At 43.1% G+C, this 576716-nt stretch overlaps 1 protein-coding gene and 1 long non-coding RNA gene across 3 annotated transcripts; one reads left to right on the forward strand and one right to left on the reverse strand.

The window, feature by feature from the left end:
* Nucleotides 1-166040: 166040 nt before the first annotated feature.
* Nucleotides 166041-457155, forward strand: TRABD2B (TraB domain containing 2B). 2 transcript variants are annotated; one of them, XM_061344875.1, is made up of 7 exons: nt 166041-166344; nt 166747-167307; nt 324057-324203; nt 339693-339867; nt 408985-409075; nt 435555-435824; nt 452762-452998. In XM_061344875.1, exons 1-7 carry the CDS (start codon nt 166237-166239, stop codon nt 452856-452858), a joined length of 1449 nt encoding a protein of 482 aa, XP_061200859.1. In that variant the 5' UTR covers nt 166041-166236; the 3' UTR covers nt 452859-452998. The 2 variants fall into 2 exon arrangements, with proteins under 2 accessions (XP_061200859.1, XP_061200858.1); XM_061344874.1 differs by lacking the exon at nt 452762-452998 and adding an exon at nt 456103-457155 and having other exon boundaries at nt 166044-166344.
* LOC133207750 (uncharacterized) lies at nt 449038-454168 on the reverse strand. The gene is made up of 3 exons (XR_009724152.1): nt 453961-454168; nt 450796-450888; nt 449038-450067 (listed from the first exon to the last, which is right to left on the reverse strand). It is a non-coding gene; the product is annotated as an uncharacterized LOC133207750 (long non-coding RNA).
* Nucleotides 457156-576716: the final 119561 nt, after the last annotated feature.

The following is a 576716-nucleotide window of genomic DNA, read 5'->3' on the forward strand; positions in this document are numbered from 1 at the left end:
AAGCTGAACAGTTCAGCTCTGTTTCAGGTCTCTGACAGACAGTGGCCCTCAATATATGACACTGGGAATGGCTCTGGAAACAGCAATTGCCCAATAGGGAGAGGAGTCTGTCTGGTGGCCTGTATGGCGTCATCACCCCAGCATCCTCTAACCTCTCTAACCCCTTGCTTTATATCAAAGAAGTCTACTTTACATTGTGGAAAGCAACCAGGGAGATACAGCCCTGCCTGATCCCTTTTCTCATCTGGAACAGCTGGAAAAAGACAGTAGCCTGAGAAGTTGGCTGACCTCCTTGATGCATTCATCTGTCTAGCCTTATATTTGTCCTTTAAATAACTTGCCAAAAAACAAACAAGCCCAAAACAACCAATCAGCAGGAAAAAAAAAGAGCCCAAACAAAACAAGAGGGACTTCCTTTTCCAGCCTTGCTCTTCTGCAGTTGCTGGTCTAAAGTAGTTTAATCTAAACCAGGCTCCGGCAATTGCTGGAGAAAGCAATGTCCGTGGTGGGTATTTAGAGACTGGGGCTCGCCTGCCGTACACTATCCAGGGGTTTATTACCTGCTGAAAAAGCTTAATGTGCTTCAGGTGCTATGTGATGGCCAGATGTCGTGGCAGAAGCAGCTTGGAGAGTGCTGCTGATACAATGCCATCAGTGCCGAATGTGATATTCAAGTCCCAGCTCATCTATTAATACCGAAAGCAGAGGAATGGCCAAACTGGTAAAGACCAAAGGTCCATCCAGCCCAATAGCCTGTCTATGGCAGTCAGCCGCAGTAGGTACTTGAGGAAGGATGTCAGAACAAGGCATGCAGATCGTGGCTCAGGGCCAGTGATTTGTGGTGCTGGGATTTCCGGAGCCAGACATAGTGTCTTTGTATTTAATAGCCCCTGGTGAATTTTGCTTCCAGGAATTTATCCAGCTAATTCTAAATCTCTTTGTATCCACAGTTTCCTGTGGCAAGCAGTTTCACAGCTTAAGAACACGCATTGTTTAGTGTTGCCCATTTTTTCATGCCCTGAAGCTGGGTGAGTTTTCTCTGTTGGATGCCATTCAAGATCAGCCCCGGATCCGGCTCACACCTAAGAAATGGATGGATGGGTGGATGGAGTCTGAAGTAATGTGGCTGTTGTGGTCAGATGTGCAATTATCAGTAGGCCACAAGCAGGGTGTGTTTTAGGAGCCAAGACACAGCTCCTCACCTGCCTGGTTGCTAACAGCTCACATATTATGTGTATCCATTATGGAAAAAGTGAGTTTTCAAGAGTGAACAGGAACAGGAGAAAATGGGCATAATATAGGTAGTGAACGAAGGACAGCACGGAACAAAATGTGTTTGTCAGATTGATAGAGAATGGTGTGACTGCAGGCAGCATCCCTGGTCAGTAAAGTGGAAGTAGTGTTCACAGAATCACAGAGTTTTTAGGGTTGGAAGGGACCTTTGGAGATCATCTAGTTAAACATCTAATTTAAACAGCTTTATGCCCAGTCTTAGTAAGTAAGAGGTGCAGGCACTGTGTAAGTGAAGATGTGGAAGCAAGACCTTAAAGTGGGAAATCCTACAGGGAAAAAGGATACAGCACACACCACTGCAGCATAAGAGAGGCTGATTTCTCCATGGAGGTCAGTGGTTGTCCCTTTCGTTTGAGAACTGTCAGTTTTCCAGCTAAAGCCCACCAAGCAGCCAGGCATTTGCAAGGTAGAATAACTGTGTTTAAAGCAGGTGACCCAAGATGCCCATGTTATCAAAGTCACCTGCATCATTTCCACCCTTATCAGGAATGTGGAATAATGGGAATTATTCCACAAGCAATGGCTCAGGTATGGGGGATTTAGAAATGATTCTGAAACCCACATGTGGTAAAAGCTTCACTGCGCTTTATTTCCCCACCAGCAGAACTGACAGAGCAGAAGTGGGAATGTTTTCTACTTAGAGTCCAATTTCCAGGATTGCTCAGCTCCCATTTAGGCAACAAAGTCATTGGCCAGATGTGGGAAAGAGCCAGTTGGTGCTGAGCAATTGTACGTCACCCCTTCCTTGACTGAGCAATTCAAAGCCTTGTCCAGGGGCTATTTATGGATCCAGAGCCAGTTTAAACACCGCACGGGTGACCTCAGGCATATGAGAGATGGTCAGCACATTTTTATGGGAAAGTGGAGTGCAATCCAAGATTCCTTGTAGCTTTTTTTTTGTGTTCACCTGACACATGTGCTCCAAAGACAGTGAAAGATGAGAAAATAATATGGCCTTGATAAATGACCAAAAGAAAGTTTCCGATCTGTAGCGGTTCCCATTATTCTTCTTATTCTTGGCATCATCAGAGTTACGGCAATCTCCCCCCTTGCCCTCCCCCTTAAGCTCTACTCCCCCTCATTTTTCTTTTCCCTGTCAAATTCACAAGAGTGGCACCTGGGAGCGTTTTGGCCAAAGGGAAATTGACTGAGCAAAGTTGCCTCTTTTCAAATACATTTTCGTAAGGGACTGGAATGAATGAGAATCATAGTCATAACACGGCTAAACAGTCTTTGTTTAACTTAATGCAATATAATAATCTAAGTGTTGCAACAGAGCTCCTTGCTGTGACATCCTTTTTCCATTTGCTTAATTTTCACCCCAAACACACGCTGTTAATAAGCTGCTGAGAAAATACAGCTCTTGTGACAAAATCCAGAAACGGAGCCCCTGTATGGTGTGTTAGATACACAACTCTTATTTGGACTGGCAAGTGGCACTGAAATTGGTATTGCAAAATAGATCCATTTTTCTTGCTGCCAAATGTGATGGACAGATGAAAAGGGAGAGTTGGAGAAGGGGATGGCAATAAGTAGAGAACAAATAAAACGAAACCCCTGACGGAAAGTAACATGTGAGTTAGAATAGACACGTGATTGCCAGCAGGGAAATGCAGGATGCGGGGTGCTTTGTCAACAGCCAAAGCTAAAATAAATGTCACACTGGCATTGAAAACTGCAAGATTAAACTCCTCCTGGTGATTTATAATTTAAAAGAGAAAAAGGCAGACAGACACCCAGTGACTGCGCTCAAAAGAAAAACCCCTATTGACTTTAGTGGGGTTTGGAGCAGGTCCAGCGCAGTAAAGGTTCAAATCAGATCTCTGGAGTCAGAGGGTGTTTGGCCACTGATTTTAATCAGCAGAATCAGGATCTTAATCAAAGTTTGGTTTATATTTCCTGCTTTTTCACTCGCTTTGTAGCAAATCTGGAAGTCATACTTGCTTTGTGGGGGCTAAGTGAAAGTAAATGAAGACTGCCATAAAACTTGTGACATCTTTAAATTAAAGCACAGTTTCGTGAAGGAGTATGACTAAACCTTTCCCTTTCATTTTCCCAAACCGGCCCAGTCCTTTAGAAAAGCCTGAAATAAACTCTTTCTGTACAAACAATGTTTTGAAAGGGTAAAAAATTGTCCTGAAGATTGATGGGGAAGGATATTTTCCCTAAAAAACAATATGCCATAGACTCTCTGACTAAGTGAGAGTGGCAAAATGCTTTATTTTATGTAATTTATATAAAACAATTCATAGAAAAATGACATAGGACCATGTGCAAAACAGTAAATAAGATGCAAAAGACATAGGTTCTGAGGTCTTTATCTTTCCAATACCTACAGCATTCTGTGACTTCTTCATCAGGCATTTCCATACCGTACTTGAAAAGTGGATTTGCTTGGCACTGGGTGCTGATGTCCAACCTGCAAAAGCAAGGACAGAATGGAAAACGATTAAAAATCTCAGCTTGGCCACTCAAACCCTTTCTAAGAGTCTCAAGAATGTTTTAAAGAACAAGATCAATGTTTGTGGATGAAGTGCTCAGCATGTTATTTCCTTTGGAGGAAAGGTGTCTACTTCTGTAAGAGTGGGTGGTTCATAAGCATATAGAAAACAGAAAAATACTGTTGAGGCTTCTACATTCTGGATGTGACTGTTGAGGGTGCTCCCTAGGTTGCTCTATTAGCTCTGCACAACTTGACATTGGCCTTGAAGCCAAAGCAAAGCTCTCTTGTTTGACATGCTTCCTTCAGGAATACTTCGCTAGTGAGAGAATGGGAGGGAGCCAAAGGTAGACTGCAACTTTACCCAAGTGATCTACCAGGAATGGTGAATCCAAGCATTTTATTTGGTGATTACTTTGATAGTTCATTTATTGGATGAGTCAGTTTTCCTTTTAGTGAGATACTCTGAAAGCTGTAGCTTCAGCAGGAGAAACCTAAGCTATTTTAAAAGCACACACTGGGGACTTCTGTCACCAAGTCATGGCAACACTGCACATAGAATCATAGAATAAAATCATAGAATCATAGAATAGTTAGGGTTGGAAAGGACCTTAAGATCATCAAGTTCCAACCCCCCTGCCATGGGCAGGGACACCTCGCTCTAAACCATATCACCCAAGGCCTCATCCAACCTGGCCTTGAACACTGCCAGGGATGGAGCATTCACAACCTCCCTGGGCAACCCATTCCAGTGCCTCACTACCCTAACAGGAAAAAATTTCCTCCTTATATCCAATCTAAACTTCCCCTGTTTAAGTTTTAACCCATTACCCCTTATCCTACCACCACAGTCCCTAATGAAGAGTTCATCCCCAGGACACATAAATGGGATCTTCCTTTCCCATGTCCATCCCTCTTCCAGCCAACTATGCACAAGCAACAATTTTATGACATCTGTGAAGGCTTTGGTATAAGCAGAAGGGGAAGTAGATCTGCTTCCATACTACAGATTTGAGTCCAGTGAACAAAATCACATTGCAGAGCTAAGGAGAAACTGCAATCCACAGAGAGAAACAGACTTCGTTGGATTTCTTTTAAAAGTCTCTCAAACAAGGCAGATTTCAAATCTCAAAACCTATGACTTCTCAAAAGAGGAAGCACACAAATTTGAATTTCATACAATAACTAACAAAATTCCTTGGTTTGTGCTTAGTTTTCTGTAGCCTGACTGTATATTTCTGTAGAATCTCCTATTTCTTGCCACTAAAATCAAATAGAATGGATGACTAAAAGTTTCCAGTGTTTCAGAAGTTACATCAAGCTTTGTCAAATAGCTCCTGGGCAGTTCAAAGGGCTGTCTGAAGGGATTAAAGCTTTTTCTTGTCAGTGGGATCCTCTGCAAAGAAGCCTACCTCGATAAAACTGAGTCAGAGTCAGTTTTGTGAGCAATCCTTTCTAAGAGTAGGAGAAAACCCTTCTCCGTGCCATGCTTCTTCACGGGTCTCACTGTTGCATAGAACTATAGAAAACTCCAGAGCAGAAATGTCTGGTGGACATGGCACAGGCATTGTTCTGGCCCAGAGACCATGGCTGTGATCATCAAAGATAAGAATGGCTAACTCAGTGGGACAGCTAAAAATCACTTAGCTGAGATGGAAAGATGCCTTAACACCAACACTAGGAAAAGAAAGAAAATCTAAAGACATAAAAGAAGGGGAAAAGTATTCCCTGCAGCTGAAAAAAGAATCCTTATAGCAGTTGTTTTAATGCATAAACATTAACAAAAACCTCTAGAAAAGATGTCTACTTTGAAGAAAGGAGACATCTTCATCATTTGAAGAAAGAGTTCCTTGCTGCTGGCGATGAGAAGTTGGCATAGCAGCAATGCCCTTTGGTTTGAAGGACAAAATTACTCAGGAGAGTGTGGGCACAATCGCCCACATAAGCTACAAGTGGAGACAAACACAAATCACACAGGCAAGTACCCAGAAATGCAGTGATGTCTGTCTCTGCGAGACTGGGATTAGATCACACATTAATAGTGATTTTTGTTTGACGTTAAGAATACCTTTGGAGCAGACTTTGTGTAACAGCAGCATTGCTGGAAAGAAAAGGCACTGAAAAATGTCTTCATACTTTTCTCTGTATGTGTATAAATATTAAGCTGCTTTCCTCTCAGACATGCCACTGAACTCTGTGCTTGTTTGGATGTTGAACCTGGAAACTTCTCAAGAGTTTTGCGTACGGATAATTCATGAGTTAAAGCCCAAATTGAAATGCCATGTTACAACTTGTAGAAATGTTAGACAAATATAATGACCATATTTTCCAGTTACCTAATACCCACTCAAAATATAAAACCCAAAAGAACAGAATTGTTTTCATTGCTGTTAACCAGACAATATCACTCCAACTAAATATAGTATGTGATGAAACCAATTTAAATATTGTCCAAGTATTTAACACTGTAAATATTAGACTTAACACTCCATAAAAACAGGCTTTGATGATGCAGGCTGACAAAAGGAGACTAGTTAATTGCAGATTACATCATGGCTAGGACAGCATCACTGCTAGGACAGCCACGATAAATGTGAGGTGCAAAGTAAATCTAATAAAATAAAATTAGTCTCTGTTCAGTGTTCACCTTCAACAGTTTTGCTAACCTTTCTTAGCAAAGATGGGGGGGAAATGTAGTCCTAGGGAAAGGAATATTTGGAGTTCAACGTATTCATGAAGCTTGCATTTAGAGCATGAGTCAGTAAAACACTCAAACCTGTGTTTGACTTTAGGATGTGTTTATGCCCCTTTCACTACAAAGGGACTGATACAAACTGACATTTTCTTGTGGTGGGAAGCTTTCCTGAGTCAGGGTCTGAAGTCTGTTAAATCTAATGTAGGTTTCACAAAGGATAACCTTATAGAGCATGGCATGGCTCCATCAGAGTTAAGGAAACAAAAATTTAAAGCTTATGGTTATTGATAATTTAAATGGGTTTCTTAAATTTCTGAGCTCGGATAACTGCCTTGAAAATGAGAACAATTTCCTATCATTCCAGGCCTGATTTTCTTCTCATAGCAGTGATGTATCCTTGTGTGTCTATCTGCTTGTGTTAACCTTCATTGTTATCTACCCAGATATGAATGGCAAGATGGATTCTGCCCTGTCTCATAAGAAGACGGGTTCTGTGGTACCAGGATGTCCCCAAAGCCATAGGGTTAGCTTTAGGTCCATAGCAGTAGGAGACAGAGCTTCCAGGTGAAGCCTGGCTCCTCACTTGCACTCCTGAATGAAATGGAGTCACCCTCTCAATCACCTTCTCCCCTCTACTGATGGCTCCCAAATGTGCCATATGGAGGCCTGAATTCTCAGTTGCCCAAGGTAACAGAAGTCTAATGGACTACAGAACTGTATTGGTTTCCCCTGGAAGGGTAGTGAACAACTTGTAAGGTCACAGCTGCTGTGGTGGTGAGCTGAAAAACTATCTCCAGGGGGAGTCATTTATGGCTGAAATCAATGAAGGAGTTTCTGGTGGCTAATGGGAACAAGTGGTTGCCACCATATTTTGGACATAAAATGCATGTACTTCCCAGAGTGCTGTTTCCCTCTCCTATTTCATGGGCATTTTTTTCTCTCTTTCTGCTCTACATAAGCCGAGTTCAAGTGCTTTCTACAACATCTCTCAGTGCCTAGAAAAACAACTAGATGCTGGAAAGAGCCTCATGCTAACAAAAGGTCTGGTCCCACAGTGGCTTGTGAGGCCTGTAAACATGTCAGAGTCATATCAAAATAATGACATTATATAGAATAAGTGAGTCCAGCTGTTGATGTTGACACTCTTGAGCCATGAAAAGTGATATAACTTAGGATAACTGTGGCTTGTGCAGGCCCAGTTTCGCTGCCTGACTTTGTATTTGCATGCACATGGGGGTGGTTACCTGCAGATAAGCAGTGATTTAGGTGAGTTCATCTTGAGCTGGTGGTCAGCATTACTTTGGCAGTGAAGTTAGTAAATAAAGTCTGAAACTAGATAAAAACTGTGTTTTGTGTGTTGTGTGTCTTTGGTTCTCTGTGTCGGGTGATTGCCTTCCGCTGCCTGGAGGGACACAGGGTCATCCACAGCCATGATCCACTTCTGTAACTGCTGCTGAAGAGGGGTATATAATGCAGATTGCAGCGACAAAGCACATCTTCCACATGCCAAGAGCACACTGGTCACAAGTAAAGGCAGGAATGGGATGCAGGCACCCCTCCAGCTTCCTTTGTTTCCACTGTATTTGTCTTTCTTAATTAACCCTGTACCATGTTACTGACCCAAAGACATGGCAACAGCACTGTTGAGAACTGCAGAGATTAAGACATTTGCATTATAATGCCTCAGCCATGAGATCATAAATGCCCTTATGCTCTATTTTGTTATGCTGGGTTGATAATGGAGGCTGATAAAACTCCCACTTTCTCTCTGTGTTCAAGTGAGCTAATGTGTCTGGGCTCGTGAGATCCTGGCAGACGGAGAAAGCAACAGCACAAAGTCCCCAATCTCGGATGTAATCAAATAATGAGGCTGTTTGAGGACATTACTTGTTAACATATTAGCAGGTACCAGGGGTAAGTGAGTGTTTATTTAGTCCTGGTGTAAAAGCATGTCTAAAATGATTTATGCTGGAAGCTGTTTCACAGCAAACAGGCTGCTTTCATGAAAGCGGGTCAATCACCATCTCCCGTCTGCCCTCATAAATCATATTCAGGTGCTAATGTAACCAAAAGGTTTATATAATCTGCACAATCAATGTGGAGGTCTGGGCGGGTACAGTAATAGCCTGCCTGCATAAATGCCTTCTGCGTCTAAAAGCTAATATTTGAGGGGAGTCAAATGATTGATTTAAAAAAGAAAGAAAAGAAATAAACTGCTATGACAAGTAACAAAGTGTACGTACAGTTTTCCAGCCGTATTTTATATACATGGGAGTAACTTGCCACTGTCCAGATCTGCTGCTGGGACTGTTTTCGCATCAAGATAGCTTATATACATACACTCTAACAGCAAGTAGAGGGTGATTTTAATGTAACAATGACAGATACCAGAAGCACAGCACTGTAAACTGGGAATGGCTTTCTATGTTCCCCAAATTTCTCTAGTTAAAGGTTAGTGTCACATTATTGACCTCTTTTTCATGCTGGTGGAGTACTCCTTTGAAAAATTACATAGATCTGGAATGACCTCTTGGACCTACGTCCAATTTCATCAAGTTCCTTCCTGAATCTCACCATAGATCTTTTCTTCTGATGTTTGCTTCTTTGTCTTCCCTCCTCTTGTAGAGTGTTACAAGACTGCATTTCTCTTCTTCCCAGTTTTCAGCCTGGACTTATTTGTGGCCAGTTTATACTGACAGTCAGGTTTTACCCTATTCTTCATAATTGCTTTCCTATTCCAAAAGTGTTCTTTGGTTTAATTAGCTTATCTCTCCCACATATCTTTACCAGTGGATATGTTTCTAGCTTGGATTTTCATCATGTCTTAACCCCTGTAACACAGCATGATGCAGAACTTGAACAATTTGATTTCACTTCTTTCAGACATAAGATTTATCGTTTTGGTTCACATCAGTCAATAGTATCTTCTCTCAAAAGAAACCATTTGTCACATAAAATAATTTGTATCGGTCTTATAATGGTATATATCCTAGAGCAGCATCAGTAGCACACACTTTCGACTTACAAAGCTGCAGCTACCTCTTTTGCTAACACATTCATCAGCCAGCAACATCACCAGCACTGTTAGTGCTGGAAAAAAAAGGGGTTACAAAATATTGTCCCATAATAGTTTGATTTGGAGACAGTATTTTGTGAATGCAAGTGGCAAATGTATTTGTTCTGAGGGGTGGCATCATATTACCAGTCTGCTGAAAGTGGCTGGAGACTTACTGATGGACCATGAAGCCCAGCCTGCAGGTAATGACTGTGTTGCTAGGACTTCAGTAGTTAATTGCCTTTCATTATTTTCTTCTTATGAGTCATATTATGCCATTATGAAGTCAGAAAGCATTAGGAATTGAACAAGAAAACAAAAAGGGATACTGTGAAAAATAAGTAACCAGTCATGTGCAAAGATCAGCAAATAGTTGGTATGAGCAGATTGAAGGCAACAAATATTGACAAAATTTAGTATCTGGTAACTAGATGCAAGTAAGAAATGAATTTGTGGGAGTATTCAATAAAATCCTGTATTTCTGCAGTGGCAAATCTAATGAAGATGCATTCCATGTCTTTGTGTCTTTTCTCAGTTTTCTTCCCATCACAATAACCCACTTCTTGTTCTTGGTAATAACCTGCTACTAGGCTATGGATAGCCAAGCTCTTCATATATGCTGAACTTCTTACAAAATCAAACTAAAAGGGATTAAGTAAATCCAGATTGTAAATCAGCTCCCTGGGACACAAGAAGGTTATGTTTGTTTGATGTGCGTACAGATAAATCTGCACCTGGAAGGCATGCAGTAGTTTGAGTTACAAACACTGCATGTTTGTAACAATCCCTGGTTTATGTCCTTTTAGGTTAATTTGCGGTACAGCGGTACACCAACAGTATCCTTTACAGTCAGAAGAGATGCTGGTCCGTTGCTAAGCAATCTGATTTGTGAAGAGCAGCAGAATGGTGAGTCTAGGAAAACCCAGGTCAGTGAGTCACAGGTATCAATGAGATGTCCTTCCTTCTTTATTGGGAAGAGTGATGTCAGGATGTTTCTAGGAAAAAAGGCTTCCAAATATTCCAGTCTTTGACTAGAAGGACTTTAGATAGTGACTTCTTAAAAAAGACAGTAGTGGCATCACTTCTTAGGTTTTGGGGGTTATTTTTCTTTTGGCACTCTAGAGAAGATGATGGGAATCGTGGTCAGAATTTCTATCACCTTGTATTTTTCATGTGTTTCTTTTGTTTTCTTTCCTATTAATGTGTTGAATTATTTGAGCTAAACTAAGAATAGGGTTGCCTAAATATTCTTCTCAAGTGTCTTTGAACTGGATGATGAGAGTGAACTTGGTTGCGTGTTGGTTTGACTAGTTGGCAATCATCATATGGGTACCCATTGTCGACTGCTCTATTCTCTGCTCCTCCAGAGACTTGCTGCGTGACATTGGGCAAGTCTTGCTCATCCAGCTTGCTCTGTTTAGCTTGAAGTTCTTTGGCACTGAGGTTTGAGTCTGGCTGTAGAAGAGTTAGCACTCAGCATGGGAATGGGGGACCTCAAAATACACAATTCTAGTACAAAAAAACAAATTTACAATAAGTCTGTTTATTGCACATAATGGACCATCTTAACTGTGTCAGTCTCATTCTGAGAATCTCATTTAGGCATCAAAGCCATCACCACAGGATGTAAATAGTCTTTCAAAATTAAGTAAAGATGACACGAGACAACTTTTAATTCTTTTATCCAAGTCATGAACATATTGAGGCATTTTTCTGTGTCAATTTGTTTCAATATTCTTCCTTTCTTCAAGAACCATTTATTGATTTGAGTCATCTGTCATTTAGACAGTCAATGTGGGCTTGAATTCTGACTTAGCAATCAATAAGATAGGAGACATAATTAATATACTTATTGCAAATGATTAGACTGGTTTAATCTGATTAGCCAGCCAGCAACACACAAAGAGGAATACTAAAATGTGTCTTTTGGTTTTACCATTAAAATGTGCAACTAATTATCAGCCCAACAGGAATCACTTGCTATTTATCAGTCCTAGAAAGGGAAATACATATTACAAAATGGCACAGAACTAATAGTCTTTTAAGTCCCTTAATAGTGTTTTAAATAGTCTTTTAAATGCTGCTTTTCCTAAATAAAATAATTCATATACTTGTTTTTCTCAATACACTGTTGTTGTTAGGTACTGTTTTACCTCTACAAAAGGAGAAGAGAGTAAAAGCAGGTAGTAGTTTCCCAAGACTTGTTTAGGTCAATCAGTAGTGAAACTGGCTTGATTACACATTATGTACCTATTGATGCATAATCAGACTAGAAAGCAAGTTGTTCTGTCTCCTGTGCCATTTGTGCCTGCTTGTGGATTAAGGAAGAGATGGAGTAACCATCCTTAATGAAGCCCACGTAAGTCTGTGGTCCAAGTAACCATGCAAGCGCCACGCTGAATCCTGCTGCCATGGAGAACTTCCAGACTGGATACATGAAAGAAGACAAGAACCAGGAATTTTCAAGCCAAAGTGGAGAAGGGACTAGAGTCATGCACTAACCTTACGCTGTGGGTTGTTACCTTTAGGATGATGGCTGCTGCTCTCCATTTCTTGCCCAAGCATCCTGGGTTGGGCTGTCTCCCACATCAGTCAGCCTGAATGCCTGTTGTTGGGCTGAATTTCACAGTCAGCTAGCCATGACGCCTAAGATGTGACTCTGTTTCATTATGGGACATTTCATGGTAGTATTCCTCTAACCTAATTGAAATAATTTAGAAGTTTGGCTTCTGAACCACACCATTTCTGGCTAATTCCATTGCAGCAACAGGAAGAGATTGGCATCTTCAGTTGTGATTCATCTATCAAGTCCAAGATGGATGAGATGGATTGAAGAGATAACGTGTGATGACCTTAAATGAGGTACCTATTGTTTAAAAGACTGGAGATTACAGGAAAAAAATTTCACCCTGACACTGCAGAATTAAAAGCAAAATGACCTGACTTCTAAAGCAGGCCCACTGAATAACCCAAAACCTAAGGGTTGCCTAAACCCCTGTGACAGTCTTTCCTCAAGGTCATAAGATGAATGTAAAGTAATGTTTAACATAGATGGGAAGCAGGATGTGGTGCTGGGAAAGCACAATCTCTCTCTGGTACCACTAAACAGGATTACAGGGACCATGGAAACACATCCTCCATGCCTTGGGAGAAGTCCTAGGTAAAGGTCAGGAATAATAGAAGCAAATGCTCATTCATTTCCTTAGTACAGTTTTGTTATTGCCCATGTGTGAAAAAAACATTGCTGAGTGGCTAGCCAGGCAGCAGTCAGAAGGTTTTTCAATCTATAATAGCACCCATCCATTAACCATAAATAACCTATATTTATTTGAGGTGTCCCTAACAAAGCCATGTGTACATTGCACAGAGCATTAGACTATCAAGGTATCAACTATTTAAAGCAGCCTGTGTTTGAATTGTCATTTTTTAAGTTTAACATTATATTGTTTCAATACCTAAAGCCTCCTTCCCAATGCGGCAAAAACGCAAAACACATTGAGAGAAAATGTAAAACATACTAACTTGATTATTATGAGTGCTCTGGATTGTGTCACAATTCGCTATTAATTTAGACCACATTCCAGTGGCTTCTCCCTTCCCTCTGCATTCTGGACCAATCTGTCAGAGAAATGCACCACCGATTAAATAAAAAATATAACTGTGCCTATATATATTTTAAAGCCTGCTGCATGGAGGAAATGTTTCAGATAGGCAGTTTAGGGAGAGTTGTTTTCCATTAGCAGCTTGAAATGATGGGCTGATTTTGAGGGTCATTTGCATAATGAATTTCTTCTGGGAATCAGGGACATCCACACAGTCAATTCTGTGAATACCATCATGGGCTTAATGGTGGCGTTTGTCTCAGCTCCGCCCACCCATGGTGGAGACCCAAATGATGGTTAAATCCCCTCATTGAGAAATGGTTGCAGCCAGAACCAATTTCTGCTTTGGGAGAGGAGGAATGGCCTTGTGGTTACAGATCCAGAATAAAGCTCAGCAAAACCGGGTTGTGTTTCTGCCTCCTTTATAGACTTCCTGTGTGACCTTGGGTGAATCACTTACTCTCTTCCACCTGTAAAGTGAAGAAAATGAGTTTTCCTCTTTTCTGAGCGTAAGAACATCAATTTGGGGGGGGTAAGGGTAACGTTAGCTTGTGTTGTGTTGTGACAGTACAAAATGGGGTCCTTGTCTTAACAGAACTATTGTGAATATAATATTTATTTAGAGCATTTTGACATCTCTTTGTCCGAATCAGCCTAAGGAAGGATTATTTGTGAGTTTTTTCCTTATGCATATAATCAGACTTTTCAGAGATTCTGTGGGTGTTTCAACACTTTTCTGGCCACATATTGTGCAATTAGTATGGCAGGCATGCATTAAATTGAGTTACAGTCATCTCTTACTCTTTAGCAAAGCTAAAAGCCAATTTTCAGATCTTTTAGATACCTCACAGAAAGATTTCATCTCCCATTAGAAAGTTGCTCAGAATTTACCCTCCATAACAACAAAAAGACCATATCCACCAGAACAGCGGACAGATAATTCTTGATTTGTGAGGTTTGGATGTACTTGTTTTTTGCACTTGGTGGTGATAGTAAATTTTGAGCAAGCAATTTGGGATCCAGACTCTTTGTAGCTGGACAGCGCAGCTGCAATATCTCTATACAGTTTTTACCCAGAGGGAACCATAAACATCCAGCTGAGCACTCCCATTTCTAGTTTCTTCCTTATGGGAGAACTTGTCTCTCAGCAGGACATCAGCTCTCCAAGCCGCTGTCTGTGTCCATGGGACAAAAGTTTGAGGGATTAAGAGAGAAAAACAAGACTTTGTGATCTGTGCTAGGCAAATTCCATATGTACATCTCCTGAATAGCAGACGTTTTCAATGGCCACCTAGGGTGATCTAACTGCTGAGTCCCGATCCCAGTAGGATCAAAACTGGGCAAATATGGGGCAGGGAGGGGGGAATTTTTCCCTTGCTGAGTGGCTCTGCTGTAAAAATGACCTCTTCATCTTCCAGAGACACATTCACAGTATGCAAATGATCAGCCACTCCTCTGAGGGATAAAACCAGACTATGAGGGGTTTGCTCCAGAAAGACTGGAGCAGGCTGGGTTCAGGCTGATAACTCCAAGGTATTATCTATGGCTCCAGTGTATCCTTGACATTTTGTGCCCTTTGTTGTGGTGTCCAGGCTAGGAGACTCATCACCCTGCCGTACCCTCCAGCAGAGCAGAGTACCTCCAGGAGGACTCCATCAATCCCGCTGATCTTTTCCGCTGGCTGAAGCAGGAGCCTAATGCAGGTGTTTCAGTGAAACTTATACAATCCAGATGTAAATCCAGTGGCAAGTCCCTTAGGATTAGACATGTCTGGAAATGAACATTATTGGGCTGATAAGATTTCTGAGCATTTTTTCCACAGGAAACCCACTGATTTTCATCTCCGGGTTTGGCATGCAAGCTCCCTAAGGCTCCTGGAGAGGCATACGTTGGATTGCCTGTGACAAGATATGAACAGGAAAGCTCAAGCTGACATGAAGAGCCAGGCTGTGATGGCAGTTAGGAAGGAAAAGCCATTCTATGTTCTACTGTCAACTTCAAAAATGTGTTCAGGAAAGGATTATAATGTCAAGATTGTAATACTGGTTGCGTAAGAAACACTGTTTGAGGCAATCATTATTTGAAGAAAAGCTGAGAGAAGAGGCCATTCACTTCATTCCTGCTGATACACCAAATAAAAAGGGATCAGCTAAACCACAGACAAGCCCCTTTTTGCTTTTGTAACTGTTCATTTTTTCCATCAGAGTTGAGACCATGGAGCTAAATTTCAGTAATGAAAACCTTCCTTGCAGCCCATGGCTTTGCAGTGCCCTAGAACAGAGTGAGATTGAGGTGAAATGGAGTCGATCCCCGGTTCTCCAAACCGCAGCGGGACACACAATGGTCTGAGCTTTAATCTTCACACAGATGAAACTGCTGCAGCGGGACTGGTTTCTGGGCTGATGTTTCTCATCTCTCAGTTATTGAGAGCCTGACAGGAAGCAGAGAAATGTTATCAATTCCCACTGCTCCAAACCATCACTCTTGCTGTGCTGGCACACTTGACAGCCTGAAAATGATCAGGTAGCAGCTGCTTTTTGATTTCCTCTATTATCTTTAATCCATTGTCTCATGAAACAGTTTGTTAATGCTTTAAGGACATCCTAGCGAGGGGAGTGTGGTTTCCCCTCTAGCCAGCAGGTAGAGCCAGCAAGCCTTGCATCGTGTCACAGGTTAATAGCAATTTCACCGAAACCTGGATAAACAGATAGCTTCCTCTCTCCCTTCCTCCCCCTGAGAAAGCACTGAGTCTAACAGTGATCCTAAAAGCCTGTGTAGGGAATGAAGCTTTTCACAGTTGCAAAACACTTGCACAGGTAACCTTCTGTAGTGAAGATGTCAGTGTTTGCTCAAGTGTCTGTGCAAGCAAGACCAGGAGATGGGAATCTCTGGATACAAACCAGCATCCAAACTGTGCTAGCTCTGTATTTGGCTTTTTTTTGTAGGAAAACATGAAACAAACACCACTTTGCTGCTTTCCACAGGGAAGGGGTGGTGGCTCCAGGCAAGGCTGCTCTGGACATGTTTGAAGCCGCAATGTGCTTCTTTCTTCTTCTCTACTGCAATCATGACTTTTGAGTCATCATCTCCTTTCTTTAGCATTATGCTGGTTATCACCTGTGTGCTTCAGTCCCTATTAGAACTCATCTGTTTTTCTCATGGGGCATGGCTTTAAACAATGTGTTTTATAAAAAAGCACACTTCAGCTTAGATTACATTAGATAACATTACGTTAGGTTTTGTCTTAGATACAGCATAATAACTAAGACAAAACCTAAATAATTCTACAGACAATAGTTATATATATATTTTGTTATTTCTCATGATAAACTATGTGCACAAACATCTTTGACTAATTTTGTGAATCCTTAGTCTGTTCTATTTCACTTTATACAATCTCATTTTAATATCACTAGTGACCATAGCTCTAATTTCTTGCTTCAAAAATATTACTGACATTATAACCTACCTACACTTTTCATATAAAACATATAGTTACACTTTTCCCCTGAGTGCTTTTAAAAAACCTTTTGAACTGCTCTCCAATCCAATTTCTAGGCTTTCTCAGCACAGTCATTTACCTCTGGTAGGCACAGAAAGAGGTCAAGGATGGTGAAAGTTGCTATCACATCACAAGGGCTGATAGCGCTACTTTCCCCTCAATACCTTCTTTTGCTTGCCTTGCAAGGCCTCTTTCAGTTCCCTTGACCCCACTGCCCTGCTCCTTTCTACTGATACAAGAGAATTAATAAAAAGCTCCGGTCTTTACCGGGGCTGCACAACCACTGGGATATGGCAGGAAAACACACAAGCATACACTCACAACAGCTAACCCCGCCACCTCCTGAAATACATTTTCCTTGAGGCCTTTGATATGGAGCAGGTGGGGAAGAAAGCAAAAAGCCTCTGGGAGAATTACGACTATGGTGCCTTCCTAGGTGGCATCGCGGCTTCCTTGAGGCTCCCCGTGCCATTAATGGCTCCTTTGTGCCAGTGTGTATCAGACCACCAAGGCATTTACCCAAAGGCTGTGTGTAGAAGAAAAAGTAATGTTTTTTTCTTCTTTCTTAAGGTCAGCTTCATTTCAGTCACACAGCAGTTCATGCACAGGGAGAGGGGTAATGGGACAGAAGGGTGGGGGAACAAGTGGTTTTCTCATCTCTGTTCCGTGGGAACCGCCATGGCTCCTCACATAAGCGTGATCTACCTCCTCATAATGAGGACTCCAAATCTCCTTAAATCACTTTTTATTTTATTATATTTTATTATGTTTTATAAATCCCATTTTTATTCAATTTACAAAATTCACTAGCAAAGAGAAATAGCTCATCTCTTAGCACGGAGTCATTGTGGCCTCAAAGTCCTGCACTGGATAAACACCCATCTCTGATCCTGGATGCTTCCTGTTTTTGGACTGCCAAAGTGCTGGCAAATTTTCCCATAATTTGCAGAGATTATATGCTGGACAGGTGATATGGCTGGTAATCAGCTACCTGGGACACCTGAAGGAGATCTCTACTGTACTTCTGCACCTAAGTGTCAAGGACTGGTGAAAAACTCACACCTAGCCCCCTGCTGATTGTGTGCAGGAGAGTTCAAAGAACCATGGAAGTTTCTCCCCAGCCTTGTGAAAAACCTTAACAAATACAGAAGTCCACAAAACTGATATTTGGCATCTAATGGACATAAGGGAAAATCAGTAGATTGTACAAACACCTTGTGCATGATCTACCCCATCAGTGGTGTTGGGTACAAGGGAACTCTAATTGCAGTTGAGCAGGGAATAACCAGATGCTTTAAGAAATGGCCTGCTGCCCTGGAGGGGAGGTTTATGGAGAAGACAAGCACATTGTTCATCCTTATTTCCCCTTTCCATCCTCTCCTCCCCTTTTGGCAGCAGGAGCAGCAACGCACAGCCCCAGGGACCTCCATCTGCTTCTCTGTCCTACTCACCCTCTCATCCTGCTCCTGCCACCTCCTCTCCTTCCCTTGGGCCTAGTTCTCATCCACAGACCACTGCAATGCAGCTCTGCCCATATAATGAAAAAGCCTGGAGCCAGTTGAGCAGGACACTCTCAAGCTAAGGAAACTGTTTTTCCCCACCAGTGAATGCTTTCAAACTGTCCCAGGCAGAAAGTCTGCTGTGTGTACCCCAAGCAATGCAAGAGCTGTTTCAAACCAGAGGCATAAATGTGATTGTCAGGTTAATCTGACCCCTATTCAGCTGCCTTGATTTGAGGAGAAACACAGCTTCATTATTTCACCGCTTTTCCTGAGTCTCCCAGAAACCCTTTACATTGAAGGCTGCAGGCACAAGTATTGAAGTGCTGGGTGTCCAAGGCACTGTCCAACTGGAATTCTGATTTACAGCCACAGTGGCTTTGGAAAAGTCATCGTATTTTTGAAACAAAAGGAGGAAACAGAAAAGAGAAATAACAAAGGCTGATGATGTATCTCCATATAATCTCTTGTGATATTCTCAGTAAGGTCAAAGAAGCCCATTCAGACTAAATAGATAAAAAATATGCTTGAACCCACAGTTGTTAGGCTGGCTTGGAGGAAACACTCATTGACTTCTCAAATCTCATGCATCTGTGAGTGAAGTACTGAAATCGGAAACTGAGAGGTGATTCCTTTCCCCAGCTACCACCCTTAGACAACACTGCTCTGTTGTGTGATCCTCTGAAGACATTAAAACGTCTTTCCCTTCCTGTAAGTAAAGATTTTCTTTTCCTTCTCTTAAGACATTAATTACAGGGTCACTGACTTTGGCAGATTACTTGCTAAATTGAGTTGCATCCTGATATCCTATATTTTATTGTGATGACCACCCATCTTGATAGCCACTTGGGCTTGACCTGACATTATCCAACACTGAATCCATGACTCTTTAAAGGGAGAGGATTAATGGCTGCTTTAAAGTGATCTAAGATCATTGAAGCAAGCCACAAGCACTCACTTTTCTACAGCTCCTGGGACCTGCTCCTCTTTTGTCTTGACACCAGCCATCACTGATCTCCAGTCAACGCAGCAATCACATAGCTGCACGGGGAGTTGAATCTGTTTGGTGATCTGCCTAAAAATAAATTAAAATAATTTTAAAATATGCATATTTCTTCTTGTTAGGGTAAGTGTAAGCTGGATCAAAGAGGTCAGGATCTGCCACAACCACAGATGTCACCACAAGAAGGAACACACTAGTAAATTCCTGCTCTGGCATTAGCAAAGTCCTGGTGAACTGTAAGAGAACCAGTGTCTTCTCATGGACCCCAGGGATGGACCACAGGGAAATACTGGAGAGATGTGAGTCTCAAATCAGGTCACTATCTACACTGTACAGAAACTACCAAGCTAAGGAATGGCACTCACACCACCTATCTGACCCAGGTGGGAGCTCGAAAGGAGCAAGAGTAGGAGCTCAGGTTTGTCTCCTCAGAACAACCTTTGGTTCACATGAAAGAAGGCACAGAAGCTGGTCGCTCTGTTCTTAAGTCACTTTCTCATCCCTTGCTTTTGCATCTTGGTCTCTGGTTGCATGTAACATGGATGCAGAGCCATTCACTGGATTTCCATAAATCCTCACTCTTCCACTGAATCTTTGAAGTACAGCCCATTCTCAGTCTGGAACAAGTTCCCTGGAATTTGAAAACTGAGAGATTTCTGTAGTAAAAAGTTGTTCAGCTTGTGTGCTGGAGTTGATGACAGACAACCTCATCATTTCACAGCTATCACAATAATGTGAGTTCATACAGAAATCCATCCTTCCCAATACCTGGTGGAAAAATGAGTGGCAGAGGGGGTTTTATTGCCCCACCTGCAGGGAGGGGCTGAAACCCCTATTGCACCCCAGGGCTGGTGGAGACAACCCCTGACTGCAGTTTCAGATAGGCACAGTGTCCTTGTAGACCTGTGGCTCTGGCTGAAGCATTCCTTCATCAATGGGCACCATTTATCACCAAGATGCAGCTGGGTTCCAGCAGCGACAGAAGGAAAACACTGGCAATGTTTTCATTAAAAGGTACAAAAGATTTGCAGTGTAGCTGACAGAGGCCATATGTGACCTGCTCAGTGTTCAGCAGGGCTGGTAAAGAGCAAAAGGAGTGTCCCGTGAAGGTAAAGCTATACCTCACCTTAATGAACAGCAACGCGGGTAGGAGGTGGGAGAGGATGATCAGATTTCCTCTGACCTGGAGTTCAACTTCTTTGGATGCAACAAGAGTGGCTGAGATAGCAAAGTAACTCATCATAAAGGGAATGAGAAAAGTGGGACCCTTTTTAATTCCTTTCTGGAAAAGCTTGGCCTGGGGCCATTCACAAACTCACAGCAGCAGCAATGATCTTCATGCAAAACACTGTGCTTTGTGTGTCACAGCAAAATAATACCAGCAAAAGCACTGGGATCTGTGCAAGAATGCCCCCTGCTTCCACACAAATGGACATGAGGAGAGAGATACAGGAGCACACATACAGCCAGCTCTGCTAGGGCCAACAAGACAAACTGTAGGTCCCCAAAGAGATGAAAACAGGGGCTGAAACACATTCTGTGTTCATGGAAGAAGTGGCTAACACTGTGCTTTGTCCAGTGTTTGTCCAGATTTCTTTTGGAATCAGCCCTTCGGTAAATCCCTGCTAGTGAAAGAGTCAGGTATGAGTCAATTCATATAAGACCATTTTGGAGGTGTGGAGGAGGAAGACCCACCACTCCCACCAGCCAGCCTTGCACATACATTTTATATGCATGTGATCAGCCACAGAAGTGGTCAAGAGCAGGAACACCAAGGTCTTGGCAGACAAAGCAAGTCCCCTATCATCTTGGGCTCCATCAGAGTCTGGAGAGCTGCATCTCATCTTCTCATTTTATATTCAGGACACATAGAAGTGCTAAAGGACTGTGCGCAGAAATTGAGGCTGTTTCTTACCGTAAGGAGTCTGGTCTTCTCTAACCTGAGTCAAGACAAGATGCCCATCAGTTCTGTTCATTTTATTGCTAATCTTCCCATCTGCCTGATGAATTCCACCTGATTTTGTTAAGTTACATAGAATCATAGAATGCTTTGGGTTGGAAGGGACCTTTGAGATCACCTGGGGACGCCTTCCACTAGATCAGGTTGCTCCAAGCCCCATCCAACCTGGTCTTGAACACTGCCAGGGATGGGACATCCACAGCTCCTCTGGGGAACCTGTGCCAGGGCCTCACCACCTTAGCAGTGAAGAAATTCTTCCTTACAACTAATCGGAACCTCCCCTCTTTCAGTTTAAAGCCATTCCTCCTTATCCTGTCAATATCTGCTCTTATAAAAAGTCCTCTCCATCTTTTCAATAGGCCCCTTTAGGTACTGGAAGGCTGCTAAACACAGTATGTTTTATATTTGTCACTTTTTATTTCATTCTAATGTTCTCAGCTACTACTGTGAAATCAGTAAGAAAGTCTTCCTGAAGCAGCATTGGAGAGGTGGCCTGTACAGTCATACCAGCTGTAAGAGAAGAAAGAAACAGACCTTGATCTTGTTTCATGCTGTCAAAAAACACCTGAATAAATCCAAACATTTCCTCAGTTAAACTGGAGGTCAGGGATAGAGGAAGAGACTCATGGTTACTTCATTCCCTGTTGACAGAGATCAGAGTAAACCACAGCTAGCTTATAACACTAGCCACTGACACACAGCCAGTTGTGGAGTGGCACTTGGCAATGCTCAAACCAGGCTGGGATTCCACTGGCTGGAGGCATTCAGTGCCAGTTCACCTGCCAGCTTCTGGAGCCCTGGTTCCAGCAGTGCTGCATGGAAAACACTGCAACTGCTTTATCAGCTGGGGAAATGAACCATGGTGAAGAGCTGAATGTCCACACAGCTAATAGGTTAATATAAATAATTGTATTAAACAGTGTTATTTATTGTTTCTTCAAGTAGCAGCCCTTCACATCCCCACATGGCTGGAATATGGTTTCACAGGATTTACATAGGCACTTATTGAGATGTTGGGGGGGGGATATGTATGCTATAGCATCCTGACTTGTTCTCCTTGTATGTCACGTTACTCACCTCTGCTCCTGCCCCCTGCTCGCCTCCTCCACTGCCCCATCTGTGCAAAGGAGGCTTTGTAGAGCTGGCAGGGTCAGTGATTAATTACACAAAGATAAACAGAGTTAATATTCTTCCTGGATAGAACTAATTACTCAAGTGTTTGCTTTTATAAACCCCAGATTGATTGTCTCAGGGACAAACCAGTCTAATTGAAAAGACCGTTTGTTTTCCAAAGAGGAAAAATAACATGTTTGTGCCTCCTGGGTTTTGGAGGGATTTTTTTTTCCCCTTCTCCTTTTCAAGGAAATGGAGGCAGTGAAAGAACTAGTACATATTGTTGCATCCCTCACCGGACATCACAGCTACCCCTGTGGCTGTGCCCCAGCCATTCCTCATTTTCACTTTAACACAGGCTGTTATTTCTCTCACCAGTGTGTTGTGGAGGATGCTGGTGTGTGAGATGGAGGGTATGCACATACTGAAAAGAAGTCCTAGCCCATCAAGTTCAGGATTTAGTTGAACAAAGGCAGGAAGAGAGAAGAGGCATGATGCGGTCAAGAACACGGAGTACACTCACATCTTTTGCTTGCATATTCTCTAAAGTAATTCATGAAGCCTCTCACATCTGGGAAACTGAAAACAACTGGCACATCATTTCTGCTCCAATGCACTCAAAACACTTTACAGCTTTTCTGTTGCCTGAGTCTGGTGTGTTGCCTCCTGTTCTCTCCTTTTCATGACACCTCAGCATCTCAAAGCACTTTGTCTTACTTTGCATCCCGCCCTCTCTGATGACTTCTATCACTGATGTCTCCTCTGTTCTTTTCCCTTTGTCTTTGTTTTTCTTGAGTAGACTTTAGCACACAAGATTGGGCTAGTGGAGCAGCTATGGGACAACAAAGCTGTCTCAGTGTCATAAAAGAATACACTGACACATAAGACAAGGTACAACAGGGACTTGGCACAAAATGCATGACCGGGCCCTTCACCCCTGAGAAACATGGTCTGATGGACTGAAGCAAGGAACTGGAAAAGGGGTTTCATCTCAGGAGGGGCCTTGATTATTGCTACACCAAGATGTCCAGCAGTGTAGACTGAGGCTGGGCAGCTGATTTCCAACTCCTGATCCCTGCCTACAGTACCAACCTGCCCAGCTTGTGTCTGCATCCATATGACTTCTTGAAAGTGGAAGGGAAAAAGTTCCTGCTGTGGAGTTGGGCTAGTGAGTGATCAGGACGCATGCATGCCATTAATTCAGGGTATCGTTAGCCAGGGAAATACACTGATCATGACAGTGCAGGAGGTGGGTGAAATTCTGTAAGCAGCAGACCACTTCCCATTTTTGGCTCCCAAAATCACTCGACAGAGATGAACCCCATCAGTCTGTTTCCTGCTACATATCGCCTGCGTGAGGCTGTGGAACATGAAAACCACCTTCTAGCCTGGCTAAAAGTAATCAATCTTAAATAATCTGTGCTTAGTGATAACTGAGACAAGGGCAAACCACCTCCCAAGCATGCAGCTGTGTATAGGCTGGGGCACAGAGAGACAGGAGGCATTTCAAAGGAAGGTGATGGTTCTGAGTGAAAAGTGGCAGAACAGACCCAGGCACTCTCAGAAGAGACATGAGAGGAGCACCCGATACTGTGAAGGGATAGTAGCATCATCCTGGGGAAGAAAAAGCAGAGGCTTTACAAGCCAAAAGACGCTCAGCACCAAGTGCAAAGAAACTGTCTCCTGCTGCTTGTTTTCATCTGCTTGTTTTCAGCCATGCTGAGGCAAACACAGCAATACAGTCATTCTTCATAAATAGACAAACATAGCACCCACTTCTGTGCCAGTGAAAATAGCACTGCAGGATTTTTGCTAACTAGTGAGCTTCAAGAGGAACAGAAATACCAGTGCTGAATGGAAACCCCAATAAGCCAAGTCTGGCCTGACTCTATCTAGCACTTTTTTTTTTGGTGAAGAAAAAAGATTTGATGCAAGTTTCTCCATTCTCCACCCCTAAGAAAGTCAGGTGAACCTTTTGCTTATTTAAATGCAAACCATAAAGCAGGCAAACACTTTTCCACACATACCTGCATCAGGCAATTAGCCTGCCTTTTCATTAAGCCATGACAAGGATGATGGCATGCTGTTGCCTCCCGCACTTTGACTTAGGATGAGAAAGCCCAGCAGCACCTTGTAAATCCCAGCGCTGCTGACAGCAAAAATCAGCAGCAGTTCATTCCCCTGGGGAAAAGATTTGTGAGAAAGGTGCTGAGCTCTCCTTACCCATATGCTTTCTGTTCTCACTACATCTATTCCTTCACCTGCTTTCTGTTTGTCTCTGTCACAAAATTCGTGTGTGAGAGCCCAGAACTGAGAAGTATTTTCCTTTTCTCTTTCCCACTTCCCCCTCCTCCAGGAGAAGACAATTCTAAGTGTTTGAGCATCTCCTTAAAAAGGGCTTTTCTCCAACTGTCCCTCCCTTTTGTTTTGGACAAATTATATGGTGTCAAGTGTCCTCGAAGCCATCCCTGCTCCTATCCAGCACTGCAGTGTGCAAAGAGATGCATGGTAGAGAGAGAAAAGTGCAGGAAGAGAGAGAAAAGGAATTACCGGATATTAAAAATTGCTGACCCTTTACAATTGTTAATGCTGAGAGAGGATTGGGTTTTTTTCATGTGGGAGGGCTGGGCAATTTTCACCAAATTGCTGGGCTGTTTGGTGATCAGGCAGAAATTCAACTGCAATAACAGGTTCTCCAGTTTCCTGCCCAATTGCCGAGAGGTTTGGAGGTGAAGCCGCAATGTTTGGCACCTTTAATCAAGCTTTTCCTGCTATTGGCAGGAGTTTTCACCCTGAGCGTGATACACCGTCTTATGAAGGTAACAGCAATAACTGTCCTCCTCCAGTTTCAGGGCTGCTGTCACAGAAAACACCTGCTTGTTGGCACTGGTGTTATGGGGAAACGCTGCAGAGCAACAGCTTCTCCCAGGCTTAGTGGGAGCAGCTGCCAGTGGAAATCATTTGGGACATTTACCCTTTCCCTGTTTCACTTGCTGTTATCATTTCTTATTTCTAATCTCTAATAATAACCATCAGACTGATAAGCAGTAATTCCTATCTGTACTTTGCAAATAAAATCAGTGTCCTTTTTTACAGAGGAAAAAGGACTGGGAAAAGCAGGGGCGTGCCCAGCATCACCCAGAATTCCAGTGACATACCGCCAGATCTCCTGTGGCCTGATTCAGTAGCACAGCTCAGAAGAAACGCTACCTGTCAATAAATGTTCCATCAGCACACATACATCTATAGAGGAATAACAGGGTCAATATTGTAGGTGACATTTCATAACAGTGCTGCAAATGGGTATTTGCCAAAATGTCTTCCAAAAGCAGCCCCAACTTTTGCTGTCCAATGGGCAACATGATGAAGCAACTCATATCCTTGTTCCACCTCCCTCTTGACCTCTTTCTTCCTGCGGCCTTTGTGATCTTACCTCATCATTGAATGCTAAAAGTCAAACCCCAAGTCCAAAGAGTTTCCAGTGTTTCCTGTTGGGAAGTTTGTGGAGATTAACATGCCTGAAACCAGCTTAACTGTACAAAAGTATGGCTGAAATGCTCTGGAATTTACTACACAAATACATCCTTTTTACAGGTACTTTCTTTGTTTATTTTAATCAATGTAGCCTGCTAAGAATTTCCTATTCTTAGGATAGGGGAAAGGACAGGGGAAAGGAAAGGAGAAAGGATAGGGGAAAGGAAAGGGGAAAGGAAAGGGGAAAGGAAAGGGAAAAGGCAAGGGGAAAGGAAAGGAGAAAGGAAAGGGGAAAGGAAAGGGAAAAGGCAAGGGGAAAGGAAAGGGGAAAGGAAAGTGGAGAGGAAAGAGGAGAGGAAAGAGGAAAGGAGGAGAAGGCTTGGCTTGTTGAAGTGGAGAAGTGCCCTGCTGCTGTTTAATCCATTGAACAGGCAGAAGCCTTGCAGGACTCGTGTTTCAGCATTTTAAGCCAAGTGTAGTGTTGCACCAAGTCAACCCCCTCCAGAATATCTAAAGAACTGCTATAATGGAGACCTTTTTGCAATGCTTCTCTCAGCAGCAGAGTGGAAAAAGCTGGTAACAGAAAAAGCATACCATGAGTTTTGTGTCTTTGTGTTGCATTTGTTTTCTGTCACCTTACAGTACTGTTCCATAGCCTCGTGTCATACACTGACTGCTTTTGTGTTAAAGTGAAAATATGGAAGTGTGGGTTTCTCTTCCGGACTGCACAGCAGTTGATAGGAGCACTTTGTGGTCAGATATGGCTACTGTAAATTTTATTGAATTTGAAACACACACTGAGAGGCAAATCACTTTGCAGATGTCAGGGCAATTCAATCCACAAGGAACCTGATCCTAAAAGCATCTGCGCTGCACTGGCTTTCGAAAATGAGGGAATTCTAAGCATCTAAAACAACCACTAGAAGTTAAGTGTTCTTGGTTACTTGCAATCACAAACTTGTGGCTCACAGAAAGCATTCAAGGATTTGAGACAAGGTATGCATGTCCTTGCTAAAGATACATGAACGCAATAGTGAGTAAAGCCAACAGTCTACATAGGCTGGCATTCCTTCCCCAGCAGACCTGACATTAGGTTTCTGGGAAAGGAAATAAATGCAGGGCAAGGGCTTAGTGAGGAAAGAAATTGGTGGAGTCTTAGAAAGAGTAAGCTATTGAGGGATTTCTTTCTGTCTTCAACTACCTGCTGGTTGATGTATAGGGAAGAAAGAGACTCCAGAGGTGCAAAACTGGGCAAGAGGCAATTGGTGCAAGCTGCAAGAAGGGAAATTCTGGTATGATAAGAATGAGAAAAAAGTAATGATGAGGGTAGGCAAAGAATTAAAAAGGGCTGAAGAGGCCTGGAAATCCCCATTCTTGGAGCTGATAGAAACCTTAAGCAACAGGACAGTGAGCAACCTTTGAAAGGGGCTTTGAACCAGAAGCTCCAGATTTCTCTTCCAAGCTAAATTGCACTATAGCAATCTAAGGAATATGCGCTTCTGTTCTCTCCTACTCGCTGTTCTAGCCACACTTGCAGAGACAAGTCACTGAAACCAAGTTTATTTGAACTGTCCCAATTTAAAGAGAGAAACAATGTTTAGATCAGTCAGGACAGATCCATAGTGTTCATGCTGTTCTCTGCCTTCATCCTCAATACATTGCGTGAGTGTGGGCATGTTTGGGAATGCTGCTAATATAACAGATTTCACCCAGCAACACATTTTCCATCTCCCTGGGATGTTGAGAGGTTTAGAAGACTGTTTTGAGAACTGTTTTGAGGTCCTTCTGAGCCAATGGGCAAAAGAACTTGGTGTGACCATATTTTCATAATAAAACCTTGGGGCATTTTTAATGTCAGTATTCCTGACAATTTGCAAAACAGTCCACATGCCCTTTTTATGGTGTTCTGAAAATGTCAGGTTTTGATTAAACCTCAGGATGTATACATTTCTCAGAGCAAGGACATGGGGTTTTAATTTGCCAAGTAACACCACACTCTGATGAGGTTCATTCGTTAATACAGCTGATTGGAAAAGCCCATCTTTGTCCCTGTGATAAATGCCATTATTTTGACATTTGGACTTCAGCCTCCATGAGGGTCAAAGAGGGGGGAGAAATACCTAAGCTATTATAGGATCTAAATATTAAAAAATAAGGGTGATTTTTTTTGTTCATGTATCAGAACAAATCCTACAGTGCACAACCAGATTTCCTAGAAAGTACCAAGGGAGCTCTTTACAAAGCAGCCGTTTATCTTCATCTGGAAAAACCCACAAAATTCAGAACAGCAAACTAAATTCTTGCTTTGAACATCCTCAGAATCTCCTTCACACAGAGAAGATATTGAAGAAGCTGCATCAAAAGAAGATGGTTGCGGGCAGTGAATGTCCTCTTTTGCTCCCCCACGTGAATGACTGTGTTCAGTTCTGTGGCCCCCAACATAAGAAGGACATGGACCTATTTGAGCAAGTCCAGAGAAGACCATGAGGATGATCAGAGGGCTGAAGCACCTCTGCCATGAAGAAAGGCTGAGAAAGCTGGGCTTGTTCAGCCTGGAGAAGAGAAGGCTTTGGGGAGACCTTATAACAGTCTTACAGCATCAAGAAATCTGGAGAGGGACTTTCTACAAGGGGATGTAGTGACAGGACAAGGGGAAATAGCCTTAAACTGAAAAATGGCAGAGTTAGATTAGATAAAAGGAAGAAGTTCTTTACTGTGAAGGTGGCGAGGCACTGGCACAGGTTTCCCAGCAAAGCTGTGGCTGCTCTATCCTGAGACCAGACTGGAACCTTAGTGAACCAGCTAGGTAAATGGTGGGCTTGGGTGTACTTTCACACAGCTGCCTTTGCCCTTCACTAATGAGAATGCTGGGTGCACCTTCCTTAAAGACCTAACGTTTTGCTAGGCTCAGAGTTGCATCTTGAACAAGCATTGTGTTGTTACAGAAATCAAACACTGATTATGTTGAAATCAATTAGTGGGAAAACACTGAATGAGCCAGATTTTCTAAAGGAAGCTGCTGCACAACAAGGAAAAGTGAGTTTTATCTCACAAGAACACAGCCAGAGTGAAAGGAGTGCAGCAGCATATCAAGTGCTGTTTGAAACACTTTGCTTTTCACATGTTCATTTCTGACGATTTTTTCACAGCTTAAAATTTCTTGTAAACTGCATCAGAATACTGACATGAGAAGCCTGGGAGTTTATTACCTCAATGTAGCGATAGCATTCCTGCACAGGAAGTCAAAATCAGGAGGTCTTAAGTTTTAAGCCAGAAAATCTCTTTGGAAGGTAAGATTGTAGTAATTCTAGAGGAGTTGTTCATAGCTTCATAGCATGAAAACATCCTGCCATTACGTAGAAAGCAAGGCTCTACATCAGCAGTTTATTCCAAGTTATTCTCTCTTGACCTGCCTCTGAGCCAAGCCCCAAACTTTGCATTCAAGGCTTGAATCATGCGTTACAAGATAAAACAAAGTCCCCAACATCCTCCTTCCCTCCTCCAGCTAAAGAAAAATGAAATTACTTCAGGCCAAGAAGTCATGAGCAAGCCAAACACAGCAGGGCCATAATGTACAGCCTGACACTGTTGGCTCTAAACAAACAAACAATTGCACACTCATCTTCAAAAACATCTGAAGAGCTGCACTGAACGGAAAGAAGAGTCCAAGGGCCAATATTCATTCCCAGGGCAACTACGTTGGCTTTGGTGGAGTTACTCAATAGGTTTACAAAGCCATTGTGCTTCTCTCACTTCCAGCAATATCCAAGCACATCTGAATCACATTCTTTTGCTAACCATTTCCTCTCCCCCTGTACAAAAGCTGCCTTAACGAAAGAGGCAACAAAAAGATCAGGCTGTGTTATCTTTTCTTCCTGCTCCAATATTTCAAGTACTTTGGGGCCTTGCTCCTTCCCTTGAACAGCAGCCATTTCTTGGTTTATTCGGCATAAATTATACAATTATGTTTCATATCATCACAAGGCATCTGCAAATGAATAGCAGACACCCCTTTGCACTCAGCCTGTTTAAACAGGATGCCGACAGAGGAAAGAATGTGTAATACAATGACTGCACACTATTTCCAATGGTAAGAGCCCTTTTACACCTGCATAAATAGAGCTGGGCCTGCCTGGTTGTAGAGGCATTGTCTCTTCCAGTTACATGCTGAGCTGTTCTACCAACCATTGTTTTCTTTATGGTTTGGTGTGCTGGCTTGCCTTCCTCATTGACTTAAACCTCTACCTGCATGATTATCTTTGTGAAAAGACAGACAACAATAGAAAGACCTTTTTGCTGCAAAGACCTTTTTGGAGTAATTTTGAACAGAAAAGAGAAGGTTCACTGAATAAATATGCTGCTGAACCTGACCCTTTGGTTGCCATGGATGTAACTTGTTTCAGTTCCTCCATTGGTTGTTTGAAATTTGCTATAAATTATAGTTCCAATAGACTGATTAAATTTTACTGATCCCTATGGATCTGAGCTCTGGCTGAACACCCCTATTCATAGTTCCAGTCCATAACCTTGAAGAACCTTAGTCTGTTTTGAGTATCAGAGGCGCTTCCCCAAATCTAGCCATGGTGATAAAAGGTTTTGCGCACAAATGTCATGAATTCACTGAGGGTGGGAAAATACAGAAGAAACATGAATTCTCCAGACACTGCAGTAAGGATGGGTGAAGGGTCCCATCTCAGCTTTCAGCTGCCATTGCATGATCAGAAGATTTTGATATTTAAACAGACCTTTGAACCAGATGCAGTGTTAGATTAAAAATTATAAACCTGACTGTTTGGTGTTATGCAAGGAACAGTTTAATTAGAAAGTATTTGGCAACCTGTTAGGTTGTAAAATGTTTGACAATATGCCAATCAAGACCCTTGAAGCAATAGCAGCAACTTAACAGTTGCGTTGTACATTCTGTGCTACATGTGAGGTACATCTTCAATGGAACCATTCTGAAGTGCATTTAATGGCTGTGGAAGGTGTGGTTGAGCAATGCAGTTATTTTGCAGAATAGCTACTGCATTAGCAAAGCCAGTTAGGGATTCCTGCAGGCACTATCCAGGCAGGACCTCTAGTTTTAGTCTTCAGGCTCCCCACTATTACTCTTTAAGCTGAGTGCTTGCCCATGTTCACTCTGGGGAGCTCTGGATCATTTTTGCTAACGCCAGCATTTATCAGTCCTTGGTACATGACTCAAAGCATCTCTCTTAAATCAGGCTTTTAATGGCCAACTGTCGCATCTAGTTGAAGAGGTGGTCAGATAAAAGACATTAAGATAAAATGCTGCTCCTGTAGTGCATTAGCTTTTCTGGGTTGTCTGTGAAGGACAAGATATCACAGACATAGACAGATAAATGTGAGTGAGCCTTCCACATGCAGACATTTCTGCTCATCATGTTTCCTGCATATGTTTTAAAAGAAGAATGTTTAATGGATATCACCACAGTTCTTTGCCTTTTCAGAGGGGTAAGCTGACTTCATTGTATTGAAGAGGTTGATACAAAAATAAACACATGACCACTCAGTAATTTCACTGATTAGAAATGTGAAAGGCGCAGGTCCTTTGGGGTTATATCAGGTAACCCAGCTTCCAGCTAGAGAAGCTTTTCCTTGGGGGATATCTTTTCTGGCCCTTCTGATTTTGTTCTAGAGAGGAAGAGAATGGAAAAAATGGAAAATATATGAAGAGAGCTGCTCAAAGAACATCAGTGCAAAGTTTCATGTTTGAAACAGCCAACTTTGAAGCCAGCTTGGCTTAGCAAAAGCATTCTGATTGTAACAACTACATTTTTGGCATGAGAGGAACAGCAACTAATCATTTTGATTTCTTTCCCTTTGTTCTTTAAGTGTTTAAATGTTATGTGTCAGTGATAATGTTCTGATTTGTTGTTTGAACATTGTCGTGGTTTAACCCCAGCTGGCAACCAAGTACCATGCAGCTGCAGTACTGAAATAAAGTAAAATATAATAATAATTATAGTAGTAGTAAGGATAATAATAATAACAATAATATTAATGATAAATATTATAATAATAAAAGAATAAACCCAAGAAAGACAAATTATTCACAGCACAATTGGTCACAGCCCAATGCCCAGCCTGTCCCTGAGAAGCGATCAGCCCCTTCTGGCCAGCTGCCTCCAGTTTCTACACTGAGCATAATGCTCTATGGCATGGAATACCCATTTGGCTAGTTTAGGTCAGGTGTCCTGTTGCTGTTCCCCCCCGGCTTTCTGTGCCCCTCCTCACTGGCAGAGCATGAGAGACTGAAAAGCCCTTGACTTGGGTAAGCACTACTTAGCAACAAATAAAACATCAGTGTGTTATCAGCATTACTCTCATACTAATCCAAAACACAGCACAGTACCAGCTAGTAGGAAGAAAATTAACTCTATCCCAGCTGAAGCCAGGGCAAACATATAGTTCACATCAGTTACTACAGTACATTAATATGTGCATCCATTCATACTTGACATTATGTTTCAGCATTGAATGGAATGCATTATCTTGATGCTGATTCTGAATAAAGACATTTTAAAATAATGGAATTCTTTGTGGTTGTAGATTTGGGGGTTTGGCCTGCTTTCATTAAGAGCACATATGAGCACACTTCCTAAATCTTAAAAATGTAAACACTTGGATCAATTTTGGTTTCTTTTCTATTTGATATCATGCATTGGGGTAATTATTTATTTTTAATATTATTCCCCGACACTTCTTTTTTCCCTCAGTAAGCTGATAAACTTGGGATACTGGATTTCTACTCCTGCTCTCGGTTACCCATTGTGCTGCCAGCTTGTGTTGTCTACCAGGAAAATCATAAAGCCTGCTATAGAGCTAAACACCTTGAAAGATGTCACCAGCTGTATCTTCCTCCACCCTGCTTTTAAAGACCTATAGTGGCAGAGAATTCAAATCCTTCCCAAGCAATCAATCCCTGTGGCTTTTTACTTCCTCTTGAGGTTTTCTTCCTGTCTAACCAAAACCACCACTACTGCAATTTAAGTGCATTACTTCTTGCCTTATCCCCAGTGGATATGGAGAAGAGTTCATTACCTCCCTCTTTGTGGCAGTCTTAGAAATATTTGAAGCCTGTTATCATGACTGTTTCACAGTTGTCTTTTTTCTAGACTAAACAACCCAAGTTCTGTCAATCTTTTTCGCACAAGTTCAATTTTCTGGCCTTCTCATCATCTTTGTCATCTCTTTTACGGAGCCACCATTATACTGTCTTCTTCCTGCCACTTACCTTTGTAGCTGGAAGGACTTTTTATCTCAAGGTGCACATGTACCACCAGGCACAATTCAAACTTCCAGCAGTGTGGCATTGCTGTTACACCACTAGTAAGTGACAACAGCATGTCATGGACCAGATCACCTGAGGTTTACTGATATAACAACAACTCAGCCACAGACATCAGGACTCAATGTTGAAATATGGAGAGATTAAGTAACAACAGTCAGCTCAAGCTGATCAATGGCATGAAAAGTTTTTATTTCCTTTTCTTTGCTCTGTTTGTGTTGCTTTTTTTTCTTTTATTCTTTAATTTTCAAAGTAGAATTTTAATAAAAAAACATATTAGAATGAGACCTATAAGCAAAATTCCTCAGGAACCTGGTTGCCTTTGAAAAATACGTGGTGGCATAGTTTTCCTGTCAGGTCAAAATAGGGATTTTTTATTTTATTAAAATCAACTGTTTGAAAATCTGAAATTGTTGGGAAAAAAAGGATGCTTGGCAAGTGTGCCTAACTATATGAAAACCACCAAGCAGGTCTTTAACTTGTGGTATGAATGCTATTTCCATCTGTGCATTAGCGAACTTTTCAGCAAAGTACTCTGATATAATAACATAAGCAACAAACTTTACCACATCTATTATATTCCTAAATATACTTCCCAGAATCACCATGAAGTGACAGATATAACACACTGGAGGTGGCTAACTTTATGGTGTTCCTCTCTATACAAGGTGTCTATTATATAAATCTGGGCTGCTTTTTCAGGACATGTACATCTCTGAGTAAATACAACTTTAAAGGGAAGATAATTATTTCAGCACAAGTCTTGGTACAGAGATTTGAAGAAAGGAGGCAAATTTTTGTTCCTCCATTTATTTCTTGGAAAACTGTTTTGTCTATAAACTGTTCCAGGCTTGTAAATTCCTCTCTGAAAGCTAGTCACAGGCATATCTCAGATAGGTTCAGAGTGCACTTTTGTTTCAGATAAGCTATATATGCTTCAGAGACTTATCTGGCTCTCCCTCAAAGGTCTTCAGTTTGCAAAGTTAAGCTAGTAGTATCTCGACTAAAAGCTTTTACACCACATTGGTTTTGACTCTTCCTTGCACTGAAATTAAAAGAACAGCATCCGAGATGATTCCTCCAGCACTCGCTTTGGCTGGCCCTGATTAGGTATAGGGAATGAAATAGAAAACAAAATTGAGCCACTGGGTATTAAAAGGCCACGCACAAAGTTATGGGCAAAATATTCCAGTGGAACTGATTTAGTCAAACCCAAATGACCAGGGTCTATCCAGGAGAAACTTAAGTCTTGCTCTTGTGCAGGAGATCATGCAGAGCAATCCCTGCATTTCCTTGCTCCTCTGCAGGGCATGATGACAGCAAAGTAGATTCTGCCTTTTGTTTATTTATTAATAAAGCTGAAACATTGACTAGCTCACCTATTCAAGTGATAACTGTAGCTCAAAAGAGGCCAGAGCACTGATGTGCCCAGGGCAGGCTACAGTGAGCTTATTGGCAGTTCCTACACTTGGTTGCTGTGTCCATCCAGGTGCTGGGCACTCAAGTGCAACTCAGGCAGTCACATGGGAAGCAGTCCTTTGGCCAAGGATTTTGATGTGCTAGATATGACTCTCTTAAACAGAAGTCTTCCATATTCATACTAAAGACAAATTCTGTGGAAAAAAAAATCATCTTGGGCCTTGGGAAAAGACCAAACACCCAACTCACCTCTTTCAATTTGTTTTCTGAAGAATCCTGCCCTGCCTCACGGATGTTGTGTTCCCTTTCATTGCATCGTTGCAATACTGCCCAGGAATATTCCTTTTCAGCTAGCAGCCTTGTGCACTTCACCTGCTGCATCAAAACCTCCTGTTCTGAGGTGATCTGAGCTGCAGGTTGACTGAAAAACCAGTTTCTCTCATCTCTGAATGTAACTGGAAACTGTAATGATAAAATATAAATGCAGCTTGGATCCTCAAGTTGGCATCTGAATTTTTTCTCCTTCCAGGGATCTACTCTCTAAGACCACCTCTGAGCCTTCCCGTTGCAGCCAGATGGTTAGAGAAAGAACTTTGGGAATGTCTCTGACATTCATATTATCATCATCACTGTTTAAAAGGCACAAGGGCTTGGGATCTTTTGCAGATCCCACCCTCCTTGTGAGCACAAAATGCACTAAAAAATCATGGTCCCAAAATGCTTTTTATCTAGTTGGCAAAAGAAAACCCATCCCCTAAACCAGAGAGGAGGAGGATTGTAATTGTAAGACAGAAATGGGGGAGGGTTGCAATAAAACTCTAGTGCTGGGAAATGCTGGACCTGTTAATATAGCACTGACTGGATTGCACACATGTTTTTAACCTTTAGTTTGGACACCTCCAGGTCCCACAAATGTGTATGTTTTACTGGTGGCCAGGACACAGACCTTTTTATTAAAGAGGATCAATTCATACCAATGCCAGGTAAAGAGAGAAATCTTTCCCTGGCATCTCCAATCAGTTCTGCCCTTCTCCTTTGGAACATACTTCCTCTCCAGCTAGTGGGACATCTTGCGTGTGTTGTGGCGCACTTCAACTTAAGTCAAGGGGAGGGGGTTAGTCATTTTCTGCCCATTCATCCCAGTGTCAGAGGAGACCTCCTCTTCTTCACAGTTCCTGAAGGGTTTCTGGGAATCAGCAGGACCCTGTGCTTTTCCTCCTGGCGTCAGCAACTTTCCCCTTTTATCACATTTGCTGCTGACTCCTTCCAGTCTGCTGCTCCTTGCAGCTGTCTGCCAAAACCAATATTCTCACAGCTGCCAGAGGCAGCTTAGACTGGCACATCATAAAAGGCAGCGAGGGCCACATTTCCAGATTAAAATAAACCCAGCCACTTCAGCGCCTTCTGACAATGTGTTTGACATGCCTGTGCTGTGGCCTCACTCCTTGGCTGTGACAAGACACAGACATGACCATGGTAGCTCACATAGGCATCTCTCTACTTCTCCATATGCTCACCAGGAGTTGCCTGTAGGGTTACACAAGTGCCACAGATCTAATCCTGCTCCTCCCTCATATTTACCTTCTTTCTCTGGGATTACAGAGGTCTGTGGTTGAATACCAGACTGACTGTTGCCTTTGGTAGGACTTACCTCCTAGCCTTGCCATGATTAGGTGCATCTACTGTTAGCTTATTTATTGACACCTCCTGATGCTGGTAGGAATAGGAAGAGGCCTTGGCCATTGCAGTACAATACATCTTGTTCTGGAAGGAGGTTACCTTCTGTGTCCATCTGCAAGTAGCAGCAAAAGGGAAGAGCATTTCTACACATTCCAGGCAGCACTACATTCTTCTTTTCCAAGAAAAAAATGATGAAACTGGCACAGCAAGCTGCAATTCCAGAAGACAGGAATTCCTAACCCAGGTGGTCCTTTCCCATTTGCCGTTCCAAAGAAAACTTCGGCTTTCTGAACAATGTCTAACAGGAAAGAAATTCAGTGCAAAACAAAAAGAGCAAGCCCTGGGCAGAGCAGGATAAACAGTGCCTGAACTTTCTGCTGTGGGTAGAAATTATATTCACAGGCTTTGAAGCCATAAGGCCTCTTTGCTTTTTCACTTCAGTCAGTCGGTAAAGTCATTTGGAATTCCCTTGGGAAGGGTCCCAGGGCATGTGTTTATGGGTCACTGAGGCTCAAAACTCTTAGTCTCAGTCAGAGGGCAGCAATCAGTGTTTACTGAAAACCCATCTTGCAAGGACACGTGCTCCCACATGTCCCTCCTTAGCGTGCTAATAAAATGGGAGCATGTGGCATGGCATACAAACCCTTTTAAAGAATCAACAGTGATCTACAGGTCTGTCTTTATCTCTTTCTACTTCTGACACCACGAAGTGTTTTGGGGCAAAACCCAGACAGACTGCCTTACTGCGTATTTTCCCAGATTCCTACCTTACTGCTGTTCTCCCCTTGGGCATACTACAGATGTGTAGACAAAATCTCCTCCTGCCATCTCCCTGCACCCCATGTTAGGATGCTTTAAATGCAGAGGTTGGTTTGTAGGCTCAGTAAAACTTTACAGCCACCAAGAAGCATTGCCCAACCTCTAAACTGCTACCACCAGGAGGCTGGCACCAGTGCTGCTATGGAAATCATTGTGTGCTTCCCATGACAGTGCTCACTAGCCAGACTTTCATTATTTGAACTGAAGCTGTTCTTTCTGCATACTCCTAGTGAATGTGTTTTTTTGAAACAAAGGCTGGAAAATTGGCTGGGAAATGTCTTCAGGTGTAGCCTTTAGCTGTCGTATGAAAATCCACCCAAATCTGATCCACTGAAATCAAAGACTACACCATGTCTGGAACTAGAAGGGATTTTTTTAACATAGTAATGTTGATGTATTATAATCAAGGACTTTTCTCAGCTGTAGTTAGTGGATCTTATCAAGAACATTTCTAGGTCCCTCTCATTCCATTTCTCCCTGACCCTCTTGATTTGTGGGAAAATCTTTGGGGATAAAGAGCTGTTCTCTGCCTCTTCTGGGGGTGGGAAACTCATCTTGTGCTGGGTAGCTTATCCATTCACACCATCTTTCTAAACTGATGGTGGGAATGACTCAAGTATTTGAGTGGAATTAAAATGGTGTAAATACATTAGCTGTATCTATCTCCCTTAGAGCCATCTAAATTCCTCAGTTTTAACAGTTATAAGAGCAATGAGATGAGTATCTCTGTAGTAGTGCCTGTGTCTCTACACTGAAGATGGAAGAAGCTCAAATACTGCTTAGATTGGTTGTCTAAATTTTGCATGGGTAAAGTCAGTGCCAGTGTGAAAGAAAAGGCCCTCAGAAATCTTGGCTATGGAAGCTGAGAATTACAGCTTTCAATCTATCAGCTTCCACTTGCATGCTTCATTAGCAAACAACTTGCTGCTATATTTTTTTTAACTTCTTGAAGCTGTTTCTTAATTTTTGAGTGAAAAATTTTCCCATGAGAAGGCAAGGAGTCATCTCTTTCAGAAGTCTTCCCTGGGAAATGGTTGGGTTTAGATGATCTTTTTGCCAGGAAAATGAGGATAAAATACTTCCCATCAGCTCTGCACTCTGGGCTGCCCAGGGTGTATCTCATGGAAGCTGCAGTTCTGAGTCTGTTGTGACCTTGCCTTCTCCTCAGCTGGACATTATCTCCAAGAAGAAATTTGGAGGGCAAGCAGATAGTCAAATGGCATGTCTGGGTTCCTTATCTACTCAGTCCAGAGAGCAAAGTATCTCCAAACATGCAGTGATCTGTTGTATCTGAGCTGTGGTGTTTAGAATGAAATGACTTGCACTTTAGACACGCTCATCCTTCTCTTTTCCTCATTTCAGAAGACAACCTTTAGACAACTATAGTTATAAGAAATTAATCTGAGCCTGTGACTGAAGTGTCCCAGTGCCTCAGGATACTCCTTACATTTGGATGAGAACTAATTGAAATCTGATAACACCTTTTTTTCCACTGAGGGAGAAATTGGTACTCTCCTCTTCTGCTCTGTCATGGGATAAAACAAGTATGTGAATTTCCCATGAGTCGGATTTTTTTTCCCATCCACTGCTATTTTTTATGCTGTGGTGCTCTATGTGGAGCTGTACGAGAAGGAAAGCTTGCCAAAAATATCAGCTTTTCCTAACCAGCATGACAGTTACAATATATGCAATACAGATGGAAGACGGCACAGCGCAGACACTTTTATAGCATGAAGATTCTCAGCACTGTCAAAAGCAGAGTGTAAAAACAATAGGCCTGACTTCGCTCCCATCTGTCCTGGTGTAAATCAGATATAAATCCAGGAGAGCTGCACCTCTATAAACTAAAGAAGTGAGATGAACTAAGAACCGGACCCATATTACCTTCTAATGCCTACAATAATTCAAGTTAACACCATGCAACAGATAAATTTTATGAAAGGCAATAGGAGAAATGGGGTTAAGTTTTATGTGGAAATTGAGAGTTTCTGTAAATTCCTGTCCTCCCCTTTTTATGTGCTTACAGCTTCTGAAACTTAGCAAATCTAAGTTACAAACCCAGGTATTCTTTCAGGAAGAAGCTGTATCGGCACACACCAAAACATGTAATCTAATCACTGCTGTCCATGTTCCTCCCCAGCTCCTGTTTCTCCTTCCCCTCTGAAACTGCAGAAGAATCTTCCTGATCTTCATCCAGCCTGTTACAGTTCTCAACCTACCAGAAGATGTCAAATTGATAGAGGAGCAACATGAAAAGAGATGACTGAGAAGGGGAATAGATGTCTGTAAAATCACGACCAGCCTGCGGAAGGTAAAACCAGAATGGTTATTCACTCTCTTCCAACATAAGAACAGAACAGAATGAACTGGAAAGATGAAGACAAAGTTTAAAAAAGTGAAAAAAGGTGGCTCTTGATAAAATCTCAGAATGGTTTGGGTTGGAAAGGACCTTAAGATCATCTACATAAAGCATGTAGTTAAGCTGTGGAAATGCTGCCACAGGAGCTTATGTAAGGTAAAGGTTTACAAGAGCTCAAGAAGTGGGATTTTGGGGGGAAAAAGCTCAAATCTATCAAGAAATGTTAAGTACCCCAGTATAGGAAGTCCCCTGAACTGTATCATGCCAAAACCTGAGGGGTACTCTGTGGGAATTTCCCTACATATGCTCCCTACACCATTCAGTGTAGGCTGACTTTGAAGAGAGGGATGAACCATTGGCCTGCCTGTACATAGCTGTTCTTACAGCAGTGTATGGGATGTAACTTGATGGGGCAATGTCTGCATCTCTTTATCTGGGAACGGGAATGGCTGCAGAATCCACATGCTCTTCCAAAACTGACTCTTTACTTCAGTTCATCCCCAGATGTCTGGCATTGGATGTTGCCTACCCAGCAACCCAGTTGTAGGAGACCTGGCTAAGTCTCAGGTTCACATCCTTCCTTCCTTGTTGATCCTGTCAGTCCCACATCCTGCTCTCAGCTGCAAAGTGACTCAAAATACCTCTGACAATCCTTCAAGGCTGTGGTCCAGAACCCCAGCATTTAATAGTCATGCTATCCAAGCCATTTAAATCATGGGTAAAGAAAGAACAAAGTGAAATCTCTCCGAGCCCAGCTGCACACATAATAGAGGGTTTTTTACAGCCTAACCCCAACAGGGCATTGGAAACCCTAGTTGACTTAAGAAGCCAGAAGATATTCTCCACAGGAGAGAGCGCAATTCTGTTATACAACCCATCTGGATTAATGCAGAAGGAAACGAGGCAGATGAGAAGAAATATGTGGGAAATAGCTAGAGGATGAAGGCATAAAAACTAGCCCAAACAGGACAGCAACAAATTTCCCAGTAATACAGCATCATCAAAATGAAATCCTTCTTGAAAGAAAGTAGAGCATAGGATCGGAGAATTAAGGGTCTATGCATGCTGGGGAAAGGGCCAGATGACTGACTTCTCAATGCCTGAAATCAGACATCTGTTAAGGATCGTACGTGACAAATGCTTTGCAGAGAGTTAGTGAGGTCACTAGAAATGGTTCAACATAATAAATTTAATGAGGCAATAAAAATAATTAGCAATGGCCTAGCTTCTAAGGGTTTGGATCTGAATTTCGTCACAGTTCAGGGCTGTTTGGATTGAAGGCTTTTGCTTGGCCCATTACAGAGGGAGAAGTGAAGAAGGAAACTGGAATTCATATCTATTCTCTGCCTTTTACATGATTGGATATGTTTTCAGGACAATGTTTAGCCTGGTCTCATTTCTCTATTCTTATGAAGCACTGAAGTCATATTGCACGTGAAACAGCTATGTTGATTGAATCTGTTTGAAGTAACAAGCATTTAGGATATGTGACACTGAAGACCACAAAATACTGAAGAGTTAGCTGAGAAGAAAGATGTGAAGCTAAGCATCATTCAGTCTCAAATCCTCTAAAACTGGGACTTGGCAATGTAAATTATATACAGTAAAATCCACTGTATAATTCACCTCCTCGCCAGAATTTACAAATCCAATAGTGTCTAATCCCTATCTACCATCTTCACTGCCTGAAAGTTTTTCAGATTCTGGAATTAGATCACAACAGAACTCAGAAGTATTTTGCCTATGGAGATATACTTACCTCCCATCTAGAACTCTGCTGTGATCTGGCAGCCACAGCTACCTGAAGCCTTCAAGACTCCTGGGCTGTTAATACTAGTCTTAAGCACAGCAAACTCATTTTAATATGATGATGTGTATTGGTTAAAGACCTTTCCTGCAGTGGTAGCTATTTCCTGGAGGTAACCCTAGACCTGTATTCATCCTCTGGGACAAATGTTCCAGCCACAAGACCATTACTACTGCTTTGTTTTTAAACAAGAACCATCCGTGTTTTGAAATCTTTATGGAAAAGAAGACTTAACAAACTCTATCCTGAATGGACATGTATCTTTATAGCATACTGGTCTTCTACTGTAAAAGAACATGCAAGGAAGGAGGTGGACACTTAGTACTGGGAGAAGGATCTCTGCAGGCACCCAGAGGGATCTGCCATCCTACACTGACCACGGATGCTTGAGTGTTTACTCTCAAGGCTTGAATTACACTATAGACAGAAGATGAAAGTTTCAATATAGCTGAAATGCTCAGTAGGTATAGAAATTAGGTACATTAGATACTGTCCCACATTAATATGTATATAATATTCTGTAGGCAATTACATATGCGATAAGCCAGTACAGGAGTTACTTCTTGGAAAACAAAGTGATCTCTTACACATGGTACAGCTCAAAGTGGAGTTAAAGGTATGAGACATGTGCTGTTCCCCCACCTGTACTCTGCCAAAAGTCTGTACAAGCATGCAGCCATTTCTGTTGTTACTGTCTAGGTATGGTTATCATACACAAGTAGACTGAGAAACAGATATGTTAGGAAAGAGCAAAAATAATCATGAGTATGATTACTCATGATGAGGATGTGCTGCCTGAATTATACACTCCACACTTCAGCGTGTTGAAAATACCCATGATATGCATGTAACCTTCACTTAATAGATGATTTCAAACCTACTATTGATCCATTCGGATCAAGGGCTTCTTATTTCAGTTATTAGCACAACCTGCTTCATACTGCATCTGAAAAGTGGGCTTCCTTACATGCCTGATCTAGGTTTGGAGGCCTGGGTTCCCAAGCTAAGAGAGCTGGTTCCAGGTTTTAGTGGGTTTGCTGAGCTAAGTGGATAACAAGAAATCATTAACACCTCAGCACAATGACTTTTGGACCCTGCTGTTGTTAACAAAAACCATTGCAAGTCCAAAATCAACTCACACCAATGCTGCAAGTCCAAAATCATCTGAAGCTGGTGGGAGCCCTTTCACATCACTGTCTTTAATGTGGCATGTTTCAAAATGTGAAATATGCAGTGGGGACATCTTCACACTTCTACACAAATGAGACTTGTCTCGGGCAGTAGCACACTCTTCACACAGCTGCCTTGCTCCCTTTTACGTACTTAACTCCTATTGCTGTCTCTTATAGGATGTTTAATCCCAGAGCACCAACCCTACCAATGCCTGCTCTCACAGTCAGAAATACCTACCCTGGCAGGGACAGTGGAAAGTGTGGGACAATGCCTTGCCTCTGACATGGTTTTCTAGATCCTTGTCTCTAAATTAGAGAGACATAAATTTGATGAATGGACCACTCGGTGGATAAAAAACTGGCTGGATGGCCGCACACAAAGAGCTGTGGTCAATGGCTCAATGTCCAGCTGAAAACCAGTAATGAGTGGTGTCCCTCAGGGATCAGTGTTGGGACCGGTCTTGTTCAACATCTTCGTCGCTGTCATGGACAGTGGGATTGAGTGTGCCCTCAGCAAGTTTGCCAATGACACCAAGCTGTGTGGCTCGGTTGATACACTGGAGGGAAGGAATGCCATCCAGAGGGGCCTTGACACGCTTGTGAGGTGGGCTGATGCCAACCTCATGAAGTTTAACCATGCCAAGTGCAAGGTCCTACACCTGGGTCGGAGCAATCCCAGACACAGCTACAGGGTGGGCAGAGACGAGATTCAGAGCAGCCCTGCGGAGAAGGACTTGGGGGTGCTGGTTGATGAGAAAATGAACATGAGCCGGCTTCAGTGTGCGCTTGCAGCTCAGAAAGCCAACCGTATCCTGGGCTGCATCAAAAGGAACATGGCCAGCAGGTCGAAGGAGGTGATCCTGCCCTTCTACTCTGCTCTCATGAGACCTCACTTGGAGTATTGTGTTGCAGTTCTGGTGTCCTCAACATAAAAAGGACATAGAACTGTTGGAACAAATCCAGAGGAGGGCCACGAGGATGATCATGGGACTGGAGCACCTCCCATATGAAGAGGGGCATATAGGGATGTTGGGGAGGGACTCTTCATTAGGGACTGCAGTGATAGGACAAGGGGTAATGGGTTCAAACTGAAATAGGGGAAGTTTAGATTGGATATAAGGAGGAAATTCTTTCCCGTTAGGGTGGTGAGGCACTGGAATAGGTTGCCCAGGGAGGTTGTGAATGCTCCATCCCTGGCGGTGTTCAAGGCCAGGTTGGACGAGGCCTTGGGTGATATGGTTTAGAGCGAGGTGATTCTATGATTCTATTATTCTAAGAACCACATTAAATTCAGACATGGGATTATGTGATTAGATCTGTGAGGACCAGCAGCAGCAAAGGAAGAGCTTCCTTGTGTCTGTAGGCTGACAGGAATGGACCAGTTCCCCAGCCTGATTGAGAGCCCATGTATGAGGATTGCGTCAGATCAAAAGGGTACAACTGGAGCTTTAAGCAACTTGGTCTAATGGAAGGTGTCCCTGCTCATGGCAGGGGAGTTGTAACTGGATAGTTTTAAGGTCCCTTCCAATCCAAACCATTCTATGCTGCTATGAACTTGAGCAACTCAAGCCAATGCTCTGCAGATGTAAAACTAAGTACCAACTATTTTGAGCAGGAGAGCTGTTATATCACTGAATAGAGCACTTTGCTCATGAGTGGAACACATGTTTATTTTGTCACATCATTTGTAAATCTCCAGTAATGGTGTAAGATTTTTATCTCCAACCTTTTTTTTTTTTAACGTTGGGGTTTCAACAAGGTAAATGCAAAAGCCATCTCGCTTGGCTGAGTTACAGAGCATAACTTCAAGGGCATTCTTTCATTTCCAACCTTCTGTTGCTTTTGACATAAATCTTGGGAGCTGGGCTACTTAGAAAGCAGCAGGACACCCCAGTCAACATTTCCTATTCTTTCTTCTCAAAATATTCTTGTTTTCATTATAAGGTACTCTCAGAAAGGGGAAAGTTTTATTAATTTTTTTTTCCCTGCAATGCTACAAATATGAAGAGATCAGAGCAAAACCCGTGGCAGACAAAATCCGTGGGCGCTCAAAGTGATCCATTGAGTTGCGCTACATTTTGCATACGTGTGTATTTAACCTCCTTGTTGCTACGGCATTTTTTGTTGCTCTTTCTTCCCCCCTCTTCCAAGTGCTGATGGAGTTTTAAGAATCCAAGGCTAAGATATTTTAAACTTCAGTATTAACTGTATGTTTCCTCTGGGATATCCTAGGTAAACTAAATGCTGATTTTTCTTGGCATGCTCTGCTAAGATTTTATTGGTATCAACATTTTCTGTGTCTCAGGTCACATGGCAGCAAAGTTCCTCCTGAAAGTTCAACAAAACCCATACTAAGAAAAAGACATTCTCCCCTGATTTTAAGCCGTTATAAATTAGGCTCTAAGCATGTGGGAAATTAGGGGAATTATTGCAATGTGTTTATCTGTATCTAAGAACCAAACATGGGAAGGTATGGCCCAGGGCTCTGGAGATCATCGTGTTAGACAGAAACAAAATACAGAAGAAATGTGTCCCTTTTAAAGAAATATTTGTATGCACACACAGATATGCCTGTGTGTGAATATATATATCAACCAAAACATGACTGAAAAGTATTAAAGTGAAAACCATACAGAAAGGGTATGACAGATCTGATGTGCCACTCTTTTATCATCTTCCCAGGCTGCTTTAAATGCAGTGTGAACGCCAGGCTACAAAAGGCAGTTTTGAACATAGTGCCTATTTTGAGTACATGCATGTAAACACAAACTTTAGGAAGTGTGTACGTTAGTTCTTGTTCTGAGAAGATCTACCCATCCTTCAGTAAGATGCCACATTCTCACCATTGTCCTCACTGAGCTTTCCAGGCCCTTTGTGATTTTTGCAGCCAACACTTGGGTTGCTGTGTTTGGTGGGTTTTATGGTACCATATGCTCTCATGCCATACATCAAATTAAAGGCATAACTAACAAGCACCCGTGTGCATGTGGCATCTAATGTTCAGAAAGAGAAAGAAGGAAACACAACCACTTCTTTTGCTGGGAACTGCCTGTGGGAGGCAAAACTGGAGGCTGAATTCAGACATAAATCTCTTCCCAGTTAGGTGGGAATTCTCATTCCTTTTAGACTGAATCTTTCAGTAAGAACGTTTCACAGGATGATATTGTTTAAGAGTAATTAGCAGGTTTAAAAAAACAAAACCAAACCCACCATCCCTGCCAACCTAATCAAAGCATCTTAGTATGAAAATACAGGTAATTAATGGGAATTTATTTGACTATGTAAACAATCCCACTTGGAATAGATTCTGAGTTTTGAGGCTGGACTGTAAATACTTTACACACAACTTTCTGTATAATCAATTTGCAGCTGGGGCCTGAGTGAATAACTGATCTGTTTCAGCTTACCTTTCCATCTGCTCCGCTCTGCCAGTGCTGTCTGCCCTGACATCCTGCTCTGCTGTTTCTCTGAAAACATGGCCATTCACTGTACCATGTTAGGTCCTTTCAGAAGGAGCAGTCTTTCAAGGATGCCTTCAGTTCACCTGGTAAAGACTCTGCTTAGAGATGATGTATTCTGTCATTGAAAAGAGGAACTTCTGGAGACCAGACAAGTCTGCCCATTGGAAATTAATTTATAGCTGCTGGTACAGGAGGCACAATGGTGGTAATTTTTTATGGGGGAAGGGAAACTTACTATATGTTAATGTGGTTTGTTTAAACAAGTTAGTAAGTCATACATGCTCCTTGCTCCTGTGGTCAATGTTTTCGATGGTCGAAGACTTCTTATTGATTGCTCGTTGGGAAAGGGACTTCTTGTCAGTTTTCTAATGTAGTGGAAAAATACCTAACAAGTTTTTGTTAGAACTGCAGGGACATTACAATAGAAAATAAGCTTCACATGGGAATTTTCTGTAAAGAGTTTTGAATAACTTCCTAGAAGGAGGTCATAAAGGAATATTCATAATCAGTGTTCACAATTTATCATGTTGAGAATGAAATCTCACATGCAAAACAGCCTCAGATGAGAAAAAGGAGCTAGTCATCAAGAACTCTCAATGCCCAGTACTATACTCTTCCACAATTCAGACTGTTCTAGGTTGATTTCCAAATGTCAGAGCACTGTACAGAATTAGATGCTTATGTCTAGATTTCGTTTTATGTGGGGACATCTCTCATCCATGCTCACAAGTACTCTAAATGTACTCTCCAATGTCCCCATAGGCTCATGAGTGCTCCCTAGTGCAGGAACCCTTTGGAAATTTCTGTTGGAACAGTAATTGAGGGAACCACAAGACTGCATTATTTATGGAGATCATCTGGTCTCACAGTTCACTATGCAATATGGAAACAACATGTAGCTGGATATCAAAGGCCATGACAGATGCAGAGGGCCACATCTTTTTCCAATATCACTGCTTTGAGGGGGGGGAAAAAGTCTCTTTTCTGAGCTCTTCTGGATCACTGATTTGACTCAGAGCCTGCAAGGAAGGTCTGCAAATGAAAAGGTATCAGTGAATGGTTTGTGAGTTATTTTGTGAACAAAGTACAGATCATTAAAGCCAAGCTCCCTTCTGTTTCTAATTACTTCTCCCTTAATTTAATCCCTTTATAGCAAGAGAAAATGCAGAATGAGTGAATGGCAGAGTCTACAGAGCGATGGTCATGAAGGTGAAACAAAGAGAACAGTTGATTCTGGTCAGGCCTGGACTAGACTCCAGGCTAACTGTGTAGTTGACAAAATACAGGTAAGTCTGAACCCAGTTAGCACATTCCTTAGTGTGTAGGGAACACAATTTAAAATGGTGGGAGCAACACAGATCTGAAGAAATCCAATGATCGGATTTGACTCACATCAGTCCCTAATTTGCTATTTCTTAATAATATCACTGGAAAAAGCAGTAAAGTTGGCAAAGTGCTTTTGTTGCCCATGGAAAAGAAGCTGCACCCTTGTGATGCATCATTTGGGGCCCTGCTGCCTTTATGGTTTGAGTCCATATGGTACAAAGGCAAGTTGAGGAGAAAATAAAGGAAGGCCTGTGGCATACCCAGAAGGACCACAACACTGCCTAAGGTTCATAGCTGTTTCACTGAAAGAACAGCAGAGAGTTACTCACAGGCAGTTCTGAGAGGACCATTGCAAAGAGATCCTATGTTCCGTGACACTGGTAAAGCAGGCCAAAATTTGTTTCATGTCTTATTTTTCTTCCACCTTGGCAGCTTTCTTTTCCTGAAAGAGACACTGAGGAAATCTGTGTATCTTGCTGCCGAGCAGACAGAAGACATGCTGCTCCTTTTGTTTGCTTATTCCTTCTGGATTATGCCAAAAAAAGACATGGAACTTGTTACTTTGCAAATTCTTTACTGAGAAAGCACTTGACTGATGCTGAAATATGACTACTTGGCTTCCTAGGCTGTCAATTCTGATTTACCAGTTCTATGCTCTCGGTTCATTTCTATAAGCAAAGGGAGCAGCAATAAATGTAGTAGCAAAAATACAGTGAAGCTGACGGTGGCTTTAGGATGGGATCATATTCCTACACATACTACATGCAGTAGTCAATCTGACTTCTTGGTAGAGGAATTCCTAGAAAAAGAAGGAATTTCTGTTTATGCACCTTTCTGTACAAAGACTGTTGGAGAAAAAGAGCTCTTTCTTCCCATGCACTTCTGTTCTCATCACAGATGCTTGTGCCTTGGTGAATATTCTTCAGTGCTTTGATGACCTCGATTTCAAAGGCTGCAGAGAGAAGTCCTCCACTTCTTTCAGACTTCCCCACTAAGAGATCTCTCTGTTAAGCTATTCCATGTCCCTATAATTTCCTTTCTTTATCTACACTGATCCTGCTCTCTCAGACTGTGTGAAATAATTCCTTTTATATAGGATTTTTATTTTACATCTCATATAAGGAGGAGAAGGAGTTGCATGTATGCACTGTCCTATCTTTGTTGTGTGGGGTTTTTCAGCCATACCCAGAAACCATTAATGCTGATACCATTGTATTTTTATGTGTCATTTCTTAGACACATTCATGTGCTCTTGGCCACACACCATGCAATTGTGCTGGTGAATGCATTGTAAGACATAGACAGAGATGGAAGCTGAAAGGTTAAAAAAATAAATGAGAAATGGAGCTGTAGATAGATTTGACATCCCAACATTTCCTTATCCCTCAGCAGATGCATTTATTATATGTACATTTCCAGCAACACAGAAAAAACGCCTTTTCCAAACTCACTGCATTAAAAAGGGGGTTAGTTTGACCAATGAGGGGGATCCCAACATAATCTGTGAAACTCGGACTTTCAGTTCTGAAAACTCTAAGCCTCAAATGTCGTATGTCTTCAGATCGGATATAAAGGCCATATTAGTGTCCTGCAATCATTGAAGGTCACAACGCTAACAGAAGGACCGCAACAGGATGGATAAGAAACACAGGTCTTTCTGTTTAGAAGGGCACTGTTTTGTGTTCAGACCTCTTCAGCTCCTCCAAGTTCTAGAGGTTTGCTGCAGTATGTCCCAGTGGGTCTTTCTGCTAACCCCAGAGAGCTTTTGATGGACAATGCTAGCTTTGAAGCTGGCAAAAGTCTGAAAACTTTGCATAAAACAAGGCAGCTTCAAGCAGAAGTTAAATACACTCAACTGTAGCCCTGACAGCAGGGCTAACCACCATTAGTCACAGTTATTTGTGCAGAACAATTAATACATTTTTCCTTTGCTAAACAAATGCAATTTGCAAGCTTAAACCATACAAAAGGGTGGAGGGCTTTTAACACATGCCAGTTGTATTTGATTTCTCTGTCTCCAGATGGAAGAGAGTACAGAAAGAGCCTACATTTCCCAGTGTGAACACGAATCTCCATCTGCAGCCTCTGTATGCCACAAAACCTGTGACTCATTGAGCTGCTTTGCACTGGCTGGGCTACTGCTAGGTTTGTGTAACCATCTTCTCTCAGGACTGGGTCCCCAGGTGCTCCAACAGATAGGCCCATATCTGCACATGGTTAAGTCAGAAGGTGGCAGATCTAAGCACATCAGGGATCTTTAGCCAAACCTGACCACAGCCACTGAATTCAAGATGAGAAACTTAACATGAGCGGTTTCTCTAACACGAAAGCCAACCGTATCCTGGGCTGCATCAAAAGGAGTGTGACCTCAAAGGAGGTGATTCTGCCCCTCTACTCGGCTCTCGTGAGACCTCACCTGGAGTATTGTGTGCAGTTCTGGTGTCCTCAACATAAAAAGGACATGGAACTGTTGGAACAAATCCAGAGGAGGGCCACGAGGATGATCAGGGGACTGGAGCACCTCCCATATGAAGATCAGCTGAGAAAGTTGGGGCTGTTCAGCCTGGAGAAGAGAAGGCTGCATAGAGACCTCATAGCAGCCTTCCAGTATCTGAAGGGGGCCTATAGGGATGCTGGGGAGGGACTCTTCATTAGGGACTGTAGTGATAGAACAAGGGGTAATGGGTTAAAACTTAAACAGGAGAAGTTTAGACTGGATATAAGGAAGAAATTCTTTACTGTGAGGGTGGTGAGGCACTGGAATGGGTTGCCCAGGGAGGTTGTGAATGTTCCATCCCTGGCAGTGTTCAAGGCCAGGTTGGACAAGGCCTTGGGTGATACAGTTTAGAGCGAGGTGTCCCTGCCCATGGCAGGGGAGTTGGAACTTGATGATCTTAAGGTCTTTTCCAACCCTAACTATTCTATGATTCTATGCCCATCTACAGAAAGGAGGTGTCCCCATCCTTTGATAATCTACCCCCTTTGAATGAGAGGCTTGACTGCTAAAGGGATGTATAGTTTTATAGCAGTAGAACCACCAGGTATAAGCAGTGATGTAACAGCTTTTCTAATGTATTTCCTATACTCCTTTAACAAAAGGTACTGAGGCAGTTAATAACTATAAACTTATGTGAGTGCAAGTCTCCATTCACAGAGGTATGGTAAACTTCCATAGCAATTTGGATGCCATTTGTACATTGGTGAACTCTGTTGAAGTCATAAATTGAAATGAATCAAACATAATCTGGTCTTCCAGCTCTACCCTGTCTAACTTTTTTTTTGTCTTGGGTCACCCATTCTCATAATAACCCTATTTTCATAATACTCCTAATACTCCTATTCTCATAATACTCCTATTTTCATTCCTTGGTGAGAAGTGATGTTTTTTTATTTATGTTACTGTAGCTTAAAGAAGCCTATCCATATGTCCATAATCCACTGAGGTAACTCAGACTGAAATAATATTTTTTATTATCTAACCGTATGCGATCGGCAAAGGTAGAATAAGGACATTAGGTAGAAGAAGAGTCTGAACATCTGTCTTTTACAGCTAACTTAGTCTTTAGAACTTGTTTTCTCCATGGCAAATGTCAGTCTCCCCATATTGGAGATAAATTAATGAAGACTTCTTCAGTTTCTCTATTCAAGTGGGAGAAACTTGATAAATATGCATTTAATCTATTTGTGATTTAGAAAGTCAACCAGCTACCATGGAGATAGCAAGGCCTAAAGACTGTGTGCCTGCTGCCTAACGCCTGGCCTTTGTAAGTGCCAACCACCTACCATCATGAAAGGGGTGGACAACTAGGTGTGTCTGTTGTCCCTCCTCTTTGCTCACTAGCTTGTGCAGAATGGAAATTCACATTCATTCCCAAGCCAAAAAAAGCCCAAAGCTTCTTCTGGGTGCTACTAGGAGCCTGCCAGCACACATCATGTGGCATGAGGGTTCAGATGGCAGGGGCTTTGTTCTTCACACTGCTGCAGAGGTACACAGTGCCTGTGGGAATTCACGCCTTGGTTGGTTTTATGGTGCTCTGAATGTATAAGACTGAATTTATAGACTTTTCTTATTGGTGTTTTCTCAGCATAGTGGCTCCCTCTGTGAGAAGGAAGGCAAGCAAGCAACTATAACTTTAGAAAGTATTTTATTCATTGGGTTCTGTAGTCATCAAGAAAGCAAGAGGCAGAAAAATAGCATCCTCTCAGGAGAGATACAGATTAGACTTCGAGTTAGTCCTAAAGCCAGCTTCTTTAAAAGCCTCAAAAGGGGCTTAACCATTAAACAAATGATTTAGCTGGTGAAACTCTGCTGTATGGATTACTGTGGAATTAAGGAGACGAGAATGATGAGGAAGGAGTGAGAGGCTTTATCAACTCAGCTGAAAAAGGGAGAGAAGGCAAGACAGCTCATAGATGCCTGTGATTTCCAAGCGATCCATGAATGTTTATTGGGATGTCATGTCTCTGACCCTGGAATGGGATGCAAGCCAATCTGTATAAAAAGATACTTTTATATTCCTGGCATAGTTTTGTGGTGAACAGAATCTGCTGTATGTATATTTTATGTTTCAGGTTGCAGGGCAGGGCCCTGTGTGGGAGTTTTATATAATGTCTTTCAATATTTATTTGATTAAAATTTACAATTATGATCCTTAGAGAAAATGATTCTCAGATGCTGGATTCTAACTCCATAATTTGAATGAGATTATGCACACACACAGAGACAGCATCTTACTCGTACACAGCAGCCACTCTATCATGTAGGCTTCTCCAGCCCTCCACTTCTAAATATCTCTGGTAACATGTTTATCCTCACAACCACCATATCGGTAAGCCCATGACATTCTCCACATGACAGATTGATACACAGATACATTGATCTAGAGGCAGACAGTGTCTACAGTTAAGTGTCTCCTGGGGACCTTGTGGTTAGTGAAGACAAACTGGTATGTCCACAAGGTATCTAAGCCTACCAAAGACTCAACTGCCTTTGGAAGGCAGAAACTTCCAATAATCTTTACTTGTTCCCTGCAGAAGCAGTAAAGCACAAAAGTTACAGCCGTTGATATCCACATAGCTACGTCCAGATAAAGTTAAAATCACCACTATAAGTGAACTGCATTTTCTAGACTTCCTTGCATCTTACTCTTATCTGCAAGGATCCCCATCTACAGGTCTTATTTGTACCAGGGAACACGGGCCTACACTGGCCTCATTTTATACAACTTTTCTAGTGTGTTTGGGAAGACAGCTTAAACAAAAATAAAATTAAAAAGAAAAGTTTTAAACTGGAAAGATTAATGTAGGAGAGGCACTGTGTTGGCTGACAGAATGGGGCTGCGGAAACACAGCCATTGGAGGAACAATAATTTAGCTAAATACTTACTGTACTGTATGCTGCTGTACGTTTCAGTGCAGTGGGAAGACTGATGCTCTCCAACACAAAGATCCTTTGCTTCTTAGCCATTCCAGACCACAGAAACTGGAACAATTTCCTGGTAGAATGACGGTCAAACAGATCCAAAAGTACTCTGTCAGTAATGTAGAGACACTAAACATATTCCAAACATTATCCCAGCATGTTAGTCTGCTTCCTGTTGCTTTCTACCGTTCTAAGATCGCATCATCACAATTGCACTCATAAGGAAAAGCCTCCAGTGATTCACCCCACTGTTTCTTCCATGTGGACCTCCCTGATTTCTGAGCTCTTCACAAATCATTTCAATGAGGTTAATAGGAGTCTACTCTTCTAGTTCTTTCTCCCATATATAAATATACACAGAAAATTAAAGGAGATTATTGTATCATTTTGGGTGCATTAACAGTAAAACTGGCCAGTGCTTGAAAGACTAAACTGGGTACGGGCTGGGTTTGCATGGTGGTAGTTGAATCAGCTCAGATGAATGATGAGACAAATGTGTGCCACACAGGCTACCAAAACTTGAGTGGCTTGGAACAATCCGGCAGGCAAGCATGTGTGTCTAGTCACACAAGTGAGAACAATAATGTCTTTACCATTCACGTGTAATTGAAGCAGCCAAAGACCTGTCAGCACAGTAGTTCTCATTAAACATGAGCATTTGCCAATGGTGAGTGGAACCTGGCATTTCCCAGACAGATGTGTGCAGACACACATACTCAGCCTGAGGTTTCTGGGAAGCTTTTAGCCATACAGCTACTCACTGTAGGCCCTAAGACCAACATCTTTGGTTTGCACAGGGCTTACTGCACACTGAAGAATCTTCTGTACAATGTGGGCATGGCTGGTTCAGAGTTTCCAGGAAGCACTGAGTTGTAGGCACCAGAAATGGTTGTGATTTTCAGGTATAACGATCAGTTTATTTCCCTTAAGCTCTGCACAGAAGTTCTCTGCTCTTCCTATTGAGTAAGGAAATCCTAAGCAAATATCAAAAATCCTCAGATTCCACCAAAAATAACTGCCAAGTAGAAAGCCTACAGAAAGGCAGATGTGAATTTACCTTGACCTGTTGCACAGATGCTAGGGACAGCAAAAAGTTAGGTTCTAATCACTACTATGCTGTGCTGTTTCCTCTCGCATTCCTGTGTGGGCAGGAGGGAGAAGGAGACATCAGATATCCTAAAGTTGAGTTTAGGTCATAAGGAGTCTTCAGGGTTAATGGGAACTGTTATTGCTGAGATGCCAGGGAAAACTATTTCAGACCGATCAGCTCTGCCAAAAAGAGAAAAATCAATCAAACATTTGAGTTCCTGTGTAGGAAGTAAAAATAATTATTCTGTTATTTATTACTGTAAAAAAGCTTCATTTCAGCCAAAATGTCTGCAAAAAAAGCATTCAAATTTTATGTGTTTGTGGCTGTAGGAGGATTTGAGTTGGATGGTTTAAATGAGTCCCTGTGTGTCTGTGTAAATGTCACAACATGCCAAATAAACAAGGGTCTGAGGAGGCTGAATACGGTTGCATTTGAACTTGGGGAAAATTCAGATTCATGGCCTGCTTGTATTTTGGCAAAACAAACTGAAGCGAAGCCTCTACCTAAACACACCCAGGACTGAAAAGTTCAACCCCACATCCTGTCTCAGCTTCCATGCCTGTTGCTGCCATAAACAAGCATGAAATGTGATGTTTAGGCTTTCCATGTGCCACAAATGGACTAATATTGTCAGCTTCAATTTGGAAATGCCTGTTGTTACAGCTTGACAATGAGATGTCTCTATAGCAGACAGCAAAAGCCAAATTCAATCACCTCAAAGGAGGTGATCCTGCCCCTCTACTCTGCTCTCACTTGGAGTATTGTGTGCAGTTCTGGTGTCCTCAACATAAAAAGGACATGGAACTGTTGGAACAAGTCCAGAGGAGGCCACGAGGATGATCAGGGGACTGGAGCACCTCCCATATGAAGATCGGCTGAGAAAGTTGGGGCTGTTCAGCCTGGAGAAGAGAAGGCTGCGTGGAGACCTCATAGCAGCCTTCCAGTATCTGAAGGGGGCCTATAGGGATGCTGGGGAGGGACTCTTCGTTAGGGACTGTAGTGACAGGACAAGGGGTAGCAGGTTAAAACTTACATAGGGGAAGTTTAGATTAGATGTAAATAGGAAGTTCTTTACTGTGAGGGTGGTGAGGCACTGGAATGGGTTGCCCCTGGTGGTGTTCAAGGCCAGGTTGGACAAAGCCATGGGTGACATGGTTTAGTGTGAGGTGCCCCTACCCATGGCAGGGGGGCTGGAACTGGACGATCTTAAGGTCCTTTTGAACCCTAACTGTTCTATGCTTCTATGATTTTCCCTCCTTGACTGAATACTTCTTGAGAAAAACTCTTTGTGAACGTCTAAAATCTGCATGGTGACCTATGCTGCTACAGTGGTAATACTTTGCACTACTAAGAGTAACCAGGAGCTGGTTCCCAATCTCATCTTTTCCTTCCCATGCCACTGGAAGCCAAGTGTTCTTCTAAGGTTCTAAATCATGCTTGGACCTCTGGGGCACTGAGGTGACCCTCCACTGGTGAAGATGATCTGAAAGCTTTAACTTCAATTGTCTGCTGAGCTAGTGTGCACATCCCAATGCTTAGCAGTGTGCCCTCTGCCTGATGACATGCCTTCTCAGTTTTTCTTGGAGGACTCTTCCTGTAGGAGCATTGTTTTTGCAGAAAGAACACCTCCAGCTGTTGCCAGTGGTGGGCTCCCACCTTCTACCAGAGTGGGCTAGAGAATAATGATTTTCCCACTAGTTTGCTGAGCAGTCATACAGTTTAATAGAAACATCTTAGTAGAGCTATCAAATTCTGCAACGTGGTTCAGTAAACATAGGTGACAACCCAATTCCCTGTAACTTCTATGGAGAGGCCTAAAATAACATATGTAGATCCTCTGCAAATCATCCTTATTCTTTTGGATGAGTCTTTGGCACAAAAGCATTCAAAATAATACACATGAAATGGGAGACAACAGAGAGAGACAGAAGAATAAAACCCAAGAAATACAAGTGATGCACGCTGTAACTGCTCATCAACCACTGGCCAATGCCCAGCCTGTCCCTCAGGAGAAATCATCTACCCCCCATTTCCAAACTGAGCGTGATGCTCTATGGCACGGAATACCCCTCTGGCTAGTTTAGGTCAGCTGTCCTGTCTCTGCTCCCTCCCAGCTTTCTGTGCCCCTCCTCACTGGCAGAGCATGAGAGACTGAAAAGCCCTTGACTTATGGTAAGCACTACTTAGCAACAAGTAAAACATCAGTGGGCTACCAGCATTATTCTCACACTAAATCCAGAAACCAGCATGGTGCCAACTACTAGGAAGAAAATTCTATCATCTATTCATGTCTATCCTAAATGACATGGTCTGAGACTGGATCTTACTTAAGGGAAGATTTCTCCAAAGGGAAATTCCACATGAGTTCTCTAGTGATGGAGGAGCTTTTGGCTCTCGGCTGCTGACTTTAGAAGACATATCTGTGGAGGTCACAGCAAATTTTAAGAGACCTTACCAGAGTATGCTTTACAAGGCCCATTTTCACAGAGAAGGCCACCTCCAAGGCTATGTAGTTGAAAGTGTGTATTCACCTCCTTGAAAATGAGGGCTCTCTTGACAATCTGCTCCAGTTCTGCAAGTACAGATCTTTTGCTTATGCTATGGGTGACCCTTTACACTGTGTTTAATGACTTTATGGGAATCTGGGAAAACATCCAATCATTCATAGTTGAAATATTGCACTTTGGACTTGGTACCAGTAGAAGCAATCATGTACTTTATTAAACTGACTGGGAGCTCGTTCCCCACCCCTTTTGCTTTTTCAAGAACTACAACCACCACAATAAAGTAGCAGTAGAATTTATGGTTTACAGCTAGTGGAAAGAAAGCGCCTCTGGTATCCCATCCCTGGTGCTAGCTATTTTGCTTAAAGCATTAAGGCTCCTATGAAATGCTTCATGCACAATCACATGCAAGTATCTACCAGGCTTTGACCTGACCAGAAAGTAACAAAAGTCTTTTTGCCATTGCAAAATAACACACATGTTAGCTCAGATCAAGTAACACAGAAAGACAGAATTGCTCACTCAAGGCCTGTAAAGATTCTCTCTTTGTGACATTTTTACTTCTTTGACATCAGTTTGTTACATAAAAGTCACTCTTTGTGGCAAGGCTTTCTTATACATCCAAATGAAGTCCTGACAAATGAAGAAGCAACTTTAATGTAACCTGGACAGAGATGAAGGCAGGCAGTCTTTAATTTCAGCGAGATGAGAGAAGGGGATCTTCCCAGCTTGAAGGATAGCTCTGCAATTTGAGTTAAGCCAAACACAGCTCCCAGACCATCGCTCCGGTATACAGACTGTTTTTAAAAGAAGGAGATGTTATGTCTGTCAACCTGCCCAGAAATCCTTTAGCCAGCAAAAGGAATTTGAAACCGAGATTGACAAAAGCCAAAAAGGAATATTTTGCAAAGGTTTCAGTTGTGTTAGGACTGGGGAGAGTGAGAAAATCCCTAGAAAACATAGCTGGAAAAACAGATCGGCCATTGATTTGTAACAAGAGCTTAATCTGCTGCAGTCAAGCACAAACGAGTAGGTTCCCAGGGCTGTGGCTTTCTGGAGAACAGACAGTGGCCAAGTGGAGGAAGAGTTGACCGTGGTCATATTGTGTGTAAAATGGGATTGAGCGTGTAATATGGATGAACCTGAATTACTTGGGGGAGGCAAACTCCCCTGATGTAGTTTCTGTATTTTCTGGTATTGCATTCAGGAGCTTCTATCACACAGAATCAACACTCCAGAAAAAAAACTTGGTTTGGTGCTTAAGTAAAAGAACTGGGAAAGGACCATCACCCTAGAGAGCACCCTTTGGAAAGCACATCAGTATGAACCCTCCAGGTCCCACAATGCCAGCAAGGACTTTTTATTCCTTCCCAGGCTCATAAGTCTTTCTCAGGCTGAGGGTGATATTAAAGTCTTGCCTTTGCCCTCTCAGAGGAGATGGGAGCGAGTACTGCTGCAACTGGTTCCTGTGAGATGTCCCCTCATCAGTGCAAATAGATTCATGCTGCTTGCAAAAGTACCACCAGCATTGCCTAGGAGCAAGCAGTGGAATTCAAACAAATTTGATGGCTGCCTCTAAGGCATGTCGCTCATTTTACGAGCAATTGTAAACCAGAAAATTCAAGGAACAGTCTGTGGAACTAGAAATACAAAATGCAGAGGCTCAGCAGATTATTTGGGAGTTTCTCTCCAAGAAAGATTTTCTTTAGATGTTTACAAATAATATGGCTTCTGTGCCACACACAGATCTCACAGCTCTACACTGGTCAAATAAGCCCTTTCTCTCAGCAGGAATGCCCATTGTCACAGGTCTAAGCACCTCACCAGCAGTCAGTTAGATGCTACAATGGCAAGTGGTGGGGGAGAGCTTCATTATTAGTTATCCAAAAACGGGGAAACTCAGGTGCTGAGCAGTGAAGCGCCCCAGGCCACAAGAGGATCAAAAGCAGTGCTGGGTCCGAAGCTCAAGCACCTGACATAAAAGATGTAATTTGGTGTTCCTCAAAATACTCCATGATTCTAGGTGTGGGGAAGTGAGAGGAATGGGTGAAAACAGAAAGGCCTTTTAAGAGCTACTTTACAGTCTCATATAGTCTCAGATGCTCAGAAATAAGTGACTGTCAAAACAGCATCCAAGGCTAATAACTTTATGAAGATATTCTTGATAAAGGAAGGCATAATCTATGATTGCATATTTGCTTACTCTATCCTATAGAGTTTAAACACTACTGAAGCACATAAAGTAGGAAAAACTTATAATAGATGTAGCAGTAACAAGGCATCAATGGCACTCTGAGTCTGCAGACAGCCTGAAATGGTAGTTCCAAACATGCCCTTAGGGCTTGCTTTTTATTGCTTTCACCTCTTACAACATAAAAAGAAGCTTATCATGAAGTGCTACAAAAGCAGCTGTCCAAGGCTTTGCTGAATTCCCATACTCAGGCGGAAGGCAGAGTGTTTCCACCTTATTTTGAATGAGGTTTGGCTTTCAAAACCTTGAGAAAACTTAGTCCTTAAATGCTGCTCTTTCCAACACCATGCAGGTTGGGGGTTTTTCCTCTCTATCTAAGCAGTTTTGAAGCTGCTGCACTAGTTCTGATATAGAATCACAGAATCATACAATGGTTAGGGTTGGAAAGGACCTTAAGGACATCAGGTTCCAATTCCCTGATATCATTCTTTGAACACTGTTGTCACTAGCTTCAGAGTTAAATAACCTGGAAGTGCATTGAAGTGGCCCAAATTGACTGATTTTATATTCCTTTCTCACCAAAAGCAAGGAAAATCCTAGAAACTTGCTCTGACTGCTGCATCGACAGACAGGAACATGCAGATTTTTCTTGGCAAAACTTACCCATGGCTCGACATAGTGAAAACAAAAGTTGTAACAACATGTAAGAGGGCATGAAAACTCAGGGGGGAAAAATCTTACACTTCTTCACATGATTTTTTTGCTTTTAAAAGCCTCCCTCAGAATGCATGCTAGCAATTATGCATTTGCATGCTATTCTTCATTTCATGATCTTAAAAAAACCCACCATCAACCCAAAGGAAAAAGCACATCCATTACCTAAAATTACCACCAATCTTTAGTGACTTTTGCAGTGGCTTTGTCTTAGAGAAAGCAAATGTTTGACGTTAGGGGCTATAGAACAAATGAAGGGTTGCTCCCCTTCCTATCCCAGGAATGGAACCCTCAGGTTGGTCAAGCTTTCATTTCAGAAACCAAGGGTCCTCATAAAATTTCTCTCTCTTCAAAAGCTGCCTCATCCTCCAGCAGTGCCCTTCTCAGTGGATCCTGCAGGAGGACACACTTGGCATCTTGCAGGATAATTTGTGTGTAAATACTAGGGCTCATTCCAAAGCTAAGGGACGCTTTGAAACAACGTTGTGATGGCAAGAAAAGGAACCAAACAAGTTTTGAATAATTCAGTTGAAAAGACATTTTAGAGTTCCCATAGCATCTAAAACACCTTTGTGGGGCAGGGAAACATCATGGAGGCCTTCATGGGACAAGATGTCCTGCACAGGGAAATGGGAAAGGAAGACAAGTTCTGGGAGCACTGTAAAGAAATGAGACTTTCTCAGAGACTATAGAGCTGTTACAAATCACGTAACATGGCAGCTGCTGTTCAGTTATGGTTTTGTTATTTAATGACACTGGCCTAGGCCATACTGTACAAACAGCTTTGTTCCCCCTGCTAGTGGCTTGTCCACATTGTAAATTGTAGCTTCATCCAGCTTCTAGCTGTAGGGCTCAGAACCAGTTACAATGGGACAAAAACAGAGCTGAAGCAGCTAAACAAGATTTAGGTGCCAAGACCAAAACTGCAGTCCAGAAACATCAGCAGGCACCTAAATATGCAGAACTTTCAGCAGAAGGGTGCCCACAGCCAGGCTGGAGGTGCCCTGCGGAGGTTACTTACTGTTCTGGTGTTTTCTGCTAAGGTAAAATACAGAGGGCCCAGATAAGATTTGTTGAAGAGCAGAAATTAATCTCTCTCCTTACAAGGAGATCCTGAGACCCACCTGTCCCACAGCCAGGTTTCAGAGTGGGGAGGAAAATCAAATACTCCTAACTACTAGCACCCTACTTAGAAAGTAGATCTGGGGGTAGATTAGAGGACTTTTTACCCCTGGAGGGTTGAACTCTGTGAAGGCATTAGAAAAGCAGGTGGGTCTACAAGGATGCCAGCACATCACAAGAAACAGAATCAGCCTTCAGATTTAGAAGGACTCCTCTCAGTTGCATGGCAGGAGTTGGTTTGTTACTGTCTCACTCAGTTTTTGGGCATGAACCTGTGTTCTTTGATGAGAGGAAAGACTGTCAGAGAGAAGGTAGTTTAGAAGACTGACCGAGTAAGAAGGTAGAGAAGAACAATGCAAATATTCATTCACATTAGCAACACAGTGAAGTTTTTGTTTTTCAAATACCTGAAGAAACAGATGCTACACTTGCTCTCCATGTCAGCATGTGACCTACATAAATAAGAGGAGGTTTGCATTGTGTTATTTCTGGTAGGTAAGACACTACAACACTTCCAGCTTATTCTGAACTTTATTCCTGAAGTAGGATCAGTTACTGTTTAAGATAAAGCAACAGAAGAAGCAGCTTCTCCCCAGAATGTATTTTCTTACTTCCCTTTTCCTTTCAGAACAAAAAAGAAGCTATTTACAGAAATATTAATAGCTGCTGCTCAAAAAAAACTATTTGAGCTGTTATATAAACCGCACAAGCCACTGCAGTATTTAAAAATCCTATTATTCACATTAGTTGAAGGCATAACACTCTTTCTCTGAAATGAAAATAGCAGGACACAGCAGAAGAGGCTCAGAAGAGCCTGAATGTAACATCAGCTTTGCCTTCTTCCTCTCAATTCTGAACAAATACAGCCAGTATTTCAACAGGGTTAAGTATGCAGAGGCTAGGCCAGGTTGCAAGCAGACCTAACTTCTTATTCATGCATCAAGGAGAAACAGAAAATGTTGTATCTTGAAGCCTTCCAAGTGAAAAAGCACTTCAGCTTGGACTTTGCATAGCCACCTGCTTCTATTAGTTGTAAGGTTAAAAGGCAGGTTGCCATAATATTTTTCACTATAAACACTATCCACTTAAATATGGCAAGTACTCAGTCTCTGTGCTCTCTGCACACACCTCAATGAGTACTGGAGCTGAAAAACTCTCATGGTTGCACTTAATGACTCCTCTCTCACCTAATTCATGTGTAAGGGTGTGAAACCATCTGCTTGCTTTCCTTGGAGAGCTATTGAATGCATTGTCATGACAAAGATTCCTTGCCTACATTGTTAACAAAAGAGGAAGAAAGGCAAAGAGGAGAGGCTACAATTAAAATGGATACACTACTGGATACACTACTATTACAACTTTCCATCTCTCCTGGTAACTCCTCACTCCTCAAACCCAAAGCAATCAGAGTGGAACTCCTCATGTTCCTCACTATTCATGACATGATCTTGTGACCTCTGGAACATACTTTTCCTGCATCAGTCTCAAGGAAGCACAAGCCCAGCAGTCCAAATGGAGCTCCTGGCTTCTTGGAAACTACTTGGATATTCAGTAGAGCACGGATAAGTGCTGGTTCTATACCTTGGATCACTACAGCTTCCCAAGAACTGGTTCTAAGGCACACTGTATGACTGTACGATTTTGGAATCTCCCAAAACATCATCCCATGTTTTTCACTAAAAGTATAAAGCCAGAAGGGTATTTCTGTGTCTTCTATCCTCATGTTTTCAGTTTCACTCTGACACCTCTAAATTATGTGAAGACTAAGATTAGCCCTAAGCACTCCTCTTCTGAGGAAACTAAACTCTGTCATAGATACCCAGGTGCCAAGAAACCAAAGCCCCTTCAAAGTCAAGATGTCCACATGATAAGGTGAACCACCCCGGGGTGTGGAATCTCCTCAGCTCCCTTCCACCTTTATCTCCACTGATCAAATGCAACTTTGAGCTATTAAGAGACACCAGGGAGGCATCCAAGCTAGACAGCAGTCTCCATACTGCTACGAGATGGTGCCAGAGACTCAGCAACAAGCCTTCAGGTTTAAGGGACCTCTCCTGTGTGAAGGGAAGGTGAGGTGATAGAACAAACCCCTGCGACATAAGGAGTTCATTAACTATCTGGGGAATGGCAGACAAACAAACACCCAGTATATGGAGCTAAGAGCATCTTGGTGGTACATCCGTCAGCTCAATCAACCTGGAGAAGGCTTTTGGACATCAACAGAAGTGTGTCTTCATGCCAAATCATGAGTGTAGTTCAAGCAGCACGCTGAAGCAGCTCTGGAGCACCCTGCTACTCCAGGGGAAGTCTTCCTCTCAGAGAGCTGTCAGACCATATGCCTATATATGTAACCTCTCACCTTCACCAACCTCTTTTACATACCAGAGCATAACTTTTGTGATCAAATCCCATTTGAGTGACTTATTGTGAAGCTTTCTGCACTCACCATGCTACAAAGCCCACAGTGATCCTAGAGGGTGTTAAGTGGATCCCTCCTTCTCTCTCACATACAGCCAACACCTCACAGTGCTGACAGGAGATTCCCTGGGGATTCCTCTCCATCGTGTCCCATGGTGTGACACCACTGTTCCTTCACCCTTTGGACTGGTTCCAGTGAGGGGTTTCGACAAGTAGCAAGGGGAAGTGTTTGCTCAGTTGCTGCCCACGTTCAAGATCTCAGCCAAAATCTCACATTCTGATTCCTAAATCCTCCAAAATGTCAGGGACTTATCCCAGTTTCAGGCTTCACCTGGGATGGAGAGCAGAGCATTGGCTCTGATAGAAAGTTCTGGGTTAAGACTGCCCTGAAATAACAGGCACCAAAACTATTCTAGCTTCCTCACCTTGCTGAAAGTCTCCCCAGAGAACTACTCTATTAAAATCCACTCCTATACTCAGTTTCTGCTGTGCATGTTACTGACAATCCAGGTTTCTTTCTGCTTTCCAGTCTGGTCTTTGTTGTTGTTATTGTTGTGTTTTAAAGCAGTCTGTTAGTAGGTCTCAGCACACAGCGCCTGGCTCTCAAGTGCATGGGGTGCCAGGCCCAGGAATGTCATTAGCAGACTTGTTTAGAGAAAAGGGTTAGTTAACCACAAAACCGCCCTGCTGATAATTTGTTTAACTGCTCCCGTGGTCAGGAGTGCGGTCAGGCTCCCAGCATCCAGGAGCTGTTAATCACCTGTCAGCGGGCTCTTGCAGCGTCTTCTGCAATTGCAGCCCTTGTCCTTTGAGGCCCTGTCAGCAAGGGAAATGAAAGAGCAATATTCCAAAAGCTTTCAAGAGAGCGAGCAGAACTGTGGCTGACTCTCATCTGTGGTGTGTCTCATCTGGAGTGGGCTTAATTTGCTAACGGAAACCCCAATTCGAGCAGTAAGGGACCATGCAATTAGCAGTATTTTGCATCTGGACTTCTGAGGAATCCATCTTTTTTCTGTTACCCCACCCTACCCCTTAACAGCTTCTGAACATATGGGACAATTTCAGCAGAACTAGACACATGAGGGAAGTCTTATGCATATTATGTTCCTATGTGTCACAAAACCAGGGCAGATGGCTAGAAGAGAGAGGGCTTAATGCCCCTCATGGGAGGATACTTTCAGTGCAGTCTCAGCTGCTATGTACCTGAGATAACATCTGTCTCCTGAGAGGAGACCAAGTGCCCCAACTGCAAAAAGAAAAGTCAAGTTTGCATCTTATTGAGACATCAGAAAACCCAGTGTCAGGACGCATTGTCCCAGGCCCCTGGTGTGCTAGGACAGCTATGGTTTTGCATTTGAGTATTGCTTGGGGCTGAAGCCAGATCAACAACATGAGTCTCTGCGCTGAAAAACAGTCTCTGCTGCACAGTTACTGTCTGAAAGGAGATGTGGGCCAGAGTAACTGAGGGGGAGTGAAAAAGGCTGAGGACATTGCTGAGACAATATGTGTGTTTCACTAATCAGCCCTAGTGATGAAAGGAAGATGTGACATTTGACAAGACTATCACCATGCAGGTTTGCTCTGGGACAATCCAGCATGGAAACACTTGAAAATACTGTGATCCAGGCATATGCTCGAATCATGTTCTCAGTAGTTCATGCCTGCTCCCACAGCTAGGCACAACTCCACTCCCAGACTCTCCCCAAATATTTGCCTTGCCAATTAAACCTGGGGTCATCTGGACCATACTGAGCACCATCCTCCTGCCCACCTCTTCTTGTGAAACCAATCCCAGCCTTCTCCAGCTAACTCTCTTCACCCCAAACTTGATACCTTACCTCCAGGTAAGGTCTGCTTGTCTGACCACAATGCCTGGTGGACCTCACTGCACTCCTTGCCTGAGTTCCTCTTCCAGAAGCTTCTCCATGCCAAATGCCACCAAGGCCTACTATCAAAACTCTAGGATGCCTCCTCTTCCCGCTCTGTCATTGACACCTGTGGCTACCATGCTTTAACCAGTGATTTTTTACTGTCCCACTGACACATTTTGTCCTTTCCCTTTTCTCCCATCTTAGCTTGTCATCCCACTTCACAGAACAGACAGAAAGGGAGAAACAGCCACGTTTTTGGTCCATCTCCACATACTCTGCAACACGGATCCTGGGCCTGTGGCTTATGAAGGTCAGTGGCTTATGAAGGTAGAAAGTGGAGAAGGAAAGGTATGCAGGCTGGAAGCAATTCCCCTGTGTTACTGTCATGCCTGATTTGTGATTACCACAGTGGGGTGCCCCTTTCTTTGGGAATCACCTACCCAGGGTTGCTAGATTCCTTTCCTTGGGGAGCTGTAGGAGTCCCACATGGTCCCTCAGATGGAGAAGCTGAAGAGCACAGCACATTCTCCTGATGCCCAAACAGTCCTTATCAATGGGTCACTTGAACCAGAGTTAGGTCCTGCTCTCTCCCTGCAGCACTGGAAAACTTGGCAAGCCTGCAAATCAGAGAGGGAAAAAAACAGGGGAATAACAGCTTCAAGTCTGTATTAGAGGCATGTTTTATCCTTTCCCTGAACTAAAAAGAGAAAAACATGAAAGCTTGAAGGAAATGCATATTTCCAAGAAAAAAGCTATGTGATTAAGTTATAAGTTTTGATCACTGGTGGTGGGTGTTTCATCACACTGGAAACTACTGTTAAAGGGTCACTGTGCACTAATTAAGCTTTATTTGCTCCAAATCACCTCATCACTCCCACAGCCTGTGTGCACTGTCTTAACTCCAGCTCCACGCAGCCAGTTCTGGGCACACACACAGACAACTGCTGTAATGATGCTCTGTCTGATCTGCAGAGGACTGCTCCCAGCCATGCTGCAGGCTCTGCTCCTCACCCCTCCGGCCACCACTTGTGCACATACGAGCACCACCTCGTGTCTCTCCTAGAAAGAAATGCCTGGCTTCAATGCCGTTGGGGGCTGTGATTTCCCAGATGATGTATGCACATTTTTGAGAGCAAGCATAACCTTGCAGGCAGCAAACCCATGGCTCTCCTCTCCTGATAAGCACTGCTCTTCCTTTACATTGTGCAGATGAGGACTGCTTATTTAACCACCCGTTTTCATATCACAATAAAACAGACTATATGAAGGCACGGGGGGGATGTTTTAGGTTAACAGCTCAGCTAGCCTTGGCAGGGATCAGTTGATGGAGTTTGCAGCAGTGATTCTGGCAATTACCTTGATCTGCGACCTAAGGTGAGCTAATATCAGTTATTGCAATAGCTGCAATTTCCAAACCAGCTCCCTCATCCCTCATGAACCTGGTGCAGAGGGAAAAGTGGGCCGTATGTTTAGAAGTCACTGCAAAGCCCCAGTAAGCCCATGGAAATGCTGCTTTTGATGGGTTTTAGACTGGACAGTTACGCTCCAGCAGCCTGCTAATGCAGAACAGTGACTTCAGCAGGCTGAGCTCAGGAACATGAGGCAGTATTAGTGAAGAAGTTGAATCAAAGCGACAAAGAATAGATAGGGAGTGACTTTGGGGGTAATTAGATGCATCAACGGTGTGGGATTCAGACCAATACTCAGTGTACACTGGAAACCCTCCCTGCTCCTCTGCATGGGGAAGCGCTGTTTAGCTTCCACCTGGATGCAGGTGTCTCCAGGTTCTGCTGGGGGATGGAAGGAATGCAAGCCTCAGGGTGAACTTTTATCCAGGCTAGACACAAGCTAAAAGACATCTATTGCTTACAGTGCTGTGGATACCTCTGGACTTAATTTTCAGAACAGCCAGTAAAGCAGAGCCATGGGAACAAAATCCAGTCCTGCTCAGCTGGATTTTGAGGCCACTGGGGACTTGAAAACCTCTCCGTTGACCTCCTGCAAAACTCAGTCCTTAAACCTCACCCAGACTTTCCTTCAAATGGGCCAAGAAGATGTGGGGAATGAGGCTGGGACTTCAGAGGAGAGCTGGCTAGTTTTCTGCTGGACTTCCTGCCAGTTACAACAATGAGATCCCATGGGCTTCAGATGTTTTACACCATGGTGTACATAGAATATCATTTGGCCATGCCTTTCCATCCTGTACCTTGGTTAAGCCCAGATATTTCTGCTTATTCAGTGCTTAGTTTATTCTACATAAAAAGGGGTGTTGACAGCGTGTGAAAGATATATGTAAAATCGATCTGTCAAACCTGGGCCTGGCAAAGCTTTCTGAGACCGTAGACCAGGGCATATGCCTACAGGCATGATTTCTGTTTCCTTGTTGCCAGGGAACTCATGTCTATTTTATTGAGTTTATTTGTGGGAAGCAAAAAAACCCACAAAAGGTCAATAAACACAAAATGCAACAAAAGAAAATGCCAAACTGACTGACAGGCTTTCTTCATACCACTTCCTCTTGTGGAGAAACAGCATCTGTCCACTTCAATTAGAGCAAAATATTGAGAAGATGTTTCCTAATGAGCTGGCAAATAAAGGTGCCAAAGGGGTGAGAGCTGAACTCTGGAGAGGATGTTGGCTTTTCCCCCCTGATTCAAATTCTATCTTTACTATTATTATTTTTGCTTCCTCTTTCCATTTAATTTGGCAATTGACTTTTACAAGAATAAAGCTTTTTAGCATTCCTCTTTCTGTGAACTGAGACTGAACACAGCCAAAATTAACTTCTCCCTGGGAGGTGAAGATAGAAGAAAAGGAAACTGATCTTCATTTCCTACCTCCGTCCCCCTGACATTATATCCTTTATTTTCAAGGCTCTCACATCATCTGCGTGGAAGAGAAAGAAAATAGTATACCAAATTGGAATCCTCTATCTGGAAATATTTATCCACTTAACAATGGCATTGCAATAAGTAGTTTGATTTCTCATCTACTCCAGATTGCACTGCTGTAGGAAAAGTAACCCCTTTAGCCCACCACTGTATGCTGTGATTCATCAGTGAAACAACAGGGTTTTGGAGGGTTCAAAGCATTTCCTTTCTAGTCTGACAACACAAAGCAAAAAAGGATTAGTTTCTGAGGAGGGACTAAAGGGGGGAGGGAGAGATTTGGTGTTCAAAGGAAAAGAATCTATTGAAAACAATGGAATAATTTGACTTGGATGATTTTTAGACATACAGAAGGAATGTGCATTTGGGAAAATACTTAACTACCAATTAGTTAAAATACTAGTAAGTAACTATCTATATCTTTTGCACTTAGGCACCTGGAAGGGAGAGGTAGGAAATGTTCTGACTTCTGAAGTGCAACACTTCTGATTTCATAATGCATCATTTCCTACAGGCTATCTTTCAAAAGCAGACAATACAAGTCTGTCATATTTTTGTTTATGCTGCAGTCAGATACCAAGGTTGTAAATCAGAGTTGATCACAAACCCTGTCTAAAGCACGTGTGCACTTCCATGACACTGTTTATCTTCAGTGTTTGGCCAGTTGAGATAACACAGTGGTGTGTCAAACGTGTGACGTGTTATCTAGATACCATGAACACTTTTGTTACAGGGACATGTTGACACAGCGCTTTGGAGTAGATGAAGACAACATGATGGCTCCACTTATGCTAAAGAACAAGATGAGTGTTCTTATGTTAATATCCCTCCCCCATGCCTAACACTATCAGCTTGAGCTTGCAGGGTGGAACTGCTCAGATGAATTCAGCAACAGAAATGTTAAAAACCAAACAAACCTTATTTTAGGTGTGAGAAGAACTTCATTTTGTTAATGTGGAATTGGAGAGAAAAGGGTAGCCAGTTCTTTAACACAGAAAACATGTACCTGCATGGGAACTTGCCTTCGGGTTGTTTTTTTTAAGTGTTCTTTTGCTTTGTTAAGAATAAAAGCACAGTATTTGAGGCTGACAGGCTTGAGGACATCTGAAGTGAGAAAAATAAAGAAATAACATTCTTAAGTTCCTTCTTGACCACTTGGACAAATCACAGCTGGGGCCTCACTAAACATCACATGCCAAGTTCTGTCATGCCTCTATACCTGAATAAACTACAGTATTCAGGTCTGCCTCTTGCTTGGGGAGCTCTGCAGTCCACTCTGTGCACCCTACTGACATCCCTCGATATACAAGGAAGTCATAAAGGACAGAATTTAGCTGGAAAGCTGCAATTTGGGGAGTGCAGGGAGAAATATAACCTCAAAATAAACAGCTCTTTAAGAGCATGTCTACCCTGTGACATAGATGACAGCAGAAAAGGGCACGAGTTGGTAGGGATCTGAACTGGAAGTCCACTGAGAGATGTGTGAAGGTATCAGGTTAGGCCTGGAAATACGACAGCCACATTTGTGGGATACCAGACAATGCAAAGCCTCCCAGCTCCCAAGGTAGGACAGGAATAGCCTGATTTCTGGAGGTAACACGAGAGAAACCAACCTGGGTCCAGCTGCCTCCCAGCCTCCCTCCTGCACAAACCATTTCAGGGAGGTGAGGATTGCATGACAAATTCAATTAGCGATGAGCCTGAGGGGGAAAGAGGTTGTCAAAACAGACGATGAAAACAAATGCTGTTTGAAGCCAAGGGAAGTAACCGGCATTAAGTCATGCCCACGAGCAAGGGAAAATAACATACTAGGAACTATGAGGTAAAGTGGACTCATTTGTGTTTTTTTTCATTGTGTTCCTTAAGTTTCTTGGTTTTCTCCCCTCCCATTCTCCCCAAAATGCTACTGCTTGGCTACACATGAAACACTTTGACAGCCACACAAAATCATCTAACATTTCCATGGCAGTGAAACACTAAAGCATAAACAGTTTATTTCTTGTTAAATTTGTAAGGAAAACAAACATTTTATAAGGCTCCAGTTCCCTCAGCCTTTTCCTCCCCTGTAGCCCCCAAAATTATTGCCAATGTAAAAGACAAGAAAGAAAATAGACCTTAAGTAAACAGAGTGGTGAGTGTTATTTACTATCCGCTGGTTATATGCCAAGAAGATATCAACCAAGCAGACATTAGGAAAATATTTATCCAAGCATTAATATATTCTTTACACATGACACATTGCACATCATTATTTAGCTGGGCTGATAACATGGAAGCTTTACTAACAGCATATTTCTTCCTGTGCTTAGAAGTCTTTAAAGCATTTTTAAGCCTAGCAGTAAATCACAGCCTGGTTTGCAGATGTATTCTGTATACACATGCATATTCTCCTTCAGCCCTCCTAATCAAACAGCTGTATGTCCATGACTTGTCTTGCTTGGTACTTGAATGTCATTTTTGTGATTGAAAATGGAAAAGCAAAACAATCAATGTCTGCCACATCCTAAATTCCCACTAAAATTCCCAGAATCTCTGTTGCTTAATGAGGGGATTGACGGGTGAAGCAGATCAGATAATACAAGAACAGACAAATCTGAAAAGACTCCTGAACAAATCAAGAAAGCCTTTAAAATGTCTGAAGTACTCCATTGCGACAGGGTTGGGAGGTGGTGGGCTTATCCTGGTGATCTGTCAATATGTCTTTCCCCAGAATAAATCCCAAGAATTCTTATTTTGGTCTTACAATTCTTTTACTAAGCTTGGCAGATGAAAATATTTGGATAGTTCCCATCTGTCCTAGACAAGGAGATGAATCTCTGCTTGTTCAGACTGTTCCTGTGCAATAAATACCAATTCCTAGATACTGGAGTTAAAGTGCACCTGATCATGTTGATCGACAATTAAATTAATGGGCACAGAATAGAGGCATGAATTTCTTAACATAATTAGTCAGCAGTAAAACATAAACAGCATAAAAGGTGTGGTACCCACTGAGCAGAGGACTGAGCTCTGAAGGGGAGGAAGAAGAGGAGCAGAGATGTGTAAGGATTAGTCAGTGGGCCCCTAAGTTTCCTCACATCAGGCCTCACACCAATCGCACCACAACCGTGAGCAGTCTTCTGTGTTGTCTTCAGCAACAAGCCTAGGGCTAGACAAAGGTGTGGACATCAGGCACCCCATAACTGAGCACTGACCTGAAACACTTCTTCGTACTTCTCAGTGGTACCATTTAGCCAACTCTAAGTATTAGCAAAACATTAAAATACTCCAGATCCTACTTAGACTGTCTTATACGGAAAGCTGGAGCCTGGAGAACTTTAGTGACACAGCTAGAGTTGGTGACACTCTCAGGAACAGCAACTGGGTCATGATTGCTTTTGTCCTGCCTGAACTCCCAGGCCCTCATCAAAAAGCCTGAACAGTCTTTGCAGATACAGATTTGTGCAGCAATCCACAGGGACTCGTAAAGGCTAAAGCTGCCTTTAAAAATGACTCCTTAGGCATGCAAAGGCATAAAGTTAAAACTTTCTGAGATAAGTTGTAACTTACAGCTCCAGCACATGCTTGCCTACTAATCCATCTTTCCAGTGAAAAACAGGCACAAGGAATTGCAGTCATTCTGTTTATAACAGCAAGATCCACAGGCCACTCAGTCCAATGGCATCTCGCTTTCACTTAGTTAGGGATTTGTCATGGTCTCTAACAAAGGGTTGACTTAATAATGTTCTAATAATTCATCATGCTAAGGACAGAAATGAAGAAGGAAATTGTTAACACAGTTAACACTTCAAAGTTAAGTGCTTAAAAACACTTTAAAAAGGGTGCTGCGACCTGTCAGTACCATTGGCTGATACCACATGTAATCGCTTGCATCTGGGACCTGGTTTTCCAGCTCTTGAATCAAAAGGGAAACTTCAACCCTTCCCAAATCTCTAAGACTACTGAAGTGAGTGAATTGTTCTAATTAGGTTATGACTGTTGGTTTGCTGCATACCAATTGTAGAGCACTCCAGCCATACAATCAAGAGAAAGGGAAGGGGAAAAACAAGTCTGCACATTATTTCCCAGTGAGAAACACTAAAAGAGATAAGAACATTTCAGAAATAACTGATAAGCTACATCCTGCTGATGTTTGGTTTTATTTATAGTAATGGATTAGCTGAGCTGAATCAAGGATTCTGGGTGAGGAATGTCTCCAAGATGAATGGGAAGAAAAGGCTCATGTGAGTGATGCTCCACTGACAGAATCATAGAACCAACTAGGTTGGAAATGACCTTTAAGATCATCAAGTCCAACCATGTAAGAACAGACTGAACATTGCCTATTGATTTAATGGCAAAAGTAAGGCTTGCTTCAGGAAGTTAGGCTTCATCTTGTAAATTTACAGATTTATTTTTAAGCCCAGATGGGATTATTAGCCTTGGACCGGTCTCCAGTATGGCAAAGGTTCAGCAGCACCTGCCTCAAGCCCATAACTTCTGTTTGAGTTTTAACACCTCTCAGCACTGTAAGGAGGCCAGCTAGAGATATTCCAAATGACAGAGACTGCAGTTTATTCCATTTCAATGCAACAATAATAGTTTAGCAAGATTCACAACTTGCACTTGAATTACAGGAGGCAATATTCCAGCATGGTTTATTTCATGTCTTTATAAAGTCTGCTGCCACGTGTTCTGCTACTATCTTTCCCATGCTTAAGCTAACACCAGTGAATTCTGTCTCCTACATACCTCTGGGATATACATCTCTAGCCTAACTGGTAGAAAATTAGTTGTTGATGCTCAGGAAATAACTGATTTTCCATCTATTATAATGTGTCCTTACTGAAAGCCTACGCTGCTGATACAGAAACCACTGATTGCAGTTCCTAGTTAACAAATGGGTTTTGTCAATTGCCCCAGGCACTGCCTAACAAAGTTGTGCTTAACGGCTAAGAAGACCAATTTCTTCGGGGATATTGCTTAAATGGAGCACAGATCCAGCATGCACAACAGTTGCTATTCATCAGGCACTGGGAGAAAAAAGCCTGGCAGCAAGCCACCAGTGTAAAGCAGCCCTATAAGCTGGCAGAGTAGTTTATAATTACTGCTATTAAAATATACACACACGCACATATATATATTCATACACACACAGGGGAGATTTGCTGAGATATAAAATGCTGATGCTAACTTCAGGGCAATATTTCTATGATGATTTCATTCCATGATTAAGTATTTCGGAAGGAAGATACAAGATATTAATTAAAGCAGAGGGTAAATACCTCTTTAATTAGCTGATGAAATACAATTTGCATGGAAGTGAATTCTTTTTAATAACAGCTGAATGTGCCTGGGGCAGTGTTTCAGCACATCCCCAGTTTTTCCCTTCTGTCATCCTCAGGGAATTATAAATAGATGTTTAGAGACTAATTCTGATCTAGCCCAGTGTTTTTATGAATTCATTTCACTTTAGTGGAATTACTCTGGTCTGAGGAATCAGAAAGAGAAATCAGAAAGGGAAATCAGGCCAGATGATTTTGCTGCTTTTGCCTCCTGCACAGCACAGTGGAAAGAACCGCTCTGATCAATGAAGGGATGAGATTGTCTAGATGTGAACACAGAAGGGGGCAAGACAGATGCGACTGAAAGGGCTGGCTTTACTGCTACAACATAGTTATCACATAAATCCCTGTTTGAGCCTGTTTCCTCAGCCACTTAATTTTCTGACTTCATTAGATATTCCCTGCTTAGACCTATGCCAATCCAGAATTGTTGAAGAAGGATACTCTTGTAGCTATGGAATTACCAGTGTATGTGAGATATCCTTTTCTCATTTGTTCTTGCTTTGTTTTGGTTTTGGTAGCATCATAGCCTCAGTTAACAGCCTCCAAGGAGTTCTAGACTAATACACAGATGCTGAATATTTTACTTTAACATCTAGGATCAACATGTGGTCCCAGGTCATCTCTTTTCAGCACACTACTCAAACTCTGCTCTGAAGTCAGGATTATTCATTTCCTTGTGGCCTCTTCTATGTCATTTATCACAAAGGAATCCAAGTGTTTCATAAATGATGATGATAATGGGTTTATTTTCACAGCTTACTGGTGAGGAGTTACTTTGGCTGCTTTATGGATGGGTAATGGATTCACAGATGTATTAAGATCCATGTTTCTTCCAAGACTGAAAAATGAAAACTGGCTGTGATTTGATTTTTCAGCTGATAGTGCATCATGGGTCACTGCATGCATTCTGACCACCTTTACCACAGACAAAACTATGAAAGCTCAGAACTTCCATAAACCCAAGCTTTGCAAAGCCAGAATTCATCTAAATAACTCCTTATGGGAAACTGGTATAAAGATTTGCTCAAACCCAGATCAAAACATGGTTGCATGTCCAGAGTCTCAGGCTGAGCTTCTGGCTGCACTTTCCTCAACCTCTTCTCACATTTGCACCTCCAGGCTTGCAAGACCTCTGTATAGACATGGCCAAAACCAGGCATTTCTAAGACTGTAGAGAAGACAGTTGATGCCTGATTTACAGGTGGCATCCATTGTGTCCCTGGAGCCTCCTGGGGCTGGATGTGGTCCAGGTTCCAAACTATGGAAATCCCACTCTAAATCTCTGACCTAATGAACATTCTGGAGTTGTCATTCTCTTTCACTACTGCTTCCTTCTAATGCAAGTGGTGACTGGCATCATGTAGGGAATGAAACTGTGGTTTTGGAGGGGGTTTTGTCCTTTCCAGTTCAAGCTTTGTTGGCAGCAGAGACAGATGTGTCCAGAAGGCGACTTATTTCAGTCTGCAGAGTGAGATATTCCTGTGCACTAAAAATATACTAGAGTTTGGTGTTTGGAGCATCATGCATATAATCATCTGTGGCAGTAAAGACTGTCATAAAAATAGATTGAATTAATGCTTTCAGGGGTGTTTGTCTTCATTATTAAACAGCTAACAAAAGAAATAGATAGATTGCATTATATGGATGGGATGGACTTCAGCCATCTAAACAAAGGCTAGATCAGTCAGCTCCACAGGTTGCCATTAATAAAGGACCTGAGGTCTCTGCTGACAACTGAGGAATGGGAAAAGCTAGGTCTAGAGGCCCTCTTCTAGGCTTGTATACAAATGAGCTGTTGTAAATGGTCTCCTCTTCCCATTCTTTCCAGAGATCTCCATTTTATTCATTCTGTTCCTGACAGATATTGAGAACAAGAGGAATTGGAAATGTCAAATTAGCTATTTCTTTCACCATGCTGTAACTAGAAGGGGGAAGCTTCAGAAGGAGGGAGGAGATGGCACAGGTATTCACATGCCATAATGTGCCACCACCAAACAACTGCCCCCAAGTTTATGCCTTGGAGATTTTTTTAGTTGAGTATTTGTGGGGTTTACACAAGCAAAATAATTTACTTTTCCCCTCTACAAACACATTCTGGGAATTTTTTCTTGTTTTCTTTTAGAGCAATAAGGTCAGTGTTGGCACCCAACTTGACAGATTTCAACCTGCAGAAAGCACAGTCTCCCTCCCCAATCAAACCTCTTCTACAGCCCAAGTTTCACAGATCAGCCTCTTTACCAGGTTACTAAACCTATTCTGGTTGTCTGTTCTGCTTTAGTTCATCAGCAATTTCCTTTTAAAAGTCCAGCCTTTTCCCCTGGCTTCCTATGTAATTTTCCAAAGCATTTTCACCATGCTACCAGGAAAACCTACCTTCATACTGAACCCACCCGTCTTCCCTCCCACTCCATCAGAGATGGACAGGTGCTTTTGGACATATTACAGCCCCACAAACAGCAGGAAATCTTCTATCAAGTCAAGGATGAAAATAGTTACCTGGCATTTGACCCCAGCTCCAGAGTTACACGTGGTTTTGGGAGGCGGACCCGCGTACTTGGTTTTAAAGAATGTCATCTAAGTCAGGACATCTTAGACTGATTTCACATGTGGATGACAACACAGTGCTTCTCAGGAAACATTTAATATAGCATATAGGGGGAGTGTGATTGGGTTTTGAAGTGTGGGGAAGTGAAGGGAGAGGAGACAAGGAGCCCTATGCAGAACTAGAGAGTTCAACAAATGATTTCTACAAAGAAAAATGCTATTCTTTTTATGCCAGCACCTTTTAGTTGCGGGACTTAAAAGAGTTTGGGGTTCTTTGTTAACCACTTGGACTGATGCCCAACAGTTGTTTTCATTTATCCTCGACATTTTCAACTGCTCCCATTGAAGTGAGATAAAGTAGCAGAAAGAAAAATAAACTGGCTTTCTTTCTCCCCTCTTCCCCCAGCCACTTGGGTCACTGTTCTGCCTTGTTTTATGGAGATGTGACCGGGTGCCGTATGAGCCGGCGCGGAGGGTGAGGCAGGAAGGACAGCCTGCAGTTGCGGTGAGGGGCTTACAGCACTCAGATGCACCTCCCACCTCTGCTACAGCCTTCCTGCACTGTCTTTGCCAAGTCACTTCACCTCTCCATGCCTCAGCTCCTTGTCTCAGAAAGAAGGTATCGCTGCTTCTTTCTCATCTTGTACCAGCTTTGTGTCTCTAGACCAAAAGATTTATTTAGGCCAGGGTAATTTTTTACTACTTGTTTCTTGCCCTGCCTAAAACAATGGGGCTTTGGTCTGTGTGAACATTTAGTTAACAGAAAAATTTAGCTAATAACAAGAGTACTTGTCCAGATCTGCATGTCCTCTGGGTTTGCCTTAGCTTCCTCATGGCCAGAGCTGTTAGAACAGTTTTAATCATTCTGTGACTATACTTGCAGTTTTGAATCAAACCCAAACCCAAATTGAAAGCTGATTTGAATTGTTATTTCTTTTCAAACCCAGAACTGAACCTACACTCTTACTTTGAAGACTATGTGGGACTTCAAAAAAACCCAGCCAACAGATCAAAACTTTCTCTGCAGCTGGACCAGAACTCAAATGAAAGAATGACTGCTTTGAGTCCATAGAAGATTTACTTCCTCGATGATTTCAGTTCCCTGTTATTCATCATGTCATGTTAGCTGAAGTTATTTGCGTAAAAATTAATAATTCCTGAAAGCTTTAAAGACTCTGGCATAAACTGTTACTTAGTAGAAATTCATGCATTAGTAGAAATGCTATGAAATGCTATGAAATTCATAGTCACTCATAGTCAGCCTTCCATTTAGAAACCTTTGGTCAACTCATGAGGGGGAAAACACAACTAACAAACAAACAGGAAACAACACATTAGTGGCAAGCACTTCCCTGAAACCACCAAAAGAGAAAAATAGCAAAGCCTGACAGAAATGGTGGTTGGATCTTATTTTCCAGCTCAGTTCTGGCTACCGATGTGCCTAAGTTGTGGTGCTTGGACTTGAGTTCCTCTCAGTTTTGGTGAAAAAAAAGGTAAAGAGGAGCTTGGGATGCTGTGCTCCAGACACTGAGGTGAGCAGCAACAATAAAACTCAGGCATGGAGCCAGAACACGCCTGAGAAAGAGTCATCCCAATATCTTTCCATATCTCAAGAGATAAGAGTTTGCTCCTTGCTCTGGACTGCTACAAAAAGCTTTCTCCTGCTAACAGAGGTGTGTGGGATATTGGGTCGTTGGTGTTGAGGCAGCCCACTACAAATGCTAGTTGTGCTTTGTTTATGGCTGGCCAGGGAGGCTGGTGCACCTTAATCGTGCTAGCTGGGACCAGTTGGAATTTCTTCCCTCAATTCAGCTGCATTTTTTGACCAAGTCTTATGATCCAGCACAAAGTATGCATGATGTTTTGTCTGCTGGCTTTCTTAAGTTTGACTTTGAAATGAAAAGTCCTGCAGAAAAATGAAGAATCCAAATATTTTACTTTGATTTTCATGAGGTGTCAGTGTTACTTCCCAGTCAGTCTTGTGCAGTTAGGTATAGTTTCTTTATGGACTTTGATCTCTGCAACTGCAGACAGCCACTGTCAGAAGCCAAAATCATTGCAGATGATCCCACATATCAGACAGGCGTACACATGACTGTGCTCTTCTTGGAAACCTTCTGCCTGCTGCTGTTTTCATAATCATAAAATCGAGTCCGTGTTGAGTGAACAGCACGGCCTTGGTTTTGACTGGACACAGAGAGAAAAGAAGAGAGAAGAAACAGGCCTGGGAAAAGCCCAGGTATGCCAAATGCCTGCAATTACCTGCCTCTGCCCTTCCTTTTGCCATCTGTGAACAAGTAGTGACGAGTGACTGCAATGACTGGAGTTATTAATCGACAGCTCAGATGAATTAATTCCATTTTAGGTGGAAAAAAATGCTCCCAAACATCCAGGGCTAAGCCAGCAAAATTAAGCAAAGGAGGAGAAGAGGGAAGAGGGGGAAACAGCCATTGCTCAGAAAATCCTCCTATCTTCTTCATTCTTACTCTCACCCTTCCAGGCAACAACTTCAGTCCCAGCCTCATCTGAGCCTTCTGTAGCCACCAGAACACCTGGATGATGTGACAAGGTTGGGAGGGGTGAAGCAGATGTGCTCCTCTACAGATTATCTCCCATGTAATATCTGAGATTTGTTCCCCTAGATGGGGCTGTAAAATACCTGCGCACCACATAGCAGGTGAAAAAGGAAGAGCTTCTTTTCTACAGGAGACACAGGAGTACTGTGAGCACTGAGATATGGTTAGCTTTGCCATGCCAGTACACAAATGCCTTCTGGCATTTGTGCATGGTATGACAACCCCAGTTCATGTTGCCTTTCCACCAGTGAAGACAGAGAAGATCGAAACCAAATGTGAGTCCCTGCTCAGGTTTTTTTCATAGCTCAGATGAAAAACAATCAGACAAGATGGTTCAAGACACTCTTTTAGGGAAAGAGCAAGGTTTCTAGAGGCAGTAACAGCTGTCTGCCTCCTAAGGAAGCCACAGCCATTCCTGAAAGCATAAAGCCCATCTTCTTTCCATATCCTTCCTTTCCAGACTCCCAGCTTCATGGCAATTCTGCCATACCTCTATTACCTACAGGGCTGACATGGACAGACCCAAGGTGTTCTGCACACCACCCAGTGACAGAGATAAGGCTGGTGGTGTTAGAGCAGATGTCTTCTGTCTCCATGGCTCCCTTCCTTGTTTGTTTGTTGCTGTGACCTGTAAGCTGTTTCCACTCCATTAAGTGACTGGCAAGTCACCACAACCCACTGCGTTGGGAAGATAAAGGCAGTATCTGGAGCACTGTGTGATCAAATGAACCCAGACACCTGATAAAATCATCTCTCCCTCGCTCCTTCTCTTGAAGGGTCTGTAGGCAGTTCCTCCTGCCGGCATCTGTGTACATGACCATGTGTGAAACTCTCTTTTGTGACACCTATGCAGGGACTGGCTGGCTTGGGCTAAGTCCTTTACAATAATTGTTTGGTCCTACCCCTACTCTGCTTTGAATGGTGAAGATGGGGTCAATGACTTGCAAAAATAAGGCAGATTGGATCAGATGATCATGCAGTTCCCCACTGGGTGTCAAATCCCAGCACACCCACTGCTAGCCCATTATATTTTAATAGGAGGAGGATGATAAGTCAACACTTCAAAGAGAGAAAGAAGGCTGTGGGGAGCTTCCTGGTTTCTTTTTCAAGGGGAAGAAAGAATCAGCCTTAATTGAAGTCACTTCTTATCTGTTTCCATCATTTTTGTTTCCTGAAAGAGGGAGGTTAAAATGGACAAAAATAGCACAGGAAGAGTCTGAAAGAGAAAACATTTTTTCCTTGTTGCTGCAAGTCCCCTTTGTGATTTTCTTCCTTTGTTTTGCATGGATAAAATGACACAAACCTGCCAAAATGTGCACAGAGTCAGATTCTTATCTCCACCCTCCATTACCAGAGCTTTGTCCTTCACAGTTTGCCAGACACCACACTCTTGACTTCCATGGAATCATACAATCATTTGAGTCAGAAAAGACCTTTAAGATCATCAAGTCCAACCATTCACAGAAGGGACTGGAGGATGCTCAATGAATGAGCTAGGTGCAAGGAATCTGTTCAACCATACAGTTAAAAATCATGACCTCTTTTGGATTTGCTGCTACCTACAGTGATGTAAGTAAGCATTTATGTCATTGTGCTGGAGAACAGTCACCGTTTTTGGCTCTTAGGTTGCACCTCAAGAAATTTTATGAGGCTGAGAAGGAAAAGCATTGGCTTTACCCATAACAAAAGTAATAGCAAAAGGCAGAATTTGAAGGATTTATGTTGCACAAGTGTTTTCTCAAAGCCATGGAGCTTTTTTTCACTGAGCAAAGAGGAATATGTCATTCTGAGTTTGCCAGTATGGGAAGTAAAATGACAGCGTGGTGAAGATGAAGCAGCAGTCATAAAGTGTGTGGTGAGAGGTAAATGTTGGCTTCTCCCCATAACCTTTATTGCAGCCTGCCCACACTTGCTCACACAACAAACTTGTCTCCACTAGGTTTTCACCTCAGGCCAGGTGCATCATGACAGTGAACCCCAAAGAAGAACACAATGTTTTCCTCTAGTAAAAGTACAGTCTGAACCTCTATGTTCCCTTCCTGACCTAGCACTGGATGCAACGGCCTGGGCAAGGAAAACAGGAGCAAAAAGCAAAGCAGACAAAGCCCTAAGGTCACTGCCACAGACCAGCTTCAAGCTCATCCCTTACTGTGCCAGTAAAGCACCATTTATTTGTCTTTCATCTTCTTCTTTTAAGAAAACCTCATATTTCCCATGCCTCTGGGGAAAATTTCTCCAAGGCTCATTGTTGGAGAAACCATAGCAAAAAGAACTATGTGGCATTGCAGCTGACCCCGATTTAACATCCTGAGCCAGATTCGTGAAGTACGGTCATACCCTAACGGTATGTTGCTGTCCTGTCATAGACATAGGTGGTGTCTATGCTTCTGTTTCTACTGCTCTGTGGTTGGCAGAGACATGGATTAATAAATATCTAAAAAGATATGTTTATATCTCTAATACCTTTTGCATTTCTCTCCTCTGTACAGAAACCATGTATGTTCTACCACTTGGAAGACATGTGAAAGTTAGGGCCTGTAGCTCCTGGGGAAAACAGGAATGAGAGCAACATTCGGGTGTGAAGAAAGGGAACAGCACAATAAAAGGGTCTGGATGAGGTGGGTCAAGTGTGCAGTCAACATACAGGTCCCACAGGACTAGGAGCTCACCTTGGTGGAAACTGAGGTCAGCAAATAAGAAGGGATAACTGACTGCAAATCCAAACTAGCATGGTGTTCTGGGTTCAGCAGTAGCAGTCATTTTTCTCCTTCTTAGTAGCTGGTGCAGTGCTGTGTTTTTGATTTTCTGCCTGGGAACAGCGCTGATAACACCAATGTTTTTAGTTGTTGCTCAGTAATGTTTAGTCTGACCAAGGACTTTCTGAGTCTCGTGCTCTGCCAGGGAGGAGAGGAAGCTGGGAGGAAGCAGCGACAGGACACCTGACCCAAACTAACCAAAGAGGTATTCCATACCACAGCACATCATGCCCACTATATAAACTGGGGGCCGTTACCCAGAAGGGCTAGATCACTGCTCAGTCGGGCTGGGTATCGGTCGGCGGGTGGTGAGCAGTTGTTTTCTCTTCCCTTGTTATTCCCCTTATCATTATTATTATTGGTGGCAGCAGCAGTGGTTTGTGTCATACCTTAGTTACTGGGCTGTTCTTATCTCAGCTCATGGGAGTTGCATTCTTTTGACTCTCCTCCCTGCCCCTCCGGAAGCTGAGGGGGAGGAAGCAGGCGAGTGAGCAAGTGGATTGCGTAGGCCTGAGTTACTGACTGCATGTAAAGCACGACACATGGAATAACTGAAGCACTACCTCCAAAAGGGGAGCTCTTGGGTAAAGGAAAACCCAACAAAAATGCCAGAAGTATTTACTTTTAAATTGGTTACACAAGGAAATGAAATGTGTGAGCTTGTCCTCTTTGTGTCTCCGTACATGACATGAAATACATGGTAGTATTTCCCAATGATTTTTATAGCTGTCTGTTTCTTGCAAAGACAGATGTGGAAGAATAAAACAAAATGTTCTTGCCTATTTCTTGAACAGAGGTCACAGCAGAGGCAAGTCACTCATTGAAGAACTGCATGGATTTTCCCACATTAACCACTGGAAAATCCACATTAGTGTGCCACCCTTGAAGCAGAAATTCATAATATGTCATTGGAAGTGATGCTCATGTCACAGTCTGCTTTAAACTAACACAGACTTAGGTCATGAAACAAGTTCGCCATAATGTCAGGGCTTTGCCCTTAGTGAAGAAACCAAAAGGTCAGACTAACCAAAGCCAGTTCCAGATAAATGTAAATGGCAAACATGGTGGAAGCAACACAAAGCGAGTCTTCCAGATCAGTGAAGACAAGAACAGAAATACCCCTGAACAGAGAAAAACATGCATAGTGTGAAAATATCTATAATTTCATTCCTACATACTTGGGTTACAAAACTGGTCCAGGTTTTGTAATATAAGAAGCCATATAAGATTGGATTGCAGGTACTCATACAACCAGGTTGCAGATACACTAACATACTGGTTAAAAACTCTACATGTCTTACCAACTCTTCCACTTCTAGAAATGAATTGGTAAGAATGAATCTACTTGTTATCAGCACAGACTAGACACTACACACCTCCTAACCCAAGCTTTGGTTTGTTCAAAGACCTCTCATAGAGCAGCTTGACTGGAAATGGAGCAGTTTCTTGTATCCTGGGGAGACCTGACACTACTTTTCCAGTAACTTGTTGGACTAAAATGGCAATTTGTGTGAAATCTAGGTGTTAGACTGGGGGAAAAAAAAAAGGTATACAACTGTAAAATCATGTCTCCCTTTCCCTAACAGGCATGTGCTGCTCAATGTATTGTAGCTGTTGGGTGGGCAGGATTCATAGTGGCATGGAAGGAACAAAGGAAAATGAAAATGAAAGGGTCAGAGTGTTCAGATATTAAATGATTCCATTTTATGCTGCTGATGCAAACTGAGCAAACCAGCAATTTCCTTTCGGCCTCTGTTTTATGAGCGATCCTATTCAAGCTTTGATAATAAAAGGAACACAGGTGGGTAATTAAGGAGGTGTGAAACACGAACGAATAGCCAGCTTTCTGCTAGTGCTTTTCGCAATGTGTTCTGGAAGGCTATCTGCATCGAAGTGCTGAGTGATTGAGTGACCTCACACACTGACCTGGGGACTCATTTTCTTCCAAAACAGAACAAAACTCAAAAGGTTTCTGTAAAAATTTTGCTCCAAAAATTGCTGACAGGTTTGCCATTCCAAGGACTGTTTAGTAACAGCACTACCTCACTTGGGATCATGCTTTTCAGAGATCGTAGCAGAACACAGAGACAACCATACTAGGTCAAACCAAAGGCTCATCAAGATGCATCTGGTAGTAGTCAGCAGTGCATGTTTAGCGAAGAGTGTGATAGGGCAAGTGTAGAGTAATCCTTCCCCTTTGCATTGCCTCTCAGTTCTTGGTTTACAGGTTTATAGGCTGCATTTTAACCTTCACATTTAATAGCCTTCTGTGGAGCTCTCCTCCTTAAGTGGATGGGAATACACCATCTACACACCAACTTGAGCACCACCCCTCTGAAAACTGAGAGTGAAGTTCTATCTAGTCTGAGGGCACTCTTTACACAGGACTAAACAGGCAGTTAACATTCTGATTTACCTAATCATGAAAATACATACATTTTTAACACGTGCAATATGGTTTTCTATTTATTATAATATAAACTTCAATGATTATGTTTAATTATATTGCATATGCTACCTAAATAATACATATGCACATAGGAGAGAGTGCTAGCTTTAATTTTGTTAAGGCTCACAATGAACAATGGATTTAATCCGTTTCAGATATCAATTCTCTTCCATATTAATTTTCCTAATATTCGACAAATTTAATTTGAAAGTCTTCAGAGCCAACAACAGAAAAGTTTCACTGAGAAAACACCACAATGAAATTGAGATTTCTTCTTCTTCCTGACACAAATGCCTTGTTAAACAAGCAGCAACATACCCATATATGCTATTTTCCTCTAAAGATGAAACTAAGTCTGCCAGAACACCTTACAAAGGCCAAATACAGAGGATATGAGCAGCTACAGTGAGTCACAAAGAGGTCCTTTGGTCCAGTACTCTGCCTTTTATAGCAGACAGTAGCCAGAGTGCAAAGAAGCAGAAAAGGGCAACTACTGTAAAGTTTCCCCTCTATACTTCAAGCTGTCACTGAGCTGCAGTTCACTATCATAAGCATAGAGTTGCCTTTGGATGAATCATGTTAAACCATCTGTGCTGACCTTCTGCTCTGTTAATGTGCCCAAACCCTTTTTAAGATGTTTATCCTTGAGAACTGTGCGCACATCCAGGTGAATGGTACGGGCAGGAGCAGGCCTCCTCTGCTTCGTTCCTCATTCAGTGAAACTCCCAGGCAATTCAGTTGTGTGATGCACATACACATGGCTAACAAAACTTCTGGAAAGGGTGAGTTTGTTTAGTCCTTTTCCTTGGTCTATGTTGGTGACAGCAAATCTGAGATCACTGATTCTGTGGCTTACAGCCTCCCTGACCATCTCTCACATCCATAGACATCATGGGACATAAGAAAAGGATAAGGAAAGAAAGCCTGAACATTTAGAGAGCTAGATCCTTAAAATTATTCCATATGCAGTTTCCATCTGACTTGTGGGAGTAAAAGGGTTTATAGCTTGTTAACTTCTGCCTATATCACTGAACTTCAGTGTCATTTCATAGAATCATAAAATGGTTTGGGGTGGAAAGGACCTTAAGACCATCCAGTTCCAACCCCTGCCACAGGGAGGGACACCTCACCCTAGACCATGTTTTACTAGGAACTACGATCCAACGTCTGCTTTGTTTCCCCACTGTTACTTCAGGTTTGTATTTTGCCTTTCTATTTTGTTGTTGTTGTTGTTTACTTTCCTAAAGACTACTTCATGATGCAGCAAAGCCACAGAAATAAAGCTAAATTGCAAAGCTGAGGTCTAGATGTTCCTCCTGGGTGCAGTGTAACTTGCTGGCATCCTTTCCCAGGGTTAAATCCTGAGGTTAGCTGATCACAGCCAGCTGAAAATTTGCTCTCTGTTCTAGCCCTACTGTCTGCGGCTTAGCAGTGATGGTTTGAAATGAGGAAGTTACAGTTGTAATTAATTCAACCAGATCACAGCCATATATCCACAAGGAACACAGCTTCAGAGAGCATATATATTATTCCCAGGGATAATTATGAGGACTTCTAAAAACACATGGATGTGTGTTTTGGTCTTTCTTCTTCACCCCAGTCCTTGCAGACTGGCACCTCCTCTGTTTCTGGGAAGGTCCCTCCTATAATGAAATAAGTATAAGAATGCTGCTCCCGTGCATGTCCTTCTCATCACCTGAAGTGTGGAAAGTTGGGTAATTACAAAGTGACCCCAATGGCTCCACAGAGAACTATAATCTTGAGATTAAGTCCATTTAAGAAGTCTGATCCCAAATATCCAACTGGAGCACAGTAAAAACAAAATTCCCTATCGACTATCCCTGCCCATAAAAGTGATTTAGATTGGTACTCCCCATACGTGAGTTCTCTCCTGGCCATCTGAATCAATTAATAAAACAAATAATAGATCGTGGTGTTTTTCTTTCCAGCCAGGTTTGTGTTTTATATGAGTGAGCAGTTAAAACATACATCTCACAATGTAAAATCCTGGAAGCTCAGAGGTCCCTTAGCTGCCGAGCGAAACGGAACCACCAAAGTTCATTTGCAGGGAACAGTAACAAAAGTCTTGTCATTCCTGCTGGAGATGTTCGCTTCAGGATAGGGCTGCAAACTGAACTGCTCGGATCTTCAGCTCCTGTGAGGCCATCTCAGTGCTGTCCTTATTAACTGAATGCCTTTAACTCTTCAAGAGAACAAAATGTAAAAGGACTGAGCCTTTAACCAGACCCAGTTTCTTAACTTCTCTGTGCCCCGGTCTGATTTTCATGCCATAAAATGGAAGCAATTTACCCAGTTCTGCTTAGCTGCAAGTTGATGCCTGGAACACAGCCTTGCTACCTGGAGAGGTCTGGACACTATTTATTACTGACCTCCAAGTCACCCGTTTCTCTCACAACTCAGCTGTGCTGCAGTGACTTTCTCAGCTCCTATTACGAGTTCTAGCTTTCTGCACTGGCCTTCCCAACACTTACCAGTATGCATTGCCTAGGGCTGCACTCCCAAGGACTCCACTAGCCTGTGAGGATCTCAGCTTTCTCTTAATATCCAAAATGCCCAGTGTAGCCTTGATGAACAGAGCAGGCTTATCTAGAAATATAAAAATCATAGAAATATTAAAACATTTTCACATCCTCCATGTGACACACATGGAGATGCACCCAGAATCTGCAAACACAGGCTCAGACCAGTTCTCACTAACCATAAACTCAGGGGACAGAGCTGAACACCTTTAAATGCCTTAAAGCAGTCTTGAAGGAAAGAGCCCAGACTCAGCAGCTTTCACGCAGCTGTGGCTGCTTTGAGCCCATGCTGCAGCCAGACCAGCGCTCAACAGCACAAGGGAGAGCACAGAGATCACACCTGAGCATCTTTATCCCCCCTCTTGAGCTCTCTTTGAGCCTTGCAGGGCAGGCATAGACAACCTACTTTCCTCATGTTTCAGCCTGTCATGTAGAAAGTCCTGCTAAAGACACAGGGTCTCCGAGTTCCTTACACATGTGGAATATCACCCTGATCCAGAGCAACATGCAGATTTCCCATGTGCTTGTTTGTGGCTTCTACAGCAATTCAGCAGCCAAACTCATGCTGGGCTGAACTCCTAAAACATAAATAGATTGGCTGATACATCTGTTAAATCTCAAAGGGTAAATAGCAGAGGCTGTTCTCCCCTCCAGCAACTGCTGCAAGAAGTGGTGCAGCTTCTTGTCCTGTGGGATGCAAAGATCTCCTCCCATCTGTCATGTAGATTTGCTGCAAGAAGGAGGTGATCCCAAAGCAAGTGACTGCTTTATTGGTGCTGGGCAGAGCACAGGAAGTGGATGGAGGAGTCTGAGGCTCAGCAGAGCCCCATGTGCACCAGTATGACTGTACAGACACACAAGCCAGGTCTGGCACAAACACAGCCAGCCAGCTGAGGCTTTGCTTGTGCTGTTGCTGGTTTACTGTTCAAAGTAGCTGCAAAGAACATTGTTGTCTATGGAAGAGCACAAGGGATTTACATCCTTCTGGTGTAAAGTGCATGCTGCCAAATGATGTAACTAACAAATAGCCCCAGAAAATCCCCAGAGCTTGTGCAGATGAAAGGGAAAGCATCAGGAGCTCTGGAGAGCTGGCAGGATACGCAGCAATAGGACTGAGGAGTGCAAAGACATTGACATAGTTGTGCTCTATTTATTTTCATTCTCTTTGAAAACTCAGAGGCTCCCATCACTTGGGGAAAAACGTGGAAAAGAGTAGGCAGACCTCTCATTATCACAGCAGGTTTCTACCAACATGAAATCTCCATGGTCTCTATTCCTTGGCAGTGGCACTGGTAAACATGTTTTATCAATTGGCCACTGTAAACAAAGCTGAGTCTTGCTTTGGAGCAAGATAAATATGAAATGCAAGTTAGGTGGATGGCTGCTAGTCAGACCTGATTCCTGAGAGAGATGGGGGAAATGCAGAAAGGAAGATCCTTGTCAGAGCAAAGATGAATAATATCTTGCACGTGAACATGTCAGATGCTTGAGAATCCAACCTAGGAACTATCGAGTTTCCAGTCACATCATCAGTGTTTACTCTGGAGTAAAAATTAGTGACTTTTTCCATTAAATCCTATTGATCTATTTCTCCACCAAGAAGCTTCTTCATCTAAATCACTGGTTTATTGTGCCTCTGATTGTTTAAGGGGATGTCATGGGAGCTATTGAAGAGTCACTTAAAATGCTATTTGTCCTACCACACATAGGCAAGCAGTGTTTCCATTCGAAACCTTGCTGCATGAATTAAATCTTTCAACACAAAGTGGGCTTTGTTTGCAAAACTGAAGTAATATGTACATGTATTCTGCATGTCCACAGACCCTTGCAGAAGGATGGCTAAATCACTCTGCTGTTCAGCTGCTCAGGCCTGAAACACAAAGGGAATATTGACTGAGGAAACCCACATACACAGGCTACAGCTTTCTGAATGGGATGCAGGTACATGATGCTTTTGCATCAGCAGGTGTAAACAGGGTTTAGCAGTTTACATGCATATTTGCAGAAGGCTCACTCAGAGCCTAAAGTAGAATAAGCTTTGTATTCCTGTCTCCTTCACAAGTTATCACTTTTGCCAGCTCAAGTAGCAGAGATGTTTGCTTTGACCTGGGAGGTCCTGATGTATTCTCTGACAGCCAGTGTTGCCCACAGTAGATTATCAATGTGAAAAACAAATGAAGAGCCAGACCTGGCAGCAAGAAGAAGTTCCCTGTTTGTGCACTGTACTTCATAGGAGGATATGAGAGGTGCTTCATTGTTTGGAAGTTTGCCTCCTTCCAGAAGATGCCCCTGAGCATTTGGGATAAGAAAGCGGTTCAACTGAAATACGGTCTGAGAGACAGTCCTCCAAAAAAGGGAATGCAGCTCCCTTATAACACCCTTCTTTCTGGCAGCATTACCATGAAAATTTGGAATAGAAGAATTTTTCTGGTTATCCTCAGCTTAACAAGCAACAGAACATAACCCTCTTACCTATTCACGTATATTTTATGCTTTGGGAGCGACACTGCTATCACAGCCTTGGAAAACTGACATTACACGAAACAAAAGTAATCCTCTCCACTTTAAACCTTATATCCCAAGATCTCTGAACTTCATTATATTATTTTACTGTCCAAAAATGTTTAAAAGTGTTTCAGGCATTCCACTGAGCAACTAGAAACAGACATTCCCTTCCCAAATCCTCTAACAGCTATGTCCCAAATATAGAAGAACAAGCAGTAAAGTGGTGGAAAAAAAATAAGGAAAAGCAGGAAAAAATGTCTTCAATTTTGCTGGCACTTCATTTCGGCAAGGGATATGTTCAGAAGGCTTCAAGTTTGAGAAAGACACATTTCATATCTTCCTTTCAAAGTACCATGTTGTTTTGGCACTTTAAAAACCCTTGCATCCCACAAGGTTTTAAGAGTCACCACTGTAATCAGATCTGTTCATTTCCTCCAAATGAAATACATCCATTTGTCCCCTAAAAACTTACTGCCCAAATTCTTTCATAAACGATTTGCTATTTCAAATCACAATTAACAAATCTCTGAAACTTCCACTTCTCTGCATGATTCTACAATGTAAAATCTGGTCTCTTGCAAGCAGATGAGGAGAACATTCCTCTGAGGTGAACTGCAGCACTTCAACACCTAGAAGTCCCACAAAGGCTACCAGAGCCCCACACAGAAAGAGGGAGACTATTCAAATGCCTCACTTTTTCCACTGCTCAGCTTTTCTTAGATTGTTAGGTGGATTTTCATTAGGCTCCCAAGTATGGAGAACTTTTATTATTGCTATAAACTCTGCTCATGAAGCGGATTTCTGACCCTTTCATACCAGACATTTGGCTAAGTGTAGTATCAGTTTCGTATCTGACACATGGCCTTGTGGGAACCATATCCTGCCACTGACACAGGAATAGATGTCATCAGACAGATCCATTCCTCTGCCACACTTCTAACTGAGCTACCTGGTTTTAATAATGGCAAGGAAAACATCTGTGTTGCCTCGCCATGTGACTGGAGTTCAAGAGAACGAGCCACACGCTGCAAGCATTTCTTGGAATTGTGAACTACTGTTCTATTCAACATCCAGCTGGAGGCCGATATCCACAAATACTCGTGAGTGTAGATCAGCAAATGCCTGTCTTTCATCTAGAAACTCTGATTCCTGTGTCAACAAGGCCAGGCAGGATTCTCTGCCATCTGCGGTTTCAGACTTCAGATGGCTCTGCCACAGTTCAAAGTGAATGAGGGGGCTAATTCATAAGTGACAAGTAGAGAACTATCTAAAGACTTCAGTCTAAATGAGTTGAATGCAAAATTTATTAATTACTGTGGTTTCAGTCTACTTAGTAATACGCCCAGAAAGCCATGTAGTGAAGCTGCTGCGTAACTGGGAACCCAGTGGGGTGTCAGCACATCCTTACACTGACCAAGGCTTAATACTAGGAGAACTGACCATCTCCAGAACGATGACAAGATTATTCATTTCTATTTTAATGGAAAGCAACAGCAATCATAACCGTTCTGGGAGAATTCAGGACTACTCAGGGCAGAACTATAGGGTAGCTTTCAAACTGCTAATACAAATGCTATTGAAATTCAGAAATGATCTGTTTCCTCAGTTATGACTCAGGAAAGATCATTGCTTTAGCATCTGTCCTAGTTCTGATCGTCTCCTGGCACTCACTAGACATATGTTCAGGCAGCATCTACATAGAGTTTGTTTTCCTTTCAGTCCTATGCAAAGGAACAAAAGGGGCTTGGGAGAGAATTACTGTTATTTTTGCATTCTTTTGCAACTCCATCTACTTCCCATCTCCAAAGCCCTTCGTAAAACAATGGATTTTCCAGTACATTAGGACTTGCCACTAGCCCAAGGATTTTCACTGCTCCTGGCAGCCCGCTGCATTGGCAGACTTCCCTTTGCATCCTCGACCTGTTGCTGATTGATCCCCGTAATCCAATCCATTTTCAACAAGCCACTTCAGCTCCAATAAAAACAAGGGGCTTTGCTGATTGCTGGTTTCAGCTGCAGCTGTTGGAGCCACAAATCTAGAGAGAAATGTTTTAGGTCTATTTGTAAAAAATTTACTTGTAAAAATAAAATTATTCACTGCTTTTATTTAATTAAACTCAAAGGGAAAATAATTACAGCTTCTTTTTATGCATTGTACCTTCTTTCAGATTTTATGCCTGTATATCTCTCTTGGTGTGATTAGGATGTTCCTCTAAGTAAATAAGAAATGTTAAGGCTGAGTTTCGCCAAGTACCTTGGTGTATGTAAGCATGAAATAGCTGGCTTAACATGGGTGCTGCAAACATTTCATAGACTTTAAATCTTTAACTTAGAAGAGACTGTTCTAATCTGCCTCTTCAGCAAAGCACCAGCCAAACAAAAGTCCCATGGCACTCAAGAGTTTTTGCACTACAGTTATGATTTCTATCTGTGCTGGAAAAAAAACCTTAAGACATTGCAAGATACAAATCCTGACACCCAGACAGCAAACTAGAGACAATTCCCAGTGCTTCCAGGTACATGATTATTCCAGTTCGGCAGTTACCTGCAAAACTGAAGTTCTGTATTTTATCTATAGGCTGAATTGGACAAGCTGCAACTTGCAATTGTGGGATCTAGCAAGGAGTTTTAGTGATGGTGGTGGTGTAGAATAAAGCAGTTATTCCATGTAGCTAACCAAAAGGAAAGTTTAGATACCTTATTTCAGAGAAGAGCCCACCCTTTCTCTCCCCTTTGTAAAGAATGTTCTCTCAATTCAAAACAACATTGCTCTTTCCTTTCCCACCCTTCCATAACTGTATTTCTGCTATTAATATTTGTGGCTTCATTGGCTTGACCAAGGTTGCTGAGAAAATAGGGATTGTGATGGGATCTCCTGAAGTAGGAACCATATTTTGAAGACAGCATATTCCACAACCCCTTCTAACACTAATAGTCACAAAAAGAAAACTGGTATAGGCTAATACACCCTATAACCAGTAGTACAGAGAAGTCCACACCAGATAACTGACGACTATGGTAAGATGTATATGAGCTATACATTTTTCAGAGTTATTTATGAATTACTTTGTTTCACTGCAGTAGTTAGTGGCCTTTAGCTGATAGTTTATCTCTCATTTTGTTTATGGCTGTTGCCTGCAATAGCTAGTCTTACTATGAAGGGCAAGGTGGCACTAGAAACATGAAGTATGGGCCAGAGAATTGTATTGGGAAAATAACGAGAGCCAGCAAAATTTTATTTCATTGAGCCTTATATGCTACATTTGGCCCAGCAGGGTTTTAATGAAATGTTATTGATTCCAAGGCAAGCTTCCAATGGAAATCTGCCTAGATTCCTGGGGGTCTCTGCTAAGGCTGAAGACCTTCGATGTGCTGATCCTTGGCTGCAGCACTTCTGTTAATGGGTCTGTCCTTCAGAAAACAGACCAGAAAAGTCCCAAAGAAGCTGCTCAGTAAAATGATACTCCTCTCAGCAATGCTGCTGCCATTTGCTCTGACCCTAAAAAGATGATAATTTCCCAGAGCACTTATAGGGCCTGGAGAACTTCTGATATATTAAGAATAAAAAGGAAAATAGTTTCTGGTCCAATTTAGCCAAATATTTGGTGGGGAGAAGGAAAAAGTTTGGAAATACAAGCTGAAAAGGTCTGTCCCTCAATATCCGTGTAGAGCAAAGAAACAGTAATTCAGGGTTTAAGTATGAGAAATACTTACCTGAAGAAAGGGAGAAGGATGGGAGCTGATCACCCAAAGACACCAAATGGACCATCTCAGATAGTTTCCTTGCAAAGGAGAGGATGCATATCAATTTGCAGTGAGCAGGAATTGAGCTGTCACTACCAGATAAACTACAGCAGTAAAGAAGAATATAAAAGTAATATTGCTTATGCAAGTCCACAGCCAAGAAAGTCTTTTAAACAACTGGTAAGCTTTGAAAAGGACACCTGTATCAGTAAAATAGTTAGTTTACATCTTGAAATACACTCAGTAGATGCCAGCTGTATCCATCCATGACATAAATTAAGTAGTAGAGATCTTGGGTTGCCCAGAGGAAACCATCACAAACAGATACCCTCTCTCAAAGCCTGCAGCTGGTAAGCAAGTTCTGTTGTTTTAAACCACAAAAGATACCCAAGGGCTCAGCCTGAGGAGCTGGGGGGTTCTTTGCCGTTTGCATGTTTGTGATCCACACAAGACTTATTCCCCTTGGACCATCAGAAGCAGGTTTATTGTGGGGGGGAAGGAACTCTGCAGGTCACCATGCCCTTAGCTACAGCACAAGATTTCCTCTCTTACAGTATATCAAGAATTAATTCCCTAACCCCCTTCTGAAGCAAGATTAATGTAATGAGTGGGAAGAGTAGTGCATAGCTGGAATAACAGCGGTAACCTTCATTTAACTGAGTATGTTCCCTTTTAAAGAGTCCTGTGATAGGGAACAAGTCTTTGAACAGACACGGCAGCATTGTAGTCTATCTATCTCCATGCAATGTAGTTTTATTGTGGCACTGCTACTAATTTTAATGTCTCTAATGGTATCTTCTCTATCACCTTCGCCAATATCTTCTTCCTTTCTCAGAGGGTCTTCTTTCTGCAGATCTCATGAAACTTCAAAGGAAAATGTAAGTTCAATTTCTTGGAGGACTTCAGTTCTCCTAAATTAACTTTGTCTCCCTGTGAAGAGTTTAATCCAGTGGGTAGTTAGGAGAGAATTTACTACTTTGGAGAAAGTCACCACAGCAACTCGTCATCACTCAGCATGTAATTCTCAGTTCAGATGAATTTCATCATTAGCTGAGATGAAAATGAAGGCTTACCCTTGCCCCCTGCTCTGAGTAAACAGAAATGTTTTCATGGGATTTTCACCCGAGCAGGTCAGGTTTTCCTGCTAAGGGTATTTAAATACTCCTTGCTCTGTTTCCAAGCCTCATAGGAAAAACAACACAACTAAACACAGCCATTGCCACACTTAACAATCCAGTTCTAAACAGAAAACACTTACTGCAATGAAGAGCCACAAACAAGCAGGTTTCACAAATATTTTGCTTCCTGCATTTACTACAGCTCATAGGAGCCCTCTATCAGAAAGCAGGGAACCTAGTGGTTGAGTAATGTGTGGTGAGAATCAGAGAATCACAAATGGTTTGGGTTGGGAGACCTTATACCTCATCCAGTTCCAATCCCCTGCCATGGGCAGGGACACCTTCCACTAGACCAGGTTGATCCAAGCCCCTGCGTCCAACCTGGCCTTGAGCACTGCCAGGGATGGGGCAGCCACAGCTTCTCTGGGCACCCTGTGCCAGCGCCTCAGCACCCTCACAGGGAATAACTTATTTCTAACATCTATCTCAGTCTCCCCTCCCTCACGTTAAAGCCATTCCCCCTTGTCCTGCCACTACAGGCCCCTGTAAAAAGCCCCTCTCCAGGCTCCTTGTGCAATTTCTATCTGATTTCTTTCCAGAGGAAGATCTGTACTTCTTCATAGCACTGGCACCCAAGGGCTGGGAAATGCAACCAGCTAAAACAGTGTGCTCTTGGGCAGCCTCTTGTCGGACTGCTCACAATGCAGGGTCATTGCTCCACAACACAGACAGCACCTTCTCTGCGCTCACATTTCCTTCATTCTCAGATGGGGTCAGTTCCTCTCACCTCTGTGACCTCGTAATCTTGTTTCTACCTTGTCTGTGTTTCTTTAAATGCTCTTTAGACAACTGGCCATTCAGCAGCACAAAGAATAAGGGTAAGCAAAACTGAGGCTGCAGCAGCAAAAGGGGTGTATGAGCATATCCACTTCATTCTGCCAGACTCTGAGAGGCAGCACTGGCTTGCAGAGCCCACAAGAAGGGGCAGCTTTCACAGGGTAGTAACAAAGCTTGGCTTAAAGCGGGGTTTATGCAGGAGTGGAAAAACAGATGAAATTAACTTGGGAGAGTTCCACCGCTTGAGTTGGAGATTCCCATTAATCATATCAGTCTGTACCCAACATAAAAAGTTTGCCTGTAGAGACTATCCTCATAGATGCAATACATGATAATAATTAATAAAGGCAGGTGGTTTAGGCATCGGCTCAAGGCCCCTACTGTTAGAGCAGCACTGACTTCAAGGGAATTACTTTAACCCTTGAGATGGAGAAAGATGGTTTCTATTTACTTTCCAATGAAAATTACTTTAGAAAGCAATTCCATCATTGTTCTCCTGCTGTAACAATTGAAAGTTTGTGCTCAATATTTGGGCAAGATATGCTCTAGGAAAAGCTCACAAACACCAGTGTATGAGTTGTTGCAATGCCACCAACATTACTACAGTTCTGGGCCCCTACATTAATACTGACAAGGAGGGAATTGACTGCACAGTGTGGTCCATCAGCACCACCTTCCACTAGAGCAGGTTGCTTCAAGCCCTGTCCAACCTGGCTTTGAACACTGCCAGGGATGGGGCAGCCACAGCTTCTTTGGGCAGCCTGTGCCAGTGCCTCACCAGCCTCACGGATTAATTAGCCTGATCCAGTTACACTGCTTATTAAAAAGCCAGTGCCATCTGACATGTAGAGTACATCTCTATAATGTTGCTTTGTAGGTGTGGCTATACTCTAAAGCCAAAGCATTTGGCCTCCTAAATCTGTGGTGGGAGTGGATTTCATTAATCTTCAGCCTCAGAGAACTTAATATCTTCCATAGCCTCAAATTTCATTTGAAAAGAGAGAAGGAAAGCTGCTTAGGAGAAATTGCTTGAAAAGCAGTAATCAGGGAGAAGGGATGGTGCACAAGAGAAGAGAACAGGGTTACAGGATGGAGGAGGTTTAGCTATTACTGTACATGTTGAAACTGACAACATAATGCATGTCACATAATTCAGCAATGGTGCCATTTCCTTGCAAATCAGAAGCTAATATATGCAGCCCTACACTGTGCAAAAATCAATCTTTCACCTTGCCTTGGAAAAAACCTCCATGCACTATGATTTATGGCAGAGGAAAAGAAGCTTAGATTTTCTTTGACTTTATGCAGTACTCCTTCCACATGTCTAATGTACTGCCTGCAGCTATGTTTCTTGTGGAAGGTGAATGTGTGTGTCAGCACTGCCCCTAACAGACTTATGATGAGTTTTTCTTATGTTCTCAGCTTTTTCTTTTTGTAATTGCTCTTTCTTGCTTTTCTCTTTTAATCCTTTTATTGCATTTGCTCTTTCGATCTGGGTGCAGTTTTATTTGCACTGGTTCAAGATTCTCGGACACTTCTAGATGATAAACATCTCGAATGAAATACCCATGAAGAATGACTTGGCTTTGTGGTTAGAGCTATTAGTGTTCTGAGTTTGACCCCAGAGGCCACATCTAGAGGTAAGAGAATAAAGTATGTAATTGCGGTCAATTGCATCTTTGATCTTTCTACTGTGCTGGCCCACAAAAGGGCAATTATGACAAATCTGATGATTTTTGTATTGTAAATAAACCCATATTTCTGGATATTTATAAAGTATTAATTCCCATGTCATCTAGCACATAGAATAGCAGGTTTTGTAATATAGGTGTGTGTGAACGGCCTTCCAGTAGCACTAATAAAAGCAACACTCTCTGAGAATCCAAAAGCAGACATGTAATAGCTGCTGGTCACTCCTGGTCTGCAATGGGTTTGACCTGCTGACCCCAGGGTGAAAGGCTCTGCACTGCATTACCACTCCCAGGAGCTCTTTGACTCTCTCTGAGGTTAGGTCTTTTATTATTTTGTAGTTAACCTCAAGACAGCATCACCTCCAATGGATAACATCTGCAGAACACTATCTAGCCATCTGAAGCTTTTTTGCTTTACATCTAATCATTGGCACTCCATGAATCTGAAGGTTAAAAAGAAATTGCATGGCCAAATACTCACGGCAGAAACACTGAAATTAGAAAGTGGCAGGGGAAAAAACCCGTAATAGATTCTTCCTGCCACTGGAGTATTTTTTCACTTATTCCTAGGGTTTTCACATTTCTTTCCAGGCAATGACAGATGTAATGATTTGGGGAGAATTCATCAGAATTTGTTCCTTTTAGCAAGAAAGAACCAATCAAAAAATTCCCAACAGATGTGAATATCAATAAAGTTTTCATTTGTGTGATGACTCTACTTCCAGGTTCTGTCTTTTACCACTCAGTCAGCTATTTAGACGCTTCACTCTCATTCATTCTCATGCCATCCCCTGTAGAAGATGCACACAGACAAGCATTCCAGTGGGACAGGCACCATGCGAGTACATGCTGAAAACACTTTTCCAAGTTAGAAACATCTGTGCTTAGCAATTTATTGCAAGCCTTTTTGGTCCTAAAATGTCCACTCCTACAATTCAGAATAGGTTTTCCCAAAACCCAATGTAGAAAATATTTTCCAGCATGAGCAAAGTCTTAACCACACACAAAAAACCATTCAAAATGCAACAAAATTATCCTATATTAGTGAATTTCTACCATTGGCAAAAGATTTTCTAATACCCCACCTGGCATTCTGCAAGGAGGATGTTAGTGACCTCATTGTGGAGCTAGCTACCACAGGAATGAAAGAAGACCCGTTTTCAGTGACATTAGGAGGACTGTATGGGACTTACTTCACCCACAGTAGAGCTGACCTCTGGAAGCCATGTTTTCCCCCATTAACAATGAGACTTTATTTATTCTTGGGGATTACTTGGGAAGCTGTGACTGTGTACATTTGTATAGAAATGACAAATCATCACTTAATGAGCATGAACTGATTTCACATTGAACTGTCCATCTCATAAGCGCCAAGATGTCCAAGAAAGGAAACTCATTTGTATATTCCCAGCAGTGCTTTGGGATACAGCCTGCAAAAGCAGTGGGAATTAGACATGAGGAAGCAGCAAGATATTTTCCCCATTACATACTCACCCATCAATCATAGTTCTCTTTGAAACCTGGCTATTGGCCACTGGTCCTTGCTGGGAAAATGCTAGAAGTGCAAGAAAAAGGGACATTTTTCCTCTTTGTGCCAACTTTCAGTGTAGAGTTAACTTGAAGCTGCAAGTAGCACAGCCCAGCTCCTCCCTAGCAGATCTCTGAGAGGAGATCCATTGTGGAATTTCACAGCTGGATCTCAGCATCTCATTCTGCTCCATGGCTTGACATTTTGGACACGTTTCACCATTGTTTCCCCAAATTTTCGCCCGCAACTTTATTAAAAGAATAAATTAAAGAGGAATTCAGTCCATCAGAGAGTGTGTTCTGCTCTAATTTCTGTTTCCCAGTATAGCAGCAGGCCAATGAATAGAGAACTGAGGGCAGACACACTACTGTAGATAATGGCATAGAAGAACAAATTAGATTTAGAGACAAACCACTAATACCAGCTGGTATTTTCTGGCTCAAATTTCTAGGACTTCATAAAGCAGTCTGGTTGGTTTGGAGAAGAAGCTGACTCTGGGGTGGCCATTTCTTTGTAGCAGGAAAGGCAAAAGCAAGTATCACTACCTCTTGGATGAATGAAACAGCTCCAAGGGACACAAAGCCAACAGTACTGTAGAAGACGCAGGGCATCTTCTTTTAAAAATCTCCTTTTTAACACTGGGGAACTAGGATGAGACCTTTTTAACCTTTTTAACATTGCGGAATGAGGAGAAGACCAGGCCACAAGTCATATGGGAAATATGATCCCAAGAAGTGGTAAAACCAAAATAGTCAAAGCAGAAGAATGTTCCTGGGGAGATTAGGAATACACAATGTGACAATGACAGCTTTTAAAGCAGCCCAAGCCCAACATTTTAGAGCTGCCAGATGTTGAGTCTGCAAGCAGAGAATCTCTCTAGGATAAGCCTAGATCATAGGCAGAGAATCTTTCCTCTGAACTTCTTGCTTTGCTTTTCCATTTTGAAGGTTTATTCTGTTTGACAACCTCTCTCTTTGCACTTACTCTGCACCTAGACACAGTGACTTTGGAACAGGTGACTTTCCATGTTCCGTATTTATCATTCAGACATCCAGTGATGAATCTGGCAAGGGCAAGCATTTTGAAGGAAGACTGAAAACTGGCCTTCTTACAAGACAGTTATTGATCATGCCTGATGCAAAGAATTTTTCAGTATTGGCTGAAAAAGGGGGTCCTCTGTCTTCCTTCTCATATCATCATCACTTAGACATAAGGAACTCAGCAAATCAGTTCCTAGGCTTTCTGGAAAAAAAAAAAAAGAGAAAGGAAAAAAGAAACAAAGAACTTGGCATTCAGATTCACTGTGCTCTCTTCAAAGTCCTGGACCAGCTCTGACCATCTCTCTCTCAGTGGAATGGCATTTCCCAATATACCATGGTCATTCTGGCTCTTGTTTCTCTGCAGCAGCTATAAACCTACTGCAAGTCACTGGACTCTGTAAAAGCAAAAAAGTTACCCAAGTGTTCTTGGCCTGGGCACAGAGGTCAAGAGAGGGACAGAAATGCATACCTCGTCCAAAGAAAACTCTGCCTGCCTTTACACTGCTAATAGTTCAGTGAGAAAATCTATTTAATTGTGCACATCTTGCAGAGGTTTCTGGGAAATAACCTGTTGGATGCTCACCTAGAACATATTTCTTTAGCTTTTGAAGGTTTACTTGTCTGCAGGGTGTCTGCCAAGCAAAAGAAATGAAGACTAGGGAGCAAAGAGACCCAGTGGCAGCTGTGCATCAGGTCCCAATTAAGACATCAAACTAAACCCTTCAGCCCTAGTTCTCAAACATCCTTGTGTATAATATTTCCCATGAGGCTGGAATTCTTCTGTGAGGTTTATGATAGCTTTAATGTTTAGCATCAGGGTTCAGTAAGCTTTCATGACATTCGTATTGCTGTTTGAGACAGCAGGGTATGTTTTTTCACCCCTGCCCCTCCAAATAAAAGATAAGGGCATTCCCTGTGTTACGACATGACTTGGACTGCAGGAGCCATGAAGCTGCATTTGAATCTGCCACTGAATCGTGCTGGTTCTGAGCATTCAAATGTCCTAAAACCTAATTCTAGCCCTAACTTCAGAACAGTCATTTGGTCCATTACACATCAATCAAATTCAACTGAATTCAACTGCCAATCAATCTCACATAAGATTAGGTAGAGAGGGCAAGCCCTTGTATGAGAGGCTAAGAAGTCTGGAGAGTATAAGTTCACTTATTGTGGCTTCAAGAGACAACCACCTGGTTGTGTTTAAGATACTCCCTGTACAAGTCCTTTGTGAAACAGCACACTTTGGACCACACAGCCACTTCAGCTCAAGGCTGAAGTTTAGAGGCATTTGATCAAGACCTCTCCATGGTGGCATCTGATTTGGGTTCAAGTCCCAAGGAATATTCTGCCCAGATCTCACCTAAAGTCCCTGCATTATTGCAGGAAATCTTGTCTTTCCTACCATTTTCCCCAGTCTCTAGGAAAATAGTGACAGTATCACGGCATACTCTCACAGTGAGGACTGCGCAAAGTGCTTGGCTTACTAGCACAGTAAAACCACCCATTGCTCCCTGCTAAGAGGACCTAAGTTGCCCAGCTGTCCTCACTAACCATTAACCGAGCATCCTGCAGGAGATCACTTAAAATTCCCCTCACTGTTCTTATGAGGCAGCCCTGCTGTGAACAGGAGCAGCATGCCCAGAGTCAGCTCCCACTGCTTCACAACAAAGAACAGAGATTCGATTTGAAAGTAACAGCAGCAAGAACATACACACTGCCAAATAGCTGAGCTCCCTTGTTTAATGTCACATCACAATTCCTCAGCTGTCTATGGTGCTTTCCCTTGGGAGTGGACTAGCTAATCCCTTCAGAGAAATCTCAGTGCATCCCTAGAAGCACCTTATTCCAGCAACCCCTGCTATTAAGAAGGTAGAAGCATGCTGACCAGCTCCCTGAAGGCTGTCACAGTGAAACATACCCCTCATTTCAAGCCCCATGATATGAAACACATCCTTAATGCAAAAACACAGCTAACGTTACAGGCTATGACACTGTCTGCAGCTTTTTCCATGCAAAACTACCTGAAATAAGCATAAAAATAAATTTTTAGGTCTCAAAGCCACAGAGATGTTACAAGTGGCTCAGAAGGGACCAAAAAATGTACTGTGAAGGACTGGACAAGGGCCACTCACTTCGAAGATTACCTTTGAACGTTGTGGATGCAAACCACTTAGGTCTCTGTAGAGCCAGGAGTCACTCTTTGGAGTAGAGGCCTTTAGAAGCAGAGATGTAGGTGACAAAAAGCCTAGTAGCATCATGATTCCACCAGTCTTGGTGCCTACTACTAGATTTTCCAGAAACAACATTTCTGACAGAGAACAGATACCAGCTCGCTGTTGCATGGGCATGCCAGATGATGTTTAACCTGGCAGTACACCAGCTTCAAGAAGACAGACAAAGCCTGAATCTGAATGCTGTTAGATAGTGTCTAACACGATTTCTCTGCTCCATTTCATCATATTATCTGCCTGGACAAAATCCCTTCTCTGAATTTCTCTGAATTAACAGGGAGAACCTGAACCATTTCCGTGTCTACACAACAGTAAGAGCCAATGATGTTTCTGATCTCGAATTTAGCATTCAAAAGCCCCTTCCAGTGTCTTAGAATCATAGAATCATAGAATAGTTAGGGTTGGAAAGGACCTTAAGATCAAGTTCCAACCCCCCTGCCATGGGCAGGGACACCTCACTCTAAACCATATCACCCAAGGCCTCATCCAACCTGGCCTTGAACACTGCCAGGGATGGAGCATTCACAACCTCCCTGGGCAACCCATTCCAGTGCCTCACCACCCTAACAGGAAAGAGTTTCCTCCTTATATCCGATCTAAACTTCCCCTGTTTAAGTTTTAACCCATTACCCCTTGTCCTACCACTACAGTCCCTAATGAAGAGTTCCCCAGCATCCCTATAGGCCCCCTGTCTTTCTGAGACACGGCTCAAAGAATTTACTTTTAAAACTCAGTATTCAGCTCAAGTGCTTGAGTAACATAAGTCTACATTTCTGCAGCTTTTCTAGGACCAATGAGCCAAATAACCCAATATAACGTGCATAATTCCTCTGCCCTTATTGGGAAGGCACTGAAAACCTTTCTTGAGGACAGTTAGTTATCCAAGGCAGGGGTTGACAAGGCAAAACGGCTCTTCAGAGCTAGTCTAGAGTTGTGAATGACAAAAGCTGTATGAAAACTTGTATAGTGATGTAGCCAAAAATGAAGAAGGAACACACACCAGGAATTTGGGTAGATTGCTGTTGAGAGGAGGTCTTAGCACCCTGGTCTCTGGCTGCAGATTGAAACATCAACAGTGTGAATTAACTTTTAAACACATGCGTGATATCAAAATGTGATCTTTGGGTAAAAACATTCTTCAGAATTAGGGAAATAAACATGTCTTTCTAGGAGTAGCAGGACTACTGAAGCTTTGTTTCCTACAGGCTAGATTTCGTTGCTGTCTAACAAGAGTAAGCTTATGCTGTAAATTGTCTCACGTTACCCAGCCTCTGATTTCCAAGACTTTTCTAACAGCTTGGTATTTTTGGAAACTGCACCCCTCTGTTATACTTGTGGTTAAAATAAATCAGCAGATTTTAACACTCTTGGGGCAGGTGGGGGGGGAGTGGGAGGGGATGACAGAGAGAAGCAGACATATGGAGCATGTAATAGCATGTTTCTCACTTCCTTAGGAAACCAGTCTTTAAAGATGGCAGAGCCCTACCACATTCTGCTGGAGCGGAGTTTTAATTGGTGAGCGGTGTGTCAAGAAAATCCCCTCACCAAAGAAAGAAGTTGTTGCTCTTTCATGAGTCATCTCTATCCAGCCCCTTAAACCACACAACAACTAACACCTTTGTTGGAGGTCGACTAAGAAAGAGATGAATTACTTCTTAAAATGCAAGTCAGATGATGAGGATAAAGTTTTAGAGTGGATAATTCCCCTTTTCAACACCGGATTCAGGCAAAATTAGTGTTTCTGAGTATGATCTAAGGTTTACCCACCAAGTTACTTCCTGGGGTTAAACGTATCAGAGAATTGGAACAGCTAACGAAAGGCCCCTGTGTGTACTTTTGGAATCTGATTTATGTTCTCTTTTATCTCAGGCTCCACCTCTTCAAGTCATCTTTCGAGTAACCTGCTGAAAATACAGCAAAGAAAGGCAGGAGCTGGAGCATTCCTGATATTTCACCACAACACATACATCAGTAATTTACTTGGCAACACTTTCCTACGGAGCACTTTGGTTTGAAGGTGAAAAAAAAAATCAAAACAAAACCACACACACCCTCAAACAGTAAGATTTTATCAATAAGGTAACAGTGAGTTATATGTCAGAGGTTTGCAAACTAGCTCAGGGAAATTAGGGGATGACTTACGGACCAGGCTGAATTTGCATACATTTCTCCAGGAGTGAATTCCCCCGACTAAAGCAAAAAAAGGCATCAGGAGCAAAAATGCTGACTTTGGAGAGACCTTACTGTTGCCTTTCAGTACTTAAAAGGAGCCTATAAGAAAGATGAGAGACTCTTTAGCTGCGCCTGTTGCTATAGGATGAAGGGCAATGGTTTTAAACTGAAAGAGGGAGATTCAGGCTGTGTGTGAGGAAGAAATTCTTTACGATGAGGGTGGTAAAATACTGGCCCAGGCTGCCCAGAGAGCTGGTGGGTGTGCCATCCCCGGAGACATTCAAGGCCAGGCTGGATGTGGTTGTGAGCAATCTGAGCTAGTTAAAGATGTTCCTGCTCATTGCAGGGGGTTGGACTACATGACCTTTGTAGGCCACTTCCAACCCAAACTATTCTATGATTCTATGATTTCAAAACACTTCTAAGTTTGATGTGAGCTGTGGATTGCCAAGTATTAATTGGTCAAGCACAAGGGCTCTGTAATTGTTGATAATATTTGATTCTTTAATATTTCATGGCATCTGCCTGTGAATGCTACACATTCACATGACATTTAGGAGACCTTGCTGTAGGGTTCTGACTGATTTTAAAGTATCTTTTCTTTTAAGACTTCAGTCTGTGTGAGCCATTGAATCTCAGGGCCTCTTTTGAGCACTCTTATGATGCAGATGTGCTTGTCTTGCACTACCTCCTCAAGGTTCAACTGCTTATCCTCAAGGTCAGTCCTGACCCTGAAACATCTTAAGCATTTTCCTCCCTCAATCAAGAGAGGAGGCTTGGCACTGAAAAGAGCAAACCAACGCAGAAAGGCTTCACATGGACTTTCTACACATTGGAATTTTAACCTCAAAACATAAATAAGATTACATATTATTAGAAAGGCATACCACCACACTGTTTCATCCTTTCTTTGGATGTCCTTGGAACAGTTAGCCAGTGTGCAAGGGGACAGGGCTGGCCACAGTACAGATGTGCTCCTGCCTTTTCTTATTTATCCCCCAAACGATGCTTTGATCAGCCTCTGCAGGAATCACAGACTCCTGCCAGGAGATTTCATTCCCACAGAAACCATCATTTCCAATTCCCATGTCAGCCAACTCTCCTTGGCAGTGCCAGTTCATCTCTGTGGTATCACTCCCACTATTTGGTGTCAGTAGTTATTGTGGTTTAACTCCAGCTGGGAGCTAAGTACCATGCAGCCACTAACTCACACAACCCCATATCCCCTAGTGGGATGAAAAGAATCAGAAAAAGCTAAAACCCATGAGGCCGAGATCAGAACAGTTTAATAATTTAAATAAAGTAAAATATAATAACACTATTATTAATAATAATAGGAAAAAGAGAGGGAGGATTAAAATTCAAGAAAGACAAGTGATGCACAATACAATTGCTCACCCGCTGACCAATGCCTATCCCATCCCTTAGCAGCAATTGTCATCCCCCCCAGACAGTTCCCCACAGTGAATCCTTAGGTCAGTACCAGTGTCCTGTCTCTGTTCCCTTCCAGCTTCTTATGCTCCCCCCTCACTGGCAGAGCATGGGAAACTGAGAAGTCTTGGATTAGGGTAAGCACTACTTAGCAACAACTAAAACATCAGTGTGCTACTAACATTACTCCCTTACTAGATCCAAAACACAGCACAGTACCAGCTACTAGGAAGAAAATCAACTCTATCCCAGCCAAAACCAGGACAGTACTGGATCACTTCTGCCAATGGCATCTTGGTGCCAGAACCTGGAGGGTCTATACAGCAAGAAGAGCAGAAGTAAAGCCGTTCAGTGTTGAAGTCAACAGACAACTGTGGACAGTATCCAGAATCTGTGTGTTGCACACTTTTCCCATTTAACAACATTACTCCTGAGCAGTATGCCCAATCCACTCCCAGATCATTAGGGAAAAAAGACATAAATGGTCAGAGCCCTGTTTTTGCAGGTGGGAGAGGAAAAAAGAACCGAGAGGAAAAACCAAAGGGAAAATGAGGCCATGGGAAGCTTCTGGAAACTTGTTGGTCAAATCAGAGATTTTCAGTCTGCCTGTGAGTGTTGCACCTGCTATTCTAATGACGTTAAGTGCCCTTTCAGCTATTATCTGAACTGGTCTGAGTGCAGTCTCAGAGTCAATTCACTTCCTAACAGAAAGAAAAGACAAAAACAGCCGTGGGGAGATGGAGGAGGAAATAAGAGTGAAAGAAATAAGGATAAGGAATTATTTCCTTATAATAAGGAATTATTTCCTTATCTTCACTGATAAGGAAAGACGTTCACTCTCTCTGACCTGGCCGTGGCTCAGAGGTAGGTGGGAATCTTCCAGGGGAATTCCTGGGAGCTGCCCAGCTCATTTCTTAGACCAAAGAGGTCCAATTTGGAATCACATTAAGTTAAATGTGTTTGGTGAAGGGACCTTATCTAATCTCTCACAGAGCATCCTGCCCATGGCTCCATGCCACACGCCAAATACGCATTCATAAATATTCACCTATCTCCTGTCCTCCTGGGAGAAGTTCCCAATTGTTCAGCTCGCCCTTGCTGTTTTCCTATTCCCCTGGAAAGAGCTCAGGAAAGCAAAAACCATGCACAGCCTTCTGATGAGGTGAGGTAACTTGGGTTCCAGGGAGATTTCAGCAAAATGCCGCAGCTGTGTTTGACATCGGTAAAGCCCATGCAGAAAGCATTCTGCACTGACTTCTAACACTTGTTTTGGCTGAGCCAGGGTTTATCCTAAAGCAGCTGTCCAGGAATTTGCTGGGAAGCACAAGCCTTCAGTTGCCTAAACACATATTTACACAATGCTCACAAATCTGTTATGCTGAAAAAATATCTATCCTTTAATTCTCCAACACAGTCAAACACCTTCGTTGGGATCCTGCCCAAGTTTCTTTAAGAGGAAGAAAAAGTGATTATAGAAATTACCACAGCTTGGTTTTTTGTTCTCCTTTTTGAAACGAAACATTTTTGTATCAGTGCATAAGCCACAAGAATGATCATCAGTTTAATAGCTTCCTGCGGGTGAACTCTTTCAAGTTGAGCTGTCAGTTAGGAGCACTGGTGGGGAGCCCATTTGGAGGCAAAGCAAGAATAATTCCCATTCTCAACACCCCCTGAAGGCAGCCAAAGAGCTGAATTACTCTGGGACACCTTACTCCACCCTCCACATATTGTGGGCAGGTCTCAGGCTCCACCATTCAGAACGTGATGAGGGAAAGCTGTTCATTAGCAGGTTGATACCTCTGAAAGTAAGTACAGGGTGTTCCCTGGTCTGCAGGTGAACACAGAACACCACAGGACTGGATCTGTGCTGCTGCCCCAAGTGCTGAAGCATTTGCACACTTCACAAAGAATGGTGTTATGTGGGCAATGAAGACCCAGGAGAGGGTTGTAAAGCAACTGTTTTGTACATATGTTAGTGTTTGGGAAGGGTTTAATGCAAGTTACATGCATAACCCAAAATATGAAACCCTTCTATAAACCAGATTTTTTTAATTATTATTATTTATTCCCAGAAAAGCTGCTTTTGCTAGATTGGATGCACATATAAGCACTTTCTCCATTGAAAATGTTAATTATTTCAGGTACGTCATTAGCAAAACAATACATACTTGGGGAGGGGAGGTAACATTATGCTAGTGCAATGGGATATTCACCCTACATCTTCCCGTGTGACAAATTACTCTCTTCTGATGAAGGCATTGTATGCCTGGGAACTAGGGTAGCCCAAATCTCTTCCAGCACTGGCCACATGATCTTCTGTTGACCTTGCAAAGACTCCCATCTCCCAGCTATCAGAAGTGGCTTCTAATTTTGCCTAGAACTTGCTGTGATTTTTCACTGCAAACCCACAGTTTTTCTTTGAATACTTGCAAAAAAAAAAAAGAAAAGAAAATGCTTTAGTAAGTGTTTTTATTGAAAACCAGTGTCTGAATTTAGGGCTTTGTGATTTTTTTAAAACTTCAAACATACACTTCAGCTTTGAAGATGTTTCAGCTCTGGCACCGCTTCCTTTACCTCTGAGATTTTTACAGGGGATCTGGACAGAAATGAACATTTTCTCATGCTTTCTCATAAAAAGTAAATGCCAAGTAAATTTCCCAGCCACTAGAAGCTGTGGTGCCTGATTTCCAGGCTGCCCAGTTCCATAGGAATCAGGGCAGCTGATGTTAATGACCTGAAATCAAAGCCATCAATGTCTATCTGAACTTGCTTGTGTTTCGTAGTACCACTGTGACCATAGAGGTTTCCCACTGTGACACCTATTACCATTGCACAAATATGCTCAATCACGTTTCAGAAATACAGGGGGGGGAAGTTGTTAAAAATCAAACCCAAATAATGATAAGCTCAGACAAATCAGAATGAATGACACAAGGAGTGAACACATGGGAGGCAACAATGTGATATTAATGCAAGACAACCTCATGATTCAGTATGTATTGCTTTTTATGTTGGACTGGGAATTTGTTTTGTGTTGCCTGTGGTCCCATGATGCTGGGATCCTTGTGATGAAGCTCACATTTATCCTGCCTCTCTCTCCTCCCAGATGCATTACCATGGCAGCCAAATGCTTCTCCAAAGCATGTAGCCTGTACAGAATAGTCTGCCTATCCCTGCTCCTGCCACGCAGAATAACCTTGAGTGAAAATTCACCCACTGCTTGCACCTTAGCTTTTCAAGGGCTTAATAATGCCTACAGCAAAGGTAAGTCACGGGGTAGTTGCCAGCAGTTAAAAGAAGTTCTGAGATCCTTTGATGGAGGGATGATAACTGAGCCTGCACTTGAAATAAACTTTCAAATGCCTTTTTGCTAACCCTTCTTTTTACATCTCTATTCTCTAAGCTAGAAACGGGGCTTTCCTTTTCCTCTGTGTAATAACAAGGGAAAATAAAAGGCCCTTTGGTAAAATGTCTCATTGGCACTATAACATCTTACTTTAATTAACAATGCAAATTTTACATAATCACAGATCTTCACCCATTAATTATATTAAAGCATTACCATGATCACATGTAATTGAAGTTATTATTGCTGTAGAACTAACAGTAGGAAATTACGGCCAAATTCCCTTCTTCCTTGCACCTTGTGCTGACAATCTGAGCCTGCGCAAGCCTGCATGGACAGTTCTTACTGCAGGGAGTTCCCATTAGTAACAGTGTCTCTAAGGGATTCCAGTGGGGTTTTAGCCTGAGACTGAGGTTGACCTCATACTTGCCTTTGATTTGGAGGGAATGACTTCGGCCCTGGCCAAAATCCTATGTAAAGCAGAAGAAGCCAATGCCCACTTAACCTAAGGCTGCTTTCTGTCCTTGTTGCAGCAACTATGTCTGCAAATGATACGTAGGTGGAAGATGGAGAAAGATTGTTCTTGCTCTTTCTTTGGTCTGAAAGATCCTGCTAGAAGTGGCATTTTCCCAGATTTCCTATTTTTCCACCCGCCTGGCAGAGATGCAGCACTCTTGTATTTCTTCATTTCCATATTTTGCCTCCTTTTCCCCCCAGCTATGCTCTTGCTTTATTCCCATCTCACCTTGTATTCATACCAACTGTGAATGAACAAGGACATCTTGAGCACCCCAGTGCGTAAGGCAGGCTGAAGGCTTGAACATATGTTCTTACTAAAAATGATTAATTAAATAGAGGATATTACTCCTCTGAAAGTGTAGCCTGTCCCTTTTTACTTCCTGACTGTGCCTGGGGAAGGTTGTGCTAAATTACAGGTCCAGTCTTATTTGTCTTTGTTTGGAGAGGTATCTTCAACTGGAACAGCCTTTGGGTACGTTTCTTCCCACATCATTTTGTTTTGTTGATTGTCTAAATTGCCTAACATATTGATATTTAAAGTTTCTAAAATCATAAATATCATATTCTGTACTCCTCTTTCACTTGTCTTCTTTCACCATGGCAAGCCAGGCCACTAAGGAATGGAAGGAAAGCCATCTAGATGAATTCAGGTGCTGAGGGTTACAGGTTCCTGATTTAATAACTCCTTTCTGGGTAGAGAAATTCAGATTTTATGTACGGTCACAGACATTTATTCCTGCTTCTGCCTCTCAGTACCCTTCACAGTGAGCCCCCAGCACATCTCAGACCTAAAGGGCATCCTCCAGAGGAGATATTTGGCTGCCTGCAGCAACACCACATTTCCCCTTGCCCCCTTGTATTTCTATTACTCTTCAAGAAACCCTGGGTCAGGATGTGAGGGAACGCAAGTGTTTCACTGTCAACCACGGTCCAGAAACTCACATTTTGATATTACGAGCCTGAGCTATTCCACAGAGCTGCCTAACTCTGCTGGCATGAAGTCAGTGATAGAACTATCATTGGCTTCCACAGAAGCGATGTCAGGCCAAAGCAGAGAGCAAGGCACACTTGAAAACTTCACCTGCAAGGTCTTCTGGCCATCAACAGTATATGGCAGCACTTCATCCCTGTCTGGTTGCCTTGTGTGAGGCTGGGGTTGGAAGTGATTTTACTCTGACTCACTTTTTCCATATAGCTTCCCTTAAAACAGAGCACTATCACAGAATTACCAGAAGTTTTGCAGATTAGAAAGAAACAAAACAACAAACAAACCCATAATGAGAAACAACATATTACACAGATTAATCAGGAGGTTGAAACAACATAAACTTCCATACCAGCCTAAATAATGGGAAGCATTCAGTCTAATTGAAGTCTCCTCTTTTAGATACTGCAGGCAAACAGAGGTATCTGGTTATTGTTAGTGATGAGAGGAAGGTGGGGGTCTCAAGGCAGCTACAGAAAGCATCCAGGAGACAGGATCTCTCCAGCAGCCAGTTGCTCCATGCGTGCTCTGCAGGCTGGACAGCACAGTATGCAGACAGCTTTCTCTGGCTTGGGTTCCTTCCAAGACCAAAAATTGAATCCACCTGAGGTAAATGGACTCACAAATCACCTTATCTTGCGTGACATGACAGACAGATGTTTTTCTCTTACACTGAACTGCACAAATGGGACATGTTTTCCTCAGGTCAGGTTCCCAGGTTAATGCCTGGCATATGGAGCTGCCTTCTTGCCTTTCTTGGGAAGGAGACCAAAGGTAAAGAGCAGATGCTGCGGGCTTGCCAACAAGTCAAGGGTGGCAGAAAGCAACCAGAAGGTCTCAAAGGTGCTCACAGCATCAAGCCACCCCTGGAAATATTCCTTGTCTTGTCTTATTTGGATTATAAGAGATGGAAGCAGGGACATGTCTGTTGCTAGATGTTTATACAACAAGGGCTGCAGTATGAAAACCAAAATCTGCCTTGTGACTGTACACAAACTACACAAATACAATATCCACTCCTTTCCCACCTCCTATGGTCTGAATTGCCACACGTAAAAGAGGACTTCTGAGGCCAGATGAGCACAGCTGTGTTCACAGGAGTTGACAAAGGAGTCAACACAGACAGTGATGCTTGGGGTTGCTTCTGTGCCCACCCACTGACTGCCAGCTGGAGACTGCTCCCCAGCCTGTGGAGCACAGGGGTTAGTATTGCATCAGGATGTCCTGCTTCAAGGACATGTCAGGCCTGGCTCCTACAGCATGCCAGTGACTGTCAGGCATCCATTCTCCATCTCCCAGTTAGCGAATTGTCTTCTAGAAGCATAAAAACACACCTGCCGCAGTAAAACAGAAAGGCTTCACATTAGTAATTTGGGGGAACCTTTTTAGCTGCAGGGGATATTCCCATCAGCAGAAGGTGATCCCTAATGCTCTAAGCTCTATTGTCTCCCTTCTTAGCCTCCTAGGAGAGAGCTCTGGTAAGTAGTGGTAAATATTTAAACTAAGTCTTCTGTCTTCAGTGGCTAAAGACAGCACCTCTGTAAACAGCTCTCTAAATGTGCTGACGTGTTTGAGACATGTGAATTGTCTTTCCTTCTATTTCATCTCACACCAAAATGCTATGGGACACTAGGAGCTTCCTCTCCCTGAGAGCTCAAGGTGAAACCTTAGTGATGGTCATGATTTGGGGTTGTTCAGCTTCTTCCAGAGCAGGGCTTTCCTTTTGCTTTCTCTATAGATTTATGGTCATGAGTACAAACCGGCAGACCAATGTTACGAAATTTCTGGTGATGAACTTGGGGACTGAACATGTTTCTAACACTTTTATCAAAACACTTTTATCAACACCTTTATCAAAAGGGCTCAGCCTAAGCTGTTTTGTTATACAGTCAGAATAGCATGAAGTATTGCTCAGTGCAGTACCATAGCTGGCAGCAGACCAGCTAAAACAAGGATTTGCAGAGACAATTCGATATTCCTGTACCTATATATCACATGTAGAAATCCTTGTGTTTCCACATGAACAGGATTTGCATATGCAAATGCCAGCGCCTGTCAACTACTAGTTTGAAAGAAGGATCCCTGAACATTGTGGTATACAGCCTATAGAAGTTTCTGAAATGAGCAATAAGCCAAGATAGATGAAGAATGTGGAGAATTTATCCTCCCTGTTGGTATAATCATAAAACTGCTGGTACAAATGTCTCCTACCAATACAATTGCAAGTACATGTCACTTGAGTGAATTAGCCTCTATTGCTTGTTTGGCTTTCTTCAACAAGGGTACCACTCACATCCTTCTGGGTGTGGGTCTGGGTGCAAGCTAATGTGTATGCAGTGTGACTGGGCAGGAAAGAGCCTGGAAAAGAGCAAGGAGCAAAACAGCTTGCCAGTGCAGAGACAACTGAGAAAGCTGACCTTCATGGAGAGCCTTGTAGAACATCAGGCTGCTGTCACTAGCTTGAACCCAACCCTCGCCACTCAAAAGAATGGCAAACTTAATGAAACCATCTCATCTTTCTCCACAGAGGAAGTCCACAAATAAGAGATTTAAAAAAGCCCACCTCATAAAACCATTTATGTTTAAATTTTAGATATATTGAAAGCATTTTTTAGGATTTTTTTTTTCTTAAGCATGTTTTCCAGGAAAAGAAGCTAAAAATTCTACAGAATTCTAACAGATCTTCTGTCCAATATGGCAAGAAGATCCACCTCAGTTCTGAATTTTACACTGGAATTCAACTATGTTTTATGGATTTATGTAATTACTTCATATTTATTCTGTACATTACATTCATATTGGCTCAAAGGTTTTGCTAATGGTATGTGGAGACCGAATCACCAAATACCTTTAGCTTTTACTCTGCCCATAGGAAGCTCTTGAATTAACTAAAAGGAAGACATAATTTGCATGGCTAATGTATAACAAACTGCAGGCTTTGGGTAGGTATTGGGTAGGTATTTCTGACCTTTCCAGAGGCAACCAGAAGAGAACCCATATTAGTAGTACTCTGTTCTAGCTGGGTCGTATCGCACTACCCGGCTACGTTTCAAATCTTACTATGACAATCAGTCATTTCTGGTAGCAAACAGCAAATTAATTTGCTAGAGAGGGAGAGAAACACAATTTTCAAAATTATGAGATTCATTAAAATTCAAACTGAAATGCCATTTCCAAAAGATCAGAAAAGTTAAAACATGTCGTTCAAATAATGGCCCAGATCGAGCCCTTTTCCTACTTCCTGAAGAGAATTAAAACACTAAACCAAACCAAACTAGACCAGTTTATATTAACCCCAAATATTACCCTTGTTTTGTGAAACAGTTGTTTTCCTTGTGGATTGATGGCAATGATTTTAGAGCAATTTCTTCAGTGGCTGAAACAAAGTGATTATTTTCCTGATTCTGATTTATGATAGCGAGCATTCAGGTAGATAGTGAATGTTTTCAAGGTCAGAATCAGTTGTACTAGCACATTCCTGCTTTCAACTTAAGCACATGCTTAAGTGTTTTGCTAGACTGAGATCTGACACCTGTTTAAATCAAAACATGACTCCACTTTACTCAGTGGTGCTGCATCTCTAGGTTAGCAGTATATGTGAGAAGAAAATGAGACCCATATGGGCTTGGAAAAAATCACAGCAAAATGTTGGACTGGTGTTGTGGATTAAAAGGAGGCCTAAAACTCATGGAACTATTGTTATTTTAGTTGACAGTGTTGTATTTATCCAGTATAACCTGTCTATTATATATTTAAGATAACATGGCCTCGTCAGTTTATACCAGCTCAGGCTTTGACCCTAAAAGTGAATTTTAAGAGTATTATGCACTCAGAAACCAGATCTTGAGAGTTACAGTCCTTTAATCAGGGAAGAGAAGTGACATCATGTGCTTATCACAGCACAGCTCACATTTCAAATACAGCACTGCTAGAGGCAATCCAGCTGAGTGAACAAATAAAATCTTCAGGACTGAAGATGACATCTGAGCAAACCCTGAGGATTCTGCCCATGAAGAAGATGATTCATTAAATGAACTATTTCTTTCTAGAAGAATCATAAAGAGCTGTTTCGGACACACGCATACCTACACTGTGATCATGAAGTCAATGAGGTAGTTAATGTACCATGGACTGAGCTTCATGGTCCACAACTTCAGTAGACATATTTAGCTAGACTAGAAGAAGCTATGGTTCCACGACCCCCACACAGGTTTATCTTCATTGTCATTTGATAGAATTTGGAGATATATGTCAGTCCTCCTGCTGCTGTACTGTACTTCTTCAAAGCATTTCTGAAGGCTCATTAAATGGGCCAATATATCATCTCTGTGGGCTATATAATAAATGTTCATGTTTTCTTCTTGCAAAAAGGCCTGTTTCTAGATTGGCCTATTTTTTCATTCAAGGACATAAGTAAGTAGTACCTAAAGGTAAGAAGAGTTAGCCTAGATTCCCAGTTGATGTAGTTTGGAAGAGATCCACTAGTGTACACACAGCTAAGGTAAAGATCTGCTACTTTCTTTAACAATAACTCAGGAAACTGATTCAGTGAACTGCTAGCGAAAACCTTCTGAAAACAGGATAGTACTTACAGCTCACACCTCCTGCCATGACCACTTCAACCAAGGAAGTATTTAACAGAATATGCACAATTCTCATTCGTTTCCCCTGGTTTGTTTGAAAGAGAATTAGTGTTCTCAAGATTACATACAACAAAGAAGGTGATGCCCTGTGCAGTTGTTTCAGCACAACCCTGAGGAACACTTCAGATCTATTCCCTTGCAGAATGATGGTATGTACATTGCAGAGAATCAGCCAAGAGGGCGGTGTGAATATCATCTGAGGAATACCTCAGACCTGAGAATTAGATAACTCCTACGTTATTACTGTGGTCACTAGAGCAGTGCTACCCAAGTTTGTTGCAGTACTTCTATCGATGGCAAATCTCAATTAGCAAATATGAAGCCAGTGTCTTTTATACTGTGTGAGTGAGCTGGAAGGTAAACACTGTCACTCCAGAGTAGATTTCTGCAGTTCCACATTACTGGTGTATCAATCTAACTTGTTACCTGGTGGAGTACAACACTACAAACACGAAAGGATAGTAAATGTCAGTAAAGACAAAAATGAATAATAAAAGTGTCTCTGCTGCTAAATCCATGGCTATGAGGCACTGTGAACACTATGAATTTACACAGATTTAAGGGGAGAGTGAACAAGTTCATGGAATAGAAATCCACTGAGGATGCCACAAGCCTGTGACTGCCTTAGCATGTTCAAGATTGTAACAGCTAGAGGTCAGGAATGCATGAGGGAGAGCTATAGTCTGCACTTTGCCTTTCTCATACCCTTTGCTAATTCCTTACTCTCAGCCATGACTGGAAATAGGATTCTGAGTTTGATGGAACTGTGATCTGGTCCATTATGGCCATCCTCATGAGGCTCTCATGGCAAAACCGCACAGAGCTGCTGGCCTGCAATCTGTCATTTTATAGCAATTATTTGTTGGTTATATAGATGCTCAGAAATATTCTGATCATTGCTAGCTGCTTAGGTAGGCCAGATGCCAGCATTAGGAAAGAAAAATGCCTTGCATATAAAGGCAGTTGACAATGCAGTAGTGACACTGGTAAAGAAACTTGGCTATCCTGGCAATGTGCAGTCTTGGAAAGGCATGACTGCTGAGCACAGGCCAGGGTAGCCCTGGGGAGATTAATGCAGTGTGTCTGAACGAAGGCAACACCAGACTTCACACAAAAGCAGATGTCTGCAACACAGTTGTCATTACTCCTTTGTATGCCTGAAAAGATGGGACAATTTATAGCTGTCATGGCAAGCGCTCTAGTCAGTTCTTCAAGCAATGCCTCTGAGTTTTGGCTGGTACAGAAGGGTATGAGGAGACTTCCACAACTGAGATCTCAGAGTATTGCCAAATCCTCCTCTGTTCTGCAAGTTCAAAGCCAGCTCTGACGGCCCCCTCTGACCAGGTAAAGAGTCGAAGGGCTCTGAGAAAACACTACCAACCCCTGCTTAGGGCAGACCATTAGCCATGGGTCACAACACTGACAACCTCAGCTAGGACAGAAGACAATCTTTAACTGGGAGATAGGATGATGGCTGATAAAGTTAGAAACAGGTTACTAAAACAGATAACACAAAAGGGAGAAAAGCAAGCATGCAAGAAGACTGTGGAGAAACTTAAATGTGAAACCAATCTATTTACGAGGAAAAGGAAGCTTATGCAGCAGCAAGGCTGGTGGAAATGGGTGTTTCTGGATACATCATTCTGGCACATAAAATGGGATGCAAAAAAAACCCTCCATGACTAAAGTTTTGAGGCTGCACATTCAAAAGGCATCATCTTACAGAGCAAAGAGGTAAAGCTCCTCTGTTGTGGCTGTACCTAACACATGGAACCAAACACTGAATATTGACAAATTGGAGGTAGCTCAGAGAAGAGCAAGAAATAAAGATTAATTGAGTTAATTAACTTTGTTGTTTGCATGACTAATAGCCCGTGATGAGTCCAGTGGAGTTACTGTGCATTCACATCAGAGTGAGTGAGACCAGAGCTTGGGGCTCTCCTCTTTACATGAACCTTCTATAGTTTCATGTGCAGAAGACATTGTAGGCCCATTTGGCTGTTTGTACCTGCCATGGGCCACTGCTATAGAAACTTTGCTTTGATTACCTAAGTAGGTTTCATTACAGGACACTGTGATTATATATTTCCCTAAAATAGAAGTAATGTGTTAAAAAAATACAGGTTTTCCTGGCAACATTAACTTTTTAAAACCCTACACTGCTGATTTTCATTATTAAAATGGAAGTAAAAATCCAGTCTGACAAGAAGATCCACTTCAGGTACAGCAGCCCCAAACTACATCACTAGAAAAGAAAAGCAATTGCAACATCAACAAATGTTTTTCTGAACTTGAACATGGTCTGTGCTGCTTTCCTCTGCTCTTTCATTACCTCCCATCAAAGACTGAAGTTTATTAAGCTATTCCCTAAACATCCCGGGATGCATAATAACTTCTTATCTCTGTATGTTCATGTTCCCCCACCACAGTTATTGAGGCTGGGTCTTTCTGACCTGACTTCACGTATTTTTCTTGGACCTGGATTTGTTTTCAAGGGGATCACAATTTCAGCCAACTTTTGCATCATTAATCACCTCCTCTTTATTTATTTCTATTTTAATAAGCCACTAATTTCCCAATCAAGGAACAAGGACAGCTTTGGCTACAAGCCGAACCCAGACACAAAGACAACAGCAGTAAGAAAAGCTACATGAAACCATTTTTGTAGATAGCATTACAGATTAGTTAGAAGCTATGAACTGCAGGTAACGGATAAAGGAGACAAAAGATATGAGGAAAATCACTGCTGGCAGAGTGAAAGCCAAAGACAAGTGGTCAAGCAAGAATGTAAGTAACAGAAATCCTAGCAACTACAGCTGTCTGTTACTAACTGGAGAGTGTAAAGTTGCTGAGAAGAGACAACTGAGAAAAGCAAAAACATTCAGGGGGTAATGGGTTAAAACTTCAATAGGGAAAGTTTAGATTGGATATAAGGAGAAAATTCTTTCCTGTTAGCGTGGTGAGGCACTGGAATGGGTTGCCCAGGGAGGTTGTGAATGCTCCATCCCTGGCAGTGTTCAAGGCCAGGTTGGATGAAGCCTTGGGTGATATGGTTTAGTGTGAGGTGTCCCTGCCCATGGCAGGGGGGTTGGAACTTGATGATCTTAAGGTCCTTTCCAACCCTAACTATTCTATGATTCTATGATTCAGCAAGTAGTTTAGCTCTGGGTTTGGAATACTTATAATGGAGGATAGCAATAGGATAGGATGTTCACCTTAGTCTGGTTTGTGTGCATATGCAAACCCCAAAGGCTTATGCAAATGTCAGTAGATGATTAGCATGTCTTAAAAACCTGGAAAATACTAGAGGACTGATACATGGGAAATACAAGGTGAGTTTCAAGAAGAAAGAGCATTTTTACCCTGCCAATTTGAATCCAGGGAGCCTGAAACCAGCAGAGGCAAAAAAAAAAAAAAAAAAGGAAAAGTTGATAGACAATTCAGCTGAAAGACAAAGAAAGAATGGAAAGCTGAAAATAAAACTAATGCCAGCAAGAAAGTGTTATGGAAAATAGAGTTTGATATGCAAACCTGATATCAGCTGGAGAGATGGTTGGAAAATGTAATGTGAAAAATCGGACTGTAAATGAAAATGTAATCTGAATCTGACTGTGTCTAACTGAATACTGAATACAACATTCTACACGCAAACTGACATAACATATCGATAAAGGAATGTTTTAGGCAAAGCTTAGTTATTTTAGACCTGCAGAAGATGGTAGAGAGGACACACATAGAATGGAAAGGAACTAAATATATGACCTTCACTCGACTAGATCAACAGAGGAACAGACAGCCGTATACGCAGGTGGTTTTCTTGGTACAACACCAAGACCAGTTCCTGTGTGAATAACTCAAATGCATACCAAGTTTCAAGAGGGATTTTTTTCTGGGGGGACAGACACAATACAAGAAGTAAGTGACATACAAAACACTTCTTAGCAATTGACTTTAAGCTTGCTTGGCTATCAAAATGGATAGAGACAACTTGATGAGAAGAAATAGAAATACTTTGCTCAGTGAAAACACCACAGGTGAATGGACTCTTTCAGCCAGCAGAGAAAGGCAGAGTTATATAGCCTGTGCCTGAAAGGCAGAGCCAGAAACTGAGAAATAAAGACACATTTTGAATGGACAGGATGATTAATTTTAGGACAAACTACCAGGGGAAGTGCCGAATTCTCATATGACTCCGGTCAGCACAGAGTGGGATCCATCAGTCAGTGACACACAAGGGATCTGATTAAATCATTTGCAAACCATTTCTGGCATTAAGGACTAAAGAAATGTAGCAATAAGCCACACCATCTGACCCAATAGCCTGCGGCAGGGAAATGTCTCTGGTCAGCTGCACGTTGCAACCTCACTCTTCCTTGCTCCCACTCGCAGAATAGATTGCTCCCTCATAAAGTGCCCATCCTGGCAACACAGGAGTTTAAGAGATGAACAGAGCTTGCTTTGAATTGGAGGGAAACTCATATACATACCTTACCAGCAGGGAAACACATACTTTACAAGGTAAACCGCACCTAAGACTTTTTTCCTTCCCTCTCTTTTCAAATCAATCAGGGCCTGTAAATTTGAGTCTGTATGCACCTCCCTTGCTTTCTGTCAAAGAAAAAAAATCAATTCTAGGTGAATATACAATCTCTTCCATTCAGGACTGGTACTGGGAAAGCACAGGATGATGGGAAGTTGATACTGGCAACATGGAGATGGGCTGCAGCCACTGAAATTCAGCACAATTACCACATGCTGACAGAGCTTAGATGTCATCAAGAGCTGGGGGATTTGGGTCAATCACTCTGCTCTGAGAGGCAGGGTGCAGCAGTCAGGTTATTACAACTCAGCAGCCATCATGGGAACCCTCTGCCTTTCAGGGATATTTGTTCCACCACCACTGCTGTTTTGTCCCTTCTCCTGCCAGAGTTCAAGTCCACGCTCAGCCCTTGGCCTCCTACTCATTATCTTTCCACAACCACACCTTGGAATAACCTGGTTGTCTGGGTACCACTGAGATGCACAGGTTTTAGATCCCCATTGAGAGACTTCTCTGAGCACAACTCAAAAGCTCAAGAGAGGTTTTAGACTTACTTGAAATTTGGGCTTTGCCAGGTCTGAGCACAGAGACTTTCAGTTTTCCAGTGTGTCAATGCAGTTTCCTGTGCCAGCTCCATATTCACTGGAGGAAATAAATGAGAAAGAAGGGGTGAGAGAGATGAACTTCACAACAAGCCACATAAGTGTGGAAAAGCAGAGAAAGGTAAGTAGAGTTTATTTTATCAGCACTGCCCAGGAAATCTCAGTACAAAAAACTGCTCTCATCCCAGCCAGCACTGCATGTTATTCCTGGCACCTTTGTAAATTGGCTTGCAAAAAGCCCCTAGGAGTCCCTTAGTACCTCTCCACCTCCAGCATTTCACTGAACATGAGGGCTGATTCCTGAACTGTCAGGTTGAAGCATCTCCTGGGGAGGTAGCAACACTGCAGCCAGATTAGACACATTGACTCCAGTTGCTAACCAAGAAAGGCTGGGAAGAGGCTGTGCAAACATGCAGCTTTGTCCCTAGTGCTGCCCCAACTGAGTACATCAAGCCAGCTTAGGTATGCAGATATAGAGACTTTGCACCTTCAAGTGCAATGCAGGTCTGGTTTAAGGGAAGTATCTTTTGTGCCTTGTTTCCCTGGGAGTGACCTATAGCATTCCTGTACTAGATGTGACAAAGAACCAGTAATCATTTCTCTTTCTTTTAGTTCCAGCTCTTGTCTTCCCAAAAAGCCCCAGCCCCATACTCCTGCTTTCTGGGCAAGAGACACATTGCATCTTTAAAGCTCAGATTTTGAATAACTTCCAAGTTATCCATTGCCGTTGTCTTGGCCAAAAGGGAAATCTGCTCATTTCAGAATGTCTGAATGGCTTTTAGGCATGAAAGATGAAATAGGGGGGTCAGACTCGGGCCCATCGTTTTGTGTGGACCCATAGAGGGCACCAGACACTCATTTTTCAGTGCACTGGCCAGGTGTTTATCCTGTCCTCCCCAAAAACTGCAGAGGGCTGGGGACTCTTGGGATGAGGAGTGGGAGCTCCATGGGAATATACAGTTTGAATTCTAATGTGAACTGTTGGAATGATATTTCAATTTCCTGCCAATTCCAACTTAAATGTTAAACTAAAATGCTGATTGGATCTGAAATTTCTTTCTCAAATATCGCATGAAATGGGGAAAAAAAATCAACTAAAATATTTTCTTTTCCATTTCAAGAGTTCAAACAAGAAACAAAACATAATCTGTGACACGAAAAGTCTCTTTGCATGGGAAAGTCCAATTTGGAAGCCATCAGCTGTTCTAACTTCTTTGTCTTCCCCATCTGCATCACGGAATTAAATTAATTTACAGTTTGGTTTCATTGAATCTGCAATTTTCACCAAAAGAAGTTCTAAAAGGATATTTTCTTCCCTTCTAGACTCAATTGTCTCAACTCAGTGCTCTCCAGGGGAAGTGTTACAGTTGCTTCTGTGAAGATCACACTCTGAGAAACCCATTTCACTATTTACCCACCACCAGTGATAAATGGGACGTAAATGAAGGGGAAGAAAACAAACCCACTGTGTGACTCACTGTCATGTGAGCAGTGTGCTGTCTGCCATAACCACGAGTCCTGGTATATTATCACAATGGTTTATGTAATCTGGGAGTGAACTCTAGATATCACCTAACACATCTGCTCCCAGCTTCCAGCCCATGTCCTTTTCAGAGCTCATTTCCACATCTGACAGGGTCAACAGGAGCTCAGGCAGTCGCACACCAGCACTGTTGCACCCCACGATGCAGGGCATCTAAGTACCTACTAAGACTGAAATATGACAGAGATTGCTGCATAGGGAATTACCATTGCACAAACATGGATGTAGCTAGTTAAACAGATAGGATCTAGGAAGTCATTCTCAGTAAACCTAAATAAATTTGGGAAAGGGAGGGCAGGAACACCACATTCGGAAGCAAGATTAGAATCAAAATATTGAGGCAGTTCCTCTCTCTTGGTAACTGTCCAAACTAGCATCCTCAATTCCAAACCCTCCAGGTCTCCCCGGGTTTCAAACTGCTTCCTCCTGTGAATCTCTCAGTTCAGGCTTGTCTTATTTCCAGCAACCTTTACTCCCCCTTGTCTCCCATCTTTCGAATGTCTCCTTGCTTCTTGCAGCATGGAGGATGCAACCTTCACAAGTCTGTCATCATCTTTAGCGGAGTTGGATTAAGCCCCAGATTCCTGCAGTAACTGGAATTTGGGTGTCTCTCTAGGACTGAATATTTCTGTACTACTCCCCCGTTTCTGTTCCTTAAGAGATTCGATTATTCCTTAAATAATATGTTTCCCAACTGTTTTGTGTGGCAAATCTTCTCTGCTTCCTGCTTTATACAATGGTTTGCATCCCGTGCACATGGCCTAAGGGATCAGTTGTTCAGCCTCAGGGGGCAGTTAATCCACAGCACTGTAATCTGCATAGAGGCATTTAATCTTTCAGGGAAGATGCACCTGAAAGGAACTTTCTGAGAAGCACAGTGGTTGATAGAAACCACTGAGTAAAGCCAACAGCTTAGCCAGAGGCTGGGAATCTTCTTTCTGCTCTGATCAAGTTTCCCCAGCAATTAAATGTGGAGCCTTCCAACAGAAGTATTTCTTCTAAGACTGATGAGCTAAGGTCCCTGGGATTCAAGATCCTCTCAGAGGTCCCTGTTGCATCATCTAGCTCATCCCAGGAGAGTGTTTGACTCTGCTCCTGCTTGTGGGTTGAGTCTTTCCTGGCACTGGGCTGACCTTTCCTCAGCCCTCATACCAAAGTTCAGTCTCCATATAATGGATTTGCAAGGCAGAGACTCTCCCTCTTGCACAAACTCCAAATACACAGAGGCCCCAATCTCTGTTTCGGGTTTGGAAGTGCAACTGAGGCTACAGGCCTTTGGAAGCTCTTTGATGAAGTGATCACAGAGTGATGCATCTTTCATTTTGCCACCTCGCTCTGTACCAAGATATTCTAGATGACTTTTTCAGACTCTTCAGGATGTTCAGGCTTTTCCAATAGAGTCAATATCAAAACTTCTGCCAGGGATTTCTCTGGAACTTGGCTGAATTTCCAGAGCTCTCTATTTCTCACTTGGCTTCTTCTACTCCTTTTCCATGTAGGCTGTCCCTACATGTCCCCTTCAATAGCTTAATCTCTTTTTGCTTAGAGGGTTGGCTGAGGACAATGGGAAACAGCACACGAATCCTACTTTTAAAGCAGTAGTGAACTGGCACTACATCTCCTCTTAGCACCACTTAGGTACCCAGAGAGGAAGTGAGTCCTAGGGTTTGGAAATCACCCTTTCCTGCAGCAGGTACATCCAGAGACAATTTATACCCATTCAAAACTCACATTTATGGCTCGGGAGCCTTATCCCAATTTAGCTTCCTGCAGGAACTCCATGTTGGGAACCACAGTGCTGTGACATCCCTCAAAAGAGATGCCTCTTCCTTCTTCCATCACCCTCCCTGATACCACTCTTTCTGTTTTGGTCTCAATCAAGAGTTTTCACACTTTACCTCAGCTGCAGATCCTTAAGCACGGAAAGGGAAAGCAGAAAGACTTGCTTTTCTGATTTACCCATCTTCAGCACACTCTTTTTAACCTTGCAGTCCATCACTGTCTTCAAACCAATGTAACCCAACTGCATCCCTTAGTGCTCTCACACATGCAGCTCCTCTCATGCACTCAATAGAATGCAACAACCAATGTTATGTCCTTCTCCCATCTTTGCAGCAGAACTGTAGGTCTCTTCACCTACATCATCTCCCTGCTGCCTGCAAAGCCACACCACTGAAACAGTGCCTGGATAAACCAGCTGCATTTACAATGTCTAATGCTTTCCTTTTGACTTGTCTCACCTACTGAGCAGGTCTGCTAGGTGTGCAGGCGCAGAGACCATTTGCAAGAGGTGAGGCTCACAGGGCACCAGCACACTTCAAAAGGTCCACATAAAGACACACATTCAGGGATATGTTTTCAAACCCAGGAGACAAACACATGGACAAAAAGACATTAAGCAGATAATGAGTTTTAGGTAAATATCTCTTGTGAAAATGGCTCCCTGGAAGCTTATACGCTTTTCCTGCCATTAATGAAGTTCCTGGTTTAGGCTGAGACATTTCTGTAGTGCAATCATATATGGACGTGTTCAGGATAACAGGGCTTGAAATCAAGAACTAGTGCTGGGCAAGTATGGGATGGGGTCAGTCTTAACAAAACTAAAATCAAATTGCATTTGAAAAGATGTTCAGATCAGATGAAAAGACGTTTTCCACAAAGCTGATCTTCTAGGAAAAGCAGAAAGGAAAGAAATAAAAAGGCAAAACCCAGCGTAGGAGTTATCAGGTTGAAGCAGGTTATTCAATCACAGTGTCCTACAAATGCATTTCCCTTCCACTCAAATGGGTTTGAAGTTTGGAGTCTCATTAAATACTCGAGAAGATAAGGTCAGCAAGATGGGTATGAGAAGAGCTGCCTTGTCAGACCAGTGTTTTGTGACAAGTCCCACCCGTCTCTAGTCCTAGATTGCTACCGTGGCTTCCTGAACTTCAGGGAGTGTCTGGTGCTGCATAAAGAGTCCCCTTCAGTGTTCCTCTCTGCAGCTCCATTCTTAGAGTTGGGGATTTTTTCTGTTACATTTTGCTCCATTCTCTCATTTATTATCTCCATAATTGTTTAGTTTCTCCTCAGTTTATTCTTCTTCAACCCCCCTTTGTAAAGTATTGCTCTTAGTTATTTTTAGGGATTGTCTGATGACATTTCTAAGGGGAAGAGAAATGGGAACAGTGAATGTCTTGTGAAAAGAATAAGAGTAGAGAAAATACACAGCAACAATTCGGAAACCCCACAGCCTCCAAGGGCTTCCTGAGCCAGACTTGGATGCTTTCTATTTAATAGCCCTTGATAGACTTTTTTCCCCATAGACTTCTCCAATCATCTTGGAACCCCTGTAGGTGTTTAGCAAGCATAACTTTCCCCAGCAATGTGTTCCAGACCTTCACTATGAACTGGCTACTGTCAAAATGATCACCTAATGCTCTATTGCACTTCTTAAATGTTTAGCATCACTATAGTAGGTGAATTCCTGGCAGACTTTCTGATAGATCTAACATGCACACAATCAGCAGCTACCTCTGGCTGCAAGATTTGTCAGGTGAAAGATGACCTAAATATACTTACTGAAATCAGTATTAGTATGATTTATTTTAGATTATATGAATGAAATGAACTGTATTTGTAAGAAGAAATATAACTGAATATCCACTAACAACTGGTGAGCTTTTGAAAGTTTGTACGGTTGACTATATATACCTCTTGATATATATATCAACAGGTATTAGCTGCACTGAGAAAACCTTAGAGGTCCAGTCTGTAGACTGGGAAAAGAGGAGAAACCAAGCTGCAGAAAGCTCCTGAACCAAGTTAGGCAAAAAAAAAAGGAAACCAAAAAGAAAAGGGAATAAAAAGGGTTCAAGTGTATATTTGACTGATGGACCCCCCTCTCCTCATACCCCCAGCATCATGAACAGCAAGAAATGTTTAATTGCCTCCAAACTAAAGTGTGTGGGAGAGCAAGCTTGAATTTGAGTTTTATGCTGAAGCTTCTATAGGTCTTTTATTTAGGTTGCTCTGCTTGCTAGTAAAAGACACCTTCAGGAGCTCGTCCCCAAAACACTGTCCTCAGGGATCCAAAGGACGAACAATGCAGTGATTTTATCAGCCCTCCGTCGGCGGCACTGCAACTGTAGGAAAGGAGAGGCTTCCCTGGCAAACAACGACGGGTGTCCTGCCCCTCGGCCCTGGATCCAGCCGCTGAGTGAGTCAGAGCAAGGAGACTGTCGATAACTGCAGCCGGGGTTGCACAACTGCCTGGTGGGGTGGGAGGAACACAACCAACGGGGAAAAGGAGCAGCCCCACAGACCGAAAAGTAAAAGTCACCTGCAGAGAGTACGATCCAGGAACCTTAAAGTGAACTCCACGAGATTTTCATCACCATTTCCAAAGGAGAGGTTAGCAAACTGTGGAATGAAACGTGAAATCATCGGGCAAACGGAGGGAACCACAAAATGAGTAACTTCCTCCCTGAGCTCCCCGGAGGGACTGGTATTGCTTTAAGGTGCACGGCCTCTGTTATGTAAATCGTCTTGAACCCTAAGAGGTTTTGCAGATTTACATGATAAGCAACTGTTTTGTCCCCAAGCTACTAGCGCGAAGTGGGGGGAGAGAGAAGGAAAGCAGAGAGCTGGAAGGAGGCTGTAGGGAAGAAGGTTCTTGCAACAGACTGGTAAAGGACAATGAAAGTCCGTGGAGTAAAAAGAGCGAAAGATGGATTCAGGCAGGATTATGGAAAGGAAACTCCAGGTGGATAGAACATCCAGAGCCAGGCAGGCCTAATGCCAATCTACCAGTGCAGGCTCCCTCCCAGGGCACTACAAAGGTGTATAGGAACAAAGCAAAGGTAGTCCTGCTTCTCTAAAACAGTTCTCCAAAGTTCAGAAATAATAAATTCAGGCAATTCTGGAGCAGTGATTTGGGTTTAAAGTGACCTGATGGATTTCTCTCCCACAAATTTGCCTCATTTTTGACACCCATATAAACTTTTCACATTTATGGCTTCGCATGGTGAGGAGTTCTTCATTTAATTCAACATGTAACACATCACCCTTCCAGAGAGGTATTGATTCTCACAGGAATGGTGTTTTGATCAGACAAAGGAAGAGTTGTGGAGTTTGTCTGAGAGCTCTGATCATGCAATGGTCCTTTGAGTCTGGATAACCAATAAAACAGGGTCACGGAGACTTCAGGTATTGGAAAGCTCAGGGAAGCAGAAGAACCTTTGTGGTGATAGGAACAAAAGCAGTCCAGGGAGCAGAGTGTACAAGCAAAGCTTTAGGAGTTGAAGGCCATTTTCAGGCACATCATATATAGAAGGAAACATGAATTGACACGATACCACATCTATAAATGCAGTAGTGATATGAGCTGAAGCTAGAGAAGAATCTATGTCTGAGGCATTCCTCCCATAGAGGAGCAACAAGTCAAACTTGGTAGCAGAATGACTAGAGGCTAAGATGAAGACATGAGATAAATGGATGTGGGGAACTAATATCATCCAGTGAGGGGAACAGGAGCAGAAGGCTGACATGGAAGCGATTTCTCTGTGTCTAAAGGAGATTTTCAGTTCTTTCAGGGAACATTTTTCATCTCCCATTCTTCAGGTCTTGTCATAACAGAAAGCTTCATTCTCTTCATGTCCTCAGTGGTGCATCTCTCTTCATATCAGTAAACTTACATTAATGGAAGGGAGCAGAATGAATCCCAGGGCTGGAAGAACAAAACTCCTTCACCGCAAGTCCCCTGGTACAGCATGTGAGAAGGCTCTTTCCTTTTAGCCTTTGAGAGGATATCAGATTCCTTTTAATGTTGCATCTATCAGTGCTGGGCCACAAGACATTTGTTTGCTTCAGGTGTCATGGGAGCTGAAAAATCTTTTTGTGGGGAACGATATTATCCCTCTAAAGTCTTATCTTAAGGAAAACATATGCGATCTTGCAGGGAAGCCTCTCCTGGTTGCATTTTAACTTAACAGGAGGTTCCTTTCTCAACGTATCTGTTAGCACAGGAATATCCGCACACATGCAGACCCACACCACTTTAGCAACCAAAGAATGCAGAACCCTCCTCTGATGGGCTGGGGGAGGGAGGCGGCTGGGGGAAGAAGGCTTCTCATGCCATTCCAGCTTGGAGATATCCCTGAAACGAAGGGGTAATTACACAAAGCCAACGATGTTGGTTCTGAATGGCTGTCAGCCAGGGGCCTCTGTGCCAGCAGGGACCAGCCCCACCATCCTCCAGCCACCACCCTGGCCTCTCCTGCTGCCCAGTGCTGTCAAAGGGATGAGACATCATCCGACCTGGGCTCAGAATCATAAAACTTGCTCTGAAAAAGCACTTTCTGGGCTTGTTAGAGTGCAGTAACTGCACACTGACCATAGTGCTGTGGGTCATGGCTGTGTGGATGGAACAAAGTAGCTTGTACATTGCTGACACTGCCCTAGAGGGAATGGGGGGGATTCTGTGGTCTGAGATAGGGCAGAAAAGATTCAAATTACTGACAGATTTTGGAAAGCTTTTTAAGTGGTATCTTCAAAGGGTATGTTACTTGTCCTAAGTCTGATAGTGTCAAAGCATCTTTCAAAGGGGGCATTGTTTGAGCACTTTCAGATGTCTCACCTTTAATGTCTCTGAGCTTCTGCTCCTCCTGTACCAGTGTAATTGCCTACCTTGTCTGTGATTTACTATATAATGAAAACTTTTACCCTCTGGAAGGCTCCCATAGTCCCTGGGATTGTAAGGAGCAGGATGAATAATCACATCAAAAGTTTTTCTTGTGGTCTAAACGCTGTGGTTGTTAGAAACTGAATTCTTACATTCTTAGCACAATTCACTTTTGCTGCTATTCTCTCCTTGCCTTGTGACTGTTCTGATTTTCCAATATTTGTTTGCTATGGCTGAATTATTTTTGTTAAAAACACCACATTTTCATTTTAAAATGTTAACAAGCTTTACCTATTTCTATCTTATTTTATTCTAATGAAAACTAAGATTCAAGTAGGAATATAACGGCTTGCAGGAAAATCTCTGAAGTCAAAATATTATGAACGAACCAAAAGGTAGATGTTGCTATTGTATTTTTCATAGAATCATAGAATCACAGAATAGTTAGGGTTGGAAAGGACCTTAAGATCATCAAGTTCCAACGCCACTGCCATGGGCTTGGACACCTCACACTAAACCATGTCACCCAAGGCTTCATCCAACCTGGCTTTTAACACTGCATTCACAACCTCCCTGGGCAGCCCATTCCAGTGCCTCACCATCCTAACAGGAAAGAATTTCCTCCTTATATCCAATCTAAACTTCCCCTGTTTAAGTTTTAACCCATTACCCCTTGTCCTGTCACTACAGTACCTGATAAACAGTCCCTCCGCAGCATCCCTATAGGGCCCCGTCAGATACTGGAAAGCTGCTATGAGGTCTCCACGCAGCCTTCTCTTCTCCAGAAGCTCATTTGGGCAGTTATTTCCAGTTAGGATGGATTTGTCTAACACCTTCCACACTACTAGAGCTTGCCTAAGTGCTACAGCTTGACTAAGGTTTGTCCGCTTTACTTTTAGGCCAACATCAGTAGTAATACAAAATAAAGCAGCATGAGTTCAGCCCTACTGCCAAGGAAAAGGCTTCATAGGGCCAGCTATTCCTCATCACTTCAGAACCCCAAGGAAACCCATCGATTACACACCATATCTTGGAGGTCAGCAGTTTCGGGTTGTTTTGAAGTGGGGGCCTCTTCTAAAACAAACTTAGATCAGCACATATATATACACCCTCTTGCACACACAAGCCACATACATCATTGTATAATAAATCCCTTTCAAAACAAGCAGCTCACTGCTCTCGGATGATTTACCCACATAAGAAGGTGAAGAGAACAAACAGTGTCATAGTCACAAGTCTTCTCTATTTTACCAGAAGCCTAAAATTTTATGGTGATAAGGGTGGCATGGAAACATGGCTATAAAGGTACAAGAAGCTTTTGGAAGCATAGGTGTTTTCATGGGGATTGTGGTTAAAGAAGGAACAGGCAATGTTAAATGGCAACAGAGATTAAAAAAACAAGTAAAATTATGGCCATTATTGGATCTGAAAGAGACTGTAGCATCTCAGGAAAAATGCTTCTGTCTTTCCTGCCTCCTTCCTAAATACCCTGCTGGAAAACAGGAGGTGGGGCTTCAGGCAAAGGGGAATGTGTCATTTACTGGTGCTGTTTAAATCTCCTTTCCCCCACTCCTATGACTGCTATGATTCTGCTCACAGGTCCACTGTCGGTAGGAAGAATCCAGTAACCAGTCTGGAAACACCAGTAAGGAGTGAAGAAAACCCCAAAGAAAATCTGCTCCTGAAATCAGCCAGTGCATTAAAACCAGAGGTGCTGTGGCCACCACACTGAAGGACAGACCACTTTTGTTTCTGCCCAGCAACATCTTACCTCATCCATCAGCCCAGCTTACTCATCTTGCTTTGACTGCAGCACCAAATCACAGAATTAATGGGGTTGGAAAAGATCATCAAGTCAACCTTTACCGCAGCACTGCCAAGTCCACCACTAAACCATGTCACTAAGGGCCTCATCTACATGACTGGAAACCTCCAATCAGCGTAGTTTTACTTTGTGGGTCAGGTTTCTTCTTGAGCTAGCTGGTTGTTGCCTCACAAGAAAAAAGGAGAGAAAGAAGAAGAAAAAAAGAAGAAAGAAAAAGAGTTTGTTGCATTTTACACCCCATAGTGGCCTGAATCAGAACAACATCTTCCAGCATCCCATCCCTTCTCTCAGTGCTGTACTGTGGCAGTCAGTGGTGGTTTTCTAGCGCTATTAGGACAGGACAGCAGTTTGCAACCAGCTTTGTCCTGAGGGATTAGAAAGATTTACATTATTTTCAAGCATTTTGCATTGTGACAGGACATTTTCCCTTGGGCTTTCCAGGTCTTTGGTGCAGTCCTGAGGCTAAGCACTACTTTTAAAACAGAAGATCTGGTTTTCTGGCATTCACTTCTAGAAGAACTGAGAAGAACCCAATTTAATATGCAAGACTTCCAGAGGTCAAGTAAAATCTATTCCTTGTATACAATCTAATGCTCTTGCCGTAAATTCAGATTTGTTCATGACCACAACAAAGCCCTTCCATGGTTGAGGAAGATCATTACAGGATTTTCCTTGTTATTACAGCCCAGCAGAGAAAGCGGTTTCAGCGCAGCTGACAGAAGTTTCCATCTAGCAAACTCTGCAGATGGGCCACAGGCTTCCAAAAGCCATATCAGTCAGAGATGAATTGGATTAAAGATAATCTGCGATGTGAAATCCTGTTAGGAAAGCCTTTGGGTCTCCGCTGCTTCCAGAGCCGAAACTCTCCTGGATTGAAGAAAGGCAGCTGATGTTTGTTTTGACAGCTGCGTGGAGTGAGAGGTGTGTGTGTGTGCGTGCCGGGGAACAACACATATGGTGGCCATGTGACACGACCCACAACCAGATGAAAGAAAATTGTCTAATATCTCCAGCAGCGTGGTTCAAATTCCACTGCAACCAAATTGGCGGGCGTGACAAATGCCAGCTAGTCCCTCTTGCCGGCACTGATTTAGGAGGCCGAGCACTCCATTTGATCACCTGCATGCTGTGGTTTTCATCTGCTTCTAAAAACGCTGGGACACCAAATAGGAAAAAGCTGCTGGTTGTTAAATCATCTTGTTGCTTCCCCAGCTCCAAGTTTCTTACTCTTCCTCCTCCTCCCTATTTAAAAATGGGGTGTTTTTTTTCCTTCCTTCCAGGTTAATGCTACTGTGGCAGCTCTGGGAAATGAAACTTTATGTCCCTGTAGAATAGCAGCATCAGAACATTCACCATCAGGGCGCAGGATGGAATGCTAGGCTTGAGCAGAAAGGATCTGACCGTAACACCGGCAGGCTCAGGAAGTGACTGGACAAATTCAGAGAAGAGGAATCCATCTGCATCTGTTAACCAAAAAATGACCTCTGCTCTCAGCCTCTGCTGGAAGAGTCTGCAAGGGAAAGAGTTGCTCAGCCCATGCTAACGATTCGCTGTCAGCATTGCCATTAACTCTGAATGATAGAGATGAACAGCCTTAGAGCTCTCCTGCCTTCACCACTGCTACTGGAGATGAGCTTCATAAGCATCTGCTAAAGAACATCCTCTAGCCAACCCAAATAATACCTACTGCAGTCTTCATTTACTTTTGACAGTAGCACTAATGACTGCTTCATTGCTCACACAGGACTCACAAATATTACTGTGTCCAAAGGAAAAAAGGATTCCTTCTGCCAACCATGGATGAACCAGTCCTGAAATATATCAACAAAAATAACACATGCCCTTTTAACATACTTTTACCTTAGGTCAGATATAATACAGACAAACCTTTGGTGTGTTTATTCCTTATCCCTATCTGCCTGTACCAGGTCACAGAAGACATACACCATTTCATGCTGGTTGGGAATGAAGGGGTCACTCCTAGGGACTCTACACTGAGGTGGGAATTTGGTGACAGGATTCTAACCCTATTTCTGTAACTGGCTTCCTCTGTGGCTTTGGACAGATGTATTTTCTTCTGGTATTTGTGTCTGTCTGGCTTACTCAGGCATGTCTTCCATGGTACCTACAAGGTACCTATCATGGTAGCTAAAAAGAAGTGGCTGGTTGAGGTCTGTGCTCAGTCACTGTACAGTACAATAAAGACTTGATGATGGGCAAATCCTCCTGGTCCTGCAGTATCATAGTTGGCATCAGTGGTTATTCTTCACCCCAAGGTTATAAAACTGGTAAGGTTCAACCTACAGCTTCACCTGCATTTCCAAAAGTGAGCTAGGAAACTCCTTCAAATACACTATCTTCCCACAAAATTCCAGCTGGGATTGCCAGTGGCATAGTGTGAGGACTGTTTAGGTTTCCAGTCTAGTAATATAAAATACTGAAATGCAACCATCTCAGCAAGGAAGGATCCTAAAGATCTAAAGATCTCTTCTAAAGATCTTTAAAGATGCTCACTATAGTCCAAGCGGAAGAGAGATCACCTCTCAATTTGACTATTAAACCTTTATATGGACAAACAATCCAGGAAAAGTCCTGACGGAGAAGCTGGAGCAGCTTGTTGAGTTACTGCAGTGACCTTCCCAGGAGCTGCTCTGGTTGCAAGTGTCCCAAAACATTCTGGGCAGAGATCTTAGTAGAAGGAGCAGTACATTTAAATGAGATAAATATTTTACACTAATGATGCTAGAAAGTATCTTGTCTTTTCCAAACCTTTCCTTTGTGGGGACATCAAAGGGAAGTGGTTTTGTAGATTACCCAGCAGCTAATGCTCCCTCCCTGCTTCAAATGGAACTTGTCCACACAGAAATCACTTGAGTTTCATTTGAGTTCTCAAGCTGCCTTATTAAGAGAGCAGAAAACCACACATAATGAGTACTTAGTTAAATTAAATTTAAAACTACTTCTGTTGATCTTAAACCTTTTCCTAACCATTTTAAATCGGTATTACCAGAAATATATTTAGGTAAGACTGTCCACACAAGCTTTACATTAAATCCATTAGGAGAATAATCATACCTTTAATTCAATCAGCTTGGTGTTGATTGCAGACCAAAGACCATTAAGTGGCTGCAAACAGCCTATAGTTTTGTCAAAAATACCTTGCCCAGTTCTCTAGTGAGGTTTGCTAGAAAACAAAAGTAGCTTGAAAGCTTGAGTAATGGCAACCCAAGGAAAGATGCTACAATGCTCCCTGCTTTTCTGGTCAAACTAAAAGCCCCTTCTGCAACTGATTGATGAACGTCACATTAATAAGATATGCTTGAGAAATAAAGATTGTTCTCAACATTAAAGGGGGAAGGAGGGTGCAGGGGGGGAGAATTACATATGACTCAACTATTTCCTTGCTACAACTTATTAGACTTTAAATGTGTCCATGTTGTACCCATCAGCCTCTGTGCTGCTATGGAGTCTGTGCCAAAATTATGAAAAATGAGATTTTTCTGCTCACTACAAGTTTTATCTGAATTATCTACCATGTTAGAGGTCATGGGTATAACACTTCATTTTTCTCTGTACCACAGATATGCTGAAAGAGGATGCCAGATCATGAACCATTTCACAGGCCTGCTGTCATGAACTAAAGTGAAAAAAACTCCCTGTAATGCACAATTAGCCTTATCTTCAAGAGTTCCCAAGGATGAAGTCCAGTCTACACTGATTTATCTGATCTTTCTTGTAAACTAGAATGAGGATACTGTAGGAGCATAGTATCTACCCTGTGTGATGGTGGCAGAATGAAAGCAGGATGACAGGAATAATGGAACCCCTGCAGAGTGGAACCTTTACATGTCTTACATGAAGTCCCCTTTGAAACAAATTGTCTTCTTCTACCCAATGAGTTGCTAAATACAAACCACACACTGAGATATCAAGCTGACCCTCACAGCAGAGGAATCTCTGCCACCCGTGCAGAGACAGAACTCTAGGGAGAACTTGCATTCTGTGGCTGTTCTTGACCCTTAGAGCACCGGAAAGACCAAGCTGGGATAAAGCCCATTTAATGTATTCCTCTCAAATATGGTGCTGGTGCAGCTTTGCTGAAGTTTGGGGCTACAAAGAGCTCCAAAGCACTGAGAAAACAAAGCAAGACCATGTGAAATGTGGGATTATCCCAGATGGTGCAGTTTAACTTCAGTTGGCAAAACCATGACCCGAGTCACCTAGTGAGATGGATTGCAGTGCAACTGGATGTATATTACCCATATTATTAGCCTAATATTTCAAGCTGATCTTCTGCTTACAGTTCCCGTCAGCACATAGACTGGCTTATCCAACCTCTTGAAAACATCTTGCAGAGATAAAACATGTGTATATATCATGATCTTTGGTAAAGTCAGTATCTCCTTTGGTGAAACAGTGATGTTTATGGGGGTGGACTGATCATTTTCAGATGTTTTGTTTAATTCAACTAAGCAGTTAGAAAGATACTAACAACACAAGAACAGTCCCAAAAGTTTAAGAGTCAGAATCTCTTCATCACCCCGGACGACTCAGTGAACCGCAGTCCTGTGAACTACATTTACACTGTGAGTTTCCTTGTCATAAATTGTAACTTGGATGTGCCACCAGTTTTAAAACCTTCTGCAACACTGTCCCTTTGAGGAGCTCATGGGACGTGTGATTAAGTGGGACGTCACTTCTTTGAGCTGAGCCTTATTTTTACACACACATGCTTTTTGTTTTTAGACCAGAACCTGAAATAGAGACAGGGGCAATGGAAGATGCAAAGCTCAGCCATGAATTAGAGCAGAAAGAAACACTGGAGACACACAGTCATTTGAACATACACTGCTTATATGCATAGCCTGGTGAATAAAAGCTTCCAGCCCCCTGTAATACAACACCTGAAAAACCACTTGATATCCCAGAAGCTGGCCCCACTGTGTAACAGGAGATTGCTTGTAAATTTAGAAAAGAAATTGCCAAGCTACTGAACTACCGTGGGAAACCTGCCAGGGTATCACCTTTAGAAAGGCAGCCCTGGCTACTGGGACTGTGGTTGCCTCTCATTAAATGCACGAACAGCTTCTGGAATAAGACGTTTCTCTGTAGTATTACTCTGGCAGACTGGAATTAAGGAGTCAGAGAGGACAAGCCCTGCTCTCAGCTAGCAGGAACCTGACAGCCATTTTCTGGCCCTGCTTTCTCAGCTGCTATTTGGAAAGGATCATCCAGGCTTTCCTTTATGGGGCACAGCTGAAAAAAGCAGGTCTACTGTCCACAGCTCTGCCTTGTGCAGTTTAGCCATGGCAGCGAATCAACCACAAAGAATACATTAGTAAATACATTGTAAGAGAAACTAAGAGAATTTTTTGCTTATAAATTGCTTGGGCGAGAATGGTAGCTGATTTAAATGGCACGGACATGTTGATTTCAAAAGTTTGCTACAATCTAGAAAGCTCGGGTGGCATATAGACACCTCATCCCTGTTGCAGACTGTCCAGACTTCCACAGGGAATAGAAGAACAAGGACTGAAGGCTTGCATTGCTGCACAAGCCACCAACATCATCCTCTCATCCCAGTTGTCCCTAATTGCAGTAGAGCAATCTCTGATTTCGAGACCAGGAAGCTACATTCCTGCAGAATCAGGATGTGGCTGCCCGAGATTGGGGTGTACAAGTCTTCACATATAAACTTTGCTCCTTTTTGATGAATGTCTTATTTTTTGTTATTTATGTTAAAAACTGAAACAAAGATTGTGATTACTCAGCAGTCAGGTTGTCAAAACATCCCTTTCACTCTGTTTACCTAAAAAGTTGAATCAGACTTCTAGTGGTATTTAAATACATAATGATGATGAACACCAAGAATCAGATCTGCCTCTCCCAGGTGCAGAGAGACCTACAGAATACCAAAATTGGAAGACACTTAACTGCACTTTTTCCACAAGGTGAAATGAGCACTTACAGCTTTGACTTCCCTCAGCTATTTCGGATGTCTCTCTAAGGATGGAACAAAGTGCATTCTGAAAAGACCTATTTCTCTCTCAGTTCAGTGTTTTTTTTCAGAAGCACTGAGTTATTTATCTGCTATTGAAGCTGAATCTTAAACCATATGAGGGTTGCCAGAGTGGCATGCTTTATCTTTGCTCTTCACATGAAGACAAAGTTTTCCCTCTCAGGGAAGAGCTATTCCTTTATGGTGTTTCAAAGCTTGGCTTATATTTGACACAGATCAGTGTGCTCAGGTTTTGAAGGATCTATAATGCAGATTCCTTGAAAGTCCTGACTATTCTCAAGAAACACACATTAATTTTTATACCTTATGACCTTTACGGATATTGATAGAAATACAATTTCTTGTGTTAGTTGTCAGTGACTCAGCTTAGCTTTGTCCTCATCATCTGAAGCTGTACAGGAATAGTAAAAAAAGGGAAAGAATTAATTGAACATACTTAATTGCAAAGACAAAATACTATGAAAAGCTGGAAATTTGAGAACTGGATGGAAGAAGCAGTTCCCAGCAGCTTTCAGACGCTTTCCTCCCTCTTCTGATGGTTATTTCTTCCTATACACCTTTACTTCCTGTACAACCTTTGACTTAAAGCGCCGTGCAGGGTTACAGAAGAAGGAAGGATATTTGCTGACTGTCCTGCTGTCCCCTTGTAGAGAGAAGACAGTCTCTATGAAATGCTGCAATTATTCCAACAGAGTCAGAAGTGCACTGTGCTCATTCTTCAAGTCTTGACACTGCTCTGGAGAGACATTCGTCAGCATGGCTGCAAACATTGCATCTGCATAGTGCAGCACAGCCTGAATTTTACCACACCTTATAGGATGGCTGCTTAGGTTTCTTTAAGTGATAGATAATGAAAGATACTTTCATTAATTAAAATAAAAATGTTTCATACTTTATACAGAAGAGGTGAATGCAGCAGAGCAGATGACAGTTTTGAGGCTTATGCAATATGCAGTAAAGAAGCTTTCAGGACCATCTGCTCCAGGAGGTTTCCTGCATCTCCAGCAGATGCGTTTGTGGCATACAAGCCAGCTCCCTCATGTCTTGCTCTCTTCTTTGTCACACTGCCACTTTGGGAAATATAAAGAAAACCAAACAAACCCCAACCAAAACCCAACAGGTTATTGTACAACTGGAAGTCTCTCTGCCAAGAGTGATAAAATGTTGCTTGTCCCGTTGTTTCAGGATTCCTTTCCCACAGGTTCTTTCCAATCTTGGGCAAGCCCGAAAATTTCTCGACATGTTCATAGTTTTTCCCATTTATTTTGAGACCCAGGATGGGATCCAGAGGCATATTTCCATTGCAACCTGTATCAAATTTTACTAAATGGAATATAGGCTGCGGATGTTGGGGGGAAGACACCTGGGTGAAGAGTGCAACTTAGGTATAGTTTTGTGGTATAAAAAGGCAGCAGGAAAAACATGGCTTGAAACTGAACCTTCAAACAGTCCTAGAGTGAGGGAGAACTACCAGCCCTTTAGGTAGCAGTCTGACAGACACAACCACTTTTCTTAGCACAAGCTTTTTAACCATGTAGCCCTTCTCTTTATGTTCCCTTAATGCCCTCTTTTGTCTTGCTACTTTAAACATAGTTTTCTGGCTTTTAACATCCCATCTGCACCTTTCTCTGTATTCACTGGCACAGGTCTTTGCCTTTATAACCCACCAAATATGGACTCTGTCTTTCCAGTGTGTTGCCATCATGCTAGGGAGGGCATTCCCATGAAGCCATAGAGGCAACTTGTTGCTTTCCTTCAAAGCTGCAGTCCATGTAAAAGCTTTGATAATAGACTGACAGACTGAGGCTGGTGCCTCTTATGATGAGGAAACAGTGAAAGATTATTTCATCAGCTGTATCTGCTGTTGTCTCTCATCTCACTCTTGAGCAGGGACTGCCTTTATGCACACTACCTTTATCACATAGCACCAGCTTTTCTCCAGGACAAGGGCTTCTGAGAGTTCTAGTAATGCACGCAAAAGCTACATGTGACCTCTCTCACCCAGCACCTCTGGCTCTGTATTATATCCTGCACCCACTAGCACACAGAAGCCCTTAGAAGTGCTGAAAGCAGACAGAATGGTATGAGCTACATGGTTGCTGCCAGCAAGCACCAGAGCTTCAATGGCAGCCAAAGTCACAGCTTTCATCTCTGATATTAACTCAGCCTACCCTGGAAAACCTTTTTAATGTAGTTACAAGAATTACCACAATGGCAAACTATCTTCAGTACCAGCATGCCTTATAACTTCTACCCATAATGGCAAACAGCTTTCTGCTGGTCCTGTCACAGGACAAGGATGGAATCCTATGGCTTGAGATTCTTCTAGGGAATAAGCAGTCCAAATGCAGCTTTGCATGTGAGAGCTGCTGGCTAATCCAAATTCCTAGCTACAGCAGGAAATGAGCCAGCAGGGACACTGAGTCTGAAAAAGATGGGTTACTTCAATACACTACCAAGTGGGGCTCTGAAGGGAGCCACTGTCTCTCACTGAGAAGCAACCCTGTTTTCTGAGAGATCTACTTTGAGTCTTGTAGCTCTTGGCTACAAGAGGATGTTGCTGTGAGGCAGAGAGGGCTGGAAAAGTAGGCCACTCCCTCAAAGAAGTCTTTTGCTAGTCTAGAAGTATCATTAAATGTGAAATCACATTCTTAACTTATGCTGGCAAGTGATTAGGGTAGACCCAGCATGAGGCTGCCAATAGCAATATGTCACAGTAAGTATGAATAACTTGGGTAGGTTTCATGTCTTTAACAACGCATTGCAACCCATGGGTCATGTGTCTGCCAGACTCCAGCATCTGAATCTGCATCACTGACATCCGAGCAGCCACTGGCTGACATCTGATACTGCTCCACTCAGCTTACTAACTCCCTCTACTTGTCCTGCTGAACTCTTTGTGGCCACTCCATCCATTACAGCTACCCAGAGGGACAGGAAATCAATGCCGGTACCAAATAAATGCAAATTCTGAGTCAGCCGCACGGAGCAAAGGAATCGCAGCTTCCAAATACGGCATCAGACACAACGTGGAAGAGGAGAGTTGTGGTTAACACAGCTCTGAATATTTCTGGGCATTTTACCCAACACAGCAGGAGCGTCTTCAGATGAATGAACTGGGCTCCTGACACTGTGTGTATAAATTTTCAAGTGGGTTTTACTGTCTCCTTTCTCCAGAGGAAACAAGGGCCATGATAGACACACGCATACACACACACACACACAAAATGAGTAACAGAAACACACACAGACAGAAGTCCCTAAGATCAGCTTGTTGATGTAAACCATAATAGAAAACACACTTCAGTTTGCAGAAGATTCTCTGGAGACTTGAACCTAAAAAGAAAAAAACCCTAAAGTATGCACACACTTTCTCTCTACTATTTTTAAGCCTCAGTTCCAAATGGATACCCAGGGTCACCTAAGCTGAGCTGTGACGGATGCGATGTTTAACTAATTGGGAAGAAAATAGCAGGGATGTGGCAGCAATAAAATATCAGCATTCCATTGTCACGCCTTCTGAATTGCTCAGTGTCTGTGGTGGGACGCTGCGCTGTGTGGACCAGCCATCTGGTGGGAGAGTCCTCAGATTTAGGAGGATCTGTCAGATTTCTGGTTTCTCCATGCGTCCTCCTGGGATGAGGGAGGATGTTAATGCCCCGTGGATTTTTTGTGCAAAAATGTAACATTCCATTAGTAATGCGCATGGAAACATCTACCAGAGGGCAGAGATAAGATTGGAAAACGATAGGTGGAATCTCTGTTATACTGCCAGCCCCTTCCCCTTTTCCCTCAGGGTCTATATTTTCTTATTGCTGGGGTTACCAACAAAGGTTTATTGTCAAGGTAAAGATATAGAGTCAAAGAATCTGGTGGCAGTGCCCATAACTACCAAGTTAGGCATTCCAGCCTGCTTGCCTTCCTTGCCTGGTTCCAAGCGAGTCCAGAAGGTTAAAAAGATGTTCTTGCAGTTATAACGCCCTAATCTGGGGGACAGAGCAAGCAAATATCTTTTTAGACTATTTTATTAATGATCTGGATAATCCTTCTTTGCATTCTGCATCTTTAGCTCGGATGCCTGTGGAAAATCTGTGAGAAAACCAGGTAATTCTGCTAAAAGTGTCCCTGATCTCACAAAATGCTCCCAGCACAAGGGAAATCAGTGGTGAAATACAGACTTAAAACTGAATCCTAAAAGCATTCTATCATGAGGAATCCCTCATGACCAATGTGAAATTCTTTACAACTACCATAAAAAAAAAAAAGGCAGGAAAAATCCAACCTTCTTTAAAACCACAAAAGGCAAATTTTTGGTCCTCAGAGCTAGATGCAGATTATTCTGTGATTTAACCACATTTAACAACATAAAATGCAGTCTTGCAGGCAGTGAAAGCAGTAAAATGAGAATATTTCTGTCCTGATTGTCTGTGAATTTACCATCTGCAGAGAGGAAAAGGCTCAATTGCTTTGCTCAGTTCACATACCAATGGTTTGGTTCTGCCTTGAGCTAAATTCCATTGGATTTCCACCACTGTCCAGTGAGGCCAATACTGTTCCCTAAATATCTATTCAACGTCTGTCAAAAATGTACTCAGTACAAAACCCAGTTGCCTCCTGCCCTACTATGTTAAACATTTAACTATTACCATGTACTGAAGACTTGCTGCATCCAGAAACTGTGGCCTTGGTACAGTTTCCCTTCACTAGAAGAAGCTAGCTTTCCCTCCCTTGAGCCTCATCTGTAGATCTTCCTGCTGTAATCGGAGTTCTGATCGTTAACATTTTAAACCTTCTTCCAGCAGGTGGAGGTAGATGTGTGCTGGATTTGCCTTTGGGAAAGCAAGCAAGATCAATAGCTCAGAAAGCAATTCTACATGCACTTAAACAACTGTTTGCAATATTTGCTGTACGATCTACTGTTCTCCTTTATTTGCAACTCACTTTTATTTCAGCACAGCTGAGGGAACAGAGAGGAAAAAGATCTCTGCGTTTGGAATGTGACAATATGTGTCCTTGAATCCTTGAGAAATCCTGTGTGGATAGAATTAAAAACTCATCACCAAGTTGAAAAAGTTCCTATTGCTCTTTATTTGTTTTCTCTAATTTTCAGCTTTTTCCAGAGTCTCAGTTTGGAGATGGAAAGTCAGCTGTGTGCTGGGAAATGCTTTTTTTCCCAAACGCATTCTGTCTTGCAAACAAGGGACAAATGTTGGAGTCTGATCACATCTGGAAGACCCATGGGAAGCTTTCTTTACAGGCTCCTTCTCCTCGCATCATGAGAAGGAAGAGTTTTGGGAGGGGAGATGTGCTTCATCTGGGTTCCCACTGACAGCCCTTTCTCAAGCCATCGCCACAAAATTATTGGTGTCTGGGCACATGCAAGAGAGGGGTCACAAACCTTGTGGGGAGCTCTCAAGAGGAGCTTTCTCTGGACAGACTTCACTGGGTATGGAAGGGCCTCTCAACTAATGGCTTAGATGCTCAACTCCAAACATTCCCATCCCATGGTGATCAGATAATGAGCTCTAAAAAATTGCTACTGCCATCGCAATGGAGAACAGAGGAAGCTGAGGACTCAAATTCCTGCAGGATTTGTGTTCCAACCTGAAGGAATCCCTGGCTTGTCAAAGGGATTAGGGTGAGCCTAACAAGGCTCATCCGCATCTTCTCATGGAAGTTATTTAAATACATTTTGGGGCAATGAGGATTTTTCTCATCAAGTTTCATTTGCAGCCCCCTTTTGATAAGGGCTTTCCCTGGAAAGCCTCAATTGTCAGGGTTAATGGCTTAAGCAGTGTTGATAGATTCTGTTTATGTTCGGTGAGGAGGTTCAGGTGACCCAGTCTAATGTAAGCTTTCCATCAACTGTAAACAGCAGCTTTTTATGTCAAAGCTGTGTTTCTGCCTTTTGACAAAGCATTAACACATCCAGGAAAGGAAGAACCCAGGGTGACGACAGTGGGGAGAGCAAGGAGGTTTTATAGGTCATTTCCACCACAAATTCTGGTAAGCTGACAAAGTATCATGTCTTTTCTGTCAAGGTCCCAGAAAGAGTTCACATCTGCCATACTCTGGCTCCCATTCTCAACTCTGTTCCAGGAGCTATAAGGAAACTTGGACTGGGAGGGGAAAAGTCTTTCTGCTGTCTCTGTCCAGACCTCCCCAGTGTGATGGTGAGCAAGACGACGTTCTGTATTTGACCACAGCCTTTTCCTGAAGCACGCGTTTAATAAAGGCTTGGCTGAAATTGGTCCTGCCTGGGAGAGTGTTTCCTGTTATGGATTTAAAGGAAGCTTCCCATATGTTGCCTGTAAGCAGAGCTATTCCTAGTCTGTCAGGTCTGTGATGACAATCAGCCTAAATTAAGTCTTACTCTGTGCCTGTGGTCTGGAGTTAGGACATGACACCTTGGCTGGTATCTTCAATATCTGGTCCCACCAAGAAATGAGACAGATCCAAGACTCTTTGGCTTACAAGACCAGTCAGTTATGTGGAGGATTGGCCACAGGCACAGCATAAGAGCAGAGTGAATGTGGAGCTGTATAACATGTGCTGCAGGAGCACCATCTTTCCTCTTACATTCCCAGCTCCAATGGCTGGAAATGCAGAAAGGGAGATGCTGCAAGGCGCACTCTGTGTTGCAACAGCCCAGACAAAATTGGTCTATGGGCCAAAATGCTGACCCCTATGTATAAGGGTGAACATTCAGTCAGGAAGTGGAGTGTGAACCTAAGAATCCTCCTAGAAAGAGGAAAGGACAGTGTAGACAAAATTACTTTTACCTAGAACAAATTAGATAGGGTAGGATAAGGTAGGGGTTCTGTGGGAATTGTATGGTTAACTTACTGCAAGTTGTGTCCTATAAAAAGATCATACATACACCAAAAACTTGTGATGAAAACCCAGGTTGTCAGCGACATTATTTACCCTTATGTCTCAGCCACCAGTAAAGGTAAGCACAGTCCTGTTTTAGAGGGGAGCTGTGTGATGATGCTTGTGTAATCCATGAAGCCCACTACCTTTTATTTGGGAGCATCTCAGAAACTTTAACACACACAGAGCCCACTCAAAGGATTAAGACCTTAAAATCCTGTGAGAATGTGATGGCATGTAAATAACTTTGGTCAGGTTTTGGCAAAGCCATATTTACCAAGAGCACTTGTATGTGGCAAAGTAAAAAAGTACCTAGATTTGCTCCAGGCCCCACTTTCTGCTGTTGCAAAGACTTCAGAAGGGAAATGGGAAGCTGTGCAATGTGTGAGTCTTCTTTTACTGGATGCAAGGACTGGGATTAGAGAAAAATCAGAGATGGCAGGATTTTACCGAGCTCGCACATCACAGTCTCACTGCTTCTCACTCTGTGGAGCACACTGCTTCCCAGTGAGGTCTTGCCTTCCTTTGCTGTACCAAAAAAGCCCCAAGCTGAGACTACCTCTTGCATCTTTTTCTTTCTGTAGGAATCTTTTCCATCTCCTGCAGGCCTTCAGGATAAGATGGAACTTATCTTTATAACCATTTATTAACGTTGTCGACTGATGACCTGGCAGGAGAACAATGTGGCAGAGCAGTGAGTCTGCTGAGAAACGACCAGTGGGAGGGCCGAGTGAGACAGCAACGGACTGTAATCAGGTTTGTACCATCTGATTTTGCTTCTCTTATGCTGACAGATTCTTGGCTCTGGACCAGTAACTCGCAGAGGGTGAAGGGTGGCAGCTAATATTTTGGCATGGGAATTAGAAAAGCATTGCGGGATGTCAGAGAACCATCACCTCGGAGAGCTTCAAGGTGGTAAAAATGTGGTTTACAGGGTTAAGCTCTGTTAGAATGAACTTGCTCTGCCAGATTGAAACAGCTGAAAAGGCTGTTATCTCCATTTATTAGTTTAATCCTTTAATCCACCTTGCTGTCCGATTAGATTAATGAAACTAGAACCCTACTTCCAGCTTGACCTGTGTTACCGCACTTATAAAATGGGAATAAAGGTGTTTATGTGTCTGAAAGGGGCGTGGAGGTTCCTGGGTGAGGACTGCCACACAGTTCGCTTACTGAGGGCTGAATAGCTCATTAGAGACCTGAAGAGCAGAAGGGGGCTTGGGGGACTAATCCACTGTCAGAAGACAAAGCAATGTTCACACTATTACGCTGCCTAACAACAATGTTAATGGTTCAAAGTAGAATTTATTGCTTTCTGAAATCACAGATTTTTTTATTTTTTTAAATACATAATGGCTAAACTGCTTTATTTAGTAAGAAATGGATCTGCTTGCAAGCAGAATCTGTGATAACTATTTAATGGAAACCAGTGCAATGCTTTGCTGGCATGCCTGTAGGATTTTCCTTAAATTGCTAGAGGTGTTCAGATGAGTTTCCCTGACAAGCAATGTCACTCTTTTTCTCTTTTCTTGGGCCAGATTCTGATCCTGCGATTTACTCTCCACATCATTTTTACTTCAATAGTCCTCTTGACTGATGAGACTGCTTTATGGCCTTAAGGCCAACGCTGAGCTATCCTTGACACCAGAGGCTTTTGGAAGTTCAGTGGGATTGAAAGAGTAACTACTCAGAGAGAAAGACTTTTCTGAAAGGACTCCCATGCTCCACTCTACCTAGTGCCTGAGGTGCAATGTCTATCTCAGCATCAAAGTAAGATTTCCTGTGTGTTCTGAAGCATGCTAGGAAGGGAGGCAAAGGTGGTTAAGGCACTGATCAGAATTTGGGAGATCATTGTTTAATTCTCTGCTCTAAGACTGGTTTCCTGCATGACCCTGGAGCAGTCCCTCAACCCTGCAGTGTTTCATTTATAACATGGGCAGGGTATCACAGCCTTCCTACACAGGAATGCAGTAAGGAGAAAGTGTTAGAGACTGGGTTGTCTTTAATGTCCTGGTGAAGATAAGATACCATGGAAGCCATAGGAGTTATAATCAATTGAAACAAAGCTCTAGGAATTCTCTGTTTCCTTGTTTCTCTCTGAGCATTCTCTTGATTAATAGGTGAGGGCACATGAAAGATGTACTATTTTTTAACAGTCTCTCTACTCTTGCTACTTGTTCTTTATCCCAAAGTCTTATTGCTACAGCTGAGATACTACAAGGTAAATCTACCCCTAACCACGACTTTTTAGTCACCCTTTACCCTGTGATCTCTGACCTAACATCTGTCAGAGACCACTGCTTCAGTCAAAGCCACGGGAGCATGAGGTAACACACAGCTTTCTCATTCTGAAAACCTGGTGTGGGAATGACATGAGCTCACCCACCACTTCTGCACTGGGTAAACAGTCTGCAAATGGAATAATAATAAGAAAAAAGTGCTTATGATTGCAAAGGATCCTGGGAAAACCTTTATAAAAGCCATAGTGGTGAACTGTTTCTAGCCAAGTTTCTGGCAGTCACAACGTTCGAAGAACCTTACCCCTGCAGACTTCAGTATTCCCAAACAAGAATTTTCTGGCACAGGACCCTTCTCAAGTGGGCTGAATGATGACCTATAGCCTGTAAAATCATAGAATAAGTTAGGCTGGATGGCACCTTTGGAGTTCTCCGGTCCAACTCATGGGGCAAGACTTCTAAGGGTTCCACTAAGGAAGATTATATTACAGAGACAGCAACATCTTTGATGATTAGGATGGCTTTATTGCTTTTCCTGCTAGGAAAAGGCAGCAACATCCAGCAGGTTGGAAAAAAAGAATTAACAGCGTTGGCTCTGTTTTGAATATGCATTTTCTTGCTGTATAACACTGACTAGAACAATTGTTCTTTTTGAATTGCCTAATGAAAATGCTATCATCATCTTCAGCAGCAATAAGAGAGATCTGTGTCTAGCAGCTAAACATTTCCCAGAAGTCAGGAATCCTGATTCCAGCTCTGAACGTGGCTTGCTCTGTCACCTCAGACAATTCACTTCAGTTCTGTGCCCTCTTTTTCCCTTTTGCAAGGTACTGATGAAAATGTCTATGAGTGAACTTTGAAAATACAAGTTATTATATTAATTGGGAGAATATTTAGTCCTGCTTGAGTGACTGTATGCTTGGTAGAAAAAGCCTGGAAAGCATCACTTTCTTGAAACACAGTCAGGTGAAAGCTGCCAGAGAAGCAGCTTTTTTAGCTTTCAGTTGGTATTTACCTGAATCATACTTAACTTGAAAAGTTCTAGGCTTAAGGAAGCCCGAGTTCAGGGCTTGTTCAAGTAAGCAAGTTGTTCCTGCTATCTGCAAAACAGAGATAACTCTTGAAAGCTGGACTATAGCAAGGATGATCACAAACAATCCAAAGCCTGACTGTGCTCTGTCTGCCAGGATCACACTGCTATTAGGGACAAGCAGCATGTGACAGCACAGAAGGAGTTATGAGCAGAGAAACCAGGTGATAAGTTTCCTTTTTTATTAAACATTCAGTTTGGCTCAGCAAGTAAATGCCACTGGGGAAAAATTCTCAGATCCTACATCTTCGAACATGATGAGGTTAGGCTCTGCTCTTTGGAGGAATCTGGACACAGTATTAACTGGCTTAAGTTCTGTTTTGAAGCTGATCCTACATGTGGAAACAGCACGACCTGTCTTTATACCTGAGTGGACACAGGGCAAAGAAATGGAAGAGCACCTTTATGCCATGTAAATGAAACCTTAGCAATCTCTCAATTCAGACAGACAACATCCCTGCAAAGTGACTGCACAACTAGGTCTAGAACGTACCCCTTTTCTAGAACACAAACCAGCCATTTCCAGATGGTGGAAGAACAAAGAAGAAAGATCCTAATTGGATCTCACTGTTTGTGGTTTCATTTTCTCCCCTCCCTTGGCTCCCTAATGAGAGTCAGCAATTTGAAGAGTTTGTGGACACAGTGTTCACTGGAGGAGCTTTCATTTCATGGTTCTCCATTTGTGCTCATTGCCAACTTTACAGCTAATTGAAACAAAACCGAGCTTGTAGATTAAATGGCAACCCCTGGGATTTGTTTCTGCAATTACCAGCACTCCTCCTAGACAGATTCTAATTCAATAGCAAGTTCCTGGACCCACATGAAGAAAACACTGGGAAAAATCTCACTGCCTGGATGACATCAGAGTTAACTCTGTCCAGTCCATTACAGCCCCTTCGCAACTGTACATGAAACCCTGGCCTGTTGAAATCTGGGAAATTTGCCACCAGCTTCATATAGTTAGATGAAGGCTAGGATTTCACCTTGGAAGACTGAAGGAACTGTCTTTTCTTGACAGCATGACATATCCAGCTTTGCAGCCTGCCCTGCAACGGCTTAAGTTTTATAGAATGCATTTTCCCTCAGTGTGGTCGAAGCTATTCATGCATTTCATAAGAACACATGCTCAGCCTTGGAGCATAACATTTTGCAAGCCCTTAGAAGATATCCTTTGTGCCCACATTGAATTCCTTGAGTGGGAAGAAAGGAGGCTACAAAATGCAGCATCTGCAAAAAGCTTGTTGAAAGCAGTTTCCAGGGGTCAAAAAGAAACCAGTCACCTCTGAACTGTTTTCACAACAGATATTCAATGTGAACAGCATTTACAGATCAGGGAATGAATACACAGTTAAACAGATTCAGAATGGGATACTAGGCAAGAACAGTTGGCTTTTGCTGTATCTTCTTGTTGGCAAATAGAGCCAGAGAGAATGCAAACTGACTGGCAGTGATTCCTACTACCATATCCGTTTCCATGGTGTAAAGCAAAATACATCTGCCAACTCAACTGACAAACTTTCTCCACTTCTAATTCAATTGAACCTGCTCTCATTCCAGACAATGCAGCTGGAGTTAACCTGATAGAACAGAGCAGGAACCAGCCATATCTGGTTCTGGATCACCTTTTCTTGCCCTCTCAGCTCACCAGTAGGATTTTAAGCATAGAACAAACCCTAAATTGCTCTAAGTGATATTACAAGCCAAACAATCCTTGGCTCAACCAGGGAAACAGGCAGTTTTCATCCAGCTTTTTTCACTGAACATCAAAGCACATCGTAAAACTGGAATAGGTATGGAAGAGAATGGCTGTTGTGAGAACAGACTGAGATGCTTGAAGGTAGAAGGCAGATATGTTCAAGATCTATAAAACCACAGGGAATATGAGTGAGTGATGAGGGATGGACAGTACCTTGCAAGTTCTGAGGGCTGCAGGAGATCAACTGGAGTCAGCTGGAGGTACAGAGCAGAAGAGGGGAGATAGGTCTTTACACAGTTGCACAGACAGTTAAACTATGAAGCTCACTCGCTGCCATCTGCCTGTCATTTACATGGGCTCAAAAGTTAGTCAGACAAAAGCATGACAGAAAGATCAGTTGCAGAGGTACTAAAACACAACACATAGGTAACACTTCTGGCTCTAAGTGTTCGAACCAGAATTTTCCAGAGAGAGAAATCTTCCAGAGAAAGAACACTTGGGGAGCTATTGATATGGTATGCCCTGTGTTTACACTGTTCCCTGGACATCTGCTATAAACTACCAGTGCAGACAGGGTCCTTAAGAAACTTGGTATAAAACCATATAAGCTGTCACCCTGGGTCAGGCCTGTGCTCAGAACCACACACTTGCTTATGCTAAAGGAGGGAGCATAAGGAAGAAATACAGCTCTGCTTCTCTCAGCAACAATCCTGTGCCACTCAGGTTCTCACAGTCTGCAGTGTAAGGACATTCTCAGCCAGAGACTTATGGGTGTTTATTTACCTCAATAGATTTAAAATGCGATTGAACAACTCTAATGGGAAGGAGATCCATCTATGATTTCACTCTTTACATGAGTTCATCTTCCTGAGCATCTCTTGCCTTCCTATCTCCTTTCTGAAGCACTGTCTGATTCAATAAAGCACAATGGAGAGGAAGAGCTCAGTGATGCTACATTTCTCCACGTTGTGGAAACAGGTAGAGAGGAATGAAATCTTATTAGCTCTCCCAGGGAGAGAAAACGGGTTTAGCCTAAGCCCTGTGAGACATCAGAGAACTCACACAGAGGGATGCATATCGGAAAGGTGGCAGTATGTATCCTGCCCTCCCAGAGTAATTAGAGTTTTTGTCAAGTTGGCTGCTGAGACCCAGTCCATTTGCCCAGTTCAATCCACACTGGACTTTCCACATCTTTGCTCCAAAGCCCTATTTATGAAGACAAAGCCAGAGACTTGGCAGCTGCCATGTAAATGTCACGTTTTATGAGCAAAACAATTGTTGTAAGAAGGGCTTTTTTCTTTTTTCTGGCAGGTTTTCAATCCATGGCCTGGGTCACTGTGCCCCCTGACTCCCTCACTACACAGTACAGAAATGGACACTACAGATTTCTGTCTGAGGCCAGCCTTGGCAACGGAGCCAATGAGAAGAGAAACAGCCTGTGCTCTAATAAGTAAAATATTTGCGTCTTGTTTCAGCTAACATAACCTCTCTCAATAAAATATTTTTCCCAGGAGGAAATCTATGAAAGGGAGAGGGTTCATTTATTATGTCCCCAAATCCTTCTTTTATGCTCCCCTTCAAAAGCCTCAAAATCAAAGGACACTGTACTCTGAAGCTTTTTGTTCCCATTCTTGACTTTGTTATTATTAGTTATTACAATTATTATATTGATTACTATGACAAGTTCTCAAGAGGCCCTGGCTAATCAGCACCCCATTCCAGGAATCCCTCTGACAAATCTCTCACAGCAGATGCATACACAAAGCTTGCTGCCTAAAAAGACCGGCTAAGCAGACTGTTAAGGTGTTCCCAAGCCAGGGAACTGCAGCGCAGAAAGCTCAAGCAATTCCAGCGACATTCAGTACAGGAGCCTCAATCAGAGAGGGAGCAAAGCTCTTAACTGATACTAAAGAGATCAACCTGGTCACTTCTCACTGTGTTTCAGGAGACCATTCTGCAACAAGAGATCCTTGAGAGACTCTTCATGCACAGAAGAGTCATCAATGGTATTCTGCACTTTGGATCGTTGCTACCCTCATAGCCCAACAGTGCTCCAGGTTTACAGCTCCAATAGCTGTATGTGTAATTCAGGGTAGCCCCTAGTTCAGGTGGAGGGTTACTGGCCTGACGTGTACAGGGAAGAACTGCTGGGAACTGTCATCCTGTGCATCAGGACAGCATATGCTGCCTTTCAACAGAAGACTAAGCTTCTGCTCCTCAGTTACTGAGGAGATTTTAACCTCTGCCTGAGCACCCCACCACCACGCTGTGTTGCAGGTGATAAGATTGCTCATGGCAACTGTTCTCTCTTGCTAGTGTTATGCTATTGATACTTTTGGCCTATCCCAGATGGCAACTTGTATCATCTTCCTTATGGAAAGAGATAAAGGAGACAGAACACTGTACCCAGCCAAGTGAAGGCTGAGTTTTTATGGAACAAAATTTCAGCTCAAAAAGCTGCAGGCGTGCAGTCAAATCTTGATTCTTACAAAGATGTCCCCATCTACTTAGAAACAAAGCTGTGTTGTCGCTAACCACAAAACACATCTTTGTCAATCCAAACAGTTCCTCCCCCTGGTTTTGCTGTGACTAAATGCAGGGGATTACATGAAGGGAGGTAGCAGACACCTCTGTTTTTGTAAAGATACCTTCCTCTCAGAATGCTTTTTGCTCACTGCTTACCTAGACTTCACATGCACCTATAGGTCATTCTTCGATATCTATCTCTATGTCTCCGTTTCCATAACATCACAGAGCTATGTGTGGATGCATGAAGCTGTGTTCTTGAGGTAAAACATATGAAACATCAATTTCTTTACTTGCCTCAGACCTCTGCAAAGCTATTGCATCTTCACCTTGACAGTTGCCAAAAGGCAGCTGTGGGACAACCCAAGAGGCACAGCTGTGATTTGAGCTGTCCCCTATTGGATCCCCAGTAGTATATACCTGACAGAAATAGTAGGAATTTCTCAATCTTGAAAAAGGTTTCAGCGGTGACTCACCTTATTATATCCCAGAGAACCTAGCTCAGTCATAAATCCCTAGTAACCTGCCTGCATTATGATTTTGTGATGGAAATCCAGCTACCAGCTCTCAGATGGCAAAACCCTGCAGATGTCACTTACCTCAGCTGTGTTTGAACTAGTGACCTCAAAGCAAAGGGGTCCACGTTCACCTCCTACTCTGCAGACTCATTCAGCCTCTCCTTCTCAGTTACCAGCCTCCCAGAAATGCTGCTATGGTGGGGAGGGAGAAAGAGGGAGAGCAACAAATAAAAACAGCCCCAGACTCTGTTACCTCTAAAGGAACCACAGGAGGAAAAGTCCCATGGATACCAATGGCAAAAACACACACAACCTGGAAGGAGAAGAGAAAAGAAAACCCTATCTGGGATTTTAAAAGAAAAGTTGAGCACACTCACACAATACCCTTTGGCAAAGGAGCCCGGGCCGGAAAGTGTTGCAACTCCAACATGCTGTGCTCAGAGAAGGTGTTAATGGTCCAGCCATCCTGTATTATTACACACAAACAGGAGAGGCCCTGCAGAACTGTAGGGGTCTTTTAAGATCCCCACCCAGATGGAAAGAGCAGAGAGTTATGTAGGATTAACACAAGGAGAAAGGAAGGAAAGGGCTGAAGGGAAGGCAATGTCCCAAGCACTAGAGCTCTGAGCTAACAAGGCAGGCCTGGTGCGTCTCACACATCAAAATGGGGATGCTCTGGCTCCCCCCCTCCCTGACCCTCATAGCAGGACACCAGAGCTCCCCTCTTCTGTGGGAATCTGTGGATCAGACTGTGGTTTATTGAGCAGCTGTGTTTAGGGTCACCAGTCCCAAACTCCTTTAAATTCCCAGTAGGAGTCAGAGGTTTCAGGGACTTTTTCTGCTCAGAAGGAACCACCCAAGCTGTGTTTGCAGCTGATGCCTGTAGCTGTGGTATCCACCTAACAGGATCAGAGATATTGGCTCTTATACTTGGGAAAAGAAATACTGGAAAGGTCATCATATGGGCCTATGTGTGTTTGCTTAATGAGAGCTAGTGAAATCTTCACCCCAGTGTCAACCTCCCTGGCCTTACAACCACACACTGAAATCTTAAGGCTATGAGCTCCCAGGAAACAAAGCTCTGGGTGAAAGCTGGGAGTGTGCATGCTTGTGGTCTGGGAATTTACAAGGAACATGCAATGGATGGTATCTTCCCCAGTGCCTGACACTACAAACACACTGGGATACCCAAGAGCTGCTTTGCTTGGCCAGTGATGCTGTAACAAAACCTCACGTCCAGAATAAAAAGAACTGATCATATTCAGCTATATTCACACATATTCAGCTGGATATTATTATTACATTATTAGACTGCACAGCAGCACAGGGTGTGAGAAATCTTCATTATGGAGAGGTTTTAATAAATACTGGCATTTTCTAAATCAGCCATAAATTAAATGGGCTTAGGTGAAGGAGACACTCAATGAAGTTCTACCAGCTAACCTCTACAAGAGAGCCATTTGTGATAGTACTGAACACTCATGAATCTCTACTGCAGCACAAAAAAGGTATGCATAACCTGCATAATCAGCCACTATGAGACGTTATGCATGCCCAGGATAAAATACTGCTAAAGATTCAGACAAGCCAATGTTCTGGAGAGGTCAGTACTGCCTTTTACAGTTGCAGACATCATTTGCTACCCTCATGTCTATACGGATTCCTCTCAGAAATGTTTGGAGACCATTTTGAACTGGTCTGTCAAGGGGCAATTCCAAAGTTATAATCAACTGCACACTACTAGGCAAAATGCTGGACTCTTGAACTTACGTATAATTTTCTTGTGGATTAGATCAAATTTCCTGATGCAGGAAAAACTATTAGGGCCTCCATTCTGTTTTCACTTCGGAGAGCTTAACACACATGTTACTGACTTCCACCAAGTGATTTCCAACATATACCTGTGAGAACGCAGGATCAAACCACAATGTGTTATGTTTCAAAATATTTTTTCACAATAAGTTGGTTTAGTGAACTCACTTTTCACCCCTAGAGAGCTGACTGTAATGAGATCACACAGAGAAAGGATATGGAGTTTCACCCTAATCTCCAGGAGACAACAGGCCATATCCAAAAGCCCCCTCTCAAAGCAGTAGTACTTTCAGCTGCAGAGCAATACCATCTGTGGAGGTAATCTGAAGGAAGCAGAGATGTCAGGATTTCAGCTGTCACATGAAGATCTAAAGTGTCTATATCAGGGATGCTGTAGGGAGATGTTTGCTCCCAGCCTAGGAAATTCTTCAGTCTATGCTTTTCCTAAACCCTCGCCAAGTAGAGCTTCATGAATATCTGAGACATTTTTTCTATTGATCCTTTCTTTTCCCCCCAACTTTCATTTAGAAAACAAAAAGTTGTTTGGAATCATATTTTCTAATAGGAACAACGTCAAGACAGGAACACATTCAGTATCTCAGTGCAGATAAATCTGCTGTGACTTTTCCTTTAGCAGCAGAAAGCAGCATGACAGGTTGATGCCAGGCACTGAGCTACATCAGATCTGAACTGTAATGCTACAAGGAAATGAGAACCATAAAAACAGCTCTCATAAAGTCATGCACCAAATTAGTGTGATGAGATCGCACTAATCCTAGTCCAATGCTCCAGCTAACAGATCTGTAAGGGGAAATATTTATCCCTGCTCTATCTGCATCATTCCAAGATTTAACTGGTGTATTTAATCTTTCATACTCAACACTAACATTTTACATTCAAGGAAAAAAAACCAACGTGGTGTTCATCAGTTGTAATTAAATGACATGCTTTATTTTTTTTCATTAAATAGCCTAAAACGAAATAAACTGGAAGAAATATTCCAACAAATGATTTAGAAGTATTTCATATGTATGTTAGAAGGGAGCCAAATATAAATTGACAGCTTAGCGCAAGAGAACTTCAGTCTGGGTTTTATTGCAATAACAAAAGTGCGTATTTAAAAGCCTTCACACAGAGCATCTATTCAGCAACAAGCCCGAAGACAGTGAGGGAATTAAAAAGAGGATAGTGTTTTGAATTAATCTAGAACATTTTTGCGGATTAGTTTACAAGCACAGAATGCCTCAGGGGGGTCGGGAGAGTGTGGAGCACTGAAGTCAGAGGGATCTGTCTTTTTCCTGTTGCTGGTGATTAGTTCATATCTCTTTGACACCATGTTTACAAGCCCCTAATTGCCTCATTAATACCTCATTATTGCTTAGAAAGTGAAGAAGCTTTTAGCTTTGAAGCTACTTTGCTGCACTTGAAGGCAAATATAGGGTGAATTTCCAATGTGTTGGTACTAATTAGAGCTGAAGTCTGTTTCCTGTTGCTTGTGGGTGGGTGTTAATCACTTCAAAGAAAAAAATTAGGCTTCAATTTATATTACACGCCTCCACACACACAGAGGAATAGGCGCGAGTAAGAAGCCCATTCCTGCAAACTGGATTTACAAAGACACACAGATCCACCCGCCTGTTTTCTTTTGTGCTTTTTCAATGCGGACCAGACTACGAAGGCTCGTTCCCTTGGTATTAGAGCACCTGGAGCAGAGCGAAGCTGGCAAGTTCTGTACACATAGATACAGCATATACCTTCCCATGCTGTCATACATGTGTAGGGCACAATATCCTATTTTGGCACCAGAACTGGAAAGAGAAACTGATTTACTGCTGTTTAAAACTGACCTGGGTCTATTTGCCTCCTGCTCTGAATGGACATTGTCTCCAGCTCATCCCAGAAAAGCTTGTTTCAAAGCAGGACTAAAGTCAGGCACAAGAACCTCATTGCTTGGTCTTTCACTTCCAACCATATGAACATATTTTATGTATATATATCTAGATATGTATATATGTATATGCATATAAGAATGGATGTATATATAATAGCACACAGTATATCGCTGCATTCTGTAAACTCATTCTTGAAACATATCTGAAGCTGTGAGACATTTGAACAGCAATCTGATTTTCAAATGACTCTGCAGAACTGTTCCAGCACACAAATTGCAAATAATCACAATTATGGTTCCTGGATTATCGTATAAAGGAATAAATGAGATGTTTAGAACCTCACTTGTGCCATAGAGATGCACTGGCTGATAATGTTTTTGAGGAATTGTCTTCCAGCCCCAGACAGAAGAAAGACAAGGCAGGCATTAACCACAACAAAATCATTTCCATGGGACATTTTTAAGAGAAATGTGCTTTCCTTCAGTTAGCCCATTTTCAGGAGTCTGGGGTATGCCATGAATAGAGAAGGGGTAAAGGGGAAGGAAAAGATACCCATTTTTGGTAAAAGCATTCAGTTTCTTAAGAGGAATTTTGGATGAGGAAAACAGTGACAGTCTTTGCTGAAAGCAAATGGAAAACCCTACACAGATTGGAAGAGTTGGATACAAAAATAAAATGCTTTCCATTGAAACTAAATTCCCATTTCTCACCAGCATCATTTTTTAGTGATAGGGGCTGGGGGTGGGCACAAGAAAAAAATGAAGTTTAGGAGGTTGAACATTCCCCAGTGAAATAGTAAAGATTTGGCGAAGAGTCCCCAGGACTCAGGGTTTAGCTCAGACTGCTCAGAGGCACCACTCATTAATGGGCCTTCCTGTCACAGGCCAGGGCAGCATGGGCTTGGATTAACATTAGCAATCTGAAGGCAGAGCTCAGAACAACTCAGCCTTTCACGTTCTTCTCACACCCTACATCTCCTCTAAGAGGAGGTAAGTGGATAAAATTCCAACTTCATTTGACTTCTGCATTAAAAACAACCTAAAAATATCGGTGACATTAAATTACGTCCCTAACTTGACAGCATCCCTTTGCATGTATGACTGTAAAGAATATAAATATGGGCAACAGAAAATTTACCTAAAATTATTGCTCATAGCCACAGCCTACAGAATGGGTAAAGAAGGAACCCTCTGCTCCTGAGCTGTATTTACAGTATCTTTGATTTATACCAAATATTTAAAAAAGTATTATAACAAAAATAATTAAGGCAAGCCAAATCCTCCTCTTGCCAGCGCTCAAAGCTTGTCCGACTGGACATATTGAGGCTATCAATCGGTGCCGTGTATTTATAATCTAGTGCTCAGACAACTTGGAACGATAAATGCAAACAGCCACAGAGAAGTCACTCTGTTCGCTTGGCACAAACAAAGCCCTGAGATGAAAAGCAGCCTGGCGTTTATTTTGGGCCAAGCTTTCTCATCTGATGATCCACAGTGTGGCACGGAAAGGGCAGTGTTACCAAAGGACACAAAGCACATGGAGATGCCTCATTAGAGCAAACACAGACCAGGGTGCCGGATTTTGTTATTCTTGCTTCCTCCTTCCCTCCCTTCTTCTCCCCAAAGCACACTGGTTTGGAGCTTGGTGGTTGGTTTTTGATTTTTCTCTTTTTTGAAGGACCAGGCTTGTCAGCAGCCTGCAAAGCTCTCCCAGCTTTAATTTAAAACTGAATCGTGTTGATTGAAAACACGGCTAGCATCTGACTGCAGACATGTCTGAAGACTTCCACATGCATAGCCAAATGAGGACTGGTGAGGACATGCTGAGATTTGCCAAAATTATTAAAGCAAGCTCTGCAGGAGACACGATTCACAACTGTGCACTAGTAGTAGGCAGCCTGGGAAACGTCCATCTAGAGATCTGGTAGCTTCCCTTAACCACTAAGCCACAGAGACCTAAGTTATCTGAGCAAACAAGACACTGTGGTAGCCAGTCATTCTCAAGAGGTTTCTCAGACCAGAAAGTTCAAATCCCACATTGAAGGAGGAAGTCTAAGCGGGCTACAGGTTGGTTTGATACAGATATCTCATTTATCCTCTTATCAACATGACCAAAGCACAGAAAAAGCAACTGAGAAGAATGGGAAGAGTAAATTAAATCAGCAGAGTGGTCAGGCAGTGAACATACATCACTGGAAGGGTAACACATGCCCTTTTGTGGGCACTTACTATGAGAACAGCAGCAAGCTGACAACTATCAAAAGCTAATGAACGGAGGTTGAAGAAGACGAGGTGCAGCTTGGGTTTAGGAACACTGATATATGCTGCTTCAGTTGAAAGGGATAATCTTACCATCTTCCATGGCTCCTTCAAGGGAAGATCTGGTAAGGCCTTTCATCCTTATCTCAGTGGGCAGACACTGACGCTAAGCCTCAAGTCACACTGTCCCATGCATGGGTGGGGGGAAGCTCGGCTGGTTGATGGTATGATACCTTCATTCTTCTCATACCTTCATTCCCTTCGATATGTCAGGGGGCTAAAGGCATGAGAAAGTCTTAATAAAGTTTTAACCTTCTGATGACACCGGCTTTAAAAGGAGGGTCATAGGTGATTTTGGATACTTTTCTCCTATTTCAATTTTTAAAAAAAGAAGGATTTCCCACAGCTCCTTAAACACCGGAATAGATACGTGTATATTTTTCAGCATACCGATTCAAATCCTTGGTTTCTTTGGCAAAGGGCCATATAAATTCTCATGGATTTGTTATTGCCTGCTATAAATTTACTACTCAGAAAGAATAATATTTTATTTGCTTTATTGTCGGTGCCTCTAAAGAGGGTGAAAATGGACTTAAGTCTTTGATTGGGCATCTTGACGAGGGAAAAGAAGGAGTACAAGAAGAAGACAAAAAGGACACTTAAAGAATTGATATAAGGCTCCATCATCTATAATTTAGTTGATAAAATTAAGTCTCTTTTGCAATGAATTACAATGCCAAGAGATTTGTTCTGTAAATTCTGTCCAGAATTTGGCAACACCATCTCTAAGAAAGCAAGCAAACTCATAGGTTTAGCTCATGTAACCCTGGGGACTTAGGCAATACTTTCCATCTGAATAAGCAGAGGGTTTGATCTTACTCATGTTGGCGCTTATGCTCTTCCTATTCCACACAAAGGAACATGGGCAGTGGAGACAGTTCACTACACAGGGCCTCGAATTCGTGTTCAGTTTCTACATTCATGGGTACATACACAGCTTCATACAGTTAATCCATCAAGCTAAAGCCATTCCCTGGGCAGCTGCACTTACTCCATGACCCTTTACTGTTTCCACAGCGACCTCATTTAGAAAGGACCCTGCAGGGATCTTACCTCCCTAAGGTAATGAGGTAGGCTTTGGATGAAGAGACCAGGATCTAGACTTGTAGGAAGAGAGATCCAAGTGTGCATAGAAGTGCATGGCTTTGTCTGTTGGTGTAGAGTGAAATCAACATCCACACTGTGCTTTGGAGCTTCTCCAAAACTTATGTTCAGACCCAGACTTGCCTCCATTTATCAAGTTTATTTAGCTTGAAGAGTGAGTCTGACCATGTGATTACCACCACATTAATATTAAGTTTATGCTACTGAGTAAATTTATGACTTGAAAGCCTTATCCTTGTGTCATAGGATCAAAATGTGGACAGATGAAGCAATTTGCCCAAAGTCAAGAAAAGGGTGGGTTGCAAAGCTAGGAATTAGAGCAGAACCCCCAAGTCCCAGGTGGCTAGGCAGCTCTCAGGGCAATCCCTTCTCCAGTGACTGAAATGTCAGTGAGTTGCTCTCTGAATGCTTCCAACATGAACTCTCCAAAATACAGCAAATGGGATTTTTCACACTTTGACTAATGAAAGCTTGGCACATGGCATGAAAAATAAAATCCTCACTGCCAGCAGTACATATATATAAAATAATGTTTATTTCTACAGGGCTTGTGAATAAGCAAGACATTTCTCATCCATGAAAGGCAGTTTCTGCCTGCATGTGGAAGTTAGCAACAACAACAAAAAGTGTGACTGATGGTCCCAATGAACATCATCCCAGGGAGATTCAAACAGTTGTAACTTTTTACTTCTGAAAAGTCCCTTTTTCAGTTCACTCTGCAAACTTTTGGGTTTACTGTGGCTATATTTCTCTGCTCTTGACAAAAACACGCACATAATCCATCCTTTTGTTTCATGTTTATAGAAGAGCTATCATCATAGGGCTAGGCATTTAGAGATAAGAGATTCAACAAAAGGATGTGCTCAGAAAGCACAGAACAGATTTTGCATCACTTGCAAGATCTACTTCCATGTGAAAACAAAGTGAGTTTTGGAAAAAGTGGGGAGAGCTCATTCTTCTTGCCAAATTACGTTTCTCTTCGCCTGTTCTTTCTCCCCTGCTCTCTTGGTGTTCTACACATGACAAATGCAAACAACAGGAGAGACTGGCCTAACTCCTCATGCAGGCAAAGTAAAAGTGATCAGACACAAATTGGGACCAACAGTACACTATAAACACACTTTCAAAACAGTATTTTCTCTTTGTCTGCTCAAAATGTTTTGGAAAAAGGGAGTACACTGAAAAAAAAAACCCACCCTGAAAACAGTAACTTCTGTGATAAACTGATACTGGGACCCCTACCACATAGATAAAAGATGACCCGGCCACAGTCTTCCAGTTCACAGCTAACATTTGATACCCATAAGGCTCAGTAGAGGAGCCCTTGTAGGCATTTTAGGACTTGCAATAGTGTGAAAGGTTTACTTTTTCTCAAGTGCAAAGGGATTACTGAGGCTATTGTAAATTTGCTTCAAAGAAACAAGAGAAGAGCTTTACAGTTCTGCAATCATCAGAGAAATGCAAGAAGAGATAGGTAAGTTGTGATGTGCTTTAGCACAGCATAAGCATCAGGTTTTATTTGATTAATTCTTCCCTACAGCTTGTAATGGATATACACAGTGTGATTTCAGGGCAGGAGTAGCTTCAAAGTACAATCTGAGTAGCACAGATCCAAGCATGCACAGCTGGATCTCAAATATATAAGCCATTTTGCGTTACACAGGAGGAAGGAAAGGGGAAGATTACTAAGATCTGAAACGTAAAAGCTTCTTTCACATGATTAACTACATTTAAATGTTTTAGTCAAACCACAGAAAATGTTTCCAAGGAACAGAAAGAAACAAGAAGGACTCCACACTATGTGTGTGGGTGTACAACATACACGTCCTGATCCTCACCTGAGGCTTCCTAAAAACGGAGCAAAATGAAAGTCATGTTTGGTGATGTGGACACAGATCTGGCAGTATTACAAGAAAATCTCAGGAGCTGAAAAGGTTCCCTATCACTTTCCTCCTGTGGGAAGGGACACGGGATACAGCATGGAGAGGAGTAACATCCCCTTCTCATAACCACCACCAGGTTTCCTTGCAAAGGGAGGCAGACTAATTTCTCCTACATCAGGTGCCCTAGAATGACTGTGTATGGACAAGGTAATGATGATGACCCCGCTGAAGCGTTATGCAGTGCTGGCATAAACTTCCAGCCTCAGGGTCTCTCATCACCACTAGTAGTTATGCCTAAAGCAGAGTCCTCCTCCTTAGTCTAGTGACCTCCTCTCTAATTCTATAACTTTGCAGGCAAATCTGTTATTCACCCTTTTTAATGGACTTAGGATAACCCGGAAAGTCTCATCAAGTACTTACATACAGGTCCAGAGGAGCAAAAGTATGCTTTGTTCTGGACTACTATTAAAAACCAGCATGCAGATGAGCAGAACCAAAAAGGAATCTGGTAACTACGCAAAGGCAGATAGTCAATATCACTCCTTTCTATACTAACTGGTAAACTGGTACAGTCTTCACCGTACTTACTCAGGAAGGACCTCAGACTTGAATATACTCTTGAAAGTGTTGCCTGTGCTTGGTTTGAAACAGTGAAGAGTCTGAATGACTCTTCTCTGAAGACATGAAAGCTTCCTAGTGAAACTTGGCAGCTGAAAAGTTTAATTACCTTCATGGGGAGATCACCTAGACTATCTCTGAGAAACTCCATGGCTCAAAAGGTAAAACAGCTACTGTTGGAAGAACATTCCTAGAATCCACACGTAGGCCCAATATTCCACTCAGGAAAACGGGGATAGGACATGAAGGAACCATCTGAGCTACACTTGCTGATGCTTTGATCACTACTACAGGAAGTATTTAGAAACACACTAGATTGGCAGTGAAAGAAATAGCCGACTTTCAGGGAAGGTCTTTTCAAGCACAGGTGGTAGATGAGACATCTCACACCATAGCACTATCCAGGAATAATACGGGAAAGAATAATTTGGGCACAGGATGGATGGAATGAGGTCAGTGGCTATTACTGAGTGGTAGCCCCAGCCCCCAACTCCTAAGTGAGAAGGACATCTGGTTGGGATAGTTGAGGTCCATCTGATCCAACCCTGGCCAGGCTAGATGAGATCCTTTCTAAACCTACTTGCCTGAGATTCATGAAACCCAACATCCAGACCCATATGGCACTTCAATATTATGGAAGTTCAGATCCTGGCCAATTTCTATTGTTAAGCTCACAAAACACTAAGATAAATCATGGAAAATGCTTCAGCTGCTATTTATTTAGGGCACTTTTGCCATGTGACATCAGAAAATATTCCATGGTGGAATTTATTAACATAAAAATGGACTTGGTGAGACTTTGTGATCTATTAAACTTCCAGCTAACTAGACTTTTGTTTATCCAATCGACAGATGGTGCTTTTCTGAACCGGTTATGTTGATTCACAGCACTGAAGTGGTTACTGGAAAAAAGGACCGTAAGTTTAATAAGGAGCAGGCCCACACACACACCAAATGTGAGCCATATTCTACCCGCTCCAAAAGAAAAAAAAAGAGCAGCAGTTTTTACCCTAAATTACCAAAATACTGGCACAATTTGGACATCCATTATGTGTGTTCAAAACCCCTGGAATAGGAATGCTGTTGGTAAATCAGCTACTCAGAGATATGTACCACGCTATTGTATTTGCTTAGAGTATTTCATTACAGGTTAGGAGAAAGACAGTCACACATAGACTCCTCTTTCAGAAGTGTTGTGGAGGGCTGGTTCTGCTGCTTTATAATAAAGATTCATCCCGCTTATAAAACCCCTCTCAGGCTTTTCATGAATAAATAGCAATGAACAAAATATGACACCAAGGTTGTGGAAACCAACAGCAATTTAGAAACCAGGAAAAGAAAACATTGTGAATAACAAGAAAGAGTGGAACAAGTACAGGACTCTCGAGCAGCTGAACTCCCAATCATTTCCCAAACATGAAAGAGGTTTGAACTGTTTATTAAATTAAGTGGAGCTTCTGGAACTGCAGACTGAACTATGCTGAACAGGAAGAAATCTCTTTGATTATTAGGCCTCAAGGAGATAATCTTTGTGTTAAAGAAACTGTTACAGCCTTTGCTATGCAGCAGGAAGATCACTCCTGTTCAGGTGGATGAGTTGCTTTCAGACCTTTTGTTTCCCAGTGTCTCTGATTTGACATGTTTTAGGAATGGAATAGTAATGTTTTGTTCAAGTCAGAGACAGAAGATCTTGAAAAGGCAGAATCCATCACACGTGTAGTGGGACAGTAGAGGACAGGCTCCATGGGCTCAAATCCAGAATATGTTTGAGAGGATAGCAAAAAGAACTGAAAAGCATATAATAGAGCATTAATAGCACTCACCTATCCCATTTCATGTGTATATATGTATAAACACACTAATATATATAAACACACACAGATACACACACCTTCCTAGGTGTGTGCATAGGCAGTATTATATACATACACAAGCGTAGACTAAACTTTATACAGAGGGAGAATGCATTCCAGGGCCTGACACTGGGAAAGGTTTTCTTCAGCGTATTTACACGCTCAGTCTCAGGCAGGATGTGGTCTGTCATTGCAGAGGCCACAGCACAAGGTGAGACTTTGCAAAATGTAATACAAGCTATTAATGCTGGTTGGTCTGCAAAATTCATACCTAGTCCTTAGAAGGGAGGATGTTGGGATTGAGAGGGGATTTTCTTCAAGAACTAGATTGGTTGTTGCTGGAATGCTGAGACAAAAGACACTGAATCGGACACAGGAGGACAAAAAGGCAAGGAAAAAGAAGACTGACTACAGGGACTACATTGTATTGGTTTCAACACACAGGAAAGAAAGATGTGAAATGTTAAAACTGTTGTGATAACTCAGCAGTTCCAGTGTGACAGCCTTAAGTAGTAGAGTCTTGCTCTTCTGACAACTGCATGTTTCAAATCATGAATTGCACGATCGAACAGTGATGTTTTATGTGAATACAACTGCTAACATCAAAACCAATCTTCTGCAGGAAAAACTTGTATTTGTTAGACACAGCACAAGTGTCATGACAAATAACAAGTCATGGCATGATAACTAGCAGTGCAACTGCTTTTCAAGCCTAGGACAGCCCCAGATAATGCCACCTGTGCATAAGCAAGCAGAAATCTAATTAGGATCCTTAATTAGACCTGAGCAACATGGTGTTACATTGAAATGAACCCTGCTCAGATTGAAGGTGGTGGAGCGGAGACTTCATGAAGTCCCCTCCAAACTAAATTACTCTATGATCTGTAGCACACAAGCAGATTGAATCTCATCTGGCATCTCTAGCAAGAGCAGTAGACATCTTCAGCTTCATTCATGGAAAAGGGAAAAGCTGAGGTTTGACACAGGACTGCTTTTGGGTGGATTGGTGGGTCAGCCAGAGTTCCTCCTTACAGGAAAGGCTTAAGAAATGCAGAGACTGAAATCCACTGGGTGCTCTGAAATTCTTCAAAATAAAGCACACCATTGCAGAGACAGGGAAATACTGATATAGCACAGGCCAACAATACAGCATTTTTTCCTGCGAGGAAGGTGAGAGGAGAAGAAGAGACAAAAAGGCAGTTAGCCCTGTTAGGAGCATGTGCTGATGCAAAAGTTATGCTTCCCTGCATGCAAATACTGATCCCTCACAAGCAGTTTCCTCTTAGATCTAATAATCTCTTTTACCTGTGGAAATGCACTGTAATTACAAGTTCCAATGCCAGCTTCTCATTAACAAAGAAATCTGCCCTCTATTCCACGGGGTTTTGTTTTGCCTGATTAAAGATATTGTTAAAGCTTCCACAAACATTTTTTGTACCCACATGGACTCCTTACTGAGTCTGGCTGTCTTCACTGCCTGTCTTAGTATAACTTACTTAAGTTGTTGCCTCATCGCACCCCTGAAGTGGTTGCCTTTAAGTGGTTGGTGAAATGACTTGTATTTATTTAGTAAAGCACTTTGAAGATGATACATGACATAAATACCAGCTAACACTGTTGTGTTTCCAAAAAAACAATACAGCTTTTGTAAGATTAGAAGCCTATTCCCCCATTAGATTTATTGAAATTTATTAAAACAAAATAATGTAACATTCTCTTTGCAGTTTATCTCTCTTATCTCTTCACGGTTTTTAATAGTAAGTATTCCCATCTGATTACTGCTAATCACATTATTACACTGCTTTTACAGCCTTGGGGTTTATTACAAAGCTTCTCTGTTACTCCAGATCAGCACAAAACAGTAGCAGGTAGGGAGCAATATACATTCTCCAAAGATCAGAACCATTATTTAATGTTTTTGTAAATATTTACTTTAGAAGCAGGCTAAATGTTACTTAAGATTTGGTCTAAACTGCTCTGTTTAAAGGAAAAAAATCACTGGGACATATGGAACTCATCTGAAGGAGAAAAAAAATGTTACAATTACACAAAAGAATTAATTTCCCTTGCTGTTACCAAAGAGATGTCTTCATAAAAGCTTGTGGCATGCTTTTGTATCTTAGGTGGAACGTTGTGGTACAGATCATGCGGTTTGCGGTCTCCTCTTCCTACTGCCTGAAGCTCTGGCTGCAGTTTCCCCAACCTGACTGTCCCACCAGAACGGTACACACCCGCATCAAGCTCCCACTGGGATTTCTGTTCCTGTTCTGCTCTTTTTTCTTTCCCCTTCTTCTTCTTAGTCATCTTACCCACAAGCAGCATAAATCAAGGCGAGGCTGTGTTTTCACAGCTAGGCAGTTCTTGCAACATCAGGGCTGAGTTCAGAGAAATGGCTGGAAAACTTGCTATACCCACACACACACACCTGCCTTTTGGCTAATGGAAGACGAGCACAGTGCCAAAGGTGTTTGTTTATTCTTGCCCTGGGTGCTTTGATATGTATGCCATCGATGAAGGTAATCACCCTACCTCACAACACAGCACCAATGAGTGAATAGGGCCTCACATCTCCTTATAGACCTCCCAGGTGTCTTCTCCAGGACATGAGATGAGATGTTGGGTCACGTCACTGGAGATGTACCTACCAGCCTTCTAACAAGGCTCCTCTGTTCTTCTACTACTTCGGAAGTGATTTGGGAATGAGCTAGAAAAAGGATGGACTGAGTCAAAACCACTAAGCCAGGCAAGCACAGCCATGTCACTTTTGAAGTGGCACTTTCTGAACACAAGGATGCAGTTAGTCCAGCTGTGAACAAATGCAGCAGACCTCCATGCTACAGTGTCACAACAGTTTCAGATGTGTAGCTTTTAAATGGCTTGTGGCAACTTAAGGAAAACAGGATATTTGGCGTGACTGGAATCAGCCCTTGTGGCATCACATCTGCTGCAACATGGACTGCACAGCCCTTCCTGCTCTGGACCTCATTTCAGGTGGGAGCACAGCCACTTATGGTGACCATCCAGCACCCTGCACGCTTGTGGAGGCACGCTGGGGAGAAAGGTGGGGCTGCTCGAGCGAGAGATGGCGTGGGCACATGCAGCCAGGCCCTGCCCTCCCATCCTTGCAGGGCTGTGTCATCACACTGGCAATGCTGGGGAGGCAAGCTGAGAGGCATCAGTGCCATGTACCCCAAAGGCAGATGGCGTGGGGAGGGCACGCACCTGCCTGCTGCCACCCTGCATCCCAACAGTACTGGGCCATGGGTGACTCTGGAAAACAGCATGGCCTGACTTGGACCAGCCATGACTTGGTGTCTCACTGGACCATCCTGTGCTGCAGTGATGGGACACCTTGTGGGCTAATAAACCTTTTGCTTCTTTCTGTCCCTCTGTGACTTTTCCTTATCTGAACCTCAGCCCTCAGAGCAGACCCAGAAAATAGGGTATTTCTTTGCAAGAGCTAGAAATGCCATGAGGAAAAACAATCCCCTGCTCCTCTGCATTAGTTTTACCTGGCTGGAAGATCTGGGAGAAGAGAGAAGAGGATGAAGGTCTTCACTTAGAAAGGAGGCAGCGGTCCTGACACTGTGGTTAGGAGAACACTCTCCTACCAGAACAGAGTCCATAGGCTGCACATAAGTCCCTTCAGTAGCCTGCATAGCTACATTTGCTCATCCACAACCACAGCAAGTCGTGCTCCTCTCAGTCTCACAGGGCTGTCAGGAAACCACATTTATAGCCATCTAGGCCTGAGTCTGCCACCATGCTTGGCAAAACACCTTGAGAGAGCAAGGACCCTGGCTCATTATAGCAGTGAGTGTATTTCATCAAGCAAGCATTGGTAATTCTGATACTTCTCAATACAGTGATGAGCTTCCCAATTTTGGACAGGGTTCACACGCATGCAGGTGGTGAGAAGATCAGGATCCAGATCTGCCTGGCCATGTGCACTGCATACAGCAGGTTAGGTGGTGGAGATACAACGGGCCACCAACACCACAGAGCTGTCCTGCAGTGAGAAAAGGCTATGTGCAGCATCCCAACCCCTGCTCCTGCCCCGAACAGATCCACAGGCAGGAGGAGGTCCTGCAGAGTGGCTGTGAGGGGCACTGTCAGCCTGTCCTCTGCTCTGGAGCCTTACAGCTTTAACAGAGATGGCCACCTGGGAGGACGCTTGAGTTGCAGCTGCTGGAAGAGAGCGCCTGCTGCATCAACCTCCGAAGCAATACCCAGGGATCCTGAGTGTGTCCCATCAGCAAGAGCCAGCTCGTATCTTGTTGGAGAAGGGTGCTTCCTCTTAAGCCTTTTTGGTTCAAGTGGAAGCTGGATAGCTAACATGAGCAGGACAGGTTTGAAAACACACGGGGAGAGGCTTCCTTCCATCCTCCTGTGAGGCTGAGGAGGCAGCGGACCCCGCTGTTGCGGCCATGCCGCTGAGGATGTTTGAGGCACAGAACCCACGTCCTTGACCTGCCCTCCACTCCGGCGCTCAGCGAGGCCTCGCTGCCTCTGGTGTCGAAGGGGCCATGGGAAGGCGGTGCCTGTGAGGACATGTCGCCTCACGCCTGGGAGCCGAGCGGGGTCAGAGCAGCCGGCGGAGGGCAGAGGAAGGGGGCGGCTCGGGGCATCCCTTCCAAAGCCGGCTGCTCCCCGTTCCTTCCCGAGACAAGCCGCGTCTGAGTGACTCCGCCAACGTTTTGCGAGCGCGGGAACGCTCTGCTTTTAGCGTTTAAACCGAGGGAAGCGCCGCGCAGGTGCCGCGGGGGCTGAGGGGCGCCGGGCGAGGCGGGAACTCCGCCACCTCCCCTCCACCGCGGCCGTTGCGCTGGGGCGCGATCGCCCCCTGGCGGCAGCCCCCGGCGGGAGGCGCGGGCGGGCCGGGGCGGCTGCGCGAAACTTTGCTCCGGCGCGGAGCCCGGCCCTCCCGGTGCGGTGTGCGCCGGGTCCCGGAGCGGGGGTGCTGCGCCTCCAGATAAAGCACAAACGAGACAAAACCCCTTCCTTTTAAACTTTGTATTTCGTGGGTATTCCTTCTCCCTCCAGCCTCCTCCCGTAAAGCGGCGGGGCGGGAAAGGGAGCTTCTCCGGTCTGCACAACCAAAGCATGGCGGAGGCTGGCGATGAGAACCGTCCTCCCCGCAGCATCCAGCGCCTCTGACAAGCGCGGAGCCAGAAGGGGTGGGGGTGGGAAAGGGCGGGAGGGGGGAGACTATGGGAGGGAGGGAGGGGGTGGCCAGTCCTTCCCCCTGCACTTGTCAGATGCAGATGGGACTGGCAAAGTTTGTTTGAATAAAAAAAAAAAAAAAAGCCGAAAAAAAAAAAAAAAGAAAAAAAAGGGGGAAGAGCAGGAGGAGGGGGAGGGAAAAAAAAAAAAAGATCCTAGAAATCCAAAAAGGCTCATCTGGGAAGGAGAGAGAGGAGAGCGAGAGGAAGCGGGATGCAACTCAACCTGACGCTGATCTGCTTCGTCTTCGGGGGGTTCCTGCCCGACGCCGCGGCCCGGCGGGAGCAGATGGACACGGGGCAGTGCGACCTGCCCCGCTCGGTGAGCCGGGCCGGGCCGGGGCCGCGCCCGGTCGGGGATGCGCGGCTGGCCGCGGCGCTGCGCGGGGAAGGGTGGGGGGGGCAAACGGGACGGGGCGCGGGACGGGCCCCCGACCCCAGCTCCGTGCGTGGCCCCGCAGGTGTGGCGCTGCCACGCGTGTCCCCCGGCGGGGAGTGTTGGGGGGGGGAGCCCTGCGCTGGGAGCGGGACCGCGCCGGGGGGATGCGGGTGGGCGCCCGTGGGGAGAGCGGGGTCACGGCGGGACGCGGCCCCTCGGGGCTTTGCTCACTCCGTGCCAGGACGGGGCTTGTGCAGGGAGATGAGGGGGGGAGAGGGACCCCCGCGGCCCGGGGGGAGCGTGAGCCCCGTGGGGCACTGAGCAGCCCCTCTGTCCTCCCCACAGCAAGGAGAGCTCAACTCCTTCCTCTGGACCATCCGCCGTGACCCCCCCGCCTATCTCTTCGGCACCATTCACGTGCCCTACACGCGCGTGTGGGACTTCATCCCTGACAACTCCAAGGCCGCTTTCCACGCCAGCTCCAGCGTCTACTTTGAGCTGGACCTCACCGACCCCTACACCATCTCGGGGCTGGCCAGCTGCCAGATGCTGCCCCATGGGGAGAACCTGCAGGACGTGCTGCCCCGGGAGCTGTACCGCCGCCTCAAGCGCCACCTGGACTACATCAAACTGATGCTGCCCCACTGGATGACCCCGGACCAGCGGGGCAAAGGGCTCTATGCTGACTACCTCTTCAATGCCATCGCCGGCAACTGGGAGCGCAAGAGGCCTGTCTGGGTGATGGTCATGGTGAACTCCTTGACGGAGACAGACATCCGCTCCCGAGGGGTACCGGTGCTCGATCTCTACCTTGCCCAGGAGGCCGAGAGGATGAAGAAGAGAACGGGAGCGGTGGAGAGGGTGGAGGAGCAGTGTCACCCGCTGAACGGGCTCAACTTCTCCCAGGTAAGGAGGCTCCTGGGCCTCATGGCTTATTACAGGAGTTGGGGGTCATTCCCCTTGTGTTTCGGTTGGTTTATGGGGGTGAACCCCAAGGCTTTTGCAGTGGGGTGGATTGCTTGTGGGCCTGAGCAGCCTTTGCATCGGGCTGCCCATTCCCTGTTGCGCCGATCCATGCTGCCTGTGAGAACCCCTGTGATGTGTCAGTGATGAGTGTTCATCATTTGTATTATTTATTTGGGAAGCAAATGGCCAGGGTATGAATGTGTGTGTCTATTGGCTTGCCACTGGTGAGGGAAACTCCCATGTTGCCCGTCCTGACCTGGAGCTGGGCAAAAAGTGCTTTTTCTTGTTTGTTTGTTTTCAAGTAAAGCAGCTCTGTGGTACTTGCCAGGAAGAGGATGAAGCATGAACAATGAAAGAAGAAATTTCAACATTGTTCAAATAGATTTAAGTATGTGCAAACTGTCGGTTGTCTCTTTAGTAGTCACCTCAGGTCAAAACAAACTGACTCATGTTGCCCTCATGTCCTGGGCTAAATTAAGTGTGCAGTCTGCATGGGTTTTCTTTTTCATTTTAGAACAGGTAAAGTTCAGCAGAAAGGAAAGGATGTAGATTAAGAAACTTAAGTTATTGGTGTAACTGGACTCCAGAATTCTTTCAGCGGATTTAGCTTTAAACAGCCAAATACTAAGCCATGCGATCTATTTCATTTCAGTGGATTAATCAGGAACACAGTCACAGCTATTGACTTTGCTTTGTGAAACTGTTTATATGAAATCAGATTTACTAGAAATTCAGGAAATGAATGTGTGTGGAAGAAAACAAATAATCCAGGGAAATTTAAGATGGTGTCAGTTACTGCTATGATATTTCGTTTTTAACCTGCTTTTCGTCATTAGTTTTGGATCAGCCTATTTCCAGCTGTATCTTACTGTTCCAGTGTGAGCACAAAAATTCTTGGTGATGTGGGAATAGGGATTAAAGGGCAGATCTTTGGTGTGATTAAAACGTCCTTGGAGTGCCTGCACCCCCTTCTCCCCTGAAGTCTAGTGGGAACTCTTTTAAGGGGAAAAAAGTCTGGCTTTCACTAACATTTGGTTCATCCGATATTTCGACTAGAAGGCTAGCTCTGCATACAGCCTTCAGAGGAGAAGATTGGTTGCATATGCTTTTGGAGGGATTTTCTTGTTTATCAACACAAATAATTAAAAGAAAGCCCCTCAGGACCTTTGCATTAATTAACACACAAGCAAAACAAGGAATTCGTTTTCCCCTGTTCTGTTGGAAAGGTTTAAGTGCCTGTCCTCTCTGTTGAGCCCCTTCTTTAAGGTGAGGTACAAATAATTACCCATACCAGACATCCAATAGCATTTGGTTGTATTAGGTCAAAAATGGCAGTCAGAATCAGGCACATGAAAGCACTTGGTTAAAAATGTACCACTTGGAAGCCTTTTAAATGTGAATCATATTACATTTCCTTATGAGAGGGGAAGAGTGTGAGTGACAGAGAAAGGCAAAGGGACAGAGAACAAAACTCACTGCTGCCCTTGCCCTAACTAATCTGGTTTTCTCTCATTTTCCAACTTTTAAACAAAGCTTTCCCTTTAGTTTTGCTACAGTAATAACCTAAAAAAGAACAGCAAAGGTATTACTGCTATTGGCAAGTAAAGGACAATCATTTATGGAGATCATTTGTGCTGATTAAAAAACATACATTGCATTTTAATTATTTCAGAGAATTGACATTGCTGCTAAAATGGATGGGTGTTCAGGAAGATTTTTCCTAGATTGAAGCTTTTTCTGGGAACAAGGCCACCAGAACAACATGAGACAAAATTAAACAAAACAAACCAGATATTTTCTTGCTTCCTCTGGATTTCATGCATCCTGACACCTGGCTCCTTGTTTAACAATAGTAATTTGTAATGTTATCACACCGTCTGGCAGTCCCACTGCTTGCTGTATTACTGTGCTAATTTAGTGGAGTGCATTACTATTGCTAGGTTTCGCCTCCCAATTTCAGGTCTTGGAGCCTTCCTTAAGCAACACATAATTAAAACACGCTAAAATGGAAATCAGAAATGGAGCAGCTTTTGTCTTGCAGGGTGTTTGCACAGTTTGATGGGAACATCTGTGATAAATTACAGTCCCAAATCTGCTAAGGGCATCAGCAGTTTTTACCTGTTTTCAGCATTACTGTTACAGGAATAGTGCACATAATTTCTGCATTCAGAATTCAGGTTTTAAAACTGTGCCTTGCTGAATCATGTCAATGCTTTTGTTTCCCACGTCCCCAAAGTCCAGTGTTTTTGCCCTAAGCAAAAAGAATTAAAAAAGCTTTTTTTCTTCCTTTTCTTTCACTCCTTCCCCTCAAAGGCAGCTTTGTGCTACTGCAAATATTTAATCTGACTACACCAAATCTGTTAATCTGATACCGTGAGGAGGAGGAAATCTAGGAGTGGTCCCGGTGTGGTACTTGGTTTTGATCTGCTCTGAAAGAAAGCGGATACACTTGCATTTTTGACCAGGAACGATCTTTGAAACTGTTCTGTCCGTGGCTTTGAAATGTTGATTGTTTTAGCTGGATAAAAAGATTAAGGTGGCTCATATAATTAGCTGCTTCCTGGAGAGCCAGCTCTTGCAGGTAGAGCAGGGTGCATTGTTTTCTATTGTAAACCCACTAACTTTGTAGTTTGATGCTCCGCTCCCCATGAAATCCCTGCTCAGTGTTTCAAGCTGCTCTCCCAAACTGGCACCACTCTGATTGCCCTGTTTTCCCGCTAACCAGCTGCTTTCCTGCATAGTTTGTGGAGGGAGCATCCTTATTCCCCCAGGGACTCCAGCAGCCGCTGGTCACACACAGTCCAGGCCCCGGGGGGTGTATAGCTGGTGGCAAGGTGTCTGAATTGCAGCAAAAGCCTGGGTTGGGAGCCTGGAGACAGTGGAATTCAGATCAGGTTTGGGTCCGGTTGACATTTCACCACTTCGTGGTATACAGAGCTTCAGGGTTTCACTGCGGTGGGACAGAAAGAGCTGAGAGGCATGCAGAGAGGAGGAAGCAGACAGCTCTGCTGCCTGGCAGTGCAGATGTTTGTGAACAGTGGCCAGGAAAGTGCAAGATGAAGTGATCCAGAACTGAGAAGAGCTGGTGAGGGGCGGGTGGCATTCAGGGCTTCGCTCATGGGGTACTGGCAGAGGCATTACAGCCAGCACCATGACAGGCAGTGAGGACTTGTCCATGTGTTCTCTGAGGCCTGCTTGCAGAGGGTTAAGTTTTCCCTTTGGGACCCTTGGGTCTGTGGTGGAAGGCTCTCCCCAGACAGACATATACTGTCATTAGAGTGTGAAGGATGGTGATGGTGACTCCTACTGCTGCTCAGGTCTGTCTGTGTCCACCGTGATGGTCCAGGGCTGTGGTGGGACCCCTGGTCACCCCACAGGTAGCACTTTGTCACCATGAAAAAGCCTGTATGATCATCAAGGGGAAGGCCTTACTCCTCTACCCAAACCCCTCTGCCCTGGGGAGGTGGATGGTGGCTCTTGCTTGTGTTTGTTCCTGTTTCTCAGCAGGATCCTCACACTGACACAGTGTTGATATCCCTTTCTCCAAGTCAGTAATAAAATCCCTCTCCTAGCCCATCCAAGCTGGTTCTCTTCAGGGAGAATTGCATCCAGCTCATGCCAGATGCCCTGAATCCCAAGGTTTGTGAGTGGAATTTTGTGTCAGGGCCGATTTCATCTGGTCCCCTTGGTGGGGGAACCATCAGGCTGGAGGGGAGCCTTTGACTCCCCTTTTCCTCTCCCTCTGCTGGCTGGGGTTTGCGAAGCCCTGATTCCGGTCTTCTCCGTCCTGTATCATTTCCAACTGCAGGGGGAGATGTTAAATATCAAACCGGTGTTGATTGGATCAGAGAACAGCCTCAAAGAAAGAAACCTTAGACCGTGCCAGATTAAACTTCACACTTCACCATTCTTCCCCTTTCATTTCTCTGCCGCCTCATTCTCTGCACAAATAAACCTCCTCTCTGTGCTTTCTACCAATGAGACAGCATTCAAGGGACAGGAATGACTTTGTTAACAAAATCAGTCTTCATTTCCCAGGTCCTGCTGTTCCATCAAACCCTGGGACATGGCAGCTTTGATTACTCTAGTGATAGGATTAGAGGGGGAACAAGTGCTGGTTAATAAAAGGCCGATGGGTGGTCCATCATGTTTGATAGCTGACAGATCTGCAGTCTTGAAGCTGGACCTTCAGTGGCAAAACAGCATGATACAGTAATACATAGACAAGGCCATGGCCTCGACTTGCTATTCCATCTCCTCTGTCCCCTTGAAAAACGAAGTATTTCCGTGATCACAAAGATGGGGTTCTCAGAGCTGAGCAGGGGCCAATGTAACTGACATCAAGGGAAATTTAACAGATTGTACTAATGAAAGATGCAGGCTTAAAGTTTTCTGAACCAGGCTAAAGGGCTCACTTTCAGAGCTAGTTGGCTTTTGACAGTCTATTCAAGGGAATATCCTTTTTTTTTTTTTCATGTATTGCTTTTTTATCTTTTTCAAGAAACGTGGTTTTTTTACCTGGTAGAAGTAGCACTCTTTGCTTTCAGAACAAATTCAGGCTTCAGGAAAAGGCCAGGAGTCATCAAAAATAGCTTGCTGTCATCTGTTTTGATTGCTGAATATTGTTGGAAGTAACGTTGTTAAAACGTTTGACTGTCCACAGTTACAGTGCACGTGGTTTTCAGCTTGCTGGCTTTAATTCAACTATCACCCCCTTCACCCCCTTCAACCCCCCCACCTCAGGGTGAAAAAATTCCCCTAGTAAAATTAAACCTGAGGTAGAAATTCATACAGCAGAAATAGAAATCTTTCCACGTAACTCCCTTTGAATACTCGTGGAGCTGCTTTATGTCTTCACCAGGGGAACGTGAAACTATGCAGGTATTAAAACTGCAGTAGTCACAGTAACACCTGAAAGGATCAGCCGCTGACGCCTTATAGCTGTAGCTAACTGTATGTGTTGCTCTTCACAGCCAGTTACTGTGTGCTTCTTCACCACAGCCCCCTTGAAAGGCCCACATTTGATGCCTGTTAAGTAGAGGGCCAGTCCGTTACTGATGGCTCGAGGGGCAGCTGGCAATTCATCTATTGTAGTTATTGCGTATATAACTGCAAGAAGTGTTTGTAGAGCAGGCTAGATGTGAGCCCTTCCTTTCTCTCTGATCCTCCACGCCTCCCTTGGTTAGATCCAAGCCCAAGGCAGGTGTAACCTGCCTCCCACAAGCAGACCTCAAGAGGATTCTGTTGGTTGACCTGTTTGCAAAATTTAGGGAGGAATTGCATCTTTATAAGGTGGACTTTGAAAGGAGAAGAAACCCGGAAAACAGTGTGAGCCCCTACTGTATTGGAGGCAGCTGAAGGTTATCAGCGTGTAGAAGTAAAATAGCAGGATTGTGCCATTATTCCTGTGTGTGTGGTGAGGGATGGGGTCAGAGTGTCATCTCTTTGGCTCCACAATGCCTGGTCCCAGCAGTAGGGAGCCCTGGTACCACTGCAGCGTGAGAGTCATGGGGAGCATCCAGAAATGTGCTTTGCTGTCTGTAGAGATGCAGCTCTTGAGCAATGCTTTGGGGAAGGGGATCAGAAGAGGGAGAGGTGACCCAAATCCATCAATTCTTACGCAGTAATGCTGCTTTCAGATCACTGTGGGATATCCCCTGGAGCATTTTGCCACCTCTGAGCTGCTCACCCAGTAAGTGCAAAATGCTCCCCTCTCCAGTACATGATATTTCCAGTGGTGAATTTCTCTCTGTTTGTTGTCTGCTGTCAGTTTCTGATGCTGTTGCAACAGCAGTCAGGATCCTGCCCCAGGCCCAGAGTGCTTTGCTTATAAACAGAACGAACCATTGACCTTAAAAACCTCAACATCAAGTATAGTGCAACCTACAGTCCTCAGGCAGTCTTTAACAGCCTCCCCTCAGTTCCCTAGTGAGTAGCAATCCACATTATAAAGCCAGCCCACATCATTCAGGTTAGTCAGAGGTTCCTGTATTGAAAAGGCCAGAAATGATCTTAAGCCAGGGCACTCATTGCCCTTGCACTCCTGTGGAGATAGAGATCCGTGGCAGGGCTCCTGGAAAAGCATATTTGGGAACTTCAGAGGGATGTACTGTAAAATAACAGGTTTCTTCTGTGCTACGCTTGACACTGCAAACCCTTATTAGTCTCTTCACTGTCATTAGGGAGTTGATGAGACAGGTAAAAAGCAGAAGAAATCACAGAATTACTGCTTGAGCCATGTGAAATTGGTGTGATTTCCTTCATCTTCTGGTCCTGTTAGAGGGGTTCCCTGCACACGTGGGTGAGGGACTGGAAAATGACTTCCCCAGAGTACGGTGTTTAGGATAGCACAGAAATAGAGATTTTCAGCAATGACCAGCGTTTGGGGAACTTCATTGTTTTAACTTCAAAGAGTCAGCATTTGAAGAGCCCTGTTTTTCAGAGAAGCATATCTGCCTGGTATCCACACGCTTTCCCAAATCCTTCTTTCAAGTTCACAAGCAGTTCAGATCCTAGATGCTGCTAGACTTAAAATCTGCAGAAAGCACCATGGGCTAATCACAGAACTTCAGTATCTCTCTGAACCTCTCAAATAGTTCATAGGTTGCAGTGAAAGACATTTTTCTGAGCATTGCAACAATCTGTGAACCTAATACTCTTAATACTCGTAAAGCATTGCTGTTTCCAGCTCGCTTGAGACATCAGAAATTCAACTGGTGCCTGCAGAGCTTAAAACTGCAGATATCAGTGGGCTATACTCTCTGCATAGTGGGAACTGGCGTGAAACTAAAAAGCATGTCTGGTTGTATCTGTCACAACAGCTAGTAATCATAGAATCATAGAACAACCAGGTTGGAAAAGTCCTTTAAGCTCATCCAGTCCAACCGTTCCCCAGCGCTGGCAAGGTCACCACTAACCCATGGCACTGAGGCCTCATCTCCACGGTGTGTGAACACTTGCAGGGACAGTGCCTCTAGCCCTGCCCTGGGCAGCCTGTTCCAATGCCTGAGCACCCTTTGGGGAAGGAATTGTCCCTCAGCTCCATCTAAACCTGCCCTGGTGCAGCTTGAGGCCGTTTCCTCTTGTCCCATGCCTTGTTCCTTGGGAGCAGAGCACAGCCCCTCCTGGCTCCATCCTCCTCTCAGGCAGCTGTAGGCAGCGATAAGGTCCCCTCTGAGCCTTCTCTTCTCCAGACTGAACCCCTTCAGGTCCCTCAGCCATTCCCCATCACACCTGTGCTCCAGGCCCTGCACCAGTTCCATTGCCCTTCTGTGGCCCCGCTCCAGCACCTCAATGTCTCTCTCGTAGTGAGGGGCTCAGAGCTGTAATGATGGTGTCTTATTCATCTCCATGGGTTTGCTTTTTCTGGTGTTCTAGAGAACAGCATAGCTGCCTTGTGTTAGTGTTTATTGTATCTAGTCATTTAAATGCACAGAGAATTCAAAGTGACATGGTTAATACCTGTGTCAGAAGCTTAAGGAGGAATTAGCACAGATGACTGCTGCTTTTATCACTAGTTATTCCAACAGCAGGCCTTAGCATTTGGGTTTCCAATTTTTAGAGCTTCTACTGCAAGTTATTTCAGGTCTTCTAGCACAATATAAATGAAAGTTGCTAAAAACGTTAAATTAAAACCATGTGTTCAGCATTTTGGGATGGATGTTGTATGACTTGAGGAGGCTCATTAGCAAAAGCATTTTTAGTTTGAATGAGATCAAAGGCCCTAGGTTTTCCATTCTGAGGGTCATTTAACGGAGGCTTAGACACCCCATTTCTCATCGTACATAGACTCCCATAGGTCAGTTATGCCTGAAGAAATCATCATCCCTGAGATACTGTAATTAGATTTATTATCAGTGGACCATTGCTGATCACCTCATCCAGGCACTGCAACAATACTGAGGGTTGAAGTCTTGCAGATGTCAAAAGGGAGCTTTATTACTGACTTCCTCAAAATCCCATGGCATGGGATTGCAGCCCATGCCAGTGGGTAGTGATGTTAGATGTGACAGACCATCGGTATGAATCAAAACGTGTGTGTTGTACTCATTCCAGAGTGTTCCTTGAAGCCAGGGATAACACTGAACCATTCCCAGAAACTCCTATCAGAAAATAGAGAAAAGAATGTAAAAAATGAAGTGTTTTGATTTCTTCTTTTCCTAGGTTCAGTTAATGTGAAAATTACAAAACCTTTCAAATGAATTCCAGTGCAGAGGTTCTTCGTGCTTGGATATCCCTGCAAAATCACAGTGTTCTTTGAGAGGGGCATGGAGAAAAGCAAGCAATTCATTCATAGCCAACATGGTAGCTGTAACAACACAACTAAGGGGATAACACTTAATGCTTTATGTTTTCCTCAAATTGCAGTAAACTCGCTTCTTTTAACTCTTGTATTGAGGCACCTGTTGGGAGATATCCCAGTACATAAAACAGAGAAGGAGCTGCCTTCACAGAGCAAAGCAATACTCACCAGGCTCCCTTCGTGAGCCAAGGAACAAGAAAAAGGATAAAAATCTAGAAGTTATTTTGAAACCTCTTTCCATTTTAATAAAAGTCAATTTATGAGGAACACAGGGAAAATATTTCTTTAAAGTAGGTGATTCTATGTCTTGAAAGTATCCCCTCAGTAGAGACTGTATTAAATCCAAGGTCTCCGTTAGGCTCCCTCACTTTCGTTAACAATCACAATGAAGACTGATTATTCTCTGTACACTTTCTGCCACTGCACAAATTTTGCTTTCCTTTGATTTCTGGCAGCCTTTTCCTATTACAGGTGACAGCCTAATAGTGATGGGGAATATTTATTTTAATGTGAGACAAAATGCTCGCAGTTCAGGAGTTTGCAGTCAGCAGACGGGGAGAGTGATTTGAGAAACATGCCCAACTTTGTGAAGGTCTTTGTATTTCTGGCATGTGATTGGTTTACAATTTCATAAATGATCATCGAGATTAATGTTATTCCAGCAGAGAACTCTGATGGGACATGTCCCAGAGTGTCCCATTGTTTCTAAAGCACTGGAAAAACCATCATAGAATCACAGAATATTTAGGGTTGGAAAGGACCTTAAGATCGTCAAGTTCCAACCCCCCTGCCATGGGCAGGGACACCTCACTCTAAACCATGTTACCCAAGGCCTCGTCCAACCTGGCCTTGAACACTGCCAGGGATGGAGCATTCACAACTTCCCTGGGCAACCATCATAATGCTATTAAATACAAAAGGGCTAAGCCTTACACCATGCAAAGAGCTCATCCTAACATACTAGGAGCTAAGGATGCTAACTTGTAGTTTCCTTTCAAGCTAAGGTAATTCTTTGGTTTTGGGATATCACAGGAGCTAGAGAGGCACAAGTATGTTTAACAGCCTCCAAATGGTTGGTTTTATAAGAGTTAATAATACAGACAGCCCTTCTTTTTCATGATGACTCTCTTTCCTGATTAATATGGGAAAAAAACCTCATTATTTCCTTGCTGAAGGAGATAACCCAGTGAGACATTGGCTCAAACAAAGTCAAGTTTCTAGTAGCAAGTTACTGCTGAAACAATCCTAGTATGGGCTGACTTTCAAACAGCTGGGATGCTCTGTTGGTGGACAGTTACAAGCAAACTGAAGTTCAGTTCCTTCAGCCTTTCTCTTTTCCATTTGCAGAATACCAGGTTATACCATCTTGAAATAATCCAGTTGTCTTGGTGGTGAGATGAAGTTCAGTGGGTCAAGGCAGCAGGCATTCATAGGCATGAAACACTATTGGACTTTATGGGTTGGCTTGTCCACTGTATGCAGACTAGCTTTCTACCCAGCTAATTGTGTGAGGCCAAGGAGGGTTTTCTTTATTAACCCAAGCGGCTTGGCTGTGAAGTGAGACATACTGTACACTATATAATTCAAGCTCACTTTCAAAGGCATTTTTGTTGAAGCTGGGTGTCCAGCGAGACCTGAACCTTTAACATGTAGTCATCTGAAACACGCTCTAGAAACTTCGTAATTTAAGGTCTGCATTTATACTGGTTCATGTTCCAGTAATGGAATAGTGCTTGCTTTAAAAAAATACTCTATTTATATCTTAATGTATAAAGGTGTGTTTTTTTTCTGAGAAAGAAACTGACTGCTTTGAGCACTTGCTGTGGGTTAACTATGTCTGGATAAGCTTGTAAGGAGCACGCTGTGTGGCGTGTGTGTTCAAATTATGGCTCTGAAGTTGAAAGAAAGCGTAGTTGGTGTGCTTGGTGTACATTCTCAAACCTGAATGTATTAATTGTTGAGAATCCCTCGTAGTAGTACCCTTTTATGTCTTGGGAAGTACACAGAGCTGTAATCTCCCAAAAGGTGTCATATTTTGGCGTATTTTGGATGAATTTTGTCATTACTGACAAAGAGATCCCAGAGGAAGATATCCCTAGGAATGCAAAACACAATTACCAAAACCCACACAAGATCCCTTATCATGCTCTCTCTAAAGCTGTTGCAGATTCATTTGAATTATACTGGAAAGATTTATCTCTTATTAATGGAGCACTCTTCATTTTTTAAAATGGAGTTGTTGTGCAACACATCAAGCAACAATGTCATAACACATCGTAAATCAGTTTATTCACTGAAGGATTCTAGATGAGTTAATCTAACATCCTGGACACAGTTCATGAGCGGTTAATTTTAGCAGTTCTCTTTGATATATATCAGTTAAGGCAAAGCAACTCCAGCCATTACAGAGTCAAAACTGGTTAATGGCAAAGCAAGTACAGACAAAGATTGTTCAGAGATAAAGGCTTTGGCAGATCATTCAAGGGATCTTTGCTTTATATAGAACAATTGTAGCTCTAATACCAGCAGTGCAGACGCTCTGGGACAAAGAGAAAACACACACACACACCAAACCACAGAAGAAAACCACACACACCACTTGGTACTTGCATCTAACAAGAAAGTCAAGCTAAAGTTCACCAACCCTGACGTAGTTGCTCAACAATTCCATGGTAGGCAATGGGATGGGAAGAAACACCCCCAAAAAAGCACTGTTGGGAGAAACTGAGAACGTTTGATTTGAAACACAAAGTCATCCGGCAGCCTGCCAAACGCCATTTATCTCAAGGTCATGCAACATAAATAACCCCAAGGGTTAGCTCTAAAGCAGAGAAGCAGGAGGTAGCTAAACAAAAATAGGGGAACAGATTCCTCTCTCTCCCCTGTGGATGTTCAGCATGCTACTGACAATGTTTCAAGGCCTGGCACTCCTAATGGGTCTGCTATATTAAGGGTAGTAAAACACACCAAGAGCAGGAAGCGCAGCTGAATATTGCATCATAGAACGGACCACAGTTTGAGGCCAAGCCACTAAGCTGTCATGTGCAAGAATTAGTCAGAGAGACAATTTAAATACGAAAAGTCAGCTGTAAAAAAATTCCTTTTGGAAGCTGAAGTCTGAAAAGATTGATCCCTGTTACAAATATGTATATATATATATTTATACATATAATATATGTATCTCCCTTTTATATAGTAGGGATGGTCAATGTTTGATTGGGTGGTCGCATGCATTTTCCCATTCTTCCAGCATGCCAAAGCATCAGATCTTTCTTACATTTTTTAAGAGAATAACAAGCTCTGCAGCTGTCATGTTCAGCAATCCATCATCCCTATCAGGCAGGGAAGGAAAGGGTGTGTTTTGCTGAGATCACTTAAACCTGAGTACAGCTTTGAAGATACCAGTGGGAGAATCCCAAAAGACTTGGCACCCATTCTTCCATTCTCTTGGCTAAAGCTCAGCGGAGTTCCTGTTAAATTAAACAAGTATGCAGTTTTTGAACCCAAAAGTGTATCTCTGTGGTCCTTGAAGCTGGGCAAAGTATCCTTCCCACTGGTTTAAGTAGAAAGGAGTTTCATGGAGCCAAATAATCCATTACAAGAATTAGGAAGAAAAAAGTCAATATTCTTCTAACTTATTTGTGATTTCAATAGGCTTAAAAAGCAGACTGAGTGGAATTACTTGTAGTTTCATGTTGAATTCTTGATGCCATTAAAAAGTGAACTAAACTCACCAAGTCAGTGGAGAGTTTGAAATTGAAAGTGTTTCGATTCAGGTTTCCCTTTCCTAGTTCAGCCAGCACTGCTGGAGATCAGTATACAGAGTCCTGTACGTAAAGTCATAGAGTCATTGAATGGTTTAGGTTGGAAAGTACCTTAAGATCATCCAGTTCGACCCCCCCTGCCATGGGCAGGGACACCTCACACTAAACCATGGCACCCAAGGCTCTGTCCAACCTGGCCTTGAACACTGCCAGGGATGGAACATTCACAACTTCCTTGGGCAACCCATTCCAGTGCCTCCCCACCCTTACAGTAAAGAACTTCTTCCTTATATCTAACCTAAATCTCCCTGTTTAAGTTTGAACCAGTTACCCCTTGTCCTACCACTACAGTCCCTATCCATCTATGAATTTCTCTTACCTCTTTCAACTTATTAATTTTCTTAGATGAAGAAATATTTGTATGTGGAGGGACTACAGCCAATGAGATGGTAATGAGAAAGGAATATCTACAGAAGTCTAGGCTGATTGCAAACTGCAGAACCTACAGTTCTTCAGGCAAGGGATTATGAGGCACATCTTCATCCCTTGCTGAATAGAGGAGCTCCACCCATCTTTGCACTCTGGTTTAGTCCCTAATGAAACTGATTTTCTCAATCCCAGATGATCTTTAAAAATGGCACAGAGCATAGACTTACATCATTAGCAATGACCCAAAGTCTTTTGTGTTGCAACAGCTTTTGTTGAGGGATTATCGTGTTGAAAATCCACTCATTTTGGCGCAGGCTGGAGAACTCAGCACTTCCACTTTGCATGTCCTGCCATCATTCAACAGGCAGACTCTGTTGCTAGACATCGCAGTAGGGCAGCCAGTTGGCTTCTCCCAACCTCCTTAGGTTTCCAGATGTCATAACAAAATGAGAGAGAGAGACTTAGCCATCTTCCATGTGTTTACACTGGAGCTGCTAGGCACAGACCAAGCCACAACACTGCACAGCTTTTCAAAAAGGACTTAATAGGCCTCTCTGTAAACAGATCTAAATATTTGCTCCAGTGACATTTATCGTATCACACGTCTGGCGCAGCATTTCGTCCTTGTTTTGCTTGCATGTTTGGATTCTCTTATAAACATTAATGAAGTGCTCGAATACAAATGAATAATCCTTCCCCCTTCTTCCCACCCTGGGAGGGGAAAGGGAGGGCATAAAGTAATAATAGTTCAACCTTCAACCCATAATTGTGCAGTACATTTTGATGACAACTTTCATTCTCACGTGCTTTAAAAGACTTCATTCCGTGTGTACATCCATGCAGAAGGCATTGCACCTCTCTTCAAAGGCAGCTGCAGCTGGTGTTGGGGTAAGGGGAAGTTAGCACACAGCAGCGTATCATTTGGTGCTTGATTAGTCCTAGCAAGTTGACCTGCTGCTGGGTTCCCAACAGGATGACAGAATCGTGCCCCATCCGCAAGGCTTTTAATAGGAGGTATATTTAATAAGTTCTTCCCTAGGCATCTGCTTTTAGCTATTGGCTGGACAGAATAATGGGTCTGAAGCACTAATGACCCTAATGGGCCTCATCTAACTCCATATGGCTATTCATCTCCCTTTTGCTGGAGAATTGAGGCCATATAATAGGTATTTTGCAATTGCCTACACCTTGAATATGGTTGAAGACAGCGTGCTTGTGTGTAGCCCCTTCCATTCTCTCAATGCCTTTATGGAGGATGTAGAGGCCCAGAAAGTGGGCAGCTTGGTCTGGCCTTTGATTTTCCTGCTAAAGGAGGGGGAATATGGGTAAGGAAAGACCCGCCAAATCTTGTTTCCATTGGTGGTTACTGTGAGTGCAGCCTTTGGAATATGTTTATATTGTTTAGGTATGAAGCCATAAACCAAACATGTTAGATGCATGTTCCCTCATCGTAAGAGGGGTGAAGTTGTGAAGCGTATCAAGGCTTCATCTTTCAACCTGCTCCAGACTGAGAAAACATTGGGTATCTCATTCCTGTGTGGGAGCAGTTACACTACCGCTCCTTTCTCCACGTGCAGTTCAGAATGTCAGTTTCTTCCATGCACAATGAATTATCATCATCTTCTGCCAGGTGGGATCTGCTTTGCTCAAACTTTGCTAAGTGTCTTTAGTTTCTGCAGCTGGGCTCTTAGGAGCAGTGATTTGGCTTGCTTGGAAGCCAGTAATAAAAGAAACTCCATATTAGCCAAGAGGGTGTCTTCAGAAGTTCCCAAAACTCATGCAACTAATCTCTCAGTTCTTTGTTAAGAGCAAAACTGCTGCGTTTAAGCTGTAGGACATAAAAGAAGTAATCAGTGCCTAGAAAGTAATCAAAAGTTCATTCTTCAGATTATCTTTAAGTTAAAAATCACCCTGTACAAGACATCTGTGAGTTTGTTGTCTGCAATAATAGTAAGTGCAAAGGATTTATTTCCTGATAATCAGGCTTTGGGAGGTCAGAATTAATACCCAAGAGGAAAAAAATGCATGTGTTTCCTTCATCTGAGTGATGAGGTATAAAATGGGTTAAAAATTAATACTGTCTTTGGGTCAGCATGTATATGAAACTATTCAGACTGCACATACTTATGTACTATTAGAAAGTGCCTGTCAACTCCATTAATTATCAAATTGCTTGTTCAGGCTATGCATTCCTTGCATAAATCTGTATCAACTTTGCCTCTTGTAGCAGTATTTGTTTATATGAGCCGGAACTCTCAGTCCTGAGCAGTCTAAAATGCCTCTAAGAAGAATTTCTTCATCTGCATATGCAGGGAACCAGACTAATTGCTATTGAGAGGATGCTTTGTGGGGTGCTTTTTGGTGGGGAGTTGGGGGATAACAAAATAATCTAGAAAGGTGTTTTCTTGTCACCTCTGTCCATGCTGATAGTTAAGAGAGTGGAGACTAAACTTGTTACAGTTCTCAGTGGCTGGGAAGTGGACACTGGGAAAAGAAAAATCTGGGAGAAAGGGATAGAAAAAAGAATTTGCTGATATTTTTGTCATCCTCTGCTTGATGTGCCAACACTAATGGAGGCTTTATTTTTTTCTGCTGATTTATAGTTCGGTGGGTTCCAGGGTCCCCGTCGCTCAAGCATTCTGCTTTTTGCTCGTTTGCTGGAACACAAACATGGAAGTGTATTTGGAACTCGCTGGAGCCTTAAAAAAACAAAATTAAGGCAAGCTGCCAGATCAGAATCTAATCCACAACATATGTTTACAGGGTTATAGTCTCTTGCCATGCTGGCTTTAGCTGCACTGTGATGTGGAGTAAATGCCTTCCAGGAGCTTTTATCATCCATCGTGCTTATCAAAACAGTAAAAATGCTGTTTCTAGTTCAGCAAATGTGCCTTTCCTCTTGTCTGAAGCCCTTCGAATTCCCCACCACATTTGGGATCAATGGAAGACTATGTCCTTGATCTTGTTTGTCTAGTTCTCCTCTTCGCGAGAGGTCATCTGCCTCAGGATTGGCTAGGTTCATCCACCAGTTTGGCAAGCATCCCTGAACAGGACCCATGGTTTGTAAGGAGAGGGTAATGTTGACCACCATCTGCCATGTGCATTTGTAGTGTACGTTATGGCACTTTACAAGGAGTCTATGAAAAGGTTTGTTCAAGCACAAGATTGAAATCAATGAGGTGTTTTATGTTAACGTAGGTTACCTCAGCTGTTCCAAATGCAAGAGATGCCACTGATTCACACTTAGTTTAGGCTACAGGCTGTAAAGAAATAGCCAGCAGTAATTCAGTTAACCTGTTGTCACTTCTAATATCCTGTAAAGAAAAGTTGTTTGCTTCAAACTTTAGCCCCCTCTTGGGAGACTTCAGCAGTACAGGGAGGTTGGAGTTTGTTGTGGCCAGTGCATCCCACAAAGGCTCCATGGTTCCCTTGTGGTCTCTGTTACCTGTGCTTTACACAATTCTGGTATCTAGTCATCTGCACAATATTAGTCATCCAGTGGTGCCTCCACTCAGTCTACAGCAAGACTGTGGAGACTGGAGTGTGCTGCAGTGGAGAGCTTCAAGCTCGAGGCAGGGGCTCTTGTGACAACCCAAGATTTAGGAGTTGTAAAATTACACTTGAAGTGTCTAAGAATGTTGTGGGATGAGTCAGAGACTTGGTGTATGAGGCTTTGAAAGAGCAATAGCCCATCACTTTCTTCTCCTGCTCATTCTCCATATGTAGGATTTACCTCGCATGATCCATGAAGCATGCTAGACCACCTGGCTCCCATGAGCTCTACATGCACTACTCCAAGATTATCGAGGGCTGTGCTTGCAGGTGAGCTGTATTAGCAGGAGGCAAGAAAAGGAGCATATCTGGAGCCTCAGAGACAATCCTGACATGGCCCTTTGTGTTTGAGTTCTCTGCATACAAGATGGGCAAGATATTAGAGCTATTTATTTTTGGAAACAGCTTTTTTTTGAACAGAAACAGTGCTCATGTCATTTTCTGTATTTGAGGAAAAAAAAGAATTCTTTGAAATGTTTCAATTTCAAAAGTGAAGTAAGAAAAAACCCAGGAGTCTCATCAGCCAAACAAAAGTCTGGTGGCTGACCCAAATGGACATTTTTGTGCTGTTAGCTCATAACGACACATTGAGGATAGAAAAGACCGAATTCTTAACTTTTTTTTTTTCCTTGAGATGCAATTGTTGTTCTCTGCTGAACTGTAGGAAACAAGAGATAGAAGTTTTGTAGCGGCTTTGGATGAATATGTTAATAGAGGAAGAAGTCCTCCGGTACTTTGGTCATGGGAGCTCTCTAACACAACTCCAAGATGCCTGACTAACAGGTTGTTTGAGATGCTTAGAGAGACAGAATATGTTCTTTGCAGACATCAGGAAAGTTACAGTGCTTTACAGCTTACAAGTTACTCTTGCCCATAGGAGACTTAATGTGTATTTTCATCTGATTTTGAATGAGTCACATCTATGCTCACATTTAGTAGTGTCATGCTGTGAGCAGTCATTGTTCTTTAGGTAGGTTTGGCTCAAAATAGGGAGCAGGACATGGCAGTGTCACCTCAACAGTTCATCAGCGAGGTCTCTCAAGATTGGCTTAGCTTGCAGTTCATTTCAGAAAGAAAAGTCACATGCATGAAAGCCACATAGGCTGTAGTATAAATATGGATCTTGCATCTCTTGCAGCTCCAGGATTTCATTCTTTGCAGCTCAGATGACCCAGCTGTCTTGGCTTTACCCGTTGACCACAGACAACCAACTTATCCTTTCACTTGAAAAGACAGATTGAAGAGGTGGTCATGGTTTGGACTTTCATTCCTTCATCTCTTCTTTCCTCCCAGCAAGTGTCTCCTTTCTGTCACTAAGGAGATAAGCTGCCAAAAGTTTAGCCTTCTGTTTGCAGTGCTCGTTTGTCTTTGCTGCTTTGTTTAAAGCAATTTCTATATCTGTTCCCCATTCTGTTTCAGTTATGCATGGTTTGATTTGACTGATAAGTGCAGAGTAAGGTTTAAAAGAGTCAGTTCATGAAAATCCATGTTGGCTAATTACTTGGCACAGTGACTACTGGGACAGTGATGTCTCCCTGACACAGGTTCCATTTCGTATATTTCAAGACTATTCTAGGTCCCAATCACATGCTCTGCGCAGAAAGCATGAACTGGATGCTTTGGTGCTGCACAAATGCAGATGTAGGTTTTGGATTACAATATTTCAAGTTCTGAGGATCAGAATGGGTTTTAATGTTCTCGACGACACAGCCAAATAGTGTTGTTATGATAAAATTCTAAATTCATCTCTGAAGCACCTCTTTCTAGCGTTGCCTCATGCATTCTCAACTAGCAACGTATTCCTTTGTCTAAGTGACTTCCACTGTTGGAACTTTTTCCTAACATATTTAAGGTTTTCCTTTACTATTTCCAGATGTAGTCCCTTGTTTTACCGTTCTTTGACTCTGTAAATATATTTTCCGTGGTATTAGTACAGCTCGGATGTTTGGATGGAGCTGTCATGGTACACAAGATCATGCTTTCTCTTTGAGGAGCCATTTATTAGAGGAAATTTTTACAACTGCAGACAAACAAATAGGCTTCTGCAGGGACTGAATTTCAGTTTTGTTTTGTTTGTTAACCAAGACTCCCACCCTTTCTGGGACAGGTCATAGGGACACCTCGTTGCTGTCAGGAGCTCTACAGAGCGCATCGCAATCACGTCAGATTGATTTATACAAAGCCTTAACATTCAGAGTCGTTTGTGGAAGAGTTATGAGGGAGGCTGCCAACCTGGTAATTAAAAGCTAGAATTACTTTTAAGTTCTGTTCTGATGGAAATAAGTAAGCAAATCTGTTGGAAAGTGGAATTACCCCTCCCCAAAACAACAGCATTATGATGTCTGCCTGAGTGTAATTAAAACCATCAAAGGAAATCTTCTATTTAAAGTGAAAAAAACGTTGGTTAGTCCCTAGATTCCATGCTTCAGTTTACATTCCCACTCTCCCTATTCTTTAAATGTAGAAGTAACGCAGGCAGCTCAGACTGCATGAATGCAGTTTGTCGGTGTCATTCTTCCCCTCAGTCAAAAGGTGTACTAGTCAGTGTCAGAAAAGCAAAAAACCAAGCTCCATTCCCTTCAAACACACAAGTCAGGAGTGGCTTAGACAGTAAGCTTTGTGCAAGAGAAAGCCAGACTGACTTCTTTAGGTTTCAGGTCATCCATTAATGTAGGTAATTTAAACAAGTCAGTGCTGGTAAGATTGCTCACCAGGCCATAAGTCTTTCCAATGGCAAGCGAACAGGACTTTGAATCCACTATCTCCCTGAATTGGCAAAGTGTGCAGCTTTTCTTGTGTGCGATAGAAACTCTTCCATGAAAGTGTTATTTTTAGGAACACAAGCCCTTAGAGAAATAAAGTATATAACCAAGCAGTTTTGCTGGATGTAGTTGCTCTAGATCCAGCTGAATAGAGGCCTTGTAATTTCGTTAGTCTTAAATGTTTAGATGCAATTATTCAAAACCATATCATATAATCAAATCACAATTTTATGCATATATATAAAGGACAGTTAGGGAAGTGGAAATAATCATGAGGTATTTATCATTTCTGTTACCTCTCCTTTTCTCAAAGAAAACTGAGTCATGCAAAGTGCTGGAAACCTTTCTGTAACAAAGGAGAATAAAGTCCTTCATGTGCTTTGCACAAGGCTGAAAAAGGCTTTTCCTAGAGAAGTCAGTCAAAGGTCAAAGACTCCCTCAAACTCAGGAATTGGTTCCTGTTTACAGCAGGAATAAGGAGGCAAAACAGTAGCAAGAAGGACAGATGGCAAATATGAGTTTAGAGTATTTTGCTCTTAATGGTCAGTCCCCATCTTCATGAACACATAAACATGAGCACTATAAAAACTGCCTTTCTGATTTCTAGAGCATCTTGTTGGAGCAGAAGAGTGTCATTACAGAAGGTGACAACTCCAAGTTAGCAGCAGAAATTCATTAAGACTTTTTTTCCTTAATCAGAACCTAAGACCACCTAAACAAGGTTAGAGCTAGGTATGCATGTTGAGTATCATGCTGGAGCTCAGACCGTATCTAAGGGTACTTCCACGCAGTCTCCATGTGTTGGGCTGGATGTTCAGCTAATACCTCTTTCTGTTCTGTGAAAAGCACACACTATGTAGGGTAACATTCAGGTCTTCCAAGTATTAAGGCTTAAAAAAAAAAAAGAAGTCATCATGTTTACTTCAACTTTCCCTTTCTAAATTGCTTTGACAGCCCTGTGCTTTTCTAACTCGTTTCAGGGAATATCCCGTCTGCCATTGGAATTATTTGAATTGTACAGAAAGAAAGGAGAGCCTGTTCCCCTCCGAATTCCATATATTGTGTCGCTGGAGCTTTTCATGTTCCATAAACAATGCTCTCTTTTTCTAACCCTCTCCCCCTCCTACCCATAGCCTGACTTGCTATAATTTTCTTGACATGGACAACTCAGCATTTTTGTGAATAGCTATGACTGATTTTCTGCAGCTTTACAAACAGGAGCTTGCTCGTGATTGCAGGAGGATCAGGTAGTTTGATGCAAGCGAGGTTGGGTAGGGTCTCTGGACTTCAAACACATCTCAGCAGTGCATCTGATTGTGAATGATTCCTTTCCCTTAAAGCATTCGTGATCTCCCATTGGCTTGTCTCCTCTCATAACTAAGGAGACACTTGGAAAAAGGTTGGTATTTTCAAATGTCTTCTTAATCCCTGTAGATCTCTAGCTGCATACAAGCTAGTGGCTTTAGTTTTCCACACCCCTTCTTTTTGTAGTTAATAATTCAGTTATTATGTGAGTGACATCTCAGGAGGTACTTGGAGCTGCAGGGGCTCTGCCGTTTAAGTTCATTTTAGGCTTCCTGTGAGTCTCTTAATATTTGAATGGTGTTTCATGGTCTGTCTTTGATGACTCATGAAGTTGGATCCCAAGAGAAACATCACAGCCTAGATAAGTAGCCATGGTAGGTATTGCAAAAGCAGTAGTGCTTCTGTAGCTCTTCAGTGGCTTAATGCCTTGGTTGTTGTTTTTCCTTTCTTTACCAGGAAGATGGATAATTTCCAATCTCAGCGACCACACATGGGAAAGATGAATAAGCAGTATTTGGGAAGGGTGTCTGACGGGTCACACCCTTGTCTGGCTGCGCTTGCTGGTGCATTTTGCATAGCATTTCTGGCATACTTTTGCAGTAGTGAAAGAGTTATTGCAGCATTTGATTTCAACCTTATAAAGGCTATAAAAGAAGTGCCAAGCCCCTGTAGTCTGGAAACAGCAACGCCAATCGTGTGCCATGTCACGAAGAGGAAGAAAAATCCCTTTCAGTGTTTGCACTGAACATGAGTGTCACTTTAAAGCTCCAAGTTACTTTTAAAGCTGCCTTGCAGCCTGACAGCTTTGCGGTGGACCTGAGAGGTCTTGGGTTAATGTCATCTAATGCATCCTAATGGGTAGTCTAATTGTAACTGCCATTCCAGCTGTCCCTTGTGTGTTTAACTCATGTAAATGAAAAACACAGCTTTCCAATTTACTCTTCAGCTTGAAATATTATCTTCTACTTAAGTAATGTATTTTAATTGCAGAAGCAAGATGTAATATGTATGGAAAGAGTGGGTGAGAGCATGAAGATTGCATATGAATAGTAGGGCTTCTTAGCTATTTCTTTTCTTCACCACTGACCTGTCTTCTCTCAGCTGACTGCTGACTAAACAGATACCAACCAGGACCTAGCTGATCCAGAGAGGGGATAAGACAGCAGGTTGAAATGTACGGTCACCTATTCCAACTCCTATCTGCTGCAAGATGTCCAGAGAGTTATATGGGAGCGCTCTGAAGCATGCACGTGCCCACTTGATGTCGGTCTGGAGTGAATCCCTTGATTTAAACTGGCAGAGAAGATCAAAACCCTGCTTAAAAATTAGGTGGCAGAGACAAAAAAGGAGAGAAAAAACCCATGGAGAAGTCAGCAGACACTTGGAGGCTGGGAAAGGCTGCCAGGCAAGCATTCCTGCCCTTGCTTATGATTCTCCCCCACATACAACTGGCTGTGTACATCTGGGAGCAGCCAGCATAGTGATCTATTCATAAAGGGCCAAATTCAGGAGCCGACCTGCAAGGCTTGAGTACACTGACTACACAGGGGAAAGGTGGAGTGGGGGCTCAGAGGGGCTTCTTGGAGTTATGCAGGACAAAAATCCCCTTCTTTCTAGCTAGCTGAAAAACAGGCACACCAGAGAAAGAATGGTGTAATGGGGGCTTTAACCTGGGACTTGGGACAGCAAGGACCAATTCTTTAGTCCATCAGCGACAAGATCAGATTTAACTTCTGGGTTATTTTCTTTCTGTCTCAGGACGGGGGAAATACAGCCCAGCTCTGTCTTGACTTGGTGTTGGTAGCATGAGAAGAAAACTTATGGTGTGTTGGCATCGCAGAAAGTCATTGCCTTGAACACAGCCCCTCTTCTGCAAACAGAGCAGAGCTGTGCACCCCACCAGTGCTCTCGGGTCCTTGTACCCACATAGTGCATGCAAACCAGCTGTAGGTTTGGGTTTTCCTAAGGAGACATCAGGGATGAAGCTTGGTGTATCCCTCAGTAGCCATTAACAGCAGGTTTCTTAAAGCATCTTGGTTTGGAGTTCGCAGTCATCAGGTAAAGAAATGTTGATACTCTCCCAAAAGTCACTCCTGGTTCTCCTGTCACTCAGGCCAGTGGTCTCAAAATTGAGACAGGATTATTCCATTTAGTCATTCCGGAAGAGGCACCTAGGCTTGGAATGCAAAACGAAACCTAAACCCTGTTGGCATTTCAGTGCGTGCACCTGGGCAGAATTTTTCAAGACACTTGGCCTTCCAAAACCAGGATGTAGCTGAGAATGACGTTAAGAGCTCCTGTGTGTGTTTGCATGTCCTTTGCCTGGAGCTGGAGTTAGCCAACAGGCAGACCACTGGAAGGTCCTCAGGTTGTGCCTGTAGACAGTGAAACTGACAGAGGAGTAACAGAGTGACCCGAGGTGCTTCTTGATTGCCCATTTCTGCTGAGAGCAACCTACAGGGGTAAGGAGGAGTCTAGAGATGAGCTATAGAAGAGTTAATCTACCCCTTTCCATTTTATAAACATGAAAGGAAGTTAAAAGGATATCAAAACATGAATCATTTCAGAAGGTTTTGAATAATACGGCTCTGCTTGAGAGTCATATAATGATAAAGACAAACTGCTGGGTTTGCATGGGTGCTTGACTTAAGGTAAACAAGAGAGGGGCTGGTTCCACCTCATTTGTACGAGGCAGGAACCACCATCCCTCGCGGCTACCAGAGTGCTGTATGTAGAACAGAAGGCGCATACTGACAGTGGCCTGCTTGTGCAGACACAGAGACAGCCTGTGCTGCCCAGGCCTAGAGAGAAAAAGGGGGCAAACCCATTTAATTTATAGATTAATTGTGTAAAAGGGAGCAATGTTTTCATTTTTGTGTAGTCTTTGGCTGCATTGGTTCTTGAGAGGGACCTGTTGTTGCTTAGAGCTCCTGCAGGGATGCTCTGATTCAGGTACTGCCCTGTACTCATACAGGCCTGAAGCAGAGGATAGGTAACATAGCAGAGCTGTGGTCTTCACTGCACTTGACTGGTTGAGATGTCCGGTCCCATCAGGACATATCTCGGAGAGATACATTTAAGGAGCACATAAACTGCTGTCATCTAATGATGATGCTGTTTCTATATGCTGTTATGGAGGACTGCTTTGAGACCCAGTCTTTGCTTGGTATTGGACAGGACAGAGGTTGTGAAGGAGAGAGAATATCTCTCCTCAAAATGAGCAGCCAAGTGGTCTAGCTGTCCTTTTCAGGGCTAGGATTTGTCTGTTCTCATTATGGGTTGTGTGCTCTTAGCCTTACTTTGTTCCCTTCACACCACTGGGAAAGAACTTGTAATGCCACGTGCTTCTGTGTCTCTTCTCCAGTCCTGGTATAAACTCCCATCTGTAATCCCCAGCATTGGGTTACCCAAAGAAAAATCCAAGGCAGAAGGTTATTACATGGAGTGAAGGAGGTTCGGGTTAAACTCTGCCTCACATATGCAGGAATGATGTGTGGTTTCTGTAATGCTGTTTGCCTGGGTTTTTAAGCTTCTGGGTTAGATATGGAGAAATACAGGTAATACCATTGCACTAATAGTTGGAGACAGAGGGGGTGAATAGTTTGTTAGCCTGGATAAACTGTGAATATACACATGTAGGCAGGAGAGAAGTGCTTCTTGTATGTGTTTCTTATGAAGCAAGTATCCCTCTGCCTTTTTCTTAATCCCTGCTACTAAATAAGATGTGATCACAGTGAGGGGTGACAGTACTGTGCATCCCGTATGAATGGGGGGTTGGAACCAGAAGATCTTAACATCCTTTCCAACCCTAACTGTTCTATGATTCTATGATTCCATTAGTGTGGTGAAAGAACAGCCAAAGCCTAAAAATGCTCCAGAAGTTGTCATAGTCTACAAAAGGAACCAACAGTGTATAGCTGGTAACTGGCTCTTTCCCAGATTCATGTCCTCTGCTCCCTCCCAAGACGCTGTCCTGGGATTTTGGTTTCAGGTGTGCCTGAAGAGGAGGAAAACACACCATGTCTAGACATGCGGTAGCCTTAATCTTTGGTCAAACTAGTAGGTTTTAGTGGCAGCTCTATGGCAAAGGCACAGAGGGATTTCATGCCCATGAGAATTTTATGGGTTCGAGAGGGAAGTGTGAGATTCAAGGATCTGACCATGCATTATCCTCCTTGGGAAATACTGCACAAGCTCTTAAGAGCAGGGCATTGCTGTACTTATAAAAGCTCAGAAAACATAAAAAGAATGGTTGGGGGGGGGGGAGCTTCAGCCCTATTCAAGATCTAAAATACAAACTAAATCTGATTTCTGTGGCTTGTGAGCTGTGTTTAGGAGAACTTGTTTTGCTTTTGGAGCTGATTCAGGAAATGCTTAATTTCTCCCATTATTAGTGGTGTGTAATTGGTAACCAATCCCAGTGGGGACACCTCTAATCTGATTAGTGAGCCGTTCTTAGAAAAGGGGCAGAAAGACCAGCTGTGAATGACAGATATTTTTTTGCATGTGCTTGAACAGTGCTTCTACTATCTAAATCCTCCTGTAGGTCAGGGATTATTGCTGCTCTTGGGTCTCTTCTCATTTGTACCCTCTTAACCTCTGACGTAACCTCAGATCAGCATCTGAACATGAAAATGCAGTTACAGTTACTCCAAGTCTTTCCATGGAAAACCTACTTCCTTAGCTCAATACTGGCTTTCTCTCTGCTTTTTTTTTTACTGTACACTTGAAGGTGATTTCCCTTTGGGAAACAAAGCTGGTTGTGGCACTGAGCAGATGTTTCTCTGCGTTTCAGCTACTGGCTGTCCCCATCCTATGTGCACAGAGGAGTTACCAAGGGATGTAAATGGCGTCACTTAGACCAGAAGAAGCTGCCCATCTTTCCCAAGTGCTGTCAACGCTTAGCCATGGTATTGCAAAATTAATAAGGGAGACTAATTACAAGGCACAGATGGTTCAGAAAGGAATTTCTTTGGTGAAAGATCTTGTGTGTATGTGCCTGGGCTAAACTGGTTTCTCCATGTGCTCTAGAGATACCTTTCCTTACACTTAAACCTGTGTGAACCCACCTCCCTGATGCTGAGCTCCAAAGGGTTTCAGACAACTTGGACAGTTAGGGGCTGCTCTCGGTTCTCTTATATAGTACAGCATGTACTAGTACTTAATGTTTTACCCTAGTATTTAAGGAGCTCTGTGTATGAGTAGGTTTATCTCTACATGGCAGTTGCTGTGTAAGACTACAGAGCAACTGGACTCCATGGTACAGGCAGTACTTAGTACTGCATCTATGCTCATAGATTCTACTTCTAGGAGGGTATTACAGGTACCTGAGTAAAACTATAATCTTGTCTCAGGGGTTGCACATGATGTATTTAAGAAGTAGCTTACAAGGTATGTGTGTTGCTTCAAATATGCAAGCTCTTTCAACACTGTGCATTTCGTATCCCTAAAGTACATCAGGCTCTGCCAGGTTTCAGCTTTGGATGGTATGAAATTCAGAAGTCAGTTCCTACCAGCTCCAGCTCCACTGCATGTGTACACACAGAAACACACACTGAGAGAAACTAGAAAAACAAACCTACAAAAGAAGCTATTTATCTTGTTCTTTGTTCTTCTCCTCCTGCGTGTGAGCACAGCTGGGAATCTTGCTCTGCTGGGTGTTTGCAAGGGGGCACATGGTTCATGCAAAGCCTTCTGCTGGAGGCGAGCTGTGAGTTCGGATCACGCCTCCTCCACAGAGGTTTCTCAGTGTGAGGAGCAGAGCTGAACTGACCTCACAACAGGAGAAAATGAGGCTCAAGAAGCGATTTGGCTAGGAGAAATGGCAGGAGAAAAGAAACTAAAGCAAGCTTCTGAGAGGGGGATGTTTCAGTGGCCTGTTTTCTATTGATCATTAGATTAACTGCCGGTCATGTTCCCAGTTAGGCACTCTCAGAGCCTATTTGATCCTGGGCAACAGGTTTATTCACCTAATTTATTGTTGCTTTTAGACTTTTAAACTCAAATATAAATGAAAGGCTTTTGTTCTGTGCAATTTTAAAAGCATGTCCGGGATGGGGAGCCCAGTATTTGGCTTGGCTTCATGCTCTGAGATGTATTTCAGGAGCTTCTGGGCATTACCAGGATGAGTTTGGGGCTGATGTTTGTTTTCTGAAGTATTTTGGTGCTTAATGTTTCTGCATTAAGAAGAAAGGTCGCTGCCAGCAGTTAAGCACTGAGGAAGAGCAGTTTAAGGAGCCTGTTAGGCAAGCCAGTTGTAGGAGGGTAGCTTCTTAAACCAAACAAAATGAGAAGCTATTTTGTTATCACAGAGAATTTCTGTAAACATTAGGAATAATACTCCAATTTGGAAAGAAACGCTTCCGAAAATGTGGTGAGTATACAAAAACTGAATGAGTTATAGTTAAAAGGTCTGTGGATTATGCTCTGAGATGACTCAGAATGTGTCTGCATCCAAGAAACTGTGACTCCCTCAATAAGCTGTATGGGGAATAGGACCAGGCTGGCCCTCAAAACAAGCTAAGATAATATCTTCAGAAAAAAGTGAGTACAATCCGTACTGAGGAAAGAGGAAGAAGAATAGAAAGTGTTTCTCAAACCACATAAAAATGAGTTTTCTGATGATTCAAGGTTCAGTGCAAAATGGAAGTGAGATCCTTTAAATAAGTTCGATTTTGGTAAGAGAACCTTAGTTTTTTCTTCAGAGATCTGGACACTGAAACAAGGATGACCTTACCTTTTATGGAATAGTGTCTTGGGTGGAGGTATTGTGGGTCTGCTGCCTTGGGACTTCACCATTTCAGCAGTGGTTCATCATTGTCCTTGGTGAGTTGGCTGACCCAGGGCAAGTCATTTCAACTCTTCCACATTTTGTTTGCTTACTGAGGAACACCCTGAATTGTGATGGATGGTAGTTATATCCCCACTATATGGGGAGATTGTGGGCAAGGGCATCGCATCTTCATCCTTCCATTACATACTTCCATCCAAGTGCTCTGCAGTGCAGTGCCTTCAGGATTTGCTAAGCTCTTCAGGGTACCATGCCTCTTCTCTCTTTGAAGCAGTTTGAAATATCCTGTCCTGCAAATAAGATACATTTGGGATGTCAGTAATTGGAATACATTGTTCTTGGCCCACAGGGAGTCTGGCACAGCAGCTCTACCTTAAATACTGCCATCAGCCTGCAAAAGCCAACAAAATCCCACAGACCAAGTGATAATAACTGTTTCACTTTCTTAAATCTCCCGGTAATCTGAGGGATGAATGAGCTTCATAGCTGAGAAGTGCTCCTAAGTGCAGTTGACTGGGTTTGTTTTTAATACCCATATTTATTACAATCTTCTTTTTTTTAAAGAAAGTCTTTTCACAAGATTTGCCAAAGAACATAAAGGTTTGTCCTAATGGATCAGAGCACTTATCCTTATAAATCCAGTACCCTGTATCTGCCAGTGGTGGCTTGGCTCAGCTTGTGAATCAGCTTGTATAGTAGAGCTGGGTGCAGGTGTGGCTTTACTAGAGAGCTAAAAGCCTCCATCCTTCCCATCTCCTGTTATACTGACCATGGTGACCTGGTCTTAGCATCCTCTTGTTGATATTGTCAGGGCTGCAGAGCCTTTGGTTGGGAAAGGCTCAGAGGAAGCAAATAGTCTCCAGAGAAGCATGGAAGCAGCTTTGTACTGAAAAGCTGTCCTCCGGCCAGGTAAGCAGGACTGATCCTTCCTCTTCTTTCATAGCTCAAAACACCAAGGGAATTTGGTAGTGTTTTCTTGTACCATGGGTTGTTTTGGAGGTTGGAGTGATGGGAAAGAGAAAAAATCTGAAATGCATTGTGTGGCTCACAACCATGCATAGCAGCTGCCAAAAATAATAGGATGGGTCTTGCTCTCTGGGTAATCTGGAGTAAAAACAGAGATTGACTAAGAACTTCATCAGTAATCAAAGGCTTTGGGCTCTATTTCTTGTGTGCGTTGGTGTCACAAATGCTTCCTCCACTTTCCAGAGGAAGCCACAGCAAGTAAAAGTTGGTGTCACATATAAGCTGAAGTGACAATGTCATGCTATTATTCCTAAGGTCATAGAAAGCCTGAAAGGCATTTCTGCACTAGGGTTATTTAGACATTTGGGTCTTTTTCCCTTGCATGTTATACAGAGCTATACCATTATGGAAAATAGATTCCTGTTGCAGTTTGGGACTATCTAAATCCATCTGTCCTGGGGCAGTGAGTGCTGTGCAAGCCAGCAATATTCTTCTAAGGGAAGAAATCCAGCTGCTGTCTGCCATGAATAGGCCATGTAACCTTGGGCCAGTTGTGCTCTGTTTCCCTTTTCACCTTGTCAGGGTTTAACCCTGTGCCACAAGACAGTTGCCTATTGGAGGAAGGGACTCAGCCTTCAATCATGGGGAGATGAGAGAGAAGAGGAAATGTTGGAAATCCTCATGTTTTGGATAGGAAAAAATACCCCAGTTGTGATCTACTGTTGCATGCATAGGTCAGGGAAGGATTACCCTGCGGTTGAGGAAGAGGATTGTATCAAGGGACAAATTCTGTTCCCAGCTCAGCCACAGACTTCCTTTTGGACCGTAACACTTCATTCTTTGTGACTTTGTTTACTCACCTGTCTGACGGGAATAATACCGCCTACATCAGAGGCAAGTTGTGCTACTCTATGTTGATGCACGTGGTGTTAGTTAGGAACATTAAAATGCTTTGTGATCCATGGATTTAACAAAAAAGTGTGGTGTAAATGGTCAGGGCTGTTAACTCGAGAGTAGACACTGTCACAAATCAAAATATCTCCTTTTATTTCTCACTGTAGAGGGTTATAAAACATCCAGTGGGCATACGGGTACACTTCAGAATGCAAGTGCAAGGTTTGGACAGCCCAGCTAAAATCTAGTTTCATTTTTAAGCTTGACGCATGTTCTAGTTTCCAAAGCTATTTTTCATGTTACATTTCTATTTACTGGCAAAAGGCTCCTTTGAGTTTGTTAGTGTTAGAGTTTGTTAGTGTTAGATATCCACTGTCCAGTACCATTTGCTTCCATGTTTGGTATTTCAAGTTTTACATTATATCTCCCTTGGCTTTAGAGAACTAAATTAATCCTGTGCTCATTAATCAGCTGAAATTTGGAATGAGCTTAAGATCTTTTTTTCTTTAGAGTCTTATTTTGTTACAGGCTTCACTAACCCACTGAAAAGTCCTTTAAGGAACACACCAAAGAAGGTGCAAGCCTCATTTCATTGATCCTGTCTGATCTCAAGCTCTCTGTTACTTGAGGTCAGGTACAGACTATGGTTTTATTCAGGAGACTTCCTATTGTATAAAAGGTATAAAGTCTGTTTAGTGTATGAAGGTATATTGAAAGACACTAGAATAGGCTGAGGTCATTAGGAAGGCTGTAGCTTCCAGAAGAGCCTCTACGCTGCTCTCGTGAGACCTCACTTGGAGCATTGTGTGCAGTTCTTGTGTCCTCAACATAAAAAGGACATGGAACTGTTGGAACAAGTCCAGAGGAGGGCCAGGAGAATGATCAGGGGACTGGAGCACCTCCCATATGAAGATCGGCTGAGAAAGTTGGGGCTGTTCAACCTGGAGAAGAGAAGGCTGTGTGGAGACCTCATAGCAGCCTTCCAGTATCTGAAGGGGGGCCTATAGGGATGATGGGGAGGGACTCTTCATTAGGGACAGTAGAGATAGAACAAGGGGTAATGGGTTAAAACTTAAACAGGGGAAGTTTAGATTGGATATAAGGAGGAAATTCTTTCCTGTTAGGGTGGTGAGGCACTGGAATGGGTTGCCCAAGGAGGCTGTGAATGCTCCATCCCTGGTGGTGTTCAAGGCCAGGTTGAACGAAGGCTTAGGTGACATGGTTTAGTGTGAGGTGTCCCTGCCCATGGCAGGGGGGATGGACATGGATGATCTTAAGGTCCTTTCCAACCCTAACTATTCTATGATTCTAATTTAAACAGCTTCACAGGGTTGTGGTGTAGAGCAAGCCCCTTGCCCCCAGTAACAGTAGAGGAGCTCCATCAGCTAAGCTCTTCTTCCAGCCATGCCTTAAGAGCAGCAAGTGCTTTACTGTGTGTGAGGAGACCACTGAGCTACCCAGTGAGCAGGCCAGCTGTCTCACAGGGCCTTCACAGAGTGACCTCTCCTGAGCCTGTGGTGGTTAGACAAGCCTGGAGCTGGGGAGAAAGAGTCATGGTCCAGCTGAGGTTGCCTTGAGCCACAGTGAGTCCAGCAGTCCTGAGGAAACAAGCTGAGGCAAGTCGTATGATTTCTCATGAATGTACTGGGGAAGAGTTGGGAAGGGAATGAGTGCTAGGGAAGCCAAGGGTGCTATAGTGTCCCTTTCTACTGGGTTGTGGCCACTATGTGGCTCTATTCACCACTACCAGCACCTTAAGTTCACAACTCTTAAGCCAAAGAACTAACATCCTACTGTAAGTTGCCTTTCATTTAGGCAAGAAAGGGACTTAAATATGCTGAACATGTTGGCGAAAAGACAGTTCACCACAGGCTTGTATAAAGAAACTCAGGACCAAGGATCGAGTCCCTTTCTCATCCCATTTTCCCTTTCAGAAGAATGCTGTAGAACAAGGAGTTGCTACTCAGAGTAAGAGGCAGCCTTGTACTCCAAGAGTAGGACAAGTATAGCAACCCTGTCACTTAGGCAGGGAAAGCCCTGACCATCACTGTTTGTTGCACATTATAACAAGTTGCTTGTTTGCTACAGAAAAAGAAATATCCCAGTTCCATTTGCTTTGAGCTCAAGGCAAGCAGCAGCCTTGGCAGGCTTCATCTGCTATGGATTTCCCCCCACCTTTCATCTACAAAGCTTAATCTTAAAGCCTAGTAGAAAGGGAGCTTTGTATCTTGCTTTTGAGCCTAAGAGGATTACCTGTAGGACAAGCAAGAAGGAGCCAAAGGGAGAGCTCCACAGTCACTTCTTACAGCTGCTTCCTCCCATGTCCTTGAGAACATGAGAACGACAGAGCTCAGAAGAAAAGTCTTAGTTCCTGCCTTAGTTTTTTTTGCTGTGGTCCTATAGAGTCCTGTTGTCTCATTTCTATACCTAATCCAGTGGAGGACTCAAGAAAGCTCTTCCACCCCCCAGTACTATTTTAGGAGCAGTAAGGCTAATTTCCTGTCGTTAGCACTCCACGCCTTCTCCCTGTCATTTCCCTTCTTTTATCAGATGTTTCCCTGGATGTGAAATCAGTATTTCTGGGTTAATGTGCTGTCCCATCCCTACTTCTTTTGTTAGCTTTGTGGTCTGTGAGCAGGACTTACACCACCTTCCACCTCAGCAGTCACGGGGGTCCTTTGCTGGCCTTCACCGGGATGTTGATGGAATTTCATACCATTGTTACCTGGTGCCCATGCAGAATTAGTCAAAGGTACTTGCGTGCTGCCCTTGTGTGTAAGAGACACTTCCTCAGGAGTGGAGACAGGAAAATGGGGGAGGGCAGTGAGAGAGAGCAGGGGTCCATCCCTGTGGAGCGTGCGTCTGGATGCGGAGGAAGGAGATGAGGGGAGAGGGGAGGCATAGTTTATTGTGCTAAAGGGAAACAGAGAGGACATTCTGCCGGTGCTTATTGACACAAGCCTCGCAGCGACTCCAGGCTTCCCTGCCGGCTGTGAGTGATGGGCAGAACAGGCCGCTGCCTTGTTCAGAGGGATCTTGTGCAGACAGACTTCTTGTGGATGCATGGATCCTCCTTGGGAAGCTGGCAAGAAGACAGAAATACAGGATCCTTTGGCCGATAGCCTGCCTTCAGGGGACACACACTGCCCTATTAAATCAGGGGCATCTTCCCCAAGGAGCCATCTTTGAATTCTTCTCAAAGCCGGCTGTTCCTGTGCCCAGAATCACGAGTTATTTCTGTCTGGGATGACCACATGGGATACATCCAGCCTCAAGCTCGCATCCATGACCAGTATCCCCAGTGTCCAGGCTGGACACGCTGTTCCTGACAGTAGTGGATTTGCAAGCAGAGCAGATAAGGCACAAGGCAGAATGTGGATCACCCACAATGTGCTGTCGTGATCTGTGAGCTGGTCCTGGGCAGGCTGCCCTTGAAGGCTGAGCCTGTTCGTGGCACCTGAACCTGAGCCATGGGTGCAGCACATCCTTGGTGCATGCTGTGCTCTGGAAATCCAGCCAGAGAGTGCTGTTGTTCATTTAATTGTAATTTAGGTAAGGATTTGTATTTTTATTCTTAGAAAAGCCCCCAGAAGAGCCCTTTGTGTCCTGGCAGTTTATCTTTCCCATCGTGAACAATAAACATGCTGTTACAGATTGAGGAGGAAGTATGAAAACCTTACTGTGGTTGGCTAACTCGGAGAAATCAAACCACTACAGGCATCAGCTCTTGAGTTACTGTTGAAGTTTGTTTCCCTTGAGTAAATGGCTCCTGCTGAACGGTTGGAAGACCAAATCAGACTGGTTTGGCTGTAGAGGCCCTTGCACATATGTCTTGACAGGAATAAGGGAAAAGAGGGAGCATTTATGTATGGATGAGCAGGCATAAGACATGTTGTGAGTCAGAGAAAGATGGGGAGTTAAGGAAAACAAGATAAAGGGGAAAAAATGTAGGAGAAAGCACTTGGTGTGTCACTGACTGGTGTTCAGGGGTGTCTTAATTAGCTAGTGCTAAGAGGTAGTGATGGGGATGCAGATGAATGAGATGTAGATGAGCTGGAACTTGAGAAGTTTTGCCATTAAGTACTCTTGCCCTGTTAGGCACTCTTTTGGCTGGGCAGGGATATCTGGAGGTGTGAGGAGCTGTGATTACCAGTCTTTGTGTGTGGGAAGGTTCCTACATTCAGCTCAAAGGGCCATTAATCAACAAGTCCAATCCCTTGTTTATCACAGGTCATTGAGAATGGCAGTTCCATTCCAATGGAGAAAACTGTAATGGTTGGGTGGCCCAAGCATATGTTCCAGAGAGCTGACAAATCTTGATTTTGAAGAGATGGAAAGATGAGCCACCGTTTATCTTGGGAACTGAATGGTTACTTCCACCCTCCTTGTCACATTTGCACCTACATGCTTGTCCAGATTTTGCAGGCATTAGAAACTATGGGGTGGCTTCTAAAGGGGACCTAAGGCTTGCAAAGGTGGGTTGTGAGCAGCTGATGGCATGGAGAATTTCTCCAAAGGTGGAAAAATACAAGCAGTTGGCTTTGAGGGAGAAATGTTCCTTTGCTAGAGGTAAACTCAGGTGCTGCCATCCCTGTGAACTTCAGCTGTGTGAATGAGGACCAGTAAATACGTTGCTCTGCCAAGCTCTGGGCTAATTGAGGGAATGCGCAATGTTGTTAGCTGACCTAGAGGGAACACAAGTCTCTTTAGAGCAGTGGAGTGCTATAGGTATTTGAGATCCAGGGTAACTGAGGTTTTCCTGTAACCAACTTGGAGCTTATGAGTGTGCTTAAACGTCTCCCCGAAGCCACAGACATGCGGAGAAAACCCCATTGTATCCAAACTGTGGTCAGACAGGACAGTCAGTGGAATACAAGGCAAACACTGTGCACAGGAGGAAGAAAGCAACATGTTTTCTGGCAGTACTAAACTGAGACCAGGGTGTTTGTTTACGGAGAGAGCCATTTGCAAACAGGGAAAGGCTGCCAGCGATACGAGCAGCTTTCTGATGCATGGCAGGTGCTCCTCAGATCTGAGTGAAGAAAGCAGCTCAGAAGGACATGTTTTTCTGAACCCTGTGAACCAACGGAAGGCAAACAAGTTTCTAGGTCTGCAGCAAGTAGCAGAAAAACAGCTTATTGCACTGGAAGAAGTCAAAGCTGTGAGCCACGTGATGTGGGGCTGTGCAGTGGGACCATGTGCACAGGGAGATGTCTGATGGACACAAGCCTTATCTTGAGGCAAAAATGAAGCTGCAGATTAAGGATGTTTAGAAGGGTTTCTCTGGGTGTGAGCATCAAGGTCATGACTCTTCCAGCTCATTGAATCCTACCCACCAACCAAAGTTTGGCTAGTTCCAGGTGCTCATGCTGCGCTGCTTCACAACAAGACCTTTTCCTTGCACAGGGAATATCAGTATTTCTAAATAACTTTCCCAATAAGAGCAGGAAATCGACATTCTTGCCGAGGAGGTGGAAGATGCAATGAAATGAACGTTTTGGGAGATTTTTGAGTTAGAAAAGTTGCACTCAGTGTGTTCGACCAAAGTTATATTTGACAGGGTAACGTTATTAAGCAGACAGCAGTTCCTAATGAACTGTTGGGATTGGTGGATGTGGGAGTGTTTTAGTTCCAGTGCTGTGGATAGGAAAATAAATTAAAAAGGAAATAAAAGGCAATTTAGAAATTCATGTTTCTCCTGCTTGCTTAAACTAGGTGAGAACCTGGCTCAGCCAGCAGCTCACCATCTTATGGGGGATTTAGGACTGAGAGTCTCAGGGTACAGGACGTATTTGAATTGAGGCCACTTGTAGCCTAAACCTCGAATCCAGTAGTTCTTTGCAGCTGCAGATAAGGGTGAGGTCATACGCCAGATTGTGGTCTCCACAATACATCATTACCAGGATAATCACATCTGCAAGAAGGACCGTTAGCGTCATGCATTATTGAATGAGATCAGGTACTTGTGTTCCTGAAATAAGTCCAAGAGTGTGTAATTTGCCTGCTTATTAGTTTCCAGAGTGAAGCTGCCAAGAGACCATTACCAGGAGTTATGTGAATTGACAGGGAAGGCTCAGAGGACAGTTTGAACCCTGTGATGGACAGACATAGATTTTGCAGTCAGGGGGCTATCACTCTAGTTAAAAAATGATAGCCTACAGACATGCCAGTTCTGGTGTGTTTGCTGTGTCTTTCTCTTTCCTTAATTGCCTGATTTCCAAATGCTATCTCTGATACTGACATCAAGGATCAAATCCAACTGGTTTAATTGGATGCTGTTCATTTAAGTTTTGGTCCTGAGAGAATGTCATGTTTTAACATTTCCACTCAGCTATTTGGTGTCACTGGGGTATGTCTAGATAGATGCAGGCAAACTCACTGTTACTCTGCTCAACAGATGCAGGCTCTTCTGCCTGCATTCGTCCTGACCAGACATTGTATAGGCATATTAACTCCAGTGTGAGCTTGAGACATGCGTGAGGCACGTGTACCATGTGCGGTGGCTTTCAGCATGGTACACACAGCAATATACTCACAGCCAAGCGTTTGTTCTGGAGCTGGCTCATTTCTAGCCAATTTGGAGCATAAAGGAAGCGCAAGACCACATCTTCTGGCAAATTCCATGTAGACATACCCAGAGACAATTGTATTTCGCAGATTGTGACACTGCAGTCTGACAAGTGGGGTTTGGGATTTATTCTTTATACCAGGCATACAAAGGATAGCAGACCAGAGCAAGGAGACTGAAAATTGGGTGCCCAAGCTTAGGCAGTTGAAGCAAAACATACCAGTGGTACTGGCTGTTTCAGCTGTAATGGACAAATTGAATCCTAAAAGGATTAAAAAGAGAAATCCTGAATTTTTTGTTATTCAAGCTCATTCTCAGCATTTCCTTCAAAATGGGACTTCTGAGGCATCCTAAAGGAAACACTTGAGAATGGCTAGACTCTTTTCAGGAATATAGTCCTAAAATCCATCCTGTGGGTCCTAAATGAATATCTAGAGCCGCACAAATTCATTGGTTTTATAATCCGTTCAGAGTGCTCTGCTCAAGCCTTCCTCATAACTTGGGATTTAAGCCCATAGCTGCTTCTTGAGCTATAGCAGAGTGTTTGGAAAGACTGCAGCCTTGATTTGAAAGACTTTGCTAGAAGGAGGATGCGCCCTGGTTCTAGGGACAGCAGTGGTGCCTTTGATCTCTGCTTCCTTCTCCTGGCAAGTTGCGGTTGTGACATTTGGTGTCTCACCACAGTCTCAAAGTATAGGTTTTTGGGAGCTGCTCTGTGGCCAGGGGGAGGGGTGGCATATGGAACAAATGTTCTGCATTCAATTGCTCCCCTGGGCTTCAGTGCCGGCTCAGCACACTCACACATCTAGACAAAGAAACAGGGTATTTCTGAATTCTGGGATGTGAAAAAAACCCATTAAAAGTCATTTTCCCCACTGTAATATGCAAGGATTCTTGAAACAAAAACAAGTTCCTGTCTCTGCCCTTTACCCAGAGCTTTAGGGATGCAGTCACCCCAGCAGTCATCTCCTTGCCAGAAATAAAAATATCCATGGTGGGGTTTTATTTCCTTCTTCTGGAGACCTGGGATAAGCAACACATGATTTGGTGCTGCTGACATCTGGCAGCATCGTTCCTATTTACTGTAAACACGAGTCATCGCCCGTGGAGTGTTTTATTGCTTGTGGTTTCCATCTTGTTGTATGCAGCAATTATGCACATGGCACAATCTTTCCATGTCAATAAAACCGTTTCATTCTCAGCAAGAAACATAAGAATAAACCCAGCAATTCTTATGGGCTACTGTGCTGAGTTAAATAGGATCTGATGGGGAGGAGCGCTGCAGGGAGCTCGGTGTGGTGGGCAGGGTGGCTTTCTCCTATGGGGTCAGTAGGTGGGACTCATGGACTCAGATCACAGTGGAGAGAAAGTTGGTGCAAGCAATCACTTCTGCAGCCTGCGGCTGAGAAAAGGCCTCACAGCTTTTGTTTGCTTTGTTGGCAAGCTGTTGTGCAGCAGGATGCCTTGCGAGGGCTGCTGGAGACTTTTCTTCATGCTCATTTCTGTTTCTGTCTTTATACTTATCTTTTTTTTCCCTGGTTATCCAGGAGTTTAGAGGTATTTTCAGTAAAGGATTCATGAGAGGATCTTCAAAGGGGACCACAGCCAGGGGAAAATCAGAAGCATGAGTGGAAAAGTAGTGTTTTAAATTAGTATGAAAGCTTGGGGGAAGTCACTTAGGCCCAAATGCACAAGTGATTTAAGCCTCTTATTCCTGCTTAGGTGCTCTGCTTTCCCTTTGGAGTTAAACATCTAAAGGTCTGTATGATAAAGCACTTCCCACTTCATCCTTCCCTTGACTTATTGGGAAACTGAGTACAGTGTTTGGTGGGAGCATGAAGGCATTTGTCTGGGGCTCCAGACAGTGGGGCTTGTCTTAGCAAGTCATCCACCATCATTCTATGGTCGCTGGGGAGGGACAGGCACTTCTGGTGGGCGATTTATCTCTGCAGAAGATAGGTGTCTTGAGATGTGTGGGATGAATCACTACATGGAAGTGCCAGCTTCTCTCTACTACCTGTCAATGGAGCCCAGCCAAAGAGTTCAGACTAGGCGCCTGAGTTTGAGGCAGCTAATGGTATGGGTGGCGAATTTCACCCCCAGGAACTTTGGATGGAATTTGTCTGAAAATGACAGTTGTGCAAGCAATAATAAACAGTCTGTAGTTCCACGTCTGGAATCTCCTTATAAATAGGGGCATGCGAATCAATTAGATAAAAATCTGAACATTTCTGAATCTCTTGCCCAAACTTGAACAGAATTTTCTCTTGGTTTTGATGAAAATCCCCTTCGCTCTCCGAATATATCTATCTCTTGTTCTGCTCACAAGCAACCTTCTCCTTGCTTAACACAGGGATGAGGATGCAGGAGTGTTGGGTTGCTCTCAGAGCGTCTCATCCCTGGGCATCAGTGGCTTGGCTGAGATGGTGAGAGCTGGTGCTGGGAACCTTCTGAGAAGGGCCCAAAGATCACACGGTGGCATGATTCCTGGCTCAGTGCTGCTGATCGAAGTGCTTCAGATAAGCTAAGATGTAGATAATCAGCCCAGCTCCTGAGTGCTTATCCAAACCAAACCTTTCAACATACATCCACCTTGACTGTACTTGACTTTGCCCCTAGCAATGGAGATTACACCCACTTTTTTCTTCTCTACTTCCAGCGAAGGAGCAAGAACCTACTTGAAGACAAGGAAAACACCTTAGGCTTTTACGTTCCAACACCTTTCTGCCTTTTTTTTTTTTTCCAGAAAGGTGTGTGAGTATGTATTCATTTCTCATTGTAGTCACTACTTGGGAAACCACAAATTCAGGTAAGGGTGCTAAGCAGCTTATTGTGAAGGCAGCTGCTCCCTAGCTCTACTAGAGCAGGTGGGTAGGCCAGGGCATGTGGGTCTCACTTTCATCAGCATCAGTTAACAGTTACTCTTGGGGATAAGACTGTAGGCTCATGATGCCTGCCCCTGTCTGATGTGCATTGATTCTATTTGCTGCCTGCAAAGGGGAGGATTTAATTTGTTATTTTTAATCTTCTCTTCTAACCTTCAATGTTTTGTTGGTCTTGGGTTTTTTTCTCCTCTTTCTCTTGAACCCCTGGAGATAAGAGAAGTGACCCTATAATTTGCTCCATTTGGTGTCATATAAATGCTCAGGTGCCTTGTGGCTGTGTCTCACTCCTGTGCTCAAGGTAAAACCAGTATTTGGCAGAGGGTCAGGAAGAATTTCTACCTAAGTTAAACTGACACAAACCATTCTTTTCCTTCTGTTTTTTTGTGTGTTTCCTAAGTAGCATGGGGGTATAGGCCACTTTCTCTGACCAGTAGGCATTATCGCCTAACAAATTACCTGTTCTAGCAGGGAGTTTGGGTTTCTTCTTTCTGCCTGTAGTGCATTGTATTTTTTTGTGGCTTTTGGTTTTTCAAATTAAAGATTTTAAGTTGTTATAGATTATGTGGAAGTGTTTTGTGGCTTGTGGTGTGGAGAGTTATGTGGAGTCAAGTTTGGTGGACCTATCTGAATAAATGTTGTTATACATCAGCTGTGAGGGGCTGCCTGTGATGAACCAGGAGATTCCTGTGTTTGAGCCCAGGGATTCTTCATTTCTTCATTCATTTGGGTACATGCAAGTAAATGTTGCTGTACTTTCTTTTAAAAACTGCCCTAATCTTTGTATTCATGGGGAATTCAAACTGTCCAGAGGTGCTGACTCACCAGGCAGCCTTAGACATTCGTGTTCTCTCATTCATTATTCATAGATCAAGCAACTCATTGGCAGTGGTATAAGAAGCTTCAGTTCTTACCTGGAAGGTCACCTCTGAAAAGAGGCCTTTCTTTCTCCACGTATCTCTCCCCTTTGCCTTTCCGTTAGGGAGGACTGGGCCAAGAACACAATTTTTTTCACAGAAAACTTAAATAAAAATAGTTACAGAAAAGGATAGAAAATATCTGTTGGATGAGTTCTGTGTATACACATGGGAAATGCTCCTTTCCCCTTTTCCTTTACAATAAATGTTCTGGGTTCAGTCCCGTTCTTTGATGGATTGGACAATCCTGATGCAAACAATTTATTTTAATCCCATGAAGTATTAATTTTTAATGAAACTCCCATTTTTCATCAACCACAGAATCATAGAATTATTTAGGTTCGAAAACACCTTTAAGACCATCATATCCAGCCGTTAACCTAGCACTGCCAAGTCCATCACTAAACCATGTCCCCAAGCACTGCATTTATGTATCTTTTAGATACCTCAAGGGGTGGTGGCTCCACCACTTCCCTGGGCAGCCTGTTCCAGTGCTTGACAACCCTTTTGAGGAAGACACTTTTCCTGCTATCCCTACTACAAGACTCCAGGCATGGATGCTAATTGGTATAAATTATGACATGAGTTACGGCCCCCCTTTTGGAGCAAGTCCAGAGGAGGGCCACAAGGATGATCAGGGGACTGGAGCACCTCCCGTATGAAGATAGGCTGAGAAAGTTGGGGCTGTTCAGCCTGGAGAAGAGAAGGCTGCATGGAGACCTCATAGCAGCCTTCCAGTATCTGAAGGGGGCCTATAGGGATGCTGGGGAAGGACTGTTCATTAGGGACTGTAGTGGTAGGACAAGGGGTAATGGGTTAAAACTTAAACAGGGGAAGTTTAGATTGGATATAATGAAGAAGTTCTTTACTGTGAGGGTGGTGAGGCACTGGAATGGGTTGCCCAGGGAGGTTGTGAATGCTCCATCCCTGGTGGTGTTCAAGGCCAGGTTGGAGGAAGCCTTGAGGGACATGGTTTAGTGTGAGGTGTCCCTGCCCATGGCGGGGGAGTTGGAACTGGATGATCTTAAGGTCCTTTCCAACCCAAACCATTCTGTGTTTCTGTGATTCTATGAATGTGTATGCACAGCAGCTTACTTCCTGGAACCCTTTAGATGGGCAGGAGATGGAAAAACTTTCCAGCACTAGTGACGTGACCTGCATTTGACCATGGTATCTAGAACCTGTGAGTCCATATCCTATGAGTTATTAAAATTTGACTGTATTTACTTTTAAAATACTGAAACAGTGTTCTGAGTGAATGAAGCCTCTCTTCGGCAGAGTGTGCTGAAATACGTATGAAAATTTGCATCCTGGACATACAGTTTAAAAATCATAATTTAAAATGCAATTACACGTTTTGTTTTGCTTTTCCTCAGAAACAAGATGAGGTGCACTCTGAGGGGTGAAAGAGGGAAAGTACAAAGAGTATTTACAATGACAGTAAATAGACGAAATATCATAGAATCACAGAATAGTTAGGCTTGGAAAGGACCTTAAGATCATCCAGTTCCAACCCCCTGCATGGGCAGGGACACCTCACACTAAACCATGTCACCCAAGGCTCTGTCCAACCTGGCCTTGAACACTGCCAGGAATGAAGCATTCACAGCTTCTTTGGGCAACCCATTCCAGTGCCTCACCACCCTCACAGTAAAGAACTTCTTCATTATATCCAATCTAAACTTCCCCTGTTTAAGTTTTAACCCATTACCCCTTGTTTTCTCCTAGTCATGGCTGGTTTGGAGGAGCACTCTGTAGGTCTCCAATCCAGCTTGTTGCTCGAAGCAGAGATAACTTCAAAGTCTGGTCTGGTTGCTCAGAGCTTGGTCCGGTTGAGGTTTGAATCTGATAAGGACCTCTCTGGATCCCTGTGCCAGTGCTGGACCGCTCTCCCTGTAAATGTATTTGTTTCCTGATACCCAGTTACAACCAACCTTGTGCTCTATGTGTCCTTTTGTCATTTTTTCCAGGCACCTCTGTAAAGAGCTCAATTCCATCTTCTCTATAAGCCCTCTCTAGGCAGTGGTTTGCTCTCTCCCTTTACCTTTGCTTCTGGGTAAGAAAATAATTCTTCTCAACTAAGAAATATTATAAAAAATCTCACTGAAGTACATTGTATTGGTTAAAAAAAAAAAGAGGAAAAAATCAACAAAAAACCCCCAGAAACCAAACACAATTTGGTAAACAGCACTGGCAGGTTTATCAGTGATTTCCAGTGGCGCGGAGTTAGCCCAGTAGTAAATCCTTTCATGAGTCCATTCCTTCATGTTTTTACTGCGCTTTCCAAACCCCAAAAAAGGTTAAACGCTCCCTAATACTCATCCTAACCAAACAGAAGTTCCACCTCTTAAGCTGTGACCTCTAAGGGAAATATTTGTGAAACAAAACTGCCTGACCAGAGATGCTAGGTGTTGGTAAACGTTAGTGGTGAGTTGGCTGTGCAGACATTGGCCACATCTCTCTCTTTCAGACAGTTTTGGTTTCAGGGAACTTGCTTGAATTGCTGGTTTATAAATGACAACAAAATCAGAGCGTTTGGAAGTCGACCTCCCCCTTCTTCTGGGGACAGACTTGCAGAAACCAAGCACACACTTGGGTCCGTGTATGGAAAGTATGTATGGCACTCCAGCACTTGGGATATTGCTTCAGCAAGTGGAACCTAACCAGCCCAACCAGACACTTCCATAGATGTGGGAGGTTGGTAGGTGGGGATGCTTACCTGCTTGGCATATGGTACTGCAGTGTGTCTGCTTTTTCATGTGTGTATCTTCCCTGTGCAGACATCCCTTCTTCCCTGAGCACTCAGGAGCGGCTCCTCTGCTGGTATATGGGCCTGCAAGCCCCAAGGAAATAGCTGGGAACTTGACCTAATATTTTCCATTGTCTTTTCATGGGGTAAGAGCAGCTCTTTCCGAGGTATAAAACTATGAGCATTGAGGAGTGCTTAGGTACTCAGAAAAGCTAAAAATGGACTCCTCGAGTGCAGCTGGATGGTGCTCAGAAGGATCTATTTTTACTTTACTTGCGTTTGCACAGAGGCATCCATGCACGACTTTCTGTTGTTCCTGGAGTCTTTCAAGCATATGGTAAATAGAGTTTCAATGGGTTGGAACCTATTGCTTCAGGAAATGTTGTTGCAAATTGTATTTCCACTGCAGAGCATTGAGGGTTTTTCATGACACCCCCAACACACGCTCTGAGATCCAAGTGGTCTCCAGAAGAGAGTGGCCAAAAGGTTTAGAAGCAATGAGAAATCTATAAGGCCTGCAGAGAAAGTGGTAAAAACATCACATAAACATATCAGAGTATAGAAAAGCAGGGCTGTTACTCAGAATGCAGTGAAATCATGTTTCTCTAACTAGATTAATTTACATCTTGTGGTATATAAAGAAATAAAAATCACTTAGGTTGCAATAAACCATGTTTTTCTAACTAAATAGACTGGTTTATGCTTTGTGGCTGGGACTGTTGGTTTATATTCAGTCCAACTTGCCAGGCTGGATTTCTGATGCCTGTGTTGTTTAGTGGTAATCTTCAGCTGTAGCTATCTTTGGGGCACCTCCTTTTTTTCTAGCTCTTTTTCTGAGTTGCCTATGAACAGAAGTTGCCCATAAACACCTGTGGGCAAAGAGTATTTTTCTTTAGCGATCACTCGTCATCTGTTACAACCGTTCTCTATCTCTCTTGAGCCTCGACCTCACAGGAGCCTTTCTATTATGTAGGAAAACTCTCAACCTTTTCCCTCCACATCAAGTGTTCTCATCCATTTTTTTCCTGGAAAATCTGTTTAGAGAATCTCTTTTTACACAGCGCACCCTTTATGATGTCAAGGTCTCATCCAGTTTTCCTCCCAAATTACTTCCCCCCCCCCCAATGTATATGGGCATAGATCCAAAGGTTCCAGTGTGTTTTCCATTCTACCAGCTGGCAGATCTCATTTAGTGAGTTGAAAAAGTGAGAAATCGAGCCGAATGTCCAGCACAGCAAACTCATAGGTAGGACTAACATGATGGAAAAGAGGGATGGATTTGTTACATATGGAAGACGTGCAGGGAGCTTTAACTAAAAGAGTGTCTTATTTCATGAAACCCCTTTAAATTCACAGGTTAGGGTTTGAAGGATGAGATCAAGGCATCAAACTTTGATTTAAAATTTTTGGGGAAAAAATGTGTATCTCCCCCTTCTGCTAGACTAAAGCATCCATTGCCTTTTGTGGCATCACACTTGTGATGTGGGTTTGGAGGAAGGCAATCAGCAGACTTGGAGAGTTACAGTATTGATTCAGATCATACCCTCTCTTAACTGAGCACCTCAGTTTGTGCTCTGAAGCTGCTGATGGTGCCTGTGACAAGGTACTCGACTTAGAGACACCACTGTTGTGGTACTGTCTGTCAATTCCTGTGTTTCCACAAGTTAGGGAAAAACCCACAGTCCTCTCTTAGCAGTATATGCAGACTCAGAAACAATTACCTTCTGGCGAATTGTGGTGCCTCCGAATTGTTCTTTGTAGCTTGTTGAAATGCTGTCTTCTGGGAGTCAGCTTCATATAGACAAGGTATGCACTGCACATTAGCATCTATTGAACACAGTAAGATGAGTTCAATGTCATCGTTAGTCAAAATCATGAAACTCAGAAAAACGGGGCTCAGCTTGTACCCAAAATGAAGAACAGGTAGAGGTAAACGTGGCACAGCAAGCTATCTATGTGTGGATGAAATAATTAAACAAAACAGAAGAGTATATCTACCTTGAAAGCCTGCTAGAATCAAATCGAAAGCAGATGGAAGGCATTTAGAAGAAATTCAGGCTGACTGAATTGCATTCAGGCAGATAAAAGACTTTGCTAAAGAATATATCTTCCACTTAACGCAGAGAGGAAGTCCTACAACTCATGTGAGCTTCAAGTGATGACATAGGGTTCAAGTATCATGGTCCTCTTCCGAGAAAACAGCACAAAGGCTTGTCACCACCCTGGTGAAACATCCAGGAGGCTGCAGCAGGGCTGAGTCTGCTCTCTTCAAGCAGAAAGCAGAGCCAAGCACCCTGATGACAAGAGATGAACAGATCTGATGTGGTTTCTCTAAGGATAACAGCTTGTAATTAGAGGTCTTAAGCCCCTCACCCCTAAAGGATTTTTCCTTCTGTTGCACAGGTAATGGGGCAGGTATTTCAACTCACTGAAATCTATCTGTCGTCTCCAAGTTTCGTGAAGGAAGAGCTGGCTGTGGATGTCTTCAGATTCCTGTTTCCTGGTGTAAAACTGCTTTCTTATAAACACATGCAGCAAAATAAACCACATCTGTGACAGAATATCCTTTCTGTTCATTGCTTTTGTGAGCCTTTAAAAAGCAATGTAAAGTCCTCTTGATATAGCTGATGGTAACCTCTTCTAAGTGTGCGAACCACTTTGGGGTTCACTGATTACCAGCAAGTCTCTTTGTTAGAACAGCAAAGTTTGTGACAGTTGCAGGATGCTTTTGGGTAACCACATGCGTATTTGAAGTGACACCCGCTGGTGTTGAAATTCAAGCCAAAATGTGACAATCACCGCATCCCTGTGCACAGTGTGAGTCACGGGATGTGCCCCCTGAAAAATCTCGACTTTCAAAGGTAAAATGAACCCCCAAACTGCCTGTAATCAGGCCTCTCCCCCCCATTATTCCTGGCCCTAATTACTAAGGAAGAAACTGCAAGTACACGTAAGGCAGTTGAGGGCGTGTGTTAGTCACCTGAACAGGGAAATTAATTAAAATCAAATGATTCGTTATAAATTATTCTCCCAGCTACATTCATAATGATGTGAGAAATATTCCAAATACTATTAGAAAAGCACTGCCTCCGCCCCTAGTATTTCTGGCACCTCTAGAAAAGGCAAGTGCTGAAACTCCCACGCGAGGGATGTTTCCTGTGAGCTGTACTGCCAGATTGTACCTGTATTTTTGGATAAGTACTTGAACATTTGCCTGCTTATGGAAAAAGAGCCCGAAGCCTGAACTTTCCTGAGGGTAGCTGTTACCAGGTGGATCCTCACATTTCTGTGCTGGGGCCAACCACGAGTAGTTAATAGGAAGAAATGCAATGCCTAGAGAAGGGGAAATGTGAGCTAAGGCTCAGGATGGGGCCCTGGAGAACCACAATGGGATGGTTGCAACTCTGCTTGGCTCTTGAGATCAGAGGAGTCCTTGCATTGATTTGACCGCTGGCTTTTTTAAAGGGCAGCAGCTTCTTCCTTTCCCATTGGGCTTTTTGCTGCACAACGCAGCCCATCACATCAAGTCCTTCTACTTGCCCATTGTAGAAAACAATAACACACTTCTTCCTCCCCCCTGAAATACTCAACCCACCATGCACCCTCCACCCTGGTAACTGTCATGGTCTCCTAAGGTGCTCTGAGTGAGTGTGTGTGTGCCTGCCTGTCTGTTACACATGTGTTTAATTCACATATTTTCTACTGGAAGGGATGTGAAAGTGTGAGTTTAGAATTTGAAACAGAACATTTGGGGTTATAAAAATCTAGCTTGGCTCAGAAAGGCTGTGTGTAAGCAGAGACATAATTGACTTCTGCTGCCTCTGATGGGTCTCTGCCAGTCATTCAGATAGACAGGCTGCCATGTAATCTCTGCATTAGGGCGGTTGCACCAACAGTTCCACAAACTGGGCATTTATTTTGGGAATCCCAAGGGGATCCTGGAGGACCAGTCCCCATGTCTGTAGGCTCTCTTTGGACATTGTGAGAAAGACATTTATCTGCTTTGCCTTCGTTACTTTGTTGTTTTATTTGCAGCCACTGTTTGCCTTGCCCCTTTTTCCTTTTGCTCTTGTGTCCTGCAATCTCCTATCTCAAACTGCTACATGAACAGTGATAGAAGTTCCTGAAGAGCAGTCCTACCAAGGGCTATAGAAGGAGAGGTTCACAGTGCTGCTGGAGGTGAAAAGCAGTGCCTGGTAACTTCACATTGACTTAGGCAACAGAAAGGAATTCAGCAGAGAAGCCTGTGAGTAATCTCTGTTGAATTCATATGGAGGTCTTACAATATCCCAGAACTGTTTAGCAATACCTTTCCAGAGTCCTTTTCTGCTTAAGGTGGTCTTCATGTCCTCAATCTCCTCAGACCTTCTGGTCCTGTGCTAGTACTGTCAAACTCCTCATTCCCTCCCTGCAGGAAGAGTATAAGAAGTAGTTTCAAGCCAGGCTCAGGGTCTGGGCTAGGCTGTGTGTCTGGAGAGGAATCCCTCTGAAGTTTACTGAAGCAGTTTTGCCATTTACTGAAACACAGTGTTCATTGACAAACAGTGTTCACCAGAATACTCAAGGGGAAGTTTTATTCTCTTCATTTATTTAAGACCAGGGATTTGGCTGGGAATTTTGTTTATTGAAATATTGAAGGAAAGTCTGTCTGGACTTACCTTTGTCGTATCTGAACTCTTCCCAGGGTCTTGAAGTGGGGTTGCAAACTTGGTCTTCCCAGGCTCTTTCTAGTTTCACACCCTAAAAGTGGTGTGAGAGTGGTTTTTGCTGTGTCTTCACTGCTATAATGGGGTGTGGTTTTATCCAGTGGTTAATTCACACATTATTATGTGCAATGAAAGTGCAGCAGTGTAACTTCCAAGATCAGACAGGGACACATGAGTACAGAACTCATCATCTCATGGCAAACAGCCTGGTCTTAGATTAGTTTTTTTCAGAGATATGTGTTGTCTATTAAAAATCTCAGCATAGCTTAATACAGTATCACAATATGTTGAAGGCTAAAATGTTTATCATTGTTATCTCATATTGTGAGGAAAGCCTTAGTTGTTATACAGCACTTAGAATCATAGAATAATTAGGGTTGGAAAGGACCTTAAGATCATCAAGTTCCAACCCCCCTGCCATGGGCAGGGACACCTCCCACTAAACCATGTCACCCAAGGCTCTGTCCAACCTGGCCTTCAACAACGCCAGGGATGGAGCATTCACAACTTCCCTGGGCAACCCATTCCAGTGCCTCACCACACTCACAGTAAAAAATCACATTGCTTACACTTGAAAATGACATGTGAAAATGTATCATGTACTTGCAAAGAAGCAGTCAGAGGGAAGCAGAAGGGAGAACTTCTGCACTTCATCTTGAAAATGGTAAAACTTGATGCCATCTTTCCTGGGAGTACAGATGACCAAAAAGATGTTAATTTTTACTGTGGAAGGTGTTGTATCAATTTATTTACTCTGAAATGTTGCTAGTTAAATTGTTTGGGTTGAAGTTTATCTTTTCAGTTAAAAAAGGGGCCTTCTACTTTTTCGTCTTTTAAAATAGGTTGATTTCTAAAGATGAAAACACATTTTTTTATTAGAAAATGTGTTTTTCATTACTGGGTTTAATTGTCGCAGTAGCTTTTTCACAGTGTATAAAGTTTTGATGAGAAATGCCCCTCTCCATTGAAATAAACCCAGTGTATTGCTTGGCTCCTCCTTGGCTCATCTGTTTGTGTGCCAGGTGTAATTTAGTGGTTGTAAGATTGCTAGATAGCTAAGATAAGCAGGATGTGATTTTTCTGTTAAAGCTACTGGGGGAGTTTGTTACTCAACTTCGCTATATTAATGAGAAAAATGTGGGTTTTGAAAGGCACAAACAACAGCTTCCCTGCACTTTCTTTTGACACTTGGTGGGAGGGCTTGTAGTCTTCATTCACTTCTAGTGCAAAGCTGCTATGTTGCACAAAGAGGGCTTCCCAATCCAAAATTGGACAAGAATAGCCAAAACAACTGTAAGACAAGAAAAATCTGCTTGGTCAGGAAATGAGGAGACATTCATTTCTTATTTCACTAGTTAATAATGATACTTTAGCTGTATTCCAGCAGGGAAATCCTCTTGCAAACATGTATTTCAGGTGGGGTTCCTCAGGGTGCCATGAACCTCTCAGCAAACCAGAGTCCATTTGGACTCACAAATTCTGGAATGAGCTTGACCTGCAGTTGGCCTGGAACTAGTTATGTCTCCCAGTTCATGCAAAGTGTGATGGTTTCATATGGCTAGATATGACCCTAATCCCAGTGGGATTGCTTAGGGTGAAATCAGCAACTGAAGATGGGAATGTTTCCTCCAAGCCACCTTCCTGAAGCTTATCCGTCACTGATTAGGTGTGACAGCTCTTAATGGGGTAAATTAGGGACCTCAATGAAGAACAGAGATTCAGCTTGATATCGTTTGGTACCATTTCAGTTGGTACAAGTCAGTTTGATTAATTTGACTGAATTTATAGAATCACAAAGTGGTTTGGGTTGGAAAGGACCTTAAGATCATATAGTCCCAATCCCCTGCCATGGGCAGGGAATTTAACCAGAGTTAACCTCCCTTGGAGGTTGCAGTGATAAATCAGAAGAACAGGTGATCCCATACATCAAGATCACCAGCTCAGGAAGGTGGGAGTGAGTAAACCTGATTTACCCATGGTGGAAGTCAATGAGTGTGCATTTATACTGTGTTGCATTGCTGGATCCCTTCTGGTCCTGTGCATAGTATTTATACCAGTATCTGTGCTGCCTGTGAATGGAACAAAATCCCATCCTCATCCTCAAGTGGAGACAGAGCAAATAGTTAAGTGAGACCATGTTTGAAGTGTTGCAGACCACTGAGATAAGTGAAGCTGCAGGTGGCAAACATTCAGTATTATGGCGGCAGGACTAAAGCTATGTGGGAGCCAGTGTAGGAAATGTGGGCTAAAAGCAGCAGTCTTCAGGAAATGAATCTGGAAATTATTGTTGAAACAGCCCAGGGCAAAGCTGCAGAACAGAAATGGCTGCTGACCTCCTAGGGTAAATTGTAAGAGCTGGAATGAGTAAGCAGAAGAAAATACATAGTTTAGAGATCAGGAACTTGTATTCGCTCTGCCTTACAATGCAAGAAGAGGACATCTGAAATAGAAAGGTGATGAAAGAAGTGCTAATAAAAGAGTACTTCTTTTCAGGGTACCTAATTAAAAAGGGGAGCTCATTGCTTCAAGGTGTCTTTGAGATCAGGAGCTTAAGAGGAATTAAAAATAAACACAACCCCCCCAAATAGCTATATTTCAATATCTCTATGAATAAGAACAATATCCATTTTCATCGACAGTTCTGCTTCACTGCATAAACTCACCTCTGGCTCGTCAGGGTTAATACTCTATTCCTCTGAGAAGGATACTCAAAACTGCTTACTGCTCACAGTTTTTCTCTGGAAGTGCTGGCATCACTAGGAGTCAGGCACAGAACAGGGGACTAGGCTGACTACTGATGTGATGCAGTATCCCTGGGTGATGCTTTTAAGGCGTCTGGCTCTCAAGTCTGTCCTCGTAAGGAACATTGTTCCGACCGGGGGCTGCTGGACCACAGACAAACATTATTGCTTTTGGAAGCGGTTGTCTGGGATAATGAGGTGATAGACAGTCTCCATGAGGAATGTTTAAAGGATGTTAATCTCACCTAGTGAGAAGGGCCTGCAGAACTGTGGCACGTATCACGTAATTAAATAGCTCATTGCTGCAGCATATTGTGGAGGCCAAGAGTACAGATGGATCTGAGAGGGGAATAGACATGTTCATGGAAGGTAGGCCCATGAGTAGCTCCTAGTCCTGATGCAACCTCTATTTTGGGCAGCCCTTGAAGTGATGATTTCCAGACACCAGGAGGACATGCCATGGAAAGCAACCATTTTCTATGTGATGTTTTCTTTTGTACTCTTTCCATCATCGTGGAAGACAAAGTAGTTGACCAGACGGGTATAGATTCTGATTCTTCTTTTGTTTTGATCTTTAGGTACATAAGAGGACTTCAGAGTTCCTGAAGGGCAGATGAATCACATTGGCAAGGGGTTCAGATATCGGAGGATAGCCTGAAAATCCTAGGGAACTAGATGGGAATAATCAGACGTATTATACTCAAAGAGTACTTAAGCATATGGAATAAGTTACTGGGGAATGGCAAGCAATGTAAAGACATTATACTAAGACTTTAAGATGATGCTTTAAGGCGATACGTCCAAGTTCAAGGGACACCTCCATCTCTGTCTTGAGGAGGGGCTTGGGAAAAGAGCAGTCTTGCGGAAAGGACTAGGATTAAGAAGATTGCTGGGAAATGGCAGGCAGATCGTGCTGTATGCCCTTTCCCTGTGCCTAAAATTTCTCATGAGAGCAAGAGAAAATAAACCGAGGAATGGTAATGCTCGGGGTTACACAATCAGGGTCGGAGGCTGCTGACCTTGTCGCTAATGGTTTATGGGCAGCCACAGGCGTCCGCCACTGCCCTGTGTTTTCGTTACACATTATCGAGCAGTTGCCAAACAGCTCGGTCCCAATATGCAGGAAATTATTTGAGAGCTATATTTAGCAAGATGAGCCCATATCTTGATTTGGCTGGAAGCTGAGGCAGATTGAATTAATCTAGGGGAAAGACGGAGTGTGTGGGGGGTCCAGGCAGAACATTTTCCCCCAAGTTTCCTGAGGTCTTCTGACCTCCATGGGGTTTCTGTTGTGGGCCACCAGCCTGAGGACTGTCACAGTGAAGGCTGAAGAAAAGGAGGTTTATGGGTTCCTGGTGCTACATGTTGCTGGTCTCACCTCTGCCACGCAGCAAGGACAGCCACAGTGAGAGTGAATCCTCCTGAGGGACCAGAGAATGGGCTCCATCCTCCTGCGGTGGCCTTGATGCTGCAGTTTCAGCCAGCTCCTCTGTCGAAGGCTGGACAGGATCCACCCACCAAGCACGATGATTCCCAGCACTCTCCCACCTCAAGCTCCCTCACAAGTTCCTTGGCTCTCTCACAGCTTTGGTTTCTCAGCAGAAACGGGGATTAGGAGGCGAAATTGAGGTTCTTCCTCTGGGTGGTCGTCACTCAGAAAAAGACAGCTGAAAGTCACATTCTCCAAGAGCAGCCCTTGTCCCTCCTTGTCCTACCTGTGGTGCATCAGGCAGGTCATGAGGGAAAAGCCATGGCACTGCATTGGCCCTGGGAGAGAAGACACCTGCAAGGTTGAAACCTGCATGTGGAGGGTTTCTCTCTAGGTTCTCACTTCTATGAAGGTGTGCAGGGAGGCTGTCCCTGTGGTTACCTTCCCTTCACGCAGATGTCTTCTTGGAAGTTCCTGGGAAGTGGTTTTTGATGGGCCATCATTCACAGCCCACAAAATCAGATTGGTTTGGGATCAGACCCCGTAAGGGGGTTTTATTGTATTTCAGTGCACGGGAACACAAAAGAGCGGAATCTGGTTATTTGAATAATAATTAGCAGCTCTGTCCCCTGTGGGCAGGTAGAGTCAGTGCTGGGATGAGTCTTTAACCAAAGTGCTTGAAGTTCCCCTGCAGCTACTGTTCAGCAGCCAGGTCTTGTGGGAAGAAGGGATTTTATCAGTGCTGTGCACCATTAATGAGTATTTACTGTGCAGTAAGATTTCGGTGTGCTACACTGGTTCTAGGCTTTACGGGAAGCAAGGAATGTGCTTGGGCAAACACAGAGCTCTGGGTGTCCGTTTAACACGGTAAGGTGTTTTGCATGGCCTGAGTACAGAACAGAAGCTAACATGAAAGAAATGACATAATAAATATTCAGTGAGATGTCTCCCTGGGAGAAACACTAAGAGGAATCTTTTAACTTAGAGTCAGTTTGAAATGTCACCAGTTTTTTCCCATCCTTTCATATTTTCATTAGAGAGTCAGTTTGCTGATCTAAAAGCCGGGAAAACCAACCGTATCCTGGACTGTATCAGAAGAAGCGTGACCAGCAGGTCAAGGGAGGTGATCCTGCTCCTCTGCTCTGCTCTCATGAGACCTGACTTGGAGCACTGTGTGCAGTTCTTATGTCCTCAACATAAGGATGTGGAGCTGTTGGAGCAAGTCCAGAGGAGGCCACAAGGATGATCAGGGCACTGGAGCACCTCCCATATGAAGACAGGCTGAGAAAGTTGGGGCTGTTCAGCCCCAACTGAAGAAGGCTCTGAGAAGAGAAGGCTGCGTGGAGACCTCATAGCAGCCTTCCAGTACAGAAGGGGACCTACAAGGATGCTGGGGAGGTGCTCTTCATTAGGGACTGTAGTGATAGGACAAGGGGTGATGGGTTTGAAGTTAAACAGGGTAAGTTCAGGTTAGATATAAGGAAGAAGTTCTTTCCTGTTAGGGTGGTGAGGCACTGGAACAGGCTGCCCAAGGAAGTTGTTACTACTCCATCCCTGGCGGTGTTCAAGGCCAGGCTGGATGGGACTCTGAGCAAGCTGGTCAAGTGGAGGGTGTCTCTGCCATGGAATTAGATGATGTTTAAGGTTCCTTCGAACCCAAACTGTTTTATGATTCTGATTCTCTGATTGTCTTCATCCAGTGCAGTATTTAAGCATGTGCTGAATTCAAAGGGAAACACCAAACTTGGGGTGAATGGGGGCTATCCTGACGCCTTTTATTCATGCAAAATTAATTGATGAGATTCTTTGTAAATGCTGTCACAGCACTTAGGCTTCTGACATCTGCTATTTCAAGTGGACAGTGCTTTGACTGAGTAGAGCACTTGCATTAGTTTATTTCTTGTAGGTGACTATAGCATTCAGTGCAATTGTGGCATTTTAAAAGCTGGCAGTGCTAGAACATGAATGGCTATTGGCCTGCCTCTGATGACAACTCACAGAGGGCCAGACCTGTCCCCCATTGTTGAAAACATACCCTTGGTTTCAGCATTCATCACTGTTTGTCTCTCGTAATTGTATTTTCCTGAGTACTAGAAATTAAATCAGCAGTGACAGAATATTTATGGCTCAGAAATATTCCGGATGATTTCTGGAGAAGCTGTTTCCAGTTTGGTTATTTATGTTCTTTTATCATGGATTTTATAGTGGGAATGGGGAACTAAACAGCAAAAACCATATGAAACACGCTGAATGATTTCCTCCTTGAGCCAAACGTACATTTACTGTAGGCAGAGAGAAACCGGTGAGAGCAATGTGCACAGTGCAGAGCATCCAGACCGTGGCCAGTGCTTCAGCTCCTGCCAACAGAGAGGTGTAGCTGGTTGCTGAGCTCCCCTGGCATGTTCTCTTCATTCGGATGTTGCCATTATTCCCTGGAGAGAAGCTGGGGCTGGGAGGAAAGGCTGGACTTGCGTGGACTCCCTGCTCTCAGTCTTACTCGCCTATGGGCATTGCAGATGAAGCTTGTCAAGGGGTCTGAGAGCTCTCCCATTGGGAGCACGGCAGAGCCGGGCTTTTCCTCACTAGTCAGAGTGAACACTGAAATGTCTGAATTTCCCGTGAAACAAAAAAATGGCAAGAATGCATTCAGGAAATTGAGAAGCGAACTTGTCAGGTCCATTTCCGTGACATCAGATTGTTGGAGGCTGACTCACCTCTTTGCTGTCCCGCTCTCTTCTTGTCCATAAGGCGGTTGAAATAAAGCACTTTGGCTTTGCTGAAATCAAAGGTTTTGGTAATTTTTCTTGCTAGAAATGTTGGCCAATACCAGCATACTTCTGAGAAACGCTCTTGTATCAGTATTTTCCCATATAAAACAGTTCCTTATGCAAACTCAGTGATAAGATCTTTTTACAGTTCCTATCTGCTCTCAGCTGCAGCCTCCCTGTGTTACTGTAAATTTTTATCACGTGCTATAAATAAGTAGTAATAATGCATGGAAGGGATCTTGGTCTCGCAGGGATGTGTCATGAGTTAGCCATAATGATGACGTATTGCCGGTTGAACTGATGACCCTGTTACTGATTGACTTATTACCATTGTGAGTGTACGAGTGGCCAGCATTCCTGCAGGATCCCCAAATTCTGTATGTGGCCGTGATCCACAGGATGTACTGCATAGCTTAGAGAGCTGAAGGAAGAAGTAGCTGCTGGGCTGGCTCAGCAGCAGCAGAGGCAGCATTTCTCTTAAGCATCTCCCTGAGATGGAGAACACTGGGGAAGGGATACAAGTGCCCTGGGATCCCACTGTGGTTTGGGTGCACTGGTCCTTGCTTCCATGCTGGGTCCTTTCCAGTGATTCACATGCTTAAAGCAGTCCTTGTGTTTAAAGGCTTTTGGGACATATGGGTTAGATGCTGTCTGTTGGTTCAGTACCTCAGGCAAGATACGGCTGTTAAGACTGTGGTGTCTTTCTGCTCTCGTCTACAAAGACTGAAATAAATCACTGCATCAGTCATAGAACCATAGAATCAGAATGGTTTGGGTTGGAAGGGACCTTTAAAGGTCATCTGTCCATCCACTCTGCAATGGGCAGGGACATCTTCAACTAGATCAGGTTGCCAAAAGCCCCATCCAACCTGACCTTCAGTGTTTCCCGGGATGGGGTATCTACCTTCTCTAGGCAACCTGTGCCAGTGTTTCACTACCCTCGTTGTAAAGAATTTCTTCCTTGTATCTATTCTAAATCTGACTTCTTTCAATTTAAAGCCATTTGTCTTATCACAATAGGCCCTGCTAAAAAGTTTCTCCCCATCTTTCGTATAAACCCCCTTTAAGTATTGAAAGGTGCTGACAGTCCCGTTCAGATTTCCTTCTGGATTGCTTTTACAGCTAGAGCTGACTTTCAAAAGGCCCAAATTGCTATTCCTGCGGTACCGTAAAGAAACCCCATGCAGCAAACAGTGCATGTAAAATAAAAAGTAAAAAGGAGGACCTTTGTCTGCCTTTAATAACCCAAGTGTTTCCTCAGGCGTTGCAGGCAGCCTGTCCTTCCCGTCGGGATGGCTGGCTGCAGTGAAGGAGATAACAGCATATCTTTTTATAGGATGCTACAGACTATCGATGGAGAGACCAGTTCAAAGTGCAAATCACTGAGCTCCTATGAATTGTTCCTGACATTCCCGATAAAACCCATTCTCTCCCTTCCTCCCTCAGTTTTCTTTTTGCAAGGGGAAAAGACTGGTAGTAAAGATACTATTTTTCTACTTCAGTCAATACTTTGATGTTTAAAGCTATTTAATATTCATTAAAACTGCTCCTCAGATGTAATTGCAAGAATTACACTTCCCTTTTTATGATTGTTTGCAAACATTATGGGACAGGCACTTAAAACCATCCCTGTGATGAAAGGATGTTACATCCATTACAGGGCTTTTCCTCCCCAGAGAAGCAGGATCAGGCCTGGGATTCCCCTGCTCCTTGACAGAGGTCAGAGGTACAGGAGCAAATAGATTGTTTGGCTGGGAAAAGACCTTTTTTGAGTTAGTTGAGAATGTTTGGAAATCTGTGCCAAGTGGTGACATCCTTGCCCTCCCCTCGCATGCTCCATTCCTGGGAAAAGGTGCTGGTTTAATCTCTTGGGAAAGAAACATTTAGATTTCTTATTTCAACATAAAATTAATTCTGATATTCGTTGAAAAGTTGTGTATACCTACTTGTCTGTAAAGGGCTTTGTTTGTGGGATGGAAGATCTCTGACAGATGAAGAGAGACACTTGAGTTCAAGTATCCCAAAACAAAACCTTTCACTTGACTAAGACTAGGAAAACTGGAAGGAAAAAAGGCTTCTGAAGGCAACCTGAAACAATCCTTCCCATTACTGCTCACAAGGAGTTTAAAAGGAAGAAAGTCAACTCTTCACCCGCCTTGGGATGAGCTGTGGGGCATCGTTGTCAAGGTCTTTCTTCAACTCCTACAGTTACAGACCCGTTCCCCGAAGAACTGTTCTGAAGATCCTTTCATGCCTTGCTGTGCCAATGCATCTGAGCATTTCACAATGTGTTTTCATCAGAATGCGCTCACAGGGAAGTGCTAGTATCTCTATTGTTTTGATGGGAAAATGGTGAGAGACTGATTTATCTCATTTTAGTTATCTAAAAATTAGACATTTTGTTTAAGCTGCTTGTCTAAAGCCATGTTGTTGTTGATTTTCTCCCACTGCTGGATCTTCTCCTCTGGGTTGTGGAATGTGGGCAGGGAGGCTGTTCCTGCCTTTAGGAAATTTCTGAGCTGTATTATCGGGGGAGGAAGAAAAGGCAGGAATTGATTTATTTCTTCTGTGGTGGCTCCAAGTGTCGTTTGAGATGTGAATTCGGATTTCATGCTGCAGCTGTGAAGCAATGCTGCTCCTCTGGCCATCTGCTTTCAGTGGATACATGGTTAATGAGGCTGGGGAGTCATGAGTGCTGGAAGGGAAGTAACCAGTTACCGTCTTCATGAACCTCTGGCTGGGAGACATTTGCTAAGGTGACCAATAGGCCAGGGAGGCTCAGATGGACCTTTCTCTACGACTGCCTCTAAGAGAGAGGTTGCATGCAGATGCAAAAGCCTTGAAACATTTAAACCCAGCAATTAGAGCAGGTGGCAAGACCTTTCAGGAGAGTATTTCCACCTGTGATGTTAAGCTCCACTGGGATTTCTTTGCAGTCCAGCTTCATGCTTCAAGGACTGTCATTCAGCCCCAAATGGGCTCCAAGAGCTACAAAAGAGCCACTGTCCTCTGCTTAATCCATGGATTGTATGTCTCTATTGGTGCCTGGCTGAAGTATAGTACACACAGCCCTAATAGAAGCAATTAATGTCAATCAAGTGGTACCTCCTCCCACACACCATTTCAACTAATACAACGATCTTAATTGCCAAGGTTTCTTTGCTTTCGAAAGTATGTTGCACTTAATGATGCCTTTTCTAACACTGCAAGTCTGTTGTAGCAATCCTGTTTCTACCAAAAATACTTTTCAGCAACTATTCTCTCTCCTCCTGCTCCCTTTCAGCCCTTCAACTTGTCCTTCCTTCATCCCCAAGCTATGCACAGACCAGTTGGCTCCAGCCAGTACTCATTTCTAGTTGTCCTACTGAAACACTTGCATAAAGGCTCTGATGTTTGACAGGGTAGTATTGTTCTGGTCGTGTTAGTAAAGCTTCTGGGTTGTACCACAGGGTTTGGAAATGCTCTACTTAGCTCAGGGAGATATCCCAAGAAAGGAAAAAGGAGTTGGCTCACAAGCATAGTGCAGTTGCTCTGTCACATTAAAGCTAAGGCAAAATATTTCTTTTTTAAAGAGCTTTAAAATAGTCCCTAATGTAAAAGCTAAGCAGCTGCAGCAACACGGAGCCTGAATAATTTCCATGTATTTGCTGCAGCGACACGGAGCCTGAATAATTTCCATGTATTTATGTACGTGTGTGTGTGCCCACACGTGTGTGTATTTTTTTCCCTACCCCTTTGAGCCAGTGCTGTAGTAAGCAGCACATCACATGCTTTCAGGTCAACAATGATTTATTTGCCACTCAGGTGTGAGGAACAATCCATTGGGTTATGTCAATCTGAAGTGGGCTCTCTGATTTCCATTCCAGCTCCCAACAATTAATGCCTTACACACAATTTCGGCACAATACCCAGCTTACGGCCTATTATGCTTATCATCAGACCATGAAGTATTAGTTACAGCAAGCCAAAGTATGTCAGATACCCCTGGCTTTCTCTAGCATTCTTGAGAGGGAGTTAGAAAGAAAATGTTTCTTCTATGAACAGGAAACTGAAGCTTTGAAACCCTTCAGCACACATGGTCAGCCATGAAATCGAGCTTTGATTCTCCTTGCCAAACTGGTTGTAATGGATTTCAGAAAGAAATCAACTTTCCAACACTGAATTAGAAGAATGATATGTTCTGTTTAATGGATGGAAACAGGTGGACATCTGAATGTAAGATAGGAATCACGAGGGAATGTTTAATTCTTTTAGGGATGGGAATGCAGAAGTTTCTAGGCAAGACATAGGCTTCATGGAATTCAGTGAAGAGGTGATTCTTAGGCTTAAGTTTCCACATTAAGTAAAATATAAAAGGAGTGAGCATCATGGCTGGGAGAGCTGAAAAGAAGGATATGGACTAATTCAACATCTCTGTGTTTGCTAAGAGCTAGGGTGGACTGCTTTGGCTTGGTCAAAATCCATGCCAGATGCTTTACATTCTGCCAAAGTGAATTTTCCTGAAAGCCCTTTCTTGGATACTTCTTTTTATCCTACACTTGCTTCTGGAATTTCTGGGAACTCATGAGCTAAAAAGTTCTGATTTATGGGTCTGCAAGTTCAATGCTCTCTGAACTTCTTAGATAAAATGTTCTCTATAAGCTACAGCATTAACTGTTTGGTTTTTTTTCCCCACATTTCATACCAGGAAATGAAGAACTGTCTTGAAATCTCTTACCCTGTGCTTGTATTGATAATGTGTGTGTGATCCTATGGCAATAAGGAAAGATTGAAGTGTGGGTAGGTAGGTAGGAATGTTGATATGATTTTAATTAAATGGATGGAGAGCAGGTAGGTGATGGTGCTCTGCAAGCTCGTGGTGTGGCAATAGTCCATCATGTCTCTTGAAGCAAGTCTGAAGAACTAGACCTCTGTCGTTCTATGTGTCTGCTGATGTGTCAGCGTGGTGCTGGTGGCTGTCATTAAAGGAGCTGAATGCTCCTGTGTGAAAGCAGTAGCAAAGTGCTTAGTGCACTTCATGTGAGTTCATGACGCTGATGAGATACTTGCACCTACAAGAACTCTTTGCCTGAGTTTCCCTTGCATGGGGAGGAACCCAAATATGATAACGGCTATCACATACAGGATTTAATCTTTCCTTCAGAAAATATGCTAAGAAATTGCTTTGGGGAATGGTTTTGTTTTCGGTTTCTTTGCTTCCTCTTTTTTTTTTCCAAAAGGAGACTAAAGATGTAAATCCTTTGATGTATCCTGTTCTGGATGGGAGAAAGTATACTTGTGAAGAGTATATAGTCACTTTATGAATGTGTATGTTTTCGTATCTAAAACCACTAGCCCATTCACGGAGGGAAGCAAGAGTGACTGTCTTGTCACTTGATGGAAGTGGAGGAAGATGTCTGGGATGCTGTCATGATACCACAAGTATTAACAGTGATTTAATAACAGATATTTTAGAAACAGTGTGGGCAATCCTGTCAGTGTGTGTAGAGCACAAAGCTCTCATCGCATCAAGAGGGTGCTTTGCAAGTGGATGATTGGTGTGAGGCATAAGGATTTTTACCACCCAGCTGTACTCTTCATCTTACCGCATTGTTTTTTGTTCTGGCTGTGTGTGTAAATAACCTTCAAGTTAGCAGTTTCGATTTAGGGGGCTTAGGACTCCTTAACTTCATGCATTCATGCCTGCAGCTATGGAAGGATCTGCCAATCCCCAGTTTCTCACTAAAGATGGAAACTGTTGTCTTTTAAAGAGATTATACATTGTTCTCAAATAATAGTAATAGTTCTTGAATGGATCATTACCATAAGAAAGTGCTCTTTTGCACTGATTACTGGAGCTGCACTGAAGAAATTCAGAATTCTCTGCTGTGTTTTTGTATTCCTGATGTGCTCACCAGTTCTGTCCCAGCAAATACTCAACAAGCAGTGGAGAGGAACATTTGTGAGACCAGAGCTAGGCCCTGCTGTATCAAACCTCTTTGATTCTGCGAAAGAAGATGGGAAAGTTTTGTGGAACATTCATTTTTTTCCCACTCAAACATTTTCAGAGTTGATCAGTGCTCTTAGGTCATGTTTTGAGACTGTCTTAGGAAGCCCAGATGCTCATAGGGTACTATTTACTTTCAGATTGTATTGCTCATGAGATATTCAGGTTTTGTTGCTTCACTGAGCTCAGAAATGCTTTAGATTTCAAAATGCTTTAGCAAAACCTGTGTGCTGATTGAAGTTTCAGTTACATGCACAATGAAAACCCAGAAGGGAAGAGTGAGAAATTTGGACATCTATTTCCATGGCTTCCATGTTCACGAAGTACAGACTTCTCAATCACTCTATGATTTTAGCTCAGCAGTATTCATGGCAGCAGGGAGGTGTAATCCTCGTTGTATCCCAATAGGCACCATCCAGTCACAAGATGATAGAATAATTTAGGTTGGGAGGCACCTCTGGAGGTCATCTAGTCCAGTTTACCATTTAAATGAAGTGGTAAACTTCAAAGTCAAGTTCAGCATTGAAGTTCGGGTTGCTCAGGTTACGAAGGAGTTATTGGCAAAGCCGATAATTAAACTGAAGTTTCTTGTATCGAAGTGTGTATCCCCTCATTTACACCTCTAATCCACATTTTATAACTGGTTTAAGAAAAGAGTTTTAAAACCAGGCTGATCTAGTGTAGTTTATGAGTCAATAGCATCGTCTATACATGGACAAAGGGAGCGTTCAATGGTAGGACACTAAGATGAAAGAGTGAGCGGAGAGGGGACTTAGGACAAAATAGGTGTTTAACTATGAATGCACTGGGGAAAAAATTTATGATGTACACTGAATGTTTAAGAAGGGCACCCAAATGCTTTTATTTTACACAGCTGATTACCTCATGCAGTGCTCCAAAGTTCAGGCTTTTACTAACTGACTAATATCTAAAGACGTTTTCTGCTTGTTTTCTCTGCAAACCTCATTGCACCGACAAGAAATACATTGTCCATATGGGGTGAAGAATGGCATTTGAGTATCGTGTGTTGAAATCCCACTCACTTTTACACATTATGCTTCAAAGCCCTGCTTCCTGGATACAAAAGTAGTTGTGTTTCCAGCAGAAGGTTTACACAGTTTAGCATGAAGTAAAAGCACCGTGGTATGAAACCAGCCATGTATATAAACCATTAAACAATTTCAGCGCAAAGCTGCACAAAATGCCCATTAAGTTTAACAGTACTACTAAAAATCCACATTTAAGCTTTCTTTGTTTTTAGGAATGAGGCTCTGAAACATGGAAAAGTCAGTTAAAAAATGCCCGACAATAAACAACCAAAACCCAACGTTTGCCTGGGACATAATTTCATAGCAAAGACGAAACGTCCAGGTCCTATGCTTCCCAATTGGTCTTGCTCCAATCCTGAGCTGACTTGCTAAGTTTTCTGCAGTGTAAATGTTCCCTTTATGAAGTGGGCTCTAGCCAGTGCCCATGGAAGCCTCTCCTAAGGAGGTGTTATTTTAATATATGAAGGGCAGTCATTTCATTTCATAAAGATAGCTTGTTCCATGGAGGAAATAAACATCACACTTGACAGATGCAGGGACGCTCAAAGATCCTCAGCTCCTGTGGGGGCAGGGGAAGGCCTATAAAGCTTTTCTGTGTTCCCTGCATTATGGTGCATGAGGCTTTTAGATGTCTTCCCTGAAAACCAATTCTGTGGTATAACTGTAGCCACCTAATAATTTTATTTTACTTTGAAATGCCATGCCTGAATGCCATAGGATGCAGGGAGAAGCATGGTATTATGTGGAAGGACGCTGATAGCAAATAGAGAAGGTTAAGTACATCATCTTCTCTATGTATAGTCGTAATGACCTTTCTGGGAACTGGCATCAGGCAAGGTGTGAGGGGTTCAAAACTAACTTACACATGACCAGTTTATGGGGACAGCATTTCTGTTGGCATAACAGAGTGCAGATTAATGGACTTAATAACTCTTGTTGCACTCAGCTATTTGTGTCACCATCTGTCCCATCCCAAGCACACAGGAATCAAAGATGGTGGATTGCGCCCCAGAATTCCTGTTTTAGATTCCCTAAGTTTGGAGATGTTGGGTCCCCAACATGTTGGGGGTGAATGTCCGTTTCCAAGACGGTTGCAGCCTGTGTCTTTGATTTCTTTATGGACATTGTGTGTACTTTGGGCTGATCGATGACTGTTTCTGATGTAAGGTCTAGAGGCCAAGATACTGGCTTAGCAGCTGGAGGGAAGAGTTCAGATGAAAGGGATGAGAAGCCTCCTGCCTTATCTATTAATCCAATGCTGTATTTGTTATCCAGAAATTATGGGGAGCTGGCTGCCGAGCAGAGGTGAGGCTTATCCAGAGTTATTCCAACCGCATTTCTCAACGTCATGTTTGTTGTGCTTGGAAGGAACTGGATTGCTCTGTCGTCTCTCTCTCTCACTCCCTCTTGCTGAACATAGTAGCTATACTATATTCTTACTGGAGACCTGTGGCACTTAATGGTGAACCAGAGTTGCTTCATTTTTCCCTCATTTGATGAATGAAGCTGGGGTTGAGGTGGGTAGGGGGAGTGGAAGCAAGAAGAGAAGGAAAATCCACCTTGAGAAAACCCAGGTTTCCTTAATGAGCAAAAGATGTTATGCTGAGGACAAAACAGATTGCAGGAAAACTTTGTTGGCCAAAAAGAGGAAGAATGCTCTGTCTGTCTCACAGTGCTTTTACAACCTTCCTGCTTGATGCAAGAATGCAAAGTGTATTGGTGAGAAGAAAACTGAAAGCAAGCTTAGGTAAAATTCCCTCTCTCTCATTCCAGTAGCCTGCATACATGCCATTCAGTCATCCAGGATCACTGCTGCTTGGATGAATGTAAGAGAGGCTGTGCTGAAATCCATAGTGCTTTCTAAATAAAGCTTGTCGTATAGAAAAACAATTTAATTCCCAGGGTAAATAGCCTAGAAATGGAAGAATTTGCTTTTTCATGCACAACATATAACTTCTCTTGTAGCAGAAACTGTAATTTCATCATCAGCAAATGCTGTTGTTGGCACTACTTTAGCATTGTAGAAACAGTTTTGTGATAAAACAATTTGTTATTTCTTTCAGACTTTGGTGTTGTGGGTTTTTTGTTGTGATTCATTATGTATTATGTACCAACAATAGTTCTTACCAGTAAAGATTGCTGTGGAAATGACCTCTTAGAACAGTGTTGTACGATGTTGTATTCACTAGCATCAGGGAATTTCTTACAGAAGAAGTAAATACGATCAATTAGTTGTACAACATTTAGTTAAACTTCAATTTCCTGTTCAAGAGCTTGCAGAAATGGCAGAAATCTACTCAGTTTTTCTTTTCCTTGCAAATTTTTATTTCCTCGTTGGGTTTTGCTTTTCAAAAGTTTGTATTTTTATCTAAATTAGTTCAGGCTGTCACCAATGCATAAGCTTTTTGTCATTTTCTTTCCACACAGCAATCCTCCCCAAGAAAACAAAGAAAGAAATGTTTAATTCACTGCTTTGCATTTTTCTTACAAATATTGCACTTACTCCATCTCATTATTCATCGCAGCAGTGGCCAGACCGTACTATCGCAAAAGGGTTCTGTCATGATGGAGGGCTTCTTTTGGGTTTGAGAAGTATCTTGAGGGAAACCAACCAGTGTCATTTGGCAGCTCCATTCTTACTGCTTTTGTTCTCCTTGGACCAGATGGCTTTCTTACTCACAGGTTCCAATGGGACTTCTTGTGGGGTAAAATACTATATAACATCACTGAAGTTACAGCAATCTGGCCCTCCCTTTGCAAAGAGAGATTAAAAGTCCATTTCTGCAGGGACTATGAAAATTAGAGAATCTGCTGAATAACAGCTCTGAAAAGCTATATATGTGTACTTGTTTTGAATGGGGAGAGGAATTTCCTGGACTAACTCTGAAGCTAACGTGAAGGAGGGAGGGTGATGGACCTGCTCAGTAGCTCATATGCGAAGCCCCTTGTGTGTTAGGTCCTACACAACCAGAACTTGTCAAGTCTCAAACATCACAGCCTGGCCCCTTGGTTAATCGTTTATAACCATGAAAAGTAAGGGCAAGGTGGGTGCATTCTGTCTCAGTGGCGTGTTTTGACCACTCTTGTGTTTATTTTGCTCAGGCATAAGCGACAACACAAGATGTAGGGCACAGTGAAGCAACGCCTGGGAATTTTGCCACTGATGCTAATGGTGTTGGTCTCTAATCCCTTTCCAGCAAAGGCGAGATGATGCATCAGCAAAATGGACGCCCACACTGGGAGAGACACCAGGACCATTCACAGCTGCCGAGACACTGAAACAGTATTTTGGGGAGGGAAAAAAAGAAAAAGCTCATTCCTTAATATATGGTCTTATAGGGTAAATATTTACCCAGCCATCTAAAGGCAGGAGTAATCGCTGCAGTTTTCCCTTCACTCAGAGACTGGAGATTTTCCCTGACTGTGAAAAAAAAAAAAAGAAAGAAGTCCAATTTTGTGTATGTGAAGAAATCAAAGCATTGCCCTTGAAATGGGTTTTTCAGCTGTCTCCTGGGTATTCTGGGGTTAGTTTTCACCACGTGAGGTTCTGAAGTGCATACTCAAAGGTTCAAACACAGGAAAATTGGCTATCACTGCCAGCTCTGTTGGGTGGGGAGAAAGCAGTTCCTTTATAGAAAAAGGGGGGGGCGGAGGGAAAGAAGGAAAGACTTTTTTTCTTCATCTTCCAAGGGACTATATGAGAATGAGCTCGAAGAAGTCTTGACTTTTATTATATCCTGTAATCAAATTTGAGCATCTTATTTGCTTCTTTTCTCCAAGACCACCCTGACGGTAACAGTCCACACACACACACAATTTTGGTATGCATAAACCCATAAATTTCATAACAGAATATAGGAGCTGAGGTTGTAGGAGGACTGCAAGGCAGAAGGTGCTGAAATGTAAAGTCTGTGTGTGTTTGAAGGGATGTCATTTATTACATACTTCTGCCTCTTAAAAAAAAACCACCTTACTCTTACCACACAGACTGTATAAATATATATTGCCTAACGCAGGATGGTGTGGTGTAAAGGTTTTATTGGCATGCAGTAGCTTAGCTTGAGTAGGAAAGGCCTGAGCAAGCTCTGTATCACCTCAGATGTGTGCCAAGAAAACACGTCCTTGGCATGGGCAATGAGAACATCCCCAGTGACGCTGCATAGGTGTAAATCTAATGAGGATAATAACCCATGTGCTTCAGGGCATCAACCCATTACTGGCTGCCTGGGATTAGGGAGGAATTTCTCTCTTGGTTGTGTTATTCTAACGACATTTATTGTGGGGCTCCACACACTTCTCTCTGAAGCCTCTGCTGCTGGCCACTGCAGGAAGAGGATAATGAATTTGATTGACTACCTGGAAGGGCCTGATCTGGCAACTCAGGCTCTCTTCTGCGAATTCTGTAATGATACCTGTCTTATGTGGTTTGGAAACTGTTTTGACGGGGCACTTTGTGAACATCTTTCTGTAATGCCAGCTCCTGCAAAGCTTCTTTCATTAATGCACTGAATATTTTAGGTTGGCAGGGAGATCTGCAGATCTCCAGTCCAGCATCCCACTCCAGCCAGGACTGACTTCAAAGTCAGGTCAGGTTGCTCAGGACCTTGTTCAAGCTCTGAAAATCACAGGATCACCGAAAGGTTTGGGTTGGAAGGGACCTTAAAACTCATCCAGTTCCAACCTCCCTGCCTTGGGCAAGGACACCTTCCACCAGACCAGGTTGCTGCAAGCCCTGTCCAACCTGGCCTTGAACACTGCCAGGGATGGGGCAGCCACAGCTTCTCTGGGCACCCTGTGCCAGCACCTGAGCACCCTATAGGGAAGAACTTCCTAATATCTGATCTAAATCTCCAGGGGTAGGAATTTTGCTGACTGAGGCCACCCTTGGCCTGACTCATTTCTGGCAAGGTCCGTCTTTCTCCAGTGAACCTGGGAAGAGCATAGATGTTCCCCTTAGATTTAAGACCTACTTACTAGGCAGTGGTATTTACCTGGAATGAGTCTTAGCCAAAATGCAGAGTTGTCCAAGGTGAAGGGAATAGTGACACTTTATGTAATGCAGGTTGATGAGCTGGCTGTGAAAAAATCCCAATGGAATAGTAGAGAAAGTAGTTTCTTCAGTTTTCAATGGTGTAGAACTACTGTTCCTGAGCAACAAGTCCTTAAAGGCAGCAAGTTTCTCTATACGGCTTTATACCTGACCTATTGTTGCACATGTAAAATTAGTGAAGATGTATCCTGTTGACAAATGGCTTTGGTTTTCAACCCTGTGAGCTGACGTTTCAACTCTAAAGGCTCCATGTGGGCTCTCCATCCTGCAGCTGGTAGAAAAATCCAGACTATTGCTGTTTCTTCAGGAGAGAGACATTTCAACTAAAACATTGTGAAATAACACATCTGTCTTTTAGGTGACAAGGAAAAAATAGTGGGAGGGAAAATTAGGAAATTCCATCTGGTACAAAAGTAAGCAAAAAAAAAATAAATCTCAAAATCTTTTAAAGATTCTGGCTAGGAATCATTGGCAGCTCCTAAAATTCCACTGAATTCTAGACCTCCCTAAGAAAATCTGCTTCCCTGGAAATGGATGTGGAAAATCCCTGGACATGGTGCTCTTTAAAGAGAAAACAAAACCACAGGCGTTACCCCTTGGAGAAAACCATCCCCAAGAGATTGGGATGAGAAATGATTATCCAAACAGCAAACTGCTCTCTATTTGGTTTTATACTTCATGAACAGAGGCATAATGCTTATTGTAAAGTCTTTTATACCTCAGGAAGTCCCAGTGGATTTCTTGAGGATGAGTAAGGTTTTCCTATTCCAGCCTAAAGAGGAAAGAAAAAGGCCAATTGAAAAATCACTTTTTATCCCCATCTAAGCAACTTCCATAATTTTTATTAGAAGACCCAATTGAAGTCCTTCCTGCAAGGCAAAACCCCCTTTGCACACTGTCTTCTTTTGAGGGGCATAAATGGAGTGACTGGAATCTGGAAGGATCTCTCTGCAGTTCAGAAAGTGACTTTCTCCTTTCTTCCCCCCCTGCCTAGTGCCACAGCAGGGGAAGATTGTGGGAATAAGGAAAATAAAAGAGCTCCCGCAATGTTAAAGTTTGCTGCTGTGTCAAATAAAATCTTCTGTATTTTCCCTGAATTATGAAGAAAGGGGAAAATTAAAAGGATTCGTGTTAAGTATGCTGCTCGAATGCTGTGCCAAGCTAGTGCGGGCAACCCACACTGAGAGTCCACAGAGCTGCCGCATTCCTCACCCCGCGCACGTGGGCAGCGCTGGATGGGCCGGGAAGCTTGGAGGAGCAGCAGCTTTGGCTTCCCCAGCCTGGGCACAGGCCAGCATAGCTGTGGCTGGTGCTCCGGAGGCTGCGCACGGCCAGGCTGGACCCGGAGCCAGGCAGGGGCCATGAAATGGCAAAACTAAACACGCTTTGGGTTGCTGTTCTTACTGTGGGAAAGGGTCTGCTTCTGGAAAGCAAGGGGAGAAACTGTTTGTTTTGTCTTAAAAGTCCTGAAAAGGAGGATGTTTCAGGGGAAAAAAAAAGGGTAATGTTTCAATTTGGGTACATTTCTATAATATCCCCTTTGGAGCTGTAGTTTGGTTAACCTCTGTGGGTCAAGCGCCCAGCTACAGAAACCTCTCCTCAGGCTTGCTGGCCAGAGAGCCTCAGGAAACAACCACCACCCTGGTGCTTGGTGGAAGATTTAAGCAGGGAATTTAGTCTCTGGAGAAGAAGGGAACACAACACACAACATGCCCAGACAAACATTGCACTAAGATTTATTTCTTTTCATTCTCTTTGTTAATTTTGCAGGAAGATTATTTTTCTCCCCCAATTAACTCTAATGGAATTAACATTCTCTTCCTCTGTGCAATGCCCAGACCACTACAGCTGCGTTTTGCCTGTTGTTGGGAGGGACGTGAAATACATGATTAAGTTCAATGGGATCATGTTTGTTTCTAAGGGTATTCCATCCCTTTCCTCTGCCCTATCAGTTATCTGAAGCCTCCTGTAGAGCAGCAGAGTGGTAATCTCTTTCGGATGCTCCCAGTATCTCTGTGTCTTGGCCAGATCACAAGTGAAGAGGGGATCATCAAAAGCAGAATAAAACAGCACAACAACCATCCAGCATGAAGTGATAGAAATCCATGGGTGAGAGAAGCTGATTGCTCTTGAGTTTTGTTTTCAAACATAGAGGGCATGTCACTGCTTCTCAGTTGTTATTTGCTTGGTTGAAGCTATCTGTGGTTCCAGAAAGCTATGACATAGATAGAATAGGCATGGAAATATTTTGTCAATGGCTGAAACTGGCCATATGTTGGCATCAGATGGGCAGGAATTAGGAAAACAAGAACAAGGAAACTTTGTGTGTAGCATCAAAGGCAGAGCTGGCTCACACTTTGAAGAGCAGAAGCTTGGTCCTTATTGTTTGTTGACTTTCTCCCAGTTTGCGTGCTTGAAGCACTTGAGCTTGTGGGCATGTTTAATGGTGTGTTGACACTGGAAGGCAAACCCCATGTCTCATGGGTGCAGCGAGCCTGTTAGGCAGCTGAGATATCCAAAGCAGGTTTATAGGGACATCCTGAGTAACTGGAGCTGTGACAAGGATACATCTGCAAAAAAAAGAGAGAAGTGTTGTTTCAGTGGATCATACAGAATCAGACCTGATATTTGGAGCCATGTGGCTATTGTAGGTTGTTAAGATCTCTCCCTTGGGCACAGTGTATCTATACACAGACATACACAACTACGTTTGTAGATGCTGAGCAGAATCCTTATCACCTTTTTGTTCTGTGTCAAGTTGTTGTTGTTCTTTGACCCACTGTGACCAGACTTCTGCTGGAAGTTATTTTTGGCAGGATTCTTAGTGTCTAGAAAGGGTTGCTTTTGTGCTGCAGCCATGCTGTTTCTGTAGTGAATTTTATCTTTTTCCCCCCTTTTTGTTCCTCCTGTTTTTGGTTACTTCTGTTCATGAAAGGTGTAGGAGTTAGTGGCTTTACTCTCCCATCGTTTTGAAGGAAACTGGCCTAGGGCATTAAAAGTTACTAGAGAGCTACTGAGACAGATCCAAAGTAGCACAGTTAGATAGGACAAAGGAAATTAGGCTATAAGGAGCATTGAAAGAGAAGTTTGAGTTGTCCTGGAAAAACACTTGAACAAAAACATTCCAGTAAGATTGGTTAGAAGTTGCCAAAGTGTGGCCAATGCTATTGACTGTTGACCACAGATGATGCAACATCTGTGTAAGCATGTTAGGAGTTCAGGTCCAGGGTGCACTTCACCTCTCTTTCTACCTAATAATCCATATGTACTGTTGGAAACACCCCCATTTTTCAATAATCATCTGTCACTAAGCACTCGTCATTTGTGCCCTTCTGGAGCTCACCTTTCTGTCCCTAACCTCATGTGCTAGTAACCCATCACGGATGAGACGTGCTGCCCATCTTCGTGTTCATCTAAATATCAAGCATGCTCCAAGGGATGTTTAGTCCTGAACTATGCTTTTTCACATGAGGAACAAAGCAACCTTCCCTTGAGTCTTGCTGAATGAATGGAGTCTTGGCATATTCATGGCCAGGCTGGACAGAGCCTTGGGTGACATGGTCTGGTGTGATGTGTCCCTGCCCATGACAGGGGGTTGGAACTGGATGATCTTAAGGTCCTTTCCAACCGATACTATTCTATGATTCTATGGTAGCCAACTTCTCTTTTTCATCATGCCTCAAGCACAGTACTGGCTTTTGAGTCTGTGGTCACAATTTGAGGCACAGCAGCTCTCCTGTCTCTTCTCAGAAGACTGGATTTTGTCTTTTGTGACCGTGGGTGCATTCTCCAGAGCTCACAATTGCTTGTGTTCTGTGGCACTCTAGGCTGTGTGTTACCAGGTTTCAAATGTTTGCTTAGATTGCAGTCATCTCACAGAGTCTATGAGTCCTGGCCCTGTGAGTGGTGGCAGTAGGGAAGGACCAGGACATGTGTGTGGTGTGTTTATTGCCAGTCCTGAAGCTGCTTTAATTGTTCTAGGTGTAGCTGCTAGGTCTCTCAACGAGTGCTCATCAGACTGAGGATCTCAGGATGGCTGATGAGCTGGTGAGCACAGGGTGGCTATGACTGACAGCACTGACCATCTGTATTTTCTGTTACACCAATGGAAGCAATGGTTAAGGTGGGAAGAAAGAAAGAAAGGACACTCATGGCTTTCAATACTTTTAAAGGAATAATCAGTTTTATGACAGACTAAAATAAGAGATCTGTATCTAATAAAAGTGGCATTAGTGCAGAGCTAGGTAATTAACATAATCATGTCTAATTTCAGTATAATTAGCATGCTGTAATTAAAAAAGCCATTAGTATAATTAGAACACATACAAAATTAGCACAGGAGTATTTTAAGTATAGGTTCTGCTGTACTGTTGGTTAATCTGACATGGTCAGTAAAGCTGCTGTTGTTTTGCCTTTCTGGTGAGTAGCTCACATCCTTGCACAGCAGAGGAACTAGTGAAGGGTGGCAGTGGGAGGCAAATAGCTGTAATTCTCTGCTGTGAAGCCTTTGCTAGCAGAGAGTGTGTTGTTGAGCTAATAATTTTCATGGGAGGATGCTCAAGCGTATAAATTAGCCCTATGTGGATCAGCAAGATTTTCCTGCCTGCATCCAGCAGACAGCTCAGTTTGGGACTGTATTTGTCTGGGTAAAACCTGTCCTGGAACCTGTAGTCCTTGACGAGGTTGCATCAGTTTTCACCAGCCAAAGGTCTAGTGGCCTTTTGAATTGCATCTGGACATTCGTTATTGGAGAGGTTAAACTGCATGAAGGCTATTTAATTACAGACCTACAATGGTTTCTGCATGCTTTCCCTGGAATTCATTGTGCGCTCAGGAAGGTGTGTAAATCAAACAACCGGCACATCAGGCAGGGGGGAGGGTGTGTGGGGGCCGAGCAGGAGGAATTATTGGATGCCCTCATAAAACTTTAAAAGGCTTGAATGTCAAGTTTAAACTCTTGGGGCCTTAAAACCTGAGTCTCAAGGCACTTCTACCTGCTGTTTCATCACATAAGCTTTTCACTGTTCATGAGCTGCAAACCCAAGATGATTATGACTTCTATTTCCCTGCAGTGTATTTAATTTCGCTTTACTGTTGTCATCATACCCATGTCTGAACCACCTTTCATCTCCTCCTACCACTCATCATCCTTTCAGTTGTAGCCAGTGATGCATAGGCTTTTTAAATAGAGTGTTCCTTGTAGGCTCTTATATCAAAATCTGTTTAACCTCTGGTGCTTTCAAGCTTAAGGCAAAATCGCTGCGTATTAGCAGTTCTAATGCGTAACTGCACTCAACAGGAGAGTTAGCAAATCTGCAGCGTGATACCGCAGCATGGAGGGGATAAGCGTGCTGCCAGCTGTGGCCAGCTGTTTGACTTTACACTCCCTGCTGAAGCAATGGGTGCCCCATGCTGACCCTCCACAAAGACCTCTTGTGCTTCATGGCTGTGGATGCCCACTCTGCTTGACCTGTCTGTATGGTAGAAGGGGCAGAGATGGTCCTAAACTCATGTGGCACAGTAAGGCAGGCACTGGGCTCCTCCTGCTTGATGCCACTGCCATCTCCTTGCAGTGGTTTTGCCCAGGGGAAGCACCAAGTGTTTCATCCTCTGCTGTAGTATTTAAGAACAAACACTCTGCATGCACCATCAGAAATGTTCTACATGGTACCCTAAGTGACAGGGAGATTTACAATCAGATAAAAGTAGCAGCATCCACAGCAAAGCAATTAAACTGACAACTCATTAGCTCAAATTTAAATTTAGAGGAAGTCTGGGGTCATGTGCAGTCAAATCTCCCATTTCATTATGGTTGGCAGTAACAGTTCCTAATGTCTCTGCCAGAAACTAGCTTGGAAAAGCTGGGTTGTATTGTCTTTTCTGCTTGGTGGCTGGAGTTACTTCATCTTGTTCCTTCATCAACCCCACAAACCAAACCCTTTAGTAACAGCTCTCATAGAGATGGTAGAAAGCGTGTCTAGGGAGAGGATGTTCAATTGAGCTCTTGGCTCCTCAGTTAGCTCATACATGACATCTCTTTGGGTCAAAGCAACCACAGTTGTGGCAACAGAAGAACTGGTGCATAATGGTTCAGTTTGGTAAGTTCCCCATAAAATACTCACTTAATGCATGATGCTTCAGTTAACACTAAGTCCAGGGAGAATCTTATCACTTGGTGGTAATATTTCAAGAGAGAGAAAAAATCTGTGCTCCACAGAGCTCATTTCCTAGAGTAAGTGAGCCTCTTGGCTCAGTCTGAGGCTTCCTGCCTATTTCCATCCCAGATATTTGTTCTTTCAGTCCAGATTTATAGCATCCTAGAAATAATTCACTTGATTTCCATTCAAAGAGTCAGGAACCATGGCAAGGTATTGCACTGCAGAGTATCAAAATGCTTTGTTAATGAGAAATGGGCAAATGAATCTAAGGAAATAACTCTACTTTCCCTGAGTATTTCCTCATGCCTGGGACCAAACCCAACCTGAGCCTTCCTACTAGGATGGATTCATGTTTCTCCAGTGTTGTTTTTGATTGCTTCTCACATCCCATCCCTGCTTTGGAGTTTGGGTTTGGATAGAAGCAGCAGTTCTGAAAGGTTATGAAATGGTTGTTTCCGTCATGTCTCTGGCCCAGTCAGCCACAGAAATAGTTAGAAGTTTTGGTGGAGCCTCTGAAAATTCATTTTGAGCCATGAACGATGGGGAAATCTATGGATGGTTTGGGAGAGGCTGCATTCTGAGGCTTTCCAAGCTCACTAGCAAGATTATTGCTTTGGAAATGCAGGCTGTAAATGAAAGGTAATGGAGATATATCTTCATTTGGTTGTTATTTCAGCACTGCTGCTAAGGTGCGAGGAGTAAAAGGTTGCATAGATTCCTTTTATCTCATCTTTGTGCCGAGAAAACAGGGGGTGCTTTGGTTTAGCAAAACCTCATCAGCTGTTATGATTCGGTTTTGCAAACCTCAAGCTGGAAAGGTTGGGGTCTGGCTTCCATTATGTTCTAACCAGAAGGCTCGTGCAGAAGGGCTTTTCTGCTCAAACTATCCTGAATTTGTCCAAAGTTCAGTTTAATCCCAGCAAAACCTAAACTCTCAGCCCTTTAGGGTCTGTCTGTCACTGTTGTTAATGCACTGCAGTATACTGTGTAGAGTTTGATAGACAAATGAACTCTTGGAGGATATTTATCACACACATACACAAACACACACAAATAAATGTATATATTGCAGTATTATGAAGTTCTATTTCATTTGACCACAGTGGTTTCTACTTAGCCACAGAAATCTCATGCATATACTAGCCAGCTCCGATTTTCATTTATGATGGGGTGAAATCAAAATCTACTGAGCGTGCTTCAAATGAAGGCAGACATTGTGCCAGCACCATGCCACCAAGGGAAGGAGCTCTGCTCTCTGCCTTGTCTTCTTGCTGTTTTCTCTGTCTTTATAGAGCTGCAGCCTAAAGTGGATCAGAAAGAGGAAAATGAACGTGGTGCTTATGTGCTGGATGTGAACGATACTGAGAAATTGGAGATCAGCCCTTAAAAATACACTTACAGTATAGGCATGTAACTAAACTAATAGCAGGCATAACTCTTTTAAAAGTCACTTGACTTTAATTGACATATCAATATAATTGGCAATTATCTTAATTGATATACATGGCATAAATACTGTGCTCTGGAAAGCTTCCAGTCCTTCTCTATTAGAGTATTAAGCCGTAACATATGCAGATTACATGGAAATACCACTGAAACATTTGTTAAAAGAAATTCCTTTCTTATGTCTCTTTCTTATACTTTTTAATATATTATGTATATATGTAAATATGCAGAAAACCGGTCGCAAGGACATACTGGGTATTGTCAATACAGTCTTTTAAATAATTTCAAGTGATTCCACTAAAGGGTTTCTACAAGTTTCACACTCTGCTTTTGTGGAAATCAGCTTTCAAGTCAGTCAGGCTAGAGATTAGATCCAAAGATTTAAAACCCCTATAGATCAAAAGCAGATGCTCTTAGAAGACATTTCAGCCAAGACGAGCTGTCTGGGGACATTGTTACAGCGGGAGAAGACAATTTATCATTAAAACATGAAAGCCTCTGTTCAATAATAACCAGATGTATTAAAAAAAAAAAGGAAAGGAAAAGAAAGAGAGAAAGAAAAAAATAGGGGTGTCAAGGTCTTGATTCATTTGTCTCCCACTAGAAATCATCTTTATCCCATACTTAGGAAACGAGTGCAGATTCTTTGATGCCAAGACATAATATAAGAAAAATTGAAACATTTTACATTGTAAATCCTGGGAAATTGTCAAGGAAATTTTAATTATATAAAAATCTGTGATGCCTTAGGTAAAGATAAGGAACAATCAATTTAAAGAACAGTTTCCATGACTTAAAATAACAAGCAGGGGAAGAGCTGACAGGAGCATTTCAGACCCTTATTTCTTTCTTAGTACCAGCTTTCACTTTTTCCCATCTTCAATGCAACTCAGTAATAGTGCTTAACTTTAGCCTGAAATCTCCACTCCAAACACTTGCAAACATCATTTAAACCTTTTCCATATAGGAGAGGAATTTCTGTGAGCCAGACGTGTAGGGAAACCAGGGCACAGTGAGATGGGATGAGTTGGCTCCTCATACGCAGCATACAGATAGGAGAGACAGGAAGTGAGATTCTTAAGGTCTCCTTTTCCCATCTCATACTCTAACCACTAGAGAGCATCCCTTCCTAGTGAAATGTATAGCTCTGTAACACAGGAAATGCATTTGCTGCCAGTATATGGGAAGTAGGAAGTCTTCTTCATTCTCTATTCTTGTTTTACAGGCCAAACTATAAGAGAGTGGGTGTGATTAACAACATTTGTTATAATGTATTTAAAATCATTTCCAGGTCTGTGGTTAGGCGTTTCAGGCTGAAGTTCCCTTGAGCCTGAGTACATCTAAGGACTTGGAGTGAGTGATGTGTAGTCAGGACAGGAATTCTTTGCCATTGCCACCAAACAGGTCACAGAGCAATCTGCCCGAGCTCTGCATCCCACCCGCACAATAGGACGCAAACCTCATTTGCTTTTTTGCATAGCAATGTGAGAATGAAATGTGTGTCAGAGAAATGAGAAGGATCTTGCTGAAAAATGGTTTCATTGATGTTGAAAACTCTCATTCTTTGACATGGAAGCTTTTGGGAGAAGTATATTGGCTCATAAGAAAAGTGAGTTGGAAGGAGAGACCTGTCCATCCTGCACAAGTTCAGAGGGAAACACACTTGTAGGGCTTTTCTGATACCTCCTTCGAGCCAGGCAGATTTGAACTCTCTCTGATTCCTCGGTTATCCTGAAGGATGGTCTCCCCCACCTCTGACTGTGAGCAAAACCTTTGTCCTGGCCCTGAGGAACCTTCCCAATAAAACTGTTGTCAAAACCACTAATGAGAGAAATTGTCAGATTCAGTAAAATGTGAACTTCATTTTGCCTACCATGTTTATTTAATATCTTACATGTGAGGCTGTGTCATCATTTGCTTCCTATCTAGCTTCTGCCTGTGGTATCCTTAATAAGGCCTTTGGAAGAAAGAACCAACTGATCAGACAGGCATAGATGCTGTTTGGCCCTCAAGAGGACAGGGAAGACAATTTAGAGAACATCCACTAGACTCTGATCAGCAACTCTGAAGATGTAGGACGTGGATGTTTGTGGATTTCTACAGCTCTTTGAGTATGGAGGACAAGCCAGAGGTCTCTTGTCTGTAGGTGGCTTCTGGGTTCCAGTCAAGCCCTACTGCAGTGGTTCAAAACCAGATTTTTCCAGGGAAAGTATAAGGAGGCTGTGTGAAGTTCTGGAATGCATATCATCATTCCTGCCCTTTAGGAACTGGAAGCACTTAGTGAACTAATTCCATTCTTTTTTCTGTGAATAAGAAAGACATTGCCTTCCATGTTCCAGTCCAAGAACACTTACGGTAGAAAATACTTAGCTTTCAGGAAAACTCAACTTGGGTGAGCTGGAGAATGGTCACCGTGGAAAAATGAAGTTAATTATGTTTTTATTTCTCCTCTGTGTGCCAAGCACAATTCATTTCAAACAAATCTATTTACTGTGCTAAGCATAGTAATGTTGATGAGAAGTATCAAGAAAACATGAGATGGATGCTAGCTTTTGACCATTCTGTTGATGTCTCTGGAGCCACATGTTGTAGTTTGGAGACCTGTGCAGACCTACAAACCCACTGGGAATGACAGCCCTTTAGTGACACATTTGCAAGTTGCAACATGCTGTGGTTGGCTGAAGGTGTATGGTCTGGTATTGTGATTTCTGCTGTTTCAAGTGGGTTTCATCTCCTTTTCTTCGTTTGGGAAGAAAGCTCTTTGCATCCGTCTTGGAAGGCAAATGTTCATAAGCAGAGGGGACTGAACCAGGCAAATCAGGTCCAAGGCCAGATTAACAGCACTGCTGTCATCAAAAAGCTGAGTCCTGGCTTTCTTGTTCTGACTCACAGCAGAAACTCTGACTGAATTGTATCCAGCCTGGATCTGTGCATAGATCTGTGAACCTCAGAGTCTGAGAGTTCACATCTGGGGTTCTTGACATTGGTTTAAAGGCAGGAAGAATTGGAGAGAAGGGGCTGGTCAGCAACTGGGGGAAGACAAGAACAAGGAAAATAGGACTAACAAGGGGAATGACAGGTAGAAACATTTACCCTTTCATTGCCCAATGTTCTTTTGGTTGTACTGCATGTGTACAATCTCTCCATTGCTTCTAGATCCCTAGTGTCTGGGTTTCAGAAGGCGGAGATCCTTCTGGATGCCAGTGGCCACCACTCTGACACTGGAGCTGCTATTGTTGTGCCTGAACAGAAGCTTGCTTAGGGCACAAGTGGTTCATGTGGTCACATATACCATTTACACAGTGTGGGAGAGCACACACATAAAAGTTTAGTGCAGAAGTGCACAAGCACAGACTCACACAGCCCTCGGGCCTTTTCTGTTAACAATCAGACCCATAAAGCTCATGAAAATAAACGAATTTTTACAGCTCTGCACTGCTGTTCAACCAAGCATTTCAAGAAGCAAGCAAAAGCACCCACTTCTCTGGAAATATGAGACTTCGTTCCTATCCAGGAGCACAAGTTGTACTCAGGAGGCAGTTATGAAACCCTGTTTAAGTTCAGATTTGTATTCAGCTTTACATACCTTTGATTCACCCTTCTGTAGGAGGTGTTTTTAATTTTTAGCCTTTGATAGCTCTATACTGGTGTGGGCAAACCATTTCCAAACAGTTTTTCCTCAGGGTTACGAGAGCATGAGGCAGAAATAAGCAAGGGTTTTTCCTCCCTTTTCCCAAGTGTCAGTAGATACAAGAGGAAAGTATATTCAAGTGCAGAGAGCCTTCTTGCCAACTGCTTCACGGCTGCCTGCAGCGTGAGTTAAAAGGGCGTAAGAAGATGCTCTCTGTCCAGTGCTGGTCTTGGGCAAGGCTGAGTTTAGGGTCCATGCTGAAGGACAATGGTACAGAGCGGGTGAACCCATCCACATCTTATCCATCCTGATCACTCAGATGGGGTGGCTGGTGTCAGAGAGGCATCCTCTGGGCAAAACAACAAGCAACCAACCCCCTTCTCAATACAACACGATGTCTAACACCATCTAGAACAAAAGGGTCTTGATTCTACTCAGACATCCAAGCCCCAAACAAACGAGCATTTATAATAATTGACTGTAAATGTGTAATTGTGTGTTCTTCTTATTTTTCTTTGAGTTTCCTGCAATCCTTTCAAACGACATCACAAATCCTTTTGCATTTGTCAAGCTAAGCGAGCCTCTCATTTTTTCCCAAACCTTGCTTAGCTGTAAGGGCTTTAAATATTGCTTCACTTGACATAAAACAAAGATGTTTTTGCTGATAAGCGTGCGTAATGGTTCAAAACTGTTCCAGCGAGCAAATCTGGTTTCTCAAAGGTAAACGATACAAAAAGCTGGCCTTTGATTAAATATTCCAATCGTTACATGCTAATGGTGCATGAAGCTGTGATTTATCAGCCAAAACAATGTGCTGGAAAATGAACATAATTCATTAAGCTTGAACCAAACTCCACTTGAGCTTTCCACTCACAATAATTCTTGGCCGAGAGCAATTGGTGTCACGCAGCAGAGGCCTGTTTGTAGGAGACTTCTCATTTTTTATGCTGCTCTGCTCTCGAGACACGAACTCTGTTCTCTGCAGAAAGCAGCCACCTGAGCATCCATCAGCAGCACTGGCTTGTAAAAGAACCAGGGGCCACAGGGGATTCTGTTTCTTGCATACCTGTTTTAGGCACTGGGGGCTGTTCTCTAAGTGCCCAGTAAGGCATGAGGTTCAGGATGAGCAGGGGCTCATCCTCACCAGAGAGCAATTCCAGGGGCCTGCTTGTCCTCAGCACAACCGTGCTGCTCTTCCAACAGTGAGTGAAGATTAGGAAGAGTTGTTTTAAGTCCTCCTGAGCGCAAGCAGAGAGCTAGGAATCGCTGCTCATCTTTGTGTAGCTAAAGACGACCTAGGGAGCTCATCCCACTGCTAGGAAGCTGCAGGAGGATGGACTGACTGGTAGCTGATCCTGTCTCCTTGGCCTCCTGCCTCCACCCTGTGAGAACAGTGCTGGGTGCCAATGAGATAGAATTACATGTCAGGCTGCAACATGCTTATTTTTAGGCATGCCGATGTGAGCTGGGGACAGTGGGGCTGATCAAAAGTGGTTTCGTGCTCTTTGCTACCTCTGAAGAAGGGTGTTTGACAGCTCAGGGCTGGAGATGGTGTGCCTGCTGCTAGCAGCACATGTTGCACTGTTTTGATAGCATCCTGGGGCTGGCTATCGTGTAATAGCACGGAGTTGGATCTGTTTATTAAAAAAAGATGTCTGTTTTGTTACTGTCTTTGCTACAAAAGCAGCTGAAGAAAGGAGATGCCAAATTGATTGTTGGTGTAGCTGCAAAAGTGGTTCGTCGCTAGAGAGATTTGTACCATTAGATTCAACTCCTAATGTAAATCAGCGTCAGGAAGCAGTTTAGTCTGTTCCCCATAGTCTCAAAACCTCAAAACCACTGTGATTAACTTCCTTCTCACCCACTTTACACATCCAGCCGAACACCGAAGACGTAAACCAGAAGAATTTCCTGCCCCTTCACATCATTTCTGCGTTTGCACACACGGAAGAGAAATAAAATGATTTTGACCGAAACCAACTCATCAAGCTTTAGAAGGAGACAACAAGAGAGGGAGGAGGGTATTTTTGGCTGGAGAGGTATATACAGGCATGTGGAATTCACACCCTGACTGATACATGGTCATGGGGCTTGAGCAGCGGTGGCAGTGCCAGGACTCATCTGCTGCACCGCTGCCTGGAGCAACTGCCCCACATGACAGCATGGCTGTCATCACTCCTAATAAAGCCAGAAATCCTGATAACATGGGAAAGGGGCCAAGGATGCCAAGCACTGTTCATAGTATATATGTGATAACATCGAGCAGTGGGATTGCCATGCTGTCTGCCCATGTTGCTGCACCATGGGGTATCTGAACTATGCTGGGCACCCACCGGTGACTGCTTTGTGCTCCACCTTCCTGTCCATGGCCCAGTCAGGACTGAGCCAACAAACGTGGTGTTCTCATCACATCTAAATCATAGAATCATAGGATACTTTGGGTTGGAAAGGACCTTCAGAGCTCATCCAGTCCACCCCCCTGCAATGAGCAGGGACATGTTCAACCAGATGAGGTTGCCCAGAACCACATCCAGCCTGGCCTTGAACGTCTCCAGGGATGGCACATCCACCACCTCCCTGGGCAGTCTGTGCCAGTCTCTCACCACCCTCATTGTAAGGAATTTCTTTCTCACATCCAGCCTGAATCTATCCCAACAGGCTGCTCTAGAAACTCTGAGCTAGGTAGAGGGGCCTTTCTGTCCCAGCTCAATGGTTTATGTCAGGGATGATGGATAGCTCTGCTTGTAGAAGTAGGTTACACCTGCGGTTAGCTGGCAGCATGCACACGGCTGTGCTGGGAAGCTGACATGCTACTGCTGCATTAGTGTGATTGACTAATTTGCTTCTCCTTTGATCTAACAGAAAGCACTTGGCAATTTTGGAAGAGAGAAGGGAAAGCCCCTCTCACCTCAGTTGGTTTGTGTAAGGGGAATGCTGGGGGCTGTGCTGGCAGTGTGCTTCTGAGGCGGGGCAAAGAGACCTGAGAATGGGACTGAGTCCAGCCTGGGCAGGGATCAGCACTTGGCCTCTGCAACAGGGTGCTAATCCAGAGAGTGGGATGGATGAGCTCTTTGTTGTTGCCATTTGATTCTGGGAAGTGAAAGGATGCTGGGGGCACTGGAGGCACACTGACAAATCATCGTGTGACTGCAGAGTTCATTGCATATGACTTGGGAAGCACATGGTGGGCAGTGGGTTGTCCTCACTGAAAGCTAAAGGTGTGATGGATGCTGTGTGGACTTAGCATCTCTCCTATCTCTGTGTTCCCTCTGTTGCTGCTCCTCTTGGAGGCTCAAATTAGGGTAAGGGCTGTGATATACGATACAGACACTGGTTTTAGGGATAAGAACTTTGTATGTGGCAAGTGCTTCGATCATTGAGCCAGAGAAAGGAAGGAATGTAAGGAAAAAGGTGACGAAACATCTCTGAGTATTTCCAAGGTCTGCCACAGACTCTCCGTATGACCTTTGGGAATTCCTGCATCATCTTGGCCCACCTTTAGCAGTCTGAGTGCAGCCCCAGGGAAGTGCAAACGCTTCCTTTCATCCACTCTTTAAATTATCAGCTCTTCTGAGCAGCTGTTCTTTTCTACCTGGGCTTGTGGATTATCTGCCAATAGGTAGAACACAATAGTGGGTTGTGAGCAGGGGCCCCCATCTAACCAAGATGCTTAGGTGCCAAATTCCTGTTCAGTAAGAGCTCCTGCTTACTTTGGAGTTGTGGGCTTAGAGCACAGCAGACCACAAATAATCCTCCTGGCACACTTCAGACCTTTGCAGAAGAATAAAATAGTTCTTAAAGTCCATGTGCCTGCGTGGCAAACCCTTCAGACACATTTTGATTTATTGGGGGACACAAATTTTAACCGTGAGCTTCCTTCTCAATAGTCATTCGTTACTTTTTCCATTGTAGTTTACATTCCCTGTTGCTAAAACTAACAAAATGTTCATGTTAACAGAGAGTCTTTTCCCTGCTGGGCCCCAAATTAAACATTCCTGGAGAGTTAGGTGGCAGTTTCTTTATTCTGTGTTGCAAATTAACATGTTTGCATAACTTAATGGTCAGTGCATCAGACAGGAGTTCCAGAAGAGATCAATCTTCAGCGTTGTGTTTGACTTCATGGGCCAAGTGTCCTCCTCTCTGTACGGCATCACCGTGTAGGCTGCTGAAATAGCCTTCTGGTATGGGGCTATCCATCACTGGCTTTGTGTCTGGTTTCTGTGAGGAAACCACAGAGAATGAAAATACGTCAAATAGCCTACTGAAAGCAGACTTATCACTTCTGGAAGCTGAGAGCAAGCAGTAGCACGTCCCATGGAGAAAACCAGCTCTGGCTTATGAGGAAGAGTCCTGAATTCTTCCACCTCCAGTGAACACACCTTGAAAAAACATCTCTACCTCCAGCTTCAACTCTCTTAGTGCTGCGAAACCCTATTTGAGGGATCTGGGGAAACTCCCGTGCCTCTGCTGTCTCAGCTGCAGCGTGTAAGTTGCTTTGGAGGAGGAAACCACCCATGAGCACATTATTTCCTGTCCTGTGCTCTGCAGAGTTTTATTCTTTTAAGAAAACAACTCAGGGTTCTTCCCAAATGCACTTTTTTGGTGTGTGTTCAGTGTTTTCTCTTGCCAAGTTGAGGGCCTAATGAAGGTGAAGGGAAGAAACTCTCCTGGACTTTCACAAGTCAAAGGTCTAAAGGATGGTGTATATTGATGGTCTAAAGGATGGTGTGTGTATATATATATATATATATAAAACGATGGTGTATATATATATACACTTTCTATATATATATTTATGTATATTGAAAGAAGAGGAGGAGAGGTTACCATGCTTATAGAAATTACGTTAAATAGGAAGTAGCATCACCAGTATTTGTAAAATCTGGGGTACTGCCACCAAGCTCACAAGATGCTGATTGTAATTGTTACATATATTGTTCTTATTATTCATTTGTGTTAATGAATTGCTGAGGCAATTATGGGTCAAGATCATAATGGCTTAGCTGCCATTCAAGCTAAAATAGGCTCTGCCAAGGGAAGTGCATGGTCTCTGAGGAAGGTTCCCAGCCTTATTGCCCATGAGTGCTGTCTTATCTTCCTTGGTGTTTCACTAAAGTCACCATGAGGATAGGACAACCTCGTGGCTAACATTTGCAGGGAAGGTTTGGGTTAGTAATATGAGTGCTCTTGGGATCCTAAGCGTGTATTCCCACTGATGGATCCCACCTTCGTGTTACCACCTAGATCCACCCAAAAATTTAGGATGTCCAAGGAAGCTTTGAATGCTCCATCCCTGGCAGTGTTCAAGGCCAGGTTGGACAGGGCCTTGGGTGACATGGTTTAGCGTGAGGTGTCCCTGCCCATGGCAAGGGGATTGGAACCTGATGATCTTACGGTCCTTTCCAACCCAAACTGTTCTGTGATTCTGTGTATTTTCTTATAACATTCTATGGCAATCTGGGAATACAGAAAGGTGATTACCTGACTGATAGGACAGTTGTTACATGGTCTCTTTCCTTCCTTGCAAACGAGTTTCCTCAAAACTGTGGGTTTAAAAATTCCTGGAATGAATCAAACAAACATTTTTTATTTACCCTGATTTCTTAGAACTGATAATGCCTGATTTTAAAAGTACAACACTCAGGATGTTAATATTTTAAACAATTTTGCTAGTTCTGCTGCTTAGAAAATTGGCAGCCTTTTAGCATATTTATCTTCTTACCCATGCCTTGTTTCTCAGATGAAGTCTACAAAAGCTGGTTCTATCTCATTCAATTTCATTCTACTGTCATTGGGTTTCTTTCCAGCTGATCCCCTCTTGCTTTTATCTCGCTGTGTTCAGTCACCCCTCACAGCCAAGCAAGTTTAGTGTGAGGTGTCCCTGCCCATGGCAGGGGGGTTGGAACTTGATGATCTTAAGGTCCTTTCCAGCCCTAACTATTCTATGATTCTAAGTTAAAACACAGGCGTTTAACACTCTCTAGTAGTATTTTATTACTGCTTTTTGCTCCACATTTTGTGTTTTTCCTTTGGAAAACACAATGGTACAGACAGGCAGTAAACAGTCTTCTTTTATTATTCGCATCCTCTTAAAATCGTTGTAATATGCTTAAAAATATATATGTTTTCATGTGCATCAAAAAAGAATTAAAGAATATATTGAAGTTTACAGGGGTCCTGTCAAACGTATCTTTTCCATAATCGAGCATTAGAGTTGACAGTCTTAAGTAAACAAAATCCTTGAATACCCAGAATGTGTCTTTAAACCCCAGATATCTCATCCTCTGAAATATACTGCATAGGACTGATTTTTTTGAGACTTCGTGTGTTTAGGAAAGATGAAACTAATACATATTATCAATGCACAAAAGCTCTCCAAATTCTCCTGTCCAATAAATTCCCTCTTTTGCTAAAAGAAATTGTTTTGCTTGGATGGATAATCACTAACTCCTCTCTGCCACATTGCAAATTATGAAGCGGTTTTGGATGTCTGCTTTCTAAATGAGTGTATTTGATGTAATAAATGCCCAGACATAACTTGTCTTAATCTGGTCAAATGATTTATTACAAAAAAACCTTTATTGTAATGACATTAATTCTCCTCATAATTATTCAGTGGGCAATTTATGGCCCTGCAGGCCATGCCGCAGGTTAATTTATAAACTGTTAGCACACACTTTTCATTCTTTATTAATTTGTAATTACTTACTTCAGTCATCTGATGCCAACCTTGTTTTTTGATTGGACAACAGAAGTGTGATGAATAGAAGAAGAACTGTAAATTCAGATCTGTAAGTCAACAGCATCCATCACAAATATGTAGAAGTATTTGTAAATGAGAAAGGCAATCCTCACCATGTATGTCTTCTATCTAAGGATCCCCCAAGGTGATGAGTGCATGCAGAAAAAGGTGAGGAAAGTGGACTTTGCCACTGCTTTTGGTGTCCTGGCAGCCAAACCTCTCACCAGTTTTATTTAGGTGACGGAGAGTTTAAGGCAGAGTCACCAAAGACAATGAGGTGTAGGCTGTTGGAACAGGAGAGATTGAGTGGGTGACTTTCTTTGGACATATAGCCAAGGGTGAGGAAGGCATCCTGGATCAACTGGAAATATAAGTTAACCCTTTTGATACCAAATGAGAGATTATCTATAGGAAGATGTTGTCCTTAAAGAATCCTGGAGATGAAGACAAATAGTTTGGGTTCTGTAACCAAAGAGAAAAAGATAACAAAATAGAGGTAGGTGCGAGACCATCTAAATGATGGGATTTGTAACAGTCAGGAGGGATGCGTACCTAGGATAACTGTGTATATCAAGCACAGAAAAGAGGGTATCATCAGGACTCAAACATGAGATTGAAGAATGTTAGGATGAAAAGGAAGTCTATGTCATATGAATGCTTTGTTGGAGAAATGTGAAAGACTTGGTCCTACACTGGGTGTGTAGACCTATAGGGTGATCCAGTAGATGAGGACACCCACCCAGCCTAGCCTGTGCATACTAATCAGTCCAACCTAGAGGACCAAGGATGTCTCCCTGAAGAGTGGTGTGGTGGAACTTGTATCTGTAGGTTGAATGACAACTCTTATGGGTATCTTATTTACAGGGAGAGTGTAGGCTCTTGTTCAGGAATTTGGTGAGGGTGGTGGGATAGGGTCAGTTTTCTTTTAAATGGCAGAAAACTAAAGCTGGGGATGTTTTTAATGCACATGTAATGTACAGGTGTATGAAGTTAAATGCTCTGAAGTCTTTCCATCTTAGCTTTCATCCTGTTATGTAAGGGTATGGGATGAGGCTGGAGATAGACCTTGCGGTGCCTGCAATGAAAAATACAGATGTTTGTCCTAGGAAGCACGACTTGGTTTGGAAGCAGCAACTGGATTCTTTAGTTGGGTAATACACATCCAAAGCAGTGCAGACAGCAAAATATTCTTAGTATCTGCTGGCTGGCCAGCAATGCAGGGGAAGGTTCAAGCCATTCAACAGTGTCTGTTGTGAAGCTGCTATTTATTCATCTTTATTATACTAAAGTTCCATGTGTTTTTGCTATTCTATGAGTATGTTGGTCTGGCAAAGTTCTTACAGATCCCTAGAACGGTGACTGGTTTTGGAATTATGTGTTGTTTCTGGTTTCTTTTCTTTTAATTTTATTTTATTTTTCAATGGCTAAAAATCAATTGATCTTTTTGTAACTGGCAAGCCAGTGTAAAGCATACTTAGAAAAAGCTATATCCCTTGGAATTTTTGGCTTGCTTGCTTGCTTAAACTGTGGCAGGACATCCTGATGCTATGAAATTACATGGATAAAAAAAAAAAGTCTTGGAAGAAAAGGTTGGGATTAGTAGCTTTGTTACTGAATAGATTTGATGAGTTCCTGCTTTGATAGGAACATTATGATGATGAAAAGTAACAACATCTTTGACGAGGTCTGGTGCATTTCGAAATGAAAAGTGAATACAAAACTCTGGAACGTTTTAAAGAATAGGCACTTCGTGTTTATTAAGCCCCCTCCATGGCTTACAGGTACTGAGCTTGTCTTTACAACAGAAACATCTGGCTTCTTTGCTGTCTTGATTAAATTATTCCAGTGATTCAGGGAAGGGGGAAAAAGCACTGGGAGAAAAGGGAAGTAAAGCAAAAAAATACATATTTGTGGAGCAGGATGGTGAATAATGCAGTAATTCTCCTCTAGTTGCACCCCAAATACTGTGTGGAGTGAGACTGACACAAGGGAGAGGGCGTGAGCGGCCATATGGACCAGCAGTTTTTCAGATTACCAGAAATCTGTGACATGTTACTTGGAAAAGTTGTAATTAAGATTTATTTATTTTCAGAATGCTCTGCTCTTTTGTATTGTTTTAGCACACATGGCATTCATATAAATCAATTAGAATAATAATAGCCTGTGAATATAGTGTCTCATCCACAGCCCACTGGAGTCTATGGGAGGGCTTTGCATTGACTTCACTCAGCACTGAGTCAGTCTCACTGAGAGCCTTTGATCAACCAGTAACAGCCATTAAATTCCCTCACATCCCTCTGTGTGGGAGAGGTGGCAGTTTTCTTTGCACATTTTGCTGCTGGACACAGTGAGGAAGGGTGTATGGAGTGAGTGGTGCTGCACAAACTCAAGCCTGACGAGCACCTCTCCTCCAGCACCGACCTCTCCTGGTTCCTGGTGATGGGAAGATCATGGCAGGTTTATGTTGCTGTACATGACAGGTTCATTGGCCGGTGGGAAGCTGAGGGTCGTAGAATCATTGAGTCATAGAATGGTTTGGGTTGGAAGGGACCTTAAAGATTGTCCAGTTCCAACCCCCTGCCATGGGCAGGGACACCTTCCACTAGACCAGGTTGCTCAAAGCCCCGTCCAGCCTGGCCTTGAACACTGCCAGGGATGGGGCAGCCACAGCTCTGGGCACTCTGTGCCAGCGCTTCAGCACCCTCACAGGAAAGAACTTCTGCCTAATATCTTACCTAAATCTCCCCTCTGTCAGTTTTAAGCCATTCCCTCTTGTCCTATCACTACAGGCCCTTGTCAAAATCACCTCTCCAGATTTCTTGTAGGCCCCAATTAGGCACTGGAAGAGTGTTACAAGGTCTCCTAGGGAGTCATCTCTTCTCCAGGCTGCACAAGCCTAGCTCTCTCAGCCTGTCTCCATAGCAGAGGTGCTCCAGCCCTGTGAGCATCCTCATGGCCTCCTTTGGGCCCACTTGAGCATGTCCATGTCCTTCTTGGGTGCCCCAGAGCCAGAGGCAGTACTGCAGGTGGGGTGAAGGGGAGAATCACCTGCCGGCCATGCTCCTTTTTGATGCAGCCCAGCATATATGCTATACCTCTTCTAAAATACTGCTACTTTGCTTTCTGTATTTTAAAGACCGTCAATGGATTAAAAAGACATAATAGTGATGCTCACCAGAGTCTTTTCCCCACAGCCCTAAAAACAAGTTCAGTCTCTCTCAGCCACCTCCTGAGACAGCACTTTTGTGGGTCTTCAGTAGGTAGGTCATGCTACACATTAGTGGGAGATGCTGGGTTATCTACTGGAGACTGCTGCTTTGGAGGAGGCCAGCAAACCATGGCATGCAGCTAAAAGGACCCGCTAGCCACCAGTACACTGAGCTGTGGTACCCACTTTACCACCAGGAAGGTCTGACTGCCAGAAATGCTTTTGAAGCACCACAGCCTGCTTCCCAATTGTGCTAAGAGAGTGTATGCAGCCTGATATGGCAGCTCAGCTGACAGCCCATAATTGCTTTTATTATGAAAGGCCATTTGTTTCTGAATGTGAGACCATGTGCAAGATAAACATGGGGACTGGGAAAGCAGTGTAACAAAAGTGACATTGTCCACTTGGGTTTAGCCTATAGGAAAATCAGTCAACTCATCTTCAGTTCACGTATGGCTTCTCTAACTCACTATCATTTTCCCAATGAATATTTAATGAACGTAGAGCTGGGTCTATTGTTTAAATCAAACAATTCTACACCACATTAAACACAGTGGTTTTCATTACCTCTCAATGGAAAGAAAAAGACATCTCCCTAGGAAAAATAATGCTACATTAAAATAAGAAATGATGCTAAAGGAATAGATCACATTTGCTACGTAACAATATAGCAGAAAAGAGTCCTCACTTGCCAGTGGCTCTCTATCATAGTGAAATCCAAACTGCTTGGAGTAACTATTAAGGGTATGCATTTGTAAGTGAAGAGAGTGGGAGTAATTAATTTGATTTTGAGCAGTTGTCTTCTAAATAAATTCCATTCTACAGCACTGGTGGTGGTTATTTGGTAAGAGAGAAAAGAAGACAAGAGCCAGACCCTGCTCGGGCTGTGGGACTTTGGGGCTTTGGGCTCATTTTCTAAAGGGTAAAGTTATTTTGTTCGCTGTGTCTTGAGCTTGGAACAAACCCAGACATGTTTAATGTAAAAGATACTGCTCTAGTATGCTGTTGATATGCCAGCAAAGCCTAGTCCAAAGCCTGTTAACATTGGTTAGTGAGACACTGTTGACTCCAGTGGGCTCTGGAGCAGACCCAGGAACAGCTCCATGCACTAGTTAATAATCCTATTGCAGGGTGGAGCCTGATCCCTGGCATTTGACAGGAATTTCCTCATTTATACCATTAGGCTTTGAATCAGACTAATGTGATAGTCATCTCATCCTATGTTACCAATCTCAGGATTTGGTGTCTCAACATGCAGGCTCACTTTTTCACCAGGGGACAACACGAACACATTTGGAGGGCAGCTCAGCTGTCTCAGATGGCTCTGGCCATCTTTCCCTGGATGCTCCCATCTCTTCTGGCTTAGTATGGTGGAAAGAGCTAAACTGGAGAGATAAGGCAGTTAACTGTCAGATAGCTGAAATCAGATAAAATCAGTCCCACCTCTGAAGATCCCTGTGCAGGTAACTTATGGTATTCTTAGTGCGTGGAAGATGCAGATGAATTACTTGATACTTTAAGTCATCATAGCGTAGAGAATCAAGCCCAGAACTTGAATGTGAATAATTGCAAGCATAATGGAAAGTAATAATGAAGGCAGTAACTTTTGGCTTTCATCCAAAAGCAATTAGTCTCAAACTTGTAAGTAGGACAGGACAGGGGCAGATCTTCAGCATTTACAAATAGTGAAGATATTGCCATGCTCAGAATTACTTTGATTAGCAGCAGTATCACGTTCTGAATTGAGATAAAGACTTTCTGTAGAGGGTACAGTATTAAGGGATGTCCTCTAAGGAGCATCAAGACTGCTAAATAAAGAGTTAGTTTTAGAAGAAAGCAAAGTCAGTGACTTGCAGAAGTTTGCTCTGTTAGTGGGAGGGCCCAGAACAGGATCCCACATTCCTTTCTTCTGTTTGCTGCTCCGTTCACCCACCATAAGTAAGGAATGGAGATCTCATCCTAAATAAAATTATTACTTGGAATCATTATGCACCTTTAAGGAGGAGTGTTGACTTGTTTTGAAGCAGACACTTGTGCTATTCTTAAGGAATAACACATTCTGCTACTCCTTCTTTTCTCTTGAAATCACTTGAGTTGGTTTTGCCTGCATGTGTGACTTCTCCTGGCCTAGAGCCATCACTGCCGGGGCTGTGTGCTTGCCTTATCTCACCAGCTATTCAAGCAAAGGCATGATCAGTCTCTGAGTGGGGGGATTGTCAGGAAGAATGCCAGAGGAACAAATGGTGAGGTTTCTGAGGTGGGTTTTGTCTCTGAGTCAGCTCTGAGCCACTAAGTCAGCCTGGTTTTCAGGGTGGCACGTCCCCTCTCCAGCAGTCATGAGTAATCTGCTGTTTCTGCTTAATATCAAAAGGATGCAATGAATTAAAAACAAAGGAAAAAAAAACAAAACCCCAAAAGCCAAAATGTTTCAGACATTTGCGTTAAAAAAATGTTTATTTTACTGATGCTTATCGCAGATGAGCGAGGGAAGCTATGATGAAATGCAGTGAAATATATATGCTGGGGTGAAGTAAAGTAAAAGGTGAAGTGTAGCAAAGGTCTGCTCAGTCTCCTTGCTCCAAGCCCTAGGAATATTCAAGGAAAACAAGACTGGACTGAAAAATAACAAAGAGAACTGCCTTTTCCATGTAAGATGTTACTCATTAAGCAGTAGAGCCCATAGCTTTAGGAAGGTACCTGGGACATGAAATAGGGAGGTTGAAAGGGCGTTTGAAGAGAAGATGCATGTGGCCATACCCAAACTATACCCAAGGGCTGTTACGTGGGGTGCTGCTCAGGGACATCTGCATTTGCAGCCAAGATATTCAAGAGCCTTCAGCAGGCTATTTGGAGAGGGGTGAGGGATGCTGGTTGGTTTAGACTGGTGCAGTGGAGCTTCAGGGGTGATCAGATAGCCTCCTATTGCTATTTGAAGGGCAGTTAGATGTCAGTGTCAAACTACAGAATGCCACGTGACAGAACAGTGAGCAATAACAAATCACAGCTTGAGAGGTTTACATTGGACATAAGGAAAGGAGGAGGGTGGAGCAGCCCTGGAAGCACTCCTGGTTACCCAAGCCATCATGGTATCTCTGTCCTTGGAGGCTTTCAAGTCTTGGCTAGACAAAGCGTTGGTTGACCTGAACTACTGTCAGAAATAGTCTTGCTATGAGTGAAAGGTTGGATTGAAGGCTTTTAGAGATTGCTTCAAACCAGCATTTCTGTGATCTTATGATATCCAGTATGGAATTTCCTTAAAATCATGTCATTAAAAACTGAGTCCCTGGAACTTGCCAGTCTCCATTATAAATCCCTTGTCCTGATTTCCCTTCTGCTGGTATCTTTTTTCATCTACACTGCCAAATCACATCATACCCTTTCACAGGATATGTCAGCCAGTGCTCAGATGTGAAGAGTATTCTCTCTGCTTGCTGAAAAGTTACTTGCAAAACAAAAAGCACAGATTTGCGTTTGGAGGTGCTTGCACCACCTTCTGCAAGTCCATTTGTCTGGCCGATAGCCTGAAAAAGCTCTTTAGCCCCCAGTTGGCATTGCTTATGCCAGTTTTATTCTAATGAAGTTTTGAAGTACTTCCTGGATTCGTATTTGTATCCTTGGTTACTGGCTTCATCCAAAGGAAAGACAACTCCAGCTTTAACCAGCACTTGAAAAACAGAAGGGTCACCTAATATGACTTGGTTATCAAGTCTGCAGTGAAACTATGAGTACAGGAGGCTGTGCAGTTCCGGCTGCCATCTCTCTTTACTATTGCCATGGAGATGCAGCCATAGAGGCCCCCATCCAAAGCTGAGCCACACATCTTTTACGCAATAAGAAGCTATTTTGAAGTGTTTAGGCAGATAAGTGAAAAGCAAGTGGTGATCTGCTCGTTTTATTTTTTTTTGTCACTGGCTATTTGCTTTCTGGGCTAGAATAATTTATTGTTCCTTTTCTGTCCAACAGGAGAGATAAATGAGGGTGAATTCTTCAATGAGCATAACATACATTTGGAAACATCATTTTAGTATCAAAATGAGATTTCCATAAGACCTTGCTGAATGAAGCTGTAGCAGTATGTCTTGATCCCTCACTAGGAAAGGAAAAGCAGCCAGAAATTTCAGGACTAAATCTCCTTGTAGTTTTTCATCTTCTTCCTTTGTTATATTTTTGTTTATGGAAAAAAAATGAATTTCCTAAGAATGGAAAAATACCAGATTGGCAGCTATGGAAAATAAAAGCTTCTCGTAATGCAGAGTGCTGATGTGGCACGGTCAGGATTAATGCAGAATGCCTTCCTGAGATCCAAAGAAATCACTGCAAGTCGTTTGGCAGAGGACGGGCACTCTGCCCTGGTACTTATCCAGGGGTGTTTCAGAGGGCACAAGTGCCAGCCAGTGCTCAAAGGCTTAAAAGTCAGCACAGCATTTCTCTGTGCCACTCCTGTTGCTGAGCTGCTCTGCCAAGGGGAGCATGCACTAAGGGAGAGGGGAAGAAGGCCAGCATGGGGAGGTTTATGCTCATTAAGAAGTCATTTCAGTCACTGAATGGGCTGTCAGCAGTTCACTGCGGCAGAAGTTGATGGGGATCCACAGTGAAACTGTCTTGAGAGGGTTGGCATCCTTTCTGGTTTCTGTAGAGACGATCCTGCCTTGAGCAGGAGGAAGCCGAGTTCTGACCTGAAATACTGAGAGTTTGGAAATCTGTGCTTCCAGGCTCGGGAGCTCAACACCTCTCCAGTTAAAAGCTGATTTACACACATAGGAGGTTTTGCTGACCGCTAGCAAGGCAGCATAGCCTAATGAGTGAGTGCAGCATGAGTATGTAAGTCTTGGCATACATGCAGAAACCACTGAAGTTTATGTCTGACCTGAAGCGTGTGAATTAATGCATTGTGCAGATGCCACCTGCCCATGATACTGACTGTGTGCTGGAGTGTGCCATTGCTTTGGGTCCAGCATGAACTAGGTGATGTCTTTGCACCTGTAACAGGCATGGATTTGGTGCATGGGCAGCAGTAAAAAGCCTCTCACCTCCAAGTCAAAGGGAGCCCAGGAATTAATGCTATTAAAAGCAAAAGATCCAACGTCCTGGAGAAATTCTCCTCTTCAATTAACAACCCTGTAGCCTGGGGAGAGCTATAGGTGGTTGTGAGTGGGGTTTGGTGTATTCAGTCTTTATTCTGCATGCTTGAGGGGCGCTCTGTTGTGTGTGGAGAAGGTTGTTTGCTTTTATTTTGTGTTTTCCCTCTGAAGTAGATGACTTTTTCATCAGGGTGCAAATCTGTCAAATGGCCATTTCAGCCTGCCTAGAAATTATGAGGCTCTGGAATCTATTAAAGCATAAATGTCAAAAGAAAATTACTGCGGAGTTTGCCTGGCCTTTTTTGTTTTATTCCTTGATGTTAACTTTCCTTGTTTGCTGATGTATGCTTTTTGTGCGGGGCTTAAAGAGACCTTCTAAAGATGCTGCAGTTACTGAGTATTTTTGCATGTCTGCAGTCTTCAGGCTCTGTGTGTGTGTATGTGCCTGTGCAATTCTCCATCAAGATAAACCTTCTTAGGAAAACCTTGTGGGGACAAGCGAGAGACTGGATGGACTGGATGCCAGAAAATCAGACCTAACTCACTCTCTTTTTTTCCCTGTGAATATTTCTGAATTACACTTGCAATGCACCATAACAACAAACAACGTGTTTTCATAAATGTAAATAGATTTGCTGGAGAGGAGGTCTGTGTCAAACCTGGTTTTGAGCAAGCAGATGGCAAGGGCCTAAACAAAACCTGAAGCGTGCATAGGCATTATGAATTGCTCTTGCATTCAGAGGCAGAGTGAAGATGGAGAGCTTGCTAGATTTTAGTGCATCGTCTGTGAGGAGATGCCGTGTAGGTGACTATGGGGTATGAAATTGTTCATGGCGTACGTACCAGCTGTTTCCAAAGCTCAACTTTGATTTTCTTTTAAATCTCTTTGTACTTCCAATATGGAATTGAAATAAAGTTCAAAGAAGTGTCAGATCCTCTGTATTGGTTGGCATAATGCACCAGCCTTATTTCTGCTAGCCCTGAGGACTTTGGTTGGAGACTTGGTTCTGAGCAGGTGCCATCAGTGGCTGAGGGATATCCCAAGTAGAAGGAAGTGGCACCAGGAGCAAGTGTGGAGAGGTTACCTTTATCCCTTCTTCTCAAGTGCTGGAAATCACTTCCATGTCCATAGGAGTCATCAAGAGTTACTGGTGCACACAGTACTGGGAAAGGAATCTGAACAGACGAAATAAAACGTCCCAGAGTTTGACTGCATTGTGAACTTTCCTTTCTTCAGTTTCTTTCTACATAGATGTGTTTAGTTACGTATTTCAGTGTAGCACTGGGAGAAGGTGCGGGGCAGTCTGGAGGTTCCAAGGATTTAATTTCTGTTAAAGAATTGCAGTGGATTTAGGTGTTTTAAGCAGCAAAGAATGAGCTAAGGATCTTGTGCTGTTCTGCAGGGCTGGAGCAAGTCCAGGCACAGTTTGCTGCTGGGATGGAAGTTAAGACAACACCATGTCTGGAAGGTCTGATGGTTTCTCAGTTTGATGCAGCAAAGCCTGGGGGCATGATGCGCATTCACACGAGTGCTCCCTTGGACTGTGGTGGAGGTGTTGATTATTGTCAGCAGGCTGTGATGCTGTCAGTGGAAATCAGACGTGTTTTACAAGGAACACTAGGAAGGTTGGCAGGAGACCTTTTTTCCATGTTTGCAAATAACGTGATGTGAAATTCAGCAGCTTTGTGGGTGTTGAACAGGGCCACAGAGAGTCTATTAGGGCACATGTGTTTCCAAACTTTACCCATGTCGAAATACCTCCCAGTAGCTGTGGATACAAGAAGAAGGCATTCATTTTTCTTGAGCACATGCTGTAGCACTGAGGTGCACCAGAAGGGAAGTTTACAGAGTTCAGTTTGATCAGTGTAAGTCTACACTAGAGATCACTAAAACCCAGTAAACCAACACTGTGGTCCTTAGAAAGTGAGCTTGGTGAGACTGCAGCGGTATCACAGCCCAGTGATGCCCTTGATCATCCTCGGTGGGGCACCCATCACTTGAAAAGACATCTTGCTGTATAAAACACTGTCCAGAACTTGCCACTTGTTTTATTATGACCTCATCAATTATGTCATAGGATACACTTAATAAAATACTTCGGGAAAAAGACTTAGCAGTTTTAATGTATGTGCAACACCTTCATTCTACTGCGTCTCTTGCTAGTTTGTGATATGCTGGCATTTGATGTGATTAGTATGAGCAATAAAAGCTTTCAAGGGCATGCCCCTGATCCTAGAGACTGGCTACAGAGATGCATGAGAAGGTAAAAGAAATGTGAGGTTTTTAATTTACTTTAGCTTTATGACTGTCAAAGAGATACTGAGATCCTCTAAGCACCTCTGTGTTTAGCTGCACAAACAGGGGTGATGGCAGAGATTAAAATCTTTGTGTTTACAATGCATAACATTTTTTTCCTGTGGTCTTTGAAGTTTTGGAGAAAGTTAGTTTGAATTTAGAACTAGAATTAGATCTCTTTAGTATTGCTTCCAATGAATGGAGCTAGTTGGAACTAAGGCAAGTAATTTGTTGTTGGATCGCTATGAGCACTGAAAATCAAATAGTTTGGGGGTGAACTCCAAAGGAAAAGTTCTTTTCATATCCTGGGTGAAATGGAAGAAGAATAGCTTTAATTCAAACATGATTTTTGGAACGCTAGATTTTCCTTTTCTTCTGACAAAAGTAATTGTAGAGCGTTTTGAAAACTCAACATGTGATTAAGATGTCTCGGTCTGAGAAATAAAAATGTTAAATAATTTTTTCTGAGACCTTCACAGTGAAGTGTTTGAAATAATTTTACTTCTCCCATTGAAACGCTTCAGTGAATATTCTATATTTATTTAAATTTTGAGGTGTTAGTAATTTAAAGATCATTTAAATAGATCCATACAACTTGACATGTTCCAAGTTTCTCAAGTTTCTAGATAGCAGACATGGAAGCACAAATTGTTTCTTATTTGCTAGGTATGTAAAAGCTTAGATGTAGAGACTGCATTTGCAGGAGCTCCTTCCAACATGTCACTTGTAATTTTTCCTTAGAATGACAAAATTCATTGTGTAGATTTGGGCAAGAGACAACATAAAATAGGCTGGGTCTTTCCCCTCATACCAGCGATCAAAGGAAAGGCATAAATAAGGTGATGACAGGACTGCCCAACCCAATGCAGAAGGAAATGTTCCTCAGATACACCACCATCTCAAGCTGGGTGGGAAGGGACCTGAGTTTCTTCTCACAAGCTCTCCATAGAAAGTTAGCAAGACGATAACAAATGGATGTTGTGGTTGGAAGGGACAACTGTGAGGCTAAATGATGCAAATTTCATGGGTAATCATACGAATATGCAGCCACCACTAGAACGAGGGCTTCTGAATGAGGGAGGATGACACACTGGAGAAGGCAATCCGGGAGAATGTAGTGAAAATAGCAGTCCTAAACCTAGGTTTGTGAGAGGAAACAAGATTACCTCACAAAATAAGTATTACTTAAGCTGTTCACTTGAGAAAGGAAAGTTAAGGCCAAGCCATTATGCCTAAATACAAGAGATTTATCCTTCTCTTAGAACTTGCTGCTTCTGCCAGAAGTTCTACATTACTGCATTAGGTTCTCCTGGGGACTACACCACCATCTGGTTCAACCTATTGTTCTAAGGACTTCTAAGACTGTATTTAAGTATCTAACAGTCTGTATTCAGTTGTGCATAGTTATTTACATGGTTACATACGTGCACATGGTGTTTATTGAGAACCACTAAGGTTTATGATATGTAAGCAATGCCCTGTAGGCTGTGGTAAGTGTTCGCAAGTCTTCCAACCCAAGGCAAAATAGTTCCCTAGTCAATGTATGTTTTATTGCACTCCTGAAGAATGCATTTTCCTCTCCAAATCTGGTTCACTTTCACTTACTGTCTGTTGAAACATCTCTTTTTTATAATTCAGAGGGACTTGGAAGACCTGTGGCCAGTAGAAGGACTCTTACAAAACCTGTCTTGGGTAGGGAGGAAGAGGCTGCTGCTATAGTCTTTATCCCAGTATACAATGATATGGGCAAGAGTGGGTATGACTGGAGGTTGGTATCTAAAACAAGCCACCATGGGAGCTGCAGGCCCTTGTGAGGGAAGATGGACTAGACAGAGGTGTGCTTGTCTGGAGCACTGAAGGGTGTTGAGAGGGTCTCCTGTGTGCTGGTGGGAATTGCACCAAGTCCCAAGATGAATCTCATCGCTATGGCAGGATCAGTGCTTTACTGTCCTTGGTAATAAATATTAAAGCCAGGGAAGTCTGGAATACTGAAGTCTCCCCAGGAGAACAGATGTGCATAGTTAATGGAAATGGTGCAAAAGCTCATGAAACCCAAGTGAAATGGAGAAACAGGTGATGCTACAACAGTGTGGTGCAGGTGGCATGGCTGCTGAGGGAGCCAGATTGTCTCACACACATCAGTTACTCTAATAAAGTCTCAAACCATCTTCCACTGGAGAGATCCTGGCCATACATGCAAGTGCACAACCAAAACCCATCTATTAAATCATGATAGCTTAACATTCCTATGGCCTTATTCTGTGGCCAGTGCTTCTTCTAAGTAGGATTCTCTTGTGCAGTGAGTCTGCAGGAGATGAGGATGTTCAGTGCTTCCCTAAACTGAGACTTTAGCCTTGAAGTCTCCTCTTCTGATGTATGAGTGCTTTCAGCTGCCCAAAATTACACTTCAGTTATTTGCAATTTAACAGGTGTCAAGGAATTACTACTCCACAAGACAAAGTGCTTGTATTTGGATCCTGGATGGGGGCATAGTTGCTTATAGTGGATTTATCCCTCCAGGTACAGTCACTGGGGTGGCCCTTTGGAGGTCTGGACAATGCTTGTCCATACCCAGTGCATCCTTTAGGAGTTGATACAGACTTTCAGCTTGAAACCAGTAGTATATGAACATCATGGTTTAGTGGTACGTGTCCCTGCCCATGGCAGGGGGGTTGGAACTTGATGATCTTAAGGTCCTTTCCAACCCAAACCATTCTATGTTTCTATGATCATCTACAGCCAGGATGGGAGCATGTTGACAATATGTGTGTATGCAGGCTGGAAAAGCATTGCTCCATCCACAGATGGCTTTGAGGGGAGTAACCACAACACTGCACAGAACCTTTTAACACAGTGGGCTAGGGCTTTACAAGCAAAAGAAAACCCCAATGAAAACAAACATCCCCAGGGCTAATAATCTTGCTGCTTCTCTTTTGTGAATGGGGATGTGGGACAAGGATGCTGGAGGAAGGCAGGGTGGATATGGAGTTGTTTAGCACTTCGCAGTAGCTAGGGTCTTTTTCCTATCATGGCTTAGTCAAGCGCAACCTCAGGTTTCAGTGGCTGGTTAGCCACAGCCATTCCGGGGTTTATTTTATTCTCTTTTCTTGTTATTGTTATTGTTGTTTTGTAACCAGGAGGGCTGCAGTGGTTTCCAGCGTGCTTCATCTCTGCAGACCTTGTGAGCCTCTCCTGTGGGAAGTGGGAAGGAAGGAGAAAGACACGTTTGAACTGGAAACAAAATAGGAACAAACCCGAGTGCTGGTATTTGCTGAGGAATGCTCCCCACAATGCTGAAGTTGCATAAGTGCCGTCTTTGTTTCCATCAGAAATGTCCTTTTTGGGTTGAAACAAGGCCACCACTAACAAGGCCAGGAAAGAAATTTCCTAATGGGTCGAAGTGAATTTAGGATTCTGATGGAGCATTAGATTCTGGGTATGGTTCATATGGCTGAAGAAACAGAAATGCAGTCCCTCCGCAGCAGCCAATACATACAGAAGTGCCACAGCGCAGACGCAGCCCAGGCATCCTCGCCACATGGCTAATGGGTTTGAAGGGGAGCCCTATTCCTCTATGATTAAGTGACAGATAAAGGAACTTAAAGGGAAAAACACAAGGTATTTTGCTGCATTTTGGATGAATTTTATGGTGAGATGGATTGATCACAGGCACTGTTATTGGGCCATACAAATCCTCAATGGCAGTGAACCAGCTCAGGCTAAATTTGGCTTTGGTAGTGCGTTATATATTCCTCTGGAGTTTGCATGGAGTGTGTTTTCCTACCTGAGGTGTTTTCCCTCTTTAATTCCTTCATTCCCTTGGTCAGTTCCTGCAGCATTCCCTTTTCCCTCTTTTAACGTTCATCACCCTGAGAACTGATTCGAGAGCAATGTGCAGCCTGTTCCAGGGAGCATGATGGATTTTCTGCTGCATTCTGTGTCTCAGAGCACCCTTCTGGGGCTCCAGCAGAGAAGCAGTTGAAACTGTTCGCCACAAAACACAATGTTGTGTACATTCATTATTCAGCCTCACATCTTCTCTAGCCTTGGGTCCATCCTGCCCCTTGAGCAAACCATGTCTCATTAATCCAGAGCTGCTTCTCAGAAATGGGTTTGTTGCCACTATCACGATGTTAGCTCGTAAGAACTGGGTCAGACAGGAGCTGATGGTAAGTATTCAGCATGTAAATGCAGTGAGCTTTTCCCATGTTTTCTGGCCAGTTTGGGGCAGACAGGGATTTTGAGAGCTTCCTGTGCTGGAGGCTATATCTGAAATAGAAAGGTCAGATCACTCCCAACAGTGAAAACTACTAGACAGCCCAGGTTGGCTTTCCCAGCAGCTGCTAGTGAAGTTACACCACTTGAAAGCAATAAAACCCAAAAGGAAAGAATGGAGAGAGAGCAGAACACCACACTATCCATCGCTTTCATAAGCAATTCACCTTTTCTTCCTGTGGCAATGTTCTTTCTGTCCCAGGTAATTGAATTGGGCACATTTTAGCTGCTCTAACCTTTGCCTTTCAACAGATCTCTCATATTGTGGTCAGTTATTTTTTAGAAGACAAATACCATCCGCAGTTATACTAATGAGAACAAAATCACATGGGCCATCAGTTCCTGCGCTTCAGGAATAAGCTCACAAGGGTTGAGGTCAGGAAGAAATTACTCCGCTCTTAGCAGATTGAGGCTTTGACACCTTCTCCTGTAGCATCTGGAAGCAGCAGCTGCTGGAAGCAGGGCAATGGCCCTGCTGGGTCAAATCCTGCTCTGATCAAGAGCAGGTCTTTATGAGGCTTTTCCACTACGGAGTATTGTTGTACTTCCCACTTTGTTTTCCTCCCTCGTGGAATGAAGCCTGCATGATTGCCAGTGATTACTTTTCATTCTTGGCTGTGCGGGCAGTTATAGCAAGAGTAGGTCACACAAGACATGTGTGGCAGAGCCAGAAGTAAAAGCCCAGCTGCCTTTCCCCAGTCATAGCAAAAGAGCCAAGCCCAGCCTTCAGTGGCTCAAACAAAAAGAGCCATTTTAATGTAAGCAGCCCGGAGGGGTTTGCATGGGTGGCAGATGAATGACTCAATATGTCTCAGTGCACAGAATTCCTGGACCAGAAAGCCCAGAAGTGAGGATTCCCCGTCGCTTTTATTCGCTTTTGTGAAGCTTTGTGCATATTTGTGCCTCGGTTTCCCCACCTAATATAAATCTGATGGTCTTTGCCTTTTTTGGCTCAGCAAATTGAGATCTGTAGGGAATTTTATGGATCAAATTAATTTCTTTAAAGGAATGCCAAGACTCTAAGGCACTTGAGATTTGGGGTTTGAGTGTGCATATATTTACTTGTATGTCTGTATGGTTCTCTGTTTCCACATGTCTCCCTCTGTGGAATAGTAATGATCCTGCAAAGTCCCTGCTCTTGTGACCACCATGGAATGTTGATACATTAAACCGCCTGAGCAAGACGCTGATGCCCTCCATCTTCTCCTCTGGGGAGAGAGTACAAGGAACCTGAACTTAAAGGAGCAGCCAGCTGTTTGTGCTGGTGTGAAGCCATTGCTTTCCCAAGGAGAGAAGGTTGCAGGCCTAATGAGCATCCAGCAGTCAAAAGTGGATCTAAGAGTTTCTGGGTGGTAATATTAACACTTTGGAAATGGCTTAGAGGAAAGCACTAAGTCCTCTTGGAGCTGGTTGCTGCCTGTTTGAGAAACCGTGGAGCTCAGATGAACATTGTTCCAGCTGGAGCAGAGCCTCTGAAATGATCCATCCTGGAGAGGGGGACAGGCAAAGGAGAGAAAGGAACACAAACAGGGAAGGCAAGATGGAAATGTCATAAGACTCCAAGTCAGGCACGACCTTCTTTTGCTCTCCGGATGCTGCTGAGCCACCTTGAGCTGTTCTCAAGAGGAAGTGGGAGGGAATCCAAAGTTGTGCTTGTGTCTTCACTGAAGTTCCCAAAGGGCATCTCTTCACATACAGGCTCAAAGACACACATGTGCATTTCCAGATCCCTGTCTTGCACGCTTCACATGCTCAGGAATGTCTTGCAGGGTCGTGCTGTCAGAGATTCCAACAAAGCTGGTTAATATTCCTGTGCTTGCCAAGTGGTGTGTGGATATAGCTGGTAGAACACATTTATATTTAAACAGCAAAACAAGTGAGTAAGTTCCCCATTCCTTCCCTCCTCCTCCCCATTCTTTCCCTCCTTCTGTCTGCAGTTCAGGTGGACTCTAGTCCTGGGGTATTATTCCTGGCTGAGAGGGAAGGTTTATGAGTCCCTTGGTACTTCCCTTGGCAGCTCATCACAGTACTTCTGTAATACTGCAGCACAGGTCTGGCCAGGGAGCAAAGCTCAAAAGAAGATGGAAATTTGGGAGAACCAAGAAATGTTTCAGGTCAAGAGGAATATACCATGAGGGAACATGGTGATGTGTAGCTGTGGTGTACTGATGAGCTCCTTCAAGCCTCTAATTCATGCCCTGAGCTGGGGAGAGAAGCACAGAGCAGGGAGGAAACAGCAAATCACTGCCACTCTTTATGAGCATCTCCATTTTCAAATGTGGAAGTCTTTGGGGGAAAAAAACCCCAAACCAACAAAAACCCTCCCAAAAGCAGGAGTCAAATTGTTGACACTTGTACAGTCAAGCCAGTTGCTTTAGGTACAGCCAAGAAGTCATGTTTGGCCTTGGTGAGGTCTTTTCTATCAGGAGAGGAGGGATAGATTGGGCTTGATGTTGAGCTTCCACCACAGGAGATTTTTCAGGGGAGATAGGGAATGCATCTGTCGAGAACTGGCTCATCCCAGGAGACTAACCTATAGGCTGTTGGCAGACGTCATGGTGATAGTTCCCACAACAGCAGAAGACTGCTTAGGTGACACACAGCTAGGTAACCCTGACAGACCATTCTTCCCTGTTCCAGATGATTTGGTTGAACTGACTGTAACTGAACACTTAAATAGTGTGTGCCAGTCAGGCATCGATTATCTGTACCCAGCCTGCAGCACTGATTGAGGCTGCTCAAACTTCTCTTCCACTGTTACACACTACAGAAAGTCTAGAGCACAAATGACCTCTAGACAATTGAGTGCATGTGTATGGAGGAGGAAATCCTTCCTGATCCTGAAGACATCTGAAACAGAAGGGTTTGTTATATTCATTCCCTGAAAGCAAAGGCAGGATTAAGACAGGATTAAGGGCAGGAGTATGTCAGATTGAGTCCAAATAACCCCCTTCTCAGCGTCATCAAAGATGAGAAGGAAAACATGGCCAATCATTTCAGTTGTAAGAGGGACCATGATGATCATCCATCCTGATGCACTGAAGCCAATTTAAAATGTTCTTTCTCAAGAAGATATCTGCTCCCTGGGTTTATGTTTTGACATTAAATACACAAGACACTAACTCTCTTGTTGTTCAGATTAGCGGCATGTTTCATGAAGAATGCAGACTTGAGGCTTTTCTCCCAACGTGTTAGCCTGTATAGTCTGTGAGTCTATACTGTTTTTGACTGGAATAATCCAAAATGACTCCTGTGATTGCTCCTGTGAAGAATCTGGCCCTGACTTTGGTGCCTGTCACGTGCACATTGAGCTTCTGCTTTGAGTAACACAAATGGGAACAGGTTTCTGCAGCACAGGGCAATCACTGGGTTTTGAAAGTGGTGCCAGCAGAGGTCTTAAATCTTCAGCTCTCCTCTACCCAAACCTCTATTCCGTGTCATTGGGAAGGATGCCTGACATCCTGAACGTCTGTTTCATAAGGGAGGATTGCCTGGGAATAATCCCATGAACCTGTGTGGCTTTCATGGTAATCAATTTTAATGCAAGCACCCCTGTGTATTTGCAGAGCTGTAGAAATATGGTCAGATCAAAAGCATTAGATTTTGCCTTTGGATGAATGCTGAAGCCAGCACTTTAGGGAGAAATGAATGTTGGATGTGCTGTGTGCAGTCTTTGCACATTGTATAGAATGCATCTAAGTAGTAAAGGCATGGCTTCTCTCTCTGGATTTTGCTCCCATGTTGGAATCCATGCTGAACCAGGTTAACATGCACATTAGAAAGGCAACAGTGAACATGGCTGGGTTTGAAGCTCTGGGGAGCAATCTGCCCCTTGCACCCTGCTGACTTATGAAATGACACAGCCAGGATTTGCTGAGTCCCAACATTGCAGCAGTGCTGGGAGTGATGGCTCAGCAGTTACAGGGTTGTATCAGCAGTTCTTAAAATCCCTGTGCATATAGGTCTAGTCCTTGGAGGTGCTCAATTCCCACTGTGAGTGACCACATCCTCCTTTTCCCACCTATTTACCTCCTTTTCTATGGTTCCCCTTTCTGGAGAAGTCCAGGCAGGACTGTGGCATACAAGGACTGGCAGAGAATTCCTCCACCACTGTATCCAGGCTCCTGCTTTCTTTAGCAAGCAGGCTAATTATTTTTTCCTAATTGTTATTGAAGGTATGACTGTAATTTAAGCATGCAGGATATATAATTATGCAATTAGGATAATACTGACACTAAGAACAGTCACTACAGCACTGTCTTCTCCCCTCCCACACCTTGGCAAGAGAAATGAAGCAGGTCCCAGATGAGAGGAGGGAAAGAAGAAACCTGGCTCTCTTCCTCTGCATAGTCCTGTGTTGCAGACACCTTGGATTATCCACCCTAAATCCCATTTAAGCCCCTGATCTCTGTAGCAGGGAGCAGTGATGACACTGTATCCCAGGGCAGTGGAGCGGCGGCTGGGAGTTTCAGGCCTGGAGCATTAAATCAAACTGTTCTTGCTGGGTTTAGGTAATCCAAATGGGCACCATTCCCTTCTGTTCACCAACAGGCCTGAGGGGGCCAATGCTCAATTAGTTTACTGGACTAGGGATACAAAAAGATTCTCGGAAGAACAGATAATAGCTGTATTAATAATACATCTGGGGAATATGTCATAAATTAAGGGACCAAATGTCTTTGGAGTGCTTTGCTGGACCATGTGAGAATTCCTCTGTTGCCTTTCCTAATGGGAGGATAGTTTATGCCTTTGAAATAGAAATTAAAATACTTCCTGCTAGGAAAGAGGAGTGCACAAGCCACAAGCATCCCAGTGACTTACCCTTCCCTTTACTGCAGCAATGGGTGGTTGTCTGTGAAGAACTCGAATCTCAGTTCTGGCTGGGAGGAGGACTTGAAGCCATCCCTGGAGAAGGCCATGTCCATGCTGCCACCCTCACTTAAGGGGCTGATTTAGGGCATTTCCAAATGGAAAACATAATCCTGTATTAATGGAGCTTCATAAGAAACTGGGGACATTGTGCTTGGATGGACTACTGGTCCTACACATGGTGGTATGCTCCAGTTCCCAGATGAGCATTGCTCCAGCAGCTGCATGCCACACATGCCTATTTATATGCAGGCCATTTGGAAAGGACAGATGGTGTTAGGCTGAATTTGGGAATGACTGAAGCTAATGCTGCAGGCAGTTTGGTTGTTCCAAAGAAGAGGCTTAGGCCCTAGGGGGGATCTAACCTCAGTGCTGATGGGGAGTGAGGTGGGATTGACATTTCAGGCTGCTTTGCACTGGTAGCCAGGCTTCTTGTCTTGCAAAAATCTGGGAGCTCTGATGGGGTATCTGATGGAAGATTGGCTTATTCCGCGTCTCCAAAAATCTTGCCATCCCATGAGACACATGTAGCCAACACCACTTCCCAGCTCCTAATGGATCACCGGGTGGGAGGGATGCCTGTCCAGACAGCTATACTGCACGTGGGTGTATTTGGTGTGCTGCCACCGAGTGCATTCTGATCAGAAGCCAGCTGGGAATCTATAAAGTAGTTTTGGCTTTATTTTCTAAGGCATCATTAACAAGTCTGGCTTTCGCTAGAGCTGGACCTGGCCTTCAGCTGGATGTGGGAGGAAGCAAACAGACAGGTGACAGTGGTGGCAAGACAGAAGTTATTTCAGGACAGACTTCCCTTGGAGCAAATTGTCTGTCTGAAGGCTCAAAGGCTTGAACCTGAATCTCACTCAGGCTGCAGCCAGGCTGGCTGGAGATGATCCAGGTGTAAGACAGAGGTAGAAAACCCCTCAGTGCCGCAGCACGGTTCAGTTTGGAAGGCATCTCCAGAGGTCTCTGGTTCAATCCATCAGTGAAAGGAGAGCCAGCTTTGAAGTTACAACCCCTCTATGTGCTCCCATTAACATTTGGGTTCATCTCAGTCCAAGCAAGCTGTGTTACCTTTCAAGTAATGTATGTGCGCTGGCTCTACACTTGTAAGAGCAATGGGTTTGGGAGCGCTCTGAGGCACAGCTGAGCTGGCTGGTCCCAGCATCATCTCCAGTGTGGCTGTGCATCTGCAAGGAGGTCATCTCTGGACTGGAGCAGCTGGAAGGGAATAAGTGAGCACAGCCCTCGGGATCACCCCTGCCCTCCATGGACTGGAGTTAAACTGCCAACACAGAAAGAAAAGGGAAGCAAAAAAGAGAAGTCAAATTAAAATGCACAAAGTCCGTGAGAGAGCTGGGAGTAGAAACAGAACGAGTTTGGGGAGTTATGAGCCAGGAATTATCCTGTGGGTGAGGTCATCTCTCTGGTCTGGCCTTGCTCTTCTCCATGGGCTCTGCCCTAGTGTCCTGCTTACCCATGCATAGCTGATTGATGGCTTCAGTCAGTGGGCCCCAGGAAAAGGTGGAGAAATCCCATCTTATGTTCAGAAACGTTCTTCCATTTTTTAAGGAAGAGGCTAGGAAGGTTGAAGAAAGAAGATGGGAACCATGGGAGAGCACTGGGATGGGGCTCAACCGAAGTGAGTTCTCGTGCTGCCACTCATGGGCATATTGCCTTGACCTCCTGTGCCTCAGTTTCCCCATCTCTTAAAAGTAACACGCTGGTGTAATTCCCATGCATGCTCTCTCACACCATGCTGGGGCCTCACATTTCATGGCATTCAGGACATTTTGGGTCTCCTACACTTCACATCACTGTCAGGCCCTGGGCAGCAGAGGCAAGAGGAGGATCTAATAATGTTTGGTGTTGACTTATGCCTGGTGTTGACTTAGTAGAGTTAGCAGCCATACAGCTGAATAAAGACATGGATGGGAGCTCTCCTCCATGAGAAATTACTTTGGGCTAGGGGTTAGGACATGAAGAAGAGAGGGTACAACAGGGATGCTCAATGTTCCTTCAAGTAGAGAGGAGAGAACATGTTTCTGCTGGTCAGTGCTGTGCTGGCTGTTTCCAGCAGAGCCCACTTGTTTCTTCTTCATAATGGAGACAAACAATTGCAATGCATATGTTTTGTCAAGCTGTCACTGTCTGATCAGAGCAAGAACCATCTCAGCTGGAAGAACTTCATGTTGCTTGTCCCTGCATGCTTCATGTTGCACCTGAACACAACTGACACCTGGGAATATGTGGGGTGGCTGCAGTCAGGTGAGAAAGCCCCTGTAGTGTGACAGCAAGTTATCAGGCACGCTGATAGAAAACCTTGAGTCCTACCAGGAGACCAGAGATGTCAGCACAGGTCATCTGTGGGGATAGACACTGGTAATATAGGTGGTTAGGGGGCTTTATTTATTTTTTCCCTATCCATGTACTGTTACTGTGAAATGTATATTGTGTCCTGGGAGCACTGAGCCCTTTCTGATAGCTGCACTGTGAGCATCACACTAAGCAAACACAGAAATCACCGTCGGTGCTCAGTGACCCTCGCTCCAGCTTGACCCACTGGGCTCGAGATCTCTTTGGTGAAAGTCTGCTATGTGTTAGCAAGTGACTGTTCAAACACAGATGCTGCCTGTGTCAAGGAGGCTTTTTGCTCAGAAAGTACAGGCAAATATTGATCCTCTGTTGAGCCTGGAGAGCAGGCTGGAGCAGCGCAGTGGCGTGTGATAGGAGCTGAAAGGGGTCCCACAGCACAGGAATTGAGGAGGCTAAAGGGCCTCTTATTTGCTGACTGGGCAAAGCTTGACGTGTGTCTAATCCCCCCGGCCAGTGTGGTCCCGGGGGTTTAGCTTTAACCAATTTCTAATTAAAAGTGTTTACAGATGAGCGCTTTATTTACCGAGCATTAATTATAAAGGGCTTTACTATAGCGGGGAGCAAATGAGTTTCCTGTCTGCTGTAGCAAAACCCTTGCTGAGAGCTCGCTTTCCTCAGACAGTCCATAATAAAGTTATTATAGCAGCGGGCTTTGTGATGAGATCCTGAGCAGATGGGGGCAGGAGAGGTGGGAGTGTTTCCACCACACATGTGCCTGCTGCCACAGGTTTAGGAGTCCTCTATTCCATGTTTTCTGGCTGGATGCTTGCCAGTCACCATCCAACGTCATCTGGGTTCAGAAGTCGTTAGTTTAAACCCTGGTGTAATCATGTATTAGATTACATGTGTAAAATGAAAGCAGGAGGATATTGGCTGGTTTAAGATCCTCTCTGTGGTTGGAAAAGGGCTGGCTGCTCACATGGGGATATGGGATCACAGCTCTTCAGGTCCATGTGTGTCCATAATAACGTGTCTCCTGGCAGCTCAGACAGAGCCAAACACTAAATATTATTCCATGTTTATCTGCTTTTTTGGTTCGACTAAACCAAAGTTTTTTCCTTCACACCGTGCCCATTTTGACAAGATTTCTCAGCAGGAGAAAAACCAGTTGGGAAAATTCTGTTGCAGTGCAATTGTGACCTTGGGATCTGAAAAAGTTCATTTTCAAATATAAGATTAACAAATTATTCTTTTTGTAAATTATTTTCTGTGTTTTTCTACGTAGAGTATAATAAAGTGCATAGTAAAATATTACTAGTCTTTTAGTAAATTACTAATATTTACTAGTATTCTAGTAAAGAGCGTGTCTCTACTAGTAATATTTTATTGTATGCTGTAACAGTGTGTAATTCCATACACGTTTGTAACACAACTTCCAGAACTGCTGTTCTTGGGAAGTTTCGATTCCTGGGAACGCAAGCTCTGGGATGTTGACATTTCCCACACAATTTGCTGTTCTGGCAGTTCTAGTGATAGCCGCCACTGCGTGCAGAACTGTTAACAGGGTACATGGGAATAAGGGATCAGGTGCTAAGAGCCAGCTTCAGCCTCTTCTCTTTACAGTGATCTCCACTGATTTATTAAATAAGGAGTTTTGCTGGACTTCTTTGTCTCTTTGTCAGACTTTCTGGTGCTGGTTAAAATGTGCTCTTTAACTTGTAAACAAATGATTTCTTTATAATTCAAAAGAGTAACTCCAGATACCATAGCCAAGAACTGACACACAGGAAAAAGATGTATACATTGCTTGTATGCATCTATATTGAATTAATAACGGCCAGACAATAAAAAAGTGAGATATTTCCTTGCGAGTGTAGTGTTGTGATTGAGATGGCTTTTCCTTAAAGTGCTGAGGATCGTTCACCTTGAGAGAGAGACATTGGTAAAGAAGTCTATTTTATCATGTATAGCACACATATTTTAGGGGCAGTCTGTAAATGAGACATCTTCAGCCTTGCATTTCTTTCATACCCTATATATGATTTTGTTCTTACTGTGGTCCAGTACACGGCCTTGAAATGCGTATGTTTAAGCCATCTCAATCTTACTGCAAAATATCATCCTTTAATAATATGGGAAAAGAAGGAAGGGTCCAGAAGGCATCATTAAAGATCCTCATAAAACTGTGTATTGCAGATCATTTTGGTTTGCTGTACTCCTGCTGTATTTGCTATGCTGTGAACCAGTTCCTTGCCATGCCTCTCTAGCAGGGAGGATGCTTTAAGTGATGATGCCAGCTCGGGGTGAGCATGCGGCTCTTCCTTGCTTGCACACATCTCCCTGTGTTGCCTGGGAGTACGTGGAGGGAGATGTTGGCCCATGGTGAGAGCTTGCTGTGTCTGAGATGGAGGGACTTTGTCCAGGCTTTGCTTCACTGTGAATTTGCATAGGGCTGTATTATTCAGCTCAGCAGTTCCCCAGCAATCCTTAGAGTAAAGTTGTGTTCTAGGGTGGTGCCCTGTCTGCAATGAAAATGCCTGTGAAAGCCCGGTTAATGCCAAATTATACTTAAGGGAAATCCTTACCTTTGGCTATGATACTGTAAATTATTGAATGCTGCAGAGAAAATTACCACAGGGTCCTTCTAAAAATACCTACTTCTGTCATAGTGGTAGAGAGCTTCAGAAGCTTTATTGAGGGGGATTGGGAGATTGATTCCATTAAAGATGCGGTTTCCTCATTTTAAAAAATTTATAATTTAAATGGTGCTGTAAAAGCTAAGTTACAAATAAAAGGGGAATCAGATGAATTCAGGACCATGTGCTCACTGCAAAACTTGCTAGGGTGGTTGTATTCCAAAGCAAGCAAGTGAGGTGACAGCACAAGACCTTTGTCTGCTGTGGATGTGTGCAAATGATGCGCTTCATGTCTTGAAACCCATGGAAGCCAGCGATCAGCCTGCAAACCAAGGTGATGTGGTGGGGCTGAGCAGAGCAGCTCTGGGTGTGATAGGGGCTGCAGGCTCTCCCCTGGCACTCTGGGCTGTGAGCCCAGCCTTCAGTCTGCTGCAGCATCCTCTCTGGGGTCCTGCACTGTGTCTGTGTGATGCGAAGTGGTTTAGTGCCTTCTCAGGCATGCCTGGACAGGCTGTCCGAGGAAGCCCCTGTACAGGTGGAAGTGCTATAGAAGCTAACAGATCTCACCTACTCCTGACCATTGGTTCAGAGCATGGAGCATGGGCATCTGCTGCAGGGCCTTGGAAACTGCCTGAATTGCAGTGAACTGATCAGTTCTTTACAGACAATTGCCCATTTGATGAGAAATACCTATGAGAAATACCTTCAAGTATTCCTGGCAGCAGCACCTGGGTACCAGTATGGGTTTGGGAGCGGAATAGTGGGACCTGAGGTGGGAGTGTGCTGAGCACTAACTCAGAATGGCAAGGGAGCTGTTTTGCTTGGCAGGTTGTCCTCAGTAGGTACAAACTCGGTCTGTAAGGACAGACCAACAAGCAGCTCTCCATCCCACACCGGATGGAGGCAGGCTGGTCTCTGGCTTCATGAGTGAGCTGGATTCAAACCTTTGGCCATATCAAGCAAGACAGTAAGCAGATGAGCAGAGCTGGTGAGAAACACCTTGCCTTTAGGCAAGTCCTTGATGTACTGTTAGCAGTGCAGGATGCTTTAACTTCCATATTAGCCATTGGCTTCTTTAAGCGTGAATGGGGCTCAAGTTCCCTGCTGAGCAAAACCCCCAAATAATAATGCCTTCAGCTGCATTTTTTGTTTTTAATCTGACCTGGAGGCCCTTTAGCCCATGTGAGCCCCCAGGTCTTAAAGACTTTCCCCCCCAGCCTGCAGTCTTGTAAGTAATGGTTTTGTCAGTCCTTCGCTATAGGACCTCAGTGAAAAATCATTTCACATCCAGGTCTATTGTATGCCCCAAGTGTGGTCTGAGGCTAGCAGGGTTTCCTCAACCGCCCTTCACTGCCTCCCCTCCTCTCTCTCACTCCGTACGTGATTTCATTTAGGATGACGGTGAAAGATGTGAAAGAAGATACACACAGCAAGATGTAAAGCCCTCCAATCTGTCAGCATGCCTCAGGGAAGGGAAGAAAAAAGACCCTCACAGGCAGGAGTATTGTAACCTAAGACTTGACAAATTCAGTATCTTCAACATTAAGGGGTTAGCTTTGGTAGGCAGAGAGGAGTTCAGATGGTGGTCCAAGGTTTTATTAATGGGAGTGCTCCCTGGTGATGGCAGCACTGAGATCTTGGCCCCAACCAAGAACCAGGCTCCTTCGTTCTGCAAAACCAAACTGGAAATCCAAAGAGGTTCATAATGCTTTACAGTTTGACAGCACTTCTTCAATTCAGACACCAACTAGGCATTAATAAATGAGACCTCCTGACATCCTTGCTGTGAGCAGAACTACATAGCAGATGGATTTTCCAATTTGTTGAGGTTTTGGGAAGCAAGCAAAAAAAATTCTGTTCCATGTCGGAACAAAAAAAAAAAAAAAAGCAGGATTGGTTTTGGGTCAATTGAACCATTTTCAGTATATTCAAAGCACTTCATTCAGATTTCAACTCCTTATAATTTAATAGAAAGTGGAGTCTATTTTAAAGAAAGTAATTTTGCAGGAAGAAACTGAACTTCTCGGTGGAAGTATGGAAACAGACCATTTGAATCGTAAAAAAAGATTTCCCTGATTTTTTCCAGAAAAGAAATATTTTCATAATGACTGTGATTTTATTTTTAATCCATTTAATTAAAACAAGAGTTTTTCTAAAGAAAACTAGACACACAGTTGATACCATGTGTCAGCTCTGGCCTGCTTCTTGTCTTCTCAGGATGTCCCCTTCCCAACCAGATCTAATTCACAACTGTTCCCGAGTGTAATCCCTTTGTTTTCCTTTTTTCTCCCAAGGGAAGCATCCTGCATAGCCACCACAGTTAAGGGGCTCTCCCTAGATGTCCCTTTTCCCAGTGCACAGCATCAGGCATTGGCCTGTGACTGTTGAAATTCTCTTGTTGGCTTCAGACTGTTTTATGATGGAAGTTTAATGAAAACTGTTGCATTTCCATGGAAATCTTCCAATTTTAACCAACTGGTATTTCCTAACAAAGAACAGTTTGTCAAAACCATTCCTGTCCAGTTTTCCTGCCTCCTTCCTCAATTAGGTCTTTAAAAAACACAGACACAAACAACACGTGTATAACAGGATAACAGCACCTCAATAGTCTATAGTAAGGGGATGGAATCTGAAAATGAGGAATAAACGGGGGAATGGCTGTGATTTTTGAATGAGGTGGGGGGACACATTGAAAACTGCACAGCCCTGAAGATACAAGATCTGCCTTTGTCTCTGTGTGTGTTTCTACGGGAGCTGCCACATTCAATCAGAGAAATCACGCAGGTTGGTGAGATTTATGAAGTTGCCCAGTGATGGGTCTGCTCTGTAAATAAAGGCAAATTAGGCGGCAGTACGTTAGCACATATTTCACTTGTGTAATAATAAACCTTGTATCAAAGTCTGCAACACCATCTGAGTTTTATATGCCCCGTTTCCTACATGTTTCGAACAGTGGAACCAATTTATAATGTAATGATTTTTCCATACATAATTTCTTTCTTATGATTTCCATAACTCGGGAGTTTTTACTATGAGTAGGGCTGAAGGCAGACTCGTAAAGGATATGAAAAGAAGGCTGGCTAACGTGTCTCATAAAAAAACGAGCTCGAGCGATTTGCTACTGACTCTCTATGGGTTTGATTGTGCCTTGAGTTTGGACCATGCCAGGAACCAACAACCTGTGTTTCCAACCTACTTCACACCATGGTCCTTTCACACCAGGCTTGCGGTGTTGCTGCTTGCTGGCTGGAGATGGGAAAGTGGGAATCAGTGGGCCAGGAGGAAAGGGGGAGCTTGACTACCTCTGCTCATTCACTGGCCGAAAGGGAAGAATAGAAGTTTACTCCTGGTTCAAGCAAATCTGAAGACGTGTTGATGAAGTGGTTAGAAAGGCTCAGTGCAGGGCAGGAAGCATGAGTACATGCCCTGGTCTTAAGCTGGACTCTGTCTCCCATCAAAGATAAAACAAGCTGTAAAAGCAACTGAGTATTAAGAGGGGGTTGGATATGTTGTTTGCTGTGCTGCTTCACTGGGTACTGTTAATGCAGGAGCCAGACTGTCTTAATTGTGCTGGGCAGCTGGATGATGGGGTGGGAATTGAGCTATAGGGGAGCAAAGTCTTTTCTTTGTTTGGTATCACTTTGTGGGCATCTTGGAGTCAGTGGATACAAACCCACCTTTTTTAGACAGGTGAGGCAATTTGGCTGTAACAGTTCACCTGGTACTCAAAGTACATCCTTTGCTCTACAGACAAATGAATACAGAAAAGAAGGGGAAAACCTCAAATACTTGTTTCAGCCATTTCAAGACAAAAATCCTTCTAGCTTTTATTTCCAGTTGAAAATTAAGTCATTTAGCAAGAGCTTTAATTTAAGCAAATTAAGCAAATGGAAACTTTCACCATTTAAGTACTTCATTTTAGGCTTGAACAAAAAGTACAGCTTGACTCGAATGAAAGCTTTGCTTGTGTATCGAATTCATCAAGGCTCCACCATCAGCCTCCTCCAAAGCCAGCCTAGGTTGAACCAAAAGGCTCTATTCATTTCTACCTGTGAATTGAAACAAGTGCTTTATCTGTGAATCTCAGTATCTTCCACCCCTGCTCCTGAAATGATGCTATATATCCACCATCCTTCCTCACTGCTGTGCGCCTCCAGATGGTGCATACCAAAAGCTTTCAAGCACTGCAAGTGAGCTGTCTTGCTCCATCTTACCGCAGTATAACAAAATACCTGCAAAAGCAACTTCCAAATCACAGCCACTCACAAATTTGGGACCACAGTCCCACCTGGACCATAATCCTGCCTTTGTCAAAGACCTAACCTTTACTAATACCAAGGGAAACCTTTTATAGCTACACACTTCCTCTCTTCCCACCCCGCTGGGATGAGGTTAGTTAGAATCAGGTGCTTCATTAACTGATGCAGGTCTTTCACCCAGTCCCTCCATCCTTGTGCAAGAGGACGCTGAGGGATCAAGTGGAAGGGGGAGAGGCAGGTGAGGAATAGGGAACACCTGGCCTGAGAACACACCAGTTTCATATAGCCATGACACTGAACCCTTCTGTTCTTCATACCTCTGCAGCATCACTTCCACCATGGGCACAAGGTCAGATGAAGAGTTTACTTTTTTCTCTATTTATTTCATAAGTTTCCCTACCTACAGTTAAGCTTAAGGCACCATTTATTTTTCTATACAATTCCCCAGGTCCTGATGACTATATATCCAGGTGTATCCCACCAATACTGCAATCTAATATTGTCACAGGTAGAAGAAACTGCCTGTTTAATGCATCAGATGATGCAAGTTCTGCTCACTCTTAACAAGCATCTCAGGTAATAAAATAACCAGGTGACAGAGAAGAGCATGTATATATTGCTTCGTATTGCTGGGCCCATTTTTCATTTCCAAAGTTTGTTTTTTGACGAGAGAATACTTTCATCCAGGTTCTGTCTATTGGGTTTCTTATTCAGTTAGGCATAAATTACATGTTGATAAGAACTGTGTTCTGAGCATGGATGGGACCACACAGTGCTATCTGCTCTGGAAGCTGCTTGAGCTTCGGTTCTGCTTGAGCAGGTCTGAAGCCCCTATAGATGCCGTGTGATGGGTGAATAAGAAGCCGAAGTTAGAGAAAATGCAGGGGTTTAAGTAATCTCTGCTGTGTTTAGAAATGGATGTGGACGGTGTGCCTGTATGACTTGGGCATTGATGTATCTGCCAGATGCTAATGGCATCCTTTTCCTAGAAATCTCTTACTTTTAATCAGGAGAAATTAGTATTGTGGGTTCACACCACGTGAGTTTTGTCTCAACTGGATAAATGTATCATGAATCACTTTCCGCTTTCAAAGCCGCTCAGCTGCAAATACCCATTTAATCTGACTTTATAAGTTAATAAATCACAATAATTAAGCTTTAGCTCCACGTTCCAGCAGAGCTCTGGGGAAGGTGCATGGGTTGGCTCAATCCTGTGCCTTACAAAGCTTTTCACAACAGCACTATCTTTCCTGGGTTGCTTGGAGCTCGGCAGTGCTGCTTGCTGGGGTTAAGATGTGGTCATGTGTGAGCTGATGGCTGGCTCCTAAGTGAGGGTGTCTCCTCCTGGGAATTAGCAGTAGCTGTGGCTGTTTGCAGAATGGAGAGCAGGTCCTTCAGTGTGCTGAAGGAGGGAAAGCCCTGGGTTCAGAATCTGCTGGTCACAGAGGTGCCTGGAAGCCTTGATATAGCTTAGGCTTAAAGATGGGAAGGAAGGGGACTGTATTCTGCCTGACATCAGAGTTTAGGATCTAATAGAGTTGAAATGACATTCTCAAGGGGCAGTGAAGAGGAGGAGAACGTATAGTCCGTATATCTAAGGCATGCTGAGGGTGCCTTTGCTTTTTGCTGCATGGAGGTAGGGCCTGGATAGCTAATCCCGTGTGTCCATGTTGTGTTCATGCAGAGTCAAGCTCAGGTCATCTACCTGTGAATTAAAACCGCTCCTACCTGGCAGTGCAGGTGTGCTTAGGAATTAGCAGCGTGGGTTTAGGTATTTCTAGCCCAATCTGAAGTCAGGGATGCATTTGCAGAGCCATGATGAAACTCTGTAGCCCACAGCCAGGTTTTTCAGGTATCTGAGCTACTCTCATATGCAGATTTGCATTCTATATTTTGGGGAGAATGGTGTGAGTATGTGTTTCCCAGGGAAGCCATGTGTACCTTGAGCCCTGGCTGTAGCAGCCAGCTCGGGGTCAAACTTGACTTGACATCAGTGGCTCTTTTTCTTCTCTTATCCTGCAGTTGCTGCATCTTTGGCCACAGGTTTTTGAAAGAGAGCGTAACCTGGCCTTGATCTTCATCCTCTCTGTGAATATGATGGTCTGTAGTGTTTGGCATTGAGCAATTGATGACTGGTTTTTCAGAGATGCTGACTTCTCCCTGAGTCTGTGAAGACTCCAGCTGTAACACTGGCCGCAGTGAGTTGTGCCTCTGGGTTAGTGTCTGCCTCTTGCCTCTAGCCCTGAAAGCTGTTGGTGCAAAGTTGTAGGTCACTTTTCAGTCCCAAACCTTTTCCCTTGATATCATAACCCCCTCACTCCTACCGCACACTCTTTGGCTTTGCTGTGAGCAGAGATTTATACACAGGAAACGGAGAATATGACATTTTGTTTATGCCTCTGTGTATGTGTAATATCTTTAATATGAAACTAGTTGCCACTTAATTATACAGGCTAAAGACCTCCATTCAGTATGTTGTATACAATTTATGAGTCTCGGGTCTCCCAGACACGCATTACAGCCATGTGGCAACACCCAGGTGACTAACATTCCTTTTTAATTCAATTTCCTTACATAAATAGCTTCATTAAGGATCAGTTATTTGGCAGAGAAAATACTGTTTGAATAGGTCAGACTAAGCCATTGAATTTAGGACCCGGCTACTGTTACAGCTGAGAGCAGCACCAGACCTCAGTGTCACCCTCCTGCTTGACAGTTTGCTTTCACCTTTAGGCAGGGAAGCTCTCTGGTGGAAGTGGTGCACTTACTTCAGGGTTAATTCAATGTGCAAGGCAGGATTGGAGGTTTTATGGGAACAATACTAAGGAGGATGTTTTCAATCTTTTGGTCAGGATTGGTCCTTTTGCTGGGATTTTCCAATTTGTTCAGTTTTGTCTCTGATAAAAAGAAGTTCCCTTGCTTGCAAAGTTGCGTGACACAGCACCTAGAAAATCAATTCCTGTCCTTAAATCTCTAGTTTTGCATCTGGAAACAAATGGAAATCAATGGGACATTGCTGAACTCCTTGGGAAGTGCCTGTCAGTCACCTCTAGGCACTGTGGTGCTGCTTTCCATAAGCATATAAGCATGGGGGGTAGATGCTTTGGGGCTCACAGGATTCAGGTCCCAGGTTTTGGGAAGCAAAAGGGAGGGAGAAGCACTAGAAATGGGCTGAATCTTTTCATTCCCTGCACCCAGATTTGCAATGCTTACGCTGCATAGCTGTTGTAAAGGTATCTGTACAAACTGCAAAGGCAGATTAGACCAAGTTTCCAGACTGATCTTGGAAACACTATCTTCAGGCTTTTATATTAGGGAGTTCTTCCCTTATAGCACATTAACTTACCCCTTTCACATGAGCAGAAATACAGTCCACATATCAAATTAACATAAAGATCAGTTTCTGAGATAGCCAAGATTATTTCCTCCCACAAATGCCACCACACTACAAGTGTCCAGGCTTCCCTCTCCAGCCAAAAGTGCAAAGCATTGCCATTGCCGATGGCTTTGGCATTTCCAGGCTGTGTCCACAAAACTGAACTGTTAAAAGCGTATTTCGGGAGTGCAGGAAAATGCCAAGAAGGTTGGACAGGAAAGTGAGCTCTATTCACTTACATGACATTACATAAACGTTTGTAAGTGGTCTAAACACTCTTTGGGCAGGACATAAACCAAATCTGAACTGTCCGCAGGTTGGACAGAGCACTCTCAGTAGACATATTGTTATATCATTATCTATTATGTAGAAGCATCTGATTTTTATTACTCTCTGAGATAGGATATCGGGCTCTGAGGACTATCGCCTTGAATGTATGTGCAAGGCATAGGAATGGCTGCTTCTTAAAACGCTGGCCAAGTGCAGGTCTTACAAAACCCCTTCAAGATGGGTGGTCTTGCTTGTTGGACACAGGCTTTTGCTTTTCAGCAGGGGAAGGGTTGAGTGATGATTATCTCTCGCTTTTTCCCATTCCGTTTCTTTTTGTGATAAATAAAATGAGCCTTGCTTGAAGTGATTGCTTTTTAATGATGCATGTCAGATGTGAAAGCAGTATCGCTCCTGTTTGAAAAGGGCATGTAGTGTAACAAGCTGGCTGAGTTTCATTCCCAAATCACCACCGTTCCCTCTATCAGCATAGAAATAAATGAGTTCTCGTTGCCTGTGGAGGCCTTACCTTGCCTGGATATTACCTCCTTGTTCTCTGTGGGGAAAAAGGGATGTAAAATAGCAGACCCCCCAGCATTTTTTTTCTGATTGCCAAATGACCTCCGAGTAGAAAATACGTGTGATCCTTGAATGCACGTCCAAGGAACTGCATTTCTGCAAGGCTCGTAACACCATTAATAACTCTGCTAGTGCCCCATGGGGTCACAGCTGTAGTTTGGGTATTGCTGACCTAAAGAATAGGTTGAGCAGTTTGGAGAGGAAAATCTCAGGGGCAGCAGAGCCTGTGGAGAAGGCCTGAGCAGGTATTTTGTGTTGTGTCAAGACTGTTCACATGGACATCAGTGACTGAGAGCTTGTTACTGCTCTTCGGCATTGCCAGTCTGTGGGATTAAAATGGGTTAATTGGAACTGCAGTGGACTATGAGATGCCGCAGCTGAGGGAGGGAGGTGCAGGCTACCCGTGGAAGTTAATACTAGGTATGAATGGTGAGAGTACTCATTATTTTCCTTGGTAGTTACCATGTGCTTTAGGTGGAAGATAAGCCTGGGCTTGACTTGAGCCGTGACCTATTTGGAGAGCAGGTCATGGAAGACACCAAGTGAAAGAGGCAGAAATGTGCTCTACCCCTTCGTCCTTCATATTTCAGCACACAGTCTCCCAGAAACTAGGATGCTTTCCGAGCATTATCCAGTCCAATTCGAAATGACCCAGGTGGTGAACCAGCGCTTCCCCTGGCAGCTTGTTAGGATGTTTCCTTCTCCTACCCAACTCATATTTCCCGTTTCTTTATTTCAGCTCATTACTTCCTTTTGCCTGGCTGAGGGCAAATGTGCTCCACCACTAAATAGCCCACAGCAATCAGGACTTCAGTCATGTACCATTAATCCCTGGAGCACAGCATTACTTGCTCACCTTACTGCATGCTCCAGGAGAGAGTGAATGATTGACACTGTTCATAAATGCTTATAGTGTTAATTCTTTAATGTCTTTCATTTTAATTTGCTCTGTTCAGGTTGGGAGGTGTGTGATAACAGATGCTGGACAGAATACTGCCCCTTGTCTGCTGCTTATCACTGCTCGAAACATGCCTCTCCTATCACAGTCTGCACAGCCCCAAGGCATGGAACAAAAATGAAGGCTATTTTCGTATAAATAAACACCAAATTGCACAGAGTTCTGCATCTTTGGTGGCCAAGAAAAGGGATCTGTGTGCTGGAATCTGCTCCGTGAAGTAGGCATAACCTTTCTCATGCCCCTTATTATATGCAAGGGTTCTGCCTGGCTACTTAAACCCAACCTCATTTTTAGAAGGCCTTTATGCACTGAAACCCTTTGGTGTTTCAGCCTCAGCCTTTTCCAAGCACTTAGGCAGGTGGAGGATGTTAAGGCCATGAGCTGCATTACGTGAGATGTTGCTTGTACTCATTGTTGCTCTGCTGGAACGTGCTCTGAATTCCCCCCAGGAAGGTGGCTACATTGGATTTGTTGGTTCCCTTGAAATAAATCCAAGGCTGATTGCACAAAAGCACCCTTTTTTTCACATATGATGTCCTGTACTTCTGGGAGAGAGTGGAGTAGGCTGAATAGTTCAGGTGGCAATTGAGGTACAGCTAATGGAAGCTGGACCCATCCCAGCTTTTCGCTTGGATTCATATCTCTCAAGGGCTGGTTGCATAATTTGGTCATGGCATTTTATAGCAGACAGCTCTGTGATGCTGAGTTCTCATTTTCACAGTGGTCCATGCTGCACTCTTTGGGTTGATCTCATCAGCATCACAATTGAGACCTGGATTTCAGCAGATTCCAAGTCTCATCAAAGCCACCAAACTTCTGCCAGTGCTTTGAATGAAGCAGTTGGAGTTGAGGGTGCTTCCAGTGTGGGCAGTGATTTGCAGAAATTTCAGTTCATGATGGTTTGAGCTGAAATTCATTCATTGTGATGCCCAGGAAGATGAGCACCCTTTACATGAGTAGAGAGGGCCTTCCAACACGTTCACAGAGATAAAAAAGCAAGTGAGTTCATGCCTGGCAAGTTGGATAAAGAAATAATTCCTCCTGTCTCTGTTTTTGCTTCCAATTTACAATAATCATAGATTCCCTTTGTATTTCTTAAAATATCCGTGTTTAGCCTAATTGCAGGCAATAAATCAAACCCTAAAGTAAGCAAGAACATCTGACTGTCAGCAGTTGCAAGTGGGAGATGTGACAGCAACCTGGCCTGCCTATCCGAACTTACACTTCTAAAAAATATGTGGAAAATTGAGGGATGCGATGAGAGATGAATTCCATGGGTCACCCTGCACTTTTCTTTCCCTTTGAACAGCATCTTGGGAGAACCAGGGGTAAGGAAAACATTCATTAAAATCCAACCAGGGAAAGAAAGACCCACTGGGCAACACAGATTTGTAGCTAAGGGGGCTGCACAATTTTGGGAGGTCATTTCGTCACCTGTTTTTTTTCCAGCTAAATCTGAAGATGACTCTGATGTCATTGGAGAGGATGGTGGAGCTGTTGGCATGATGTATCCCTTACATTGTGGCTACTGATGGACACAGCAGAATCCAGTGGAAATCTTCTGTTCCTGAGCCCAGGTGGCAGTAAATTGTACTTAGTAAAGCATGTGAACCAGATACTTACAAACCCGAGGGGAAAGCCATGAAATATTCATGAAGCCTTTCTTATGAAAGAGGCTTATTCATCTCTATATATAAATATATATATATATATGCATGCTTTTGAAATCTATTCAAACCAAATAAGACTTTCTTAGTCACCTTGCGTAAAATAGGAAAGCAGATGACTTCGGTTCTACCTCTAGTATACAGTCATCAGGAGACTGAAATAGCTCTGGAAAAGGAGCCTTCTGAAGATGTGTGCCTTTCTTCTGGCTCTGCTGGTGTTTCAGCAGAGCAGCTGCTCTGGGGAAAATCACTTGCTGCTACCTTGATGTAGTGAATCAGTCGGCCTTTGTAATTTATCACTCTCTCTGCAAAAGTAATTCTGAAGTGTTCAAATATATTGAGGGACAAAGCTTTTAAATATCCTGGGAATGGCAATGTTTAGGATATGATGGAGGCCAGGCTGTGACCGTGTGCTCACTGGGAGCATCCCTGCCCTCTCTGCACCGTGGGAGCATTGTTCCTATCTCATCCTGCTGTGCTCTAAATCAGGCTGGTGACTCCAGTATGGTAGAAAAACCCCAGCAGAAAACCTGCCCCTAGGTGATGTGTCCTTTGACAGTGATTAAATACAACGACAGCCATCCTCTTAGCTTGTATTGCTTAAGCTTGATCTGTCAATACTCTATTCACCATCAATAAAGCTCTTTTGAAATCTCAAAAGAAGAAGAAAGGGGAGAGATGAGACTCTAAACTGAAAAGGTTATTTTAGGAGTTTTGTCTGGTGCCTGAAAATAAGTAGCTCTAAATTAGACTCTCACTTGCCTTTTAAAGCAAAGTCATCTCATTTAGATGACTATATTCTTATCCTTATTAAAACATTCTTTATTCTTCTGAAAACATAGGAAAATGTTTATGGTTGCATTTGCCAAAGTAGCTTTGGCATTTTCTTCTCTTGGAAATTCATAAGCAAAGTTTGCCAAATCATCGCTGTATGTTATGACAAAGACAGAAACAGTAACTTAGGAAGTGAAATCACTGCTGATACTACTTTAATAGTCAAGAAACAGCTGATGTTGGTTTTGTTTGATTCCAGTGAGGAATGCTGTCGTAATCCCTAAAGCATCAGGTACTGGGATAACCAAATAGGTGCAAGACTGAAGGTATTTCAACCACGCGTATCAACATTTTCCTTCTTGCTCACAAGCCTAAGGGACTGTTTTCCCTATTTGGTGTTATTCTAGGCTGGGATCAGTTGGCACAGTTTGCCCTTTGCACATATTTGTTAGTGGTGGGAAGCCCTGCACGAGGGAGAAGAGAGACAGAGCTTTTCTGCTCAGGGTAGCTGTGCTTGGCAGGGCAATTTGCCACAGCCCCACTTAGCTGATTTTGTTTTTAATCTTTTAGGTTTGTTTCTGGTCCCTGTCTTCCTAAACCTCAGCTGGTAAATGCTTGTGGAGTTGTTTTAACATGTGCTAGCCAGAGAAGTGTCAACTTGCTGTCTCATCTATAGTAAACTGTGGGAAGAGACTGCTTCGCGCTGCATCATTTGATGAAAGTTAGCACAGTGTTCTCAGTTCCCATGGGAGCTGCCCTGCTTGCCGCCTTTAGACATCAAGTCTAAGCCAATCATTTGGCTTCATCCTCTAATCCACAGGCAGAGAGAGGCACCTGGAGCAGAAAGCTCACTCTGCAATGCAGGGATGGGCAGAGCTGCCAGCTGGGGTCTCTCCTAGCTCAAGTTAGCTGTGTTAAATCCTGAGGCTGATTTCAGATCATGCTGTCACAGGTCGTGGGGTTTATGCTTTTATCTTGTCTTCAGGACAACGCTGCCTTAAAGGTGATGTCAGGTCGCCTTGGTGGGGTTGTGAAGGTCTGGGAGATGGGGGGTGTCCAGGTGAGGAGTGCTTTCCCAGCACAGGGAGCAGAACTGGCACACAGATACAGTGGAGCCTTATACGAGATGTGGCTGGAGTTACCTTCCTGTGCCAGGTGTCGCCCTGCTCTGGCTGGCATTCATGGCTCCACTCATGCATGTAGTGGCCAATGCTGTGCTTGTGATCCAGGTTTTGAAAGCTCATCCCTTTGCACTTGTGGCTGGAGAAAGGGTAAAAAGATTCAGCGAGTACAATGGGTTATTCCTGCCCCAGGTTTCACGTGGTTTAGTTTGGGCAGAATTATTTAATGTAGGAAATCCAAACTGCTTCTTTCCTGTGTTGCATAAACAACCAAACCCCCAAAGCAAAACCAAACCCTACCAAAACTCCATCAGATGGAGACATTTTCTATTTCCATTTCATTGCTGCTGAAAGAAAAAAGGTTTTCAGTGAAGAATATGGAACTCCAGTAGTGTACAGCCTGACTCGGATGCAGTTCCATCTCTACGCAGAATTGGAGGAAAGCAGGATTGGAGAAGAGCATAGCAAAAACCGAGCTTGTGAAGTAAACTCCTTGCCTCACCAGATGGGATCAGGGCTTTAAGGATCATGTGTGATATGGCTTTAGAAGTGAATTTCCTTCTGCACCTCCTCATTAGCTGCTGTCAGGTACTTAGGCAGGGCTTGCAATGGCCATGGTGATTTCCTTTCCCTCCCCAGGTATTCTTCTACTCACATTCCAGTCCACAGGGTTAATATCTTCATCATGTTTTATCTATGGCCAAGTTTGGCAGCCAAACACTCGCTCTCACCTGTTTCTTCATTTGTTTCACATGCACTTCTTTTACAGAGAAAACATCACTGGCAAAAACAGAGTCTGACATCACCGTGCCTGGGGTCTGTTTATTTATCCTTTCATCACCTAGTAAGTATCTGGGACAAACAATACTGAACTGGAAGGCATGTACCTACCTTTCATAACCTCTTCATTTTCTTTAAATGCCCCAGCCTTGGGCTGTATTTAACATGAAGCTCTGGGAACTGCATTCATAAACCAGATCTCAGCTGTTGTAAGTTACTGTAGCTCCATTACAGTGATACTAGGCTGATTTATAGTAACTGACCTGTGCAGAAGCCAAAGAGAACACATATATATGGCAGACATTCCAATAACTAAATTAAGCACGGGAAAATGCAGGCTAGCTCCTTGGAAAATCCTCCTAACCAGGTCTGTGAGTGCCTGGAACAGGTACCCAAGCAAAGTGTTGGAAAGTTTACCTTTTGTGTGTATTGCAGTATGGCAGGGCTGAGTGTTTGGAGGGCTAGAACTACCTAGGAATATATTAACCAGATGCTGCACATGCCTGGGTAGAGAGCATAGTAATAAAATGACTTCACTCCTGAGAAAAACGCTCAGATTGAAACCTGGCCAGTTCATGGGTATTTCTGTACTGAGTCACAGCGTTTGTGCGTGCACCTCTGGACAATGCACTGCAGAGCTGGTGACAGCATAAATAGGAGATAACGATTATCAAACCAGGTCTGGGCAAGGATCTGGCTAGTTTGGCTTCAGTGGCCAAAAGCTCATTTATAGGCAGATAGGCAGACATCGTCCCCATCCCCACCTGCCTTCTGATGGTGTGCAGGTCACCTCAGATGAAGGTCATGCTTGTGTTAAATACCACTTGATGGCTTTTTCCCTAAGAGTTAAGACATGTATTTGCTCAGCCTCCCAGCCCGTGCTGGCACTGTGCTCTGCCACTGCATTGGGGCATTGCATTCAGCTCTCCACGTGTTCATGTCCATATGTGTGGGCAGCCCTCTGACACATCACACGGCCCAGCCTGGTGTGAGGTAAGGGTAAACTTGTTCTGTCCATCATATACAACATCATCCACAGTCCTCTCAGCAGTTTCTTCTGCTGTTTGAAATTCATGCCAATTCATAATTCACTCGTGCTGAACAATGTGTGTTGTACTCTAACATCACTCACATAGGTGTTGGCACTGAATCCAGAGAAGGGCTTGAGGATGCCTGAAGGTAATTCATAGAGAAGAGAGCGAGAAGGCTGGCCCTGACCTCCATTCCCTGTTAGCAAGATCCATGCCAGTCTTTCTCCCAGGGGTGGTTCTCACCTGGGATGTATAATCATGGAGAATATCATGCTGTGTTGGCTTGGCTGTGAGTGATTCTTGCCTGGGCTCTGCCTCATGCCAGGCAGCTATTGCTTCCACCAGGATCTTTGCTGTAGTGGCTTCTTTGCTGCATGTTCAAACCGTTCATTGTGGGATCTCTCCTGATGCGTCATCATCCATTTCACAAGGATGCTTTTCACCTTGTGTGCCTGATACGTGTCCCACGAGTGCTGCCAGAGCCTCCTCCTGCTTCATCACAGCCTCCCTCTTGAAAGAGGTTTCTTTGGTTTCAGCATTAAACAGACTTTAGTGAGGAGGACTTGGGGTTTGTTCAGCATTTTTCATTGAAATATCTTTAGATGCCTAGACACGATGTAGAGTTCCTTCAAAGGTCTGCACCCTTGATGGTGCCCATCATATCCTCACCAGAAATCAGTCTGAAGAGTTGCAAGTACATAACTAGACCCGTCAGGCTGCTGTGTAACTAGTGACCAAAGCTAACCAGTGCATTGCCTGGCCTTGTTCTCCACCAGTGTTTTCATTCCCCTCTCAGCCAGGCAGCATACAGTCAAGGTCTGTAGTAACAACCAGTGAAGAAGGACTGGGCTTTGTGAGCTTTAGGAAGTAAGGCAGAGAATAAAACATGGTCCATTAACCTGCCAGAAAAGATACATGGAAGACATAGGAACAACTCCTAAACCACCCTGCTAGAGCATGAGATTTTTTTTCCCCTAAACTGATTTCCTTATGAATTATTTTTTACTGCATAATAACTACCAAGAAAAGTATGTTTTAGTTATTCACATTGACCTTTTAAACTTCCAAGAGAACCGTGTATTTTCTGAGGCCCCATGTAGGGCCTATTAATAATTATGCACTCCCACTGAGTTCCATTGATTAGTTTGGGTCCTATTTCACACCGTAAAATGAAGAGAAAAAAAGAAGTCCCTAGTGTTTGTGTATGTTTTTTCTTTTTATGTTCAGCTCTCCTCGGCTATAGATCAAGTTTTGCTGTTAGCACAGGTTTCGGCCCATGTTGATGCGTTGCTCTGCCATGGGCTCCCAAAACCAGGGAGAAGACAAGATCAGGTGTCAGGGAAAAAGGGAAAAGGTGCGACCTGTGATCCAGCAACGACAGCAGGGTTCAGCTGATGTGATAAGGGGCAATGTGAGTGACAAGACCATGCATTAGTATGCCACAGCCCCACTCATGCCTGCTAGCACTCATTTCTGCTAGCAAACATTTCTTTGTGAATAAATCTACTTTCTTGGCAATGCTGTGTTAGTGCTTTAGTTTCATTAAAGAGCCTGGAAACACCCCAGTGGTTCAGGCTGAGATATATAATACTGCTAACACAGATTTGTTTCATAACCCACAAACTATTAAAAATATTAGTGTCCTCCTGGGACTTGCCTTTCAAGATTCCCTTTCTCTTTCTCACTTTCAGAGCTGGGCTAAGGCAGCCAGCAATAATGCAAAGCAAGCTCGATTTATTCAGCTAAAAAAATAGATAACACACGTATTTTACTACTTTCTTCGTCTGAATGTTGCTTTGTATTCCACTTCTTATCCAATGTAAACAGCCATAAAAGAGAGTTGCTGAGACAACATGTGGACATTTCAAAAGGTAGACTTTACCCGTCCAAAGGGAGATGACTTTTTGTTGGGAGTGAATTTAGTCTGGGACTTTGTAACGGGATATGGTAGTCCCTTCAAGACTGAGCAGGGAGCTCCAAGTCCCTTCAGGACTGAACAGACCTGTACGTGTGTTGGGGGGGGTCTTTATTCCACCCGTCTGACACAGAAAATAATAACTGCAAGCAAAGTTAATGGTCCCTGGAGGGAATTCAAGCAGTGAGTAGGTCCAGAATCCAAGGTGAGGGCTGTTGGGACTTGTGAGTCTGGGAGCAAGGACAGGAGGCTGGTTCCAAAACCCCCTGTCCTGTCAGCCAAGGCTGTGCAGGGAGACAGAGGAGCAGGCAGTTTCTTCTGGATGGTCTACCAGCTTGTTCTGGTGCCAACTGTGTGTGGGTAGGAGCCTGGGAAGCTGATGGGGATGTCAAAAGGAAGGGAGCTCCAGAAGGTGCATCAGGGTTTGGCTTTGAGTCTTGTTAATGCACCTTTTGGGGTGTTTGTTTGGACTTTGACACTGGGTATCCAGGACGGAGATGAGACATGGAGAACAAGGAACTCAGTCATGGGGTGTGGGAGCAGCATTGCTGTCCAGATCACCCGACAGCATCATGGGTGAACTGGAGCATTGTGTGTTAGAGATGGGCAGAAAAGCCTGTATTTCAGTAACTCTAATTTGGATGTTCAGTTAGGCATAGTGAACACTGGGCTCTCCCCTTCACCTGTTCCTTAGGAGAGTCAGAATTGGGTGACAGTTGTTACAAGGAGATATTAGGCTGCTTCTGTTACTTATGTCTGTCACAGTAGCACCAAGACATCCCAGCAGACATCAGAGCATCCCAGCCCGTTGTCCCCATGTGGTTTCTGTGGCTCACCATATAGCACGGGCTGTTGCTATCTAGTTAAGGAAAACAAAGGGTGGAGGAAAAGTGGGCTCTTTGTTTTACAGAAGGGGGATGGAGCACAAAGAGGAGCAATAACTTGCCCAAAGTCACCCAGGGAGTCATGGACAGAACTGGGAACTGTGATGTCGCTCCCTTTCATCCCAGTGAGTGTCCTACCCGCAAAATAATCCAGTTTAGTGCTGCTGACAAAGCAATATTTAGAAATAGTTGCTTAAACCCCGGCTACTTTGCATAGCAACCTGATTCATGGCGAAGTTTTTGTTACACAAGATTGACAAGTCAAAGCTTGAGATTTCTTTTTTTCCCTGGTTCGTTTGAAGAAAGTGTGAAGGAACTTCTGAACTGCCGAATCCAAATCTGAACCAAATTTTCCCCCCTTTGAACTCTGCTTATTGCAGACTGTAATAACATTCATCCACATTTCACAGGGTGCCCTTGCAGATGGAAGGAAATACAGTAGCGCTGTTTGACACAGAAGAAATTAGATTTACGTGAAATTCCCTTTCCCTGTGTCCCTCACTTTATTTCCAACAGACCTAACAGTTAACAATCAGCAGTGTTTCACTTTCAGACAGTGTGGTTTTCATTACAGAGGCTAAGGGAGTTTAAAATACTCTCCGAGCACACAGCACACATAACATCCTACCCCATTTCTTTTGATTTCCCTTTGCGGCACTAGCGTTACAGATGCTGTACAGAACGTGTTAGAGGACACTGCTTTTATTTGCCATCATTACAAGGAGGAAATATATTTAGAGCCATCTGTTCAGGCTCTTTGATTTCAGCTGAATGTAAGACATCTTTGATGAAGAGTTGGTTTTGGAGCATGGCTGTGTCAAAGCCTGGCAGGCGTGCAGATCGAGGGAATATGGCATCACAACATGCCTCCAGCCTAATCGGCAGGTGTGGACAGCACGGCTTTACTGGGAGGGGGGATTTAAGCTCTCACCTTGTCAGAGTTACCTTTCCTCAGTGGGAAGTTCAGTTCTGTTTAGGTTTCATGTGCGGTCAGCACGGAGGGAGAGGAACCTCAACATGGGGAGTGATCCCATATGCTGGAGGCTTCTCTCTGCACGGCAATACAGCAGCGAGGGTGCAGCGCCTCCACCTCGCCCTAAGAAGCATAAGCATCCTTTATTTGCCAGACTCGGAGCCTGAAATAAAGTCAGTATGGTGTTTTTGGAAAGCAAACATGCTTTCCCTAGGAGCGAGGGTACTTTAGGAGGTGCTACTGAGACTGAGCTGGACAGAGTTTGTGCCTTTTTTCCAAAGAAATGGCGAAATTTCAAAGACAACACTGGGGATTTTGAGAAGCAGAGAGAGGTTTTTGAGTATAATCCCTGTCTGTTGGCTTTCAGATGCATGCCTGAATAAAATCTGGGAGCAGTTGTTTTCCTCTTAGGGGTTGAGATACATTCACACATTGGATTATACCTTGAGAGAGCTTGTTTCCAGAATGGCTCCTTATATGATGCCAAAACTTGTAAGGATGAGTTATATGGGGTTTCTGGGGCCATGAAGGGCTTGTTCTGTCTCTGCTTCTGCCCACCTGATCTTTAGGCTATATTACTGTCAACTACTGTCAGTCCCTAATGGAAAAAGGCAAAAAGAAAGATCTTAGGGATCAAGTACTATGTAAATACAGTTTAAACTTCTTTCCTTTCTGTGCAGTTTTAGAGTATATCCCTGAAATAAAAAGTTATGTCCCAAAGAATCTGCTTTCTACATTTGGATTTCCATAAATATGACAAGCAATATTCAATTTATATAAACTCTGTTTTAGGTTGGCATACTACGCACCACAAGCATCATATAACACGTGCACCATTGTAGGACTTGATAGAACATTTACTTCATGCTGCGTGAAAACTATGTAACAGCTCTCTTTTAGTGGTGTGAATCTGTGGTAGGTAGCTAACGCTGCACTCATTTGTGGTCAATATATATAGAAAATCAGGCTTTGCAGTTTAAAAATCACCAGGAGCATGCTTATTTTTGTCAAAATAAGACGATATGGGACAAGTATAAAATAATTCCTTTAAGTTGTGTAAATACAGGCTTACACCTTTATTACAACAGGTGGGTAATACTGGAAGCTTCATAGTTCAGACTTTACAGTGACCAGGGATGATCCAGCTCTTCATAAAGCTTCCTTTTATTCTCTAAAGTGCTAATCTGCTATGTAGTTGCTTGTAAAAGCAAGGAAATCCTCAATGAAAATTTATAACCACATTAAACAATCCCTTTATGAAAAACTTCTTTATAAAAATAATGGAAATCAAACACTTCAGATATATATATAAATATGTAATATGTATATACAGACATATATATAAAAATCAGCAAGACTAGAGCAAAGCAGGGTAGGTTGCAGCTTTCCCTGGAAAATCCTCATCAGAGAAGATCCCTGGTGTTGCCTGTGGTAGATGCTGTATGGTGGGGTGAGGTCATTGACTCTAGTGTCAATACTGGTGATATATTTGATACAGCCCGTTTCAAAAAACACTATCAAAACTTTTGTGGTGGCTGAGTTCTTGACAGTTTAAGTTGTTGGGGTTTTCTCTTTTTACCCAAATGTGTCTGTTTTCTGTGAGAAGTTGTATCCATATTGAAAACCCATTGGCCAAACCTCATATTATTCGTTCCAAGAGACTTTGGTGGGTGGCCAAAGGATTAGGGATTTTTTTTCAACAAAAGTGCAATATTTTCCATTAGAAAAATCCCCTCTGATTTTCTGGGAAACTCTGGTACTTAGCTTCCCATGTATCTTCTCTTTGTCATCATTGTCAGAAACTTAACTGGCATTTCTCTCTGACATTTTTAGAAGGGAATATTTATACTAGAAGCAATGCAAATAAAAATACATTGGCAGAAACGAGTGACATTTACAGGCTGATATAGTCCTGACATTTTTATGCTGCCAGTGGGAATTTCGCCTGTTTGATGACTGATTCTGTCATTCCTACATCATCTAGGTAGACCCTTTCAACTCAATACATCAACTTAGCTAACATCCCCAGTCTGCTTGCTAGTGAAACTCGTGGCTGGGGAAGGAGGTGAAATGAAGCCTAATGTATATAATGAGCAGTGTTGTTGACCCACTGCGCTGTGATGAACCTTAGTCACCATCTTGGTTAGAATAGCAAGGTTTGAACCAGAAAGCTTATGTGCTACTTGATATATAACTAATTATGTCTTCCAGTTCAGAGGAATAATCAATTCATAATCTCAATGGAGGAGGTACAGAGGGTCCTATGGGACATTTTCACCACAGGGTTGTTAAAGTCCTGCTCTAGCGATGAAACTGCCCTTTATGCTGAGGTCTAGCACAAGGCGTGCACTGGTCAGTGGCCCTTACTTGGAGATGTGAATTGAATTTGAAGGATTTTGTGACATCCTTCATCCCTGTTGAAAGAAAATAACTGAAACTTGGGAAAATTTCTCACACTGATAGACGTGAAGAGGTCTATCTGTTTAGCATTCTGGGTTGGAGGTGAGGAGATACCTTGACCAGGTACAAGTACTGGGTACCAGGTGACATTTGTGCATACCCAGGAATGATATAACCAGCACCAATGGCAGGAAACAGATGCTAGTGAAACTGTTATTAAGAACGGGGCTCACACAGCCTGTGTCGTTACCTGCTCTAAGTCCGCAAAGGCAGGGCTGAGTTCTCAGTCTCCTGATGAGTTTTAGACTGGATGTGATTCTCATGTTCAGCCAATGCCTTCTGGAAGAGACATCGTCTGTATTCTTGGGGAAGGGGGTTGGCCTCAAGACTGTATTGAAACAATGCAATCAGAGAAATTGTCATACTGTATGTTTAGGTTATTTCAGCTTTAAGCATCAGGGGAGGTCAGATCAAATAAAATAATCTGATAATTATTTCTGGCCTTAAATCTGTGAGTCTGAGAGGAAGGAGGGGTGATTGCCAACGAAGAGCTCGGGTACCCAAATGATTTGCTTATTTTTCCAAGGGCCTGCAGCTGTTGTAAGGAAAAGATACTGTGTCTTCCAGCAAAACTTGTCCTGCTTATAAACCCTCTTTGTTGTTTTTCATTGTTAAAGAAGATTTGTGCTAGCAAAATGCTAATTCATTAAGACGCAAATTCATTAGGACACAAATGTGTCAACACCAGTGGAATCTGAAAGTGATAAGAAGGTGATCAGGCATTGGAACAGGCTGCCCAGGGCAGTGATGGAATACACTCGTCTACAGTACCAAGTGACGTGGTTTAGTGGTGGACTTGGCAGTGCTGGGGTAGTGGTTGGACCTGATGATCTTAAAGATTTTTTCCATCCTATTTGATTCTATGATTCTGATTAAATCTTAACTAAATACTGTTTATTTTAAATAAGGCACATTCATTGACATTGAGATGATTCACTGGCCTGTGTTGATTTTGATGGCAAATGAATGTCTTCATATTTCATTTCACTAATGCTTTGATATCACTTTGCTTTATTGGCTTGATTTTTTTCCTTTTGACATAGAATAGCTTCATCTGTTATACTCGAGAATTATAATTAGGTGCTGTTAGTCTGTCAATGGAAAAGGAAACAGTGTTGCTGTTACTGAAATGAGATGCTTCAACAGGTTCAAAATTCATTGTTTGATGTCGTGTTTGTTTTTATTCCCCAATTTTTGCTCCAGGAGAAATTTTGAAAACTTGGGTGTTTTTTTTTTGTTCTCAATTTGAAATGAAGACAGGCTTTGGGCTTGGTCTCCGGCTCTGCAGAAATGCGGCTTCCTTGTATTGTGGAGGCAGAACAAGCAATAAAATGATGCTGACATCTCTGAAGAAAAAGCCCTCCAGGTGAACATATTTTAAAATCTGGAAAAAACAACATGCCTGGAGCAGGAATTGGAATTCAAAGGTGTTTGGTCCACGTCTGGTTACGAAAAAAATCCCCAAACCTCCAGTGTTTTGAAGCAATCACGTGCTGTTGCCCACTCCTTTTGCTCCACTTAGTGCCACAAGAGGGGAAGAGCAGAGCTGAGGAGGCAGACGTTACAGCTCTGCAGTTTTGGTGACAGGGAGAGCAAACAGCACTGACTTTTTGAGGTCAGTTCATAACCAGGAGAGAATGGAAAGGATTGTGCAAGTGGAAGACAGGGCCAGAAACAGGTTGGCTGAAGGCAGACTCCCAACAGCACATCGTTTATCTGGTTGTGAGAAATGTCTGATTTTTCCAGGGTGTGTGAATCTACCCACTTCACTTCTTCTGCTCAATTGATGAAAAGCTGGGAAATAAAGAGGCCAGATTCCAATTTCTGAAGCAACGAAGGAGTCAGGATGTAGAGGTGAGGGAGGGACAGAGAGTGTTGGTTCAAAATAATTCAGAAGTCAAGAGTTGATGTTCCTTGGCAGGTGCTCTAGGTTGCAGAGCTTTATTTTTGTGTTTTTCCCAACAGAGAGAACTGCATGTTCAGGCACAAAGTTTGCTGCTTTTGACCTGCATGTGTTCTGGGAAGAAACAGCTGAATGACTTGCAGGTGTCAAACTAGTCAGGGTAGCCAGGTAGCCATCAGAAAGAAGTACCCCTTTCAAGCCAAATTCTTCTATCAAACCCAACCGTTTGCTCTATAAAGCAATCCACAATTCCTAGTGTGCTGAATTTTATAGCCCTTAGGAAAGAGAGAAAGACAAACACAGGAAGGGAGGAATGCCGCAGAAACTGTTTTGTTAGAGGGAGGTTTGATTTTTCTTCCAACACTGCGTTCTCGGGTTTGTTGTTTAGTTTTGATTTATTTTTCTTTTCCTCCTTGTGGTAATGGCACATGTAGCTGGCTTTGTTTTCTACATGCCAGGTAGTAATTAAAATTAGCAATTTGGTAATCAGCATCTTTGCCTTGGGCACTAGAAACAGATGTACTAAATAATGCCAAAAGTTGTTTCAAAACCAAAGGAGACTGATGGTGAGGACCCGTAGTGAGGCAGCTCTGTTGAATTCAGAGAGAGGATGAAGCCCAGTGACAAGTCAAGTCTTGTCATTTGCTATCCCAGGTGTGTGAAGTTTCCACAGCTTGGCCTGAAGTCTTCTGAGTAACATCTTGTGATGGAGATCAGGATCATATCCCTGAAATCTGTCTATGGAGATGAACAGAGCAAAACATCTTCAGCAATGCAGATTCACACCAGCCAGCCTCATACATGTATCACCCCTTCAATAAAGCCTACAAAAGGAACCTGAATTCTGTGGTGTCCCATCATAACCCATACCTTCATTTCTCCTGCCGCTGGGTCCTCCACACAGGCACACCCATAGGCAGCAATGGGTATGGGGCAAACTGGGGCTTCCATCACACAGGGATGGCGCTTTCCCTCTGTCCCCTGTGAGCACTGATGTCCTCTCGTCTCCCTCCCTGGGAGCCGGGAGCTGGTCCAGCGAGGCCAGCCAGCACTAACCCCAGACTCTGCTTTTCTACTGCTTTCATTACGGTCGGTGAGAGCGGGCATTGGCTGTGTCAGGCGCTGTGGTCTCCTCTGATTGTGTTTGTGGTCGGGCGCTCGGGTGTCCTGATTTCTCGTCCTGGCGCTGCCGTTTGCTCCGTGTGTGGCCTTGGAAGACTCACTCAGCTCTGCAGCACAGCACATTTTCCTTCTGTTGGATGGGGAAGTGACACCTGCGTTGCTTGGAGGGCCAAGCCACAGCTGGGATAAACAGTAGTGTCTTGCTAATGAGTGTAACCTCTTCTATGAGCAGCTATGAAAATAAAGGGTATTGCATGTGAGTCCTGCAGTGGTTGCATCCTATCCCAGACATGAAGATGCTGAGTTCATGAGTCCTTCTTTGCCAATTCTTTGAAAAGGTTTATAATCAAATGGCACCAGCTACTGAATGTTCATATATTGGCTTATTTCTTTCAAGGCAAGTGTGTGGCTGATCTAACTAATAAAAAAGAATTGTATTAGTAATGGGATGCTGCATGGTGGTGTCGGAACAAAGGAGGATGCAGCTCCTTGGTTCTGCTTTCCTCTTTCTGCATGCTCAGGAGCTATGCTTGGAGGTTAATCCACTTGAGTGGCCCCTCATTCTGTCCAAGAAGGTTGTGTTACTGGGTGCATATCTCGTGATGGTGAAGGACCCTGTTCAAACTCTTGGATCTTGGAGTTGCCCGCTATAGTGTTGTGGAAAACGCTATCAGAACGTGGCTGCTCCCTTGCTTAGAAAGCTCAGGGAACCTAAACTTTGTTGAGACAGCCTCTGAATATACTGCTTAATCGTGAAAGCATAGTATCACTGATACGATGAATAGATCTGCATATGCAGAGTTGTGTGCCTCAGTTTCCCCGGCTGTAAAGGGGAAGGGATATTTTCATTGCTCTAATAAGAGGGCATGAATTACTGTAGCTTAGATATTGCCTAAGCTAAATCCCTGGATGGAAACCTCTTTCCACCTGCCCCACCACTAACAAGCCTACGTGATCCTATTATCTCTGAGTATACAAGGGCATCTGAAGTCCTGAATCCTTGCTGGGAATAGCGGACAGTACTCATGGATCTGTAAGGATGGAGGTCTCAAGTGAGGAGCTAAGTGGGGGATAATTCCTGTGTGTACTCATGAGGAGTCTACTCCTTTTGCCTTGAGAAAGAACCAGGTGAAGCATATATTGGCCTGTTCCCTGGAGAAGCGGAAGGAGGGCTGCAGGGTCCAGGTTCTCATTATATTTGCCTCCTTCCATGCCTGTTGCAGTAACGTCAGCAGAATGCACCATCAGCTGCTGCAACAGGAGATCTTTGTAAGGTGTGAGGGCATCAAGCTGAAGGAGTATACGGTAAAACAATACCACATGTTGAAAGCACAATAGGAGCAAGTCCATTTTGGCACAGCCTTCCACATGAAACCCCTTTTAATTTCAGTGACATCACAGCCCCAGTCTCAGGGAACCTACAGCAATATTTTCTGTGCCATAAATAAACCCACTTGGGGACTAATAAACTAAACCATTGCTAATTTGTAATGTGCCACTTTTGCAGCAGCATCCAAAATTCATATGCACTAAGATTCCAGGGCTGGAAAGAATGAGGTGGCTTGTCCCTAACCTCTGCTTAAGTTTTTAAGTTCCACTGGTGAGTCGGGTGCAGTTCGGCTTTAGTGAGACCCCTGGGGAAGCACGGCCATCCCAGCCTCCAGTCTTAGGGAAAAAAAAAGGCTATTAAAATAAAAGCATACCTATAAATGAAATAAAAGTCAGGGAAATGATGTCTTTGTGACCAAAACAGGAACACTTGTGCCATTCAGGGGCCTTGCTTGCACTTCTATCACCGCTGATAAGCACGAGCGACTTTGCATCAATATAGTTTATAGGCACAGGTGGGCCCTCTTGCTTTTAAGATCTCTTCTTGGGATTATTGCTTGGCTCAGGGAGAGCTTTTGGTCTGGTTGTGAGCAGAAGGGAGTGCAGCATCTCAGTGGGGCAGGTTGGTGCTTTCTGGTGTAGCTGGTTATTACTCTGATGGCAAGTCTTCCATGTGTACCTTGGTCTCCCTCTTTCAGCGTGTTGTGCTCTGCTCGTCGGGGCCAATTTTAGATCAGGCTGGACTTTTTCCAGGATAAAATAATGCTTTAGGAAGCACAGAGATGCTGCTTTCCCAGGGCACATCTGCAAGAGAGCTGTCAGGAGACTGTTTTGAATTCCCCCCTTTTGTTACCACCACAGAAGGTGATGTTCTCTGTATTGTCACACCTTGGGAGTGGGAAAGTTTGCTCTTTCAACTTTTTGGGTTTATATCAGCATGAAAGCAAGTGTCAGTGGACTGGGATTTCTCTCAGGACATAACACTGTTTTTCTGACAGCTCTTTGGGTGGTTCAGGGCTGGGAAGGCGTTCAAAGCAACCTCAGACAGCTGAGTACCTGGCAGTTATCACTGAAGCATCAAGCCCCTTCATAGGTCTGCTTCCTCTTTGAAAATCCCTTGTGTCCAGGATTGGCCTCGTCCTCCCATTACGTAGATAGCCTGCAGCATCTCTTACGGTGAAGTGGTACTCTCTCTCTCCCAGGATTAAGTTTGTAAATCATTTTGCACAAGGAAAACCAACAGTAAATAAATAATCAGATGCATTGAGGTTGCAGTTTACTATACCATAAATAAATTGTATATATATATCAAAAATAAAGATTTGCCAGTTCTGTCCTGGAGAAGTTATGGTTTGCCACAGACTTCCTATATGGTTCTGGGTAAAAAAGGTTAAACCATGTCTCTCTTCTCTGAGAAGGGACCCCAGATCATCTTTTTATCCTCTACTGTCACTAGAAGAGTAGATGGGATGGATGAAGTTTGCACATTGCAATGGGCTGATGCAGTCCATAACTGATGCACTGGGCACAGGCCAGCAAAGGCCCTTGAGGTCCTCTCAGCAGTACGAGCTGGGGCATTGAGCAGAAACACTGATAGTGAAGGTCATGTCATGTAAGCACTAAAGACAAACAAAGCCTGACAGCCTGAGGTTCTGCAGTGGTGGTTTTATTCTGTATTTTTACTAGATAAGAGCTCATGTCCTGTTACTGCATCTCTGGGGCTGTACGTCAGCCCTGTGATTCTGACGCATCATTTGCATAGGGAGGGCATTGCAGCCATCCCCAAAGGCAGGAAGAGATCTCCAGGTGGAACAGGCCTCCCTCCAGGTTTAGCAGTTTCTCCAACTTACTACCCATGAGTGAGTAACTGGCATCCACCTGGAAAACCTTCTCATGTCTTGTATCATAGCAAACTTGAACTTCTCATTCAGAGGGCACCCACCAAATGTGGTGGTTCAGCAGACAAACCGGTATAGGTTTAAGTCATAATAGGAAGAAGTATTGTTGAGTGTTTATGTCAGGGTCAGGAACTCTCTTATTAATCTTTCCTTTCAGTACTGGCAACCCACCCGAAAATAACATCTCAGTTCCGGTATATGGGACCTTTGGGAGCTCAGTAAGTTGGTGCCTGCCTGCAGAGCTCCCTAACAGGCTGCACAAGCACTCTTAAATGATGATTAAGTCAAGTTACCTTCCTGTGCAGTTGTGGCAGGCTAAGGGTTGGCATATGGACAGCTATTTATGTAACAATCTAATGTGCTGCATTGCAGTAACTTCAACTGTGGTTTGCGTTCTTAGCACATGAGACTCCTTCCTACACCATCCCTCACATAAATGCTTATAAGCCATAGAGGGACTTCAGCTAGTCTCCACATGAAAATAAACTTGGGGTTGTCCACATCAGCATTTAGTTTGGATTAGGAGCTTGCTTTTGAAATCAAAATCCCTCAGTCCTACCCCTGTTGCACCTTGGTGCTTATTGTGGATTCAGTCTGTGGGACCAGCTTCATGCTAAGCCAAAATAAACCTCCCCAAATATATATATATAATGTTGAAGTCAGGCCCCACCTCTCCCCTGATCCATTCCTGTCAGGCCACACTACTTGCCAATTTAGCCAATTCAGACTTTTGATTTTTTAATAGCTTCCCCCAGTCCCTCCTCCATCTCACACGTTACAAGAAACCCTTTTCACACAGTTTCACTGTGGTGGGTGTGAATCAGTGCAATTCACAGCGGCAGGATTTACCCACTGGAGCAGAGGCTGTAAAGTTGGACTCTGAGCTATGGAAATTGTCATTGTTGAATCTTTTGACTGTTCTTAGCTGACCTAGGCTGACTTGCACCAACTAAGTCTACTGTTGCTTTGTTAGCTCTCTTTTCATGTTCATTCCTATTTATCTATCAATGTGTTTTGTGCTAACAGCATTATTGCAAGGCCAGAGGATTATATTATTCAGACTGTCAGAGCTCATCAAGTCTTGCAGTGCTTTTAAATCCTTATTAGTAAAGGATCCTGAGTGATTAGCTAGTATGTGATTGCCATAGCCAGAGTAAGATTTCTTTCCCTGCCATTATTGAATACACTGAGTAGTGGTAAAGCTTTTTCTTTCTCCCTCCCCGCCTGTCTCTCCCTCTCTCTTGTCTCCTTTCCCTTCTTTTTTTTCTTCCTCTTTCCCTTCCTCCTTTTCTTCTTCCCTTTCTCCTCCCACTTCCCCTTATAACCTTTTCCTCTTTTTCCCTTTTCCCTTCCTTTTCCCACCCCCTGCCCCTCACTGGGCTGGAAAGTCACAGAAGCTGTTTTCTGTCAATTTGTTGGTGTCTTTTTCGTCTCCTGACCCGGCACAGAATCTGCTTCTGTTAGTTTTCCTTTCAGGAATACATGTGCACTTCAGCATGAGGTCTGACAACCTTGACCCTCCAGGCATGACTAATTCCCATTTACAAGACCACTACAAAATCCATCAGATCAGAAGTGTCAGGAAGGCAGGAAAACCCCGGCATGTACAGCAGGCTGGAGCTGGTCTCCCTTGGCTTGTGACAGTGAGCACGGTCAGCCGTGCTTTGCTGGGATAAGGTCAAACAGAAGTGGCACTTGAAGGAACAGGAGCTGTAGAGGAGGGAAGGAGGGTTTTGCAAGCAGCCGGTGATGTGTTGCTTAATACTGCACTGTTCATAGCCAGACACTGTGGCTCTGATAACAGCCAGGGTTAACGGCAAGGATATAGACTGAAACCAAGGAGTTAAGGGATGTCTTGTGGTGTTTGAAAGCCTGGGGTTGAAGGCTTTTGTGGAGTTGAGTTTGAAAGTAGGAAAACAGCAGACAAAGCCCCTAACAAGTTTATTTGGAAGCTGCCTTCAAAGTTTCATCTTTATGCTCTTCGTGAGTTGTGTTAGTGATAATCCCAACTGGGTGTGCATTAGGGTTTTTTGATTCTATCTTTTATATAAGCATGCCATAGAATTGAGTATAGTGTCCCAAATATCACTGTGGCAATTCTACCCAGCAGCTTCTTCTCAACTAAACTCTCAATGACTTCAGCTCCCTGTGAGGCCAACTCTTGAGTACTCCTCAAAAATCCCACACAAAAGAGACAGAAATCAGTGTTGCACAGACAGCCCATGGGTCAGTCTCTTGAAACATTCAGTCATAGCCCACAAGCCAGCACACAAGAAGAGGAATAAAACTTGCACAGATGTGAGGTCTGAAAGAATTAGAGCACTCCATGAATGAAGCCTCAGGAGGCAGGAGGTAGCCTTGAGTCACAAGAATGAGGATTGTATTTAGTTGCCCAAAGGGAGCTGGAAAAAGAGAGTAAGAGAGAAAGATGAGGTCTAGGGGGAACAAACACTGGAGAGAAGGCAATATTGAAAATAAATGGTGGATCTCAGTTCCTGTTTCAAGCATGACCCTTGGACTTCAGCAGGGCTGTGGCAAACAACATTTGGTTTTATGGACACAACTCACAAATCTGGGTTGGAGTGCATGGATGAAGCATATAGACGGCTGATTCAGCAACTTTGCTGGCTTGTTCACTTGGAATTGCTTGAGCCTCTTTTCATTTTCCCCTTTCGGCTTCAGGATGGGAATTTCGACATTGTTTAAAACCTTCTCAATCATGTCTCTGAAACCAAAACCCGGTATGAACGATGGGGAAGGTGGTTTTGTAGAGCTTCTGTTCTAACCTGGAAAGTGCTGAATTCTCTGTGTGGGCCTGATCCAAGATCCATAGAAATCAATCTTAGGCTTGCCATATACTTTAATAGAAATTAGAGCAAACTGCAGAAGTTTCCTATTCCTGTGGCCCATTTCTGTGGATTTTTGCCCACTCAATTTAAAAGAGCAATTTTTAAAAATTACATGAGAAACAAACCACTTTAGTTGTGTTTTTCTGTGTTAGTTTTTTACTTAATGTTCTTTCCTTACTGTTACTGTCTGAGAAAAGAAGGCTGTGACTTTTTGTATTGTTCTAATGGGACATGAGGAGGAAAAGTGATTCAAATACTTGCTAAAGGAAGTTTCAGCTTGAAAGTGGAGAGGTTGGTGTGAATGATGTGCCACTTGAGTACTCAGAAGAAATGAGATGTCCACCAATTGATGACCAATTACTGTGCAGTGTCTGAGGCTTCAGCCTGGAAAACAGCAATTCCATGGCAATAATACCATGCTAATTGAAGACAGCTCCTCTCCATGACTGGCTCTTCCCATCTCCATGCATCACAGTCCTTTGGGACATGGGTTCATGAGGCTATACCAAGTGACTCATCTCTGTCTTCCTGTCCCCCCTTCACAAGAAGGAAATCCATTGTGTCTCACTCTCCTCTTACCAAAGGGGATTCATCCAGACTCACACCAGGAAAGCTAACTCACATCTTCTGAACTTCATCGCTGGGCACAAACTTGCATTCTTTCTAGCTCCACTGCAAATCAATACTGAGACACACTGGCAGAGCTCTTGCAGGAATTAGGACTGGAACTGGTTGTGCTAGCAGCCTGCCTGACCAAGCTTCAAATTCAGCTCCAGCTGTGAAGGCCAAACACTGCCTGTGCAGAGAAGCATCATCTCTCAAGGGCTTCGATCTCTAGAATGAAGTTCTACGTGGATTCCTTGATGGCTGAATTTACTGCTCAGCCTTCCTTTCACATCATCCTTGCCTTGACACCTTTTTCTGCAGGACTTGTACAAACAGAATTGCTTGGAGATCTGTACCCTGTCCATCACCTGTTATAAGAACAAGCAATAAATTTGGAAGCCTTGAACAAGAAGTCTGAAAAATTAATGCAGGGACAAATGCATTCTCATCCCTTCAGGCTTCCAATGCTATATACACTTTATTTTCAAGGGTGGAGAAATATGATGGAAATCGTCCACTTCCTTCAGAAAATATCGAACTCATACTCAGGAGTGTTTAATCTTTTTTATCCCCTTAAATCTTGTTTAATTAATGAAGCTTATAGTTAGCATCACTTTTTTGACAGCTTGTACTATGAACTTGGTACAGCCTGTAAGATAAATGTCCGCTGATGCAAATGAGAGGGATCCTTTACATTGTACATACATGAATGGTAGCCAAAGACCCTCCTGCTCAGCCTTCTGTGGGAAAGCAAGTGTTGTGTTTCATGTCTTGTGTTTAGGGTTTGGACTTTTTATTTTCCATCTTAATATAATAATTCAGAAACAATAAATACTTTAGAACAAAGTTGGAGCAGCTCAATTAGGGTTAGCTCTGACCATAGGCATGTGATGAATGGGCTTCAATTTAAATGCCAGTGGTTGGTATAGTGGCATGCAGCGGCTGCCACTCAAATCCTACAGCATCTACATGTTCCAGCCACAGTGGATCTCATGTAATGGGCCAAATTTAGTAGGATTTTAGCCTAGTCTCTGTGATTTCTGAAGCTGTATCTAGAACCCCCCAAAAAAAGAAAGAAGTCTTAAGTAAATGTGACTCTGAAGGAAATAGCTCCATCACCCATAAGAAACTGGTAAAATAGGTCCTTCTCAATTTGTCCCATCAGTCAGTTTCTTTAATATATAGGCAAAGAAGGTCAGAGTCCTTCACTTTCATGGTGTAATCAATGGAGTGGTGGTGCTTGGTGCAATTCCATCAGCATAAAAGAGTGACTGCAAGATTATACCAGTGAGAACCTGAAAAATATCACCTGTAATTACCTGATGTAAAGGCAAACATTTGCACACCTGAAGGATGCTGAGTTCTGATTTAGCACAGCCCAATTTCAGCCAAGGCAGTATTGGTCTGAGATAAGTTTTATTGATATGAAGCAGCTCCAGTGAATCAGTCTTTGTTTCTCCATATTGACAGTGAAGGAAACATGTCCCTGGGCAGTAGGCTTTGCTAAAGTGTTAAGTGGTGGCATTTATTACTTGAATCTCTTTAAGGAAATGCTGTGATGCTGGGTTATATGGATCAAGTCTTTATGAAGCTCTTCTGATACTAAGTTTTATCATAATCTTCCTTCAAAGGGGTTGGGTTTTGCTACACCAATGACCTGAGAGGGTACAGGAATGCGCCATGGCTGGGGATCTAGTTCAGAATATGGGTTGCCAAGCTTACTATTATGAATCAATTATTGTTATGACTTAGCATGATATTAATCAACAAAGTGATTGTACTGGGCAGCAAAGGATCTAGAATGTAATAATCGGTGATTTAATACGTGTTAAATCGACTGTTGGAGGAAGATGCTTGCTTCCCAAGCCTGACATTGCCGTTTTCTATTGAGTGAAGCACATTTTCTAGTGTTGGCCTTTTTTAACTGGAAGCCATTTAAGCCTTTTGGGACATAGTGAGGAATCCAACAGCTGTAGATCTTTCAGAGAAAATAAATAGACTGTCATCTGTTGCAGCACTGTCACACTGTTTTCCATTTACAAATGAAAACAAAAAGAGGCTAAAGGCTGTTTATTCCCATTATTTTCCCTTCATTTGTTCCTTTCTTTGCATGTGTGGGTGTGTTGTTAAAGTTTTTGCCTTGCCTTGTTTTGCAGTTTTTTCATGGCCCGCATTTTGATGTGTTGCAGCTCATTTGCAGAGTGGAAGGCTGGAGAGCACGAGGGTAGGCAGTGTTTAGTTTCTGCTTGTGACTCAAACAGGTAGTAAGTGGTAGGCTGTAGTTTAAGGAGTGAGAGGAAGACAGTAAAACTAAATGTTTGGGAGCTTTTCAAAGTGTCCAGTGGCCACAGTTCCTATGTAGGGGGGTATCTCCTTCCCATCCCTCTTCTCCTCCCATTCCTGAAAGGTTTCGCAGAGTGAACTATGACTGAGGCTGCGCTAAACTGGAAGTGTCACAGCCTGGAATGATAATCAAAAGAGATGCGTGTTGTTATAAACACTCAGTCATTTTCCTTCTTTCTTGTGGAGTTGTTATTAAGCCCAGAGGTTCAGAAGTTCAAAAATATAAAGGAATAATTTGTACAAGAAAAGAAAGGAGTCTATTTCACAAACCATTGATGCTTCCACTGGGAATTAGCAGTAGCTGTTAGAGTAGCTGGGGTCACACAGAGCAACCATGCATTCTGCTCCCACTTAGGAAACCCCTAATTTTTAACTTCTTAACAGCCACAAGCTTACATTTCTGGCAATGAAAAGTGGAGGGAATGTTTGGGGAGCTCTTATTAAAAAAATAAACTTCAAATGATGATTGACTCCCCTTTTATATCTCTAGAATGGGGCCCATAAATCTCAACAGTTTTCTCGTCAATGGCTACTTGTTCTTTTTGGTTGGTGACAACTTTTATTTTAAGCGAGCTCAATTCTTAAATTAACCCTTGTGTTGACTCAAGCCTCCTTGTTTGTCTTTGCTTTGCCTCCTATGGATGGAGAAATGCTTAGCATATGGTAACAAATCCATTCCTATTTCATGATTGACATGAAATGGGCATCTGTGTGTTGCTGGAAGAGGGAGGAAGCAGAGTTCAGGAGATCTGCTTCCAAAGAAAGCACTGAGATTGCAGCTACTAAGGTTCCCCTTTGGGTCCTTGACATAGGATTTTGATAGCAGATAAGCACTGAAGGTTTAACTTATTTGAGCACAAATATTCAAATTCACGTGTGGGCATCCAAATTCCCTGTCCCATCCAGGATGGGTTCTGGCACTCTCCTTTGTCAAGCTTTGAATAGGAGCTATAGGGATATAGCTGTCCAGTGATCCCGGGGGTTTCCCTCTGTTTAGAACAAAATCCAGCCTTTGAAGACCAAGACACAGCTGATAAATGCTGTGTCTGTGCATGTCCATTAGCTACTGAGTCTTCTTCACAAGTATGCAGGCCATTGGAGCCATCAGTCCTCACACTCCAGTGCCTGCCTGTGTGTGGCCAACCAAATTTGGAAGCTCTATCTTATATCTTTCTGTCAGTGACCTGTTATGCAGTCCTGGGGTCTAATGCTTGTGTCAACAAGAGGTTAGGTTTCATGGCATCCTGAGCGGAGCAGGAATGTCCTGGCTTATATTTGTCACCCCAGGAGAGGGAGAGGTTGGAAGAGAAGCATTCAGCAGCTACTGGGCAGTCTTCTGCCATCTGTTGACAGGTAGTGATATAAATCAGGGGCTTGAGTGTGATGCAAAGGCAAGACCTCATTGCTCTATTTAGATCCCTATCAGCCGTGATTAATTCTGTGCTATAGGTGGCAAGATAAACGTGGCTTCCTGTAATCTTAATTGTTTCCACCAGTCTTTGAACTGATGCATCCATCTGGTAGCATTTAGTTGTGAATACAGAGGGTCAAACTGTGCCCAGGATTGCATGGTAGGCAGCAGGACCAGTTCTGAGAAACACCAGTGCCAGAGGAGAACTGGGTCTCCCAGTCATGCAGCACACCCAAGGGAAGGGGAGTCAGGCTAGTCCTGAATAGGTGGTTTGCAATATCATCTGAAAAGTTTTAGAGCTTCTGACATTATTAAAGAGACTGGCAGAAGTGCCTTAGGTAACATTGGATGGACGGGAGACTTCATACAATGCTACAGGGACTTCTCTGCCATTCCCAATGCTCTTGTGACAAGTCCAGAGAGAAGACAATGTGGATTGCTTTTCTTGAGCAACTCCCATTGTCATTAAAGAGATTTTGTGGATATTTCACAGAACTACTATCTTCTTGCATCAGGGATCTTTCCCCTTCTCCCAAGACTCCCTTCCATGGCTTAGTTACTTGCAATCTTTGCAAGTAACAGACTCTTACACTTATCTCTCTACCTTAAACCTGTGCACAGGGCTTAACTTTGCTTTGACATTCTTGTGTACAAAACTGTCCCATGGCAATAACTTGAAAAATACCATGCTAGGTTTACTCCCTCTTTAACGTCACGATGTTCCTATGGGAAAATTCTGCAAAGGGCAACAATCTTGATATATTTGGTGGAGGGGGCGTGTTTTTGAAAGCTGAAAGATGTTTGGCAAGTGCAGCCTGCAAGGAACAGAACAAGCTTATTTCAGCTGACAACTTTGGAGAAAACCAGCATTGCTAAGTTCCCAATTAGTGTGGGTAGACACTAATAAGAAAATGTAGGGCTAGCAATTCAGAGGGAATAGTTTATTGCTTTTTGGTTAATCCCCTTTCAGTTTCTATCAGCAAAGAAAGAGCAGAGCTTTTTCTCTCAGTCATTTGTGCTCAAAGCAAAACGCGATGAAAACAGACAAGCTAAAATGTGATTTAGCTTCCTAAAAGCAAAGAGGAGAGGCCACGCCATCAGAAAAAAAGGAGTCAGGATTTGCAGTTTAAACAAGACTCCATGAAATCTTTGTCCTAGTAATATTTGTATCCTAATGCTTTGAATCCAGTAGCTTCTAGTTACTAGAGCTCAATAAAGAATGTTTCTAGTTACTAAAGCTCAATGAAGAATTAATAAAGAATTAAATATCTTTTGCAATCTATCAATTTTTTTGCATCTCTATAAACTGTCAGACATTCTTCTCAGACGTATTCCTGGTTTGAAGGCATTTACTGAATAATTCTAGGCCTGCAGCTCATTTCTAAGTTGTCCTGAGCATTTGCCATTCAAAATCCAAACTAAGTTTCTTAGAATTTAATAATTAAACCTCAAAATTTGAGGAACACTTAATGGCAAGCAATAACTGTCCTTGTGTAAAATATAAGCATGGGGCAAAATTCCCTGTGAAGTGAATTAGCAAAGCATGGTTGGGGCAAACTAAGCTGATCACCTTCCATCTGCAAAGAAACCAACTGAAACCACCTGAAGGTTCTCCCCCATCTTGCCTCCTTTAGGGAAGGTAAGAAGATCAGGGAAGAAATGCAGAACAGATGTTATCTTCAAAATGGGCTGATCCCCCACAGGTTTGTGGAGGATGTCATTTCCTACCCCCTGCGTCATCCCCTTCTCCTCCTCCAGGGCTTGCAGGCAGGATGTCAGCGAGTGTAAATCATCAGAATGATGCTAAATTACACAAACTGAGATTGGCTCTGAAATCCCTTGTGCTCCTAGGAGTTAGGATTAACTGGAAGTGATCCTCTGTGCTCTGCTTAATACCCACACCAGTGCTTTGGGATTTTTTGTTGGATGTCTTCCCTACTATCCTGAGGTAGAAGAGTGGGTTGAAGCCTCTGAGCTCTAGCCTCACGGTTATAACTGTGCAAAAGGCAGCAAGGAACAGAACTAGCTTCATCTATATTATTCTATGGCAACAGCAAAGAGATTTGCTTTGGGGAATTTGAATGCAGGAGAGGGACTCTTCATCAAGGACTGTAGCGATAGGACAAAAGGGAGTGGGTTCAAACTTAAACAGGGTAAGTTCAGCTTAGATCTAAGGAAGAAGGTCTTTACTGTAAGGGTGGTGAGGCACTGGAAGGGGTTGCCCAGGGAGGTTGTGAATTCTCCATCCCTGGCAGTGTTCAAGGCCAGGTTGGACAGAGCCTTGGGTGACATGGTTTAGTGTGAGGTGTCCCTACCCATGGCAGGGGGGTTGGAACGATATGATCTTCAGGTTCTTTCAACCCAAACCATTCTATGATTCTGTGGACTGCTTTTTCTCCTTCTGGGGTCTCCAGGACTATGTTAGCTGTGTCCTCATGTTCAATGTCTTCAATGGCTGTAGGATTGCTGGAAGTCTTCCTGGTGAAGCACAGCTGTGGAGGGAACAACCTGCTGAACATTTATGGAGTGTTTCAGGGATGGCAGCGTGTGCTTTCTTACACATGGGCATACGTACAGAGCATCCATATTAAACAGGCAAGGAAAAAGAGGGGAGGGGAAAGGATGCTTTTTTAGCTCTACTTCTGGGAGTGCATCTGAGGAGTGGGGAGATGTGGCTAAAGGGGCAGAAAGTGAACCTGAGGCTTATTTCTTTTTCAGGTATTTTCTCTGCTGTTTGTGAGTGCCGACCAGAAGGGTGCCTGAAAACACTGTTAATCACCTTTCTTCTTATAATTTATTTATATGTGGAAGTATCCCACCTTCAGGAATATTTGAAGCTGTGCAAAAAAGTATTCTTCTAGATCCTGTCTTCATAGTTAGAAGAAAAAAGAAGCCCAAACAGAAAACCAAAATGTTACTTGAATAGACTTTTTAGAATTCACCAGTTTATGTGTTTCACAGCAACAACTGATTCTTTGCTCCAGCCAGGAGAGCAAAAATCTGTGAATGCTCTTCTTGATTCCTCAGCAGTATATCCTCTCCAGTAGCTGTTTGCATAGGCATCCTCTGACTGGAGTAAAGACTGTTTAGACTAAGGAAGCTTCAAGCAACATGATCTTTTAGTCCCAGTGATAATGAAAATATAGCAATTATAGCCATCTCTTGAAAGATAACCTCCCATAATTCATAATCAACAGAATTAGACTGAGGGGGCCTAATACATAGTAGAAAATAAAGTGTCTGAATTTGTCATTCTGACCTAAAAGGGTAGTTATATAGAGATAATTAATTTTATAAATTTCTTCTATCTTGGCAGCTTGACTGTGAATAGATTGCAGTTCCCTTGAAGCTATTTGTTAGCTGAATTTATTTGCTGATAATTGATGTAAATAACTCAGTGAATAGTAAGTAAATCAGTTTTGATTTCCACTTAGTTTGAAGGCAAGTGCTTTGCTACGAGTAGATGGTATTAGAAATTTGAGCATCTGTGATTTGATGGGTAGGTCACCTCCTCTCCCTGGTTAACTGAATTTTGAATCATTTTTATGTAACTTGTTCCTTCGAGGTAAAACTCCCGTAGAGACGTCAACAGGGATGTAATGCTATATAAGGAGTATACAGTGCTCCCCAGGTCATAAGGGAAGCAGCATGTAGATCTGATGCCTTCTTCTCTTGCTCATGTACTCCGAGCTTCACAGTGTCTCTTATTTTGCCTTGGGCATCTCTGTATATGGTGAGAGATTTGCAAAGGGTCATATTTGGCTGCAGGCTGCTGCCCTGCCAAGGGACCACATCAGACTGCATTTGAGGAGCACCATGGTGTAACTCCAGCCTTACCCACCCTCCTGCAGAGCGCCTGCTTGTCATCCCAGTGAGTTATGATTGATCAATAATCTGCGGTGTCCATTCCCAGGCTTTGATGAAAAACATCTCCAAGCAGTTGTTTGTAGGATTTTTTGTGGCCATTTGTTACTCAGGACTGTAATGTCACTGCCTAATTGTGCTGGCTTTTTGCTAGAGGAGGAGGTGGCATATAGCATGGGCTATTCATTCACACACTGCTTCTGTACCCAAAACCCCTCCTGCTCTCAGTGGGAGGTTTGGGGTGAGCCCTTCCTTTTGGACCCAGGGACTCTTGGGATGATCTTTATTCACAAATACCGTGCCCTTTGTGCTGGGCTCTTTCCTTTTAAACCTCTAAGGAAATGAGCCTTTTGCTCCAGCTACCAGTGCGATGAGCAGTGCACTATGTACCCATGTGCTGGTTTCCTCTCTCAGAGCTGCTGCATCAAAGCACAGAGGACTTGAGCTACTGCTGGTGCTCCCCATATTACATGCTTTACAAGGTTTGCACTGCAACCCTGAAGCTGATCCTGAGGATGTTACTGTGCATTTCTAGGAGGAAAGAGGGGTTCTGCTGGTGAGGCCACTTGGGGATCTCTGTGCACAGTAACAGATAGGATCCCATCAGATGCCATGATTAATGGTACAGGATTTTCTCTAGGTGAGGAAGACCTGAAGTGAGCAGGTTGCAAGATCAAGCCCTTTGTTTATGAACAGAGATGGGGTCCCCCATGTTCATTCACCATTTCCCATAATGGCAAGAACATTTTGCACGATAAAATTAACTCGGACTTGTTCTGCTTTCTCTTGGTCTCCTTTTCTCATGTTGTTCCAAATCTTGACCTTTTTTCTCTTTCCTTTTTTTCCTTTTTCTTTCCCTGCTGACCTCATGAGGACAAAATCACCTTCAGGCTTAGGAAATGTTCCCTTTTCTACAGCTGCCAACTTGGCTGCATCCACATAGACACTAGAAAACTGAAACAGTTGCTGCCCCAAAGTGTTTGTCCTTGGCCAAAGGCTCCATCTGGCCCACTGCAACGTGTTCCTCTTCCCTATGATTTATGCTCCAGTGTGCTGATGTATTGTCACCTCTTTCAAATTGGCACCTCTTTGTGCTGATACCCTGCGCTGGGAGTTGGAAATTCAGGACACAGATCTCTATGTCCCTTCAGCTGTTCTTGCTGCAGGAGCAGTGGTCTGGAAAGGGGCCGTGCTGGCATCGGGAGGTGTTAAGCTGGGATGGCTGAAGGAGTTAATCTGCTGCCTCAATGTAATATAATAGAAAGAAAAACATGCCTGTGGGGCTAGTCCATTTTACTGTGTAGCTTCAGCTGGTAATTAAAAAGAAACAGTTTAAAATGAAGCAGTAACATGAATAAAACCCCAAATTAAACACACCCAGGTTAGGTTGCGTTTCTCAATGGGTGGATGCTTAGCATATCATGAAACCAGGCTTTCTCTTTGGATAATCTCAGGCTGGTTGCCTAAAACCGGGAGTTCCCCAAACCCCACCAGAGCTGTAAGTTTTTTCCATGAGGGTGCCCCTTTCATCGCAGCTCACTCATCACTTAGGCCAGCTCAGTGCGCTCTGCTCGGGGCATGTTCCCACATTCCTTCTGTTACGGTGGAAGCACAAAACTGAAACCCCAGATGGGCCCGGTAACCGTTTTACTTCTGAGTCAAGAGAGCAAATGTGGTTTCAGGTTCTTGGGAAGGAGTTCATGTGCCCCCTTTGAAGGTGATGGTCCCGAAATCAGGGACAATGTGCCCATTTAAGGTGGAGGAAAGCGATAGTGGGCACTGCCCTTCGGGCATCCTGCCAGTCATCAATTTGGAGAATGGAATTGCTGAACAAAGTAAGAAGCTGTGAGCTCCTCTGTGCATAGATCAAGCGGCTGGCTACTCTTAAATAGAGTGGTGCAACCAAGAACAGTGATAATTCAGAGGTAAAAGCTTAGGGAGCAGGGAGGTGGGTGGGAAGGAGTGATGGGAGAAGAGGTATTTTCAACCACAATCTTCCAACTGGCAGATTTCCAAAAGATGGGAAGTGTTGTCTGAGAAAAGCTCACCCTCTGCTCATCTCATTTCTTACATTCTTTCCCAAAGTATCCGTTACCAGACACTTTTGGGGGTGTTGGACTTATCTGGGATGACTGCTCTTGTTTCAGTGACACCTTCGGAGCAACGTGCTACAGCCACCGTGGCACCTCTCCTGGAGGACTGCTCTTCTCTGCAAACCTTCTCACAAACTTATCATGCCCGCACAACTCTTAAGTTGCATGGGTGGATTTCCGTGACATTGAGGCAGTATCAAGGTTTCTGAATGCAGGAGTTTGCTATTACCTGGTAGGTGGTGAGATAATTGGGACAGGGATAACTGCGTGAAACTTGTTGCTCTTCAACCAAAAAAAGGACTCGCAGAATCAGACTGCTCAGAGTGCAGCTCTTTTGGTGCAAATATTTAGCCTTTTTTTGGTAGGTTTTAGTCATCAAATTTAATCTACTGAACTCAGTATGACTGAGAAACTGGACCTATGCAAGAGTACTGGATGCAAGTAAATCCCGAAAATACAAACTACACAAAAGCCATACCTTTAGGCAGCAGATTTAACAGAGGTAATTCTGTCCCCTCCACTGTTTCAGTTCTCATTAAGTTGCACATTCTTCCTTCTGTTATTTCTTAATTTATTTGCTTAAGCTTTGAGCATTGACCAAAGCAGGGAGTTATCCTACAGTTACTGCTCACACAATTACTCAATAACTCAAGCTGAGTTATTGGCAAAAGAGACCGTGCTGATGATGTGCTGAGGGCATTGAAATGAAAACATCCTTCCACCTCAATGTGGTGGTTCACAGAAAGGGAAATAATGGAAATTCCATATCAAAGCTCTTTCCCCACTCCTTTTCTTCTGACTTAATCTGGACTTTCAGTACCTTTAGAAAACAACACAGTTCACTGCATTTAGCAGAAAGGGTTTTGGATCTTACACTTCTTCCAATAATGTTTGTGATGGTGCTTCTGCTGACTTCCGTTAATTTACTGAGGGACCTAGTATTGGGATGTTTTAACCTATTTAAGGTGTGCATGGTATTTATAGTATATATATATCAGGAATGGCACCATTTTTCTGAACTGCTGTCAAGACAGAAATTAATCCCATGGTCTTTGTTGTCTGAATGACCTTGTGCAAGGGAAGGCTTGTATTTAAGAGCACAAACTATAGCTAGCTCACCTGTTCTATCAGGTAACCCACCAAGCCACTGTTGTCCAGACTCTGAGATAACAATTTGATTGCCCTTCTGAATTCTGGAATGTTGTGCAGAGGTAACAGGATAGTAGTGTGAGCTGAAGGAATGCACAAGAGCTGCTGTCAACCAAGAGAGTCCTACTCTGGCTTGAGGATCTTGGGACTGACGGAATGGGGATCTCATGTGCATTGTGGTGTTTTCTGTCTACAAATTGTTTCTGTTGTTTTTGAATGCCTCAATTCAACCAAAACACAGAAAATAATAAACCATAATTACCTTTGCACATGCAAGTTCATCACTGAAGCTTTGCATTAAGTGAAAAGACAGGGGGCTGAAGGCAAGTTGTTTGAAATAAACTTCAGCAGGAGCTCTGGGTATGCTTCAGCCGGGCTGAAGGCTGGAGCCCCAATCTCTCCTCAGCTTTCTCTGCATCAAGAAAACCAATCTCAGTCCTGGAGCTGCACATTAGTTGCATGACTGCTTTGCACCAGGCCATGTCCATGTGTCACTGTCATGGCCAAGCCGGTAGGATAGGTGGTGGTTAGGGGGTTCTCCAAGCACCTTGGTCAGATGCAAACTGTTTTATTAAACTGGTTAATTGGTAGTTTGAAAGGGAGGGGAGAAAAGCAAGGTCCTTAGGTCTTCCTGGTCAGTGCCAAGCCGCAGACTGTTAACTACTCCTGCCTTTCAGAAGCAATAACTGTGGGTTTGGGGAACATATGGAACCAACTAGACGAAAGGCTTTTATGAGGAGCTTTAACAGGGGGCACGGTTTGTGAGCAGAAATTCCAGTGGATGAGTTAATAGTTTCACTTTCCTTAGCTGTCCCTTTATAGGAACAACAACAACAAAGTCAGGCACGTTCCTCTCACAGCCCTGATTGTACAATGTGCCGATGCATCCAGGATTTCATTTGGACACTGGGGGAGTCCTTTAGTAGATCCCTCAGGACCTGTTTTTTCGGAGCTATTTCCTGACGCTGACCTCATTAGGTGAGTTTCACAGCTCACTAATTCCTAGCAACTGCACAAGAGATTCAAGGAAAGGGGAAACCCGTCTTCTGAAAACCAATGGAACTGAACAGATTTGGGCAAACACTTTTATTGCTTTTCATTAATCTGGAAAAATTTCAGATGGGGGGTTTATTTCTTTGCTTTTCTTTCTTCTTTTTTTTCACCCCTAAGTCACTGTTTTGACCTGAAACTGTATATTTGATTTTCTGTTTGAGTACAAAAAAGGATAACAAGAAAAGAAGAACCCCTGAAAAACCATATAACTCAATATTTATATTACAGTTTGTTTTAAACCAAGCAGGGCATTTCTCTTCCAGAATTGCAGTTTGGGCACTGACAGGATATAGTCACTCAAACACTTCCTAATGCTTATTTAATATTTGCATTGTGGTGGCACATGTCCAGAAGAGAGAGCAAAGGAAAACAACAGTTGCCTGCTCAAGAGCTGACATCATACTATGAAATTTAAGTACTTGTTTTTGTGGTATTGTTATTAATCATGGTTCTATGCACAGGTCATCCTGTAACTCCAGCTACTGGAGTCCTGTAAATGCAATGTTTGTAGTTCAGCCCTGGTAAGTTTAGGACTGGAAAGTCATTTCTGTCCCATCATGTAAGAGTGAAATTTGTCTGAGCATTGAAGTTTGGCCTTAAGAGTTTTCTTAGGGCTGCCTTTCAACCGCATGTCTCCTATACAGTAAACACACCAGAAGAACATGGGTCCATTTGTGCTCACCTTAATACAACATTTGTTTCTTCTATTGCAATTCCTGAATTTGTAGTCTATTTTATTAGCAATATATTTAGTAAGATATTTTATCTCGTCATAGGTTCCTTGTCTTGTTTTACGATGGTCCCACACAAAGCTGTTCTTCCATTAAGACACCTTTGGTAACCTTAGCCAGAGAAATTGAAGAGGTGAACCTGGCAGCCTTTCCACTTGATTGGGAAGCCATAGTGTTGCCTCCTAGACAAGGTGACAGGCAGAGTCGAGCAGCTACCAGAGTTTGTCAGAAATTGATTTCTGGAAAAGCATGTGAGCGTTAAGGATGATCAAAGTCAACTCACTCACCTATGCAGAAGTAGTAAGATTGTAGAGCTGAAAGGATACGGCTAACTGCATCCTTGAGCTGAATTTCAGTAATGATCATGACAAAGGATCCATGTACTGAATAGCATCTTTTAAAAGAGTAAGCATCTTATTTCTTCTTGCATGCCGTTCAGGACTTTAGGGCCGAAAGACCTTACAAGCAGATGACATAAATCAGGCATGATGCTGTATTGATGAAGATTAACTTGAGTTTTGTTTTCTGGGCCTTTTGAATTCTCTTCAGCTTGGCACAAATGCACATAAGATGCATATGGAGAAATCTGTCCTGTACAAAGGACATGATTTCTCCTCTGTAGCTATCACACACAGCATTAATATATTGCTGGCCTTCAGGAGCCTTCAAACGTACAGTCTGAAGTTGCAGACTTGTGGCACAATTAAACATGATACATGAATGTTTGTGAGAGTACAGTGCAAAAAGATGTATTTTTATCCAGCTTTGCTCCCAAAACCAAATACAATGAAAAGTGTGATTTCTGTTGGAAAGCACAAGTGTTCCTAAGCCCAGTCTAGGTACATGTCTGTTCACTTCCCCTCCCTATCTGAAGAGGAGGCAATGCTATTTTAGATCTTTTTCTGTGGATTGGGTTTATTTGCTTAAAAACCAAATCTCATTAAAATCTTACATAAAATCAAACCTCCAGCCTCTCCCATGGGCTCACAAAGCAAAGTTCAAACTGTCACAAGGTGACTTTCACAACTGTTGATACCAACACTTTTATGCACAGCTGCCCTTGAGACCCAATGCTGTTGTGGAGAGAGGGAAATACTGTTTGACTGTCAAGATAATCAGTAAAGCTGTTATAACTATGGTCTTCATTGTGGTCCTTTGGTCTCTAATTGATACCTGTAGTGAGCTTGCATAAGTGTCAAAGGCTGGTCTCTGCAGTTCTGGTTGCAACTGAAGTGCCCAAGATGGTAGAGGCAAAAGAGCAAAGGTTAAAGTGAGGCAGCAGCATGGGTACTGTTGGGTGATGGTGAGAACATTTGGCACAAACATAAGAAACAGCCCACTCTTGTTCACCAAGAAATGAAACTTGAGGTTCCTGCTGATGTCCCCACAGCTGGCGATCCCTCACTTAAAGTCACCAGTGATGTAAGAGCTCTCCTCTGTTGAATCACCTCTGACCTTCCCATGGCAGAAATAGCTGGTCCAGCCCCTTATCCTGGAGATGGCCAGTGTGTGCAGATGAGCTTCTAAAAAGTATGGACTACTGATTGCTGGTGCTATATAGGATTGGTGGTATCCACTCTCTTAGGCAATAAAACAGTACCCGTAGGTCCACCCTAAGCTGGTGTCTCCAAACACCCAGATTAAATCTGTGTGTTGGGTTGCTGCTTTGCAGAGGAGAGTGACACCACTCAAATAAAAAGGCTTTCTCCTGGCAGGGTGAAAACCCCCTTTCTGTTGTCCATGGTTGATTGGTCACAAATGGGGGCCAGAGACAGCCATACAGAAATGGCTTTCAAAGCATGCCGCTGGGAGGACCGTAAATTGCGTGAATGAAAATGCCCTTTCCCAGAGCCAAAGTCATAACTTCCCATCACTTCCCAGAACAAACACTGTCTGCTGTTTATTAGGTGGGACTGTGTATAGGCAGTTGCTCTAAGGGTGTTTATTTTGAAGTCATCAGTTGTTCAGTAATCTCAGGCACCTCTGGGATATTTAACTCAGATAGAGGTTTAGGCTGGAGGTCGTGGGGTCACTGATATTAAGATAGAGTGAGGGAAAGGAAACGGCATTGTTTTTGTGGCATTATCTGAACAGTAAGTAAAAATAAATTCAGGTTTTAAGATGGCTTTAACCTGACTCTGAAGGAAATGGCCTACAAATCCAGCCAACGAGCAGGCAACTGTGACGAGACCCCACTTCTCTTCAAGTTTGTTTTGAGCCGCATGACCAAAACCCATAGTGGTTATGGTTTGATTAAGCAAGACTTCTCTAGGAATCTGTTTTAAGTGGTTCCAGTTTTTCTTTTGCATATTTTTGCTTCTAGCTTTAACTTCCTTACTAAAATAAAATCTCTTTAGTTGCTTTTTGGGCAGCGGTTTGAACCCAGCAATATGCTCCCTGCAGTGATAGCAGCATCACCTCTAGGTCCCAAAGCCACTCAAGAGGCAGAGATAAGGCGCATCATCATCATCACACTAATGAAGTCTGGGGCCCGATGTGTGTGGGTCCATCTACTGTTGTACACTCACATAATTCATTCCCTCTTGTGTGTAGGCTTAGAATCATAGAAACATAGAATATTAATTCTCATAAGAATATTAATAGTTATAAGACATGAACTCGTACTGTGGGCTTTTCTGCAGCCTGGCACTTATTTTCAGGAATGTTTTCATTAAGACCTCTGACCCTCTGCAAACGTTACTGAAGTCAGCTAATAGGTTTTGAATTTATTAGGAGGAGACAGACAGACAGACAGACCCTGATCATTAATGCACAGGGCTGTTTTCCCCAAGAAGCCAGAATAACAAAAAGAAAGAAAAAGGGATTGGGAGTCAAGTAAGGATTTGTTTATCACCTTCTTAATATTCTATCATAAAGCAGAGTCTTCCCCTCAGGGTTTGTTGGTGGTTTGTATATGTGTGTGCCTGTGTGTATACATATTTTTGTATATAAAGATCCAGCAACATCCCTTGTTTAAAAAGTCACAAATGAGAAGGATTTTATTAAAAGCATTTTGGGAAAACCTCTGCTCTCAGTTTTCCTGTCAATGTTTTTCTAAGCTTTCATTTTTTATTAGCCAAAATGTTTAGAATCCCCAGGAAATCCTGGGATGAACCATTTCCTCTTCGAGCTGTAGCCCTTAGGGGAAAAAGAAAAATCTCAGCTCCTTTCAAAGGTTAGAAATTTTTCAAACCGTGTTTTCTGCAGATTTTTTAAATTAGGGAAAAACTGAGGGAGGAAGATGCTTAACTTCAGGCTGTGGTCCTGAGAAAGATTGATCTCTCTGTAGAAAAGCCTTAAGAGACCCTTAGATTTGGGCAAGGAAATCTTTTAGGCTTGAATCTTAATGGGAACTGATTGCGGAATTGAGGTGTAACAGGTTCAGTTAAAAGACCATCCTTATATTTTTTAATAGTAAATTAAAAAGTAACATTTACGTGTTCTCAACCAATTGTGTGTGTTAGCGTGTAACAGCTCTATATTAAGAGGCTGTTAATGCAGCTCTATATTAAGAGGCTGTTAATGCCATGGAGATGCTTTTATTGTTGTTGTTAATAATAATAATTAAAACATGCTACTACTACTACTACTACTACTACTACTACTACTACTACTAATAATAATAATAATAATAATAATAAACCTGAGGTTTTTCAGGAGCAAATCCAAGTAACTGTTTCCTTTTCCTCAAATAAACTTAAATGGGAATCAAAATTTTAAACTAATAGGTGCTCTCATCCTGCACATGCACATTTACATTGATAATTTTAAACTCCCTTGGGGTTCACTCCTTAAAGAGGTTCAGTTGCTTAAAGTTAAGAATGTAGGTAAGGATCTATGTCACAGACTGCACCCTAGCTGGGCCAGCTGGAGCTTGGCATGGGTTACTTCACCCAGCTCTTGAGATGATGGCTATTCTTTGGGATGGATAGGGCACTGCTGTTATAAATAAGAGAATCTGAAAACATGGTGAAATGTGAGGCTGAGGGATGCAGGAGTCTCTTATGAAAAATGACACACCAATATAGTTTTTAGGAGTCTGAATTTGCAGTCACGACGGATCACTTTATTTTAGGAAAAGTGTGTTTGCTTATTTATATAATTTGTGACAACCTGTCTCAACTGCTCTTCTTCTCATTTATTCATCTACTTTTTACCAAGTTCTTTGGAAGGGGTTCTCAGAAAGCTGAACATGAAAAGCCAGGCTTGGTGTTTCAGTAACGGGTATAAATTACTCCCACAGTCTGTCACAAATATGAAAAGGTTTGTGGTAATTCATGTGAAATTTAGTAACCTTTTTGGTAATGCAAGGAAAAAAAAGTAACATCTCTAAGGACATTTATTTTTTGTTGTTACCAAAATTTACGTAGTAAAGAGTGCTTGTGCTTTTCTGCTATTTTCAGGCTTGAGATGGGGACACTTGACTAGTCTGCTGGGACAGTGTTACGATTCAGCGTCTCTGTTCACTTTGTAAAAGGGTGGATGAAGGGGGAAGGACTAAAGGAGGGAGACTAATAACGAATTTGCTAAAGTTCTGCTACTAAAACTACGTAGAAAGTCCCAATGCAACAGCTGTGACTACAGAAGTTCAGAAGATTTGATTTTCATTAAAAACCTTCCAACTGAGTTTGGGCTTTGGATTTAAGCTAGCAGTCTGGAAGCAGTCAGAGACAGTTTCCTTTTTCATTCCAGTGTCTGCCTGTCCATGTAGCCTGCTAGTCAGCACAGATAGCCTAAAAGTTCTTAGACCATGACCTCTGAGTCATATATGTGTTGTCAAGTTATAGTTTATGTGTAAAACCAAGGAGCTTATAATAAGGTCTTCTGCAAGTAGGGGATGCTGAATCTGACTCCACTTCCAGTTGGGAATGCCTGAAGACCAACCCTTGTTATTGTGGGCCAGAATGGATTCATTAATGGATTAATAGACTTCAGGTGCAGGAGAGTTTTTCAAAGTTTGTCATTTTAGGCTTTGCTGCTTTGATTCCCAATATTTAACTTCTGTTTTATTGACTGTGTTTCTACAGGTGCTGTTCGCTCTAAACCAAACTCTGCTGCAACATGAAAGCCTCCGAGCAGGTAGTTTGCAGGCCCCGTATACCACGGAAGATCTCATCAAGCATTATAACTGTGGAGACCTGAATGCTGTCATATTCAACCATGACACTTCTCAGGTAGGCAGAGTTTTGCAGATGGGCCAGTTAATTGACAAAGACATCATCATATAGTGATGTCCCTGTTAACATTTTATGCTCCGATCTCTATTTCATCTCTTCAGTTTGATGCCCTGTGTTTTCTTTTCATCCTCATTTACCTGGTGGGAGAGTGAGGTTTCCTTTCTATTGCTTGGGCTCTGAGGAATCATAGAATCATTTAGGTTACAAAAGGCCTTTAAGATCATCAACTCCAACCATTATCCTGGTGCTGCCAGGTCCACCACTAAACCATGTCGGTAAGCACATCCACATGTCTTTTAAATACCTCCAGGGATGGCGATTCAGCCACCACTCTGGGCAGCCTGTTCCAATGCTTGGCATCCCATTTGGTGAAGAAATTGTTCCTAATACCCAGTCTAAACCTCCACTGGCGCAACTTGAGGCCGTTTCCTCTTGTCCTATCATTTGTAACTTGGAACGAGGAAGGAACTGCCTGGAAAGCTTTCCAAGGAATGTGCTTGAAAATAAGTTAGTATGGATGTTTGTGGGGCTGTTGAATGTAGTCTCCTCATTAAGGGCGTAAAAAAAAAAAGACAAGACTTTGTAATATTTGAGCTTATATATGAAGAGGAAGTGAACTTTATGTAAATAGTCTATAAAGTAAATAACTTCTCAAGCATGTCATAATTCAATGATTTTGTATGTGTCTCAGGCAGCCCTTCAGTCTCTGTTTATCTTAGTTATCCAGTGCTATTAAAATCTCTCAGTGGAGCAGAAATCTGCTTTACAGACCAGTCTGATAGTTCATGGCAAACTCTGACATTCTCATTTAATACTCTTTCTCCTTTCCTCTTGGAGAAATGTGATTCTTCAATGTCACCTCTCTCTCATTTTTTGTTAGATTTTCCCATGTTGCTGCTCAGGTGCAGTGACTTACTTGGAGAGGACCTGTATGAACTTGGACAATCAGAAGTCCTTAACTTCTGGACAAACGGTCATCTATCCTTCTTTTCCCTATCTGGTTATCATTTTCAAATAGTAGAAAGTGTGGTTGATGATAATGGATGGAATAAAAACCTTTTGCTGTCCCTGTTAATCCAGTCTTAGAAAATGAAGCACTGTTTTAGTGTGACTAATCAGGACATAACAGAGTGGTTAATGTGGCAGTGCTGAAACAGAAGTCTGTGCAATACTAAAGCTGCCAGAGCTGTTCATTCTGGACAGCCTTGCACTGAAAAGTAAAGAGAGAAAGCGACTCAGGTAGGAATACATCTCTGAAGATTGGGGGTGCAAGTTCAATCTTTAGAGAACTGGGGGATCCTGGAGAAATCAATGGTTTTAGCTATCCGTGCAGTGCTGAGGCACAGCACACAAGGTAAACACGTAATGACAGACTGAAGCACCTCACCTATGGAGACAAGCTGAGAGAGCTGGGGGTTGTTCAGCCTGGAGAAGAGAGGGCTCTGGGGATACCTTAGAGCAGCTTTCAGTACTTGAAGGACGGTACAAGAAATCTGGAGAGAGACCTTTTACAAGGGCATGTAGTGACAAGACAAGGGGGAATAGCCTTAATCTGAAGGAGGGTAGATTTATGGAGATTAGATATACGGAAGAAGTTCTTTACTGTGAATGCAGTGACATACTGGTACAGGTTGCCCAGAGGAGCTGTGGCTGCCCCATCCCTGGCAGCATTCAAGACCAGGTCGGACAGGGCTTGGAGCAACCTGGTCTAGTGGAAGGTGTCCCAGCCCATGGCAGGGGGCTGGAACTGGATGAGCTTTAAGGTTCCTGGCATCTGGATGTCCTGTTATCTTCTAATATCTGTTAGTGTATTTTCTCCTGCAAGTAAAGCCTTTGTCCCTAAGACAAGTTCTGGCTGTTCACACTGGTTGCATTGACTCACAGACATCTATGATTTGTCACAATGTCCTGTAACAGACCTGTGGGTTAGACTCGAGAGGAACAGAGTGCTGTAAAAACTTCTTTATCCCTGCAAATTGTTGGATCAAATGTGAGTTTAAAATCAGTGTTAAAGAAAGAAGCAAGCAGCCAACAACCAATCAGGGTTCAAGCACTGGTGTTACTCACAGTCCCAGAGTGCACACAGTTGATAGAGATTATAACACTTGCAGGCCATGGAAAATTAAAATCCCTATATGTATACTAGTCCCTGCAGAACTCTAAATGTTGTGGAGTACTTCCCTCTTATAGGTTGTTGTTTTTCATTTGGGTAAAGAGGGTTTTTGTTTGGTAGTGTTTTTATAAACCAGCTTTACACCATTTATTTTAATTGCAAGCAGAACAAAACAGAAAATTAAACCCTAAATAAACTCCCTATTCAGGTCAACTTTTGCCAGTTGTGATAATTCCAAAGTTTATTCTGTGTGGTTTTTCAAGGATAATAGACTCTCACTGCCACAGAAAGTCTTTGCCATTTGGTTACCAAATTAGATTAGCATGGCTTAAATATTACACATGAAGCATCCCCCGTGGGATCTTTCTTTTGAGACATTAAATGTAGACACAGAGATTTGGCATGCACTGAAAGTGTACTGAATGTCTCACCAGGTAACAACAAATGATGGGCCTACAAGTGCAGAAAACCCATAAATATACCAAATGAGATGCATCATCACTTATACTTCAGGGCAAGTACCCATGCCCAGCCAGTCTTGGGAGAGAAGAGTGTCACAGTGTTTTTAGAAGGTGTGACCATTCTTCTATGATACCCATCTGCTGGCCCAGCTCTTCAGAGGGTCTGATAAGTCCTTGGAGCTGGTACCATTAATGCAACTTTAAAATACCACATAGGAAGGAATAGAAGATTGGGACTGGAGTTGCTGGACTCAGCGCTTAATGTGAACAGTGGAGGGCAGGAATTCAGCTCTGTTCGATGTATCCAGGGGGATCTGGAGAAGGCTGCGACTCTCACTCTTTAAGGATTCATTTGGGGGCTGTTTATAAGGTCATTAGTGCCTGCTTGTCCCTGGAAGATCAAACAGAGCTACAGAATAAAGGTGAACTTGCCCATCAGTTGCCTCAGTTCCAAGCCATTGTTTTAGGGTCACTGTAAGGAACTGCGAAGTAGCTGAGAAAGTCTAACATTACTGCAGGGATAGTAGTGGTAAGGGAGTATTTCTCTCGGTGCAATAACTTCCTAAATTCCTCTACTTTGAATTTTTTGAGACTTAGCATCTTCAGTAGTTGTCTACAAGATACTGAGATGCCTTTAGGGCAAAAGTCATAGTGGAGTGGAAAAAAAGGACCGGAAGCAGACATACTGATTCTGTAGACTCAAGGAGTTATGGATGAGTTTCTTGAGCCTCTTACTCGTCCCCAAGGGAATTTGGGAAATACGCAGTTTGTCAGCACCAGTCTTCTTGACTCCTGCAGCTTTTGGGAGGACAGAATCCGTCTGGAACCAAGTCTCCCAGTGAGCAGGGTCTTTTCCCTGTGCACTGGGAGGAAAAGTGGAGGGAAAGTTATTTCTAAGACTAAAGCAGGAGCTTGATCAGAGAAGAGCTCCTTTGGCACCCAGGGACAGGGACAGGACCTCCCCAGGCAGATGCTGCTGCCTTGGTGTTGGGAAGCCAAGCTTAGCCAGGATAAGGTGTCTGAAATGGAGGGGTGTGAGCAGGGCTCCAAATCCCTGATGTTTTCTGTCCTGGAACCATCAGCATTGATGACAGTGAGGACTACACAAATACTTCTCAGTTTCAGTGGTGGTTTAGGGGTTTTTAAGTCTTAATTAAGAGCAGTGAAAGGAGGCAACACCTCTGCTTTCCTGTGGTTATATGGCATTCCTCATTCCTTTCTCTTTCTTCTTAAATCCTGTTTCCAAGCACCAGTTTTCCCAAATGCATAAATCCTTATTTAACCTCAGTAAAGTTTTAAGGGGCTGAGTTTATTCAGTTAGACCATGACCCAAAAGGGGGAGTAGGAAACATCTCTCCTTCTACAGCTTTCTGCAAACACTTCATTCTCTTGTGACTTTTGTAATCAAGAGGCTTATGTTGGAGTTTCTGGGCAAAGAGTCAAAATGATATAGAAGAAAAGTATTCCAAGTTAAAGATAGGGCAGGCGTATTTTCTGCTCTTTCTTCAAACTGTTTTCCCCTCAAAGAAGTTAGATTCTTCGTGTCCTTTTGAAGCAAGTTCCTTACAAGCAAAACCCTATTGGATTAGAGCACTAGCTTTAACTTCTGTATTCTGTGTGACACTCTTGCAAGGGAATTGAGGTCAGCATGTCCAGATGCGTTAAAATGTAAATGATCTTTTAGTGCAAACTTAGTAAATTATCTACCTCTAGAGGATACTTCTTCTTACCTGAGACATTGCCGAATGACCTGAAGCCTTGGTGGAAGAAAAGTAGGGTGCAAAACAACTTATCATGTTCCCTAAATCTGATATAAAGGCCTTTCTTCAAACATAAACATCTGAGGTTTGGGTTCAGCAGTACTTTGCACGAGTTGCAATCTTGTGGTTGGTTAGAGCTGTTCATTTGTTTTAAGGACAATTCTGTAAAGCAGACTCATCTTTGCCAGCATAGAATTAGCCGGTTCTGTGTTTCCTTGTATTCCTATATATGCTTTATTAAGAGGAAGATCAAAAAGCCAAGGCTGAGACTCTCCAACCTCTCCCAGAAACTATACCTGTTGTCTCCAGCCATTGTTTCTACTCTTCTGTCCTCAGCCATGCTCCTGACTTGAGGACAGGTTCCTATCCCAGGAGAAGATGGTTTCTCCTCTCTCATTACTTATCTGTCATATCAGAGGCTTGCAGCTACACTGCTTACTTTACAAGTAGGTTTCTTCAAGACAGTTTCTCCTGGTTGCGTACTTGTTATTTGCCTGTCCCACAGAGGGTAAACAGTATGGTGCAAGAGTCATACCTGCCACTTTGAAAGCATCTTTCATCTAGAGAGCCCTTATGGCTTGTGTGTTAGACTGTACTGAAAGCCCATTGAAATACTGGAGAATATTATTCTCCACAGGCTTTGTATGAGTCCGAATGGGCCCAGCTATCATTGGATATCAAAATGAAGATACCAAGTGAGGCCAGTTACTGACCTAGTTTATGGGTTTTATGCTCACCTGAGTATAACCATCTTCTTGTTGCCAGGAGAGGTAGGGTCTTGGCTTCATCCTACACAGAAAAGCAAGGTATTCAGTGAAGTTACTTGGTGATCACCACAGCCTGCAGACATGTCTCAAACCCTTTCAGATACTCAGGGATTACTGTGCCTCCTTCTTCAACCTCTGTTCATTAGAAACAACTGAGCTTCTTACATAACTTGGTAGAACAATATCACCCATATCTTGAGTTGCCTCTGAAATTCAAAATCCCTGGATTCATGTGGACATACAGTGTTTAGGTAGTGCCTGTTGCCTTCTGAAAAGCATATGATAGTCCTCATAACACAGCATTAAAAGATCCATATGCTAACCCTATGTCAGTAGTCAGCCTCTCTAAACTAAAGGGTCAGTGCCTCACTTCACAATGCACTTGCTGTTTATAAATCGCCAAGTTTTGTTATGTACCCCTCCAAAAATTTTATCATCCTGCATTTAAACAAGTCCTTTAAGATTTAAGGGTCCTGATAAATCTAATTACATCATTAACTTGCTCTTGTTCTCATCCTGGATAAAATACAACTGAATTTCTAGCTCACCTCTCAAATCAATCAAAACTATCTGTGGAATGCCTTAGCTTCAATAACTGCAGAAACACACAGCTGAGACCATTAGGTAGAGTGTTGAATGACAAGCAGACCTAATTTGTCCAAGGAATGGAGCTTTATCTAGGGCAAAGAAAGATAAATCCATAAACTGAAGGCACAGCTATTGTAACACAACGCTTTGGAAGCATCTTATCGTTTTCAGCTCTAACAAAGTGCAGGCGAACTGGCACAGCCTCTCGTTCTTCCAGGGAAAATGATTATAGGCTTTCCAGTGAAGCAAGTGCAAGGTTGTCCCAGGCGCCAAGGGAGCCAGTCCCATGAGTTTCTCATTCTGGATCCAGGGAAGGGGTCGTTAAGGCTCCCAGAAGTGTCTGTTAACATGACATTGATGGCAGTCCTGATGTTTCCCGGGTGTTTGGTGACACATTTGCTCATCACTGCTTGTGCCCCCTTGTCTCCCACCTTCTCTTCTTTGGGCTGTAGTACAGGATTCTGCTGTTGCCTTCCCATAGTTCACAAGAGCTCCTGATCTGCTGCGGTGGGATCATACTTTCTTTCCACTTGCACTTGAGTTACAGCTTTGTGCCTTGGTATACTGTGAGCATTTGGAAGTAAAAAACCAGAAGTGCAGCCAAAACTTTCAGAGTCTAATTTTCATATTATGTCAGAACAGGATTCCAGATTGGAGCAATATTGTATTTTGGCTTATGTGTTTCAGAAAATTGGTTACAGATCCATATTGTGAGAGTTAAGTCTACTTGTTGATGACAGTGCTGGGGAAAGCACTGCAGAGATTGTTTTTTTATTAATAATCTGGAACATGCCCAGATAATTTCAGTTGTACAGGTTTTGAAAATAGGTTCTTGCTTGAAACTTGTTATTGCATGTTTTCATTTCGAGTTGTCTTACCTTGGAAGTTCCTTCCTTCCTCTTTTCCAGTTTCCATGGAGAAAGCAATGGAAGAGGAGGGAAAGTCATAGAAATTGAGCAAGGCATTAAAGGCAGAGATTTTTCTTTCAGAGACTGCTGTGTTATTAGAAAAGGAACATGTTCACCTTCAGAAAAGGGATGATTTACATTAAAAACATTGAAGGATTGTTGACTACCTGTATTTATTACTAAGGGAATAAACTATAAAAGAGTATGAAAGAGTGATTGGTAAAAACATTTGGAGTTCAAGGTAGTAGCATGCTGCTTTCTGTGCATTGGTGTATGTTTGTTGTAAAGCATTTACTATCCCTTCTTTTTTAAAGAGCTGGTTTATGAAGTGTTTCTTGGAAAGTCTTGTTCAAGAGAAATGAAAAAGACTTGTTAGTTTTTTAGACAGTATCTTGTGGGTTTAGTGGGCAAAATGCTTTTCCTCCCTTTGTTCTATCCAGAAGATGTGTTTGTCACCTCCTTGTGACAGGGAGGGGGGAAAAATGTGGAACAAGGGGGCACTTTGCTTGTCCTGGCTGACTTGGCAAGATTAGTATTAGACATTATCTGAAAAGACTGTGTTCTTGAGTACTCCTTGACACAACATTTCTTGGTCTGGCACTATTATTTTGTTACTGAATAGCAAACACTGTAGATCAGGTTCTCCAGTGTAAACTCTTTGTGCTCTCTGATGGTGATTTCAGACCTGGATCTTCTCTTCTTTGGAGGAGCTCATTACTGATAAAGTCAAGGTTTATACAGTTCCACCAGCTTAGATGCAAAGAAAGAGTTTCAAAGGTAACTTAATTTGTCTTGACTTCACTGACTTCATTTGAATTATTCCTTAGTTTTCTCCTGGCTGGTCCCTCTTCCATTTCTAGAAGCTTTCATGGAGATGGTCTGCAGTGCCTTGTGGTGTCAGCTCCGGAGGTCTATCTCCAGCCCAGCTGCTGTTGTGTTATTAACCAGCTTTTTGCTCCTTGCTAAGCTGTGTGATATTTTGCAAACCATATCTCTTGGATCACACTTGCCTTGGGTTAAAATCGTACTGTAGTCTTCACATAAACATTCATGCTTTCCCTAGAATGTTTCTAAACAGGGATGGGAAGAAACTCATTGAAAAGCCCTGAACAATATATACTCAAGGCAGCCAAACGTGAGCCTGTACCCGCTACTGACCAGCTGTTCTCTCACAGTGTAACAGAAGACAAAATGAAAAATACCTTTGGAGAAAGAATTGCAATGCTTTAATAAACCAACCCCAAAACCAAGCCTTCTGGCCCCAGTTTTTTCACTTTATTGCCCTGCTTTGCCCTTTGATCAGTATCTTTACTCGGGTGTCATGGCAATATAATAGGTGATGGTTTTAGTGTCAGGAGAGAAAAAAAGAATATTCTTTGTCAAAGGAAACAAAGCTTTTGGAAGGGAAATAGAAAAACTTGAACTTTTCCATATGTTTGCAAACTCATGAAAGCTGGAAAAAAAATATCCCAAAGTTAAAGGAGTTTTAAATGAAGCAGGAGTATCATTAGGTAGTTAAGATTTACCCTCCCCACTGAAACCAAAACCTCTATTTGCGTACACTGCAGGCTTGTCGTCCTTATTCAATTAATGAACAGGTCCCTGTAATGTGGTCCTAAATATACACTGCATAGCTGGGGGAAGCTTGCAGAAAGGGGGCCGGGATCATTGTTCTGACTGTGTTTTGTTAAGAGTTCTTTAATCAAAACATTCATTCAGATAGAGAGGCCGGCTGCATATTTTGGCATCACTGCCAAGGGGAGCAGGGACGGGGTTGGGGTAAGGAAGGAGGGAGGCCTTGGGGGAGGGATTGGTGTTGCTTGCTTCTTCTTTTGTTTCTTTTATTCTATGTGCTTGGAAAGCAAGGATTTACCTGGTGTGGGAAAACAAATAAAAACCATACATGCAGGTTGTGACTTCTCAGGGATTTGGTGGAAGTCTTTTTAACAGGGATAGAAGCATCACCCCCCAAGCTGTTGGAGATGCACAGCCCATCCCTGTGGCCCTTCTGCTTCTTTTCCCTCACCTTTTTCTTGTTTTGAACACGCTTTCCTTCAACCCAAATGTACAAGAAGGTAAAACCAGGCAGGGCACGCATCTGTCATTTGGCTGGGTGCTGCAGCAGCAGGATGGGCTTGGGGCTCCCCTGAAGGGTATCCGTGCAGGTGTGGTGGGGAGTGAAGCTGCAGAGACACAGGGCTCTAAGGGTTGCAGCCCACCCTGCCTGCAGGCAAGTTTACAGTCAAGTCAGGAGTGATCCTACAGTTTTTGAGCCACCTTGCAGAGTTGTTCTTTGGAAGTATTGTGCACTACCCATAGACTTCACTAAGCTCTCAGCCCTTTCCCCCCCTCCACATCTTCTCTTATTTGTAATTTTCCTCTATTTACACATTTAGATGCTTGTCGACCTGAGTTAGCCAATTTGAAACTCAGTTTCAGGGACCTCAGCCTTCGCATTGAAGTTACCATGCCATGCTGAGTTGGTACCCAGGCTAGTTTTAGATCTGGTAGGCCAATTACAGAAAGGTTGGTAGCATGAACTATATTTGCAATGTATTTGCTGCATATATGGATCCTGAATAGTAATGTGGGTGAGGAGGGATTAGCCAGAAGTGGTTCTCGAGAGCTGGTCCTAAGAAATCTGCTTGTTCTTAGATTGGCTGTCTTGTTACTCTGTCTTTAGCAGCCTATCTCCATGAAAGGAGTCCTCAGCTTTTAGCTCGGGGAGGATTAGATGTACCTAAGCAGAACAGAAATGCTGGAAGCTGCAACAACACATCCCAGTTGCAATGACTTAGAATCACAGAATAGTCAGGGTTGGAAAGGACCTTAAGATCATCCAGTTCCAACCCCCCTGCCATGGGCAGGGACACCTCACACTAAACCATATCACCCAAGGCTCTGTCCAACCTGGCCTTGAACACTTCCAGGGATGGAGCGTTCACAACCTCCCTGGGCAACCCATTCCAGTGCCTCACCACCCTCACAGTAAAGAACTTGTTGCTCATATCTAATCTAAACTTCCCCTGTTTAAGTTTTAACCCATTACCCCTTGTCCTATCACTACAGTCCCTAATGAAGGGTCCCTCCCCAGCATCTTTGTAGGCTCCCAGGAAATAAGTTTAGGTTCATGAAGCCCCAGTCTGGTGAACTCCCAGTTTGCAAGACCACGCTATTCACCGAGGGAGAGCTGCCTGTGCTTCTGCCTTGGAGTTTTTCAGGGGTGTTCCTTGGTTTCAGAGGTTTGGGACACTACAGACTCCTGCTAAAACAAAGGATGTAATGGAAAATCAGTGCTCAAAACTGGCCTCCGGCTGCATGGAGAGCTGTCCCTGGGGAACTGCATCAGCAAAGACTGGTGATGTGAAGCTTTCTGTAAATTCAAATCAGTTTGAGTCCGTACCCAAGTTTGGTGTCAGGGTATGGTTCTAATAATCCATTTTAGCAGCCCAGAATCCACCAAATTGACCTTCATATCCTGAGTATGATGTGCTGATGTGCTCCTAATATATTCTCAAGCTCCATCTTGGGTAGATGCTTGCCCTGGGAAAGGGAAAGGAGTGATGGAACTGACTTACCCAAAAGACTGAAGACTCCTTTTAGAGTCCACTCAGGCTTCTAATGTATTACCTTAAATTTTGACACTTAAAGAAAGCCATCATGGATTAATCACAACATGCTTTGACTGGACACCATTTTGCAGAGCTCCTTCCTGGTCTCCTTTTCCCTGGAGCTGGAAGTTCATCTTCTTGGCAGCTGACAACTTTGGGCTTTGAGCTAAATCATATTAACCCAGCACCCCCTTAACTGTTGAAGCCTCCATCAGGATTTAAGATCAGGAGTGCTGGAGGAAAACCAGTCAAGTCAGCAGCAGCCACACCCGCCTTGTGGAGATGCTTACTCTTGCAGCCCCTTCACTTTACACTGAATCCTTCATATCAGGCACTGCAGTAAGTGCATATGGCTCTCCCAGATGCCAGAAGGGTCCATAAATCAAAGCGAAACAGGTGTCTTCAAGTGCCTAGCAGTATATTTTGCATCAGTGCAGTAAAAACCGCAGTGCCCTGTCAAGGCTGCTTAACGGAAGGGTATCCTCCCTTCATAAGCGAATGATAACTGGAGCTTAGATGTCAGCCTCTGACCCAAGAAGGGCTGGTGTGAATTTAGGGCCGTTCAGTTTGTTGGAGGAGCCAGCAGGTTTCAGGATGCTGCTCTGGCTCCCTGGCAGCCCCCCTAAGCTGTGCTGTCAGCTCTTGAGATCCTTATCTTGCAGTGCAGCCAACCATATGAAAAGTTCCTGACCTGTGTGGTGCAGGGAAGATCCTTCAAAGCAGGATCCTTTACTTGTCTTCAGGCCCTGCCCACATAAAGCTCATAAACCAGAAGAGTAATAAAGAGAACCCAATCTTTATCGTGTTTAGGAACAGAAATAAATGTATTTGGCGTGATGTGGGAACAACTCCCTGCGAACAACTGGATATAAGGATTACTAGCATGGAGACTGAGCCCTCCTGTCAAGGAAAGATGGATAGTTTTGTATTGAGGCGCTAGACTGGAACTCAGGAAGCTGGTGGCCAGCTCTTGACATTGTCATAGATGTCCCTTTGTGAATCTGGGAGTGCCTCCTCCTATTTTCTCTATTTATTTAGCCTGGGAGTGCTCTGAGGAGAAATAAGGCATTTTTTATTATTGAGATTCCATTGCAAGGATTAGTGATGATACTGTACCTGCAGCAGTCTGGAGTTTGGACATTGCACAGGAGTGAGGCTGGAAAGCAATTAGGTAGCTGCTGATTAGGAGGCAGTGGGAGAGAGGAGTCTCAGAAGCCAAGACGGTTGACCGAGGCGTAGGAAGATAATGGCAGGAAAGGTTTTAGGATCACTGTATTTTCCATTCCTCTTCTCCACCTGCAGATGGACTTATGATTGAAGACCACCACTGCCTGCATGCAGGCAAAAAAGGGCACGCAGCCTTTGTTCACATGTTGGTAGCATTAGTTTTCCATTGACATAATCTTACAATTTGAATGCACATTCCAGAAGTAGGCTATCATCACTGGAACAGAACAAGGATAGAAGAGGTTGTCAGAGGGTTGGGAAATGTAGTGTACAGGAGTAGGAACGATAACGCTATTCCTCCACATCTGATTGTGATTTGATACTGGACTGAATCTAGAGCAGTTCCACTGTAGCCAATAAATCCAAAGCAGGGGAAAAAAAAGAGATAACCAAATTTGATGGTTCTTTTATGTGTCTAAAAAAAATTGTTTGCAGATAGATATTCACAACCCTGGCACTGTGCCTCTGCCCAGAATATTTGTCCAAATATTAAAAACTAGTAAATAAGAAAATGTACTTAAATGCAGTCCTGTGTTCATGAATTTTCAGCTAACTTTGGCAGCAAGCCCTAAATGTGATAAAAGACTCTGCACCAATACATTTGGCTTTTCTCTGCTTGCCTTTTTTTCATTTCTTTGTCTCTGTAGACAAAGCTGACAGCACGGCAGAGATCTTGAGATACAGCTGATGCATTTTGCTAAGCTAAAGTATGCTGTTAGCTCTTCTGCTAAAGATTGCAGCAGATTCCCAGCCTCCTTCCACAACGTATTTGTAGGAAGAGAGGCTACCACTGAGCATCTTGGACTTCGGATCTTCCTTTGGGTCCTTCAACAGCCAAATTCAGCCAGTGCCTTGTACGTAACATCAGGTTGGAAAGTATTGCTGTGCCCATTTTACAGATGGACTTTTGAGGGACAGGAGGAATAAAGCCAAATGCTTCAAAGATACTTAGTGGAGGTTAAGTGCCGAGTTTCCTTTGAAGACCTAAACCCAAATGATATGCTTGTGATCATGCAAGAGGTTTGTATCGCCCATGGGAACACAACCATTTTGTCAGGGTAGTGTCATAACCACTTCACGATCCTTCTCTTTCTTCTTCCTAAAGCTCCAACTGACTTCAAAGGTGAAGAATTACAGCCTGCATCCCACAGCACTGTGAGCTCGGGTGTGTGCACAGAGCTTTAGCCGCACATATTCCATCAGGGACACTGACTCAAGTAAAATTACACAGGCAGTGTGGAGGGAGAGGAATTTCTGCAAGGCTGGGACTTTTTTTTTTTTCTCATATTCTCTTCCTTTACCCTCAAAATCTTAAATAAGAAACGCAGAGTGTACCTCATGACTGAGTTTTGGGTCCGTCTGCACTGTCCACAGAAGAACTGTAACCCAAAGTAAATAGGAATAGAAAAAAGACAGAGTTCTAACTGATAGAGTCAAAATATTCTTTCTTTTGAACACCTCTGAATGAAATATATTACTGAGTTTCCATGGGAAATCTGTAGCATGTGTGTGTATTTTGTATATATATGTGTGTATGTATATGAGTTGGTTGGATTCTCATTAAACTGAATAGCTTGCAGAGATTGGACAGAAAGGATCATTTCTCTCTGACCTCATAGCAGCCTTCCAGTATCTGAAGGGGGCCTATAGGGATGCTGGGGAGGGACTCTTCATTAGGGACTGTAGTGATAGGACAAGGGGTAATGGGTTCAAACTTAAACAGGGGAAGTTTACACTGGATATAAGGAGGAAATTCTTTACTTTAAAGGTGGTGAGGCAGTGGAATAGGTTGTCCAGGGAGGTTGTGAATGCTTCATCCCTGGCAGTGTTCAAGGCCAGGCTGGATGAGGCCTTGGGTGATATGGTTTAGATCGAGGTGTCCCTGCCCATGGCAGAGGGGTTGGAACTTGATGATCTTAAGGTCCTTTCCAACCCTAACTATTCTATGATTCTATGTGCACCTACTACACAGTGAGCACACGCTCCAGGTGACGGGTTGCACTGTGTTATACTGCTGATCCCACTGCTACTCTCCTACATGGACAGCAAAATCAGATGTTAGGATTCTTCAACAGTCACATCATCCACCCCGCTTACAATTAAATACCAGTGGCAGTATTCAGCTATTACCAGGAGGTCAGTCCCTCACCCACTGGCACAGCAAATGTCTCATCAATTCCCTCTCAGTTCAAAACAACAAATAGCTGTAATTAAAGTGTTAAAATTAATTTTTAAAGTGAATGGAAACAAAAATAGTTGCTAAACGGAAGGCGCATCCCTCTGGTGCATTCTTTAGCCCATCCTTTTAAAAGAACTGGTTTTCTTTTTCAGACAAAAACCCAACAAACTTCAATTCTGGCTGCAGTTAATGGCTTCCTAATTGTGTGTAACTGTTTCTTGACTTCCTGATCCCTGTCTGGTGGTTAGGAATCCAAAGGGTTTCTTAAATCAACAGGAGCAGCTGCCTCCTTGAAGCCAGGCATGGTGTATGTCACTGACTGTGGAAAGGAACTGCAATACAGGGAGGAGGGATTTGATTAATGGGGCCAGTGTCGTAGCTCAGAATGTGGTTGCACTACTGTGTAAGGGCATACTTACTTCAGTCATTTATCTTCTGTCCTCTGCCACACACATGCAGAAACATACATGTATGCTTTATTTTTGACAATCATAGGAATACAGGAATGCACAAGGTGCACTGGGACCTGTAGCTGATGATGTGCCTCTAGAGGTGATGCCTTCCTTCGTCTTGTTTCTTGGACAAGCTTGTGAAATGTTGACAAAACCCAATCCTTGGTTTTAAATTTATCTCTCAGCCACTGGGAAGCTCTCACAGAAGGGAAAGAAGAAAAGGGAGGGGAAAAAAAAGGCAAGCAAATGGCTCCATTTTGTGTATTTTAGGTTATATAAAGATGAGTAACACGTTGGATGTGGATGTATTATTGCAAGTGATGGAGTTGCACAAGCTGAAGAAAGGTGCTTTCATTTTTGGCAAAGACCCTCTTGGTCAGAGTCTGATCACAACTTCTCGGTATATCTAGACCCAAAGCATCAGAGCTTTCCCCTGGTTGGAACGGGATGCACAAAGTCATTTGATCCCCCAGCATTGCTACTCCTGCTTTGGGTAAGAGCAGGTTGTCCCCACTGGCAGTGCCATACTTTCCCCAAAGCATCTCAGGTGATTTAAGGCCAGGTCCCATCAGTTCCCAGCCTTTACTTCCCTTCAGCCAAAATCAGGGAAGAAGAGATTTCTCTTATGAGGGTGTTGATGTTCCCCAAAACTTTCACCTTCCATTTCCATCTCTGAAGGCTGCCCTCACTCCTGTCTTCTTTAATCAGAGCTCTTGCTTGTCTCTCTGTTATAGCTTGGGTCTTGGCTCATTCCTGGCTCTGCTCCCTTGACTCAAGCTGTCCCTGGGGTTTCAACCTTTCTTCTGTGCCTATGAGCATTTCTCCTCACAAAAACTGGGACTGAAGGAACAGTTCTTGTGGAAATCCCTTCTTTAGAATGTTCCTTGGATTTCTGTGTTGCAGTGCGTGGTTTTCTCTGGCACGATGTAATAGTATGTAAAGCTGCAAGAAAAATGAGGGGTTTACCCTGTTTACATCTTCATATATCTGAATTTGCTAACCTTCCCTATTTTTTTAACTGTTATGTTGTTAAAATGGAGCATGTACAAGCCAAATCTTGCAGCCCTTACTTAAGTTCATGGTGACCTTGGCTGAGGACAGATAACAGAATTTGTTCTGGTATTAGACAGCCCATGAACTGTGTTGAACAAGGTGTAATATTCAGCAATATCCAGATAAAGGGTTTAGTAACTCATCCAAATCTAACACCTAAGACTGCATCCTGCTGAAGGAATAGAGAAGAAAACAGGTTCTTATTGGTGATTTGTTTTTTTTCTTTGTTTCTCACAAGCTCTAGTGGCTGGGGTTTTTCATGTGATAGTGATGCTCAGGTGGTTTAAATAAGGCTGGATTAAAAGCACCGGTGTTTTGGGGATTACTTAACCACTGTCACCTGACCTGCATTCCCTCTCTATTTCAGGTTCCTAACTTCATTAATACAACACTCCCACCACATGAGCAGGTGACTGCTCAGGAGATAGACAGCTACTTCAGACAGGAGCTCATCTACAAGAGGAATGAGAGGATGGGGAAGAGAGTGATGGCGCTTTTAAGAGAGAATACAGATAAGAGCTTCTTCTTTGCCTTTGGAGCAGGTAAAGCATGACTTTTTCTATGTTATGTGGTTATTGTGATTGGAAGTGCTCTGAAGTTTGGTCCTGTGGAGAAGTTTCTTTGGGGACTTCGTTTTGAAGCAGAAAGGTTTTTGTTTGTTTAAACCTGCTTCTAAAACACAGTGAGTTGGTGTAGGAGGTAGGTGTGGGTCCAGCCATGCTGTGGACAGGCCCTACTCCTTTGCTTGTCCAGTTGTAGAAACATGAAGCTATTGATGCTTTTCACACTGCTGTGTTTGTTCCCTTTACAGTCCACCCTGAGGACTGATTCAGCTGTATTCACACCATGCTTGTGTTTGTAGCCTCAATGTAGGAGGTAGTTTAAGTGCCTTTGAATTTGAAAGCCTGGGTACTGAATGTGGTGACTGTGGGAGTGCAAACCTTGCTATGGTGTTCGCAAGTGTGTGTGGCTCATGGTGCTGGCCTGGGGTTTCAAACCTTCTGGGGTTGCTGTAATTCCTGTTTCTTGATGGGTGACTCAGCTACTTTAGTGATGTGTCTGTACAGACTGGTGGTTTTGGACCTCGCACAAGTGTGTGAGTTATGTTTGTAGCTAAATACCAGAATGTTAAATCATTAAGTAGAAATCCAATGTGTCTTTGCCTGTTTAAATTCTCTCTATGAAGTCTGCAGAGCAAAGATGTCTGTGGTGTTAATGTGAATCTGGGACAATACGAGCTACTGTCCTTTCCCCTTTTAAATGTTTTTCTCTTTCCAGTGTAATTCACTTTTCTGTGTCATTAAAGTATAAATAATAACTATTCAGGAGAGTCCTGAGCACCAGCTTAAGTGGCTCTTTGAGCTCCTCAACTTCAAGGAAGCCTGAGGCTTGCATTGAGAACTGATCTGCAGTTCCTGCTCCCTCTCCTTGACAGTTTCTCATTCTTTGACAGAACTTTGCTTCTCATCCCATGTCTCTCACTATGAACTTTGGCAACAACTCACTTTTTTGCTACTCACTTCAGTGGGAATTTTGATTAGAAGCTGCAAGGGTTAGCAGAGACACATGCGTTTTGATGTATTTGTTTTTTGAGTGTATCCAGACTGAGTTTTCCTAAGCTTATTTAATCTCAAGCTTGCTTGATGTTTCTGTCTGAGGAGTTTGTTTAACTGTTTTTACAGCAGGAAGATACATCATGGTGGTTCATAACTGGACAGGGATTCATAAGAAACAGATTGGAGCAAAGTTTATCAGAGATTATTGAACACAGTGATTCTGATTTATTCTTCAGTTTTGAGAGTCCCTTAGTCAGTATATGATGGAGCACAGAGGGTAAATTGGACATTGTTGCCCACTGTCCTGCTCTGTACACACCTTTCCTAGGTGTCAATTACAGACTGTGGCTTGAGGCAGGATCTTGGAGTAGGTAGGTCACGAATCCAATCCATTGCAGCTATGCATTTCTGCTAATAACAGAAATGAAATTAAGCAGATGGATACTAATTCCTTAGGAAGTGACATTTAAGTTGAGGGGGGGTTGAGATTTCATTCCCCATCAGCCATTTTTGGTGATGCTGAAAGCTTTCTTTGTTGTTGGATTATTCCTCTTTCCCAGCGCTGACTGTAGCAGGACAGAACAGACGCATGCAGCTGGGTTTATGGAAAACCAGGGCGCAGGAGACACCAAGGAAAACTTTTTGGTTGAGTTCTTTGTTCCAGCATCCTATTGGTGTTTCTTACTGAAGCAGGCAATCCCTGCAGGCCATATCACTTTAAGTGCAATTAATTCCTCCTTTCTTTTCTGGGATGTTTTGTTGTTGTTTTGTGGGTTTTTTTATTTTCTTCATGCATGAAATAGTGAGAAAATGATTAAGTTTTCAATGGTAAAACTTTTGTGTGTGGCCAAAGTGCAAAGTTCTTGATTTTTCCCTCAGGATTCAAATGGAGTTTTTCTCCTGAAGGTTTTTCTTGGGTTTTGTTTGTGTGTTTTTTCCCATGCACTAAATTGTAAGACTGGCTTTTAGTGATCCATTTGTATTTTGCATTCTTATATCTACTACTTGAATTAGCCTGTTTGAGGAAAGCACCTTGGAAGAACTTTCCTAAACCCAGTGCTATGGGCTGGGGCTGCTGTAGGAGAGAATCCTACTTGCATGATGATTCTTTTGATTGCACTATGGCAGGTGGTTAATTTAGGTACCTGTGCAGCTGTACATGTTTACAGCCTGGCTACTAGTGATATTATGCATAGAATTTCTACCTTCTTCATCCTGCTTTGTTATCAAATGAAGGCAGACCAATATCTTTCAGCTGGTAGGGTTGTTTTTTGGGTTTGTTTTTTTTTTGGGTAGAAAATTGGGCATTTGGGGAAAACACAGTTTTTCTGTTTGCTTCTGAAAAAGCAAGTCCACTTCTTACAGATGTTGGTCAAAATCCCAAGTGACTGGGTGTCATTCTCCTCTGTAAAGTGGTGGTCTTAGTTAAATTGTTTTGCTGTGTGCCATTCAGAACTGAGCTGCAAAGGCCCTGTGGTGCATTGTATGAGGGGTTGAGAGTCTGGTCTGTAGCTGAGCGCAAGACTGTAAGGGAATGGTATTTGAATATTTAAGCAAGCTGGGGTAAAGCTTTTAGATCCTCAAAGGGAAGCAAAGCATTTTTACACTGTTGAAAGATTTTGTTGTTGTTGTTCCAGTCAGAAGCATTAAAACAAAAAAATTACACAATTCTAAATGGAGCTTTTCAGTTTTCTGTTGTTTTTAAATATAAAAAGTAGTCTTTTCAATAGTTTTCCCCCTTCCTCACCATCTGGGGCATTGCTCACAATTCAAATGCATTGGAGCAGTTTGGACTGTTAATTTACTCCTTTATAAAACATATAGAAGTGAAAATAGCCATTTATTCTTTCTACTTTCATTTCTTTCTTCTCTCCAAGAAAAATAACAGACTTTGGGTAAAATGGGACCCAACTCTGTGCAATCCATTATTCTCTTGCCAGGGTTTACCGTATGCAGACTTAATGTGAAAAGCTCACCATCCCTATAGTCACAGTAACTATACACTAGTAATGAAACAGCATTTATTGTTTGTGCAGTTAAATGATATTCTTCAGGTACCAGGCATGGCATTTTTTCCCTTTGAATGAATAAAGGTAGTTAAATAGAGTACTTCCAAGGGAAATTTGGGGGGGTTGCTTGGGTTTTAGGTTTTGAAAAACCATCCTGGATTGCTGGGAATTGGTGATCCATAATAACAGTGAAGCACATTAGACTTGATATATACAGGCAATTTATAAAGGTCCATTTACAGTTAAGAAAGAGAGACGCAGCCAAGAGCACATGGGCTGTTAATAAGAGTTAATATTTTGGCAACTAAAACTATACACATGAAGTCAATGTTTAAGAAAAAAGAAATCACTCTGGCTTATTTCATTTTTATGGGCAAATAATTTTCAAGTAACACTTATGATAACAGATGGATAAATTTATGTCTGCAGTTAATTTCAACGATAATTTCCTTAGGATGTTTTACTTGCTTGCATTGCTTGCTTGCTTGCTTTCCTGTCAGTTTTGTAGCTGAGAGCTGAATTTACTGCTTCAGAAATTCGGATGCTACTCCAGTTTGTGATGTTTATTAGCAGCCAAATCAGTAGGCTTTACGGCAGTGGGTTTGGTTATTTGAAATAATAAAGACATCATGGAGAATTGACTTGGAATCCAAGTACCATAGCATCTCCCACAGGAAAAGGGAAATCAAACTGTCTCTGAACCACAGTTGTGCAGTGAAGGAAATCACATGTTTTCCTACTCCACCAGATCCAGGCAGCCCCTTGTATCTGAGAAGTCAGAAAAGACCCAGGCTGTTGTCCATGATGCAGCAGAAGCCAGAGTGGGCTGGTGACTGCTTCTCCTGATGAAGTCCGTGTGTGTTAACAGGGATTGATGAGTGTGAGAGTTGGACATCCCTCTCTCAGCTGTGGGATTAGGTGGCTGAGATTGGGTACCTGCTTGTTGATTAAGTTTCTGATATGATTGGCAAGTTAAAATAAGGTAAAGTCTCTGTTGTGGATGTCTGTGTTATCCCATGCCCCCTCCCTGCAGGTGTTCAAGGCCAGGTTGGATGGAATTTGGAGCAACCTGGTCTAATGGAATGTGTCCCTGCCTATGGCAGAGGGGTTGGAACTAGGCACTCTTTAATTCCTTCCAACCCAAACCATCCTATGATTCTATGGAAGTAGAGGAATTCATCCCAGAGCAGGAGTAGCAGAAGTAGGTTTTGATCATGCCTATGCTCAGAACAGATGAATTTTCTCCCCAGCCTGCAGAGCTTTCTCAGCCAGCATTGGGCAGGCAGCAGCATAGAATCATAGAATAGTTAGGGTTGGAAAGGACCTTAAGATCATCAAGTTCCAACCCCCCTGCTATGGGCAGGGACAACTCACCCTAAACCATATTACCCAAGGTCTCGTCCAACCTAGCCTTGAACACTGCCAGGGATGAAGCATTCACAACCTCCCTGGACAACTTATTCCAGTGCCTCACTACCCTAACAGGAAAGAATTTCCTCCTTATATCCAATCTAAACTTCCCCTGTTTAAGTTTTAACCCATTACCCCTTGTCCTACCACTACAGTCCCTAATGAAGAGTCTGAGCATCATCAGTAATGATTCTGATTCTAAGAAATTAGACTGTTAACAATAATAATAGAATCATGGATTGGAAGTAACCTTTCCAACCTCTCGAACAATGATATTATGTATTGTTTCCAAAGTCATTTTTGAGTGTTATCTGGTGGTTCTTCATAACAGGACTCCAAAGTGGCTTGCACTGTGTTTTCACTAGGGAAGAAGAGAGCTTCATAGCTACTCTATAGGGTGGAGTTGGTGCAGTAACACAGCAAGAATATAAGATCTTCTCCTAGTCCTCAGCTCCAGCTCTTTCCCTTTTGCTCTTTCCTCAAAGGACTGCCTGGGGGAGTTTCTGCACCCATCATTTTAGATGCTGCAGATACCAAAGATTGGAACAGACTTGCCCTTCACTTTCTAGAGTGACTAGGAACTGAGAGACGTCTCCAAGATGACTTCTGTCTTGTGTGGTCTTGAATCACCACTGAGACATGCTTATTTTTTTTCCCTCCAAAAACTACAGAGCATCTGTGGAGATACCCAGATGATGTAGCTGTCTTGAACATGCTTCTTCCATGGCTTAAAAGGTGATCACAGTTGAGATGGAACATGATGGCTGTTGAATTTGGGTGGATGATGAGAGGTGGAGGTGGGATTTTTTTTTGTTGCTGGAAGCTACTTTTTCTACCCAGTTTGTGCAAGGAAAGGAAGCGATGGCTAGTATATGCAGCTTAAACCTGAGTAATTAAAATCCAGAGAGCCTTTGTGAAAGCCGCTAACACCTGCCCCCAGATCAGGCACTCAGGTTCACATAAGTTACTTGAAAGTGGTTTTCCAAAAGGGAAATGCCTTGAGGCCACCATCCGAGGGCACACTGAGGGCTGGGGATTTACAGATGTTGAATATGCAGATAGCTGGTTTGCACTCCCAGAAGGTGCAATGTTGTGTGCAAATCAGGCACAAAGTTACACCCGCTGTTGCGCTGCTAGGGATTAATTCAGCCTGGCATCGGAAGTCCGTTCCTCCGTCTTCCAGGATTGTGTAGCTCTTTCCCATTGCCATTCTTCATCCTGGATTCTCTGTAGAACCTAAAAGAAATAGAAGATGGGGGCGTGGGGGAAGGAAGCAAAAAGAAAACGCTTGCAGGCTGGAATATAAAGAGACTTTATCCCCTGGGACAGGCGTCCTGGTCCAGCACTGATTAGTGGTGCTACTGACATCACAAGCACAGTTCATCAGTGGGTTGTCTCGGTGGAGCAAGAAGTTGGCGACCAGGAGATTGAACTTGGCTAGCCTACAAAAGAGAAGAACAGGGTGAATTAACAGTTTGCAGATGCTAGAATTCTTTCTGCTTGTGTTTATTTGGGCATCCAGATGCTTATAGTGAGGTTGGCCTGGTTTTGCGTATGGACGACTTTTACCATTAGTTTTTAAGGCAGAGTATCACTTTGCCTTTTGAAATAAACTTGCATGCTAATTTTGACCAAAACCATGTAATTGATTCATTTAAAATTCTGCATTAAACAGGCAATGCCTGATTCTCTTTTCAGACACTGTTGTAAATCAGGGCGTACTTCACTGGGGGAAAGCTCATTCCAAGTGCAAATCCAGTCTGTAGCCTTTCAGAACAAAACAAAACAGGAAAAAAAAAATCAAAAGGGAACTTTTTAAATTTACATTGGTCTTGTATTATGTGGTGGTTTGGAAGGCCCTGAATATTTTGCTTTTCACCTGGAGCTTAAACCGGCAAAGACGCCCGAGTTAGGGAGGCCAAAATAAACCTGACTAGGCTACCCTATTGTGAAAAGGAGTCTACTGTTCTGAAGGCTGATTCCTGTAATTCTAATTTAAGAAAGACTCCTGATGTTAGTTGTAGAAGCACAGTACAGCATTATGCAATGGTGAGAGCTATCTTGACCTGCTGTCACCTCTGTCAACCGAGGAGATGAGAGCCTGAGTGAAAGAACAGACTTGTGTAGCTGGATATGGATTTCACTTTTCTCCTTCTGTGTCATGACCTAAACTGCTGAGGGAAGCTGGATAAGCCCTGGACTCTCTTTGGTGGCCTGGTGAAGAAGTCACTGAGTTCAACAGGAGTCCTGTCTGGACACTTAGAATCATAGAATCACAGAATAGTTAGGGTTGGAAAGGACCTTAAGATCATCAAGTTCCAACCCCCCTGCCATGGGCAGGGACACCTCGCTCTAAACCATATCACCCAAGGCCTTGTCCAGCCTGGCCTTGAACACTGCCAGGGATGGAGCATTCACAATCTCCTTGGGCAACCTATTCCAGTGCCTCACCACCCTAACAGGAAAGAACTTCTTCCTTATATCCAGTCTAAACTTCCCCTGTTTAAGTTTTAACCCATTACCCCTTGTCCTGTCACTACAGTCCCTAATGAAGAGTCCATCCCCAGCATCCCTATATGCCCCCTACTTCTCACCATTGCTTTCACCATTGCTCCACTGAAGGTGGACACAGCCCCACATCCAGGCCTTTATGTTTGCTAGTTGCAGGTATTCAGGTAAATGTAAAAAGCAAATAAAATGGGCCTTGCAAACCACAGCATATGCGTTTACCATCTCTGGTGTAATTCTTCCCATGATGAATGGGGAAAGTTGCCTGTATGCAGTAGGATTTTAGTTTAAAGAAACATATACATTAATGTCAGCTCCTCTGGGTCCCTGACATTTTCATATTGTATTTATTATTACGCCCGTGCCAAGTTCTACTGTGTAAGTCTAATTCTGCCTGCCTGTTCTCAAAGAAAAGAAAGCTATATTGGCCCCTTCTGCCCTATAACATAGAGAATTTGGCTATGCCCTTGCTGTATTTCTCTTCAACATTTAAGATGTAAAAATGTAGACATAATTCAGGAAATTTTCTCTTTTCAGAACTGCAAAGAATCACAAGAGATTTACACCCAGGCTTAAGCACTCTGCTAAACAGGAATGGGCTTAAACGTGGGATGAAATACTCTTTCACCCACACACATATGCAAGAACTTGCTGTGGATCTGCAGGCCACCCTGGAAGCTCTCAGGAGATGAGGCAGAGCTTCCATATGACTCTAGATTTCATAACGGGAGTGTTGAAATTAATATATGGATGCCAGACATCCATCATCACTTTCCATCCCAAAACGGTCTCATCAAAAGATTCTCAACTAGCTTTAACAGTGCTGTTGGGAAGATTTTATAAGGGCAATGTGGAGAGCCCAAAGACTGGCAGTGTTCCTCTTCCACTGAGGTTCCTGTGGGATGCTTGTGTAGAAAGCAAACAGGATACAGATTGCAAAAGATCCAAGGATCCTGTCTCGGCTGGGATATCTTTATGTGCCACCTGCAGTGATTTAGGTGTCTCCATACCCGAGTGTAAGCCTGCTGTGTGGTGGTGTCCCAGAAGAGAAGGAAATTTGGCTAGCCAATTTCCTTAAATTCAGAGCCTGTTATGCTAGTATAAATCTTTCAGTAGTCTTTCACATCAGTGTGTGTTCATGTTCCTTTGTGCTGCCCCTCCTGCCTGGGTGCTTACACCAGTGAAGGAGCATGGATGTCCCAGGGCATCCCAGATCACTCTCACTGTATCCCCTGCAGCTCCCCTGTCAGAACCTCAGGCTATCAGAGCAGGAGCTGGGAAGGGAAGGAACCAGTTTGCACTGCTGGTTGTGTTGGTCTCCTACAGGTTCAAGCCATTTCTAACCAGTCTTGGGGCCAAGTTGCATGAGGACTGCATATGGAGAAGAACCAGTAATCTTCTTGATGCTCTGGAAGTCAGGGCATGACTGCTGGCTAGAGTTAGTTGTTTTGCAAAAATAGATGTAAAACTGAAAGTTTCTAAAAACCTGGCTGTAATTTATGTGGATTTCTTGAGGATTTTTACTGGTATGGAAACTGGGACTGGAAATCTCATTAAACTGGGCGTTCTTGTGAGGGTTCCAGGTTTTCTTGGTCATGGTTATGCCAGGAATACCATCAGAGCAAACTCAGTGAGAAAGGATTTATAGATTTGGAATTGGATCCTGTTCTCACTGAATTAGTGGTAGTTCTGCAACTGACATCAAGGTGGCTGGCATGTGCACCTGAATGAGACATTTATTTGTCAGTCCAGTTCTTTAATCTGCACTGCTCCTTTTGCATTACTGAGAAACATCAATGCCCTCTTTATAAGCCTATTAAATCCTAGTTCCATTGTTGTTTTCTCTGGTAGATCAGAAGGGATGTGTCAAGGAAAAGAAAGGTGTGTGCAGTGTACCTCTGCCCAAAACAAATATTTAAATATCAGAAATGTAAAGTGAAGATAGAATTACTTAGAGAGGCAGAAGGGAAATAATTAGTGCTCCAGCGAGCAAGAAGAGATGTCGTAAACTTCAGTTATTCACCTCTCTTAGACATTCAAAACACAAACTCTGCCACTGTTCAGCTATTTTATAGAGACCTGTAGAAAGCAACATAGGTCTGTTGGACAAAATTGCTCTGGTAGTAACTGAAACTGGGCTCAAACCCAAGTCCAATAGCTGAGCTGCCATCTGAAATTGGAAAAAGTTTGGGTTCATGAGGCTTGAATCTCTGCTCCCTTTCTGCTCTATGTAGTAGACCTAATGAAACCATGAGTCTGGACTTGACTGATGGGGAGTGAGAAGTAACTCCAATCCATGGAAAACACTGCTGTTTCAAATTATTTTTTTAAAAAAGATTATTAACAAAACTTGAAAATATGGGAATTCTGAAAAAAAAACAGAGAATACCGATGTGCTGGTAGTGGGGTGCTGCTTTTGATGAAAGCTCCAGAGCTATGGCTGCTGGAAGCCCATAGGTGACTGGCTTGGAGGTAGGGAGTCCCATAGGTCTGTGTCCTGGGTTTAGCTGTTGGTAGACAAGTTTGCTAGAGAGCTGTGAGCTGACAAATGGCAAAATAGGATTTCAGAGCTACCAGGCTTCACTTTTGTCAACTTGCAGGCAGGCAGGGCAGAGAGGAGGCAGCTGAATAAGCAGAAATCTGGATAAATCTTGTCTTGGAACTTTGTTTTTCAAGAGATATTCAGTAAAACCCACCAAATGCTTTGGTCTCGATTAAGCTGTTATCCATAAACTGAAAAATTGTTCTTCCAGATACTTTCAAACACATTTTCAACCTAAACACAACATTTTGGTGGAGTTCCGCTTTGGATCTATCCCTGGCAGAAAAGTGAAATCTCCACCATTGTCCCAGAATAATGTTGCAGGCCTGAAACTTGTATCTGAAATAAAGAACCTGAGGATTTTTCGTATTTTTCTTCACTTTATTATGGGAAATACCTGAAATACTGAGGTTTGCAAACTTTTAAAACTTGTATTTATACACTGAAGGTAAATGGAGAGAAAAATTGAATGCCACCACTGGGTTAACTCGGTATGAAATTCGGCACCGGTTTTCAGTATTTACACAGAATTCACATTCGCTTTGTGTTTTTTCTTGAGGTGTTTGAGGTACAGTGAAACTGCTGTGAGGTTCTTATCACTTAGCGATCTGGTCTGGTTCCAGTTGAAAATGTTGTGGTACCTCTCACTGGGAGGATTGGTTTAAAAGGAGCAGAAATCTGCCAAAGAAATAAAGACTTCATTATTGACATCAATGCTATTTTTAATCTGGTTTCCTAAGGAAATGAGGCTTAAGCAATCACACTATTTGTGAGTATGCGTGTGTGTGTGGATATGTCTTTTCCCCCACATAAATTTTTCATCTGTTGGATGATTATAACCGAACATGATAGATGGTTAGAGCCACCAAGATAATAAGGTCTTGAATGCTTACGACAATAACTGATCGGATAGGAGAAAAAAGAAAATCCTATTGCACATGCACAGCATAGCTTAACTTTTATTAGCTCTGAGAAAATCCCTATGGGAGAAGGAGGCAAGACACATCTCCACAGACACTCATTTTATGGGTTCCTCTGTGTGTGGGAGGCTGGAGCATGTAATACATGTATCAGTCACATAAGTCATATATACATATATAAGTCATGGCATGGGTTGAACAGAGCAGTGATTTTTAGAATTAATAGTTACTAACCAGAGTGTCTCAGGAGCCACGTGCTACCTCTGGACTGCCCCCTAATGAGGTGTTCATTACCGAGGCCAGAGCAATATCGGGGCAGGTCTGTAAATGTGACCGAGGCATGGCTCCAGGACTCCCTATAAACCTAATGAGTCGTGGGCACTCAAACTGTGCAGCCTCACTATTGCTAATTGGCCAAGTATGCCATTAACCGTGCACCAAAATGTTCTTAAGTAGCCAAGGGGTGAAAAGAGCATCAGAAACCTCTTGGAGTCCAGGAGGCAGCCTGGGGCAGCATTCCTGTGTGCAGAGTTCAGGAACGCTTTTCCCAGAATGAAGGTCATTCCCTTGAGAGCTGGAACAGCCCCACTGGCATTGGGAGCAAACATAAGAAAGGAAGGAAAGAGTAAAGCATTACCCGGAGGAAGATGGTTTTGCAACATCAGCTTATCACATGAGAGGATGGTTGTCCATTAGGAGTTGGCGAAGATGCTCAGAAAGCATAGTGATGAGGAGAGTACTTGAAACCTTTCCAGAGCAAAATACAAATGGGGATCAGAAAAGCCAAGACAGAGTTAGTTCTTAATTTTTATTAATTTTCTTTTTCCTTGAAAATGAAGATTATGTATCTAGTATCTTGGTAACAGTGATAACTTGGAGTGGAGCTCTTCCCCCTTGAACTGTAGGTGCCTGAAAATTCAGTGCATCTTCTGTGTAAGATCATGGGGTAAGATCATTTCAAACCCCCACAGGACAAATCCTCCCACTTATCTCAGATGCATGTTTTAAGATGGAAGGAATCACCCTCTGGAGACATCTTTCCACTGACTACAGAGGAAACCTAGAAGACTGGCCTCCAACAGATGCCTGACTTTCAGCTGAGTAGGATTAATTGAACCCTGAGAGTAGGAGTCAAGAATTCAGGGTGGTTTGTCCTTACCTCTACCTGACCTTGAGCAAGCTGTTTAGTGTAGTAAGAGCTCCCTGAGCAATGTTTTGCATTGCTGCCAATGGCAGAGCCTTACTAGTCCTGAGGAGAACTTACAAGCAGAAGACTGACACAGGATTGCTTTCCATCATGCTTTGGAGAGCATCTTGGCATGGATTCTAGCAGAGCCCTCTGCCACTACATCTGGAAAACTCATCCAGGGCTAGGTTTCAGTGTTGTGGGAGTGGGAGCCATAGCCTGCTGTAGCAGTGCACAACTCTTGCCTCCTATTGTATGATAAGGTTGAAGCCCAAAGTTGGCCAACTGTTTTGTTCATTGTTCAGATCCCCCTGTGAGCCCCACTGCTCGTGATTGCATAGGAGAGATGTGTAAAGCGTTTCCATCCTTCCTCATATCTTGGCTGAAAGGAGAGAAAGACATGTAGGTGTAAGCACAGTCATTCGTAAGCTTGGTTTGCCTGGAGCTGTGCAAAGGAGATAGAACTGCTGACAAGAGAGAAGGCTCTCCTTTCTGTTCATCAGTGATGGTTAACCCCTTTGCAAGGGAATAAGCAAAAAATGTTTTGACATACCAGGTGTCTGATTTTTCACTGTTCTCTTAAAGCAACAATGCAACCAAATCTTTTTCAAGTCCTGTCAATGAGGAGTGATTCACACCTGGAGACCCTCTGAAACAGCCTTCTGATAGAACTTGCCTTTTTGCATGCAAGACAGAGAGAAAAACATGAAGGTGTGTGGGTGGGTTTTTTGTTTTAGGGTTTTCAGTATTATGGATAGCCTCAGAAGATAGCCTCCCCGGTGGGGCCACTCACTAAGTCTGTAGTATTTATTCAGCATCTCCCTCTAACACCAGCATCTTAGAAGTTGTCTTCCTGAATTTACATTCCCAGTTCAATCATCTCCCACACAATAAAAGCTCCAGTGTTGGCTTGCCTTTGACTCCTGTGCTGCACAGCGCTCATGTCAAAAGGGAGCCCTTCCTCCTGGCCTTTTTGTTTTGCTTAATACCTGCCAATCACCCCGCTTGCCATTGCCCAAAGTTTGTTGTCTTTGCAGTTGGTCGCAGCGTGAGCTACCAAAAACCTCGCTGAGCTTGACAGGGTGTTCTGTTAGCCTAACCCTAACACACGATCTTCCACCTCCCCAGCACACAAAGGGCCTTTTCACAGGCCCACCGCAGCTCGAAGATTCCATTTCATGTGTTACAATTAATCTGTATTTATTGCCACTTATCTTAAATGGGTAACAATATCAAGAGTTTAAAAAGTGCTTTCAATGTCAAACTGGGTCAATTAAAACCCTACTTAAAATATTTGCAAAACTTCCAGTCTGAAAGTTGCCCCCTCAGTCTGCTGTTAACCAAAATGGTTTAAATAAATACACACAGCTTGAGGAGGAGACTGACGTTTGGTAAAATTCCCCTTCTTATTTTGGTAGGATCCAGGATTAATTTCCTTTCCCCTCTTTTTTTATAAAAGGAGAAAAGTGAGCTGGTTTGGAATATTTGGAAGATTGCTTCAATCAGTTGAAAAAAAAATATCTTGGGAGATACCCTCAAAGCTTTTAATGGCAGAAGAGACCATTAGATTGACCAATATGATCTCCTGGAATTCCATCCTGTTCTCCTGTGGACCCTAATTGCATGTGTTTAACTCTGAGCTTCAAACCATGGGCCACGAGCAGCACTTTTAGTATTTTCTTTAAGCTTTTTCAGTATTGTGTGTGGGCACAGGAAATAAAGTACTAAAGCATGAAATGCTAAGAAGTTACACTAGTAAAAGCTGTTCTTTTACTGTTTAGGTTGGGTTTTACTGAAGTTTGTAGGTGGCTGGAGGAATCCACTTCTTCCTTTCCAGTCCTTAGTTCTGTGTTGAACTCTTTAAACTCATTTTGCAGAATGGGCTTTATAAGTAAGTGCTGGTGAATTGCCCATGAGAACTCTGATATCTTTCAGCCAAGGTTGCACTGTGTTGGGTTGGTGACACATCACATGGAGGGAGTCCCAGGAGGGATCCCCAGGTAGGGCTTAGTTGTGTTGGATGCAGGAAACCCACAGAGTGAGAGCCTTCTCCTTAGGCTGGTGGAATTAACAGCCTGAAGGTCTGTCCACATGGAGCCATTTGGACTTTAAGCTCTGATCCTTAAACACTTACACATACCGTGAGTAATGACATTAATGAGTTTGATTTCCTATGGGTTTAGGTCATCTGCTCAGATTCCCAGCAGTCTAATAAGGTTTGAACTGTAGCTGAGGCATTTCTATTAATTAGGGCATTCGTAGTGTCTTTATGGGTCTCTTGATGTTCCCAATAAGCTCTCCCTGCAACTTTTCTTTCCACATGAGGTTGGTGAGTCTATCCAGCCATCTGTTTCCATAAAATATATGTAAGAAAAGACTGCCTTGGAGACAGCTGCTCTTCTGTCTAATAGATTTGCCATTTGCCCATGGGTTCAGAATATTTCAGGGGAGATCATAAAAACCAAAGTATATGCACAAAGGGACAGCAGGATCCTGTAAGCATGATGTTCTTTGGAAGCAAGGCTAACTTGAGATTGCCGTATTTAGGCAGTGTAAATACTGCACAACTTGAGGACACCAAATGGGTTTGATCATTTCTTCCTGTGGAATACTTAAACAAATCCAGCTTTCTCAAATGATCTGTAAGTACCTTTTTATAGGTTAGGAAATGCATCTTGAAGAATTGCTTATGTATAAGAAATAACATTTAAAAATAGCTCTTGGCCTCCATAAAAAGAGTGTGATAATATCAATTTGGAGGAAAGCAGTATGTTCAATATTAGTGTTCTAATGAGTGCAGAGATACTGGTTTGTGGACATGCTTGTATTGCTCATTAGTTGCTGCCATATTTGTTATTCTTCCTGATTTTGTTTTTAATCTCAGTCACTGTATCAAGAAGCCAAGTGATGCTGATGACTCATTACATCCCAGGAATGGGAAACAGCACGGAGTTGACAGCTTGCAAACAAGTCATAGACTGAAATATGTTTGCATAAACTTTGGGGTTTGTTTTAAATGCTTGCAAGGAGGAATACTGCAAGTTTTTCACTGCTGCTTCCCATCCCCAGATTGCAGAGTCCTACCAGCCTGGCTTCAGACATGTGTGGCATGGAGCCTTACATGCCCCTGATGAATTTATATGATCATATATCTATATTTATTTATTTGGTCAGGTAGATGTATTTATCTGGTCAGATCCAAAGATCCAAAATGTCTCACTTAAAAAGGTGAGGTTTGAGATCTTTTTGAAGGCTGTTGGCTTTGGCAGTGTTAACCAAGGCCCTGACAGGCTCTTCTCCTGGACAAGGACTACTGCCTTAGACTGACTTCTTGTTAAACTCTTTCATTTCCTCAAAGAGCCCTTAAGAGACTTCATGTTAATATTCAGAGCCTTCTCGTGCAGATCTGGATACCAAAGTGCTCTGGCCAGCTTCACAGGAGGCCAGTGATGACAAGCTGAGAAGTGTAACAACAGGGAGGTGAAAACACAGAAACTTGGTGGCAGTGTGTAGTAAGGGAGGAAACTAGTTCTATCCCAGATGGAGTAGCCTAGCTCTACACATCTCTGCTAGGAACATTTGATTGCATAGGCTAATTTCCCTTGAATTTGATGGAAAGTAGAAGTTCATGTGGTTACGTTTCTATTTGGAAAGAGGTGGCTTGGGCAAGAGGAGGAAGTTTCTGTTAATATTCCCATTCAGGAAAAGGCTGTGGTGTAAACTCGGATTCACTCTTTACTGGGTATTGGAAAAGGAACTCATTCTCCCAACATGGATCTGTAGGAAAACATACTTTGCTGGTTCCATTGATCAGGCAAACACTTGTATTTTGTCCTATTTTCTACTAAAGTGTTCAGGCTCTCAGCTTCTCAGATGCTCCCATTGGATCCAGATAATGAAATTAGAAGGCTTTGCCAAAACTTGACTGCCATGAAGGAGGTACTTGATTGAGTCTCACCAAGGGGCCAGCAGAGAGGAGGCTGGGTACCAGTCCAGTATGGCACAGGCACCAGTCTAGTATTAACAAAATACAAACACAGTTGTGTTGAAAATCTCTCCCTGCTGGGTGAAAAAGGAAATGAATACAGGAAAATAAAACTGGAGTCTTAAAAGGGAAAGGGCTTTGTTAAGTGCATTCTGGTTACAGCCTTGGATCACTGTAACTGTGGGAAAATGTGATGAGACAGTGTACCCAAGCACATACTCCTTTATTTTGTTGATTCTGTGCTGTTGTGCATAAGCAGGCAATGATGGATTGTCCCGGAGTTCTGTGCATAGTATGGAAGAGAGCTGGATTTAATTGTCCTGCGTTTATTGTACTAAAGGAATGAATTATGAGCCACTTTACAGCATCTCCAGTGAAAGTGATTATCAGCACTGCTCCTCGCCAGAGATATAACTCTGTCAAGCAGACTCCCTCCTCTCTTGGGTTCCTTGGAAAAAGCTCGTGAATTTGCCTTCTCCTGCCAGTGAAAGCTCAGGGTGAAACACAAAACCAAAAGCTGCCAATAGCTGTATATTCAGTTCAGATGTTGTAGGAATTTCTTATTCCTTGGGGTTTTTTTCCCCTTTTCCCCTGAGTGGAAGATCAGTCAGGATTTTTGGAGCGTGCAACTGAAATAATGCAGCAGAATGCATTCCCAGTTGATTGCTCTTTGATTTTGCAGGTGAACTGTGTGCTTGAGAAGACTTGGCTGTTGGGTTTAATTAGCTTTGTCCAGGGCTCATGCACACTTACAGTACAATTGGTTGTGATGATATGGAAAAGTACCCATCACCTCCATGCATCCAAATGTATCTCATGGCTGTTTTCACAGTGCTCCTCCCTACAATACACAGATAACCCCAGAAATAGGTTTTTAAGATGAGGAGTATGTATAAAAGGAATGTTATGAGCTCGGCTTTCAAGACATTGTACAATAACTCATCTGCAGAAGACCAGGGAGTTTTGCTCTAGGTCTTCTATTGACTACTGCGATGTAATAAAGGACAGAGAGATGAATTGCAGTGACGATAACATTGCATGCCAGACAGATATTGGAGGGGGATAAAGAATGCCCCCTAACACTGCAGAACAGCTGCAAGGGGAGATTTTGTGTCAAGGTTTGCTTAAATCTTCAGACTTCAATACCTTCAGGAGATACGGCCTGCCCTGTGTGCTTTGGGGAGCCATGGGTTCTCTCCCCTCTGCTAGCTGGTTTCTTGTGCTGCCTTGCAAACAGACGTGGGATTTCTATGTGCTTGGAGATCTTTATGCCTGGGAGATTGCCCAGATTATCTGTGTGCTGATTCACTTGTTTGACATAACAACGTGTACACAACTGTGTAAACTCTATAAAAGGGTGCCTTTCTGCACCCCTCCACATGAGCAGATTTCACATGGACTTATCAGCAGGTCTGCAATTGCCAGAAAGACTGTTCTTGAAGAAGAAAAAGTGGGGGGGGAAAGGCTGTAAAGAGCCCTGAACTCTAATGGCACTGCCAGGTAGCATGTGCAATTCATTTAACTATGAGTCTACAAATGTGCTGTTGGCTCATAGCTGTGGTAACACTCATGGCAGCAGTCCCCAGCCTGAAAACTGTCCTGCTAATTGATAACAGCTAGGAACAGAGGTTGTAGGGAGTGTGATAGTGACAGGACATGAATTAGGAGAGGAGCATTTTTGGTCACATCTTCTGTATGCAGAGAATTATCTTTGAAACAATTCCCTATGTAACTGTACTCACGCATTTTGGAAAATCAGCTGTTTAATGCACAATCTAGGGATAAGTCTCTTAATTTCTTCCATTCTGTCATTCAACTGATTTATTCACAGTCCTTTGCCTGTATGTCAGAGGAGTATCATCTGTAACAGAAGAAATGTAGGAAAAAGGACTTGGAAATTTACCTTATTTGTGGACTGGAAAGATTGTCTGAACTTTGCACAGAGTTTCTGGGAAAAGTTGTGGAATTAAACTTCTGGATGAGCCTTTCGCGGGATGGGAAGTGGTGAGTGGCCACTTGTCCATTATCCAGAAATGGGTCAGAGTCTCCTAGGAAGAGCTGGATGACAACCTTGTGATAAAGTGATCCTTCAGCCCAGAATGCCAATTCACCGTGGCTTTTTGCAGGAATCTAAGGAACAGGTTCTTGGAGGGAGGGAAAACCACAACACAATAGGATCCATATTTTATGCCCTGAGACTTTTCACTTTTTCCTTTGCAAATAGCTGTTAGCCTGGTGTTTGCTAGATTCATTTGGGATGAGGAAACGGGTTCATGTCCTTTCCTGGTTCTTGAGATAGCACAGGGATTTGAGTGTTTGGTTTTCTCTTAGAGTAATTGCTGCAGGAGGAGGACAGCGATGGGTGGAGCATCCCCAGGAAGAGCTATTCGGAAGCATTGCATAGCAGCCTATTGCTTGTTACCTGCTGTGGCCGATTTAATTGGATGGCATTGCTCTCCGTAGGATTCAGTGCATGCAGATACAAGGGCTAGATTTCCAAGTACCAAAATTTGGCTCTTCAGTCAAATGGAAGTTAGGTGCTCAGTAAGTAGAGCCTCTGCTGAGGGCTGGATTTTCAAAAGGGCTGAGCTCTTAGACAGCAGTTTTGAAAACCTGGCTGAATTTCAGTACGAGAATGGCTTTAGAAACCTTTTATATCTTCATTGAGCACAAAAGGACTCACTGTCTTGTGAGTTTGTGCCTTCATTAAGAGGAACTGAATCCTATTGATTTCAGTATGTGTTATGGCTGGATCAGACCTCTTCAGTGTGTGACCTGTCAGCACCATACTTAAAAGCACTACCATGGCAACAAGGGCAGCAACCCCAACAGCCTGGGAATGGGAAATGGCATGAGGTGAAGAAGGGACATCCTCTTCTCATTGTTGGAGATTTTCCCATAATGGAAAAGCGGGGGGAAGCTTGATAAGTCAAGTGGTTTGATTCATAACTGAGCTTACTCTAAAGTAAACACAATGCTGCATGTGTCTCATTTGCCAGTGAGATCATCTGTTTCTTTGTTAGGGAAGAAAATGTGTTTCCCTTCCAAGTCTAGGGCACTCAGGCAATTTACATGAACAAATAAAGATGAGGTTTAGCAGCACTAAATAAATAAAATACAACTCTAAGTGGCCACCAAAGAACAGAGAGCTGCTCAGATGGAATAGTACTGGGATGTGAGCCAGGTGGCTGCTGTTTGCCATGCCTGCTTATGATTCCCCATCCAAGCACTGCTCTCATGCTTCTTGCTGAGGTAAGGTTTATGGCTGTAGCAAAACATATCCTGGGAGATAAACAAGCTATGCTACAGATGAACAGGAGGGCAGAGAACATAAAATAAATCTGTGCCTTAGCCGTGGTCTTTGCTGAAAGTACTTGGGCTCTTGCCAGAGCAACACTGATGAAGGCTGAGTATGGCAATTAATATTCATCTCGTGGTAAAAGTGGTGGATGTCTTGTTTCTGGTGTCTTTTACCGGCTGCATCCTGTAGTTGTTCACTTGTATTGAATGGATCATTCCTGATTTTCTCCTCTTTGAAATTAGGATCTGGCCACCCTTTGTTTCAGTGCTTCTAACCATGGAGGAGGTGCACAAAATATCTTGCACACAGGGGGAAAAATAAAAACATCGTGGATTCGGCTAATGTGCAAAGGACCGAAGCACTACTGGTTCACTGCTATTTCCTCACTGCATTAAGAACTGGTGGAGTAAATATTAGCTGGATAGGACTCTTTGTCCTTCCATTTTCAACTCTGCACATTCTCCAGTCTGGCACGGAACTGGCCACTGCAACAGGGCACTGTGATATCCCAGGTGTCTCTGCCGCAGCTCAGTGTTGGGAGTGAGAATGATGCTCTCAAATAGCAACCTTATGGAAAACTGTTGCCAGTCAAAATGCCTCATCCCACTTATGAACAAATCACCAATCCATGCTCTGCTCATTATGTAGCTTCCCTGTGTAATTCCAGGGTCCAGGTCTGAGATGGAATTATGTCCAGGGCGTTAGTCCAAGCAAACAGGGACGTGTCTCTGTTGTGTAGTCATGACTTTTGGCAATAGCTGTGTGTTGGCTCCACCCTTAGTGTGAGAGGCCCGAGAGATTGGGTTGGCTCTTGAACTGACAACTTGACTGGCTTCTGAACAGATCCCTGAGTGAGATGATTCACTTTGCTATGACCAAGTGGCTGAGCTAATGCAGAAGTGATTCTCTGGTCTGCTCTGGAGTGAATGCTATAGCATTTACAAATTTAAACTGCAAGAGCAGAGGTGCTGTAGGTTTCATTATCTCTTCAGCATGCATAATATAGCTGAGTCACAGAAACTGTGCAGGGGAGAATTGGTCCACCCACCCTGCCTATTGCAAGTGAGATGTTTTATTCTGCTCCTCTCAGGATCTCATGTACACAGCTGCAGAAACTGTTTCTGCAATGAATTTCTCGAGCTAGCTACCTAAAATGCAGGTGTTTCATCAGTGGCAGAAACAGGCACCTCCAAAATTATTTCATCCATCCTAATACAGTTCTTTAATATGCCCAAACTGAATTTCTCTGTTTGCATTTTGCTACTTCCTTTGTGGAGGAAGCCAATGCAACTCTCTTAAATTAGACATCTGATGTCTAGCTGGCTACTGCTGGGTGGGATTAATCTCTCCATGAGTACCCTCTAATCTGTGTTTCTTCTGTACCCATACTTGGCCCTGACTTTCCAGTCTGTGTGCAATCTGAATTTAGATCAAAGGCAATTAGCCAAATGCCAAATTCTCCTGGCAGTGTCGTAGCTGCAGTGTCACTCAAACTGTCTCGGGACTTCTTATGATATGTTCTTGCCGTGACAGAACTGCTGTGCAGGCAAGCTGCTCTGGGGCTTCCTTTATTTCCTTTATGTGCTTATTTATTTGTTCAAGGTTCAGGGGGAAGTCTGGTTTGACAGCCCTATCAAACCTCTATGCAATTACATAGAGGATGTTGAAATAACTGATTTTAGATCCCATCATTCTCCTCCCTTTCCCATTAGTGCCTTCCTTGTCCTCATCTCGTTTGTGCCTTCAAACCCCCACCCCCCTAAAAAGGGTTAATTTAAAAGAAATCAAACACCAAGAGCATATGTAAAGCATTTAACTGTATACATAGACTGAAATGAACCTAAACTACACCAAAGTGCTTATTGATAGGTACTATTAAACAAATGAAATCTTTCCAAAGTTGAGTTACTATAATATAAATGTAACTGATGTGGGCTGTAAGCTGTGTGCAGAGCAAAAGTTGGTATCAATGGGATACTTGATGTAATGGCGAAAAAGGCCAGTGCTTTGGATCCAGATGCATTTGGCCTTTGGGTTTCACATCTGCTATCCGTAGACTTGACATGAATGCATATTTGAGTTATAGTTACCCTTGTTAGTTATTCAGTGCTGTTATTAGAGGTATTCTTTGTATTACCTCATTGTTTTAAATACAAAGACCTGGATATTCATGGAAGCTGACTCCAGGTACTTGACTGAGTGAATTACATTAGTTATTCAGACATTATAGACTTTCTCATGTATATATCAAGAGTAAGAAGTGTACCTCTCCAGGGAAAGCTACAACTCTCTTAGATTAATTTCACTCTCAAAGCATCTGTCGTTTTGCATTGACTCTAATGGAGCATAAGTAAAATGCTGTGGTTTAATACTTAAAGTTAGGTAAAATCTGGGCTGGGAACTGGTACATCCCAAGGACCTTATACGGGGAACACACCAGTGTAATTCTTCCTAGTTGACAGATAAGAGACTGAACTAATATGCCCAAAGCAAAACAGAAAGTCTGTGGTAGATTTAGGAACTGATTGTGGTTGTTACGACCTTAACTGTTTTCATGCTATTGCCGCTGCACACAGTCGATGTTTTACATCCCTCCAAGCAAAATACATATTTCTAAGATATTGTTAAGATCTCTTTCTCTGTGTATAAATATATATAAGTAGCTGTTAAGATACACCTGCTTTTCCTGATGCCGTAGTTAACCAGGTGCTGCTGAAATGTACATTTATTTCACAAAATGCCTGCTCAGTCCAACAGAGCTTTGACTGATGTTTGATTGGAAATGCATCCACTGAGAATTACTGAATCCAAAGACCTCACCTGGTTTGGAACCTCCTGAGCTGCAAAAGGCTGGAGGCTTGGGGGTATCTGGGCAAAGGATCCCTATGGAGCTACCCTAGTGTTTGTACTCCTCGGTAGACATCTGTGTTGGCCATTGGCAGTGGTGGGATGACGGGTTACACTGACCTTTAGTGTAAAGCACCTCTGCTCTTAGGTGATTGTGGTAGAAAATATATATGGTCTGGTGGGCTTAGCTTAATCCTGGTGGACCTTTCCATGTCCAGAACGTGGGAAGTTGACAGCACAACCTGTCCCAGAAACAGGGGGAAGAGCCTGGGTGGGCTTCACAGCATATCAAGGAGCACAAAGCATGAATTAAAACTTTTGTTCAGCTTTCCAATAACCGCAGTGCCATGAATACTCAAGACTCCAACACTGGTGATCTCACGGGATATTGTGATGCTGCTAAATTTGAAAGACTATTTTTAGCATAAACAGCTAAATCACGTTGGGAAACATGGTTCTGATTATAGATGTGTAACATGTTTGCTGTGATAAAAAGCAGAACCGTGTCAGGTGATCTTGTTAATGCAGTATTTGTACACTGGGATAATAGATGCAGCTGTGGCTAAAAGACAGTGTATAAAGATCATCAGTTCTATTTTTATAGCAATTCTTCATTTATAAACTTCAGCAGAGGAGTAGCTAAAAGCAGAGGCAAGACCTGCTAGTCTTGAGGTTGGGGAGGACTATAAAATGAGAAACATGTTCCATTCCCAGGACAGATGTTCTTTCTCCATTGCTGAGTCTCCTCAACACCTGCTGCACTTTAGACATATGCTTACCTCAGCTTGAGTTCACTTCAACATAAGCATCGCTTAAAGTTAACATGTGCTCATGGGCTTTGCTGGATGAAGATGGGCTTAGGTGTGTGCCTGAAACTTCCCTTAAATTGAAACCCTTCTAAACAGTTTCTTTTAAGAGTGGCAAGAGTGTCAGAGTTGCTGATCTTGATTTTATACGGGGCTCAGTGTGCTTGGAGGTGCTGGAAGCATAGACCCTTCTCAGCCTGGTCACCCTGGTGAGTATGTCATGTTTATGATATACATTACTGCCAGCAGCCAGGTTCTTAGCCAGTACATGTAGAGTTGGCTATAGTGGGCAGCTTGGTGTGGAGTGAGCCTGTATTTGCCTCAGGCCATTAGGCAATGGGAATGCTTACAGGGTTCACCGCAATGATGAGTGATGGGACTTCTCACAGCATTGCTTTCCAGTTCATTTTGTTCTGGTCCCCTTTGGCTCTAGTCAGCTGTTTCTACAATTTTAGTGTGTGTCTGAGCTGACTAAGAAGACTCTGAGCCCTAAGGTATTTTGAACTGGGGAAACATGGGGAAGAACATATGAAAGAACATACTCATTACCTATCTCACCTGTCCGGTACCCCGTAGGTCCAGGGATTTACAAGGACCTCTCCCAAGAATGGACATCCTGGTTTTCATGGGGCTGAGTTCAGCAGTTTGTGAGATCAAACAGGGAGCACTAAGTCCTGAATTTGTTTCAGATACTAAATTTAAAGTCTGATGAAGAACTTGGGGATTTCTATTTATTTATTTATTTCCTGCTGAAGTTTTAGGGTATTTGCAAACTGAAAACAAGAGCTGGTGCATGCAGTCCCACGTAATCGTTTTCTCTCAGAAAATGTCATTTGCTAAAAATTGAAATTATTCATAGGTGTAATCTGGCAAAATGGTATTCTGTAAAGGAAGTTCAGTTGGAGGTTTGACATTCCTTTCCTGGCGTACCAACATGAGCAGCTCTAGTTTGTCGTTATAGAACGATCTTTCATCTTGAACTTTGATTTTTACAACATCACATATAAAAATAATCAGTTCACAAGTGCACATCAAAAGCTATTTTCATTCTTGTGGGCCCATGAGATGCCTTTGGCATCTAGACTTCAGCCTGGTTTCTTGGCTCTTCATTATCAGACACATGGCACTGTTTAGTCAGCTGCTCCCTCCTGTGATATGTTCAAGGTAAGCTTATGCCTTGGAGAGGCGGAATTGCACTAATTCTCACCATCTTTGAAATGCAACTTGTTCTTCCCAGCTGGACCTGCCTTGGGTCCACTGGGCAACGTCCTCGGAGTTAGCTTCAGGAGTCTTTCCAATAAATGCAGCTACTGAAGAAGCACTTTATGGCTTTGAAAGAGTCGTCTTCATCCCAGCTGGATGAGCTCTGCTAGAGTGATCTGTGACTTAGCTTTGCTTTCTTTAGCCCACACAATCCAAACCTCAGACCTCTGAACTTGAGCACTTAAACTGAGAGAAGCTTAAAACTGCTATCTAGAGCCAGCTCCTATTTTCAGAGGTGGTCCTTGAGGGCTGCAATGAGTATTCCAGTTCATAACTGCATTGTACAGTGTTTCATTGCCCTGAAGGAAGGGAAGTGTCTGAAACTGAAGCCCAGGTGTAAGTTTGGGGCCATTTGCAGATGCTCATTCAGGTGCAGGTTGTATGACTGATGGGGTTGTTGATACCTCTTCAGGCCTGTGGCTTCCCATTCAGTAAATGTGCTGTAGGCTCCAATTGCTATGCTTGCTTTCACCTCTGCTCCACTTGTCGATGGCCTGGAGAGATGCACTGGGAGCATTTAAAACCCCTTTGGCATGAAGCCTGCCTGGTAGCTCTTCATCCCAAAGCCTCTGAACCAGAGACTGCAAGCCAGCTCCATCTGAGCCAAAGGTAGTGGTGTTCCCCTAGAGGAGCACCACTTGAAGAGGCCAGTGGTGGGACTTGAAATGAAAGGAGATAGATGAAACTGGATGGACCAACAGCAGAGTGGTCTGAGGAGAAGTAAGGGCTCCATGGGGTTGTGATGTTCCATTTGGGATGCATTGGCCCCACACCAGCAGGCAGTGGCATGGCTCCAAGGGGATGCAGTGTGGGGCCCAACAGCTTACATCTGCTGAGACAGAACATGAGAATCCACAGTGGAGTCAACCTCTCCCCCTTCCCATTTCTTGTTCCAGAAAATGGCTAATGTAAATAAATTGTCTGTTCACATGTGTTTTGGCATCTGAATGGAAACACTTGTCCGTGCACCCCACCAGCCCTGCGCCTTCCCTCCCTTGGTGCTTTTGCTAAATAAGCTTTTCTTGCTCAGCCTCAGCTCAACCCAGGGTTATTCCATTGGTATTTCCCTCTTGGACTGATAACGAGCCGAAGGAGCGGGCTGTAAAGCTGGTGACATATACCAGCCATAATAATGTCTGGGAGCTGAAAGGTCCCTGGTTTGTGAAGCAGATAAATGTTGGGCAGGGACCCATGGCTGTTTAAAATGTGCATGTTGTGCTCTGTAGGTACCATTCCACTTGTCCTGGTCTCTGTCAGGGATCAGACTTCTTACAAACTTGTCCCTTGGTGATAGCAAAAGTATGGCAGTATCCTCAGTGGAACACCAGTCTTGCATGGAAACTCTTGATGTGGCTGTACCTTAAAGTTATTGATAATAAGTTCCCCAAGGGGAAAATAACGTAAAATTAGTAATAGAATTTCATTAAACGGTAATACAAATAGGCTATTGCAGGAAAAAATACTCATACAAATTCATTTTGACTGGGTCACTGTAACTTCAGGTTGTTTTGCACGGAGAAGGAGAAGAGAGGTGGTAGGTCACATGTTGCAAACTGTTTCAGATGCTTCCAGTTGGCAAAATAAATATTCAAGCAATTACAATGGCCCTTGTTAAAGGAGGAGATGGGAACTTATTGTCACGTCCTCCTCACAATGCGCATCTCCTGTGCTGCAGGATAATCAGCCACCGAGGCATCCTTAATCTTGTTGGAATATTTGTGGCTGCACCTGCCTGAACTTTCTCTCTCCTGATTAGCATTTGATTAAATCCACTTTTAAAATGCCAGCATAACTGCAGCACTGGGGGGGGGAGGCCCTTGCAGAGAGTGTTTTGCTCTTCATCCTGATTGCATCTGAATTAATTATGCAAAGTGCAGTGACAGGAACAATATTGATGTAACAGAAGTTTATTAGGTTGATGTGGTCATCCGGACGAGAGGGGCTGCAAGCAGCTTCGAATGCTTCAGCTGTGGCCTCCCGTAAGGAGAAAATGTCATCTCATTATTATTCAGATTGACCTGATTTGGGTAATTTCTTTCTGAGAGCAAGGTAGCTCTGGAATCTCATTAGCTTACCGACATTTGCATGTGTTAATAGAGTTCTTGCTTGTTTGTCATAAAATCATAGAATGGTTTGGGTTGAAAGGAACTTGAAAGCTCATCCAGTTCCTACCCTGTGCTATGTGCAGGAACGTCTTCCACTATACCAGGTTGCTCCAAGCCCCATCCAACCTGGCCTTGAACACTGCCAGGGGTGGGGCAGTCACAACTTTTCTGGGCAGCCGTCCTCTCTTCTTTCCTTACCATTGCAAATGGAGTTGGGCTGGAGGGCAGAAAACTTCCTAGACTGTATTTTGGATCTGCTGTGCCATCTTCTGCTTGTGGACCTCTGACCGCACACACGCTGATGCAGGAAGATGCTTCCTTTTCCCATGGACTAAGGAGCAGGGCTCCTGCAAGGATGCAGGGGTGCCATTGCCTGTCTCAGCCCTGCTGAGGGAAAAGAAGGGGAAGCGAGGTGTCCCTGCCCATGGCAGGGGGGTTGGAACTTGATGATCTTAAGGTCCTTTGCAACCCTAACTATTCTATGATTCTATGATTCTAAGAAGTTCCAGTTGCACTGCAAGGACTTGTAGCATGCATCACATCTGTCTTATCTGGTGACTGAGTTTCTGTCCTGCTGTGTGAAAATACAGGAGTTGATCCTGCCAGGAACAAATGTCTTAACTTATACTTGAACATGGATTATACTCTTATCTCTGGCAGCAGAGTTAGGGGACTCCCCTTTCAGCAGGTTGTAGTGTGATGGAGGGACTAACCACAAGCCCTTACATGCATATGTTCTGGATACAAAGGGGGCTTCTTGGGCAGTGTTTGACAGCTCCTCATGGAGGGAACGGGGAGAAATGTAGTGATGACAGCAGCATGTACTGGATTTGTCAGGGTTTGCTGCAGCCAAGGACCTCTGAATGCCCATTGCCACGCAGACTGCTGCATCCTCAGTAGCAGCGACGTTTTAAACTGCACGACTTGACCATAAACATCCAGCCTTGTGTTATTGCCCTTACACTGATAGTCACTGGCTCAAATCCAGTTAGTCTACCTTAGTGGTCTTTAGTGCAGTGTGCTGTGACTGACTTCAGCTTCTCACAATCTAATATACAATAGATAAGTGCTTGGAAATCTTGTAAAATAAGAGCTTTACAGCAGTTTTCTCAGGCCTCATGAACATCTGTTTGCTGTGATTGTTTTTTTTTCCCCACTACTAACAGGTGTTTGCACATGATTTATTTAAAGAAGTCACTTACCTGCCAGGCAGCTTGTTATGGGAACGAGACACTGAACAGATATATTTTATCTCACTCTGCGATACCTGTTTCTGTTCCTCTGGATCCTGTGGCCAATTCATATAAACCCACAGTTTTTCTGGAAAGCACAGCAGCTTTCCTCTCCTGTCAGCTGAAGTTTAGGACCTAGTCAGGAAAGGAAAAAATAAATCTGTTTTTTCTTATCAAAAAAATTGGGATTATTTTTCTAAATGAGTAACAAAAAGCTGCTCTCCAGTTATTCTAGATTCACACACACACACACACACACACACACACACTTGTTTCTGATAATGTAAAGTCCAGAGACTCGGGGGGAGATTCTTGTGGAAGCTTTCCCTGGGGGAGAAAGGGAGTACCTTTACTATCTTTGTAACACCTGTGCCTACAACTGAAAAACATTTGTTTAGAACATTTGGAAAATTAATTTTCAGGCAAGCCACAGGTTAGAGGTTGGGTTTTGGGGGTTTAGTTGTGGGTAGTTTGTTTGGGTTTTTTCCTCATAGGCTTGCTTCTCTGTGTCAGCTGCTTTGTCGTTGCTGTACCACACCAACTGGGTTCCTCCCATCAGCTACTCCTAATTCCGACAACAGGTCCTGCAGTGGGAGCTGCCTGGAGCTAATATTGTAAGGTGGCACACAGTTTGCTCCGGCAGAGCTGCACAATGACTCTGCATTTGTTTCACCTTTTCCCCATGAGCCAGCTGAACTCCCTGGACTCTTCTTCACAGGTTTAGAAAGGATTTGGGCGAGCTGTTTTTTCCAAAGGGTTTTCTTGCCCGATTGCTGGAGGCTGAATGGGTGAACAAAAACATCTGGGCTAAAGAAAATGAAAATAAGATAATAATAATAATCCAGATTGACTTGTTTATTGAGCTTTCAGTCTCTGGCAGATAGCTGACTGTATTGGTATTGAATTACGCTGTGCAAGTATCTAGTCTTCACTTGTAACTCGGCCTTTATAATTTGCTCTGTACTGATTCTGCACCCCGTCTCGCTCCCACAGTTCCCATTTTGAAACATAGGCCTGTTGCTGAAGGGTATTTTTTTCATGATGATATGGTTGATAATAAATGTTATCACTGTTTCACCTTGCAAAAGGGCCATTTGTATATTGGTCCTTACTTTTGCTATGTTCTGTACAGATGTTTTCCTCCTACATAATCAAGCAGTGTGTTCTTGCAGTGGGTAGATTTTCCAAGGGATATTTCTTTCCCACCAGTGATACAAATTGTTGAAAAAGAAGCAATATAAAGAGAGTAAAGCAGGTAGCATGTCAAAGCATAATTACTGCAATTGATGCATTTGGAGTATGAAGGCAATATATTACCATATAATATATTTAATATATAAAATATCGTTACCATATAATATATTACCATAGGAGGATCTCTTGGAGCTTGTCTGAGGTTACTCATCTGCTGACTATCAGGGCAGCAGCTTTCAGATTCACCCACAGACCCTTTCTTTGCATTTATAAGACAGCCCTACCACGTGAAATGGTAGAAAAGCATGTCATGGCAAATAAAGAAGTTGCTAAGCTCTCTCATACTTAATTTTCCAGCTTGGCTAGTCGGGTGGTTCCATCCTTCTCTGAATTAAGACTGAGTAAATGCTGCCTATCTTTATTTATTCTCTCCTGTCCTCAGCTAAAGAAGCTTCATGACCTGAATGACTATCAGAAGGACATGAAGGGAAACAGCTTCACAAGAGGCAAAACCTCATTCTTCTGTGTTCTTCGCTACTTGTATCTGGACCTGTCTAGCTGGGCTGCCCATGGTTGAGCTCTTCTACATTGATTATGAAGCTTTAGGAGCCTCTCTTCCAAACATCTGAGAAGCATCTGGCTTGAGGCAAAAGCTCCGAGTGAATAACCTAGATACACCACTATAGTTCTTACATGTCTGGTGCTGGGATCCCTGTTCCCAGCTAGAGAATTATGACTTTAAAGAGGATGCTCTTCCATGGAGAGCTGGTTTAGTTAATAGGAGATGTGGGGAAGGTTCCTGTGTTGGCCACAGGCCTTGTGCAAACACCCTATGCTGCTCCTCTTGTCAGAAGGCTGAAATATTTTCTTTCTGCCTTGGCTTTGGGATCTGAACAGAGTAATAGTAATAACTAAAAGGCTACAATGTCTTTATTTTATCATTAAGTTCCCAGTACAGAAGATGCGCTGCACCTTTTAAAGCAGCTTTATTAAAGGGCTTAAAACCACTGGTATCCATTTAGGTTTGGTGTGTGTTCTGGGGGAATCTCTATGGGTGTGCCACCTAGGGAAAACTCTCCTTGTGTTTTTCTGAACTCCTTCCAAGACAGTCATTGAAAATCAGTGGAAATGAATGCTGTTATCATCACCAGACACGTGGGATGTTGAAAAGCAGGGTTTCTCTTCTAGGGAAAGAAATGTGTTTGTACTCTATGTTGAATCAAAAAGCACTATTCAAGAGGTTTTGGAACAGAAATTCCAAGCTGCCCCAAATGAACCTCAGTGGAAACCTTACTGTGTTCACCTCTTGAGGATGACCAAACACTGCCAAGCATTGAAGATAGCAGATTAGCCATTGTACAAAGGTCTGATCTGTGACATCATTTTAACATTGATATTAATATTTCAAAATAACATGACAGTCAAAAGCTAAGCCCATTCAAAAAGTAAATGAATGCTGATATAAAGAAATGATTAAAATTCTAACAACGGTACTACAGTATCTAAATTATTGAAACTGGATTTTCCTTTTCAGTAATTTTGTCAAAACAAACATCTTCTGTAAAATGATTTGGAGCTGAGGCAGCATTTCCCAGGAGAAAAGCATTGCTTAAAAGAATTATTTAATTAGGCAGATTCAATGCACATAATGAGAATTAATAGTTGTTTAGGTTTGTGTCATGGTTTAACCCCAGCCCCATGCAGCCATTCCCTCACTCCCTCTACACCCCCCCTGCACTGGGATGAGAGAGAGAGCTGGAAGCATAAAAGTCAGAAAACTCATGGGTTGGGATAAAGACAGTTTAAATAGTGGTGGAGTCACCATCCCTAGAGGTATTTAAAAAACATGTAGTTGTGGCACTTAGGGGTATGGTTTAGTGGTGGACTTGGCAGTGTTAGTTGAACAGTTGGACTCAATGATCTTGAAGGTCTTTTCCAACCTAAACAAGTCTGTGATTCTAAATAGGTGAAGCAAAATCCACATGCAAAAGCAAAGCAAAACAAGGAGTCAATTCACCACTTCCCATGGGCAGGTGTTCAGCCATCTCCAGGAGAGCAGGGCTCCATCCCAGATAGCCATTACCTGGGGAGGCCAGCACCATCACCTGAAACATCCTCCCTTCTTTCTTCTTTCCCCAGCTTTATATGCTGAGCATGACACTGTATGGTATGGACTATCCCTTTAGTCAGTTGTGGCCAGTTGTCCTGGCTGTGTGTCCCTTCCCAGCTCTTTGTGCATCCCCAGCCCACTCCCTTGTGGAGTGGGATTAAGAGCACAAAAGTCTTTGACTCTGTGTAAGCACTGCTCAGCGGCAACTAAAACATCCCTGTTACCAGCACTGCTTCCAGCACAAATCTAAAACATAGCCCATGCAAGCTACTATACAGAGCATTAACTCTATTCCAGCCAAAACCAGCAGAGTTCGTAAGAGAAAAGCAACATGGAATTTAATAGCAGAATGGTCTGATGAAGTGCATCTTTTAATCAGGGAATTAATGATTCTGGTTCTCTTTCTTCACCTCCTCTAGCAGCTGAGTACCAGCTGGGTTGGCTATAACTGAATGCAGAAAGCTAATTTGATACTGTTTTAGCTTACTTTGTGCTTCTCTTTATCTTTACTCTCATTTTCGAGTGGCCTCCCGCTACAAACCATCCCCTAGATGGTAGGACAGAGAGATCTGACGAGCACACTTTCTTTTGTGGGTTTACAAGGTTGAGTAGCTAAGGGATTGTTTTCATTACTAACATCCTGCTGTAGTAAAAGATCAAATTTAATACATATGATGATTGTTATATTACTTAATCCACTGTTTGCCTTCTAATTTAGCTTGAGTTTGCCTTGTTATTTGGTGTGTTAGAGGATGGCTACAATTTAGATATTTGGCACACCCCTCTTATCACATGTACTTTAATATCGCATGCTGATGGAGCTTCCAGCTGTAAGACATCATGGGATAGCAATCTCATCAGCTTGTCCTAGCTGATTTGGGTGGAGGATGCATCTGGTGTCAATTTTGTCTCTCCATCACAGTCTTTTGTTTGTGGGAAGGCAGGTACACCAGATAACCACGTGCTGTGGCAGGGAGGAAAGTGTCTGGTGCTTGGTGCATGGAGGTTACCAAATGGGTTCCATGTTTATGGGGACTTCTGATTGGGTGCTGGTGAGCTGCATCTGCACTGGTTTTCTGGTTATCCAGGAGGATATCTTCATGCAGTGCCTGCTGCGAATATCATTGGTGGACAGCAGAACCAAGTGTCCACCAAGAGCAGCATGGACCTCCTCAGACCCCTGCCCACCAGTCATTCTTGGGCATTATGAAGCAGGGCAGGTAGTGAGCTGACTGGTACCTCGCAAGAATGACCAAATCCGTGGTGCTTGTGGGAGCTGCTTGGTTGGTTTCCATGCACACATACCCTGTGAGAATAGAGCCCTGCTGGGAAGCGCAGAGCTGTGGCTTTTCTGGGGTTTCAGAGTTTTGTGCAACCAGTGTGACTCAAAGCCAAGGAAAAGCCACCAGACTGAGTGGTAAAGACCAGAAGCTCAAGCAACACGTGTAGGGAAGTCGGTTCATGGATCTTCTGTGATTCTGGAAGGCTGCTCTTAAACTGCATTTTATTATGCTAGTTTGCCAAACCTGAGAGCAATAGAGAGATTTTCCTTTCATTCTTTAGAAGGCGTGAGAAAGCAAAGCCAGGCATTGTGCTACTTATCCCAGAAGGGCAAGTTGCATCTCCAGCATCAGGATATCTAAGTGCAAATCTTCAAGAGCAAATCATATAGAAACTTTCCTCTGCCAAGCAAGCTTCACAGAAGGATGATTTACGTGTAAGTCCCTCTCAGGGCACTGAGCATCATCCAGCCCATGCAGAGACAATCCTGGCTACTGCTGGTAGGAGAAATTGCCATGGAGTAATCTATGATATTGTAGGACTTGGTGAGGTTGATGGGGTTTGTAGCTTGGTATCATGAGCTGCTGGAAAGGTTTTGAATAGTGTTGACCTCCTGGTTCTCATCATTTTGGAGTCTAATAAACCACTGGTCCCATTGTAGGCAGGCAAATTCTGGATTCACTGAAGGAGATTGAGCTCCTTGGTATTTGTGGATGCTCTCTTGGTTATAAGCCAATGGGCAGTGGAGCACTCCAAATCACATCCAAATCTCTTGGGGAGGTGGTGGCAGTGGTGGTGGGTTGTTTTTTATTTGGTTAGATGAAGGAATGTTTAGTAAATAGCTGCTGGGATCCAGGATAATACTGTGGTATTTTCTTTGGGGTTTCTGTGTTTTGTGGGTTTTTCATGTTTTTTTGTTTGTTTTGTTTTGGATTTTTTTTATCTTTTTGTTGTTGTTGTGTGGTTGGGTGTTTTGTGGTGGATAAAATGATTCCAGTGGCACTTTACAAAGATACTCACATTGTAGAAGTGAAACTGTGATTATCCATCTCCCTTTTATTTTAAGGATAAGCAGGATTCAGCCCATCCGAGAGGAGATATTTGCATGTGGCCGTTCAGTTTGTGTGCCACACATGTGATCAATTTAACCAGGGGAGGATTTAGTCAGGGTGGGGAGGCCGATATTTCTTGTGACATGTGGAATGTTAAGCCGCAAAAATGCAACCGCAAAATCAGCAGATTAGAATTCCCATTTGTAAGGAATAAATAATCATTATGGTGAGATGGTCCACGAGGGATTAACATGGCTGCTTCCAATTCTGTTGCTCTGTTGTTCGATGTGCTGTGACATTTTTTCCACACACATACATCCCCTTTTTTTATTCCCTTTTCCCCCCCTTTTTCTTTCTTTTTTTCTTTTCCTCACGCTGTTGTAGTTGTCACGGTGATTTATGGGAATGAATGCAACTTGGAGGTTTGTCTCTGTACATACCTCTTGTTTTTTTTGTTGTTTGTAATTGTTATGCACCTGTTGTTCCCCATTGGGGCCCAAATGCTTGGTCAACCGATGCTCACACTGCAGTTGGTTTACTCAGTTTTACAACATTTGTTAGTCGCATCGGAGAGATCTGTTCTGGCTTCGTGCCGAAGAGCTGCCTGGCAGCATAAATCATTCTTGCACTGAAGAGAAGAGCACGGTATCTATTTCAGGTTCCCACTCACCAGAGCCTCATAAATCTACACAAATGCTTCAAGAAACAGGTTTGATTGTTTAGAATGAGTTAATGCTCCAAAGCCCTTCTTAGTCCTGAGCTGAGTCTGGGACTCTGACTCCCTAGGCTTACAGGGTTAACTGAGATTTATAGGATATGTCTGCATCGCTCTTAAAAAGCAAGCTTGAGAGCAGTGGAGAGCATGTTGGCTTCTCTACTCCATAAGCTTCTCATCTACGCTGAGGCCTCCCTGACCATGTGTCTTGGTGCTGAGTACCTGATGTCATGTTAACTGCTCTGTTAACCTGCCTGGCATACGCAGGCGTGTGTCTGCATCCTCTGATAGGAAGTCTCCAAACAGGGGTGTTGAAAGCATTCCCCTGCCTCTTCTCAAAATGCAACATGTGTGTATGCTTAATTTGCCCTTTCAGTCCAAAGACTAAGGAGGAGACATAGGCTGCTTTATTAGATAGGACAGAAACGTCTGCATGACCTTAAATGCTCTGAGTTGCCTTCAGAGAAGCCTTCCTCCTCCATTGGAGGGAGGCTGGCTTTCTGACTTAGACCTATGGTAGGTGGTGTGAATGAGATGACTGGTCCTACACTTTGCAATCCTTCAGGGCCATCCAGAGTGAGAAGTCACCTGCTGCAGCAGTTTGTAACTCTCAGCTCTTGCATGGCTTTCTGTTCCAAATTAATAGCCTAACTCCATGATCATGGAGTTATCCTTTACCCCCCGTAGATCCTATCTAGTTTGCCCGTGAGGTGGTCACTGTGTTTGTTTTAGATCTCCCTTCTGTGATAAGGAAATTCTTGGAACGTGGTAAAACTGTTGCTTTCAGAAATTTTCCGATCACCTCTTGATCAAAGATTTGCTTGCTGGCAGCGTCTGTTTTCAACATTTTACTTAATGAGCATTTTTTCTCTAATATGATTAATGCAACTATTCCCAAGTGAATAGGAAGTCACTATTTTGTATATCGTCAAGGAATGTGTCAGCAGTTTCATCATTGTCTTGCAGCTATTTTTTTATACAATTTACAGGGGAGTAATGCACGAAGCAGGAAAACTGTCACCAGGGACTTTGAGTTAAGTAAATCAGCATTTGGCAACGTTTGAGTGTGATTTCAAATGTAATCTATAAGCTACAATCTCACTGTGAAGAGAGCAGTTTGCAGCTCTAGTGATCCTCAGATGCCTAAGATGACTTAGGTTATCCCACTGGCTGCAGGGAGAACAGATCAGTCCTGTTTTCTCTTATCCCTATGTCTGCTTGGACAAAAACTCTGAGACTTCTGCTTTTAAACAGCTGAAGTAACCAAATCACTTGAAGGTCTTTAACAAAAACCAAGGTAAAACGCAATCACAGAAGCTTCATTTCCATGGGAAGTCATACTGAAGAATAGCCCTGCAGTTGGACTTGTCCTCGCTGAGGACTGGAAGCACCAACTCACAGCCTACCTCATCCCCTGCATGCAGCACTAAAGTGGCACCTCCAGGTATTTGAATTTGCCAAGCACAAGCAGAGCAGACACTGCACATCCCATCTTGTGACATTAGCTTCCCAGGGGATAGCTGTATTTAGAAAGGAGCATCAGAAGTTTCATGCAATATTCAGGTCTTTAGTAAAAGCACAGTAATCGGCAATAATTCTCAAAGCAATGCTTGGAATTTAAGATAAAAAAGGATTGAATAACAAAACCCTACAACTTGGTATTTGCCTGCCTTTTGTGCTGTCTGATTTTTAACATGTAATTGATGAGGATTTGATTCAGCAAATCCTGCTGTACCTAACTCAGTGTGTGAGGAATCCCATTGACTCTACTGAAACTCAACTGTTGTGGTTGGCATGGTATGTGTTGTCTGAAGCATGGCATGCTCTAACCCAGCAGATCTGTTGATCACAAAGCCTTTTTGCACCACTGATTCATGGGTTAGGTGGAGGCTTCAGGTATCTCATGCAGGCTTGAAATTATTTAAGTGTGTTGGCAATGATTTCTAGGACAAGATGGATGAGTGGTTATGCTGTTTTGTTGTAAACTTCAAGATCTGTTTTTAACACTTGCTCTGGACATGTACTGAAGGCTATGGCCATTTGGTCCAGGTTTTAAGTGTGCAGATCCATTGCAGCTAGGTGCAATAGCAGAGTCATCGTTCCATTCCACAGTCCAGACTGATGTGTTTAGTGATGCTAAACAAAGGAGGCTTAGGTGGACCTATGGCATTTTTTAAGGTAATTATTGTTATGAAGTTGTGAGCCCTTAAATAATGTAGGTCCTGCACCAGAAATGCTGATATCAAGATATTTATGTTTGATAAACTGTTTGTACTGTATTCATAAGGGATGGGCAAGGGGTCATAGGTGATGGAGCATCCTTGGACTTTGCTTAGAGAGGTGGGTCTGTGCCGATGGAAACCAACTAATTACATCAGACCACCATCCCCTCCAAATGTAGGTGACAAAAAGAGGGACCAATTGCTAGATCTGATACTGTGAAACGGCTCTACTCCTAAACAGAAGAATAGTCTTTTAAGGGAGCTTGAAGTTTTACCTCCTGTGCTGTTAATCCAAACCTCAACAAAAGAGGAGGACATGTGGTTACAGACCATCACTGCTTTGGGATAGCTGTGTCAAGGAAGGGAAGGTTTTCTATTAATTTATCTCTTTTAGTGGATACACAGAAAGTTTTGACACATTTGTAGAAGACAAGTTCACCAGTGGCTCGTTAAAGTTATGACTGAGGTATAACCTCTGGTTCAGCAATTCCCTGAAGCAGAGTGGAAGAATATGCTGAGAAATGCTCTGCTGTGTTGTACATATTCTTTCTAGTATTTCTCTAAGCACAGAGATACTGTGTAGATCCTGGACTAGAGTGGCTGGGGGGGAAACAGCTTGCTTGTCTTCAAATAGAAAAATCCTCTGAGTGTCATTCGTATCATTTATACCCCTAAATGTAATAAAAGAATTACTGGCTATCTCTGTACTGTAGCCTCTGCTGTTTGCAAACAGATGTGTTACTGCCTAAACTCAGGATTTGATATAAATTGGTCAAAAACTATAACAAAATATCAAAATTAGCCTTTTAAAATTCCCACTATGATTGCATGATAGAAAACTGGCCAAGTACCCCAGGCTGTGATTTGGAGAGGTGACTAAAAGAACATGGCTGGTTTAAGTGCAAAGGACTCTTTGTATGCTGCTGTTGCTATGCGAGAGGAGCTGTGGCTCTACCTCTGAGGCCATAAAGCCAATTTTTAGGCGCTCTTGTAAAATACTTCAGCACTTAACTATGCACTGTCTTTGGGGAACACCTCTTCTCCCCTCTCCCCTCCCTAATAATACTTCATCTTAAGGTTCTGCAAAAATGTATAAATAAATAAAATAATCCAGGTTCCTTTTTCTTAAACAAAAATTTAATTAAATGGAAGTTAGATCCCTTTGGAATAAAGAAAAGCAGCTTTAAAGACACTCTAGACATTGGCTTTAAGGATTTCCTTCCCTCTCTTTTTGCCTAATAGACTCCAATCCTAGGATTGTATTTCTCTGCTTCAATGCTGAAAGACTTCTTAAAAGAAGCAATATTCAAAGGCCTAACCCAGACATTTTATGGGATGTCATACATTTTCAGCTGTTCATAACATAAAAAATAAAATAAAATACTGCAGGTTACTTTATCAAAGAGAAAGTTGATTTGTAATTCCCAAGGTAGAATTATGAAAATACCTTGAGAGCATTACAGGAACAGACATTTATGAGAAGTAATAAAATTAGCTGACCGCAGTACAAATTTGCTGAATGCTTTTGGAGGAGAAAATATGTTCCTTCCCCCACTGCCCAGCAAAAATCAGATGAAAGCTGTCAGTTTGTGAGGCCTTTTCGGTGACAAATCAAAGCCATTCTTTAGCAGAGTAGTGTTTCTGCAGTGGTACCCTGGGAAAACGATGTAGACCTTATCTTCCTCCCACTGAAACAATAAAGAGCTTATGATATCTATAGGAGCACTACTAACAAAGCATCCTGTATAGGAATGGGGCTGTTTTCCAGCCATCTTCCATCGCCAAGCTGTAGCTTCACTGATCATGTTGGCTTGAGGATGAAGTGGGGAGGATAGAGAGACTTAGCGAAGAGTCAAAGACCAAATCTTAGAGGGTGCTGAATACCTTCAAGTCCATAGAAAATCCAGCTTTCAGAACTACCCTGTTCTGAGAACAGTTGTGAAACTTGTCCCGTCTTTGCTTTTTGAACATACATGGCACCACCCCTATGCAAGCCCACAACAAGGAGAACTGCAAAGTTGATGAGAGTCCCCTGTGTGAGTCAGTGTGGCCCTAAGGCTTGCACAGATGCCACAAAACATACCAGAACCAGATGGGGCACTGTCACTTATTACTGCATTGCATATAGTCAGTAATGTGGAATCCATTAAAATGTAGCTTCATGGCATCTGGAGTCATTTTTAGCACATGGAGGGATGTGTCTCTTCCCTTTGAGAAACTCTTCCAGTGGTTTTTACTTGAAACTGGCAAAATAAATAAATAGATAAAGTACCTTCTTTCTCTTTTGAATGTGCCTCATGTCTTTCTCTGCTAAACTGATGAGTCTTTCCATTTTCATGAGTTTTCCTAGCAGAAGTGTATTACATGCAGTCAATACATCTCCATCTCATGTGAAAATGACCAAGCTACTTAAATCTCCTACTGTGAGGCCTGTTTCCTGGTCCTTGAATTATTCTGTTGATCTTCTTTCTATTTGTGGTTTCTTAAGAAAACAAGGCTTATGTTGGTATACTGAAAGTGGATTTATGAGTCTGCTTGCTCCCCTCTTTCCCTCTCCCTATTAACCCTTCACTAATTTCACAAAGGCAAGAAGAGTCTTAAAGGTGAAAATCCATGCTGGAGCAACCTGCCCAAACTAGTTTTCTTGAGTTACACTTTCCTAACAGTGCTTTTTGAAGGCTTGTCACTGTATCTGTGTGTGATTGTCACGATTTAATCTCATCGCACTTGGATACCAAGCCAGGTATCTTGGATATCCAGCCCAGGACAGCAGTGTGCCAAGAACTGGGCTCTGTGATCAATAATGACCATCCAGGCTCATCATCCAAGACCTCTGGCCATTATCCCATGTCTGAAAAATTCCCTCTGGGCATTGGTTGTGCTTATGCCTGCCTTGTTTCAAGAGGTAAATCTGTTCACATGGCTCTGTGCCTTCCTAATTCCCCACACTGACAGACTGTCTCGTGCGTGTGGATTTTATTGGCAGTGTTTTGAGAAGACGTTCCAAATCACAGATGAAAATGTTGACTGGTGTTGGGCTCGTTACCAATCCCTATAAATTTTTTGCTAGAAAAAGCTCCCATCACAGATGATTCTCCATTTTTACAGCTGCTTTTTGAAATCTTTCGGTGCAATCAGTGTTCAAACTTTTTTGAGGAGGTTTCTATTAATATTGCGTAGTACTCTAAGCACAAAATTAATCTCCTTTGGCATACTACTGTAAACTGATGCAATTTTACCAACTAATACTGAATAATCACAGAAAGGAAAGGATATGTTTTTGACAAGACTATTTTCTCTAATGTTTTATTGACCACCGCAGATGATCTTACTTCTTCCCAAAGGATCTTCTCTGCTTAGTGAGCCATCTTGTTCTTCTTTGAGGATTTATTCCAAAATAGTTAGTTCAACCAAAGCCAACTGAGCTGATATAAAACTGACTTAAAATGGAATTTGTGTTTTTTTATTCCACTGTATCCTGAGTACCATTTGTTGGCTTGTCCAAACTTTATAATGCCATAGGTGGCACTGGGGAGAAAACGAGAGGATTTGCAATATCAAGAAGTTTAATTTAAATGCATTTCCTTTTCTCAGATCCAGATTTAATATTTATTTCTGAGTCTGTACCTAATTTTTTGCATAATCTCTCATGTGCAGTTAAATTTTGAGTGGTTAGCAGTATTACTTAAGTGAGAGAACATACGCCTTCAGGATACATACATGTTTCCTGGGCTAAGTATAATTTCTTTTTTGTCTTCCATTGATTAATCATTTTGGTTTTCCCTCTCTTTCAATCTAGTTAATGAACCAACTTTCTTTAATCCCATGTGAAATTCACTGTATGTCCCATCAATAGCGTTACTCATAAATCTTGTGTTCCCCTGTAGCTAATAAGAAACAACAGTTCAGATATCGTTCATCATCTCCAGTCTGTGCTGGAGCTGAGTTAGAACAGCGGAAAGAGGACAGATTATGTCATCTCAGCATCTCCAAGCAGATTGGTTTTATTAATGAGGCTGAGGTTAGAAATGCAGAAGATCAGACTTCAGCCTTCATCTGAAACATGTATGAAAGTAAATTACTTTTAGGTTTCGCTAGAGAACAGACTACTGCTAGTAAAAACAATATCACAACGTGGTTTGCACCTTCAGGCACCGACATTTCTACATTTCTAATTTATTTTGTTAAGTTGGAGAATTTTCATCATCAGATGCCTCAGCCTAGCACTGTGTTCCTTATTTAGACCTGTTGCTGTTTTTCCTCAGTTTAATGCTTGGGCACTATTATGGTGGGTTTGCATTTTTTTTTTATTGTTTGTTTTTTCTTGGTGGGAAAGCATCTTCCCCATGTTGCTGTTCCTCAGAATAGCCTTTGCAGCTTCGTGGAAGAGATGCACTCCATCTCTGTAACCCTGTAGCGTATTGCAGCATGAGCAGGAGCACAGTCCTATGTTTGTGAAGGATTCAGACGCTTAGTCCATGAGTATCTTCTGACTCAATACCAAATGGAAGGCCTAGAAGATGACTAATGTTAAAATTACCCACAAGCAGAGATGACAGGCAGGGAATATGTTTGCTACAAAAGGGAGGCTTCTGAAGACAGGAGAGCATACTTAGCTCAAAGCCAGTGTTAACGGAAGAAACAAAGGATGTAGGTTGGCCAGGAATGAAGACAGACAGGATGCTCCTTCAGCATTAGTTGGCTTAGCAGTAAGAACAGATGCCTGTGGGAGAAGCCTTAGGCAAAACCAGGTGGATATCGGCTTAATTAGGGAAAATATTATATGAAGCCATGTCTGTGTTGGTAAAAAACAGATCTGCTAATCTGGAGGGCCTTTTCTACCTAAGTACAGCCAATTTTTGAAAGGTTTTGCTATCTAGGTGGAAAAATCTGTATAGTATTCTCCAGTCTTCAGCTGAAGCTTTTCTACTTCTTCCTCAGTCTCCTCTGTCTGCCTTTGATGCCTATGTATCTCAGAAGTAACAGAAAAGAACAGTTGGTTGCTAAAATGTCAGCACAAATGAAGGAGACAAAGGAAAATATCTGAAAAATAGCTGCTAAAATTCAGAGGCACAGCCTTCACATTGCTTGACCTTTTCTATAAACTGTAGGCATACATACATGTATATAAAATATGCATGTGCATGTATATGTCTACACCCATTTATAAATTGCCTGTGTAAATGATATATACGTGCAAAACCAGTTGCAGAACGTGCGTTTTCCCACATTCATATATTGTGACCTTGTGAATTATCTCGCACCCAAAAAGGAAAACCTCCATGAGAAAAGAGTTATTTCCTGCTTATTGCTCCTTTGCAAATTTGCTCCTTTTCAAAAGCATATGAAAAGCTTTGCTGCTTTGCTCTCAAGTGGAAAGCAGTAACAAAGCCTTTCCACAGAACAGCAAAATGTAATCCTGAAATTTTCAGGGAAGGCTTTTGAAGTTCCTAATGTAAGAGTATGCCTGTCCAATTTTTAATGTGTTGGGGTTTTTTACTGCATAGTGTTTTTAAATTATTCCCATCAGTTGCAGATTTAAAATGCTCATATTTTTTTCTTCTCTCGATACTTAATGTCTGTATGTGAAATAACTTATGTTTTCCCTTTATTCTAGAGAGAATTGCTAAAAGTAACCAGTGCTATTCAAGCAACCTAATTATGCTAAAAGTAGAACTAGTTCTTTTGCCTAAAAACCTTGTTTTGATGCAGTGGGAACTACATAGTAACTTGGGTCAAGGGTGACAAATAAATAGTGGAAATACATCACTTCTCCAACATTTTATGTATCTCAGGAGATCCAAAGATTTATGATGTATTCAAAGTGAGGCACCTTGATTTTTAGTATTTTTCAACACAAAATTTCTGGATATATTACAAGAAGAATACCAGAAACAAAGTATTTGACAGAACAGTTGGGTCATCCAAAATAATTTTGCAAATACATTTTAAAACATTTTTTCCTGGAGAAGCCAAATCAGTATTTTATCTTTCTTTAATTGAATTTACTGAATAGTTTGTGAAGAATAAATATCTATGAACGTATATCTAGATGCTCATTGCACCATGCATTTCTTCGTAAAAGAAGCAATTAAGATATGGCACATGATTTTCTTTCTTGTCATTCCTCTTTATTATTCTCGTTGCTTGACATGAAGGCTGAATTAGTTCATGACTCCATTGAACTTGGTGCCCTACCATGCAGAGTAAGATGTGGATCCTATGCTAACACTGTTTTGAAAGACTTAAGCCAGAGTGTGCCATGTTTTACAAGTCATTTCAGTAAACTGATCGTTGCTGATTCTGTGGTCACAAGGAAAAGCATTTAAGATATACACATAATCATACATATTTCTTGACCTAGAGGCTACGAGAATGAGTCCTTAATGCTGTTTACCACCTTGGGGGACATGAAAATGATGGGACTGGAAGGGCTGTTTAGGTTATAGCAATCTAATTATACCCAAAGGAGAGAGTACCACAGCATTTAAAACCAGCTGGTAGGGGAAATCTCCTGTGGATCCAAATTACCCCTTTCTTCAGATAAAGAATAAACATCTTTCGTTAGCTGAGCAGCTAAACTGTGACAGTTTTAAATGCAGTTCATACCCACCGAAAGCAGGGAGTTTCCTATTTTGCATGTTCAGATGCTTCAGTACCTAAAGTAAACTCTTTATTTTTTTCTGTTGTCCTGTTCAGCAGCTGCCAGCAGCACCACAGGTACAGAATTGCTCCATCTCAACAGAAGCACAAAGGTTTTTGTGTTGGATCTGCACAGTGGTGCAAATTTTAAGTTGTAGATCCCATTACATGGTGCATATTAAAGTACCTGTTCACTCTCTACAGGCACTTGTTTGTTTCTTCTCAAATTCAACAGTGGCAGCTAGGTGGAAAGTCTGAATGAAAGGTGGGAGTTTGCCATAGCTGATTGGCATTAGGATAGCAGGCACATAAGACACTAGACATTGTGCTCTAATGAAAATATATTTTAGCTTTCTGGGGGTAACTAAAAGAAAGGAGAAATAATGATTTGTCTCCTCTGACATGTTAAAATATTTCTGATTCACTTTTAAACCTTACAGAGCTTCATTTGTAAGTCTAAGTAATGAAGCTTAGATTTAACGTTGTTTTCGAATACTTCCCAGGCTTTCTTTGGGACAGCCACTGCATTTTATAGTGTGTGTTTGTACATGTGCATAGATATAGATACAGATTAAATGTCACCAATACCTAGTTCCCCAGGTCATGGCCTGTTTAACAAAATGACTGTTCAATCTGGGAGTGCTTTCTTTAGGATATGGTTTCTGCCTGTTTTCAAGGTAAGACAGAACAGTCAAATATTTATGAATGTTACAACATTCCAGATTTCCTTTCCAAGGCTACTTGAGGCCACTTGTAGAAGTAAATCTGTCTTGGTGATGGAGACAAGCTTCATTTGCACGCTTCCTTTCATCTCTCTCCAAACAAATGGTTCATTCACACTTCCTAGGTCAATGGTAGCAACTGTGCTTGGTTTCTCTGTGGAATGAGTAGGACCCATCATGGTCATTTACATGATGTGGGTCTATTATTAAGGAAAGGATTTGCACAGTCAAAGCATATGTTCTCTTTCCTTTTCTTTTTATGTATTTGATATACTCAGGCGGGCTGGTAATTGAGACTCTGTATTTACCCTGGAATCAGGCAGACAGGGAACCTATCTTCCTTACATGACTGTTCTTCTGCAGGTATTTCTCCTTTTAGAAGTTATTCATGGACTTCTCCCTAAGGTAGTCACAAGCTACTGCTATGGCTAGTGAATTCTAGTTGCTCTGTACAAGGCCAGATTTGGACCTGTGACTTTGAGCTGAAAGATGACTTTTTTAGTGTCCCTCCAGTTTTCCCACCTTTATGCCTTTCATGCTTACATTGGCACTTCCTCTGTTCCTTAGTGAATCATAGAATTGTTTAGGTTGGGTAAGACCTTTAAAACCGAGTCTAACCATTTGCATCCACCAGATAACACTCCTGCCCAACTTGGTGCCACCTGCAAATTTAATGAGAGTGCACTCAATCCCCTCATCCAGATCATTGTTAAAAGATATTGAAACAGAACTCAATCCAGAGCCCTGAGGAACACCACTTGTGACCAACTGGATTTAACCCCATTTACCACCACTCTCTGGGCTTGGCCATTCAGGTGGGGTTTTTCTGTCCCAGCGAAAGGTACACCCATCCTATCTACGGGCAGCCAGTTTCTTCAGGAGAATGCTGTGGGAAATATTTGCAGCATTTTCTTTATCTACTGTGCAAGTCATTTTGCTGTAGAAGGAGATCAGGTTAATCAAGGAGAACCTGCCTTTCATAAACCCATGCCTACTGGGCCTGATCACCTGGTTGTGCTAAATGTGCTGCACAATGGCACTCAAGATCTGCTCCACAACCTTCCACAGCACTGAAGTCAGACTGACAGGCCTGCCATTCCCTGGATCCTCCTTTCAGCCTTTCCTGTAGACGGGCTTCACATTTGCTAACCTCTAGTCAATTGGGATTTTCCCGGTTAGCCAGGACTGCCAATAGATGATGGATAGTGGCTTAGTGAGCACTTCCACCAGCTCTCTCAGTACCCTTGAGCAGATCCCATCCAGGCCATCAAGTGTTGCAGCAGATAGCTGATCATTTTCCCTTGGATGGTGGGGGCTTATTCTGCTCCGTGTCCCTTTTTTCTAGCCGTGGGGCTTGGTACCCCCAGAAAGCTGTTCTTACTATTAAAAACTGAGGCAAAGAAGGCGTTAAGTACTTCAACCTTTTCCTCATCCTTTGTCACTCTGTTTCCTTCCACATCCAATAAAGGATGGAGATTCTCCTTAGCTCTCCTTTTGTTGCTAATGTATTTGTAGAAACACTTTTAATTGTCCTTTTGTGGCAGTAGCCATATTGATTTCTATTTGGGCTTTGGTCCTTCTGATTTCTCTCCCTGCATAATCTCACAGCATCCTTGTAGTCCTCCTGAGTTGCGTGTCCTTTCTTCCAAAGGTCATAAACTCTCCTTTTTTCCACTGAGTTCCAGGCGAAGCTCTCTATTCAGTGTTCTTCCCCACCAGGTCATCTTTTGGTGAGGAAGATGCAGTGACAACTCCATCGATTTTGTAGTCATTTTACTCTTGACCTCCCACAGTGACTGTCAAGTTCAGTTTGACTTTGCTGCAGATGGGGCTCTGTGCCTAGAAATCTCTTCCTAGCCTTAAAAATTAAGTCCCCCAGCTGCTGCTAAGGAAACTTGGCTGGATGATGTGAAACTGTCATAACAGGGATGGAATGAAACCTTCCTCCCAGCTGCAGCGAGAGTGCGAGCAGGCTGGTCTATGCCTCTTGTTTCAGACTTGGAGCCCCATCGCCATATCTCACTGCCCAGGAGGATGCTTGTCCCTCTCCCAGCCAAGGTCAGCTGCCAAGACTGTAGTCCTGATGGTGTGATACAAGGGTCGGTGTGCTGACCTAAAACAAGTTGCTTCTGATCTTGACCAGTCTCATGTCAGGTTTTTGTGTTCTAGCCAGTTGTTCGTTGCCATTTCTGACCAATCCTGTCCAGCTACCCACCCCTGGAGAATATATACTACACCTAATAGAGGCAGATGTGAGTTTGTTCTGCTAAACTCAGTGCCAGAATTTCTGTGGGTTTGGGGCCTTGTTTTAATCCTTCCTGATAGGTAGCTGTCAGTGTCCTGTGCAGTTGTGCTTAGTGGTTCCTTGTTAGCTTTTCTCAGCAGAGGCTGCTCCCTCCTCAAGGAGTGCAGGAGACAGCTCAAGTGGCTGTTTGTTTTCATCTCCAGCACTCATCTGGAAGGCACCTGCTGCGCCATGGGCAAATAGGAAGTTGTGATGTGATTTGAGAGCAAACGGTGTTCTTTGAAATCCCACGTGTAAACAAGTTGCAGTTGAAGCCATAAAGAAAACTCCCATGGATGTCAGTCCTGCGAGCTCCGTATCCTACACATTCCTTGGGGAGAAGGTGGCCAACTGTCTTCTTTAGTGAGAAGAAAGCAGATAAATGGGGCGGACTATGCAAGGTCACCTGCTGTCCTGTCCTCTGTTGGGATCATGTTGATGAAAGCAGTTGAGTCACCTCTCCCTGGAGGCATCTGATGGATGTTACAGCCAGATCTTGGCACTAAAGAGCGAGTTGGGCCTCACTGCCCAGTCTGCATCCCCAGCTGAGGCACGAAGTAATGTCTTAGCCAAATGTGCGCTTGAGCACACCATAGCTGCTTAGCTTCTCCTGTGTGAAAGAATTTCCTTCCCTTTGGGGTATTCCCTTGATTTTTAAAGAGTCAAGCAAATATTTAAGACTGGATTAGAGTCGAGCTCAACATATCCATCATTCACCATCAATTATCCAGGTCATTAATATGATTATGCTCAGCTCGGGACTTCTCTGTGTCTGAGCATACCAAGAGCTTGGAGGAACTAAAGGTGGAAATTTATAGCAAGAACTTTTCCCTTCCCCCTTCCCTTATTTAATGGCACACAGGCTTTGACCTAAAGTGTAATTTTCTGCAACATTTAAGGCAGATAAAGTATCTTTAGCAGCCAAAGGAAAGCTCAAAGGTAACATTATCTAACTAGCAAACAGATGGAGGATTTAACGTTCTTGGTAGCTGAAATTTTGGACTCTAGCCAAGACATGTTAATGGATTTTTTAGCAGTTGTTCCTTTCATAGGAAAGTGAAGGACACGGTTTTAAAACTAATGAAAAAATGGGGTAAAACTGAAAAACAGGGGTGGGAGGGAGGCTTGTTTTTCAGAAACTGGGGTGTGGAATGTAGGATTTAATTAAAGAAAGAAGCTAGTTCACCTCAGAAGCCTCAAATCTTTGACTTAATGGAGCAGACAAGGCTGTTGAATAGTAAGAGGGATTGTTGTTCAGTTAACGTTGCCTTCCTATGAAAACTGCAGACAAAGATGATGTCCCTCGAAGAGCTCTTCTTCCAATTGAGTTGCAGGCATCAAGGCGAAGCCTGAACTCTCTGCTCTGCAGACATGTCCAGCTCCTTGTACACTGCAGCCAGCTCTGGTTCTCCCTTATGGTCTCTGCTGTTTTGCTGTGTGCCAGAGGGTTTTCCCAGTAACCACAACCATAAGCTTTGTTGCTCCATAGTGTGTTCTCTCTGGATTTTAAACATGGCAGACCAGGCCCTGAAAAAGCTGTATAATGGAGACCACAGGGCTTAAGAGATGTTTTCCAGGAATTACTGCTGAAAACTCTGTGTTGTACAGAAGGCAGTTGAGGGATGTGAGCACTAAGAAACCCTTATAGCTTGCCATAATTTGGGTCTACCGAATCCTATCATGTATTGTCAGTGAATCTTCAAAATGGTATGAAATGATGAGTTTTTCATAAAACGCCTGTATTTCATGATAACAGCTTCTATCTCAACACTTGTTGGATGAGTTTTGTTGTTATGCTGTATAAAAATTACAGGCTGTCTAGTAGGGAGATGGGAAGTATCACATACCTGGGCCAATTAATAATTGACAGGAGTAAAGATGCTAATTCAGAGGATTGATCTGAAGTACCAGGCACCTCTACAGAGATCCGGATGCACTCATTTCATAAAGAGCAGAGGCTGACGTCAGAAGGTTGGGAGGCATTTGCTTTGACTAGCCTTGCTCTTTTCCAAGCAGAGGTTTGGGAGCAACTGGTTGACATTAACACTCTACGCTGATTACAGAGCACTGAATAAATCATACAGAGGTCTAATTCCACCAGATCTCATTACCACCGTATTGAACTTTTCAGTAACTCGCATGTCTCAAGTGATCTGAGTCAGCACATCAGCTCTGAGCATCCCAGGATTTGGGAATGCTGGAAGCGGATCTGGTTCCAAACGCTGGCGCTCAAGAGCATTCTTACAAGTCGTTTTCCAGCAGGCAAAACCTAAAATATCACAAAGAGAGGGTTGGAGGCCAACAGAAACTCCAGCTGAGAGCTCGGAGCTGCTCCAATGCCAGAGCATCCATCTTCCGCAAGTTTAATGAGATGAGTTTCCATTAGGCACTTTCACAACCAGGCCACCAGCAGTGGCCTTGGACGTGGTGTCTTGCTCCCCACGGTGTCTGGACAGCAGGAGCTGTGGTTCAGACCTCAATAAGAAAGCAGGATGGTGAAAATTTGTGAGAGCTAATTAAACGAGACAAGATTTTGCCTGGCAGGGATTCATGCCAGATACTCTACATCCCGGGAAGCCATTTCAGGCTTTGCCATAAAGTACTTGTGGAGAGAGAGCAGGATGCCTTGCCAGACTTCACTTCAAATATATTACTGAAACTTTCCCTTTTCTTTTTTGGAATTGGTATGGTCATAAATTATCTGCTTAGCAGAAGGTTAAACACAGGACAGCGAAAGCTGTGAAGTCTCATAGATGAAAGGCCCCAGCATAAGTAGGGAAAATGGTCATACATAACATTATCAGGCCATGCTTCATCTGAGAATGGAAAGCATGCTCTGAGAGCCTAAGACACGACCATCAGTCTTGGGAGGTCTGTATTCATATTCCTGCTCTGCCACTGGCCATCTGTTGGTCTTGGGACAGGTTTTTAGTTTCTTAATGCTTTTGGAGTCCTACTGGTAGATAGTGAAGGTACAATTCTATCCTCTGCTGTAAAAACCACAAATGCCACGCTAATATCTGGATACTGCATTAGGGAGGGTGGCAGGAATGCTGTCCTCCTGTGGAGATCTTGCCACCTAGCTCTGACCTGGAGGCTGCAAGGTCTTGGGCAATCACCCCAGTGGTAAGTGAAACAGCGTTTCATGTCTGCATGCAGACCCAGCCTTGTATCCTGACCAAAGATGTGCTTGAAGTAGTATCCTCAGTCAAGCACAGGTGAAAGAACAAGCTATCAACAGGACTTAGCCCCTAACCCTAACCCAGCACACCTGCAGCAGCAGCTCTGTGTTACCACAAAGGAAAAACAGCCCTAGATTGCTTTAACATTAAGTCTAGAAACAGTAGTGGGATGCAAGAAGCAGATAATATTCCTTTAGAGCTCCTATGGTACAGACAAGGCTTGCTCCAAACCTGGCTTCTGGATTGGCACCTGTAGTTTGGAAGTGGGAAGTGATGGTGTTTGCAGTTGTAACGCCTCCTCGAATCTGTGTTTTGGGTAGGATTCATATAGCCAGTTCCTTGGCTCAAAGTTGAAGGTATGAAAAGTTCTATCTGATACTGAGGAATATTTTGATTGTGGTAGGCAGTAACTGAGCTTTCTAGAGAAAAGACACTAATACTAGTACAGACTCTTAGATACTACTTAAATAAGAGTGGGGTGGTTTCAGATACATTGCAGTTGTATAGTCTGGGTATTGTTCTGTGCAGACCTGTATTTATCACATCCCTCAGTTACCTCTAGCCTTTGGGAATCACTGTGCATCCTACCTTTCTCTGTTAGAGTCATAGTTGCCTTAGTTACTGTATTTTTTAATCCACCTGTTTCTACATCATATATAGCACAACTTAATTAAAGCCAGAGCTAGGGAGAACCTCTTCCAGAGGAAGAAATGTGAATACCTCTGTGTAGCTGAATGCTTCTGAACTGTACTTCAGAGGGAGCAGTGAGCAGGTGTCAGGAGAAGAGAGATGAGTTCTGAGAATAAAACAATAGAGAGGATTGGTCTGGAAGAGAAGTAGCCTGCAGATGTGTTCACTGATTCCTTGGAAATGAAAAGCAGATATAACAGTTTGGGGAAAAAGTTCTGCAGCACCAGGTCTGCCTCTGTGTACAGACACTTACGGTACTGTTCCCTGGTTCAGGAAGGAAAGGTTTTTGATGTTGTATGCCAGTCCTGTCTCATCCAATCCAGATTTCAGTCTCTTGTGGGTAGACATCAGTCGTAAACAGACTGGAAAACTTAGACACTTTTCTTGGAAGGAAGGGTAGGGGTTTTTTTTTGTTGTGTGGTTGTTATTTTTTTTTCAACACAGCACTGATTTCAAAGCTGTGTGGTTTGGGCAATAGCCCAGAATTCTTGGGTTTCTGTTCTCCTTGTTCGTCTTACAAAGCATAAATATCGTATTTCCTCTGTAGGAAAATACATATCTATGTATCTATGTACATCTGCATTTGTGTGGATGTGGAATTGTTAATATAACAGGTTTTCAGGATCAAGGTATTGGATGCTGAACACAGTGAAACAGTGATAGGGAGAAAGAGGTTGATACTCGTAAGTAAATTATCCCTGTGTCCTCACATCTTGCTTCTGCTGCTCCAGTGCCAGGGCAAGTGGTCTTTAATGTTCATTAACTGCTGTGGGTTGGCACAAGCCACAGATGGAAGAAGGCCATGGCAGAGAAATCCAGGTGCTGGGGCAGCTGTTGGCAGCTCAGGAGAAATTCCCTACCTTGTGCATCACTTCTGGCTGTTCTTCTATATTCTGTCAGGGGACAGTGAGGTCCACTCCTTCCCAGTGACTCAGGAGCCTTGGGCAGGGGTTGCAGTGACTAATGGCTCGGTAGCACGCTTTGCAAAGAGGCACCTTTGCTCTGATGTCCTGGCCAAATTCTTTCTGGAAAATTGGATGGGATGTTTTTCCCTTGCAGTTCCAGATGCAGAGTATTCATTGCTGCTCACTAGCATAGGCTGACAGCTAGTGAAGGCTAAGATATGCTGTCTTTTCTGTGACCAGCTAAAGGATTCCTTGAATATGTCAGCTATAATAATAATGTTTTGGGACAATAATGGAAGGGAATCCTGGTTTGCCACTGCATTGTAGAAGTACTCTGCATCTTTTGATAAAGAATGTGTTGTATTTATTAATTACTGCACGATAGTCTTGCTCCTACCTTCACTTACAACTAAAGCATGCTGCAGACAGCGGGTTGCATTTCCCTATAGTGAGTGAACAAAATGTGGGATCTGATCTTTCCCATAACCACAGTACTTGGAGGAAAGCTCAGTTTCCAGTAAAGAAGCACTGAACACACAACTCGGAATCTCAGCTGAAAACTGAGCTGAAGGAGCTATCTTTCCTTCTTTGACTGTTGTGTTCTCAGAGAAGGTTGGAGTTGGGCTTCATCCAAATGGCAGTCAAGTGATCAGAGAGTGGGCTCAGTGAGTGATGGGGCAGAGGGTGCCCAAGCATGGGTGTAGCGTAACGCACAAGTGCAATGCAAACACTCTCACCGAGCTCTTGCACTCGGAGGTGGACTTCAGATAACGCGTTGACAGCATCAGTCAAAGGAAAATAAAATCGTTGAGGGGTTGTGAAAGGCTGTCTCTGTTGGAATCAAATGGTGTATATAACCTCTGCTTTCTGCGTGCAGTCACAGAGACCCAGGGCGAAGGGATGCATGGGAATACCAGAAGAAAATCCCAGCAACTCTGGTCACAGCAGTAATGATAGTGAAAAACAGTAGCTTGATACAGTTCATTGGTATAGAGGTTTTACTTCAAAGGTTATGCTTCGAACCCTTCTCTCTCTGTGAGCAAGTTGCATTGCCTCTTGGTTCGGGCAAGACTGTGTGCAGCAGAAACTCTGCTTCAGTTATTGAGGTGTGTGAATTTAGGCTACAAAACAAAGTCTAAGTATATTGTAGGTTGCCTGCAAATCTGCAAAAAATGGTTGTTTGTTGGTTCCAAAGTAACTTGCCAGCAATGGGGCTTTCTGTAATAGGAAATCTCCACGTTTCAGTTAGTTTAGCACAGCAACAGAAGACACAGTTGGGCTGTGGCTTTGAGAAACAACCACAGTATGAATAATTTGTCTTTTAAATAGCGTGGCTGCACATTAAACAGACTTCTGTGATCGACTCTGCTTATTTCAATGGGACAGCTTTCTAATTAGCTCACACTTGTTAAGTAAGGGTCACAGCATTAGACCCTAGTTTCGGTCCTTAAACTGCTTTGAGATCTTTGGGGGCTGCACATGAAATTATATTGCTATGTATAATTTATAGGGTGTTGTCAGTTGAAAGCTCCTCTGTGTTTCGTGCATCAAGCATCCTTCAGGCCAGCTGGCAGTTGGTTCAAGGTGGTGATACCATGATAGGAAATATGGTCAGAGATTGCCAAAGGTATTAGCACATCTACCTGCTGTATGCCAGAATCAACGCTGCACTGCCCATACCAGTCACTTGGGCTGAGATAGAAACATCCTTCAGTGTAGGAAATGTGGGGTCACAGATCTTCAGAGGGACATAAACAATGGGTCAGTCAGCATCAGAGTGTTTTCCTAATGTTTTGTCTTGTTGAGGTTGGTATCACTAGTAACAGCAGTAATATGTGCTAGATGCACCAAAAATGATCAAGTCCGTGGCAAACCTGAAATGCCCATTTAGTCTAAAGGGCATGCCCTTCAACGCATTTTAACATTTTGATGGGTTCTGTTTAGCTGTTGACACTGAGAGCAGAGCAAGTGTAAGGCACTGAACAAGGGCTGGTTTTCATAGAGAAACATAGCTGTTTTCCACTCTTATGCTGATAATGAGTTCCCAGTACTGGTTGTTAGAATAATACTTCTGGCAGAGTGAGAGAAACAGAGACACAAGAGGGATCATGTTTCATGGACCATAAAGTGGGGCACACTAAAATAATCCTCTCAGATATGGTCAAATGAATATGAATCCGTGTAATCTTGAGCACACTCTGCATGAACTCAGAATTAATCATCAGAAAAAATGAACCCGTGAACACAGAGCTGGATGTCAGGAGGAATATTTTGTTCTCATGGTGAAATACTCAAGATCAACTTGCAGCATCGTCCTACAAAGAGCATCATAAAAACTAAACCAGAAGATGTCGTTATGAATTATTTGCTGGGAGTCTTGACTATTCCTTGCATAGTATGTTAGGATGCCATGTGGCATTTATTTTCCAAAGAGATGAGGAAGTGCAAAGTCATTAAATAAAGCTCAGCTGGAAAACAGTGATCTTCCATTTTCCCCCCTGTAGCAGCCTTGGGCCCTCTAAGACTGGTATTTAGTAACCCTTTGAATTAATACTTCAAACACTTTGAAAGGTGAGCCTTGGTTCTTATACTGACAAGGCTGTGGGTTTGATGTCTACAAGCACAGAAAAAAGAGGTGTCTGCTGCTCTGCCGGGGTTTCTCATCCTGGATGTGGAGTCAGTGATAAGCATTGTGGTGATGGTGGGAAAAGCAGCAGACATGGAATTCTGAAGTTCATTCTAAAGTTCAGTTGTCAGTAACTTTGTCAATGTACAGGCATGTAATGGGACAAATACATTCTCCTGGGAGGAAAGTGGATTATACTGCTTTTAAAGATGGAGCAGAAGGGGCACAGGCCAGTTACTTTGCAAGGAAATCAAGCGTTTCTTGAGACAAGCAGTCCCAATATCTCAACCACGAAGAATATATCCTCAAATAGAGTTCTGGTTCCTTCTTTTTGAGAGAGAGAAACTTTGGCACATTGCTGTACGATCCACCAGCCCATGGTTCACTGTGATTCTGAATGCCTGGGACCACTGCACAGATCTCTTGACTTACCATCCTCTTTCTGGAGCCCTGTGATGTACCTCAGAAAGGAATGGGAGACAGAGGGGAAAGTGAGACTTCTTAATGTGCCTCAGGAATTCACGACAGATCTTGAGTCTCTCTAGGAATGTTTTTCTTGTTTCACTCCATTGGGAATTGGCTCTGACATAGTCAAAAACATTTTCAGAACAAGTCCCTTTCATTTCCTTGGCCTCTCTATTGCTCTTGCCACTGACCCAAAACCTTTTGAATTTTTTTTCTCTTTCTTTTGACGTTCCTCAGCTAATTGGCCTGAGTGGAAAATGTTTTGTTTCCTGCAGAAACTTGGCTGTGAGAAAACGTGTGGAGGTTGGGAGAAGTCTGGGACAGGACAGTGCCAAAGGGCTTATATAATAGCCTAGAATAGTCAGCCAAAATATAGTGTGAGAGCTTTATAGGTGGAGTTCAATGGGATGAAAAGTACTGAGGGGTTTGGACACAAGAATGCCAATAAGACAGTGAATTTGGACACAAGGAAAAACTTTCAAGCATTGTAAATAAGAATGAAGAGCTAGGGTGGATAGGTATGTAGCCCCAGAAATGAATTGAAGCGCTTTGATTTGAAGACAGAAGGAAGGCAGTTTCCTCCTGTACTTTCTGTAGCATAAAGCTCTGATCAGCTCCCTTGAATTCAGTGGAAATCTTGTTATTGACTTTAAGAGAAGAAGATAGGACTTTGTAAAGAGAGATTTTGACTCTGCCAAGCACCCATCCTAGCCCACTTCTCCATGATCAGACATTGAGTTAGCATGAACTACATATCCATGGATATGTACTTAACAGCCAGGAAAGGTCCCATCACCATGCTCAAGCTTTAAGGTACTTCCCATCGATTTCAAGGAAGAGAGAGAGAGGCAGAGGATTGGGAATTCATCTGCATTAACAGAGCCTTGGGCTCAGTCTGGAGCAGTGGGAATGATTCATGCTTGTTTTGTTGGCTGAACCAGATGACTGAAGGAAAAGTTCTGTTGGGTCAATGCTGAACAAAACTGTCTTCATTTTCTCACCAAAGAAAAGCCTGGAAGAAAATTCAGGCTGTGCAAAGTGTTTAATTGTTTAATGTCTGTGTTTGTGTTCTGTTTGAAACGAAATGTACTTGTTCCATTTCAGTAAATTGGTTCTCAGTGCTTTGAAATAAAACTGAGTTTTTGTTTGTTTGTTTGTTTAGTTTGGAAAAAGCAAAAGTCAGTATTTCAGTACCCTTAAATTCCTCGTCGGTAATCCTCAGCAAATGTAATTTGGGAACTGTTTTGGTTATCCAAAAATGAATTTCTTGGCAGATATGTTACACAGTCTAAACCATCCACATCCAGCGTTCATCCAGTTCCCAGCTCCATCATGAGCTCTCTGTTTAAGACTAAGACCCATTGACTGATGTGTAGGACTGGTACATAGACACAGACACGCAGCATGACCACGCACAGAAGCATAGCTGTACCTTTAGTGTAATAGCTGAAGGAGATGAAGGAAGGATACTGCTCAGTTTGTCCTGAGGGAAGCTTTCCTTTTCCAAAAGTATAGTTTAGTTGCAGAGGGGTTACTTTGTTCAAAGTTTTTATTCATATTCAGTATTCTATCTTACTGTATCAGATAGAATATTCAGTATTCTATCTTCCCTGTTCCTCAGAGTGACTCTTTTTGTGTTCTGTCTTTTGTAATCTTTGGCCCAGTTGCAATGATGGTTTAAATCAGTGTGACTCAGTTAACACTATTTAGTTTCTAACCCATAGTGCTTCAAAACACACGGGTCCTGACTTATCTCAAGTGAATGACTGCTTCCCGTAGAGTCAGCTAAGGCTGCTGGTGTTATTAAAGTTAAGCAGGAGTCTCTGTGTTCTGCTGTGTTCAGGTTTAAACAGTAAGGTGATGACACTTGCTTTTGTTATTTCTTGGAGTTGTTCTTCCTCTTGGTATGTGTGGTTTAAAGGCAGTCCATCATGTTGCAGACTCTATAAACTGTGGGTTGCTTAATTTGTGTGATTCATAACACAAGAAAAAAAGAACCATCATCATTCTTGGTATTACATCCAGCTCTGTTAGCTGGAGCATTGACCTTGACCAGCTAATGATAGGTATTTAATACATATGCGTGTGTGTATATATAGATATAAATATTCATTATGTGAGGTCTGAGATCGTAATGGAATGCTGGCAGTGCCAAGTTTTGTTCGATGGTTCAGGCCTCCAGCTGTGCCAAACTCTGGGTTCCCTTAATGTACCATTAAAACAAAACCCAGGCTTTGCTTGAATGTCATCCAGCTTTATTAAGAGAAAGATCAAGCATAATCTTATTAAGCTTGTCACTCAGAAACCATAAGGGTGCAGCTTCGGTGTGTCTGTTCGGTCCACATGTGCGAGCAATTTTGCTTCATGATACTCAAACAGGGGCTGTTATTCTTTAATGAAGGCTATGAATAACAGAGCTACAAATTGCACTGCAAGCTTGGTGATGTGTGCACACACTCATGTGTTAACAGAAAGGGGGCGAGGGTGTAGATTGTTTGCTTGGATTTTAACATATTCCTCAAGCATGCTTGAACCCACCTAACCGCAATGTTTCTCACAATCTGTTGTGTATATTTTGAGGTTTCTAAACTTCCATAATAACTTAACTCAACTTTGGGATGTGACCATGTGTCGGAGTGGACAGCTGGGTCCTGGAAAACTAGCAGGATCACTGAATCTCGCTAGAATCTCTCTAGTGAGCATCTCTCGCTGGAAGTTATTATCTCCAGCATTATAAGAGAGATATTCAGATAAATTGTGCTTGTCATCATAGTTGCTCCTTTTCCCCAGTGTTCACAGCTGGGCAGCAGGAGAAAACACTGAAAACCGCTAGTGTTTTATACCAGTGTAAAACCAGAGTCATGCAGTGGTGATTCAAATCAAGTATTTCTGCTTGCTCAAAGCATGGATGTATATAGAAAATGTGTGTTTATACATTTACACATGTGTATATGTATATACATATGTATATATATATACAAGAAAAAACTTAAATTTAAATTAGTCAGGATGTTTGGCCATGTGGCTGAGAACAGATCTGTATGGGTAGAATTCACAAAGATAAATAGTAATGAGTAGAACATAGATACACATTTGATAGTCTAATTAGGGATAAATTTGTAATAAAAGAAATCCTTTGCAGGCATAGCATGTACAAATTAATATTTCAGGAATACAACTTTCCATGACTTTTGGTTGATGAAATTTAACATCTGTGGTCAAGGTATCCTTTATGTACAGGGATGTGGAGGCTTGATATGACTGTTTGCATGTACTAAGTAGCTTATGACTGGAAGTACATGCAGGATGGAGCTCATCACTGTTGGTTTGTGTCAGGCAGTGTCCAAGAGAGGTTGCATATGATATATGGAGTAAGCAGTGTTTGTACCCACACAGCACCTTTACAACTGAGAAGTACTGCAGGACTGTTCTCTGTTCTTTTCCTACTATGCAGATGGTCTATTTGAGAGTTAAGATTTAGTGACCCTCCTAGTAGAGGCTTTGCTGTTGCTGGCTAGAAGTCCTGCTCCTTCCACCACAAGACCTTTAGCCAAAGGATTGTCTGTCCTTCCCAAAGCATTTCCTTCTTCTGTTTTGCTTTTAAAGAAAAAAAAATAATAAAGACACAGCCAAAGAATCTCCTAATGCTTTAAAAATATTGTGGTCAAAGTGTCCTATGGAGATTCTTTTTCTAAGTTATAGGTCAAAGCTGGTCTGTTCCGTCATGGCCAGGCAGAATTGATCCTGATCTATGATGTTTAAAGGCACTCTCTAGCCCAGTTTTCTATTATTTCATAGCCTTGGGCATGCTTTGTATTTTAAAAGAGATCGATCTCCAGGTGCAGGTATTCTAGATCTTTTCCCATCTTTTCCTGTATCTGAAGGACTTGCAACACAAGCAGCTTAAATATCAGTGATGTGTTCCTGCTTTCCTTCTCTCCTCAGAAACAATAGTTTGTTGTCTTCATCTGCCTTGTTTTGTGGGTTTGCTTCCTGGTGTTACAGTAGGCATGAATCAAGCAGCAAGCTTGGAGTGTAAGGTGGGAAGGAAATCCCAATTTACACCTCCTGAAATGCCACAGCAGCACCATCTGCACCTCGTGACCCCAGTCCGAAAGGGGTTTGTGGAGTCCTGAGGCTTGTTTCTCCTGCTTTCCCATAGGAAAGAGCCTCAGCCTACAGCCTCAAAGCTCTCCTTGAAAGTCTGCACTGGTAGGTGAGGCTCACCATGAGGATGCAAAGGCATCCTTAGCTGAATTAAAAGGCTCAGGAAAGTCTCTTAGGGCAGGTTTCCTCTGTGTGCTTGAGCGAATTTGGATATTCCTGGTGTAATTCAGAGACAGCAAATGATCTGTCTAACATAAAAGCTGGTTTCAATTGAGATATTAGCTCAAACCTTGAAAGTCATACAGCTGCACTAAACTGCCCTTTCAGCAGGGCCAGCTAAAACCACAGAGCAAAACTACATGTAATTGCTTTTAATCATGACCAAGGACAAGCTTGGAAACGTGCTTGCTGCAGAGTGCATCGCTCTATGGCAGAAGAGAAAGGGTTGGATGTGGGAGGCTCAGGGGGAACATCTCATCAAAACCAGTGTGGAGCTAGCAAGAAGAGGGGATGCACATCTCTGCACAGGTGAGTCAGGGTCCATGAGCTCCATGGAAGACTTGGCCGCAGATGTTGATGGAGACCTTAATGCCATTGAGTGGGCCTTGCCTCCAGTTGTTCACAGTGATGGGGCAGCCTCCAAGTGCCACCGGCGCTGTGCTGGTTAGCTCAAAGGAAGAAGCCATATCCAAGTTTGAGTGACTTCAGCGCACCTTATTCACAGCCCGATTTGGGAACTTTCTGGTGTGTTATTCTGCAACAACAGTGACATCCAGTGGCCAGTTGGATTTTACTGGGAAAAGCGTGAACCGTCAATGGTCTTAACAACGTGAAGCTTTCAAATATGAAAAGGTAGTGACTAAGGAGACAAGGGTTTGGGCTTCTTGAAGAGTTTCTTTGTTAAAAAAGTCTAGTCAAACGGCATTCGTTTTCCTATGGCAGCAGGGCACTGCTTGAGAAGCAGGCTAGAAAGCATCAGTACTCTGCTCCAGCACAGAGTTCGTCCTGTGTCCTTAAACTTCAGGGAGCCAGCGAGTTGCTGAGGAATCACTGTGTCTTGTGCTATGGCATCACCACATTTTTCACTTATGAGGCGTCCACAATCCAAATAAACCATCAGAAAGGGGCTCCTGGAAAAGATGAGGAAACCAGTGTAAAACAGAAACCGGTCTGTAAAATAGTTGAGTGGGAGGTCAAAAGCAGAAAGAATAAGCAAGGATCCATCTCCTGTCAACTGGGAGCTTTGATTTGTGGCTTTCAAACTCGTTTTCAAACAGAAAATGACATCCTGTCTTGTAGTCTTTTGAAGTAATTTCACAGCTTTGACAGACATTGCCCCCAACTCACTTTCCTGGCATGGTTTAATTTCACACTGGAGCAAGAGCACCAGTCTTTTACATTCAGTTTAGAGCTGTGCTTGTCCAAACTGAGGGAACTGGGAGAATCCCAATGAAATGATCAGTGGGCAGGTTCCAAATAAACGCCAGGGAAGTGCTGTTTTACACTGTGCATAATTACATAGTGGCTACAGAATTCTGTGGAAGCCAAATGCATCCATGAAACCAAAACTGATTAGACAAAATCAACAGTCCAGCTCTGGAAATCACTAAATTTCTGATTGCCAGAGCCTGCAATAATATGCCATGGTTGTAACCACTATTTATTTCCTACAGCTAGCTACTAAGTGCATCATTATTATTACCTGCCAGAAGCCTTTGCCTAAAGCATAGTACTGCCTGTATCCAAAGTAAATCTGAGTTACCACAAGATCTGGTCCTTGCTTCAGAAATGTCTCCACAAGTTCAATGAGATGCTCTACATACAAAACCCTGTTTTGCTGACCAAGGAGCTTTCCAAGGCTAGCAGCTGCCCTCAGCTCAGACTCCATCAAGTCACTGTAGGTGTTGTAGTAACACGTTCACACTTACCTTCTTTGCAAAGTACAAGTGTGGAACAGGGAGGTATGGAAACAAGTTTTCTCCCCCCCCCACCCCAGTGCATGCCTGGCTTTGGCAAGCAGGTCCATGTGCATTCCAGACTAGTTTGGGATGGCTCAAGGGGTTTGTGATGGGATATGAAATGCTTTGCTTAGAGGTTACTTGCTTAGTGCCAGCTGTTGGGACTTTAGCGTGGCTGCTGTCTGTGAGGGCTGGCATGGCTTACATGGAAAGAGCTGATAGCTTTGGTTCAGATGGGAGCTTGTTGTCTGCTCCAGGAAGGCTGCAATCAGACTAACGAGGCACCTTGGGCAAAAAAGGGGACTGTGTTTCCTTATGGATTTCCTCACTGCTTGAGGTGTTGATGGCGGTTGACAAACAATAAAGACAGCACATTCATACCAGGCTGCCTGCACTTAGATGATCTGGTGGTCTGAGCTGGTTGGGCCAGTCTCAGAGATGTCTTAGCAACCTGAGAAGACTCTTAGAGATGCTAGGGTTTCCTCAGACTCATCGCCTTGTCTCTGGCTGCAATGCTGGCAATGGGTGAAGCTCCCAAGGTTTTGTATATTGGCCCTGTTCACTGAAGGGGGTCACGTGAGGGTCACAGGGACATGTTCACTGTCATACAGCTGCATGGCTGGCACACACCTCCAGTCACACCTTACATCATGGTTTTGCATAGAAAGATGTGTTCCCAAAAACATGATAGAGCAAGAAACATGCATTCTGCTATAGGTGAAAATACCAACAACTATCCTCCATGCAATATAGCGGACTGTGAAAGCCCTATCTTCACTTTAGCCCTACCCACATAATCTTTTTCCTACAGGTTTCTTGTCTTGATAAGTTGTTCCAGTTTATACCAGCAAACAGCACAAATACATTTTAGAAAAGAAACACTTCCAGCCTGTAGGCTTTGTTGTTTATCCCCCCAAGGACCTTTCCTTAGCATGGTCAGGAAGGGATTGAATTCACCATGTCTCAAACACAGTAGTCTTGAAGTAAGAGGGTATTATGAGCTACTCATCCACCTCCCTCTGCCCTTTAAAATTGGATCCTTGATATCCACTGAGTTATTTCTTTAAGACATATACTGAAAGGGTCCTCTTCTGTTGGACATTCTCTCTATGGAAAACTCCTAATGCAATGTAAGTAAAGATAAATTATTAAATAGCCCAAAAGTCCCCAAAACCAACCAAAGCACATTGTCCAGCACAGATCATAGCAGCTTGCCCTCCCTTGCAAACTCTGGCATGCAAGAAAGGTGGGGAACAGGGCAGAAGGATAGGCTCTGTGCTGTATTTGGGAGCTTCTGAGCAGTAGTAGGGTAGCTTGATGGACCATCATGCCATGTCTAATAGATGCTGAGGCTAAAGTTGCTATTTAAACTCACATGGTCAATGGAGAGAGGGAATCGCACACAAGGCTTACGTTCTTCCCAAACCTGGTATTTGAGATGTTGGAATGAATTGTTGTGTGGAGGTGCCCATGCTCCCCAGTGAGACTGACCAGCTTAGACTAGTCACTTCATTTGGAAATGTCAGAAGCAGCCTTGGACCCTGTTGTTTGGTTGGTCTGTCACAGCTCAGTTGTTGCTGTGGTCTGACACAGAGGCCAGAGGAGATGCTTGGGGGGTGACCTCACTTCAGTTCTCGCTTGTGGTGTTATTCTTAACCTAAGTGAAGCAGCTGGTTTGGACTTGGATAAAAAAATGACCTTTTGGTAAATAATACAAATAAAAAAATCATTGTTTTCTTTGTCATATATTTAGGGCAAGTGTGCAAAGACAGCACAGAGCTGAGTGGCTGAGCCCATGTGATGGTACTGTATTGGGCCTGAAAGCAGAGAGTTGTGCCAGCATGGGCACTAGTCCCAGGATGGTAAGCTCAGTCCCATCTTAAGTTTATTAAGGGATCTGTGTACTGCATTCCAGGCCACTTCCAGAGAAGGATTTCTAGTGTGTGACATTTGGGTGCCTCTGGAATATCTCTCTGCCCTGAACAGAAGGGATACTCAAAGGGATAACCAAAGGAAGAACAGAATGACAGAGACTTGGGGAGAGTTTATTGTACCAAAGGCTAGCAAGAAAGTAGAACGTGGCTCTGGGAATCTGCCTGTTCTTCAGGCTGAGATTATCTGTGTACAGTATTGCACTGCAGATCGCAAAGACACCCCAGGGAAACACAGATGTGTGCTCCATTACCCGGACATCAATCTGGAATAACCCCCTCGAGTTCTGACCCCTCATCACTCTGTTCTCCCCCTGGCTACAGTGTGGCCTTTCTCCAGAGCATATTCTGCAAGTGCTCATGTGTGAGACGGGAGTGAGGTGATTACATGCAAGGAAAGAATGAAGGAGAGCCATGGGAGGATTGCTGGACGTTCAGAGTGCTGCACGCTTTGCCTTTTATGTGTTACTGCTTTGCTTCCCGTGACTGTCCAAAGTGACTATGAGTCAGTTCCTCACAACTGCAGAAAATAACAACATCAAACAAGAGGGAAAATGATTTCTCCATCTGCCTTGGAGAAGGGGTGGCATGATGTAAGGAAGCTATGATGAAAGCCTGCTTTACAAGACCATTGCATGTGGCTTGTACAAAGTATATTTTAAGGCATGCTTTGGGCTCGGATACTCCTGCCAAACAGGGGAGGAAGAAAGCTCATTCCCTGCATCCCTGCTCCCCTCCCCAGCTTTTTGTATAATGTTGAAGTTTCCAAGTGCCGAAGTGTGTCCTGCATCAGAGAAAAAAACAGCAACCTGGGTGGACAGACTTACCAGCTTTGAGCACTGGGCACTCTCCTTTATGATCCTTTAGATGCTGCTGTGCCCACCAGAGCTGCTCTGTCACTCCCCCTCCTCAACTGGTCAGGGGAGAGAAAATACAATGAAAGGCTCATGGATCAAGATGAGGACAGGGAGAGATCATTCACCAATTATTGTCACAAGCAAAGCAAACTAGATTTGGGGAAATTACCTTAATTTATTAACAATCAAATCAGAGTAGGATAATCAGAAGTAAAAACTAAATCATAAAGCACCTTTCCCCTGTCCTTCCCTTCTGATGTGCTCAGCCTTGGCCAGTGGTGGCTCCATCTTGCAGCTGGCTGGCGTTGACTCCCCATTGAACACGGGGAAAGCTTAGAGCAGCTTCTCACAGAAGCCACCCCGCTACCAAAACCTTGCCACACAAATCCAGTACAGCTGCTTAGGGTAGCATCAACAGACCTAGTAGGGATTATATCTGAAGCTGCTGAGTTTCTGTGGGTTCACACTTATCTCTCATTGTCCATAGTATTTTGGTGCTGTTCCTACACAGGAGCTGCCCCAGGGCACTCTCAGTTCTGTGCTGTATCTTGGAAAATCACTTTCTCTTGGAAAGCCCCTATGCAGCTCATGAACACCAGCCTCTAGGAAGCTTTTGTTATACCTGGTCTATCTGTGATATGGGTAGGGATGCATTTGGGACATTGATGATACATATACACTGCTTGTCTCATCCTCTGGCATGGAGTAAGGCTTATGTTTCATACTAACTGTGGAAGTGGGGAGCACTGGGATCCTCCCAGCCATTCCCAGAAAATTCCCCTGCTGAATCCCCAGAAGCATTACTTTTTTCATGTTATCAATAAAATCCAAAAATCAGTATTTTCAGGTAGTCGTAACATCATACACATCCCTAGATGCTATATGTCACCTGCCTAACACCTTGCCTGGTGTGTTTCTTTGCGCTCTGATAAGACACTTCACGTTAGAAGGGTGCACAGGCTGGAGGAAACTTCCAGATGCATCTAGATCCAACTCATAAAAGCAAGATCTGTAAGCAAATCTAACATTTGCTCCTTGTCAGAGTGCACTCAGGGTACTGATTCAAGGCAATCCCAAGTGAGATTTTAGGAAAGTAAGTGGTTTAGGAAGAAAGAAGAGCAATCCTATGGTAGCAATAGGAATCTAAATCTGAGTTGGCATGAGAAAGGCTAAAAGAGGTTCCAGTTTTTAAAGGATGACATTAGCAAAGAACGACTGGATGCAGCGATAGAAGCAGCTATGATGCTGGATAAGGAATGGAAGGGAATTAAAAATTTGGAGGATTTATCCACAAGACTGATTCCCCATCATGGATCTGGGACATCTGGGACCATTTCCATGGCAGGAAAGAGTGATGTGGGATGTCATGTGCTTTCCCCCCAGTAAATTCATGCTGTTACCTAAAGATTGTTAGGGTGGAATGTTGTAATGGAGAAATTATAAAATTCAGATAAAATTCACTGCCTGAAGCGTTTGCTGTAACTCCTTACTACAGCCTCTTCTTGACACATTCATCATGCAGCTTCCAAAATGCTCAGTGCGACCAGGCTCAGAACAAGAGAACTGAAGGCATACTTTTGGAGGCAGCAAGCAAAAGAACCCATATTTGCCCCAACTGTGAACGTGGAGCTTTCAGCGTATGCATTTTTACCTACACTCATTCTTGTGAAGCCTAACTACCATAAACACTGGTGCTGCCAAGGGGCTTGAAAATCAGTGTCGAGAGAGAAGGAGGAATAGAGACTGCCGCCTCCTGATTGCAAAGCAGCCCGAGGTCTAAACGGCAACAAAACGTTATACATAACGTCTGATTCACTGTGTGGAGAATGTAAAGAACTGAGACCTCCCGACACAGTTTACATTGGCCCTTTTTATGACTAATTGTGCAGAAAATAGCTCTGCTTGTAGTGTGCATGGAAACAGTTCAGGTTTCTGCTGTGTGTCAGCTAATGGGCTAGCAAGGCTTTTTTAGCACAACTTCAAAGGATCTGGCAATGGAGGTCCTTTGTGAGGGAATTATCTCCTGCTCCTTTGTGCCCCTTTATCCTTCTAAGCCGTGGAACAAAGACTTGCGCAGCGAAGAGACAAAGTAATTTGTAGTAGATCTCTAGACCCAGATAAAGTACATAACATTTGCTTAAAAACACTTTTTCAGCTTCTGCCATCAAAACAAGGTTATGTTTTTGTGTAGGAACACCCAAGTTAATTTAACTTTTGAGGGATGCAGCCTTATGCTTAGGTATTCTATTGATGGGGGTCACCAGAACATCTGAAATGGTAAAGGAGAGCTTTAGTTTCTGTGGTCAATTAGAAAATATGTGTCTTGTTCCTGTTAGAGTTGGCTGATAAGCGTATTTCTCACCGCCTCAGGATATTCCACAAAGAAAGGAAGAAAATGCCTTTATTTCAGCAGTGTGTTTGTGCATGCACATACTTTAAGGAAACCATGTATTTTTCACCTTGTAGTAAAAAAATAAAGTGGTTTATTCTTTCTTTATAACAGTGAAAAATGAAACCTTGTGGCGATAAGGAAATGCATTACATGTGTCTGCTTTGTGTAGTCCAAAGCACAGATCTTAATTAAAAGTAAAAAAGCAACCCAGGGATGGAGAGTGTTTGATTAATGGTAGCAACTGTGCTATATAACGTGTTCCTCCAGTGTCTCCAGAACCTCTGTTTTGATAAGACAGGAGTGGAAGGAGAATAATCTTGACCTCATTAAATTTAATGAAGAAACACACCAAGCCACTCAGTCATTCTACTGTGTTTGTGTCTTGTCCTCAAATGAATCCCATGAGTATCTCTTTATCCTTAAAGGATGGAAGGACTGCATCCACACCTCTTTATCTTAAACTGTTCGGAGAGGCTGTACTTATATCTCCATTGCTCAAGTACATTCTTCCACTTCAAGCCCCTACCTAGAAAGTCTTTTCATGTCTGCTTTCTCTCCTTTTCCCATACTTGCATGGATTTCCCAGGGCAGTTGTGCTCTGACCTCTTGGATCCAGTCTTCATCAGCTGTCAAGGTAAATTTGGTTAATACTGCAGAAATAGTTTACTGAGGTTTAGACTGAAGAGGGAATAATGATGGAGAGGTGAGAGCATTCCCCTGTCTCTAATCTGTCTCATAAGTATCTAAACACAGTAACTTTTCAATAGTTATACTTTCTTGATTTTGTTATTTTCATGAAAATTTGCAGGCCAGGCAGAGAAATTTTTAGAGGTTTTAGCAGAGGCATGCACACACACATGCATATATATAAAAAGCACATTTTTTGTATCTATAAATAAAAAATAAATCCACTGATGTTATAAAAAATCCGGCAATTATTACATGTTCTGTTTGCACATATGGGCAGTCAGAGGCCAGAAATAAGTGTTTTTCACTGATGCTGAGCTTAATTGTCTCTAATATACAGATTAAATTGGTTTTCATTCATGCCATAAGCTGTCAAAAGTATTATGCTGTTGTCAGTATCTAATGAATTAATGCTTATCGCAATATATATATCACCAAGGAGAGTCATTCTATGTAAGAAATCTCTCATATAGAAAATACTCCTGGATTTTAAAACTGGGAAGGATAATTGTGATGGCCTTAGCAGCTGAAGGCCAGCCCAGACATCTCTTCCAGGAATTACTTAACCATGAAAGTACAGCAGTGACACGAGCATGTTTTCATGGCTTGCTTTACTCACCTGCATTGGACCTCTTTAGTGCCACCTTTTGCCTCAACCCTCCTTTTCCACATTTTTCTGGTCTTGAGGAGTTCCTTGTCATGGGATACCATAGATTTACTCTTCAGAAGATGTGTATTGTGTGGGATAGTTTGGACTTTGAGCATGCGTATTTCCAGGTTTTCCATTGCTGAGGTTGAGCGTGACTTCAAGCTGCTTGTTGTGTGCATAAGCAGGCAGTGAGTTGGCCACAACTCTGATGGAAAATAGCAAATACAAAGCCAGTTGCAATATGCAAATTCTGACTGAGCAGAGAAGTGAAGAAAAGGAGTCAGACCTGATCTGTATAGAAACATTGCAAATAGGTAGAAAGGACGCATTAACAGGGCAAGCTGCCGGTGGGATAGGTGGTGATTGTCCCAGATGCACATGGGATAATGCAAATGGGAACATTTTAAGCTGAGTCCAAATGTAAAGCTTTGCACAGACGTGCTCATGCCATTTCCTAGTGGTTGTTAAAGCTTCAGGCTCTGTTTATGCGTGTGGAATGGAGAATTATTTGGGGGTAGTTGAAGTTGGGGGTTGGTTTTGATTTTGTTGTTGTTGTTTTGATTTCTTTTACCTTGGTTGAACTGGGGCATTGAAAATGTTTTACTATGTGTTGAATTGTAGACTTAAAATGTTCACCTAAAAGTTTGTAATGACAGTTTTGATTTATTCAGAGATTGGAAGTTTGGTAGGGTTTTCTTAATGGAAAATGGTATTCCTTCATGCTAGGAAAAGCAAAATTAAAGGAATAGACCTTAAGCTTGGAGGAGAGGGTAAGGAGATGTGTGATGCAGAAGTTCAGTCCCTGGTCTCAGAATAGGTCCTGCAGACGCACATTCCCCATGTGCGTGGGTTTTACCTTGTCAGGAACTGTAATTGCAGTCAAAATCTGATACAAACTCCTGGATAGCTGGAGGACAGCTCCCAAGGGAAAGGGGAATGGCAGAGGACTTGAAGGGCTGGGGATGACTTACCCTGTGGAAACACGTATCTCACTATGCTTACCCTGCACAGCAGATCACCAGTCCAATGAGTTAGAAGCTTTCATCGTGATCTCCTCACAGAGGGCAGGAATGGGAAGTCCAGAGTATCACCTTTTGGTCTTCACCCATCACCTGAAGTGACTTGCAGGCTTTGCTGAGTAGCTGACATTGTTGACGATCCTGCCATTTGGAGGAGGAGGAATCAGAGCTGTTGCATAGTTACTTTCTTCCCTGGGTTTAAAGTGGTTAAAACTGTGTTCTTCTGTACTGTCACAATGTCAAAGATTTGCTGGATTCAGGACAACTGTTTACATAAAGAAATCTCTTGGCATTTGATACTCTGGTTCAGGGAAAGTAGAACGCTGTCCTATGGACTCAGAAACATCTCTGACTTCAACACCTTTGCCTTTGGTTGCTCGGTGTCACTTTGCCAGCGACAGAATGGGGACCTTTATTTGCTTTGGCCATTGCATAAAAAGCCAGGATGTGATCAAACCCAGTTAATCACTCACAAATGTCTCATTTCTTGAATCTCTGAGGGTGTGTAACACATTTTTGGGACTGCTCGTTGCTCCTTTGGCTTTTGTTATAAATAAGTTAGGGGAAAATCAAATTTTGAGTTTTCTTAAAAGGAAGTGGAGGAATCCTGGAACACACTAGGGGTCTGCAAATGTATGTTTAATCATTTAAAGAAATGTCTTTTGGCTAAAAGCTCTTAGCAGTGTTTGCAAGTTGCTCTGAAAGCCATACGACTACATCATTCCCACAACTGATGTGAATTAGCGCCCTTGTTGGCAGCGTGAGTAGAGAGATGCAGGCTTAGCGAGTACTAGGAACTGAATTACTCCTAAAGCCATAGCAACTTTGTGCAGTATGGGGGAAGTGCCCTAGGGGTGACTCTGCTGACAGTTACACCAGCTCCTTACACAGTGGCATCCATGGAGAGAGACTCCAGCATGTCCTGTCTCCTTGTTTTCGCTACGCAAAGCATTTGGCTTTGGAGCCTATGGAGCCAGGCAGTTACAAACATCTCCTGCAAACACATTGTGCTTAAGGCAAGCAGCAGCAGCAAACCAGAGAAGTGCTTTTTTACACGTGGCATGTGGTGGAACTCCGTGCTACAAGATGTCACAGGGCAAAAAGTGCAGAGAGGCAGAGGCTTGAGTACATTCATGGTGAATTGGTCTATTCAGAGCTGGCAGTGAGGTGCAGTGACCTGGGTATAAATGGGGGTCACCCAGCCGTACAGAGCTGGAAGCTAATGGGCATAATGGAGGAGGATTGTTCTGTCCTTTCTTAGGGTCATTTGTGTAGATATTTATATGCCTTTAATATTCATCACGGGCTACAGTTGGAGACAGGTTACTGGGTTACATGGATTTTAATAAACCTGTTAGTAGGCTTCTTGCCTCTTTGCTTTATATATCTAACCCACCCTGAAAACAGTGACTCTGACAATAAGTTGAAAGCTTTAGAGGGATTACACTGCCTTATTGAGTCTGTACCCCAAGCCCTTGGAGGGCTCCCATTAACTCCAGTGGGATTTGGTTCAGACCACAAGTACATAGGACTCTCTTAAGTAAACTCTTTCAAGGCCCATACATGCTGCAATACTTACTGGGCTCTTTGTTACTTCTGTGAATAGGAATGCGACCTTTACACTTCTAGCAGAGAACCGTGATTTACAGGCCTAAATCTTCACGTTTTGGGAGAGATAAGGTTACCATCCCAGCTCGTCCCAAACCAGCTGTGCAGGTGGCTGAGCAGTTGATGAAGCATTTCCTGAATCACTGCCGGTTTAGATAAAGCACTAAGTGTGTAGTACAGCAGCTTCAGAGCTTCTTCATAAGCAGATGTCAATGAACGATGATGGGCAGGGTGGACATCTGGCATTGTAAGTTGTTCTAATTCAAAACTCAAAGCTCTAGTGATATTTTTGCCACTGCAGGGTCAGTCTGATACCCATGTTAGAACTTCATTTATTCTGTGCACATACTAAGAATGGCCACGGTGGAAGACAAGACTAGCAATTCATCTAGGTTTTCTTTTATCCACCCAGTCCCTTGGCCATATGAGGGGAGGGAGGGGTAAATAAAATGGAAGAAGATCATATCAAGCTGTACATGGTCTCTTTCCCTGGCCATTGCCATTGCAGTAAGCTGTGTGGTGAATAGTTGAGTCTGAATTACAATAGATTGCATGATGTGCCTTTCTTCCTTTTGGAGCTGGTCTAACTTCTGGTAACCTTGCTTCCCAAACCTGTTGTTCCAATAGGAGGAACTCAAGTGAGTGAGAGGAGCAGTGTGATTGACAGTGCTATTTTCTACCTGTATTTTAGGTCACTTCCTCGGTAACAACACTGTGATTGATGTACTGAGACAAGCAGGATTTGAAGTGGAGCACACCCCTCCTGGACAACCAATTGGAAAGTAAGCAGCTGCCCACAGATTATTGATCGCTTTCTCTCCTTTTCTCTTTTTCTCTCCCTTTTTCTGTGACTAAGCAGGTTTATTGCATTAGTATAGGAAGTGGGTGAGGGAGTGAAGAACCTCCCTTTCCAGTTCCAGTTCCAGACAAAAAGTGCATTGTAAAGCATCTGTTGTGAGTTTGGAAACATATGGAGCTTCAGTGGCTGTTCTATTTCACTTGGAGACATTATTTGTATCACAGCTGCTTCACTATATCAGATCCATAGTGCCACAGTTTCTTTCTGTTTTCAAGAAACATCTCATCCAGCTCGTATTTCCCAATAACTGTTTTGTCTTTCTAATCCCCGTGGAGTTTTAGTCACTTCCCATTGCAGGACAGTAGAATGCCACCAACTTCATGTTTTCAGGCCCTTCTCTCAGGTGGTTCTTCTTCAGGTGGAATTTCAGTTTTGTCTGAAGGACCACATTTAAGGTAGCACCTTGGAAAGTGTGGTGGGCAGGTAAAAATAGATTCAGTATTCACTGAGCTGCTTCATCTATCTGATCAAGTAAAGCGGGCAGGAAGGGTCTATAACCAGGTTCTTGGCGATCTTCATTAGTATCAGATAAAACATGGCACAAAATCTTCCTTGGTTGGTGAAACAGACTTCCTTCCCCCCATAGACTTCTCTTTTTAATCGCCATTTAGATGAAATCTCTGTCTAAAGATACCAAAGGCAATAAAACTGTGGGAGGGATGGTGAGAGACCAGCTCGCCTTGCAAAGTTAGCCTTTCCCCTGCATTCTGCAGATAAAAATTGGCCGAGATTGCTCTGTCAGAGGGTTGTTATCTTCATTAGGAGAAAAGTGTTAGCAGCATGCTTCTGTCCCTGGTGGGCAGACATGACATGGCCCAAATATGAGGCGAGTTTCAATATGGAGGATTATTGAGGGCTAGTAGACCATGTCTGAAACAGCTATGTTTAATATAGTTGGAAAATCTGACTTATCTAACCTTGTTTGTGAAACATGCAGTTATTCATTTAGAATATAATGTGGCTCAACTGTACATAAGTGTCTTTGACAGAGCATTTATCCTAAATGCTTCTTGGAGTATGTTGAGCAATAAAAGTGCAGTCTTAAATAACAATGGGGGAAAAGGGAAAGAAAAAGCTATCAAACAGAATTATTCAGAGGAGGTTTAAGAAGCACTTTGGCAGAGGGAGAAAAGTCAACATGGCAGAGAGAAGAGCTGTAAAGACTGTGACTGACTGGAGTTAGAAATTTGGGCTAAAATCAACAAGAAATGCCTGTGTCTTAAAATACAGAGAAATAGAAAAAACAAGCAAACTATACCAAAACAGCTGAGGTATACCATTCCTAGGTTTCTGACAAAGAAACTTTCCACTCAGGGAAGCAGGCACTTTCCTCAGCAATTTTCATTTAGTTGAAAGTATCATCTTCCCATGAAAAGTATTTCTACTTGGAAATTGTGAAACTATTAATTTATTGGCTGTTTGCAAGCCCTTGAGAAGAAAGAAAGATGCAGTGCTCCTTACGGCCTTGGGTTATGTCTACACACATCACTGAAGACTTGAAATAATGTTATAGGGCAGGAAACTTGAAACAAAGCCACTGCTTAATGTTGACTTATTTGCAATGTGGGGCACCTCTGTCTGTGCATTCCCTTGCCTTGGCAGCAGCGTGTCTTATTCATTTGATGTCTTCCCTAAAATTGTCAGTCCTTGGGGGAAACCTACTAGAAAGCAAGTGGACTTGGACTGCTGCCTGGAACAATGTTTGCTAGTTGAGTTACCCTACACTTGGTAGCTTCTGTTCCTAGCTCCAGACCAGAACATTGGGTAGGTTGGTCCCTTTTTCTGGATTAGTGCCCTGTTCCTGTGGGGTCTGTTCTGAACACTGAACATAGAAAACTTTATTAAAAGGTTGTGGTGGGTTGAGAGGGCTCAGGATGGGGACCTTATCACTCTACAACAACCTGAAAGAAGGATGGAGAGAGGAGGTTGCTCGTCTCTTTTCCCAAGGAACAAGGGGTAGGACAAGAGATAACTACCTCAAGCTGCACAAGGAGAGGTTTCGATTGGATATTAGGAAAAAGTTCTTCACAGAAATCGTAGTCAGGCATTGGAACAAGCTGCCCAGGGAAGCAGTGGAATCATCATCCCTGGAAGCATTCAAAACCCATGGAGATGAGGCCCACAGTGACAAGGTTTAGTGGTGGACTTGGCAGTCCTGGGGTAAAGGTTGGACTTCATGATCTTAAAGGTCTTTTCCAAGTTGATTCTATGACGTTGGGTGACACTAGGTGCTCACCAAGCTACTCTGTCACTCCTCTCCTCAGCAGGATGGGGCCAGGGGGAAGTAAGATGGAAAAAAACAACCCTTTGGGGTTAAAACAAAAGCAGTTTAATAAAGCAAAAGCAAAGATCATGCTCAGAAGCAAATGAAAACAAAAGATTTTATTCTCTACTTCCCATCAGCAGGAAATGTCTGTCGACTTCCCAGGAAGCAGGGCTTCAGTATATGTTGTGTGTCCCCCCCACCCCCTTTACCTCTCCTTTTTTCCCTTACCTTGTATTGCTGAGCAGACATCCCATGGTATGGACTATCCCTTTGGTCAGTTTGGGTCTGCTGTCCTGGCTGTGTCCACTTCCAAGATCCTACAAGCCTATTGGTAAGGAGGCAATGTTGGAGATACAGCCTTGGTTCTGTGGGAGCACTGCTCAGCCGTGGCTAAAACAGTGGTGTGTTATCAACACCTTTGTAGCTACCCATACAAAGCAGAGCACTGTGAGGGCTGCTGTGAGGAAGATTAACTCCATCTCAGCCAGACCCAATACAAGAATATACTGTTATTTGGGAGCACTGGATTGTTAAGAGAGAGCATGTGGTTGTACTCCATAAAGATTAGATGCTCTGTATGTTTTCCTATGGTCTGATGATCCAGGCAGATCAGCCATTCTTAGATGAGAATACAGAAAGAAAAATAAATGGCATGGTAAAGAAGTTACCACTAAATTGCATCAATGAAGGTGCAGAAATAGTAAATTATGGGAAGTTTAAATAAAAGAGAATGTACATGTATGCAGGAAATAGCTTTCTGCCTTTAGATAAAAAAGAGACTCCCAGACCTGAGAGATCAGGGATTGTGTTTTCATTGTCCTACAGCTATAGCCATCAGAAGTGCTGAGGCTCCCTCTTAGAAATAAGGAGGCTGCTGCAAACCATTTTGTCTCACTTTTTTTAGAATAGCTTGTGTTTTATGATTTCTGTGCAAGCTGCAAAAGACGGTCTAGTCAGACACTGGTATGATAAAAGTTGATGGCATATTCAGAAAGCACAGCCAGTTAATCGTTGGGTTGTTGGGGTTATGTTATGCTCTCATGAGACCCCACCTGGAGAACTGCATTCAGCTCTGGGGCCCACAGCATAAGAAGGATGTGGACCTGAGAGAGTCCAGAAGAGGCCACAAAGATTCTCCAAGGGCAGGGGCAGCTCTGGTCTGGAGCCAGGATGAGAGAGGTGGGCTTGTTCATCCTCAAGAAGAGAAAGCTCCAGGGAGATCTTAGGGCAGCTTCCAGTGCCTAAAGGGGTCTTGCAGGAAAGCTGGAGAGGGTCCTCTTACTAATTCACATAGTAATAGGAAAAGAGGGAATGGCTTTAAACTAAAAGAGGGTAGATTTAGATTAGATACTGTGAGTGTGGCAAGGTGCTGGCAAGGGTTACCCAGAGAAGCTGTGGCTGCCCCATCCCTGGCAGTGTTCAAGGCCAGGTTGGAAGGAGCTTGGAGCAACCTGTTCTAGTGGAAGGTGTCCTTGGCCATGGCAGGGGGTTGGAACTGGATGATCTCTAAGGTCCCCCCGAACCCAAACCAGTCTGTGATTCTGTGTTGCTGTAACTGAGTCTTAAGGAACCTTGCATTCTTGTCTAGCCTTCTTTTTTTTGCTCTCCTCTTTCCTTTGTAAAAGATAAATACATTTCAAAACACTTATAAAGGCCCAGAAGAGGATCCATTTTGGGAGAGTGGCTCTACTAACCCCATGTATAACATAGAATAAACAAGTAGAAGCTCAACAAATTTTGAACTGCTTGCAAGGAGAAATTGTTTCATGGATTGGATTGTAGAGATGCAGGTGTTTTCCTCTTGATTCTTGTGAAGCTGTACATGAAATAAGAGGTATTTTTCTCCTCTGCTGAAACCCAAGAGAGACATTTCTGCTTTGCTTCCAAGTAACTTGTATAAGAGAGTGAAGCTCACTGCATTGCATTCTGGCACTGACAACTGAAAAATTGGATTGTGTTCAGGGAAGATCAGCTGGACTCTAATGTAGAGATTGGTGGGAGTGGAGAAAAATGCAAGGGTTAGAAACCCCTGAAGCAGCTGCATGCTTATGTTTTGGCCAAGGGAATCCAGAAAATTGTTGGACAGATTGTGCGGAGAAGGATGAAGAGGAACGATTTGACCACATAGGCACATAGGAATGTTTGGAGGTATATTACACTGAAACTGAGGGTGGGTTTGGCTGAATATCAGTGATTTCTTGACAGTAATTTGCAGGACAGTCTTTCTCAGGTTATGTCAGAAGCCCCCTTACTTGAAATGATGAAAGCAACTTTAGCAAAACACTCATATTACATCCTGCTTACTACAAATGTTGCCTTGCCAAAAAAGCAAATACTATTTTTCTTTAATATCGTTGTTCCTATGTTTTATTTATTGAAATTATTAGTAGTCTGATCTTCATTGTTCAATAATACTGAAGCAGTGGTACCATAAATAGGTGGGGTAGTGTGGTATGATGCTTAAGCTCTGCCACATCCATTTCAGCTTCAGTAAGAAATAACTAGTACTGTTCCTGAGTATCAGAAAAGCCTTGGGAAGAGTGAAACAGGTCAAAGACCAAAGCTGTTTATTTTTTCAGTTACATACAGGATGGATAAAGCCAGAAGATTGTTGGCTTTCTGTGTCCAAAATACTAAACATGGGTCGTGAAATGGCTCCTCTGTAAGCCGACCAAAATGAATACCTAGAGTCTCACATTTCTGTTTGTCTAGTGGCAAGCGCATGTTTGAGCCAAGTTCTCCCTTTCTTAAGGTACTGGGGAAAAGTGAGAGCTTGGCAGGCTAGAAGAGATAGCCAAGGCATGGAGGGGTTTGATGGCTCCAGAATCAATGAACTGGCAAAGAGAAGTTCATCTAAAGTACATCTAGCTGTTGTGGAGCTGTTTGGGAGCTCTCACTGACTGGATTTCTGTAATCCCCTAGCTCCCGTTGATCTGCCTGGTGGCCCGGGGTTGACCTTCCTCAGCCTCTTCTAAAATCCCACTAGCTGATTGATGAAAACACCTTCTTGAAAGCTCGATCCTGTTCTGTAAAAGAAACCCTGCTGTATTCAGCATGCAGAACCCTGCCATAACTGCTTGAGAACTTACCCCTATGTTGTCTTCATCTGTTTATTTTGTTGCCTGAGGGAAAGCAACTCGCATCTGCTTGCCTGACAACCTTCAATAGCGTTCAGATTTGCTTCTTATTTTGCTGGCTGTCCTCCTTGTCCCCAGATAAAGGCATTGGAAACGGAATGGCTGAATCAGTATCTCATTGCTTTGCCCTGACATAAAAATGACAACTTTTTGTGGGGCTTCTGCCAACTGGCTGTCCCTACCTCTCTGTCTTCAGAAAGCAGAGCTCCATGCTTTGAGTGAGAAGAGGGGAGAAAGTTTCCCCTCAGATGGATTCCAGTGACTTGAGCAGATAAAGGGCCACAGCTGCTTCATATTTAATTGGAAACAGCCAAATTGCCAGATCAATCCCGGAAGCACCTGTGTCCATGATGACTCTATTGTTACTGGGTTCTCAGATTGGCTCTGACCGTCTGCCACACGCCAAGCCCTGACGTACTGCACGCTGTTCTCTTGGCCAGAAAAGCATGCAGCACTGCTCATTTCCATCAGACTGCTCTCTCTGATATCATGCTCAATGCTGCCTTCTTTCAGAATGGGAGTAATCAGGACAAGCTTTTATTTCTGACTATCTGAGAGCTTATTATAAGCTCTCAGAGCTCTGCTGTAGAAATTAATTGCCTTCCTCTTTATGTTAGAACTTCCTGACCCAAGCAAAGCAACATGTCTTTGCTTTTGTAGCTTATTCCTTTCCTTCTTTCTGCAGCAAAAAGCTTGCTTCTTCGTCTTTTCCTGTAGCATCCTACCTTGTGTGATCGTGGCTCTCCTACTCAGCATTGTCTCATAGTGGAAGTCTTCACTCCACGATGAATGCTTTCTTCTTCCCCATGGGATGAAAGCACACCCAAAATACATGTAGTGATGAAGCCATTTCACTCCATCAGGGTCCCTAACCTTCACAAGGTGATACGCAGAGGTGGAAAAATGTTTAACATAACAATCCCTACAGCCCCAGATTGGTAGAAGTGCCAGTTAAGTAGATTGCATCCCAGAAACTTACGGATGCCAAGGGGTTGCCAAGTTCCTAGGAATGCCCAAGCAACTTTCTGGTGCCAGCCTGGCAGGGTTACTCCTCTCTGCTTAGCTGTTGATGTTCAGGATGTGTTTGGGAAAATGTTATAGTTGTAATGAAATAAGTACAGATTTACTTAAAAAGGGGGGAATTCTGAGAGCTGTGACACTTGCATTGGAAACAACTGAGTTAATTGAGGAAAAAAAAAGAAGAGCTGGGGAGATATTAGCCCATTCAGGATCCCATCTCTTCTGAGACATGGAAAAATGCATTTTTTGAGTGTTTTTTTGTTTGTTGGTTTGGTTTGGGCTTGGGGGTTTTCTTTGTGGTGGTGGTGGGTGGAATAATCTCCCCATTGAGATGCTGCAGTTCTTCTGAATCCTATCATAAACCTTTGGATCTTTCACTTGATCTGAGTCTGAAGATCATATTCCCTTCAGTAGCTTCCTTCCCTTAGAAGAAGACAAACCCGTTATTTAGAGGGTTTCTCTGACAGCATAATTTGCAGTAAGAGGTGTATAGGGATTAAATGGTGTTCATCTGCATACATTGGCAAATGTATTGTCTCGTCTAACGTTGGGGAATATGACTACTTAACACTTGAAATATTTTGTCATGGAAATAATGCACGTTACATTTTCAAGGGATTCCCACATACCTTTGAAATATCCCCTTTGCAATTGAATTGTCTTTGTGTCTATAATTACCTGACAGCCACAAAGTCTGAGCCAGCTGAAGTGACTCTTAGGGGAAAAGGAATGTAAGAAAAGCTCTTAAGATGTGGTACAGAAGTAAAGTCAATGTACAAGTTCTCAGCCATAGAAACTTAATTATCCTGGAACTTCCTGAGCAACACCTTGCTTAGGGGCAGTGGATGTTCTTTAGGACCCCTTTAAATGCTGAACACCTTCTGAAACAACGGAATTTAGCATCTTGCTTAAAGAAATATGGGAAGGAGCAATATAATTCATGGTGTTGATGAAAGAATATGGAACAAAGCTTCTCAGGAATTTTGTGCTTGACTAGTTCTCCCAGTGGGACACCCACTTTTCTCTATAATCAGATTTTATCCTTGGCAAAATTTCTGGTTTCTTTGGAAAAAAAAGTCATTTCATATTCCATATCCTTCAACTCCTTGGGAACTTGCATGCAGGGCCACTGGGGAACCTGGGCTTGCTTCTTTTTGCTCAAGGGCAGCTTCATCACTGAGCTGTCCTGCAGCCAATGCTAAGGTTCCTAGGTCTTCTGCTTCTCTGCAGCCCATTAGTTTTAGGATATCTGTATCTCATACTCCATAAACTCTCACAGTCAACTTGCAGAGCCTTAGAGACTTCAGAAGTTCAGAACTAGTTCTTTATTTCTTAGCCAAACTTTTCAGTTCTTGTTTCTACAGGAGAAGCTGATTTTTCATCATTTCCCTGCTTCCAGCCAACTCTAATGCAGATCTTTTTACCTAAGGACATTAGTATAAGATAAAAATCCTCATCTGTAGTAACTAGAGATAAAGCTGATATGAACAGCAGTGAAGTCAACAGCAAGGCTTCCATCAGTGCCAGTAGCTTTTAGAGGTCACCGTTACTATGAGATTCTTGCTGATTCTCTCCTGTGTTTGTGAGGAGCCATGAGGGAACTGGTAGAAAACTGAGAGTGTGTTCACACAGTTGTGCAGATGCTGACTGTAGTCAATGTAAAACAGACTGGCTTTTCCAGAGGACTGCCGAGGGGTGTCTTAGACAGCTGTCCCAAATTGATTGCTGGAGATACCTGGCTAGTTTTAGTTGACTTAACAGTCTGTGAGATGGATTCCCCTACTATTTGAAGGACTTGGGCCCCCTGCTCAAGTCAGACCTTGTCATTAGGCTCATTTAAGCCCCTGGAAAAATTGCACTGTCCCCTCTTCAGCGTTATATTGAAACAGTGAGAATTGTGTGAGCGTTGTTTTTGTGTATTCAGCCTGCACTTGTCCTGTGGATTGATGGCTTCCATCCCAAGTGATATCAATCTGGGCTGAAGTGCAGCTGCACTTTGTAATAGCTCAAGGGGCACAAAGGTATCAAGTGGTATTGTGTGGTTTGAAAGACATCGTTTATCTAAGGAAGCTTGTGGTCTGTTTGCTGTCACTCTGTCTTTGCAGTGCCAACTTCCCTTACCTTCACTATCACATTGTCAGGCAAAGAGACCTCACACATTAGGACAGATAGCTTTTCCACTTCCAGAGCTGACTTCTTTTCCTTCAGCAGGAGGTCTGTGTGTTTCATTGCAACCAGTAGAGCTTCTTGATTCAGCATGAGTGTAATTGCTAGTAATTTAGCTAGCTTGCAGGGAGCTTTTTAACATGCACAAGTTCCTAAAAAAGGAGTGGGAAGAAAGGGGGTCAGTGACATTTTTCATTGACACTTTCACTTAAAATTCCTTCAAGAATAGTGCCTTAAAAGAAAGCAGTTGGAGATAACAGTTTTCTGCATAGGAATACACTGACAGTTATGTTTTCCATCTTTCGTGAGGGATCAGTTGTTCATAGCAACATTCTTCACAGTTTAAATGGTGTTAGAAACCCTGCAAAACAGCATTGTGTGACTGGTGGCATGGCCATGTGATTCCTTGTTGATGGATCTTGTGGCAAGCTGGTGAAATGTACTGAAACCTTCCAGAACTGCCCCCACAAGTCGGTGGTCACTCTAACGTACATATGTGATGTAATCCTGTGCCGTATCTTGTACACTTTGGTGCAAAGTAGTCTCACTTTTAACAACTCCTAGTATCCAAGCCAGGTGTCTTCACACTGGCTGCAGCCCAGCTTTAGGTCTGAAATGACTGTGTGGATGTCCCTTTAGGAGAACCATGGTGAAGGGTCAGACTGAGAAGCATGAATATCAGCTGCTCCTCCTAGTTAAGTGCCAGTAGTAGGAGCAGGAATGCCAAAAAAGGATAAGTTCTTACAGCACTAGTAAATTACAAATGGTGAATATATGAAGTACTTGTCACAGTAAATAACTTTGAAGCCAGAATACATTTTCATGTCATAATCAGTGAATCATTTTTATGAGAAGTCAAAGTAAAATCATATGTAATCTGTAAAGTATGTAAAGACTTTAATTCATCCAGTAAATCATGTGTTGGGAATACTGTCCCCAGCTCCAGATCAGATATACTTTAGAGAAGCTTCAGGGCTTTAAAATCCTTCCACAACCTAAACCAGTCTCCAGAACCTTTGGAGGTTCACCCTCCTGCTCCATGCAAGAAAACATCATGCCAGTATGTTTCGCATTTCCTGGGGATTAAACTGCTGTGTTTGATGACTCAGGACTTCTCGAGAAAGCAACTCAGTCACTGCCTCTGTCTGGAGCAGCCTCTGGTGTCTCAGAGGACATGTCTTCTCTTGCACAGTGATTCATGGTTTGAGAGCAGAGAATCAGCTCTCTCTTTTTTTCCCTTCTTTTCCTTCCCACAAAGTTAATTAATAAAACAAATTTCTATTAGTGGGTGTTGAAAGACTGGCTTTCCACCTACACTCCCAAATGCTCCATGTTCCATGGAGAATGAAGAATGAACCTGTGAATAGAAAACAGGAGGGAGGAAAAATGGATTAGATGTTGTATATGGATCTAGACGCAGTGGCTGTCAATTGATACAATGGAAGAACATCCTGAGTGAAGACAATTTCCTGCAGTCGTGATTGCTAAAAATACACTACTACAGTAGTCCAATTGCAGAATTAATGCATGCAGATTTAGAGAGAAAGATGGGGGCACAGGGAATGTGTGACAGAAACTGAATCATCTGTTTGAGCTTCCACCTTGACCTCTTGTCCAGCCAGGTGGCCACATGGACAACACTTGTTCTGACTTTGTAAGGGCAGAATAACTTTACCAGTGGATTCTTTACTACTGTCACAGATTTCTGACTTTCCAGCTGGTCAGGAGAAGCACCAAGAATTAGCCTAATACACCCAGCGTGGTGATAACTCCTGTTGACTGAAGCAAGAAAGCAGGTGGGTCCCACAGGGAGCAAAAGGTGACAGAAGGATAGATTTAGGGTCCTTTCTACTGCTGTATGGGAAGCCAGCCTAGCTCACAGCTCTGCAGTGTCACTGTCTGCTAGTGGCAGCTTGCAGAGGAAGAGATACCTGATTTTATGCTCTCATTTGTGAGTAAGAACATGCTGAAGCCTGCTTGCACTGACTTCCAAGACACATGTCAAAGCAGGGATACTAAGATTTTCATGCTAACCTGCAGGAACTCAGCAGTGAAGTCGTAGACAGGTTCTGAGTGCTTTAGTATCTGGTGCTTTATCTAGCTACTAGATTTGAATCTCCTGTTGTCTGACCCCAGCTTCACATTTCCAATGACTCTTGCAAAAACAAAGGCAGTCACAGAAATACCTCTGTCGAGACAGCACATCCCTGTTTATGTTTGAACGGCCGATACGCATCTGGAGTCCCCAGCATTCAAAGTGCATATTCAGAGAGATGAGCCCCATGTTGTGTTTGAAGGGAAGGCAGCACTTTGAAACAAGAATGAAGCAGGAATAAATCAGGATGAAGGATATGGAGCATTAACATTACTTTACATGAAATCCCTACTGGAAAGATGTGGCTAGTGTTCCAAAGTTTTCCTTGGAGAGTGCTCGGAAGTTGCATACCAGCCTATTTGCGGAAAGCTTAACAGTTCCCTATTGTTCTTGATGTGAAATGCATCCCAGATAAACATTTTCCCCCTCCATTGAAGAAAAACGATACAGCCTGTCCAGAGCTCTAACACAGGGGACTACACTGGGCTGGTGCTCAGCCTCTGCAAAGTTGTTGGATTCTCTTGGCATTGAGCTTTGCAAAAGGCTAGAGTTATGTACATGCCAGCATCGTTAAGAAAAGGCTAAATTATTGAGTGAGACTGGGATAATCTGCAAGGGTTTAATAACATCTTGTGCCCACATCTTTGCGTCTCTTGGGTTCATTATACCCCTGGAATGTAAATCCCAATCCACAGTGGCTAAACAAGGTTCACATGGATCTCAAATACTTTTGTGGTATTGTCTCCTTCTGATTTTGGAAGGGGAAAGAAAACATTGCTAGCTGAAACAAACTTACGTGGCTGCTCATGGCTTGGATGGGTGTACTCTTTGCTGGGAAAAAAACCGCCTGGATGGCTGAGCCCAAAGAGTGGTGGTGAATGGAGTTAAATCCAATTGGCAAATGGTCACAAGGGGTGTTCTCCAAGGCTCAGGATTGGGGCCAGTTCTGTTTTATATCTCTATCTGTTTAATGATCTGTACAAGGGGATCGAGTGCAGCCTCAGTAAGTTTCCAGATGACACCAAGCTGGATGGGAGCATTGGATCTGGTGAAGGGTAGGAAGGCTCTGCATAGGGCTCTGGACAGGCAGGATCAGTGGGCTGCGGCCAGTGGTATGAGGTTCTGCATGGCTGAGTGCCAGCTACTGCAGTTGGGCCACAAAACCCCCCCACAATGCTGCAGGCTTGGGGAAGAGTGGCCTGAAAGTTGCCTGATGGAAAGGGGCCTGGGGGTGCTGGTTGATGGAGCTGAACATGAGCCAGCTTGTGCCCAGGCAACCAAGAAAGCCAACAGCATCCTGGCCCGTATCAGACATAGCGTGGCAGCAGGGCTGGGGCAGTGATCATCCCCCTGTACTGGGCACTGGTGAGGTCACACCGTGAATCCTCTGTTCAGTCCTGGGCCCCTCACTACGAGAAAGACATTGAGGTGCTGGAGCGGGTCCAGAAAAGGGCAGCAAAGCTGATGAAGGGTCTGGAGCACAAGTGTTATTGAGGAGCAGCTGAGGTGTCTTTAGTCTGGAGAAAAGGAGACTCAGGGGAGACCTTGTTGCTGTATACCACTACCTGAAAGGAAGATGGAGCAAGGTGTGGTTGGTCTCTTCTACCAGCGGGGGATAGGATAAGATGAAACAGCCTTGAGTTGCTCCAGGAGAGGTCTAGATTGGATATTAGGAAAAATTCCTTCACCAAAAGGTTGTCAAGCATTGGAACAGGCTGCCCAGGGAGGTAGTTGAGTTGTCATCCATGGATGTATTTAGAATACATGGTGCATGTAGACATGATTTAGCGGTAGACTTGGCAGTGCCAGGTTAACAGTTGGACTTGATGGTCTTAAAGGGCTTTTCCAATCTAAGCAATTCTATGATTCTACAAGGAGAGCAGTAAAACTCTGCTGCTGTAGTGGGTTTAGGTTGTAACATTGCTGGTGTTTGTGGCACTTTACATCGTTTTAAGCCATTTTAAGGAATTATTCCTAAAACCCAGAGAGTAAAGGCATCACATTCCAGCACAAGGAAGATCCAGAAGTCCCTGCATGAACTTCGGAGAGAAAAAGCTGTTTTCTGAAATAAGCAGTGATAAGAATCTAGGCTCTCTAAAACCAGTGTAATACTGGTGGTGTTTTGGCCCAGGTCAGTGGGTGGCTTTTCCTCTGCTTCCCCCATCCTGGCAGATGGAGATCTGAAGGGCCTTCTTGTGTCCTCACTTCTGATTCCCATTTGGGTGAACACATGGTTTTGTTGGGTGCCTCTTTTCTCCTTCTGTAATGCTACCTAGGCTGAAGACCTCTTTGCAGGAGAAGCAGGTCATTCTGCTCATTGACAGGCAGTCAATACATGCACATACTGGCTTTTTGCTACCATTTTGTCAAAGCAAACCTTGCTTTGTGTTTGTAACATCTTCCTTCCCTAGAGGCGTGTGGTTTCTTGCTAATGTTAAATGAGAATTTTGTATGTGTATCAGACTCATATGTAGATTAGGTTTTACATTGCAAATAAAACTGGGAAGCACAACTTCCACTGACATTTAGCAGGCACTGAGGTTTTAAATGCCAGAGGCAATTTTAGAAGCATCCCCCTCAAGGAGAAACGACATAGACTTGAAAGAAAGCAGAATTAACTGGGGGTTTGTTTGCTTGTTTGTTTTACAAATGCAGCCACGCATTTAGGGCAATTTCTATGTATTCAAGCATTCATACAGATAGCAACCATAGCTGAATGGTCAGCAATTCCCACTCAAGTCAGTGAAAGGCAGCAAATGAAATGCACAGGCAACCAGAAGTGTTTGAAATGAGATGATAGACGTGGGAACTCCTTTTCTTTTTTCTCTGTTGGGGTGCACTGTCCCACTTCCCTCCCTACCTCCCCTGCCTTTCCAAGAAACCCCTGGTCAGTCTGTGAATAGCAGACCTGATGAGCTCTAGGGATCCTATGGGCGTTCTATTTGTTGCACTGGTATCTAGGAACAGGCTGACCTCATACATAAGTGTTTCCTCGTAAAGCCTGACTCCTTCCTGCTTACTTTCATATAAATAAGGAATGCACTCTTTTCTGAGCTCTGTGTTGTTCAGGATAACTCAGTTACACCAGGCTGTCAGATTAAATCTTACTACAGAAGGGAGAAAACCGAGACAGACAGGCATTCATGGAGGATGTCATCATTTGCTAAGGAAAAGAGCATTGCTTTAGTATCTTGTGCTTCTGTTCAGAATTAACATCTCAGTCTTAGTGGGCCTACTGGGGCAGCCCCAAGTGTTCATTCTCATTGCAGATAGATGAGTCAGATGAATCATTCTGCAGTTTTAATTAAAACATCTTACATGGGCAGCATCTCAACAGCACAGGGTGGCAGTTCTGCACTCCAGACCATGCTTATCTGTCCACAGTGCTTATGTGGCCCTACCCCAGCACAGCATCTCTGAGTCTTTGCTGTATTTCTTCTCACTGTCTTCATGTGAGGAGGGGAGTTATCTCTGTGGGTGGATGGAAAACTATGGCCCAAAGAGCTTTTAACTCCCTGGGGGAAACTATGACAGCACAGCTACTTTAGTGTTATTTAAACTGCTAACCCCTAAACCACCGTGTGATCCCTTCCCTGTTGGGATTTGATGGGCAGCATTCAGGCCTGGAGAGCTGTGAAAGCACTGGCAATGCTCTGATCTCAATAAACCCAAGACGCATCTCAGCCACCGCAGAGCATGACGCAGAGGTCATCTGAGTCTGCTTTGCAGTGCCTGAGGCTCACCCACTCCTTTCAGCACTTTCTTGTACAGATGTTTCCTGTGTGGAACTGCTTCCAGTGAAAGCCCAGATTAGTATCGACTTTCTGTTTCTGGGCTTGGTGTCTCCTGGTACATGCCTGTCAATCTCATGCTTGCGGTATGGAGATATCACCTATCCGGGGTTGATCTGAGCTGCCAGGGTAGACCGCAGCAGCAGAAACGAAAAGTCAAAAGCTTTCTATGTCTTGACCCCAACATAAATTCAGCTCTACTGTGCAGAAATCATAGCAGAAAATGGGGTTCTAGGAGCCCTTTTGGCTATGGCAGCACCCCTGACCTGTGCTGTGAACCTGTCCCTTACAGTGGAAGGTGGACTGAGAGAGGAATCCGTACTTACTGGAAGGAGTCTTTTCAAGAGAACCAGCAGGAATGATACTCAATGTGGATTAAGAAGCAGTAGCAAAAGCTGACTGAAGGTTGCAAGCATGGATGTTGAGCCCTTGCTGTTGCAGACCCTTTGAAAATGAAGTGTGTATTCCAGTGCAGGGCCGTGTTGGAGAGACAGTCTGATCCCGTGAGGGTTGGTAGAAGGGCACACTCTCAGTGAATAGAGAAGGCGCTTGACTTTAATAACGTATGCTAAAAAAACCCAACTTTAAATTACCCAATTATGCTGAGAATTTGATGATTTTGATATTAAAAGCCCTCTGCTAGCAGAGAAATACTGGATTTTCTGTAGTTTGAGCCTCATTACAGCACTGCCTCAGCAGAAGTCCTAGTTTGGTCACTCTCAAAGCGTTTCCAGCTTTGTGCAGTGAGAAGAAGCTAACGTGACTGTTAGGATCCATGCCAGATGCCAGGCATAGTTCTGATGAGTCTCTGACGTCTGTTAGACTTGTGATGTTACATACTTTTCAGTACCTAGGCAGTGCTACAAGTGCTAGGCTGTGATACCTCCTCAAACAACCACGCTTGGATAAAGCATTTCCAGGCAAACAACAAACAAATGAACACAAAGAAAATACACATGCACATACAGGGGAGGGAGAGGAGGCTTCCTAAGTGACTTCCTGTGCTCTGGGGAGCAGCAGAACAAGTGGTTTTCATTTTCCTGGTGTTTCACTCACTGCCATGCGGGGTTCTCTTCATGGAAGGAGAGCTGTGGGCTTAATCACTGGGTTTGTGTACACGTGTGTGTGTCTGTATAAACAGTTTATGTAGAAGTTGGTTCTGCTCAAGCTTGTGACAAGAGACATTTGTCATTCATGTTCACAAAGCGCTCCCGATGAAGGTTTCAACCACTGCCAGTCCCCAATCTGATTTATTATTTTCCCTTGGCAAATTAAATCTGCAGAAATTACACAAAGGGCACCTGAGGGTCTTGATATCTCTCTGATCAAGGAAAGCAGCTGGCCTAATTCTTGTGCTGGGCTGGCAGAAAGCCCATGCACGGACATGCCTTCCCTTTCTTCCATTGCAATATGACTGGCACCAGAATTGCTCCAAAGACCCATCATTCTTCTCCCTCTTTTCTCAGCAGAGGCTGTTGGTAGGGGACTTAAGGAGATCTCCATGACTCCACTTGGCCAGTGCTAACCAGTTAGATGCAGGAGGAAGGAAGCACTGCCTTTATGCAGACCTTCCTCTTCTTCCTGTGTTTGTAGCTGTGTTGGTAACTCCTTGGAGGAGGTGAACCCCCAAAGCTCCTTTGCAATGATGTCTAAAGCAGACTTCAGGGAGGGAGGCTGCAGAGGCTCACTTTTGTACAGTTGAGTGCTGTGTCCTTGTGTCCTCGTGATGGTCTGGCTGTATCTGTCTGTCATCAGCTCATACCCTTCACTTATCAGGCAGCTGAGACAGAGCTCTTTAATGTGTGTATAGTTTATTTCTGGGATTCTTAAATGCACCAATAACAATAATAGACTTTGCAATGAAGGAGAAATACTTCCTGTGGAGCAGACCTTGGCCTTGTTGTTTGTAACTAGTCAGTGAGATTTGCCTGAGTTCATTAAAAATCAATCTTTCTTGTGGCCTCAGATGCCTCCTAGGTATTCAAGCTGTAGTTCAAGGTCTAATCTCAAAGGGTTCAATTAACAACCCAAAAAGAGAATATAAAACCTGTCTTTTCTTCCTTAAGGTTTCAGCAACAATGTGCATGTTTCATTAATGTAGAATTTTAATGAAGGATGGATTTGTCAGACAGAAATAAGTATTTGATGCAAACAGTTTCATCAGTATGAGTTAATACAGAGAGGGAGCTGAGATGAAACCAGGCTAATACGTAGTGACATTATGTAAAGTTCATTAACATTAGAGTTGGTAGAACAGCATTAGATATTAAAGCAAGTGGAGTCTGGAGGAAGAACTCTTCTACCTTCAACATGTTTTAAGGGCTTTGTCCACTACCACACAGTAAAAATGCCCCCAGACAGGCTGAAGTGTTGTCTGAATAGGGTTTCTGACAACTGTTTTGTTCTTTACTTGGAAACACTCAGGCTCCGTGATAAAAACAATGCCAATGGGCTGTAACGGTATTTTGGAGAAAGGCAGGCAGGCTTTGTGTTCCTTATTTTAGCCCAGCAGCCATCAATGGCTAAGCAGATCAGATGTTTTACAGTGTCAGCTACACAGAGGAAAAGTGGATTTGGTGTAACAGAGATGTGGGATCTCTTGCAGGCATGGTCTTCTTATGGCTCTTTGGTTCCACACTTCTGCCTGCTGCTGAGTTTAAGTGGTCCACGTCTCTCTCCTTCTCATGATAGCAGATACTTATGTGCCTATGTTATCTGTCATCTTGCAATTGTAAGAGCCTGGACTGAGCAAGGTACTTAGGGACAACAAGTTGCCATGCTTGTACAGATCTGTGATCCACCCAGTATCTCATCTCTGCCAGGACCTGGCTCCAACAGCATCAGAAGGAAGCACAGGAAAACACTGCCAGGCATCACTGAGTAAATCTGCCCTTAGCTTAAGTCTGTAAGTCAGTGAAGAGGTTTTAATCCCTCAAGTTAGGCATTTGGTACCTTGCTCAGCTGATGTCTCTGCTGAGAGTTTACTTTTAAGATGTGATGTAAAATATGGACTCTTCCAGTTGTTTGTCTCTCCAGAGGATCAGTAGAGAAGCCAGTTCCAAAGGAGGCACACTGGGAGCACAATTCAATTTGGATTGCAAATGAGTGAGATACAGACAACAGTTGTGTATTAGCTGTAATTCTACTGTGGAATCAAAATTGAGGAGCCAGGTTGGGGGGTGGAGGGAGTTGTCAGTCAGCTGCTTAATCTTGAAACCTGTCTGGATGACAACTATTATGATGGAACAAATGCATCCTTACTTTCTTTTCTATGCTGATAATGAGATCAGGAATGGTTTGGGAAAAACAACCCATGAGATGACTATAGTTTTTCAGCTCAGTTAGCAGGCCTGCCTTTACACATGGCTGTACAGCTCAGTGTCCCAAAACCTGACCGTGTTTAGAGAGGAGCAGAGACCCATAGACATCAGAAGCTTCATTGACTTAAAATGGAAGTAGGAGAGAAACGAGTTTTGGTAATTATTTCTAGTTTGATTGTAGCAGCTTGAGGAAAAAGGAGGATTTGATCAGCCCTGCACGTGCTTTCTGGTCACTGGAGTCTGAGATCGTAACTGCTGAGATGAGATGGTGGCATTTTATCACCATTGTCTGGCTTCTCAGATACTGCCCAAACCACTGTAAATATGGTGTTGAATCAGAAGTGGCCCAAAACCTAAGGCCAGACCAAAACTTTGGAGATACCACAATTAGAATCACAGAATAGTTAGGGTTGGAAAGGACCAGATCATCCAGTTCCAACCCCCCTGCCATGGGCAGAGACACCTCACACTAAACCATGTCACCCAAGGCTCTGTCCAGCCTGGCCTTGAACACTGCCAGGGATGGAGCATTCACAACCTCCCTGGGCAACCCATTCCAGTGCCTCACCACCCTCACAGAATTTCTTCCTTATATCCAATCTAAACTTCCCCTGTTTAAGTTTGAACCCATTACCCCTTGTCCTATCACTACAGTCCCTGAGTCCCTCCCAGCATCCAATTAGACCTGAAAAACTTGGTGTTGCAGATTGGACCAAACTGGAGAAGAATTTTATGCTTCGTAGAACCTGTTGGATGATGGAAGTTAATTTCCAGCCCCTGAAAAATCTGCTGTGTATAATTAATATGACATCACCTGGAAGAAACATAGATCAGAGAGCTTAGAAAGAGGAAAGAGATTACACTGCCCAGTAATAAGTCCACCAATGTTCTTTATTAAAGCAGCATATATACAGTTATTAAAAAGTTATTAAAAGGAAAGAGTAATATCTTTACTTTTGTTACTGATGTTTTTCAAGCAATAACAGAAAAAAAAAATCTGTGGAATAAAGCTTGAAAATACTCCATTTCAATAAAAATGCAACCCTAAAATTTTCTTTTGTGGTGAAGTGCCATCACTTTATATTCATCACAAAGTCTAAGTGTTCTTGTCAAATTTGGACAAAAGTCAGGATTTCCAATCCAGAGGTAATGCTGATACTCCCAATATTTGTTTCTGTCTAAAATCAGGGAGGAAAAGCAGAAATATTACAAATTAATTGCAAAGTCAGCACTCAAACATTTATGAGAAGTCACTGAAACATTCCAGTTTGCATTATGTGGCAGGTCTTTCAGTGGTACAGGACTCAGGAGTTGTAATTTGAATGTGAAACCCTTTCCTCTGTGAGGTAGACTTGCAGAGCAAAACCCATGTCCCAGGGTAGATGCATAGCTTCATGCTCCCATGTTGAACCACGAGACTTGAGCAGAAAAGAGCCCATCTTGATTTATGCAATAGCTATTCTGTCTAAGGAACTTTAAGTACAGCTTCCATACAACAGTGAGGCACCAAAGGCAGCTGTATTATGAATATTCTGCTTAAATCAAGCTACCTAAGTGGAAATAGGTTATCACTAAGTTGGTATGGTGATAGTGACAGAATAGAGTCTGAGGTGAGGCTTTGTGTGACATGAGCAGAGAAGGATCTTATTTGCTCCTAACATGGGAGATGGAAGCAAGACTTAGAGGGTTGACCCATCCTTTCTCTGTTGGCACAGCCCGTCTTCTGAGGCTGGAGTGTGCAGCTTACACGGTTTACACTAAAGGTGCATGAACAATGGATTATTCAGATCAGGAATTGAACCAGAAAGTCGAGAAGGGGAAATAACTTCAGCCCAATCTGAAGTGGAACGTTTTTAGGACATTTTTGAAGGCAGGGGATCAATTTTTAAACAAAAAAGGCCACTTTGTAGCATTTAAGTCTTTGAAAACAGAACACTGAAAAAGAAATGGGAAGCTTTGCTCAGCAAATGCTGAAATGAAGCATTTTGAGTTTTCTGACATCAAAGAACTCATTTGAAAATGTGGAAATGCCAAGTTATAAATGTTACTGCTGCCCTCTCTATTTTTTTTTCTCCAAATTCAACTGCTCCAGTTGCAGAAAGCTTGCATTTTTCTCCTTTGCCCTAGATCTGCTCCACTTTTAACAAACTGGAATAGACAACCAAAGTTTTACTTCTCCTATTTTATAGTTTCTCAAACTGGGAAGGAGAACATCGCCACCCATGGGAATATCTTGACTTCACAAGCTTTTCACTTCATGCACAAAGTTGAGGGTTTGCATACATATTTGTCTATACTGAGGACTTAATTCCCATCCAAACTAACAGTGATTGTTAGTTTGTTCTTGAACAGTGATTCTTCCCAAATAAATAGTCTGACATGGATTCTGAGTCCAGCGATACCATCCAAGTTTGGTGGACTGTAATCTAATTTAATCACTTAACCTAATTTAACTGCTCATGAGATATAGTTGACTCTGGTGCAAAAATGCAAAAAACAACGTCGTTTCCAAATTCTGTTAAGACGTGGAAATGCTTTAACTTTAGTGCACAGGCTGAAGGCAACTGCATCCTAGATAAAGTAACCTCATGATAGTTAAACCAATCAGGTGAGTGAATAATCAGGTATTTCACAGGTAATCTCTTTGGCTGCATCTAGAGCCCAAATTCATCCTCAGTAATTTGCAGCAGTTACCTGAAACAGCTCAGATAAGTTAGGTATGGGAAGAATCTAATTCTCCAGTCTCTTCTTTGGAGTTACTATCTTTCCAGTAAAAAAAGAAATTATGTGTGTGTATATATATTATATATATATAGATATAGATATACATATTTTTATTTATATATAGATATGTTTTAATCTTGAAGGAGATGAACTCCTTGGTGATATATACTGGTGTCACCTAGTTATGTGTGAGACCATGGTCTAAATCCAAGAGGCCCTATAAGCTATTCTGGGGTGGGTTAGGATTCCGGCCTGGATTTCTGTTCTCCCTTTGTTTGCTGCTCTCCCAAGAGCTTTGAAAATGTGAGTTTCATGCTATCATAGAAGAGGAAAAACAAGTAAAACTTCATGTGGGACAGGACGTTCTGGTGCCCGTCTTGTGGGTGTGCATGACTGCTCTTTCTGAGGGATGTGTAAGGAAAAAAAAGCAAGAAGCAGATGTCTCTGTGGCCTGTGGCAAGGCGAGCAAGGATGCGTGCAATGGCCTGACAAATTCCTGCCTTGACAAAGACTCCCAAACTGGAATGTATGAAAACCCGTTTATAATAAGATGCTCCTAACTTAGTGTCTGGCTGTCATCCGGGTGCATCCCAAGAACAGTGGCATAAGGATAAAGCTGCCACATCACACATTCCTCACTATCACCACAGCTTCTCTCTTGATGAAACAAAATCTTTCCTTGTCTGACAGCTCTGAAAACTGAAGCGAGAAAAACCTCAGTGATGTTGCTGTACTTGGAAGCACGTTCAAAACATGGCAGTCTTCTGAGCTAAACTTTTCCGTTGCTCACGCTACAAAGGCAAGATGCAAATAACAAATTGGCAAAGTTGCATTTTAGAAGATTCTGCACATATCTGAGGGAACAGAAACGTTACCGCAAGAGTGCTAAAAAAAAGGATTAAATTGATGATTTAGCTGTGTGGAAGATGTGTATGGTCAGCAAAGGCACGTCCTGTCTCATGAGCTAAAGCAAGGGCAAATTCCTGGTCCTGCTGAAGCCCATTTGGCTCTCACCTCAAATGTTACTAGCATTACTCTGGTAGGGCCACTGAGCAGAGGTGTTAGTGGGGTCTGCCCTGCTTGATGCTCACCTCAGATAATAGTCAATGAACTGTTTTCCCAATGTTTGGGAAAATCCCCGTTGGTGGGGACAAGGTGTGGTGCAAGGTATAGTGTTAATACTGCATTAGCTTCCATTGGTGGGGAAAGATAGGTGATTTGCAAGGGCTGTTCAGAGCAGGAACGAAATGTGGATGCTCTGATTCATCCTACAGATGAAGTTATCAAGCCCAGAGATGGTCACAGCCCTCCAAGCTGCAGAAATTGGGTACCTAGTGAGAGGGGTAGGGAGATGTTTGCCTGGGCATGGGCAAAAGGCAAGGCCAGACTGACACTTGGCTTGGGGTTGAATGAAAGTGGGACCTGTACAATATTAAGCCTGAGAATTATGAAAAGAAGCTATTACAGGACTTCATGATGTTAATGTCTTTTTTTCCTGACCAGATCCACTCAATAACCCTAGCAAATCCCGATGATGGGTCAATTTTCTGTTGTCAGTGTCAGCACAGAGCAACACTAGAGACCACAAAGCAAAGAGAAATGCAGAGACAGCCTAATGGAGCATAGAGCTCAGCCTGAACTTCTTGCCTGTTTTCTTCTGTTTTGTTCTTTTAATTCTTGAAAAGATTTAGGAAAGGATGGCAAATTTCACCAGAAGTGAAACAAAACCACATGTGTCTTTGTCTGTGGATTAAGTGTTTTCAGGAACTAGCAAGAATAAATGTTTTCCTGTTTTCACTGCTTTCTGTACCTTAGGACCAAGCCACGTAGCATATTCGCTAAGACTCCCAAGTTTTCTCATGTGGACTCTGTTATTTTAGAGAACTTGTTTTGAAGAACTGTGCATCCCAGGGAAGGAAATAAAGGTCAGAAGTGAGAAATGCCTACCTAAGGGCCTGAAATACTTTTACTTTCTCAAAGACCACCCTGTGTGAGAGTGACAGATTTCAAAATGGGTGGAACCTCTAAGCCTGGAGTTGTATCAAGTTATTCATGAAAAATCTCCAATATCTTTGTCATGGACCAAGATATCTGGGTGGTATGTTCTCACTCTTTCTTCAGCACTGTGGCCTTACAAACTGAAAACTAGCCCTGCTTTTTCTCTGGCGTTCAAAAGAACTATGTATCTTGAAAAGCTGTCTCAGCAATATTGAAGGAGTGGGAAAAAAAAGGGTATTATATCCCCATGGTTTCGTACAGTGCAGCTGTGCTAATAACAGAGTGCATTGAGACTGAGTCCGAAGGAAAGGCACGAAATAGTCCATGAAATGATCAATTGAATCTCACAGTAAAGCTTAACACAAAGGGAGATCTTTTGTCCAGGTATTCTATTGTAGATGGGAGGTTTTTGTCTTTTTCTTTAGGGGGAAGAAATCTACAGTAATAAGATTTTTATTGAAATCAGTGGAAAAAGTTGTCTTCTGGTAGAAACTTTGAGTTAAAATCTTTAAGTGTTCTTAGAATTTTTGATTAAATACCAGTATTCTGTGAGATTAAGAGTTTTGAGTTTACTTCTGGCTGAATATCTGCAGGATGATGATCAGATTCGAAAACAACCAGGTCCACAGATATATTAAATCAGTTTTCATTAAATTTGCTTTTTTTTTTTTTCCTTGAAAGAAGTAAGCACACATCAATATACAGCCTTCAACAGTCCCTCCTAGGTCTTGGGGTAATTACTAGTAGTACAGGAATAATGGAACAAGTATCAACTAGATGTAATACGCAGTTGCCACAGTGGAGCTATTCCCTCTGCATCGATTCTAAAGTACAAGTGGTTAGTTTATAACCCTCTTTAGGTTACAACATTTTAACGTCTCTGCAGTGTTTATTTATTCTCTTCCCAAAGAATGTCCTGAAATATCGAGTTTACAACCTGTGGCTCATGTGATGGTAGTGGAAACAATTAAGCTAGAAGCTTTCAAAGCCACCACTGGGATTTTGATGCCCAAACTCATTAATTTTAATAAGAAGTGAGCTGCCAGTCGTCTTAAGTGGTTTCTAAAATCTCAGCCTGTAAAAACACCTTTCTGTTGGTTCCAGTTTACTGGGAGCTGAGAGCAAGGTAAACGTATGTAACAAAATAGTAGGTGTTAAAGGGGGAAAGTATGTGTTCAGATGTCTCTAAGACTATTCAACCAAATGGTAGCCCCAGTGTTGAGCTGGCAGATGTGGACTGACCTAGGGGCTGCTCCTACCTTTAGTGTCTCAGGGAGTTACTGACTGCTCAGAACATGAGGCACACTTTCGGTGGCAAGAGAAGAAAGTCACTAGAAACAGAAATCTTCATAACAGCACAGTTTTATCTGTGTTGATCACATTGTTTATCTACTTTGAGCTCTCATGTCTGCTTCATTCTCTTCCTTTCTTAACATGTTTCTGCCCACCACAGCCTTGTGGCCAGGATAGTGCTCTTCTCCCCAGCATGCAGATGGATGCTGGGTTGCAGGATGATCTGGGTGCCAGAACAAGCTGCCTTTGGGCAGTATCAACCAGCTTGTATTCCCTTTGCTTTGGAGTAAGTGCAGCAGGTGATCAGGCTGGCACCTTCTTGCCACCCATCACTGCCTGCTGCCATTGCAGTTACCCACATGGAGTTTGTAGATGTTTGGTCCTTCCTACCTGTCTAACCTGTCCTATCCAAGATCACACTCTGTTACCTCCTAAGCTGCTAAATGGCAGCATATGCATGTTGGTACTTCACTGATCCACCATCATAGAATCATAGAATCAATGGAGTTGGAAAAGACCTTTAAGATTGTCAAGTCCAACTGTTATCCCCACTAAACTGGCTGGATAAGGATTAAGAACTGTCTGCTGTGGCCTGAGGAACCCACCCAATGCAAAGCTATGAGAACCTTTCCTTCTACATGAGTTTGGAATTGGCTTTGCTTCAGCCATGAGCCTGTGTCACAGCCTAAGTTGTCTTGAAGGCTTTGGAGAGCCTTCAAGATCTCTCAGGGTTGCTGCAGTGATGAAAACTTATCCTTGACATCAATCATGGAAGAATGTCTTAATGGATTAAGAAAAGCTAGAACCAGCAGATCTCTGTGGTGTAAAATAGAGCATGGAATGAGTATGAAGGAATTTGAAAAGGACATACAGAGAGTCTGATGCTTGGAAAAAGAGGAAAAATATGGGATTTTCTTGTGTCTTTTATTAACATAAGCAACCTCGGAGAATTTAGAGTTAGTTTGAACAAGCATCTTTCTTTTCTGTATCTGTCATATGATCTCTGAAGAATTTCATTAATGTTGGCTACAAGTAACAAAATTGCTGTAGTTTTTGCCAGTAATTCTCATAGTAGCAACGATTAATTATCAGTAGCTATTGGAAGGAACTCTGGGTGAAACATGATGCAGTGGAACTAGAGATGACCATCTTAACTGCTATTGTAGTGGGCTTCAGAAACAATGAAAAAGAAGAAAAGATGCCATTAGTACTAGATGTGACTTTTTTGGAAGAGAACAAAATGTTCCATAAGTGAAACATGTGGTTTCACTTGTAGCGCATTTTGTACATTGTCATCAATGAAGTTTAGGATTTTTATTACTTTTTCATTAAAATGTCTTACTGATTTCACTCAGGAGGCAAAACTTTTCACGTGGCTTTAATTGTGTCTGTCATAAAAGTCATAGCATCCGTGTAATAGAAAGTTCTGCAGACCACAGCTTCATTTTACCTGTTAATTGTCTTCCGTTTCCTGTACCTACAACTCACTGGGCCATCCCAGGGACAGAAGAAGTTTCTCTCTTGCAATAAAGACCAAACAGGAACTTCTGTTGAAGTCTGGGGAGGAATCACTGTGTCAGTAGTGGTTTGATGTAGTCTTGTTTCAGATACCTTAGCTCACAAATGTAACATCTATCTCTGTATCCATGTATATACGTATCTATGGTACATGTCACATGCATCACATGACCACATGTCAAAGGAGAGTGTTTGTACTGGCTTTTTCTAAAACTAGTGAAACTCTAGAATATTAAAACAATATAAAGGCTGTTTTCTGCATAGTCCCAGTCAGATGGGAGAGGCATTATGGTAGTGTTTCAAACAGGAGTGAATGGCTCTGGCAGTATTGCTTCAAGGTGTCTGTGGGCAAGTCATTGACCATCTTTTCTGCTTCATTTCTTCACTGTACAAAATATGCTAGAGTTCAGGTCTCACATATCCTATCCTGGCAGCCTAGCCACTAGACCATACTTCTGTCAGCAGCCTGAGCTTCCCTGTCACCACTCCTAATTCAGATGAACAAGCATAATTATTGCTGCAGTCAAAACAATTGCTTGTTTTTGACAGATGTTATCCAAAGTTGAAAGAGAAAAAGGAACTAATTTCTCATCAGTTTGAGATGTTCAGGGCTGGTTTGGACAGAGCCTCGGGTGACATATTTTAGGGTGAGGTGTCCCTGCCCATGGGGGGGGGGGGGGGGTGGAACTCGAGGGTTCTTTCCAACCCTAACTGTTCTATGATTCTATAAGATCTGTTTCTGTTAAGGTACCTGTTTCCCTCAGAGTCACAGTTCTGCCATTTAACCTTCAGCCCAGTGGAAGAAGTAACATTGATGCCTAATACAGGCTCTCAAGCCTGTAAGAAGTAATGAAAATGCCAGAAAAAAAACTGCTTTTCCCCTCTTTTTTTCACTTTAGTGTTTACTTGAAAGCTTGCTAGGAAATGACACTGTTGTCTTTAGTTGATGTCCAAAGCAAAAGCCTTTCTCCTTGCATACCTTCTAAATACTCACTGAGGAGTGTAGTCCTCTGCTTTCCATTTTCCTTAGCATGCTGCCTCACTCATCAAATGTTTAAATGTTGTGTTTTGCAGTTCCAGGATGACAAAGACAAGCCCAGCCTTGGAAGGGTCCTCAGCAACAGCCCTGCCCGCTGTCCAGCTATCTGAGCAGGTCCCACTGACATCTCCTTCCCTGAAGCCGCTGCAGATGGATGAAGAAGACAGCCTGTCTCCTCACCTCCTGTTGCCAGATAGCATCAGTCAGCTGGAAGAGTTTGGCAGACAGAAGAAATGGCACAAGAAGCAGCACAAACACCATCGCCAGAGGCAGTTCAATGACCTCTGGGTTCGGATAGAAGACAGGTGAGTCATAACTTTTACGGACCCTGTCCTCTTCCTGCTGTCTCCTAACTGGTTGCTTTTTACAGATCCCAGCTCTTGGTGATTAGATCACAAGGAGGATTAGCAAAAGGCTAAATGGGAAAGACAGGGAGTGAGGTGATGGGTTTGGAGCCTAATGAAGAACTAAATAGAAGGCTGCTGGGCACATTTGGTCTAAAAGTAAAAGAAAAAAAGCTATTGCTTAGAATATTTAAAATATAGAGAAACAAAGACTTGTCAGAGTAAAAACAGGAAAAAAATTACAATGGAAAATATTCTGTGCTTTCTTTCTTACAGTAATTATTTTGCAATCTTTGCTGTCAGCTTTCAGCCCAAAGATTTGCCCATTTTCCAACCTGGCATTCTTTAACATTCTGTTGACATACTTGACTTTCAGTATTAACTGTGATCTGGGGCTGAAATGTTTTAACATCTCAAACTGCATTGAAAACAGGAAACTGAGGCAAAATTAAGTACTTCTCTCAGGCTTCTGTGTGAAGAGAATGGAGGTGGGCATGTTCCCATGGCCATTCCAATCTTGGTGCAAGGTTAAAAATTCCCATTCAGTGTTTGAATAAAAGCCTTCATGTTTGACCAGGGATTCTCGATGTGTGCTTTTAGGATTCCTGGACAACTTATTCTCCCACCTCTAAAACTGGGGAAGTTCTTAGTGCCTTTATCCAGGCTGAGTCATGGGCAGATAAACAGCCTAACAGGTTAAAGGAATAAATCTATTGGGAACTGGCTGCTCGCCTGTACATGCAATGGTTGTCTTTGAGCATTACTGTTATTCCCGCTTTCATAGCACCTAAATTCCTTGCTTATGAAATGAAGGCGTATCTCAAAGGTGTCTCCCTTTGCTAAGGAAAAACTTCCACATTATTGTGTTTGGGGATATTTTGTTTTTAATTCATTCTTTTTAATGGAGAGGTTGCCTCATTTTTTTGGGGAGTTTTTTGTATTCTCGGGGTGAGTGAGGTAAGGGTTGTTGTTTAGGTGGTACATGTTAATCTTAACATAGTAAGGCAATTTCTGAGGTTAACGCTAGCCTTGGTGAGAAGGGTTTGTGTGTTTTGTTCCCAAATTGTGTTCAGTGGTTGAATCCTCTCCACAGAGGATGTTTAAGTATGAATTAATTTAGTTCAACGTAGTTGATTGCCTTGAGGGACTTCTCTATCTTGCTTCTGCCTGGGGGCTGCTAAGTCATGGTGTCCCATGATGTCCCAGCATTTCACATGGGTGTCTGGTCCAGCTCACCATACATGTCATGCAAGTGTGATGTTTAAATAGATCTGGTGGAAGCCTGGCAGTTAGCAGCAATTCTCTTGCACCCATCCTATCCAGCCAGAGATGATATTGGATATTGTGCCTGATATGGCTGTGGCAATGTGCAGCTGGGGTCTTAAAGCAGTGGTGCTTGTATAGCCTTGGTGGACTTTTATGCCTTATGCTGGTTTTAGTTCAGTAAGAAATGTCCCTAGGAAAAGTATCTGAAAGGGTAGTTCCCCAGTTAGAGTTAAATTATTTGCTGTGCTCCTGTGAGATTTCATCTGAATCAAAACCTTTAATCCCTCTACTTCCATTTCACAAGGATGGAGACTGGGATAAGGAAACGTAAGTTTCCGCTCCCACCATGCGGGTGATGAACCAGGCACTGTGTGTCGCCTGCCTTGCTGAAAGATCCCAGGGAGATATTACTGCAAGATCACAGGCCTAGAAATGAGGAAAGGCTGGAAGAAGGGAAGTCTGCCTTAGTGCTTTCAGATGGTTTTAGTGATTCTACAGTTCTGGAGTAACTTCTGGTGTTTTCCTGGAAACAAAACAAAACAAAACAAAAAATACAAACTGTTCAGCTAAATCAGACACTCACAACCAGCTCTGGTTTCCCCATAAATTGGATGGGGTCTCAACTTTCATAAGCCAGCTGCTGCTTATTGTGCTTTTGGCAGTTGGGTTTCATCAGCATTAATTGCAAGCTGGACCTTGCACAAGACAATAAACAGTGAGTATTCTCCAACTGGTTCCTTTCTGATTGGCAAGAAAAGAGCAGAAATGTGAGCCTGTCACCAGGCTTTGTAGCATGACCATTCTGAGGAGGAAACAGCTAGGATGGCTAATAATATGGGCAGTGGAGTGATACTTGTGCATGTGAACTTCTGTTGTGTTGCCTCAACAATGCTCACCAGCACTCAACAGTGAGACTCTTGATGGGTAATTGATGTACTAGAAGTTCACTCTCTGGCCTGTCCATAGATCCATTGTGCATTTGCATATATTTAAATCGGGGTTCCCCCATGTGGTAGGTGGACTGAGGTCTCTGCATATAGTATTACCTTGAGCTATGGTCCCATATTTTGAAATGGTTTTTCTTCCAGGTTGAGTTTCCTAAACTCACCTGTTGTCACCTGAAACTTACTCGCCTTTGAGACAAAAGGGAGAGATTTAGGTCATTGTATGCCTTTTGTGTGAAAGCTGCAGCTTAGTTTCTATGTGAGGTCTCCAGAATTCAGCTGTTTGAACTGCCTTTCAATCTGAAAAGTCAAAGAGAAACATACAGGTGGAGGACAAATCCAGGTGAATTTAAACCAGATTATTGATTCTTCCATGAACCTCGTTGAACTGTGAAAGGACTGTCGTTCATACAGCTCTTTTCCAAAGCTTTATTGACCATGGATTAGAGGACTTTATGAGCCATGAATTGCAGGGCTTTTATAGACTGTGCATTTCTGGGCTATCTCATACACTTCCATGGAAATCTTGGGGTGTTTTTTCAAGCTACCAACACAGAAACAAAGGAAATGAACACGGGAGAACAATCTTAAAGGAACATCAAAGGTCTGACTCCAACCTATAAAAGCCAGGAAATCCATAATTAATAGTTCCACTAAGACTTCATCTCACAGAGTTGTTCAGGTCTGATCTGAGGTTATAGCTACAATCTGAAATAGCCTCATGAAAAATGAGTCATCATTTAATGTCACACATCATTATTAGTATTTACTTTCAGCTATACCTTGGAGATTGTCCTTTCCTTTTTGTTCTGTCTTAACAGCTGAGGCATTTGAGTTGGCACCCCTGAGTGCATGGTGTTTAGATTTGTGTGTTGGAGTGTTAGTACTGCTGAGGAGGATGAGAAAGCTTCTGCTCTGTCTTCTCCCCGTCTTTGACAGAGCTACGATTTGCTGATCTCCTGGGTAATCGGCTACACTGAAGGCTATTAGAAAATAAAAAATGCTGATGAAATGTGTGGTTTCCTCTCCCTTCTGCCTCCTTCCCCCCAAATCTAAACAAAGTGAACAAGTCCTGCCTGGCTGCAGTTTGTGTTTGAAATAGTTTTTCAGGAGTCAGAATTAAACGGGAGATTCCAAGGAGAGGCACTTTTTTCTTTAACTACTTGGTTTTGCAGAAATAGGCAGGTCTGAAGTCTGTCTTTGGGAGGAATTTGAACGTAGACAAAACTTAAACCCGAGTTAGTTCCTGTAGCCAAAAGCCAGCTGGGGCAGCAGGGAAGGGAGGCAAAACCCTTGGGCTAAAAGGCTGCAGTTTGGCATACACAGTGTGGTGCTGTTCCTGTTGACACTGTTAGCTGAGCTTCCCCTTGTAATATAAATAATTAATTACAGATCATTCACTGGCTTTTTAGGATGAGCTACTCAGTTAATTGAAAGAATAGAGAAATGCCTGTGATGCTTCAGAGTAGTCCATGAGGACAGGATCAGGGTTTCACCTTTGTTCTAGCAGGCAAACTGTTTAAGGCTACAAGCAAAAACAGACCAGGAGAACAGCTGGGGTAGAGCATTACAACTTATGGGGCCATTAGGGAGGGAGAGAAGTTAGTAACTGGAAGTGTATTTCAGGTGGTGTGAGGTTTGGAATGAGCAATGGCAGCTGGGAGATATGAAAGAGAGAAATACAGTGGTGGGAATAAAGAATTAGAGGATGTAATGGGCAAATTCAGAGGTTCATTCCTACTGCCGAGGAAGAGATTTGTGTAAAGATGGTGTTTGGAAGGACAGTGAGGACACACAGATGCTTCACTTACATGGGAAAGAAATTAAAGGAAAAGAATTGTTATCTGAAGAGAAAAGAAATTGTTCTTGTCCCAGAGGTAAGCTTAGCCCTGCAAAACCTACCATTAGTGAGAAGCACAATGAATTCCCTCTGTCATTGGAAATGGCAGTTCTCTGATAGCCCAGTGCTGACTATTCAACCCCAGATGAATGCAGTAACATCACAAATATTAATTTCTTTTGGAAGCAACAGTTATTTGAAGTTAAAAAAGTTATACCAGTGATGGATGAAGGGAGACAATGTGTAATAAACTGCACTAAGTGTGTCTGTACAGAGTGAACCTTATCAGTTTGGATGGAATTTAAGCACTTAGCCTGTTATCCTTTCTTTCAAGACAATGCAGTGATGGAAAACAGAACTCTGTCAACTCAGACAAACTTTTAATTTCACTTAACTGCATCTGAAAGGTAAATTTCAGTAAATGAATCCAAATTGCTTCCTTTTCACAACACACGGTGCTGAAATACAGTACTTAACTTCATTAAAGGAAAGACTGCTTTTCTTTAGAGGAGACCTAGACACGTTTGAAGTCTTAGCAGGTAAATTGTGGTCAGATGATTTCCCTCCATATGGTACCTTTGAGCTTGATATTTCCATCACTGGGGCCTTGTTTGTTTAAATTATCTGCCTCCCTGGTAAGGATACTGCTTGGAGAGTGCATGCCTACTGATGCTCATGGGGAGCTCAGTAAGCAGTTGCCACCATTGCATTTATTTACCCTGTGTTCCATCAAGGATTAGGATGCAGCTTCAGGATGTTTCTAATGTATTATAATGAACCTGGCTTCCAAAGCAGCTGCTCCAGCAGCCAGGAACAGTGGGAGCATAGGTGTGTTAAAGCCCACCTTCCCTCCGCATTGCTGTTTGGTACTCAGTTGTGTTTTGTGGCTCCCTTCCTCCATCACTTCTGTGTACCATTTCCTTTGATGTTCTCCTGGCAGGATTTCCTTCTGAGGAAACTTTCATCATCGCAGTCCCTATCAGTGACTCCCCCAAATTTCTAGGGCATGCATACAAATATCTGCTCATCAGAAAAGTCTCATGGTTTGACAGCTTTGGTACAAGACCCTTCCGTCATGCTGAGTGGTCTCAAAACACCTCCTGGACAAATGCTCCCTCTTGGTTGCTCAGTGGAAGCTGAACTTTGGTATTGTGAACTGGCATAAAATATGTTCCTAGGTTGCCCATTTTTATATAAACTCTAGTGGATATAGTGGCCAGAAAAGGATATTTTAGGCAGTGAAGCAGTGGTTCAGTTGGTTCTTCTTTCTCCCAGTGCTGCATGCTTCTCTTGCTTCTGCGAAGGTGTCCTCAGCTCCTCCTGAGCAGAGAGCAAAGCATGGGAAATACCGCGTTTCCCCTTCAGAGTTTCTTACTGTTTCCATTTGAACCCCCTTTAAAATGAGCAGATGGCTTGATGCCTCCTTTAAATGAGCACTGACATTGGCAACTCTTTCATCATGCCCTTTGTACAGCACAAAGTACAGAAGCCCTCTAGTTGAAGTACAATAACAGCATGATATAACTTAGTGCAGTATATATGAGGTAAATCTCCTGACTGTAACATATGATACGGTGATGACATATCCTCCCTCCCTAGATGGTTTTTATTGAGGCTTCTTGGATTATCAGGTTGGTCAGAGTGCACAGAATGTATTACTTAAAGCTGTGAAGCCGGGGCTCAGCACACAACTCTCTCGTGCATTGCAGTAACGGATGGGAAGTCCTGACATTCATGTCTAAAACTCTAGCATCTCCATGCTAATAGACCCTCCCTGTCAGCTGGCTGTGAGAGATAACTTCTTTCCCCTTGTAAAGTCAAGGAGTTCATTTGTTATCCTCCAGATGGGGCTGAAAAGATGTGCAGCCACGCTTTCACCTGCTAGACACACAAAAAGATTGGTATGTTTTACTATGTTCTGTGGTTGTTCTCTGTAATGTGTGATGAAAGGAGCACAGATAAACTTACAACAAAATAAGCAGAAGCCTTGCATATTTACCTTCACTATTGCTTCAGTGTCTCACCATCAGTATGAACAATTAATATAAAGCAGTATGCAAACCCTATTTTAATGAAAGATATAAATACCTGAAAATAAAATCATTAAGAGATAAAACAACATGGGAGTCCCTTGGAAACAGGGACATGATTTGTATATAGATTTTAGGTTTACTTCGTAAAGCTAAATTATTGGTAATGCATTAGGCATTTTGTTTTCATGAAATTTAAATCCATCATGGATATTAAATCCATATTTTTGAAGGCGAGCAAGTAACAAAATTGGAGCACACAAAAGCCTGGATTTTTGAACAGTGAGGTATTTTTCAGCGCTGGTTATCCAAGAGCGCTTTCTGCTTCCTCCTCCTCAATGCTGATTAAGATTGAAAATACAGTGCAAGAAGGTTTATGGAACCTATTAAGAGCTTTCTCTTCCTTTCTTGTTTTCTACTTTTCATTTGGGATGTGTTGAGTAAAGATAATCTGTATTATGTATTTATAGCTGCCCCAGTTTGCTGTATTTCTGACTTGGGCTGAACATAGCCCTACCATTGCTAGCTTTTTAAGTAGCCTAAGATCTGTCTGATGCAGCACAAACAAAATGTTTGCTTAGGATTCAATTTCAAGAAGGAGCAGCTGCCGAGTTATGATAACATCTTTCTCTGTGGTGCACATCCCCACTTGTTCCACTGTTTCTCAGCCAGTGCAGTCTCATTTCCACATGCAGTGCCATGAGTCCTCTTTAGTCTGGATAACCTGTTAACTTTTCAGTTCCATGATTCTCTATTTTCTGCTTAATTTTTCTCTTTCTCCAATACTCGTTTGATCTGCCCTTTTTAACTCTGGCTGCATGAACTTGGCATGAGCCCTGGAGCAAGGACTAGGAAAGGACCGCTCCAGCATCTCCATCTTCATCCCCAGACCTCTGCACTCATCTCTGCCTCTCTGAGTTCACCTTGCAGGAAGTGGTGATCCTACAAACACTGCACTTCACTTTGCAGTCAGTCCATGCCAATGAAAGCATGGGCTTTTAGAGCTTATAGCAGCCTCCAGCAGAACCTTTTAAAGATGGAGCATGTCTCACTTGTAGCTACCATATCACTGTTATCTGGTGTTGCTGCAGGCTGCAGCAAGTAGGCAGCATAGCTAGGCATTGTTCTTCATTTTTTTAACCAGGAGGTGGATCTCCTCTGTGTTATTTCATCTTCTTTGCTTTTCCTGCCATTTTCACACGGATGCATGTGTAACCGAGGGCACTGCAGACTGGACAAGACAGAACTTGCTCCGTTTATTCTTTGCTAAATTCATGAACATCATAAAGCAGCCCAGGCTCTTTCTGCTGATATTTTCCTTCTCTTGACAACTTGGCAGCGTCATGGGCAGTCTGTGTGATGGTGGCCAGTGCCAGGAGTGTTGGGGGCCTAATAGGGGCAAAGAAACCTACAATAAGTTGTTAGCAATACCTTTATGTTTATGCATTGGATCACTTTATATTTCTCATTTATTTCTCAGAAGTGCACTTAGAGTTGGCATATAAGCTGGAGAAAAGGTTCCTGTGGATATAAATGTTGAAGCAAGTTTATTTTACCTATAGCTTGTTTTAATGTCCATATTAAGCTAACATGATTGAATAGATTAGACTCTGTGTAAGCCTTGAGATTTCCATCCATAACTATTCAGTTATAAAAACAAGGTTTCAGGACCAGACCTATAGTACGCTCCCCCTGTGGAGCGAGGCAAAAAAGGAGGGCACTTATTCCACTGAAGGAGTTAACACTAAGTGGGTTTGACCATCTTCTGTGTTAATGTAAGGCTTTTTCTCCAGCTATTTTTAGCCTGTTCCAGCAGTGTGTCCCACTGTGGTCTGGTATGCAGGAGGTTTGCTGTGAGGTTTGTGAACACTTGTATTTCTGTGTTGTGAGAACAGACCATTTGTGCGTTACCGGAGCGTGTGTTCCTTCGGCGACTAAAAGGAAGGGCAGACCGCGCATGTGATCCATGCACATGTTTATTGTTGCCTGCGAATAACCATGTACAGCAAATGGGCTCTGGAAGAAAGCTTGTTAGCAGATGTCGTCATGGCCCTTCCAATTTATAAATATAAGCCTTGACATTTATGTTTTCCATATCCAGGGTTATCCTAGCCAGATGTTGCGAGGACTGGCTCCTTGGAGCCTTTAGCTATATGACTCCTCATGGCATGTTGTCTATTGCACACCAAAAATATCTATATCTGGCTCCCATCAAATAGATAAGGGAAAATGCACTGAGTACCCTCAGGTAAAGGGAATTCCTCTACATCTGAAAATGCACTTTAACACAGCTCTACAAAACTCTTTATGTTCACTCAGCTGAAAAATAAGTTGTCTGGTTCGGACAGAGAAAATTCAATACACAGTAGCACTTCTACCCTGCTGTTTGGGGTGGGTGAAGAGCGTGGTTTATGTTATACTCGCAGGGCTGACTGCACTTGCAGACACTGTAAAAAGTGCTGAGTGGGCTCATGCCCAGGGTGAGCCGGATTCCGTAAACACAGCAGTGGAGAGTAAAGCACCTGTGCTCCCTAAATTGCCTTTCTTGATACAGATTTTTACCTTCAGCAAGTGCATTTTCCCTATCGAGCAGGATGGCGGCCAGCTCCACACTCAGACTCCCAACTTACAGCACTACTCAGCTGACAAAATGTAGTTGTTTCCGTCTTCAGAGTGAATTGAATTGTTCCCTACACTGGTACAGCCAGCACTGACCCCTTAGGGAGGTTGGACCCTTGTGCACATGAGGTTTCATAGACTCATAGAATGGTTTGGGTTGGAAGGGACCTTAAAGCTCATCCAGTTCCAACCCCCTGCCACGGGCAGGGACACCTTCCACTAGAGCAGGTTGTTCCAAACCCCTGTGTCCAACCTGGCCTTGAGCACTGCCAGGGATGGGGCAGCCACAGCTTCTCTGGGTACCCTGTGCCAGCGCCTCAGCATCTTCATAGTAAAGAATTTCTTTCTAATCCAAATCTAAAATATTTCAATTTAAAGCCATTCTCTTTCCATTTAAAGCCATTCCCCCCTTGTCCTGTTACTACTTGCCTTTGTAAAAAGTCCTTCTCCAAGGTCTGGAGCTGTTGGAGGCAGGAGCAAGTCATTCCCCCACTGCTCAGGCTATGGAAGCAGCAGAGACCCATCCATGCCATGGCTTTTCCTTGCACTCCACCTGTCAGGGAGAAGAGTTGATAGAGTCAGCAGAAAAGCTGGGTTTGGGTTGAAGATGGGACCTCTGAAAGGACACTGCTTGCTGTGTTGATGGCTGTGTGCCTCTCTACCCTAGGGATGCACAGATGTGTTAAGAGATCAGTTACCATCTAAAAGCCAGAACAAACCTTCTCAAACACTACAGACTTAAGCTGGACTTACTGTATATTTGTCTGGTATTCATATCCAGCAGTATCTAAGCAGTATCTAAGATTGCAGACCTGCTGTTCCTCAAGGTAAAGCTGTAGACTTACCAGAGCTACATAAAATCCATGAAAATGTCAAAAACTTCCTCTTCCAGTGAGTTACCATAACGAAAAGAAATGCCTTTAAAATTCAGTGGAAATGCAAACACACAACAGTGTCAATGCCAGCCCAGAGGAATAGGATAAGGGATGTAGGATTTACTTCTGGTTCTGCTATTCCCCTTCTGACTAGTGAGTGTCACACCCTGTGAAATTAAGTGAAGAAGAGTATGACAGGGAGGAAGATGACATTACTGTTATGGTGGGCAGTTAGTGTATAAGAGGTGTTTATCCACAGTTATTTTGTGGTAGTGGGTTTATCTAAGAAGTCAGATCCATTGTAGAGTGAAGCCGGAGGAAATCTGATTCTCTGACAGCCCCAGCAGGATGGGCTGCACTGTGTGCTGAAAACCCAGCAGGACTCCAAAGGGCGGCAGTGGTCTAAGTCCAGTTACTCACTGGGATGAGGGAGAAGTAGGATTTATTTAAATTCATATGGTTTTAATGCTATAAAAGCTGGATTCCTGCAATTATGAAAATGCCAGGCAAAATTCCGACTTCACTCACATCTCCTCCTTACTATTCCTGAATAACTTAACTGAACAAAGTAAGCATTATACCTGGGTCCTGAGCCCATGATGGGGGAAAGCGAGGGAGCCAAGCCTATTGCCTGTTAGCTGCTGGGTGTCAGGGATGCCTTACGTTAGCAGTACCATGGAGGGACATGGTGCAGACGGTGTTCACAGAAGCTCAGTTCTGCAGGGACACTTCAGGATCCAAGTTCTGACATCCAGGTTTTGCAGCCTTCCCAGTCCATATACAGCAAGCAGCTTGTCATGACCAGGCTGTCAGATGGTTTGGAAGTGCTTGGGCAGAAGGAGTTTGTGCTGTGGCTGGTATCGCTGTCGTTGCTTTGTGAACAGCAGGAGGAACCCAAAACTTGTAGGCAATGAAGAGGCCTGATGTCCTTGGCATTTCTGCCTGGTAGATGTGCCCTATGAACCTTCCTCCATTTTGCAACTGAGTCTGTTGGAAAGGAAAAGAAGCCAGTGCTTTTGTTCAGTGGAACAAGCTTGAACTTAATCCTGCTCCAAATAACAGGTTCAAAGATCTGACCCTGTCTTGATTATTCCTACTAAGTGAGACTCTGGAAAAATACAAGCAGGAAAGTGAACCCAGTGAATTAGAGAGAAAAATGTGATACAGACTAAGCGGAGAGAAAAACTGTTACATGGGGATGGAAAAAGAACAGGGGGAAGGGGAAAGAAAATTGAAATCAAATGTAAAAATGCAGTATATTGGACATCCATTTAAGTCAGTTTGTAGTTTCGTTGTTCGTTCTGTTCTTTAATACATTGCACAGGCATCTTCTTAGTTGAAATAATTGTGTGTCTTGGAGAAAACACTTAATTTGACAGGATGTTTTAGGTATTTCCCCACTATTCCATATTCTAAGTAATTTTAAAATCTAGAGGGGAAAGCTGATACCTTTTACAGTGCTTAACAAGAAAGTGACAGGGTCAGCTGTATACGTCTCTATGAATGTATGTGTTCCCCAAGCACATCTAAACATGTATGGTTAATTCTTATGCATCTGCAAAAAGTATTTGAGCCATAGGGCCCACACAATGCCAAACAAACACTTGAGTGCACATCGGAGAGGGCAGATCGAGTCACTCTGGTTCTAATTAATCAAAAGGTTGAGCCCAAGACATAAAATATGGGTTACAATTTTGACCACTCCAAAAACGCGAATCGTTTTGCATGTGGGGCTGTACTGGGGAGAGCAGACTGTTTGCATAATACAGATAAAAGGTAGATATTCTGCTCATGCTTGGGATCTGGTTCAAAACCACCTGATTGCAGCACCATCAAGTGAACTCTTTACATGTTGTATATCAACAGGTTACTCAAAAATCTTCACATCTTGCATCGCTGGCAAGACTTTTACAATCCAAAGCCCATCTGTGTATGCACCCTTGATGTTCTTGCTTACTTTGGCTGTAAGAACTGCAATCATTATCTGTCCAAGGAGCAGTGAAACAAGCACTTGGTTACTTGAGCCGTGATGATGAGTGCCTTAATTGCACATACAAATCAGGTACACAGCCAGATGTGTGCGGTGGGTAGGGGGTTTGTGGATGTTTTAGAGCCCACATCACTATTTAGACTATCATGGACACATCCTGGCTCAGATGTCAGTGCAGAACTGGTGAAGCAAAGGGCTCTGAGCTATCCCATCCTAGCAAGGGCCAGGCCCTGGGTAAAACTGGGATGCATTATCCCGGCTCTGTGATTGCCTCGTCCCAGTGCAGAATCGCAGGGGGATATTCTTAGGATATTAGAGAATCATCAAAGCATTTCTTAGAAGGGCAAAGGAAAGAGCTAATGTTGTCATCTCCTGCCTCAGGACCACCCAGACACTCTGCAACAAATCATGGGTCTTCAGCTACAGTATCTTGAATTACTGTTCACAGGGATTTGAAAGATTTTTTTTTTTTCCCTCTTTTTTTTCCTTTTTTAAAAGGATGACATGTAGTTTCCTGATGGGCTGGTTTTAATAAGGTCGAAATCTTTGTTGTTGCCAAATCAGAGAGGAATATAACATCTTTAAGTCATTAAATGGGAATGGGGTAATTACTCAGAGGGTGTGCTTCAAAGGTTATTGGTTTTTACAACGCTCTGTGTTTTTACACCGTTCTGCAGTTGTCTGGAAAGTAGTGGAGGGCCTGATTCTGCCACTGCCACATGTTTGGGTGCAGGACTTGTGTTTGCAAGGTTTCCTGAAGGACTTCAGGGCAGGAGGCAGAAAAGGGCCATACACAGCCTCCCCTGGGGATGGGGGAAAGCTACGCCTGACCGTGATGTGCAGGAAACATTCCTGCATGCTGGAATTTCACTTGAGAAAAGGGCCCTTGGGCTCTGCTGGAGTTGTTTCTCACCTGCTCCTTCCCTACCTGCTAGATGCATTCTCATGTCCACCTTCACGTCATTGTATCCCCATGTCTGGGGGACCTTCAGGCTGCATTGCTGTGACAGCAAACTGCTGCTCTTACCCCTGTCTCTGATGCAGCAGTCTCCATTTCCTCCATCCCATACCTTCCCTTCCATCCCATCCCCATTTCTTCCTCTGGCCCCACAGCAAATAACAAGCTTTGCCATAACAGCGTGCCTTTGGGATGTTCCTGTAGTGCTCAGCCTCACTGCAGGCTGGTGTCACCGAGGGCTGAATTTGACATCATGGAGGTATTTTGCAGGTGGCCCAGGCAATCGGGAGCTGCAAATCACAACGAGAGCCTGCAAAACACTTCACTTTGGGTTAATGCTGCTGGTGTCACGCTAACGCTTCAGGGTCTTGACTCAAATCAGAGTCAGGGGAGTGATAGAAGTGATTTAACACGGTTTTGATGGTTGCTTGGTGGGTGACACAGGGATGAAAATCAAATCTCCCAGCTGCATTTCAGTGTTGAACCTCCTCTTGCTTACACCATTATGGCCCCCCTCAAGACCCTGATCCAAGTGAGCCACCTTCTGCTCCTTCATGTCACTCATAGCCAAGACCCCAAACAGCGGACAGCAGGCTGCTGTCCTGCCATGCCCGTGGCTGGGAGGCTACTATACTATCATAGTGGGGAGCTGCTTCCCCACCAGCTACTGCTTTTTCTCCTTGCAGAATCATCAGTTTTTCTCTTCCCCACCCTGTGGCCCTGTCCCAATTTAGGAACCAGTCCTTACCAGTCAAAGCTCTCACCGGGGCAAGAGCTTGGCTGGGGTTCAGGAGACCTGAATTCCAGAGATAGAGATCTTCAGAAGCAGCTAATCTCACCCACCTTAGAGACATGCCTTTGGAGGGAAAGGATTGTCCTATGGAGATGTTTTGTTCCTCGTGAACACAACGGAATAGCTCCGACTACAAGCCTGCATCTGACATAGCTACAGTGATCTCATCCTTTAAATCCTGCTAAAAACCAGGGCATCGGAAGGACTGCCCTTGACTCTCTGATGGCATTCTCTGCAGGTGCTGCTGACAGCCTGGGTCCTGCATGTTCAGGAGGTGAAGGTGCCTCACATCACTTCCCTTCAACCCCCCAGGCATTCCATCCTTGTGTGCAGTGCCCTGCTCACCACCACCACCCTTCCTGCACTTCAGTACACAGTGAAAGTGTGGTTGAGGGTCCTGGCATGATAGTTTACAGCTTTCTGCCCTTTCAGAGCCAATGCCTGGTGAAATTTGTGCTTCCCTTCCCCTCTTTTCCTTCAATATCCTCTCCTTTTTCCTGGAGATAAGCCATGGCAGACATGGTCCTAACAAAGAGCAGGGCTGGAGGAGGAGACCTGTATCTGCAAACATGCATTGCCCTTTGCCCCTCCACTGGGGTCAGAGGCTCACTGGTGCCCACTTTAAGGAGGGGAAGTGCTTGCTGTCAGTCTCCAGAACCGAAGAATTGAAATAAGGCTGGATCAGAGCTTGACATTCCTCTCAGGTGGAAAGATGGTTCCGATTTGAATCTCTTCAGAAGGAAAGCTCAGATCAACACTGATGGGTTGTTGAAATGCTCCTGGTGTGGTTACTTGATCCCTCTATTGATAGCGTGGCTGCAGCTGCCTCACAGAGAGGGTGGATGCTTGCAGTGTGGGAAATGGCCAAAGGTCTGGGCTCCCAATAACCCTGGGGTAAAGGGAAAATAGTAGAGATAAGGCTCTTCTTTTTCGTGGCTCATCCCATTGGCCACAAACCAGAGTGTGATATTGGTTACTTGTTCAGACATGCAAAGGCAGTTTACTACACTACTGCAAATAAGCAGTGGCCTCCTCTGGTCCAAAACTGAATTCCTTAATCGGATCCAGGTTGGATTATTGTTTCTTTTTAATGAACTGAACCTTGCGAGAGCATGAGCCTCTTGGCCTTGTTCCCACAAAGGACTTCAGGACTTGCTGAGTTGTAGGTATGTGAATACTAGCCTTGCTGGAAGAACTCTTGTGCTTGCAGTGCTTAGCATCCTGCTAGTTTGAGACCCAGAGAATCAGCATCCTGCAGGATTTATCCCTCAGGCTGCAAGAACAGTGTCCGTAAAGAAGTCAGTGATGGAGAGATAGATGGAGCTTGGGGGGGAACGGAGCCTATGCTGATCTAAAAAAATACCTTTATGGGATGTCCATACGGACATATTAAATAATAACCTGAAAAATTCATATTTATTTCATATAAATATGTCCATTAGGTAATGGACACATTAAATAATAACATGAAAATTTCAGGAGGTAGAGACTTCACATTCCCTGTAAGAGATTGCTCTTATGGTTAAATCCTTGTGAGTTGTTTCTAGTGTGATTCCCCCCCTGTCCCCAACATACTCCTTTTCCTCTTGGTGGAGCACCTATTCTTTGCTCTCATACCTGTGGTCAGACTTGTTTCCAGCCAGCTTGTTTACATACTGCAATGGGTTGGTCCCAGAGCAGATGTATTTTTCAAGTCTTGATGTATAAATTCTGGTGACATAAATAGGTCTGGTTAGTTCCAGGAATAATTGTCTTCACTAACAGAACATTATTTTTGGTCACCAGAATAATAATGTGATCAAATCCTCTCACATCTGTTCATTAAATAAAAGGGGGGGGGGGGGAAATAGGGCAAAATTTGTTTGAAAAGAAACAGGAATCATATGCTTAATATCACTTAAGAAACCCCTAACCATCATAAGGTTAACATCAAATCACAAATGCAAAACAGCCATTATTGTATTTGCTCAAAAGGTTTCTTTCGGTTTACTAGCTCTTTAGGCATTCAGTTGAACCATGCGTTTTTTCAGGGTTCAATCTCTGCTGGCACGTTGTCTTGATAAGCTTCTTTCATCAGATGCTATTGTGAGAAAGGCTGTCTCAGTCCACATTTGTTTACATTTATTAAAAATAGTTGTCATGTGTTTATGGAGTTCCTTTGATCCAGAAAAATCCCCAAACACTTTGTAAGTTCTGCTTGAAGGGGTCACTTCCTCCTCCCTGAACAGAAACCCATGTTTGGACTGAGGCGAGGCGCCAGATTAAAAACGAATGGAAATACCACCATTATTTGGTCAATCCTCGCTGCCTCAGAGCACCATCAGTTTTCCAGGAGCTTATCATAAAGGCAGTTTGGACTTCAAAAGTAAAGAATGGTGAAAAGACCATCTTCCTTCAGATTGCATGTTTTTCGTGCACTTTCTTCTGCTCTGCAAATAAAGAAGCAGTTGTACCTACTGCACAAAGCATTGGGCTGGCAGTATCTCAGCTAGACCTACTGTTCCCAGTTTGGGGCATCTATCTCACTCCAGTGAATTAGGCAGAGCCAGAGGAGAACAGATGAAAGGATGAGGGAAGGAACCTGAGGACTTGCAAAGAAAAGCAGAGGAAACTATTTAAAGGAGAGAAAACTGAGGTCAAACATGGTTAAGTCTTCAAACATATGGAAGGATGCTGAGAAGAAGAAAGGAATAACCCTGTCCATGGGGACAGGAGAAGTCACGGGCTTGCGCTATAGCAAGGGAAATGATTGGTGAAACATCAGTCAGTAATTCTGGACGTCAGGAATGGTGAAATGCTGGAATAGATGTCTGCAGAGACTGGAATTGCTATCATGTGCACATAGGGTTTCTTTGAGACTGTATTAGATGTAAATGTGAGGAGAGGTTTAGATCTTGCTTCTGTCTTTGGGACAGATGTGCCAGAAAGCCCCTCTTGGTCCTATCTTCTGCCATTCTACCATGAGCTTTGCTTATATGAATAAACCAAGTCATGCTAAAAATTACTTTGTGAGCTCCTTGCAAAGTCCTCACAAGCTAAACCAGAGCAGAAATTCCCCCAAAGGGTTGCATGTGCGTTTGTTTTATTTTCCCATTTTAAAGTGCTCCCAAATCATGGAGGTGCTCCAGCATGCCCCCAGCATAGAGAACTTGAATCATGTAATTGGATTCAGTGGGGTCTGTTGACAAAGCCTGTGCCTGAGGCCCTGTTTCTGGGGCAAGTTTTACACATCCTAATGATAGGAAGACAATGTATGACTAATGCACTGATTTGAAAATCTGATCAAAAGTACAAGCTCATGAATAGGATACCGCAGGTCATTTGGCTAAAAGATATCTGGAGCCTTCCAAATTCTTAAAATGATCCCATACACAGAAGCAAAAAAGAGAGGTATGAACAGAGGAACCAGTGGTTGCCTATTCACCACGGATCGTGTGGAATGTTTTGTTAAAGATATTTTTATCAGACACGAAAGACTGAAATGCAGAATATCCTGAGCTGGCAAGGGAAGGCGTGATAATAATTTAGATTATTATCCCTCAGATCTGTGAGTGATTTATATTACTGTCTATGTTCATTTCAGGAACGCTCAAAACTTCCTTGAGGACAGTGGAAGGTTTCCAGTTGAGTTCAGGGGGCTGCTGCTGCTTTCATCCTTAGGAAAGGGTGAGGGTCAGTGAGATCCTATATGCACAACCAGACATGCTCAGAGGGAGTTTGGAAAAGTTATCTCCTGACACCAGAGCCACCTCTAAGATTAGGTTGTAATCTAACCTGGCTGTCTCTGTAATCCCTAGGAAGATAAGGACCCTAAGCAAGAGTAAGTCCCCTCTATAGACCTGCACTGGCATGAGGTGGACAACCTTCTGGAGAGGTTTCTCTTCCCATTCAGTATAGAAACAGCCTAGTCACAAACTTAGACCAGAGGTTTTACAAGGAGTCTTGTAGCATTTGGTAAAAGGGATCATTCTTTTGAAACACATTTAAACCACGCTGGCGGTTGGCTAGAAGTGGAGTTGCATTTGAGAAAATGTCTTACATGGATAAATTGTGATTCATTTGCTATTAGCAAGCTTTGTACACGTTAATGGAAACACTATTCTTCTCTTAAAAAGCGCTTAAGGATTTCTTAAAAACAAACACCCCCACCTAACAGTTTGACAAAGACACCTTTATAGAAATCAAATGTCTTGAAAACAGAAAATTACCTCACTGACCAAGGAGAAGGGTGGTCAAAAATTCTCAGGACTTTCAGGTCTTGTAAGTAAATTGGGAGTGGGGTGGTTGTTCCCCCCAAAAGTACCTGTTTTCAAGGAAGAAACAATGATAATAATGGTAATAAATAATAATGATAATAAGGTTCTAGCAGTTGACTGGAAAATGGAAACATCATATTGAAGTATAAAATGTTGATTTAAGGCTGGTTTAGGAAGTGCTTAGATGCAGTTGGCTGATAAATGGGCTCGTGATTCTTTCAGAGTTTCCCTGCCCAGCTTGTGTCCCCCACTGAGCATCTCACACAGTGCATCCCTTAGGTGCAGAAAGGCAGTTTGCACTAAGGCCGGTTTAGTCATCTCACTGGAGGATCAAGCCTAGAGAACATGTCAGAAGCAGGATACACCAACTGCAGGTCTGAACACCATTTTGGAAGTGTTTTTTAAATTGACATTGAAAAACAGACCCTTCTTGCTGTTTAAAATTTAATTTAGGGTTAAATGATGTAGTTCTGTAAAATGACAAACAGTAACGAAAAGATGAGTACAAGCACCTACCCACGCTTACCTTAGGGAAAACTGGTACAGGGGAAAACCCCCAAAACTGTGATCCCACAGTCAGTGTTGGCAGGTCTGTATACCACAGCGTCACTCAACAGGATAAATGGGATCTGGATCCGAAGTTGGAGCATTAGTGCATTTCTGCTGAATTACACAGAGCATTTAGTACCTAGTTTTCTTAGAAATATGCTTTAATGATGCTTTGTATTAACTGTAGGAAGACCATTCATACTTACAGTGTAATGTAATATTATTATCCATATACCACTGGAGCTTGGATACAGAGTGCCTAATCTGGTATCATTCTTGACAGCACTAAATTAGCTGCTCAAAAAAGCAGGACCAGTTTTAAACAGCAACATCAGCTTATCCCAAATCAACTCTTTGTATTAAGTGACTGCAATAGTTTTGATGCAGTACAGAAGAAGCTCTAAAGCTATGTGTCTTGCATCATCAGTTCAAGACATAAACCAACAGCTCACCATAGGAGTTTAGATAAGAGCTTTCTCCAGCAAGGCTTGATTTCAGAATTCTCTATTTCCAGCAGTTTGTTCCTGTGGAACAAGCACCACTTCTTACTGTCAGAGTTCTAATGCTAGTTAGATGGATTATCTACTCCCATGAAGTAATTCCCATGTCTTTAATTCAAGGCTGCCTGGGTTTTTTTTACTCTTACTCGTTGCACATTAGTTAAGATCACTTCTAGCTATAGAACAACTATCCCACCCAGAAGAGGTGCTGACAGTATAAAGGTTGAGGGAATAAATGAATTTCATTATCCCCAAACCCAGTGTGAAGTGTAATGTGCAGTGATTGACTATTGGATTTGATGTAGACCCACATGTGTGTGTATTTACCAGTATTTACTGTTCTGGGTGGACTCAGATATCTTCACACTTCGTGATTGACTCAACACATTTGAAGCATCTGAGCTAAAAGCCCTCTTTGGTATTGCTTAGACAGAAAAAAAAACCAAAAGCTTTCAATGCTACTAAATCCTATTAGTGTGTGTGATTCTGGAGCAAGGTATTGTTCCTTTTATCTGATACTAGGCAAGATGCAGCCTTTTCTTCCAAGGTCAGGATCTCAGATACCATAGCTAGTTATTTAGAAAACTGCATAGCTTCTTATCCCATAAGAAATTATTTGGCAGTCATTTTTAGTGCCTCCAAATCCTTTTTATGGAAGATTCATAAAGTAACACAAGGAAATCTGCAGGTATTAGTGTCACATCTTGTTTTGAGGGGAACCAGTCTTTTCTGTCCTTGCTCCACAGCAGAATGCCTTGTTTTTAAAACCAGAATCCACCTTGTGCATTTTGCATGTTTGGTTGTGCTGCTCTGTGTCAACCAGTGAATTATGGATCATCCGATAATGGATGCAATGGAAGCATTTTATGAAATGGGGATTACAACTTAAAACTTTCAAATCAATTGTAAATGGACCTTTCTGACCTGCAGCATCGTGGGAATCATGATGAATTCCAACCTGCAAATTCAAATCAAAGTACTAACTCAAGCTACAATCAATAAGCAATCACACCACTGTTGAAGCAAATGCACAGGGAAACTTCACATTCAGTTTGGTTCTGGGATTGTGATTTAATTCAAAATGGTTTAAAGCCAGGAGAAAAGAAATGAAGCTGCTTTGTCTCCTGTGCTCAAGCTTATCAGTTGTGGAAGGGGATTCTGAGAAGTTCTTTATGGCTTGTGAAACAGGGAAAGGGCATGTTCCGTATCCCTTCCTGTATGTAGCATCCAGTTCATGGTCAGACAGACACATCTCTGAGACTTGACTAATTTTGAGACCTTTGGTGGCAAGAAGGTACCTAAGAACGTAAGAATGATGTCATCCTGGGTCAGCATAAAGATATGTTTATCACAGTCTCTGATGCTGGCCAGTAAGGCTTAAGAAAAATGAATGCAATATGTTAGACATATCAAGAGTGATTCCTCCTTGGGCTGTATTCTACCAACAGGCAGAAGCTGGAGGGGCATCCTGAATCAGAGCTGTTTCTAGATCATCACACTTACCCTGCATGTCTAGTGTGTGCAAACAATAATAATAATGGTGATTGTCATTGTTGTTACTACTGCATAGAGTGACAGCTCACGGAGTTTTAATTTCCTTCTCTTCTGTTTTCCCTTAGCACCACCACGTTGCCTTCCTATGTCAGGATAACCAATGGCTACATCACAGTCAAACCTCCCATTTGGATTTCAAACCAGCTGGATCAGAGACCACGTTCAGATCGCCCATCCCAGCCTCAGCCTACAAGCTCAGCTTCAGCCAGCCTTTTATGGCCATCAATAACTTCTCTTCTCTGCGTGGCCATAGCTTCTTTACTCCTGAATCTACTGCAGCCTTCCTGACCACATTAGTATTACTTGCAATCCCTTGGAACAGAGAAGAGAGATAATTTATGAACGAATTGGAGGTTAAGACAACAGTTACAATCTGGACCTTCTCAGTGACTCAGTAGTGCCTTCTAGCTGATTTTGTCTCTTTGCCCAGATACATTTTGAAACTCTAAAGCTTTATTGTAACACTGACTTACATCTTCTTTTTGTAGAAGGATCTTTATTTCCCATAGTGCTATGGGGTTTTGTAAAATACACATGTTCATATAAAGAAAAAAAATCAAAAAAGAAAAAGAAAAAATGTATTTATTCGACTGGTAAACTTATTTTTCTTGTTGTATATGTTAATAACATCCCTATTAATCAGTAGTGATGGTGAAACAGATAAATTAATATTTTCTATATTTGTTTTCTGACAACTCTGCAAATGTCTGAACTGACACCAAATGAACGCCTTCTTTCTTTCTTTAACCATTACCTTTTACAGCAGCTGTCCAATAAGTACATTTCTGCTAAACTTCTTTATTTTACTTTCTTTTATCTCAGTAGCATAGTTTACACTGAATAAAGGTCCTTCTCTCTGTGGCCTAGACCCATTAGAAAAATAGGTGCATTCCTAACTCATTAGCTGCTACAACCTAAAATACCAGTTGTTTTTATATGACTTAATAAGTCATTAGTCAAGATAACCCTCTAAGTTCTGCTGTTATCCTTAACTAAACTATTTGACTTCTTTGGAAATTACCATTTTCCCTCTTTGCCCTGGGATTAATTCACTAGCTAACACAAATTAAGACACCTTTCTTCTTAATAAAAAATTGCTTTTGAAGTCTGTAATATTCCCACTGGAATTATTTTCTTCTCTCCCTCTTTTTATATAAACACAAGCCGAGAACCTTTCCCAGCTTAAATGAGGATAGAACTTGGTCTGTCTATAGGGTATAAAGATGTAGTGCTCTATTAATCTGTAAAACTTTGAACCACGTGTATTAATGCAGATGGACAACCCAGAGGGCAAAAAAACATCTACAGATTCCTCTTCATCTTGCTGTTACGATGCTTAGAGCTGATATTTCCATGCTGAATTATGACTTGTCCAAAATCTGTTCAAGAGCACAGGAACCAAATTAACCCCTGTGTTAATTCTCCAAAATCTGTTCAAGAGCACAGGAGTCAAATGAGCCCTGTGTCCCTGTATGGAGACATCTAGAACATTCCTCCGTTTTGTAGCCTATGGTACCTCTACTGACTTGGATGGAAAAGTTGTGACACCTTACACTCACTGAAAGCACCTGCTTTTCATGAATGAGATGAATATGGGAAGAAACCCATGTCCATCTTATTATGATGTTTAATAAGGTTGATTTTTTCTTTTCCCCCAGCAAAGCATTATGAAAAAATCCCTTTGGATGCAACAGTTTCAACCAGAGAAGTAATTTTAGTTGAAATAGTGTTTTTCTTTCTAGGTCATCTACAAACCAACAATCCCAAATATGTGATGAAAACATCAGAGTTAAAAAAGAAGACTCGAAAAACAGAAAAATACAAGGCAACATTTTCCTTATGAAAAAGCAATGCTTTTTCACCTTGGAAAAAAAAAAAATCAGATTCTAATGATTATAATAATACTGATTAAAGGCTGACTGAACACCATCATGTCAGTTTCCCACCAGCCCTACAGCCTGGGCTCCAGGATTGCATATGGTTCCATGCAATCTTCAAGTCTGCAGTGAGACATAGCTTAGGATTCACTGTTTGTTTGTTGGCATACCAGTTAATTCATGTAAGTAGGTTAAAAAACAATCAGACAACAAAAAGCATATAGTTTTATTCAAATCCATGATGAAATACTGAGCTTTTCCATCCGTCATCCAAACTCACTGTCTTGCAAAGGCCACGGAGAATGAATACAGATAACTTCTTCCTGACTTGCTGTGCACCATGACCTCCAGCCTTTGCTCTGCTTCTGACAGAAGGTTGTGTAGGTTTGTGGTCAATCTAAGTGAATACAGCAGACAGTGCTATAAGCTACCCTTATTTTTTTCCAAGCACAACCATTGATAAGGGTGAATGGAAAACTTTGAGCTTTGCCCCAAACGTGAGCTTCAAGCACACCCTGTGCATACTTTTGTATTGTGTATTTTGGCTAGCAGAAGATTAGAGATGTTAGTTTTGGACAGAAGCCATTCACCTTGCATAGTATTTATTGCACAGGGCTGGATATTGGAAACATATTTTGAGAACTTTCATTTTGGTTTTATTTGAGCTATTACCCTAGAAATGCCTTCATTTGAATATAATGACTTAACAGACCTTGAAATTCAACATTAATGCATTTATAAAGGTGATTGGTTCTCCTGATGTATTCAAGACAGAGATCGGTACTGAATTATAATGTCTTATTTGCAAAAATTGAAATGGAAATAAGGTAGGCCAGTCTTAAGGGTGATAAGTTACACAGTAAAAGTGAACAGCCAACAAACCAAAACCCACTGAATTTTGTTTGTTATAATCTGATGGAATCCAGAAATGATTCCGTGGTACCATCCCAGAAATAATTCCAGTTGTTGGAAAACTTACAGTATAAATAGAAAAGACCACATAAAGATAAGGGAGAGAGAAAAGAGCAGAAAACCACCACCAGCACCAAGACTAGAAATTACAATTCTATCGTTTCCCGAACTGTGGCTTTCTCCATAAGCCTCTGGGGCTTTCTTAATATTAGGAGCACACAGATACCTCCACACTCGCAGCTGTAGTTATACTGCACAGAATCATCACTGTTTGTCACCAATAGGGCTTTTTTATGGGTCGCTTCTTGACTGGACAGTAATACTCAATATTCAGTAGCTCAGCTATCATGGTATGTTTGGCTATCACAGTATGTAAATAGCTTGGATATCAAAGTATGTTTTAACTTATATGCATTTCCTGGCATTTTGTCCATAATTCCATGACATGAATGAATGTTGCTGGAGTGCACCAAGCTGGAGTGCAGGTGCCAAAGCAAGGTGTCTCCTGGCTTTTGGGGTGCACACACCTGACTTCTGCCACCTGAAAGCATTTAGGTCACTTGGTCTTATGATGATCTTCTTTGAAGGAGAAGACTTACAATACATAGCAGCTTAAGTAGCTTCCTGTAGATCCTAGCTCAGGAACCCCACATGAATGGGTTCAGCACAGGTCTCTAAGCAAACATTTATTCTGTTGTCTCTGCCCTGAAGCACAACTTAGGGTAAAATTTCTTGTTCAATACATGGTATGTAAGCACAGCAATGCTGGAAAATGAGACCCTCACTGTGATTGATAAAATGGATTATTTATTAATCAGCTACAGCAAGCCAGTATTAACTAATATACCCTAATGCTGGTTAGCACAGATCTGTGCACATCCATTGCCATGGATGAGGACTATATTCACCATGAGTTTATAAAAAGTGTGCATCAGATTTGATACATTCTCTTGAAGTAACACTGACTACTGGCTTCTTGGGACTTCGGTTTTCTCTATGGGTTCCTTGGAAAACTAGGAACCAGCTGCTTCCTTTCTTCCAAAGGACAGCTCAGATTCCATGTAATCACAGGATTCCAAGAGCAGGAGATTTAACAAAATACACACACACATATATATATATATATATGTGTGTGTATATATATATATATACCCAGTGTATATAATGGTAAACATCGGTGATTGATTGATAGGATTTACCTCTGAGAAGCACAATGAAGAGACTCACACAATGTCTAACAATCAAGACATGATTTTGGATGAGTCCAAAGCTGAATGTTCATATGATTCATCTTTTTAACTCACCTACAATTGACACCAATACAATTCACTTTATATGTAACTGTAACATTATAAACGAGTGCTAATTATCTGCCAAGCTCTTGCCCTGATGGAATAAATATTCCATACCACCAGCAACAGGTCTAACTTCCAGTCTTTCATTAATGCTTTTCTTGCTTATGTTTAAGTACAGATGCTATATTAACATGCACTGCCACTTGGAGAACCAGTTAGTAAGCTGGGACAGAAGGTATTTTATATTTTATGACTGATGTAGTTCCTCTGCAATCCCTCGGGCTGTTGAATAATGCAATACCTCTTCTGGCAATAAATGATGAACATGATTTATGGTAACTGTGCTTTATACAGGTGTCAAAATCTGCTTTGTTGAACTTCCTGTTCCTCCAAGATCCACTGTAATGTAGGAACACCCAAGGTACAGAACTGTATATTTATTTAAGTTCTTCAATATACAATTGTGGAGAGAGAGATGGAAAGAGCGAGAACTTAATCTGTGTTTAGTGCATTGATTAGTTGAATGATATGACCCAGTCATTACCATATACCACTGTTAGGGAGGAATTTCCCATCATATATTTATGTTAGAGAAACCAAAGTGCCAAAGTTATTATCTCAGCATAAATGTTATCATTCCAAACTTTGCTTAGTACCATATTGCTATATTATATCCAAAAAGTATATGGGCTTGTCATATCTCTGAAGTGATCAATGTCCCATGGAGTGCCAGAGTTCAGCTTCAATTTAAGCTTGTTTCAGCTTAACTGAAGCAGAAAGTTAATTGCCTAATTTTGAGATCATAGGGTGTACGTGTGTGTGTGCGCTCACGCACATGCATGCATGTGTATGTGTGCGTAAGCGTGTTGTGTATGTGTGTTCTATCCCACCCCAAATGCACCCTTTCCTCTGACTGGCTTTTCAGGAGGCACCTTAATCTAGCTAAAGGCAGAGAGGTCTTTCCAGTAAGTAGTCAATACTGTTCTTCTATAGGAAGGATTAACCATCCTGCAGGTTCATGCTCACACTGAATTTTAAATTGCATGTTTTGTCAGTTTTCCGTTCAAATACATTTCAGATATTTTTTCCCTGTCCTGCCTCCTGCTTTTGTGAACTATTTTGAAGAGTGTAATAAAAAGATGCTTTCTAATATTATTTTATCAAAATATTTTTGTAGCATAATATATTAATAAAATGTTATTATAAATCCATAGCAAAAGAATCTTATATGTCTAGGTTCTTTTCTTTGCACTAAACGATAGGGAACCATCAACATTCAGTTTGTAGAGCTTGTGCATGCTGCTTCTCTTTTGCCCAAGACCAACATGGGATGGAGGAGGTCAACCTCTGGGGAAGATTCCTCATAAAATGATGTGGTTTTGTCAAGTCCCTTCCTGCAGAGATGTGGAAAATCTTTTAACTGGGGGGCATTTGCTGCCCCTGGCATGTAACAAACCTGGAGCAGCCTCAGGCTTGGATCTGTGTTGCTCAAACGAAGCCACTGGTTAACCTCATGGCACGCTCTGAGTGTGGCTTGGGCAGAGTGAAAGGCTCCAAATGGCAGATACAGGACCTGGGAGCTGTGCTTGCCTCCACCATTTCAAAGGCTCAGTGGGAAAGCACACAAAAAAAACACAAAGGCCTTTTTTGGGGTGGGGGAGTGCAAGAGCAGGGGTTGTTAGGAACACTGACCTGAATTTTTGGGGGAAACTGGTATATGGATGAGACTGAGGCAGAGGGAAAGGTTTGGGATGCTTCACTGTGACATCTCATTTCCATGCTTCCCTGGGTGAGTCCTGCAGCCTTTGGTCCAGACACAGGGCATTAACACCAGTATCCCATACTGTGCACAAGCAGATTCGCCTCCTCTTCCCAGGCAGTGAGGGACAGGCAAGGAAGTGCCTTGACAAGCTGTGCAAGACAGTTATTTTCAGTAGTCAGCGTACCTTTGTCAGCCGGAGTGAAAGCAGAACCAAGCTCCTCCCTTTTAACGACTCCCTTCCCTCACTACTAAATCCATTTTCCAGGATACTTATGGTTGTAAAACACCATTGAAAGCTATGGAGCTACAGTGGGATGTTAGTTACTGTCACCTCTAGCACTGCCCTTGGGAAGCACAGAATCGGCTCTCACATTGGGTAAGGGGCAGCAGAGATGGGAAGCCATCCCTTTGGCACAGAGTAGCTGAAGTGTGTGGGAAAGCCCGGCTGAAGCATCTGCATTCAGTCCTGGTGGCTGCAGGAAGCGCTTTTCTCCAGTGCAGACAATTGGTGTCCTTTGAACCGCTGTTGCTGCTGGCAAATAAAGTAATACTGGATCTGTGTCTCCATTGGGACTGAAGCAGAAGGTACCTCTCCACACCAAGATCCTGGGATTTACTCATTTTTCTTGGCATATTCCTCTTTCTTGCATCCAAATCCTGCCTTATAGCTGACATTGCAGACTTCTTGCTGATCGAAGCATCATTTGCTTCTTAATTATGTGCTAAGCAAGTCATTTAGTCTTTAACACACCATTTTGAGAGGACTCCACCAGCAAAGCTGTTTCAGAAATATCCACTGTAGTAAATGCAGTGGGAAGCATAAACACTTGAACTGAGCTAACCACGGCATGGGAAGGAATTGCTGTTGCAAAGCAGAGGGGAACCTCTCTAAAAGCAGTTTAAAAAGAGCCCATCTATTGACATACCAAGCAGACAGTCAAAGCTGCTTGCCATCTCTGTTCTGGGACTTGCAGCCTGGAAAGTCTGTGTGGTCCAACCATCACCTTAACCCTGCCCTGTCCACTTCTGCACTGCCAGCTTTCCCTGCTTCTGGCCAGTCCCAGGCTGCCACATCCCATTGCTCTTAAGGGTCATGTTCAGTCACAGGTCTGAAAACAATACAAACCTTCAGCCAGCAGAGCCAGATACTGGCTCAGTGGTGCCATTTGCTTAAGCTTCTCCTTCCCTTGACCCCTTTCTGTACTCCTAGACTGTAATTGCAGCTTTTTACTCTAACTTGAGATTTTCCTGTTTATAGATTTGCACCGGAAAGAGGGGAAGCTGTGATGAGAAAAGTTCAAGGCAGAAGATAGAGTTTCTTGTTGAATAGCTTAGTGTCCGCATTGCTGCATACCAGCCTATCTCCTTTTTGGATCAGTGCTTTCCAGTTCCCAAACCACCTGAGTGCCACCCATAATTGCTCCCCACACTGAGCGGGCTGGAAGGAGTATTTCACTAAATGAAGGCCTCTGTGTGCTCTCTGTTTCTGTCTGCTCAGTAGTTTCCAATTGTTCCAGCTTGTGACCTTCTAGTGTTTTCCACTGAGAGTGCAGACCTCTGGCTGTACTCGTAATGCATATAACACCTTTTCTCAGCCTATTGCACTGTAGCATTAGGCCAGGGATCCCCAAGGGCTTGTGGACCACAGCCAGATGTCCCTGAGCAGAGGTTTGCACCACTGCCCTGCACCCCTCTTTGATCCAGGCTAATGATGGATGGCTTCGGCACATCATCTCAGTACAGACATACCCAACCACAGTCTGCTGCCTTATTTCTTTGTTTGTTCGTTTATTTTTGTTTTAACCAGATTGAGCTTAAATTAAAACACAGATTGTTGTTGGTCCTCTCTTCCTAATGAGTATTTAAATGGGAGGAAAACACTCAAGAGACCTTCTGCCTTGGTCTATAGCAGAGAACTCAAGCATAAAATGCGTGTGTGTCTTCCTCTTTTGGCAAGTCTCATGTTCTATTTTCTTAAGCACGTTGTGCTGTGAACAACACACCTAATGAAGACTTTGGGGGTTTTTAGCACATGGCTCTCCTTCACCCCACTGCAGATATGCCAGTATTTATTAATGACTGAACTTACTACCTCTCCCTGAGCAGAGGTACTAATAAAGCTTCCCTGTTATCTAGAGCCTGCTGCCTATTCTCATGGAACTCCTAGAAATTATTATATTTGAGACCTCTAACCCCATGTGAGCAGTTTCAAACCTTGCTAGCGAAGGGGCAGTTCAAGCACAGTGATCACATAACCATCACTGGTTTAGAAATGAGGTTATAGCATGACTTCCAGGCAAATGTATATGAGGCAGCACATCTGAAGGAAAACACATCATCGCTTGTGCACTTAATCACCACTGAATCAGGGCAGAGCTGTTCCTACTGCACCTGATTTGTGGGGGGACTGAACATGTCATACCAAGCTGGGGGAAAGCTGGAGTTTAGCTTAACGTTATGGCAGTCTGTGCTCCAGACTCATCTCAAAGATGTGCCCGTCTAACGTAGCCACAAAAAAGAGCTCCGCAGCATCTCCAGGGGCTCAACTGGAGCAAAGTGGACCACTGAGAAATATATTAAAAGATCAGGGCCCAGATGGATGTGCAGATGGAGCCACAGGAACTCCAAAAATCACAGGGGATGTCCAAAGGCAAACATAACCAGACACCCACAAGTCTACTGCCAGTAATGGAAACAATAGTAATGGAAAACATAGTATGTGTTTAGATCGCTAAATAGCTGCATGGTGGAAATACGATTACTTAATTTCACTGGGGTCTTAAACTATAAAACACTGAGACTTTATTGAGCATTACAAATTCTGTATTAGTCTTTTTAGTGTACTGTTTCTCCCACTACAAAGAAGAGCTTTTTAATATCTCCCTGTACATTTAGTGAGAGAGTTTCAGGTGCTGGGTTTTGGAGGGCAGATAGTAACAGCAGTGCAAATACGCACAGGCTTGGATAAAAAGGTGCCCAGCAGCCACACTGTGCTACATCTACACTAGCCCATGGCATCTCATGCACCCAAGGGCGCTCTTTGTGTCAGCGCTAGAATTTCTCAAGAGCACTGCTGTATGAGACTCAAGTGTCAGGACTTCAGGATGATGGGACAGACCTCAAGGCCAGTGTCCTGGCATTACAACCATACTGTTACATCTGTAAAACCAGGAGTCGAGCCTCAAATACAGGTACATCTTTGATTTAACCTGTGCCTAAACAACAGTCTGTACACCTAACAAACCACTCTGCCCTCTCCATAGGTTTAGAACCTTGTAAACTGCACTATGCGTGCAGGTTTGGTGAGAATTTTAGCCAACATCCAGTCAAAAGCCTTCCACTAACTGCCCTGAGCTTTGCGTTATGTCCTGATCAACTGATTCATTTGAGCAGCAGGTCCCCATCCTGCAATCTCAAATACCTTGCTCCTCAGCATGCCAGCTCTTCGTTAAGTTGGGCTGCACCTTTGGGTGCAAGCCATCATCCAAAGCACTGCACTTCATTCCATTTTCTACATTCAACAAGGATAGGGTTAAAATGGCAGAACACATTGCACAGAGCCAAAGCTCCATCAAGCTGATTTTCAGAGGAATGATAACAACAATAACTGCAACAGGAGTTCATGCTCACAGCTCTCATTCACACCTGGAGCTCCCTTCCTTCTTGGAATGAAATGCATTTTGAACAAAGGGACCAAGATAATGTGCTAAAACATCAACAACAGGCAGATAGAGGCAAAGCAAATTAAAGACAGATGTAGGAAGGAAAGTGGAAGCTTTTTGCTTTGATTTGCACAGGTCCCATATCTTTATTGTCCTAAGGAATATCAGTTTGTTGTCCCTACAATATCAGATCTCCAGTCCTTATGTGTGACTTACGATTCACGTTTTCTTTCTTCATATGAAAGCCATTGGTTTTAATTAGGATACCCAACCCCAACCAGCTCTATGTGGCTGAATTATTTGAACAGCAGTGCAGTAGGGCCCTTTTTCTTTCCAGAGATCTCTGCAGCTGTTTGTCTTGGCAAGGGCAGGTCTGTCCCAAGCTCCATCCTGTGCAAAGTCCTTTCCACCCACTCAAGCAAGGCTTTCATGACTGTTCACCTCATTTTTAATGGGAGCATTATTATTTTCTATTTTGCACTGGCAAAAATAATTCTCACAAGGGGAAGAGACAGAAACTCACACCTACCCATCTCTCTTGAACAAACTGTCTTCATCCAAACTGTAGGAAGTAAGCAAATTCAAGGAATTTGCCAACAATTGTTTTTCTCTTAGCAGTGATTGAGACCAAAAGTAGACACAGAGCCTTGTGATATCATCTCTCAACCAGAAGGATCCTCTTGAAGACGCATTAGTTCAGATAATATTTGCACTGCAAACACAATGGTGGTGGTTGTGTGGTTATGTGGTGGACAATGCTGTTTGTGTTCCCTGGCTGTGCATGAGCCTCGGGGCAGGACTCAACCCACACAATGACTTTATCCTCCTGCTGCCTTTTCCTCCAAGGGAAATGCAAGCAGTTCATGAAGAGCCAAGCATTTGTTTGGGGTTTTCTTGACCCTGTTTGTGGCAATGTGCACGGAATATGATCTGCCCCTACTGAGCCCATGATGGAAGGCAGATAAAGACCTCTATGCAGAGGCTGAGGCTAGAGGTTAGGTTTGGTTCCCCATGGCAGTGGGCTTAATGATGATGCACCAACACCTGGGTCTTTCCCTGTGGCTCAGCAGGCCTTGTCAAAAGACACGTGAAGTGAGATCATGGTGCATGTGAAGAGAGTAAAATTCTGAAATCTGGTTGGTTTCTCAACATAATCCTTATCTTAAGTTTCCTTGAAACATCAACCTTCCAGGGCCACCTTTATCCAAAAGCATTGACACAAAGGGAGAGAGGAAAAAAGGATGAAGTATTGGTGTTAATGGAAGACTCAGACATGAACAGAAAAGTGTATACCAGGTTTAGACTCTCTGTAGTCTGCTGCCAGCAACAGGCTCTGCTTGAAAGGAAAGTACCTATCTCAGCATGAGGTCAAGAGGAATAATAAAACTCCAGTCATTCAGAGGCAGGGAAGAGGAGAAAAACACTCATAAATGTGCTGGATTATGTTTCTCTTGAACTTTTAAAGTAGTCTTTTTCTCCTGCCCAGAGATTAGTCACAGACGCAAATGATACCGTATCTGTGAAAAAAGTTGGGTGGATGGAAATGATCCCTGGGGAGAAGGAGAGGAGGAAGGGAGCAGACACACACTACTCCATGTGCCGTTCTCACCTTCCCCTTTCGCTGAGCCTGAATGTACAAATGAAAGAGTCAAGTGGAAAATTAAGAGCCAAATGGAAAAGTCAAGTGTTTGGGTCCTACCTAACACCAGTGGGGAGCTTTGGGTCCAGGCTCCAGTGGGGAGCTTTCCATTGCTGCCTTCTTGGTTCAGGGCACTGACCTCACTGCTCTGTGATCTCCTAAGGGCTCCACTCTGCAAGAAGCTTGATTTCTCCCAGGGGCCCCAGTTAAATGCTTTCCAACACATTTTTCCAGACTCAAAATGAAAAAAGAAAAAACTACGGGACTAATGAAAGTATGCTCATAAATGCCATTCTTTGGGAAAGGCTAGTGCTTGCTATGGTTTTCAAAACAAAACTCCAGTTCTTCCAACTACTTCTGAAGCACCGAGTTAGACTTCACAGCACCCAGAGGTGTCACGTAAAGAACAACCTCAGCCACATCTTAATAAGGTGGGAAAATGAGGTGGACAGTGGATTTTATGGCATGCCTGAAATCACAAGGGACAGCTATGGGAGCAGGATTCGAAAGGCAGCCCTTCCTCTATGGTACACTGTTCTCAGAAGCATGGCTCATTTATTTCAATTAATAGAGCTTTATAAGGGCTCCCTTGCCTCCCTTTTCTGGCACGAATTACTGCAAAGACAGTGAATTAAAAGCACCAAAGGGCATCATTTTCATTTAGTGTTTAAAGAAATTCTTCCCATAATAGCAGATTATGTGAAATTTGCCCGAAAGAATAAACTTAGGAATAACATAAAGGATTAGAAAAAAAAAAAAAAAAGTCTAAAATCCTTTCTAGCACAAGACTGACCTGACAGCTCTGCCTTGGAGTAGTCTTTTTGTGTAATACCAGTCAAGTACTTCAACCAGGGACTGGTTCCTGTCACAACATTCACTCAAGCGTTGCAGGATTTTGGGTTTCCCCAACCACACGAGATTAAATTCTTTAAAATACATAAAACTAATGCATGTAGTCCACTGCCTCCTCATTTTCCCTCTCCAAAAACATGCAAAGTGGGATTCAGTTAATGTACCGTGCACTGTCTGAAAGCTGTCACCCAAGCTTGCTTCCTTCAGTGGCGCAACCCAGATTGACTCTTCCCTTAGAGAAATATCCCTTTATTTTTTTAATGTGATGTGATTAAAAAAAATCATTCACATTTTTTAATGTTTATGTGATTTGTTGTCAGCTGTTTTAACAGATGCTGTTGTGCTTGGTCCCAGCCAGCTTCTGCCCTGAGAACGCAGTTACAGGAGTAATATTTGCAAAGGTATTTCAGTTTGTCCCCTATGAAGGGTGACTAACTTCAAAACCATAAAAAAACCCTAAACTGAATCAAAACTAAACCTCAGCAATAGCTTATTCAATGTTTGTGCAGCTCCACTGTTTGCTGTGACCACATAAAATATCTCTGATGTGGCAGGGATGTACTATAGGACACAACTTGCCAGGCAAGGACAAGGTGCAGTATGAGCTGTAACCTCCACCTGAAACACTACCACTGCAGGATCTGCCTAGAGCTTGACTATGTCAAAACTTACTGTTTCCTAGAGTTAGATCCCACCATTATCATCCATATAACATATCTGAGCTAGAACTGGAGGACTGGGTGATGCTGAGACATTCAGTGAATGCCCCTAACCTTGGCTGACATTTTTATTTTATATATATATATATATATGCACAGACACACATATATAAGGTAAAATCAAAATAGTCCATATTAAGATACAAATCTGTAGATTTTGACTTGGAATGACTTCTTGTTACAGTGCACTTTCACACTATAAGTTAAGAATAAAAAAAAGCAACATGGTTTGACTTTGTACTAAATAAATAGCCTTATATGAAGCAACCCAATTTTCAGTTTTGTTTTTCATCTTAAACTACCAAAATAATAATACATCTGTCATTGAACAGAAGTGTTTAAATGTCAATGAATGGAAATCAACATCTCTACATGAAAGCACTGCAGATATTATAGGTTCGCTGTTGACTTGCACCTCCCCTCTATCCTACAGCGTCATTCCCTTTTCATGGTTTTGAGGCCAGGAAATTGACTTTGCTTAGCTTTTTTAAGGACCTCTATAGCTAGAGCCTTTGAAGTACTCCTTCCTTCTGAGCTTATTAAGAATAATTGCTAATGGAAGGGCTCTATCTAAATCAAACTTCTTGTAATCCTCTCATGCTTGAGACTGCTGAAGACCTCAACTCAGTTCTCTCTCTTAGTGAACGTTGCCCTGAATGCAATCACTGTGTGGCGCAAAATGTCATTGCAACGTGATAATTTGATGATGATGATGCTGAAGTGCTGGGCTGCACAAAGTAATAATCTTTGGTTAAACCATAATCACAGCACTGGAAACCATTGGTTAATCATGGAAACTTCATATTCAGTGTGGTCTCCTGTGCTGTTCCAAGATATTATGAGAAATGGCCGTAAGCAGGCTGACAGGAATGTATTTATGCTGTTACGCACATCTTGTGGCAGGCACACCACATGCCAGAGGTCATTGGCTCGTGGTTTGTTTTGAAAAACAGGGTTCATGAGTAAGACCCAGTGTTTGAAGATGAAAATGTCTGCAGCCCTCTGTTCTATTTATTAGGAGAAATGAGATTCATTTCCACAAATTGTACTCTCCTTTACCCATGATTTCTTCCATGGCAGTAGGGTGAAGTGATGCTTCATGATATCAGGTGAATAGACAACATGCTGTTAATACGTGCTACAGGTATCAAAGCAACTGCCCTGATTTATGCCAAGGCAGATCAGCTACCAGCCTCTTATAAGGAAATGAAGCCTGGCATGGCACCAGTGGGTGGTGAGCTGCAATGGGGATCTACAAGCCGTAGATGATCTCACAATGGTCTTGCTTTACTCTGAGGTCTCTGTGCTTCGGGACTTGAGCTCTCTAGGGAGCCATGTGAAGAGCTGTGGAGGACCACCCTGTCATGCTGTCCTCATTAGGGTTGCTCAGCCCATGCCATGGCTAACACCAGTGAGGCAAGAGCCTCAGGCCAAAAGTGGTGGGGAAATAGCAGAAAACTCATCCTAAATTCCCTGAATGCACAGGTGCTGAGGTTTGAGGATTCCATGCTTGTGTTGAAACAATGTTCTGGAGCCCATGGAATGGACAAGTGTGCTAGTTATTCCAACCTTAAAAGAGGCCTCTAAGCAGTAGGGGAAAGCCCACATCTGGTCTGTCTCCACTGACCACAATGGAGGCAACATTCTCTATGCACCAGCTTTTAGTGACATGTTGTGGAGCTTAAACCCATCCAGTCTGTGAATCTCCGTGGATCCCATTTTAGCTAGCCATGCCTCCTCATGCTTCTCCTGTGCCCTGGGAAAGTTATGTGCAAAGCCAGCTCAGCACTGAAACAGCAGCACAGTGAACTGCCTCTTGCTTTTGTAGTTGCTGAACAGCTGTTTCAACTGTGACATAACTGCTTTTAAACTTCAAAGGAAAACTATTTCTGAGCTGAAAACATGCAGATTGTTTCATAGAAAAGCAAGGGCAAGATGTTAGCTGGCCAGGTAGCAGGTAGTGGACACAGCGGAAGGGTACACATAACATCTTGTCAGCTACATCTTCTACTCAGCTTTCACTACTTAGGGGTCCAACCCTGCAATTTTTTCTCAAGCAAAAACCTCATCCATGCCAACAGAGTCTGCTGTTTCATCTGCTGGTAGCCATGCTGGAATGTGTTTGCTTTGGGAGTGATTGTGTGCATTTCTGGTGGGCTCAAAGGACAGATAAAAGCCAGTGCCCAGCTCAACGGAGTAGTTTCTATTAAGGTGAGTGAACTCATTAGTGAAAAATTCCCTTAAATAACTGGATCTTTTGCAAAGCCAATGTGGTTTAGACTTTCTGGGATAGGGGGAGTTGAAGCATGACCAGACACAGCTCAGCTGTTTCATGCTACCTGCTGCCCCTTTTGGGAAAAAGGGAAGACCTTTTGATGCCAGTTGGTACAGGCTGAGTGAGTGCAAAGCTCATACAGACTAGGCTTGGAGGTCTTCAAACACACAGAGGATGCCCAACTTGTTCAGACAGTTGTAAGGCAGCAGATATTCTGTGACACTGGAGCTGCACCCAAAACTGAACAATAAAATGATGGGCATGTTTTACTGCAAAACCTGATTATTGTCTTATTGGTATATGCAAGGAAGAGGGAAGGGATGTTATTAAATGCAAACAAACACACAAACAAACTGATTCCTGTCTGGAGCTACATCACAAGACCCCAAGTTTTTCTGTTTCACTGCAATGGGAATCCTTTTCTTTCTATGAATGATGACTGAAAGCATCGTGCAAACAGCTCTCTCAATTAAATGGCTGAATTAACTCATTGGTGCTGGCACCTAGAACACGGTGAAGGAAGGGAGGTATAAGAAAAAGAGGTGCTATGCTTAAAAACAAGCAAAAAGTCTCTCAACTGCCAAACCCATGGTTAGTGGAGGGATGTGGTGGTGGTTCCAGACTGTGGCAATGAAAAGCAATGATTGTTCAGCTGTTCTGGGAGAAGGGAGACACACTCTGTCAGCATCATTAGCCAATTAGTCGTAGTGGCACTCTGGTGAAGGAGAACTCTCATGAGTGTGTGAAATGGGATGAGCTCCTGACACAAGGGACAGCAAACCTGAAAAGTGTGGTGGAGGTGTGAAAGATCCCAGTGGATCCTTCCCGTGGATTTCAGGGGCTGGAGGTACCTCAGGCACATGAGATGAGGTGTATGGGGATCTGCTGTTTTGCTTCTACCCTGAGCACCATCTCCCTGGAGAGGAAATTGATGGTCCCTTCTTTCACCTGAAGGACACTGGGGACAACAAAGCAAACAGTGCAATATGCTGAGTACAAATGGTCACAGTTTAAACCCAGATCTAGTGTGCCAATGTGCATTGAATACTTCACATGCAATACCTTTATGTTAGGAAACATGTTAGTGACTAAGGAGGCTCTGACATGTGAGTCATCTCAGCCACTGTTGAAATCCTTGTGCTGGAACCGATCAGCTCCTGGATTTTTTCAGGGCAAACTCATGAGCTAGGCATCCACTGTGAGATTAGTGAGGGAAGAAAACCTCACACAACCAACACAGCCTGCAGGAACAGCACAGGGAATATACCGGGAAAGATTTCCACATCACTGAAAACATTTGCTTGGAAGCCTTACACTGGGTCCACTGTTGCCATCAGGTACTGCAACTCCAAAAGAAATGTAATTAGCCCTCAGTTCTAGATTAAGGTTTACAATGTGCAGCTCTGTCCTTTGACTAGCTATCCTTGTGTAAATTCATTCTGACATCAGGCATTTGTGTAGGTGGATGGTTTGGAGACGAATTCATGCTAAGTCCAGAGCCAAAGATTGTGAGTAGAAAACTGACGGTTCTCCACCCAAAAACCACAGCGTTCCTCAAGCCTAATTCCAGAGGGCAGGCTAAGTGCTGCTCTTCAAGCACTTGTGGCTCAAATGCAGGCCAAGAACTGCTGCTGGGCTGGGGCATAGGAGCAGCAGAGGTGTTACCCCAGGGGATGCCAGGTAATTTGGATTCTCGAGGCACAAAGGGAGATGACAGGGATAACAAAGCACACAGATCCCCAGCCCAGGTAATAAGGTTGAATCCCCAGTGCACTGCCCTGCAGGTAGCCTTTAACCTCTGCATCTCTCATTTTCCATTTGCAATATAATAGAGCAAACTGCAGACAACAGATATCAGCATCTGCACTCCCACATGCTCAGGTCTAATACCAGGGTCTGGAGCAGGTCGATCTGTACCATGATCTGTGACACATTATTTATCCTTTTGCCTATCAGAGATTGGTATGACACTAATTTTCCCTGTAAACAGTGTGCTTTGTGCCAGGGATGGGACTTGGCTGTTGCAAGGAAACTGCTTTAGGTTACAGCAAAAGCAATGCAGTTATAACTACAAAATTATTTCAGATAAATACTGTGCTGATATACAGGGAGATTTTATTTATGTCATGTGCAATTAGATTTGTTTCCACCTTTTGACAGGAGTGTTTCAGTCCAGAGTAAGAAGAGTGAAACACACACAAGCAGCAGGAGGACACAGCCAGAAGCATTCCATTCATCCACAGAAAAAAGAGCTCTTACATTGTGAAAGGGAGCCTCCTGTTGTCTTCCAACTGGCATTTTCTGGCCAGCTGAAAGCTAAAATAACCCTTTATGTTTTCAATACTGTGATCTAATGGCTAAATGGATTTTTAGTACAAAGCATAATTTCCTCCTTTGGTTCCAGTCATCACTTAATGGAAAAAACCCCTAATAATATTGATTGCTATAACATTCTGCTTACATCCCAAACAGTGGCTGCTCAGAGGAACTGAACAGATTGTTTTATAGCACTGCATAATAATAACAACAACAAAACAACAACAACAACAACAACAATAATAATAATAATAATAATAATGTATTGCAGCTGGCTGCCTGGAGCTGCTCCACACTCACACAGTGCAGGCAGCTTCCAAAGACCAGCGGTCAGAAAGCACCATTAATTTTTGCATGATACATGGTTCTCCTCCCCTCACATTTTGCTAAAGGAAGGCACAGCATCCCAGCTCCCCAGAGTTTAGCTAAAGACCAGTGATTCTCACTGCACTATGCAGTGGCATTCCTGAATATGACCTGAGAGTGAAGCCACATTGTAACCCCTTGAGAAATTGTCTTCTTGCTTTGCGTTAAACACTTGTGATGCCCAGGACCCGGATGATGCTCCTAGCAGACTGATTCTGCCAAGAAAAACACATGCAGCTTTAGGCATGGAGAGCCTTAGTGCATTGAGGCCATAGCAAGGGTGAAAGCAACACGAACCCTAAATGGGCCTGAGCTTTGCCCCGGGGTGATGGCCTCCAAAGGCTGAGGAGCAGCAGCAGTAGGGTATGAAAGTAAAGAGAGCGAAAGGATTCGGGTGCTCTACCACAAAACTTGAAGACACCTCAAATCTTAACTTGTGCACCAAGAGATGCTATAGGGACAACCTGCAGTGCATCGACACAGCTCCTAGGACCAACTTAAGCAGGGTGGTGGTGGGAACAGCTTGGGGGCTTACAAGGACACAACATCCCACAGCATCAACCACTTCCACTCATGCTATGCACAAGCTCTGCAAATGTTTGGGGCTGTCTTAATTTTCCTTAGCTGTCCCCATTGTAGCAGAAGCATCATTGCTCTGAAGGGCCAGTTGAATGGCAGCAGCACAACACCACTGAAGGTGGGGAAGAGACAACAGCATTTTCCTCAGGAAACTCAAGCGACACATCTGGAAAGGGAAGCTACATATTGGATGTGTTTCACTATGGAAAGAAAATTACTTTTAAAATCTAAAATTAAATAAGTTTGTGGAAAGAAAAGTCCTGGAAGTTAACTGAGTTCATATCTTCCATTCATGTTCCCTATGAAGAGATGTTCCTCCTTCTCTCCTCCACTAGTCATGGCTTTCATGCCAGCTTCAGTATTTGCCTGTTGAATTCTTCAGGCAGATTGATGGCCCAGCTGAAGTTAGATTCATGAGCACAACCCTTCCCTGACCAAGGCTCACCTCCTTAGGTGGATCTAAGTCCATAGCTCCCACTGAAGAGCAAGGGAGAGGTGCTGAAATAATTTGGGAAGACGTTGGAGATATTCAAGGCCCGCCTGGACAAGATCCTGTGTGATGTACTCTAGGTTACCCTGCTCTTGCAGGGGGGTTGGACTAGATGATCTCTTGAGGTCCCTTCCAACCCTTGGGATTCTGTGATTCTGTGAAGAAGGACAAGCCACTTCTACCTTAAAACACTGAATGTGGATGCTTTCACCCTGTATCTGGAAACACCTGCCTGCAGACACTGATGTACATACTTCAACTAGGTTTCTAAAACTGCGCTGTGAGAACATCTTGGGAAAAGTTCAGCATCCCAAAGCTCATCATAAGACACTGAAGCTAAACCCATCTTTGCTGCTGCAGTGGTGAGCCCTGAAGCTGCTGAGCCCATGATGCTGTTTTTCCCTCTGCATTGAAAAGGCCCAAGGCAACAAACGCACTGCAACATGTCTGCTCATCTGCCCAAAGGCAGTGCTGTGCTTCAGCTTCTTGCCTTATCCAGCACTGATGTTAGCAGTTGTGAGGGAAGATTGCTTCCTTTTTTTTTTCTTTTTAATTATTAGGAAAGAAGTGAAACAATTCATTGCTTTCAGAAGAAAATATCCCTTGACGCTAACTACTGAAAAATCAAACAGCATTTGAAAAGCAAGACAATAAGGCTGGCTTGGACTCATGGAGCATTAGAATTGCTCTGGCAGAAGCCCAAGTGATTTTCTGATAGATGCAATAAAAATGCTGCAATTGCATAAACCAAAATGTAAACTGAAAATGAAATACCACCCTGCTATTTGTACACTCCCTTTTTCACTGTCATCCTCTTATTGTTAGCCCCTTAAGTATTGTTTCTTTTAGGTTTTAAAGTACTTCATTAGCATGACTTGCCACCAGTTTTTTTGTCGTGAAGAACAATGTTTTCTCCCACCAGGAGTCTAATTAAACCCAATTTTAATGTGGGAGATTCAGGTTTTGGTGATGTGCCCATGCTCTCGGCAGTTCAAGTGAGGAAGTCATAGAGAAGCGCCTAATGCAGCAGAAAAACAGCACCTGAAAACCTGATGTAAGGTGGGAAGTATACAGGAATGAATCCTTCCCTCTGGGGAACAGGTCATGGAAGATTTGTAAAGAATGATGAAGGTGAAATGGATTCACCTCAGCCCCACTCCCACCTATGAAGCACATGGAGATGCTGCGAGAAATGACTCTCCTTTGGATCGTAAAACTCGTTTTAATCCCTAAGGAAGAAATAAGTTGACTTGTTTTGATTGATGTCTTGTGGTGCACTCAAAACCCCAAATGATACGATCTCTTTCCCTTCCACCCCAAGAACATCGTAGCAGAGGGCTGGAGCCGGCAGCCCTCAAATTTCTCCTTGTAAAACTTCTACTGCCATAGTGCCATCTAGAGACAGTTAAAGAAATGAACGGGGGTTTGTTGCTGGGAAGGACGCCTTTAGGTGTTGGAGGGTTTATATGGTCATATCCCAGCAATGATTACTGTTTGCTAGCCCAGCAGCCCTTAATTTTAACACTGTGTTCCAGTAGTTTGATACCAAGCCTCACTGAGGCCAATGCCAAGAGTTCTGTTGGGCTCAGGACTGTCAGGATTAGTCTTGCCCTGCTTCCACAGGATGAGGAATCTCATCATGATTAGCTTTTTATTAATATAAAAGTGCTAAGAGAGAACCCACCACAGCAAGCAGCTTTGGACACTTGTGTGCATGACTCCAGGGACAGTGGTACCCGGACCATGAAAATAACATCACCCTATTGGATTTATTACTATCTTCCCATAAAAACCCGGTGCAGACAGAGAGTTCAAGCACTTACTGCTTGTTCTGGTATTGTCTCATCCTCATGCCCCTGTGACAACCTGAAGAAAAGCAAGTATTTTGAAGGGCAAAAAGAGATATCACAGAAATGAAAATTCAACATTTAGTCACATTGGATGAAAAAGTAGCACTGGCTATTTAAAGCACTGGCCGAGGATATAGGCTTAATTCCAGATTTCCAGCTGCATCACAGAAACTGCAGGCATTTGTGTGTTAGTTTCCCTGATCCTTGTACAGCAAACTGACAATGACTGACAATGACAATGACAATGCCTCCTCCACTCTGTCGTTATCTCTTCCCTCAACCCTTTCTCCTCAGACCTCTGTGTGGTTGCTCAGTACCTCAGCTATGGCTTGCGCTCTGATAAAAGTCATGAATAGTATTAATACAGAATACTGCAAGTGTCTCTCCACAGAATAATGATTTAAAGAAAATGTTTTCTTACACTCCCAAGAGAACAGATTTACAGACAAGTTTAAACTACTAAGTCAAAGGCAAGTTATGGAAACATTGTAAAGTTAAGGACAGAGAAATTACAGTGGATAAAATTGATGATCATCTTGCAAGCACAGAAAATCATAAGGCAAATGACCTTAGATGGCAAAATACCTATGTTCCACTGCAGCTGGGTGTTCCAAGGAGAAAGGTGGATGAAACAGAAGGCAATAAAATACAGACCTCACTCAGTGAATGCACAAGAGCAAAATAGGCACCTTTTTGTACACCCCTAAAAGATTTCTCATTACCCATGGTTACAAATTTTCCTATAACAGGGGTTTGAATGGAAAGTACCTTTTTGGTCACTTGGAAAGAAAAGAGAGTAACATAATGATCAAAATTACACTGATGGGCTCATTTTGCTGTGGAAAAGCTTCATTGCTATAGAACTGGTATCTTGTCTAACAAAAACAGGTCCACATTTTGGTCATTTTGACTCATCTTGCAAGTCGTTATTGTACAAATACTCCTTTTTCAAACACCTCTCACTAAAATCTGGTACTGCAAACCATCTACTAAGCAGTTACAAAGACCATACAGAAGACTTTAAATTACCATTTGCTTATGACTGTGTGGGTTAAAGTGTGGTTAAAAATTACTGTCTAAACAGAGGGTCTGTCTCCGAGACTAAATAATGAGTCATTGACATTCATGAGCGCATTTACTGACTTTGTTCCAAAACCTCCACTGCAAATGACACAAAAATAAGAAACCAACCAAACAGCCCTTCCCCACACGCTGACAGGTGATCCATAGAGAACAATTCCTATGTAACAAACCTATATCCTGGTGCTGAATCAACCCTAAATTGAAGGAGAGGTGGAGCTGAGGATCTGGCCCTCAAGGAGAGTCTGAGATGGGACTGATGGGACATGGATAGAGCCTTCTGCCCTGAAACAGGGACTTTCGGGGTTGAACCCTGCATACTCATAGAATCATAGAATAGTTAGGGTTGGAAAGGACCTTAAGATCATCAAGTTCCAAGCCCCCCTGCCATGGGCAGGGACACCTTGCTCTAAACCATATCACCCAAGGCCTCGTCCAACCTGGCCTTGAACACTGCCAGGGATGAAGCATTCACAACCTCCTTGGGCAACCTATTCCAGTGCCTCACCAACCTAACAGGAAAGAATTCATCAGTCCTACGTGAGCAGGGCTATGAATTAAACAAGCAAAAGGTACTTGCCCATTAAATCATATGGGGTAAAGAGCCCAGAACTGAAGATGAGGGACCTGGAGGTGGGGAGAGCACATCAGACCCAGAGAGGCACTTGTCACCATCTCTCTCCTGATGTGGGGCTGAGCCCTGGTAATGAGACATGTCACACTGTACCCCAGTGCCCACAGCACTGTTCCAATGTGGTCTTCTGCAGCAAGCCAAGGACCTGATGCAGTCATAGAAAGGCTCCCCACAACACTGCATCACCTCCTCCCCAGCATCCCTTGGGAAAACGTCCCCCCACCCCAGGGCTAGCAGGGCTCAGCTCCACAAGGAGAGTGTTGTGGTAGGGAATAAATTCATCCCATGTATTTTCTCCAGCACAGTGAAATAATGTGGGCCACGAATCTGACACCCTTCCTCTTGTGTTGGAGAAGTGAGCAGATAGCTGTGTTTTAACATTAGCTCCTAAGTATAATTTCCTGTAATTGTAAAGCGCTTTAGAGGTACTTGTGAACTTGGGTGGATAGCTCCTAAGTTGATGAATAACCCAGGACTGACTCATCTCCTGAACAGAGGAGCGCTGAAGGAGGGAATGTGGAGAAAGGTTTTGCCTTCCATTAGCAACACTATCCAAACAACTGACCTTCTCCCCAAGAGATTAGTTCACAGCAGGTGAACTATAATCTGCTCTGATCGGCAGGCAAGGAAAGCATTCATTCCAGCTGCATTACAGCCAGAGCTTTTCTTCTCTTTTTTTTCCACACATTGTGAGCTCCTGACAAAGGGCTCCAGCTATCAGATCAAACAAACATTTTGCCACTTACTTGCAGGAATGGTTCTGGGCCCAAGTTGGGATGGTAACTGGCTAAAGACTGGCGAATGAGTACTTCTTCCTGGCATGGCTATCAGCACCTTTTGAGTTGGAAAATGGTCATTTGAGAGTGTCCAGAGCAACAGGCAAGTTTTAGATCAGGGACTGTTTGTACTGGGAAGTTGTTGCTAATTTATGGTGCTACAGGTAACCTACTGGAAATTACTATTCAAACATGACGTACTGTTACCACCCATCTGATGCACTTTGTTGTCAATTGGAGAACATCATTTACAAAACAAATACAACATTTCTGTCTTTCTGGTCCAGAGCCTCATGGGAAACCTACAAGATGCCATTAAGTGTTTAAATTCCCAGATCTGCTGTATGTTCAAACTCATCAGCTCACTTGTTTTTATGGCACATATATTTCCCTAAACCCAGCATCAGAAAAGCCTTCATTATCTCACAGCCCGTAACCATTCATCTCTCTTTTCTCCCCTCTTTCTCTCTGTCTTATCACTTCTCTCCTTGCTAACCCCATTGCCTTTTCTCCACAGGTATCAATCAGACTTTTCTCCCCGTGAATCTGGGTAACTAACAAAATCCAATTAGACCCAGAACAATTGCTCTCAGCTAAGATTTAGTTTGAAGATGGCAGTCCTTACTTTTGGAGTGAGAAAGCCCTTGTGTGTTTAAGCTTATCTGTTTGGGTTTGTGGGGGGTGGTTTCTCTCCCACCTATACCTGCAGGTCTGATAAAAGGTATCACCTCTGCCTACACATATGGCTTTGCTCCCCAATCCTTTTAACTGCAGCAGCTGGGTGTTTACCAGGGATGGTGCATCAGGAGTTTCTACATAGCTTGTGGTCCACTGTGGGCCTCTCTTTACCAGGCTGCAGTCACATACGGCTCAAAGAGACATCTCGTGGCCATATTACATACTGCAAAGGAGTGATTTTTGTGCACAAAACGTCGCTTGCACACAGAGGGCCAAGAACTGCCCGAGTGTAAGGATGAGAGACACTGGGCCATATAGCAGAGGATGCCAAAACACCGTGCACCAAATTCAGCATCCACCCGTTCTCTCTGGGTCTTTAAGAGCATGAAGAAATTGGAAATACAGATATATTATGACCCTGTGCATTTGGTTGGAACTCACAAATAAGTAAGAAAGAAATAGGGCAGGGATGGCAGAAAGCAACACAATCCCCATTCACCAAGAGGAACCAGAAAGGGAGCAGATGCTCACCCTCTTCCAGCACAGGACTCAGAGCCATGAGGTGAAGCTTTTAGAAGCCACATTCAAGCAAGAGGAGGAAGAGGTTGTTCCCCCTGAGCAGCAGAGGATTCAAGGAAGTCCTTACTGAAGGATGCTGGGGAAAGTCTGCAAGGGTTAAAGGAAAGATTGGACAAACATAAGGAAAACAGAGCTTCACTGAAGGCAATTAGCAGCCAAACCACAGCGCTGTGTGGAAATCCCCTGTGCTGCACAGTTGCTCTGAGAAAGCACTTGGTGGAAAGAAGATGTCCTTGCCTTGCTGTCACTGTTTCCGAGGCATCTGCCCATGGCTGCTGCAGGAGCCCTGCATACAGCACTAGGCAGACCTGGATATGACAGCACAGCTGGTTTTACACTCAATGTAAAGTCACACAGAAAACTGGGAACATCCTCGGAGCATGGAGCAACAGCCAGTTTGATCCTGACTTGTTGTCTTTGAGAGCTGATATGGAAGGTGAGCTGTGAGAGCACATTGGGAACCCTTGGTTTAATGTGGTACAGTAAGGTCAGGCTCAGCACCAGGGTTTTCAAGTGAACTGGGGGAAGAGTCTCTCAATAGGAGGAAGACAAGAGGCTACCAAGACCAGCCATGAGGATGCTCTAACTCATCAGCAGTGAGTGGTGAGGCTCTGGTTAGTCTGTGGCTTGTGACAGTTGTGCAATGAAAACACACTGCGCATTGCTCCATGCAAGAGTGCTGGTGGCCAGTCAGGGCTGCATCCTGTGCCTGGGACTCTGGGGGACACTTGCCAGTGTACGTCTGTGATGCTGCTGTGCATGGGACAGGCAGAGCTTCCCATCTCACTGGGAAGGAGATGCCTTCACTGGTTCCAGCTTCCAGGACTGCTTCTCTCCTCTTAGCTGGTAAGCTCTTGCTGTCCTGCAACACACTGCCCTCCGCAGTGAGCCAGAAACGGTGAAACATTGCAGCTCTGTCGTACCCCTGTGCTGGGAGTGGGACCCACTGCCCGCTCCCAGCCACTGGAACAGCTTGAAATAAGTCTCATTTATCCCCATTCCCTGACTCTCCCCTTTGGTTTCAAAATGTGTGGCAGGACTCTGATAAAGCACCCTTTCCCTGCCCAGACCTTTGACAGTGAGATCCAGCACACCAAAACCCAGCACTAAGGTGAGGAGGATTGACTATCTGAAATACCCCCATCCCTCCCAGAGACTTTCAGTCAATATGCCACATGGAAAAGCTTCTGCTATTGCCAGGACACCCTTAAATACAAGAATGAGGCATGATTTTAAGAGAACAAGTATCACCGACTGAGGCAAGAGGAGGTAGCTGGACACCAGGAGACTCTTGTGCACATCTCCAGCTCTGCAGCTGCTATGAGGTAGAGCTGCTCCCTGTGGCTTCATTGCTTTGGTTGTGTGTGCTTCAGGAAAACTACCGCCTCTTGGATGTCTTCTGTGGCCACCCCCTCCTGCAGCAAGTAGTATACACACAGGCAGGAGCTGGCATGGCACTGTACTCGTGTAAGGGAAACCATTCCTGATGTAAGCTGATGCACCAACACTAATCCCCACCTACCCCAATAACATGCTGTTTGGTCTTGGCCTGCTATGAAGTATCCCTCCTGCTCCCTTGCCTGCATGCACCCCTATCCAGGCATCCCCCATCCCTAGGCAGGACAGGATGGGAAGCTGAGTCAGCTCTGGCTTACCTCCCTTATTCCTTGCCCAATCCCATCCCCTTCTGAGCACAGTGAAACATCCCAAAACACCTCCACACCATAGGGTTTGAGGACCTGGCCCACCACCCCAGAGCTTCTATGCACTGCTGCATGAATGATGCCCCAGGTTTCAAGGTACACAGCTCAGTCCCATAGCTAGCTAGGAAAGGGTTTTATATTAATCTTTGTTGACTCCTGCTAAATGCTTCCTCCATGATTAACATCAGAGGTGATTTTGATAGCAGGATTCATTGTCAGAATAGCTTATAAAACAATTCCATAAAACGGTGTAAATCTTGTGTTGATCTTACCTTTTACAAGGAGTCTTAAAGCCATATATCCCAGCATCGTTTACAAGGTTGTTGCAGGTGTGGGACCAGCCTTAGAAATATAGCTACTACTTAAACTGTGTATTTTACGAGCCTGGGGAAACATCCGTTTGAACAGTAAAAGCAGCTTTCCAGCCTGCTTGCTTCTCTGTGCAACAGACTAAGCCATTGCCCATCGGACTTCAGTACCTCCTGAGTCACAGCCAAGATGCAGGGACAAGATTTCTTTGTCAACACACCTTATCAAAGTTTTCCAGTACATTGAACCTTGGCTTCCCCAAGCCAAGGTTTCCCTGCAAGCCACTGAGCGCGTTAAAACTGCTTGATACATGCAGACTATGGGGCTGTTTTACTATGGGCTGCAGTCATTTCTCACAGGCAATTTAGTGGTGCTCTGGAGTGTAAAGAAACAGGTGGAATAGGGAAGAATGAATAGCCCAATCACGTAAATCAGGTGACAGAAGGCATTTAAGTAGGCAATATATACTGCAATTACATAATAGGAATTTAATAGGCATCAGGGTGAGCCTGCTGGATAAAGAAAGAGCCAAGAGAAATTTCTCCCCTTGAGTTAAAAATTATCAGGATTTTAAGCCCGTATTAACACTCAAGATTACATCCTATCCTCCATGTCCTCTGAGCTCTCCTCCTGCTCCCAAAGCAGCAGTCCTGAGATGGCTCAAACTATGGGAACTGAACCTTCCTCTCACAGTGTCCACCAAATATAGAATCTATTAGGTCCCAAGCCATCAGATGACTCTGCTTTGCAGAGTACATGGGCAACCCGCTGCCACATTGCACCCCAAGGAGCACTGTGCTTTGCAGCTAGATAGATGGGCTCCCTATTCATAAGACTGGGAGGAAATGGGTTGCACTTGGGTTTGAAGTTCAGGGACTCTGGGTTTTAACAAGGGTTTGTTCTTTGACCTTGACCAAGCTGATTATTCCTTCCTTTAAAGAAGGAGCGACAAGGCTCCTCCACCTACAAGTGACCTGGCAAAGAAAACCACCAGTGAGTTGCAAAGCAATGCCCCCAGTGTGACATGGGGCTATGTGTAATCCTCTGCCCCATTATCCCTACCTTCATCCTCCTCATCAGATGCCTGGCCTCACCTTCCCAACAGTTATGTCTCAGTCCCTTCTTATCTCTTGCTCCTATCTTCTGTGCAAGAGCAAATATTGACACTGCTCAGGAATGGCCCTTGGCTATGAGCACATCCCTTAACCTTCAAGATAGCCCTTGACCTCTCTCCTGATCCCTGAAATGCATAGGATAAATGCAGGAAAGGGCCACAGTGACTCCCTTAAATGCTGGTTTGCAGCAGTTGGAGGGCTAAGCCCAGCACATGACTTCTACTTTGCGAGAGTGCCATCAGAGGTGAAACAGAACTTTCTTCTATCCCTTCCTAACCAGCATTGACACTTGCTCCAAGATCCCTTCAGCACCATAGCAAAGGCTTCTTAATGCAAACCAGAACTGAGATGTGACTTTGGTATAGGGGGGAGCTGAGCATGGAGCTGGACAGGAAGGATTTTCTGTAGCTGCTTTGACTGCACACACAGCCCAGGTTTACCTGGAGCACAGGAAAGCTTAGAGAATAGCTGTGCAGACTGGTTTGTGTAGGAGCTGCCATTCTTCAAGTGTGACACCCTTGTTGTTGCTCACCTGAGGGAGGAGATGGGGAGTCAAGCAGTGAGTGCAGACAGAGGCAGGGAAAGCACAGGCTCTTAGGAGGCACCACAATCTCCTTCTGACTCCAATGGGAAACAAGAGAAATGGAAGCTGGAATTTGGCAAAGGGAAGGGATGTAAAAAGCAGTTCCTGCCTGTGTCACCCAAGCCAAGCAAAAGCAGAAAGCATAGGGACCATTTGTCTTCTTTAGAAAACTGGTGTTTCCATTTCTATTCTATTCCATTCCATTCCATTCTGCTCCATTCCATTCCACTCCATTCTACAACTCTTCATTCAACAACTCCTCATTCAACCACTCCCCACTCCATTCCATCCCATCCCATTTCCTAAGCTCACCCTGAGCTGAATAACAATGGCACTGTTATTCCCCTGCAATGCCAGGGCTTTTCAGCTCCAAAAACACTTTTAAGGACACAGATCACAAAGCTTACAAGTGGAAACAGGATTTTATGATTCCATTTGATTTTGGTTTGGTTTCATATATTTTATTTTATGTTATTTTTTATGTTATTTTACATTATTTTATGTTATGAGGTTTAGTTTTGGGTTGGTTGCTATTTTCATTCAGATTCAGAGCTAATGCTCACAAGCATCGACACCTTCCAAGCACAGGCTGCTTTGCACAAGCCAGGACCCCTGGGGAGATGGAGCCAAGGGAAGAGCAGAGCTTGCTTTTGCTCTGAGATTGCTCTGAGCAATGCAGCCAGAGAGTGCCAGGGAATGGAAAGGAATGGAAAGGAAGTGGAATGGGTTATGCTGTGTGATGCCTACAAGTCTGCATGACAAGTGGTGCCCTATGTCTAAGGGGTCCACCCAGGAGAGCAGCTCTCTGCAGTGCAGGTCCCAGACCCATCCAAGAGATAGGGACAAGCTCAGCTACAGCATGGCTCAGGCAGGGACTGAAGGCCCCAGGCTGAGCTGAGACACATCCCCTGGGCCCTTGGCAGGAGGCAGTGTCATGGGCGTCCCAGCAGAGTTGGGTCCCAGCCACTGAGGTCTTTGGGCACTCCCAGTACCCTGGCAGAAGTAGACCTGCTCTGCTCAGGCTGTCCTTTAGACACTGATTTAGACCTAGCCTCTTTGGAGACCAGGTACTGGGCGTATGGACCTTCTACCTGATGCAGTACTGTTCTTCTTAGGTTCTTGTGTAGCAGTATGTTTTCCGAAGGGAAACAGCTCAGGCATTTCTAAAAAGAGTAAAATGAAATAAAACCAAATCCGTGGGGAACTGAACAGGTATTGCTCACCTCAAAAAGATTTGCAAGCATTTGCTTGGGGAGCACGTCCTACTTCAGATTAAGGCGTCCAGCCTTGCTAGTGCTAGAGACGTGGAAACCCAGCTCAACTGGAGGAACACAGAAGACTTCCATGATACCACACACATCTCCTTATACTCTGGGGCCTCTGGGGAGATTTAGATTAGACATTAGGCAGAAGCTCTTCCCTCTGAGGGTGCTGAGGCGCTGACACAGGGTGCCCAGAGAAGCTGTGGCTGCCCCATCCCTGGCAGTGTTCAAGGCCAGGCTGGATGGGGCTTGGAGCAACCTGCTCTAGTGGAAGGTGCCCCTGCCCATGGCAGGGGTTGGAGCTGGATGAGTTTTAAGGTCCTTTCCAACCCAAATCATTCTGTGACTCTATGATTCTATGAAGGATCTTGGCACCAGTGTGACAGACATTTGGATCAGAATTGTGTCATCATCCTCAGCTGAAATGAGCTGCCCTGCCAAGGTTCTAATTCATGTTGCCCCTCAGGTTTAATAAAAACTGAAGAAAATACTTCCCTATTTTTCAAAAATAGGCATTCTAAAATAGCATCCAGCTCCTGCATTTGACAGCATCATAAACCAGTGTGGTGGTTATTGCTCGTGATGCCTGAAGAAACACCAAGCTGGAGGTGCTGGGATCATCTGCAGGTTATATGCTTGTACAGCACCTGACAGGCTAAATCTGCTTCCTAATCAAAGGTGCTTGTTGCAACACAATTAATAATGTAACATTATACAAAATGCTTTATATATTTAATGTACTAATTATCCATGATAATAACAAGCAACTTTATAGTTGAATTTATGAAGCCCATTATCTGAATCCCATTTGTATGTGGTTTCGCTGGGACTTAATAAAGTGCTGAGCTCATTTAACAACTTCCCTTCAGCCAGAGCAGTGGTCTGTGGTCCTTCCCTCTCCCCTGGCTATTTACTTCCACAAAACACTAAGGGGTCTACCAGGACTCTACTGCACACACAAACCTGGCTGAAACCTGCCTGTTTGAGTGATTAGGCAGAGACTGATAGACCAATGTGGGCAAAGCAATCACACAGCCGCCCTGTTTCCTTTGGAACCCAGGCTAAAAATAAAGGACAGGCAGTAGAAAACCAGACAGGAAGGCAGGAATGGATCTATCAATAGCTCCTGCCCTGTTTCCTGCTCATTAGCGTCTCTCAGCAGATGTCAGGTAACCCCTAAAAACCCTCCAAAGAAGCGTTCATTTATCAGACCTTTCCTAAATTGAGATAGAGGGAATTTGGACCCTGCATATTTATGGGCACCCATTAAAAAGAAAAGGAAGAAGGAAAGAAAAGGGGAGGGGGGGGGGATATTTTTTCTGAGTGCATGCATTGTATATCACAGAGAATTTTATGTTCTCAATACAGCCACAGACCACCTGTGGACTCTGTACTACGCATATAACTAAACGAGCATGTCACACCAATCTGTCTCCCCATTCCCTTGGTGCTACCATTGGCTCTGACTGCAATCCCAAGCAGAGCAGGAGAGAAAACACATGCTTTAGCAGCAGTGGTCCTCCCAGGAGGTGAAACGCTTAAATTCTAGGTAGGAGTAATTTGCTGTCTCCAAAAGCTTGTCAGCAAGATGTTAAAGCTGGTGGGTGGGGAGGTAGAGTATAGGCTTGGTATGTTAGCACGTTATTCCAGAGGTGAGGAAAAGGGATTTTCATCAGAGCCCCGCACCAGCTGCCGCTGCTGGTGATGGTGAGCCTTGTGCTCACTAGATGGCGAAGGCTGCCTTCCTCCCTGCAGCCCGGCCGCCCAGCGAAGCGCCGGCAGAAGCAACGAGGGATGCTGCTGGGGATGGAAGGAAAGGGCTTGGATCGCTGAGGGGAGATTTAAAGGAGATATTTGGGGCCTGCTAAAGGCTCATGGGAAGGGAGGTTATTAAGGTTTAAACGGTGATAAGGTTCTCTTTGAAGAGGCACATGTTTGCGACTCTCCTTCTTCACCTGATTTGAAATGGACCTTAGGCAAGCTACCAAGAACTGTCGGGGAAAGAGATATGTCAATGCGTTTCCTCTGCAGATTTCTTCCAACCTTCAGGAGTGTCCCTGTCTTCTCACCAGTAGGATCAAGCTGGTGTGGTCCACATTTGTCCCTCCAATCTACCTAGGGAGGACACAGGGTGACAGACTGGGATTAGTTTATATTGAATACCTGAAGTTCAGCTGGGGCAAAAAAACCACCTTTCAGAGTTGACAGCTAACAGTGGTGCTTCATGATAACAGTCACCAGCCACAAGAAGTCTCAGTGTAAGGCTTCGGCTGCTATTGTTGGTTGAGCCCTGCCCATGTAGAAAGCTGTGTGCCACCTGCACAGCACCCTTCCTCTGCTGTCCCAGCGGTGTTCAGCAGATACAGGATTGCAGTGGCCTAGACAGCAGCATAGCAGAGCCTGATTTGAGTCCTTCCACAGACTCTCTTGCTTGTTAAAGCTGAACAAACCTCATGATTAGCCAGGTTGGGGCACTTGGCAGCCCCAGAGTACCTTCAGTCTCTCAACCATCGTTACAGAAGCATAAGTAATGATGGTGCTCTATCTTGGATACTTGTCTACAAGCCAAAGATGTCATTCTCAAAACAAAACAAAAGCAAACAAACAACAAAAAAAAAACCAACAACATATACATAAATATAAAAAAATCAAGTAAAATGTAGCTGTGAGCCAAGAAAGACTGTTTTGAAAGTATTCATCTGCACTAGTGAGTCATAAACCAACACAGCAGCTATGGAAGTGAGTTAGAGAAGGGTTATTTCAGCCCTGTTTCCAGCAGCAGCTGGCTCCTAGGAGTGTCCTGCTCTTGGCAAGTTACCAGTGTTTACAAGGCAAGTTTGTGCCATTGTAGCCGGAATCCCTTACACAGTCTCAGCTATTTGCAAACAGCTCCTTGTCCATGAGTGCCAGTTATTTTCAGTAACACGAGTTCAAGGACAAAGAAGTGCCTCTGCTAGATGTCAGATTGGTGAACTGATTGAAACAAGCTCAGCCTTGTGATCTCCAGGCTCCCTATCTGCACTGCTGGCTTTACTTTGGCCATGGCCAGTCTGCAGCTCAGTTCCCAGCCAGCCACATTTAGGCATAAGCAGCATCGTACAGTTTTTGGCTATACTCTCACAGGTGCCTAGGTCCAGTGTGAGATGTTCATGTTGTACAGATGCCAGCTCAGGCATCTGAAATGTACCTTTACACAGAGAGCATCACCTATGCTTCCCCATGAGATGTTATCGCTCATGAAAATGAAAGCTCATCTGCATGAACCTCTCAGCAGCAGCACCAGTAAGTCCACCTGAGCCAACAAACATGGGATAACACACACACCTAGTGATGTGTCAATATATGCCCAGACATGAATATACAGAGTAGCAAACAGGCCTTTGAATATTGCTCAGCGCTATTTGGTGCAAAGTTAGCCCTGAAGGTTATGTTTAGCAGCCTCAGCGTTTTCATTGCTTCCTCTGCCCCACGATCCATTATACCCCATAGTCCATCTTTTGCAGAATAATGTAAATCTGTTTCTATAAAGGAACCCAAGGCCATTCCTACCCAGCTCACTGGGATATGAAAATACCTGGAAGGTGATACTGACATTTCTCCTGAAGCTCTTTTCTATTTAACAGAAGCAAAGTCACGTTGCCGAGAGACCCCTTAGTAACAGGAAGCAGTTGTCCGGTTTAAAGAGCCAGCTAGAAAGCAAACAGCTTTGCCTCCTTTTAAAAGCCCCTCAGGACAATATTTACTTTTCTAAAATATCATTGTGCCATGGCTTTGGGACTTTGCTTGACAAACTTGGGGGTCCCTGAGCAGTTCAAAGTGGGCTTGACCTATAGCTGAGCATGGAAAACAGGAACTGCATATAAATAACTAAATTACAGGGAGATCGATTCTCAGTCAACTCATTAGCAATGCCCGGCGTCTTTAAGTGATAACTCCACTCTCTAAGACCTTTACGTAATTACTTGCACAAGGCACATTTTACCCTTTGGTTCGCAAGTTTCATAAATGAAGGTTAAGTTTACTTAACCACCCAGGATTTACCAGCCATGTTAAAGCATAAAATGCATGTGCTGCCAGGTGTCTCTGCAGAAACTGCCTTGTTGATTCAGAGACTCCAAGGTTAAATGATGACTTCTGAGTCCAAGTTGGTTTCCCATCAGGGAACAGGAGGATCTGCACTGTAACATTGTACCACAGTTCAGCCGAGGTTGATTTAATGAGGCTTGGAGTTAAGATAGCAGTGATTGTGAAAACCTGAATGAAAATTGGGGGTTTGCTGTACATTGCCCCCATAAAAGGGATCTTGAGTCTGTCATGCTCCAGTCTGGTACAGAAAGATGCTGTACATTTTTTTTATGGCCACATACCTGTTTCTGTTTCCTGTCTACACTTCTCGCACAGATGCACATCTATAGGATGCATGTTTATATAGACTGAGCATCTCTTACTCCCCACTGTCCATACAACTGAGTGGTGGGCCAAATTTTTTAGAATCAGGATAGACTTATTAATGTTTTTAGCAAGTCACACTAACAAATGATAGATTTGTTGCTTTCAGAGTGATGGGTTTTTTCACTTGACAGCGTTTTAGATGTCCTGGTTGTACTCTCCCCGCTTTCACACACATTTGAGTTTCTCAATCATCACTAAAGTACCCAATGGCTTAGTAAGGTTGTATACCAGGAGAAATTGGAACAGAGAGACAATAGGACACGCATTCTCTATCCTCCAAACTCAGCTCTTTACCTGGCAGCAAAGCTGTCCAAATTCTGTCCTTCAGCCTACTTATGCTCCACCAGAAAACACAATGGGCCATGATGGACCTTCCAAGGCAGGTCATCAGGAATGGCCAAGGCTAGACCTACCACTCCATGGAGTACTTCATCAACCTCTCTCCACTGATGCCTCTCCTAAAGGTCCTGCACTCCTTCCTTCAGAACACAGCCAAAACAGAGCGGTGTCTCCTTGTGGGTCACATGTGGACCTAGGCAGAATCTGAGAACTGGCATGCACCTCAGGTAGTGCAGAACAATCTGCTAGGGACCTCTTCTAATCCCATCAGATGATGGAGATGCCTGAAGTCTGCTCACCTGAAGTTTGGTCAAATGTTTGTTCACAGTTCCATGCACCTGACTGAAGAATTGGTGCATCTGTTCTTTCTTCCACTACCTTCAGGTGGAGTGAGCTAGACCACCCTGGTAAAAGTGTTGCTCTCACAGTCATGCTATAACTGCTCTATCACTCAGAACGACACACTGGTGTACTGAAAACTCTGTTATCACCCTCTGATCCCAGGGAAAGTGCATGAAAGCATGCAGTAATGTAACTTGCCACTCCTTTCTACACTGCCAAAACAGTGACCTCAAGTTAGCTTCACAGCATGAGAAGGCTCAGCTTTCCTCCTTCCCCAAACCTACAACAAATATTACTCTCTTCAAATTCCCACTGCTGTTCTCCTTTTTCTAAAGACCAAAAGAAGATCAATGAAAGAGGCTTCCAACACATTTGTTCTTTCTTTCACAAACTGTGATTTTCCACAAGGTTGGCTATATGGGGAGGTCTACAGTCCTACTGCTCCTGTGTGTCTGGAGTTATGTCCAAGAAGTTTTGCATTAGAATTCTGATGGCAACAACATCCACACATATGCCTGTAGGATATTCACATATAACCAGTAATTCCTACCTGCAATACAGGAATGTTCCCCAAGCCTCATGGAACTGCAGAGTTATCTCTGGAAGAGAATATCTATCCCCAGCTTTCAAAGCAGTTAAATGGCTGCAAAACCCTGACTGATTCAGCTGTAGAACTTGGCTTTGTGACTTAGATAGGGCTAATCAGTTCATAAGTGCTGCCAAGTTCTGAAGTTATTAGGAAAGGTAATTTTTAAGCCATGGTGCAATTGAACAGTGATCAGTTTGCCCACTGCTGATTTGGAAGTTTAAGTTCTGCTCACACTGCCAGCATGGGATTGGAGCTGTAGGTGTCAGAGCACAGATGAAAACGGCTTGAACCAGTTGTATCTACATAATAGTTAGACTGGAATTCAGAGTGAGTCAGCCTCATTCTGCCAAATATTCTTGCAGTGGACCTAAAGGCAGAATTTGAGCTGATAGATGTATAAATGTGATTAGAGCCATTAATGAATCATTACTCATATCTGAACAGAATTATAGCACCTCTCTACCACTAAGTAGCCACTTCTGTCAATGGCAACTTGGTAAGTAATGAGCAGTTGAACTTCCAACACAACCGATGGTCACAGGTCGTATCTTACACCCCCTACAATTCTGGGTGCTCCTGTGCTTCATGTGTTTCTTGAGGGACTGACTGTTGGTTAAGCTATCATGGTCTGGGGGCATGAACAAGGCAATGTCTGCAAGAGGTAGTACCTTATTAGAGCACACACAGTTGGATAAACTAGGTTAAGGTTTAAAGCACATGAGCCCTTCTTCAGGTCTTGCCTAATTAAAACCTTCAGATCACTGCAAATCTGAGTGAGATTTTAAAGGCAGGATAGAAGTGGTGGTGAAAAGATTTCGTAAAGGGCCTAGCACAATAGGCTATACATTGCAATAACTAGCCATTAGTCTTGGGGAAATAGCTCAGCCTCTGATCTGACATTTTAGCAGCCAAGAGCACTGGGTAACAGAACCTTCTCTGAATTACTCTCTCAAAACCTTATCAAGAGGAAATGGAGCCTTTTAAAATCACTGGCATCTCTGGAAGACTGGTTTATCAAATTTCCCCTGGTTCAAGCAGAAAACCTCTGTTTTCCTCTGCTCTTTAACCTCTTATTTAAAATGCTGTTTTACTTTGAACTGTCAAAAGAGGCAGCAAGGGAAGCAGCTAGCTCACCATCAGAAGGAGGTGAAAGCTGAAACTTTACCCGTCCTTAGTGAGTTTGCCCACGTATCAATGGCATGCTACACCAGTGTGTTTATTTTTATGACTAGAGTGTATCCCTTAACCTCAGGGATCCGAACACTTCCCTGGAATGTACAGACGTTTCATATCATTTATTTCCCAGTGGCCCTTTCCCACACCAGCTCCACACACACATACATAAACACACAAGCTTCTATTCACATTCTCTTGATCAGACTGATGTACACAACCAGCTTAACACAAACACGCACTTCTATCCGTAGCATCGGTCTTGTCTATAGCCCTCTGCGTTAAATACAAATACGCACATTCCTGTATGTAGATGTACCTATTTACAACTCATATATGAACATAAATGGCTATGATTTGTATGTGCAACTATCTATTCAATGCACAGGAGCGTACTCAAATGTTTGTCTGAAAATGTACACATGTGGAAAACAAGGACTGCTAAAGGGCAGTAACACATGCAACCGAGTCCCATGGCTGCTCAGGACCTTGCTGGGTGGCTTCCATAACCAAGGGAAAGTGTCTGGATTGGATCTAAACAGCTTCCAGCAGCTGAACACTTGGATTTCACTCATCTCTGTATCAGTTTTAAGGGGAAAACTGCTGCCTGGAGCTAATAACCAAAATGATGGACCAGATTCCTTCTCAGAAGCTGTACAGCAATTAGGATTCTGTGAACTTGCTGCAGCTTTGCTCTATTATAACTATGTCCTCTTGCCATATTGACTCAGGCTCTAATGAGATACTACCAAGCATTGAGGTTGCATTCATGCTCTCATATAAGTGGCCAGATGAGGATTGGACTCTTTTATCAGTTTGTGCTGCTTACTGTGGGCCAAGGTCTTCAGCTGGTGTAAATCAGCACAACTCCATTGAGGCCATGAAAAATGAGGTGCATAAGTTAAGCATCTGTCTCAATGGCTGATGTTTATCTTTGCTCCCATGGCCTCAGTTGCACTTAAGATGAACATAAACCCATGAAAACAGTTTAATGGCACATGGGCTTTCTGCTGATCATCTGCAAGCAGCTGAATTTTACTCCACTTGATTGCTAAACCAAGTTCTACAGATATGCATGTTACAAATAATTTGTCATGCTCTTAGGCGCGTTCCACCCCAGGCCACAAAATGTTCTCAGTAATTGAAATATACAGCCAAATTCCAAGCTAGCATAAATCTCCACTGATGTCAAGCCATATGGAAATCCATATGATTTGAGGGCTGTAAAAAACAAAGAATAATATAAAACAACCATGCTTTCTAGTGAGAGACTCATACAGCTCAATCTGATTAGTCTATCGCAAAGAAGATTAAGAGGTGACTTCACCAGGATATCCAAGTACAGCTAGAAAAAGAAAATACCAGGTACGGAACAGTTCTTTAATCTAGCTGAGAAATGCCAAGTGAGATTCATTGCTTGGAAGTAAATGCCAGACAAATTTGAATAAGCGATGAAGCATAGATTTTTTTTTAACACAGAATCATTGATCAAAGGATAAGGTGGAGTCCATCATGGAAAGTCTTCAGACCAAGGTCAGATGCTTTTCTTCACAAGATTATTTTGTCTAGAATAACTTGTTGGGTTTGATATAACAGTAATGACATCAGTTGTTGAACCTGAAGTGGTCTAAGAGGCTGTGTCTATAACAAGCCAGTGAATTAAGATTGAGAAAAGCCACTGTACTATTGATAGGATTAAATTAACTACAGATTGATTTAATTTCCACTATAAAATGCTTAGTGAGACTGCTATGCAAAAAATTAAAGCATAAACCACTGAACTTGATAAAATACAGAACTGAAGGACAAACTAATGATCCCTTCTCTTCACAATAATTTGTTAACTTTAAAGCCCTGTCAGTTATCTCTGAAATCACAACCATTTTAGAGCTAAAAAAAGTGAAACTATACTCTGTTAATTTCCTTCCAATCATAATATAGGAAAAGAGATAAGTCCTCTCTAACATGAAAGGGGAAATATTACTGATCACTGAGAAAAAAGCTGTATCTTGCTCGAGCTGCTTGCAGCAAAATCAATGGTTTTCAATGGATCCCAGCCACCGAGCACTGTGGTTGCTCCAAGTTGGAGCACTTATCCCAAGATAGGCCCAGGTGCCAAATTAATTCTTAAAGCAAGTTTCCAAAAAAATATCATTGCCCCATCTGTTCTCTAGCAGTGGTGCATTCCTCAGGCCACAATGTCATCAGCTTCTTGTCATTATCCTTAATGTTTCTTCTAAGACAATCAAAATCAAAGACAGAGCAACAGATCTGGGGTGTTTGTGCTCTGTTTGCACGCTACATTGTGCTGGAGGGACGTAAGGTTCTTTGGTTATTTCCATCCATGGCTCTTTGGCAGCAGAGCTTGAAGTCAGAACCCTAGCTTGTCAAATAGATAATGATTATATGTAATATATAATCACAATGAAAATGAGATTTTAGATGGAAATCTAAAATTGGGATAGGGATAGGAGCGAAGCCAGCTCACTCCAGGAAGCTTTCTAATTCCAGTCATTGGTTCAAATTCCTCCCAGAAGCCGCAGGGCAATGCAGGGCCCTGAAGTTTCTTGGGAACTAGTCCCATACTTTCACTAAAGTCAGTGGGTTGCTTTGTCATGCCTCTGCTGGAAACCTGGGAAGGTTTTAAACCAATGATATCCCAGTCCAGGATGCACAGACATCCTTTGCAATAGATTACAAGGGTGTACTTACACTAAAGCAGAACATGGAGCTGCCAAGACCAAGCAGATGCACTTGCCGACTGCGCTTTCACTAGTGGCAGTACCAGTGAAGGAAGAAAAGGTTGAGGGCAGCCAAATTCCAGGTGCAGAAATAAAACCCATTTCCTGAGAAATGAGCAGCAAAGCCCAGAAGTCCAGATCTCACTGACATATTATTGGCTTCCCTGTGGCTCTGCTCAGCTACCAGCTGGGTGTGTAACTGCTGCTTTATCCAGCTGCACTGCTTAGCTGTGATTTAAGGAAATAAACCTGCAGAGATTGGGGTTGAACAGCCAGGGTGGAGGTGCAGGGCATTTCCCTGGGATTAACAACTGCTTAAAAGACTGGCTGGTGGCACTTCAGTGCCAGATGAGGCTCAATAGCAATGCTCCTAGGGCTGGAGGGAGATGGGAGCCAAACTCCAGCCAGGGAGAGTGCCACAACCCATGAGCAAGACTCAACTCCGGAGGATATTTCTGTGGTATTGACTGGCCCCTAGCAGTGATTAACATTGTTAGATAGAGCCATGACATGGGGACACTTCTTCTGGTGCCAAGGTAGACTCCAGCCCTATCCAATGTGCCCTATCTGATCTGATGACCAGCACATCAAGACCAAAGGGACTGAATCATGTCAAGTCTGTGTTTTTTAACAGCATCACTAGCCTGCAGCATGATATCTGATGGTTACATGGTTAAAGCAATCTTTCGATCTTAGATAAGACTACATCATGCTGAGATATTAATGATGTAACTTTAATGTGGCCACTAAGTCATCTTGCCTTCACAGAGATTCCCCACCCCCATAGAGCAAAACCTTGAGACTCTCCAGAAGGAAATGAGCCCTAGTGCTTCAGCCTGAATGCAAGTAAACGTTCCTTAATTCTGCCTGGGCACAAATAAAAGGTAATTAATACAAACTAATTATACACATTTTCCTCTAGCAAGGTTAAGGTCAAAGCAGCAATTTCCCCACTACACGGTGCTAGAAACCAGAAGCAGGTAGAAGTCGCTGTAGAGCAGAGGCTACGGCTTGCACTTGGCAAAGAGGATGTCTCCAGGTACTTAGATGACAACAGATTGGAGGATAAATCGGGCTTCCTGATCCTACTCTTTAAGGCCTTGAATGACTGGAATGTGGTGATCCAACAAGTGTTTTCATCATAAATCCATTGCTCTTAAGTCAATGAGATAGAGAAGCACTGAATACTTTACACATGTATCTGAACTGTAGCCTCTTGGAGAATCACTACATAGCAGGAAATAACCCAGAAAGTTTGTAAACCTCCAGGCAAGGTGCTGCACACCCCCCCCTCACAAACCCGCTTTGTAAGACAGACAAGGCAAAGTCAAAGGTTGGAACAACTCTTTGCTTTCCTCCCCTCTTTCCACGTCAGTTTGTTTCTGATTATTTTGCACACAGATCACAGGCAAAAAACCTGTGTCTTATTTCACTAGGGAGGGGAAAAGAAACACACTTGATGGCACTTTAGAGAAACTTCTTTTCTTTCCTTTCAAAACCAACAATCTAAGTAAATTAATAGGCCTGCTCTGATGAGTACGAGTCATTTTCAGTACAAACTAACCACCAAAGCTGGAAATCTGGTTTTAAATTTAGAGGAGAAGGCAGAAAATAAAAGACTATTAAATAATTCATGCTTTTTTAAAAAAAACAACACCAACTATGCAGTATTACCAGTGATCAGAAGAGAACAATAATCTTCCAGCATCAGAGATTGTAACATAACCTCGGAGCCATGGCCAAGCAATAAACAGAGCTCTTTAGTGACCAAGTAATTACAGAGTTTGAAATCGAAATATTATACCCTGTAACTAATGCAGAGAATAAACTCCACTCCGCATGTGTTTTTACAGCTTGATACTCCATTAACATTAACAGGGGTTTCTGTCAATTTGCATAGATTAGCCTTTGAGAAAGATCCCCCTTCCTGTCTTCCTAAAGTATGTGTTGTATAGCTCTGACCAGTTAGTGCGTCTGTCTTCCCCTATTCTATTTTTCTGTATTTCTCTCACAAACAGATATCCTCCCCAAAATGCAAACTGGTTTTCTGTGGGTGTACACGTGTTTCCTATTCATGGCTGTGGGATCCATGTGGGTGTTTGTGACTGACAAACACGCGCATGCAGGCTCACGTGCACTTAGTGTTATTCCTATTGGAAATGCCAGGTTTAAATGCCTTCTTCAAAAATCAGATAAGAAACACTAGCAGAGACTAAAAGAAAATAGTTCTCTAAAGCAGCACCCCATTATGATAGTTAAAATACTTTTTCTTCCTACAGCCCTTAACAGCTACAACAGAGAAAACTGAACTCCTAAGGACAATTATAATGTGCATCCCTGGCTTTAGATCACAGTTGCTTTAGCAACATACCAAAAGACACATTAGCTCTTCTCTTCAGTGGCTTAGATCCCACAGCTTTCTTCTCCATGTGGGCTAGGTCATTAAAGAAGCTGGAAAATGAAGCCTGCAGCTTTTTGCCCAGTCCTACCATGGGCATCACAACCCAGAACTGCAACCAGCAAGGCAGACTTCCTCAAGCTTGTTGCAGTTCATTTCCACAACAATTTCCTTTTCCTGCCTGGGCAGCTTTGGGTATATGTCAAAATCATGCTCATTCCTAACGAAAAGACCTTGTTCAACCTTCAAATTTTACAGAGAAATTATATCCATATACATACACAATGACTACATACACACGATACAGCTTTGCAAAGAAATAGTCACTATATATTGTGACTACACACATACACACATATATATGACTTAGAGAGAAGACACAGGCTTTTTGCATGCTTCAGGCCCAGAAACAGCTGATGTATTAGGGCTGAAAGATTATGTAGAGATCGATCTGAAGCAGGAGTAGTGTGGGATAATTTAGTCCCAAGGGTTAATTGACTATGAATGATCTTAAGATCACCAAACAACCTAACTAATAGCTTGTAATATGAGCTTTACATACAAGACACGTACAAGACATAGCATCTTGTAATATGCCACGTGTTACTCTATGCTTCCCATTATTGCAGCTTCAATATTATACGGAATATGGCGCATGGTTCATGCTGTGTAGTGTTTCTTATATATACAACATATAATGTGATACATTATTCTACATTATATATTGTGCAATTTGGTACCTAAGCAATGACTGGATGGTGGTTTTCACCTCTCCTCTGCTCCAGGATCTCAGTTAGAGGTGGAGAGTTATGAGTCGGAGATAGAGTGGAGAGACATAAGGTGGGCAGGTGCTACCAAAGTGTTTGTCTGTCCTCACTTAGACAGGTTTTGCCCCCCATCCCCTGCAGCAGAGCCTGCCTTCTCCGGAATCGGCTTGAAGTGCATTTAGCAGCATAAAATTGTTTTGCCTCCCCCCCCGCCAAGCAGCTTTGTTGGCCGAGAAAACCACCATCACCCAACCCGGCTGGCAGCTTACTGGGAACTTTCTGCCTCCCTGATTGCCACTACATCACCTGAATGAGGTGTAAATCGCGTTTAAGTCCTTAGGGAAGGAGAAAAGAAGAAGGGATGGAATTTCTGACGACTTCGCGATTTTCACAAGGATCTCTGGGGACCAAGCAGCAGCCGCAGCAAGCCCACAGCCCACCCATGCTCCCGCGTTTCTGACCGCAAACCTTATGGCGAGCCGGTGCCTGTGGGTTTGGAGCAGCCACCTTTCCCTAGAATAACGTTTGTTTGACACGCATCGCTGGCTGTATTTAGCCTTGGAGATTTGCTTTACTCGCTTTCCCCTCATCCTTCCTTCCTCCGGCCCAGCGCTCCCCTGCGGGGTTAGGTACCGGGAGGGGTGCGCACAAACCGGGGTCCCGGTCACACTAACGGGGGACGGACGGCACCTCCCCACCATCACCGCTGAAAGGAGGGAATGGGATGGAGGACCGGAGGACCGGGAGCCCAGACCCCCGGGGAGCCCACCCTTCCCCCGACGGACGGGAAGCATCCGGAGGAGGTGGAAGAGGAGGCGGAGGAAGAAGAGGCTCGTTTCAGTGCGGGGAGGTTGGGAATCAGAGGGGAACGGGTGTGGGGAAGTCGGTGACCGGTATCCCGTCCGCCTTCGCCCCTCCCTTGGCTGCCCATAGTGCGTGTCCTTGGGCTCCAGGCGTGTGCAGGCACTTCCGCGTACGGGTCATTTAAGGATGTGTGCTCATCTGTATCTAAATGGTCGTTTCGGTAGTTACGTGCCGCCCAAAGGTCGTTTAGTGTTAAAACATATACACGTATATATAGAGGCAATTTCTATATCCACGTGTAAGCGGCAGTGTGTTTGATAAAGTCTTCCTGCAAATACCGTGTGTACGTAGTCACCTGTGCTGTAAGCCTAAGATAGGTGTAATTGCATGATACGAATATGCCGCTTTATAATTTATAAATCTAATTCTCATTTGAGAACATAACTCATCAAAATACATGTACTAACATCAATTGAAGGTTATACTTAAATTAAGGCTATGCGTAAGTTTACTTCGCAGTATTTTCTCTAGTACTCAGAACTGTATATACAACAATTTCGAATGACAAGCGATGTGTGTATAACGTGCCTCGTACGCACGAGGCATATTTCATAGCTGGGCTCACAAATGTGTACTGAATTATGGATTTGTCATGTGTCATATACATATATATATGTATATACACAGGTATAATTGTGTGTGTGTGCGCACTGAACTTGTAAATTCTCGGGGAACGAGCAGGACGAAGTAGGAGGCAGAAGCCCCGGTCAGACATCTATCAAAGCAAACCCATCCCTAGGGACATAAACACGCTGATTTTGTTTCGGAGCCTGGCTCAGCTCACCCGTAGACATGTCACTGAGAAACGCCGGGGCAGCCGAGCCGGTCCCGCCGGCGTAGCAGCCCCAGGGCATTGGGATGGGGACGGGGGGAGGCAGGCAGGAGGGTCCCGGGACCTCTGCGGTCCCTGCCAGCCCCTGGGGCAATTGTCCTGGGCAGGGAATGATGGCTGCGGGACTGCGGAACGATTGCGTTTGCACACGCTTGTTCTCGGGAGGAGGAAGTGTGTATGTCTGCAAACTAATTTCTGCAGAGGAGTTAACATAAAATTAAAACATAAAATATAAATCCTAGAGAAACAGACGCCAAGATTCCTGACAGAGCAAACCCGGCCAAAAGCCACTGTTGTTTGCAGCAAAAATCAATCGGAAGTGAGGGGGGGAGCTGATTTAGGTTTGATTCGGGGACAAACGTTTTTCGACGTTTTTGTAAAACGACTTTGCATCAGGCGATGGGATTGTACGAAAAACCTTCCAGGCTCCAGCCCAGCGAGGGCAGGAGCCAGAGAGGAGGGATCGGTGGAGGGAGAACAGAAAAAATACTAAAGGTGTGCTGGGGGGCTGCTGAATGATGGATGGAGGAAGACTGAGAAGTGTTAAAATGGGAGGGGAAGATGGTGAAGTGCGAGAACTGCAGTTTGGGGATGTGAGGGGGAAAGGGTCTGAGCACTGAGGGGCTCAGGGATGAGGCGGTTTCGAGTCAACCATAGCAACGCTATGGGAAGGGGGAGAAAAACAGAGATAAGAAGAAAACAGAGAGCTGTAGCGGTGCCCCCGGGGACGGTGGCTGGAGCCACGGGCGGCGGGCAGGATGCAGCCCTCTGCCCGCAGCCCGGCTCCGAGGCGCCCCGGGGAGAGCCCGCCTGCCTTGGAGGTTTGCTGCTCGCTAATGATCAACATCTTCATTTGCTAATGAGAAGCGCCTGGAAGTGCCGGCGCCTTAGCGCACGGCCGGGAGACGGCGTTTGGTGTGTCCAAACTGAGGTGCCATGGCAGGAGCCGCCTTCCCGCTTGCACCTGCACCGGGGGGGGGGGGGGGGGTGGACACGGGACACGACACACAGGCCCACCAACCCTCTCCTACCCCTTCCTTCCAAACCCACAGACTGCATCCTAACATCGCGCTCATGAACGGGGCATTGCGCTTGAGCAGGTCCTGCGGGACCCGGCGCTTTGGGCTAACGCATTGAGGTGCCTGGTTTTCCTATTACATAAATTGTATTATTCTTATTTACTTTCCATCTCCGGGAGCAGCGCGGTCTTGGTGGGTCCCCCGAGAGCTGCCCGGTGCATTTCCCCCGGCGGGGCGCAGGGGGTGCAGCGGGACCGTGTGGCCGGATGTGGGATGGGGGGAGCGACGCGGCTGGATGCTGGATTCTTTCCTTTTTTCCCCCTTTTTCTTTATAACCTGTCCCTGCCGAGCAAAGCTGCCCCGTGCATTTCCCCCGCTCCACCCAAGAATAAACCGGGAATCCCACCCCAGCCATCATCGCCTCTGCTGCTACATCTAAGCCCCGTTATTGGCCCCTTGGAAAGATGGGGGACAGATGCTGAGATTAATATCTCCATCTCTGCAGCCAGATTCCCAGCAGCCCGAATCATCAACCGCTGTCACCCTCCTGTTCAGGCAAGTCCCCCTGGCTCCAGCCCTCCCTCTGCGACCCCGGTGAGGGACACCCCTCAGTAAAGGCAGATTTATTGTCCCTAATCAGCAAATCGTTTAGATCATTACAAGCCCATTACCAAGGGACAGGCGGGGTGAGGAGAAACCTCGGAGACGTCTTAACCGTTTGAACCAGTGCCTTTGAAAACTGGAGAAGAGAGAAGGGTTCCCTGGAGAACCCTTGGACCCCTCATCCTTCTACAGGGATGTTCCCTACTCATCTGTTCTCCTCTGCTGCTTTCCTTCAGCCTCTTGTGTGTTTCCTCAAAAGGGGCCCAATCCCCCTAAATCCGACTCCCTCATCCTTGTCCGGACCCCCTCCTGCATCATCTGCTGCCGGGGCAATGCATCTTCACAGTAAGGCCTAGGGGATGAGACTATTTCACTGGTTTTGATGGATTATTTTATACCGCTACTGCCTTTTACAACCTTTTCCCTGTGTTTATTTCCCAGTACCCCTCACTGACATGTTTGCAGTAAAAACACCAGGGATTCAATGCTGCCTGTGCTGTGAGTACCAGAGGTTTGCCACATGTGTTCACACTGGCAGTGCATCCCATCAGGGAAGAGCCTGGGGCAGAGCCTCTTGGGTCTGCATCCACTTGGATCCACACTAGGAGGAATGGGAAGGGGGCTACTCAGCCCCCTGGAAATTAGAACTCCTGTACCACCCCTGATGCTGCATCCTTGGTACCTATCCTGGGTACCAGGGACATCACCAGCTACACAGAGCTGGGGGAGATTCACAGATCCCCATGGTGGGGCCAGAGAGACCCTTGTCTCCCCCCTCACCCCTTTTACCTCCACTCTGGTAATTATGCAACCTCTCCTGACCCTGCTTTCTATCCCTTTTATCCTGGCCTCAGTGCCTGTTCGCCCAAGCAGGCAGGGCTGAGCCGTTGGAGGCTGCTCTGAGGTCCTTCCATCTGGCACTTTCTCTCTGTTCCCCCACTCAATAAATAAAATAAGGGTCACCTTTTTCTTTTTTTTTTCTTGTGGATCACACACCAAGGCCCATCACAAATGAGACCCCCGAGGCTTTGATGCCTGTGTTTGGACACAAGCAATTATCTCTAATTATTGTTTTGCTTTTCAGTTTGCCCAACTTTCCAACAGCCTTGAAAAGAAACTTCAAGGAGGGGGCTCAGCGGACTGAATGAGACATTTCTCCACAAGAGCCCCTCCCAGAGCCCCCTCTCGCTTCCATATTGAGGGAAACACAATCTTCACAAATGTTTAAGTACAATATGGGTTTGGCCAAGGGTTTTCTTTTCTTTTTTTTTTTTCCCCTCTTTTTTTTTCTCTCTTTTTTTTTTTCCTCTTTTTTTTTTTTTTTCTTGAAGATGATTTCTAAAGACACGGGAACATTTGTACAAATAAGGCGCAGATGGGAGTGGGGTGGGGGAGCGCGCTGGAGCTGAATATCTGGGAAGGGAGGTGAAATGGTTTTCAGCTGGGAAGGAAGTGGAGAAGCAGAGATTAAAACTCCCTTAGACTTTCCCACCACTCATAAATAATACATTAAATTGCACTTACTGCGTTCTGCTCACTGAGGAGCACTGGGCAAAGGCCTTGAGTCCTGAAGAAAATTCACAGTGTGGGGGAATGGCAGGATCGGGATGCAGGAATGGGGAGAAAGAGTGATATTTGGGGGAGCTGCCTGGAAGGATGGGAAACAACTAAAAATAACATGTCAAGTCTATGCTCATGCATACACAGAGATCTACATATGTGGGTTTTTTTTCCCTGCTGGCAAAATGCATAGGGATATATATATGCACCTACACACATATATATGCACACAAATGTGCAGCTTGTGCACAAATATGCTGCCAGACTGAAACATGTCTATGCACACAGGTGTTATACATACATATAAGCATAAAAGTGTGCACAGAGGCATGTGCCACATGTGGATATGTGCATCCACAGGTCCATCACATCTATGTGTTCATTCTACACAAGAAGGTGGGGGGAGGATGTAGATAAACAGGTAGACACGCTTGCAGTAACAACCATAGTTGCCTGCATTGTATGTGTATATGATAGTCATTTAAGAGCCAGGATTTTACTCGAGTTCCATTATACATCTCTTCCAGCTTCTTAAAGTGACAATAATAAGAACTCTGCAACACAGGTTTCCTACTGAACACCCAAAGCCTGTGTGTTTTAGCTGCTAGCTCACCATTTATTTAGCGATCCTGCACAGTAACCAGAGCAGGCTATGCCAAATATATCCTTCCTGCTGAAAAAAATCTTTGGCTAAAGCACATAGATCATTTTCTGCAGCTAAAATTCCTCTGCAAATCAGTGCCATCCAGTCGTTAGTTCTTCACTATCCACCCTAATGGGCCATCATATCTCCACCTAAGAAAAGGAAAACATAGCCCTGCTCCTAAGCCAGACCCAAGTGCACAGGCCAAGGGTGGCAAAGGTTGGGGGAGCTTTTGTTTATGGCTCCCCTCCTTTGGCGGTAGCACTGCAGAGAAGTGGTGTCATAAATATTTGTCTTTCTGCCTGGCTGTCTGTCAACAAACACATCTAAAGCCCCACTCTAACTACGAATACATAAACATGAAGTGATAAGAATGTGCATTTGTACACACCATGCTTATATAGAGTGAGTGTTTCTTTATATTCAAGGGTATGTATGCATACATACATATACATAAACCCAGGCACATACGTCCCTTGGGTATTTTATTTTACCACTTGATTATTAGCAGTGGCAGAAACAATAGACATATTTCTGTCAGATCTAGTCTGGTAACATAAGAGCATATTATCCTTTTAGGAAGGTAATTAGCATCAGGGATCTGATTCCTTTTGCTACCCTTCTAATTAATTATACTTGGTAATGCCATCATTAAGAAGAGCGGAGTGTTTGTTCTTTTAATCTCTGTGCAAGGGACATGAGTTGGGAACAAGCTGCTTTGGGGTAGCTCTGCTGAGCTCTTTATTCCACCCCTCAGCCCTCCCATTTTTTTTCTTCCCAGAAAGGATTTTTGCAGTGAGAGCCTGCACCCCAAAACCTCCATCAAACTCCTCCCTCCCAGAAAACCTTAGGAAACACAGTGAATTAAAAAAGTCTTGACTTAAAAACGATCCATATGTTTGCAAATGCTTTCCAAATGATCCCTTTCTGAATCCATGTGTTGTGCACGGATGGGGTGGCGGGGAGGGGGAGGAGGACACCCCGCTACAGATTGCAGCTCTGATCTCAGGGTTTTTCCTGAGCTCGGGGGCTGTCTGCGGCTCAGTGTGACCCTTCTGCCAGGGGTCGGTGCACTCGCCCGGAGGGCGGCTGTCCCCATCGCTCCGCTACAACCGCGGGCCCCGCTCCCACACGTGGGGTCCCGGATCTAAACTGCTAATTGCATGGGTTCACAGATCCTCCAGCCCAGCGCCTCGCCGAAAACCGGCTCCTCGCCGGGCCCGCATCTCTTGGGGACCACACACAAGCACCGCACAGAGCTTTTGTGTGGCAGAGAAAAGGGGACGCATAATAGAAAGGGCGAGAAAGAGAAAAAGAGTTGGTAAACACATTGGCTGTGGTACCTAGAAACCAAGGCAGTGCGACAGGTTCCCAAGAGAAGATCAAAAGTTGGCCTTTGGGATAAGCAACTGAGCAAACTCAAGTATGCTTCTATAATGAACTGCACAAAAGCAGCAGAAGGAGTACTGTGCTATACTCAATGAGCTGTTCATAATGCACCGATATGTATATTATATAGATATTCCTGTACCTGCCGTACCACTCCTGGCACACATAGGTAAAACAAACATAGGTAAAATGGGCAAAGTACAGCACATCAATCTGCCATACACATCATGTGCCACACTGTGTATAGCACCACAAAGATACATGCAAGTAATTCTCTCCACAGAGGATTAGATCAAAAAATTCAGAGCTCTGCCATGAGACCTTGATGCAGACAATTACACAACGTTACCTACAAGTACCTGCAGAGATGTGTGAGTTTATGGGCACAGTAACAGTGCTGAATACACAAAATATGTGTGCACATCATATATAGTTCTGCATGTCTGTCAAAATAAATCTATGCTCTTAGATATCCATGTTATATATTCATATAGTTCTGTGCATACATTTCAGTTGCAAAGATGTACAATCTGGATGTAGCAGGCACAGATGGCCATGCGTTTATTATTGTGGTAAACGGGCTAGTTTTACATCTAAGAAAAACATCACCCTTACATGCCCCTTAAAGGTATTATCTCTTTACTCAAAACTCTACAATGAGAGTTGTCTGAAGAGGGCGGGATGTGTTTTTATACTCTCAAACTCCAGTAGCCTGGGAGATCATTAATACTCATTTATCTGTCACCTGACATGACATCTGTCATGTCACTTAGCTTTCCATTAGGAAGAACAGTGAGCAGTTATTTTAAGTTATGTCTCAGCTATCTTCTTATAAAGAAAAGACCTCATTTGTTCCAGGAGCTAATATGATGGTTTTCCTTCACGGTTACTCACTGAGGCAGTAAGTATGGATGTGACAGCCAGACGGCTGATATGAATGCACATGGACATTCAAGGTCCAAAAGGAACATAATACAGCGTAATCCCAGTTTAGCATTATTTTAAAATAAGAGGGAAACACTTGAACTCTCCCTACCTAATGATAGGAATTTTGCCCTGGATAAGATTACACGGTTTTCAAGCATGATTAGCCATATGTCTAAACTGAAATGAGACAAAAACAAACCAAGCAACTCTGCAGCGCCCTGTGCTGAGCTCAGCACTTTTTAACAGGCGCGTTACGGAACTCGTTCAGCTGAAATGCAGTCAGAACAATTGTTTCACTGAGAGAAATATGTTGTTGGAAAAACTGAAGGAATATACCAGCTTTAATTTGTCCATTGCTTTAGAAGGAGGACATCTGAAGTAACCCAGTTTTTCAGCTTGTATTATGAGTTACAAATAGTTTGATTCCCATATCGTAAATGTAGGTAGAACTTAAAAACACAGGTTTCTTAAAAACTTGCTCTCCTACCTCTTCCAATTAGTTTATCTTAATAAAATAACCAACATGAATTTGTAAAGAAATATGCCAGTGAAGACAGAAAAGGATCAATCTACACATATGTTTGTGGGAAGCATCTCTCATGGAAGGAGAGGAAGAATACCAGTTAAAAACTGCTAGTAGCAATCATTTTTGCTGTGTGCTTACACTAGTACATGTCCTCAGAGCTCACAGAGAAGGTGGGCAGGGAACACTGAGTTTTTTCAGTTTACAAGAATTAGGGACTTAACCAAAAAATCCATGACATAGCAGACTTAAGACAAACAAGAGAAGCTTTCACAAGGTGGTTTTCACAGGCTCCAACTGTGGAGCTCCCTGATGCAAGTTCAAACACAAGCATTCAGAAAACAGAGCAAATACTGGAAGAAAATAAGTCATTGTCAACACAAAAATGAAGATGCAACTTCCAGCTCTAAAAGCCATGCCAGAGGGCAGCAGGAGGAGAGGGATGCAGGCATTCCTCCAAAGCTACTGGAGGTTCAGTTGTTTTGGTGTGTGCCCCTGGTTAGTGGTTAGAACAGTCCCTTCAGGCACACATCAGCAACACCAGGGACTGAGTGTCAGCCTTCCCCATCACTGGCAAACACAGTCACTACCCAGATACCACATAAAAACAGAGGATGGAGGCTTGCTTCCACCCTGTTCTCTGCATATGCTTTAATAGCAAGGACTGATCCTCTGCTTGGAAACAGAAAACAGGCTTTTAATTACCATCTACAGTCAAAAACGGGTCTCAGTCTGCTTGCCAGAGAAACATCCCTCCTAGAAGCAAAGTCTAAGACCCCATGGCAGAAAACAACACAGGATTACAGGCATGATTCTAATATCACCGTTGTCTGCATGCTCATTTTGTGAGCCACGGCTCAGTGGGCTGCTTACAGGAAACAGTATTTTAAGTGTTGCAGAGGAGATGTGACACCGAAGTGGGACTCTGCCATAGGAATGGGTGCTTAAGTCATTGTCTCCAAAGACAATTTGCCTACCCTTTCACTGACTATAGAGGGAATCAAACTATCTGACACTGATCAAGCAGTTTCTGGTACATTTTGAACTCGCAGATGGACAAGACCATAATTTCAAGCCTCCTGAGGATGGACCAGCCTCTCTCAGATGTCATTTGAAGGTATAATCTGCGATCTTCACACTGTGGGCTGAGAACCACAGGAGAAAGATGATTCCTTTCCCAGAAGACATGGTCTGTTCTAGCTCTTCAGCAGTCAAAGGGTTCACCTGAGCCAAGGACACTCATTGCACTTGTTGGATGTCATCTTTCTGTTAGCCAGCTCTGCAGGTGAGATGAGATGAGCTGAATGCCAGCAGTGTTACAAAGTGCATGTCAACAAGAAGCTTTGAAACAGCCTGTGGTTAAGGAAGTACCATACCACAGATACAGCAGAAGCCATCTGAGAGGTTTCTGGGCTTTAGGGGACCAGCTTTACAAAGCAAAAGACAACCTGTGTTGTCACTTGGGCGTTGAGAAAGACTGATGGGTCTCTGGGATTCTCCTTGGGAACTGGGGGTGGGGAGGGGAATTTAAGTCCATTAAAGCAGCCACAGTGGCACTGAAACAAGTGGGTTGGGAAAGAGGAGCTTGGGGGGAGTGGAGGATCACCCCCACGTCTCACAAATGCAATCTAGGGTAAGCCACTGTCATGCAGGTCTTTGATACCTCACATGCAGCAGTGTTGTCTGTTTATTTACATTAAAATAAGACTTTCTGACACAGCTATGTGCCTTTCCCTCGGCTGAAGAAAGCCGTGGAGCTCAGACTGCCAAGAGCCTTAAAAGGAATTTTAGGAATGAGTCAATTAGCTGGAGAGAGTGATTAGCAGTGATTCATACCGGCTTAGTGCCTCTTCCTTGTTGCTTTCTGGCAGGTGAGTTTGCCCAACTTGAGCTCAGTTTTGGCTGCTTGAGCCAGTTTTGCAGCCGATGACTTCAGAGGTGTAACTTCCCCGGCAGTAGCCGGGTGTGAGTTCAGCCTGGGTGTGAGCAGGGTGTGAGTTACAAGCTGAGAGGGAAGATGGAAGTTATTCCAACTCCAAGTCCTCCAGAGTCTTTAAATACTTCAGTTCACCTCAGCCTCCCTGGATGCGGTCCCTTCACTTGGCTATAGCTTTTCTGTCAGCCTCCCACACTCTGTATAAAACCAAACTTTGGCCCTCTGTGTCCTTTAAATTATTTGCCTTTATTGTACAAGCTCCAAGAACAAAGCTAAAGAAAAACAATGAAAATAAACAAAATTTAAACACAACCACATTTCATGCCCTTTCCTCAAGCCAAGCTCTTATTATTCTAAAGAAAGGGGGCACAAATAAGAGGGACAAGAAGTGATAAATGAGCTCCTCTGACAGGCAGAAGATCATGCTTCTTGCTCAAGAAAAAGTAGCTCACAGTGCTCTTTTTGGGTCATAGATATCATGAGACTTCATTAAGGACTCACAAAGTACGCAGGGAGATTTAAATGAGAGCTATTTACTTTGTGCAAAATAAACTGATATTAATGGCTGCAGCAGGAACAAGTTGGCAAGGTATAAGCAGACCACAGTGTGGTCAGCACAAATTACTGTCATTTGCTAGAATAATTGCAGTGGCAACTGTTGCTGTTGTTGCTAAGTGGGGTTTTTTCCCCTACATGTCTTTGTGGTGCACACTATTTATGGCTAGATTCTGCCATTCCCATGGAGTCAAGGCTGCCCCCTCTGAGATCTGGATCATCCTAGCTTGGTCTATTCTTAAGGATAGACATAACTTCATTTCCCCCCAGCTACAGTCACTGCCTGAGGCAGGTAATGCTGTTGACATCAGATTCTGCAGAGTGGTAGGATGAGATTACTGTCTATTGTATTGCAGTTTAGAGGTTACAGCCTCTAAGTTGGTGGGTGGAGGGGACAAACGATTGTGCAATGTACCCTATGTCCTGCCATGTGATGGAAGCACATCCCATGTCACTTGGCAGGCACAGGGCATGGGACTACTTTCGGGCTTGTGCAGAGCTGGTGGTTATCTCCAGCTTTGTACATCTGCCATGTAGGACCCTGGAGTGGGGCAGACTTGTGGCACTGTGCTGAATGCAAGCAATTTCCCCAGGGGAACATAAAGCAGAAACGAAGGGCTAGGGCTAAAGCATCTTTCTTCCTTTCATTCCGACAAAGTAACTGAAGTGTACAGCAGCAAAAGCTGATCTGCAGAACGGATGCAATAAGGAGTTGGTCTTAAGAGAAAGAATGGAAGAAAAGCATACAGCAAACCCAGAAGAAGGGAATAAAGAGACAGCATATATATTTATTTATTTATTTATTTATTTTCCCAGTCACTAGAAGCATTTTAAATATGGTGAACCAGAGAGCTGATATATTAGCATCCAATTACCCTATGAGAGCAGAACAAAGAGCTGAAGCTGTGCCTGAAGAGAAGGTGATGCTTTCTAACACAGTCGGCCCCGAGCTCCCTCTGAGCAGCATACCTGATAATTAAAATCAAAGAGGGCCAGGTGCAGCCTGGATACAAAAGGGAGAACAAAGAGGTGAGCTGCTCTTTGAGCAAGAAAGAGCACATTTTGCCTGTTGCCTTTAAAACAGCTTTATGTTCTCAAGTGATCTCTAACTTCTGATGTGCCAGGACTCTCGATCACGTATTATATGAATATGGGAGATGCCACCTTTGAACTGTTCATGCTCATATTTAACCTCATCATGACACCACTTATGAAGGATGGATGCTGAGTGCCCTTGTTTTATGTACCACCCAAACCTTTCCTAGCCAAGTTTTGTACTGAGGGGTACAAGGTCAGAGCAATAAGACAGGTCAGGTCCAAGGCAGGGTGTTCCTGCTATCTCTTCTGGGTGCAAAAATGCAAGATCAGAAAAACTTGAATTGTCTCTGGGTTTCAAGGGTTGAGAAGGGTGAGAATTTGAGAGTGGGCAATATGTTCCAGCTTAACATTTAGGAGATGAAAAGGTGTCTGAAAACTATATTGTGGAAGAACTTATAAATGACAACTGCACCATTGCTCCCTCTTCTTTCTCCTCTCTCCCCACCTAGTTTTATCTGCATAAATATTAATACTGCAACTCCTAATTAATTCCAGGAATATATTTACCTTCACAGATGAGCTACTTAAGTGACACAAGGGAGGCCTCTTTTTTCCCTGAAACTTTGCAGCCTGTAAAATGCAGTAGTTCTTTCCAGGGTTATTGCTGCTCAGTAAATAATGGGAAAAGATGAAGAATATTTCTGAAAGAGGTCAAGTACACTCCAAACAGAAACATGCTAATAGGGAGAGATGTAAGAACAATGTCAAATGTCAATGATCACAAAGTAGCTCCCAAATATATATTTACCGAATGCAATGCTTCTCTGCCGAACAGAGTTGACATAATGACATGCTCTTAGAGGAAACTTTCCTGCTTATTCTATTAGAGGTGTTGTTATCCCTTTTTTCTTTTTCTTTTTCTTTTTTTTTTTTTTTTTTTTTTTTACTGAAGTGCAACCAGAAAGTTCCTACCCTCAGGAGACAGTCTCTTTGAATAATAATAATAACAAAATAACCTAGAAAAGGCAAACAATGTCTGTTTTTCTCAGAATGGCTTTTATAATGCAGTGAGCTTATCTGCACTTCTCTCCACACCCGGTAGAGCAGTACAGCCTAACTAGTATTGAATGAACTGTTATGTTTGTGGGAACATCACATGGGCTGACAATAAAGTCAAGATAAAAGACCCCAACTGTAGCCTCCCTGCCCACAAGAACTTACTATCATGTCAGGAGAAAAATCTAAACTGATTTGACATGAGACGGGATAAATGTATGTTGTCTGGTCCTTATCAACCATGTGTGTGCAAGCAGTTTGGATAACAACCTGCTACAACCACCTAAAAACCACTTGTAGAGTGGACGCTGGCAGACCCATGTCAAACAGGACATAATGAATGGGGTTTTACAATGTCTGTCTGGAGTCTGGCAAATTGCTTCTCGTGAGCTGGATGATGCGTGACAAAGCAAATCAAGGAAGGCTGCTATTCCAGTAAGGCTGTGGGCAAAGTTCAACACTTGTGGAGTCCCTCCCTCTCCTCCATGTCACTGCTCCTGGCTGATCAAAAGCCAGTGTAACACGTCAAAGAGTAAAACTCAGCTTCACACTGAAATTAATAAACCAGGGCATCTTATGCAAGACACATGAGCTATAACCCTGTCCCACTGTGCACTACCAGGAAGGTCTCCACTGTGTTTAACTTCTGCAACCGCTTTAAAACTGTCACATCCCAAGGGACTGATGAGGAAAAAAAATGCCATGGCATTTATTTGCTTTGGATCTAGTTCAAGTCAAAACCACGAAGATGGTCCATAACCAACTTTTGATCAGAGCTGATCAAATCCAGGGACAGTCAGACTTGAGGGAGGTCCCTGGGAGAGACATGGAACAGCTTGAATAGAGAAGTGCAATAGCTGAAAAAAATGGGTCAGAAATTCAGAAAATACACTATATGATTGAAAATGGGTGGGTTTGTTCAGGCTAGAAAATGCAAAGCCTAACAGTCCACAAACCCATGAATGAGAAGAGACAGGTTCTAGACCTGTGTGTCTCCTACAGGAAGGAGACACAGAGTCTTGACCTTAAGCTACAGCAAAGGTGGATGCTGTTAGACTTTACAGGAAAAGCTGTTCAAGGTGAAGAGAAGGGAGCACTGGAAGAGGTTGCTGGTGGAGTTTGTGGTACCTGCATCATTAGCGAGTTTTAAGACGAGGTTTGAAGTGGATGTGCCAGGAATGGATTAGGTCTGTTTAGGTCCTGGTTGAGGAGGACAAATCAACACCTTCACAAGGTCCCTTCCCTCTTCCAGCATCTGATGATTCAAGTATATGTAAAATTGCCTGGATAAACTTCCTCAGACACACTTACAATTCAGTTTAACCACAACCTCTGTTCTTCAGAGAAAGCCTTACCCAAAGTCTTGCAGAAAAAGCACCATGCAGTTAAGTCACTTTGGACTCCAACCCACCTTGATGCACTAGATGGATTCATGAATCAAAGTCTGGATGAGCAGATTTCTTATCCTGGGAAACCAGACATGGGCATGCTGATAGCTGGGGGTCCAGGAAGGCCTAGGAGACTTGAGACAAGGAGTACAACATGGACCTGGCTCCACATCTGAACTGCCCCAAGATGTTTATACGTAAGCTGTTGTTTGGGGGCCACTCTGCAACTTTCCCATGTCGGCAGCTATTGTGAAGAGCCACATGAGGGTTTTCCTAGTGCTGGGAAGCATTTCAGGGATGTTTATTTTATCTAAATAAGGACAAATGCCTTGTGCAGTGCCAGCAGTGCCCCACTGGAGTCAAAAGGCATCTTTGTTCAAACACCAGTGGCTCAGGGCCTGAAGATGCACAGCTCTGGCCCAGGAGTAGGACCCAGGAGGCAATGGCCTGTTCCTGCCAGCCAGAAACATGGTTGTTTATCCACAGGAACAACATCGTCCTCTGTGTGGACGATGATGGGTTTATTCTGCAGTCAGCATCACAAATTATGGCACTTTTCCCTCTATTGTCCCATATGCTAAGTAAACATCATAAACTGTTCTGTGCTATGTGCTTCTGAAAATCATAACATGAGAGTTTTACCATTAAGGAACAATGAAAAGGCAAACAGGGAAGCCAAAACATATAAGTCTGCTTTGTTTTCCATACGGTGGAATAGTGTGTAACTTGGTTTCTCCTGTCATGTCTTTTATGGTGCTTTGTTTTTTTAAAGCTACTATGCTGTGTTACATGGCTCCATTCATAAAATTAAATTCCATGGGGCAGGAAATAATTCCCTTTTTCATGATCATATCGTCTGAACCCATGCTGCAGGCGACAGGGTGAAATTACTACTCCTGATATACATTTAAGGAGTTTCTTCTGCTGCACGGATGCCACATCAATAAGGAATTCTGCATATGCAGCAAGGCACAAACCCACTGGGTAGGCTGAAATGGTTTTTGTGTGTGCATGTGTGTGGCTCGGTCTAATTTAAAGATGTGCAGATAGAGTTTTCACTCAGCGCGCGGTATTCATTAGTGAGAGGCAGCAAACTTGCCTGGAGATCTGAAGACCCCAGAAATCAAACTGTGGGCGGGTAGTGATTGGAAAGGTTTAGAGGGTGATGACTTGATAATTTCCCTAGTCCAGAAGCCTGCAGAGAACACACACATAGAAAGTCTGGTCTAGGGCTGCCCCATATCCCAACTGCCCTGATGGAAGTACTGTATGGAGAGGCACTGGTCTGGATGGACATACTGGTGTAGGACTGACCTACCTAGGGGTATCTCAGACAGGGATACATACAGGCAGACCTAGGTAATGTTTGGCCCATGGGCTATGGAGATCCCACAGCTGGCTACTGAAAACTTGAGAAATAGCTCTTAAATGAACAACAGCAGTTTGAAAACAAGAGGATGAAAGACCATTGTCATCGCTTAGATGATAATGCATTTCCTTCTGGGTTTGCCTTGATAAATGTGTAGTGCTCAGATCCTGCTCGGACAGCACTGGCAGCCCAGGTGGGACCAGGAAGCTCACCACTGTGGCTTCTCCATCACAGCACTGGCACATCCTTGGCAGGGCTGCTATGCTGATGCACAGACAACTGAATAACCTATCACCCTCCTTGTGCAAGGGAGAGCTGGCAGGCGCTGCTGCAGCAGACACTGTTGGGAGCAAGCGGTGGAGCCAGTAGTGTCCCCTCAACTCTCTCCCATAGAGGATGGATGGAAATCTTATCTCACCTCCTGCCTCCAAACCACCCCCAAAGCTCAACCTGCTCAACCTCTACCTGACTTGCCTGAGTTTATAGCTCAAAGCTGTGTTTTACTCTTCTTGCATAGGATGCTCACAGCGCATAGGAATTTCAAAGACATCCTGCCACAATCCAGACTGAAGCTGAATGAACTTGAAATTCATCCTGATACAAAAGTTTCCTTCAGAAGGAGAGACATAACATTTTTTTATATTAAAAAAAGGGGGGATTGGAACTAGATGATCTTAAGGTCCTTTCCAACCCTAACTATTCTATGATTCTATGATTCTAAAAGTCTATGTATCTTCTTACCCAATGATTCTATCAATTGGCAACACATACAACCAGACTGAAATACTGGCATTTAGAAGACACTGGTAAAACCTCAACAAATGCTGTTGCCAGCATCATAATAGGGCATTTGGAAGGCTGTATGAACTTCCCGTATCCCTGATGCAGCTGTGTCCTTACATACAAAAAACAAGCTTTCAAAACTTAGCCACAGAGATCATCCATTATTTTGAGTTCTTTCTCAAGAGACCTCATTACACCATATTAAAAAGAAAAATAATCTTTTATACTTCAGCTCTATTCATTTACCCTAATTGTTACAGTGTACTAAAAAAACCTTCAAAGTAATATAGTATATATTACTATATAAGGTAATATAGTATATTACCTTTATACTTTCAAAGCCATTCTCTTACAGCTTTAAGAATGATCTAACTCCCTCCTTCAAATGTATATAGCGCAGAGTCAATCTTATATTGTTGTATAGTATACATTGGATATATCTATATGTGCACAGCCGAAATACTACTTCCTGAGAGTCTGTGTGAGGAAGCATACTTTAAAAGCCTATATATTATACAGAATATATTATTATAAATGCACATCTCTCCCTATCCTGCAAAATACACACACAGTTTGCTCTTTTCTAGCTGGTACATCTGAGAAAGGGACACTGCAATTATACAATTTCCTAACCTTCCACTTGGCTTCTCCTGCTGTCGAATATCTGAGAAGGCAGAGCATAAATGTAAGGCACCCATGGGGCTGACCTGGCAGAGAGCAGTCCCGCTTCTCCTCCAGCACAGGGTATAAACGTATCTGATCCTCTTCTACAGAAACACTTGGGCACTTCACTCACTGACCCCCACTGGCCATGAGTGGATGAAGCAGTGTCTTTAATACTGTGACTAGAAAAACATCTGCTGTGGCACGGGTGATTTGCTGAACAGCTCAGTGCAGCCTGATACAAGAATGTGCATATTAATACAGTGATGATGAAACCCCTCCTGAAGGGTTTGGCCTTGTCACCATTTAATCCAGCTTCAAAACCCCAGTTAAAGTGAGCAAAAGCAAAGGAGAAGTGGGGGAAGAGGAGGAAATAAGGTGAATGCTCTTTGTGGTTGGATGTGGGGGTGCAGGGATGGGAAGGGATGCCCAAATTCTTCTTTAGATGAGAACTAAAAAGTGAAATGTAGGAAGTGAGCAAGGCTCCTCTGCATTCCCGCTGTGTCCACCTTTGTTGTAAATGTGAGGGGCAAAGCACAGACCTGGGAGAAGCAGCTGAGCAGTTTGTGAGATGGAAAAGGCAGCCCCCAGCAGCCTGCACCCCCTCCCTCCCTCCTTACCCACGTCACTTGAAGGCTGAAAGGATTTTCCTCAGCACTTTGGTACCTCTGTCTCTCCTTGAAAGCCCCACATCAGTGCAGGGGGCTCTTGGATGGCTGCCCCCCAACCGCTGTGAGCCCTGTTGCTCTCCACAGCCCTGAGCATGGGGATTGATGCTGCCGGTGTCCCTGCTCTCCTGAAACCCAAACACGATGCTGACAGCCGGGTTTTAATCACGCAAGGGCCGATAACCATCAAACGCCGCTAATTTCCAACAAATTATCTAATCCAGATGCTTGCCGGATTTGAGTAAACACTGCACCCAACAGGATCATAAAGCAAATAAGCACAAAGAGGTTTAGAGTTTCAGCTCCCCCCCTCCCCTAGCCCGGGTCCCTCAAATGGGGAAAAATGCAAATCAGGTGATCCAGCATTTGTGTTTGAAACCAGATCAGTTCCCATGGGATCACATAAAAGACCCCCCCACAGAGCAGGCAGGATTTGGACAGCCAGTATGCTGGGCAGCAAGGGCGACAGCCATTGCTCTTGGCTGGAGCAACGATCACAGTTGAGAACACAGCAGCCAGGAGGCATTTACAGATGTTGCTGCCTCCCAGTGAGCGGAAGAGCTTTGCAAAACCTTGCTGGGACCCTGATTCAGCCCCTCTCCCACATGGGGTGATGCTCAGCCTGTGCACTGTGGCACTGCTGCCCTGCAGCAAACACCCTGGCTGCACAGGCTAACCCTGCAGCATCTCCCCAGCAGCAGGAGAGGGTGGCATGCAGATGGAAAGAGGCAGAAAGCATCTCCGGTCTGCGTGGTTTGTGCATGCAGGCAGCTGCCTGCAATCTCCCTGGCCAAGAAGGAAGGCATGGGACTGTTCTGCTGGCCCACTGGGGTTTGGGTTGCCTCTGAAATCACCCGTGTTGGCTTTTCTAAGGCAGAGGAGAGGTTAAAATTCATGTGTTTGGAGGGAAGTACACACACAGATATGAATGGAGAAGCATGTTTTTGGCACCGTGAATTGGTTCAGGGAATTGTTAATAGGTCTTACTCTGTCTCAGGACAAGAGGTAGATCCTGTTTTATGTACCAGCCCTTTTAGGCTTCAGTTTTGCAAGGGCTGTGGCCTGGAAAGGCACACAGGGGTGTATGTATAAACACACACAGTGTATGTATGCACACACAAACACACATACCCATAGATTTTTTTACCTCCTTCCACACCAGCCTACAGTCATAATTCTCCTATCGCATCACATCTAATGCATTCCTCTAAAGGAAAGACACATTTTCTGCAGTCATATAGTATGTTCTGTTGCACAAACATGCCTTTTGTACAGCCTGTAGGCAGGGTGTACATTTAAATATACACTACATAAAGTCATGGACCAATACTGCATGAATGTACATGGCACAGCCTGCTCTGCCAAGTCTGGGGACTCATGTAAATAAAGGATTTATTTTGCGTATGTCCTTACACACAAACACACTGGAAACATATGGGATGGAAAACATTCTTCTGCATAAATCTGCAATATTGGATTCAAAGATACAATTACCCAGAGGTTATGTAAGCTTTGAACACGGAGGGGGGAAAAATGCAGCATGTCTGAACAGGCCTTCTGGTGAAAAAGGGGAAACGGCACCTCCTCACTTACAGAACATTGTCTATTCTGTTTCAAATTGGGGAAAAAAAATGTTTTCCCAATACTATAAACAACAGCCATCCTTCTTTCAGCAATTCATGGTGGTCTTCCTTCACTAAATGTTCATTAAAAGAATCGCCCCAACTATTTGCCTTCCCAGGCTTTTTTTTTTTTGCCATATGAAGAAATAAACCAGTCGTGTTGCCTGTTCCCAAGAATTTTCTGTCTACCCCCCTTGCAATTAAAGCTGGTCTCTCCTTGCAGCTTCATTTCCCTCCTCTCCCCCTCCACCTCCTTGCCTGTCTAATCTCCTCTTCCCCTCCAAGTGCGTTATTTGGTTTTGGAATTATATGTATTTACCCAGGGTGGAAGTTGCACAACGGATGTGTTTATGTGAGAAAATTGTATCACTGACAAACACTGATTGGCATGTGGACATTGGGAGAGAAAACTACAGAGGACATTTTCGTCAGCTTGGAATAACACAATGATTGTGTTTTCAGCAGAGCTAATGGATCACATACCCCTGCTCACTCTGATAGCTGTTTACACAAAGGACAGATTCCCAGATGCAGAAAAAAAAAGAAGAAGAAAAGGAAAAAGCTTAGAATAAGAAAACCCACCCTGGCAAACACTGTAATAATAGTAATAATGAGCGATCAGGAATAATCCTTTGAAGGAAGATCATCGGTCTAATTCTTATTTGCACTAAGATCCCTCCACACTGAGGAAAGGGGCGTTGAAGTGGACGCAAATTATATGGTTGTGCATAGAGAGGTTTTCACCCTGCCGGTGTGGGATGAGGCCCTGGGGACAAGGACAACCCCGTTCTCCTTCTCTGTGCTGGCAGAGGTGCCACAGAGTGTGAGTGCTCCCTGATCCCACTGTGCCTGCTGCAGCAGCTGGCTTTGTCTGGGCTTAGGGAGAATTCCTTATGATGGAGACTTTGGTGATGCTTATGTTTAGGGTAGGGCAGGGAACTTGTTTTGTCCTTTGGGACAAAAAGTTGGATTTTTAGCACAGAAAGATGATAACGCAGATGATCCAGTTGGTCTCTGCTCATCCCTGCTTCAAAACAAAAATAAGGAAAAGGATGGAAGCATAGGTGGTCAGGGGAGAATCCCCTCCCCACCACAAAGCCCCCTCCTTTCTCATCATGTGTTTGACCTTCTCTAGAGCTCACCTGTTTCTCATGCAAATATGTATATCAGGAACAAAGCTGTCAGCCAGGGGGAAACACTTTACACAAGCTTTCATCACTCATAGCCAGGCTCTGCCAAATGAGATGGACAGACAGAAATGCACAGTTCTGTCAAACACTTTTTGGAGACTGCATCTACAAATATCCATTTTATCTGTCTGTCTCTGTGTTCTCCCTTCTCTTTTTAATTCCTTTTTTGAAGCAAAGATGCCATTCATCTAACGATCAAACAAATGACTTGGAATCCGGACTGCTCATCTACTGCGTGCTCCCAGTTTCACATCTCTTCATGCCTTTAAGAAATCTAAATCTGCCACATGGTGTCCAGGGAAACCTGGCTGATTTTGCTCTTTATTGCTTCTTACATGCCTCGGTGTTTAAAGAAGACCCGTCTTTTGAACAGCAGCTCGCAATCTGATAATATTTCTCTTTGAAAAGTCAACATACTATCATTGTTTCAAATTCAGTTATCCAGCCGGCTTTCTCTCTGTGGTATGCAAGCACTATATTTAGGTTATATTAAATTATGTTTTAATAACATCCAATGGATTTTTTTTATCCACCTCAGCCTTTAAAAGTCCTTAGCCCTTCCAAAGGAGGGGGGGAAAGCAGTTTATTAGTGCATCACTTCAGAATTGTTTTTTAATTGGAAACATTTTGCAGAGAAAAGACCATTAATAAAATTCGATTCCAAATCAAACTTCTCTGTGTATGTTATTTTTACTCTGCAGTCAAATGCTTTTATTAGATTTAAAACTTTCACTGTTCTTTTTTATCTCTAGCTGTATAATGTTCTGCAATAAAAAATAAAGGGCCTAGCGACTCCAAAGTCTGGCAAAATAATATACTTTTTTGGATGTCTGTGTATGTTGCCAATTAGTTTTGCTGTAAATACAGACCTCCATCCATCATCAGTCTCTGGGTGGCTATAAGAGATCTAATTTGTTTCAGATGCCTTGTGCTTGCCGAGCTATTCACCAACTCTGCTGACCTGCTGCGAAGACCAAAAGCTGCAGAAGGATGACTGACAAGGGAAACTGGAGAAAGACCTATCTACTTAGGGTCGGATCCTGCCTCCCGAATGGGGAAGGAAGCCTTCCCCCTCCCTCCTCCCTTTCTCTGCTCTCTTTTCAGGAGCCTGTAGGTTTGGAGAGGATCTCAGCTGCGTAAGACCCGCATTAGGGAGGCTATGACAGGGTAATGGAAAACTCTCCTCCTCAATGCATTCTCCCACCTCCCCTCTCCTCCTTTTACAAGCCATGCTTCAAACCTCCCATTCCCCAGGAATTTTATGAATGCCTGAGCCCAGCCAAAATAAACTCGTAAAGAAAAAGTTTCAAACAAAGGTCACAGACCCATACAGCAAGTGCGAATCGGTAAATATCAAACCTTGGGATAAACAGCATTGAGCGGGAACCTTGCAGCCCTGCACAGCCTGGCCACACATATTGTCCATCTGAAGAATATTTGATTCCCCAGCTACCACACCCAGGTCCTGCCAGCTTTCTGTCCCTCCTCATGGGCATCCCTACCCTATGGAGGTAGCAGAACCTCGAAAGTGGAAACATGTGGGGAGACATTGCCTACTGAGACTTTCATGCTGGGGAGGACCAGATCAGAGCCACTGGCTTGGGGACTCATTGCAAACAGCCAAAAACATCCATCTGCATTGTTTTTCCATAGACAATTGGGATACGCACTAACTGCATGGTGAGTATCTGTGTGTGTGAAATATGTCTTCTTTCTTTTTTTTTTTCCCTATAGGAATTATTTTCTACAGGAAATAATTCTTATTCATTTTGAGAAATTAAAATTAAAAAAAAAGCAAACAAACACAAACAGAAAAAACATTATTGCTTGGCTGAAAAATGCGAATTCCCCTGCCAAGCTGTGAAACCCTCTTAATGCTTGATGCCAGAGGCAGTTTGTTCATCCCCCTTATTCTCACTCCTCTCCTGGGGTGCAGCAGTGTTGTGCAGTGCATAATGCTGGTGTGCAGATGGATCCAGCAGTGCTGGGGCACTGCTCGCTGCAGAATCCTGCTGCTTACTTCCTGCCATGGCCAGGATTTGGCTTCCCCCATGCAACAGCACTGTTGTGGGAGCTACTTCTGAACCGTGTGCACAAACTGCACAGCACAGATCCCTTACCCCAGCCTCATATTTTGGGCACTTGCACTGAAGAAAGATGGATTATCAGTTCCCACCTCATCCTGGAGAGGCTCAGACTCATAGTCCGCAAAGGAAACACCAGCAGGGACAGGGTAGGAGCATCCACAGCCCATCTGATGTGGTCATGTAAGAGCAAGCTCAAGAGCTGCTGAGGTAAGGGATCAAACAAGGAGTTTGGCTTGTCTGTGTCTGCTCAAAGCTGTTGGAGAGACCTGGGTGCTGATTATTGCTGCAGTTGCTAAAGCATTTTACATGGGAAAGCCACTGGCTTACAAGCCATAGTAGAAACAATCCTTGATGCGGAGAGCAGAATAGCTGAGACAGAGACAAGCAAGGCTCCTGTAAAGGGAAACAGTTGGGAAAGGGGAGCATGGCAGTTGCCTCCTCATACTCCTAACTCTTGCTCTCTCAGCAACAGGCACTCCCATGGTGCACACTTGGCACACAAAAAATAGGGTCTGCCATAATATTCTCTCCCCTGCCTGTTTTACACTTCTGCTCCAGGGATATTTTTGTGAGCTCAGGGATCCAGAGCACTCCTGTGCTAGGGATCAGCATGAACAGATTCCCTCTGAGGGATCCAAAACTCACGCAAGAAGCCCTGGGCAGTGATTTTCCCAAGCAGAAGCAGTTGGGCTGAACCAGCCACGGGCAGTTGTTTCTGCAGCCACATGGTGAAGATGACAGGGAAAATTATCTGGCAGAAAATTAATCTAGCTATGAAGAGTGGGGTTTAGGATGCATCCACCAGGAGAAAGGGTTGGGAATACTTAAATTAGTATCTTTGCTTAAAAAAAACCCAACCTAATAGCACATCATTAGCGTTGTCCACAGAGAAAGGTTTACAAGTACCTTACTGTGTCCAAGGTTAAGATGCTAAAATTGCCTTGGGGAAAAGGATGTAGGAGAGGAAAACAACAGTCAAACTACACCAGCATGGAGAAAGAAGTTCCCATAACCAGGTGGATGCTCCCCTGCCCTGGCAGGCATGGGGGGGCCACAGAAAGCACTGTGTGCCCATGGTGGGGGACACTACCAGAGACCCACCTGAGACTGAAGGACGAGCAAAGCTGAGCATCCTGGGGACACCACCTGAGCCCTAAGCATAGCACATGGCCAGGACCTGCCAGGGCAGCTGAGAACACTCATGTCTAACCCATGCCTGCACCGCAGCCATCTGTCCATGTTATGGAGATACTTGTCAAAATGTGATGCTGCTTTTCAAAATGAGCATCATTGTTCCAGTGTTCAGGGAGGGGAGGACCCTCCCTTTTCAATTGCAGGGCATGTTTAGTTTTCGTCATGTTAAAAGGGGGGAATTACTTTTACTCAAAACCATATGTAGAGCATCAACAAATGCACATCCTGTGAAGCTGGGCGTGTTGCAAGAGGGGTTACAATGCTGGCAATTTATAGCAGCTGCCTTAGTAGCCTCTTCTTCCACGCATTATTCTGTCAACATTGTATTTTCCTTGGAAAAACATCTACAGTAGTTTAAATCTCTTTACTGAAAACAGATCTACTACAGGTGCTTTAGAGTTCATCCACGGGATATGAGAAGGTTGAACGTCCCCAAGAAAGGGAAATTTATGTCAGTAATGACTAATTGATTTGCTTGGCTTTAAAATCCCTAATGTATTTTCACATTTTTCCCCGCCTTCTTTTTTACAGTGCTAATAAAAGAATCTACATCATGTATTTGTGTTATATGTGGGTTTATTCTGGGAAATCCTTAGTTTTGCAATGAGTTTATGTTTTCCCTCATTTCCTTTTACCTTTCGTTTATAAAAGGGCTTGTTTTTATAGCAAATCAATAGGTTAAAGGTGAACATTAATGAAAAAGAAAGAGTGTGTTTGGAAAATATATGGTGAAAACAAGGCAGAATGAGAAACCAAACCTTTGTTCACTGGAAATGAAAGACACACTTTTCACATTGAAGTGGGAGAAATGCAATATTTTGTGGTAGAACATAGTAGGAGCTGCACACTTCTCTCCAAAGGCTCCCAAACCCAATCCCAAAAGTTTTGAGAAACGTTCTGATCCTCACAGGGATGAGGGGAGGGGTTAGTGCACCTCTGTTGGGGGTCGTTTATGGAAAAGGTTCCTGCAAGATCCTTTCCAAAGATAAATATTTTTACTAAATCCCTGGAGCAGCTTACAATTCCCTCTGCTCACAATTACAATTTCGCCATTAGGAAACTTCCTTGAAAACCCCTCTTTGGCTCAATTGGAATGTGTTTTCTCAACAAAGCTGAAACATTTTGATTTCAGCTTTTTTTTTTTTTTCTTCTTCTTCTTTTTTTACTTTGCTCTGCAATCATTCATCATCCTCCGACAGAGAGTATTCAACAAGACAAAAATGGCAAAGTCACACACAAAGGAGGCAAATGTGCTGTTCTGAAAGCGACAACCCGTTTAATTTGGGGTGAAATATTGCTCTGTTTGGGGGTAAGGCTACAAAAGAAAACAGTGGTGATAGCAAAATTATTCCCTTAAATATTGCAATTGCCAAGGCAGCTGAAAGTAGTTCCATCAAGGGTTTTTGACGTGGGCACAATGTGTGCCAGCCTCTCCAGACATCTACCTAGAGATGCACAAGGACCCTATCCATGCCCTTCAAAGAACTGGAATATTTCAGCTGAATTTAACATAGGGCTTAGTGGCAGAAACAAAGGCACAGAATTGCTACAAACATCATTAAATCCCTGAGCACCACAGGCAAATAATGCTAGCATAGACAGAAGTACACGAGGGCTCTTAGAGGGTGTTCCTGGCTCTGCCATGGCTTGAAGAGTCCTGGTGGGCCAAATCACATTATTGCCCTGTGGCCCCGTTTCCATCAGTGTTCTGAGGCAAGCCATGGGATAAACTTTTTATAGCATGTTTTGAGATTTACAAGTGACATTATATCACAATGTGGCTGAAAGTGTGTGGGTACACCAAGGTTTCCAACTTCACACTATTTATAAACTGGCATTACTAAGAATGCTACTAATACATAAAAGTAGAAACTGAAGCACTTGATTAGAACTGTACTCAACACCATTATAGCAAGTAGAGAATAAAAACATTTACAAGGCTACTTGGAAGGAAAACAAATAAAAAATTATATTGCCTTTAAAATAAATTCTTCAGTTCTGTGAGATTAATGTCATTCTGTTTACAAAACTGTCCCTGTTAAACTTGCATTCCAAATTTAAAACAAGAATACTGAAGGAATACTCCATGAATCACTAAAAGGTCAGCTAGGAACAGAGGCATTCCTTTAAATAAGAAGGAGTATAGGAGAGCCTAGTCCAGGGAACACGAGGTCTCCATATGTCTCTATATGTGTCCAGAAAGGCTTCTACGTACGATTTATAAACACCCTATGGAGCGGAGAACCTAACTTGCCAGCTGACAAAAGCTGTGGAGGTTACGGAATGGATGGTTGCCCATTTACTCCTGGGATCCTACTGTCAGGATCTTCTGGGATGCAATCTGTTCTAAAATCAATTAATTTTTACAAGGACCACTCCCACTGAACCTTGCAATATCCATCCTCTGCCACTGTCTGCTCGAGTTATTACTTCAGGTCATGGGAGCTTTGGCACACTGAAGCATGCACATGGTAGTGTACATCACTGGAAGCTATTATCCCAGGGAGCTCACAGGATACAACAGCTTGGGGATGTTGTTTCCACTGAGAACCAGAAATCATTTTCTGAGCTGACTGGTGTTTGAAGAGGGGCCATCTGTGCTGCCCAAATTGACACTGACAACTGTGCTTGATGTCTCTGTCTCAAACTGTCTCTGTTTTCTTGATTCTGTAACTTCTATCTTCATGTCAGTGGAGGATAAGTTGAGGAGTGATAGGCTGATACTGCAGAAAAAGGGTTTGGATAAAATACTATGGGGGAAAGAAAAGCTCTTTTAAACAGGAAGAACTGCAAAAGCCTGGAAGAGTTTGTTTGGGGAGGTGGATGGATCTCTGAAAATAGAGGCCATTAAGAACAGGTTAAACAAACATCTGACCAAGAGGCTTAGGCAGAGCTGGACCATGCTTGGGGCAGGAAGTGGAAAAGATGACCTGTGATGGTCATTTCCAGCACTATTATCTGTTCCTAATAGTGCTCAGGTAACTTGTGGTGCTTTATGCTGAGTGCCTTTCTTAAAAGCCTCTTATTCAGAATGCTGTCCAGAACTGATTCATTCAGATACAAGGGGCTGGAATGGTCACATCAACCACATCTCCTCCACCCAATGTCAGCCAAAGCACAAGAATGGAAACACGCTTACATTTCATGGAAGTCAGGAGAAATCTCTTGGATTAACAGACTTTATGTCAGACATGAAACAGTCTGAGTAAAGAGAAAGCAGTTCAGAAGCAGAAAATCCAGATGGGTTATTTCTGGTTATTGCATGAAGTTTCAGCATAAACCAGAATATCAGGTACATGCTGGCGAAAAGCTGCAAAACCACTTATGTGATAAAAGGTGTGATAATTACTGGTGAATCACAGTAGTGAATTTCTTTAGAGTACCTGGCATGAAACACAGGCACGCCAGGACTACCTCTTTCATACTTGGCACTGTTTATAAAATCATTACAAAACCAACTACAGAAGTTCTAGAATTGCAATGGTTAATATTATCTTTATATTGCAAAGGATTCACTATCTCAGCCCAGAACAGGCAGGACTTGCCTCGATCTATATTAGTGATGACAGCATCTCAAGATATCTAAATGTTTTAACCCAGCTTTGGCTGCAATGTGTCACCTTCAGCTATCTAAAAATTGAACATCTACTTGAAAAGACTTCTCTTAGACCCTCCCTTTGAAAGTCAGTGGAGAAGGGTTCATACCTCTGGAGAGCTCTTAATTCCTTCCTACATCAAATGTCTAGCTTGTTTGCATGAACCCTCCCATAGAGACACCACACTTGCCATACAGGCTATAGAAACAGTCTAGGTTATATTAGACATCTAATATCTGTACCTCTGACAGGAGGTGATACCTTACCTTTAGGAACATTTCAAATGAATGGGTTAAATTTATGAGAGTGAAAATGCTTTCTATCTCCATGCTTTATTTCCATGATACAGTTTCATGAGAAATTTGTTATTTGTCTTTCCTAAAGAGAACAAGCCGGAGCTCTGCTTTCTCCTCCTGCTCCAAGTCTGCAGTGCTGCACAGCCCTTGCTTTGAGATAAAATCCCTTTTTCTAAGACACCAGGAATGTTTGGTAAAGGAAACACAGGGTTTGGGCTGGGTTTTTTTGTGTGTTTCTGTCAAATCAAGATATCAGATATGGTTGTTATTATTTAATAACGATAATAGTAACAATTTCTCAGATGTAAAAATAATACAATAATGATAGGCTTCACGGAACACACAAAAAAAAAGACTAACAAATTTAATCAGTTGCAGAAGGAACTGAAGAAAATCTGTGACATGAAAAGCAGAATAACAACTGTTTGCGGTGAGCTGGGCTTTCATAATGGGGGTATATCACAGCAGCCGTATGAAATGGAAACAGGGTCTACTGTAAAGCCGTGTGTCCTCCAGATGGCAACATTGATTGGTATTTCTAAAGGAGTTTGGAAGGAGCAATCTTTCTCTGGGATACCCGGATCTTTGACACAGACTTATAATAGTGCTGCCCTCAAGATCCTGGGCTGTGGCAGGAAAAGGCAATATCTTTGACAATATTCAGAACAGTAAAAATGAGGAGGAAAAGCGGAAGTTAGTACACGACCTTCGGATACAGCAGATTGTTCCCAGGAAAAAGAAACATTAAAGTTTGCAACACAACTATCTGGCAAAGCACAAAGAAATATTTTAATCCCAAAAATCAATCCCCAAGAAGTGATGAAGACAACTGAAGATGAAAAATTACTGAGATCTTAAAGATGCTTGAGTGCCTTCTGAAATCGGTGCATTTCCCTTAGAATTTTTAGTTACCAGGACTGCTGGTGTGAAGACATCTCTCATTTTGCAACAGCACCTTAACCCCTACAAGTCTCGAGATGAAGATCTGATAACTGATGGACGAGATGGCAGCACCTACGACCACATGAGTAATGACAATTAGTGTTCTTCTGAGGCTTTTTGTTGAGCATTTTGTAACCCTTCAGAAAGGAGATTAAGAGGATGAATTGTAGTTAAGTCTGAGACTTACATGCATTTGCCACAAATTAATTCTAGTCCCTGAGCTGACACCAGGTGAAAATAAAGAAATGGATAAGCTCTTTTGCTTGTATTAGCTTTAGTAAGGTATCGTGTTCTTTCCAGTACAGTATAAACTAAGTTGCACTGCAATCACACTGTATGAATTCTGCCTTGACTTTGTAATCACTATAAACCTCAGAAATCCTGCTCTTGAGCTGGCTGGTGTGCAGGGAGAGACTATGGTCAAACCCCACGTCATCATGAGATTTAGGGCCAAATGGCAGGCTGGTGTGAACTGGCTCAGCACAGGTGATTGCAACAGGGTATTACCCAGAGGGCTAGGAGGAGAATTTAGTCTCAGTTTCTGGGTTGGAATGGGTGATTCAAACTCAATTAAATCTCCCATATTATTGCCATTTACAGAGCAAATTAAAAAAAATTCTAATACAATTTATTTCTTTTTCATTTTCTGCTAGTTCATGCTCAAAATGTCTTGAGGTTTTCATGACTCATCTGGCCTCTCTAATAATGTTGGCTATTAACATAGGGTTTCCTGGAAAACAGACGAGTTCAAAGTTTCAAGAATCCTGTTTTCCATTGAAGTTTAATTTCTAGAATAATTTTCCATTTTCAGCAAGAATGAGACTGAAAAGCAGAGAACATTTTCCATTAAAGTCTGCAGAGAAATTTCCTTTCATTTCTCACAGAGGACTACAGGGCTTGAAACAGCCTTCACTTTCACCACCAGTGTCAGGACAAGAGCCAGCATCTTCAGCTTCCCTCTTCTGCCTTAAATCAGGTCTGAAATAAAACACTGAGTTCCAATTTCAGTGCTATTAGTTGTCCTTTTACTTCTCTCTGTCCCAGGCTACTCATGATAGTCATGTTCCAGTCCTCACTATGTCAAAGTGAGGGCCTCATACACTTGGCTCTACTGAGGAGGAGGCTAACCTTTACTGATGAGGGGAGTTAACTGGGATTATTTTGTCCAGGGGAGGGCTAAGACTATAGTCAATGACTTTATTCATACCTATAGCTATCTAAAGCAATGACACTTTCTCCCAGTTTCCACCCCTCTTCCTATACATTTTCCATACTGAAGGCTCTACAGCATGTTTTGCAGTACAAGCAAGAATTCAGCCTATATTTTTTTGTTTGTTTTGATGTTTTTAAAGGTGAGTCCTGTTCCAAGTGACATGAACAAAAATAAACAAAACAAAGACCAAATTTAATAGATGTTTGGACTGGGTTTTTTTTAGGGGTACAGGATGAGAGCAGGGCTTTGATTTCTTTGTCCATCACATATCTCAAAATTACGTTTAGTTTTAAAAAATGTAGATTTTAGGAAAAAAGATTGGTTTGGATAAAAAGTGGGATTTTTTGAAAATCTCTTTAGCCAAACTTTCAAAAAACTGAAGCCATACTTTTCCTGAATGCGGAGAATGATTGCAGACAGCTTTTTCAGTAATTAAGCTTTCACTGAAAATCACCCAGCCAAATGTGCTGGCTCAGACCCATTGTCCTCCACAAGCAGTTTGTTAGTAGGGCAAGCCTGAGCCACATCATGGGTGACGTGTGGCACCTTCACCCATCATCAGCACATTCTGTGTGCCAGCAGTGGGAGGCCAAGGATTGCTTCTTCTTGTGTTGTACTGGCCAAAATTGAACCAGCATGATTTAAACCCAGAGGAGCTGACTGGCTTAGATATGGTCTTGAGTTGTAGATGGGCACCAATACAGCAAACCTTCCTTATTTATTACCTTGGTAAAAGCAAAGCTGCCTTTAAAATTTGGCTGATGTGCAGTTGAGCTAATACATGGGTGTTAGAAGGGGATCACTGTCCTTTCATGAGATGCAGACAGCAAACGACACTTCTGATGAAGCTGCAAAGCTAAAATGTTAATCTGATGAATTCTACCTCTATGGCTCTGGAGTAAGAGGTTAACAAAATACTTTCTATGCCAAGAAGCTCTAAAATAAGCTTCATTTTAGATGTGATAGGGGAATATCTGCTTTCTAATTGCACCAAGGTGTTTGCTGAATTAACTGAGATACGATATAGCAGCAGTCACTATAAAACCTCAGCGTGAAAGCATCTAACACAGTCAAAGAAACCAGCACTAGAATAGACCCCAAGGCAGATCAGCAATGCCTAAACCTAAACCAGGCTCAGCAATGTCCACTCATACTATGCAAACACCCTGGCTGAAAGAGCTGGCATTACATTTGTTCTTATTAACTTCTGCCAGGTCTGACTTCCAACAGTGGGCTCATTCAGAGCAGTTACCCATCACTAACTGCAGCCACTGGTGCTGTTGTTGGTACAGATGCAAAGCTGAGATCTAAACACCATTATGACTTCAACTTTCCCTGTTCTGAAAACCATGAAGAGAGAAGCAGCTGGAAATGCTGTAGTACCTATTTGCAGGTAAGGGTGAAATGGAACAACTGTCATTGTCCTGTAGAGATATGGTAACCAATGCTCTTTGTACCTGAGTGCTGAAGGATTCAGACTAAGCCTGATTTGTCTACAGACCTATACAATCACAAGGTCCTAAGCAAGGTCCAAATAGGACCCTGGCTTAGATTCCAGTATCATATGAGAATATGTGACAGAGACAGGAGGGAAGCTCTGATGTCCTGACTCCAAGGTCCACACTGCTGTGGATGGTGCCACAATTCTGCTGCCTTTTTGCTTTAGCTATCTTACACAGGCTTAGTTTTCATGTTCATATTATATCTTCAAAATTTGGGTCTGGTTTAGAAGTGTGTGTGGGCCTTATCTTTCTGCTCTTTAAATAAATTGGCCATTTCCAATATTCTGCTTCTGTCTTAGTAGAATTGATTTGATACAAGTAGATTATTCTACAATATGTTAGGTTTTTCTCAGGCACCAGTAATAGAAGTAATTTATATGTCCAGTGGAAGCCAGCATTTATTTTCAGTAATTTCTCCCCATTATGTTTATCAATAAGTATCTTTCAGCAAAATGCCAAATCCTGCAAGCGTGTTTGGAAAGTCAAATATGTTTGTGTAATATAAACCTATGTCATGTCAGGAATTAGTTTGACTAATAGGCCTTTAATTAAATCCTTGTGGGGTCTTGGTGTGAAGAATAGACCAAGTTTCCAAAAAAATTAATTTATAAGATAAATTCACAAATATATCTATCTAATAAATCTTTCCTACATCCAATATTTGTCCTAGAAAAAATAACAGGACAGATAATTTATTAGACTATTTCCTATTGCATTATAATGACTATGCTTGATACTTTAAATGTATCCTTCAGAGCCCTGAAATGATGGAGGCTATAACTAATGAAGATAAAGATTACCAGGGCGCATTGATCCAGGAGAGGCATTCTTACTGTAACTTCCAGACCTATATGTAATCACAGAAATATTTCCCTAGAGAACACAAATTATAGATGACTCTAAAACTGCCACTGGAGATATTTTGCAGAAACCACAACAGGAAATGTTTATTTTCTCAACCCTAATAACCCTTTCACAACACAAATTATTCTGGGTTTTTGAGAAAATTGCATTAATTCCTTTTTATTTTTTTTCCTTGCAAGATACTTCACGTTTATATAAATATCCCTATTATTCTTTACTGTCGTTTCCTAAATCAGTTCCTTGATTTCTCACTTACATGACCATTGTGTAGGAAAGTAAATGCCACAAAGTGTCTCCATTTTGATTACTTCAAACAGCAGCATGCTTGCAATACAAATGAGCACAGCAAAAGGTCAATTCTACCCCAGTGCAAATGCAGAGAAGGGAATGGAAGCGCCAGCTCTAAGATGAAGTCCCAACAACCAGAAATACCATTCGTACTTCGCACTTGTCAGAGATTCAGACCTATCCCTAATCCACAAAGCCACCACCCATCAAATTCAAAGATATCAGAGGAAACATGTCCTTCTTGCCCTTCTACTATAGTTTGTCTGGGTGGACCATCCTCTTCCTCCAGTGGCAAAGGTCCCAGGTTTTGGGTTCTTTACTGTGTGTATATTTTAGTTAATGCCGATCATACTATTAATAGTTTTTTAAGAAACAAGCCACTTTCAGGTAAATCTACTGAGAGTTCATACATCTGGCATGGAAACTGCACAGCCCTGCTCCTCATGTGAACCGCTGGATGGCTTCACTTAATTCAGGCTGAGGGAGAGGAAAAGGAGTGGAAGACAACAGCTGAGGAAAGAGAGGCATTATGTTGTGATCAGCACTCGGAAGTGCTTGGTTTATTCCTAATTGGATTGGATATAGTTCAGCTCTTAACGGCCTTCTCAGCATTACTCCCACTCAGCACACAGACATGCAGATACAGCCTTTGGGATGTGCTTCTGAGGTCAGGGCAGCTGCTCTCACTACAAAGGCTACCGAGCTGAAGCCGAGATAGCCACCTTCCCAAGAGTTTGAGAAATAAAATGCATCAAAAAGAAAACACGAGCTTGGATTGCTGATGATTTTTAGAGGAAAATCTGATTTGCAACCTATGTTTCAGCTCCCAGTGTTTTGTGTGCATGGATTTCATAGCAGTGGAAATGAGGCACTTAGTAACCATGGCTAGTGCTAGCCCTGCTCTGGGCAGACACTCCACAGGAAGCCTCACCTCTCCTTGGTCCAAATACCACCTCTGCTCCAAAATCCTATGCATGGTATTGCAGGCAAAGGTCTTTGGGCAGCCCCACAACTATTCAACACCAAGGAGTGGTTTGAAAAATCAAGGGACAGAAATAAGATGCTAAAGCTCTTTCCCACTGGTTTAGAAAAACCCTCATGTCTGAGCACTTGCACTCATCCCTCATCCAATGAGGAGAGTATGCACTTGTTTTTAAACATGCATCAGGCACTAATCCCCCAGCACAGCAAAGATCAATGTTTCTGTATCACAGTGATTCATTTCCTGCTGCAAAATACATCTCTATTTAGGAACAGAGGACCAAAATGAGATCAAGTCTCCTGCAATCACAAAAATGCTAGAAATGTAGGATGTACAGCACTTCTGCTCCTGTTTATCCACTCATAAACAGAAGAAGCTGCAAAACATTTGCCCTAAACTTGCAACAAGCTTAAAACAAGCTGCAGAAAAGACCAAAAGCCACAAATAACAACATAAAACAGGAGGAGAGCAGGAATGATTACAGGCACTGAGATGCCTAGGGGTCCTGCAAACAGCAAGGGAATTTGTAAGGTGCTAATTCCCAGGTGATCCTCAGGAGCAGGCTGTGCTCTGTACTGCAGCTGAAGACAAAGAAGAGGTGACAGGTCCCTGCCTCTGTCATCTGATGGAAAACTTATGCCTGACCCTAAGCTTGATGATTTACTGTCGGTCGTGTGAGCAGGACTCCGACTAGGCTCCAGAGGAATTGCTAACACCAGTTGGAGCGCCAACACAGCCAGCTCTGTGTCTTGCCTCTAGCTGTGGCCAATTTCCAGTGCTCCAGAAGAAGGCAAAGAAAACTTTCGGAAGCCAAGTTACGTAACATTTACACAATATTATAAACTAACAGAGCTCTGGTTTGTTTTTCTGTTCCCATGAACAAGATATGACTCAACGGAAACTACTCTGCGGGAAATAGGTGGCACAGTCTGAATCTTCAGCTTCCAGAAATAAGATACCGTTCAAAGAGAATTTGGAAACAGTGCACCTGTTGGAAGGATGAGCTCAAAACCTCTTGTTCAAGAAACCTGGAGTTTGGGAACAGTTGAAAGAAAAAACCCAATCCTGCCTCTGGTCTGACTGTTGCCATCACGGTAGCACAGGACCAAACCCAAACCATAGAATAACAGAATCATAGAATTGTTTGGATTGGAAAGGACCTTAAGATCATCCAGTTCCAGCCCCCTTGCAATGGGCAGGGACACCTCACACTAAACCATGTCACCCAAGGCTCTGTCCCACCTGGCCTTGAACACTGCCAGGGATGGAGCATTCACCACTTCCCTGGACAACCCATTCCAGTGCCTCACCACCCTAACAGGAAAGAACTTCTTCCCTATATCTAACCTAAACTTCCCATTTAAGTTTGAACCCATTGCCCCTTGTCCTATCACTACAGTCCCTGATGAAGAGTCCCTCTCCAGCATCCTTGTAGGCCCCCTTCAGATATTAGAAGGCTGCTATGAGGTCTCAACACAGCCTTCTCTTCTCCAGCCACTTATGTAAGTCATGTGTCAATATAACAGAATTCATCCTTACTATGAAACAAAACAGAATAATCCTATAATAGGAATTGTTTTTTCTTTTTTTCCCCTTTCTTTCTGAGTATTTCTTAATGCTTGTACCAGCATTTCTTAAATCCTCTTTCAGCTGCTACTTATAATCCTGAAGTGGTGTTTGAAATCTGTCTTTGAATTTCAGGGTGTGAAGCCAACTTGAATCTCTTGTCTCCCCATCTGCTCTCCTGACAAGGATGAAGACAGACAAAATGTTATGCAGACTTGTTGACGGAGGTGAAACTCAGTGGTTGCCAAAGATGGTTTCTGGAAACAGTGCAAACCCTCCACAGAAACCTTACTGGCATGCAAGACAATCTTTGCTTTTTACTAGTAGGCCCAAAACTAACATTTTCATAATAATTTTCCAGTATCAAAGTGATAGTTTTTATCCAAGACAGCTGAATATTACAGAACTGTGTGACAACAATTCGATGCCAAACATATGCTATGTATATATTTTAACACCTTTGATAATAATAAAAAATGCATGTTCCTAGCAGTTTTCTCAACTTTCGTGCAATAACAACATCCTCAAGTTGATGCTTTTTGTTTTCCTTTCATATTATTACGAACCTGTGTTTAATTCTCAGTGCCAGTTTGGCTTTTTAACCTCTCTTTCTACATTCCATTAGTAATGTCTGATTAAGAAATTAGCCTTTCAAGTGCTATAAAAAATCCAAGAAATACAGTAACACAATACCATGGAAAACTGATATAATCTTTTCAAAACTATAAAAATTGGTCACCCAAAGGAACATCTGCATGGTAAAAATTTTAAACAAACTCGAAGGGAATCAGATAGCTCGTAAAGAACCTGGCGGCTAGAAGAGCCATTGGTCATTTACATATTTTGCTGTCATCCTGACTTGGAAAAGACTATCATTTTGAAGCATGTTTCTTCAGTTTTAGTTACCAGCATCTGGAATGAATTCCAGGATGGAACACTGAAAGTTTTTAAAAGGAAACTCAACCTTACAATAATTATTCCTTAAATCATTAATATGGTGAAAGTGCCAGATGTAAAAATATGAACAAAATAGAATAAAATATGCTCCCAGGTATCACTCAAATCCCTAATGTACATCTGTCTGTTTTCTCAGTTCATTAATATCTGTTGTAGTCTCAGATATTTTCTTTTATGTAAAAATTTCCACTTGCTTGTTATGTCTTCTGTCTTGCATTAGAGTTATTGCTTTACCTCTCAGAATAACTCTGGCTGGGTACATTGTGGGATTGTGGATCTACTGTAATATAGGCTTTCTTCCATCAAAAGATAGCAGTGTATTCATCTTCTGTCCAAGAGCATGGAAAACTTTTGGTCTGAAGGATATTCAAGAGGGACACCATCCTGAAAGCTGTTTTATGGTGACACCAGGGCTTTGTTAGCATGGAGCTCCTCCTAGGTCTAGGTTTCATACACAGGTACAAGATAGGACGTAATGAGACCTAGGTGTAAGGGACTGTTGGGCTTGCTGAGCTTGGGATAGGACCAAAAGCCCAAATGCTTGGCAATTCAGTCTATGTCTTTGCTTCCTGTATAGACTTTCAAAGCAGCAGGATAAAGGCAGCAGAGGGAGGGACAAATGTCACTGTAGATGTGTATGAATTGTTTGAAGGTCTATTCTTTTCACATGACCAAGTAAATCATAAGGCCAAAATCAAATCCACTTTTGCAAGTGAATTCACTCTTGATGTCATACAGTTCAGCAAAAGGTTGCACTTAAATGACTCAGGAGGACCCATTTCATTGAAAACTCTTGGAACACCTACCTAGACCCCACCAAAACCCCAGCCATTTGTTTCCACTAATGTCCTCCCTTCACAAAGAAGATGCCTCCTCAGAGCTCCACAGAGCACTCCCAGCACCACTAAGCAGTTTTGCAGATTAATGCTTGTCTGAATGTTACTAATTAGGCCAGGCGACTATATAATGAGATGCTCACAAAGTTTATTCATCACTAAAAATAAATGTTAAGCATCTGGTTTGCAGGCTATTCCCATGTGCCATTCAGGTCCGCATGCTGTAGAGCCAGATGGAGCTGGAGGGAGACCAATCACAGCGCAGAGGGATTACATGTCTTAAAACCATGGTTAACTTAAATAAGCAAGTTGCCATCCCTCCATAAATCCCACATCTACCACCAGATGTGTGACAAGACTGTTGCACAGGGATTTCTAGCTTGGGCTCCCTTGCTCTGAGGGAGCAGAGGAGAAAGCCAGCCACTCATAGCAAGGGCCATCTCTCCCTTGCACGCAGCTCACTTGTCAGCAAAGCCACTCTCTGTTGGTGACCATCTGAAAAGAAAGCCCGATGACTCACAAAGCAGAAAACCATCAGATGGGGCTATGCTAAAGTAAACTCTCCTTCTGTCCCAGGCACTGGTAGAAATGACTCATCCCGGGTAAGCTTGGGGGAGAGTTTCTCTCTGCCATGTTAACCAAATGTTAAGTGGGTTTCTCAAGATGGTTTTGCAGTGAAACCATTGGTGATGTTTGGTTAAAAGCCCTGATTTAATTACTCAGAATAGCAGCAGATTTAAACAAGGACTCTGTGTCTCCTGAGAGCATTTATTAGGCTGTGTACAGGTTGACAGAGAAGGCAGGATTGACAGTTGGATACTTCATTTTCCTTTTCCTTGTTCCTCAACAATGCTGTGCAAGAAGCAGCACTTTCCTGGTGTCATGGCCTTCACATTGACTGGGAAAGCAAGACTGGGGAGATCCTAGTTTCTGGGATAAAAGAGGTCTTTCCTCATACAAGAGAAGAGAAAGGGAGATAACCCAATTGATTAGCAGAGAGAAGGGAACAAACTGGGTTTTCCTGGTGCTGGCTGAATCAAACCCTCTAAAGAAGAGGAATATTTAAACTGCATTTCCCTTTATGGGTGGACTTAGAGGCTGCTTTCAGGTTGGGAGCCTCATTCTGCTGAGCACTGTTAAGCATAAATAGAGGAGCTGATTTCTTGTCACCTTCAAAGAGCCAGCCATCCAATGAAGCAATGCACAAAGGCAGAACTGATAGAGGGATGACTTCAACCTTGAAGGTAATTTTTTAGCACTTCTGTTTCATTCCTAGAAAGGAGCACAAGGTGATAAATTTATATCTGGATTTCAAGCACCCCAAAATTCGGGGGTTTCAGATTCTGAGTTTTGGGGTTTTGTTTGTTTAGTTTAGTACCTTACATTGATAGGGAAACATAAACTGTATTGCTTCCAGGAACCACAGAACACAAGTAAACTACATAGACGAGACTTTTAACATAGGAAAAATGCTTCTTTCCTATGAAATAAGAAATCCACAAAGCTATCTAAGAGTGGGAAGGGAGTTATGTCCCACTCTTTAAACCAGCAGCAGACCTTTCAGCTGACTGTTATTTGAACACTGCTAGGTGTTGCATTCTGCCACATTTACCAGTTTGCCTATTCTATGATTCTATGAAATACAAAATGACCAGATGGACAGGGTAAGATTTTCAACCTTTCTGACCCCACCAAAGTACTAAGATTCTAAAGAGAAACTGTGGCAAAACAAGAAGCCCACAGTGCCCCAATCCTGGACAACAGTGAACCCAACCACAAGACACAATGCTGCAGGGCATTTGACTTTTGAAGACCCACTGCTTGCTGAACAGGCTCATGCTACATGGTCCAGACTTCCTTTCTGTCTGCTGCCACCCCTGACACTGCAGAGTCCTTGATGTGGGGTTAAGCATGCTAGGAAGAGCATGTGGGGCCACAGTAGATGTGATCCATGCTAGCCTGTGTGATGATAAGCAGAGACACAACACAGTGTCATGAAGGGTGGTTTTGTGGATATGCAGTTCGCCCACGGCCCAGAAAATCCGTCTCCATCATAACATTTTTGCTTTGTTGGAAGTAAACCCTTTAATGTGGCTGTAGGGCACAGAGAGCATGAGGCAGTTCAGTGCAGTGCTGGTGGGATCATATAGGTGTGACACTTGGGGAAACAGACAGGCACACAGACAGAGGAATCTCATCAAATTTCACTGTGTTAGAGCTAGGTTAAAGAAAAGGGGACGGATTATGGAAAATTACAGCAAAGCTGTAAGATATCTGGGGAGGGTTAGTAGCACTGGACCAAAGGTGTCAGGAGGGGAAGGAGCTTGAACCTGTTTTAGTTACTGGAAACATCTCTACCTAGCTGGAAGCAGTGGAAACTTCTTTCAACATCACCCAGGGCAGGAAGAGAAACCAGGAAAAACTGGGGTTGGAAGGTAAAGATGGAAGCAGGGTCTTCTGGGGCAAAGTATGCACATGTGGTGAGAAGAGGAAGAGGACACTTGACACACTAAACCCAGGTGGTACTGCAGCAGAAAAAGAGGTCAACAACAGCAGGAAGGCAGGTTCAACAGATGTTTGGAGAGCCAGGTGTAGCTCTGATGGCAAATCTGACCAGAAAGGACCAAGCTACTTCCATACATAGACCTAGGATAACAATCAGCTACCTATATAGGGCTGTTATAATGGTTTATGCCAGTTGGAACAAGCCTGAATGCACAACTGAAGAATGGCGCTGGTGGAGCCGAGCTATAGGATGCTGCTTTGGAGGTTTGGCAAGATTAACCCATGGTTCCTCAAGGAAAAATTAAAGTTGTCAGACTGGTGAGAGTAAATAAAGCAGCTGACAAAAATGAGGACTGGCCAAATGAGAAGAATATCAAGTAACAGCCATAAGGCACCCGCTTGCCTGTGCCCTATATTCAATATATTTCCTATATTCAATATATGTCCTGTGTTTCACCTTGGCAAATAGTACACACATATATCTCCATAGAGAAATCACCAGATGTTAATGCCAGAGTTAGGGTATGAGTGCAGCAGGCTCAGTAACAACTCCACATCAGTGCCCCAGGCAGGATGTTCTCTATTCTGGTTTACGTTAACCCATTTCCAAAGCAGGATTAAGCCACACCATTTGAGAGCAGACTTAGGACAAAAAACATATGTCCTCATGGAGAACCAGTGCCTGATGCCAGAACTGAGGCCACTGTAGTTTGAGACTACTTAGAAGAACTGAAGTGAAAAACCAAGCAAGTGATAATGGAGACACTAGGTGAGGAGGGCACAACAGTGCGGCTGGGACAATTTTAGAGGTCAAATTGCTTCTAACAAAAATATTTTGTGGGTGGCATGAAAGTGTTCCTGCTGGCTTGTGCCTCTTTTTATTCATCAATTTCTATCACTTGGGAAATTCTGTTCATTTTTTAGTTATGATTTATGGGGTAAATTAAAAAACTCAGAACCAATAAATACATGATATGGGTGTTCTGGTACAGAAAAAAAAAATCCTTCCTGAGAGCACTAAAGGATTTTTTACCTATTGCTGTTCCTGAATCCCTGAAATACAACTTTTGGGTTCTGGCTACAGAGAAGGCTTGAGGCTTGACTCTTTCCTTTTAGTTCAAACAAAAGCAATCGCTCAGAGTCAGGGTCCCCAGTCCAATACTTAACAAATGGTAAGGGAATGGGAGCAAGACAGAGCACATTCCACAGCCTGGTGTGTTTAAGGAAAGGGGTATAGCTTTCACTCTCCCGCTGTTAGACAATAATGCGCTGACTGAAAATGTCAAGCTTCAGTTTAAACATAATAAAAGACTGGAGGGCCCAGGGCAGAGAATTTAAACACATATTAATTAGAGCTCGCAATGCTCTGACATTTGCTGGATTTTTAATAAACTGATTAATATTTCTCCTTCATATTTCAGTGGTGTGAAATAAGTGCGGCACAATTAACTTCAACAAGTTTCGGTCAATGGGTGCTGAAGGAAGATGAACATACAGCACCACAGACTTGAATCAGAAGTACTCTCACTTTGACCAATGTGGATACCCGCTGCCCTCTGCAAGAGAAAATTGCAGCTGAGGATCTTGAGAGGAATTTATTTATTTGCAGTAAGTGATTTACTTTCTAATTATTATTCAAAAAGAAGAGAAAGGCAGAGAGATCATTAAAACTCCTCCAAGAATGCAACAAAATGGAGTAAAAGACATCCTCAAATATAGAAGCGCAACCTTTATGCTTCTGTAAGCATGCAGACTTAGCTTCATATGTTCATAACAAACCAAGAAGAAGAAAGAGCATTTTCTGGGAGACACTGAAGTTTCAGTTGCTGCAGCACTAGAGCAATATCTCTTTACTAGGTTATATCTAATCTCTTCAGTAGCACTTACACGAGTGGTTCAGAAGGCATCAGTATTTAGTATTTCCATGCAACTAGCCATTGAATGTTGTAGGTTGTTTTAAACATTCCCAACCTTTTTGTGATAGTTCCTTCCTCTTGTGTTAGCTACTACAATATTGCTTTAATGTAATGACAGGCTTCAGTTGACTGGGTCCATGTTGTGTAGGCTTTGATTAAAACACCCAAGAAGCAGAAGTCTGGCCCAGTTTAGGCATGAGTTACAGCTCAGGATAAAGTAGCATGGCAATAACACAAGCCACTGTGGTGGTACAAATTGAGATACGGAGTACAACTCTAGGGTCTGAACAAAAACAACTGGACAGACGCTAACTCTTGCATCGCTTAATGTGTTATAGCACACATACTCAATCACAGCGGACCTGAAAAAGTCACATGCACATGACCATGCTCTCCTGATGCTAGTAAGTGAAATGTGTGTGGGTGTGGGGGTGTTAGCTGCATAAAAAGAAACCCTGGGGTGCAGTTATCATAGAAAGAAATGGACCGAGAATGTACATTCTGTAATAAAGGCAAATATTTTAGCATTCAGAACATTAGCTCTCACACACAGCATTCAAATCCTACACATAAGAAAGTTCAAGCAGAGAACAGAGCTGGACATCCTCCTTCCAGATTTCAGTGAAATTTTAGATTTTGAAAATAAAGTGTTCACATTTCTCTGTATTTTTTCAAGCTATCACTCTACTGAATGTTGAAATAAAAAAACTGAGAATCTTGAAATCTAAATAAACTGAAGTTTAACAAAATAAACATTGAAAGGGGATATTTTTTTAAGTCATTTGGCTTCAAAATGACAGAAAGTGGGTTTGTATTAGGTTGAGGTTGTTATTATTTTTCCTATTACTATTATACTCTTGGTATTGCCAATATTAATAAAATACTTGTATCCACTAGAGCCTAAGAATGCCTATCAGAGACCCATGTGCCAGGTATTTTACTGATGGTTATTTAAAAGACTGTCCTTGCCTCTAAGAGCTTCTAATTTACTGTTGCACTCAAGGGAACAGAGAAAAGAAATAGTTATTTAGCACAGGAGCTGGATTATCACAGATTCCAGGTGTCACAAGATACATCAAAACCCAGTCCATCATCATCAAGAATGCCACAGGAGACCTGAGGTGACCCAGGCAAGCTCAAAACACCACTGTGTCTTAGTGAGAAGCAGACCTGACCTGAGCAGCTTGCAGACTAAATAGATGCAGCAACAGATGGGATAAGAAGAGACAGGAAAATACTGATTCAGTCTCACAAAACAGGAGGTAAGAAACTTCAGCACTGAGCTAGCAGAGCGTGGCCTGGTGGAATCATTCCCCAAAGTCACTCAGGTACAACACATCCCCAGTGCCCCAGCCTAAAGTCAAAACTACAAGGACAATCTTTGCAGATAGCACAGCATAAGGCAGGAAGGGTGTCTGAGAAGAAAGCACTCTAATAGAGTCATTCCAATGTCAAGTAGCTAATATATACCAGGTCAGTGTTTAATTAGCATTGCTCAAGCAATTACAACCACCTGGCTGGATCATGGTCACTGATTCAATGAATGCTTTAGTGAAACTGGGAAGTTCTACACCAGCAAAACCTTCTTTCTTTGTGGTCTAAGCAAAAGCTTCTGACCCCACTGCTAGACCAGGCTAAGGGCTTTGGTACCTGCCGGATACCTAGAGCCAAGCTCTGGTCCCAGCCCTCCCCTGGAAGCTGTGCTCCTTCCACCAGAGGTTGATGGACAGGAGACGTGTTTGCTTTTACACCTCCAGAGCTTGCCACTCAGCACTGCAATGTCAAAAGCTGATTTCAAACAGGCTGGGAGCTGCACCAGACAGATCTGCTACTGGATGCCACAGCTCCTCTTTAGCTGTGAGTGCAGTAACTGCTTCTGCCACCATAGCTACCTTCAACAGGGAGCCCAGATCAGTCCTAACCTGTGCCCATATCTCCTCAGGGGGCTGTGGGGCTGCTGGCAGCAACTCACGCTGCTACAGATGTTGGAGATCACAGTCTCTCAGACCCTGGAGATCACGCCCATACACCCTGATGTTTTCTGAGGCACACAAGAGGAGGTTGAAGAAAGCTTGGAGCTTATGGAATGGGTTTCCCCTACTGCTCTGTGCAGAGAGTGGGGGCAAATTCAGCTCTGCGTAGGTGACAAAGTAAAGATGGTTCCCCTCCCCACAGCCAAACAGGCATACCCAGGGGAGACCATTTTTATGACCATGCTCATCATTTAGGTTTCATCTAGCCCCCACACAAGTCCACAGATGATGTGCAGAGAGACTCCTTTCAGCCCCTATTGGGTATTACCAGTATCAATCCCAGTGCACGGACTAGAGCCCTCCTGTCTCCACTATAAATTAAGCCTTAAAATATGGGTTAAATATGATGGATTTGTAGACAGTTGCTTAGGAAATGAAGTGCTGCAGGGGATTCATTACACTACGAGCTGACGGCTGATGCTTAAATATTGCAAAACCCATGGGGTTTCCAGAAGGAACTTGACATGAAATATGTGGTGAAGAAGCAGTACAGGCTGCAAAACCCACGACGCTCCAGAGGGACAGATATGAAATGGAAATTACTGAGGCCGGTGATGGCACAGAAAGAATAGGGAGCTGGGAAATACCCAGCCTAGATGAAAGAGATCTGAGATGGGGAGGAGACGGGAATACTGGATCCCAAATCAAAGTTGTTCAGCTCCTTTGCTTCCTTTCTAAGACAGTCCTCCTTATAACCTGTGCAGCTCAAGAGATAAGCTCCTTGTGATGGATGTTGGTGATTTTGGCATTAGATTTATAGCCTGTTTTACAGGAATGGGAGTCTGGAGACCTGGATTCTTGTACCTCAACTCTCATATCAATTTCCTGAATAGCCTTAGCGAATCATACAGACCCACTTTCCAAGCGTGGCAGCCTGATGTTTGATGCACAACCCCATGGTCAGCCCCACAGCAAATCTTCCTTCGACCTATAAGGCCCACTTTGTAAATTGAGATGGTGACCTCGATTCCATGAGCCTGTTTCCTAAACTCTTGCTAATGGTATTACTCTTCCGCAAGGTCCTTCCAGAGGCTCTGTTTGTTCATGCCCACAAAGAATAACAAATGCAGGGACGTAGGAGGTATGGAAAAGCAAACCAGATAAAAGCAGTCACATCACTACATCAGCAAGAGAGCTGTATCAGAGGGAGCAGAGGAAATTGTTGTTTTCCTTACCTCTCTCCAACTATTCACTCACATCCACCTCTACAGAGATCTGACCTGGAAGAGACTAAACTGATATGGAATAAGAGAAAACAGCAACCCCACAGGATTATCTAGGACTACCCCAAATAAACCACAGTAAAGGAGGCTCATAAGTACTTGGTACTCATTCAGCACATGTCATCTGATAATCTTGGGGCAGCTTACAATGTCTGCCTGGGGAGCAACAGTCCAAGCACTTCTGAATAGCAGGCTAAGTTAGATGACTAAATATGGTAATTTTTCATGAGCTTGGAGCACCCACTTTGGAGTGCTTGGCCCAGGACTGATTCCTTTTGAGACCTAGGCCTTTGATCTCACTGCTAGACAAAATAATTAAAGGAACTGAAATACAATCGATGTTTCCTTCCAGCTTAAAAAAATTTAGAAAAATAAAATTAAAAAAATACTTGGATATCTTTTCTATCTTTTTTGGACTCTTCAGATAAAACATCACATAGAAAAACATGGTGTCTTTTGAGCTTATTCCATCAGCTCCCTTCTTTTAAGCTCACATGTGAAACTGCTCAGATCTTACATTGGGAGCGAGAAAAACTGGAAGCATCAGGTAACCCCAGGGAGGATGCTCAGCTTTAAACTAGACACTTTTTCTTCTAAGGACCATTACCTAAAATGCTCTTTTCATACTGAATGCCCCTGCTGAGGGATTTTGTTCTTCTCTTTGGAAAGAGGGTTTGCTTTGCTGATGCACACAGATTTGGTAATTTGGGTGGTGCTTTATTTTCCTTGACCCAGCTTGCTTGATGGCTCCACTTTAGTGACTAGTATGATCTGCCTCACAAAACACACAGGAGGTTCCAAGGCTGAAGCAGGAGGGAGAAGAGGTCTATATCATAAGGCTGGGTGAGGATTTGAAGGGTCTCTGTTAGCTCCTGCCACCCAATCTGAGGTCTCTGGAGTAGGTCTGAGCCACCTAGTTGTACTTTTCCTCATCTTCAGCAAGGAAAAGGAGTGGCGGAGTGGTTGAGGGGGTTTCCTACAGGTCCAAAGGTGCCAACTAGAGCATCACTTGGGTTTTATGCTATAAACTGTCCTGAATTAACCTTAGTGGGAAAGAATATCTTGTAATTTGAAGTAAGGAGTCAAAAGCAGATGTGACATAGTAACTTCAACCGTCTCCCTGGAGACCTTAGTTTCTCCAAGAAGGCTACATCACTCATGAGGACTAAAAAAGTCAACTCTAGATGTTACAGCAGCAAATTTTGATACCTAGAGAATGAGGGCTGAGTGAAGCCTCTAATACTACCAACCAGATAAACTTGTCACTTGGCTTAAGCTAGTTTCGCGTCCTCTGGCCATAAATTGGTGTTCAAAAGCCAGTGCCTGGAACTTTAGCGAAATATTTACCTGAAAGGGCACTAGTTTTACCCTTCACACTCTCCTTTTATCATGAGGCATCTTTCTGCCCCTCCCATGTCTTCTTCTCTTGTTTCCATTTTCTCCTCACTTCAGTCTGAGATTCTGACAAGGTAGGGAGGCAGGAGACTGGATTTCCTCATCACTGAGCCTGTTGAAATGGCTATTTTGGTGACGCTCCCAGCCTCAGAGAGGCTGCCAGCACCAAGGCAAACCCAGCATGACCACACAGTCTGCAAGTCCTGAGCTGGCTTTGAAACCCTTTGGAGCAAGTATATCCTACTCCTTGCAAGCGTTTCATATGACATTCCTTTATTTTACATTTTGTTCTCTGGGAGTACATTTGTTATTAATCACTGGCTTGCACATTAGTACTGTGCTTTCTAACAGTTAAACCAGATATTCCATCCTAGCAACTCGAATTAATATTTGTTTGAATAATCTATTTAAAATAGATGATGTCTGGCCAGCAGTGTGGTCTGGCTGGCAGCACTCTGCTCTCCCAAGCGGACGTTTTCATTTGGTTTGTTCCATATTTTCTTCCTCTGCTCTTCTTTCATATCTTTCCCCAAAATCTTCCCTTCAAATTGCTCTCTCCAGCAATGGTTCTTCTTGCATTCAGTCCATGTAGGTCAAAGTACTTTTTTTGTTTCTTGTCCTAATAGCTTTGGACAAATAGCTCTGTTAAAACCAAATATTTTTGAGAAACTTATTTTTGTGGTTTTTTTTGTATTATTTGTATTTTTGTATCATAGGCCCAAAGAAGCTGTGAATGCTCCATCCCTGGCAGTGTTCAAGGCCAGGTTGGATGGAGTCCTGGGTGACACGGTTTAGTGTGTGGTGTCCCTGTCCATGGTGGGGGGGTTGGAACTGGATGATCTTAAAGTCCTTTCTAAACTAAAAAATTCTACGGTTCTATGATTTCAGAGTCAAGTTAGGTACGTATCCTGAGTGGAATAAATATTCTGAATGAAAAAAAATACACTGTTTGTATGTGTATATGTGCATCTGTATGTATTATTTTGCAGTATAGTCACTGATTACATTTATCATCACATTGATGTTGTTCAAAAAATGTCTTCCAAAAGATCAAAGCCCTTCTGTCTTAATAATTTTTTACCATGATAAAAATGGTCAAAAAAAATTGAGAATAATCAGACACTGATTTGGGATGTATATAAATGCTCTCCTTTTTTGAAAGTTTCAAACTCTAAAGCCAACTTTCACAGTTCAAACTTGTCTCTAGACCACACAAATGAGCAGTAGTTTATGTCCAGTAGCAATTTTTCCACTGAATCATACTCAGACTCTGGTCCAAAGTCCTGGGTTTTGAGGAAGGTTTTCTGACTCGGGCTGGCCACAGACTGCTTTGGAAAACGCAATCTACAGAACTGTTCATTTTCAGGATGTTGCACTGGTAGGAATTTGCTCTGACAACACCCCTCTGAGGAACAGGGATCAATGTAATGTGCTCTGACTTCACAAGATGCTGCAAACACAATCAATGCGCTGGGAGTCAACTTTGCCCTGTCAGCTCTGGACCAGATCCACAGAGAATAAATGTATGGGAAGAGGTAAGAACACAAGTTATCCAGAGCTCAGTATTTTTCAATGCCTAAGACATTATATATGCTGTGGAGCATTATTGTTTCTTTTCACTTAAGTATGTTTTCAGAAATCTATTTTAATCAACCGTGGCTGCAAACAAAACCCAGCTGCAGATGACTGCTTCTCAATGAAATGTGTACAAAGAAAATTATTACATTCTATCATATAAAATTTTCCCTTCATCTAAAGAAGTGTTCTTTATAACACTTTTCACTGAGATTAAAAGAAATTCTTCCTTTTGCCAGAACGAATTACTTTTCTCCAGCTGCAGCACAGCAGGTAAACAGCAATGATCAGTCTAAGAATTCCCTCCTCAACCAAGGGAAATCAAGGTGGGTTTTAAAAATAAACTCAACTGAGATAAATGGGTAACTTTCCCTGAAAACCTGCATTTAAATTGGTAACCACAACTTTCAAGAGGAATTTGTAGGAATCTTTACATCACAGATGACTTCCCTTTATTTGAAGTCTTCCAAAACAGTGAGAAACCTGGAAATTATGTATGTCTGAGTACTTATTTAATTTATTTTAGTCATATAATCGTTGTTAGAAGAAAACAGCAAAAACCAGAAAAGCGATTTGCCTTTATGTTGTATAACAGCTGCCCTATCAAATTTCAGCCTAGGGTATTTATTCTTGGAGACACAGACTACAGCCTATATCCATCATATATATATTTACATTAACCCACAATTACATTAATCCAAACACACACTCTATAATTACTGCAATTTATACATCCCTTTATGATTATAAAGTAAAAAACATTAGTAAACTGGCAAGATACTTGGCCACATGACCATCTCTTTAAAAACCCACTGCCTTGTTCTCCCAGGTATTCCTAAAAAAAGCCAAAGTCTGTGTTTGACAAACTATGCACTGCCCTGACTTCACATGCATCTCTCTTAGAATTTTCTAGCATGCTGGGCACATGGAAAGTTCGCCTGTGCTAGCACCCGCCTCGTGTTCCTCCACAGAAAGATGTTGCCTGGTTTGTTTTATGCCCCCGCTAGGGAAAATGGGGCACATTTTGCCCTGTTAGGGATGCACTGAAGTCAAAAGTCCCACTGAGATCTAGCCCAACTTACCAGGCTCCCATGAGGACTTGAAGAGGGACATGGAGAATTTCTTTCTGGCTCAACACAACAGGAAAACTGTTGATACCTGGAAGGAACTCTGTAAAACCTATACTGCAGCTGCAAACTAGCAGTTGTACTGTAAGCAGAACCTGCTACAGATGTGGTAAAGAACAGAGTAAGCCTCTTCTACTCAAAAAAAATACCTGCAGGTTTTGAAGTTCATGGCTTGTTTGTTGCAAATATCTATTACCCCAAAAGAAGCCACTCCAGGCTGTCTGATGATAATTTCATGGTGGAAATACTCTTTTCTACTCGAGACAGCACTTCACCTATCATGATGTCTCGCCATATTCAACTCAAGAAAAAGGTGGTGGACAAAGCAAAGATACCCAAGAATGAAACAAATCTTTGACACTGCATCCAAATCTAGACTATGAAATTGCTCTCCACAAGGATAAGCTACTGCTGGAGGACCTCAGCACCCACAGAAACAAATGAGAAATCAAACTCTTTAAACTGAATGACCTTCAACAGTTTCTGTATATCCATGAAACATTCACTCAATCAAAAATGATAATAGCAAACCAGTAGCTCAAAAGTCATATACCAGGGAAGATATTTTCTCCCAAAGGCCAGAAAAGAAGACCAAAAACTAGAAATGTGTTGTTACAGCTGTATCCATTGGTAGATATATAGAAGAGCTACAGATACTACTGTGCTATAAGACAAACTGGGACATTCAACCGGATATTAGCATGTTGTTAGATCACTGAACATAGAACATCTTTACTATTATCATATTTTACATAAAGGAGTCACCTTTAAATAGTTGCAATCCCTTTTTATGTACAGAAGTTAGTAGAATGTAGCAATTTTATTATCCCGTGCTTAGGTACAAGACCTAAGCACGGGATAATAAGCACAGAATCTTTGGTCTTAAGATTAGTCCAGGGCAAACCCTTTCTATCAACTCCTTTCTCGAACTAAGGATTTTTTAGCTAATCTTTGTAGAAATCAATTGTAGTCAAATTTGCTCAGAACAAACGCCAACATACCACACTTACTTAAAAGCTTTTTCATTTGCCAATGACTTTGGTGTGAAAGCAGTATGCTTCACTGCTATTTTTTCTTCCTTATTCTTTATCTTGAAAAGCAGCTGGTCCTCTATGAATATCTCACTATTAGACTCAAAGAAAGAGTACTTTAGCTCCCTTCAGGAGTTATTGTAACTCCTTTTCTAACAGACCCTTCCCTTGACCTCAAATCCCACCCTCACGACCTACAGATTTCCAGGAAGGCTGAAATAGAAATCTGCAAAGAAAAAATAGTCTAAGATTTTCATTCGGCATCACTGGATGGTAATTTCTTCTTATTACTGGGCTAACACACACAGAGTAGTGACTGAGCTCATAAAGAATTCGCACTGATTTATGGAACTTTGGGAGAGAAGGAAAGAAGAGACTTCTGAAAAACTGAAGGCCTGATTTTTGGTGCTTTGATTTGTTTTCAATAAGAAAATTTGAATGAAGAAATGAGGGTAAATGTTTCTGGGTTTTTTTAGTATTAACATCACGAGGTTCCAGTATTTATTAAAACCATCTCTAACACTAAACCCCTGCAGCTTGCCCTCTAAGTCCATGGGAACTGTGAGCCCTTCCAGGACTGGACCCTCTAAATGCAAGCCTGCAGTAAGCAACTTCATATACAGCCAATTCCCAAGTCTTTATCCAGGTTTTACTCAGACTTTACTCAATCAAAGCTCCCACTTAGAGGCAGTAAATAGGACTTTAGGAACAGACCCAATGGATAGGTTCCACTGCGTGCAAGACAACTATTATTAAACATGGGTGTTAGTCAGCAATAAGCCCTCCTCCACCTCTTAAACTTTTGGTGTTCCCACAAGGGAAGCTATTGAAAGCCTGTGCTTTGTAAGTTCAATTCCCTTTGCTGGCTTATAACACAGCTGCTATATATTATCTTATACATTTGACCACAAAGGTGCATTCTATAGGCAAGATTCATCCACTCCTGCCATCCCTTTTTATTCATTCACTGCTTTTCAGTGTAATGTTTGGGGACCCTGTTCTCAGCCACTTGTACATTTCAGCACTTGAAACGCACCAAGAGGGACAATCGCTTGACTGATATCGCCATCTTAGTATCTATACCCGTCTCTCTGTTTCTCTAGCTTTCTACCCAAGCCATTGTGTGCACCAATTGTGCTATCATAAAGCAGAGTGTTGGGCTGTTTTGTGATGATGAAGAACCACGCAATCACAAGCTTTATTGCATACCATCCCATCCAGTGACCCCTGTTCTTATCATGAGAGCCCATTCAAGGGGAAATTACACCAGACTTCAACAGGGAAAGTGTCCCTCTGTTTCCAGGCTATTCAGGACAAAAGGTGAGAACCACAGAACAAGCCTCTTCTGCTTTAATTGTGAAATGTTTCAAGCAATTGGAAAGGGGGGAAGAGGTGGGAAGGGGGGGTTGAGGGGGATAGGAGGGATTAAAAAAAACCAACATAAAAAGAAAAACTCTATTGAGATCAGGTGGTCCCATTTCCCAGAGATAAACAAGTTCAATAATATACTGGTCAACAGAGTTACCCTATCCTCAACAGGCTTTTGTTTTTTAAAAAAGGACTAAAATAACCACTTGGAAATGTTAAACCAAGGCATGGCATTTTAATATGAAAATGGAGGCCTAGTATATTTTTGGTCCCTCTGACAACGATTGCCCTCAATTAGATCACTTATACTCAGTAAATTGGTTGCTGCGAGGGGTTTGTGATCATAAAAATAATCATACATGGCAAGTTGCTTTCAAACCTGGGGTGGGGTGGTTTTTTTTGCTGTTGGTGGGTTTTTTGCTCTGCTTTTAGCTTATTACCATAGTAACGACAAGTGCATATTTTGGCGTGGTTCCAAAATAATATTCAAGAATGTTCTTTTTGTCCATTTTTAAGAGGAATCATTATGAATATTTGAATTATATTTTCCAATTAGGTGAACTGAAGTGTTTTCCAGCAACTCTGGTTTTTTCTCCTCGTTCATAGAAAATGTGAGATTTTTATTACACCAAGGGCTTTCAAGACAATAGCTACAGAGACTATTTTTGAGTACTGGTTGTAATATCTAATTCAGAGCTAATTTTTAATGGACAGGGTTCCACAGGGATTTGTTTACAAATTTCATCAACTTGAGTTCCTGCTTCATTTACCGAAATGCAGTACTTAGAACTGACCCAGTAAGCAGGAACACTCTTGTTCCTTTTAAAACATTACTGTATATTACAATAAACAGTGACTGGTTATCAAAAATAAAATGCTTGATTGCCTGCAGATTTAGAGGATACATTTTTTTTCTTGGATGAGCTATTGAGTTAGATTCACCACTGGCACAGCTTAAACAAACACATGCATTTTGTTTTAAGCCTTGTGTTTCTTCAGAAGCCAATAGGATGTGCTCAGTTCAGAACAAAAACAATTTCAAGAGGAAATGCTTCTGTGATGGACACATTTTGTGCTTAGCTGTCTTTACTAAAAAGCATAGCTGAATAAATCTCAGTTATCTTCTCTCACAAAACAGCATCATTACAAGCCATTTAGAGTCCTCAATGATATCTGTGTCTTGGTCCTTTTTCTAGTATAATTTTATATTTTCTCTTCTCACATGCTCTTTTATATTTGCCCTGGTAACACACTCTTCAGTCTGAGTCCTGAGTGGATGAAAGCCAATCCAACTTGCCAAACCCATGCTTTTACCCTCCTTCAGCTGTAAAGTGTCTGTCACTTGAAGAGAAATCCAAAGCACTCAAATTGCTAAGGAATTGCTTAAGAAGGGCTTCATATGCTCCTGCCTCTGGACTTCTCCCCAAAATATCTGCTGTTGACACTTTCCTGAGGGGCATAAATGATCATTTCCTATGAACTGAATAAACAAATTAGAGGAAAACATTTTTAAACCCAGTAGTCATTTTAGCAGAGCTTCTTTCTGGTGGCTCTATTGTACACACCTGTGACTCGCTGCTCAATGGAAATCAGTATCTGCAAACACTCCAGAGTCTAAACATTAGGATTTATTGCAAAATCAAGCAGTGTTTTCCATGTCTAATAGCATGAGCACAGTCAACCTGCTGTATGATTCTGCATAGGGGTAGGAATAGTCTTCCACATTGAACTCATACGAATAGTCTTCCACACTGAACTCATACAAGACCCTTTTCTAAAATGGGCTGTAGGTGAAAAGGGTCCTGAAGCTTCTGAAGTGTCATCCAGGGCCTCTCAACTTCCCTTCCAGTCTTGGCCTTGATATAGGATTGAGCCAGACTCAAAAGGCTTTGAATCTCTGAAAAGCCATATCTACTCATCATTGTTTGTGCCCTGTAGAAACACCTTGTCCCAAGAAACCGCTAAGATGAAACGTAGCAGAAATGTCAAAAGCATAAAGCATCATTTATGTGGCACTGGAGAAGGAGCAGGAGTGAAGGAGGGAGACACAGCAAAAGAATTTTACAATGCCAAAGTGTGATGGGCTCTTTGTAAACAAAGGTGAAGGTCTGGGTCTTCCAAGATCCTCCAGTCTCAGACTGATGGATTAGACCCACAAGCTCTGTTTTGTAGAGTTTCAAACTAAGCAAGCAAACTAAAACACTGTGCTATATCCATCCTCTCTTTCACTATAGCATGAAACAAGCAATTAAAAAAACAAACTACTCAGTCATGTTTGATCAGAAAGCACTTAAGCAACACAGAGGGAATCCACAGTTTTTAATATTACATTAATATACTAATATCTTAATCCTTTACCAGTGACAGACTACACATTTAAATCCCTAATGGGACCTGGTTTCCAAATTACATTATTTAATGTTTATTCAGTGAATAATCCAAATAGTATTTAACACCACTGAAGAAAAAACACACACACCCCCTGGGCGGATTGTCTGCTTTTCCTTTGCTTCGTAATTACCCAACCAAGGGCCCTATTAAATAACTCCCATTTTTTATGATCTTAAAGTGAAATGAACCCTCTATTTGAGTATTGCACAGAAGAAACACTTCAGGCACACGTGCACACTGTAAAATCCAGTGCCATGTCAAAAACCTTCCACTGATCAAGATTGTTTTGATCCATTTAGGGACTTTCTAGCCAGAAGTATTTAATATCAAAGGGCCTGATCCAGGCCCTATCGTGGAGAAAGAACAAAAGCAAACACCAAGGGAGCATCAAAGAAATAGAAATGGCTTGTCAATGAAATCTCTGTGTGTGGATAGGGGAAGCTAATTGCCTGAAACTTTATAATATAATTAGGGCACTTTCAACAGAATTTGTGCCACTCAGCCATGGACATGGCTGGCAGGGCTATAATCACCCAAGTTCCCTCATTACCCAGCAGAAAAGCTCTTCCACTTCTCTGTGGTGGGAGTTCAGGCAGCCATGAGGCTAAGGGAGATCTCTCATGCTGGGTGGTGCAAAAGCGAGCAACTCTGTGCCACAACAGCATGTTAAGGCACTTCCCTGCCTAATCCCCATGGTGCTCACTTCCAAGCCTTGCCCAGCAGCATCTCACTCCTGTGGACGCACAGGGATGGAATAGTCCATTCAGTCCTTTGGGCAAGTCAGTCCCATGGTCAGCAGAAGTCATTTATTTCCCTGGGGAAAGGTGATTGTTTCCTCTAACATACAGAACATAACCCCTTCATGGCCAGTGATGAGCCACTTTGCATTTCTAAGAGGCAAAGTGTCTTCTTACCCCCGAACACCCCTCAAGTAGCAGAAATCACCACAGATGCCTGGCAACAGCGGATGCTCCCATCACAGTCCCCACATTTTCATGCTTCTCTTTAAAACCCATGTTAAACAAAGGCCAGCCTTTTTAATTCTTTCATCGAACATCTCTAATTGAAACCTTCAGTCTTTGATATAGAAGTTAATTCAAATAGATCCTGGGGTTGTGAGTTAAAAAGTGTGTGTGGAAATGAATTGGGGGACATGAAGGAAAGATGGTTTTGCCCCTTTTTGGAGCCAAGAATGATTTGGGGATTCGTTTGGAACAGTAACAAACCCAGGGCTTTTTGAAGAGATGTCCTTGGCTAGGGTCTGCTTTATATTTCCTACAAATAGCCAATGGTGCTTGATTCCGGTATTTAACTGTGTCAATCTCTATAGTTAAAAAAAAATACCCAGACCAATGTTAGAGACATGTTTTGATGTGGTTTTGGTCAAAGCTCCTAGTAAACTGTCAACATTTCCATTAAAAAGCCCTGCTTGGAGAACTGGATGTATCAACAGCTTCAAGAACATGTGGAGTGCAGTGGAAAGCAGACATGTAACTGCCAGTTTGGATGTAAATGAAAGGATACAGGGATGCATAGACAGCCAGCCAGACACCTCCTGATAAACCATCAGCCTCTTCAGTGTGAAGGTCTCTATTATCTCCTGCAGTCCTAGATCATGACTACCTTCTAGAAGAGAAGCTGTTAGACACAGTGTGGCCCAGTGCAGACACTGTCTTACCCTGCTAGTCCACATCCAGAATGGGAATGAGGGGTGAGTGAAAGACTGCCCACCCCTCACACTAGTGCAATTTAAATGCTGGTTTAAAGACTGCATCATAAGTGCATAGCACTAGAGAGTGCAAAGCACTTGCTCTGGGCATGAGACATTTAACTTCCCTACCTTAATAATACCAGGAGATTTTGTTCCCAGAATTATTGTTCACGTTTTTATGACATGATTGGTTGAAAGAATTATAGTTCTTTTCTGTAGATCAAGGCAAGCATTCCCAAAACTTATACTTCTGAGAGGGTTTGGGTGGTATTTTTTGTACTGTTGACCATAGGGTATATTACCAGAAGCAGAGAAAAGAAGAAATAGCACCTGATTCCTTTCCCTGTAGAACAGGGAACCTCAGTAATTAATGAGATATATGAGGTGGCTCTTATACAGGCCTCCCTCTAACAAAGCCCCTCATAATTACTGGTGGATTTCATCCTACCTTTATATGAGGCAGTGAATATTTATCCTTATTACACTGAGGGAGAACTCCAGCAGTGATGAAGTAACTCCTAGGTGGGGCTGGGAACCTGACCTGTGCCTCCGGCTTCCCACTCTGCTTCAAGCAGCATGGTGTTTCAGTGAGTGATGCTGGGAGCCAGCATAGGGTCGTGTGGACATTGCAAAAGAAAAAGAGAAGCCAAAATGCACTGCACAGTCTGAAATCTGAATTTACCGGCAGGGTCAGGGAGCTATTTTACTTGCTACCACTGTGAACTCCAGGAATGGAATCAATTAGTATTAGTTTAAAACATCATCTGTTTCAGTTTAACAGAAAGCTTCTGTTCAATGAAATACAGGGTTGGTAAATGAAAAATAAAAGTTGATCTTAGTTGATTTTAGTAACTCCTAAGGTACTATTTTAGGTGTGGCAAAGAGGTATATCATACATCTGCCACAAACGTGTGCGACAATACATTGTTCTTGCTTTTCTTCATGTTTTCATAAGGGAATATCCCTGCTAGTCATGCATCAGTGCACATCACAAATCTCTGCTTTACAAGACGCTTCACCAGCGACTTTGCAGATGTGCGACAGCATTTTCTTCAATGATACTTTTAGGTGATAAACAGCTACTTTAAATGGATGTTTGCCCAGGTAATTAAAACTGTCTATAACATCATGATGGAAGAATTCCTTTCCAGGCATAATTTCTATCTCTAGAGAGATAATTCCCTATATGTGGTTTTTCTTTTACCATAGATTTTGACAGGCTATGGTAGGAGGACCCATTAGAGAGCTACAAAATACGAGTTGTCTCAAGGCAATGAACTCACTCCAAGAAATACTGCATTTATATTTTGTTTCACAAAAGGTTTTTTAAAGTACTGTCAACCTTTCCAATTCAAAACAGTCCTAACACATTTCAGTTCCTCAGGGGCACCACCAGCTTGATCCTGACCTAAGTGTCTTACGAGGCTAACAGCACATATTACTTTATAGGTAAAACAGGAGCAATATTATTGAAAACTGAGCTTATGGTGATTTTACCTGTAGAAAAGTAAATTTGTCAGCTGCAGTTGCACCTTTTGTTTTATACCCAGAATTATGAGCCCGGAGCTAAAGAACACTACAGAGACAATTCAGTTTCATGTTACTGTTCCAAAAATTGCTACTATAAACTGCTTGAATTTCTCATCCCAGTTTTTTTGTTCACTGAATCCCCCTTCCCTCTTTCAATAAGTTCTTTTATTTTCTCTCTTTATATTTTTGATAAAATAAAAAATACCTTTTGGAGAAATTAAAAAAAACCACACCAAACCCACAAAGAAAAACAACCCCCAAGCCCCCAGCAAAATAAAAACAAAGGAGGGAAGAGGACTGAGAAAGCTTTTTTTTTCTCTCCTGTCTCCTAAGTCATTTTAGAAATATAGAGACTAAATGAAGGAAAAAAACAGGGAGAAACAGCAGAATATTTTTAATACTCCCATCCCTAAAAAAGCAACACTAAGCGAACAATTATCTGTGCAAAGCATCATCATTTTCCAACCAGTTATTCAAGGCTTCATCCGTCCCCCAGGTCCCTCAGCTGTGCCTGCTCCAGCTGGCAGAACAACCTTCTCCTGTCAAGGTCACACCACCATAGACATAACTAGCAATGCTTGCACTGCACAACTCTCTTCAATTTCCTCTATTGGTTAAGAACCGCTAAGAAATCACCATGAAGATAGGGAGAGGAAAGCAGAGATGAGATGATTTATTTAAATGCGGGGGGGTTGGAACTGGATGATCTCAAGGTCCTTTCCAACCCTAACTGTTCTATGATTCTATGATTCTGTTTCAGTAGGGACAACTGAACCCTCATCAGCATGATGAATTGCTGATGGAGATGGAGAGGAAAGGCCAGCCTGGTCTCCTGCAGACACCCAGCACAGCCCACAAGTCAGCAAAAATATCCATGGAAAGGACTAGGGAGGGAGTGTGAGGCGAGATGAAACAGCCGCTGGACTTCCTAATCGGTGGAAAATGGCATCATGGGCCACAGTACACTGCAGTGAGGAAATGCAGAAGTGGAAACTTATAGATATATTTTTACATGGTGATAATGATTTTAGCATCTGCATAATGTGCATGCGCCAGAGCCTGGATCACTCTTCACGTAAATCACTTAAAGTCCTGTTCTGCCTGAAAGTAATAATCTGTTTGCTTTTATTGCTGTGTTATAAACTTTCCATCCCCATCTACTAATCAAATGCAGTGACACAAGGACTGTCAAATCAATTCTGCAAAGGGGGTGGTACAGGAACGAAAGGTTTGGGCTCAGTGAGGCACAGCAGCAGGAACACACTGAAAATGTAAAGTCCTGGGGAAGAGGATGGTCGCTGATCAGGACAGTGGTTCTTGGGGCTTCTGAACTTCTATAAGCCCACAAAACCTACCCTGAAGCACAGCTATCAGCTTCCTGCTAGACATTTCCTAATCCACCACTAGACCTCACTGAAGGAAGACCACTTTGTGCAGACAGCTGAGACCTCCAGTGATGAAGTATTAAGAAGCTATTCCCTTTCCAGATGGTGTAACTGATGCTGATTAACCTAAATTATGTCATGCAGTGAACAGTATCAACCCATGCTGTGTGCACCATCTCAGATTGCAAGAGAACAATGGGGAGCAGAGGAGACAATGGAGGCCACGGGAGCCTGGTACATGGCAGGGTCACAAGGCACAAAGTAGAACAGTAAAATAGATATTTCCAGAGTGCATTTTCCTTTGCTGTGGATCTGCTTTGCTTCTGTGCTGCAGGAGAGAATGACATGTCATCCTCCTGGATTAAACAAGTGACAAGGTAAATGGGAAAGCAGAGATGCGGCCTCACTTCTGTTACTGTTATTACCTTTTGCTGTTCTTTTTAATAAAATTCTTAATAGATGTAGATCAAATGTACCTTGGATCTGACCAACACCACATAAGGCCGAGTCTGGATTTACAGAAGTGGGAATGTGTATTCTCATTGGCTCACCCAATTTCCCATTCCCTGAAACAACCTGACACATACTTTCATAACAAGAATGGCTGAGAAAATCATTATTCTTTTATTACAAGGGGAATGTTTTTTGCAATTCTCAATAATTCCCAGAGAACAATAAATTCATTTTAAGTTCTTTCACACCCACCTACCTGAATAGATAAGCTGGGGAGAGAAAGAGCAAACAGAGATCTGTTTGAGACTAAAGACCCTCTCTAGGGGTAAGGACATATGTATTTATGTATGTTTAGGTCTGCTGTTTATTTTAGGATTATCTTCTGCAAGAACAAAAATCTAGGAGATGGAAGGGCAGAAGATAAACAACAAAAGAAGATAAATTATCTGCTTGGACCTGGATCTAAATGACTGACATGGCTCATCTCTGCATGAAATTACTGTTATTGAATTATTGTTTGTATATCTAGTACATTTCATTGGAAAGCTTTCAAGTATTTGATTTCAACTCTAGTCCTGTGGGAACCAGTTGGTCCATTAGGTACTGAATACATAATGGAGAATACCAATTACATTGTTGACTGACACAACCAGAGTGACAACAGCACTTGGTTTATTCCAGAACGAAAAAAGAAATCTTATTGCTTATGATTTCAAAGGTATTATTATTAAATTTCTCTCCTAAAATATGCCTGATAAGTGAGGAACCTGTGATAGAACAACATAAAACTGGGGCATTCACAGATCACAAACCTGGCCACTGGGGAAGAAATCCCCTCTTTTGATTTATACACAGGATATCAGCATAAAATTTAGCTTCCAACAAACCTAAAATATGAAAGCTGATTTCAGATATAATAGCCTTGTTCCTCATGTCTTGTACCATGTCCACACACAACCATTACAGCACTGCATTCCCATGAAAAACCATAACTTTGACCGAGGCCAAATTAACCCATTTGTCAGCATCTGCTGACCTGTGCACCTGCATTGGAGTTTGTAACAAAATCCTAAACTAGCATCACTGGGCTTCAAAATGGCTCACAGAGTACATTCTACACTTGTTGAGACTTCCCAGGGGATGCGAGTCATTGGAGAGATGGATGGATACTTCTACAAAAGTACATATATCAGTTTAACCTAGAAATTTCAGGAGATCGGGTTCCCCAAGAGATTCCCTTGGTTGTTAAAATATGTTTTATCATTTTTTCCTGTTAAAGCCCGTATTTGATTTTTCATGGAAAAGTCACTGTAGTGCAATTGGTTCTTGGAGAACAAAACACCACAGACACTATGAAAAAGAAGGAGAGAAACCAAAACCAAATAACTGAATAAGACTGTTTTAAATAACTCCCAAATTGTCGTAAGATTGCAGGATTCATGTAAGAGGCTGAAGGAAGGGGGAGCTAATTTTCTCCAGAAAAAAAATATGTAGTCCTTTCTATATATTTTGCCATTCTGAATTTTTCATTTGCATGTGTTACTGAGCATACACATATAAATATTCATATTTAAACTACCCTTCTTGAACAAGCATGAGTGAGAGGGACATTATGGAAATGAAGCTGGATCAATACCAGAGTCTAAATGGGATGCAGACCTATCAAGACGTCAGTGTGCAGGCTTTCACTTCTTTCTTCCTGGATCCTGACTGCTGTAGTTGAGACCTGTGATCTTTCTGAGATGGACAGACAATACGAAGGCTAAAGAAATTTAAGGAATTCCCTTCGTCTAACATATCAAAATGTTTGAAAGTTACTAAGCAGCAGAAATGTCAGGTGTTAAAATATTTTCTTAAAGAAAAAAGAGAAAGGCAAAAGAACCACCAAAGGCTGGGTACGAGATCCAAGATAACTCAGAGAGGATTCATACACATATTTGACACATCAGGCTATTTTCCATCAGGCTAAAATAGCCGAATAAGTTTTATATTCTCCCTTTTTTCTGTAAGTCTTCTTATTAAAAATATGCATCAAAATTGCAACAAAAAATTGAGCTGCATATTTTCATTCACCTGAAACTTAAGACCCAGGGCAACTTATTTAGTACCACATATTTGTCAGAATTGTTGACCTTTTGACCAAAACCACCTTTGTAAGATAGCATACAGCAAGAACATAAAAGGAGCCAGATTAGAAGCCAGATCAGTAGATTCTCTTCAAAGCATTTGCAGAAGGTAACTCATATAAGCAAGCCCCTATCCAGTAAGATGGAATTGAATACCAATTTTCTGCACTTCTGTTACAGGCTTTTGCAGGATCCAACATTAAAAATAGTTAAAAATGAAGAAAATGGATCTGTTTTTAAAAAGAAAATCCATACCAAAAAAATCCCTTAGAAATTTTCACTGCATTATTCGATATATTACAAAAATAATTTTGTGTTTCCTAATTCCATTATTCTTCCATATTAATAAAGGTGCCACTACTTTTATTGGGTGGTAACAAGGGAGAGCTTTCTATGCAGAGTAAAAGAAAAAAGCAGAAGACTAGATCCCAAGTTGCCTTCTGAGCCCATCATTGACATTTCTAGGACAAAATATCTCATTTAAAAACCTCAAGAAACATATTTTGCAAATAATACAGTAAGCTTTCATAGAGCACTGATGCACGCGGGAGATCTGGCAGGAGCAGTAGGGAGCAGAGCTGAGGCAGAGATTTTTCAGACTATAACGTAACTAGGAAAATTCACATCCCAAAAAAGTGTCAGAGGAGAACAGAAAGCACTGTCTTCCTTTGAAAAGCCACGTCTTGGAAGAAATAGAGAATCCTGAGGGACGTAACAGAGAGAGAAAAAGATGCTACCAAAGAAGGTTCAACATTTAGCAATTTCCAGAAAATCTTAATCCATGGATATAGGAACTGGAGAGAGTGGAACTGGAGAGTATTTGCCTGCTACCAAACCTAGCTGGAATTTTATTTTGGAGAAGCAAACCCAATAAAAGTTGTGAGAAAATTAAAAACTTTAATTTCAGCATCTTTTAATAAAATGCTTTGATTTTTCTTGAGGGAGAAACTCTATTTCTCCTTTTTAATATATCTTTTAATATTGTCCTTAGGTAATGCACCAAATAATCTAAAAACAATTAAAATCAAACAACACATTTTAATTTTCTTAAAAAAGGGTATAAAAAATAAGCTAGAAAGTGACAACTAGATCAAGAGGAATTTAGGAACTTCCTTTAAGGAGAAATTTGAAAGTTGAGGACTTCTTTTTCAGAAGCAGAACAGAGCCAGATTGAGTTTCAATTTTTTGCTGGGCAGAAGATTTGTCCTCTACAAAAACACCAAGAGTCACAGACAATTAATGTTCTGATAAAGCTGTCCTACTAAAAACCCAATCCCTTCATTAAATCTGAATCACTAACAGGCCACCCAAAAAAAAGCAAAAGAAAACTGGACTTGACCTTCCAAGGATATTTCCTTTATTCCTGGTGGTCTCTGCCATTCTTAAGAGTAACATTTTTGCTAAGCAAACAAACTGGCATGGAAAGAAAAGCTTTTCTCATCCATAGATCAATTAGATTAGATCATATCAGATCCCTGTCAGTCTGCTGAAATCTATGGGGTGCTTTTGCTCTCAGCCAGCCAAGACTGTAGCTAATGAATTTTGCTACCAAAAAGATGAAAAAATAAAGATCAGTAGAAGCTTCCTTCTCTTTTGCTGTCTGCCTAAATATATTCAATCACATGGTGGAGAACAGAAACACATACTGAGATATAATTGTTTAAAATAAGCTTTTCTACCATGCAACATTTTCCTTAGAGATGCGGGACCTTCTGTATAAAGTGTAGTTTCTATTTATTTTATTTATAACAAAATAGTGACAAAAAAAAAAATCCTGCCATTAGGAATGTCTTTAATTTTATGTTACTTTTTCCATCTGTATTCTCCCTATAGAAGTAAACCTCAACTCCGAGATGGGTTTTAAGATTTACATGTTTATTTCATTTTGTTTAATATCCTAATCGGTTCACAGTAAATTTGACCACACACACATACACAGGGATCCCAGCTGGTTGAATGCTGCAAGCCAAGCCAAAGGCATACTCAAAAACTCAGCCCTGCTGCTGAAAACTTTGCAACATTATAAAGAAGACCCTTAAAATTATAGCTTGGCATCACACATTGGCAACCGTGTTGATAACGTTGCTTACAGGAAAACAAGCTAAAACCAGTTCCTTACTCTTTGGTGCCTAAAGGGTTATAGGCGAAGGAAAATCTTGCATTTAAATACTGTTTATATATGGATTTACTCCTGATTTTGTTCACTGTTGTGGTTTTTATAAGCATACCCTGACAATGCTGTACTTTCCTTGTAGGTAGGAGAATGACACGAGTTAATAGCTGAATGAACTCTTTAAGTGTCTTAACCCTATTTCTTTCTCTCTCCTTTTTCTTTTTCTTCTTTTTTTGGCAGTTAATTCCTGATCTTTTGCTGCTCCCTGCATTGTAAAGCCCAAAACAAACAAACCTAAGGGCTTGTTTGCAGCTTTCGGAGCTGCTTTACATTTCACACACGAGGGGAAAGCTGAGATTGTGATCTTCCAGAGGCATAAAAACCCTCAGTTTCGAAGGCATTTGGTCTGTCCTGATCTCTGTCATACCGCTCATCAAAAACCAGACTAGAACAAAAAGCCTTCCGTGGAAACACGTGGGCATGCTGCAGGAAGAGCAGCTCAAGTTCTTTGCCCCTTTTCCTGGGGTTTTGCATAGAAAAGGTGGTGTGCTGCAAGTATGAGTCTCTCCTTCTTGACATACAAAAATCTGGAAAGCGGTGCAGCAATGCACAAGGAGCCTGGGCAAGGGTTGTGAAGATGCCTGCCTGCACTTCCTGAGCCACTGCTTTTATTTTTTGTGACACTGAGAGTACGACAGTAAAACCAATAAAAATTCAGCATACATTTATCAGTTTAGTCTAGCAAAAAGAGACAGAAAGAAACAACAAAGATTTGAAAATAAAATTAAAGAGAAATCATATTCAAAAAGCTCTCTTTCCCAAGGAATACTCTCAGAAACAGAGCCTCAACATGGTGGGATGGACAAAAACACACCATCTGTGTTTCTAAGCAGCCTGGACTTTCCAAAGTATGTGGCTGCTCTTTATGGGAGACCTGGATGAGCATGGGTGAGATCACAGGATGCAAAGGTCAAAAACACCTCAATCAGAGCTGGGTAAATGGCTTGAGGACACAGAGGCATTTTGAGTTGCCTGCAACTCATGTAGCTCTCCTTGCTCTGCCTGTGAAGCTAATCACAAGCCAAGCCACGTTGCCCTCTAAAGCTCGTTATCAAGATTTCACATCTGGCCTCCACATCTTAATTTAATGATGAGATGGCAGCATCCCCTCTCCACTGCACAGCACAAATTATCACGTTGCTTTCTGAGGGCATAAATCTCATTTAGCATTTCTTCCCCTTCAGGGAGTTTCACAGACCAGAGAACAGGAAAAAGATATCCACCCGGATGTGCATAAGGAGTTTCTTATGTGGGTAGCAGTCTGTAAAGCCACCCGTTCCTGATAGATGCTGCAGTTTTGCATGCTTACTACCCTTCCCTAAACTTCCCATGCCAGGCTATAGGCTGACAGAAGACCACGGAGGTTGAAGTGCACCAGCTGGGAATGTGGTCCATTCTGTGTGGAGCCCCTCAAACCACCCGCCTGTCACTTCGACTCACTTCTTTTTTGGGGGGTGTTTTTCTTTGCTATATGGATGTAGAAGGAAAAATTCTACCTGGTTCCTCTTTTCTTAAGACCTCCTGTGGCTGAAGCATTCATCTCTCTTCAGTGTGCATCAGAGGCTGGTGGGGACAGCCCATGGTGGAGACAGAGCTGAGGTTCTAGGCCAGCCCTTAGCAACATCTGGGTACTGCCATCTTAATTCTGTCTTCTCCCCAAATTCACAGAAATACCAGTTTTCTGGCTACACAAGTTAAATCAATAAGAGGGGAAGAAATTCCCAGCGCCGTAATAGGGACAGCGGTGTCCACAACCCCATTCTTTCTCAAAACTTTGTTATTATGGGATGGAGTGTTAAGGATCTGTCAGCATTTCTATTACAAACCTCAGTCTTTAGAGGTTTATAAACGCAGCCATTTAAAATAACACTGCATTAAAAAGTAGGTATGTGAGTTGTCAGCAGTGGTGTTTCTGTTTTCTTTAAGATGGTTTAAAGACGTTTTAGCAGATTATTAGCCTTACAGAGGTCAAAAATAATCAGAGGTGGTTTTTTGGCTACATTTTTGGCTACCTCTGGATAAATAATGGTTCAATTTGAAAAACATTGAGTACATAATATGAACTGTCTTTAAGCAACAACAATAACAAAAAAGGAAAAGCCTCAGCTAATGGCCATGCTATTTACATTTTAGAAACAGCTCCTGCACATGCACAGCGTATGCTCAGCTTTGAAAACATTCCCTATGATGTGTGTAACCAGATACAATAGTTACATGGACAAGGTAGTTGTTTCCATGTCCTAAGCTCACTCCTCACAATCCCACATCACCCTCTGGGGGACAGGGTTGTTCCTAAACAAGACACTTAGGATGAGATACCAGGGACCGCAGAAGGAGGAGCAAAGGTACCTCGAACCCCTGCCTCAGCCCAACCTTCACCAGCTGAGGAGAACAAGCTCTGACCCCATTTCACAGCCTGGGATGCGTTGGTCAATGAGAAGACGCCCTCCTCACCACAGGCACCTCCTGCCAAGGCATGGGTGGGCTAACCTCAAGGAGCGTGAACAGACAACACAGATGATAGACATTTAAACCTTCCACATAGGTGAGAATTTGGACCATCTCATCTTAGGTGGGCAAGTTCATGACCAGAACAATTATGGTTTTGGCTGGCCCCTGCCTTGCACCTTAACCAGCTGAGGGCAAGTTCTGGAAACCTCATAGTCTGTGAAACTGAGGGGGAAAAGACTGGAAAGGGAGGGAGAAACTGCCTCAAAACCTGCCTGTGTGCCATTAAATGCTGTTACCAGCAAAAAGTCAAAATGGTATTTTTTCCTTTCTCTCCATGAAGAAAATTGCAGGCCTGATATTTTGTTACAGCAATAATTGGCCCTGAGATTGGCTTGCAATTATTTTGGTGAGTCTGCCCTTCCAAAGTGAAATGATACAAACAGCAGAGCATCCATGGGCCCAGGTAACAGCCAGCTTAACAGCTTATAATTATTTCCCATCAACTCTTGATCTTCTTTATCTGATTGTTGCTTCAAAGTATTTCAGTAAAGAGGAGATGGCCTCAGCACTCTCCATTTATCTCTATACCTCGGTGTAAGTTTTGGAGCACTTTCCCTGGGTAGAGACTAGAGACTTCCTGTGCTGCCTGCAACACATTTTAACTAACAAAACAATGGCTTAGTGCTAAACTTTACATATTACTCATACAAGACATTTGAGTTGGGTTTTTTATAATTATTAATATCATTGTCAGAATATGTATTTGAAGATTGTCCATACACAGGAATGTAATGAAAATCATGACTGTGGGCTAGTAACTTTAGAGCAATTATGTCAGCATAAACTGTGTAGTGGGATCCTCTTATTCTGGAAAAAACAACCAATTTCAGAGCTGGATAAAAATAAATGTAATTGAGATTACATTATGGACAATGTAAGATGACTGCTTTGTCTACCCACCCCTTTGCAGAACCTGTTGCTCAACATTGACGTAAAGACAACCCCTCAGTCTGCCCACAACAAGTGCTATTGCTTCCTGAAGACCTCCTGGGATTGCCATCACTTCAGCACCCCCATCCTGAGCAGACCCACCCTGGAAAGGACCAGATGATATTTCCTCCTCCATCAGCTCCAGGCACATGTCAGGTGCTGCTCTGATTCCCATTTCTGCTCCCTCTTTCTCTCTCACATCTCTTGTTCCTTCTATGATTCCTTTACTTTCCTTCTAGCCTGTTATATATTTATATATATATATATAAAAGTCTGCTCTTGCCAGCCAAGATTACATTACTACTACTACGTATTTATGTATCTGTGTTTTTGTGAGCCTGCAACCAGAAAGGCAACAAAAAGCAATGCCTTACACATATTGCCCACGCATGGCGGAGCAATCCTGGCACTGATAAGGCAAGGTGCTGACCCTATCCAGCACAGAGGCCTCAGTGTGACTCAGCTCCAGAAGCTGTTTCCCAGCTTTACTCTTCTCTTTCCTTTTCATACTTGCTTTTCTTTGGGACTTGGTTCTGCTTTCTCTAGCCAGAAAGCAGATCAGACTCCAGCAATAACAGTAGCAGAAACAAGCCCCAATCTGTCTTCATTAAAACTTCTTTTCCCAGAAAAGACAGTTTCACCATCTCTAACACTGTCTAACCGTGGTAAGAAAGGGGTTTCCTCATGACAATAGACTGGAATTAAGATAATTCAAAAGCAAGAGCCTTAAAATTTTTTATTTCAGACACTTTCATTTCTTCTATTCTGCTTTGTGGAGTCAGAAATCTTCGTATTCAAAGCCCCAGACATTATTTACAGCACTTCATGGAGACAGACCTATCAGCACTCAGGCTCTCCAGACCCCTTCATCCGACTTTCGTTAGCACTGTACTGCAAAAGCCCACATTTAGCAAACGAGAAACCAAGTCTTAGAGGCACAACAGTACTGCATCGAAATGAGCCTCTTCACAAACCCCACACAAGCTTGCTACCCACTTGCGTAGCCTTCCTCCCTCAGAGGAGCTAAGATTTATTAGCTAAAGGCTGGCTGTGCTATCTCCTTGCTGTCATCCACAGTAACTTCTTCCCAGTGATTTGTTTTTTTGCACTTTATTCCAGTGGAAGAGGATTCGACCAGGTGTTTTCACTTTTTGCTGGTACTCAGGATCACTGTCGACCTTATCCCAGGAGAATGGAACTACAAGGCAGTGATTGCACATGCCAAGAAAAACTATAGGGATGATAAACTCTGCAATGGGGGATGAACAAGGGCTCTCACACCTTCACCCTACCAATTTCTGCTCAGACCTTGGAGAAGCTCTTACCTTCTCCCCGTGCCCCTACACCCAGCCACAGCAGGCACTGGATCAACCCCAGACCACAATCCTCAACCCACCTTCTGTAAGCGGATACATTCTGTATTTAATACCACGGTGAATTAAAAAATGGCAGACCACATCAAGCTTTTATTTCGCGTACAATAAAAGGGTTTCCTCAGTCGTAAAGAAATGGGCAAGGAGAGGGGGAAGAGGCCACCGCACAACAAATTCCTTCCTTACAGTGTAGAGAGCTTGTGGGGGTGGGTTAAGGGGGAAATTTGCCAGTTAATAAAATGTCGTGTATGAATTATACATTGGGAATGGCCCCAAACGTGAACCAGACACGGTTTGGTGTGCTGGGATCACTGTACTGGCAGAGTACAGGATCACGTCCAGTTCTGCAAAGACTTGCATAGAAGCTTATCTCCAAGGTTTAAGCACCTCCTGCCTCCAGTTAAACAACGAAAGACATGTGTAAGTATTCACATGCTGAAGGACTTAGTTTTACAAAGAGCGCTTTGTTCTGCAAAGGTTACCTACACTGGAAGAAATACTAAAACAATAGAAAACATCACAACTGTTTATCCTCTTGGTTAAAAAATACGATGTAAGCATCCAAATACATTCACCTTATAAATATACTTAGATTTTACCCCACTTTTTTTCTGCCATACTGAATACAGATGTTAATAATAAATTTCTGTACCCAAAATTCACAAACATCAGCAGAGGAAAAGCCACTGACTTGAAGGGGATGTTGTAGCAGCTCAGGAAACCAGCCCTTGCTGATCTTCCAAATTGAAACCAAAACTGATTTTAAAACTACTCCAGCCACGATGTTGCCTTTGTAATGACTCTAGCATTAAACTCCCTTATCACTGGCAAATAAACTATTTGTGTGTTCTACGTATTTCTCAGTGCCTACCAGCTCCAGGACAGTGGTAGGCACTCTATCAACAGCAAGATACACGCAGCCCTCAACCTGAAGTCCTTGTGACGTGAGTGTAAAACCCCAGACAGGTGACAACAGAGTTACAGATAAACTTCTAGGAAAACCAAAATAACTCACGTCAAGATGGAAAGCCGCATGTTTCCACACCCCAGCTGCCTAACCATTCATCTTTATCATGCTATATTTATCTGTCGCTCATAACTGTTTGTTTTATAATGCTTTCTTGTTTAGCTACAGTAGCCTTCCAGACTTAAACAGGGAAGCAATCCAGGGCTTGCAGCGAACACGTCTGCCATGCACACACAGAGTCAAGTTTGCTGCTTCACCTCCCAACCAAAGCCCAGCCGGGACAGCACAGGGACCGCCACGTGTGGTCATCCTTTTATCATCCTTATTTCTCTTTTCCATGGCACAGCAGAGCTCTGTCTAAGCCTCGTCGCGTTAGCGCGATTGTGGTAACTTTAATACGGTTACCGCAGCAGAATGAGTACATTTACTGCTGTGCTGCACAAACACCACGTCATGATTGGAGCACGCCGAGGACTCCCACAACTTCCACACCACATACCTCCCATGCAGCAATCCTGATAAATACTGGGGGGGGGGGAAGCAGGGGGTGGGAACAGGATATTTTAATTGACTTGACACTAAATTCCACTCCCCGCATTGAATCAACTGAGCATTAAATTCATGTGTCTATTATGGTATGTGCAGATGTGTCAGAGCACACACGTTAAGTGTTTCCAGTTGCTCACTGAGTTATTTTCTTGTTGGATAAAGATCATGTGAAATCCATTAAAGCAAAGGCCAACAGAATTTGATAACAAGATGCAACAGCTATCTAAGGTTCTTCAACAATCCCAACAATTTCAGGCAACAAATATAACTTTTCAGCACTTCTTCCTAATACTCAGTAGAGATGAAGTATTTCTGGTGGAACCCAGGGCTTCTTGGGGGGTTGATTTGTTGTTTGTTGGTCTGTTTTCTTTTTAATGCTGCTCTATTATCTTAGAGGTTTTTTTTTACAGAATAAGATCAAGGGAAGATGAAAATATTTCAATGTTTGTTCTATTAGTTTTTCAATAGGATCTTGAATTATGCTGGAGCAAAATATTTGACAAGATGTTTTTTTTCTGGCTTAAAATATCTTTAATTTTTTTTTATTTTTTATTTAAACAAGCAGCAAAATTTAAAAGAAAGGCCTCAAAATGCTTGAAAAAAAATTAAATGACTGAATGGAGAATTTTAAATTTTTTTATGATTTTTGGTACATGTGAAATTAAGATAATTTAATGAGAAAATGCACAACAACTTCAAAAACTGTGCCAGCAACGTTCACAGGACACAGGAACCACAATGCAATTGCTTCTGTTCAAAACCAAACTAAATTCCCATCTGGCATAATCCTGTCCAAGCAAAGAGCGTTAGATCAAGATAGAGTTTGTCCTCCAGAAAGAAGATCATCCTTTTTTCCTTCGTAGGTAGAGCATGCTCTGGGCTGGTGCGAATCACCAGGATACAGCAGAGGATGTGGCCTCACACTTTTTAAACGATTCCCATCAAAACCAGCAGGGCCTTGCAGCAGCAGAGCCCTTCTCCAGTGCAGTGATTTGTACAGACCAGGCTTTGTCCTGGAACGAAAGCAAGAAGTCCCTTTCAACCTACCAAAGTTCCTGAAGTCACTGCATTCGTTTGTACAGTTCTAAGCTGTTCCCTTCTTCCTCTTTATTTTCTTTCTTAAAATTTGGATTTAAATTGTTGAGAGGGAAAACGCTGCCCTGCTGCTCATCCGTCACCGTGCAGGGGCTGGGGAGCGATGGAGAGCGGCAGCGAGAGCAGCGGGGCCTTTCAAACACAGCGCCTGGTCCAATCTATTGTTACCTAACTCACCCGCAGAAAATAGAGTCCGATATTTCCCTTGAATCCAAAACGATCTACCACAGCAATTTTCATTACTCCAAGAAAAAGCGAGTGGGAGAGGAGGGAGGGAGGGAAGGGGGGAAAAAAAAGACATTACTTCTCTGAATTACACGCCACTTTCATAATTCTCCCTGAAGTACCACACAGGGACTGTGTTGAAGGGAGGAAAATGAAAACAGCTGTGGAGGTTTTGGGTTACACTGCAGCTCCGTGCTGCCTTTGGCCCTTGCCCACCAGTGCAGTTTGTTCTAATCCTGGTCGTGAATGTCCGTATTTGTTACCGCTTGCTAAGGCGAGTCTTCTGCCTCTTGGAATAATAAAAACTGTTGTGTGCTTATCTGCTAAGCTTCTTCGACAGTTGCAAAAAGTCATCGAGTCAGCAACACGCCCGGGGCTGTCACTCAAAGGGGCTACCCATGGCTCCTGCTGGGATGGAAGCACTGATAGATGGGGCTTGTATGAGGGCAGGAACTGCGGGGATGGGGGAATTCAGCGCCCCCCTTAGGGCTGCCATCACCCCAGAACTCCCCTTTCTCCCCCACGTCCCTTTTTTTCCCCTTTCAATTTCTGCTACACATGCCTCAAAACAGAGGGCATCTCCATTGGTTAACCAGCTCCTAAACATAGGTCCCATCATTTTCAGAAGGGATTTTGGCTCCTGAGGCAAATTCTGATGAGCATGACGTGGCTTGCTCTCTGCAAGGCTGTGATTTAGAGCTATATAGCCCTCCTCTTCTTGCTGATATCCCCACTGTGCTGGCCAGGTCTCCCCTTCATCCTCCACTCTCCCTTCAGGTCCTCTGCGCTGCCATACTATTTCCTGCTGCTGGGCTCCTATTTTCTCCTTAATCCCTGACTTCCTCCACACTCTTCAAATAGTTCTCCTTGGCCTCAACTTTATTAACTTAAGCTGTTTATTCTTCTGCCACTAGAAAGTTAATTCTGTGCATTCCCTTTTCCTCCTCCCTGTGTCCCTCTACCCCCGCCTCCAGCATCGCTGCATGCTGAGAAACCATTTACCCCTTTGCAGAACCACGTATTTTCTTTTTCCCCCAATACATTTGGGAGAGAAAATTTGGGGATGGGGGGGTAGTTCCTGGCAGCTCCCCATTGGAGGATCGTATCTGTTTTTAATTTAGATAGTTAAAACTCACAGCCCCGCTGGAATCTGGAAGAGGAGCGTGTGTGCATCTCTGCGTGTGTGGTTATACAGGCGCACATTGTGTTTGTATGGAAACAGGGTGACATGTTTATTGTGTGTGTGCACGCGTGTTGTTTTTGCTCATGTGGAAATGGTGCAGGGTGTTGTCTGTGGCCTGGGAGTTGCCTGTGTCTGTGTTACATCCACAGAGAGCTGAGCCTGACGTTTCTATCTGTGCTGGGAAGTACAAGAGAGCAGCCAACTGTAATATCCCCTAAGTATCGACCAGCTCCACTACAGTACCCTGAAAGCCTCCCCTGGGAAAGCCAGCTCTCAGCACAGCACCTTGAGAGACGCAGACTGGACACAGCCATGGATTTGGAAACATGAGCACCTGCACTTAAGCACCTCCAGTCCTGCATGGAGCAATAGTAGCATAGCACAGAACAGGGTTACACCTCTGAAAGGCTTACTAGATGGGCAGTACTAGGCTATGCATCCAGTCATGACCAAGAACAGCCAGCAAGCAACTGGCACGTATCTCCATAGCAGAAACAACAGTGAGCTAAGCTATATTTTATGCTCCTCAGCCCCAAAACCTGAAGATCCCTGCTTCCACATACAGCACAGACAAGTGTCTATATATAAAGAAATCATATACAGGAGTATGCACATGCACACCCAGGGAGTCTTCCATGCACACATATGCAGGACCATGGAAAACACTGTGCTAAGAGCCAGCGTGGAGGTAATGCCTCTGCTTCTAATGTGGTTTACTTTCTCTCTGGATCCCAGCAGAAGTGACTTATTACAGGAGCTTATAAAAATTCCCCTGAAGAAAGTTACAAAATGAAACAAATTGCATTAAGTGGTGACCAATAATTTCACCAGGGACAGATACTATTAGACAAGGTCCTTTTTCTCCATTCCACCCTCCTCCAGCTGGGACAACCCTTGTCTAAGGGATAGCATAGAGCATATTTTTAGGGAGTGATGAGTTGTGTCTCCATCTAAGGGGAGCTGAAATCACCATCTGCCTAGAGATGCTTGTGGCAATAGGCATATCCTGGTGGTGGGGCTCACGCCTGAGCAGACTGATCTATAATTCTTCCCCCATCACTTCACCATCCATAGGATGTTTTACTTAGGGATACAAAACCACCTTCCCACAGTCAAAGCCCTGCTACTCCATACATTACCCACAGCAGGTGAGGAGCAAAGATTATTCACTTGGCTGTCGCTCCTCTGAAATAGTTGAATAATATTCTCATGTCTCTCCCAGTCTTTTAACTACAGAGATCATTTCATCTGTCCACTCCTCTTTGGCTGCCTCTAGAAACCTCAACCCCTCCTTGTTGTTTTCCTCTGTACTCCTGAATTGCCGAGGGAACAAATTCCCTGTAGCATTAACCAGTATTTTTGGCCTCTGGTCAACAGCTGGCCCAAGAGGAGATGTTGAGACAAAATAAAAAAAGAGAGGAAAAAAAATAGAACCCAGTGTTTTCCCTCCCCCTTTCCCTCTTCCTCCAAAAAAACAAAAATAAAATAATCACACAAGTGATGAAAAATGGGCCATGTGTAAAGAACTGCAGACCCCAGGGGCAGGTCTGGATTGAACTCCCCATTTATACATGGTTTTACATTATTATTTACTACAGTAATCAATGTAAAAACACTGCCTACCCTAGCAACCCCTGTGTCATATGGTGTGTATACATCACCTCTGGGAAGCAGGTCAGCTCTATAAAGAAAATCAGCCATATTTAACGTGAAACTCTGTAGTTTTTACAATGTTTTTAAAAATGTTTTACAACATGTAGAAATGCTTCCATAAAAGCAGACTTATTAATCCCAGTTTTAAGCCGCCTTTTAAAGTGTAGTTTTCTTACACAAATATTTTCCTTGTCTCAACACTGGTCCCTGCCCCCCCCCCCCCCCCCCCATTTTAAATAAAGTTATAATAGAAAAGAAACCATGTCCTTAGAAAAGACAGCTCAGCACCGTGCTCCTCCACAGACCCCCAGTTTCCCCCAGAAGGCAGGGGAGAAAGAGGACAGTTGCCTAGCCCAGAGCGGATAATTCTCCTGGGCACTACCAGCAATGAGGGATATCTGCAGGATTTAGCATGCTTTCTTACGCATATCTCAAGACTGAGTCTTTGCACCAAACGTGAGCTTCTCCAATAAGAAGCCTAAATTAGGAACATAAGAGAACCCCTTTCCCCACCAAGGGAGGGTCATAGACAGCTCAGGTCTGAATTGCCCCCTGGACATGCCTGTCCTTTATTAATGCTGGAAAGAGCCTAGCATAATTACGTGCCTAATGTAGGAATGAGATGCAAAACAAACCCAAGCTCTATTCCTAGAGATGCCTCCCTACTTCGTACCCACCATACCCTGCCCACACCCCTGCTCTCATACAGTGGGCCTGAGCATCCCACCAGTGTCAAAGGTACCACCAGTCCTCCTGAGAAGCATCAGGTCTCCACAAAAGGGACATCATCATGCCACAGATCCAACCAGAGTCTGCATGAGGCTGCTTTACAGCAGCACTTCAGCTCCTGGACACCCATGAAATTTCAGTTCAGCTCATGGAGAGGAGCAGAGAGATCGCAGGATCACCCAGGGAGGGCATCCGTTCCTATAGCAGAGAATTTGGGGGCTGCAGAGGTATCGGACCCCCCCGGGCAGCCCACCAGCTCCCAGTGCAAGTGCCCTGGGAAAGGATTGTAATATAGGGGTGAGAACTGCAGCAAGTGACACAGCTAAGCCCCTGGTTCTCCTGCAGCTCTCACCTGAGTAAAGCCACATGAACAAAAGTCCATATTTTTCAAGATCGTTGCTTAAATCTGCCTAGCAACATCTCTGAGGAACACTACAGGTCAGAAAAGTGCTCTATAAATGACAGCTCTATATTACTGCCTTAGCAAAGGCCAATATATAAAGAGAAACATCCATTGCATTGGCATTTAAAGTTTCTATCAGACAGATAGATAAAAATTAGCTCTCAGATAAGACAAGCTGCCCTGTCCAACCCCATTTCTAATCCTCACAGCAATTCCCTTTGAGTAAGAGCCCATTTTACAGATAGCAAAACACAGACATGGAGGACTTGGTAACTTGCCTGAGGTCACACATTTTTCCCTCAATCCTGACAGCCAACATTTCAGAAGCATCACATCTTTATAAAAGGACTGGGTGCTGCAATGTTTCAGTGGTGGGGACAGGGCTGCTGGTCCATGCCATCTGGCTAAATCTATTCACACCCACCACCAGCCTCATCTCTGTAATAAGCTTGACCGCTCCAAAGCAGGGATGCTGTTTATCTTCCCCCACCACGACCCCATCTCTGCAGCTTCCCTCGCTGGCCTTCATTGGACACAGATTTCCACCCTGCCTGCTGTTTTTCCAGCAGTAGTGTTTTGGCTCCTGGCAGACTAGAGAGACATTTCTGTCGGCAGCTCAGGAATTCCCTTTGTGTCTTTCCTGAGTTTGGGCTCACCTTGATGCTAGTCTCTGACCCCTCTTTAATGCAGAGGAATGTGTGAAAAATTTATTCCCCTTTTCATTAAGAACTCATTTAAATTCACCAAAAGGTGACCCGGCTCCCTCCACTGTGGCTCAGCACAGCTGTTTTATTTCTGGCTTTGAGTTCAGCAGAAAAGTGAGATCTTACTTCCACTGCTCCAATAGTTTAATTCTTTGGCATCGACAAAGAATAAAGCCATGCGGAGACACATTTGAGGTACATTTCTCATGCTCATAAACAGTCCGTCCTGCTACAAGGAAAGGCTGCATGTCTCTGGGTGTAACATCCTCCACTTAGATGGCTTAATTAGCAACTGCGGTAAGAATGTTAGTTTGATTTTCCATTAAAAAGTTAGAAAAATGTTTGTTTTGTTTATTTGTTTTTCACAACACACGCAGTGCAAGCCAAACCCGTCATTTCTACTCTGGTTTGTTTTGGGTTTTTGACAAGTGAAAAACTGACAATCCTAGGCTTGAAGTGTTTTGGGGACTGATCTGGAAAAGGTGCCAATGCAAACAGTGTCATCCTTTGTGCAAAACTTCATCCAAAAAAATAAAAAAGGGGGAAGAAATAAGGAAAAAGGAGAAGCCAGTTTTCATCCAAAAAGCACTTTGGAAAAATCAAAGCCCGATTGCCAACTCACTTTATTCTCAGTCTGATTCTTATTAATGTCCCTTAATCTCCCGTGTGCTGGACAGACTCCTTGCAGCAATGTGTGTAGCAGTGGCAGAGCAGTCTTCAGGTATACCACAGAGACACAAGGAGCTGGATGCAGAACAAGCACATCAGGAGATGCAGAAAAGGCCATTGCCCAGAGGACCCCATCATCTTCACCAATGTGAGGGGCAGAAAAGGCAATAGTTTGTCATAGCTCCCACCCAAAAGGAAGGTGAGGAAGAGGCAAGGATGGAAAGTGTGCAGGGGTTGTAGTACTCTCCTTTACCGTATTTTACCCTATCTAGATCAAGAATTTACTTACCCCATACCCAGCCAGTACTTGTTCACCAGTCTACTCAACATCACCCCTCTCCAGTGCACTGACCACAAAACCACCATTCATTTCTCCCAGCACAGCAGAGCTGCTAAGCAGATACCCATGGCAACCCTTCCACAAGCACCTTAAATCACAGCAGACCTGCTCCCCCACTGATGTCCCCAGCATGCCAGGAGAAGCTGTCTACCTAGCACAAGCCATAGCCAGCTGCAGTTTTCCTTATTTGTGTCACTTGTGTATTTGGTTTGCAGGGGCAGGGGGGAGGAAAAGGCCCTAATACAATTTAGTTTTTAAATGAACCTATTTAAAACTATGGATGCCGACTTTTCAGTAGTCTTCTGGGGGCTGTTACAGAGGGGCCCTGGTTGAAATCTATCTGAAGGGAGTTAACCACAGCATTTTGCTCACACATGTGGTATAACGTAGGTTCTTTATTGCTTTTCTTTACCCCCCCCTACACACACATTTAGAAAAGCCCTACTCTGTGTATCTTAAATATCTTACAAGTGTGTTTGTGTGTACACTGGATTTACGGCAGAAAGGGGAAACTATTTCTGCCCTCAATTAAAGAAACTTGTGAGCAAGCAGGACGAAACACCAAGCTTCACATAAGGGCCAGGAGGGAGCTGCTGGAGGAGAGTGCAGTGACACTTGGAGATGACAAACTCCCTCATCTTATCAGGAGAATGAGTTCACATCCTAGGATTTCAGAAGAAGGGAAGCCAGTGCACCAGGGCAGGACACCAGACTCAAGACTCATGCATCTGCCTCAGACAGACAGAAACCAGTCTGACCCTCTATGTCTAAAGTTTGGTCCTGCAAAAAGCCAAGCTTAAATTCATCTCCTCTAGCTTTTGGGCAGCCGACTGAGGCACACAAGCTGGGAGCACGGTTACCTGATACTCCCTCTGTGGTCAAAGGGCAGAAATTAGCTCCTTCAGGGGCAGGCTTATGGCCTTAGACCATGCCCAGAACATCTGCTGGAGGTCTTTCTGCTTCTCCATTGCCTATTTGTCTGCCTGGATTCAAGTAGGGCGTGTGCAAGCCCAGTTGCATTCCTCTTCTCCCCCAGGCACTGCTGCAATTGCAGGGCTTTGGGCCATGAGTAGGATGAGACTTGCCCTATCACAGCCAAAGCCAATGAAGGAATATTTGGACCTCCCCTCAGAGCACCTTGGGCAAATGTGGGGCATCAGCAATGACATCTATGTACAAGGCTGATGAGCAGCTCAGGCCACCTACGACCCAATGGTGCCACATCCTGGCCTATTAACCATAGGCAAGATGCAGAGTACTGTGCTTCAGTCATCTAATACTGGCACCTCCATTGTTACACCTACCTCTCTCATTGACCATCAAGAGCAGTCAGGATCCAAGATCATGCTATGGGAGATCAGCTGCATGTCTCATTACCAGGTGCCCTGAGATGGTCCTAGATCCTCTCTAGCCACCCCTTACCTCAGTGTCCAGATTTGCACCAATTTTCAGATGTTGTGTATTGGGTGTTGTTACAACGAGACAGAAGCTCAGCTGGTGTAGATCACCCCTGATTGGCTGAAACCACCAGTTGAAGCCCCAAAGTTGTCATCCCAAAATTTAAGATTCCACAAAATGCAAATCCAACCCCAGTTTTAACCTTGTGGGGAGTCTGGGAGCTCTGTTTTGCTGTGTTAATGTGCTTTTAACATTGTTTCTGTCCTGGTATGCGTGTTATATTAGCACACATGCACACGCGCACCCTGTATACACAGAAAGTCTATAAAACAGGGCACTCGTATAATTTTAAAATAGACAAATCAGTTTAAAGCATGAAAGCAAATCTGGTAAAAGAAAATCTCTCCTGGGTTGACATTTTGTTTGCCAAGTTTTAGCTTGGACTGAATTTTTATGACCGAGTTATAAACCCTCGAAAATAGTGGTTTATAATGGAAATCTTGACAAATCCTTAACACAGGCCCCATTGTAACATATTCTGTACATATCCCATTGATCTATGGTAATAACAAGTTTTACATAGAACATTTTAACCATGGGAGCGACGTGGTTATCTTCAGGCTTCCAAAAATATTTTGCAAATATATAGGTGGCATTTTCAATTTGGCAAAATCAAGAAATTGGACATGGAAAATGACATCTAAATATTCATCTGGATTTAAAAAATGCAGGAAAAAAAATAGAAGTCACAATAATCCAGAAACCGTGATGTTTCTTTGGCTGAAAAGCAGCCACTGACTAAGCAGCAATTCTGTTTTGATATAGCTCTCAATGCAGGATGGGGGTATTAGCCACGAGCAATAGAAATTAGTTTCTTAGAGGATTAGCTGTAGGCCTGAAACAATAATCAACTTAAAAAGCAAGCTATTCCCTGAGCAGGCAA

This window comes from Neopsephotus bourkii, unplaced genomic scaffold, assembly GCF_033783945.1.
Source record: "Neopsephotus bourkii isolate Nb327-2 ecotype Australia unplaced genomic scaffold, CSIRO-AGI_Nbou_v1 NB_234, whole genome shotgun sequence".
Taxonomy (NCBI): domain Eukaryota; kingdom Metazoa; phylum Chordata; class Aves; order Psittaciformes; family Psittacidae; genus Neopsephotus; species Neopsephotus bourkii.

Coding starts and splice junctions, on each gene's coding strand:
- TRABD2B (XM_061344874.1), top strand. CDS start 166,237: ATGCAACTCAACCTGACGCTGATCTGCTTCGTCTTCGGGGGGTTCCTG. Junction 166,345..166,746: donor AGTGCGACCTGCCCCGCTCG/GTGAGCCGGGCC, acceptor TCCTCCCCACAG/CAAGGAGAGCTCAACTCCTT. Junction 435,825..456,102: donor TGGGTTCGGATAGAAGACAG/GTGAGTCATAAC, acceptor GTTTTCCCTTAG/CACCACCACGTTGCCTTCCT.